Here is a 576,716-nt window from a genome sequence, read left to right as displayed (position 1 = left end):
AAAGTCACTGCTGGCACCGTGAACCTTGAAGTAAATAACATGCTCACATAAATGCATGGTAGAGAAAGAATTCAAGATGACTCCTCAGTCAAAAAATGGAACTTTCTTCTCATTTTATGTGACTTACAATGATTAATTATTTTAGTATTGAATAATTATTATTTCAAGACAAGTTCTTTGTAAGTCTTGGCTGCCCTTGATTAACTAAATAGCCCAGGATGGCCTTGAACTCACAACAGTCCCTTCGCCTCAGCCACTTGATTCTGGCAGCTGACTGCTGTGCTTGGGTACGCTGCTTTGTTTCCTGTGCTGTCTTTTATTTATTTATTTTTAGCCAAAAGAAAAAAGGAAACCAATGCATGTTCTCTTTCATATGTGAATCCTACCTTATAGTATATTCATGTATATGTAAACAAATGTAAGGGTGGAATAATAAAACATTTTCAAAAGAGACCAAGACACTGCATCATTAGGTAATGAGGCAGGCTAGAATGAACTCAAAGGCACATGAGTGAGGAAACAGAATATAAAGCTATTTTATTTTTACCTTCAAATTTTTTTCTTTTCCTTTTTTGGTGGTGGATAAGTGCATACAATTTAGTTGACAGTGAAAATGTAAAGTCTGAAGCTGCCTGGCTTCAGCATGGCTGTTCCAGATATTCAGAACTTCAGCAGAATGTATAGTGTTTGGAGCAGGGGAAATGTTTGAGAGGAGACCTAAAATAGGGCATGTGACAGTAGTAGCTGAGTTGATGTATGCTGTCTTTCTATCCACGTGTATGCTGGAAATGTACAGAATGACCCTTCCAAAGAGTGTCATTAAAAAGAACTTACCCAAAATCCTGGTGGTTCCCCTGTTATGGCCCTGACATCAGCTCCCCAGAGATGCAAAAGCAAAAAACCTTTATTGCAAGCTCGAGCCTGGTCTCTTCATCAGCTCCAACACACCTGTTGGACCAGGGAGAGCATTGGGCTCAGCTGTGTCAGGGTTTTAAGGAGTAAAGGATTTAGTGGGAGTAGGAGAATCCTGTATTCAGATGGGGATTGGATCCCTGATTGGGGATGAGTAGGGTAACAGAAGTCTTGTAAAGTAGAGAATGGTAGTGGCGTTGCTTCAAGGAAATTGACCATCTTTATACAAGTTATAACAATTAGTGTTGCAGGGCATCTAGTACTTGTTTGTATCCATTCTGATGGATCCCCTGCAGGGTGCAGTTTGTGGCTTTTCCTGGTTATTGTAAGGGTGTGGCCTAGCGCCAGTATTGTTAGTTTCCAGCCTGTCATGGCTACACTGATGTTAAGTTAGACTTCCTCATTCTCCATTGAAAATTGGGTTGATATATTGTAATGAACACAGTGTGTATCAACAGTTCCCTGAGACTGAAAGCTCTCAATCCTCTACTTCCCTGGAGGAGGAGCCTATAACTCAGCTCATATGTCATGCTTAAGTATCTTCTACAGCAAGGGTTTCCATGACTGTGTAGGAGACCCCTACCCTGAGGGGACTGTTTAAAACTATAACCATTTCGCTGCCACTTTTACCTAAAAAATAATGGAATCTCTGACACAACGCAGTAGATTTATAGAGACAGTCACCACTGCAAGTTCCACCAAGACATCAAAAAGGACAAAGTCTCCTAGAAGAGCCAGATATTAACATGATTATAAACCCTATGGTGTCACACACTGTGCCGGACACTTTATAAAGTACCTGAGAGTAGAACTGAAGTCAAGGTTCAGTACATGTTGTTTAGAAGTAAGGAAACTGAAGACAGAGATGACAAACCATGTCTCTGTGGCCGCAAAGATTTTAATGCTTGACTATAACACGGTTCACGTCAAGACTGAAGCAGTAGCATAAGACCCGGGTAGCTCTTCTTTAGAGTAAAGGTCAGGGAAATGTTCAAACAAGGTTGACACCCGAGTAGGTGCCATTTGACGCTTAAATGAGAATCTGAGAGACAAGTTAAAGATCCCACAAAATCTATGAAAACACACCAAGTGTTGAGCACATCAGACTTCTTTTTCTGTGCCTTAATTTGTGAGTCTCACTCTCAGGATCAGCTGTTAAATTGTGTATTTGTGAAGGCATAATTGTATTTTTACATATTATTGATTTAACGAGATAATGTTTCATGCTATAGTGAAGGCTATCCTGGAACTCACTATGTAGACCAGGCTGGCCCAAGGCAGCAGTATCTCTTTGTTGGTCATGATATGTAAGAATTATCATTAATCCCCCGTCTTAGCCTCTACATGCTGGAATTATAGGCACTAGGCTGGACTTTTAAAAAGGTACATTTTGTTTAGAATGAGTAGAGAAATGGTAGGGAAATTCCAGAATAGACACAATCACACATTTGAACAAATATAGTTGAGTAAGAGATGCCAGCTGGTTGGGTGAGAGAGGCATTGCTGGCTGATAGGCCTGCCAGGTTTCTGATTGACAGGACAAACTCTATTCTCTTTCTTGGGAAATAAACACCATGCTGAGTCCAATGTAGATGATACACTGGTTTTCACATGTACGATTTTCCTGGTTCATGGAGCTGTCTGCCTCAGGTAGCTTTTCACATGTGAGATCACAGATATGCAGTGTTTTGTTCTGTGTACTGAGAATGCCCCCCAAGCCAGGAATCACCTCCCACAGCATCTCCATGCTTCTTGCTGATATAAATCAGGTACTCATGAGATGATGGAAGAGCTAAAATAAAACATCCTCCTTGCAAACGGCGTTTCCAAACAAATGACAGCTTATTAACCTAGCTCAGAACTCCAAATGCTCTTCTGTTCCAGAGGATTTTGTCCCATTTCCAAAGTGATACAAACCAGAATCTGGCCACAGATGCAATGAGACAGACGCAACTCTGTCCATTTTCCTGAGGCTCTTTTGACCATATGCCTCTCGCCAGTCCTATAATGAGACTGGAGTTTTCAGATTCTTATGTTCATCACTTCCAGAATGCTTTGCCTAGACACACAGTCTCAGCTATTTTTCCCCCAGTCTCTCTGGCTCTAGACCATGCCATGATGAATTTATTATACACAACAGCAGGCATGGTATATTTAAAAGCACAATGCCAGCGTCAGATGCCCATTGGTTAAAAAAAAAGTCACACTTTGCCAGTTCTCCCTAAATATCACCAGAGTAAATTATGATTAACGTAATTAATTTCTTTATCCATAACTGTACGGAGCACACATATTATACATTCCAAAATTGAAAATAATTAAAAGTAACCTGAGTTAAAATGGCAACTGCTGAACATGTAGTACGGTGTTAACTTAGCGCACAGCTAAGGCGCTAGAACGCTTTCATCAGAACGCTCTCTGAGCATGTGCACCACAGCAAAGGTGTGGAGGATGCTGTGAATGGGTTAGGAGATGCTCACCTACTAGGGTGCTCACTTGGCAAGCACGAGGACCTGAGTGAAGATCCCCAGAAACCATATGTTTAAAAGTGAGTGTGTGGTGGTGCACTGCTATGATAACCCAGCACCAGGGGAGGCAGAGGCAGGACAATCCATGGGGCAAGGCTAGTAAGCCAAGAGCAGTGGCAAGATACAGACCAATGGCGGTCTTTGTCTCAAAGGAGGTGAATGCATTTCTGAAGATGGCACTGTAGGCTGTCCTCTGGCCTCTACATACATGGGCACCTTCATATATACACACCCTGCACACACATGAGCATTTATGCCTATGTACACAAGGCATTGAAACAAAATATTATAATGAATATCTAAATTGTTCCAGTAAAATAAAAACCTGGCAGTCAAAAATTGAGGTAAAATCCTTATAAACCCAAGGACAGACTATTGTCTGACCTCTCTCACTGCTTTTCCCAAAGCCCAGCTCCAGAAATTTCCCTCTTCTCTCTTCCTGCCTCTCTAGTAGACTTCCTTGGTCCTCCAAGAACTCTATGGCTAATCATGGTCCTCAAATTGCTGACTCAGTACTTTGATGCAAGGTGGGTTTATTGGCACAGTGGAATGGCTGTACAAACAGTTCTCCCACAGCAAAATATTCTAGCCTTTGCAGTGCAGCTTGGAAGCCGTGAAGCATTAAAAGAAACAATTGTGTACTTACGCCCAGTTTCTAGTATGAGACCTTTGCTGTCAAGCTTTCTATGTAACTCACCCTGAGCTCAGGATCCACTTCCTTATTCTGTGCAGAATGTGCTGAGTCACCTGACATTCTTTACTTCTGCAGAGGTATTCTCCTGCTGGCCATAACCAGCCTAATTATGGAACACATCCCCAGTTAACCTGGAGGCTCTGACATCTCACATCTGGTTTAAGTCATGGAGATATAAGCCGGGAAAATACCATACGGTCAAAGCCAAACATCTCCATATGAGAAAATCATTGTAACCAAGCACCCATTTCCTTTAAACAATGCTATTCAACTCTCTTTCTGAAACAATGCATGCCAGCATTGATGTCAGGGTGCTGGCTGCTAAGGTCTGGAGATTTAACACTGAAACCACAGCTCATCGTTGATGCAAACCTTAAGTGAAAATATGCTACCTCATCCTTGTGGTTTTTTTTTTTTTTTTTTTTTTTTTTTTTTTGGTCTTTCGAGACAGGGTTTCCCTGTTGTTTCTAGAGCCTGTCCTGGAGCTAGCTCTTGTAGACCAGGCTGGCCTCGAACTCAGAGATCCACCTGCCTCTGCCTCCCGAGTACTGGGATTAAAGGCATGTGCGCCACCACCGCCCGGCTCATCCTTGTGTTAAATGTGAATTTCTGAATTATCATTGGATTTATTACTGGCTAGCTTTCCTTTCTACCAGTGATTGACAGGGAAATAGGAACAAGTAAAACAATCTCGTGTTACGTGGAATAGTTCAGTCTCAAAAGGGAAGTATCCCATGTTTCTCTTATGTGATGTGAGCTCGAGAGGGAAAAGGACATGGAAACAAAAGAACCATGAGGAGTGAGGAGGAAGGGGTTTAAGGAATGGGAATGCGTGTGCTCTCCATGTATGTATGGAAGGGTCACAAAGAAACCCACTACTTTGGAGAATTAATGCATGCTGACTTTGAAAAGTAAGTTGGGTGTTTTGTGCAATGGAAAATAACCTTTTACTGAGATAGAGGAAGAGAAACTTAAGCCTTCAATCTCTAAACACTCACTCAATCACACTTCATTTGTGTATCTTTTATTTAATTATTCTAGAAAATTGTAATCTAAAAACTCCTTTCTCTTCACTGAAAACACACAACTCCTTTAATCACTAAATTCCAAAGGCTGAATACGTTGGCTTAAAATTCTTTCCAAAAGAAAAGGCCTTATTAATGCTATTTTACATTTACAAAGTCTTTTCTAAGTATATTCAGTGGATCTTCATTGAATCCTTGCAAGTTACTGAATGGGGAAGAAACAGTTCTGAGGACTTAAGGATACCTTTGCTTTAAGGTTCCCTATCTGCAGAAAGGTAAGGAGAATATGAAATAAACTATAATGCAATACAAAAACATAAAATATATAATAAATGTCATTGTTAAGATAGAAGGGGCTATTCAATTTTAAATGAGAAAGAATAATATATGGGTAAGTGAATCTTAAGTGTGCTTATAGGAGAGATGGAACTTGGAAAAGAAAGATTTTTAGATCATCACAGAGGGAAGAAGATTATTTTGTTAGAAAGGACTGGGTGAGCACCCAGGAGCTTTTATTGGCCTTAGTGTGACAGACATAATCTGATGAGAAAAGAGTGGAGAAGGGTAAAAGGAACATTGAAGAAAGCTTCACACAGCAGGATTAGGGGCTGGTTTTGCTCAGGCTGGTAAGAGGGTCTATTGAAATCATCATTATCCAAAGCCTATCACCCCACAGTGCAGTAGGGTTGCATGTTGAATGCACTAGGCTGCAGACATTGAAGAAACATCACATAGATAAGATTCTCTACCCTTTACCCTCAGTTTAGTCCTGACCTTTGGAGGTGAAGGATGCTATGTCTGGAACTCTGAGGAAGGAGTGTGTGATCTTTAACAGCAGAAGGATAATGAGAGGAACCTGACCTGTTCCACACAAACATGCATATGCACGCATACATATGTGTGCCTTCATATGGAAATGAAGAACTTGAAGCCTTGATCATGACCAAACACATGCATGGGTAAGGACATTTAAACAAAAGATGCAAAATATTAACTATAATGGACCTTGGGTTTGACTCAAGGATACATATAAAATATCTAGTAATTTATAGGTCAATGATGAGGAAGAGACAACCGATCATGCAGGAATGAGTGTCTCTCTTACTGGGATCCATATAACATGGAAGGAAATTCTAAGAAGCAGGCATGATGGGGTAATCTTCAGCACGAAAATATTGGAAATAAAGACAGAAAGAAGTGACATTCAAATAAATTAAGATATCATACACTAGATACCAAATTGTCAAGATGTAAAGGAAAAATCAGAGAATAAAGTATCATGAAATATATTGAAACAGAGCATTAAATAGTAGATATATATCCAACTTTAACAGCATTACCATTTAATGAAAGTCTTCCCAAAATCCATCAAACAAACAGACAAGAATAAACTATACAACAAAAGGCCCCATCTGTATGATCAGCGTTTTAGGTTCAAAGAAAGAAATAGGTAGGAAGTGCAGGAATAAGAGATGATAGATAATCCAAAGAACAGGAAGAAAATGAAGTCGGACATTTTTTTGGACTGTCAACTTTCAAATAAAGACACATTATGAAAGCTTATTAAGTATGAAAGCTTGGCCTTAGCTTAGATTTGTTCTCAATTAGAGATTATAACTTAAATGAACCCATTTATATTAATCTGTGTTCTTCCACATGGCTCGTTACCCCCCTTCCACACTCTATGTCTGACTTCCTCTAGGCCTCACTGTTGAATTGTCACCTCTCTAACTCTTTGCCCGAGTTTCTCTCTCTCCCCAGAAGTCCTACCTAGTCTCTCCTACCTAGCTATTGGCCATTCATTACTCTTTGATAAGCCAATCAGAAGGTGCCTTAGGCAGATGAGGTAAAACAGACACATCTGCACAGTGTACAAAAAGATATCCCAGAACCTAAAATGAATGGGGTTACACTAGAGAAAAGGTCAATAAACATGAGGACTATAAAAAGGATAAATTTCATAATTACCAAGGAATTTATAATTCTAATAATATATGCCTCTAACATAGAATCCATAAACTGCAAGAAAGAAATTTGACAGAACAAAAATGAAATGGTTTGCAGTCTGGTGGAAGAGTGCCACATTTATTACAAACATGAAAAACAAGAAGTCAAACATTGGCGGTGGAAATAAGAGACACAAACAACATTTAAATCGAATTAGCAATATGCATGCAATGCTACATTTAAAGTCTTTTCTCTCAACTCCACACATAGTCTTCAATGTGAGTTAGACGGTTGTCACAAAGCAGCCTCAATGCTTCAAGAGGATTGATAACACAAAAAAATATGATTTCTGATTAAAATGGAATGCAGTCCAGATGCTGTTATAAAATTGTGGAAGACACTGTTAAATCATAGATGTGTGGAAGTCAGGCAATGCCTTCATAGGTATCTGATGAACAAGAGGAACAATGTACAGAGATTACAAAATGAGAAAGCAAACAAGAACCCCAAAGTCTGTAAAGTATGAGATGCAGTTAAAGCGATGACCATGAGGGAGATCATAGCTACAGGACCAAAGCAGACTCCTGATCAACCAGGAGCTCCACCCTGCACCCCACAACACACTGAAGGTAGTGAGCTGGATGAAAGGGAAATTAGAAGCTTGTGGATAATGAAAGTATAATAGAATTGAACAACATGGAAAACAATAAAGAAACAGAGAAAACTCATACAATCCAAGAATTGGATCAATCAAAATAATGAACAAAGTTGGAAATGTAACTTATCCTGAAAAAATCAAATTGTTAAATATCAGTAAGTTTTTCTGAAATCAGAATTGAAAAGCGAGTACACAATAAAATGCTTTATGCAAATAAAGTTGTCAATAGAGTGCACAATTTTTGTGAGAACTAAAATGAGCTGGGTAGATTTCAAAATGATGCAAAATATAAAAAACAAAGAGAAACTGAAAAATCCTGCATAGATTTACAACAAAGAAATTGAATTAATTTTAAAGTTTCTTACAAAAAAAAAATGCTAGTGTCAGGTTGATGGAGAACCCCAGGAAACCCTTAGGGAAAAAATTAAGAATGGTCTTCCTTCAAACTCTTACAAACATCCAAAGGACATATTTACAACCTCATTAGACAAGGCCAATATTCAGATACTCAAATGAGACACGCACACATCTCAAGAAAACTGATGATTTCTCTCATGGAAAAGACATGAAGGAAATCTACAAAATGAGGGGAAACTGAACTCAACAACCTAAATAAGATGATGTGCCATCACATTCTTAGTTCAATTAAATCTCAGAGTCATAATAAAATATAACAGTCATGACCATGCTGACAAAATGTTGGCATCCATGTATAGGAATTGGATGACCAGTTAATTCTGCCAGAAAAAGAATAAGCTGAATAGGAGTTTAAAAGAGCAAGTAAATCTATCTTTCTTTGCATATGGCCTCTTTCACATGAATGTGTCCAAAACGGCACATTAGAACGGATAAACACTGATAAGCTTAGAGACCATGGGGCTGAAATAACAAGATTTTTATAAATGCCATCTTGACACTGAGTTAGGAAAGTCATTCCAATTATAATAGCATCAGAATTAATAAATTACTTGAGAATAAATATAGAAGTTTATAAAGCATATCCATGAAAATAAAATAAATAAAATTGAAAGAAAGTTTAGAGTTCAGAAATAATCAGAAAAGCCAAATCTATTTAATCAGAAAGTGAGTTAATAGCTGCACGTGGATCAAAGTACAGAACATGATTGAAATGGAGAACTGTGCCCAGTGGACATGTGGCTCTTAGGAAGTGCTCAACACATCCAAAGTTTGACTGCAATGATGATCAATCACTGTGGGGATTTCCTGGAAGGCATCCAATCGCACTGTTATTTCCAATGTGGTGCATGAACTACACTTCCAAATGTTTACATTTTCTTTAGGTGCTGTTTTCTCCCTGTAAATAGTTATGTGATTGATCCCCTGCATCTAACACTCAAAACTGTGTACAGGAGTGGAGCAGTGATATCTGACCCTGATCTGGTGTGACCGGAGCAGTGTCTGAGCGTCAGGCTTGCCACGGGGGAAAAAAAAAAATGTTGTCTCTTAGAAAATCGCTCTGAGGATGCTGGGTGGTGGTGGCCCACACCTTTAAATCCTGGCTCTTGGGAGGCAGAGGCAAGTGGATCTCTTTGAGTTCAAGGACAGCCTGGTCTGCAGAGTGGGTTTCAGGGCAGCCAAGATACACAGAGAAAAGCTGTCTCAAGAAATCAAAATCAAAGCAAAACTAAACAAAAACAAGAAAGAAAAAGGAGGAAAAGAAAAGAAAGAAATTTGTTCTGAGATTTTAGAGGGAGAGTTGGCTCAGCAGTTAAGGGCACATGCTGTTCCTCCAGAGGACTTAGATTCTGCTCCCAGCACCCCCTCAGCAGCTCACAAGTGTCCAATACCAGGGAATCCCACACCCTCTGGCCTCAAAGGAGAGCAGGCACACACATGGTGCATATATGTACATGTGGGCAAAACAATGCAAGCACATAAAATAAAAGTAGATAATGTATTTTTTTAAAAAGCAACTTCCTCTGAGTATCTGGCAGAATAACTAACAATGAGTTTTTGAGCAAGGACAATCTGCAGATGCTATTTCCTACAACTTCATTACTGCTGATTAGCTAGAGGTCTGGGGATCGCGTCAAGGGCCTCCATGGATGCTCTTTCAGAACAGTGTTTTGTGTTCATTGGAATACCTTTTTGTTCAGACACCTACCTATTCCTCAGTAAAATACACACTCATAAATTAATTGAGGAATATTTGGGAAGAATACAGAGAGGCAAAAGTTCACAGGAAAAACAGAACCACTATAGAATCCACAAATTACTAAGACGATTTTTATTCAGAAGTATTTTTCAAGTATAAAGTCAATTTATTCATTAAAAAAAGGTTTTGTGAATGGAACAAAATCATAATAAAAGACCAAAGATAAGCTAATAATCTGTATGAAAATGGAGTTAATGATTTTTAATAAAATAGAAAAATGTAAAAATTGTATTGATTTTAATTGTGTACAGAGACTATTTCAATTTCAATAACATTGTTTTACTTTGGTGTTTGTTTCAGAGATTAGACACTGACCAGGAGCAATTTGAGGAGAGAAGGGTGTATTTAAGCTTCAGGTCAGAGTCTGTCACTACAGGAAGTCAGTGCAGCAACTCAAGGCAGGTACCTGTTCAGGAAAGGGGGCAGAAACCTTGGAGAAATGCCACATGCTAACAAGTTTGTCTCACTCTCTGGTTGCTTTCTTATAAAACCTAGGACACCTGCCTGGAAATGGCACCACCCACAGTGGGTTGGGCCTCCCTACCACACAGCAAGCCCACAGAACAATCGCATGGCATTGCTTCCTCAGTTGAGGTTTCTTCTCCTTCTGTATGGTCTTTTCTCCCTCCTTCCTAGTTGGAGCTCCCTACCTGTTATGCGATCGTCACTTCATACCGAGTGTATTGAGCTATTCCTCTCTCAAGTCCCCATTTATGGTCCCTTTATTCTTTTCTGGCTTCTATGGTGTCTTTATGTTTATATTCACACTTGAAGACTTGGAGCTAGGAGCCAGAGTGGAGAGAAAACATGTGGACATGTTTTATTTGTCTTTTTGGGTCTAGACTATTCCACTCAATAAAATCTTTTCTAGATTCACCCACTGGCCTGCACTGCTCATAATTTCATTTTTCTTTACAGTTGGATAGTATTCCACACCGTATATGCACCACATCTCTATTAGCCATTCATATGTTGAAGAACATTTAAGTGTTTTTTTTTTAAATTTTTATTTCCTGGCTATTGTGAATAGGGAAGCCATGAACACAGGTGAGCAAGTATCTGCGGAATAGGATGTCAAGTCTTTTGGGAATATAAAAACACTATGAAAAATGCCAAGGGAAGGAAGCGATTATCAGCCCTACTTAGCTGGAACACTTATGAATCAACACAAATACGCAAGATGCGCAGAAGGGGGCAAAAAGTACCATTCACATGTCAGTAGCAACTAACTGTCTAATTGGACACAAGGCACAACTGGAAATCATGCCCGATACGAGAAACCTGGCCAGATTTCTAGGGATAGTGAGCTCAGGAACTTTAGGAAAGAATTTCCTATGGCTACTTCACTACACCAGAATAACTCCTTACTATACTCTTAATTGTACACTTATATTCATAGATACTACCTCTTATTAAATAAGCTTCCCTTTATAGCAAATGGGGACCATTACAGAAGACCACAGCTAGACACAATGCAGAAACTGACAGATCATAGGGAACCCAGGCCCAACAGATGCATCTGCATTATATCACCTACATCTCTGTCTCAGAAAACATCCCAGAAAGGGGGCAGGAAGATTGTAGGAGGCAAATAGCAGTCAGTCTGCTGTGTGACAGTGTCACCGAGAAATGGCTGCATAAATAAGACCAGAGCTGTCGCCACATCGATCAATGGACATTTTAACATGGAGGAGAGAAAAGTTTGCAGGGTCCAACACCAGAAAAAAGGACGACAAGCATCTATTGACTGTCAGGCAAAGGAGAATTAGCCTCTCGGAGGGACGAGCACTCTTATTGATTGCACAACACAGTGTTCAGCTTTGAACCCATATAAACACAAAGTTGGACTCAGCAGGTTTTGTATTTATAATATTTATAATATATAATAAACTCAGCAGGTTTTATATATCTGCGTGCATTTGTACACATATGCATATGTATTTGTGCAAACAAAACTGTGCTTTATTTCCACAAATGTAGAATCCTCATTTTCCATTTCACTGTCTTGGATATAATACACCCTGAATGCAATCAGCCGTAGAAAATTAGGAAAAGGTACAGAGAAATGTGTTGAACCCTACAGAAGAGTTTAAAAGTAGCACACATTTTATCTTCTATAAAACACTTAAGTGGCAGAGTATCTGTTCTATGACCATAACAGAAAAATAAAAACACTTGATCCCTTTCATAAGTGGTGTGGTTTCTGGCCTCTGTTCCCTGCAGAAATATTTCCTGTCAGGTAAAACATTATGTGTGTATATGATGAGTATATATTGATTTAAGTCAACTTTCAAATGGAACATAATGAATATATACATAGCAAAAGGCATGTCTAACCTGAACAGAGAAGGACTGCATTATTCTTCTGAGTGATAAGAAAGTGGGGCTGAAAATTCTTCCTACAAAAGCTCTTCATCACTTCTCTGTGTCAGGACCCTTCAGAGGAAGCTTGGTGCCCCAGTAACTGTCCCTAAAGTCTTCACTGTGACCTCATCATTTCTGTACACACTTTTCTTGTCATCACTGTAAACTCATCATTTCTGTACACATTTTTCTTGTATTCACTGGGACATCACTTCTATACACACTTTTCTTGTTGTCATTGTGACCTCATTATTTCTGCACGTACCTTTCCTGTCTTCATTGTGACCTTATCATTTCTGTACACGCTTTTCTTGATGCAACAAAAAGAAAGCACACTAGACAGTGGAGTAAAAAAATGTATTTCAGTAGAAACAGTGTCTGCCTTTCTGCTTCAAACTTATTCCAGAAATCTCAGTGTATTTGGATGCAGCCAAGGCTAAACAGACAGCTGGTACACACTGCTCAGTATATGACACTTTGTGGCTCCCAGCAAGGCAGCTGTTCACTCACTGCACAAGATTTCCCAAACAAATGAAAGGAAATAGGAAGCCTAAATACTCATTCCATAGAAAATATGAAGCTGCAATGCTGTTAGCAAGCACGGGTGTTGTAGAGAGTGACCACTAAGTGCTGAGGGAGGGACAAGAAGACAGAATCTCATACAGAAGAAATGCAGTTTATTCACAGAGTAATGTCTTCTTTTTCAATGTTTCAGGGCCTGTCCCAGCCTCATGCCTAAGATGCTCAGTTACACCTGGATGATATTGCACAATCCAGTGTTGCAGGAATGTCTTCTTAGCTAGTCTCAATGTGTTCTTCTTCAGTTCTGTGGATAAAATGCAGACAGTGTTTTGTGTTTTAAGTGAGATTTGGGGCATAGCCTACTTGAAGCCCTGTGATGAGAGAGTTAAAGCTAATGCAATTTTTGTTCAATGGATTCCACACAAATAAGTGTTTTCCAAAAATCCTGTTTATAAATGAGGTAGACACACCACGGTGACTAATTTCACACAAAGCATCTTGTACCTAATTCTCTCTAACCTATGCTCACTTCCTATGTGCTAGATGCTACTGTTTGGTCTGAAGGGAGAGCATTGATGCATAATGAAAATCAATAATTACTCTAAGACAGAACAGTGAGCCTTAAAACCCCATGCCTGCACCCAAACCCCTTTCTATACCACCCACCCTACCCTGGCCACCCCAATAACAAGACTTGAGAATGCAGGAGGCAATGTGCCCCAGAATATCAAGAAAAAAATAGATGATAGATGGATCAGCATTAAATAAATAGACACAGAGACCCACCTCACATGTCCCTCCTACAATGTGAGATGATTCTACAATGAAAATAATCATTTTTCTTCCTTATTTTAAGTGGTTAGTTTTGTGTGGAAAAAGTGCTCAATGGTCAGAAGTAAGTGAAAATAGCAAATTGGCTCTACCTTGTTTTTTGGGGGCTTCTTACCACGAAAACTCTGCTATCTCACTTAAAGAAGACAATGTAGGCCATATCAAGTGGCTTTCTGTTGGTGTGATCAACGGCACTGTTCATGATTTCAGCAGCAAAACTCAACAGCCACATCTACAGTAGAATGAACTTGAATCCTCTATTTAGTTCTTGGAGCCACCACTTTAGAACTTAGAGTTGAGACATGCCAGTCCTGCCTTGTTTCTTCTGGACTTTCGGTTCATAGAAACCATGACCGACATGGGATTGTTTCACTTTTAAACAGATAAACATTGGCAATAATTTGTTATACAAAAGTCCATAGGGAAAATAAAGATTTTTCACACACACACACACACACACACACACACACACACACACACACACACACACACACACACACGATTTATTAGGTATGCAGATGCTTCCATACTGCCTCTACAAACTTACACTTCCAATTGTATGAACCATGATTGCCGTGTAGCCAAATTAAGCAACGAGAATGGGGAAGGGTTTAGAAACAGGAAACAGTGGGTTCTCTGACAACAACACTTAAATTCAATTCTCACTGTACCTCTGGGCACCCATGTAACCTCCTCTTCCCATTGCTGCAGACTGGAGCAGTAACACACCCTCAGCTAGCAAAGAAATTAAATACCATCATAGTCACAGATCCTTCTCCTGACCCATGCTGCATTTTTAGGTGCTTTATGTGCAGAACTGGAAGGAAAAAGACATAATATGAGGAACCATATTAATCCAAGAATGTAAGCCTCCCTTATCCTCATAATATAGCAGCATCTCTTAATTGCTAAATTCCACTACAACACACATACACGTGAACACACATACATACACATACATGCACACACACACACACATACACAAACACGTACCCCACATACACACCTCTCAAAAAGGACAGAGAACAAGAGTTCAAAATCCTGGCTGTGAGAGGGTTATCTCCTCAATTTCTTACTGCATAGTGCACAAAGAAGAAACAATCTTGCAGCTTCATGCTTAGCCCATTGTCTCTCTCTTCTGGAAGCCACTTTCTCCACAAGACTCTGTGCTGTTACCACCTAGAGAAGAATCTGTTTAGTTGTAAGAAGGTCCTGTGAGATGTCAGGCTTTCCTGATAGTGGACTATTGCTGGACAATTCCACAGGCTTGTTGACCGTCTTCAGAACTGGGCTGTTGTCTGTGACTATCTTAAGTTTCCTCTCTTCTTTGATAAAATCGGTGCAGTGTAATGACCTCATAGCTCTCCTAGCCCTCTTTATGCTCCTCCCCATTTCCAATAGCTCTTTCCAATGACATGATGTGTCTCTGTTCAGTGAGTCTAAAAAGATCTCCAGTTAGCACAAAGAGCATAAAATGTCAGAAAATTTTTAGGATGACAAGAGAGTATCATCCAACTTAACAAGGCAAAAAAGCTGAAGCAACAATATGTACACAGGGATGTTTCATGGAAAGGAGCCCATAACAGGGTCTGTGACCACAGAAACACACCCAATGGAGGAAGTGACGCACGGGGAGGCAGAGCCTGAAATGTATGGAGCAAGGAGCGGGTGAAGAGTTACCATTTCTATTACAATTATTTTGCAACTTATCTCAATATTTTAACATTCTAATCTCTCCATGAGGTATAATAGTTTCTCCAAAGTTTATTTCCTGCCAAAGATTTTGTTTAAAATGAAACACTTTTTATTTATTTTGGTAGCCCTTACAAGTAGTGTAAAAACTAAGAAGAAATTGCACACAGCCTATGAAGAAGCAGAGAAAGCAAGCATCATATCATTTCTAGCATTAAATCTGACACACAGTAGTTAATAGCTATAGTTTTTCTTACAAAAAGCTGTGGTTTTGCTGGTTCTCAGACAGTCCAGAAATGGAGGGAAGGGGTAGAGTCCTCCAGACACTGAGCATCTGACTTTAAAAAGTACTTTCAGATCTCTGTATTATCAAGTAATCCACTATTTTATTTTAAGTTGTGGTTTACTTAGGTTTTATTTACCCCTCCATCAGCAAATATAATTGAGCTGACTTCATGTTTGCTCATCTTTTTCTCTGTATTCTAGCCAAAGCAATGAGTGCTCACGACTGCCCGCAGGACAGTGCAGTTCTAAGGCTGATCTGGATAACAGAATAAAAAACTCCATGCTCTCCTTAATAAAAGCCACTCCTAAATCTTCTTCAGCAGTGACAGAAATACGCCTTTGAAGCATCCTGGTTGGCACACTAGACTGCCAAGCCAGCTGACTGAACCCAGAGCTTGCTTTCCCACACAGGATGAGGAAAATCCCAAGTGATCAGTCTGCTCAGACTATCTCCTCTCACACCTGCCAGCATTTCAGACACTGTCACTAGAAGGTGCCCTGATAGGGAAAATTATGCAAAGCTTTGTTGTGAAATGCATTTATGCCTAGGAAAGATAATACTTTGAGATGGAAGTCCCCAACGGCAAAGTGGTACAGTCACCAATGAAGAGGCTGGTAAAAACCACTGGTGGATGAGGGTCCGCACACCGCCATAACTGGAACTGCCCATCACACACAGGGCTTTCCCAAGTCCAGTGGCCTGGGGTGTACTGCTCTCTCTGTTGAGTCCATATTTCATACTCTTGATTTATTTGACAAAATATCCATTATCTGTCACTGCATAACACACTACGTCACTGCACCGTCACTAAATTAAAGCAAAACCGTTGATTTTACTCAAAACCCAAAGCTAACTTCTCAGCTCTCCGGGTTATGAATATCTTTACACTCCAGGTAATGGTGGGCCGGAGGCTGACCACATCAGTGGACCTCTCTGACATGTTTCGTCAAGTCCAGGTGAAGAGGTTTTCAGGGCATGAAAAACAAGGGACAACCATGCAGACCTTCCTAAGGGGTTAATGGCATTAGTGTCACCGCACCGTGACTATCGTGGGCCAGCGCTGCCCTGGGTTTTATTATCCAGAGTCAATGCTAAGACAAGAAACCTGTTAGGAGGGGGCAAATTGGGTCTCTCCCTTTCCATGGAGGAATTCCAAAGCCAGAATGTTAAGAGGCTTTCCCGCAGTGAGAGAAACAAATGGAGGTTATCTTCACAATCTATCTGTCCTATGTAATTGATTAACTATACAGATTTTTTTAAAAAAAAAATCCTTACAATCCATCTTCTAGAGATAAACAAGGAAGCTGTCACAAGGGAGGTCTGAGGATGACATTTCTCCATCATGCCACTGCTCCTTACCCAAGACAAAATGGCATCATCTCCAATGTTACACCCATCACTCCTGTGCTTCTGTGTATCTTACTGTACACATGACAATGACACCAGGTTGCTTTTCCTGTTCTTTAGTGTGCGACACTTAAACCTTTTAAAGCTCGCCACTGTGCTCCTCGTGGGCGTTCACTTCACTCGGGTAACGCTAGTTGTCTCCAGGAAACACAAAGGGAGAAGGGAAACCTTGGAAACCGGAAGAGCTGGGTAGGACGATTTAAGAAGAGTATCTCTGTATTGCCACACATAATAACTCCTCACAGCTGCATGAAATAACCCACAGCACACTTCTTTTTACTTTTGTATTTGTTCGGCTTGTTTGTTACCTCGTGTGAATTGCCCTTCGTGGTTCCATTTCGGTGTAAAGTGTGTTCCTGGATAGGGTCTTTCAATCAATTACCTTGTTTTATTTGCAAGTCTTTGATCAAAACTCACATCATCACTCTGCTCCAACTTCTCCCCCACAAAATCCCAGAAGGAAAGAAATCCAGGCATTGCTTCTCTCCTTGCAAGAAACTCCAAGCTGCTTGACAATTTGAGTTTTGAGTTGCCGATCGCTAGGGAGAAAAAAGAGGTTACTTTTGCAATCCCTATTATCTGACATGTGTCCTCAGGATTAAATAGCTGTTTTATTTTTTTTTCAATAAATCCCACTCGGTAGGCGTTTGGTAGGTAACAGGCCCTGCGCATATGGGCACAGAGCTAACAGCTGCTGCTCCCAAGGTGCCAGGCATTAAGCTGCTTCAGCAGCATCTGTTGGTTCCGAACCAGATCCACAAAGGCTTATGTGGGCAACAGAATTTACTCAGTGACCCAACTTCAACACAGGATTCTAGCTCTCTGCTCCTAAAGAGCTGCCATGACTAATTGTAGACCCAGTCTGTATTTCTGACGACCGCTTCAGCACATCGGCATTTACGTCTGCTTCCTATGTAGAGAGGAGGCATGTTATCTCAAGTGGGATAATTCTCGCTTCACATGCTCTTTCCTATGGACATCTTGCTTTGGCTTCATAGAAGAGGTAGCCATTTTTACACTTGTACCATGATGCTAACTGTGGTCATCTGTGTATGGTGTGAAGGAAGGGAAGAAACAGGGTTCACGGAATGCAAACAGTACCTGGAGTCTGTACAGCCTCAGACAAGTTTGCAACCGCCTGTCGGGGTTCTCCAGAGAAAAAGATCAATAGGACAAATGCGGAACAAAGAATGATATTTACATATTTTTGAATTTGCTCCCCATGTCTGCAGTGACCGCTATGGGTCCTCTTCAAACTACATGCCTGTGGAATCTGAAGGAACAATGGATTCTGAGTTCAAGCACCCGAGGACCAGAAATTTAGAGTTCCAGCTAAAGAAGGCATGGGCAGAACAAGCTGCATTCTGGGATTCTGTTCTCATGATGGACATCTTAATGATCTTCATGGCGTCTACAGATATGACTGCTGACCTTATCCAGGAACATCTGCATAGACAGAAAATCAGTGTTACTGGGGATCTGGGCATCATACGGCCTCATTAAACTGATAGATTCGATTGACTCTCTTAGAAGTCTCTGCAGTCTGAGGTCTGTAGACAGTGTCTTCCTCGGATATATGGTGGGGTAGTATTTCCCCCTGAAGTGTGTGACCACTTTCTTTCACAGGGAATCTGCAAAAATTCATGAGACTGGGTTCAATCAGATGATATGGTAGTTACAGGCTAATTAGCTTCCTTCTAACATGAGCACATGAAATGCTTGCAGCTCAGCGTGACACACTCCAGGTGATGCTGTCTTTAATTGGTGCTCTCTCTCAAGTCACTTACGCAGTCCTACCTCTCGTTAATCCCTAAGGATCCATCCAACTCTGGGCAAACCTGTTTCCTCAGGAAGCATTCTCTACCTGCCTCAGCCACAATACTCTGCCCTCTACCACAACACACTTATTCTGCTTAAAGCTAAATAATTATTTATCTCATGTCTCCAGCTAGAAATTATGCTGGGATCAAGGGACTGCACAGGTCTGTGTTTTCTTTCTCCCTTTGTGCATACTGACCATGAAATGAATGTTCACAGTCTGTAAGTAGAGATGCAAAGTAACGCTCCATATATTAATTCAGTTTTAATTTATTTTTACTTACTTGCATGTGTGTGTCTGTGTGAGTGTATGCTGCTTGTATTCAGGTGCCCTCAGAGCCTAAAAGAGGATGTCAACCACCTGGAGCTGGAGTTATAGACTCTGTGAGCCATCTGAGTTAAGTGCTAAGAGCTGATCTCAGTTCCTCTGCAGAACAGAACTCATGCTCAGTTGTTTATCCATCTCTCCAGATCCCATGGCAAGATCTGATTCAAAACTTTAAGCATTTTACACAAACCTTAGCATCTAAATCCTTCTCAGTAAGACCCTCTAATGATCGTTAACTTCGGTTGAAAAGCTGGGCATGCATTGCACTGGAAACTTAAAATGGGATTTATGACAAGATCAAAGAACATGGAAATATAAAAGAGAGAGGGAAATGTGTAAAAATATACAGGCAGCCCTTGAAAATTGTTAAAAGTTGTGCCAACACCGACTTCTGCATCTTTTAGCAAAGGGAAGATACTAATTAACAGAATAATCTTTGTTTCCCAGTTTGAAAGATTACAGTGATTGCTTTCCTTCAGTGCAAGGCCTGGCCTTAATGGTTGTAAAGATTAATTGGCAGCATACTAAAGCCAACTAGCCAATTAATGCCAGTGTATCACCTGAGTGCCCTGAGAAACATATGTGTGCACTGTGTAGGTAGTGAGGTTGCTGCATTACTTGATGCCTACAGTGTGTATGTCCTGGTGCCTCTACAAGTCCCCTCCTTTAGCACCAGGGAAAACCATATGTCAGTAGCTCCTCCAAGCCACACTGTAGAAAATGAGGTTATGTAGAGCACCAAATGTCTCAGCTTCACCAGTCAAAATTCCTCCACTTCAATAATCTTTCTATAGCTTTCCTAAGTATAATGCTCATTCTATATATCATTCTCATGTATACGTTTATTTTGCGGCTTATTAAGAAAGTTAATCATGTGATACTTGCTCATGGGGAAGCCACCATGAAATGGGCAGGGTACACTCAAAGTGTACAGAGAAAACAATCACAGACCAATCCAGATATAGCATTTGAAGGATGTTCCCAACAGTTTAAAGCAACCTGTCTGCTATGCATCCATTTAATGCTCCTATAATCTTTTCCTCGTGGTTCCACAAAGCTGAAGGATATAATTGCTCCACTACCCCATTACATTCCTGATAATTAGCAGCGGATATTTTGTATCACTCTGTATCACCACCTTTGCTTTGTGACCCCCAAATCAGTATTTGTTATCCTCCAATGATTTTTCCCTGAATCTGATTAAATCCCTTTAAAGACAGACTGTGAGATGAAGTATAAATAAGGAGTGAGTGCAAGGTTGTGTTCTATATGGCGATGCCCCCACCCTGCCGTGCAAAGCACTAAAGCACAGATACAACCTCATCCTTCTGCCAAATCGCATTTCCTACAGCTCCAATTTTATGCAGGAAATACTCTGAGCTGTTTAAAAGGTCCCAGGACATGAAATAGTGATACGCAAATGACAATTGTAGCTGTTAATTTCAATGTGTCACAATATTAGATTTATATCTCTCTGCGGGTATCCATGTATTAAAAAGAAGAATAGTATGCCTGGTTTCATTCTATGAAGACATTTGAAGGGAACCACTCAACTCTGCTCCCCGGTCATTTGGTGGAGACAAGGGGTTAGCTATACAGTGCACTGAGACCCACTGGTTCTTTTCCCGAAAGTCACTGAAATACATATAACAGGCTCATCAAGCGCTGCCTACTGCTGGGAGTCTCCTCTAGAGAGTTCCTGTGGCATTAGATTCATTAACCACAGAGGTCCTCCTGGCAGGTGCCCCTGCTTGCTTGAAATCTCCCAATTCCAAACTGTCTGCCCTCTGGAGCAGCATGTTTTGGCCCGTTGGAGGAACAGAGTGCTGGCTCATGTTCCTGTGAATTAACTTGTCTCTCTATTCCCTTTAGGAGCCACCGACTCGGCTGATAGAACATGAAGGAGTTCGGTGGATGTCATTAATTGTATAACACCAAGAACATCTGGACTCTAACTGTTTGTGCTGCTGGCCATGACCAGGCTGTAGCTTGAGCTTTCATGATCAGGGTTTCTGTGCCTGCTTTAAAGGGGCTGATGTGCAGCCGGTGTTAGTTAACTTCCCTGTGCATACAGGTCCTATCTTGTTCAAATCCAGTTCCTATTTTGAAAAATATGGATGAGGTCCAAAGAACACCTGTTTCCATGGGACTCCAGAGGTGCTGCTGCTGATGACGACAATGATAACTAGGTGCACATAGGTAGTGAGCAAAAGGTTCCAGGAAGGCTGTGATTTCATTAAGCCATCTAACTGAAAGATTACTTATTAACAACTTTCATTATTATCTGGCAAAATCCATTGTTTCTGATCTTTAATTAAATTTAGACACAAATTATTCCTTTTTCTTTGTAATATTCCTTTGTCCTCAGTGAAAGAATGAATTTGGCATTTGTTAAATATCCTGCGGTATGTGTGTTTCATGGGATATTCAACAGAAGATGCAATTGCTATCAAAACAAGCATATGAACGCCGATCCCTCATAGAGACATCACTCAGGGTATCAAAAGAGCATGAAGTACAGAACTTCTGTACAAACCTCTGGGTGTCACTGCTGGTCTGGAGAACAAAAACAGTCAATTTATTCCTAAGCAAAAATTTCATCAAGTGGAGCAACATACATCTGTAATCTTAATGTTCTAGAGGCTGTGGCAGGAGGATTGGGAGTCTGAGGTTAGCCTTTGCTGTATGATAAGAAATAAGACCCTGTCTTACAAAAAGAAAAGAGGAAGAGGAAGAAGGGGAAGGGGAATGGGAGGGGAAGAAGAAGAAGAAGAAGAAGAAGAAGAAGAAGAAGAAGAAGAAGAAGAAGAAGAAGAAGAAGAAGAAGAAGAAGAAGCAGCAGCAGCAAAGGTCAAGAATGGAAAGGAAAGAAAAATAAGGAAATAAAATGTAAAAGAAAAGAGCAAAAAGAAAACAAATGACAAACAATAAAGTATGAAAGAAATAGCTGGGCTTTCAAGTCATCTGCGGAGGAGAATCAAGAAGAAATGATGGTCACCAGAGCTCTTAGGATTTGCCATGGAAACTGATGCTGTAAGTGCAACAAGAGCCCATGTCAGATCTTCTAGCCTACAGGGCAAGTTCCAGAGCGGACTGGTGAACAAACTCAAAGGCAAGTTTCTGTGTCAACTACATTCTGAAGTCTTCCTACTTAACCACATCTATGTGCAAGTAAAATCTCACTTTTTACAGTAATACTTTTAAAATATTAACATCTTTATTCATAGCTTTCTTGATAAATCACCTGTCTATATTTTAAAATTAAAAGGATAGACTAATGTATTCTTAAATTTGTCGAGTTTAATGAATTTAAACTACCAAAAACATGTAATGAATTGTCCATAAAAACTACGGTACTACAAGCCCGTTATCCATCTAAAGTCTAGTCCTTTCCCAAAGCCATTCCTGAAATAGCCTCCCCAGCTTTTGCAGACGCCATATTTACCCTACCACCATCAACTGCCCTGCTAAACTGATAGCTCCCAATACCCGAGACCACAGAACCTGTGTGTCCTTAGGAATGGACCAGAACAAAGTGCTAACATAGTAACAAGGTGTGGCATCTTTGCTGTATATCACAGCTATGGTGAATGACTAATGTCTGCCTCCCATGTAACAATGGCATTGACGTACCATGTAAGAATGTACCACAGCCAGGTATGAATTTCCCAAGGAGAGTGGCCGTTTAATATTTTTACATATTATAGGCAATACACATAGCTATCATACATAACAATGGGTTCTGTTATGGCATTTTCCTACACAGAATGTGTTTGACCATATATAGGAACATCACCTGCTCCTGTTCCCCACTCACCCCCCCATACCCTTCCTCTCCTCCCTTCCCCTTCCTCCTAAGGAAGTGTCTTTTAAGGTCCTGTGCTCCATAGTGGTGGGGTGTGAGGCTTTGTCACACTGCTGCATCTCTTGAACTTCACATTATACAAACTCAGTTTTGTATTTGTGGTGTTATGGAATCTGTGATAGCTTGGTCCACAACACTTCCCTCTGTTGCTTTAAGAGGGACAGGAAAAACGCCTGAGCACCTGGAGCAGCATTCTCACTCAGAGCGTAAAATGTCCCACTTTGTAAGGAATCTGTCCCACCAAAACAAGACCATGGACAACGCCTTCTTCTTCCTGTGTGGAAATGCAGGAAAATGCACCCAATCATTTGGTTACTGTCCTTTGGAGCTTGTGGAAATCTTTGCTAGCCGAGAGTGCCGAAACTTAGAATACTCTTCTCCATCCAGTGGGGTGTGTTATACTGTTGTATGCAAAAGAAATTCATGTGAACCTGTTGGTCTCCATTGTTCTCATCATTTTGGCAAGATCAGCTGTGTAGGCAGAGGCAAGCCACTCTCCTCGAGTGAAGAGCTGCTACTGAACACAGACACTGGGGCAACTGGTTCACAATCGAAACCTAGCAGAAGTATCTTGACTCTTCAGAGGGCTCCTTGGTAACATGCTCTATCTCTCCGAAGTTCAAAATACTTCAAAGGTATTTGCTGAATAACAGCTGAGTGTCAAGAAACATGCAAAACTCCAGGAGAAAAAGGGGTTAACTGGCAAAAGAGACTTAAGACATAAGGATAACTAAGCATATGAAAGCAGTGTTCGAAAGCCTCAGAAGGGTTTTCTGAGCTTTTATTTCTGGAACTTTGGAAGGAAATATAATTTTAAATGTATTAACTGATGCCTTATTTAACTAAAATGGTTTAAGTCTTATGAAACAAACCTACACTTTTGACCTACCTGAAGCTGACATTGTTTAAGTAATATTTTGAGAAGAACTCATCTGGGGTGTGCTACCACTCTGTCGAATGCAGCCTATTGCCAGCAGAAAGAAGCCATCTTCGAAGGCGAGGGGTCTGCCATCCCAGCAGTCAGTATGGTAAGGAGAATGTAAAGCAGGTTTAATCGTTGAAGACTTTCTGACTTTTTAAGACATTCAATCGAACATTTAAAAGGTTTAGTCTCATATCAGTTCTAGAAAGGCCCCCTGGGGCAGGCTTAAGTAACTATGCCATTAGGCACTCAGCAGCAAATTGCCTATTAAGTCTGACTGAAACTGTAAAATTGCTTTTCACAATGCAAATTAATGTAAATAAGAACAATTGGTTACACATATCACAGGCTATCAAATTATGGACAGATGATGTGTAAGTCCCCACACTTCCGAATTAACATTACTTTAAAGTTATATTTAGTAGGCTTGAGTGCCCCTGTGATAAATTTCACAAATTTATTATAAGCAGTACATGTGTCCTAAGTATGTTACCTATTACATGAAATACAAACTTCTTTTCATCTATGTGTGAGGACATATTCAGATTCGTGGCCATAACATTAAAAACGCATCTAGCTCTAGCTCTGGTGTTAAAGCAGTAACATGCAGTTCCTACGTATTCAAGTCATTTATCTTAGTTTCAAGAGATACATTGTAGGAAACTTTAAAAGTCAGGACAGGATCACGAACATGACGCATATTTTTTAGGCTACACAGAGAACAGTATCGTTTTGTGGAAAATCTGAAATTTAGCATATCTCTCACCTTAACCTTTCCCTCTCAAAGGAAGGTAATAGAACATATCAGAGTGTTTACAATATTGGATCAAGGAAATGATGATATTTAAAGTGCTTATAATTTCCTTTATTTCCTGCCTAGACTCAGGGCAAATTAAGATTCAGATACAACCAAAAAACTACTATTAAAAGAGAAAATGGTAATGAGTCTATTTTCCCAAATTATAATCTCCTTTCATCTGGATTCTAAAATCAAGCAGCAGTACACCTCCATCCCACACCTCACAACCCCATTCCACACCCCTACATACACACAGCCCACACTACCACATACATACACCCTATACCCCACACCCCCACAGCCCACACTCCACATTCCCCACCCCTGCACTTCCACCCACAGCCCCCTCACACCCCTAAACCTCACAGCCCCACACCCTCACACCCCACAACCCACAGCCCACAACCCACACCTGTAGAAGGAGCAGCGGGGCTGCGTCCCACCACCCGGCTAGCTTTACCCAAAATAACTACACAGAAACTGTATTTATTTAAACACTGTCTGGCCCATTAGTTTTAGCCTCTTATTGGCTAATTTTTATATCTTGTTTTAACCCATATTTAGGAATCTGTGTAGCACCACAAGGTGGTGTCTTACCAGGAAGGATCTTAGCCTGTGTCCATCTCGGAGAGGAGAGCTATGGCATTAACCTGACTCTGCTGTCTTTTTCCCACAATTCTGTTCTGTCTACTCTACCCACCTATGTTCTGACCTATCAAGCCAAGCAGGTTTTTTTTTAATTAACCAATGAGAGTAACACATAGACAGATGACTTTCCTCCATCACATACCCCCACACCTCTACACTCCCACAACCCCACACTCCTACACTCAACACCCCCACACCTCTACACTCTCACACCTCATACGACACACCCCCACACTCCCACACCCCCATACCCCACACCCCTACACTCTCACACCCCATACCCCATACCCCACACCCCCACACCCCCATACCCCACACCCCTACACTCCCACACCCCATACCCCCACACCCGTACACACCCACACGCCCACCCCCCCCAAAAAAAGACTGACAGAAATATTCCACTGAGTCACCTCAGAAGCCATGGCTTGCCTAAATGCAGGAAAGGAAATGCATATGATTTGCTGCAGAGTGCAGGATCCCAAATAGAGGAGTTGGTGAGCCAAGTTTCTAGGTTCTTGGGTTTGCTTTTTGTTTTGTTTTTGTTTTTTGGAGGGGGCTCCACTCGTTCTGTAATAATTTAAAGCCACCAAGTCCAGCAATCTCCTAATTAAATGTTTTTAAACTCAAGTTGCCTTTATTTCTGACAAAACTATAGTAAATATTTTAGCTTGCACTAATCCCATATCTAAACTGGTTCTTTGAATCAGTAACAACATTGTACAATGGTCCCCACACAAAGGAAGAAACCCCAATTCAGTGTGTAGTGCAGCCTGACCTTGAACTCATGATCCTCAGGCATTGGGTGACTGGCTTTCAGACATCTACCACTGCACGGTAGACCATCAAGCTTAGCTTCTTCACTCTACCCTATTGGAAGGCATGCCAAACTCAGGCATGGAACATGAGAAGGGAGCTCCTTTCTCAAGAACCAAACTGGAGCTGGAGAGATGCTCAGCAGTTGGGAACATTGGTTGCTCTTGAAGAGACGTTGGTCAATTCTCAGCACTCACATGGTGGCTCACAACCATCTCTAACTCTAGTTCCAGGAGATGGGATGCCCTCTTCTGACCTCTGTGGGCACCAGACATGCACATGGCACCAATTTTCAAACAGGCATACATAAAATAAAAACTGCAAAAATTTAAAAACAAAACCAACACTCAGCAAAAAAGTGCCTCCAAAGATGTCTATGAAGCATGAGACTGGGGGCTGGGAGCTGCTCTTACATGAAGGTGGCTGTTGTCTACTTGTTTGTTAGGATTTTGTTGACAGCTCTGAGAAGTCAGCACGAGAAGCATAACAAGATGGGTGAAACTGAGTAGTGGCTGAGTGACTTTCAGACACACTGTTCCGTGTCTTCCTTATGGTCTATGGAGACAGTCTCACTGTGTAGCCCAGGCCGGCCTTGAACTCATGGTCCTCTTGCCTCAGCCATTTGCAGGTATGGATTTCACACATGCACCACCACATTCAGGTATACTTTCATGTTAGTTGGAACGTTGCTACATTAGCAGAGTTAGCAAAGTGCTGGGCATATAACTCAGTACTGACCCCTTCTATTCACAGTACAGGACCATAGGTTCAATCTCCAACACCTTACCACAGGAAGAAAAAAAATAGAATCATCAGCAGGTCCTAAATCAGCATCAAAGATAACAAAGATAAGCATCAAGGACAGTCCTTGAATAAAGAAGTAGATCTGGGCACCTTGAGTGGTGGAATTCCTCTCTGTCTTATTTCCCCCTTCTCCTTCACGATATCAGAGAATTTGAACTAGACCTGCTCAGCACACTGAGAGCGCCTTGACAGATTTCAACAGAAATATGGATATATTCTCGACTTATGCTCTCTGTCTTTGATGATCTGTGACACTTAGACTTTTGTCATCTCCTAGAGAAAGGTAGCCTAGCATCTCACTGAAGTATGATCAAAAAACTTGCCACCAGTTTTATTCTCATGATTTTACAGCCTCAGTCCCTCCTCCAAAAACAAGAGAAGATGTTGTTGGGAGGAAGAATTTCTGCAGGAGATGTGAGTACAGACAAGTTAATAGGGATGGAGAGGAGAAAAAAATCATTACATACTTGTCTGAAACTGTCAAAGAATTTAAAAATATATAAAAAACTGTGATGTTCATGTATAAAAATTTTAAATTTCAATGTCTATGGCAATACTGGTTAAGGAGTCAATCAACAAAGAGTTATTTTTAAGAATGGCATTATAGCATTAGCCCTGTGCATAAGATGTGATAGAAATAAACTTCCTCTCAAAACAAAAAGTATGAAAGCAGACCCACGACACTAGGTGGTTTATGCTGTACATTTTTAATACATCATCTGCAAATAGAATATGGTCCCAACATTCAAAGATTACTTTTAAAATTATTCGATCTTTATAATCTCACAATAAAAATGTCAGGCTTGTCATTGCATGGACTTAACGTTCAGATGGGACAAATGCCACTTTTTCTACAAACTCATCTCTTGAATCAGTAATACTGTTGTCTTTTTTTTAGTCAAAATTTAATATGGAGTGACTATAGAGTACCACCAAAATGGCACAATGTTCACAAAAATGTCCATGTGTTAACTTTTTCACCCTTTCCTAATTGTGACCCTTCTTTTAGCCACAGACTCCCACCCACATCATCTACGGAATCATTAGAGGAAGGAAACAGTCAATGTGCTAAACTCTTAAAGAAGACTACTAGGAACATGCATGAAAGCCCAACAGGATGGAGAAATCAACCCAAATTCCAAGTGCATGTCATTGCTGTAGATCTCATCTGGAATGCAGCCCTCCGTGGTTGTGATGTTCTCACAGTCCTCCAGGGGGTGCTATAGTGGGTGTGCCAACTAATGAACTAAGTCATTGCCAAGCATGCTCAAAAATATACAGAATTATACCAAAACAGACCACAGGATTAAGGAAAGAGATAGACAAGAACTGGTAGGATAGAAAGAAATCCTAGGAGCCTCTTTGACTCAGTTCTGTGGAGGTCTGCTTGCTGCCTGTCTCCCAAGGCATATGTGAGAGGGTTGACCCAGTTAGTGGATCCGGTTATCCAGCAGAGATTGGTTGCTGAAGGTGTCAGCGTCATTGCTGACTTTATTGTTTGGTTCACACTGCACTGGGTTGTAGGAGCAGGGCCTAATGGAAAGTGTGTCTTTGAAGAGTGCACCTTGCACTTGCCCCTCCATCTCTGTCTGCCTCTGCTTCTCAGTCATCCTGAGCCACACAGCTTTGTACGTAACAGGACTGAATTTTCTCCTGTACCACATTCTATGTTTATGATTATGTGTCCCAAAATCACAGTATACTAGCCCCGGTTTGTGTATAGTACCACTTCCTGTGTCCTTGTCACTATTAGCCAGCCGAGGTCTAAAACCATGAGGTAGAAAATTCTTTAAATAGGCATTCCATAGGTTTAAATTTAAGTAGCTTTTGAAGTCTCCTGTTATCCCAATTGCTATACCAGAAGCTGAATCAGCCCTTCACCCAAAGTCTCTACGTAGCATAAACCATTCGAGCACTGGGCACCTTGTGGTTACTGCAGCCATCAGACCTAATGCGTGGCATGTTGTATTGTTGTACATCAGTGTCTGAGTCACACAGGCAGCACACCACACCACAGTCTCGCGGTCTAGGCAAGGCAATAAGCTGTTTTGAGAGACTATGCTCACGTGACCTCGATTACAATGCACTATTAATCTTCCTACTTACTATGAGTTTCTTTTGCTTCCGTACTGTGTTAAATTTATAAAGCAATCTTTATCGTGCATATTTCCTTGTGGGTCTAGACCTGTTATTGGTCTGAGGCGTCTACAGGGCTCTTGTAGAGGAGGCTCCTTCTTCTCGCTGCCCTGCCCTCTCCATTGCAGACACAATACAGCAAGGCGTTATTGTTCAGCCTTCACACAGAGGCACACCCAATGCCAAGACACTCATTTGAAGATTTTGACGCTAAACGTCTTTTCTTACATTTTTCTTTAACTACCAGCGGTTGTAAACTTTTCCAATAATTTTAAAGTAATTCTTATTACACATTTAATCTGATTTCCCTTCACTCTGACATTTTAATTTTAAAGACATATTCTGTTGAGTTCTCTGTTGTTTCTGGGACTAGTTTTTTTTTTTTTTCAATTTTAGAGATTTTTGCATCAGTCTCTTTTTTATTAAGGAGATTTTTATTCTCCCCTGGTAAATCTTTCTTGATACGAACATAAGATTTGCCATAAAATAATGACAATTTGAAGTAACGTCTTCCAAACATATGTATCCTGTAGGAGAGGCAAACATAACTACCCCTCTTCCTTCCTGAATTCACAGCTGGAAACTTTGCAGCAGAAGTGATATGAGCAAAAGAAATACAAACCAATGTCTATTAACATATATATTTCAAGCATGCCCAGGAGATAACTCAGTGAGTGGTTTACAACTCTGACTTACATAGAATCACTAATAAAAAACAATACATTTATTAAAAAAAATGTAAGACCTTCCCACACTGGGCAGTGACCTGTGGGGAGGCAACTGTGGGAGGGACCCGATGCTGAAGATGAGTTGGCTATGCCCTCGTTGCAAAATTTCTTCCATTGCCTTCTCCAAAATGACAAGGGCTTGAAGCTGCCTCCAGATGCTCAGGTTTCCTTTTAGTAGAGAAGAGATGTAAAATGACAAAGAGCTTATTGTGTGTGTGTGTGTGTGTGTGTGTGTGTGTGTGTGTGTGCTATGTTTCTTAGCAATTTCCTGCTCTCAAAATAGCCCTCATGCCAAAGATGTTCAACAATAAACAAGACTTTCAACCACCCCCTCTGAAGTCCAGGGATGCTATGGAAAAGGGTTCATAATAAATGGGAAAGCTGATAACAAGAGCTCTGACAAAATGCTTTGGATGCGCCACAGTCATTCTGATTATGAACTCAATGCAACGGCACTCACCTACCTGAGCCTGCACTGTGATGGTCCAGTCAGCAGCCAATCATGGGTAAGAGTGGGGGGTGGGGAGCGCTCAGGAGACTTTATCCTTCTCCTCTACTGAACTAAGAATTGGGATAACAGAGGAATTTGAGGAACCTTGACATTAGTGTATATCCTCTCTTGGGCCTAACAGACTCCAACAGAGAGTTCTGGAACCAGGAGTTAAATTCACTTGATCTCAAAAGAAAACAAACATACACATCGAAGGGAGTCTTTGTGTGGAATAGAAGAGGTTGAAGGTGGATAGAGGAGATACGAAGAGACAGGGAGTGTATGCGCATAGAAAAATGCCAATCAAAAGGTAAACAATGAAGTGAAAAACTCCTTACAAGAATAACAGAAGTTTTTGGTCCAGTTTTATTGTTTGTTTCCTTCCTTTCATGAAGATCAAGTACACAACAAGGCCTGATTAAAAAGAGACAATTGGCACTCCTCAACCTAGGAGCAAGGATGAGTCTCTCAGTGTGTCCCAGTGTGTATCTGACATAGTGAGCAGGCTGAGAGAAGACGCAGCTTGGTGAGATCAAGGGTAAACTAACCCAGCCAACAGAAAGCACAAGTGTTGCCAGCATTCTCAGTGCTAGCGTGGCCGTGGCCAAGTGGTCTGTGTGTAAATGGGAATGCACCGGTAGGGCCGCTGGAAACAAAGCACAGAGATTGATCAGAAGAGCTGAGCGCAGAACCACAGAGGCACAAAAGAACACGTGGGCTGAGCTTGGCTAAAGTGTGTAGGCAGAAGGCTCTGAGGAGCAGAGATGAAGAACTGAAGACTGATAAACCCAATTTGGAGATCAGAGCTTGCTGAACATCTGAATGTCTTGTTCTATTTTGATCTTTAAGACAGGATCTCTCCATACCTGAGAAACTCTCTTCATAGGAAGGTGAAATGAAACAGAGAAGGGAGGGCTTGTACACTGGCTGAGGCTGCCCATGTGCAGTGCTGTGTGTACTGTCTGAGGCTGCCCATGCGCGCTGTGCACACTGTGTGAGGCTGCCCCATGCACTGCTGCCTAACAGGTGTTTCCATTCTAGATAGCATTGCCTCCTCCCCCACCAAGCACCAGCAGATCCACACGTGTTGGTTTTCCTTTGGCTTCCGTCTTCTTCCTTTTACATTTTGCTGTTCTTCACTGATAGACACCCCACCATTTCCACTATGACTCCAACAGTTCCTAAGTTACATGATGCTGGGTGACAGTGTGGGAACGCAGTGTGCAGCTCGGTTACACCGGAATGATAGATTAGATTGGTTTCTCTACCCATAATGCCCCATAGTCCTTAATATACATACTTTGCAGACCCCTTTCCGGCTCAGAAGCTTGTGATGTGTCTGTGACAAGATATTTATTTACAATCCTGTTTCCTTGCTAAGGTAAGCAAGGGGAGAAAGCAATTATGACAGATTTCTTTAGGCCCTTGAGACACAGCCGGACACATTTAGCAAATCCCCAGGGTTGTATAGGAATACAACCCACACTAGCCTGCAACATGGGGAGGGTTCCTCTCCACTTTTATTTGGGATGCTTACATCCTTTGTCCCAGATAACAGAAGAGCTGGGCATTTTATTCTAGAAGAGCACACTGTAATAGTACATTTCTACAGGTCACCGTATGCAAGTACTAAAGTGTCAGAGCTGATTCCGAAGAACCACTTTGAATAAAATCTACTCAAAAATGCCTGGGGGCTTTTGTGTCTGACGCTAGTTGCATAGATTGAAGAGTGAAAGGACCCAGGGTTGGATTCTCACTTTCTGCATACAATGGTGCTGCTGTGTTGTGAGGACGATCCCGTTTGTCTGTTTTCTCACCTGTTTACTGACAGAGACTTCTGAAAAGGGATTCTCTTGACCTTTGGCAGAAATGCCTAACTGGCATTATTTTGCAGCTTGCTATGGGAGAGTGAAACTGGCCGCTAGGAGTCAGAGATTCTCAGCTCAACACTGACTGAAGTTATTCCACTGCCTGACAGGAGAGGCAAGTTGGCTTCCAGGAGTCACAGGTTCTCAGCTCAACACTCAAATCTGATGTTAAAGTCCCTGCAGCCATGCTTTTCTTTCTAAGCACACAGAAATAAGGCCACAGGAAGAAAACAAGCTATGAGAAACATAGAAAACTGGTTCTCTGGCAAACAGGCTTTTCCTCACACGTAGCGATGACACGGATTGAAGCATGGGGTATGGATGACAGGCTGAAGAGAAGCCTCGGCAGGTAGAGGTGCTGCTCAACCTGATAACCGGAGTTCAGTCCCAGGATTCATGTCATGGCAGAGAAGAACCAGCTCGCAGAGTTGTTTTCTGACATCCACGTTTGCATCAGGAGGGTCATGCTTTCACGTGGACACATGTGTACATGAGATACACAAAATAGAATCCAGAGTCATTTTAAAGCATGACTTATAATGACACTGCAGAAACATAGGAAGCAAGGAGTCTGTGCTGATGAGAGGACATTCCACTAGACTGGTGTAGAGGACTCCGAGGAGGCTGAGCTGCTGCACACAGTTATAAGAGGTGGGGAGTTCTACTGAGTACAGAGAATGAACTCAGAGGAGACATGGAAGTGGATGCTGAGCTGTGTTGGGAGGACTCAGTAATGGGTAACAGTCAGGGCACATGCATAGTGCTGGCCAGATTCCTCAGTCCGCTCATATCAGGAAAGTAGCCAAAACCTGGAGTAATCACAGATGGATGAGATTGAGCTAGTCCAAGCACTGGAGGGGGGTCCAATCCCAGGCAGAGTCCCTTGAAAAGAAAGGAGCATAGAATCCGTGCAAAACTTGGGCACTGCGTTTCAGAACCCGGCAAAAGCCCGAGGCTGATGTCTCGAAGAGGAAGCTGATGAGTGAGGCAGGAAGAAGAGAAGGGGCTGGCAACACAGGTCACATATTAAACAAACTTCTCATTAAGCAAATTGTTCAGTAATCAAACAGGTGTGACGTTAAATGACTCTGGCAAAGTGAATTTTCCCAGGTGCAGAAAAAGGCAGAGGGTAGCCTGCAATTTGAAGCGCCTGCAGGTGCTGGGGACAGAATCAGGTCAAAGGCAGCAAAATTACCTGCCATCCCCACAGGTAGCAGTGCCAATGATCTTAATGGGTGGCTCACTACAGCCAGTGTTGGTTAGTAATGAGTGAAGTCCGGTATCCAGTTGGAAGGCATTAGGCCTCAGGGGCACCAGCAGGAGATGGCTGGAAAGGGGTGAAAATGATGGGAAGTGTAGCCATCCTAGGATGAGGGGGAGTAAATTCTTGTCCTTTAGTTCAGGTTAAGATGGATCTTTGAAGCCTGGGCTTTGCTGTCAATGTACCAGTTGCTGTAATGACAAGCAATCTAAACGACCCTGGTGTGTGTGTGTGTGTGTGTGTGTGTGTGTGTGTGAGAGAGAGAGAGAGAGAGAGAGAGAGAGAGAGAGAGAGACAGAGAGAGAGACAGAGAGAGAGAGAGAGAGAGAGAGAGAGAGAGAGAGAGAGAGAGAGAGAGAGAGAGAGAGAGAGGAAAAGAGAGAGGGAGAGACCTGAGGGGGAACAAAAGTGGAAGCAGAGTATAACTAGTTGTAGGTATGACATTTTGTTATCAGAATCCACCCCCCTACACACACACACACACACACACACACACACACACGCACGCACGCACACACGCATGCACGCAGGCACATGCACACACAGAGAGGGAGACTTTAATCTTTTCATGCTCATTACCTCATTTTGCCTTCCGCTCACATTAAGTCCTATGACTCTCTACAGATCTCACAACACAAGCGTCAGTTCCTGAAGGACAGTCTGCTAGTTCTTAAAACAGAGGCTCAGACTGAACTTGACTGCTCTCACACAGTGGAAGAAGAGGAAGTTTTTCTCACAGTTTCACATCCCAAGACCCTAGAAGTTGTCCCTGATTTTCTTTCTGGGTCTGGGTGACCTCACACTGCATAATTTGTTCCAGCTCTATCCATTTGCCTGTAGATCTCATGATTTTCTTTCCAACTGAAGAAGAAAAGCCAAACAATTCACTGTGAATAGGTGCCATGATTTTATTAACCATTCATCTGCTGATGGGCATCTAGGCTGTATCTATTTCCAAGCTTGATTTTGGATAGAAAGAAGCAATGATGAGCGTGGATGAGCATGAACCTTAAAGTGGGATATAGCATCCTTTGGGTGTGTGGCCAGGATTGCTATAGTAGGCTCTTGAAGTAGGTCTATTTGTAATTTTTTGAGGGACACCCACACTGAATTTTATAATGGACGCATGGTTTATGCTCTCACCAAGACTGAGTATCCCATTTTCTCCAAATCCTTCCCAACAACTGTCATTTGTTTTTCTCCCAGCCATTCAGACTTGGGTAAGATAAAATTCTAAAATCGTGTTAATTCGCACATTTCTGATGAATAAGGGTGTTGAATCCTTCTTAAAAATATTTCTTACTGCTTTATTTCTTCTTGTAAGAAGTTAATATTTGGTTCCATGACTCATTTTTAAACTACTACTTTGGTTAGTTGTCTCAGTTACTTATTTGTTTAGCTATTTATTCTAAACACTGCATTGGTTAGTTCTTCTAACACAATTTTTACCTAATGTATATGATAATCTCAAAGAGTGAGTGAAGGTGGAAAAACTAGAATATATTTTATATTTTAAAAATTAATTATTCAAGCTAGGTGGTGGTGGAACACTCCATTAACCCCAGCACTCGGGAGGCAGAGGCAGGTGGAGCTCTGTGAGTTTGAGACCAGCCTGATCTACAAAAGCTAGTTCCAGGTTGGGCTCCAAAGCTACAGAGAAACCCTGTCTAAAAAATCCAAAATAATAACAACAATACTAATAACTATTATTATTGTTGTTATTATTATCATTCAATGTATTTATTCCCTTTTGGACAATAATCAGAGCGGAATCAGTGGTGAATAATTATCTGAATATGGTAACAGAAGATCCACACGTAAGTCTCATGCTTATATAAATGAGACTCTAAATGAGAACTGAAAAGCATTACCTCCTCCTACGCAGCTCTGAGTGTCTGTGTCCTCTCAGAATCCATGTGCTGACAGGCAATGCTCCTCACAGTAATATTAAGATATGGATCATTTGGGACATAGGTAAGTCTTAAGTGTTTCATGACCATAAATATATCTGAAACTGTATGAAAAAGTATGAGGGACTCAGCAATAATGTGCCGTATTTGAATAAGGGATGTGGTTTCTTCTGGTGATATAATCTTTTGACCCTTGAACTCAACTTCCCGAAATTCAGAACTGTCAGCAACACTTTCCTGTTACTTATCTTTACCTTGTCCAAAGCACTTTGTTATAGTAGCCTGAGTCAACATAGATGCTTGAATGTTCAACACCAACATTTTTAAGCCTTCCAGAGATAATTTGACACACAGGACAGCGTAACCTTCCCCACTTACTGACTGAGTCCTATCTCAGTTTAGTCCATAAGGCTGTTTAACAAAAATGTATATGCAATGGCCATGTTCGTCAGAGGCATGTAGGTGCTAAAACTTTATGAACTACCAAGCTTAAATTTTATTCATGTTTTTGGGAGCGCAAAAGGTAGGAACTCTACAAATCCAGTTCCCCTATTGGGCCCAACCAAGAGCTTTTACAGGGGTTCACTTGAATGGCACCTATTCAGGAAGTCCCTGAAAACTTCCTCTGGCCTTGGCTTTGAAGTACTAAAGTTAAGCACCTGACTGCTTTCCACAAACAAATGACCGCAGAGTGGGAGGCACACAAACAAACAAAGCACCATAGATTCTGTTCTGCTTTCTCTGATCTCCGTAAACATCTTGGCCTTCCACTTAATAGTTCTTGAAATGGCTGGACTTGCTATAATTGCTATTGTTTGTAGCTACGGTTTCACCTGGAATCACCTCAAACTCATCAGCTAATAGTCCCCATCTCACATCCTGGCTCCACGGCAGGCAACATTCGCCTTGTAACAGCATCCTGTTCTCAGAGTGTGGCAGCAGTCACCCCAGAAATACCTTGCAGCTCCTTTGCACATTCTCATGCGACATACTGACATACACGTATGTGAATAACTGCATTCAAATAGAAAAGTTCATGCTCTGTTCTACAGGGGCACTCAGTCATTAACGGACGCAATGTTCCCCAAATCAAAGCTCTGAATAAAATTTTATGAACTGGTGATGGGAGATCCGTGCGTTATAAACATGTGCTTTTCATTACTTTTCATTACGTGTCATGGACTCCCTCCTCAATCAGTCCCAGAAATAAACTCTATACCTTTGAGTAATGTAAGTATTACCTGCCCTGGCTGGAAATACAGACTCTTTCCTTTCCATTTTGCCTCAGGGACTTCAAATAGAAATCAGAGTCCCTGGAACCTTTCAATTCCTTGTATTCAAGATCGGGAAGAATAGGAAATTGTGTTCTGGCATGATGCCACTTCCTAGGCAGTGGGAAGCTAGCGAAATCCCATACCAGCATGGTTTGCATTCTAGTGTATTTTGTAAATAAATTCTTAACAGATGGACAGAGCAGCAGGAAGCCAACACCAGGGAGTCAGCAGGTGCACCAGAGATCCAGAAGTGGACTGGTACTTATCAGATCAACAAAACCAGAACATCTTGGGATTCACGCATGCTGCCCACAGAATAAGTTGGCACTGCCCAGATAGGCAAGCTCAATCAAGCCCGGCATGGAAAATTTCCATGACTGTGTTGTCTGTGAGGTCCACAGTCCCTCCCAGATGGTGACGCCAAACTGTAAATCGTCCAGAAAACCAGTTTGCCGTCCTTTGAAGTTGATGCATATTAGGAAGAATAAATCGTGCTTACAAGAAATACCAAAGTGTTCCTTACTTAGTTGTACTTTCTACAAAAGTTAGAGAATGGGGAGAGAGATACTCACTGAACCTCACAATTTATTGTTACAGTTCCTACAGGACTATAAAGATGTCCTCCCACTGCAGACAGATCCCCTGCTACATCCAGCCCACAGAGCCCGCTCCCATAACATACAGCTAGGATAGGCTATTGTGATATCTGGTTCCTATGCTCATGCATAGACTGTGCTCTCAGATCAGAATGCCTCCATCCCACACCAAGGTATATGCCTGCTTTGTGTCGAAGATCTTATGTGGTGGGATAATGGTAGGCACTATAATCCTAGGGCTGGCATGGAACTTGAGGAATACTAGAGCAATGGGCATTTGTCCAGGTCAGATCCAATGGGTTCTAAAAATGTCAAGATTTCCTATTTCTCCATGATTCACTTTAAAGTTCTTAAATGTTTAATATATGGTTATAATGTATAACCACACGGTTAGTTTTTTCTCATGGTTTACTTTTTATATTTAAAAATTTCCATCTCCTTTCCTCCTCCTCCCCTTTCCCTCCCCTCCCCTCCACCTATACCCCCCTCCCTCTCTAGGCCAAGGAGCCATCAGGGTTCCCTATTCTATGTTAAGACCAAGGTCCTCCCAACTCCCCCCAGGTCCAGGAAGATGATCAACCAAGCTGAGAAGGCTCCCACAGAGCCCGTCCATGCAGAAGAATCAGAGCCCAGCGCCATTGTCCTTAGTTTTATAGATGTCACCATAGCTGTAGAGCATTCTGCATTTACAGTCCAACCTTCCAGTTACCTGTCTGCCTGATGATGGAAGAGTTGCCTGGGAAACCCAAGCTCAACCTTCCCCACCTCTGAAGTCAGGATTCTGAGAAAGAATCTATAGAATGATCAGGAAGATGTAGCAAAGCATGTCTCATCTGTGAATGACTATTGGTTTCTCTTATCAACATTATAAGCATTGTTATCTAAAGTAGAAGGAGGGTTACTGAGGATAAACTCTCTCTAAACTATTTTTTTTTTTTTTTGGTTTTTCGAGACAGGGTTTCCCTGTAGTTTCTAGAGCCTGTCCTGGAACTAGCTCTTGTAGACCAGGCTGGCCTCGAACTCAGAGATCCACCTGCCTCTGCCTCCCGAATGCTGGGATTAAAGGCGTGCGCCACCACCGCCCGGCTTCTCTAAACTATTCTTAAAGATCACTGACAGCCTTGGAATAGGTGTGTTCACAAAGCCAACCATGTACTGTGAAACTTCATGGTTTCATGAAACACCATGTATGGTGAAACTGGGAACATTCCTAAATAAAGCGGAAGTGAAATCTGGGTGCTCAACAATCATTGAAAACAACTCGGGAAATGAGCAAGGCTACAAAAATTGAGGTAAACTCAAGTTTAACCCTAACCTTCAATGCCAAACAATTAGAAGGAGATCATGTTCGAAGGTTAGCATGAAGGAATTAGGTCTGAATACTTGTAGACAACAGTGATAATCCTGTTTTGAACCTCTGACACTGAGAAGGATGGTAGAGAAAACACTTAACTGGTCCTTGTGTCGGATAAACCCTCACCCTTCTGATGTCCTACTAGATTAGCTCCAGTGGCAGTAGCTAGTATCTTTGTAATTAGCCCCATCAAAAGTGGACTATTAGAGCCGGAAGATATCTTTTATGCCAGTTTCAAACATGGATATATCTTACCACTACAACGTGGTAGGAAGTTGGGTTTTGTTGTGTATTCGTTGTTCTCGTAAAACAATGAAAGGAATGAAGAAGATGAAGAAGGGAAAATTCAGTGTTTTTATATTTATGTTGCCTAAAATTTTACACTCCAGTTCTCAAGAAAATTGAAATAAAACATTTTGATGACTCTTATGCTTTACCATCTACATATGCAATTTTTGGGGTGCTCCATGGACAGTAGGGCAGAGCAGGACTACGTTTGAGCTCCTAGCTTGACTCCTCATTCAATGGAGGCTGTTCCTAAATGGCATCTTTACTTATTATCTATATCAGATGCTTATTACTTTTAACTGAGCAAAGTAACCTTTAATAGCTTGGTACATATTAGCTAGATAAAACACAGCTACCATAGATTTAGTGCTGGTTTTTCCCTACCTCATTTTCATGTACATCTATGAAAATTAAGAAAAGAAATAAAATCCAAACTCTTTGACAAGTATACAAAAATGTTCCTTTAAATTGATTTGAAACTATGAGTAATGTTATTAAGATCAGATTTCTTCTCTTTCTGGATGAAATATCTGCATTGTAGATGAGAGTAATATGCATAATTAATGATTCGGCTATCTCTCTCATTATTATGAGCACCAAACAATGACAAAAATTTGGAGTAAGTAGGGCTACCACAGAAAATAGAAACATCAGATATGGATGGTCTGTTGGCTTCAGTCCTGTGGTGATGCTATGCCAAGTAGAAGATGTAGCTTGGCATGGTATGAGATGCTAATTTGACCAGTTTGACAACTTTTTTGTTGGAGGAGGCCGTTTGTTCGTTTCCCAGTTGCTCAGCCCAGAAATACACAGAAACAGTATTAATTAAATCACTGCTTGGCCCATAAACTCTAGCTTCTTATTGACTAACTCTTACATATTAATTTAACCCATTTCTATTAATCTGTGTATCTCCACAAGGCTGTGGCTTACCAGGGAAACCTCTGGTGTCTATCTCAAACAAGGCTACATGGCTTCTCTCTGATTCTGACTCCTTTCTCCCAGCATTCAGTTTAGTTTTCCTCTCCTACCTCTATACCCTGTGTAGGCCCAACACAGTTTCTTTATTAACCAATGGTATTCACAGCATACAGAGGGGAATCCCACATCACTTCTGCATAGAATTGACAGCTTCTTCCCTTTTTAGAGACCAGAAGCAAGATATCCTAAATGACTTAACCTGAAAATGATCCTGAGTTAAGGACTCAGTACAAGTGTTCACTTGAGAGCTGACCCTAGAAGCCATCAGGAGAAGTAGGGTGAGGCTGGGTAGGATGAGGGTGGGACTGCCAAAGGCTCACTGTCACCAAATTACAGTGGTCGATCACAGGTCAGGATGCTGGGGTCTTTAATCTAAAAATGTCAAGGAAATTGGTAGAGAATTGCTTTCTAAGGTGCTTTTGCTACATTGCACACTGGTGTGGAAGGGTGAGTCATATGCCCTCTCAAGGTCCCTTCCAATCTTATGATTATATGATTGCTCATTATCAGAAATTGGCTAGTAATTGGTTTGCTTCTGGGAGGCCAGCACGCGAAGGGGACTGGACAACCTTCCGATTTTATGGTAAAGAACAATGCCGTTTTCCCAGTCAAGTTTTAGAAGGACATTTTTTAAAGATTCATAAATGTACCATGATAATCTTCATGATTGTTAATTAAGAGAGATCACGTAGGAGTAGGCATAATGCAGACTGTTAAACCTGAGGGTTGCTAATCAGGGATGGGTGGCTTCCATGATCGTCTGAGTACTGCACCTGCAGGAAGAGTAGCCATGAGTGAGAAACATCATCCATACCTAGTCAGATCTTGCTTTTGGAAACTACCATGTCAAGGTATGGAAGCATACCTCAATCTACCTGCTTTTAATTGGTAAAAATCTAAACAAATGGGGATCTGATTTAAATTACATGACTTTTTGTACATTCTGCGAAGCAAAATCTATGAGAAGGAATGTGTGTTCTACACAGGGTAGCTACAGCTAATCGGCCAACTGTAAACTTTCAGTGTGATCAGAGCCAACTCCTGTCTGCCAAGATTTAGAGATCAAACAGCACTTTCTATTTTCTGTGCTCTTAAGGTTTGAAGGGAGAGAACACTTATCCTCATAATACTGTTTTCTCTTGTACCAGATGTCACAAAATTAAGTTCTCACTTCACTGGGCATTAAGGAATATACATAAAAGGAGTTTCTGAATAAAACCCTATTCATTTGTGTATGTATCAATAATTTATGTTTATTGTATGTTACTCTCAAAATTAAAACTCAAAGAAATACAAAACGGGAAGAGACCTCCCTGGCCCAACTCATTTTGTTTTGAAGAGGACACAGTCAAGGCAGAGGAGGTTCAATTACAAAGGCAAAGCTATGGTCAATGTGGACCTAAGGACCCTGGTTCAGAATCTTCTACTTACGTTGTATAGATTTAACTTGCACAGGATGGTGGGCTTAGTATGTATTTATTTCCTTTCTTGTTCTACTGTGCTGGGAACTGAATCCTTGGCTTTGCCTGTGTTAGGTGGAACTCTACCACTGAGTAACAGTCTGAGTCACAGATTTTGATACACACGTTGAAATAACTGACAGCCAAGTATACACAGCAACATTATCCTGTAATGTGCGATGCCCCTCTGTATGTTGCAATATGTTTTTTTCTAACCATTGGTTAATAAATAAGCTGCTTTGGTCTATGGCAGGGCAGAATATAGCTAGGCATGAAATCCAAGCAGAGAGACAGGGAGAAAAAAGGTAGAGTCAGGGAGATGCCAGCAGCCTCCTGAGCAGTAAGATGTAAGCCATGGGGCATATGGTGATACACAGAAATGGGTTAATTTACATGCAGAGCTATCCAGTAAGAAGCCTGAGCCATCAGTCAAGCAATTATAATTAATATTAAGTCTCTGAAAGATTATTTTATAAGCAGCAGCAAGGACCAATGGGCAGGAGAGAAACTGGTCCAGCTGGACCAGGCAGGACACAGAAGAGTCTCTGTTTAAGATCTTCAGACATAGTTGCTTCTTCAATGTTGAGTGCACAGCATGGACTCTGGCAGTGTGGTTTAATGTATTTATCACATAATGCTGTGTTGTGGCGATAGCCTTATTTATATGGTTAATCTCTGGACTTATTCTCCCCACATAACTGCTCCATAAAATCCTCTGGTCTCTTCTCCATTTTCTTCCTCACACCAACTGTCTCAGCTAGCTGCTGTTTTTTATTCTGTGCATGTGGCTATTTGTTATTTGAATTCAAGTGGTCCATCTGTTAAGGTAATAAATATCTTTCTCAAGATATTTCCTAACCAGAGAAGCAAATCTATTTATTAAACTGTTTCAGAAACACGCATTAACATACTTCAATTTGAAAAACAAGAACCTGCAGTGCCTTACAGTAATCATAGCATTTTTGTGTTTTCTATCTCTCCCTTCCTCTATAAACACTCTGGGATCTGCTATGGATAACCTTTAAAGAAACAGTTAAAAAAGATGATACCCATAGCTCAACCTCATGCTGCCCTCTGAGATCCACTTTGAAACAATACTTTTCTAAGAGTCTGATTCAAGATTGCCCAAGAAATAGAGCAAAAGATTATTACCAATATTAAACAGATGAACTATTTTCAATTTCCAGGGTTATCCATGGCATCCTGTCTGAACAAGAGAGGTTTGGTACTACTGAAAACTGCATCTCAGATGAAGGAGCCAGCAAGATGGACCCGTGGATAAAGGCATTTGATTCCAAGCCTGGCAATTTGAGCTCAGTACCTAGAAATCACATAGTAAGCTCCCAGGCTGTCTGCTGTCCTCTACATGAACACTGTGTCATACCCTCACCCCAGTGTAAATAAATGCATGAAATAAAAGCAAATGCAGATCTTAAGAATAGGCAGGTGAGGGAGGAAGGAAATAAAAAGAAGGAACTAAAGGCCTTCATAGAAATCCAGTGAAAGCCACCCAGCACTGGCTTTCCTGGGGTCCAGGTCTTCCCCTCTCACCGCCTTCAGTGAGGAGAACTGAGATAAAGGCTTTGGTTTTGCTTGTATTTTCCATGTTGTAGTTGTTTAAATACTCCAACTTCATTTTATGAGGCTATGAGATGCTTGAGAGTGCATGCTGTATCTTATCAATCTTTATATCTTCAGCGTCTAGCTTAATGCCTACCGTGTAAGTGACCATAAACATCTGATAGCATCTCCGAGACTCTGCTGCTCATAATCAAGTCCACAGCAGAGTAAACAAGAGTAAAAAGAGAGAACGAAGTGCCAAAGGAGATGAAGAGGGGGAAATCTGCATGTGAAGTATCACAGCTAAGCAGAAATAAACTCTGCTCTTCCTGATGCTCAACATTGAAAGAAGAGCTCAATACATATAGCAGGGACTTCCATGAAGAGAGAAGGGGATAATGTCTACAAATGCAATAGTTTAGAGTTCCACGGTATGCTTAAAAAACAAATCCAAACCCAGGCATGGAGAATGATGCCTGTGATCCCAGCAGCCGAGAGGCTGAGGCAAAGTGAAAGGCATGGGCCAGAGGCTAGCCTGAGCTACATGGTGAGTCTAAAGTCCCCGGGGTTATAGAGTAAGACCTTGTCTCAAAGTAACAGTATAGAAATACTAATAATAGGATTAAATATTCATTATGAAGTGGCTACTTCTAAGACATTTCAGTTCACAATGTGAAGCTATACAGATAAAAAAAATAGGACATGAACCATACAAGGCTGACCAGCAGATGGTGGCCCATAAACTCATATGCATAAGAAACGTAGGAGACAGTCACACAAGGCTTCAGGGATTGGGTGAGTGGTGTTTTTCATTTCGTGTCAATTAAAAAGGCAGTGTCTCAAGTATTCCAGTTTTCACTGAACTTAAGATGTACTTCAACTTCTGAGCCTCCTGAGTGCTGGGATCACAGGTGTATACCACCACCCTCAGTTCTTGTGGTGCTAGGATCAAATTCAGAGTAGTCTGCATTCTCAGGAAGCCCTGAAGCAGCAAAGTCCTGTCCTTACACCCTTTGACAGTGCTCTCAAAGGACACTTTGTTTGAGGAAGGGATGGACATCTAACGAGGCTTCTCGCCATCAAGAAACACTTGTCTAGACACAGGGATAACCGTGGGATGAACTCTCTTAAGGGCACATGTTCCATGCTCCTAGGAAGTTAGTGGTCTTTGTAATACAAGTTTAGCTCTTGCGAAGGCTTTGTGTCAGGAAATAATAAGAGATAAAACTGAATTACTACTCGTGATACTCACTGAAATCCGGCACCTCCCGATGAGAAGTAATTTCACAGGAATCCATTCAGTGTCCCTTATCTTGATTCAAGGCCCACTTTTAATTTCCACTCAGGTTTGAATCCTTTGGCACATCTAATTTTAATAATTAAAGAGCTCTTTGGACTACATGGCATCTAGTGTTCTTTTATAATTCATGAACTTGGGAAAAGTTTTAATATTGTATGGATATGAATGGGCTTACTAAAACAGGCTAACAAGCCATCTGCTTTGTGACATGTGCTTCCATAAATGCCATGAAACTTTATGTTACCATAAAATGTGGCAGAATGGAAGAAACTTCCTATGAAGGAGAAGTTCTCTAAAAGACATTTGCAAGGGACTGGTCTTCTGTTGATCTCCCACATTCCAGCACTAACCATAGAGGGCTCTAACAGCACAAAGAGAAGGAGAGCCTGATGCTTTGACCACGATTTCTACATTCCTGCTCAACAGTGAACATCACTACTTCTGTCTAGGGATCTGCACTGCTGAGCAGGTCTCAGCGGTCCAGTGCACCCTTGTTTAAAATACTAAGGTTCTAGAGAACAAAGTGGATCAATGTCTTTTCCTAGTGGTGCAAGGGGAGTGGATATTAAGTTCTCACTTCAGAGTAAATATAACTTTGTATGTAACTTTTTCCTTTCCTTAAGCTACCTAGTTACCAAATTCGAGGTGTCCCCATGGAGTGTGCCAACAAAACTCCTTGCATAATAGAGTTAATTAGTCATCAAAACCCCTCAATGAAGCTACCACCAACCTCAACTCACAGTATCAGCCCTGTCATTAGAACGCATTGCAATCCTCTAGCTCCTGAGATGTAGCCCCAGCTATGCCTTTTTACATATGATTAGAATTAAACCCAGCTGACAAACTCCACATATGTGAACTCATTCCCGTGTGGTTCCCTATTTCCACACATACAAGACAGAGGTAGCCAATAAACAGCAAACATCTTCCGAAAGCAGTTTCCAGTGGTTCAGATTTTGTGTTCTAATAATGCTTAAATCCCAGCTTCCAGGATTCAGTGTACTGTATCAGCAGTAATGAGGAGAACGACTGGAACTCATTAAAGAAGTTTCTAATCAGTACGTTAATTGAGGCTATTTGCTTCCCATTACGCAGAGAGAAATTAAGCAGGTTACGATGGTTCCCAGGAAGCATCTGTGGCAGCATGGCAAGTTAATGATAAATAGAACGGAGTTCATCTCTTGGGTGATTTTTTTACCCAGCTACATCTTTTAAAAGATGCTATCAAAGAAAGCCATCCATCATTTGTGAAAACAGAATGAAGCCCCAAATTGCTAATAGAATTTTTCTTATACCCTTTTAATTAGAGGTGATCAGACCTTGAAAGAACCACCTACTTCCACCACATATTGTGAATTGAAAGAAAACATCTTTGGAAATAAATATACCATATCTTTGTGAATACATAAAGATGGGCAATCTTCACATCCGAATACTATGTCTTTTACAATGACTCAGAATAATCATTCTGAGGGAAAAAAAATAACTTTTAAGGGTATTTGTCTTACCAAAGTTCTACTCTTTGGTAAAATGTAAAAGTTACTCAGAAGAAGGCAGTAGAAGAGAGAGGCAAAATAGAGGGACAAGCTGAGGAAATGAAGGTTTCTGAGTCATGTTCCTGTATAGAGTTTATGGGTACAACTCTCTGCATGCACGAATAATGCCATGCTGCCCCTGTATGTTGATACTGCATGACATACGGTCAAGTCATGTTAAAACCCTATTAAAACCCAACATAATTCAATATACACATAAACCTTAAAATTTAACTTAATAAACACTTCTTAACAAAACAACCAAGTCACGTATGTTAGCCTTGACTGTTTCTACTGTCTTTGTCTTCCCCATCTGTTTTATATTGATATATTATATTTTAAATTATAATGCTACAAGTTGTGCATATGATTTCCCTTCAGAATTCTAGAATGCAAACTGCAACTCCCTGTAACACATGCAATCGCACGTTTCTTTTTCTATCAGCTTTGCATGAACTACATTTCCCTGTGATACATTCTATTGCATGTTGCCTTTTCTATGAGCCTTTCCTGTGGCCCTGAATGGGTTTAATGGGCAGAGGTTTGGGTGTGGAATTGGTGGGATTGATCGTTCACACTGTGCTGGGAAGACTAGCATAAGGGGTGCACATTTTCAGATTGGGAAACTGAACAAAGGACAGTGTCACCCACAGAGAAGAGGGGAAGGGAGGAGGACAATATCGAGGAGAAATAAGGCAATGACTTTATGTTGGGGTATACTTGTATTCAGGTGTCTAAAGGACTCCTATGTGGAGAAGGATAATTCATAGAGATAGACAGAAGACAGATGATTCATAGAGACAGATAAGAGAGACAATAGTTCAGAAGATAAATTGTAGAGATGGATGTAGTAGCACATGCTTGCATTTCTGGCAAGAGAATTGTTAGCAGTTACAGTACCATCTGAGATTCAAAGGAAACCAAATATGTATGCATATATATATACAAGATGAATATGTAGATATAGATGATATAGATAGATAAAGACAAGTTGATATATGGTTTTTAGATAGGTTGGTGGTTGATAGATGGATAGATAGATAGATAGATGATAGATAGACTAACATAAATTATAGAAGATAGATAGATAGATAGATAGATAGATAGATAGATAGATAGATAGATAGACAGACAGATAGGTGATAAATGGATAGACAATATATGAGAAACAAGATAGACAGACCAACAGTCCATTTGAATACACCTCTGGGAGAGTTCATTTTGGGGATTATAATTAATTTACAGCAAGTTTGTGCTCTCTGATGAAGACTGTAGAAAAGCAAAGTCGAAACAGGATAGGATATAACTATAAAAAATAGAATTTAAAGGTTAGATCTAGAAAAAGGCATGAAATTGAAACGCAGGAAACACAATGACAACCCAACCTAAAGATGGTGTCAAATGGGAAAAATGAATACTTTCAGAAAGGAAGTTGACAGTGTAAATTGTCAAGAATCTGTCAGCAAAGACAACGTAGTGAACAGTACTACAACCAACGTGTTAGAAGGAAGGAAGGACAGGACCCAGCAAGGGTTCAGAAACATTGTCGATGGAGAGAGTCAGGGCATCACGTAGAGAGGGTGTGAGATCAGATGGAGAAGATGAAGAGACTGTGTGAGAGTGTCTGTATGTTTTGTGTATTTGTGTGAATGTGTTTGTACGTATGCATGTGTGTGAGTATGGGTGTGTGCGTGTGCACGCGCAATAGTGCAGTGGCAAGATGAAGTTTAACTATTAGGTGCAGGAAACAGAAAGTAACAAGAGTTAAGGCTGTTAGAAAAATAAGTAATTCATATCACTCCAACACATAAAATCAGAAATGCAGGGTTAGTAAAACATGGCAAGGTAGAGAAGTTTTAAACCAAAATGAAGTTCTTGTAAACTTTCCAACTACATTAAGCCCTTTCATGTAAAAGCGGCATAATTAGGGGAAGCTGTTTCCATTTGAAAACCCAGTGAAGACACTTAAGAGAACTGCATACATTGATGAGTTACGAAGGCAACGGCATGTTAAGTCCCAACGTAGATTAGAACTGATGTAGCGATGGCGGCAGTGTGAGGATGCTGCACAGGATGAGATGGAGAAGAGAGATGAGCAGGGAAACACAGTGGTGGCTGGCAGCACCTCGCTCGTAAGGCTAGACATCACAACAGAGAGGAGCCTTCTTAAACATAAAATAAAATATGAACTGAAAAATAACTGCAGAAGATAAGACGGCTTGTGATCATAGGAGTGAGTGGATTGGGTTTCACAAATGTCATCATGAGGCACTAAGGGTACTGAAGGCCAATGCTACTCTTTCATCACTGAGCTCAGTGTGATCAGGCAACATCAGTGGAAAATATACATACGAGCTGGCTAGCAAAATCTTTCTTGATTGAAGTATATTGATCATAGTCAGGACTCGTTTGTGGAGCATGTAGATTAAAGAACTGGAAGTCCTGGACAAAAAAGAAATATGGGTATGGTAATCTCAACTTACTTAGTGATAAGAAGAAAGTATAGACATAAAAACTTGAAATCCGGAAGGAATAGGAGTACCTGAGGGTCTTTCCCATCCATTTTTCTCTATCTGAAGATGAACACCACTGGCTACATATCTAAGAGAGAAGTGTCTTGTTGGGTAGTGCTAGAACAAGGGAATGTGAAAGGGTGGCCTGCAACACCAACATGACTTGCACATGCTTCTGCACTGGTAGGACCAGGACCTGGTATTCACTAAATGAATACAGAAAGAACCAAGATGACTCATCTCTAGGAAGACCAGGTTTACAGCCAGGTAATACAGCGAGCTAGACCATTGCTGAACAGGGATCTTGATGTCTTAATTTTGACATATGAAATTACACACAGAGATACACATATAATATACACACACACACAGAGTGGAGAGAGAGAGAGAGAGAGAGAGAGAGAGAGAGAGAGAGAGAGAGGAGACAATATTAGCACACACAGACATATGTTCAAGCATCAACATCTTCACGCACATCTATATGACCTATTGTAACAAAAGATGACAATAATCATAAATGAAATGCACATATAACAGAAAGCATTAAGAGGAGTATGTAATAGAGAACAATCCAGAAGGAGTAGGTGATGTCCCAGAAGGAGGATTCATAATTTGCATTCATATCTTCCCTCAATGTTCACCCAGCACAGTGCTAGACAGGGCAGGTGCTCAACAGTTAGGTCTGGAAAGAGAAAAGGCTTTCTGCTCTTGTGAAGCAGCCATGCTCTATCCAAGTACCTGCTGTCATCATTGTGACTATGACACACACCCTGACGAAAGCAATGGAGTTGAAGAAAGGGTTTATTCAGCTTACAATTTCAGGTTACTCCATCTCAAAGAGTTCCAGTTGTGAACTCAAGCAGCTGCTCACACAGTCAAGAGATGGGGAAGAGGAAGGGGCCCATTCAGCCTACCTTCTAGCTTTTGCTTCTTTCTGGGTAGTGGTTCTTGCTTATAAACAATGTATGGTCCAGAGCATTAAATGAGAGAACCCACAAGCAAGGTGGCCCTTCCTACCTGTTTCTATTCTTTCTATGCTCACAACTAACAATGAAGACAATCCCTCACAGATTTTCACACAGGACAATCTGATTTGGGCAATTCTTCCATTGAGGCTCGTTGGGTGATTTTATATTGTGCATGTTAATTATTAAAACTAACCACTGCACCATGTGTCCTATAGTTTTTCAATAGATAGCAATGGTAGGTGAGTAAAGTATGAATTTCAGGATAAATACACATACAAACACACAGGAATGTGTGGTCTGAAAACATCAGTCTGCTGTAATGTATGCTCTTCCAAAGCCTAATTTAGTGAGCTAGAGCAGGAAGTTGCATCTTATGAGATAAATGACTAAAGAAAGGTTTCTTTCTATAAGATAGATGTCAAAGTCAGAAAAACCAAAATTCATTTGTGCAATGTAAATCATTCTCTAGGCAACATTAAAAGTGAGCATCATCATCAACAAACAGTTTCAAATTAATGAATAAGTCAGAATGGGAAATTTTGCATTCAAGATTAGGTGACACATCTCACTGAGATGACTTAGGCACAATGTGCAGAAGTACCAAGAAGGCTCAGAGAAATTGTGTCTTATGGCTCTAGGAAAAGCCCCTGGAAACATTTTGGGTAGAGAAAAATGACCTTGCATCAGCCTGAGAACAATCACCTGTTGGAGAAGATCCTTCTGGCATCAGGAAGTGTGCCATTCCCCTGGCCACGTTCCTCTGAACCCACACTGATATTCCCCACTCCAGTGACTGCTGCTTGGCAAAGGCCCAGCCTATCCATGTGCTTGATGGCTCTCTAAATTGTTCCTACCATTTTCGGTGCAGGCTCTGTGAGCTTGTCATGGCAGTGGCCTCTTTCACAAAACCACTTGTTGCTTGGCAGTTGCTTTTACAGAAGTATCATAAGAGGGCATTGAAATCAAGACCCCCTCTGGCAAGGATAAAGGAGCTTCCCAGGGTTCTTAGCGCACTCTGCTGCACAGCCCAATTAGATGAAAGGAGGCAAATCCTCCCGATGCTCATTTAGCAGCAGCCAGAAGGCTCTGCTGTGTGCCTTCCCCACAGCTGCCAATTTGGCAATATTGTTTAATTTTAACAGGACATAGGTGGTATGCAACATAGTATACAGGATGCCCTGAGTCATCAAGGCCTTTGTGAAGATCTCAAGGGGTGTAGCATGTGGCAGAGGAGCATTCCTGGACTGAAACTTCACATTCAACAATAGGGTATTATTTGTGCTTATTGATTATTTTCTTTACAGAGAAAAAAGAGAAACGCAATTCTTGTCATTGGAAATTCACTGATACTGAGGAACCTGAATCATCCATCAGGAGAGAAAGGGCCTTGTTAAAAACTATGATGAGTGCAGCAAGGACTTCTTCAGGTGAGATGCTTGGACAAGCGTGAGATGCAGTTGACTGACCTCATTTTGGTGTCTAAGTTTTGATGAATTGTCAGGTCCTTCTCTTTCTCCTCCTTCCCTCCACTGAGGGAAAACTGATGGAAATGGGATGTTCTTCGCTGTGGCACTGGCTGGAAGGTGAAACAATCAGATCATCAACCTTATCCTTTCTCATAGCTGAACCAGCCTATTATGCCCTGTCCTTGCTCTACCAAGTTGTGGCTGAACCCCACTTGAGCCTCCTTGTATTCCAAAGAAGCACCATCTTCTGGGCAGTAAGGCTCTTATATCTAGTGCTGTAGGCTTCATAACAAGTCTCAAATCTAACTAAATTTGGCATGGGGCCTCATCTACAGCAAGTGTCTTAATACAAGTTATAAAGGCAATTGCATTAACTTCAGTAAGGTAGCTGCAAACTAAACATGGCTGACTTCTGTGTTCCTTCTTTTACCAAACCCATCACAATCGATATACATAAAGGACAAAGTGGAAGGGGGTGAGAAAAAGAGACAAGAGAGACTTGGTGTGAATTACAACTGGCTTTCTACTGAGAGCTGATGGCTTCAGAGGCTCTTGAGTTTTCACAGAAAAAGGTAAGGTTTGTCCATAAAAGTAGAGGGAGTGGCATTAATCACACCATAACATGATTTTTGCCTCAAGAGTAAATTCCATGAACAGCTGAAGAAAGAGAAAAAGAGCAGCAAGGATGCTGAGCAAAATTCTCTCCAGGTTGCCTGATGGGCTGTCCTGTGACCTTTCTATATTTATCAATAAGCATTGTATCTAGAAGTCAAAATGTGGTGTCCTGAGCTCCAGAACTCTGGTCATGCCGGCCTGAAATAAGGACACAGAGATTTTAGCTTTTAGACCTGTAAACGCACATCACCTGATGGCTTCAACTGGCTTATTTAAATAAACTCCAATTTCTCCTTCAGTGCCACGAAGATGTTAGTTCCATTCTGAGAACCTCAACAATTTTTTTATGTGTCAAAATAAATAGCAGAACCTAATCAAGATGGCAAATGCATGTAATCCAAATTCTGGAAGTAAGGGGTTCAAGATCGGGCTGGGTTGCATCAGACCCTGTCACAAACAAACAGCAAAACACAAAAAAGTTGCATAGCATTTTTTGCCAAGTTCCAGTAACAGGGAAACAGTCCATTGCCAACAATCACTGTCCTTCTCTGTGCAGATTTAGATTGGTGCAATAAAAAACATGAAGTACCCAGCATTGGACAGTTATTGCTTGGTCCTTAAATTTTATTTACTTGTGTATCTATTTATCTATCCAGCTATCTGTCTATCTATCTATTTATCATCTATCTACATATCAATCATCAATCTGTCTGTCAATCTATCTGTCTATCATTTATATCTCTATCTATCTGTCTATCTATCTATCTATCTATCTATCTATCTATCTATCATCTTTCATCTATCTTACTGTTCTAGATACTGGGACACCCAAAATCAAGATATTCAGAGGGTGTTGCCTGCATTCTGACTCACAGAGGACAACTGACAGCAGTGACCTCACCTGGTAGAGCTGTCACGTCATGTACAAAAGTTGTGCTGACATGATGTAGCCACTTCCTGCAAAAGTTTTACTTCCTTATTACAGCACATTCATTATGAATTTTAACGTCTATGAAATTCATGAGACCAAGATGTTGAAATGTCAGCACCCAGGCATCCTACCCCTGACCAAGTACCCTTGTGAGTAGGTGTAGGACCATTTCCTGAGTCATGTGCAGTCTCTTGGAGTCTGTATCCCTCAAGAAAGATGAAGTCCCTATTTATCCATTTATTTCTCTTCCCCACAACATGGATGGCCTGGTCACTGCTGAGGTCACTCTCTCCATTGTCTCTTACTAGCGAGAGAAATAAATACATATTAGAACAACAATGAGGTCTAGAAGGTTCTTATGGGAAATAATTTTCTAATTTATTTCATGAGAAAGTACCATTATTATGTCAAAGGATCAAACTGATTATGGAGTGTGACCTCTTGCAAGTGGACGTTAAATAATATTCATTGAAATGCCAGAACCATATGCAATTTGTAAAGTAATTAACCACAGAACCTTTAAAACTTCAAGCTCAAATGAATAAATTTACAGTTAAATTAGTATAGTAAGAGGTTCTTTTTTTTTCTTTCTCATTTTTCTTTCTTTGCTCAGAAAGAGTACAATTTTAAATTGCTATCTTTTGTTTAGGTGGAAGCTGCCATGGGGATTTTGGGGTACACACTTCTAAAGACAGTCTTGACTTTCTGTTCGTGGGTTAAGGAAATTTAGGAACTAGTAATGAAAATCTAGTAATGCTGAAATCCTAAAGTCTCCCCATGCTATACACAGCAGTGGACTTTCTTACAGAACACTTGTCTGTGCATTAGGACTTCCCCCCAATGGGTGAGGAAGACCCAGGTCCCCCGTCAGAGTGCCATGAGCTACTAGAGAATTTCCCATGTTCTGCAGGGTTTTCTCAGCAAACCAAGAGGGAGCATACTCTCTTTAGGCAGGAGCTCCAACAGAGAACAAATAAGCACACAACTTTCTCAAAGGCACAAAGATAGGAAGCAACAGAGCAGGGGCTTCAAGAGAGATGCAAGAGCTCAAAAGCTATTGCTTATGGGATTTGCCTTTTGTTTGTCTGCTTTTTCAAGTAAATAATGGCAATAATACTTCCATGGGGGCAGAAATCAGATCTGCTATCAGAGTAGTATGTCTCCCTGGCACCCCTAAAGGGTGTATTTTTTTTTCTTTTTTAAATTTAAATAACATTTTTTATTTATTTTACATTCCAACAAGTTTTCTTCCCTTCTCTCCTCCCATCCTCTCCCCTTTCCCATATATGTCCCTCCCCATCCCCTCCTCCATCTCCATTTTAGAAAGGGGCAGACCTCCCCTGGGTTTGCACAAAGCAAGTTAAGGCAGGACTGAGATCCTCCCCTTGCATCAAGGAGGCGCCAGGAAATCCCACCTGGGGAATAGGTTACCAAATGCCATGTTTTGGGGTCATGTAAATATTTGTGTATTCCTGTGTAAATCACTCGTCTTCCTCTGTGTCTTGATTCAGCAGAAGTTTGGGCGGCAAATCTTCATATATTCTTGAGCCCAGGGGCTCAAGAAGAAATCTGGGTGTTTTGGGAATGGAAGAAAGAGAATCATCAGAACCAGTTCATATTTTAAGTATAACACACTGCTGGTCTGTGATCAAGTGGTATTGTATGTAATACAAACCACAAAACCACTAGGAATTTAAGGGAGAATTTGTGTAATAAATTTCCCAGTATTAAAGGTAAGGCACAGAGTGTCTTTGTCTTTGGTTGTCTAAATACACTTGCCATGGGGACAGTTTCTTTTTTCTAGACCTCACTAGAATTTCTCAGTTAAAGAAAGCAAACTTTCAACGGGAGAGATTCAGAAGGGCCTACCATCGTTGTTAACACAGCACAATTGAAACCAATGGGAAGTCATAAATGAGGCTCAGTTAAACCATTGGTTTCCTTTATCAGACTGTAAGATGACGACACACTGCCTCCGCTACTTTCCTGTGCTCACAGGGGTCAGAGTCAGCTAGGTCAGCTAGTGTGTCTTACAAAACTAACCACTGCACCCTCAATTACTCAGAGGCCTACAGCAGCAAGGGCACATCTGCATGTGGTGGGCAGCTTGCCTCATCTTGATTGCCTTCCAAAGTGACCACTGCACCCTTAATCACTCACAGCAGGAAGGGCACGCCTGCATGTGGTGTGTAGCCTGGCTCATCTTGGTTAGAGAAAAACTAATTCCCAGAGCTGTAGCTAGTCATCAACAAGCCACAAAGAAGAGCACTGCCCTGCTCAGTTGCCACATCTAGATTTAGCCTTCAAAAAAAATCCTGTTCTAGACTTCACCACCACCCCAGAGGTATCTTCTGAGTTCCTAAGGTGGATTGTGCATCTTTGTGTGGACTATTGGGATCAGGGTCTCTGCCTCTCAATTACAGACCAAGGAGACATCAGTATACCATGTGACGACAAAAGCTGTAGCTCCTTGAAGGTACCCTGGGAAAGTTAATTACACCCCTGAAACAATCTGACATTTCATTTGCAACCATGAATCACCCTCTGTAGGATCCAGTCTTCTGAGATTCATTTTCAGAGCAAACTAATCTTAACAGTGTCAGACTGTGATTAGCAACGATGACACATTTTACAGCTTGGTCCTCAGAGCTGTGTCTACCCTGTTGCTATAGAAAGTTCAGTGGAAAGCTTGACGGTTGTAATCTTGACATTAGGAAAACTGGCACAAATTTAAATACAGATGTCCTTGCTAAGAAAGATTCAACAAAGATTTCACATTGAAGGAATGCCAAGTTGTTCTGAGTGATCTGTGTGCTTGAACGCATTTCAATAGATCAGTTGTTAGCCCTGTGTGGAGAGGACACTGCCCGCCCATGTTTGTCAGTGAATCACGTTTGCAGTTTTGGCTAGCATTTATTTAAAAGGTCAGAATGTAAAGACAGGCCCTTTTCTATTCAGTTTAAATATCAAATGTTCTGAGTATTAGTAATATGTCCTTAATCCTAAAAAATACCATACTTATTAAGGAAATTTTAACCAAAAATTGTTCTGCATAAAAGAATAATCCAAGAGATGAAAGAGGTCAGGGTGGATGAGCAAAGGTGAGCGCCATTAAAAATTTCTTCCACTTCCAAGGATGGTCGGTGGCCTTTGATCACCCAGGAGGACATGCCAATGTTGTCATTTAGTGAAAAATATTTGAGTTTTACTCTACTACTAAGAGCACATGCCATTGGTGACCAACTTTCTTAACTCTCCTTTAAAACCCCAGCACTCAGGAGGCAGAGGCAGATGGACCTCTGTGAGTTCGAGGCCAGCCTCGTCTACAAGAACTAGTTCTAGAACAGGCTCCAAAGCTACAGAGAAACCCTGTCTCTAAAAACCAAAAGAGAAAAACCAAAGTAAAACTCATTTGTCAAATCCAAGAGAGAACTTTAGTATATGAGAAAGACGAGAGACTTCCAAGCGACTTAAGGAGACAAGCTTGGCTGATCCCTCCTGAGTCTCCCTTGGCTCTTAATTTGTGACGAGGGAGTTAAGCCCAAACCTGTGACTATGGTCATGAGTTTACTGTCCATGGCAATGAAAGCATCATTGTGCTATCTTGTATTTCAAGATGAATGCTGTTGCGAACACATGAATATGACAGTACTGACTGCTGCGATGGTTTGTATCTAGGAGTATTGGTTCACAGTTCCATTGCTTCATCTTTGTGCACAAACGTAGTCAGGCAATGGCTGTCTAGGCTGAATATTCAGATTTGGAGTCTGTCGGTTAACCACTCAAGTCTCTTGCTCCGCATTAATGTTTCCAACATTTAATATAGGAATCTTAAGACATGGCCATTGAATGAACACAGCACCCATATCATTTCTGAGATAACTGTGGTTTTGTGTAGTACTGTCTGAATTAAATGCAGAAAAGAAAATGCCACATTGCTGACATCAATGCCCTGAAAAAGCTGCAGACATGAAAGTTGAGTAAATTATAGCACTAATAAAGTTAACCTGGTAGCATTCAAAATGGCACATGTAGCAGAGGAATAGCAAACAGAAACAGTCCCTGATGCTATAATTGCTACAATTTCAATAGCAATTTAAATAAAATGATTCAAATCGCTGCAATTAACACACACATAGAACTCAAAAAATAGGAGACACCCTGCTCTAAACAACCATGGATTGAGCCCTCCTCCAAAGAACTGACCTTCAGAAATCATTTGTATCTGTGTATTCAGAGGAGTCCTGACTCTGTACTCTGAGGAGATGGTCCTCATGGAACACTAGGGCCCCTGCACAGTGGCACCCAACACACAGAGCTCAGACTCCTTGTTTATTCCGTTCAGATGAATGCCCAGAGTGAGAGAATTGCTATACTCATAGACTCCCTGGCTAAAGATGGGATCTTGCTTTTTCCACCTGGATGCCTCTCTCTTAGCTCAGAGGAAGCCGTCAGGAAGAACCATAGCCTGTGACTTTGCTGGAAATGGCCTCTGATTTAGGATGGTGGAGATTCCATTTCTGCCTGACTGGAAAGAGGAGAAAAGCTTTTCTGGATTCAGGACAGATGGAGAGCTCTCTTCTCAAATATATTGAAGCCCCAAAGCCACAAACTCTTGCCTGTGATGTGAGGAGATGTGCTCAGTGTTTCTCCGGTCATCTGAAATCAAGTGTGAGACAGTATCCGGTGCACACTGGTCATTTTTTTTCTCTAATCAGGTCAGACTCATTCAAGTCCTGAACGGACAGCATTGACACTCGTGATTTGTGGCCTGAAATGAAAAATGAAACCATTGGACATGTCTAATATACATGATCGATGATCTTACCATACCTTGCTCTGAAATGAAGGCTGGGGAGAAGGACACCATTTCGGCAAAAGCCTTTAACATGGATTATGGGCCTGTGGAATTACAAGACTCCTGACTCCAGCAATGTCAACGCAAGATCTTAGACTCTTTCCCAATATTTTCCAACTCTTACATAGATGCTTCACAGTGCAGTCACAGGCAGGACCAGGCTATTGTTTCTATAAGGTACTTGCTCTTATAAAGAGCTTCTCCATAACTCCCTAATGTCCTTTGTGACTAATGCATGTTAAAGTATGGTTTAGGCAAAATCATACTTAAAAAAGATTCAGAAGCTGGGAGAAGATTCACAAGCACGAAGACCTGAGCTCATATTAAAACTCCATGTTCATGTCAAACTCCAGTACTAGGAGGCAGAGACAGGCAGGTCTGAGATTCACACTGACCAGCCAGTACAACAAAGTGGCAATATCCAGACTCCGAAAGAAAACCTGCCTCAAAGCATCTAAAGATTCCCTGATGGTCTAGTGGTTGGGTTTCAGAGCTCTACCAATAAGGTAGATAGATACCCAGTATTGGCCTGTGGCCTCCACACATGCATGTGTAGGTTATCATGCCAGACAGGCACATATATACAACACAAACACCCCCAATAATGCCTTGATAAATTATTTAAAGTTGGTTACTATCTGTAGCAATAGGGAGATAAACCAATAGTTAATACTGAGGAAAATTGATAAAATATGATTGCTCTAACTGTGGGAATGTCTGTGAGTCAGCAGAGAGCTGAACCATTTTGGCAAACTATGCCTAGAAGTGGTAATCTCACAAATGGGGCAGCAGCAGGTACATTTACCTATGTAAATAAGCATTTCCTCTCTAAGGAGAGTGGGAAGCGGTCTTGTAGAGGATGCAACCTATAGGATTCAGGCTTCTTGGGCAGTGTGGGTGACAGGGTGACATTGTGAGAGGGAGTGATGGGGTAGAATAACAGCCCAGCAAAGAGAACTTAGCTAGTTATTAAAAGTTCAAATGTAAGGCATCAGAGGGAAGCCTGCAAACTCAGGGAACAAAAACAGAACCCAAGGTAAGAATCAAAACCGGGATTCTTCCGCAGAAAACATTTGTATGCAAATCTGCAGAAGTTAAGGAACATTTGTTCTGAAATAAGTACTTCTTAAAAGGCTGCCAGGATCGGGTTCTGAAATGACTCTCTGCACCCTCGTGGGAAAGCGCTTGAGTGAAGCGTGCTCAGGAATAACAAGTGTGGGTAATTTATTCCCCAAGTGACCTTTGCCAGGTCACAATAAATCATCCCTAGATAGTGTCTTTTTCCATGAACCTTCCATTTCAGAAAGACAAAAGTGAAAATACTTCTGAGCCTGCAGAAAGCCCTGGTTTAGGGGAGAAAACAGGGGCTGGAGCATGCCTGCTAACTCCTCCCACCCGCTGGCTGCAATGCCAGCCTGGGAAAGCAAGTGAACTGAGCCACTGAGCTACACCATGACTCAGACTCCTATTCTCCCCTCTCTGCAGCTCGTGAGAGGGAGCCACTGCTTTCCCACTTTGCACTCAAGTATTAGATGAAGAGGTTTATAATAAGTGAACAATGGGGTTATTTGAGTTGTGTTTGTCCCAGTGACACGGAAGCTGAAGGGACTTTAGCAATGATAATAATCAATCATTAACACATGTAAGTTATGTAATTGTACATATTAATAAACTCGCCATATTTATAGAACAGTAAGTATACAAACACGACTATGCATTGGGCACATCTGTCTATGCTTTCTACACTGTTATGGTATTGTTGTTTGGAGACACTGTCTCATATACCTTAAGCCGGTTTTTGAACTTGACAGTTTTGTAGCTACGAGTTCAACATAATGTTGATCGTCTGATCATTAACCTGGATCTCCCATGCTGAGCATATGCCATCTGACCTGCTTTCCACGGGATGAGGGATTGAACACAGAGCCTCGTGAATGTTAGACAGGCGCACTACCTGCTAAACTGCGACCCAGCCCGCCTTGTCTCCACTAATCCTCTAACCCATGCTTGGCTTGCATCTAGAAATTCCAAGTTTAAATTGAGTTTTGAGGCTCATCATGCCATAACACCAACAGGAAACTGAAAGTTTTTAGGATGGTGATGATGAAATGTCTTTTTGGACTCACATGTTGCCACTTTGTAACAAATGTAGCCCTGAATTCTGTCTAAATGAAACCTGACTTTGTTTTCTTTTGTTCTTCCGGGGCTGGGAGATATTATATTGGCTGACTCAAACAATCCAATCTGTCTTCAAGCTTGCAATTTTTATGTCTCAACCCACATGTACGAAGACTATGGGGGGGTGTCATAACTCTAAAATGGGTTAAAAATTAAAGAAAATTTAATTAGCAAAAATTCAGGGCTTTATTAGACAGGCTTCCTGTGCACTTACATGTCCAGATTATGTCTCATTAACCAAGAAGAGCAAAGATGAAGGTAGGAGATTTAAACATTTGATAAAAATGTATATTTCACGTTTTAGGGCAAACACATATGAATAATATAAATGTAGTTTGATACTTAGGAATAGCCATTGAGAAGTAAGAGGAAAGGAAAACATCAATGTGACTCTCCTCATAACTATATAAAATTCAAACGAAAATTAGCACTTCAACTTTTTATGAACTAGTATATTTTAAATTTCTGCCAAGTGACACTTAAAATTTCCAGAAAGGGAATAGACACATTTCCAACCATACTATAAATCAGCAAGACACAAATAGCCAGATACATGAGTTTGAAAACTGCTTACAGTTTCTTTCAATTATTATAAGTATACAGGAATTTTCTGAATAGCGAAAACCAGCAGATCTATCCAAGGCTAAGGAGTTTAAAGAAGCTGGATTGTGGTTGCATCTTTGAACACACTTTTGCTCAAGGAATAGTGAGCACAAAACACATCCAAAATACGAATAAGTCAGTAAAGCTACAACAACTTTTTTTAACATTCTTGACTTAAAAGTGGGATTGGTTGGCACATCTAGACAATTCATGGAATAAAAGTGCTCACTGACAAGCTTCAGGTTCTGCATTTGATCTCGGGAACCCACATAGTGGAGGGAGAGAATCAGCACCTGAGGGTTGTTCTCTGACCTCCACGCATGTACCACGGCACAGTCCCCTGAATAATAAATATATAAGTAAAAATAAGAGAGTTTAAAATATGATATGAGATAGAATCAACACATGGCAGTTGATTCCAAGACAATTAACTTCGAAGTAATTATCTGACAAGTACAAAAGACAGGATATGTGGATTTTTAAGTCACAGGAAAGAAGTCTCCTTATGTACAATTCAAGTGTTACAATGCAAGAATTTGAACTATCCATAGGAGGAAGTGCCCAAAGACAGCAGATACCTGTGTACCCAGTAAGGCATATTTGCTGGCATATGCTGCTGGGATGGAATAGGGTATGAAATCGTGAGATCCACCCCACTCCTCTTACCACGCTCTTACCTTTGTTTCCATTTGCCGTGTTGCAAGTCAACCACAGTCATATGAAATTCCTCAAAAATACATCTATGACAAGTTGTGCATAGGGGAAAGTGCAGGAATCCAAGATTCTCATGAACTAGGGGCGTAAGGAGAAATGGTGGGCAGGAAGCCAAGACTCTGCATGAGCTGGGACATAAGGAGAGATGGCGGTGACGAGGAAAGCTTCCAATTTGACCAGAAAAGTGACTGCTCAGAGAGAAGATTAAGAAAAAGAGAACAAAGGTGTCTACTTGGTGAATGTGACCTTTAAGTAACTCTAGAGAAATATCAGTGGCGTTAAAATAAACACATTCAGTAACCCACTATATTTCTTGTTAATATTTTATTTTCTTTAAGGAATATACTTCAAAAATCTCTTACATGAAATGAATAAAATAGTTCTGCTCTTTGTGCACAATGTACAGTTCAAAGCATAGTTTGTGAATTATATAATCTCCCCTCATTTGCCCCATAGTGGATCGTGATTAGGGGGTGACTTAAAAGACAGCAGAGCTCAATCAACTGCTCCTAATTTCCACCCTAACATATATCAAAAGAACAAATGCCTAAATCCAATTCAACATCTAGTGTAAAATGTAAGTATAAAGCCAACAAGATTTTGTTCCCATTTAAAGATTATATTTGGAGGGCTGAATTACCTTACTCTTGCCATTTTAATCTGATTCCTTGTACTTTGGGCAGAATGAAATCCCTGCCTTAACGTAAATAATCAGGAGCACAGTGGGATGAAAATCTGCAGTGGTCCAGCAAAACCTTCACGGACTTGATTTTAACGGACTTACTAGTCTAGCTACAATTGTTATTCGTGGCTTATTATGGTTGTAACTACAGCTTTGCCACCTTAAATAGCTGTGGCATAAGGCTTTCATGTATTGTTATTATAAAACACATACTGAATGGAGCATCCAGTTCTTTAATAATCCTGAGATACTGATTGCTGGGTCGTGGAATGGATGAAAGAAGGAAAAACAGAATGGAAGAAGGAAGAACTTGACCATTCCCATTCCAATGAGTGTCAAAATCCTGCAGCAGCTGATTCCAAGACAATTACCCAAGTCCACGCTGACCCAAAGCTAATGCTTGTCAGCTGCAGCTTCATTAGCCAATGAGAAGGCAGGATTGTTCATTGAACAGGGCAATGGGTCACTGACTAAGCAGAGGGACGCTCTCGGTTAGTGACATGAAGGGAGGAAGAGGTCTGACAAGCACAGAACACAGGATGTGTAAATTTTTCCATCACCTTAAAAACACATGTCTCCTTATGTACAATTAGGTGGATGACATATGACTACTGGTACTGTATCTACTGACAAGAAAATGCTACTCACCATAGCCAGGAACGTGCAGGCCTTTCTGCTGATTTGACCCTCCTCCTTTTTCTCCTCATTGTCCCCTTTAATTTTCTCTTGTATTCCTCCTCCTTTCCTCCACACCTTGTTCCACCTTCTCTTTTGCTCTTTTGTGTGAATCTGTGTGTGTATGTGTGTGTGTAGGGAGGGGGGTGAGAGAGAGAGAGAGAGAGAGAGAGAGAGAGAGAGAGAGAGAGAGAGAGAGAGAGAGAGAAAGAGAGAGAGAGAGAGAGAGGACCCTGGACATGCTCAACAAACCCTCTACCACCACTACACTATGCTCCTACCCTCATGATCACATTTTTTAATGATTGGCATGGGATGGTAAGACATCACCATTGTTTGCCTCACCAAGATCTAAAACTCTCAAAGACAGATGACCAGTTAGAAATATGCCGAGAATTATTTTGGAATAAAACAGTGAAGTTTCAGTAGCTTGCCATGCATTTCCAAGTTGAGCAATACCACACATCACTTTACTTATTACCATTTTTATGGCTTCTGTGACAAGCAAATACCTTTCCATGTTCACAGGCACTTTCTCAAAAACTTACCCAGGTGGAGGGTAGAATAGTATCTATAGTCTTTACAGAGACTGTGGTAGACATGGAAGCAAGTGATAACTTTTCAATTCAAATCTGGTTGTGTCCCACCTCCCCTCCAAATAAAACAAAATAAAAGAACAATGAAACAAATTCAGCTTGGTGCAGAAGCCCATTTATTTGCTCTCTGGACATCAAGGCTTCCATAAAATCATTCACCTCTCTGGCACACTGGGTGACTTTTACCTTCCTGAATGTCCCAGATATTCTTTACTAGTCACCATCTGCATAGCTCCATCTTAGCATAGAATATTACTTCCACTGCCTCCAGTCTCTGTTGACTTACTTATTTCTCACTCTCCCATCAAGGATAACTGCAAGCTTTATTCTCTCCAGTTGTTAAATACGTTGAAAGAAAGATGTTACTTTCTTCTAAAGCATCCATCTCAGAGTGTATTTATATACGCTTTCTTGGAACCTACAAACATTTTGCTGGTGAGACTACAGCCAACAATGATTTACCTTGAGTGAAACTGAACTGCTCAAAGATTCCTCCCCATGATCTACTGTGTATCCACCATGCACTGCCTAGAGCGGTCTGTGAGTCACGTCTGGGAACTCCCACCCATCTCGCATCTTTACAAGAAGATGCTTTGTTCTGTTGTTTCCCTGGATAGTTCATAAGCCTCCAGAGATCAGGAAATGCAGCTATCATTTTAGTCATTACAGACTACCAGAGCCCAAAATGATCAATAAATATGCTTATTTATCTAACATTCCTCAGAAAAGTTCTTGCTATGCTCTCCTCCACCTTCCCAGGTGCCTTGAATATCCACTGTGTACAACACTGTGAATTAAGGTATTCTGCCCAGCATGTTTAGAAGCCAAAATGAAAGACGGACTGTTCACAAGTTTGTTAACTTCTGTGAGTGCACCATAATTATAAGTGAATTGGTAAGTAATGAAAACACTAAGTGTTGTGTAAAGATTATGACTCCCGTGCCTAGTAGGGCAATTAAATTTATGTTTGCTACTCTGTCACACAGGGAACGAGGATATGGTTTCCCCTGTGATTATGCAAAAAGCTGATTGGTAACAAGAGAGTAGTGGTTATGAAAGCCAATTCTGCTCGTTATTAAATACACGACGAAACAATTCATTTCACAATTAAGGTGACTGTATCAAGCACTACAACATAGTCCAGATAAGATCAACATTGAACCATAATGAGTAGAATGAGCTGAAGACATTTTCTTCTCATATATTGAAATGTGAGAGGGATAATGGGTGAGCATCATGGATCATCAATCAGTACCTGCAAATTGTGACTTGATTGCCAAGGATTTTGCCTGTGATCAACAGACGCGTACTGACATAAGGTCTAGCCAACCTTTTCAGAAAGTGAAAATATACAAAGCCTGGTCCCTTGTGTAGAGTACAGATTCAATGAGTGCAGATGATCATCTTGCTTTCTTCCTCTTTTCTTAATTTCTTATTGCAATAAATAATGTGTTTTATGAATATAATCTTCAAATAAATTTTATAGGACATTTTCCAAATGAAATTCTACTGGAATTTTATTTTGCTGTTTGATTCAAGAATGACAATTGACTCTCTATGGGATGTCTATGAATGAGGCTAAGAAGGAGGCATTTTTCAGAGTGACAAATCAAAGAGACTTTGGACTATAGCCAGATTCTACCAGAGGTCAGCCAGGTGTCTGTCTACAACAGGAATGAGCTAAGTAGAACCATTAAATCATTCTTGGAAAGATGCTTTGTTTCATAAAAACTGTAACATAAGTTTTATCAAGACATATAAAGACTTTCTTGGAAAGAATTCTTGGCACAGAAAAGACATTGTCTTCAGCTAAATACCTACGACAAAGCAAACCAGGCACAACAGTTACGTCCAGACCTGCAGTTTAACTAACAGCACTTCTTAAACAGAGCAGACCAGAAGACAAAATGAATAGATGGGAATGTGAGAAAAATACTTGTACAGAAGAATCACATAGACATAGATGGGAAAGAGATAAGAAAGGGTGACAGGTGAGAGTAGACCATGTGCCTTTTATACATGCCAATCATGAAAGAATATACATAACAAATTGAAAAGTCCTAAGTAAGCATATTTTTTAATTTTTCATTGCTTTGCTTAAAATTTTGTCAATCTGTTTGGGGGGTATTAGCATTCAGGTGTCTCTATTGACCTTTCTATAGGGTCCTGACAGGACCGTACCCTTAAAAATAGGTGGGCCCTGCTCACCTCCAGTCTCTCTCTCTCTCCTCTGTTACTCTTGTCCCCACAGACTGATAGTTGCCCCCCTCTCTGCCGCCTTCTCTGCCTCCCTTTCTCCTCTTTCAATAAACCTCCCATGTGAGCCCTGTTGTAATGTGTGACTCTCTCTTCCACTGTTTTTTTTTTTTTAAATTATACCAATGGGGACTAGGAAGCAACCTGAGTCAGTGAGGGTCACAAAGATCTCAGTATGCCTTTGCCTTTAAGTTAAGATAGAAGTGGATTTGGATTTGGTGGAACCAATTAAACTACGTGTCAGGATGAAAAAGTATCTTAGTAGTGTCTTTGTCATAAGGCTGTGGGAGGGTTCGCTATATTTTTGCACCTGTAGTACCTTCATCGTGGTGCTTGGAGCTTTGTCTTCTGATACGACACAAGCATTGTCCCTAGGAGCTGACTGCCTCTATGGATATCTGCATAGGACCTGTTCGACACAGGACCCATCATCACCATTCACCACATGTGAGAGGCAATCATGAGACCTAGTCCTCACCAGGTCAGCATTAGCAGATAATGGATGCTGGGAAGAGGCATTTACTTTTTTTCATTGCTAAGCTCTCCATGTTCCAGTACAAGGACTCTGCATGAATGCTCATGAAAACAACCACAGTGATATAAAGTGTGTCCACAAGAATTTTAAAAAGAAATCAAAAGAGAAGGACCTTGTTAGAAAGAAGAAAATGGATTTCTTCAGAAGACAGGGGACTGAGACAATACTGTGTATTAAAACACTCCAAATTCAGGATACACAAAACTGACAATGACAGAGAGAGAAGAGAAGATGCAGTTGGGACAGCATCTGGAGGCCACGTTACACCTCAGATTCCTAAAACCTAGTGAGGTCCAACAAGAAAAATAAAAATGCACTGTAATAAATTTCTGTTTATTCCACCAGCACCTATGCTTTTTAAGTCCTTATACTTCTGTCTTGCTTTTGGGATAACTACTTTCTTAACAGAAATACTCAGAAGATTCTTGAAGTTATGAGGTGAAAATTGTTATTCTAAAAGACAAATTAGTGATTCTGGAAAATGTTTTATTATCAAAAGGCAATATTTGTAATAACTGCAAATCTCTTTGTTCTTCTTACAATTAGCCATCTGGCAAATGAGATATAATTGGGTCATCATTTGGCGATGCAACTTCAATAAACAGGAAGAACACTAGTCACAATGAGCCCCACTCTGTAATCTAATAAAATTGATTACCATTTCTCTTGTACTCCAGTTTTATTTTAAATTCATCTCTTTGTTAAACCTTGAATATCTCTTCTGTGAAGAAGTATAATGGGGCTCCCTTCCAACTGAGAGGCAGAGAAACTAAAAATAAATGTCATGTTCTTTGTCCTTGGTCATTCTGCCAATTTCTAGCAAGGTTGTGTTAAGGGGGGTTCTCCTGTCATTGAACCAGGCACAATGGCTAGGTCCAAACTTACAGTTTAACTAACAGCACTTGTCAAACAAAGCAGGCCAAAAGACAAAATGAATAGACAGAAATGTGAGAAAATATTTGCAATGAAGAATCATATTGACAGAGATGGGGAAGAGATAAGAAAGGGTACCTTCTGAATATGCTCAAAGGGTAAACATCCACTGGAAATCCTCCACTCACCAGCACCACATCAGATCTTGTCAGGCACACAAAGGACAGAAACTTAGAAAAGAATTTGGGAAAAATTGTAAGAGCAAATTCAGATATTCAAGATCATCTCAAGATGAGGAACAATTGGTAAATGCATTGTGTATATACATTTCCAAATTATTCCATGTCCCAATTGCCTCTTGAAATTCAAGAAGTAAAAGTTGAATTTTCTCTTCTTTACTTACTTAATTGTTCACATTCTTGTTTGTTTAAGAAATAATTTCATGGAGGCAAGGCTAGATTAGATCTCCCAATCCTCCTGCCTCTACCTCTCAAGACTGTGATGATAATTCTCAGACACTGTGCTTGGCTTTTTAATGTTTTTGACTAGAACTTACATTTGAGGTGGTATCTTTGTTCAGTATGGGCAACTCATAAGAATTAGTATGTTGGAGAGAAATATTAGTGAGTTAAACTTCAAGATGGTTGAACTGGTGTCTTGATGTATTCTTAAACACAAAGGCCACTGATATGTAACTTCTGAAGTTATTGATGCACACACCATTGATATAATGAGAATAAAAAAGACTGTCCAGGGAACAGTTACTCATTATAAAGAGACAGACCTGAGAATGTTGTGAATCCATACTTACATTTAACTAAAGAGAAGAGAGTTAGAATGATCAACAATATAAAGGCAAACAGAGCATCAGGTGATGTGGGATTCCCCTCTGTATGCTATGAAATCCATTGGTTAATAAAGAAACTGTTTTAGGCCTGTGATAGGGTAGAGTAGAGTGAGGTGGGGAAAACTAAACTGAATGCTGGAAGAAAGAAGGCGGAGGCAGGGAGAAGCCATGGAGCTGCCGCCAGAGACAGACACACCAAAACCTTGCCAGCAGGCCATGAGCTTCATGGTAAAATATAAAATAATGGAAATTTATTAAATTAAGATGTAAAAACTATTCAATAAGAAGTTGGAGCTAATGGGCCAAGCAGTGATTTAATTAATACAGTTTCTGTGTGGTTCTTTTGGGAGTCTGGGTGGCCAGGAAATAAACAAGCAGCCGCCTAAAAAAAAAAAAAAAAAATCAGCTCATACAAACATGATACTGAAGAAACATGTATTATATACACTTTCTTTATTGATGATATCCAACAAGATCCACAAAGTGGAAATGGTTGTAATATTTATTTTAGTTTTTTTATTAGTTCACAGGTCATCATAAAGCAACCATTCCACATCACTTGCGTAAGCTAGGTTTATCTGCAGATGTAAGCTCACCCTCCAGGTATTTCCTAATTCCTTCAAGTTACCTCTAACTTGGAAGTTTTTCTAATGGCAACAGAGAAAAGTCATGACAAGTCATCATTTTCTGAAAAGCCCTGAAAGATCTCACAAGGATTGTCTCCCTACAGTGCAAGGTTTAAGAGCTCAAGAAAGTGGCATACAAATCCAAAATTTCAATTTTGCCAGGACCTTAAGAATTTTCTGAGGAAAACAAAGACAATAGGACTTGCTCCTTAAAGTAAAAAAAAGAATATATATTGCTATGTTAGACAAATACGAATGAAAGCAGCAGTAATGGACAAGGAAATACTAAAACAAAACAAACAGAAAAGCTGTTAAAAGGTTCAGAGTTGAGAGAGAAGAAGCAGAAGGCATCAGGCTCTGCTGACTCTATAGACTCTACTCACCCTGTATTTTACTTCTAGGGTGACTGAAATCCACTCCAATTGAATTCCACATGGACAGGCCTAAAGCCTTTGCTTATCTACATTTACTGACATCCTATTGGCTAGAGCAGCATTCCTGTCCACGGCTCAGACCATCTTCTCCTCTTCCTTTCGTGTTTTTGTTAAGTGTCTGGTTTTTTTTTTTTTTTTTTTTTTTTTTGTGATAAAGAGGGTGACCAAAAGCAAATTAGAGAGGAAAGGGTTTATTTCATCTTTCAAATCTCAGGTCAGGCTCCATCACTAAAGGAAGTCAGGATAGGAACTCAAGACAGGAACCTGGAGACAGGAGCTGTGTAGACACCATGGAAGATAGCTGCTTACTGGTTTCATCTCAGCCCAAATCTTCAGAGTCCTTCCAAGACCCTTCCTAAACATGGAAAAATCTGTCATAATAATATACCATGACCAGACATCAATTTCTGTCACAGTTTTCTATTAATGTTATAAAAACAACCACTAAGAATAACTTGAGGAAATAGTTTATTATGTCTTACAATGCTCAGGTCACACACCATCACTGAGAGAAGTCAAGGCAGGGGCCTGGAGTCAAGAACTGAAGCAAAGGCCATGGAGTACCACTGCTTACTGGCTTGCTTATCATGGTTTGCTCAACCTGCCCTCTTATACAATTCAGGATCAATGACCCAGAAGTAGCCACCACCTACATGGAGCTGGACCCTCCTACATCAATCATTAATTAAGAAAAATCTGCTTTAAGACATAAAACAAAGAAAAACCAGGCTACGATTCACAATCCCAGAGAACCTAGACAAAAAAAGAGGACCCTAAAAGATACATACATGGGTTAAATCTACATAGAAAGTAAAAAAAAGACAAGATCTACTGAATAAATTGGGAGCATGGAGATCATGGGAAAAGATAGAAGGGGAGGGAAGCAGAGAAAAATATATAGCTCAATAAAAAAGAAAACATCCCCACAGACTTGCCTAGAAACCAGTCTTACTGGAGATATTTTCTTAATTGTAGTGTCCTCTACACAAAGACTTTAGCTTCTGCTGATTGGAAGAAAAAAAAAAAGTCAGCATACTCAGTAATGGAAGTTTTAAAAACCGTTTTTTTTTTTTTTTTTTTTTAAAAAAGCCATGGACTTAATTCCAAATATGGAAGGAGCAAAGAATTAAAGCTGCAGTTCAATATTCCACAGAAATTGTGATGAACGGACACAAGCCTGTGCAATCAGTGGCCAACGTACCACACGGCCACATATTCCTCTAGACAGCAAGTACCACACGGCCACATATTCCTCTAGACAGCAAGTACCACACACCCACATATTCCTCTAGACAGCAAGTACCACGCGGCCACATATTCCTCTAGACAGCCAGAACAATGAGTGTGGTCCAACAAATCTCATCAACCTAGATGAAACATGGTTATTTCAATTCTTTGACAGTTTCAGACTATATCTGTGTGTATGTGTTTGGGGGGGGGGCGTACGTGTGCATGCTACCCTGTCTCATAGCACTAATTTCTATTGGAAATCTTTATTCTTGGGAACCACTCCTACTTTCCAAACATCTGATTTGTGCATGTGCACATATGTGTATGTCTGCCTCTCTCCCATGCTCTGTGTGTGTATATGTGTGTGTCTGTGTGTGTAATATGTCTGCCTGTATTGATATTACACAAATGTTATTTATTATTGAGCATGAGTAATATATCTACAATTTGCTCTTTTTCATAATTCTTAGGAATGAACTTTTGTAGAAGACAATGTCATGTCATAGTGAACAGTAGGGTGAAAGATCAGAGTGTATGTGACAGCCACCTTATTTCCAAATAAAATACTTATGAAAATGAGAATTTTATATAGTATAGACTTCATTTTTTATAAATAGATAGAAATACCTGGAGCGCTTTCTAAAAATATCCTTGCATAGCATCAGATTCATAAAAGACACCTTTCTCAGACTGAAGTACATATTTACTCTCAGACATTTTTACAGCCCTTAGGGAAAGTCAGATGCACAGCAATGGTGGTGTGGGAGCATACATTCTCCACCTCGCAGGCAATGTTAAAACGCAAGCCAGGTGTGGCTCAGTCTGCAGTACACACACAGAACACACACCGTATAAATATGCATATCTATGGAGATATGAACAGGGGGACTTGCTATCACACGCACTGGTTATTGCTTCATGGTGAGAATTTCAGTGTTTTTTAATTTGCACTAAAATTAATGTAATTAATTTTAATTTATGTTAAAATTAAAATTTTAATTTACATTAAATTTTTTGTACGTACTGTAATTTCTAAAGTTTGGTAAAATGAAATACAATGCTGCTTGAATTTGAGACGACTTATTCTACAGGGAACCTCAAACCAAAGCAGACACCAAACAGACACAATAGCGAAGTAATAAGAATAAAAGGCATTGAGAAGGACTGGTGTTCTGGGAGGAAGGGGGAGGCTGTGTCAGAGATGCACGGGGAGGGTCTCAGAAGTCATGACCCAGGCTGAGAGACGGTGACACACATTCCTCTGGTGCTAAATGATGCCAACCAAGACTTTTCTCATAAAATCACGGCTTTCCCATGAAGTGCCATGGTGACAAAGCTGAGAATAAGTTCATCACAGTCCAACACACATTCATGTCATCTGCCTCTTGTGACACTTGATATGTTACAGTCGATTGTCTCAAATTAGGAAATGGGTTACATTTTTTTATCTCATTTTGATCTTATCAGGCATCCTATGTCATTCACCTTAATGATAAAAATAAGGCTTACCCTTCTAGTGAGAAGTAGAAAGGAAAGGTTAAAGTAAAACACACAAGAGTGAACAGTGCCCAAGACCCTCCTGCTATTAGTCTTAAAGGCAGAGCAGGAGCTAGAGAGACTCAACTTTAAGAGCTTGTGCTGCTCTTACAGAGGACCCAAGCTAGTTCCCACACCCACATCAGACATCTCACTACCTCCTGTATCTCCTGGGGCCCTGGACACTCTTTTCCGGCCTCTCTGAGCACCCGTACTTATACACACATACCTCCATACACACATAATAATACAATAATTTTAAATACATCAAATTACAATCATCAATAATTATTTAAAGGTGGCCCAAATGCTCTCCTTCCTTTTCATCATCACAATAGAAAATTCATGCTCTTAAGTTCTCTAGCTCCCATGACATGGAGGTAGAAGCCTCTTACCCCAGTGATCTGGAGGCGGAGGCAGGAGGACTACAGCAAGTTCAAGCCCAGCCTTACTTACACAGTGATCCGGGTCAAATAGGGCTAAGCAACAAAACTCGGTGTCAAGAAACAGAAATATACAAATAAAAATAAATGACTCTTCCAGCTTAATGAATCCAGCGCCACCATAATGAATGTGCTCCCAGTTCACTTACCCTCATGTAAATATTTATGTTATTAAGAAAACAAAATGTTCATGGTTACAAATATGTAATCATGAATAACAAATTTAAACACTGCCAGACTTCCTTCATAAGATAATGTACATAGGCACAGCTTAATTAGGCGAAACTTGGGGGGCTGGCCTCATCAAGTTCATGGCAGTAATGAAGTAGTGTGTGGATGGTAGGTTTATTTCTCATTCCTAACTACACTCTGCTTCTTTCCCGTATCCAGGGGAAAGAATCAGAACACACACACATACAAGCGTGCACACACACACACACACACACACACACACACCTGCATTATGAACATTGCTCACTACAAGAAATGGCCTTTCCTTGTGTCAAAGCCATTACTAGGAGACACCCAAAGTCCTCTGCTTCCAAAATGAGGGTCAGGTTCTTCTGTAAGCACCTGTAAGCCTCCAAGGACTTCAACAGAAAGAATTCTAACAAATGTGCTCAGCATTCAGCAAACCTGCATAGGCCATTAGATGGGAGACAGATGTTTTTCCCATTGAAAGTTCAAGGACGTCCAGGTCTTAGCATACTAAATTAGAAAGTGTCCCAGTATAGACAGAACACTCACTGAATGACTCCAGGATCATAATGACCCAACGTGTCCCCCTTCTCCAAGGAACAATGCACTTGATAAAAGCTGTGTCCATCGTAGGAGGCTTTCATGATCACTCCCTTAGATCAGGACCATCTACTTTAATCTGGAGCAACAGGTTGCCATGAGTATCTGCTCTCTTGAAAGAGCAAACGGCGATGGGTGAGGTGAATGACAGGATCTGGAATCACGGAGGAGATAAACCACAGATGTGTCAGAGGGAGCGGTGGGACACTGACCCTAAGTATGGACAGCACTCTTCACGGTTCTGCACTATTGCAAGGTCTGTATCCTTAGATGAAGAAAGAGGAAAACAGGAGCTGAATGCCAATGCACATCTGTCTCTGGGTCCCCTGCCATGAGGGGCTGCGCACTCAAACTGGACAGAAATAAACCCTTTCTGCCTTAAGTGGATCTTGGCTGTTTGGCACAGCAGCGCAAAAAGCAACTAATAAAACTGGATTCAAAATAAAGAAGTGTCTCTGTGATTTCCCATATAAAGAGAACTAGACAAACCCTACATCCACATGGAATTTTGAACAACTCAGCAGCCTTGGCTCCTGAGGGGGCTCAGGGGATTTGCTTCTGCTCGTTAACTGTACCGAAAAAGATCAATTGCAACCTGCCACTTTGATGCAGAGAAGAGACTCTTCATTGCATGTAAAAAAAAAAAAAGTGATTTCCACTTAAAAAAATAAGAAATGCCACAAACATGCAGAGTATTCAAAATACTATACTTTTAGTACATTGATCCTGAGAATAGCAACTTAATGATATCTAATGAGTTGTAATAATCACCATAAATATGATTTTATTTAAAGCAGTGTCTCCTTGGGACTTCAGAATGGAGAAGAATGTTTGTACAAAATTATGTTTTGTTTTCCAATAGTTGAAGTGTTATTTACCTCTTCCTAGCAGGGCAAGCTGCCTGTATAGGATGGTATTTAAAGATGAGGCCAGGTTTCAGCTGTTCTCATTCGGGATGTACATTTCATCTGCTCCTCTCTTTCCTTAGATGTCACAAAAGGGCACACTCAAATATCCAGTGTTTTCATACAAAATGTCATTCATCATCCACTATAGCCATGCACTTATTATAAACCATTATTGGATGAGATCTTAGCAAGACAACCTGGGGTACCTTATATATCATATTAAATCTGAAAGAACTGAGCAAAGAGGGTGATGGTTTATCCAATGTTTATACAATGATTTATTCTTTTTCGTTTTTTCTAAATGTGTGCTCAGTTTTATTTAATGAATTAAAGATTTACTCTAAAAAACATAATTCTACATAATTCCATGGTGAAAACAAACAGTCATTGCTAGCTTTCCATGAGGCACAAGATCAGATTTGGAAGGACCAATTTGATGCTACCCATTTGATCTCTGAGTGGCATGTATTCCAGAAGGGAGTTTAATTATACATCTGACTCCCACTCACCCATTTGGCAGAATTCCATTTGATTTTATTAAACATAGACTTGAAAACATGAGGCATAGCTTCATCTCCCATTCTTTTTCATCCACTAAGAAAGTAGAGTTTGGAAGGTGAAGTTAAAATTCTTACAGATATAATTTCCTGTTCTTTCTTGCTTTAGATCTCATTTCCTCAATCCAAAAAAGAAAACATTTTTATGCTAATGCTATGAAGTAGGTAGCTTGCCCATTATACTACCTCTGTTACAGTTGATAAATGGCACTTTTGCATGCTAAGGAACTTCCAACATCTCCTATTTAGTGTACAACTTTAATAAAACCAGAGGAAGTAGTCGTCTTGGTTTAGAATTGCTTGGTCCCACAGAACTATAGGCTGTGGTCATTTCTCTCCAACATTCTGAATTGAATTATTCATTTAAAAAGCAAAGAGCTGTTAACTGAAAAATGTCTAAAATACTTGAAGTCTGGTGCTGAATTCCTTACGCTTTATGTATGTAACATTGAAGAAGACAAACAGCTCCGTTTTCTTTTCTTTAAAAAGAGTGTTGTAATAATAATAATATTCTTGCCAATAAGGAATGTAATGAAATAATACATGAAAGCATTAGCCTAGGGCAGAGTTTCAGTAAAAGGAAGACAATATTTGCTTTATGAACAGGGGAAAACTGTACCTTTCTGTGGAAACTTGAACATGAACAAACTGCTGCTTTGTACACTTTATAGTTTGGGGAGCTACAGACAAAGGATGTTGGAGCCCAGAATGGAGAAAACTAAAGTCTAGAAAGAAAAAGAAGATAACAGACAGCATCACAATGGCACCTGGGATGATATGTTTACCGTGTAGAAATGGAAGGGTCTGCTAAAATAAAGGAAGGATGCTGGTGTTATTTTCTTCAGGGTTGGATATGAGTGTTACCATCCTGTATTCATGAATCAGAGACCCATTGGAGACTAGAACTGGTAATAATCCTTCCTCAGAAGAGTGTCAGTCATCCAAACTTCAAGTGAGATTCTCGTCAGAACTCCCACCTCTCCCAACCATGCTCCCTTTCACAGTAATAGCTCCTGCAGGCATGTGTGCGAAGGCTCAACAGGGATGTCACATTTTGTGAGCTTTCATCCACACTGGAGGAGGAGGAGGCTTCAGGGACTTAGTTCTGTCTGAGTTATTCACACTTCTGTAGGCAGCAACTCTACACAGAGAACCACCAAATATATTCATCAGGATAAACGTTATTGGGTTGTCTGTTAAATCTGTAGGCTTCCTATGACTTTATACCTCCTCTGACAAGGAAAGAGAAGAGGACAGATTATTCATAAACTCCTGGCAAGCTGTTGTCAGAACATTATTAGCAAGCCATTAGTAACCCGTAGTTTGCTATCTAGGGTGGGACTTCATTAGATATACCCCTTCCACATCAGCATGTCTATGGATATTGCAATGGGCCATGTAACCATAAATCATGTGCTCATGCACTGACCTTACATTCCATATTAAAACTGCTCAAACTAAGTTTAGGCCTAGTGTTGTGGAAAATACCCATGCACCACACCCTGAGAGTCTTTCACTCACACCTGTTCCAGATATGGGACCTTTGAGAGCCTTTTAATCTTAATGATTTCCATGGTAATTTCCAATTTCCTTTCAAATCCTTCTAATCTGGCCTTCTCAGGAATGATAACTAATGACATTGGTGACATCGACTTCTTATCAATTAAGACACTTTTATCTCTATGCAAACTTCATGCTACTCTTCATCATTAAAATAGTTATATAAGCACAAATAGTCACATACAGTTCTCCAATGTGCATAGAATAAAAAGCAACAAAAAAAGAGGAAAACATCAGGCAACTTCATTTTTGGTCAACCTCTGGTTCATATCTTTCTCATACACTCCGTCACTCATCAAGAATGTTTCAGAGGTTGAGGATACATCTGTGAGAAAACAGATGCCTTTGTCCTCTTCATTCTTATGTTTTAGTGGAGGGAGAAGCTCTAAATATAATGTAAAACAAACAAGTATGCAATCATCAGTGAAGAAGAGGGTAAGAAGTGCATTGAGGGATGATTCATTACAGAGATGAGAGACTACTGGGAAGCTGAAGGTGGTGACTGGGAAATAAGGAGCAGTGAGAGGAAATGTCATACACAAGAACAAATAAAGGGAGACTGGAGTAACATAAGAGTGGATGGGTATTAAATAAATAATGACTGCTTATAAACCTATTAAGATGCATTTTCTTGGAGACAGGTAGGAAGCTGTGGCAGTTGGAATGCTTGTGCCCACCACTGCACTGAAGTCACTGGAAGAGAAGTGAGAAGACACCCATTTGTATCTTCCTTCCTCAGTGAATGGATGGCTATTGCATAGTGACTTCTCAACTCAGGATGAGTTTATCTCTCTTGCTTTCCTTGTTTTCTCCCTTATTCATACACGGTGTGATGTCTGAAACATGATATGATGCAGCTATAAGGCCTTTACCAAATGAGAATCTTTGATTTGGGGTTTTCTAACCTCCTGGAGCCTATACATTTATTTTTCATACAAAACACTCAGTCTTTGGTAAAATACTGTTGTTGAGTCAAAGAGACTCAGATGGAGACAGGTGGAGTGTTTGCAGTGGAGTGATCAAACAGTCTCACACTTAACAGATCTATTCGCTCTGTCCTGAAGAGGGCCAAGTGAAATACAAACTCATCATGCTCTGTAATATGAGTCCCTGCAGTGTAACACTATAGAGCCATGGTGTCAGCAAGGATTTCATGCAAAGAGAAAGGGATTCTTTGGCATAACTGTGCATCATGAAGAAGAAGATTGCTGTGGACAATGGTCATTTACTCTGTAAAGATTTGTCAGTTGCACTGGTTTAATAAAACGCTGGTTGGCCAGTAGCCAGACAGGAAGTATAGGCAGGGAAACCAGGTAGAAAGTATAGGTGGGGCAACCAGAATAGGAGAATTCTGGCAAAAGGAAAGGTTTAGTTTGCAGTTGTCACCCAAACACAGAGGAAGCAAAATGAGAATGTCTCGCTGATAAAAAGGTGCCAGGCCACGTGGCTAACACAGGCAAGAATTCCAGGCTAATTTAAGATGTAAGAGTTAATTAGAATTCTGATCTAATAGGCCAGGTATATAATTAATGTAAGCCTCTGTGTGGTTCTTTGGGACTGAATGACTGCAGGACTGGGCAGGAAACAAAAACAGAAGAGGAGGTAAGGATATATATATATATATATATATATATATATATATATATATATATATATGGAAATAAGAAATGAGGTAGAATGAGGGCTGTGTGTGTGTGTGTGTGTGTGTGTGTGTGTGTGTGTGTGTGTGTGTGAGAGAGAGAGAGAGAGAGAGAGAGAGAGAGAGAGAGAGAGATTTGGAAGATTTGTGGTTAATGAAGAAGCAATCAATCAGCTTGGTAAAGTCAAGTATGGCCAGGCCATGGACTCACTGTGGCTTTTGAAAAGTGGAGAGGGATCTGGTGACCTATACAGAAGTCATTTCAAAGCCTTGTTGGACGAGGGTAAAGAAAAATATGAGAGCATCAGTGTAAATGAACTCCTATACACAATTCACAAAGCAAAGCAGAAAAATGAGGAAGCTGTTTGAGGTGAAAGAGATTTTTAATATTGCATAAAGAACACAGCCTTTGTGAATATAGACATCATCCATAAAGATTTACCAGCAAGGTGAGAAAGAATCATTACTCAAAACAGAGGGAGAGTATAAGAGCAACACCTTCAAATCAGAGAGAGCAAGAATAAAGGCACCTGAGGTGGAGGGGAGAACATTTCTCAGGTCTGAGCACTCAACACATACATGAACAGGATTTATGTTTTCACTTTGGAGAGGGAAGGAAGGCCAGTTTTCTGAGACTGGAGATGAAGAATCTCCTTTTCAAACTTGAGAAGAAAGGAAAAGTTGTGGGTGATAATACAGGGCAGTGAAAGAATGGGGGGACTGGAAAATTCTAGATTAGCTGTCAGGCCTCATTATAGACGCACTTCAGGTTAGTGATCCAGAATTTAGAACAGGGTCATTCATTGACTCAATTGTTTTCAGAAAAATTCAGTTATAGAATAGTGAGTGCCATGAATAATAGTTATAGTTTTGCTCAGTGGATATGATGCAGCAAGAAAGGGGAATGCATTAAGGAGAATAAAACAGAGAGAAAAGATTATTTTGATGTTGCAGCAAAGTAGATATTCCAGCCCAGTGGATCATGGACAGAGAAAGGTAGGGATATCATTCAGCTGCAGGTTTTGGACCCTCTCAGTGAATGTTGGCTGGTGAGCATTGGCAGGTTTGGTTAAAATGTTAAAAGTTGGTGGATACAGAGCTGAATGCTTGAATTTAAGGTCATGTTCTGATAGTAGATAGTATCTGTTCAAAAAATAAGTAGATGGAAATTAGAATAGAGGGGAAAATTTAAGGAAATTAAATTTAAATTTAATTTAAAATTAAATTAAAATTTAGGGTCCAAGGTCCCTAAAGATAACTCCCATGGAAACTGAATGGCACCATCATGTCATGGCTAATATGGAAGAATGTGACCAGGAGACTATAGATACTGTGTCCAAGACAAGGTCAGGAAAAGCATCAGCAGCAATGACCGAGTATGACTGAACAATATTCAGGACATGAGATTTATGGTCTTGGGTTAGGAGGAGGAATAAAAATTAAGACCATCTAGAAGATAAAAAGCTATGGATGTATTCTGCTGTACTCCAGTCCAACGGATAAGATCACAGTGGGAAAGGAAACCGCTGCTGTTGGCACCACTTCAGGAAGCAGCTTCCATGGATGAGAAGTAAATTTCAGGTTAAATGAGAAGGTGGGAACAGAAGGTGTTTCTGTGAAGATGGATCAGCTGTGGAGGGCACTGCATCGTGTATTGGGTAGGAAAAGATTGATGTCCAAATAGCAAGTGAAAGTCTATCATAGATTAACACCTATACAAAGATAGGGATTGACAGATTTCATATTCTTGTGCTAAGTGCAATTAAAAACCTATGAGAATTGGATGGATATGAAACATTTCTAAATGGAGCAGAGCCAGCAGTTTAGGCACTTGAACCTGGGAAGGGATTGGCCTTGGACTCTTGGAAATTTAAGTCCTGCTGTTTGACATAAAGCAATTGCTCTTTTGCCATGACCAGGGACTAGGATGCAAACTTAACTGCTAAACAACACATGCCTGGGTATCATCAAACTGTCCATTCTGCCTTCTGACTTGGATCCATTGTGAGGTGAGTAGCACGCTTCTTTGGTGTCGATAAGATCTAGGATAGTCCCCTTTAACTAGCTAAACTGGGTGTCACACTTCAAGCTTCACCATATTCATAGAAAAGAAGATCAGAATTGTGAGAGGCCATGTTCCTGTTTCGGGAGGCACAGCAAGAGAATCATCCGTACACAATGACCCTAAGTCTTCAGGCCACATGATCCTGAAATGTAGCCTTTATGCTTCAATCCCACTCAACCAGACACCATTTCTGTCATTTAGTTCTATGCCACTAGCTCCCTTAAAAATTCTTGGGGCCGCCGGGCGGTGGTGGTGCACGCCTTTAATCCCAGCACTCGGGAGGCAGAGGCAGGCGGATCTCTGTGAGTTCGAGGCCAGCCTGGTCTACAAGAGCTAGTTCCAGGACAGGCTCTAAAAAAGCTGCAGAGAAACCCTGTCTCGAAAAACAAAAAAAACAAAAAAAAAATTCTTGGGGCCAATCAAGCCAATATAAATGAAAAATAAGTTGGTGAGCAACACCTTTGTTTAAAGACAAACCCAGAAGCTAGAGAAATCTATCACACGAGACTCAGGTACTCTTAGACACCCATTTTTTCTACATATGAAAGACTAATTGGCCTTTTCATAGTAATTGATCCCTACATACATTGATCGAGAGCTGTCTAAACTACAATATACTTGAGTCAGATGAAGCATTTGTTCAGAATTACACTCCTGTTTGTGCCAGCTAGAACTCTTAGAAGGATGCAATTTGTGTGGTCAAGTCACCCAGACCCAATGTGTGCCTTTGACTTGCTTGGAAGTGATTGGCATAACCAACCTATCTGTGGAGACCGAAGAAAATGAATGGTTCTAAAACTCCCCTGAACAAGTAATCTTTGGCAAGGCACAGGCTCTGTTTCAGATGATCTTTGCTGTTTGACACCAGGTAGATAACCAATTTTCCATTCTTAACCTCTACTCAAGAATTAGGCTGTGAACAACATAAAATCAGCCTTGTAACTATTGTTCCCACCCATCTGGGGACTGGTCCCACAGAACTCTATTCGAATCAACTTCTTCTTTTAAAAATAAAGCATTTCTTTTTTACTTTGATATTTACTTAGCTATGCTGCCATTTATATGATAACAGCAGATCAATTGTTCTAAGGTTACCATGCTCTGTAAAAAAAAAAAAAAAAAAGCCATTCATTTGTGCCAGATGACTTAGTCTGAAAAAAAAAAAAAACCTGAGCATTTCTTTCAAGGATTCATGTGAATTTAGAATAAATTATCTTCACTGAAAAGGATGATTGGATCAAGTTGAAGCAATTACCTGAAGCTACTTATGTACTGGCCTGTAACACTGAGGTGTGCACCTTGTAAAAGTGGGATTGTGATGCCTCAGTACAAGAATCTGGAGAAGTTCCCCATTACAGGTGCTGATCAGAGGCTCACAGTTCACTCCCCACAGTGAGCTAGGTCCTGGCCTGGACATTTGAAAACATAATGAGTGTAGGAGAACCCAGTATGATGAGGAAAACAGAAAAGCTAGGCCTTCACTCATTAGGGTATCATGTATGTGATTTCTGGTGCTCCTGCTGACCATTGGTGAGAACATGTGATTCACTGTTTTTGGTTTCTCCATGTCTCATCTAGTAATGGTAATGTCTGCAGCCTCCATCTCAAATACCTGTACTGGTCATCCATAGGAAACCGTACAGGTAAAAGTATATTAAAAGTATAAAACATGATTGGAAAACTGAACTCCATAAAAGATTGCTTCATGCAAGTTACTTGTTGAAAGACTATTGAAGATGTAAGGGGAAAACATGTACTTATAGACTCTTATCTAAAAGCCACTGTGTTATTTCTGAGAAAAATTTTCTAGGGGAGGATGTAGACTCTTCAGACTGAATTCATGTCACACAATGATGACATGAAGCTGAAGTCAACCAGGACAAGGTCTGCGGCAACAACAAGCGACCTCACGTTTCAGTGGCTAAAGTTTTAAACCCCTGTGCTTATTACTCTATCAGTTGCACCGAGAGACAGTGGGACCCTTTCTCATAGTTCTGCTCTGAGACCATGGCTAACAAAGCAACCACTGTTGCAGGGATGAATTATTAATACAGAAGACAGAAAATAAAAAAGATGAAAACAGTGTTTCTCCTGACAACCAAATGCTTAGCACTGAATTGAATCTACATTTCTTCTTAGAGTAAATCTAACAAGATCATATTACATGTCTATCAACCTCATCATCTATATCAATACTAATTATTCAGTTTTAGGAGATTCACATGAAATACCTTGCCATTTTCTATGTATTTGTAATAACATTAACATTATATTTGTTCTTTTAAACGTCATTTTTTTTAAATTTTTTTATAAGAGTAGTTTTAGCCTGTGAAATATGTCACTGGTCACATGACCTACATTTTCACCTCTGGGTTATGTTCTTAATTGTATGAATTAATATAACGGGAATGCAATTTTTTAAAACTTGCTAGAAAATAAATTATTCCTCTGAGCCGAGTCAGTTCAAAGCCTCTTCCAAACTTTCAAGCCGATACTTCAATCACTTTAATCTCAGTTGTAAGCTCCAACATCACCTTCTCGCGATTATTCTCCTGATTGCCAAGGTTTTCTAAAAATGCTCATCACACAACTATGACTTGAACTTTCTTCAGAGATTAGGAGAAGATAATTAAGCAATTTACTACAGGTTCTAAACGTTATATGACTAACAGGATCACTGTTATAAGACAGAAAAAAATCATAAAAGACTAATAAAAAAGACGATATTGCTGAACTGAATCGACAACAAAATAGAAAATGATTTGTAGAAAGTGAATTTAATCTAATCTGAAAATACTTTCTGATTCTAACACACTCCAGCTAAAAATGGGTTAGTCTTTTGTATTAAAATCCTGAAGTAGAAATATCTACAAGCCCATAGATATATTCCATAGCATGAGCATATCAGTGCATGTACTTGGTCACGTGTCAGCGGCACTGAGGCAGAATTGGTCTCCAGGTACAGAGGGTCCAGAGACCCCGTGGCCATCTCGACATGAGCAGCCAGAACAGGCTTCAGTGAGTGGCTGAGTAAAAAGACTGAGACATGCACAGCTGTCCAACCCTTGAACGCTCTGACTACAGCAGAAGGGGTGTAAACACATGGACTGCTGGCCACTGTGTGTTTGGTCACATTCTGCTCAAAAAATGACAACCGACTCTGGCCAGCACTTCTGTTCATGCAACATTCTCTTTCTCGTGATTCTTCTTCATTTGCTGTGCTGCACACACTGACTTGAACATGTTTACTAATATGCTATACTCTCCTGATGTATTTGCAGAAACTGAACATGTGAATTCAGCATTCTAAATCCCGAGCCATAGTATGTAGTCACCAACAGTGTAGTATTCTCTGAACTCCTTACCTGTGAAGAACCAGTATAAGACCCTCCATGAATCCAACCAAAGCTGGTACGACTGAGCCAAAGGAAGAGGGTCAGGAATCATGAATCACAGCTTTAAGGATAACGTAAAACTATATGAGCAGGCCAGGAGAGTAGGATCTGTCTGCAGTTTCAAAGAAAAGCCTCAGCGTCTGGACCAAATACTAAGACAAATAGGGAGGGTGTGAAGCCAGGAGCAGTGCCATGTCACAGCAGTCCCGGGAGAGCTAGGAGCCAGTTCACACTGTGCTTCATGTTAAGGAATGTAGCTTATGTTCTGAAAAGAGGAATTTGGCTGGAAATTTTTTCTAAAATTATTTTTATATAAATACACTGGAGTTGTAACTCTCATATATAAAACAAGAGAGAGAGAGCGGCTGTGACAAGAATGCTGACGGAGCCATGATATCAAATGAAGTGCTGAGTGAGAGACGCAAAACCAAAGGAAGGAAATAGCCTGGAGCCACAATAGCAAGGACTCATGGGTCATTGTTCTAGGGTGACAGATCTCCACAGAACTCCATGGGTTAAGGATCTTCTTCCCCATCAATAAACTGCCGGCAGTAAGCAAAATTCCTATGATCAAGTAGGATTAAAATAGGCTACGTACGCTAAGAAAGAGCTGTTACATTTCAGAGAAACAGTGGTAAAATAAAAGTATATAAAAGCAATGTTTTTTTCTCTTGCTAAGAGGCAGCCATGTCTAGGCTGAAAGCCAAAGAAATGGGGTGCCTATTGAAACATCTTTCTGAACATCATGGATGAATGAGTCAATCAGAAGCTTTCTCTCCTCACCTTGTCTTTGTTGAAGGCAGTGTCGGGTTAATGAGTTGGTAAGAGCCATCTCTGGAAAAGCATATGCCTTTTTTGTTGCTTTGTGAGGTAGGACAACAACATTGATAGATACTCTCTTGGTTCCTAATGCCTGACAAAGTACTTACAGAGAGAACTTAATAAATTTTGTCAGACAGTTTTGAAAACAAACACATGCTTCCTCTTGTAACTTGAAATCATCAGCTATTTTGAGAACACACAAGTCTCTCTTACTGGACATTGTAAGTATATAAACAACAACAACCATAAGGAGCTGTAGACAACTTCATGAGGACAGAATAAGATAGAAACATCACTCCGCTAAAACGGTGGTCTGTGTGTTCCTGAATGAGAACGCATGACGACTAAGAGAAAGCCTGCACGTTGTCTGAGACCCAAGTGCTCACCCGAATCAGAGGCTCAGATGTTGCTACATAGGGCAAGTCCTCAGTGAAAGACCAGCTGTATAACATCATTCTTGATTATTTCATTCCCTGTGCTCTATGGGAATGATGCTGTTCCCATAGCTTTATTCTATGAAAATTTTTTACTGAAAATCCAGTAAGATTATGAGCTGTTTTCAATCTGTGCATGTGGCTATAGCATGTATGCTCTGACCTTTTACTTAACAGCAGCTAGTCCTCAGGGATAAGAGCTTTTGGGACATAACACAACCAACAGTGATTAGAATCAGTAAGCATAAAGCATACAACCGGTTCAAATTGATGAACTGTTCCACTCCCCAACTTTGATTTCAAGGAATACTAGCATGCTATTGTATTCCAATTCTCAACAGATATTAAAGAAAGAACAATATTTACTATCTGAATAGTGAATTTATTTAGAGTAAATAGAGCTTAAAGAAAGTGAGCTGATTTACTTGCATTGTGACATAGGGAGACTGAAATCAGAGAGATCCATACCAGGAGTTCAAAGATTGACCAATTACCAACTGTCTGTAAAGCTGCCCTAACTCAAGGACAGTGATTTCCATTTGGGGCAAGCCGTATTGTCAAACTTCTTTTAAAAAAATCAAAACAAGTAATGCAGAGTTACTCTGGGTAGACCCTTTCATCTTGAATACATCGAGCTAATACATAAAGAAGATAGTAAGCACTTCCATTGACTTTGAAATGGCTTTTGGAGTGCCCTCAAAGTTACTTCTCCTAGAAGACACTGGAAGTACACTAATTATAGAACATTGAGGAATAGATTGTGTATCCCATGAGATACCCGTTAAAGGGTGTTTATGGTAATCTTCTTTGTGAGATCATAACATTAGATCCTGGGAAGAAGTGTGTTAGTCTGCCCAGAACTTTTATAAAGAAACTCAGGTGAGCAAGCATTTCCCAAAGCATTTACCCTGGAACCCTTTGTTATAGGTCAAGAAATAACAAAGAAACTATATGCAGTGAGTAGCAGCATTGTTGAGGGCTGGAAACGCAGAGCTATCACAGGAAGTCAGCTAGAAAGTAACTATTGAGCATTTTATATCTACTGCAATCAATATGACTTTTTCCACATTCATCACCATCAAACCCATCCTGGAAGATCTGAGAGCACATCAGGCTCCAAGGGACGTAAAACTCAGCTGAGGAGTTGCAGGTCAGTAGCCTGTCTCCGAGCAGAGAGATAAAGAATGTGCATATTTCAGAAGCAAAGCTGTGTAAAGGAAGTGTAGCAGTTGGTCCATGGGCATGGTTAAGTCAAAAGCCCAAATGTCTGATGCCTTTATTCCAGCAGTGGATCCCACAGTGGGCAAACACCATGGGTACCTATCTAGCACGATGACAGATTAACTTGAAAAAAAAGAAGGAGGAGAGAAGTAAGGTGGATAAGAGGAATTAGGAGTAAACCTGAGAAGACATTCCTCAAAACCCTTGGAGAAAACATTTTCATCTGGAATTTTGAAAAAAAAACCAAGAATCTGGAACATTAAAAGAAAGAAGTTCCTATATGTCTCTTCAGCATGAGAGATACCAGTCCTGAAATTCCATGAGCACGGTGAGCTTCTAGACCACTGTTGAAACTGAAGAAAAGCACATTGTCCTGGAGGGACAATTATGCAATAAGAAGGGTAATTCACAAAAGGGACTTGTGATGGGGACCACTTGGAAGTAAGCTGTTTGTTATAGTTGCATGGGTCCAACCAGCAAGTTACTTACAGAGAGAGAGCTGTTCCACCTACCACCAGAATTTAGAAAAAAAAAAGGAATCCTCACTCACTCAGTTTATGTTCTATGCAGTAATCTGGTAAAACAACATATTTGAAGTAAACAATACAATAAATTATCAAACACATGTTTTTTTTTTTATCTTTCTGACATACACTGGGAACCTTTTGGATGACCTCATGGGAGTCATGAAAAATGAGGTCACTGGACAATATCCTTTACTAAATCCATAGTTTCTGACTAGGACTGACTCAATGCATCAGGAATTTTTGTCAGTTTTGACTTTCAAACGTAGTGGGCAGAGAACATCATTATTGCCTTATTCAACCATCATTTTTGCATTTCTAAGTCAAGTCCCCATCATCGTTATCTCCTCCCCTCAGCGCTCTCTCTCTCTCTCTCTCTCTCTCTCTCTCTCTCTCTCTCTCTCTCTCTCTCATTTGTTCAGTAACCTCCTATGCTTTACTTTTACTTTATATTTTCACATTAATCTTATCTTCACCGTCTGCTCCCTACAAAACAGAATCAAACTGAAGGTTTTCTCTGTGCTTTACTTCATTAGCTTCTTGTTAAACTTAAGGTAAGACTCACTTTATGTCTCTTTTCCCTTTAATATCTTGTATTAAAGCACAAAAAATCTTGGGAGTATTTCTGCTCTTAATTCCAGTTACAGCCAATCACAGCAAGGAAGTCAGAGCCCAGGGCTTGAGGCAGCTGCACATCACAACTGCAGTCAAGAGCGGAGAGATGAATTCATACTTGCTGCTCGGTGTTGTTTTCTCACTTTCTCATTTTTAAAGACCAGACTCCAACAAGAGTGCAGTTTTGCCATTTTAGGTTGGTTCTAACTCATCAATTAATATATTAATAAAATCCCCAACAGATGTGTTCATGGGCCGGTCTGAGCTAGGTAACTTCTCGCTGATATCCTCCCCACAGGTGATTCTAGACTGAGTCAATTTGAAACTTAAAGCTGACCATACACACACCACACTAATCATAACCCTGGGTCAGGTGTGCCTATGGCTGCCGTCTGGTCTTGAGTGTCCAGGTCAAATTCACTTCGAGTGAGTTCTTCTCTGGCCGTCACCACCCTCCTTCCCTCTCACTTTGATCTTTCCCTCATTTGTGTGTTTATCATAGCATGACCCAATGAGAAGGCAACTTCCTGAGTACAGGAACCTGCCAATTCAATTTATTATCCAATGGGTTTCCTTTGTCTAGTATCTGAAATAAGTGGCTATAAACTGATTAGCACATAAATGAATGAGCAATTTACACATACTAAAACTTATTAGGAAATCTAAACTTACCATGATGCTATAAAACACTGTGCGTTGGTCCCTTTGATGTCTACTCCTTGCACTGGAGTGATGAAACTGAGCTGTGCTGGATAGTCTGTGGGCACTCTTATGACAAGGAGCTGTCCTTGGATATCTTGGTAACAGTAACACTGTTACCAAGGAAAAGTAGCCCTTACTGAAGCAGCTGCAGAGGGTACCCAGTACCCACAAGATTCATTTATGCTCTCTGTCATGTCTATTCTAATTGTACCACATCCTACGTTACTTTGTAGAGGACAGAAGTCATCCTAACCCCAACACCTCTCTCCAGGCACTTTGGGGAGTACTGTGCAGCCCCACTGCTTCATATGGGGTAATATGCTGTTGAGATTTTTTATGTTCATTTAATCTCACTTTTAAAGAACATAATAGTCCACATTTTGTACATAAGAAAACCATTCTGAGGGTTGACTAATCTTGCCAAGTTTATGTAGTTTGCAGGGTTATAGCAAGATCTTGTATGCATGAACGTCTGAGATCCTAATTGCTGCATTCATTCCTTCAGAAGTGTGACTATGGTCTCAAGGGATTGTTTAAATTAAGAACAGATAACAAAACAAAAGAGAAAGCTGAAGGTTGAGTGAGCTGAGTTTCTTCTTGGGATCTAATAAAAATTATTCATTCATGTTTTAAATAAGTTACAAAGTCTGTAGAGAAACATCTTACCATATGTGCATGTCGGAGAGTGGACAAGGAGTAAGTAAACCCTAAATGATAGTGGTCCAAATAAAAGCCATTCAGAGAAGGCTTGCTATTTAAACTGTTTTCAAGGTGAATCTTAAAACTTGATTAGTTTCACATTAAAGACCCCAAGCAAGGGGGCTGAAGAGATGGTTCAGCAGTCAATCGTTCAGCGGACCTGTACTTTTCTTGGAAGGGACCCAATTTTGGATCCTGGAATCCACAATGGGACCCTCACAACTGCCTGTAAACCCCTCAGACATCATTCACATGTGTGCATTCACACACACACACACACACACACACACGGGATGGAGGAAGAGAGGGAGAGAGGGAGGAGAGAGACAGAGACAGAGAAAGAGACAGAGACAGAGACAGAGAGAACTTCTAATAAAAGGCTGTGTAGCTGAGTTGGTCCTGAAACGTCAGTCATTTAACCTGCCCACAATCAGCATCTCAAATCCTGTTCAGAACCTGACAGAAGATTGTGTGTTTTTCCAAAGCTGGTGAAATAGCAGGGCTTTTGCAAGTTCAGCCTCAGTTCAGATTCTGATTTTTGTTTTCATTGTTTTTCTGCTTTCTTTCTGGAGAGTGTTGAGATAACCCTGACCTCTGTAAAATCAAAGACTCTTCTGTTGTTCTCATCCTTTTCCTCACCCTACAACACAACATAAACCAGAGTATCTACTGCAAGCTTTGGAAACACAGTGAGGGGTTTTGCCATCACACACACACACACACACAAAAAGCAAATCTAAATTCTAGAGAGTTGATTCTTCTACTTTAAAGCATGTACGTTCTGCAGCTGTAGAAACAGACTGAGCAGTTCTGAGCCACAGTACCTGAGGGGGGAATGTTGCAGCCCTGAGGAGTCACTGGTCCAACATTTCACTGCCCATTAAATACACAGACTTGTAATGGTATCTTACTTGGCTCACTGTGCTCACAGCCAACAGCACTATAACTAACTACTGAATTAAGCTTGTCTGTGTCATGGCCCCTCGTGCTTATAACACCACACAACACCTTGGCAAACAAAGAGCCAGGGAACATCTGAACTAATTGCCCTGCAGGAAAGCCCTCGTTCACACTATAAGCACTGAAACTCGAAGGTAAAACGTTACCACGTCGCTTCGCTAACGCTTGGCTCTGCCATTCAGTGACTGTTGCTTTTACCTTTGACCTCTTGTAGCTAGTGTTTGCTGGTAATTTTGAAAAAGAAAACCATGTTTGATAGCATATCTATATTTATAAGAGATAGAGATCCATTCATTCATGATTCAAACTTCTGTGGGAAATTATTCAAAGGAAATATTTTAGGAAGGGGTACTATCCATGTCCTTAAGTGTTTCAGCATTTAGAGAAAAATAAAATATTTATTTAAACATAACCATCAACCTATTGTTAGTATATCTTCTGGAGCATATTGTTAGTACGAGATTGAAACAGATTAATTTAAATCATGTTAGACAAAATAAAGAAAATTAAGAAATAAGTATACAAAATATTTACTTTTTCATATTATATAATTCAAAATAGCAATTTTTATTAATACCAGTTACAATGTAACAATATTCTTTTTAATCATTACTTTAGTTCTCTTAACAACTATGAATTTATCAACAAAGTCCTGTTACCTTCCCCTTTGTTCCTGAGCCTCCCTGATCTTATGGAAACACTTTCCACATTTAGTCCAAGGTCAACCAGATCCCCTTTATTAGCAAAGATATCTAATCTTTGTAAAGTATGAGCTATACTTACTCAGCATGTTGTGGGACTTCTCATCCCTTGGTAATTTTACAGACACCTGCTTATTATATATTCCACTCATTAACAACCCCCAGTGAATTGGTAGCCATTATCAATCAAAATATATACAGAAGATGGGCTTGCAGAAGGAAGACAATTCAAGTAAGGACATTTGTTTATGCTCTAAGTACTAGAGGCAAAAATAATTTTTATCGCAAGTAAGAACTCATCCAATCTATCACTTTAGGTTCATATTATTTCTAAGTAAAAATATTCTCCCTCATATTTCACAGGTTTGCATAGAATTCCAGCAGGGACCCAAGTGAGGAGGATGTTTGACTCTTCAAGTCTATAGAAAATCCAATGTCTTCTGCCTTGCTAATCTGGGATCATTGTGAATGAGCAGAAGAATGGGTGAGCGCTCTAAGCAGAAGCAAATCCTGCTTTGGTTGAATATAAACTCATTAAGCAAGAGACATAGGATTCAGGGTGATTTGATTCTCTATCCCAGTGAGGGAAATGTGTGCAGCTGCCAGTTAGTTCACATTTTCTTCTGTCCACCCATTTGATGTGCACCTCCAGTTAGTGAGTATCCTCTTGCAAATGCTTAATCCCAAGCCTCTCCTCTGTCTGAACCAGAAGTACAGCTGTGTCTTTCCAGGGGATTTGGTAAGGGAATCAATCCGTTAGGCAGAGAACATAAGCCAGTTGGCACATTTGACCATCTGGAGGAAGGAAGGAGCAGATCTACCACCCTGACTTCAAAAGGCCAGTCTTCAGAGTCTGAGATACCCTGTACAAAGGCATCTACAGTTCTGCACAAGTGGGTGGAGCTGGATGCATTTAGGAATGCAAGGATGAGCTTGCTGTACAAGGATACTCAACCAGGACAACAATGAGCTGACATCTATCCCACAGAACCTGCTTCTGGAATAAAAAACAATATATAATTTCTAGTTCAATGAAAAATATAGTCCTCTCAAGAGTATGGACCTTAAAGCCTCCTATAGAGAAGCAAGTACACTACCTTCCTCAAAGGCACAGGATGATCTATTCTTGAGCTAGAAACAACCACAGAAGAAAAGTATTCATCATCTTGTATTAAGGTCTAGAAGTAAACCTCTAAACTTCCCGGTGCAGGAGGGAGCTCCATTCTTTTCAATCTTACCCTGCCATTTCATAAACATTCTAAGAGAGACACCATTACAGAAAAACTGTCTTAAGTATCTTTTCTAGAAAGAACACCAGAAATTGGCATTCTTCACTGTTCTATGAGACATAACCAGCAGCCCTTACTTTTCCTCAATTTTACATTTTTCTGACATTTTTTTTCAGTTTCGTTTAAATTTTATTATTCAATTTAAACTAGGCATATGTGGCTAGGGAATGGGGCCGCCTGGGCAGAGGGCTAAAACATGTAGAGAAATGATTGAGGTGTAGTGAGAAAACGATCATAAGAGAAATATGGTGACTCCTGCCACAGCAGAGACAGCAGCTAAATTCCCTTGTAGGGATTACAAATGTAAGGGACCTGTCTAAAATTGATTAAGGGTCTCACTCGCTTCCTCGTGCAGACTGGAACTCTCTGTGTGGCTCAGATTTGTGTGAAATGCACAATCTTCTTCTCTCCTCCATACCCTAAGTGCTGGGGTTACCTCTGTAAGCCTCTCCACTTGGCTGAACTACTTAATTTTTAATCCAGCTCGGCCTCCTATTAGCTATTGAGCAGTAGGCAAAGCTGCTTGGGTTACTTAGCCTTTTAGTGCCTCAGTTTTTTTTTTTGTTTTGTTTTGTTTCTCTCTTTTTTTAATTAAAAATTTCCATCTCCTGCCCTCCTCCTCTCCCCTCCCTCCCCTCCTCTCCACCCATACCCCCACTCCACCCCTCTCCAAGACAAAGAGCCATCAGGGTTCCCTTCACTATGTTAAGTCCAAGGTCCTCTCAGCTCCCCCCAAGTCCAGGAAGGTGAGAAACCAAACCGACAAGGCTCACAGTGAGCCCGTCCATGCTGTAGAGTTCATGTTCATTGCCATTGTCCTTGGTTTCTCATTCCTCCTCCACCATCAGCCACATTCAGAGAGTCCAGTTTTTTCCCCTGTTCCATCAGTCCCTAATGAAGCTTGCTACCTTTTGCATACACCCACAAGAGTTCACATCATTAATTTTTGTTGACATGTCACAAGAACTTGACCCACTGTCTCAGGTTATCCTTTGGTGACCATGAGTATCTGGTACCTTAGGACCCTTATTTAAAAACAAACTAGCCTGAGAGACATCCTGCCATACTCATAAACCCTGCAGCAATAGTAGCAACCATTCCCTCTTTACTTATTCCCCTGCCTCAACTCAACTGTGTGTGTGTTTTAGTTACAGGAATGTGTGACTCTTCACTGTGTACACAAAACACAGTCCATGGCAGTGAACCAGTTACAAATCATATCCGTGGGGGAGATTTCAGGAAGAAATATGTTCTCAGAGATTTCAATGAGACTTTTCTAGAAACAGGAGAATTCTAGTCTAACCATAGATTATGAGCTACAAATGTGTTAAGCTGGTACCAAAGCAAACTCTATATCCACTCTAGAGGATCAGACTGCAGCATTTAAGATCAACTGATACTCACTTTACCTAAATCTGTTTTTACCATTGTCATTAATACACTAAAATTTTGAATACAGAAATGTTGGGAAATGAAGTAAAGCTAGGACAATCATTTTACACTGCAAGTGCTCTATCCTTTCAGTTCCACCGTGCGAACTGTCGTGTCTCAGACTCTGCTAATTAAATGTGTATAATTATCCAGTCACACATAAGGGTGGAATTTACCTTGTGAATATCAAATATTAAAAAGTCAACCTTTAAAAGCCAAAGAAAAAAATGAAAGGGATTGCAGAAGAAATATTTATCTGATTTAATAGAATGATTTCAGGTCTTAGAATCATTTTTTTATAAAATCATTTTCCACATAAAAGTAATCAATGGTATAATTGTAACTCATTAACTTCCATAACTTAAAACTGGTTCCTAAATGAGTCATCATGTAATTCTTTGTTAACTTAGATTGGGTTACCTGAAAGTAATTAAAACTATTTTTAAAGGTATAATTTTCCCTGTCTCGAAAAACAAAAAAAAGGTATAATTTTAATTATTTCAAATTATCTTGCCATGTATTTCAAATATCCTCATTTTTCTACAATCTACATAGTTTGGAGTAGAAGTGAAGGATGCAGCCGCGAGACAGACAACAATCTTAGCATGGAGAGGGAAGGTGATCATGAAGTTGCACCCCTAGCTGAGGAACTATTGGCAACTGATGACTGATGGGAGAGAAATGTCAATCTTCTTTATGAGTGTAAGCCCTGGTAGGTCAACTAAGCAGCAGTAAAAGACCACACATCCAGGAATGTATGAGAAGCAAAAATTGGACTTGATGGATTAAATAAAATGAAGACAGAAAGTTGGGTGCATAGGGAAGAGGTATAGTGATTCGGGGAGATCTAAGGGAGGGTATTAAATATTCTGAGAACACATTGCACAAATTTCTCAAAGAACTGATAAGAAAGAGAAAAAGTTTCAAGACAGGGAAGACTGAAAATCTGAAGAAAAGGTAATTAGTTGGGGGAAATTATTACTGAAAATATTTAATGTTATAAAAGAAGAAAATGTTCAGAGCGTGATCTACTTTCCCAAAGGATTTCCTAAGAATCCTCATAACCCAATCTTACATAACCTGGAGGCTATTTGCTCAGGTTCTACTGCTCCACCGTTGGTTTTTAAGAATATTCTGATTGAAGATATTTTATGACTTCACAGAAATAATAAACAAAATACACAAAAAGGAAATTCAAATACTGCCTTTTTTGGTCTTTTTTTTCCCCTGACTAGAGACTTGGACCTTCAAACTTGCCTTAGAATTGTAGATAAGCCTTTAGGTTAACTGAACAGAAAGTCATGAAGTCATAAGAAGCATGTCCAAGACTTACACCTATTACTGTTCCTTTACAGCTACCCTGTTTGAGCAGCGAAGGCAGAAGCTGGTGGGAGGCAGATGTTTGAGGAATCTCTGCAGACAGACCCTTTTCGGTTTCAGGATTATTTCACGGGAAATGAACACACATAAAGTTACTTTAGCACCAGCCCCCCCCCCCCCACCCAGCAAAAGAAGTCACTAGAAGGCAGTAAATTGCAAAGGTTTTAAAGACTGCATGCACATTGGAGCACTGGACTGAGCTCCCAAGGTCCCGATGAGGAGCAGAAGGAGCGAGAACATGAGGGAGAAAGTCAGGAACGAGAGGGGTGCGTTCACTCATGGAGACGGTGGGACAGAACTAATGGGAGATCACCAACTCCAGTTGGAATGGGACTGATGGATCATGCGACCAAACCCGTCTCTCTGAGTGTGGCCAACAGCGGGGGCTGACTGAGAAGCAAAGGACAATGGCTCTGGGCTCTGATTGTTCTTCATGGACGGGCTCTGTGGGAGCCTTCTCAGCTTGGTCGATCACCTTCCTGGACCTGGGGGGAGTTGGGAGGACCTTGGTCTTAGCATAGAGTGGGGAACCCTGATGGCTCCTTGGCCTTGAGAGGGAGGGAGGGGAGGTATGGGTGGAGGGGAGGGGAGGGAAGGGGGAGAAGGAGGGGAGAGAAAGGGGAGAAGGAGGGGAGGGAGGGGGGAGGAGGAGGGAAGGAGATGGAAATTTTTAAATATAAAAAAAAATAAACCATGAGAAAAAAAAAATAAAATAAAGACTGCATGCCAGGACCTGAGAAAAAGAAGTCAATTTTTTTTTCCTCTATAGTAGCACTTGACAGAACATTAAAGTCTTCCTCTTGGGATGATGTGGAAGGTGATGAATGTATGCTGAGAATAAGTTTTATTGCCATTGATTAATAAAAGAGCTGCTTTCAGCCAATGGCTTAATAGAGTAAAACCAGATATATATATACATACATATATATATATATACATATATATATATATGTATATATATATGGAGAGAGAGGGAGGGAGGGAAAGAGAGAGAGAGATTGAGAGAGAGAGAGAGAGAGAGAGAGAGAGAGAGAGAGAGAGAGAGAGCGAGAGAGAGAGAGTAGACAGAGAGAGAGAGAGAATAGGCAGAGTCAGAGAGAAGCCATGGAACTGCCAAAGGAGAAAGACATGAACCACCAGCTGGAACCTTACCGGTAGGCCATGAGTCTTGTTGTAAAATATAAAATAATAGGAATGGGTTAATTTAAGATATAAGAGGTAGCTAGCCCCTTGACCAAAGAATGGATAAGAAAATTGTGGTAATACATAGCAGAAAAAAGTAATGGCATCTTGAAGTTTGCAGGCAAATGGGTGGATCTAGAAAATCTCATATTGAGTAAGGTAACTCAGACCCAGAAAAACAAATATCATGTGTACTTACTCATAAATGGCTTTTAGACATAAAGCAAAGTAAACTAGCCCACAATTCACAATCCCAGAGAACGTAGACAACAATGAGGATCCTAAGAGAGACACACATGGACCTAATCTACATGGGAAATAGAAAAAGACAAGATATCCTGAGTAAATTGGGAGCGTGGGGACCATGGGAGAGGATTCAAGGGGAGGGAAAAGGAAGAAAGCAAAGAAAAATGTATAACTCCATAAAATCAATAAAAAATAAAGATTTCTCTGTGGAAAAAAAGAGTAAGCTAGCAATACACTTAAGTGATTGGCCAAGCAGTAATTTGATTAATATAGTTTCTAAGTGCTTATTTTGGGTCAGAGAGGCTGGGAATGAATAAACAGTCTCCAACAACATTGGGATATTTGCTAGACAGTGTCCAGCTGTTTTGTCTAAACAGAGAGACATTTTGAGGGATTTTTTTGTAATTAATATGGGATACTTCTACCACCATAATACTGACCATGCCATATTTACTGTCCAGTTTCCAAGATTAGATAAGCTCGGGTATGTTCTGCATAGTTTGATCATAGACTAAATGTGTAATACTTCAAGAGTAGGTGTTCTAGGAAGGTCACTTGTTGGTTCCCGCCTGCTTAGCCCTGAAATAATCACCAGAAACTATATTATTTAAATAATTGCTTGGCCAATTACTTAAGTGTATTGCTAGATAGCTCTTTTTTTTTTCTTTAATTCGTAAAAATCCTAGAGAAGCTATATAAGAAGGTGAATACACTTTTGAATGAACCATGGTTGCTGTTTCTCAGCACAGGGATGACTACACAGACCTTCCAGAAGGAATCCATGCTGTAATAAGGTAAGCCAAACTGTGTTAGTGGAAGCGGAGGTGTGGGTAGTCTAGTCATCACATAAGCAAGTCCTGCGTTTTGACCCCTCTTTGTGTAGTGGTCACAACAAAACAGATGACAGCTCATTTGGTTTTCTGACTTTCACACAGACTAATGGTGTACAAGAAGTTATTTTTAAAAATCATGTAAACGATATATTGTCTGCTAATCAATATGTGGAAATCAATAATCCCACGATGTCTCATGAAATTTGAGGGATGCCAGCTCCTCCGAGTTCTTTAAATGAGAAAGTTTGAATTACACGGATCAATAGACAACGATCCACACTGCCCTTTCTGGCAGGCAGCCTGGCTGGGCAAGAGGAAACACCCAGTAAAGAATGAAGTTCAGCAGGCACTGGGTAGAACCACTTTCCTCTTTAAAGCCCACAAAGTGCTTAGCTCATCTATCCGTTAGGACATCTCTCCTGTTTGACTTGAAGTCAATTTTGGATTTGACTTTTGGCCGTTGCCACAGTGCCTTCCCATTTAGAACAAAAATGAAACTATGAGCTGCTATTGCTTTATTGCCTACCAGCAAAGAAATGAGCATATTCAGAATATATAAATACTAGCCTCATTTAGCATTTCTTACATTTCAGTTTTAACAGATAATCCTTGTAAATTGTTCCAAAAAACAGAATAATAAACCCATTGCACATCAACAGCACTTAACTCCCCAGCTCCCTCCACCTACTGTTCACACACTATCCCTTCACAAAGCCTTGCAGTTAATTGCTTTCATAACTATTCTCTCAACATTTCTGCATGGAAATACATACAAATAAGCATCTCTGAACACTAATAAAGATATTAAGCAAAGATAAGTAGCCTGTATGCTGTTCTGACCCTGGCTTTTCCCCATAATTTTTATGTATCATTTTATACCAGGTGCCAAAAAGAACTTCCTATGTCTTACAGAGCTCTGGAGCAATCCATTGTATGGTTCCAATTCTGCCATCGTAAGCTGTTACTGCTACTAATTCTGTTTTAGGAGTTGAGAATCTACCTCAGTGCTTTACCTACATCCATACAGCCTGAGGTTTAGCCTCAGAATGCCTAGCAATAATAATCAGAATGTTGTTCTTTGAAGCAGTTGTAATAGTATGATGAGCACCTCAACCCATTCCCTTATAAAAAGCCCTGGCTTCTGGGTGTGGGATAACACTCCACTATGGTGGAATGTTACTCCTCTCGTTATTTCATATGGTAAAAATGGCTATAACATTAACAGGCACTGGGCCATACTTGTCAAAAACACTCAAGCAGGAGAAAGTCCTCCATGGATATTTTTGAAGATAACAAGAACATGAATGAGTTTCAACTGTTGGAAGCTCGGAGCCTTCAAAAAAAAAAATAGAAACTTCTAGACTATAACTACAAGAATCTGGAGTCTGCCATCAACCAGCAGAAACTTGCTGAGGCCCCCAGAAATTAGATGATAACACAGTCTAGCTAACGCACAGATTTCAATGTGATACTAGATCAAATGACCCAGTTACCACAAAGCTGGACTTTGTCCTGTATGAATAGTGTTTTAATAACCCTGGCCATCCTAAGCCATTAAACCTGTGGTTGTTTCTTCCTCCTCAGAGTTTCTTTGGATGTTCTTCCTTGGTTAGGGTCATTTTTTCCTACAAACCTCTTCAAATCAGCTTATATAATTTTAGGAAAGCAAGATATGTAGTATGAATGAATTAACATTAAGACAACTAAGGCATTGTTGTTATTTGAGGCACTTATAACTCAAATGAAAACATTGAAATTTATGTTCTGGCAATGCTGAAACATATTGGGCAGCCTGCATATAGCAGTTCAGTTGAATGTGTCCATATTGGGTTTCATGGTCTAAGTTGATGAGGATGACTGACCAGGTCTCTTCCTCAAGAGGGCACCAGATCTCAGTACAGATGGCTGTGAGCCACCATGTGGTTGCTGGAACTGAACTCAGGACCTTTGGAAGAGCAGGCAGTGCTCTTAACTACTGAGTCATCTCTCCAAAGGGCATGTTAATTCATTCTGCTTGTTGTGTCTACATTGCTGAAACCATGAAAGTATCTTCTCAGATCATTTGCGTCTGTATCACTTAGTCTGAGCTTTTTTCTCAGAAGGGTGTCCTCATCACACAAGCGGAGATCAAGCTCTGTCTTCTTGAGGCTTGGTTCATGTTCTTTGTATGTATGTGAGGATCAGAAGAGAAAGGAGAGAGGGTCAAGAGAGCAGATTTTGTCCCACCCCTGCTTGCATCAGCCTTACTTGCAGAATTGCTTTCTTGGTGTATCTTACCTTGTGATCTGGCTCCCTGCTTTTTAGAAGGACACAGTCACTCTGACTAAATTATTTATAACTAAATTATTTATAACTAAGGTACTTTCCAGACATGGAAGATTAGTACTTTCGACTTATGTATATGTGTGGATGTCTTATGTGTGGATGTCTTTGGTGGCCAGAAAAGGAGGCCAGATGCCCTGGATCTGGAGTTACAGGTGGTTCTGAGCCTCTGTAAATGGATTGTCAGACCTGAACTCAGGAGCTTTGCAGGAGCAATGTGAACTTCCCCTGCTGAGCCAGTTCTCCAGCCCCATTGCCTTGCCGTGCATTCTTAGCACAGTAGTAACATGAAGACTGACTTAAAAAAGTCTTTCTAATTCTCTTCTAACTAAGATTTTTAAAGAAGGTATTAAAATATCTCAAAGTTAAACATTCCTGGGCTGAGCCATTGTGTAATGCTTAAATAGTACATTAAGCTTGAGAATACGGAAGGCAATGTTTCCTAAAGGAAAAAAAAACCATAAAGCTCTGATTATTTGATTCTTATGGAACAAAACAAGGCAAACGCCAATCTGTGAAGTAGCAAGATACTTGGAAATAAAATGGCTTTCTCTTATTTTATTTGCATCACTCAAAGTATAGCTAGAAGTTGAAGAGAATATAGAAATGATTTTTATGAGTTCTTGGAGCTTAATGAGTTTTATTTTTCAAGTAAACCATTGTTGAGAAAATTAAGATCTAATTTTTAAGCAAAGAAACAAACATTAATTTCTGTGTTTTTCTGTAAGTTCTGCATGAATCTGAGAACAAAGAACTTAGCAAATGAGGTTATGTCACAGTGCAAGACTAAAAATAGAAAATAAGCTTCATATGCAAACATATAAATTGTTAGATAACTGTAATACAAATTGAAAGAAACCCTGTCGTTGCTGTGGCTACCAACACAGGATCTATATAAGAACAAGCCAATAAGCTCCCCAGTATGGATGGGAGAGTATTGCAGGGGACTTTGTTCCTAGCTGAGAGCTACTGGAAGTTAATGGCAGATGGAGGAGGAAGAGTCAGTTTTCTTTGTGTTTGTGTATTGCCCAAGGCTGTGTTCTAGCAGATGACTCTCCATACATACATAGCGTGGCTACTTTTGGGCTCAGTAAGTTATAAAGAAAAAAATCAAAAGCAAAAAGTAAAGCATGTGAAGTTAGAAAGGGAAATATGAAGGAGTCTGGGAGAAGTTTCAGTGGATGAATATGATCAAAACGTAATGCATATGTACATGAAATTCTGAATGATAGATAAAATTGAAATTTGGAAAATAATACGCTATAATACAAGCAGCCTTTTGTTCTAAACTGGCAGGCTTATCTGGTCCTCAAACAATGTCAATTGAAAAAGCAACTGAGGAAGTGATAGAAAAGTGAGCACCTAGAAGCCTGTAGCCATGGAGCATGCAATGCAAGGACAATGTCTCCTCAGGCTGGGCATGGCACAGCCTGGATTCAATTGGTGTGGTGTATTTCCTTTATCTGCTTCATTGGAATCATCCAGTCTTTGTCAAAGTCCTGATTTTACATTTTAAAGATTTCATCAATTTTTTTTATCACAGTGTGGACATTGTCCTGAAGAAGCCCTCTCTGAGGGAGAACGCAGGCCGTCTTTGGACCCCGTCACCTCTCCGCACTCCAGCTGATAGCATTTGCCTTCACTGCAGATGCTTTTAATGGCTTGGAGATGCTCTGAAGTGTTACCTGATATCATTTTAGATATTTTTAAATTTTTCAAAAATCACTTTATAAAATGAACCCTGGGGAATCATAAGTTCATAGGGTCTAGGTAGCATGATTTAAATAGAATAGCATCCCAAGGCAGCTGGGAGGCAAACCATGGTTGCAAAATCACCTGCACCCTGCTGGAGGCAGCTTCATATTGAGTTTTATGATCTTACTGGGAAGCACATTTAAAGCAACTAGCATCTGACTAAAAGTATAATCTGTACCTCGCAAGATAAATGATATACATATTTCTCTCGAGTCTTTTTAACTGAGCCATTGTATGTTTTATTCAGATATTAAAATGTAGTTGTTAATTTTTCACTTGTTTATATAAAATAGAAAATAATATTTTATTGGTAGTTTAAAGCCACATGTATTTATTTGTCCCAAAGAGACTGAATCATAAGAAGAGATCTGAAGGACTCAGGTAAGTGTACGGTGGGGAGGAGGGACAGAGTATCATCAGGGCCATGGGAAAATTCCCTCGGCCCCTACATTGTTTCCCATGTCTGAACCTATTTTCTCGAATGAGATGTGAGGGAGTCAGAGTATACTCCTCCACAATTTCTGAGGATAACATGAGGGTCAGATACAGATCATGTAGCTCTTAGAACAGTGTAGGACCTCACAGGTCCATCTTACTCCCTCCGCAGACTCTCTGGCTTTATCAGAGAGCAACTGGAAAGGAAAAGGAAATATTTGGAGCTGGACATTGCCGGGTACTTGTTCATCCCCACCTTCACTTACTTGCCTGGAATTGCAGAAGTATGACTAGGACCCTGGCCAAATTCTTTCCAGGTAACCCACATTCTAGAAAAGGCTATTGTTTACTTACTGTACAAATGATTACCCATTGTCATGCTATGAACGAATGTGTTTGATATCTCCCAGTTTTTATGAATTACACACTAAAATATACAAACCTGGATTCCCTGGGGTGTGTCAAGAATGTAACTGAGTTAGATGCTGGGCTATACTCTCTTTTGCAGATCCAATACCTCTTTCATGTTATTGGAATAGAAAATTTAGTCTCCTTCACTTGTATAATTGGGACCACTGCTACCTGCCGGCCCTAGGCTGTGGCTCAGTCTCAGATGCTAGCAGTCACTGTCAGTCCCTGTCCAACCTACCTCAGCACTGGTCCTGTTCCTTCAGGGTATAATTGTATAACACAGGTCGAGCACTCATAAAGAATAAAGATTTATTCAGCTCAATTGTGAAAGCTTAGAAATTCAAGACTGGGGACCTGGCTGGCAAGATTGCTTTTCCTGTTATAAACACTCTTTCATCCCCAAGTCTATCCAAGACATAGGATGACAGAACGCAACAGTCCAACTCAGGCTTTTCTTCCTTCTTATGAATTCACAGTCCCATTGGATTAGAACCTCACCCTTACAATCTAATTTCCTATTCACATTAATTACAAATTCCTAGAAAATAAGTCAGCAGCTTCCAATTTATGACACATGAGTTTTTAATTAATAATTTATTGAAAAATATGAAACTAATAAGAAATAATTACTTTCCAGTGATATTAACATCCAATAAGATCGACTCCATTGTGTTTTAAGACCTGGGGATAACCCTCTGTGACTTCAGTGTCTGGTCTAGGTCTACCACCCCTGTAGACCTTTCACCTTGTGGAAAGGTAACATAGAAACGTAGCTAAGTGGTTTTATCAGCCTGTTTCCAGCCTTTAGAATTTGGGGGGGCTCAACTGCTCGATTTCACCCATCTCCTCTATACTGTACAATCAGAGCTAGCTGGCATCCTTCTGAGAGTTCTTCACACTTTGTGTTGTAATGGTATCTGTCTCAGTCTTTTCCTGAGATAATTATGGAAACCCATAACTCATGTCTCAGCAAATCCTTTGTGTAACTATACACCTGTTCCTCCCAAGAAACTAGTGGAATGTCCAATTAGACCCTTGAATTTCTTCAGAGCATGCTTTCCAGGCAGTTAGACTCCTATCTTGAACTCTTTCTATGGGCAGGATAAGCTGATAATTTCCAAAGCTAATTCCTTTTTACTTAGCGGTTGGTTTTTCAGGTTTTCTTGTCCCCTAGAAGTGGAGCAAAGATTTCTCCTTGGGTCTTGTTTGTTTGAAGGAAATAATTCAGATGAAAGACATGAAAAATTTAAACAAAATTTATTGAGAGGAAAATAACAAGAAAGGTGTAGCTCAGAATGGAATAGGACATCCTGGAAGTCAGGAAGAGTCCAATTGGTTCTGCTTTGTGTATCCTTCAAAAGTTTGGATTTTTAAATAAGTGTTTGTGTGTGATTAGCATGAGGTCTCCTTGGCTGACCTTATGGACTGGCCAGTGTGAATAACTGTATCAAGGTGGGACATAGGGATTGCCCAAGTTCAAGATCATTAGTTCTCAGTGATTGGGGATGAGTGTTGTACCTAGGCTGTATGAGACAATCTGAGCATATACATATGCAACCAGCCTCTCAAGAAGGGTTGCCTGGCCCCTAGCCATAACCTGAAAACTTCATGAAGACAAAGAGAGGCAACAGATGGAGCAGGGGGCCAGTGAAGCACAACATAGATAAATATACTCTACACATTCATGTCTATTCTGAGCTAATCTAGGATGGTAGTAAGAATATCATTGCAGAAAGTGTGAACATGACCAGGAGACGCAGCTTACTTAACAGCAGGAAAACAAACCTACTTCTCCCTACCATGGTAGCATGAAGCAAAGAGTAAGAAGGAGCAGGGTCCAGATACCTGCTCCCTCCCCGAAATACGGCCACTATTGATTTTCCTCCTCAAACCATGTCTTATCTCCAGGAAAATAGATTCACCCATTGGTTAGTTTACAACTTTCATAAATCAAGCACTTCTCAATGATTGGACCCATCAGTTAGAGAAAACCTTGCTCTCAGCATTTGGTGTGTGTGTGCGCGGGGGTGGGTATTGCATATGCACAAATGACCTTCACCACAGCAGTGATATTGGTTTCTCTCTGTACTTCAAGTTTATGTTCTTACTGATGAAACTTAGGCATTTATTAACTTTCAGCACTTTCAAAAGTTTATCAACGGGCCACAATTGGTCTTTTTTTCTTTTCTTTCTTTCTTTATTCATTTATTTAATTTGAGGTAGGTCTCAGAACTATGTTTAGGTGGCTTTGATACTCTTGGGCACTCAAGTTAGTATCCCTCATGAGCCTTGCTGGAAGCTGGGACTACAGGTGTCATCACCATAGCTACCTTATAATTGAAATTTTATTGGTTAATTATTTTCTCCCAATTGCTAGAGATTCTAGTTGAGTTTTAAGTTATGAGACTTGGAAATATTTTTCCGTAGGTATTTGTTTATGTATTTAATAAGGATTAAATTCCTGCCCCAAATTGTGTTTGTAATTTCTTCAATTTAGTTTTAAATACTTTAGAATATTTGATACACAATGAAAATCAGGCCTTGTCTTTCATTCGCTTTTCCAGCTATTTCTCACATTAATATAGAAAAAACCTTATGTCTGTATGATAATTTGCATTGTTGCCCTGAGAATTTCATTCAATATTTTGTTGAATTCTGTGACTACCTATACAAATTATGACATTTCATATGAATTGTGAGTATCAAATCAGTCCTTTAACAGCAACTCTCCCTCCGATTCTGTGGATACAGCTGCTGCTGATGGGGAGTGAGGCTATGATCCACTTGACAGTGAATGGAGCTGCCTACAGGAGGCGTCAGAGAGCTGAGTTCTCTCTCTGAGTGTGTCAAACCATCCCTCTGTCTGTGTACTGCAATCCTTTGCAAGACTATGAGCTGGGCATGGTGACATGCATGTTTAATCCCAACACACAGAAGGCACAGATAGTTGGATCTCTATGAGTTCAAGGTCAAACTTATCTACACAACAAGTTCCAGGTCAAATGGGCCACACAAGAAACTTCAGGCTAGATGGGCTACATAGCAAGACCTTGTCAAGAACAATTAAGTAAGGACAACATGCCTTTCCTCCATCAGCTGCTTTTCACCCCACTGAGTGTGACGTTGTCCCGTCAGGTGCCTATAACCAAACCACAACTCTGCTTATTTTTCTCTCTTCTGCATTTCTCTCCTTTTCAGTTCTCTCCTACGAGTACACTTGACATACTGTCTGCATATGGATATTCATCATCACTTCTAGCTCTAGACAAATCAACCCAAGATCCCTTATGTTCTGTCTAAATATTGACCAACCACTATAATATGGATTCAACACTTTTGCCTTTGCTGATTATTCCTTAGTATTTTTGTAAAGAATTTTAAATTTATTTTATGAATGTAAAGAGATTCTCATTGGAATTTGATTTTAGTTACATAAAGCCTATAAGTTTAGACAGACATATTTAAGAATATTATGTCTTCTCAGGCAGAAATATAGCCCTACGCTTCATTTTCTCGGGCAATCCTTTATGTTCCTCAGTAAAATAGCTCCTTTACTCCTTAGTAAAGCTATCACCACATGTTTCACCTTGGGAGTTAGTGTTGAAGCACTTTAACATTATTATTATGTTTAATTCCCTGGTTGTTTGTTGTTTCTGTGGAAGTGATAGGTGTTTGACTTTACGTGTGATTGCAATGGTGTAATATGAGTAAGCACACGCCAGTTTCAAACGATGTGAGACAAACAGATTTTCTAGCATCTTAAGAATAACGAACTCAAAGTGAACACAGGGCACGCATACAACCAAGATCACAGCACGCCGGTGTCCTCATGCTCTCTTTAAATGGGAGACGGCAAAGTAATCCACAGATGACACTACAGTGAGACCGTGGTCCATGAGCTAGCAAGACCGGAAACTGTGACCTGATGTCCAAAACCAAACAATGGTCAAAATGCTAGATGGTACTATTAAAGATGAGGTTAAAGAAGTAGCTAAGAGTCCCCATGTTTCTTTGTTAGTCACCAGCTAGCCATTGCTACAAACAACAGCAACTTGCTAGGAGCAAATGCTTCCATTGATAACTTTAACAGCATTTAATCTTGCTGTATTAAGTATTTTAGAATCATCAAATCATAAATTGGAGATTTTTTAAGTTGAAGACATAAATCATAAATTGTTGGAGACCTTGCCCCAAACCTTCTTCATTTATAAGAAAAAATTTAATCTCCAACTATAAATAATTGACTTTCTGACATTTTATTTTCAATTGAATCCATCAGAATTCTGGGTTCCCTGATAGCACCTCTTCCACTTGCACATGCCAAGGCAAAATCACCAGACTGTGGTTTACATGCCCGTGGACATGGACAGGATCACCAGAGTGTGGTTTACATGCCCATGGACACGGACACTCTGTAGACACTCCTGACCACTCTGTAAGTTGGTTCCAGCCCTCCTGTGAAACTTCCCACCACCACTGATTTTACTAGACACAGCAGAAAGCATAGCAGCAAACTTCCCTTGTGTCTGCCTTGACTCCCCACTTACCCCTTGCTCTGATCTTGAATCTGTGTTTAGTTTATTTTGGAGAGTGGTATATAAACAGCTTATATTAGGATACCATTTGCTTAAAATTTCTCAGAAGCCCTCACTACTATGCACATTTAATGCCAACCCTCTAGGTTTTTTTTCTTCCGATTTTCTTTTTCTTTTGGACAGGATGAGATAGAAGGTGACTTCTAACTTAATTTCTAGCAGAAGATAACCTTTTAATTTTGTTGCATCTACTTCCTTGTTCCTGGAATTGCAGGTTAATGGCATGATGCTACTATTGATCCAGAACAGGAGAGCAAGGTCAGAGCTTTGTGCATGCTAGCCGGACTCTCTACCAATTCACTGATGTGGAAGAGCTCAGCCCATTGTAATGGTTGCTATGGAATAACCCTTCTGTGCACGTTGAATTTATGGTGCTCTCATTGCTTGATAATAAAAGCTGCTTTGACCTATAACAAGGCAGAATATAACTAGGCTGTTAAGCCAAACTGAACACACAGAGGAAAAGAGGGCAGAATTGGGAAAGACTCCAGCAACCACCAATGAAACAAGAAGCCGGGAGACCAGTAAAAAGCCATGGCCAGGTGGCAATACTTAGATTAATAGAAATAGGTTAATTTAAATGTAAGAGGTAGTTAGTAATAAGCCTGAACTATAGGCCAAACTTTCTGTCATTAATATTAAGCCTCCAAGTGATTATTTAGAAGTGGCTATAGGACTGGGTGGGACAGAGAAACCTGTTTACAGGTGGTCCTGAACTGTATAAGACAGCAAACTGAGCAAATGAGGAGCAGGGCTCCAAGTTATGTTCCTCCACTGCCTCTGCTTCAGTCCCCAGCTCGAGATACCCCAGCTAGGGCAGCGGCCATTAAGATACCCTGTCAAGTGTCAGAAGCAGCCATAATGGTCTTTTATACAATTCTTAAACTCTTGGATCAGACAGGAGAGAGAGAGAGAGAGAGAGAGAGAGAGAGAGAGAGAGAGAGAGAGAGAGAGAGAGAGAGAGAGAGATCAACCACTTAAACTTTCTCCTCCCGTCTCAAAATCCTACTTGTCTTCCTTAGCTGCCCCAGGCTGTTTCTGTTGTCTCCTCTGTGTTTCTCAGAACAGCCTACGCTTGCATCTGAGATAACTGATCTCATTTTAACATGTTTATTTCTGCCCGTCTGCCTCTCCATGTAGCTTGTGAACTCCTGTGGGATCTGGAGTTGCGTTCTTCTTTGTATTTTAGAACTTGGTTGCAATAAGTATTCAAAATATAAAGCAGTGAGAGAAAGAAGAGGTTCTCAAAGTTACAAAAATTAGTGGCAACTTACAGAGAAAAATTCAGAATGTGGGACTGTTGGTCTAGTATTGCCTACAATCATGATATTGTGTAGTTTCCAGACATCTGTTAATTTCAAATTTGAAGTCTTCTAAGAAATTTAATGAATTATTTTCAGAATCAGATGCATCATTATTTGAGTCCAGATAGGCTGGGCAATGCTGCAGCAGTGAGCTTCAAATAGTAAAGTCCTAAAACCAGAGACTATCAGTCAAGGGCCTAAAATCAACACAGCACCATAGTACACGGTAGAAAGAGAAGCTCCAAAGTCAGGAGAATGGCTTGCAGCGTCTCTTACACTTCACCAAGTCCTACTTGACCTGACTGCCTCTTTCTCCTATGTCCCACCTTCCTTCCTGTGAAACCACAGACCCTTTACAAAGCTGATGGATTTGAGTATTTTGTTTTGAGATCTTATCTTATTTTCCTTTTCCTGCAGTTTAAATATGTTTTTACTTTATTATTACATGAAATTAGCCAGTCCAGCAACGTGCTTCTAGGAAAACATAACAATTTCCATTTATACACTTATATACACATTTGTGCCTTTGAACAGTTCTAACATCTCAAATGATTTTGGCAAAGCCAGCAGTGAAACAGGGAAAACATCTCCTACCTCAGATCTATCTCTAGACCGGATACAGCAATACCACTTGCTCACTGTTCCCCACAGTCAGTTGTTACCCCAAACTACTGTTCTCAGACTCAAGAGAGAGAACATTCAAATAACTTTTATTTGAGCATTTAGTTACAATTGCTGTAACTTTTCACTAGTTAAGTGTTGTTAATGTCTTGCTCTGTCTAACTTATAAATGAAGCCCTACCCTTGGATGATTGACTCAGAAACATCAAGGTGTTCAGGATCAGGGGAGTAATCTAGTGATTTAGATACTCACATGATGTTACAGAACACAAAGTGCCCCTGGGGGTCAGAAGTGTAAACATTTCATGATATGATTAATTCATAGCATATACCCATTCCTTTTCTTGAAAAAGCATTGATCAAATATGTTCACTTATTGAACTGAATAGTTGGGGGAAACTATATCCTTTTTTCTTCTTTTTAGTGAAATCACTTGGGTAACTGTTAGAACCCTTGGCACTGGATATACAGTAAAATCCTTAATGCTTTCTTTCATGGAGACTTGACTCAATATGTAGGTAAGAATGACCTTGACCCCTGATTCCCTCCTCCCCCTCATCATGTTAGAATTTATAGCACGCCAGGGTTGGACCCGGGTCATCAAGCATGTTGGACTAGCATTCTATCACCCAAGCTCCTTGCCCTGGCTTTGGGGATAGCTTTCAATGACAGACGTGCAAACTTTTGATAGACCTTGTCTTGGTTACTTTTGTTTACTGCTGTAAAAATTACTATGACCAAGGTAAATTATAGAAGAAAACATTTGATTTTCAGTTTATGATTGAGGAAAGCTAAAGGTCAAGATGGCAGAGCAAAAGCCTCGTAGTAGGAACAGCTGAGAACCTGTATCTTGATCTGAAAGTTGGATGAGGTGGGGGAGGGGGAGAGAGCGAGATTGGGAACTAAGAAACCTGAGTGTCCACCCCTTCAGTTACACATCTCCTCCAATGAGATCACATCTCCTAATTCTTCCTAGTTTCATGAACTAGGTACCAAGCATTTGAATATGTGAGCCTATAGAGGCCATTTTCATTGAAGCCACCACAGACCAGATCCCATTTCTATGCCTTGCTCAAATTCCAAATGGGCATTTATGGAATACATGCAACCAAAATGACAAAACTCAACTGTCTACCCTAGGCAGTTTTATCTCGATGGAATTAAATTGTGGCCCTGCAAAAATAATATGCCTTCCTCTTTGTGTCTCTAGAAAAAGAATCATCAAGAATAATAGTCTCTTGAGGTCTACCGGTCTCCTCTGCGCACTGAGAACAATATGCATCTCCCGAAGTCCAATTATGTTTTTCTCTTGGGCCCCTCAACTTAAACCATTTTTATTGGGAGCCAGTGTGTTACCTGGAAGGGCACCTCTGAGGGCTGGCTGGTCCCAGGGGTGCTGCTGAGTACCTGTGCACCCTGTTCATCCAGTTTCTCCGCACCAGGCGGTTTCAGCCTTGCAGACCTTTCTGTTGAGTCCCTGAATGCAGCCTGATCTTGCCTCTACTGTGAATGGTTCTGTTCCACCATTACAGAATTATGTGTGTGTGTGTGTGTGTGTGTGTGTATTCCTTCTTTGTATAGTTTTTACCTAAGCTCATATTTCTTATTTGATAAGTTAAAAGATGAAAGAATTATCTGATTTGAAGAGAAGCCCACGCAGACTTGTTCACTATTTTAGTAGAGACGTGGCCCTCCTCCCCCACATAATCTATACATATGAATTAAATAGCTAATATAGAACTAATTTTAATTTTCCCATTTGATTTCATTGACCACTTTTCTGATTCAGTGAAGTAAAAACATTTATTAGCATTCAAGTTGAATAAAGGGAGGTGTTTAGAAGTACTACCAAACAAGAATGCTTTGCAGCTAAGAGGTTTAGGACTGACCAGGGACTTGGGGAGCGCCTCGGAAATATGGTCCTGGCTGTGAGGGGAGGCTATAATGCCACCCTTTCTTCCCCCAAGACTGAATATGTAGTGCCATCTACTGGTAGGTATGACAAATTCAAAGGAAAACAAAGCACCTCTTTCTCCCACACAGGATGTGAGAACATTTGTTGGAAAGATGGTCTTCACCAGTTACAGACCTAACAGCAAATGGCTGGGCTCAGTATACAAAATGTTATTAGGCACCCAACATGTTAACTCTCTCATCTTACATCTCCATGAAAAAAAAAATCCTTTTAGTTGCTAAAATATTGTGCACTCTTTCAGGGTAAAATATCCGAACAAATGTGACTTCTGTATAATGTCAACTTAATTGTATAACTCAGTGTTTAACTAAGTTTCAATGCAAAAAAAGTGCAGCCTTCCCAGCAGGTACAGTGTTCTTTCAGTGTGGCAGAGAAACATGCAACCCCAGGTCTTTCCCAGGTCCAGTGAGGAAGCATCTTGTCTTTAACAAGATCCCATGAGCCAGCATTCCCATTGCAAAGGGCTTAGCACGGAGCAAGGAAAAGGCAAAAGAAGTGAAAGCTAAAACTAAAAGGCATGAAAACTAAAACAGAGCCGAGGAAGTTCTCCTGACTGTCAGTTCCAGAACCGTTTATCAGTTTTCAATCTTCAAATGGACCTCATTCCACAATTAAAACATTTTGAATCACTGTAAGATAAATTTGCGCAGTTGTGAAACAAATTATATCTCCGTTAAAGAAGGACAATTAGGAACAATTCCCTCTAGCTATATGTTAATATTATACTTTTGCGCATATTGGGATTCATTTTTCTGTTTGACATCTGCAATGGGATTTTCCATAAGATTAATGACTGAGACAGTTGCAACAGCAGCCTCTCAAGAGCCTGCAGAGAAAGGCTGTGGGGACAAGGCACACTAAGGAGCTGCAGCAGAGAGTGCAATCAGCAGGGATGTCGAGCCTCATGCATGTGTGAATGCACACACACACATACAAACATGAACATACTCGCATATATACAAATACACACAGTGCATGAACATAGCATGTGAACAAAAATGCACACACATGCATGCACAAAAATTCATATATATGTATATATGCATATAACATATGAATATACATGCATGCACACAGCTTTATGTGTATATGCTGATAGTACATAAATGTACATGCAGACAGCATGTGCACTTGAATGCACAAAGCATGTGAACACGTGCATGCAAAGAAATGCACACACGTTCCTGCACATACCACATGAACAACATGCATGTATATACACTCACACACACACACAAAAAAACAGACTTTGATAATGATCCTTCAGTTTCAAATTTACATTCCACAGAAGCTAAAATTGAACATTTTTCCCATCCTCTACAGGTTCTGGGCTTCTGAAACCACCTCAAAAAGATGGTTCCTTACCTTAAGCTGTTTCTTTTCATGTGCCAGATGCCTCTAACCTAAAACGGAATGCAAATGGGTGTGTGTACAGCAGGACAAAGAGCACAGCCTCCCATTCTGAAAAACTGTACACATGGTCTTTCCGGCAACCTGTGTTGTCCGGCTGTCAGCATGGAAGGACACTAATGTGCCACACCAGCGTCAGAGTGCACATTTTCCAGCTATGAGGTGCTAATTGGGTAAAGAAATTACATTCGTTAGTAATAAATAAAATTGTCCATATCTTCCATAGCATTATTACTGATTTCTCCTCTGGATTGATCAATTGCTGAAAATACATGAAGAGTCTGCACCATAATGAGGAATTTATATTTCTTGTGTTTCAGAGGTGTGTTTTTGTGTAGGTTTCTTACATTTTAAGCAATTACACTCAAAGAAAACTGATATTTTATACTTAAATTATTATTCTCTTTATCCTTAATAAGAATTTTTGAGATTTTGTACATAATTTGATACTACCCTAAACAGGCTAAACTTTGAGCATCACAAAATAGAGAGAACTCCACCTGATTACAGATCTCAATTGAAGCCAGGCCTGATTGTATAAACCTGTGACCCCAGCTACTCAGAAGGCTTGGGTAGGACTACCCAGAGTTCATTCCTACCTGCAGCAGGGGAAATGTAGTCCAGGCTGAACAATCTACTAAGACCCTGTATCGGTTTTTCAAGTTAAAAAGTGGGAGACACAACAGCTCAATAGTAAATCCTGGGTTCAACACTGGTACTGGAAACAAGACAAAAGAGTTCAGTGTGTATTTTCATAAAAAACAGAGTGAAAGGAGTTGCCACACTATGTATGAATCACATAATTCTAAAAGAGTAGCATTGGACACAGAATAGTAAACCTTGTGATTATAATTAATATAAAAATTCTACTAAAGACAGAAAACTCTATGGTGATAAAAGCAAATTAGTGCTTGCCCCGCAGGGGAACAGAGGAGGTTGGAGAAGTTCTGCGGAGCACAGTCCCCTTGATCTGCACTGTGGTTAAGTGGGAATCAACATTCATATGCATAAGTGTATATATATGCATATATGCATGTATACATATGAATACATATATTCATATATATGAAAAAACATTGAATTGTGTGTTTCAGATATATATACTTCCACATTACATGCTGTGGTTCAATAAAGTAATTAAATTGTAATTGCTTTCAGGGCAGCTGCACCTTCTTCAAGTCAGTAATGGAAATAGAATACCTACATGAGGTGTTGGGAGTGAGAACGAGGGTGGGGTAATGAGCCCTACAAAGACTAAATCCTATCGAAGAAGTCAGTATCATTGAACAATAGCCTTTTAGCTATGATGTTCTGAAAAGTGGGTAATAAATAAGAGAGATAATGAATACAAGGAGGAGTATTGTTCAGTGTGGGAGTCCTAAAAGGGAAATCCAAACAGCCGTCAACTCTTCATTCTGTTTCAACACCAGAATCCAGAGCAGAGTTCAGTCAATTTTCAGTAGGCTTTATTCTCATAATCCACTGAGGTTGTGTAACCAGGGACAGACTGGGTACTGACGGTGGACTCACCCCATCCTCAGGAAGGATGTCATTTCTGAGAAGCAGCTGCCTTTCTTGCAACTCTCCTTCTAGCCAATTCCCTTTCAGATTGGCTGTCCACCTTCTCATATTGCTACAGCCAGACTGACTTACGCCGCAGATATATGTGTCTTCTAGTTGTCAGACTGGAACCCAACTCTGGTGTGGGCTAAGCCACACACTCTCTAAGCTCTGAAGAAGTGTGCCAGTCCTCTCTCCTAATTTCCTTGTGTTCTTTCATGTAAAGTGACATAATTTCATTATCCACAGGGAACATTATCTCTTCATGCAAGTGTATAGGCGGGATCATACCAGATCAGAATGTATCTGTTTATAGACTACAAAGAGACTCTTCACAAGAAGGTCCTTTATTCATAGGAAGTGGGAGCAGGACTTCAGCTTTAATACCTGACACCACCTCTCCATCATCTTACTGCTGATGGGGTACTGTCCTTTCCATTCATCTGAACTAAATGTCCAAAAGCAATTCCTCTTTCGCAGGACCCTCTTTCACCCCATTTTACAAAAGCCATTCAAACCCGCAAATGACACCTGATCATTCTGTTAAAAGAAGCTCACAGTCATTTCAGGATTTATTTATAAATTTTCCAGTAAATTATCCTTTCTAATATTAAGGATTCTAGGACTCTAGATGCAAAGGCATTATGTCATGATGCAGGAACCCTTGAGGAAGACACTCTACACAGAACTGGAGATGTGGAAAGGAGAATATTAATGAGCACAAAGTGCTGACCCCCATCATTGCCACAGCTATTGCCTACATTTGAGTCTTACCACATTCTGTCTAGATTATTTTGAACAGTTTCCTAAATGTGCTTCCTGCCTCCAAGCTCACTCCTACAAATGCATTGTCCAGTATGCTTCAAGTTACCAAGCTCCCCCTCAACAATGCTGTATTAAATCAGAATGACTCTCAGGATAATGGGCCATATTTTGATGTCTTTCAAATCCTTATTTACGAGAAACTCAACTCTAAATGCACCTCATCTTCTCTGCCCTTGTGAAAATGTCCATGCCTTTGTGTCTGCTTAGAATATCCTTTCAGAGTCATTCACTAGCTGAGTCCTCAATCCCTGCATAAACCTCCAGGTATCCTCTATGAACTGGATTGGATGTGAATTTCCACCTCTATCTAGGATGCAAAAGGACTCAGTATTTAACTCTTCTTGTTGCTGCTTTTACACTTCTGTTATTAGAAAAGCAATCTTGTATTTTCCCAGCTCCTTTCTAAACCCCTGTAGAGTCAACATTATGCATGATGGTAGACGTCCACAGAAGTGAATCCATAACACCCTTGATTAAAGGTCAGAGAGTTCAGACCTATTCTTGCTCCTTCATAGCTATACGACAAGATATATTGACCTGAGTTGCGGCTACTGGATATTTTGCCTACACAAGAGGATATTTTGACCTAGGTTGTGGCTATTTGATGTTTGGAGATGTGAGCAGGAAGTTACTTTATTTGCTCTTTGTATCATGACAGGGAAGTCTTTTGCCTTACCCTTTCTTTTGGATTTGAGTCTATAAGAACTTTGAGTCATAAACTGAGGGGCTGATCACAGTATTCACTGGATGCCCTCCTGATTCTATCTGTTGTCTCTTACCTATTTCTTTTTTAATCTTCACTTCTCCCTCCAATTACAGAGAAATAAGTCTGATGTGACGCTAGGAAATGGCGCCTCAGATGTGGAGTTGGAGCACAGAGGAACAGCGTGACGGACACCGCGTATTCGGACATCGCAGGTGTAAATGAAAAGTGGGTGCTCAGGGCAGAAGTGAATGTGTGGTGAGTAACTCGGGGGTAAAATCATAAGCTAACTTGTAAATATGGGGCAGGAAATATTCAACGGCTGTGACACTATTTTAAAATGTCTATAGGAGATCTTGAGCCCCTCAGTGAGATTCTTAGAGGGAGTAGCGATCCCAGTTCCCCTAAACATCTTACAGATGCTGCCAGACAGATTCTGGCTCAGGTAGAATATGCAATACAGCATCAGCAGTTGTGCTATATAGATTATATATGGGAAACATATGTGCTCACTACACTACATATGCCAATGGTTGTATTGTGGCACAAAGGACCATTATTATGGTTACATCTTTCTGTTTCCCCAGTCAGAGTGTTAAACCCTTTTTATGAAGAAGTAGCTTGTTTGATGCAGAAAAGCCAGATAGATTCTAGGTAGTATTTTTGGTAGAAAACCTAATGCTATCGATATTCCTTATCCTAGATAAGTTGATTGGTTATTTCAAAATAATGATTTCTGAGTAATTACTTTTACTCAATTTTTGGACCAAATTGATAATCATTTCCAGCTGATTGATTATTGCAAATTGCACAAATGCATTACTTTATGTTCTCTAGAATTGTAATGAAATATCCCTCAAAAGGTTTTATGTTAGTTTTTACAGATGGTTCTTCTAATAGAAGAGCAGCTTATGTTATTGATGGTAAAGGGTATGTAATACAAACAGATCCAGATTAAGATCATATAGTGGAATTATGAGCAATAGCTATAGTTTCCCAGCTTTTTGTAAATAATTCATTTAATTTGTACTGACAGTCACTATACATTTTGGAGATCTTCAAATCATAGAGACTGTACCCTGTATTGGAAGTCGTTATAATCAAGGTAGAATACTGTTCCAGCAAATTAAAGATGACATTCATCTAAGAAAATTGCCATGCTTTTTGGGTCATATTAGGACACATTTAAGTCTTCCTGGTCCATTGACTGAAGGTAATGCTTTATCTGACAAATTTATTTAGTTGATTGCTTTATCTCAGGTTGAGTTTGCTCAGTAATCACATGCTTTACATCATCAAAACAGTAGAAGTTTATGAAAACAATTTGATTTAACAAGAGAAATTGTTCATCAGATTGTTAAGCAGTGTGATACATGCCCAAAATAGTATGTGTGCCTCATCTTGGAGTATATGTTTGAGGCACACTTCCTAATAATTTATGACAAATGGATGTTAACCATGTTGCAGAATTTGGCAGGTCAAGATATGTGCATGTGGCAGTCAACACATATTCAGGTTTCTTGATGGCCACTGTACAAACTGGAGAAGGCACTAAGCATGGGATAACTCATTGCTTAAAGTGTTTTCATATACAGTAATTCCTAAAACTATAAAAACAGATAATGGATTCAGACATACTAATAAAGCATTTCAGCAATTTTTCTCAATGGAATATTGAGCTTAATATAGGCATTCCTTATAATTCTCAAGGGCATGAAACTGTGTAGCATGCCCATGATTCCTTGAAAATACAACCTCAAAAATAAAAAAGTGGGAGTTATACCCCTAGTCACCACATAATCCATTGAATCATGCTCTTTTTATTCTAAATTTCTTGAATGTGGATGGCCACAAGCAATCTGCCACAGATAGACCTTGGCATGGTGGAACCAGAGTGACTTTCGCTAAAGCAAACTGGAAAGACACTTGCACTGGATTATGGAAAGGACCTGCCCTGTTTTAATATGGGGTCGACTGAATATTTGTACTTTTTCACAGGAAGAAAATGAAGCTCAATGGCTGCCAGGTGTTTGGTGCAGAGTGTGGAACAGAGGAATACCAGTTTGGATGATATCGTGACTGTTGTTCCTCACCCTGAAGAGTTTGAGATTGCTGGAGCTATGTTCCAGACCCTCCAATGTCATCATTCTACAGGCTGAGAGGGGAAGGAAACTATAGTAATGGTTGGTGACTCCCATTTTCTTGGTGATCCTGCTGCACAGACCTCCCAAAACACTGTGATCATATAGTAAAGTATGGATCCAGCCAAGGAATAATGACTGGCCATGTAGCTACAATACATCCTGGGACACAGAAGTTAACTTTGCCAATGTAGTGCTTTATCTGCTGTTGAAATAGAGGCCCTGGAGAACTGCGACCTCCGAAACTTCTCCTCTGTGGGAAAGAAACTTGTTGAAACTACCAAACACTACTTTGGAGGTGTGGAGTGACTAAAGCCTCTTCCAACATATGAGGAGGAGTGGAATAAGTTTTGCTGCTAGTATTCAGTATTCAGGAGGTGTACCAGCTCAACCATATCTTTGGAAGTTGAAATCAGCAATGCAACTGGACTGTAGGAGAGAAAAAAAACTCATACCTCACCCATCACAAGAACATTTTCTTTTATGAGAATGAAATTATATAAGAATTGTAAGTTGACCAATTGTGTGTTTCTTGTTAATGTTCATACTAGAATTATGGTAAGGACCTGTTAATGTTTGTAACCACTTCTGTTTACTATGAAAATGTTACTGGTAATAAAAAGGTTAGAGCTTATCTGAGAGGAATTTGGCATGATACTAAGTCCTTATATCCAATGTGATTTATGTAGACAAATACAGCTAAAACTGCTGGAGCCATTCCATCTTGGTCATCCTTTACTCCTGTGTTGGGATGTATTGTAGCTATAGGAACTTGTGTATTGCTGTGTATTGTCTGCTTTCCTATAGTAATCTAGTTACTTGTGAATTCTCAATGAAAAGTTGGTTCAGATGTACATGGCATGGAACTACACACTCTCCCTTAACCCTTTATAAACAGAGGCTAGTAGCCAAAGACAAGTCAGATCTTTCCCCTCCTGTCAATGACAGAATATGTGTACTGATGACAGGTGAGTCTGGAATGTCGAAGAAGACAAGCTAAGACAGGCACACTCGTCTGTCCTTTGGCAGAAGTACAGGCATTTAATAATTAGACTAAAAAGGCAGAACTGTGGGAGCCCACAGAAATTAATCCATCTCACCTTGACTAAAGGTCAGACCTATTCCTGCTCCTTGAAGGTTATACAACAGGATGTTTTGATCTAAGGTGTGGCTATACAATGTTTCGCCAGACAAAAGGATATTTTGACCTGAGGTGTGGTTACTTGAAGTTTGGAGATGTGTGAAGGAAATTACATTGTTTGTTCTTTGTAACATGGTAAAAGAAATCTTTTGCCTTCCCTCTCTACTGGATTTGAGTATATGAGAACTTTGAGTAATAAACTTAGGGCAAGCTACAGTGCTCACTGGATGCCCTCCCTATTCTATCTGTTGTCTCTTGTCGGCTTCTTCCTTAATCCTCACCCCTTCTTCAAGTACAGATGAATAAGTCAGGTGGGATCCCAAGCCATTATATTATCCTATTCAACATTCTCTTCCTAATGCCTCTTGATATTCCCTTCCCATGGTATTCAATAAAGACTTTATAATGGATGAATTGGTAAAGTAACCAAAATGTTCAAAATATTTAATTGGTCACTGCCAACAATGTTTTTCTCTATAGAACCCTCTCCAATTTCATTTTAGAAAATAAGATTCACTACAATTATTATGATGGAATATTAAGTTGAAGTTTTAAAGTAGATGTTGGGTAATTGAGTTTCATTCAAATCGAACTTGGCATTAACTTTCTTAATTTTGTGGTAGTGCGGCCAGACATATAAGGTTTAGAAATCAAAAGCTGGTGCAGATGCCTCCATAGGGGCTATGACTTCCTGGCCTTTTATGTTCTTTTATGTTTTGACTTTGAATGCAGAAATGGGAGACACACAATATATTGTCTGACTATCACAGGCAGTGGGTAGAAGAGTGTTTCTAAAGGGAATAGGAAAATGTATAATAAAGCATCTTTCTGTTCTGCTTTACACAACGGGAAATGTCTCAGTCCTCTGCTATACCAGTTAGCTTTCCAAATGAAAGTTGTACATATAAAAAGCTTGTAATTTGGCATAATTTTGCAAATCAAGTACCCGTATCAAATTAAATATTACTATGGTCTAGTATACTGTTCTCTGTATATACCCAGACACCTACCACAGGCATGTCTAGTCAAGAGGTGACAGTGCTATATAGGCCATTGTTCTGAGATAGCTCTCCACTAACCTAGCTCTGAGGATCTTTGTGGACAGAGTCCAGCCTGGGACCCTAGCTTACATCATTACTGATTGATTATGACAGTCCCTTATAAACAGGCCACTTGAGCCTCAGATAGAAAGGTAACAGTTAAAGTCATTCCTCACAGAGTAGGACTCAGTTTTCTAAGGGTTTTGAAATCTTTCTCTTCATGCGTTCAGTGCATAGAAGGAAATAGATATCTTTCTTCTATTCTTTTGATATTAAATAATTAATGCAACACAATTGAATTCCCTAGTCAAACTGTTTATCAATTTCATTAGACAATGAAACAATTTATTATATGTTACCTCCTAAAGTAAAATAAAAGACAATCAGAAAATCCTTGCTTATATCTCAGTGTTTGTTTAGAAGTATGACAACTTCTAAGACAATATGTCTCTCTTGTCTATGACACCAATGTCATAATTGAATCTGAGTTTTCCATTAGGAAAACTCGGGGGAGTTGTCTGTATTCACTCTCCTGGATTTATGCTAAGACCTTCATTGATTACCTAAAAGCCGTGTAGAATGTAATAAGCAGAGTTCAGTTTTCAAACTATTGCTTGGCCCAGATTTCATTTACCAAACCTCTTAAAGCAACGTTGCCTCAATTTGATATGTTGGTGAGCAGCAACATCATCAGTAATACTAATATTAATCATCAATAACTCTGAATGCTAATAAATAAATGCAAATAAAGATTTTGGAAAATGACTTAGCTGTATTCTCAGGTCATAAAATAAATTTTTGTGAAGGAGACAGTGTTTCAAGGGGGTTGGGGGTTATGCTATTGAGTAAAATTCAATCAAATTTTATCCATTCTGGATATAAGTTGTATAGACACAGAAGTCTAACAAATTTTAAAGTGTAAACAAGAAGAAACAAATAGATTTTATGGTACTGTGTAATAAAAATTTAGTTTACATAACTGAAGAAAGAAGAAATTGATCATGGGTGCTCGGGCATTTATGAAATTGTTCCAAGTGCCTGAGGGTAGTGGGAAAGCTGTGGGATCATAAGAAGCTATCATTGCTGTTCTTTAGAGTCTATTAGGAAAATAAGTACTGAGTGATTACAATTAGTTCATTAATTAATATGAGGATGTCTATGAGGGAATAAAAGGTTCATGAAAATAGAAACCAAAAAGCCAACAGTTTTAGTGTGGAATTTAAAGGTCACGAGGTAATTTAACACAGCAAGATCCTATCTTGTGTTAAGTGGAAAGTGTCATCTAACACATTATAAAAACCATACATATTGGGCCTCAGTTTACAGTGTTCATCCCACAAAATGAGAGAAAAGACATTACCTGAATTCTTTGGCCAAATTATGCAAGCTTTACTTTCTGTCAGACAGGGCTGTCTCCCTAAAGCTAACTTTGAAAAACGATAGTATCAAAGACAAAAAAAAAAAAAAAGAGTATTATTTATATTGTCCAAAAACCTTCAAGACTAGGAGTCTTTCAAGGGTGGTAGTGTTTTCAAAGTAATTTTGTTTATATGGGAACTTGGTTGAACATATGAAAATTGTTTGGCAGAACATCTCAGGGTGCGGGGAACATACCACATTCAAGAAACAGGAAAAGCATGGCCAAGTTGCATTTTGCAGAATTTACAGAATTTGTTATCACCTTATAACAAAATGGCTTCTATCCTAAGGAAGGAGTCAGGCTGGTCCATAATTCCCCCCTTATCTTATGTGTCCCTTTCAACCTCTTGATAGGGAACAGCCATTTATATCTGTTGTGTGTCCGAGAAGGTCAAATATGCCAGCATTTTCTATTTGGTGAGAGACAGCATTTGTATCATGACTAGGGTCTCTTGCTGATTGGTTAGCATAGAATAAATACATTTTTCTTAAAGCCATCCTCTTTGTTCTGCATAGAGTAGGTTGAGTACTTATCATATTGTAGAACTGCTTTATTTAATGAATCTGCCTATTGATAGATCTTGGTCTATTTGGTTTTAATGGGCACCTTTTTGATCATTAAAAGACGGAACCTGGTATGGCAGTAGGAAAGGCATGCATACATACATACATAAATACATACATATGTACGTACATACATACATATTTTCCCCCTTTTGTTCCATTTGTCAGGGAGTTTCCTTGGATCTAACAGTTCATCCTTTGGTGAGGATAAAGTGTAATGTATTCTCTTAACTACTTCCTGCTGAAATTAGAATATCATTGTCAAGACTTTAAAAGCTGGAATATTAGCCAAAGGCCAGGAGGGGATTAGGACAATGGGACATTCATTAGAAGCATCTGGTTTGCTGACCCAGCTGAAGAGACAGGGAGTGATCACATTGACTAGACTGGTTCACATCAATTTTCAGCAAGTCCAGAACTTTTTGGTTTTTGAAGACTATTTGGGGCTGGAGTGGTGTAGATAACCTTTGAAACAGTTTGTTAACCACAGCTGATCTCTGGATGGTGTCTACCAGCTGAGTAGAACTCAGACAAGGCAGATCTAGACTAGAGACAGACGTTAAAGTTAAAGAACATAAAGGAAACATTTTTATTTGGATTTCCAGGCCCATAGTCCTAGTAGTTGGGGGAGCAGAGTGGGGAGAGATAGATTCTACCCACAGGAATAGGCAGTTGGACAAACTCGGGCTATTGACAGTTATACTTATCTGGAATCCTTTTGACTTGTGAGAGGTGGATCCGAGACTTAACATTTCCTCAACTCCATGAAACTTACATGATTTATTTTTAGTTTACAAAAACAGGTAAACATTTTAGATATATTAGCATTACCATTGTTTTCAATCTGGACTGAAATTGTCATTGTAAAAAAATGCTTAACAGGGTCCTGCAAAACAGCTGGAGTAGACTCATGCTTTTGAGTCATAGCAAAAGCTATGGCTTTGGGTTAATTTTTTTTCCAGAGGGCTGCATATAGATTGAAGAAGATTAGATTGTTTTTTAGCACGATGAGCAGCAACTTCAAGTCTATATTTTGAGAACAACCAAATAAAATTTAAATCTCAAGCTTGAGACTGACAGTAGTCCGTGCTTCACCAGTTTATAAGAACTCCACTGATCAATGTTAAAGTCTGAACTTTTGAAATCTTAGTATAGTAAAGGTACAGAGTAATTTATATTTATATCTTAAATTACTTTCTTAGATCTTTTCAATTCACCTAAGCTTTTGTATCCTCGGGCCTTTAAAACTTGCATTTATCTTGGAATATTTTCTTAGATTCTTAGAACTTACATAAATTTAAAATCTCTTTTAAAATTAACCATTTACCCTGAGACAATTGCTTATTGAGATCAGTCATTGCAAAGCAAGTTCCTTTAATTAGTAAAAGTTACAACTGAAACCTGTTCATCCTTAAATCTGAAGCCTGTTAGTAAGACAAACATACCTGTGAGTTTGCCTGTATCATCAGGAGACCTAATAACTCTAGAAAGGCACAGCCTGGTTCTCTTATATGAAATGTATTAACAAGGCAGCTGTTGTTAACATGGTAAAGATACAGTTAGCCATAAACACCACCAGAGATCCAAGAGGATATATTATAACAGGAAGTATAATCCAAATGGCCTCTGTATAAATCAAAATGACAGAGACTCACCTGGATGGCTACCCTGGGCTCCAGCAGTAGCTTTGTTAGCAGCAGAGGTCCATCTTAGCAACAGAGGTCCATCTTAGCAACAGAGGTCCATCTTAGCAACAGAGGTCCATCTTAGCAACAGAGGTCCATCTTTAGCAACAGAGGTCCATCTTAGCAACAGAGGTCCATCTTAGCAACAGAGGTCCATCTTAGCAGCAGAGGTCCATCTTCGGCACTTAAGCAGGAGTCACAGACTTCAGCTTCTAGATCCAGAAAATCTGATTTTCCTGTGGAGAAGAAGCCTGAAAAAACTGACCTCACTTCGATGAGGCAGAGTATGGCAGTTAGCCCTACATGTCCACAGTTTGGGCACAGCCTTGGCAGTAGGAGGGGCATGGGGCAGTTATCCCAGTGATTAGCATCAACACAGTTCAAGCCTGTGCCTCATCATCTTCTTTGGAGACCTCAGCCTGGCCTCTAGGAGCTGGCATTTCTGTCTACCACAGGAAACTTCATGTCGAACATTTTAGATGCCATATTCTTCAGACCTATGAAAAGTTTTGAGGGCCATCTATTAAATATACCTGACTTTAAATAAAGTGTGTTTATTTTTAACTGTTTGCTATAGGCTTAACCTTGAAAATATATGTTGAAGGCTAAACAAAGCTTATTCCTGTAAATAAATTACAGTTGTGCCCAGCATGACTACAAACAGAATTCTGAATATATTTAAAAAATTAGGCCATTTATAAAGTGACTATCAATCCCCATATCCAAATTATTATTTTTAACAGTTTTTTAACAACTTATTAGCTTTTATAGGATTAAAATCCAGTGAATTCTAAATTATTATCATTTTCATTTTAACAATAGGACTCAGAAATGTTGAACTTACAGTGGGGATTTTACTGGGTATGATGAAGGCTCAGTAAAAGAATTTAACAGGAAACACATTAGTCATGGAGGCCCCATCTCAATCCAGCAGTAAGAGCCAACCCTCAGTCCTCAACTTTGGCAGTTTGCTCCCAACAACCTGCACCTGCACATCAAAGCATCCAGGCTTTCATCCTTTCATGCAGTCCTGTAGAGCCAGCAATAGGCTTTACCTGTATACATTAGTCAGTGTCTCGATTTCTAGGCAAGATAAATATTAAGATGCAGTCTTTTTTCTATTTCTCCTCATGGGACCAACATTTTTTGAAATATTAATTTCCCTGTTGGTTTCTTTTTTCTTTTCTTTTTTAATCTATCACAGCCTTACTGTTCTAAGCCTGTATTAGCCATTTTCATCTAGACCCTTAATTTGGAAATCTTCTATGAGAACCTTCTAACTTTGGGTCCTTAGGTAATGAAAATCATACGCATATTTGTAGAAATCTATGGCTACCTGAAAATTATTTCGTGCTACATTCTGGCAATGTGTGGCAGCAAATGTCCTTCTTTCTTGCATTGCAATAGCAAACAGAAAATAACCCATGGGGCAGAGGAAAAAGCTTGCTAGACTTCAGTTGGGCCTGTGTGTTATGCCATAAAGAAAATATCTTAAGTTTTTGAGCTTATAATTGTGGCCCTAACTGTTTTATCTTTTGTTTTCAATATTGATTATTGTCTTGTCCAAAACTTTGGCCAGATCCAATTTCATGATATTACACCTCTATTGGTCTTTTTAAGTTATATTTTAATCAGTATCCCCCAATTAGGGATGCTGGTTCCTGTTCATGACTGTCAGGTTGGTATCAAAATCTAGCCAGGGAGGCAAACAGTCTTAAGTCAGAAGATGGCCTGGGTTGATTTTTTTCCCATCAGACAGTTTGTCTTCTCTCTTATTTGGTTCTTCTTTTGGGTGGGGGAATACCAAAGACTGTGGCAAATACTTTGTTCTGACCTTGTAACAAATGGCTTCCATCTTAAGACAGAGTCAGGCTGGCCCATCAACTGTCCTAACTTTTGATAATGAGATCATTATGAAACACAATGAAAGTCTGTCATTTTATTCAAAGTAACTATTAAAGGAAGTGAAAAGTTTCTATCTAAAAGAATTCCTGGTAAGTTTTTAGGAACAATGAACAAAGCCAATTGCAATCAAAACAATTCCTTGATAATTTCTGTTAAATAAACCTTATGTAGGGGCAATAAAGTTAAAAGGCTAACTTATACCTGATTTCCCCAAACTAGGAAAAGACTGCAAAGTCTTCATGTGATAGTCTCTACACTGGCCACCTAACACGCATCTTCATAATTTATCTTTAAAGACTATATCTTAATATGATGGTAAAAGCATGTCCCAAGGGATTCTGTAGAGGTTAATGAATAACTGCGGTGTCATAGCTTCTAATCTGAGACTGTGAAGTTGCATGTCTACTCATCCTAGGCACCTCCATTTAAATTAAAATGGCCTTTTGGATATGTCTTTAATTTAGAATGGAATCATGGGAACATGTCTAGTTTTTGTCTCATCACCACATTAGATATCCTGAGCTCTGTAAATTCAGTTACTGTACATATACCTTCAGTTACTAGATAAAATGGCAGAGAGCATTCATAAAAGTAATTTTGTGATTGATTAAGCTTTTATATAAACCCTTGCTTTTCAGAAGGAATCAAGAGCTTTCATAGGTATTGGACTATGGTCAACCCTCTCTCGTCATGACAATAACATTGGCCATTGTCTATTGCAAGCTGGTGACATGCCCAGCATGTAAGATCTCCCCATGCTTCCCCAAGGAATCTACAAGGAGCATAACAGTCAAACCACAGTGATGAAACTCATTCAACTAATGGCTTTCAAAACTATTTTAAAGTGAGTGCACTCCCACACACTAAATCTAGAACAGAAAGCTTGACAGAAAGCGTTCCACTCTGCAAGTGGTGGACCTGGTTTTAATACATGATCAAATCTAATGTGTTATTCTCCAGGAGTGAATAGGGGTTAATCTTCAATGTGTTACTGAGAAACTTTTAATTAAAATATGAAGAGCAAGTTCAGAGATCATAGGAAAGAGGTTTGTTGCCTTCCTGATTGCAGACTTCACCGCTAGGAATGAGCTCAGCTCTGTTCCTTCTATTGTCATGTATACTTGCCATGAGGGTCCTGTGAAAGCTTTGACTTTGGTTTGCAATGCAAAACATCAAATTCCAAGTTAAACAGAATTGTAAAGCACCTTTTTAGGTGGCTCTATGCATGATAGATAACACACTGGGGTTTTAGGATACTTTCTTCTACCGTTTAATCCAATTTAACGGATTTTTACTTAAACTTATATTGATTGTTTTGGGGACTTAACAAACTTCAAGAGTCATTTTTATCATGATGTTTATCATTTTCATTATAATGTTTAATCTTAGCCATCAATTGCATTAGATTGAGAGACACTAGAAGATTAGGAATGTATACCCTGGGTGTGTCTGTATCATTTTCCAGAGATTAGATTGCAAAGATTCTGACCTAATCAAAGACTTAATCTACCAACAGATTCAAATTTTAAATAAACTTTTTGGAGACGGTGATACTGTTGAAGGCAAGACCTAGTTGGAAAAGGTAAGTCACTGGGAATAGCATTTGAAAGCCATTTTTCTTCTCAGTGCACTTTCTGGTGCCTATCTACCATGCATTGAGCATTTTCTGCTTGAAGGCTTGACCTCACTGAAGACCCAATGTAGTAGGTTCAGAAGACCTCAAAATGAAACCTCCAAAACCACAAAGCAAAATAAATTTGTTTTTCTGAGGTATTTTGTTTCCATGACATAAAAAGTAACTAACACATTCTTGTTATTACCCCTTGTAGGATCTACTTGTTTACTGGGTTGATGAAGACCTCTTGAGATTAAGTCAACCACATACCTCATGGCATAGAAAAGCACAAAACAGAATCTTATATATTATCGCATATTCACTCAATGAAAGAAAATATTGTATTTTAATGTGGGATTTCCCTCTGTATGCTGTGATTACCATTAATGAATAAAGAAACTGTGTTGGCCTGTTGATAGGGAAAAACTTAGGTAGGCAGGGAGGACTGGACTAAATGCTGGGAGAAAGAAGGGCAGAGTCTGAGATGCCATGTAGCTCCACCAGAGACAGACACTGGAACTTTAGCAGGTAAGCCACAACCACGTGGTGATACACAGATTAATAGAAATGGGTTAAATTAATACATAAGAGTTAGCCAATAAGAAACTAGAGATAATGGGCCAAGAAGTAATTTAATTAATATAGTTTCTGTGTGATTATTTTGGGACTAAGCAGCCGGGAACCAATATGCACTCCCCTTCTTCATACTACCGTATTTCATGGATGAGATAAGATACCACAGTGGTGATGGATGTATTTGTTCACTCTTATGACTGACAACTTGAAATTCTGATCATTTTCTTTCCCTACTTTTGTGCTTCTCAAAAAACTTGAATTTATTTATAGAAAATACTTTGTGCATCATGAAACCCAAGAAAAAATGTAAACTTATCTAACACTGTGTTGCTGATTTCCATCTTCAATGCCTTCACATTTCATTCAGAAACCAGTGTTCGGTGAACACTCAGCCAGATAGATGAGGCACCCAAGACAAATGAGACTCCCAAGGACAAGAGAGAAAACAATTGATACAAACAAATACTTACCTAAGTCTTAAAGGGTTACTTTCACAGTCAGATTGCTGATGTTTTTAGATGTAAAAAAAAAAAAATTTATTGCCATGACCTTCGGAAATGAAAACTTCCACACATATGTTTTTAACTTCAAGAATAACAAGGTCATCCGAAAAATATCTGTGCTATAATTTCTAACCCAACCATTTAGCTAAGGTTAAATGAGAACAATACAAGTTGTTTTTATGATATGGAAGTCTTGCCTTTTCACACATAAGTTCATACAACTCATTTCATGTACCTCTTTAGTTATGGTTTATACTTGGACAACTCCTTTCTAAAACATAAAATATTTTCTTCTCATTTGTTTCCAATTCCTAGCTTGAAACAGTTGCTCCTGATACCATTAATCAGCCTTCAGTTTTATGCACTGTCTCAGGTGGCCCTCTGCATCTTAAGAAGACAAGGAAACAGGCATTTTGCTGTAGCCATGATTGAGTGTGCTAATGTATTCCATGTGACATGTACTCTCAGAAGCATGTGGTGTACTAGAGAAATACATGATAAATGTCCAAGGTCAAATACCAAATTTAATTATCATAGTAAAGAATCTGCTTGTAAGTTCTCATTGTAATGTCATTGATGACAATATTAGGAAAATCAGTTTCGTTTATACAAGTAAAACAATGATCCCACAAGTTATCTATAGGTCAGCGCTGGAGACTCATATTGGTCTCAATCTTTGGAAACTGTTTCTGGGGATTTATCCTTTGCTCCACTTTCACATATGTTGCTGTGATATAATACTCTGACAATTAGTATGAGGAAAGGGGGTATTTATCTAGTTTACAGTGAAGGTTGCAGTCCATCACTGCTGGTAAGTCACATACCACATAGCCAGAGTGCAAAGCAAAGAAAATTGAATATGCCCATGCTCACCTGTTTGCCTGCTTCTGCTCAGCTGGGTTTTCTACCTGTTTATACTTCAGACATTGCTAACTAAGGCACATGATGACCACAGTGGGCTGGGTCTTTCCACATCTGCTAACAGAGACCATTCCCCACAGACAACAGAAGATAGACATTTTCTCATTGGGACTACCAACCAAGGTTGTGTTGACAAAACTAATCACCACACTTTTAGTTTCCACATTGAGTTAGTCATCCTCAAAAAAAAAAAAAAAAAAAAAAAAAACAAAAACTGTGTGGTGATGTGAATATATTATCAAAGGACAGAGAGAAAACAAAATGCTCTTACTCCAAAGTCCACATTTTCCCCCATCTCCTCAGCACAAGCTTCCGCAGTTAGCATCCTACCCTCCGCACTTTCTGCCTGCTCTCTGTCCGCCTCATGATTTCAGGAAACGATAACTACTTGCTAGTTTTTCCTTGGGAGTTTTCTCTTTATATGGGACTGTTATCCCACAGCCTAAGACCCCAAGGTCCTTTCCCAAGTGTCATGATAGAGCTTACCACTGAAAGGAATGCCTGCATTTTGGGGTATGTGGGCATGTGTGGGTAGACATAGCCACATGTGGAGACAGAGGGCAGCCTCCGACATTGCTCCTCAGTGATCATCCCCATCTTTGTTTCAGCAGGGAACTCACCAAGTAGGCTGCTTAGTCAACAAACCCCAATGACTTCCTTGTGTCCAATTGCCCAGTGCTGAGATTTGAAGGACTTGTCACAGCACACATTACTTAAGGAGGATTCTAGGAGCTGAACTCAGGTCCTTGTTCTTACAAGATCTCTTACCAACCTGAGACTGACTTCCCAATCAATAAATCTGCTCTATCTCATCTTTCTCTCTTCAATCAAAATTAGTTTTTAACAAACAGCTCCGAAGAGAAGAATCCACTCTTTTCACTGTGTGCTAGGCACCATTCCTCTCACCAGGGTCTGCTTCCACTAAGTCTTTAAAATCTAGTCATCTTTTACTCTACTGAGTGTCTATGGTAGCAGTTTGGCAAATTTTTTTATGGTGTTCATTGTATGTCTTAAGGTTTCTTAGCTGTGAGAAAGGACCATGGCCACGGCAACTCTTATAAAGGAAAACATTTAATTGGTGTGACTCGCTTACAGTTCCGAGGTTCAGGCCATTATCATCGTGGTAGGACATGGTGGCCTGTAGGCAGACATGGTAATAGTGAAATAGTTGAGATTGCTACATATTGCAGGCAACAGGAAATGATATGTCTGCCACACTGAATGGTGCTTGAGCAAAGGAGACTGCCATGCCTGCCCCCATGGTGACACACTTCATTCAACAAGGCCATGCCTATTCCAACAAAGCCATACTTCCTAATAGTGCCATTCCCTATAAGCTTATGGGAGTCAATTACATTTAAATGATCCTATCATTTAAACAACAACATATCAGTTCTGTGAGGTTGTACATGATAAAACAGAAAAGGGACAGGTTTCTACTTTCAAAGGTCAACAGAAAGCAGCAGCATCTGGTAAGGCAGTATGCTATATTCACAGGCCTGTGAACACCTGCTGGAATGACAGGTAATTCCATAGCAATAGGAAGGTGGAGTAAGAGAACTTTCTGAGGCAATTCAAGGAGCAAATCCCTTTATTAGCATACAAAGTTATTATGGAAAATGATTTAGGCACAATACTTTGGACTTATCAAGATAAGATAGATAACAGAATTTTCCTCTTAGTACTGCTTTCATAGTGTCCCATAGGTTTGGATATGTTGTGCTTCATGTTCATTGAATTCAAGGAAGATTTTAATTTCTTGATTTCTTCCTTGACCCAGGAGTGGTTCAATAGTTGACTGTTCAGTTTCCATGAGTTGTAGGCTTTCTGGGAGTAGTATTGTTGAATTATAACTTTACTCCATGGTGATCTGATAAGACACAGATGTACCCAGAGAACTCCATACCATACCATAGAGATATTTAGACACCAAGTTTATTGTTGCTTTATTCATTGTATAGAAGAACTAACTGGTATCAAACTAATTGTCAATCATCAATGAAATAGATAACAAAAATTATACATACACACACACACACAAAACACTACTCAGCTCTGAAAAAAATGAGTTTAAAAATTTGCTAGAAAATAGATGGACTGTCCTAGAACTAACTCATCCTGACTGGGCTTGAACTCAGAGATCTGCCTGCCTCTGCCTCCTGAATGCTGGGATTAAAAGTGTGTACGACCACTGTCCAGCTTGAAATGTATCTTTTAAAATAGACAGAGTGATGACGTGGGATGTGTGTGTGTGTGTGTTAGAACAAATACACTAAAGATATGTCAAATATCAATTGTGGGATGAAAAATATAGGTAGTGTGTGTCATTATCCTGTGTTAGTCTATTTTTCTACATGTTTGAAATTTTCATAATGAAATTTTAAATCAATAAATAAAAAAAGATAGATAACAGAGTAATTTCTCCAAAATTAATATATACAAATGGATCAGACATTATAAATATAATACAATTATAAAACACATTGTAATACATTATAAAATAATATAATATTTACATTGTAAATATAATGTACTTGACAACTGTTTTATTGTATATAATTTTACTGCATTAGAGCTGAAAAATTTCCTATTTTTAAAAAGGGGTAATGTTAAGGGATATTTGTACACTGTGAAAATGTATTGCTCTGATTGTTGTAATAAAAACCTGTTGGCCAATAGTTAGGCAGGAGATATAGGCAGGACTTGTCAAGACAGGATTCTGGTAAGAAGAAAGGCAGAGTTGCCAAGGAAACATGAAGAGGAAAAGGGAGGTGCAAGATGGATGAGAAGTAACACCACGTGATAGAATGTAGATTAATATAAATGGGTTAATTTAAGTTATAAGAGCTAGTTAGTTAGGCACAAGCCTAAGCTGTAGGCTGAGCTTTTATAATTAATAACAAGTCTCCATCTCATGAGAACTGGCTGGTGTGACAGAAATAGACTCATTAAATTTCCTAAAAATCTATTTCCCAAGCCCAAGGCCTTTAGCTTTGTAACCCACTAAATTTCACCAGGGCAATCGCTCTGACTGTGGATGTGGAATGACCCATCGCCCACTTTAATAAGCGTGCTGCTTGCCCTGAGACTGGGGAGCTCTTAGCATGCCCTGCATGTGTAGTTTTCAGGTATTTCTCCCTGCTCAGAAGGTTGCTCCTCACCGTTTTCCATTGCCATTGTCAAGCAGAATCCTTCCAGTCTGATGCACTCTCCTGTGTCAGTTCTTACTCTTGTACCCTGTGCTATTTATCTCTGATGTAAACCATCTTTGCCTCCTTCAATGTCTTACTCATTTCCTCCTACTCATTTCTACTCTAGCAGTTTCTTTTTGTTATTATTTTTTGGTTTGATACTTACATTTTAATTCATTTAGACTTGGCATTTGTAATTGGTGAGAGACAATGGTCTAGTTTCATTCTTCTGTGTTTAACTATCTCTGTTACTTTATGCAAGAGAGAAATTGCCCAACCAGCACTCCTTATAAACATCCTTACTGAAAATGAGGATGGAGGTGTTTGAGGTTTTTAAGATTGCTATTCTATCCCATTTTTTAAAGCATCTCTTCTTTGGCTGAGCTTCACTGCTTACATCACTAAAACTTCTTAAAGCAGGAAGCCAGACACTGCTATGGTTCTTGCTTCTTGTTTTCTCAGATGGCTTTGGCTGTGAAGGTTTCTGTCTGGTTCCATAATGACATTTCAACAGAGATTCTGTGCAGTTTTGGTAGGATGGACATTTTAGCAAGGCCGACTAATCGAATCCACAGAAAGAATTGCCCTTCTGTTTTGTGAGATGAGCACCCCTGAAGCGGGCATGGAAGCATGTACTGCAGTTTTTAAAATATACAGATGTGGGGAAATTCGATTTTTAGACACTGGTAAAGGAGCAGTAATATCTGTGATTATACCCCAATAACTGCTGTCAAAGCTGGGATTCTGAAGACCTGGGGGAGAGGGAGATTGCATTTTTAGAGCATGAGGGGTGTGCCTCCAATCACAGATGATAATTCTGTGAGTTACTTGGGATATGTCAACATTTTCATCATCTGTCACCATTTCATGGGCATTTATAATCTTATCACGCTTTTTTTTTTCTATTTCCTTGGAAAAAGAAGAGCCAGGGCAAGCATACCGTATTGCTCGCATGCAGAGGGGCTTAGAAAGAATTCATTTCCGTTTTGACAAATGGGTGGACTGATTGCAATGGACTGACTTAATACTTACCGAGGGAAGTGGGATAATAGTTACCTGGAAAGGCTCTGCAGAGCTTTCATGTAAAGAGCAAAAGTGCAGGTGCAGAGTGTACACAGGGAAACCCCATCCTAGATACCTTCAATCTATATGCCAAGTGAACGGCATGTTAGGAACTATTGTTTACACACAGTAGTTGACAAATCCACAGATACAACATCTTTTATTTTCTTTAACCCAACCTGCTTTCACAACACATAGTAGGTAGTCAGCACATGTAGACAGTCGGAAGGTTGCAGCTGACAGGTCGTGTTTGACCGTAGATGTCCATCTCCATGAGGAAATAGATGGGCTTTGTCAACTTCACTGCCCAATAACCACAAGGCTTTTGTCTGTCATCTTTGTGATATATTTGTAGTTGTAGCCTCTCCCTTTATATATGAGCAATTCTGTCTCCATCTGCTAGTGTTGCCAGATGGAGGAGAAGCAGGGAGACCAAGAAATTAATGAAGCAACTCATCTAGTTGCTTTGAAAGCAAGAATATATATGAAAATCAAATCTGTTGAGATGCCCTTTCCAAAGAGCAATGGTTGCATACTGTATGTGTATGACGAGTCTGGACGCAAGAGAAAAAAAAAGGAAAAAGAAAGAGAGGGAGGGAGGGAGGGCAAAGGAAGGAAAGAAGGAGAAACAGACAGGGGAGAGGTAAAAAAGAAGGAAGAGGGAGGGATGAAAGGAAGAAAAAAATTAAAGGAAGGAAGAAAGAAAGAAACAAGCAAAAACTTTTGGGAGATAATATTCTTTTTTTTATTAAAAATTTCCATCTTCTCCCCTCCTCCTCCCCCTTCCCTCCCCTCCCTTCCACCCATACCCCCACTCCTCCCCTCTCCAAGACAAAGAGCCATCAGGGTTCCCTTCACTATGTTAAGTACAAGGTCCTCCCAGCTCCCCCTAAGTCCAGGAAGGTGAGCAACCAAACTGACAAGGCTCACAGAGAGCCTGTCCATGCTGTAGAGTCCATGCTCATTGCCATTGTCCTTGGTTTCTCAGTCCTCCTCCACCGTCAGCCACATTCATGAATATCTTGCATATCACCATAGAACCTTCACCTGGCATTGGATGGAGAAAATGACAGAGCCCCACATAGGAGCAACTGGACTGAGCTCCCAAGGTCCTGATGAGGAGCAAAAGGAGGGAGATCATGAGCAAGGAAGTCAGGACCGTGAGGAGTGCGTTTACCCATTGAGACGATGGGACAGATCTAACGGGAGACCACCAAGTCCAGTTGGAATGGGACTGATGGAACAGGGGACCAAACCGGACTCTCTGAATGTGGGAGATAATATTCTTGATGATTTGTAAGACATCCATCTTAGAAACCTCAAAGTATCTGATTCTCTCCAGTGCTCATGTTAACACCATAATGTCAAAGGACATTAACTCTTTGTGACCACAAGGGTGAAATTAACCATATTGTAGAAAGCATACGTCATTAGTAGAAATGTGTCTCCAAGGCTCTTATCTGGTGATGGGCTCAGGCATCATGGAATAAGGGTGATCTCTATCTCCAAGGAAATATGGAGAACAAAGGCTGTTACCTTGGCTTACAGGAAGAAGGAAAAGGCAGAGTATAGAGAATACTTTTTAGTCTAGTGAGACTCTGGAACAACAACAACAACAAAAACAGACAGCAGCAGACATCAAGCACTGAAAGTTAAAAGACAGCAAAGGCTTTCTGTGTTTTAACCAAACAAGTAATGTTGTGCAACCTAGCATTAAAAAATAAATAGAAATACAGTCATTTAAAATATCAGTAATTCATAAAATTGTATAACTACTGATATTATTACAATTAAATAAACAGTAGAAAAATATGCTTGAAAAGATAAAAGCAATTTTTATGTCACATAACATAAATATCAATAAAAGAAGTATAGAAACTTTTGCATTAGAATTTGATATTTCCCCTTTAAATAAAAGAAAATACAATGTTTAAAGAAAATACAATGTTTAGTTCATGTTATGTGTCTTTTGTCACTACTGACATGTGGCTCTGTAGTCACCAAACAAGTGTTTCTTGGTCTCAGCCTGAGTTTTCATTACATTTATTTCTCAAGCTCAAAATTTATTTGTTAAAAAGTATTTTGGTCCAAAGAATAGTTGTATCTGATTCTTTAATTTGGCTTCTCTGTTACATTACAAAGACTTGGAATGGTGGTAATTTATTCAAGAGTATCAAGTGGATCACATCTGAGAAGGGACCAGGAGGACATGGTGCTGAGCTGGGCTGTGGGGCAGGCTCTTGCTGCATGCTGCAGGAGCCTCTGTTCTGGTTTCTGTCTCTTTTAAGAGTGGGAATCCCTGTGAGTAGTAATGCTTATTGCATCAATTAATCAGTTGAAAAGGAGACATTCTAAACTGTGTACTATGCAAAACTACTATAATTATTAAATACAGTTGACATTGATCTTAAATTGCTAACTGTACATAAGATATTTGAAATAGATTCCTATTGATGATTATTCAAAAACAATATTTGAATATATCTGCATGGGGGGTACATTTGCCTTCTTCTACACCCTTGGGGCAGTTTTATTGAGATCTTTTGTTTTAGATGATGAAGCACTGTGGAAAGTTCTGGCCAAACAGCTTTAAGCACATGGGTGTAAGTCATGCTAGTGTCAAATCATTGAAGAACCATTGGTCACCACTTCTCTACTTCGCTATTTTCTTTCATAGCGGCACCACAGGCCATGCAGGACAGATACTGAAACCACAGAACAGTCAACCTGGATTGGAATATCAGTTAAATTTGTTGATTACTCCTGAGAAAGGAAATAAAAGTGGATGCTGTTGGGAGTGTGAATTGGGTCAGCCACTGTATAAATCAGTATAACGGTATAGAGAAAAGCTGGACACAGGACTGAGATGTACCCCAGATGTATCACTCAGGTGTATATACTCAAAGGTGTGTAAGTCATACCCAGAGATACATACATATTCATAGAGAGAAATAAAATCACATCTGCAACAAAAAAATAGTGCAACTGGAAATTATTATTCAATAAGTCCACCCACCTCAGGAAGAAACATTCTCAATGTTAAAAGTGATATATCCGGGAACAAACAAACAAGCGGTCTCCCTACAACGTGTGTGTGTGTGTGTGTGTGTGTGTGTGTGTGTGTGTGTGTGTTTGTATGGAGAGGTAGAGGAGAAAGATATCTTAAGAAACAAACATAGAGGGGATGTAATAGAATAAATGTGACATAAGCAGAATGGAGGGACTATCTGGAGAAGGAAAGGAAATGACCAAAAAAAAAATCTGATGTTTGGGGACATAGAAGAGGGTGATGAGATGTATTAGAACAAAGGATGACTCTCTCTCTCTCTCTCTCTCTCTCTCTCCCTCTCTCTCTATCCATATATACTACAATGAAACCCATTACTTTGTAAACTGAACTAAAAATTTAATTAACAACAAAAAATGAATGAATCATGTTAGTCTAAGTTTTGAGCATCACTTAACCTATTTCAGGCAGAGCGGGATGGAATTTAATGGTGGAGGTGGTGACATAATATGCAGGCTTAATATGACCAGAGATACTTCTTGATTTCTGGGGTTGGTACATTCTTCAGCAGGTAAAGATTCTTGGGCCCAAGCCTCATGGCATAAATTCTTTCCCCAGAACCCAGAGAGAACTGGTTTCTGAAACTTGTCCTCTGACCTCCACATTGTTGCCAGGAAGTGCATACATATAAAAGAAATCTTTAAAACATGTTATCATTTCTATAAATGTAATTGTTTTATTGCCAGCTTGACAAAATTGGGAAGACAGTCTCAATGGGATTGCCTGTGTGCTGTCGTTGTGTACCTGTCATTGGAGGATTTTCTGAATTAATGTGGGCACTTGTGACCACTGTGGGCAGCACCATTCTATAACAATGAAGTCCTATACTATGGAAGTGGGGTGAAGTCCCTCTGAGTGCAAGCACACAAATGTGTGAAAATGCATATGCATGCTTTGTTTTACCGAGGATGTGAGTTAAGTTCCTCCCCTGGAATTGTAAACTGTAGTCTGGAACAAACACTAGGACAAACCCTTTCTATTCAAATGGCTTGTGCCAGGTAACTTTGCCAGGGCAACAGAAGAGAAGCAAAGCAGTGGCATGCACTGGTCGCTTCAGAGACATTGTTCATGATGCGAGTGTGTGGGATTCTTTCTAGTTAGGGAATACTTTCATTCACAAGAAGCTAGGAAGATTCTTCAGCTATTACTGCTTGTTTCCTGTAAGATATCCCATGTCTTCTGACTGAATAGACATATTTATAGTGAGGAAATGAGATGCAAAGCTTCAGCAACTCTCATTTTGATGGGCCCCTTGACCAAACTTCTAACTTCATGTTTGTAGTTTTATGTAAGTTTTCTGGAAAAATGGATCCTCACGAACTGAACAAGCTCAAAATTCCCACCTCGACCCTGGTGCTAGCTCCAGTCATTTTCCGGGGTGCATTCTTTGTCTGCTTTTCTCAGTTATTCATCTTGCTCTGCAAAATAATCCTTTCTCACAGAATGGAGAATAGTCCTGAGAATTCTACCTCCTCGGGGGACTAGACATGAAGGGTGAATCCCATGCCAAGTGGTTAAAACATTCCTTTCCTGAAGATCAATATTTTATTAGCCCAATTTTGCCCATGGGTATTCATATGAACATGAACACACATGTACCCACAAAGCCCTTGGTACACTTCAGACAGAAGGTGTCTTAGTCACTGTTCTATTGTCCCGAAGAGACTCTATGACCAAGGCAACTCTTATAAAAAGAAAACATTTAATTGAGCACTTGCTTGCAGTTTATAAGCCTATAGCAATCATTCTTATTCAAACAACAACAAAAGTCATTCTTTATAATGGAGACATCTGTAAGTTACCAATACAAAATGAGAAGCCTAGGGTCTTGCGAACACTGACCCTCAGCACAGCTCTGCTGAGGTCACCACCTGTTTTAAACTCTTTAGCTGAGACTCTTTAACTCGCACGCGAGGGTCTTTGGGGCTACAGCTCTGCTCGTCTCAAATGGACAGGAAGGTGTGCTGCTACTGCTGCTGCTGCTGCTGTGGCTGGCTGGCTGGCTGGCTGGCTGGGAGGCAGAGGATGGGGAGAGGACTCCAGGCAGAGAGCGGTTAACAGCTGTGCAGGCAGAGAGCCCATCAGCACCCTTTCCGAAGCAATGATGAAGTGTTTCATTCCTTACTCAGCTCCAGCAATCACTCTTACTCCTTATCTAAGGAACCACATTTTTACAAGTAAAATTCTAAAAGTCAGCTTTCAGGTGTAGATTTCTCTCCCTCTAAGTAGGAGAAAGAAAGTGGGATTTTTAAAAAAGAAATATATTGAGTCTTTTGACCTCAGAGCTGGCTCCAGTACAACACAGTTCAAACAGTTGATTCACTGGAGTTTGCAAAGGGGGGGGGGGGTCTAGTCTGAAGTCGTATGGCGCTGCAAGCTTTTGTCTCCGTTTGGACAACATACAGAATACACTCCCTCAACCTGCCGCCTCTACACAGGACAAAACATTTTCATACAAATAATCAAGTGTTTGACAGGATAATCCTTTGTTATTAAAATCATTTCAAGGACTAAGTAATATAATTAAGTATAATAATTAAATACAATTAGAAGTTTAGAAGTATTCCTCTTTCCTAACTAAAAGCAGTTAAAATAAATACACAGGATCCATAGTTAACTGGGTAAAAAAAAAAAAAAAAGTGTTTAATCAAATTCCAATTCCATACAAGTACCAAAAAGAGCATTAACACAGAAATGGTGAGAAAGCGCATGCAAACCGGGCCCCTATGCTCTGTCAGAACCAACTGAAGCAGGCAACACTGAAGACTGCCGCTGAGATCTCACCTAGGAGAACACAGCACTGAGAAAGAAGGTAGAGAGCATGAGAGAAGGGGACAGGGAGCATATGCAGAGCAGGGAGGAAGGAGGAAGGAGGGGTGTGGCTAATACAAAATAGAAACAGACAGGAATGCTAGGGATTACCCATAATACAATTCCTGAGAGGAACAGAGTGGGGAGAGATTGAGGCGCTGACCTTGTTGACTGTGTGCGACCGTGCGAGGGGTGCAAGCAAGCATGCTCAGTGTGTGGTTAGAAATGAACGCATCATGAGGGGCTGGAGAGACGTCTGAAGTGTTAAGAGTGCTTACAGCATAATCATGAGGATGAGAGTTCAGCTCTCAGTATCTATACAACAAGCTGAAATCCAGTACAAAGCAGGGGCAGGAAGACCAGAAAAGCACAGGGCCTGCTGGATTCAGCAACAAATTAACTGTCTCAAAGACTGGGAGTGGAGAGACAAAGGACCCCCCGATATTTAAGACACACACACTTACACTCACACACACACACACACACACAAACATACAGAGAGAGAGAGAGAGAGAGAGAGAGAGAGAGAGAGAGAGAGAGAGAGAGAAACAGAGACAGAGACAGAGACAGAGACAGAGACAGAATGGTTTTTGAAAAGGTGTTTGTTTCTGGAGCTCAGAGCAGACACTGGTAGCATTTTCATTTTGAAAGTGTTGTTTTAAAAAACCCCTCTAGACAATGAACCTAGAAACACACACACAAAAAAAAAATGAGAAGGCTGCACATGTAAGAGTCAGAGACGAGCACGCTCATGTACCTGTAACAGTGTACCATGGGCAGTCATGAAGATAATAATGGATCCCTCAGCTTGGAGACTAAGAAGTCAAAAGTCAAGAGCAGCCACACCTGCTGTCGGCTGAAGGCCTACTGCCTGGTTTGTATCTATCTCACAGCGGAAATGGCAGAAGTCACCTCTAGAACTTCCATGTAAGAGAGCTTACCTCATTCATGAGCTTTTCTCCATCACCCTGGCACCTCCCAAGATTCCAACCTAAACCCCTCACATGAAGACTGGTTGTCAGCACTGAGTTTTGAAAGGAGAACAGCTACTCACCCTACAAACGTATCAGCAACACTCGGGAAAAGAACCGCAGGGATCAAAAACTAAACAAAAGGGGCTGGAGAGAAGAGACGGCTCAGCAGTTCAAAGCACCCCTGCTCGTCCAGGCTCACACAGACATACCATCACCTCACACAGAAACAGTTCTTTAAAGACACAAGCAGAGTAAGGACTGTGTGAAGCACAGGACGAGATGGCATAGACAGTGTGGCAGAAGAGGTGTCACTTTTGTTTGAGAGCGTGGCACTGGTGGGCCTCCCATGAACAGTGGGTGTCCCCCTCACCATGCACATATCGCAGGCACTAACTGGACTCAGGGAGTTAATAATAAACAGATGGGTAAAGTTGGGGGACATATGAGATAGGAGCTCCTGGTCAGGGAGTTGTCGGGCGAATGGGAGGAGTATACAGGATCAATATGCTCTCAATACATGCATGGAATTTTAAAGAAAAATTTAAAACATAATTTTTTAAGGTAGGAGGAGGTAGAGAGATGGCTCAGTGGTTAAGAACACTTGTGGCTCTAACCTAAGACCTAAATTTGTTTCACAATACCCACATGGTAGTTCATTTCTAATTCTGGTGCCTATATTCACTTCTGACCTCTGCCGGCACCAGGCATGCACATGGTACACTTACATACATGTAGGCAAAGCATGCACACACATAAAATAAGATAAATAATTCCAAAAAGGAAAAAAATAATAAACACTGGAAATTTAGTATCATCAAGTGCTCCTGAAAATTTCAGAAAAATAAGGCACAGTCACTGGTAACGTTAGTGAAGGTATTTTCAAAGCCTGCAGTGCAACATGAGGAGACAGAACGCTGACTACATGGGATGGATAGACATCATTAGACAGGAAGTGATTTTACATATCATCTGAATGCCTAAGGATGCATACGTTTCAGCAGAGAAGGGATAGCAAACAGCTGAATGAAACCTGGGGTAGATAGATTCACCAAAATGGGAATGGTGACTCAATTATTTCAATACACTTTTATCATATATATATTTATCATATATATGATAAATGATAAATATATATTATGAATATATATTAGGTGTATTCATATGTATCATATGTTACACCCACATATTTTCTCTTGTGAGGCGTGCTCTCTGAGAATAGTCCTCCAGCTTACCCACTAATTCACAGCTGAGGAAGCCATCAGCAAGTTGTCAATGAAGAACATTCTGCTATATGGGGGCACTGCTAACATACACACACAGAGGCTGGGAAGAGAAAGATGGCAACGTATATTCCTTAGGCATAGACTTTAAAATCTAACTAAGGTGATTAAACAAATAGACAGGTGTCTAGAATGAAGGATTAGGTAGGATACCTGCCATATGGCCTAATGTTCAATGCTTCATGACTGACCTTCAATCTAATCTGCCTCTAGATTAGCAGAATTTGATTCACTGCCTCCTATTACCCTGCAATGGTAGAGTCACAGCACAGAAAATAGTCGGTGATAATAGAAAACAGTTTCATGGCCGATCTCCTGCCCCATCACTGAGTATGGTGTATTATAGTCATTGTTGCCGAAACCTTCAGGGCAGATATTGTGGTAATCACCGGGTAGGTGACAAAGACAAGCATATTGTGTGAGCATCAGGAAACTTTTTACTTGGCTCTTGGTTGACTATGTGGTAAGCAAAACTCCGGAAAGTCAAACAATGCTGACCTTATATGACAGTGATTCAGAATTAAATTATTTGATCTCTCTAATTTTTGTTATTGGTGGTGTTGTCATAAGATGGTCCATTCCTCAAACTAAGATTTTGCCTGTAGGTGCGTCTCAAAAAGTGTTATTCGGGTTATAAGAGGAAAAAATGGAAGCAAAAGTAACCTAAAAATAAAACCCACCTGCACAGTGCCAGTCTCCCTGGAAGATGTCTTTGTCCCAGGACAGCATTCCTTACATAATCCAAACATGCACTGGCTTTGCTAAGGGAAGTGAGTGTCTTCTTAATTACCACAGCACAGAAATTAGACTCCCTAGAGACAGATCTGACCTCATGAAATGGAAGAGATTCTCAAAGTCAAAGCACACTGTCATTTGGGAAAACTGGCAGTCTACAAAATTAAGACAGATCTTGAACAATTATACCTCTGATAGAGAGTATCTAGAATATATAACAAAACAATTTAAAAGACCTAAACATCAAGGAAACAAACCAAATAAAAAATGGGATATAGAATGCAGAGTTCTCAAATTGCTGGGAATAAAGGTGTAGTGTATGCCACCACTGCATGAAGTTCAACATCTTTAACCATCAAGGAATGCAAAGTAACACTATCTTGAGATTTCCTCTTTTAAGAAAATTACTTATATTTTTAAAAACCATTTACGGTTGTGTGTGGGGGGTTGTGTGTTTGTGTGTGTGCATGCATGTGTCGGAGAGAGAGAGAGAGAGAGAGAGAGAGAGAGAGAGAGAGAGAGAGAGAGAGAGAGAGAGAGAGAGACTGAGCGGTGGCATCCATTTGGAAGTCAGAATATTCTTCCAGGAGTCAACCCCCACCGTATGGACCGTGGGAATGCACCAAGTCTTCAGCTTGCAGGTAAAAGACATTTGCCTGCATCCATCTGGAAGTGAACATTACTTCCAGGAGTCAACCCCTGTAGTGAGGATCTGCGGGCCGGCTTCCTGCCGCCCTGCTCCCAGCCACTGGCTAGCTTATGCCCCAAAATAACAACACACAAATTGTATTCTTTTAAACACTGCCTGGCCCATTATTTTCTGCCTCTTACTCACATCTTGATTAACCCATATCTAATAATCTGTGTAGCACCACAAAGTGGTGCCTAACCGGGAAGTTTCTAGCGTACATCCATCTTGGGCTGGAGCTTCATTGCATCTGGCATCTCTCTCTGAGGAGAGGCATGGCAGTCTGCCTAACTTAGGAGAGGCGTGGCATCTGGCCTGAGCCATCTACCTCACTTCCTTCTTCCTGTTCTGTCTACTCCACCCACCTAAGGGCTGGCCAAGGCAGTTTCTTTATTAGCGAATGAAATCAACACAAACAGAACACTGTCCCACATCAAACCCCTACCGTATGGACCCTGGGAATTCACCAAGTCTTCAGCTAGCAGGTAAAAGGTGTTTGCCTGCCAAGCCACCTCGCTGGCCATCGAGACTCACTCTCGATGACAAATAAATATGGCAGGGTAGAAAACATTTTCTTCAAAATACACGAGAAAACTTAAGAGATCGATAAAACAGAGGGTTGTGTCCAGAAAGCCATTTCTCAAAACTTGTGAAATCTTGGCTATTTTGTACCTAAACATCACTGCCATGGACCAAATGTCTTCTCTGGCCTTCTGAGGTCCTAACCACTTTGCACGTTTACCAAATTAAGAATGACAACGCTGTGGTGCGTACAGCGCGTGGGCTAGTGTATTGATCTCAGGACATAACACAAGGACTAATTCCTGAAAGGAATGCGGAAGAAGGTTGATAACAACCACTAGTAGTTTCCCTCTAAGTTGAGGGCTGCTATCGTTGAATCTTGATAGCGTCTCCCAAAGGCTTTGAGGCAGACGTAAGAAGCCAGCTAGGTGTCAGTATCTTATTTGAACCATGTTCAAAGAGAGGCTACAGGCTGCCTCCTCTATGGTCCTGAAATTCTTCAGTCACCTCCTTTTTAGAGAACCTTTTTCTGTTAACATTTACTTTAAGACCTCACTTTATTTTGTAATCATTTTTTCCAAGTTTCTACTGTTCTCATGGCAGTTACTTTTAAACTACTTTCAAGTAAAATCGCATTCACCTGCACCCATGCTTCAGGGTGATTTACTAACGTTAGGGAGGTTGTAGTAGGCACTTATTTCAAAATTTTGTAGTATTTAATGTTTATTCATTTCGAAGAGAGAACCTAGCAGACTTTCATGACTGAGGTCTAAAACCTAGCAAGCAAAAAATACCTATGGAAAGGGTCAGAGGGTTATGTCATCTAGGCCAGCTCTGGGAGTTACACATTCCTGCAGGGCAGCCACCCTTGACTACTAACTTATTACCATCACTGTACGTGAGCTGCAACAAGACCTGAGTGGCTGTGACAGTACCTGTGAGTCATGGAGTCTCAAGCATATACTGAGTGATCCTTAGGGAAAACGTCACCCTCATTTGGGCTACCACCAACAGCAAACCTAGTTCACATCTCTATCCTCAGTATTAATATTCTTAGTAAGCTGGGATGCTGGAATGATGCAGGCTGAGCTATTGTGAGCATAGCATTCTTATTTCTGATGACAACATTCTATGATTTGTAGGAGAAAGAATCCTAAGAGCCAGAGAGGCTGAAGACACCAGGAGAACACATGCCACAGGACTAACTAAGCAGGGCTCATAGAGGCTCAGAAAATTAAAGCGGTAATCACAGAGCCCACATAGGTCTGTCCTGTTGACTGAGGTTTTTCTGTCCTGCCTGGTTCCTGCAGTGGTTAAGTCCCAAAGAAATCACACAGAGGTCTACACTAATTATACACTGGAGGCTTGTGATGTGAAAGGATGGAAGAATGGCAAAAAACACAAATTAGTTTAATTTTAGTATGTAATGTTAGAAACTTTTCAGGCCTTAAATGAAAGATATCATGTTTGTATTTTGGAAATATCAGACACATATCAGAACTAGAGATATAACCTAGGATACAGATACTTCAAATTGTGAACAGTGAGAAAGAGTAATGCAAGGAAATCAACTTAAGATAGCACGTAAGCAGAGAAAAAGCACACGCTGTGTGTGTGTGTGTGTGTGTGTGTGATCCACTTTATTATGAAGAGTAGAGGCATAGAGAGAAGTAGAATAGTCTTTGCCTTCCAGCTCAGAGTTGTGTGGAAACAATCAAGGAAATTGTTGGTTGTATGTTATGATAAAAGCTGTAAAATACAGAGTGGGAGAACAGGAAAAACATAGACAATGTCAATACAAAATGAACAAATTGTTCTTAATACATCACACAAATGTGTCTTCCACTCCTTGCTGATGTCTGTCAAATAATTCCAGAAGACTTCACAAATGCTCCCGTGAGTAGAGACACATATTCACTCCCCCATCTGTGGCCTGACATCAGCAACTGCTGACATTGTGCTGCATATCCTGCTGCTTGGTTTATGTTTCATTCCACACCTACATCTTACAATAGCACTAACTGGTATGGGTCACTGTTTCTGTTAAATATATAAAATATACATACAACTTCCAAAAGCTGAAGAGAAAGCAGGAGTGACAGACATTTGCTCACTTGCTGTGGAAGACTGCTCGGCAGGGCTTTCTGTAGCCTACACTATCTCTCCTTACTATTGCTGCAGCATGATTCAAAATACCAAATGAGTCACTTGTTAGTTATTTGCTAGTTATAAGTACAGTGGAAGCTGGTGTTGTGGACTTAAATAGACGGTTATCACTTTGTGAAAACATTGGCCATACTTGATCACATCAGAGCATTGAAGCACACATGAAACATTGCAGTTATAAAGTACTTAATTGTTAGGAACTTGCAAGAGACTGATAAAAACCAGGAAGCTTCTGAAGCATCACAATTTGAAAGTCCCTGCATCTAACAGGTGAAATTAAAGACAGATTTGAGTGGCACCCAGTGCCCTGATGTCACAGTGACATGTATTGTCCTAGAATATGGAAACAGAGTGAACAAGGAATTTTTACATTTTTGATGTTTTCTACTTTTTCAAATTATTAATTTAAAAAGTACTTAATTTTTTAAGTTAAATAATTAATTGAAAAATTCAAGTTTAATAGTATTAAATACTTAAATGCTATCTCTGTGTAGTTTACAATTGCCATGATATAGTTCCATACATCCTCCTGTTGATTTTTCTCTATCTTCCCTGTGCTGACATCTCTGCAAAAAGGACAAATGCATCAAAAATAAACACGAGAAACATCACAGTTTTCAAGGAAAATTGCAGAGTATTTAATTCCCATAGTTTATACTGCTGTGAATACCGGCGTAACATGTGTTACATTCATTTATGCTGTGGAATATTTGTATAAAGATGCAAAGATATATTGCGCCTTTTATGTTTGTTTAACTCTGTGAAGCTGTGTTACTTTGCCTACCTAAAACACCTGATTGGCCTAATAAAGAGTTGAATGGCCAATAGCTAAGCAGGGGAGAGAAACAATTGGGGCCAGCAGGTAAAGAGAAAGAAGAATAAGAAGAGGGAGGAGCAAGAAAAGGAGAAGGACAAGAGAATATCAGGGGTCATGCACCCAGTCAGACAGTCAGCCACAGAGTAAGAAGAAAAGAAAGAAATATAAAATAAAAAAGGTAGAAAAGCCCAGGGGAAAATATAGATAAAGAGAAACAAGATGATTTAAGTTAGAAAAGCTGGCTAGAATCAAGCCATGCTAAGGCCTGGCATTGATAAGTAAGAATAGGTTTCCATGTGTTATTTTGGAGCTGGGTGGAGGCCCCCAAAGAGTGAAAACAAAAACCAAAAAGATACATTATATCGTCTAAATCTTATGGGTATAAATAACTGGTACACTGGTGAAACCTGTATTTTTGAAAAAGAAAACTCAGAACTTGTTTTAATAAGATAATAAGGAAATACATTATAATTCAATAAATGAAATTGGGTAATTAATGTTTTTGCTGCATATAATGTCTTAATAAAATTCAGCAATAAGAAAGGAAATTAGTAGAAGAAAATTGAAAATATTTTCATAACTTGCCATCCTCAGAGCCTAGGGAACTCTGCAGTCATTAGGAGCCTTCTTCATGGATGATGTCACATAGTTTTGGTTCCTTCTTGAACATATGGATACATAAAATCCTTCACAAGTGCAAATTCATAAAGATTCCAGATTTGCATTATGATCAGTATGAAAAGCACTTGAAACCCCCTTCTCTTTCAACCTGAGCACGTTTATACCCAGACCCATCGTGTGTAGAGCCCGTCTTCCAACTATTCTTTCAAGTTTCTTTAAAGAAAAATAGTGGCCAAATTTACAATTATCATGGGGTGTGAGCTGGTGCTGGCCCTTCTGGCTATCTTTTAAGAGACTTGGAGGTATAGTATGTCCTAATAAAGTCAACCTTCGCTTTAGCCTCCTCTAGCCGTGCGCAGCCTTTCTGAAAGAGGAGTGTATCGATAACAAATTTCTCTTCACAGTGTCTTTTACGAACTTCTTCAGCCCTATGGGAAATGAAAAAGGAAAATCAAATAGTTGCAGATTACTGAAATCATACAAACTGGGCTGCCATGAACTAATGTAGATGTTTTCAAACAGACACTATGAGCAGCAAAAGGCCAGAGCTCAGCCTATATAATAGATTATATTACTACATGATAACAAATTCATGTTGTACCAATATTTGAGATTTCCACTGCAAACACCTGAGAATATTCCCACAGTTCTGCTTAGATTTCCCCTAAAGCATCCACAATGCCTGTGTTATAAAGAGCATAACTTCTTCCCAAGAGTCAGGAAGCCCACGTTCCTTTCATGCTTCGACAAGGAAAAGCATGCATTCGCTCAGAATTTCTTTGCTATAGCCCCGACCATCCAGTACCTTAGCATGTAACTGTATTTGGAAATGGGACTTTTGAGATGTAACTGTAGATTAATGAGTTCATGTAGGTGAGTTCAAATCCAACATGGCTAATGCTACAAAGATAAAAGAAACACAAACTAGTAATGTGTGCTCAGAGAAGAAGACATGTGAAGCCAGAGTAAGGTCTCAGCCTTATCCTCAATCAGGTGCAGAAGCTGGGGAAAGTCACATCTATGTGCACTCCCATGTCAGAGCAGTCAGAAAATCAGTCTATCTACTCAGAATGCACATAACAATCTGAAGGTTATGTATCCTATCTTAGAGGGGAGATGCCTAAGGTTGGCATTCGACAGATGAGGATCATCACATAACTTATGTAAACATGTGGTGAAGGCCAAGGAATAAAATGTTGTTAGATTTTATCCTCAAATAAATAGGAAATAGTTTAACAGCTCAGAGATAGAGCAGTTCATAATAAACAGAGGCTTTTTTGGATGTATGTGAAGGTAAGTTATAAGCTAGTATTAATGTGAAAAGTGCTTAGAGCACCTTTCACGTTAGTATATTCTTGTCACAAAAAGGGAGAGGTTGTCTTATTACTTTGGAAATTATAAATCTACAAGATGCTGTTTGTAGGAAAGCTTTATAAACCAGGATATAAAGATCACAGTGAATGTTGCAGTTTGAATATGAAATGTTCTCTGATGGCTCACGTGCTCAACAATGCTCCCAGCTGTGGAATTTTTTTTCACTTGGTTTGAGTAGGGTTCTTTGTTTCTTATTGGTTTTCTGTTTGTTTATTTTGAAGTGTGTTTGTACGTGTGTGTGTGTGTGTGTGTGTGTGTGTGCGTGTGTGTGCGAGAGAGGGAGAGAGAGGGAGAGAGAGAGAGAGAGAGAGAGAGAGAGAGAGAGAGAGAGAGAGAGAGACTTTAAACTGGGGTGGCTAGGGAGGTAGAGAGGACCAGAAGGAGTTTGGAGAAGAAACTAACATAATCAAAATATATTATATGAAAAGAAATTAAATTTAAAAGAGAAAAAGGAATAAACTCCCCCCAAAATCGATGTGGAAACAGGTGCAAATGCCTTTTGAGTGTATAGCAAAGGAGATTTTTTTCTCCTATGTTGCATTATAGATGGAGAGTCTAAAGAAGAAAGGTAGTCACACACGGACAACAGCCATCTTCGTGCCATGTGCCTCCCTGGAGAAAGGAGGGTATCTTTATGTCTATACAGACAGCACATTATCAGTCAATGGATACAGTAAGTGCTGTCATTTTCCCTGTAACACAGACAGTTACTGCTTCACATTGCAGGCTTGCCAGGCCCTAGCAAAATGCACAGTGGAGAAAAGTGAGATAATGTGAGGATAGTCAGAAGGGTAAGGAAAGGAGAGGCATTTTCTATATTGTCTGTAAAAAGCTTGCTGTTATGGGGAAAGATTAAAACAAAAAAGAAGGTAAACAGCAGAAATTTTAAATTAAGAAAACTCCAGATTAAAACAGAATAAATTGCCTGAAACATCCTTTCAGATATCCTGTGAACAATGGCAAGCTATCCACTTCAATTAAGAAATTACAGTCAGAACCATTGAAGAGTTGACAGAGTGCTTGTCTTAATTGTATGAAGTCCTGACTTCAATCCAAGTCTTCATCATCACAAAAACTGGGTACTGAAATATGATTTGACATACAAGAAATCCTAGCCCTCTGGAGGTGCAGGCAGGAGGATCTAAAGTTCAAAGTCACTCTCTGACACACAGCGTGACGTCCACCTATGCTACCTGAGACCTTATCTCACACAAACAACAACAAAACCAGAAGCAGTTAATATTTACAGTTGACAGACAGAAATAAGTGCAAGGGAGGAGAATAGAGGTGGAGTTCTGGGTGCAAAGGATCATGTGAGTTCTTAGATATCCAGATTAAATTAGGAGAGACACAGACAAGTGGAGACGGTTCTATCTCAGACATTGGCAGAAATCAGAAGACAGGAGGGAAGAGCATTACCAGTGTGCAGGAGGGACTGGAGTGTGCTGCCATCACTGCCGAGAGCAGGACAGCAGTGATTACCTAACTGTGCAACTATAAACAAAGCAGGTTTTCTTCAAGAATGTTAAGAAATGGAAGAATTCTTTTGTTTCCCAATCCTTAGTAACAAGCCAGCACATAATCTTCGCCTTTTAGCTTGCTTCTGTTGTTCAAGTACAAAGTGTCAAGCTAAAAAACAAAATGCATCCAAGGAATTCAACATGGACTGTAAATCACAGAGGACTAGGGCTTGGCTGTGCTTTAGCTTAGCCGTGTGCCTACCTCATCTCCTTCATCTGCCTTATCAAACTTTGCTTGTATTTTTCTGTTTTCCATTTCTTGTTGACGTTCTGGCACTTCTGTTTTAAGTCGGCCATGTTTTGCTTCATTCTGTCAACTTGGATGATTCCTCTGAGCAGAAGGGACCGTTCATTGCTGATGGTCTGCACTAGAGAATGATCTGCAGCATGTAGCTTTTTTTCAGCTAGAAATGTAGTTTTCCGCTCTCTAACTTTTTCAAGGTAAGCAAGTTTTTCCTTCCAAAGTTGCCGTAAGCCTCTCTGGATTATCTCATTATCCTTTTCCATTAGTTTTTGTGCCATATACGTCTTCTTCCTTAAGTTCTCTCTAATGTTGAGCCTAGCTCTTTCCTGGGCAATTTGTGCTTTAATTACGGCTGTTGATTTTTCTGATTGTTTTTCTTGATGCTTTCGTTCTGAGTGATATTTATCAAGATCATTAAATATGTGGAGCTTCATGCCTGTCCTCTGTGAGGTTAAAAACTCTCTCCTTTTCCTCAGCTGCTGTAGAGTCTCTCTTTCAATTGCTGGCTTTGGACGAGTGCCAGGCAGGGGCTGGAGGTAATCCGGGAAATAGTCCCATTTCATCTCCCTCAACATTGCACCATACTTGAGTGATCTAGGGGAATATAAAGGAGACTTCACAACAGATATCCTAAACCTAGTGTCCACTTCTTCATCCTCAAAGTCAGATTTAGACTCCTTCTGACCTATAACAGAGCAGACAGAAAAACAACGTAAGAACTAAGCTTATTTTCTCTTCAAAATCCTTTGGAAGCTACATAAAATACATTGGGAGTAATGTAATCACTTTAAGAAAATGTTCCCCATGTTTTGACTTGTGATAGATGAGAAACTCTCACTACAGAATCTTCCCACATGACGTACTTCAGAGGCAGCACTCCTCAGTAGTGCCGCTTCAGCTCACACGTGTCACTCAGACATAGCATTTACTACTAAGGATACAGTACTAGGTCACAGCTTTTATGCACTTGGGCATAGTGTTTACATGCTCAGAAATATGTTTTATGGAGTTAGACATCATTTTTAATATATTTAGACACAGAATTCTGTATAGTTTGCTAAAATAAAAACCTCACATTAATTAAACTGAAGAAATTACAGGGAACAAACACAGCATGAGTCAGGTAGCATCCATCACCAGCGGTCACTGAGAGTCCTCTGCTCTGTGCTATGAGCCGCTGCATTAATTAGTTTATCATTGGCCAATTTGTACATGGTCTGGACTGGTCAGAGCTCTATTGCTGTGGTTGGCTCTGATTGGTTCTTCGTTTCAAAATAATTCTCCTATTACGCTATTAGTTTTGTGCACGTACTGAGTGTGTTAGCTGAGGGATCTTGGGCCAGGCAGCTTTAGGTCAAATGTAGAAGAGCAGTATTATCCTGTGTTTTGCAGTGGGACTGTTATTAGTTAACTTTTATTTCTAACTATAGTGAAATCTAGTGGCTGCCATCCAAATGTTTGTCCTCCATTTTCGAAAGACATCTACAACGTTCAGTCCCTTTGCTTTGCTACTGCGTGCCAGGGTGAGAGGAATTTCTCCCAGTAGGGAACAAAAACGCATTGTCTCATCTTGTGCAAGGCCATTAAAGGACACACGTCTCCTCCGCTGTCTTCTGACCACTGTACAAACCTGAGGATGACACAGGCCCAGAAGAAGCTGTGGGGTAAAAGAGTTCCTGGTAATAGAGCCACCAGCCAAAACACAAGCCATACACCAGAATTATCAAGCTGAGACTCTGATGGAGCCAAATAAAAGTTAGAACCAGGCAGAAGACCAAATTCACTTCTGGGTCTCTTTGTTATGACAGCCAGCCTGACTAATACAATAACTAACATTCTGTTGTTTCCATATTTACTCTTCATAAATCTACTGGTAAAGAGGGAAACATAGTTATAAAAGATTATATAAGCCACAGATATGAAAGCATACTAATATCAGGAAAGAAATGCTTCCTGTGTGAGACTGCCTTCCTTTGCTTGAGATTGCATCTGGAACTACAGTGCATCATCTCTCTTCCAGGATTCCCTTCATGTCTTTATGTTACAGTGATCATGCTAAAGCAGACAGTGGTGAAGTTGGCCATGAAGAAAAGCATGCTGTCTGACACAAACAAGCAGATGGAACAGAGAGGAATGACAGGCATTTTAGCTAAAGGCCTAAAGGATATCCATGTAAGGAGATGAAGCAGTGTATACCATTAAATAATAAAATAAGCAAATAATTGAAAATGCAGTATTTGAAGATACAAAGGCAAAGTATCCAAAGATAAATATAAAGGATGGCTAAGGACAGACAGTGGAGCCTGTGTGGTGTCTGCTGGAACAGCCCAGCGGGTCTTCTGTATCTGTGACCACACTCTACATGCAGTAGTGCTCCAGAGAGCACGCATGATTAGCGTCTACATTCCTGTAGTGTGCCTCGGAAACTTTTGTGCCTTTTGTACAAAAGAAAACAAACTTTAGTGTCTTCTCACTGGCAGGATGGAGGCCGGTGCTTACAGCTGTGAGTCCCACTATGAAAAGGACCAGTCGTAGAAGGAGCTGTCCTTATACTACATACACCATATTCACCAATCACCGGGCCTTCAGGTACATTTATATTTTTAAATAATGCCGTTTGTTCTGCTGTCTGTTCAGATTATTTTCACTTTTAATGTCATTTATACAGTATTTTTCTATAATCAATAAACAAGGAAGGAGTCTTCAAGCCTTATGTCAGTTTCTTCACCATGTAGTTGGTCACAAGCCATCAAAGGCAAGCAAGGGGAACAAAGTAGACATAGGGCTCTTTAGGGAGATGCAGCTCCTTTGATTAAACTCCATCTTATTATTCTACACAAAATTAATATCATAGAGTGATAACTCTTCAGCAGTTACAGTTGTTGGAAGAAAGGGTGGACAAATGGAGACACTAATCTGGTTCTCAGGAGTAAAATGGCTTGAACTGCTTAAAGCCTTGAATATGGAGCCAATTTGACCAGGTTAAAATCCTACTTCTACTGCCATGTGGCCTAGGAACATAACTTGATTCTCTAGTTTTCATGCTTATATAAAATCTTGTGTAATTTATATGCCTAATTCTTTTATACCAATTCATGTAAACCTGTGGACTCTTTTTTCTGTTGGGGAAATGTTCAGAACCTCTTTCCAATTCTCTTTATTATGTTTTTTTCTGTCACTGAAATATATGAGTTTTTATGCTTTTTATATATCTTCCCATATCTGATATGCAATGCATAAGTATTTCTTCCATTCCATGCATTATCTTTTTGTTTTATGTATTATTTCTTTGTTATACAGCAAATAGTTAATTTGATGCAGTCTCACTTATTTTATGTATATATAAAAATAAAGGGTTGTTAGGATTCTTGTCAAAACTCATGTCTTCTCTTCTCTCTAAAAGTGTTATAGTTCCAGGTCTTATAATAATTAAATTTCTAGTCAATTGAAAATTGCCTATTTGTAAAAAATATAAGACAAGAGTCTTCTTTAAAAAAATGTTTTGAAGTATAGATGTCCAGCTTTTCCAACACTGTGGTACTAAGCCACATTCTTTGTTAATTATTTCAGTATCTTTGTCAATTGCTGGCACACATGACCTTTGGTTCATGTCTGTTTTGGTGACAATAGAGCTTTAAGAATTATCGTTATACTTCTAAATACAACCATTTTAATTAGAGACAATTTCTATTTTATAAGAAGAGTCCCAAGTTCTTTCACAAGATTTAGGAATAAGAAGGAGGTTATAGAGATCAATAATAAGTGAATATGATGTCTAGAAATAGCTTTAACCAAAGATGAGAGATTTCTCCAACATGAAACTTATGAACATTAACAAAAGCCATCTGAAATATCGCTGTTCATCTTCTTGTTCTGTTCCCTTCTGATGACTCTTGTGTGTTAGTCTTCTCATGGGTTTCTTCCATGTCTCAACTCTGCTAATGGTATCAATCATTTCCACTGGACCCTAGTGAGAGCATCATGATAGGAAAGAGAGTGGCTATGTTCAATTGAGGAGATGACAAAGGACATTTCAGTAGACAAATTACAGGTGATGTGGGGAAGAAGTTCCTTTGGTGATGTCCATGATTCCTCCAATCATACACAAATCCACAATGGTGATCACAGCACTGTGCATAGGAGTTTAGACCTGAACTCTTGGTGACCACACATACAGCAGCTCTTCTGTAGTCTAGAGTAAGTCAGTGCTACATAAAATGTTTTAGTAATATTGTCACTGCTCAGGTTTTGCTTGTTTCAGCAGACATTTCTAGGAAACACATTCTCACAGCAGTCTTCTGCCAGGAACTGAACAATGAAAATATCAATGTACATGTTAACACCAAACCTGAAGACTCTCAGAGTCCCAAGCCCAGATAACGAGCTATAGACAACTAATGACTCCCAGGCATGAGCCCCTAAATTGTTTATCTAATACAAAGGGGTCAACCCTGAGGTCATACACAAAACACAAAAGGAGACTCAGCATGACGCATATACGTTTGTGTATCTGTGGGTGTGTGCGTGTGTGTAATGATTATTAAAAAAAAGCCATCAATCTGAGAAGGAGATAGGGGAAACATAACTTGAGGGGGGGCTGGAGGCAAGAAAAGGGACAAAATTATATAATTATATTTTAATTAAAATTATATTAACAAAAATGTTTAATAATATTAGATTTCAAGTTAGCATCCTATTTTTTAATTGATGAAAGGTTAATAAACATAGCTCAAGAGAAATGGGCTAAAGGTTACCTATCTATCCATGTGGAGGGAGCACAACCTTTGGATACGGAGGACACTGACAGAAAACAATAGGCACTGTCATGTTGTGGTGTGAAAACAAAGAGCAGAGGTGACATCGGCACATGCCGTTCTCCATGTCTTACTTAGGCTGAGTGCAGAAATGCCAGCAGATACAAGGGTGCATATTTTCCAGACATTGCTTGACCCTGCTACTGAAATAGCATTTTATTCAGCTTACTGCATCATGGGAAATATGACTCACATGGTTCAATTTAACATTCCTCATTCATATAGTAATTTTTTAAATTTAGACTAAAAAGAATTGGTATTTGAAATGTACTTTTAGAAATCACAGATACTTCACTGATTTAAATAGTAGTCCTGAAAATACATAAAAACCAGATATTAGCGTAATTCCTAGCTGTGCTGAAACACCACAATAGGGTGAAATATTATGGTGGAAAATTGAGCATGACCACAGGTGTCCCCTGAGACTCCCGTATCCTTGATGCACCAAGAGCCTTCAGCACTCACCAATGATGACTGTTCCTCCTATCCTCAGGTTACAGCACCATCTTTAACAAAGCGTGAAAATGGAAAACCTTCCTGTGTAAAAGTTATGCTTGTTTTTCTCATGACTCATAACAGAGCACAGATCTGCCCAATAAGCTCCCCCAGGTAAGATGAGGGCCATGAAAGGCTGCTATCCCTGCCGAGGAGACATGAGGTACATGCATCATGGGAAGAAACAATGGAGCCCTCCAGGCCTGTCACAGAAACCAGCCCATTCGTGAAGAAACCTTTTCTAGTTTGTCACAATCCTTTACTATACTTCTTCTTCTTCTTTTTTTTTTTTTTTTTTTTTTTTTTAGTTTTTTTCCTTTAGAAGAAGCCTAAACCGGGCGGTGGTGGCGCACGCCTTTAATCCCAGCACTCGGGAGGCAGAGGCAGGCGGATCTCTGAGTTCGAGGCCAGCCTGGTCTACAAGAGCTAGTTCCAGGACAGGCTCTAGAAACTACAGGGAAACCTTGTCTCGAAAAAAACCAAAAAAAAAAAAAAGAAGAAGCCTAAAAATATCTATAAAATAAAACAATGAACTATTATCACTATTGTTTGACTGGGTAACAGAGGGTCACTGGCATGGCTCTCACCCATACATGAGGATTTAAATGCACGCCTTATTTGTAAACTAGGAAGTTAGGCCTACCTGACAAATACAATCCTCCCCTAGAAACTAATAACTGTCCAAAGTGCAAATAATGATAAGAAGAGAAGTCCTCACCCTGCTAGCTCTGCCTCAAGCTAGTCTTTTTCTGGCTCCCTTGTGGTTTGATAATCAGCTGGAATATGTGAGCAGACCTGGGGCATTATGAAGACCTTCACTTTCTGTAGACTGGAGTACCCAGGATTGCTGTGCTCTCTTCTAAAACAAACACCTTCAAGTAACATTTATAGAAGGACACCTCAGAGGCCCAATGAAGCAAGTTCCAATGCAGAAATAAATACAGTGTTAAAAGCCAGACAGAGCCTTCAAAAGATCATATATATTCACAGTCTCTTATAAAATATCTTGACTTCTTAATTACTACCTCAAACCATATTACAGCTAACTTCTCTCTCTCTTCTGAATTATTTATTTCTACTTTATGTCATAACAATTCAGTCTGATACATTAATTATCCCACTATTTTAATTTCTTTCTAAATAATGGGCTTATTATATTCAAAACTACATGGGCATTTATCTAGTCTTGAGTCTCAGTTCTCAATTTTAGTGTTCCACTAGTGCAGAAGATGCCAGTTTCCCTTTCCTGGCAGTCACTGGAAATATCATGCGGTCTCACTGAAGAACCTGATAGATACAGCTTTCTAAAATTAATTTGGTTGCATATTCTAATTTTTTATCCTTCAAGAATCCTATTCATATTTTAGCATAATTGATACACAGAGGTGGAAAACAAGGCATTCCTACTAAACTCCTTCTAGTTCCTAGTTCTTACTTTTGTTGTATAGTTTAGTTTTTTAGATTTGAGAATTATTTTTAAATACATTATACCTATCTTTCTTTTTTCATGGTTTATTTTTTTATATTTAAAAATTTCCATCTCCTCCCCTCCTCCTTCCCCTCCCCTCCCCTTCCCTCCACCCATACCCCCCTCCCTTCCTCTCCAGGCCAAGGAGCCATCAGGGTTCCCTACTCTATGTTAAGACCAAGGTCCTCCCAACTCCCCCCAGGTCCAGGAAGGTGATCAACCAAGCTGAGAAGGCTCCCACAGAGCCCGTCCATGCAGAAGAATCAAAGCCCAGCGCCATTGTCCTTGGCTTCTCAGTCAGCCACCACCGTTGGCCACATTCAGAGAGTCCGGTTTGGTCGCATGTTCCATCAGTCCCATTCCAACTGGAGTTGGTGATCTCCCGTTAGTTCTGTCCCACCGTCTCCATGGGTGAATGCACCCCTCACGGTCCTGACTTTCTTTCTCATGTTCTCCCTCCTTCTGCTCCTCATCAGGACCTTGGGAGCTCAGTCCAGTGCTCCTATCTTTCTTTAATCCAAAAATTGTTTTCTGTGATAACCATAACCATTAGATAACAAATTTTCTCATACAAATAAATGAGAAAGTATATGAAAAATTGAAAATTTATTGTGTTTCAGGCATATCTTTTAAGAAAGGAGGTGAGACATTAAGAAATATATTGTGTCTGGTCTCAAGAAAGTTCTCTTGAAGCAGGGAAAATAGGAGAGAAGAAAAGCTTCAAATAAGGACCAGTGTTCTAGTGAAGATGGGCAATGATGGTCAAGGGGTTCTATTCGGTGGAAGAGGAAGACATTTTAGGAAAAATTGACTTAATCCCGAATGAGAAGAGTAAGAAGGAACAAGAGAATAGCTGGGGCAGACAGTGATGAGAACTGCAGAGGAAAGATTAACTACATTAAGATCATAAGGCCGCAAACTGCAAGACAGACCCCAGTGAGCAGTGAAGAAGGTCAGGTGTTGCGAGCACTCTAGGCCACAGGAAACGGTGAGCGCTGCCGCCACGTAAATACAGAAGATCTGTGATTATTTCTACAATAAAGAGAGCACATTTGAACATGGATCACAAGGATTTAAGAGGGTGACTGGTTAAGAGACAAGCAGGTGGTTCAAACAATTTGTGTTGATACACAACAAACCTATAGAATAATACAAACATGTGGAATGCTTCATATATAAAACCAGAGGGCTTGCTGGTGAATTACATGGCATCATAAAAAATAAGCTATCAAAGATTAATAACAGTATCTAGATTGCATGAATAGGTAGGTAGTGGCAATGTTTGTTGGGAAAAGGACGTCTGGAAGAAAAGACACTCTTGGTAAACTATATTAAGAATGCACGTAGCATGCTGTTCCGACGGTGTATAGTATCTGTCCCAAAGCACATACGCAAACATTTTACTAATTAAAAAGCATAATTAAATTCATTCCCAAAACATATTTTAAATTTTATTAATACATTTTCAAACTGTTGTCTTCTTGCAATAAAAATATTGCTTTGGACTGACACAAGTTCTCAATATACATGATTATTAGGAACTGCCATCCTCTGCAAGAGCAGCGCACACTCTTCAGGTTCCGTTCATCTGTGCAGCTCTCTCGGTTGTCTCCTGAAAACTGTACTGCTTTAGGAGAGCTATTCAAGACCATGTTTGTCTGTAATCTCTCAGGGGAACTATTATTTTTTGTAGACTTCACATAAATCTAATCCAATTTTCAAATTTACAAATAAAGAATAGTTAACATTAAGACAATGAAAATAACTTCACAATTCTTTGGAACTATTCAAGTTGATTTTAAATTAAATGAAACACGTGTGTCTTAGTAGCCAACTGGTTAGTGAGTGCTTATAGTTACTTCGGTTGTTGTGATTTGGCTTCTGCTCCTGACAGCCATATTGCAACACCATTTTGTTTTATTTCATAATCCTTTGGAGACATTTAAGTTACTGTAAATGTTAACGACTGAGCTATCACAATACACACTGGAGCCCATGTCAGGGTAAAGCAGCTTTGTCTTTGGCACGAGAAAGTTACAGTTGCACTCACTATCTTGGTGAAACTTTTCCATGAACAAGACTTTGTTTCCTTGTTAACAGTCTTGTGCTCATAAATATACATAAACACACACATCGTATACAATCAGCACTCATGTAACTGTTGACTTTACACCAGTCTCATAGACTTGATAACTTTGTGCATTATGTATTGGTGAATATGAGTTGTCAATTTTAGTTTTCTTTATATATTAAAAATGCTTTGTCTCTGAGTTCGAGGCCAGCCTGGTCTACAAGAGCTAGTTCCAGGACAGGCTCTAGGAACTACAGGGAAACCCTGTCTCGAAAAACCAAAAAAAAAAAAAAAAAAAAAATAAAATAAAAATGCTTTGAGCATAGGGAGATTGTTGCATTCTATAAACATATATTTAGAACCAATGCTTCTATTTCTAATAAAAAGAACTACTCATTAGCATTTTGACAAGGTTGTGTGCATGACTCAGCTGCTATGGTCACTTGCCGATGCACACATCAATGTGGATAGAAGTCTTGCTTATCACTGCCATGTTATCTGTTTCTTGATGTGGGATGCTCTTCTGTATGCTGTGAATATGTTTTATTGATATTGGTTAATAAGGAAGCTGCTTTGGCCTATGGCAGAGCAGAATAAAGCCAGATGGGAAATCAGAACAGAGATAGAGAGAGTAGGTGGAGTCAGACAGATGCCACATAGCTGCCAAAGGAGACAGACACTGGAACCTTACGGGGAAAGCCACAGTATCATGGTGATACACTGCATAATAAAGATGGGTTAATTTAGCTAGCTAGGAATACACATAAGCTATTGGCTAAGCAGTGCTGTAATTAGTATAGTTTCTGTGTGATTATCCCCATCTGAGCAACTGGGAAATGAAAGAGCAGTCTCTGTCTACAGTTTCTACCTATCATTTCTTCATATATGCATTCCACAATTTTCAGAATCTATGTTTCAAAGTTTATTATATATTGCCAAAGTGTTGACTTTGAATTTCAGTAAATATGCCTCCTCGTTACTAGTAACACATTTTTTTCAATCTATTTGGGAGGCTATTAATATAGTCACTTGAGGCCCAGTATCTCTTTCTAGCAGGTTAGTCACATAGCATTTAAAACTCCAAAACTCAAGCATGGCTACGTTCAAAAATGTACATAGAATGTTTTTATGCAATATGGCCATCCTTGCCTTCTCAGATTATCAATTTATGCCCCATAACAGTGGGCATTTGACTGTGCTTTACACCTGTGCTAGAATGAGGAACAAGTTCCTTAGCCACAATCTATTAACTAGACCTATAATATAAGTCTCTAACCAAATTTAAGAAAATCTGAGAATTTAATAAAAAATAAAAACATAAAAAATTAGTCACCATCAACCTGTTGCTCACCTTGTCCAGACATTCAACACACTGATCAGACTGCCCAAGAGTCCCAATGACAGCAGAATCTCCATGCGTAATGCAGTGTCTCCCAAAAGGTATGCATAATATTTTAGTATAAAGATATAAACCAAAAATTCAAGTCTTCTTTCACTGGTCCCATGTGCCCCATAGACATGCTAGTTACATGTAAAGAAGAAGAGAGAAATCTCAGGTAGCAGAGCACAGCACAGCACACACAAAGCTGTGCACAGGTCTCACACTGGCAAGTGTCACTGGTTTCTGAGCTCCCCTCATACTACTTTCCCTGAGTTCCTTTTGAGATTTCTGAGTTTCTGCTTTGTTTATCTGCTCCATGAGCTATGAATCACATGGGAACCTGGGTAAGCACTTCAAGTGCAAGCTACAAGAGCCTCCCATCTGCATGTGTGTAAGATTAGAAACTCTCCCTGTTTTCCCTGATACCACTCCTTGTTGCTGCGGGTATTTGATCTGTGGCATTCTACCAGTTCCGGATGCCGGGAGTCACACCAAGGCTCTTGCCGAGGCACATGCAGTGCTCAGACCTTTGTGCTCATCATGGTCTCACTGCTCCAGGAACTGAACAGAAGCTGCTATGAGGCTCTCCAGGAATGGTGAACCAGAAGTCCGTCAGCATTTTCATGGGTCTCTGTGTGCAGGCTGCACTGGGCAGGATTTTAGCACTTGGGTTTCTGTAGATTTCTTTCCCAGCATATGAGGCCTTGATTTGGATTTCTCCATTATCAAACTTTACTTTGCAAGTCACAGCTTTCCCATACCAGTCTTTTCTCCATATGGTGAATGGCCACATACCATCAAGTACCACGAACAGAATCACTACTTAGTTTCCTGACATCTTTGCTTTTAGCAACAGAATATCTGGCATATCAATGGCCTTTCACGTATTACAGGGAAATATTTGGTATTCAAAACATATGACGCTGTGGACCAGCTCTGCCTGTGCCAGCACGGCCCACCACTGGTCTCACCACAGACAAACCCTACGGTGAGGCTGGTCAATGCTTTAGAATGCATGCATGTCAGGAAGCCCGCACAGTGCATGTGTGCTCTGAGCATTATAAAGAAGACAGTTGAATAATTCAATTTCTTTTTTTTTCACTCTGAAATGAGGAGTTCCACTTTTGCTCACAGTCAGGTGGAGAGACAGCTCACATAATTCACACCTAACTTTGCAGGAGGTTGGCAGCAGACTGGAGCGCATGAGCTATGTGGCAATATTGATTAGTTACAAAATAAATCCAAATACAATTTGATTTCTATATGATCTTATGCCACTCTGTTGCTGTCAGTAACATTAAGAACAAAGAAATGTAAATTATTATATAGAAGGAAAAACAAAATACAACATTACTTAATATTAAATTGAAAAGGAAATTATTTTTAGTTTTACATACATGTGCACTCAAATTGCTCATCTGAAGTGATTTAATCGGCATTACTTTAGATCCTAGCTAATAGTCACCATCCAAACAAAAATATGAGGGGTACATCAAGGACTGTCACGATTGTGTGAAGTCGACAAGTGGGCTGAAGTTACCAAGGCATGACCAGTGAATCTGGAGGAAACGGTTGGAGCACAAAATGGAAACAGAAAATTTTCCGAGATTTCACTTCAGAATCTTAAGTAAATCTAGAGAAAGACAGAGGATGTAATGGAGGAAAATAACTGTATTAGTGTGATCACAGATACCTTGTCAAGGTGACCTTCAAATAATTAACCCTGTGATCTTATACTTTGAATAAGAAATGTTCTCAGAAATATCATTTATGCAAAAGCTGGTGCTTCCTATCAGAGTTGAGCTCAACCTCCCTAGCTATCAGGGAAATGCAAATCAAAACAACTTTGAGATATCATCTTACACCTGTCAGATAGGCTAAAATCCAAAACACCAATAATAACCTTTTCTGGAGAGGTTGTGGGGTAAGGGGTACACTCATCCATTGCTGGTGGGAATGCACACTTGTGCAACCACTTTGGAAAGCAGTGTGGCGGTTTCTCAGGAAATTCGGGATCAACCTACCCCAGGACCCAGCAATTCCACTATTGGGAATCTACCCAAGAGATGCCCAATCATACAACAAAAGCATATGCTCATCTATGTTCATAGCAGCATTATTTGTAATAGCCAGATCCTGGAAACAACCTAGATGCCCTTCAGTGGAAGAATGGATGAAGAAACTGTGGAATATATACATGCTAGAATACTACTCAGCGGTAAAAAACAATGACATCTTGAATTTTGCAGGCAAATGGATGGAAATAGAAAACACTATTCTGAGTGAGGTAACCCAGACCCAAAAAGATGAACATGGGATGTACTCACTCATAATCGGTTTCTAGAGAACTGGCTTCTGTACAGCTGCACAGGACATGTAAAAGGTCTTCAGAAATGAAGACCACCGCTTCTACAAATTCCTTCCTTCCCAGTTCTAATGAGGGTTAAAGAATGTTAGAATTTCAGATACTCTGACTTCAGCTGGGTGTAGCCTTTCAGCCACAAGGCATGTTTCTGAGTGTACAATTTCTAATGTAAATATATTCTTGTATAGATTCTAATATGCATTGTTGAGTATTACAATAATTTTGACCAATATGAAATGTGTTCATCAGTCACATGAAGGTCAATATTACCTGTAAATTTTGACTTATAATGAAAAAGAAAAGTGAAATTATTTTGTTAGATAAATAAAATTAAAATTGGAAGTATCCAAAGCACAAATCTAAGGTAAGGAGATAGGCGCAGATATTTGTTAGTAGTAAATACTTTGTGCAACCAGTATCTTGGGTAGTATTCACAAAAAACTTCAGTGACACCCAGGATCTCACACTGAACTAACTAGTATATTCAATATATATACTACATGAAATGATACAGAGCATGTCATAATTACCACTACCAAGAGAAGTATGGAGGGAGGTACTCACTTCAGATTCTTTTTTTTTTTAATATTTATTTATTTATTATTCATCTGTGTGTATGTCTGTAGGCCAGAAGAGGGCAGCAGACCTCATTTACAGATGGTTGTGAGCCACCATGTGGTTGCCGGTAATTGAACTCAGGATCTTTGGAAGAGCAGGCAATGCTCTTAACCACTGAGCCATCTCTCCAGCCCCCTCACTTCAGATTCTTACAGTATTTCCACAGAAATGTCAGTTTACCCAAACGTGCACAAGCACTGTGTGGCAGTGAATTGTTTTGCCCTGCTTTGCTGTTATATTTTAAGTGCTTAACATAGTGAATAAAACCCTGAATAAAATAAAATACTATTTAAATTGCAAACTCTACTGGGACATCAGGAGGAAAGAGCTAGGGATCTGGCCCTACCCCCATTCATTTAATTACAATGTGGCTCTGACTAGGGAAAATGAGTACAACAAGTGAGCCAATTATAAAATCTCCACATCTCCAGGCGGTGGTGGCACATGTCTTTAATCCTAGCATGGGAAGGTGGAGGCAGGGGGATCTCTGAGTTCAACGCCAGAACAGTCTATAGAGTGAGTTCCAGGACAGTCAGGACTATGTAAAGAAATTCGGTCTTGAAAAACCAAGACAGACAGACAAACAGATTGATGTTGATGTACTTACTATATGTATGTATTGTATATAGTCATTGTACTTATTATATACAGCTTTTCTTATTTAGTTATAGCCTTTTTCTTTTTTATTTTAGATAGTAAGGGAAATGTAGTGATATTTCACTTGTAGCCTAATACATAAAGCTTGTTTGAAGTTTAGAGAGTAAAATGGCTGCACTGGTCAGCCTTACAGACAAGCACTGTTGACACACTCCTTCAATCCCAGCAGCCACACTAGTTTGCCATTGAAGCCAGGCAGTAGTGGTGCACGCCCTTAATCCCAGCACCAGAGAGGTATAGAAGACAGAAGTAGACAGCTCTCACACACAGTCTCTTTCTGAGATTCCTGGAGGCAAAATCGCTGCTTCAGACTAAGGTGGAGGTAAGAGCCAGTGGTTGACTGTTTTACTTTTCTGACCTTCAGGTTGAACCCCAATTTCTGTCTGTGGGTTTTTATTAATCATGCTACAGGTAATACATAAATAGGTAGGTAGGTAGGTAGGTTAATAGACAGACAGACAGATACTTCATGTCAACTGTGACTCATGGAAAACACAAATAACTTGTATTTTCGAGGAGAAACAAACCATGTTTGTTCATACTTTTAACTGGAAAGTCCCTGCTAAAAGCTCACACATGTTTAATAAGCAGAACACGTGACCTGTGCCGCCTCAAGAGTGTCACATGTGCTAAGCATTTTGGGTGTGTGGCACAGGTATTCAGTGTCATCACATGCCTATGTGTGGGGGAAAACTTGGACCTCTCAGGAGACATTACTTGGTTTTCTGAACAAAGGTTCATATTATTCAAGAGAATGTGGATTGTAAATATTCCTTTTTGTATCAGAGAGTACCTGCCCCATTACCTGACTGAATCCCTACAGAGTCAGGAAAGCTCAGCATTGAGGGAGACAGGTAAGAGGTACTGAGAGGTTATACAGTCTGTATGATAACAGTTCACCACAAGAGATCACAGCGTCTGCATGATTACATCACTCTAAGTTTATATAAGCAGAAAGTGACAAGCAGCACTTCCAAGGCTACAGTTTGGATGCAGCCATCTAGAGTCATTCATGTTTCATTTATTAATGGTTCTCATTATCTGCTAAAGACTTAAAATTGTCAACATTGAATATGCCAGCAAATAACTAAAAAAGTATATGGTTTCGTGAAGCCACATTGCTCATAAATATGTGACTTATTACAAATGACATTATGTTAATTGTATAAGGTCAGAAAATACATAATACAGCATCATTATATGTGGTTTCTTTTTTTTTTTTTTTTTTTTTTTTTTTTTTTCGAGACAGGGTTTCCCTGTAGTTTCTAGAGCCTGTCCTGGAACTAGCTCTTGTAGACCAGGCTTGCCTCGAACTCAGAGATCCGCCTGCCTCTGCCTCCCGAGTGCTGGGATTAAAGGCGTGCGCCACCACCGCCCAGCTATATGTGGTTTCTAATTGAATATTAATAAACCAGACATTTTAGCCATGGGAAGACTGATTATTCACAAAGTTACTGACACAGACGTCAGAATTTAAAAGTAACATTTACAAATTGGCATTAACTTCCCAGGTGCTGTTCACTCAGAGTTAAGTACTCTGAGATCCACTGACTGTCTCATGTCTTGGGTGAAGCTGTCAGGAGCCACTCCGTGTAAGTACACATAAAATCACACAATATGTAAAATTAAAGCTACCATAAATGTTACTTTTTAGAGGCTCTAGAGGGAAGAGGAGGGGTGGAGAAGAGAAAGAGGAGTCATAATCAAGAGATTATCATGAGAAACAAAAATCTATTTCAATAAAAGAAAAAAAAAGGGGAAAGGAAAGAAATCTGACATCCACCTGCTCTCCAGTGTTCACTCATAATTACTCGTTGAAAAAGCCAGGAGACGCAATAAATTCATCAAAGTTGTGTTTCAAAGCAACAGAGAGGAAACTTCTATAGAAACAAATGTTTCACTGCTGCCTGTGATGCTCCCTTTCCTGGGAGAATACAAGATTCACTTTTGGAGATCATTTACGACTACTCTGAGCATAACATACATTCAACAAAAGAGAAAAGAGAAAGAGTAATAATAAAGTTGACCACTTTAGTCAATGAATTAATTAATATTTTGGAAAATGTGCCAAGAATAATAATTTAAAAAACACAACATTAAGGTTTGATAGCTACTTGCTCAAGATCAGTGTTCCTGTTTCTTGTTGAATTATTTAGTTCATATCAAAACATACCAACCTTTCTGAGTGGGCGATCTTGGTGTTTTTGGTTTTCTGTCAATATCTTTTGTTTTCAATTCATTTGAAAGGCAGGAAATGTGTTTTATGTACTCAAGAGAGTATTTAAAGTCGGCAGGAGTACATCTTATCTGTGGAAACAAACAAAGGGATTGATGAGTTGTTTCTTGGTGCTGTAATAGAACACCTTGACAAAGGGTTTGCCTCCCAACTCCAGGTTCTAGTTCACCATCTGAGAGAAGTCAAGGAAGCAGGAACTTGAAGTAGCTAGTCATGTCATAGCCACAATAAAGGGCAAACAGCATGGAATTAGTGCATAAATGTTATGCTGAGTTAACTTTTTCCATTTGTATTATGGTTCAGAAACCTCTTCCTTTTTTATTAATTTTATTGAGCAATACATTTTTCTCTCTTCCCCTCCCTCCCTCTCCTCTCCTCTTGAACCTTCTCCCATGGTCCCCATGCTCCCAATTTACTCAGGAGATCTTGTCTTTTACTACTTCCCATGTAGATTATATCCATGTATGTCCTCATTGTTATCTAGGTTCTCTGGAATTGTAATTTTAGGCTGGTTTTCTTTGCTTTATGTTTTAAAACCACTTATGAGTGAGTACATATGATAATTGTCTTTCATAGCCAGAACCTGGAAACAACCTAAATGCCCCTTGACTAAAGAATGGATAAGGAAAATGTGGTATATTTACACAATGAAGTACTATGGAGCAGAGAAAAATGACATCTTGAAATTTTCAGAATCCTCTTCTTAAGAAATGGCACCACCTATGGTAGATGTGTTTTCCTACTTCAACCTAACCAAGATACCACTACCCCAGAGACACCCATAGGCCAAATTGATCTAGAAAATCTTCAGGGAAATTCCCCTTCCAGCTGATTCTAGATCATGTCAAGTGATTATAAAAACTAACTACAACAGATGTTATCAAATCTTTCAGAGTTCTCAAGGAGCTTTCTTATGTGTGACACAGTGTTATGATTTTGATTTTTTAAAAAAATCTGTAAGACAAATATCATCAAGAAAAACTTTAAAAGCACCATTGTTTATTCCTTTATTAGGCAATCTCATAGGAACAGTTAGTAATATCCTGGGGATAATTCTTTTGTTTCTTATTGTTTTCTTTTTGATTTTATTAGACTAAAAAAAAGACCAATCCAAATTCCCACTCCCTCTCCTCCTCCCATCCCCTCCACACATACCCTCCTACCCTACCCTTCCAATCCTAAGACAGCAAGGCACCTTGCCCTGTGGAAGGTCCAGGGCTCTCCCCACTACATCTAGGCAGAACAAGGTATCCATCCAAAGAGAATAGGATCCCAAAAGCTAGTACATGCAGCAGAGACAAATCCCAGTGCCACTAACAGTGGCCCCTCAGTCCACTCCAGTCATACAACTGTCAACCATATTCAGAGGGACTAGCTTGGTCCTATGTTTGTTCCTCCCCAGTCCCGCCGGAGTTGGTGAGCTCCCATTAGCTCAGGTAAACTGCTTCAGTGGATGACCCCTCATGGTCTTGACCTCTTTGCAGGCAGTGAAAGGAAGAAGCCATACCCATAAACAATAGACAAGATAGCTTGTCATAAAGCCTGAGGAAGGTTCAGTGGAAGAAAGGAAGGACACAAAATTACCGTACAGAACACCTAATGTACTATAAGAATGAATCTTGGAGTGGGACCAGAATAAATACATGCCTTTTAGTACGACCAGAACAGGTACATATGGGAAAACAACAGAGTGTGGATTAGAAAGGAGGGCCTGGAGACCAATGCAGCCCATGTCACAGTTGCAGCTGTGAGGTGTCAACAACACTGTGCTGTCTTCTCTCCTCTGCAGACTGTTCAGGGCAGTTAGAGATGGCTGTCATCCAGGACGCAGCATCAGGGAAACCCCTCATTCGACTGTCAATGCATCTCCACAGCCTCCATCCTGGAAAATGGTGTCCACATTTGTCTTAGAAAGATGGAGACAGAGAAATGATGCAGGGACCCAGGCTATGTTTCTAAATGAATTTCCCCATAGGTTCTTCAAAAGCTTCTGCTAAGATCTCATCGGTGGGCCACTTACTTAAAGAAGCAAATGAGGAATGCAGTCGGGGCAAAGTAGGGAGGAGGCATGGCTATAACAAAATAGGCATCCTGGTAAACAGGAAAACAAAACAAAACAAACAAAAACACCCATATTAGTAGACCATTAATAATGTATGTCACAGCTCAAAAATAGTGTTTTACAAAATGGTTACTCTGTGAGTGTGAGTATGTGTGTGTGTGAGTGTGTGTATGTGTGAGTGTGTGTATGTGTGAGTGTGTGTGTGTGTGAGTGTGTGTGTGTGAGTGTGTGTGTGTGTGTACACATGTGTGCCTTGGTACACACGTGGAGGCCAGAGTACAACTTTGGAGAGAGATGGTTCTCTCTTCCATGATGTAGTCACAGGAGACAAACTCAAGCTGTTGGGCTTAGGGGCAAGCTTCTTTACCTACTGAGCCATTTCATCTGCCAGGATATTATGTCTTCTCTGAGTAGACACACTGAATTCTGAAGGCCTGTGAATTCATGCTCGGATACCTCTGAGTCACTTGCTTTCTGTGTTATGGAAAACTTATACAGTACTGATAAGCTGTCATTGTTTTCTTCACCTCACAGATTCTTGCCATCATTTAATATCTAGAAAAGATATTGGCTGAGCTCATTTACTGTGTAAGGCCTCAGAAATATTTGTACTCAAGAGAATAAACTCATAACTTTATCCCAGTATAATCATGGCTTATCAGATGCTTGGACGAATGGTACCACCTTTATCTAAAAAGAAGTCACTTAAATTTCTAATAAAACTTTCAGGTGGAAAACCCCTTACATTTCCACTCTACCTAGATATTGCCCACACCATATTTAGTTTCGGTCACCTTTTCCACACCATGCAATATAGGCATTTGTTGTTAAATTTGTTCTCTCATTTGGGTGTGGTGGTACATGCTGGCAACCTCAGCACGCTGTAGGTGGAAGTGGGGGAACAAAGTTTCATGCACTGATTGACAGTCACTTGTCCCCAGTGGTAAGTGACAGCGCAACGGGCCTGGTGCTCACGGCAGGAGCTTTGTGTTTTCCCTCCAGGGACAGATCCGCACTTATCCCTGCAGTGAGAAGAATTTCACTTACTAATTCTGGACAGTTCATTTTCATGATTTTCATGTCAAAAATCACTATTTTTGCTAAAAATAAAAATAAATAATACATTTTCATCGCATGGACATTCTGTGTCCTAAGATTGACAAGCACACACTTCATGACTCAAAACATCAAAGCATAGTAGCAAAATACGGCAAGATTTTAAATAAAGATGTTTCTATTGCCACTTAAATCCAATTCTATTAAAGACATGCTACAAAAAAATGTGTATAGGACAACTTTTCAATTAAAGCCATGATGGTCACTTGTAAGAACAAATGTTTCTTCTAGAAACCATAGTCCTGCTTCTGCCCTGTGGTGTAGGAGGTCCTTCTGTCTATTTTTTGCTCTCATTGGTTAATAAAGAAACTGCTTGCGCCTATAGCAGAGCTATGGGGGAACAGAGCTAGGTGCGGGGGTGGGGGAGTAAACTGAATGCTGGGAGAAAGGAGGCAGAATCAGAGGGAAGCCATGCAGCCACACCTGAGACTAACGAAACTTTACCCAGTAAGCCACTGTCACATGGCGATAGACAGATTACTAGAAATGGGTTAAACTAATATGTAAGAGTTATCCAATAAGAAGTTAGAGATAATGGGTCAAGCAGTTATTTAATTCATACAGTTTCTGTGTGGTTGTTTCGGGGCTAAGCAAGCCTGACAGCCAGGAGGAACAAGCCGGCCCTCACCCTACAGCAGCCCTGTGTTGATACTCCCCCTTTCTTCACATGACTGCATATGCAGTTGATCACATGCTAGAAATCAGGTGAAATTCGGGCCACGGATGCCTGGGAAGGTCACAGGTCCTCAGAGACTACTTACTATTGTTTATTGATGAATAGAAATAATACCCTATCTTTCTATTTAAATTTTTACATGTATTTCCTATTCATTATTTTCTCATCATTCTTGTTTTTTCAATCTGTCATCTTAATATTCCTGACACAGCCCAGAGAGACCAGTGCAGTTCTCAGCCTTGGCCAGTGAAGCTTCTATTTTCAGTGGGGTGTGACTGCAGATGTTCATGACTGTCCAAGTGTTTAGAATAAATGATGGTCGAGTACTACACCATGAGCTGGACATCTATATTGCACTATCCAAGCCTCAGGGAGCATTATGGGAAAGGATTCGCAGGACTATAAGAACTAGAGGATGGGAAGAAGGCCATGAAATCGGGTAATTTGGGCATGACACAGCCATTGTTTCCATGAACTCACTGTAAAGAACCGCACAAGAATGGAATCATGACCGTTTCTTCATGCTTGGAGATGGGGGCTGGTGAGATCTGAGTACTCATGAGAGACTCTGGGCAGGTGATGAGTGCTGGCAGTGCTGCCACTGAAAATCTGCCTATGCTCCATTAAATAGACTATACTCAAGCTCACCCAAGAAACTCTCAGTAGACTCAGTGAGCCTAAAACTCTACTAAAACCAGACATCAATGAGGAGAAGGCTGGTCAAGAAGTATAGTTTGTTTCAAGACAGGAAGCTGAGAGAGGGCAATGTGGAGTGTAGAGTGCTCTAATTCAGTACCAACACATATAATATTGACAAAGAATAACAGAAAGAGAGAAAGAGAGCATGTTAAATTCCACTTGAAAAATAAAACGACCCACTTTTTCTTCTAGATACCTTATTGTATCTGATCCATTAGAAAATGAGTTTTCCTAGCAATCTTGTTTTACTAGTAGTTAGCCATTCTATTATCAAAAAAATAAGAAAGCAAAAGTACACCTGTCAGATATTAGAAAGTCTTTATCATTAATGATATTAGATTATCAAATATATATACATGTGTATATATATAAAGGGTCAAATAAAGGAGGTCTATTTAAGTAGGGACTTTCTATATATGTATATATATCATACATATAATAAATATACACTTAATTCTCCAAATTTTCCTTCTTTACGTATTCACTTGATGTCTCTCATCATTTAAATCATTTTTATTTTCTGACTTTTGCCTGATGAAAGCATATGTGTTAACCTGAAATAAATCTGTAGGAAAATCTTCAAATAGTCAAATATATAAATAAGCCAGGACTTTCAAAAGCCACCGAGGTTAAAGAAAGTGGTTTTTCTGTTATATGTAAGAGCAGATAAAGTGGATATGAGTGACCCACATGCTCAGTGATCTTTGAGTTCACAGAGAAGAAAAGTTATCAAAGTACTGGACATATATAATAGAGACCTTGTTTTCACCAACATAAAGTATGATCTATGTTATCTATGCTGATGTATACCACAGACTCATTCATGATGACTTTAGAAAATATTTAGAGCTATTTGATCAAGAAACATTACAAACTGATGATAAATTAAATAAGTCAGACATAAATTTACTTTAACAGAGTCAGAATTAACTCATGTTTAGATGTGTAGGGTGTGGTGTATTTTCATTGAGCAGTATTTGATGACATCTCTGGTTACTTATCAAATGTTAACAGAGATAGGAAAAGCTGAGTACCCAGAGCTTGTGCTAATGTCATAAATTAATCTGTTCTCAGTGCAATATTTATCATACTTATATGCAAGCTTTGAATGAAAATACAAAAACTGTTTATCACACTTTCTGATAAGAAGGCAAAGGAACAAATTCACTTAGCACAATCCAGAAATCCTCAGTGCTACCAACTGACTAGAGTCATTGGGCTAGCAGTATAGAAGACATTAAGTTGGAGTAGATATTGCAGTTGAAAAATTACATTAAATAACTACCATTAAATTAAATCAATTAAATTACAATAAATCATTTGAGTATGTATTGTGCTTTCAAAGATGGCTGATAAAGACAAAAGCTCTGAGCAGTAGCTGGGAAGCCCTGTGGGGAGTAGGAAGCCCTGTGGGGAGTGTGCTACTCTTATCTAGACTGAGGAAACTGGTCTAGTCACATCCCTTTCCCTTCTGAAGCACTCCATCAGACCCTGAAAAACATGCTTTCACATACAGATATCCTAGACCATAAAAAGGTGTATATCAACTGATGTATTTTACCAACTATGCAGTGTACAAACTAACATATTGTGAAAATAACACCCTGTGTAGCTCAGTTCTGTACAAAAACAAGGAAGAGAAAGGGTAGCAGCACAATTCAGACTTCAGCTTTCCCCAACATTTCCTTCAACCTTTAGCGGGATTCTGGAGTTTGAACAAAGCTTGGAATTTCTATGCTAACCTTTTCCTGAAACTTCATACTTTATCCTGGAGCAAATTTTAGCACCTCTAGCTCTTGAATTTACTTCACATGTCTGTATATTTCTGCTGTCATTCTTGTAGTCTAGGTCTAGAATCATCTCTTTCTAGTCAAATGCAAACCCATTAGTGGAATGAACAAGATACATTTATATTGGTCAAAATACATTTCCTTGTGGTTTCAAATACTCTGATGGTTTTTTGAGCTGCTAACTTTTTACAGTGATCTACAAAATCTCAGAAAAATATATCCTGTGACCATATCACCAAACTCATCTCATATCTGGCTGTGGTTCAGTGAACCTCCTGCCACACTGGAGTTCATTCAGCCTCATACACACATTCCAAACAAAACAGGCTATTACATGGCCCAGGGCCTTGTGCAGAGCCTGTCTTTCCAGAACTGTGCATGACCAGCTCCCTGTGCTCAGGCATTCACTACCAAGGTTCTTCTCAGAAAATCGTGTCACCATCTTAGGAGAAAGTCTCCCTGCTCCCTGTCTCCACTCAACACCTCATGCCTATATTGTCAGGCACCTATCACAGTGTTTGTTTGCCCATATCATCAGCCACCTATCACAGTGCTTGCTTAGTTGGGCTAATATTTCCCCTGAAATGTGGTCCTTAGGAAGGACTTCACTTGCAATATTTTCTTGGATCCATGAATGATCCTGGAACTCCAAACATACTCTACATTCTGATGGCTATGCATCACAATAGTCAACAGGCCAAGCGAGTGAAGAAGGAGAATGTCTCAAATGGCAGTATTCCATGCAGAATCTAACAAGGAATCTGTGAAAGGCACACAAATGGAGACTCCAACCACATGGCATAAGTCCCGTGTAATTATAAAACCGCACATTTCTCAGCAATAAAACCTCAAGGCATTACTGAACACCAGGCTGCTTAACTGAGGATCAACTGAAGTTTGGCAGTTCATGAAACTAAAGCAGATAGAAGGTTATATTTGGCTTTATATTTTCCTATGGAGATAAAGGTTTACTATTTTGAAATACTGACAAGTGGGTCTCAGTGGTGACACATTTATCTTCATTCTTGACACACACTTAAATATTTTATAACAAAACTTTCTCTCTCAGGTTCAAATTATGTGTGGGCCTTTTGGGTTGTTTTCCAACCTGTGGGTTAGTTGGGCTTCTGTTTTCACATTTTCTGCTATGGAATCAGAGATTTTCTAGTTTAATGGGATTGTAAAGTATTGAACAATGCAGTTTCATAACAAGCCACTTTATGCTGTTTTGGTACAATTAATACTATTTCTACATCTAGAAGCATTTGCTTCATCACCATGCTTTAATGTGTGTGAAAGCAGTCAGGTGTTGAAGGATCATCCTAGAAAACTATAAAGAATCACAGCTGATCCATGGGTCCTTGGTGTCTTATCCTGTGCTTCCAGATCCCAAACTATGAATACCGAAGTGGGCTTCCAGGAGCTTTCAAACACTCCTGAAAAGATGTAAGCTTCAGGTTACAAAACACAGATTATTTCCTTTATCCTAATGGAAATTGTTGACTCTGCTGTTCAAATCCACTTTCTTTTATCAGCAGAAAGCATTGCCCTTCTGGGAGCTTCTCTGCTGTGGTGTAGCAAGCACACGCCACTGTGCTCAGAGCTCTAAAATGCATTTGCAGTCAACTTTCAACAGTACATGCTGGTTCCCAGAACCAGACACAGGGAAGGGGCATTATTCCAAATATACTTTTAGGAGTTATGATTATCTTTTGAGATATTAACCTTTAAGAACAGTAAGTTTAATCAACGCCTCACAACCTGTTACTACCTTATATTAGATGTCAGTATTACTTTATGTGAAAGAGTATTAAGCAAGACAGTACCCCAAGGTAAGGAAGAGAATGAACAAAAGGTGACCTAGATAAGCACAGCAGGTTTAGTACATATAGGAGGAAACATAACCAAACTACAACAAAAACTAGTCAATGGAAATGAGGATGCTGAATGTATTTATTGAAAACTTCCAGTTTCAGGTCATTTGGAAAGTTCACTGTAGACATGCCATGTTTGTTCAACTTAAGCTTCTTATAGTTTAAGGTCCATCATGACCAATATGACAGGCACCAAACAGTCCATTATTGAGCCCTCAATTTTACCAAGGAGCTCCTTGGTAGTGCAGTTTTTAAACCTAGTAATAAAAGAAACTGCAAACTTCCATGAGACTTTAGACTTTTCCTTCAATATGAGAGGAATCAATGCCTAGGCTTAGCAATGTCAATAACAAACATATACCTCATGGGTTCTATACACATCACATTAAGATATAATGACCACTCAGTGTATACAAATAGGTTAGCAGGACACATCACAACAAGATAAGAGACAGAAACCTGGTCATCTCAACAGATGGAGAAAAAGCAGTCTATAAAACTCAACAGGCTTTGTGGTAAAAAATGAACATATCAGACATAGAAAGTCCTATCTGAGCGTGATGAGGCCAACAGCTGGGTTTATGCAGAGTGGAGAGGTGCAGTCAGATCCCACTCTAAACTTTGGATTAAGAGAGGGGTGCCACTTTCATCACTTCAAAAAACTATAATTGTGGAAGTCCAAGCAGCGTGAGATCTAAGAATGAGTGGAAACTCAACAAGGAGACAGAAGAGGTTAAGCTAGTCACGTTCTCTCCACACCACATGAGACAGAGTGTGGGGGCAACAGACATAGCACATGAACACATATGCAACCTACACAGTCAGAGGATACCAGAGTCCTAAAAATCTTCTGAAACTTGACAGCAAAAGTATCACTTAGCCCAATTAAAACTGTGACAGTTTTACAGTGCAGGGTTACACTAGACCAATTTCTTGCAAGTATGTGAAGTTCCATCTCATACCCCACCCACCACCAGGCTTCTGTTCCACAGACCATTTGGCTTCCACTGCCTTGTCCTCTGACATGCACAACTGTATGTCTGAGGCCCAGGACCCACATCTTCCCGAGACTGATAGAACTTCTATCTCCAGTTGCTTCCATTTTCCTGCAAACAGCAATTTTGTCATTCCAGTGACTATTTTATTGTAAACAGAAACTTTTCTTTATTTGCTACTCAGCAGGTGGACTGCTAGGTAGGGTCCCAGCTAGGCTCTTCTGAGTATAAATAGTGCTGCAACAAACACAGATGCATTGAGATCTCCGAGATGTTGACTCGGCATCTTTGGGTCAAGGCCCAGGAGGTACAGCTGTGTCATAGTTAGAACAAGTTTTTATTTATTTATTTTTTGGCTTGGGGAGGAATCTCCATACTGACTTCTATTTTAGAAGATGATGTACAAAGATCCAACTAGTACATAAAAACATTAATATGACTAATAGATGAGCAAACAGAAATCGGAACATCAGTGAAATAATATTTTATATCAGCAAAGAGGGCTGGTTTATAGACCAAAGACAGCTAGTGCTGACTGGCACATGAGACTAATGACCCTCTGCAGTTGCTGATGGGAAGATAAGTCAGCGTAAACACTATTGGAAAACCAGATGGAATGGTATCCAACAAGGTTTTCCATCACAGCCTAGGATAGTCTCTCTACCCTGAGTGCTTGTTGGTTTGGCTGTTTGCTTTTGGGGACACAATCTCTTTATACAGAGTAGACTGGCTTCGAATATGTTGTCCCTGATCCCTCCTCTTCCCACGTTGGGAGTACAGGGTGTGTAAAACCACTCAGCTTCATAGTGCTGAAGTGATAAGGGGGTGGGGCAGCACCATAGCACCGGTATTTATTAAATAGTGAATGGATTAGAAATATGTCACAAGAACTTGGCAAGAAAAAATAGCCAAATGCGACAAGGGTGAAAGTAAACATAATTATGTTAGAAAGATGGGCATTGTATGACCTCACTCATCTGTCGAATGTCAAGTCTATCTCTGAGAAGCTGAGTCGAACAGTGTCTCCTGGCAGCTGTGTAGAGTGGGTAGAGAAGGGGCAGTCTGTGAGTGATAAGCTGTACTTAGGAGCTGTCCCAGTGTGCTGGTGCACAGCGGCAATAATGCACTGCACATACTTTTTCCATAAAGAAGAGATACAGCTTCTTTGATATAAGCACTGCACAATGTACATTAACAGAAGCATCATTAAAGTAAATTTCAAAAAGATTTAACTACCAGTTAAAATAAATTCAGTCATTTAAATGTACACTTTAGTTGCTAAATTTTGCAAAAAAAAAAAAAAAAACCCAAATGGATGTATTTTATCGTTGGTCTTACAAGAAGTATATATTCTTCTAATCACAGGCTGAAATGTAACAAAGAGTTAGTTGTTACTTAGGAGTGCCTCCGACTTCCTTAGGGGGAATAGTCTCAGCAAAACTGACACTTAGATGTAGAGTCTGAGCCCTGTCTTACATACACTACAGAGCAGTTGGGGAGCCAACATGAACATGCGTTCCCCAAGGACACACTACTTAACATGTTTCCTGAAAAGCCACTGCTCATGAAAAGAAGAGTTGGGAACAGAAAGTTGGCATAGGGGCTTTCGTTGAAAGTGCAACACACAGAAACGGACAGACGCTGTCTTCTATCTAAAAGCAATAAAAATTTCTTCTAAGCAAGTTAGGTGAGGAATGAACCTTTTATTGATTTTGTTGTGAGAATAGTATGGCAGCTTAAGATTTCTATTCTACGTCTTTGCAGAGCAGGGTATTAATGACGGTTCATTGCCTTCAGCTTAGGACTGGTGACACTAGCTATCTTAGATGAAGAATAACGTCGCGAGAACTTCAATGCAAGTTTCAATTTGTTAAAATATTTTGTCCTGGATGTATTATTAGGTGCAGTTCTCTTTTCCACCCCACACTTATCTTCTATGTACAGCTGACATCCCTAGTGTCCAATCAGAGAAGGGCTTTCATTGCTGTTGTCCGGGGAATGAGGTGCATAATTCCTTTGTACTGTTGAAGGGTGAGTACGGACATCCAGCCCACTTCAGTGAAAATTGACCCACAATTTTGTTTTATCCTGAAGAAAAATACAGTGATAGAGTTTAAAGACGGAAACAGTTAACCCCTTCAGGTGTGACGAGAGCTAGCAAACATCAGCACGTATTAACTCAGCCTGGGAGACAGTCCTCAGGGACTGCTTTCCAGAGCTCAGGAGCTCTGTTCACTGTGGCTCTCCCAAGGCAGCAGAAACCAACAATATGAATTTTAACACTTTAACCTAAAGATCAAAGATATATGTGAAAGGCACTCTTAGAACCCTCATCTTTTAATTCTACTGCTGTGAAGGGTCTCACTAATGAAATGCACCTTCAATTAATAGTTAAATAATAGCTGAACACATGTGCTTATAAAACATACAGGCTACACAGGTCTTTCAAAACAAAATCAAGAGTGTGAGGATGTATTAAAAACTTGGAATATGTCCATTGATACTTCTAAGACCTCACTGATCTGTGGTTTCAAGGGGACAACCAGGCCATACTGAGCCAGATCAGTGCTCTGCTGCCACAGTTCCTGCTTCTAATCACAGGACAAAGGACTGTGACATGAAATCTGCCTTCTGGAGTGTTTTCATTTTCTCTAACAGCCCTGGAATGTCTATTACCCACTACATCAACCAAACTTTCTGATCAGTCTGCTGATAGTCCAACCTAAAGGGCTACCATATTGGTTTCGATTCTAATCACAGCACCACGGATCCCTTCATTGCTCAGCTTCAGAAAAACCTCCTGACTTCTAGGAGGCCAGGACAGGCCAGAACACTGCTCTTATCCACATTGCTTGTATTTTTGTTACATCACAATTTTACTGATCTTCATTCAGTGGCATCCTCATTCCTCTTGTTCAATATCAGTATCTCAGTGATCAGGATAGTAGGATACTATTCTCACAGTAGCATACTGGATTAATACTTTTAGAAAATACACTGAATGTTGAGTCATGAAATATACCCCAAAATCTTATGAATGGAGTTTGGATTATGTTTCTTTTAAATATAACAATTTAATTGTCTCAGTAAGTTCTATTTAATATATTTGTATATATGAATACATATATGTATTATACAAATGTACAAATAATATATTTGTACATATTATATGCATGTATATATTTATACGTACACACATACATATCTACATATATATAATACATATAATTATGTTATATGTATTATATTACATTGTAATACATATAATATGTTATAATTATATTATAATACATATAATCAATGTAAAAGAGACTATCAATTTGAAAGTGGGAGACATGAGAAAAGTCTGAAGAAGGGCAACTGGGACGGGCTGGAGGGAGAAAAAAAAGGGAAGTGATATAATTCTATTCCAACCATAACATTTAAAAATAAAAAATAAATTTTATAATTTTTATAATGTTTTAATGTTTCCTACAGATACATTACTGTACTTGGCAACTGGGTGACCAAAAGGGTCACATCATCAACCCCAACACACTGTGGCTTAAACATATAAAACTGTTCATTTAAAAAGTGTCTTTGAAGGAGGTAAGTTATAAATAAATGTAAAAGACACAAACATAGTATGAATCTAAATAACACTCCTGTTAAACAAGATACACCCACTTCTTCTGGAAATACAGAATTTTATTGAAGAGAGCAAGTCTTTCTTGGGATCACATGAAGCACAGAGGGGAAACCGGGAAGAAGGTACAATCCAGGAGTTTTTCAGTCTGACCCTACCAGAGAAGCTGAAGTAAAGGATGTAGTGATGTGAGCAGCGGGCTGCATTCCCACCCAGCTCCCGGCCACCAGGCTAGCTCAGTCGGTAGAGCTTGAGACTCTTAATCTCAGGGTTGTGGATTCGAGCCCTACATTGGGCGCTACTCTGTAGAAGGAGCAGCAGGCTGCATTCCCACCTGGCTCCCGCATAGCTAGCTTAACCCCGGAAATAACAACACACAAACTGTATCCATTTAAACACTGCTTGACCCCTTAGTTTCAGCCTCTTATTGGCTAACTCTCACATCTTGACTAACCCATATTCAGTAATCTGTGTAGCACCACGAGGTGGTGGCTTACCAGGAGAGAGATCTTAACCTGCATCTGTCTCGGAGAGGAGAGGCATGGTGACTGCCTGACTCTCCTTTCTTTCTCCCACAATTCTGTTCTGTCTACTCCGCCTACCTAATTTTCTGTCCTATTAAAGGGCCAAGGCAGTTTCTTTATTAACCAATGAAAGTAACACATAGACAGATGACCCTCCTCCATCAAAAGGACATATTGGCACTGACTGTGGACTTGATAGAATAATTTAAGATGAAGGAGTTTAGTGTCTATTTAAGACTATGGTGTTTGACAATCATCCTTTAAGACGAGAAAAAGCACCCCTTTTGAGACATTTAACATGAGGTATACCATGAAAAAGAGTGGTCTCAGTAAATGGACAATTGATGTTTAGGGGCTAAGGTCAAATGTCAATTCAATTCTAAAAAGCTAGATTCTAATACTAAATCCACTTACCATGTGTGGTACTATGCCTCTCATAAGGGAAACAGGGATGGCAGGAATATGTTGTTCCTACAGACTGGGGACTTATCTCAGCTGGCAGAGAGTTTGTCCATAAAGCGTGGAGCCTTAAGCTCAATTTCCAGCACCACATAGACTGAGACAAGTGGTATGTGTCTGTAACCCCAGCACTAGGGAAGTGAAAAGAAGGAAGATCTGAAATTCAAGGTCATCTTTGGCTACACAGCAAGCCAGAGGCAAGCCTTGGCAAAAGATCTTGTCTCCAGTTATCAACAATAAAATGAAACAGATCATAATGGATGAATGGATCAATGGAAGAATTCTTCATCACAATGCTCCTGTGAGGTTACCAAGCTTCTCACACCCCTACTCTTTCCTTGAAATCACAATACAATAAAGTGAGAGTCCTAACACGTGCAGGCTATGAGACAGTCTAAATAACAAATGTGACTCCTTAATTAAAAGTGTTTTAAGAGTCATCATGCACACAGCTGCAGTGTGGTATTGAAAGAGAAACTAGCAGCCCTACTTCCCAATGACCATTCAAATTCCCTCATGATAGGCGAACTTTCCACTAGTGATCCTATGCAACTTGCTTCTACCTTCTGCCTCACAAGCATCTTGCAACGGGATACTTCCCCTTCAATTCACATTTGACAAGCTCACCCTAACCTCCACATCTCTGTCCTTCACTTGTTTCAGCAAAGATACCTTATTTCTGACCTTAAAGTTCTCAGTCGACAACATAATGCTATCATTTTTCTCTATGTTAAGCTATTTCCTAATTTAAAGAACAATTTTTAAGGAAAAATTATCCACTCTTGGTTTTCTAAGACTACACAGATGTAGAAAAGACACTGATGACAGAGTATAGAACTTGAAGTTTCTAGAAGGTTTCAGAAGTGATCACAATTACTGTGCTAGTTTTGTGCATGTGGATGTGCATGTGAATCCAGAGGGAGTCCATGGTGTGCAGAGGACAACTTTGTAGAGCTGGGCTCCTCTGCTCACCATCAAGTGTGTTCCTGATACACAACCCAGGCCATCAACCTGCACAGAAACCCTTACCTAAGGAGCCATTTTTCTGGCACAGAACTGGAAATTTTAAATGAAATTTGAAATTTTATTAGTCATGTAATATACATATACATATGCCATTATTAAAATTTACAGCTATAAACTTAGTTGAGCACAAGACACACAAAAATCCTTAAATCCTGTGAAGAAACAGCTGTTTTAAATATAAAGCCATTATAGTTGCTGTGCCTTGCAACCCATCAGTGGTAAAAATCAGCATTTCTATGAATAGAAAAGTACCATTTGCCTCTAGGATTAGATAGATAGCCTTTCTATTTGTCAAGTATCAGTAACTTTCTGTAGGATATATTTTTATCCTTCCATGAATCTGAGAATTGCAAATTTTTCAAGAACAATTTTTAGAAGAAAGTAAAATAGCACATTATTCCTACACATGAGCATATGTGTGCTTTGGTATGGTAACTTCTGAACTTGAGTATACTGCTATGCAACATTTGAATTATAGAAGACAAGATGGCTCAGTGGGTTAGAACACTTGCCACAGAACCCGCATCCTGAGCTAGCTCAATCCTCACAAAGCATTAACAAGTAAGGGGCAACCAACTCTACAAAGTTGCTCTCTGTTCGACACACAGATACACATTCACAAACACACACATACACACACATGCACAACCATACCCATGTGCACACACATACATAAGTAAACATATAACATCCTACACAAAAATACAAAACATCTTTTAAAAATAAAAGTGGGTTTGAAGTTTAAATAGGAGACACTGGTGAGTCTATACAGCTAAAGACCCTTAGTTGTTGGTATTCTTCTTTATTAGGATATTTTTAATAAAATTTTGAAATGTCAAAGTTCTTACACAGATGGACATATACCTCAAATTAATATTATCTGCAATTTAGGAATAAATCCCCACGTATTATGACATAAATTCTGACAAGAGCCCAACATAACAATGGGTGAAACGATGATTTTTTTTAAAGAAATGATGCCTGAATAGTTGGACATCTACATATATAATAATAAATTCAAATTTCTATTTCACACCATATTAAATGAGAAATTCACAACTTCAGCCTGGCTCTGCAACTAGGTGTTAAAGCCCTCCACTGTCAGATAAGAGCTAAGTGTGAGAACAGAAGCATCAATGGCAGCAGCAGACTGTCAAACCAACACTGTAGTCTATGGTTTTGGAATCCAGGCAGATGAGCTGACCGATCTTAACATCACCCTGCACTTCCACTTTGGAGCTCTCCTAACCTAGGAATGGAATGGGGTGAGTGGGGGCAGGCATGCTAGCTCCCAGCCTAGACAGAAGCTGTGAACTGGTGCACAGCTCCCAGGAGGGAGGACAGACTTCTCAGTCCTGAAGCTTCAAGACCAGTGGGTGCTGTAATTATAGCCCAGATCATACCCAGCTTTCTCCACAAATCAAGGGAGCATCCAGTTCTCTCCTAGGAAGTACTGAGATTGCAGCCACTGTTGCAAAGTCCCAGATTTCACTATGCTTGTCCGCAATACACTGTGAGAGGTCAATCCACTGCTCAATGTACCTACCAGCAACCCCAGTCATGGCCAACAACAGTGCTCATTCAACAGGAACTAGACAAGCTCTGCTTCTCAGCCATGGACTTGGGACTGCCCATGCTCTTCCTCCTCATGGCAACGGGCCACTAACCCCCAAGACTCCGTCCCAGCAAAGAGCGTATGCAGCAGCTCTCCTCCCGCTGTCACAGCCAAGGCCATCTCCACTACAGAAAACTCTACACACAGCTTAGTGTAGACAAAGTCAAAGCAATCATTTACAGACAATAAGTCATTCAAATGTATTTTAAGACAATTCAATTTGTTTTAATTCAATTTTACCATTTATTAAAGATTAGATTAAGCTTACATATTAATGAGGTGGGTGTGCTTATTTATTTTTACATAAAGAATTAAATCCTGCCTGAATATTAGTTTTGTCAGGGCTCAGATGTTTGTCAGAGTTGATTGATATTTTGATTTTATAGTCATTAATCCTAATGAAGCTGCTTCACATAAAAAGAGTATAAAATACCAAAAGTCGACCTAAGTGGTTATTCCAGTCACTGTTAGAAATTCTGTATGTACTAATTAATTCTAAGTCAAAATTCATTTAGCGTGAGTTGACCACTTAAGTTTTATAAACACACTGTTAACAGACAGGAGCTACCAGAGATACCACAGATGCATTATGTGCATGATTTTGAATTACTCTGTGACATTACATACTCTCTCACCATTTCCAAGGTTTTTGTGCCTCATGTACCATGTTCAGATATGAATCCCAGTTCCCAGTTTGAGAAGCTGAATTCTACATAGCGTAGAGCTAGGCTTGCCACTTGGCTGAACCTCAAGAAGCATGGATATCAAGTCTACAACTTCAGAATCACTATGTTAAGTCTTTCAGGCCCAAGGAAGGGCTCTTACTTGTGTACCCCTCCATAAATAAGGATATTACTGACATCCAACAAGCTCAGAAACACCTAGAAAATATTTCCTCTGTAGTCCATGGATTCTGGACTCACCCCCCCCCTGCTCCTAATTGTACATTTTGACTAGGACCTGGGCAGATGTGATGGGGTTACTGAACCTCAGTACTGTACAAGCCATAGCATCAACTGTAATCATTTATGCAACATGAGGAAGGTTCTCCTTGGGTTTCAAATCAAAGCTCTACCCACTCCTCAGACTGAAGCAAACCCGTAGGTGTCTGTTCGTCCTATATGACCTGGGAAAGGACTCATATCCTATAAATCAGAAGCATCATCCCTCACATACCAGATCAGGGCACATTCCATGTTTACTCTGACATGTAAAGACCATGACTACCAATGTTACCATGTTAGAGTCACCTTTACTTGACAGAATGAACATAAGGAGACTGTCTCTATGTTCCATGCTGTTGTTACTGAATAAGCTGCTTCCTCGTGTTAAAATTAGGGCTTGACTCTGTGGAAATGAAGAAACACAGGTATAAAAGTATATGCCCTCCTTAAAGTCATTCAACTCCCTTCATGAACTGCTTCCTTTTAGACATCACTGCAGACAAAGTTGGTCAAAGACAGTAACTCACACACAATCTTAAGTCAATTCGGTGAGGTATAACAGAATGAAAACAATGAAATGGTGATGGGGTTAGGGTGGGGTACACTTGTCTTTAAAACAGTCATTGTAGCCCAGCCACTGCCATCAGATTTGAGGAGTGGACAGGAATCATAGCCTCTGTTTACACAGGGGCACTGGAATTCCCATTATGCTCAGGGCACTCAGGCTATTCACAAGAGAGGTCCACAGGTACAGCTGACCACAAGCACAGAACTTTGGAGGCTGTCAAAGGCAATCACAGTTGATTTTACTACACTGCTGAATTGTCACCTCTAACATTACCTAACACCCAACCAAAACAAAACCCCCCAAAATAATGGAGGCAGAAGTCATGTGTCAGAGTACCTGGGTCCAAAGATGAATATAAAGACACCTATCCCTTGGGGAATAAATTATGATCCAGAATCAAAAGACTTAGCACAGTATCTAGAATATCATAGACATTCAACAAGAGCAAGTGAGTTTCTTTTTCTTCCCAGTTCTTTTCTCAAAACAATTTCTGACTTGTCAGAAAATACTTGATAAATGTTAAACTGTATATAAGACTAAAATTACCAAATTCTTAATAAGCTAAATATAAATATGATTTACATTTTAAAACTAAGCAGTTTCATGTGATCTCACTACTCACAGCAATTACACAAGAGTCACGTGTGGGCAGGGCAGCACTGTCACGGTTGTAGAACGGCGGGGAGCTGCTAAGGCAATGTGCAATACTGTTTGTTCTCAGCAGCACGCGACTTTTCTGACACCAACAGACTCTGAACCAGAATCTTAGCAACATAATGAAAATTACTTAAGTGAAACTGAAGATATTTTATTAATATTACATAGATCACAACCCTAGTATTGTAAATGATAAGCATGTCAACATAACTAATTATACTTACTTGTTTCCAGTGTGCAATCTTCCCTTTGGTATTAGATTCAGGCTTGGAAAGGAAGATATCCTCCAATAATTTGTCTTCATGTCTTCCATTTATGCAGATCCATTTTGTTTCATGTACCTTAATAATTTTCTCCTGAGGCCTTTTACGTGTAAAATATGGTCTGAATATAAGGGAAGAGAAAACAACTATTTATTTTGTCTTACTGAAAAAGTGGAACTACTTATGATCTACCTGTATCTTAGCACTCATGATGATGAGTCCAGTGGATTATTTGTCTTTACATTATTGTTATTCATGAACCAAGGATATGCCACCAACATTCATACATTGATTATATGATCAGTAAGCCGCAAAATGGATGCACAGCACACCAAAAAATTGTCCAGTACTTATATCCCACTCTGCACCTTACGTGACAATGGAAGGGCTGGCAGGACTGGGTTGGCACTGGGAAGCAAGGGATGAGTGGCAGGTCTTGTCTCCCCTCTAGGGAAGTGACTTGCAGTGCAGCATGTGAGTTTCTGGGTCTAAAGTTTCTATCTGTCCTAATTGTGAATACAGAGGAAGTACACTGAGCAGTGATATCCTCAGGCAAAAAAGAATTGGGACGTGTCTGCTAGCCACACTCATAGGCAAAAGTCAAGGTAAATCACACTTACTTTTTAATACTATTATATTATTCAGTGGAGTATCGTCCCACAAATGCTGTCTATAAACTAGCATCGCATTTAAGGATACTGGATACTTTCTCCTCTAAGAGCAGAAGTAACGGCTGGTGTATCCTCTCTCACCTAACCTTTTCAACACTGTGCTAGAATTCCCATTTGATCCTTTACAATCAGAAGGAAAAGGTAGGCCAGCCCCGCCTCTGATTACAGAGCGAAGTGGTCAGTATTGGTGAAAAGACGCCAGCAAAGAGAGGGAGACACTGAGGCACATACACCTCTCATCACAGCAGCACGTGACTGGAGGGAACGTCTGTTACTGTAAATGGAGGTGCAAGGGATTAGAGCAGGGCAGCAAGCATCATCTACTAACAACCCTGAAAGCATACCAAGTGAACTAAGCCAATCTCATGCACACACCCATCCTATGCGACAGAAAAAGATCATCTGTTAAGATGATAAGTCAAGTTGAAAATGGATCCTTAGCAATACCAGAAATAAAGCAATCCAAACAACGTCGTGTGCCTGCATCATTAACAAGCTCTATTTATTCCTCCATCCTCAATTTTCTTATCTACCAATCCGCTAGTATACGGTGTGGTAAGACAATAAAGCCTTTCCTGTTCACAGTTGCAGTGCACCTCTCTGGAGCTCGGCTTTCCAAAGCTGTTCCTTTTGCTTTCCTTGCATACAGCACATGGGGAAACATTGCTGTTTCCTGGTCTGTACATTCACTCTCCCATAGACTGATCCAGAAACAGATGATCCCAGATCTCATGGGATGTTCATTCATTGTGTTCATCAATTTCACAACAATTTGTGAGCACTCAATGGTTCAAGCCCTGTTTTGTTCTAGAGACACAGAGCAGAACACAGAAACTGAGTCTCTCTCAGGGAGCTGACAGATCAAGATGCAGACAGCTGCAGTGTAACATGCATGGTGAAAGCTTGTGATTTAGAAATTGTCCCTAGATAACTTTGGAGGCACTGGAGGATTTGGGATTGGAGAATAAACTGATTAGAACTCCAGTCAGAAGAGGTTATCCTGTGTGCTGAGGAAACATGAAGAACAAAGGGGGAGCATCCCAGGCACATTTTCCACAGAGGTAGATAGTGCAGACAGCCCAGAAAACAATGGTAGAGGTGTGTCTACAGCAGTACCTAGTGACAAAGTCATGGCCACTTCTGCTGGGTGCCAGCACGTTAAATTCATTCTCTCAATTCCTACAAGCAAGTGCATGAGCACTGCCATTAGCCCCTGCTCTTTACCATTTACAGATGAAGAAATGCTGGCTTAGAGCAGTAACATGACGTGCCTAATGGAAGAGATCTTCAAGGAAAGAGCTCTCACATCAGTCTGGCCCAGACACAGAGATTCTGCTTATAACTCACACACTCTCCACAGCACCCAGACCCTGTTTACACGTGCTGGGATTGTGAGCAGTGTCCAGTCAACAGGGATTTTTATCTCAGATTATAGCAGTAACAGAGGGCCTCGATCCTGAGTGCATTAACAAAAGATTCCAATAGAACCTAAAAATCTTCTTACACTTTTAAGGTATATAAACTTATTTTATCTTATTTACACACACACACACATATATACCTTTATTGTATATAAATATATATACATATATTGTGTGTGACTTCTATTACAACCTTGTAGAATTATATAGAAGAGAATGCTGTCATTTTATCATATATATATATGATAATATATACATATGTACATAAAACTATGACTATGATTCTAATAAGAGAAAATTTCAACATAGGTTCTTGGTTGCCATCTTTAAATCTTAATAAAAATATCATAGTATTCAAAAATTGCAAAATTTGTACTTAAAATTACTTTATAGTCAATTAAAAATACGAATAAAGGCATCAAATTCTGATTATGTATCATAATATGGCATTTTTCTTATTTACCTTTATACAGGTCAAGTAGAGTGTCAATATTATTTTGAGAACAGAAAATACAAAAGTGCAAATTATTCTAGAATTTGCTTCTTAGACTTGATATTTCTATCTCATTTCAACATTCAGATGATTAAGAAAAGAAAACATACCTCAAGTGTTTCCTAACTATGAAACCACGTATCCATCTTTGAACAATCAACACTGGTGAATTATGAGCCAGAATTCCATTAATTCTTGAAATAACATGTTTGATAGTACTAATTTCATCCTCATAGGTTGTACCCTGTATGAAGAAATTTTATTCAGTAATTTTTATTTTTCATTAAAGCATTTACCAAAGATATCTAAATAAATTAATAAAATTTTAAGCAAAGTCTTGTCAGCATACTAGTTGAACAGTAAATATACTTTGTATTAATTAAAATATAATCATTAGTATTTTCAAATAATTTCAATTTTCTGCACAATATTCAAGATTCCTGATAGCATCCTCTATCCCAGACTGCTCTCCCAATATGGAGACATATGTGAAATAGTCACAGTAGTAATCTTCCTCTCTGGAAAGCAGTGATGTGAAACAGTGCCTCCTTAGACATGAAGATGGCCTCTGATGTACACCATTGTAATGGTGGGGGGGGAGGCACATAAATCTCCCGAACATGACACAACTCCTCAGAGCTGTGTAGTTTAGGTGAGCTGTTGGACATCCTTTGTTGTAGTAAGGTTGCTTGATTGTTTTATACATATTTTATTTTATTTTATATTTTACTATGAGACTCATGACCTACTGGCAAGGTTACAACATATCTGTCTCTGGTGGCAGCTCCATGGCTTTTCCTTTGACTCTGCCTTCCTTTTCCTAGCATTCAGTTTAGTTTTCCTGCCTAACTAAGTTCTACTTTGTTATAGGTCCAAAGCAGTTTCTTTATTAATCAATGGTATTCACAGTATACTGAGTGCAATCCCACATCACCTTCCCTTTTCTGTTTAAATAAAAAGGAAGGTTTTAACTTTAACATAGAAAAATTACTTATAACAAGACAGGTATAAAGCAAGAATGATAGTTATAGGGGCTGGAGAGATGGCTCAGCAGTTAAGAGCATTGCCTGCTCTTACAAAGGTCCTGAGTTCAATTCCCAGTTACCACATGGTGGCTCACCACCATCTGTAATGAGATCTGGTGCCCTCTTCTGGCCTGCAGGAATACATGCAATCAAAACACTGTATACATAATAAATAAATAAATATTTTTTTAAAAAGAATGATAGTTATAATATTTATATCTACTTTACTTTTTACCATAACTAAGGGAACTATAAATTCTTCAACTTCATCAAAGACTCCAGAAGGATATAATATTACCAAAGTAAACAGGTAGTTCATTGTAAGTAACTTTCAAAACTCTATAATTGACAGAGACATTTTGCTGCCTGGACAGTCACCCAAAGTTCTTCTGTATCACTGGGGCGTTCACCTTCAGCCTACAGGCCCATAGTATCCATGGAAAAGTCTGCTTTTCCATGAAGCAAGAAATTTCAAAGATAGTTCTGCCTATATTGGCAGTTTGTCAGTCACTTTTCTCTGTGTCCTGCAGAATGTCTAACAGACTCTTTCATGAAGCAGGAACCCTGAAGAACCATCTCACCTTTAGGCAAGTTCTGCAGTCATTTCTCTGTGGGTCCTGAATGTCCAGTTCATACAGCATAGCATCAAGCAGTCAAGGCAAGAGCAGTTGCTTGCCCAAACTGCTAACCATCTCCATAAGGAGCCTCGTCAATAAGCATCTTTCTCTTGAAGTAGATTGGTCCTGCCAGGAGCAGATATGCCTCATTGTCATGATACGTCCTAAATTCTTAAAACATTTTAAATGCCATATTCTGTAGTCTTTGAAAGGTTTGAAGAATACCTATCTATCTGAAATACATCTCTGTACATCTAGAAAATCTAATATAACTAAAAGCTCGACTATTTAGATGATTATCTATTAACCTATATTTCCCAATTATACATTACATTTTCAAATGAGCTGCACATTAATACCTTGATTAATATGTTAATCAAGAGCAGAAATATACATATACACAGTATAACAAAACTGACCTTAAACTTGTATCAATAAACCAAAATCTATAACAATGCAAGTCTCCATAGCACATCCCCCTTTAATAGTAAACAAACATTTATAAACAATCATTTAGGGAATTTAAGCATAGTTCTCTCCAAACTGCTTCCTGCTTTAAGTTGGGCAAAATAATATTTTGGGGATGTTTATGGCAACCTTTCAGGGGGTATTGGTCCATCAAATCACATTAGTCTAGAAGAAATCCACAGGTCCTCATCTTCTGTGGAAACAAAAGCAGAATATCTTTTCCAAAGTGACATATCCTTAGACTCAAATTCTGAAGACCAGATACCTTTAAAGTTACTTAGATCCCTCACAGTATATAATAATATACATAATCCAGACTCTCTGTGCATATTCCATCTTTACATCTTATTTGTTTTAAATCTATTACTTGTAAATATTTATTAGCTTTACTCCTTTAATATATGACTGTCTGTACTCTGTAAAAAAAGACTTTACATTTTTTCTAAACCATTTACTTCTTTTTATAACTGTCCATATTCTTTTCCTTTTCTCTCTAAAGTCTGTATACCTTTATTCAAAACTGTGAGCCATTTAGAGGTCTTTCTTATCTGAATCTATCTTCATCTCATATTCTTTTTCTTTCTCTTTTTCTTTTCTTTGAGACAGGTAGCTTTGAACCCTGTACTGGAACAAGCTTTTGTAGACCACACTAGTCTAGAATTCACAGAGATCCTTCTGTGCCTGCCTCCTGAGTGCTAGAATTAAAGGCATGTGCCACCACTGCCCACCTCATCTCATATTTTTATGCTAAGCTTTAAAATCAAACCCTTATGTCACCCCGAGGCCTGCACCAAGTACAAGGCTACTACCCTCTCTGCACCATAACAGGTCCCCCTCTGGGACAGTACCCCTTTCTCACAGACAGACCGCTAATCAAGCCCAAGTTTGGTTTTACATCAGAGTAGCTTATATCACAATGAAATCACATACACTACAATTACAGTCACTACATAGCTGAGCAACCCTGTCACTTACACAGGACATCGGCAGGTCTTCTGGTTTAGCACTGGCACTTGGACATCAATTGACTGCTGTTACTAAGTAATCTGTACTTAGGCCTCCAATTTTGATTTGACAGTGCCAATCAATCTATTTCCATCACACTTAATTTCTCTCTCTTCTTACCACTCCCCTCTCTCTACTTTCTCACTCTCTCCTGACCTATTTCTCTCATTTAAAATCTCTTGTACTTATATGTGTGAGGGTGATCATGCATTGTGAGGGTGCATGCTTTTGGAGGTCAGAGGCAACCTCAGGTGTTAGTCCTCAACTTGCACCTTGCTTTGAGACTGTTTGATTGTTCACTACTCTGTACACCAGCACAGCTGGCACACGAGCTTCCAGGGATGTTCCTGCTGCTGCCTCCTCACATATGACCACAGGTGCACAAGGGTCACAGACATGCACTACTGACAGACTTTCAGGTTGGCCTGGCAGTTAAACCTCAGTGTATCATGTTGTACAGAAAGCTCTTTACCCACTAAGTGATCACCCTGGTCCTCTCTTTCTTTTTGACACATGATTTTCTCTTTGCCCCATGACAGTCATGAATTTCTGTCAACTTGCCTCAACCTCCTGAACATGACGATTACATTTATGAGCTACTGTGACCCACCCTTTAGCTTAATTATTTTAATAAATGGCAACTATGGGTGACATTTCATTTGTACTTTAACAAATAAAGTTTGTCTGATGATTAGAGAGTAAAACAGTCCCACTGGTCAACCTTACAGACCAGGCAATGGTGACACACACCTTTAATCACAGTAGCCACACTAATTTGCCATAGAAACTGGTGGTCATGGTGTACGCCTTTAATCCCAGCACTAGAAAGGAATATAAAATGGGAGGATACAGTTCTCACACACAGTCTTATTCTGAGATTCCTAAAGGCAGGGTCACCATTTCAGACTGAGGTAAAGGTAAGAACCAATGGCTGGCTGTTTTGCTTTTCTGATCTTCAGGTTGAACCTCAATATATGTATCTGGGGTTTTATTAATCATGCTACACAATTATACATAACCTACCCCTACCCACCCACCAACCCCCACACACATATATGTGTGTATGTGTATGTGTGTGTGTGTGTGTGTGTGTGTGTGTGTGTGTGTGTGTGTATATATATATATATATACATACATACATACTAATTCTACTCCTTTTCTCTGTCTGAGTTGCAGTTCTTCTACAAATGTTAGACAGCTAAGGGTTTCTATTTTTCACCTCTATTTGCTAACCTCTAACAATCGCCTTTTTTTGCTACATTTTTCTGCCTTACCTATGCACATTACCCTCACAGTTACACTTTATGTCATGAATTACCTCTTAAATTACATTCTATAAAATGAATTTCTAGTTTCATTTCTCTGCTTATATATCAGAAGCTGAAACCATTACCCCCAACACAGATACACAAACACTTTAACCAAAGCACACTTCACTCTGTGTTGTCTATAAAGTCATTAAAACTGCTCTTGATCATGTCAAAGAAGTTAATAAACTATTAATTCCTCTTTCTTTCACATCTCTGCCCACCCAGGAAATTCTATAATTTTATCAGCTCTCTTTTCTACCAGTGTACTAAATCAGACCTTAGAAGCCATGAGAAAATTTTATAATAACTCCTCAAATCTACTCCATTCTGTTAAAAAAAAATGGAGACGCCATTAAGCTAAAATGGGTCTGGTACTTTATATCCTCATGAGAACAAAGTAAAGACTAAAATAAACAATAGTAAAAAACTAGGAATTGCACCAATCAGAGTCTGCCACCTAGCCTCTAACTGGGATGTGCTTTGTCCTGATTCCATAACCACTTCATAAGATGTCTTTCTTCCCATAGACAGAAGGCTAGCTCCTTGAACTATGGTGCCCCTCTAATGCATGAATCAGAGGATGTTTACACAAACTCATTAAAATTTACATGTGTAAGGTTTTGTTTTCTCTTATCCGGTCATTTTATTCAGAACACAGAATGACTTTTCTCAAAAGCAAAGCTCTTCAATATTTCCCTGAGATTTTATAGTATGAAGTCTTGTCTCCCTGTCTTACATCTAACATTTTATTACTGTGTTGTTGACATGCTCAAACATGTTCCCTAACCTCTGAAAACACTAAACCACTTTCTGCCACTCCAATTTGTCAAACTCTTTCAACACCTCTGTGTCTGCAAATGCCTCCTACTGTCTCAATTTCTCAGTACCAATGCCAACACTTCTATTTGTCCAGAATTTTCTTGCATTTAAAAAACCTTAAGTGTAAACACTTATGCTTTCTTTTTATCTTCCATCTTATTTTAACTAGTATTGAACAGTGTTAATAACTTTCAATTTCATACTTTGTTCAATATTCATAATATTTTCCACTATTTTTCTTTCCTCTCTCCTAGCCTCTATTCTCCTCTTCTGTTTGTTTTTTCCATCTGGGACAAAGTCTTCCTCCATAGCCCAGTCTGGTCTGTACCTCACTATATAGCCCAGCGTGGATTCTAATCCCTTGGCCTTCCCAGTATTGGCACCATAAGCATGAGCCACCATACCTTCCCAGTACAAGCATTGTTGGCATGAGCCACCACACCTAGATTTTATACTCTTTATTTTATCTCTTGAATTTGCATTAATTTCTCTGTAGAATTTAGATCTGTGTATAGATGTTGTAGATCTCAACTCTATTTTGTATTTTTCTTTCCTCTATACCTCACAAAGCAAATGAACACTTCAGATTCCAAATGTCTTTAGAAAATTGCAAAATGCTAACAAGAATGCCATTGTTGACTTATACAATAGCCAAAATCCTTCAATATCTAAGCAAGTGGAGTCATCCTTTTTCCAAAGAAAAGCCATTCTCTCCACCCCCTCCCCCCAAAAAGCTGCCTGAACAAAAGCTGCCCTACTTGACTATCAAACCCATCCCCTACTATCTCTTGGATCCTGGCTAAATAACCTGCCAATCTATTTCTGTGATCTGTAAGACGGAGGCAGAAATGGTGCTTTCTCATGTAGCCATTGATAAAGTGCTTGGAGCAGTAGCTGAAACACCATGACTGCTGTGGGTTAATGCTCTTTTACACTGAAAATATTTGTCACCTGTCTTGGTTTAATAAAGTGCTGATTGGTCAGTAGCTTGGCAGAAAGTATAGGCTGGGCAACAAGACTAGGAAAATTATGGGAAGAGGAAAGGCAGAGAGTCCAGTAACCAGGCCAGACGCGGAGGAAGCAAGATGAAATGCCTTACTGAGAAAAAGTGCCAAACCATGTGACAAAACATTGACAAGATTTATGTCTTGTTTTGTAAGACATAAAATTTAAGTTGTAAGATCCAGTTAATAATAAGCATGAGCTAATAAGCCAAATAGTTTATAATTAATACAAGCCTTTGTGTGTGTGTTTTGAGGGGACTGAATGGCTGTGGGACCATAAGCAGGACAGAAACTTCCATCTACAAATGGTGCCCAACATTCAGCAACTACATATACATAAAATCTGAGAGAGCTTGGGAAGGGGTTCTAGACACAAAAGAACAGAGTCAAGTACAGCCTCTTGGTAGCACCATTTTCTCAGGTGGACTTTGTTTGCAAGAAGTGCAGCTCCCTTAAGAGAGGCTTCTCTGCATTAGTGGGAAAAACCTTACAGCACTTTAAGAGGCTCTTCCACCAAACACTTAAATGGTGTTTATGAGGAGCCAGCTGCATAGTTCTAGGTGGTGCATGGACCTTGAATCTCCACAGAGTTGTGACAATAAGCATGGTCCCAACCAGTACCTCAAACATGAAGCTAGACTCTCAAGAAGCTAAGGAATAGTTTGGAGTCAGGCACCAAAGCTGCAGCTTTAATCCTAGCCATGATGCTTAGATGATTAAAGACACATGTGACCAGAAAAGGATAGAGATAAACAGTAAAGACAGATTCAGATGTAAAAAACAACTTCTAAATGTTTTACAATGTGTTTAAAAATATGTGTAACCTTGGGAGAGAAAATAAAAGAATAGGGAAACTTCTTTTTTAAAAAAAGAAATAGAGTAGTTGGATATGGTGGCACATGCCTTTAATCCTAGCACTTGGGAGCAGAGGCAGGTAGATCTCTGTGAGTTCAAGGTCAGCTTGTTCTACAGTGAGATCCAAGACAGCCAAATATACACAGAGAAACCCTGTCTCAAAAATCAAAATTGAAAAAAAAAAGAAATAGAGTTTAAAAAAAGTCATGTAAAGATTAGAAAATACACAGGGAATCTGGATACTGTATGTTATTGTGTTGTCCTTTAATTGTTTGGCTGATGAGGAAGTAGCAACAGCTGCTAAAAGACATTTGATTATAAATACTATTGGATTAATTCAGCCAATATATATTTAAAATGTCATGAATTCAAAAATTAAGTCAAAAGATAGGTTATTTTGTAGAAGAGGTTTTACTTTTGTTTTCACAGAAAATGAGAGGCTGAAGATTCATTCTGGATTAAGAAAAACAAGGTTCTATCAAGGAATAACCCCTGAAAAATCTCCGGTGGGAACAGATGGCCCAGATGATTCAACATTTCAGAGTACTGTTGCAGTTTCTTCTGAGACCTGCATCCAGAACAGCTTCAAGGCTGCTGGCTGAGATGATACAGCCTCACACATTACTCCAGGCAGGCAGGACATGACCATGATCATAAATTTTCTTTGGGTCCCCATAAGATTATCAGCATCCCCAACCAGCAGGAAGTAGCCTAGGAAACTATGTCCTCATTCCCCCAAAATGGATTATGCCTGTTTGTCTCTCTTTAGAGTATTCATTGCAAGTTGTTACAGATAATGCTCAGGAAAAAAACTAAACAAAGGAGATCAGATTCGGACTTCTTATTTTGAAAAAAAAGGGGGAAGGATGCTGTGTGATAATGCTCTTATACATGGTAAAGATTTTTCACTCATATTAGTTTAATAAAACACTGATTGGCCAGTAGTCAGGCAGGAAGTACAGGCGGGAAACCAGACTAGGAGGATTCTGGGAAGGGGAAAAGCAGAGATACAATCACAAGCCAGAAACAGAGGAAGTAAGATGAGAATTTTATACTGAGAAAAGGTGCAAAGCCATGTGACTAAACATATATAAGAATTGTGGGTTAATTTAAATTATGAGAGCTAGTTAATAATAAGCCTGAGCTAATAGGCCAAACAGTTTATAATTAATACAAGCCTCTGTGTATTTATTTGGGACTGAATGGCTGTGGGACCAGGCAGTAAAGAAAATTCCACCTACATGTGACCATCCAAACAAGATACCTCCCCAAAATTTTGTAGCATTAAATAAAAAAACATTGATTCAGACTTTTTGAGACCACTAAATATATAATAATCTTTATCACAAAGTGAACAGAGGGTCATTGAGTAAGCAGCTTGCTCAATATAATGTAAGCTCTGAAATTAATACATTAGCATAAAAGATGATTGATACTAATCGGTCTAATGAACAGGATTATAATATAAATATAATATAAATATAAAATCTGGGGCAAAGCACATATACCTTTAAACAAAAATATCAATAATCAATAAGATAAGATAAATGGTATAATAATAATAAAAAGTTTATCCTAATTGCATGTAGAGTGGTAGAGAGTATAGTGGTAATGCTGGCATAGCCCACAGAGAGGCATTAAAGAGAAAATAATAAGGCTTTGTCGTATGACTTTGATGGAATCTACTTAACATTTTGATAATAGGAAAAGCTTCAGAAACTAATTCCAAAAGTACATGCTAGTTTGATTGCATAAAATTCTAAGATGGAATAATTTTCAATCAATTTCTTATGCTTTGTAGCTTCTGTAGTTATAAAACTGCTCCATTGTATTTGTATCAGGTTTGTAAGGCTTTCCAGTTCTTTTTCTGTCTGTGACAGTTTTCTCATCAGAATTCCCTAACATGGATCACTATTTCTTGGGATATTTGAACAATATAAAACATACTAATATAAACATAAGTGTTTGTTTCAAATAAAAGCCGATACATCATATCTATTTTGCCTTTTTATTCCTCTGTAAAGCATAATCTCTTTTGAATAGTATGTTCACCATATAAAATGGTGAGAATGTGTGAATTCTTCACATTTACAAGAGAGAATTTTTGTAGAAATATAAATTAGTATTTCTAAAACTCTCTTGGTTAACACACGGATACCAGAGGGCATCTGTGCTGAAGAACTAGGGCACAGAACAAAACTGCCACAGAATACACAGAAAGTACAGAATGAAGGGAATGTGGACTATGGTAGGCAGTAAGAATTGTGTTTTCTTACGAGATACTTTTGCACAGATAGCTTACACAGCATTTCCAGATGCTCAACTAGCTTGTTATAGACTTATCTTTACTGATGTCATCACATGGTAAAGATAGATTGCCATGGGCCATTTCCATTTGGATGTTTGCTATAGCTGGTATTGGGGTTTGTCCCTCAAGAGTCTATGTATTGAAGGTTTTACTCCTAATGTGACATTTGGAAGAGAAGGTTTTAAGAGCTGGTTTACAGTAAGAAGGGTTCTTCAAATCACTGCCCTGCCTACAGAAAGGACAGCATAGCTTTGAGCAGATCATTGCAAAGCCCAATCCTGCCTTCATCCAAGGTTCTCGGCTTTTCATTTTCAGTGTAACCTTCCCTTCCACGTGTACTCCCCCACTCACTAAGAGTTTGATGACAGAGTTTCCTTAGCTCCAGAGTGAGTTAAATAGCCTCATTCATGAGTAGCCAGTTTCAGGTGTTTTGCTATAATGGTAAAAATCTAATGCAGGGTACCTGTGGAGAAACTACTCAAAACATTCATGAAGAATTTATGCTTGCAAAACTTAATTCTTTATTTCTCTGAGATAAATTCTGAGACAAGCAACTAGTGAATCACATGACCATTTCATGATTAGTTTAAAAGAAACTAGCAAAATCCTTTGTGGCATATTCTCTGTATACTTATCAGAATTTGGCAACAGTATTTCCTATTTTTTTTATTTTAGTCATAACTTATACTTAAACAAAAACAAAACAAACAAAAAAATTTGCTATGTAACTTGTATCTCCCTAATGGATGACGATTTTGGTCATTGTTTAGTAGTTGTGCTTTTGCTGTTCAGCTTTAAATGTTGCATTTGCTCCATAGATACTAGGCCTGGATCAAACATTTCTTTCAGTGAGGTGAAGTATTTATCTGTTCATGCCCCTCTTTTAGTTGTTGAACTTCTAACCTCCAGTACTTAAAAATGTAAAGAAACAACTGAATAAATTCTGTAACTTGAAGCAATCCTCAAAACATATGTTAATGGCACTGGGATATTGGACCACTGAGAGGGATTATTTCAAGAAGTCTCTGCCCTCTTTAATTGCTTTAAACTTTCATCTGTTATGGAATAAATGAATTAATGGTATCTCAATGGGATGGCTTTGCTACCAAACAGAGCTCTCTAGGACATGCTTACTCTCTTGTGATGACATCTTCTTTAGCACTAGGAGGGCATCATCACACTAATTTAAACTTCATCAAACCTGCAAGCTATATGCCTTTGACATGGTTTTCCTGAGACTTACAGCAGTTTATAACCTTGGGAAGCTTGCTCACCAGAATCACAGCGATAGGAGGTGGTAGAACATTTAGAAGGTGTGGCCTCACGGTGGTGATCGGGTGACTCCTGTGATTAGCCACAGAAGGAATTTTTGTGGAACACTCCTTAGTTCCTATGCTATTAAAGAAGAGGCAAGCCTGGACCCTGAATCTCGATGCCTTCTGCCTCATTGTAATCCCTATGCTCTCTTCTCCTGTAGTAACTCATTTGGCCTCACTGCAGCTGAACCAAGGGCAGCACCTCCTTTTTAAACATATACTGCTTTAAGCTGATTGCTAATAGAAAAGTGGGGAATGGGTCATTACAACATCTCATATGGAATACGAAAAGGTATTGGAGAAGAACTAGACCACCATCTTAATACATTGGCCAAGAATTCATCTGAAGTGTAACCATGCCTGAGGGCTTTATAGAATGCAGAGTTTAAGAGAAAGAAGATGGGGCATCTGTCTAAAGAATAATAAAGAATAAAGACACATTCACACCTTGCTCTTCCTGCAAGAAAGGAAAATGACTTCAAGATAGTATTTCATCAAAAGGAAGAGAAAATAGAAAAATAGGAAAATCTCTACCTCATCCTGTATTTGAGAAAGGACCATTGCAGAAGAAATCAAAATCTGGTCAAGAAATCAACTCTTAATCCTAACAAAAGGATTCAGAGGTCATTAAGTCGTCCCTCCCATCCTAAGTCCAGAGCTCTAGAAGGCAGAATGGTTTTGTGACTCCCTGAAATGCCTCACTGCTCAGAATACCATAAGACTCTTCTCAAATTCTAATACAGAGATCCAGGTTACCGAAACCATGGCTCAAGTAGTTGTGACTCCATCTTCTTCACTGGACATAAGCTGTATGCCTAGGAAATTTTTGTGGAACGATCTTTTTGTACACTGTGAAGATCTGACTGGTTTACCAAGGTACGTTATGGTTTAATAAAGTGCTGACTAGTCAATAGCTCTGCAGGAAGAGGCCAGGTGGAACTTCCAGGTAGAGAGAAGCTAGAGGACACAGAGAAGAAGCAGAAGATGCAAGATGGAAGAGAGATAAAAAGCCATAATACAAAATGTAGATTAATATAAATGGGCTAATTTAAGTTATAAGAGCTAGTGGGACAAGTCTAAGCTATAGGTGGGGCTTTCATAATTAATAATAAGTCTCCCTGCGGCTTTTGATGAGCGGCACCCCAACGAAAAGTCTGACTACATATGGCACACAATGTGGGGCTCAAATATACAAACACAGAGTCTCAGAAAACTAAGAAAAGTTCTGGGCAAGGAGCCAGATGTGGCAGTTTAGTCCTGTTGTCTCTCAGGCGGCAAGTCCTCAGTAAACAGAGGTGTGAGTATCAGCAGCTTCCTGCAGGTTGTACCCAGCAGCCAGCACCATGTGCCAGCTCCATTTGCTAATCTGGGCCATGAAACAGCTGACATGGCAATTTAAGATTTGTGTCACATGGTCAGAGAATGCTGCAGCTGCTCAGGAAAGACAGATTCAGATAGAAAAAAAAACCCTGAACAGGTTGTAGTGTGTTTAAAATATATATATATATATATATATATATATATATATATATGTAGGTTTATAAAATGAAAAGAAAATACGTATAGACAGTCATAGAAAACTTGTTTATAAATAATAATATAAAGTCTTTAAACAGCAAACAAAATTATATTTTAAAAAAGCCACATAAAGATGGGAAATGCACAGAGAGTCTGGATCCTTTATGGATTTATGTTAACTCTGAATTTGTTCATGCTGACGAGTGGACAACAGCCGCCGCGGGACAGGGGCTGTGAGAGGAGCTCAGAATGAAACGAGCCTGGGTACTTCAGGGGTGCCTTAACTTTAAATGGAATTCAAACACGGGATTGCGCGGTGTGGGGTGGGGAGAGGTTATGCTTTTGTTTCCAAGGGAAATGAACGGCTATGAATTTGTTTAAGGTTAAAGAGGAAAAGAACAGGTTTCATTGGGGAACACCTCCTAAAACAATCTTGACTTCAGAGACAAACTGTAAGAAAGGGCATGGAGACCGCAGCAATGAAGACGGGCAGCCCCGTCGCTCATCCTCTCACAGTCCCCTATAGCAGTCTCCTCAGTGTTCCCATTCCAAACAGCTTCAAGGCTGCCGGCTGACATCCTGCAGCCTCACAGACTGTTCTAGCCAGGACTGCAGGTAAGCTTTCCCATTGCACAGAGACAGGACAAGAAATGTTACAGCTGGCTCTCCCAGGACTTTACCTTTGTCCTAACTTTCTCAGGGTCCGCCAAAGTTTTCATTGCAATCAGACAACAGGAAACAGTCTAGAAAACACAATGCGCACATTTCCAAGAGGTGGGGTGCTTGGGTTTTGGCCATTGGGTAGGCTAAGGATGTTTGTCATCATTTAGGAGGATGATTACAAATTATTACTGGTATCATCAGGGAGAAAGCTAAACACAGGATATTGGATTCAAGGATCTCTTTCTGAAGAAAGGGGGAACTATAATATAGAAATAATGGGATAAAAAGTTGATTGGTGAGTCTACTTTGTCTCAAATACTTTACATTGGTATAGATTTTTGTATAATAATATACATGTAAGGTTATTTTTGTTATGGAGTATATATGCTTCAATTCTAGTTTAAGGTATTGTACCTATGAAGCTCATTTTAAAAATGCAATGTAAAGTTTTAGTTCTTGAAAGCTATTTAAAATATTAAAAGAAATAAAGTTTAGTAGTTAGTCATCTATAACACTCAAACTTATAGTCATATTGTATATGTTTTCAAGGCCATACAGAGATAATATATATTATATATAATATAATATATATAATATACATATTCAAAGACCTACAGAATATGGCCCTAAAATATTTAATAACATCAGGCCTTTAATGACAGTGAGACATATTTGCTCCTGGCAGTACCAATTTACTTCAAAAAAGTATGATGGACATCGAAGAACCACCATATGGAGTTTTTTTCAATGTGACAAAGCTAGACATTAGGACAAGAAACTGCATTGCCTTGACTGCTGAAAGAATGCTGTCCAAATCAGACAAGCAGGACACAAAAGAAGGTGACTGCTGAAATTTGCCAAGACAAGTAGGACAGATAATGGAGTATTTTCTCTGAATTTGACAGATGCAAATAGACTGGATATTGTAAATAATTCTTACTTGATAATTGTTCTTATTGTATACAGTTTTACTGTGTTAGAATTAAAACCTTTCCTTTCTATTTAAACAATACCTGATAATTGTTATTATTGTATAGAGTTTTACTATGTTAGAGTTAAAACCTTCCCTTTCAATTTAGACAATACCTAATAATTGTGCTTACTGTATATAGTTTTTCTGTGTTAGAATTAAACCTTTTCTTTTTTTCCCAGTTTATTTATTTTTTATTAAAAATTGCCATCTCCTCTCCTCCTCCTCCCCCTTCCCTCCCCTCCCCTCCACCCATATCCCCACTCCCTCCCTCTCCAGGCCAAAGAGCCATCAGGGTTCTCTACACTATGTTGAGTCCAAGGTCCTCCCAACTCCCTCCAGGTCCAGGAAGGTGAGCAACCAAACTGACAAGGCTCACACAGAGCCCGTACATGTCGTAGAGACCAAGCCCATCGCCATTGTCCTTGGCTCCTCGGTCAGCCTCCACCATCAGCCACTTTCAGAGAGTCCGATTTGGTCGCATGTTCCATCAGTCCCATTCCAAGTGGACTTGGTGGTCTTCCATTAGTTCTGTCCTGCCGTCTCAGTGGGTGAACGCATCCCTCATGGTTCTGACTTTCTTTCTCATGATCTCTCTCCTTCTGCTCCTCATCAGAACTTTGGGAGCTCAGTCCGGTGCTCCAATGTGGGGCTCTGTCTCTATCTCCATCCATCGCCAGGTGAAGGTTAAGGCTCACAGTGAGCCCGTCCATGCTTTTCTTTTTATTTAGACAAAAAGGGGTAAATGTTGTCGGATAACTGTGAAGAGGTTTATTTGCAAAGACACCATATGACTGGCTTAATAAAGAGCTTCTGAATGGTGGGTGGCTAAGCAGTGAGAGGTTAGTCAGGATTTCTGGGCTGAGAGAGAAGAGGAAGAAATGAATCCAGGTGTGAGGAAGATTCCATAAGATGGGGAAAGGAAATAGAAGGTTCAGGATGGAAGAGAGGTAAAAGGCATGAAGTAAAATGTAGATTAATATAAATGAATAAATTTATAAGAGCTAATAGGAGAAGCCTGGGCTACAGGCTGAACTTTTGTAATTAATAATGAGTGTCTGTGTCTTTACAAAGTGTATTTACAAAGACTAAACAGGCAGAAGTAGATGATAGATAGATAGATGATTGATAGATAGATAGATAGATAGATAGATACATGATAGATAGATAGATAGATAGATAGATATAGATAGATAGATGATAGATAGATAGATTAGATAGATAGATAGATAGATAGATGATAGATAGATGATAAATAGATAGATAGATAGATAGATAGATAGATAGATAGATAGATGATAGATAGATAGATAGATAGATAGATAGATAGATAGATAGATAGATGATAGATAGATATAGATAGATATAGATGATGACAAAAAGATGATGGATTGATAAATATAGATGATGACAGATCAAATACACATAGAGATAGTTAGATGATAGAATGATAAATATAGACAGATGATAGATGATAGGAAGATGACAGATAGATGATAACATATAAAGATAAATTATAAGCTTATTCCTCCATAACCTGCAACTAATCACTTCGGATTTCTATAAACACTTTGATCCACATGATAAAGGGCCCACTCTTTTCATTCGAGGTTAAATACTTTACCCAAAGAAAACAAGTTTAGAATTCACTTTAGGTCACAATCAAAGGCAAGTAAGAACTACCTATTTTATTAAGTTTAGGGCAAACCTTGACCTACTACAGGATTATTTCTATTGTAAAAAGCATACGCTCCTTACTTTCCACACTCATGTTCTCCCTCTTTACAAAATGGTAACTCTTGAGAGTGTATGGATAATGTCCATTGTTTCTAATTTTCATATACTTTTTATTCATTATATAAGAGCAATGTTATATTTCAAAATACATATTTCAAACAATACTCACCAAATATCTCCATAAACTCACATGCATTCCTTCTTGAGTGTACTCTGCTTAGTCTTTCCACGATCGGTTAGTGACTAAAGAACCCTGTGTCCAGCAGCACTGTCCACTCAGAAGGCCAGGTCTATGCCACTGTGCATCAAATCTCCCAGTTCATCCACAGCACTTCTGAGCCAGAAGCTCAGGGCTGGCTCCATGTGTGCAGTTTTCAGCATAGACTTTCTCCAAAACAGTCTGTAGCCACTATTGAGTTTGTTCTTTGATCATTTCATACATTCTTGTTATTATTACACCCGTCTTCCTCCATCCTCTATAAGCCCCCTCTTCCCAATAAGACCTACAAATATTTAATGAACTTTGGCAAGGCCATCCATGTATAGAGCACACAGTATGAGAGAATAGCTGTGTTTGCAGCCAGGCTAACTGTGGTAGCTCAAGTACTAAGAAGGTGAGGCTCTCCACTCTGATCCTTGGTTACCCCTTCTGTCTTCCTCCCCAGACTTTTCATTACGTCCTTAAAGGGACCTCAGCCAGTTATTTTGACTCTCCTCAAAGAGATGACACACACTGCCACCACTGGGCAGAACCTAACTGATTCCCGGCCTCAAGAGTGCAGGTTAAGACACGGGACTCAAAACCTACCTCACTTTATTTTTAAATTATTACAAAATAATTACCAAACCCCAAATGTATTCACCTAATATTGTGAAACCTTGTTCTTCCTCATAATATGTAAGGGCTATAGGCAGTTACAGTACAGCCTTGCAGCTCTGCCCTCAGCCTCCTCGGGGTGGGAGCACACACGACCCCCTGGTTCCACCACTGTTCACACACACTCCTTACTCCGCCACAGATTCCATCTGTAACACACCATCACTTTTGGTCAGTGACAGACCACATGTGCAGTGATGGTCTTACGAGAACACATCACCTTGTGGTGTCACAACTGTCTTCATCTGTGTGACAGTGCTGGAATCACCTAGTCATCCCTGAGAACGCAGTCTACTGCTGTGTCTGTCACATCTGAAAACACTTCCCTGCAAATCCATGCAGACTCTGTCCTGTGTTTAATTAATTCTTTTCAAAGAGCTGCAGAGTTAAGCCTTCCTCCCAATTTTTATCTACTCAAAAATTCAAGGGCTATGAAGAATGGTTATCTTTTTTAAGTCTATACAATAATATGTAACCTCAGGGCTTTGAGTTTTCAGTAGTGAATATTTCATAGAACATACAAAACAATACTGTTAAACAGATTATATATTTAAGTATAGTATTTAAAGCTAAATTTTATACCTCTGACTGATCATAAAGGAAACATTCATTGAGTGAGTTACCTTTATCAATGCTGGGCAAATGTTAAAGAATAGCCTGTGGTTGAATGTTTTAAATCTCTCCGGAAGATGCCAGTTCTGAATGATTTCTTCATCAGATATAACGTGGTGGTCCAGGGCTTTGAGAGGCCAGATACTATTGACAAGAACATGTCTGTAGCCTTTCTTAAGACTCACCGGGCAGTCAAACATGGTCAGTCCTATAAGGCTTGTACACGCGGCTAACACACAGATGTTCTTCAGCTTGGCAAAAGCATTGTCATGAAGATAGAGGAGTTTCAGGTTCTTGAGTCCACCCCAAAAATTTCGATCTGGAAGAGTCTTTATCTGAAATAATATTTAAAATATGTATGATTCATAAAGTCTGCAAGGAAAAAATGGTGAAACATTTAATATCATCTAAAATTCAATATTTTTCAAATGCCGATTGCCTAATAAAACTAGCATTTCCAATTATCCAAATGAGGACTGCAAAGACATGACACACCAGGAATGTGAATTAAGTTGGAATCAATAGCATAATAGATGTATAGCCATACTCACAGGTATATATAGATATGGATCTTTCTGTGAAAAGTACTTAGGACAATTCCAATTAAAGTTATTCATATCACTCATCTACAGTGTACATTGAAGATGTAATCATATGGTGCTGAAGGGGTGGCTCTGTGCTGAGAGCTCTGGCTGCTCTTCCAACAGACCCAGAGCCACTCTCACTGACAACGCCCAACTACCCATAACTCCAGGGGATCCACCACACTCTCTGGCTTCCACGGGCACCCCTATTCACACACAGATACATACAAAAATATACATGAAAATCAGACAAAATAAACCTTTAAAGCAAAATGGTTTAAAAAGAAGTGAAACAGCCTAGGAAGATGGCTCAGTGGCTGAGAGTGTCACTGCACTTCCAATGACTCACATTCAGTTCCCAGGACCCCTGCAACTCCAGGGACAGAAACCTGGATGCCCTCTTCTGGCCTTTGTGCGAAACCACACACATTTGAAACAGATACAGAGAGAGTCTATATATACATAATTGAAAAATACGAAAAGCAAAACATATCGTACATTTTTACATATAATTAAAATTTTTATTACATGTTATATTTTGTGTATTTGAGCCTTATTTGTATATAATTTTAAGTTTTTCATTATATTTTCAATTGACTTGGAAGAGTGTTATAGATTAACAGGGCAAGTTCACTGACATATGAAAGCAGTTAGTACTTACCTGGTTTCCATGGAGATCAAGTTTAATGAGCTTTACACAGCTCTGCAGGGGCTGGATGTCAGTGACGAAGTTGTTCGAGAATATGCAGACTTTCAGAGAGATGCAGGACTGCAGGTTCTCCATGGACTTCAGGTGGAGGCCATTGTACTTTACAAACACAAAGTCCTTCTGATCTTCTACTATATTCTCATTGTAGTGGCTCCACTCTTCATGGCTGGTGAGCTCTTTTGTGATTGTCCCATGAAACATCTACAAAGATAGAGATAAATATTTAAGAATGACTCTGAGCCGGGCGGTGGTGGCGCACGCCTTTAATCCCAGCACTCGGGAGGCAGAGGCAGGCGGATCTCTGAGTTCGAGGCCAGCCTGGTCTACAAGAGCTAGCTCCAGGACAGGCTCTAGAAACTACAGGGAAACCCTGTCTCGAAAAACCAAAAAAAAAAAAAAAAAAAAAAAAGAATGACTCTGAGAGGTTGAAGAACTGGCTCAGCAATTCAAACCATTTGCTCCTCTTCCAGAAGACCTGAGTTTGATTACCATCACCACCATGGCAGCTCAAACTGCCTGTAATTCCAGCTCCAGGGATCTGATACTCACTTGGTGACCACCAAGGATATCCACATGCAAATGCCATATGCACATATACAAACACAGACACAGAGTTACACATAAATTTTAAATATATATTTACAAAGAATTACTTTCAAGTTTTAAATATTTACCTGAAAATAAAAACAATATTATCTATCATAATAAAAATGGCAGAATAATTAAAATATTTAAACCCTATAGCATCTTCTATTCCACAATATCTTAAATATCTAATGTTGAAAAATTACCACTGTCCTCACCAATAAACTGGTGAAAGGAAATAAAACTTCACTTTCCACATAAGTGAGAACATACAATTTAAAACAACATCATTTCTATGGAAGACATCAAACAAAAGCAGATAAAACTCCACATAAGTAAGTGTAGCATACATCATTGTCCTGGTTTAAAGACAATGACTGATAAATAGTACTCTAAAGTATTAGTAAGTGGATAAAAGACCACCCTTTGTGGAAGAGGCTAGGAAACACAGCCATAGGATGATGGGGAAGCTCAGCCAATCACCTTGTCTGTGGAGTGTGCCCCGCCCGCGGGAGGCCACAAATAGTCTATAAAACATCTGTGTGCGTTTGTTTTTCCTCTTTGTTTTTCCTGCGCACCTTGCTGGAACCTTGACTTTTGTAAGTTCTCCTTTCTTCCCCGTATTAAAGCTGAATATTTTATATTAAAGCTAGCCTGGTTAATTCTATCGACTGCTCACCAACAAACAGGAAGTGCATAGTGAAAACCACCCACACAGACTGACGATTCCTAAAAAGACCGTAGCCGGCACAGCGCGCGTCCTGTGTGTCCTCAATGCTCTGTTTATCAGAAAAACAGGATTGAGTCTTATAAAAACATTTGACTATAAAACTTTATTAGTTCTTTATTATATAACCTTTTATGTCAACTTCCATATCCATGAACTTGCCCTCACTATGGGGTAATTTCATATTTCATAGAAGGCAGTTAGACATCACCTTCAGAAATATCTATAAGCATAAATAATACATTTAGTGGCTTTTTTCAAGATAAACTATCCTTCCTATTAGAACCAGTTTCTACCAATAGCAGATAAATTAATCTACATGATCCAGATAAAAATAAATGCAAAATTTATATGAAGTTGCTATCAAGACAAAAGATACTTTAATATCATGACCTAACACTATAATCCTCAAACTCTAGAGTCACCTACATAATTTAATATCCTAACCTAACACTAAATCCTCAAACTCTAAAGTCGCCAATAGTGATTCACAAAATCCTAATCTAGTGCATCAGGATCCCAGAGCTAAAGGTTTAGGGTCTTTTAATCAGACAATTCATGGACATTTTGACAGATTAGCCCACATTACAAATGAATCACCCTTGAAAATTTAAAGCTACAGACCTGGCACGAGTAGATGTATTCTCTATAATGCAGTAGGTTCTGTAGACCCTAAAATGCAGGCTGTATCTACATTGGGCCTCATTTGTTTTAATTATATAACTACAGAAGCCTCTCCTTTAGTTTTTCTTCCAAAGATTCACTTATTCTCCATTTTAGTGTAAACTTTGGCTAAGTTCAGATGACAAGGGTTTATGAGCACCATGTATATGACAAACCAGCATAACATGTCTCAAAGCAGAAATATGCATACTTTCACTTGGAACCAATAACTGTTCCACAAAGAATTATAGGGTGAGAGTAATATAATAAATGTGCTATTTTTTATTATGATCATCATGTGTTTTTTAATTTTTAAATATTTTCATACAGTATTCTTTCATCATATTCTTTCCCCTCTCCCAACTCCTCCAAGACTCCCCTCCTCAACTTCATCTTCTCTCTAAAACACACACACATACAAACACACACACAAGCACAGGCACATACAAAAAGAAAGAAAAGCACATGTATATACACAAAACAAACAGAAAAATGGAGTCTTTTTTGTGTGGTCAACTATTCCTACAAGTGTTTAATTGGGCTTATATTTTCAGTAATAGTCTATGTGACAGTGGATTCTGATGGCAGAATGGATGGTTGAGAGCTTCTATCTTGATCTGCAGTGGGAGGCAGATAAGGCACACTGAGAAATGATGTGTGAAAACCCACTCCAGATGACTGACATCCTCCAACAAGGTCACACACATATCCTAGCTTTTCCAAACGTTCCACTATCTTGGGACCAATTATTCAAATCTATGCGCCTATGGGAACCATTATCATTCAAACTACCACAGTGCTGGAAGCCACCCGAGGAGCAAAGTTAGCAATCACACCCAGCTATGAACCCTGTGAGCTGCAACTGTGGCAGTCCTACAAGATATACCCACTGGCTCAACAGTGTCTCAAATCATATGGTAGTAACCAACTACTTTAAAATTTTTACTTAAGGCCCCCTCTATTAGGTAGAACCCATGCCTGACACTGTTAAGAAAGCAAAGAACAAGAGACTATGTAGGCCCTGGACCCTAGAGGAAAACCTACTACTACTATTCTGATAAACAAAAACAGCAGGAAAAGGACTCATGGGCCGGGCGATGGTAGAACACACTTTTAATCCCAGTACTCAGGAAGCAGAGGCAGATGGATCTCTGTGAGTTCGAGGACAGCCTGGTCTACAAGAGCTAGTTCCAGGACAGGCTCCAAAGCTACAGAGAAACCCTGTCTCAAAAAACAACAATAAAAATAAAAATAAAAGAGAAAAAGAAAACAACTCTTAATGGCATATTGCTATCCCCACAAATCAGTGTCTCACTCAACCCTCATCAGAGAAGCTTCCTCTTGCAGTAGACAGTACCTAATAGCATGGTTAGATAACTGCAGGTGTAAGAGACTTTAGAATACTCTGCCCTAAATAGAATGTCTGTGTTACACCCCTCCAGCAACAGATATTTTCTTCTGCTTTAGGCCAACAGAAACATTGAGAAGTATAGCCTCCCCATCATGACTCGTCACATCAAGTGCTCCATTCTTGGCATCATGAAATAGTGTGGATTTGTTTTAGTGAAGAATCAGGATCTGCAGGTTACCACTAAAGTACTTATCTTACAACAGGGTCCACACGTGTCAATAACTATGCAACAGCATGTAGTTATTAGTGTATCATATGGGTATTACTGTACTGATATCTACAGTGTCCTTGACCTTTCATTCACTTGCTGTCAAGCACCCAACAACCTAGATTTTTAAACTGTTTCCATACTTTTATAACTGTCATAATTTTATATGTGTATAATAAATATACCAAAACTGTATATATGACATAAATATGTCATTATAAGACGTTAAGAGTATATAAAATACATCCATTTAGATTTCCCCCTTTGACTTAATAGTGTGCATTTTTAAGCACTCTCGATATTGTTTCTCTTTTTTATTAGCCCTGTGAGAACTTTCTATTTTGATCCCATTAAACCCCTCCGCCAATTCCTCCCTGATCCACATCCCCTTCCCTACCAACCCAACTTTGTACCTGTTTTATTTTCACCCATCACATGGGGTTGTGCTGCCCATATAAACTTGTATTTGTGTAGCCTTCCACTGGCATGTGGTCAACCCACAAGAGGGTGCACGCTTAGAGAAAAGTGTTTCCCAGAAATACCAATTACCAATAAATAGCTCTTTAGCTAGAGCAGGGACCTTTCCCCACCTCCCTTTCCAGTGCTGGGATTGTATCTGGGTGTCCTTGACAGATCTTAGGCATTCTATTACAATTGCTGAGTGTTCGTATGTTCCTATGCTGAGAGCAACTGCCCTGCTGTGTTCATAAAACACTGTTTCATTACAATGGTCCACAGCCATGACTCTCACCCTGATGTCACCCCATCTTCACAATGATCCCTGAGCTTTTGAAGGGGGATTAAGATGGGTGTCATTTAAAGCTGAGTACTGTTCTGTATCTTTTTCTCTGCACCTAAACAGCTGTGGGTTTCTGTTAATTGCCATCTACTGCACAAAGAAGTTTCCCCGATAAGGGATGAGAGATGCCCTAACCTATGGTATAATGATGTTGCTATGAGTCACTAATATTTTCCGTTTAGCAGAGTAATAGTAGTAGGCTTTCCAGTGAAACTCATTTTCGGCTGTGAATGTGGCTCAGTACGCAACACACCCACCTAATATTCCCAGGGACCTCTTTTGATGGCCAGCATTTAATATAACTCAGTTTTAAAGTATAAAGAAACATTACATTTCATGGATATGGTGTATTTTATCAATCCAATCACCTATTAAAGAGATTTTTTTTAGCTGACTTGGTTGGGAAATTACAAGCATTTACAGGTTTTCACGTACACATTACATTTCAATTCGTTTGGATAAATATCAAGGAGTTCACTTTCTGGATCATATAGTATGGTTTATGTGATGAACTGGCTCTGTCTTTGGAATCAGCTGTTTCCATCAGCAACAAGCTGAGAAATTATTCCTTCACATTCTTTCTAGTATTTGGTGTATCGGTATCAAAGCCAGTCTGATGGCTACATAAAGGTACCTCAATTGTAGAGTTTGCAATTCCTACAGATGGATGATGTGGAACATCTTTCTCTGTGCTTGTCTGCCACCTGAGTGTGTCCTTTGATGGGGAATTTTCAGCTCCTCTGTCTAGTTTTTGTTGGCTGTGATCTTCCTGGTGAGTGCGCACCTTGTATTGTTTTGATGTCAATCTTTCATCACTCATGTGTTTACAATGTTTTCTCCAAGACAGTCACTAGACTGGCCATTTCCTTAATTTTCCTGCTTTCAACCTGTAAAATCATATTTTCTAAAGATGCTTTATACAAACATCATCCATCCACTACAGCATCAAGGTTCTATCTCTCTATCCAAAGTGACTTTATGCTTCACTGCATCAGTAGACAAATAATGCATCTATAGATTGTGTAATTTTGTATATTCCTATCACTGTATATAATGATTTTATTTCAAGTTATTTACCATACTTATTATTCCATCTTTTATTTCAAACTGCATTTCAGACAACATCATATAGTTATTTAAACAGATTATCTCTCCTTTTTTTTCTTCAAGTTCATTGTGTGTGGGGGGGGGGTCATCAACTGAACATGGTTGACATATCAAAGCCACAGCCTTAAATAAAACTGGCTGACCCTCTTCCCGCAGCTATGAATTATCCATAGCTCTTCTGCTAGGTGTGGGACTTGTACAAGTTTTAACAACTGAGCTAGAAAATACATCTACTGGTGCAATAGAGAAAAGAATTTCATGGGGATAATCAACAACTTTCTGATTTGAATTTCAGGATTTAAGTCACCCATCCTAGATGGAGCTCATACGTGACACCAAGAACCTGTGGTCAGACAGGCCATAGGGCTCTACTGGAGAAGCTACTACTGTCAGTCTTCCAAACTAACTCCCAATGATCCATCGCTAGGCTCATAGAGCAGAGCATCTTTCCACCTTTCTCGGAAAAGTTTCCTCCTGTAGGAGATAGACTCACAACTGGGCAGTGTTAGAGAACAACACCGTGCAATGATCAGCTTCTTAAATTGATAATCTACATTACCCCATTTCCTCCCAAGGCTCAGGGATCACCGTGGAAGGGAAGTAGAAAGAGGTGAGAACCAGATACAACAGGGCACCTGCACTCACGAACTCACAGCAGCTGTGCCAGCTTGTGTAAGCTGTACACGCTCTGCTCGAGCTCAGGACAGAGAAGTCCAGCATGGAGAGGGGAGGTGAGCATGATGCCCATATGATATTTTTAATTTGGTTACTGTAGTGGTTTGAAAGAACCCCCCCCCACACACACACACACATATGCTCATAAGCTGTGGCACTGTTAGGAGGTGTGGCCTTCTTGGAGTAAGTGTGTGACTAGGGGTGGGATTTAAGGTCTTGGATGCTCTCGCCACGCCCAGTGAGGCAGTCTCTTCCTGCTGCCTGTGGATCAAAATTTTGAACTCTGCTCCTTCTCCAGAACCATGTCTCTCTGTGTGCCACTATGCTTCCTGCCATGATAATGGACTCAACCTCTGAACTGTAAGTCAGTCCCAATAAATGTTTCCTTCATAAGCGTTGCCATGGTCATGATGTCTCCAGAGCAATTGTTTTCAACTTATAATGTGTGGTACTTGAATATGTAGGACCTTTTGACCTTTAATATTCTGTTTGGCTCTCAATAGAGTTCCACATTTGAAAAAAAAAAGAAAGAAAAGAACACTCCATCAGTATTCTGAGGACTCACAAAATTTTTTAGCCAGACATGTCTTGATCTCCAGAACTGCACACATAATGCACACAGACACACGAGCAAATTCTACTATATACGCATACATGTTTGGTCTACATATCCGATATCAAATTAAAGGAACCCTCTTACCACTTCACTATGCTTCCCCATATATGGTCTTCCTCATCTAATTAATCCTCCATCCAGGGACAGATGTTGATTTTGCCTTTAGAATGTTTCTAGCATCTAAGCAATTTCTTACCATTCGCCCATTATAATATTTTAAATTTCCTCCAAATCTTTCCTGTTGGCACTTTGGTAGCCTCCAAATAATGCTGTCTGCTTGTATTCTCGCTCCACACACTGACACCTTTCAGTGTGACCCCTTTACTCCGATTTACTTAAGAGACAGAATCACAAATCTGACTTCTATTGCTGTTACTCTCAGACCTTTTGGCTTTCTATATTTTCTAAATTTCCTTCAAAAACAATGTACTGTGAAGCAGACATCTTTCCCCACAAATGTCCCTCCTTCAAATACAGAGTTAAAGGCTAAGGTCAAGGCATTAAATAAAAGAAAAAAAAACTAAGCTTACTTAGAAAATTAATTCATAGGAAATTGCTTTGCAGAATTCTGAGTAAGACTTTAATGAAGGGAAACTTCTCAAGCTAAATAGCAGAGAATAATATAATTTCTGGGTTTGATACTGAAAAGCCGTTCTTAAATGTTGTTACTACTACATGCTATGTGTCAGAATGGGGAGATTAGCCTGTAGAACTCGTTATAAACTAGGCATTCGACAAGAGAAATATATGTTATCGTCCAAGGAAAGAGTGTTCAACAAGGCTGACCCCCCCAATATCGGGCCCATTGAGTGTCCTCATCTATGCCTTCCATAGACTTAGAAGCCAGTGAAGACAACTGAGCGCCTGATGCTGACAGAAGGCGCGAGCTCAAGAGGACTGCCTGAGAGAGGCGGGGCGGACGCGGGGCGCGGGCGAGCCCGAGGTTCTGTGACCCGGCCTCCCGGAATGGCAGCTCTGTGCTAGCAGGTCACCTCGGCATCGGGGGGATGGTTCCACTGTCCTCGGCGGCCCGGTCCCCAGTGGCGGGCCGCGGGCTGTCAAACGTGGCGAGGCAGGAACCGACGGCGCAGGCCCCAGGCAGCCCGGCGCAGCTACGTGCCCATCGGCACCACGGAGCGTTGTCCGGGCAACGCCGGTCGCGCACGCTCAGGCCATCCTAGCTCTCTTCAGTCTACCAGGGGTTCCAGGGGCGAGGTGACGTAGCTGCGCGGCCAGGGAGGGGCGTGGTCTTCGGCGCGCGCGCGCACGGCCGGGGCGAGGCGTGGTCTTCGGAGCGAGCACGCGCACTGTGCGGGATCCCGGAAGTGGGGCCATGGCGTCTCTCCGCGAAGCCACCCAGCGGAAACTGCGGCTGTTTTCGGAGATGAGAGGTACCCCGGCGGAACGGAGTTCTCTGGCCCCGTGCTCCGAGGGGCGCCTGCTTCCCACGGACCCCCTCTCCCCTTCCTGTCCTCTGCTCCTTCCTGTCCGCCGTCCTACCTGCCTTCCGCTTCTCCCTCTGCAGCTCTGTGCGTGCCTCATCCTGGAAGTCAGGATGGAGCAGCAAGAGAATTATTAACGTGGCTTGTGAGGCTGTGCATGTAACACACATGTAACATGTGATAACATCACTTAGCTCGTTGGTTAGAAGTCAGTTTGCTTACAGAGTCTGAAGTAGTGTTTTTGCCCAGTTTCTTCCCTTTTTCCCCAATCCCTTGCATAGCTCATCAATCTATTCCTATTTAAACTTCAATCTGAAGGCAATTATGGCTTTAAAAATTCCAAATTTAAGTTTGCCCTTTAGAGGAAAAACAGATGGGTACTTGCGCTTCTCTGAACATCTGTCTGATAAAATTGGTATTTGTGACTGTCTAAAATATAGGGATTTATATTTGGATATCGTGATGTTTGGGATTATTAAATCCTAGCTAACGAATCCCTCCCTCTTTTCCTCCATTCTTCTGTCCTTTTCATTCTCTCTGCTCCCTCCTTTCTCTTTTAACTTGTTAAACGAAAGGTCAGGTATCTTCCACAAGACAACCTAAGACCATGTTCTCAGCACCTAGATTTATCTATCTCAGAGGGAAAAAGAGCAGGGAATAAGAGACAAAGATTGAAGGTAGAGGACAAGAGACCTCTTAAAAGAGAGAGGAGACAGGCATAGCCCATAGACCAATGGCAGTTTCTAAAGGTCAAAGAGGAAACCCAGTGTTAGAACGAGGTGTTTAATTTTGATTTTGGTGTTAATTAGGGAAGCCAAAAGGGAGCTTTTGATTGCTGGACTTCAATACTTTGACAGCTGTACCTTGGTAATCAGCCTCAGAGGGAGGGAATGGCCAAATGAGGGAATAGGCAGACCCTGGTGACTAGCTTTAGGAAAGTTATCTGATGGTTTTTAGCAAGGAAGAGAGAAGAATGAAGAAAGAGAGCGAAGCCAGTGACGTGATGTCATGCTCAGGCCGGCTAGAGCCCCTTCATTAAAACCCTATTAATATTTTTGTTGGTAAAGGAGAGGGTCCCACCGTTTGCCAGTGCAGTTAATTAATGAGTCGATTGGGAAATTTGATCCTAAGTTCTGTGTGGTTTTCTGATGGCCTGTGTAAATGTAGTTGTTCATCGTAATAAAAATAATAAGAGCTGAGCCTGGGGCTGTAAGACTGCTGTCTACTTGGGAGGCTAAGGCAGTAGGGTCAGAGTTCAAGGCCTGACTGGGTTACAGGAAGCATTCAGGGCCAGCCTGTCAGTTAGTAAGACACCCTCAAAAGTTAATAAAGAGGCGACTGGGAATGTAGCTCAATGATGGGGCGCAACCCTGACACTCATAGTGTTCTGCATTTTGTCCCCAGGACCACAAAAAAACATTTAAAATAAAAAGAAGAAAGAAGAAGTTAATAAACAGCAACAAAACAAAAAAAACCCCACATTTCTAATCAGAAATAAGGAAGGAGTGTACAGTTGATATTTCTCAGCCAGGGAACATTAAGGGCTCTGATTCATGAAACTTCCTAGATTCTGAGGCTAAAGATTATTCTATTTTTTTATTGTTGTTTGGTTGGTTTTTATATCATCTTATTTAGGAAGCTGGTAATGATTATTCTTTTGTCCTCCCCTCTTTTAAAATAGGCAAGCTTACAATAGAGAATTCTAATAATATAAAAAAAAAACTTGCTATTTTTTCAATAGGCAAACCAGTGGCAGCTGGAAAATTCTGGGATGTAGTTGCACTAACAGCAGCTGATGAAAAGCAGGAACTTGCCTACAAACAACAGCTATCAGAGAAGCTGAAGAGAAAGGAATTGCCCCTTGGAGTTCAGTACCATGTTTTCACTGATCCTGCAGGAACCAAAATTGGTATACACTTTATGGTCATTGTTATAACAGATTCTGATCAAGATAGTAATTGCATAATTTTCTGAGCTTTATAGTTTATAAACTGTTTATCTCCATACATGGCCTTTATTGACTTTAAAATCTGAATTTAAACTATCTCCTCTTAACAAGGTGAATATCAGAGCAAAGGTTCTTAGTCACTTAGACTTGAAGAGAAACTCATACAGAAAATTAGTCAAAAGATTTTTTTTTTTGCTTCAATACAATTACAATAGACCTCATTGGAAGTTCTCTCAAGGACTTTCCCAATCCAGTAGTTTCATTAGACATTTACATGAAGAAAACAATTGGAGAAATTTATGTATATATTTGGTTTCTTTGTACCAAAATATGGAATACAAACAGACCACGTCCAGTCACTTAAAGTAACATAGAATATGTACTTAAACCCCATTTAATTCAAACTATGTCATCATTGCAAATAAATAAATTATAGTTTACCTATGATTCCGTACAAGGGAATTGCAAATCATTTCTTCTACTTTCTTGTAGTTATTGCTTAAAGTGTTTTGTTTTGAAATTTATTTACTTATTTATTTGCTGTGTTTCCCTTGAAAGTAGTATGATTTTTATAAAATTTATCCCTAAAATTGTGGTTCATATGATTAAAGAAAGCAAAAACCTCTTAGTGCCAGGAAGAGAATGCATGTCTATAACCCTGGAATTATTCTGATGGCCACTGTTGGTCAGCACTTGTCTGATGTCCCTTCTGTAGAGAAGAGTTAGGAATACAGTACATTAGCATCACTTAAAATATTTTGTACAAACCAAGTTCTTTAACATTTTGAAAAAAATCCAGCTTGTGTGTTGAGTTGTGTCATTTGGAAGACATTGTTAAGCAAGTTTCCTGGTAGGCAGCTGCATATAAATTCATGGTCTAGGGTCATAGATTATGTAACTTATCATTTCTTTCATTACTATTGTTGTGATTATTAGCTGCTATGCTCCTTGATTAGCTGTTTGTTTGCTTATTTGCTGTGACTTATCTATTCTACTGCCAATACCTTCTCAATCTCTCTACCTCATATTGACAAAATTCACATCTTCAAAATTATAACATATATAGCATCATAGCAAAATTTTTATAATTTTCTTTGAGGCAAATTATCCTTTTGAATTTTTTTTCAGGAAATGGAGGATCAACATTCTGTGCTCTTCAGTGTCTGCAAAGCCTCTATGGAGATAAGTGGAAGTCTTTCACAGTCCTCCTGGTTCACTCTGGTAACTGCTTGTTCATTTACATTTGCCCTTGAGTTTCCAGCCTCTGACGCCTTAGGGCCTTTATCTCCCTTGTAAATGATTTCTCCTATATTTTATTTTGTTTGAAAATTCAGTAGTGGTATTTCGCTTTGGAAATAAATGTCTATGGCTTTTGGGTTTCTTGTTTGCTGTTTTCAGTGTGTAAGTATATTGATCTTCACAAAACATATGCTTAGCATTGTAGATTATGTTCATCATCTTTTATGAATATTTTATCGTTTCATTTTTGGTCTGCAAATAGAGAATTGTTTCACAAAACATGGACATTTCTTAGGAGTCTTGAGGGGGATTTTGTTATTAAAGAGAATGAATGATGATAAAAATGATTATTAGACATTTCTCAAAACTTCTGCCTTGCATTTTTGGCTGATTATTGATAGTCAAATGCTACAATATTTAGCAGTTCTAAATATAGAAGAAAAATGACAAAATACAGAATTAATACATTGTGTGTGTTTAACAAGAGAATTACATTCTGAAACTGTTAAACTGCGCTAGTCTTTTACAGCTTTTTCTAGTACATCCCTAGTACATGTCGTTAACCATGGTTAGAACGTGTTGTTAGAAATGTTCACAGAAGACCAAGTTTTAAAAGTGGTCCTTTTGTTATTATACAGTTGATTGAGAATACTCGCTAGCCAGGTTCTGTGCGTACTGACATAGAGTCTCTAGAATTGCATTACATCAAATTGCTATGTGAAAAACACTCTTTGATGGCTTTAAAGTCTAGATTTCCCAATTCTACCCTTAATTTTGATTAGATACTTAGTATTAGATATCTTCAGATGTATGTTATGCTATAACTGATGCCACCAGGTTTCGAAAATCTCTTAACATATTTTTAAATCCTTTATAATTTTTATAGGTGGTTACAGTCAGCGTCTTCCCAATGCAAGTGCTTTAGGAAAAATCTTCACAGCTTTGCCACTTGGTGAGCCTGTTTATCAGATGTTAGAGCTGAAACTAGCCATGTACGTGGATTTCCCCGCACACATGAAGCCTGGAGTTTTGGTCACCTGTGCAGATGATATTGAACTGTACAGTATTGGGGACTCTGAGTCCATTGCGTTTGACAGGCCTGGCTTTACTGCCTTAGCCCATCCGTCTAGTCTGGCTGTTGGCACCACACATGGAGTATTTGTCTTGGACTCTGCCAGTTCCTCACAACATGGTGATCTTGAGTACAGACAATGTCATCGTTTCCTCCATAAACCCAGCATTGAAGACATGTATCACCTTAATGCTGTGCATAGACAAGGAAGCATCGGTCAACAGGAGTTGGCTGGGGGAGACACTGCCCATCTTCCATTGCACTCTGAGTATGTCTACACAGATAGCCTATTTTACATGGATCATGAATCAGCCAAAAAGCTACTTGATTTTTATGAAAGTGTAGGCCCGCTGAAGTGTGAAATTGATGCCTATGGTGACTTTCTGCAGGCACTGGGACCTGGAGCAACTGCAGAGTACACCAGGAACACGGCACATGTCACTACAGAAGAGGCCCAGTTGTTGGACATGAGACAGCAAATATTCCACCTCCTCAAGGGAACACCACTGAATGTTGTTGTTCTTAATAACTCCAAATTTTATCATATTGGAACAACGGAAGAATATTTGCTTCATTTCACTTCTGATAGTACATTAAGGTCAGAGCTGGGCTTGCAATCTGTAGCTTTCAGTGTCTTTTCAAATGTCCCTGAATGTTCCCATGAGACACCGTGTGTCATTCACAGTATACTGGACTCAGGATGCCACGTGGCCCCTGGGTCAGTTGTAGAGTATTCCAGGTTGGGACCTGAAGTGTCTATTGGGGAAAACTGCATTATTAGCGGCTCCGTCATAGCAAACACTGTCCTGCCGCCATATTCTTTCCTTTGTTCTTTAAGTGTGAAGATGAGTGGACATGTAGAGTATTCAACCATGGTATTTGGCATGCAAGACAACTTGAAAAAAAGTGTTAAAACCATATCAGATATAAAGACTCTTCAGTTCTTCGGAGTCTGTTTTTTGTCCTGCTTAGATATTTGGAACCTTGAAGCTACAGAGGAACTCTTCTCTGGAAGTCAGACACACCTGAGCCTGTGGACTGCTCGGATCTTCCCTGTCTGCTGCTCTCTGAGTGAATCGGTTGCCGCATCCCTCGGGATGTTACACGCTGTACAGAGCTGCTCGCCGTTCAACCTGAGCAACTTCAAGCTGCTGTCCATCCAGGAAATGCTGCTCTGCAAAGATGTACGGGACATGCTGGCTTACAGGGAGCAAATCTCTCTAGAAATTAGTGCAAATAAAAGACAGTCTGATTCAGGGAAATCTTAAATACGATATATTTTTCCTGTGAACAGGATTGCAAATGCAGGCATTTTCTATAGACGTCTGACCTTTCTTCCTTCCTTCCTTCCTTCCCTCCTTCCTTCCTTCCTTTTTCCTTCCTTTCATCCTTTCTTTTTCTTTACCTCTTTTTGACTTGTTTCAGTAAAGCAACATAATTAAAATTATATTACTATAGCTGCTGAAGCATAATAATGACAAAGGTACAGATAGCCACTTCTGATGGGAAAACATTTCAGAATTCAGAAAAGTGATGCTGTTTTGTATATTTAAATAAATTTTATATTTTACACTATTACAGCTTTATTTTTGATAAAGATCAGTTTATGGGATACTGTTTCACTCACATAATAAAGACTCCTGTTTTAGAGGATGATTTCCTAAACAGTTTTAGACTTTTTCTGTCTTTGGAAATGTGGACCAATGAAGCTCCAGGTGACATTGATGACTGTTATTTGTCACAATGAGACTGTACCTAACAAAAACACCCTGTTAAAGTTTTAAAGAGCATCGTTCTTTTTTGTTATTTCTCCTTTTGAGTGTTTGTTTTGTTTTTATGTTATGTGCACTAGTGTGTTATGTGCACTAGTGTGTTACCTGCATGTATGCGTGTGCACCACATACAGTGCCCATAGAGACTGGAAGGGCTGTTCTCAAACTGTGGGTCATTACTCTTTGGGGATGGAAAAATCTTTTCACAGGGTCACCTAACACCATCAGAAAACACAGATATTTATTTTACATTTCATAACACTATCAAAATTACAATTACAAAGTAGCAATGAATGCCAGGCGGTGGTGGCACACGCCTTTAATCCCAGCACTCGGGAGGCAGAGGCAGGCGGATCTCTGAGTTCGAGGCCAGCCTGGTCTTCAAGAGCTAGTTCCAGGACAGGCTCTAGAAACTACAGGGAAACCCTGTCTCGAAAAAAAAAAAAAGTAACAATGAAAATAATTTTATGTTTGGGGGTCACCGCAACATGAGGAGCTGTATTAAAAGGATCACAGCATTAGGAATATTGGGAACCACTGGGCCAGGAAGAAGGAATTACAGCTCTTGGGACTAGAGCTACAGATGCTTATGATCTCCATGTGAGTTCTAGGAGTCAAACCTTTATGCTCTGAAAATGCTATTTTAAAAAAAATGATGTTTGTATCTCACAGAACTTGCAAAATGGGATAAAAGTGTGTGCATGTGTTTTATTCTCAGTTTGAACATGTGTTGCCATATTTTATAAACTGTGTCTGCTGTTCCATTGAATTGAAAACTATATGCAGACAGACCTCAGTTGTTTGCTCAGGAGGTGGTGAGAATAGTTGAGAGCCTTGCTCCCTTCACCATGGACATTACTTAATCCATTCCTAATCCTTCAAAAGCTCTCTTGACTTGACAATGGATATTTTTGCTTTACATAATTTTCTGTCCTACTGGTAGTGATGCTGAGAAGAAACAGCTCAAAGAGAAGGAAATTAGGGAATCTGAGATTAATAACTAGATCATAAGTAATTTCAGGGAAATGAAACTTTGGTGGAATTCCAGGTTGTGTGCACCTGTTTTAAACACATTTGTAAAATGTCTTTAGGTTGAGGATGAATAGGAGTAAGACTTGTCATACTTGTATTTAAATTACCTTAAAAATCTAATAACTGCTGTGACAATTTTATTTATATATAAAGTTTCATAAATAGATGATAAACAAGATCTGCTAAAACCCTCTATTATATTTAAATGAATTTGTATATCTTTTTTTGAGGTTTTCAGGGACAAAATATGTGTGATATTGTTTGATAATTATTGATTTGCTTACAGAGATTTCAATGGTTGTTGAATGCTATTAAATGGTCATACTAATTTTACTGAAAGTTCTGTCAAGGATAATTCATAATTTCTTGTTCTAAGAAAAAAATCATAAATAAAGAAGACCATCAATTCTTTCATTACTTGAATTTTTTGTACTTATTATAGATCTCTTGTAGGTACATTTAGACATAGAATTTTATCATTTCACTGTGCATATATACAGAAAGGAACAAATAACATAATATAGCAATATAATCAATACATTTCTGCATTTTAGAGTCAAGGCCAGTGTCTCCTAAAGCACTAAGAAATCAGTTCATATTTATTGATAAACACCTGTCCCCCAAGCACCAGCCACTGTGACTTCAAAGGTATTGGTCAGGCTGCAGTTTAGATTTTTCTCTTCTTGAGAATATTATACATGTATACAAAAAACTAGATCATAACTATCCTTCTTCCCTCAACATGTGTCTCTCCCAACTTCATGTCTCCTTTGTTTTTAATAACCTACTAAGTCCAATGAGTGCTCTCCATGTGTACATGAACGTGGGGCCATCCACTGGGACATTGTACATCTATCAGTAGTCACAGCCACAAAAAAGAACAATTCTCCCTCCTCTAGAAGATAGCAACTTTAAATTGCTCCCTGGAAAGGTGTGAGTCCTGGAGACTATCTACCTCCTCTGCTGATTTTTGTCTGGCTTGGTCTTGTGCAGGAAATCCCAAACGCCGTGAACTCATGACAGTAACAGCCATTTCGTGACCAGAAGACGGCATTCCTTCCCCGTCCCTCTGCTCTTGCATTTTCAGCTGACTTATGTGATGCAGCCTGAACCTTAGTGGGAAGGGGTTGAATTAAATATGCCATTTAGACTTAGACTTGAGCACTCATTCTTTTATTCTGAGAACCTTGGCCAGTTATGCTTCTCCTTCCCGCTGATCAACATGACAGCAAAACTAGGAAACATACTCTTGTGCCTCACCTTGGTCTACGTACATGAAAATTTCTGGTTTCGTGCTTCTACGTAATAAAGACGAGTTACTACAGTCTTGTTGAAAAACACCAGATCTGCTTCTGGCAAAGTTATCTTTTATCTACATGATCAAAAATAGAGCAAACTTAGCACATGGCTCAGAGTTGCCAATTTGGCTGTAGTTTGGCTGACTACCATTTTGAGCCAGAGCAGAATTTAGCATAAAGGAATACTAAAAATCTTCATATTCCTCACTGCATTGATATTTGCAAAATTAGAGCCAAGAGAGAAAACTTAAGAGAAATAACTAGCACCAGCACCATCACCTTGTATAGCAGCATTGACACTCGTGCCTGAAGATGTCAGTCAGAAGGCAGCTTGCATATGCAATGTCTAACAGTGTTTCGTTCTGGGCTGTTTGGGTCAGTGGATTATGATTTTGAAGACTCTGGGTGCAAGGATGTCTATGTCATCCAACATGAATTTTACCATTCAACCACCTTTCCAATTGCAGTAGCCTGCTGTTGTCCCTCTGCTAATGTCTTTCTTGGCCATCTGTGCTGTGATTATCCTTCAGCTGTGGTTTACTGCAGTTCGGAAGCAATCTAACTTTATGTCTTTAAAAAGAATAGTATCCCACTAAGTCCAGTTTGTGCTGCTCATGTGTGCATGGTGTGGGACCATCCACTGGAACACAGCCCAGCGTCCCTGCTCTTCAGGCATTTTCACACACTGTGTTTCTGATCTACTTATTAACTCTCCAAACTCCTTCAAAGCTTTCAAAATCTTGACTGCAACAAACATCTTGTGAATGAGTCAGTGTACATAACTTTTTTATTTAGTAGCATCCACTCTTCAGTAGAGTGTTTGGGTAGTTTGGGTTTGTTTTAGTTTACCATTCCCTTACCCAGCAAAGAAAGCATTTAAATTTTGAGGCAAAATTTTTGAAAACAGCTCTGTTGAAATCAACTTTCATGTCATTTGCAGGCTGAAGAATGCTGTACATCTCAATGAAGTTTTACATGATTGGTTTTCTTCCTATGGCTTATTACCTATGGGAAAGTAAATTTAGCCACAAACATACTGTTTTTCAGAGGGTTTCAAAGTAGTTGTAATAAAACCTACATCCTGAGAAAATACAAAAATATGTTTATGTTTTATAGTGGTCTAAATGCAAAAATACCAATACGCTGCCTTACTGACAAAGTCATAAATTAACTTATGATTTTTCTAATTGCACATCTTTAAAATCAATTTCATTAAATTTTAAGAAGAAATCTTTATAATTAGTTAACGTTGGTTGAACTTCTAAATACCTAAACTCTAGTCCAAAGAGGAGCTATTAGCCAAAGCTGTCCTGTGGGGAAGGAGGAAGAAAAGCAGAACTTTAGTGATGGTTTTTTCTCTTGTTACAGCTGGTGCCCAAACACACCAAAATTTATGCCATGGGTTCAACAAAAGAAGTACTTCAGGTGGCTCCTTCTTTGGACAACCTGATCCCAAACAATGATATGGAGACTTCTTAGAAGGATGAAAGCTTTACCCTAGTCTTGTTCCCAACTAGCTCTTAATATGTAATTCAACTGGTTTATATGAATTCATGTTCTGCCACATGGCTCCCTACCTCTCCTCAATGCCATACATCTAACTTCCTCCTGTTCTGAATCCCCTGACTCCCAGATTCTTCCCCTGGCTTCCCCCCTCTCCTCCAGAGTCCCTCCTACCCTTTTCTGCCCAACTGTTGGCCAGTCATCTCTTTATTAATCCAATCAGAAAGTGCCTTAGGCAATCAAGAAAGGACATAGACACATCTTCACACCGTGTATCAAATATCCCACAACATCTTCCCCTTTGTCTAAATAAAATGAAAATGTTTTAACTCTAACACAGTAAAACTATATACAAGTAAGAATAATTATCAAGAAAGCAAAACTTTAACAATATCCAGTGCATTTGAGTTGGGCAACTTCGGAGAAAGTACTCTACTATTGATCCTATTTTGGTGAGTCCAAAATTTTGTACCTAAATCACTTTCTATCATAACTTTTAGAACTAACCTTAAAATATCTTTTTAGATCTTTTTTAAAGTTGTTTTTATTGAGGTATATATTTTTCTTCACTCCCCTCCCTTCCTCTCACCTCCCCCTTTACCTTCTCCCATGATCCCTGCGCTCCCAATTTACTCGGGAGATCTTGTCTTTTTGTACTTCCTTTGCCAATTAGATCCATGTATGTCTCTCTTAAGGTCCTTTTTGTTGTCTAGGTTCTCTGTATTGTGAATTGCAGGCTGATTTATCTTTGCTTTATGTCTAAAAGTCACTTATGAGTGAGTACACATGATAATTGTCTTACTGGGTCTGGGTTACCTCACTCAATATAATGTTTTCTAGGCCCACAAATTTCAAAATATCATTATTTTGTTTCACTGTGTAGTACTCCATTGTGTAAATGTGCCACATTTTCCTTATCTCTTCTGCAGTCAAGGGGCATTTAGGTTGTTTCCAGGTTCTGGCCATGACAAACAATGCTGCTATAAACATAGTTGATTGCATGTCTTTGTGGTATGATTGAGCATCGTTTGGGTATATACCTGAAAGTGGTATTGCTGAGTCTGGCATTTTCTTAGATAACTTAATCTTTTATGACTCTCTACCTTTCTAAACTTCACATGGCTTTTGTAAAGTTATTACAAATGAATCTAGAAGATCGTTATTGAGTTGTATTGGAAACTGAAAAGAAAAGGACCTCAACTTTGCTGATTCAATCCGCCTTTAATTTTCACTTTTCTCTGTTCAAGACTGCCTTTAAAGAAGTAGAATCATACCAATCTCTAATATTCTGGGTTTTTTTACCTATGCACTTGTGCCTGATAATAGTGTAAAATGTCTTTCCTGTGCACATTGTCTTTTCTACTTGTAGACTGGAATTGTAGGCTAGCTGGAATGCTGTTAGATACAAGAAACTGTTGTATCTAAAGACTGCTGGTTCATTCCCGGCTCCCCAGACCCGAAATAATCACACAGAAACCATATTGTTTGCAATTCTATTGGGCCAATAGCTTAAACTTACTATTCTAGCTTGCTCTTATGTCCTAAACTAACCCATCTCCATTAATCTGTGTATCACCATGAGGTCATGGTCTACTGGCAAAGTTTCAGCACATCTGTCTCTGGTGGCAGCTACATGGCTTCTTCCTGACTCTGCCTTCTTTCTCCCAGCATTCAGTTTAGTTTTCCCACCAAGCTCTATTCTGCTAAGTGACTGGCCAAAACAGATTTATTCATTAACCAATAAAAGCAACACATAGACAGAAGGACTTCCCCATACCAAGAAATATTGCCTTAGACTATCCTAAATTACATGGATGTCAAGATCTCCAAAATGTCTGTGAAATTCTTGCAGCATGTATCTTCACGAAGAACATGACTACAAACAAACTTTTCTTTCTAATGCACTGTGTCTTAAGGGACTTGGCAAATGGTTCTATCAGTTTTGTAACTCTCCTCTCTATTGTTGAGTATGTGTGAGTCTGAAACTTTTTTTCACATTTCCCATTTTCTTAAGAAAATAAACCATCTTTACACAGATTGCATATTAGGCAAATTGCTTAGAATAATTCAAGCCACAGAGCAAAGTGGCATTAGAGAAAAACCTATGGTCCAGCATTAATAACTGTTCTTGGGAATCCCTCAACATCCTCATTATGAAGAGTATATTCGCTGGTTATTTTACTGTAATCCAAACTTTTTCCCTTGAAAATTTCTCTCTCTTCTCTTTGCTGATCCTCTTATCTAAACATAAACACCTAAATTGTTCTGATACTAATAGATTCCCCGGTCCTGCTCTCTCATAATCCTTTAGGCCAGCGGTTCTAAACCTGTGGGTCACAACCCCTTTGATGGTCACATATCAGATATTCAGTATATCAGATATTTACAGTACAATTCACACTAGTAGCACAATTACAGTCATTAAATAGCAACAGCATAAGTTTATGGCTGTCGTCTCCACAGCAGCAGGAACTGCATTAAGGGCCCAGAATTAAGAAGGTTGAGAACCACTGCTTTATGCTTATCACACATCAAAACTTGAAAGGCTAACTCAACAGAACCAAAGGACTTTTCATTACCAAGGTTCCCTTCCCTTAGGTTTGTTCCCGATGCCTAGATGATGTATTTAACATAGCAGACTAGTACAAAGATGTGCTCCTGTGATCCCCATTTGACTGGTCCCATCAGTATTGTAAACTCTTTCTATATTACTGCCACTGTGTAATGAAGGATGATAATCTCTGTGGTGATAGAAGGACCTCATGCTGAGTTAAATGGATCCTCTGAGTGGTGTCATAAGGAGAAAAGTCTTAGACAATGAGAACTATGAAAGCTTACTTTCATCAACTGAGTTTGAGACATTTTATCACCAACTTCCCTGGTTAAAAAATACCGTAGGGCCACAGTGTGCCAAATACCAAATGTTACAGTTTACCATGGACATCAGAGATGCTAAAACTTCTGAAATTGTCCTACAAATAAATCACATAGGTCCCAAACTTATCCTCTAATTTGCATTTTAATGGATATTTCTCCAAAAGCATCATAACTTAACAATAATGTTCAACTGAATTTGGCAATTTCTTTTTTACATGTAATTCTTATGAATGAGGACACCATCTTTACCTCCTGGGTACTCTTCCTTTCCCACACTACTGGACTAATTTCACAGTCTCACAAATCAATGCTATTTTCCAATTAAATAATAAAAAATACTCTCTCAGCTCTTCAGCAGTTATTTCTGTGCACACCTTATACTAACATCCCTGGAACCGATGACTTGAACTCTTATTTGCTCTCCAGCATGGCGCAGGTGATTAGTCCCTGTGGTGGCCTGAATGAGAACCTCTCCAAAGACTCTGTGTTTGAACACTTAGTCTCCAGTTGGTGATGTTGTATGGGGGAGATTAAGACAGAAGTGTAGCCTCGTTGGAGGAAATATGTCATTGGAGGCCTTGAGGCAGTTAAACACTGACAGCATCTGCAGTTTGATCTCCCTGCTTCAAGCTTGTGGTTCAAGATGCAAGCCCTTGGCTTCCTATTTTGTCATCGTACTTGCTGCATTTTACCACGTCTCCTTGCCATGATGGACTCTGAGCCCTTTGGAGCCATAAGTTCAAATATATACTTCTTGCCTATAGTCATAATATATTTCTATTTCTTATAAAACAGGAATATCTTAGGAAAAGTATTGTTAAATTGTCCTTTCGTCAATTTTCCTCTGCTTAAATATTTCTTGTATTATAGCTATTTCAGGAGTCAGGCATGGTGGCACACACCCTTAAATGCATTACCTGAGAGGCAGGTCTCTTGGACTTTGTGGTCATCCTGATTTATATAATAAATTCCAGGACAGACATGATATATAGGGAGACTCAAAAGGAAAAGAAAGTGTTGTCCTAGAATTTAACAAACTTTGCTCTTAGACAAAGTTGTTGAAATACTATTGATCTTTTCTTGAAAAAGTAGGGTGATATAAAGTCTCTTCTTCAACCTCTTTGTAAAGAATTAGTGAGAATAAATGAAATCCTTTGGAATAAATGAAAAACAATTGTGATGCATGTTCACACATCACAAAATTATATTTTAGTACTGACTTATACATTGATTCCTATAAACTGCAATGTGGAAAGCAGTAGCACATAAATATGAGAACACATATTTTAAAGTGATTGTGGATATAGAAATCCAAACCCAGGGAACTGTTGCTGCCTTTCTGTGATACCAGGTAAAGATCATATTGGGGAATCTAGCCAAAGAAATTTAAAGGGAATGACTTGGGAAAGAATCAGTAGTCTGTCCTACCAAGCAGTCCCCTGGAGAGCAAAAAGCATCCAGTTAAGACAAACACATTCTATTATTACCCACAAGACAGGCTGCTGTGATCAGCAAGGACAGCTAAGCTCAGAGAGAGTTCAGTAGAACTGTGGTTGAGTAAAGTCGGCTGTGCTAGTAATTTTTCTGTTGCTACCATGAAGAATTCTGGAAAAGCAGTATCTGAGATTTATTTCTAAATGTTAGAATACAACGCAGTTCTTCAGGAATGCCCTCAGAGTGAACATCACACAAGACACTGAGTAGGGTTGCCCATAGGAGAAGTGGAGTTGGGACAACAGTCTTGACTGGCTCATGACGGGGCAACTCTACCTCAAGACTAACCCACAGCAGCCATGACCCATACGGCATCCCTCTATAAGGCACATGGGGAAGTGGGACTCTGGGCAAGGGGTTCTATGTGGCTGAGGCTACTTGGATGGGGCTCACAGACGAAGCTCGTCTTCCAAAAGCACCGCAGGAACTAAGGTCGTTTTCGCTATGGATCTGGGTGTCATGTCACAGTGTCGACCACAGCTTACAAACCCAGTCCAGCTCCAAGACACAGTGTTGTGTGGAGCTAGTATCTTTAACACGCCTGTCCTGAGGATACACAATGAACACTGATGACTCACAGTAATCATGCAATATCATCCACGTTTTCGTGGACTCAGTTTGCAATAACAGAGAGAAGCCAGTCAATCACTGACTTAGAGAAGCAATATTTCATAATGCTGTCACAAATCTACATGATAGTCCCTATTGCTAGATTTTACTTTGCCTAGCTGAAAAAGCTAAAATATTCATAAATTCACACAAAGCCAGATGGCTTCCCACTGAATATGCATTTGAATGATCTCTTTACATTATTTATTCTGAGAAGCGCACAAAATATACCATCATCGTGGCACGGATGATAATAAGTGCGTTGACGAAAGGAACCAGGAATAACAGGTGTCCAACGCTGACTGTGTTTTACACTGAGCCTTGACTTCACATGTATGTGTGAATTACAGTAAAACCAATATAATTATTTTTATTAGTCCCTGAAATATTCAGAATATTAAATAAGGTGTTTGAGAAAGATGAGACTTTAATTTTCAATTAGAATTCTTAATGTTTATTAAAATATTCCATAATTAAAAATAAAAGATAATATTAAAATATTTTTTCTTTAGCCTCTAAAATTTCACATGTATAACACTTAAAGGAACAGCCATTCTTATTAAGTTGGCAAACAGTTTTGGAGAATGCATGTTTTTCTTTTTCGGGCTGAAATTACACATGGGATTTGAAACGAAATGCATTTTCCTCACTACAGGTAGTTCATGGGTGTATTCTGCTAAAGCGGGGTGGCTTATGCTTTTGACATACAAGGTTTTGTTCTTATGTGCTTGTGTTCATATATGTTCATGTATATGTGTGTTTGGAAGCCAAAGGACAACCTCAAGAGCATCATGTACCTCTTGTGAGACAGTGTCTCACTCTTAGCATGGAGTTTGCTGGTTAATGCCAGTATGGTTTGCTAGCAAACCCCAAATGTTCTCCTGTTGACCCTCCCCAGTTTTGGGATTACAAACAGGACACTGCTTAATGCCTTTAAAAATGAATTCTGGGAATCAACCTCCCTTGTCCACGCATTTGAGGTGAGCACATTACTGACTAATTATCAAGTCCCTGGGGGTTTTCATATATGACTGTGTCCCTTTTTAGATTTTACCGCTCCATGTACACAAGCATCTATTCCATTCATATATACAAACACACGCACATCTGTCTTACTTCCTTTGAAACTTGTGATGGACTACCATTGTGTTGGAAACTTCATTAGATAGCTCTGTGCTCAGAAGTCATGTATCTGTTTATGGGGGTTGCTACTTGAATAATTGACACCTTACCTTCTCAATTAGCTGGCCATTTGTTCAAGTTCATTGCCCTTGGTAAATCATAGTCTAGCAGTTCTGTATGGTCTAACATAATGGGCCAGCACACAGTGACTTTGCATTTGCTTCTATCTAGACTGAGAGAAACACTGCTCCTTATTAGCAACCTTAGATTAATTTAAACCTGACATATTTTCTGGCTCACCATGTATTTCATACCTGGGTGGGGGAATCCATAATGACCACGACTATACCAGCAATTTACCAGGGTCCTTATGTTACTTTTTCTTTCCTCTACACCAAGGCAGCCTGCATCACGGTGCCTTTTGGTTGGAATGAAGGACGCCGGGCTTACTTCTGGGTGATGTCTGCTTGAGACATTTTTAGGAAGATAAATTCAATAAGTAAAAAAATCCCCCTATGAGAATTCACAAACCCAGAATTTTGTGTGTTCTCTAATTTCTCAGAATGGAAGTCCCCAAATTTATTTTGGCAAATGCCTTAGAGCAAAGAACTAATCCATATTCTGCCCATAGTCCTGGTTTTGAGCTTTGTATTAAAATGATTTGCACATGAAATCTGATTGTTTTAGCTTTTCATGTTCTATGAATATGAGTTTCATAGTTCACAGCGTTATAATGATCCATTCTCATTCTTCTAAATATCAACAATTGTTTTTCACTGGTTGGTTTTTATTTTCTCTAGTGATGGAATAGTTTTGTGAGTAGACAGGATTTGGTAAAGTGGACGCTGTGAGTAAATGATAGATTATAGGGATATTATCAGTGTGGAGAATAATGACCTAAAAGTGTTACATTTATAAAGAAAATGAAGAAAAGGGTCAAGGTAAAGATGTAGACCCCACCCCTCTCAGTCCATGTAACGTTAGCTCTGTGAGAGATTAGACACCCATCTTCATGATGCCTAAGGGAGTGGGAATGCATCCACTTAAGTGCTTTCCAGAAGAAGTCAAAGCAGCATATAAAGACAAAATTATGTTCAATGTCTAATTTGGGTCTTAGAAAATGAAGTTAAAGAATTCCTTCAAAAGCAAGGTCATATGAAATTGATAAATTAGATAGACACGGCTTTAGACTCCAACTTCAAAAAAATCAAATATATTTCAAATATTAACTACGTGTCATGTATGATAAACATATGGGATATATCATCCATATTTTACCTTATTGATGACAAGACAGAAAACTGTCCCACAAATGTGTGATTAGAACCACACGAAGTGAAGGCCCTCATCAGAGGAACCAGCCAAAGTTACCAACGAGGCTGCTTCACTAAAAAAGATCCCACAGAACTTGCCTAAAGACGGTAAAGAATGGTTCTGATTTGATCTTTGGGTGGAAAAATCAAAAAGAGAGGGTAGCTTTGGGTTCCCATAAAATGCATATTTAGAACTGAATGTACTCAGGAATCAAAAAACCTCACAAGGACATAACAAATAGCGATCAGGAGCTTGAAAATTTACTCTGAGCTGAGAAGTTAAACTTCAAGTGTTGAGTTTTAAATTTATAGTCAGATTAGAATAAATAAAAAAAAACAAAAAAAGTAAATTTATATTCTAGGAAATGTTTTTGTTTAGATGTAAATATCACCTCTGGTCTTTACAAAACTTCATTGTGTATATGGAACTAAAGGTTGCCTATGAAGCTGATCCCTTTGATACAGAAATGTCACTGCAGGGGCTACCATTGTGTTCGACTGTGTTTATGTATTTAGCTTCTCTGCACGAACAGCTTCCATCACAGTTCTCAGAAACAACATCTCAACAATCAAAGTATTTACATAAGTCTGTATTTGATAGTAGATCAAAACTTAGATAAAACAATGACATTGTCTTCAAAATTGTTCAGTGAATGAAAATGAAATATAATCTTCCCAGCTAAGAAGACTCAGCAGAGGAAAAGTGTGCAGACCGGACAGGAATCTGGCTCTGTCCCTGGCAGCGCCATGAGCTCTTCCCATCAGAGTGAGACCCAAAGTCAAGGCGACAAATTCAGACTGCACCGGGTGATATGATTTGAGGTGTCAACAGAGTTGTTAGAGTCATTTTTGAAAGTAAAAGAAAAAAATCCTCCCAAATGTATGAAAACATACTGTCTGTCAGCTATGCTGAATAGGAACTTCTAATGAAATTATTTAAAACACATTTAAAAGGCACATAAAGACCCCCTGAGACTAGAATAGATATTTCATGAGCCATATCCTAATTTCTAATCAAAATGTTTTCTTTAATGCTAATGAGATAGATGTCCGGCATCAGAACCTACATCCTAAAGATGATCTCTACAGATTTAGGTAAGAAAACTCTTCATTTCAGTTTCTTTTTGTAAAATTAGGATGTCTCCATTTCAATCACCCATCTTCCTCAATGTGCCATGAATTTACATGTAATTTACATGTTCCTCCCATTCATCAAACACTGCCTTCTGCCCTCCCTGGTTCTTTTCTCTCCCCATAGCCATGGTCTTCCTTGCTTTCCTGGGCTGTCTTGGCTTAATGGTTTTTCCTCTTGAAACTTATTATCTTTTATGCTCATATTTCACACCATTGCTGCCACTTTATGTATAATTCCTCTGTCATTTGGTATTTATGACTTTGCCTAACTTAGCCTCATCAATTTTTACTCTCAAGAAAAAAAATCCAAGATGAAATTTAAATTGCTTTGCTCCCATCAGTTTTGTTTAATTTGTTTTAGTGTGTAGAGCAATAATAGAGATTTTAATGAACATCATCTTAATAATTTCTCTGAATCCTCTGAAGTGATATAATGATCTAAATAGTGTCCATGCTCTCAATTTATCATATGCTGGAGATTAAATGAGGTTGGTTTTTAAGTTCTTTTCCTCTATGATATTTAAAACTTCAGAAGCAATGAGATGTATTTCTGTGATTCTGACTCCGTGACTAGCCCAGCTTAGCTCCTCCCCTTTTTAAACTGCAGAGCCTGCAAGTTTCTTCACCAGTCATCACTAACTACAGCAGGAAAGATGCTCAAACCACACCATGTTATAAGCTCTGCAGGCAGTGACTGTGTGCTATGTCTCTATGGGCAAACTGCACACAGCACTTTCTTTAGAGTTTTCCTTTGTTTATTCTTCATTAAACTCATTCCAAGTGCAAATATTCTAACGGTGTTGGACAATGTTAAGTCTTGGGGGTGCTGGTGACCAAGCTCAGCAGGGAAAGGCACTTGGTGTACAAATCTGATAACCTGCATTTGATTCTCAGAACCAACAAAAGCTGGGTTAGGAAAAAAGACCAATTGTGACGTCTGGAGATCTGGGGTCAGTGAGAATCGACATTGGTGGCTCTTCACATTCAGGACTAAGAGATTATGAGAGAGGCCCATTCCCTTACTCAGAGTTAACTTCTGTCTTCTCATAACAAAAAGAAAAGAAACAAAGATCCTGCAACATACAGTGATTACAGATTGTCCTTGGTGATGTGTCCTAGAAGAAAGCACTAATATTATAAGGAATACACCTGCAAATATTTCAGAAGTTCTGATTGAGTATGTAAATACCTGCTGTATCAAATACTCTAAGTATTTGGCTTTATAGGTGAGAGTCTCTGCCTAACAAAGTCAGAAATTTCTGTGGTCATGAAGTGTACTTTCTGCTGATTCACTAAGTCAATGCCATGACCTGCTAGCAGGGCCATGGTTGAAATCGACAGTACCAACAACACTAATCCTAACTACTCATTGTCCTTTCCACTTTGATTCAGGATTTCAAGAACACATGTATAAAATGTCCACCATGAGCTGCGGAGCCTGGCCCCTCAACTGAGGTAGAGAACGGAAACAGGGAAACCAACGGAAGGCACTTCAGAGTGGCGGAGCTGAGACGCACAGCCTGCGCTGAGGATACATCTGGGCAAACGCAAAGCTGGCACTCCAGGTGATGGAAGGGAGTGAATGCAAATGACCTGGTAAGCATGGCCACCAACTTCCCGTGTGGAAGATTACCAGGAAATGGGACAAAGTAACGGTGGAACAGGTTGATTACCGAGGCTGCCTCTTCCTGAGGGCACTGAGCAATGCAACCCCGGGAAGCATCCAGAAGAGTAGCTCAGGATCACCCATAGAACCAGACTCACCACTTCATGGTGCTCTTCTGTCCCAGGGCCTGGAATGTGTGAAAGAGTGGGTTTGGAATTCCCCAAAACTTAAGGACTGCTACAATGACTACCCCATCTTCTGAGGCCACAGGACACCTCAGCAGATTTAGCAGCCTATGGTTTTCTCTAGTACTGGTGTCTTTTGTTTGAAAGAACAGGGAAACTGCTTCCCAGTGAGCCCCCTACAAACCTCCCTAACTTGTTTGTCCAAACTATCCACATAGTAGTGAGCTACATGTTCATGGATTCCCCAGCAAGGAATGTAATGTTTCTGAAACTTGAAATAATTTGCTGTTTCTGAATGAGATTAGTTTTCTTTGCAGTTTGAAGCACAGGATATTAAATTAATTTTATTTTTATCTTCTGTTGTTTTTTTTTCTATGAGAGAGGATTTTAGGCATGGAAATGGTTGCCCAGAACAGTATTAGCTCCTTCTTGAGTAGTAATTAGAACACTGTGCTATTTCCTGAGCAAGTCAACTCTCAGGAAGGGAGAATGAAAACTCAAGGCAGAAGAGTCGTGGCGTTGACATTCTATCTACTAAGAGCAAAGTGCCTGGCGAGAATTCTGAACATGGTCCTGGGTCCTTATCACAGGATGCTTATATGCTACATATGCCTGGTTTCTTGGGCCTCAAGAACTCCCTGGAGAACATGGGCACAGTGCATGCCCACGGAGTAGGCGAATCAGTCAGCTGATAGCTGAGAATCGTTACCCCTGGAACAAGTGAGACCCTTGCACCATTGAATGTATAGCCTTCATAAACTTTACTTCACACTTATCTACCAAAAATCATGGTGCTCCTGTTTTCCTTTTCAGTGTGCTCTCCCAGTTAGGGAGGGAGGACGGCTATGTAGGCTTCGGTACCAGTGACTCCTCACACTGGGATTTAGCACCAGGCTTCTCAAGTCCTGTTTATTCTAAGGATTAATCTATTACATCAACAATGTTTGCACATGAAGGCAACTATAAATGCAAATATTCTAGAGGAAATATAGCATTGACAAATAACAACATTGTGGATTATGTTTGCTTATGCATATAAATATTTACTTTGTAATGAAATTAATTGTATAAACTAGATTCATTTCATGTCTCTTGAGCAATGATAAGTTTCTGGAATTCACCATGTAGACCAGGTTGGCCTTAAATGCATAGTTATCTGCCTGTCTCTGCCTCCTGAGTGCTTAGATTAAAGGCACGTGCCACCACAACCAGGAACAATCTCACTATTGAAATGACTGTTTTTTGTTGAGACTCTTCATTACAAACCTACTGCTTGCCAAATGGGAAACCTTATGCTTTTACAAAGGAAAGAAAAGGAAAACTCACCTTAAACTGTTAGAGATTCTTGCTTCTTACCTTCGTGGCCACTGGTGTCTTAGCTGCCAGTCAGATGAACACGTCAAACATGGTGGCCGCTCTGGCACTGGAAATGCATTAATAACAATGAAAGAATGGTCTAGGTTTTTAAGTCTAAATTAACTCGTATTTTAAATGTGATAAAATTGTTTCAGGTACACCAGATTTCTTTTGTAGAATGCACGTTTCCATAATTTCCCTGTGAAAAGGTAAAGGAAAAACAAGAACAGGGTTAATATTTGTCATTTCATCTTGAAAGCATCCTCTTAAATATGTATGAAGAAAGCAGTATAAAATATAAATAGCAGATGCATAAGGGGAGATTGGGATAAATAAATCATATGAACTCAAAATGAAGGAATTGGGGGAGAATGTAAATCAGCTCATTGGGGTGTTCGAGCGGCTCCATTTCCGTGTAGATAAATAAGGGGGAAGGCTGCGCATTAGTGCCAGTACGACACGAAGTTTCCTCAGAAAGGGGAGACGTGGAAAAATAAGACGCTAACTAAATCCCTCTGACATTTTAAAATGAAAGAACAAGTGAGATGGAGAAGAAATGCTAGACATCATAAAGTTCCTCAATTTTTCCTAGTCACAAACTGTCCCTGGAGATTCAAGTTATCTCATTAGGAAAGTAATGTCATTTTTACATTTAATTATGTAGTATTGTGTACGTATGTAGGTGTGTGTACACATGCATAAGTGTGGATATGTTTTTGTGTGTGTTTGTATGTGTGTGTGTGCATATGCATGTGTTTGTGTGTGCATGCAGGGCACATCCATGCCACTGAGCACACAGGGATGTCAAAGGATACATTGTGTGGGCTGGCTCTGGTGTTTGCCTCCAACCACGTCATTTCACAGAGTGCACGGAGTTCCTCAGGCCTCAGCAAGTGCCTCAACCTCCTGAGCCATCTCATCAGCCCAGAAAGTACAGTTTTGAGAGCTGTATTTATGTGTATCATTTTTCTTAATTTTAAGATGGATGCATATTTTTCTTTTAGTGGTTTTGTTCTCAGAAAAATTGATCCTTAACATAAGTTCCTATTTACCCTTGCTACTCCTGATCTTCCTCATTATGAATTCATGTCTTTGCAGCTCATTTGTTATTATTAATGGACCATTATTCACGGAGAATGGACATGTTGTGACTAACCAACGTCCACAGTTACCGTTGCTGTTCTATACATAGTGCAAAGGGTTTTGTGAGAGTGTAATTTTCTGTGTTTCTCCACCGCTAGTGTCATTAGGGTCTGTTCTTAAATCTCCCATCTCTTAGTCTTTCTTCTTTTGGCAATAACTTGCTTATCTATTGATTAGCCTTTTTCAGAGTGTCATGGAGTTGGGTTGGTGAAATGTGTAACTGAGTTATGCTGACTTCTTTCACTTCAGACTGTGCACATAGATATCCTCCATGAGCTGGACTCGATCTCTCATCCCTAATGAAGCAGCTGTGTGCAGTTGACATCTGCTTACAAAGATCAGATTTCTCCAGGGGAGTTTCACTGGGTAAAAACCACACTCAAGGGCAGGTTCCAGGTCCATCAGTAGATGGCCAACACAAAATGAACTCAAAGGTAATTTTGCAGCCTTTTTGTATCATTTTGCATTGTTTGAACATTTTTTGCCTTGGTGATCTTTTGCTTGTATATTATGATTTCTGATTTTGTATTTTTATTGATTTTGTGTTTTATTGATTTTGTAGTTTTATTGATTTTGTGTGTTTCTTGTATTTTCTCTTTGTTTTTTGTTTTGATTTATTTGACTTTTGTTTGCCTGTTTGTTTTCGACAAAGAGAGAGAGAAAGAGACAGAGAGAGAGAGAGAGAGAGAGAGAGAGAGAGAGAGAGAGAGAGCATGAAATTGGGTGAGAAGGATGGGAGAATCTGAGATGGGAGCGTGAACTGTAATCAGAATATCATATGAAAAATATTTAAATTAAAATGAAAGTTTCCCCATAAAGTTTTATGGACTGAAAGCAATATGCTTTATGCTGTTGTGACCAAATGCCTGGGAAAAGCAACTTAAGGAAAAACAATTCATTTTGGTCTACGGTTGGAAATAGTTTAGACCACTGTGGTAGTGATTCATGACTGACTGTGTGATGAGGTAGCAGGTTGCTCTGTACCTCTAGTCAGGAAACAAATAGAGAGGAGGGCAGAGAGGCAGAGAGAGACTGAGAGACACGTGGGGCTGGTGCTTAGCTACTCAGTTCATATTCTCATTTTTAAGATCTCAGGATCCCAGCTCACAGCGTGGTGCCTCCCTCACATAGGTAGGTCTTCCCTCTTTATGTAAACCTTTTTGAAAACACTATCACAGACATACCTGAAGGTACTTCATCTTGGAGATTCTAAATCCAGTGAAATAAACAACAAAGCTAGCATCAGAATAACACATTTTACCGCTGAACTGTGTCCTATTTGAGAAATATAGTTCCGTTTATCCACTCATATATGAACATACATTTGAGCTGATCTCTTTTTATGTAAATTAGTCCTTAACCAGTTGCTCTCAAACTTCCTATGCTGTGACCCTTTAATAAATACAGTTTGTCATGTTGTGGTGACCCCCAACTATAACACTGTTTTCATTCCTACTTCATAACTGCAAAATTTTGTTACTGTTGTGAATCATGATGTAAATATCTGTTTTCTGATGGTCTCAGAAAGCCCTGTGAGAGTGTGAATCCAAACCCGAAAGGGGTCACAATCCTTGGGTTGAGAATAATTGCTCTGGACTATACAGTCCATTCGTCTTCTTCCCAGGGATTGCCACTGTGCATGGCTCATAGACATGGTTCTGATATCCACATGCAGTACAGTGAAACTAGATTCTTTCCTTCCTTCTACATAAAAAAAATTAGAAATAGATCAAGGATTTAAAAAAAAAATTGATCTGAAATTTTGAATGTGCTGGAGGACACACAGGAAATACTATTCTGTACACTGCCCAGAGAAGGACTTTCTGAATTATACTCAGTACTTCAACAATCACAACAAGAAATCATGTATGGGACTGCATTTATCTGGAGACGTTATGCAAAAGAAACATTTGGCAGCGTAAAGGAACAACCTACAGAATGGGAGAAAATATCTATCAGCTACTCCTCCAACAGGAGGTTTCTATTTGAGTGTATAAATAAATCAAAAATATTAAACAACCCCAAACCCAAATAATTCAATCAATAAAATGGGCAAACAAAATGGAACTGATAGCTCTCAAAGGAACTGGCCAATAAATGCATGAAAACTGTCCAGCATCCTTAGCCATCAGAGAGTGAAAAGAACACAAATGCCACAGACTCTGTTTCACAGCAGTCGGAGCGGCATCAGAAGGACAACAGCAAACGCTGATAAGGTCTCACGACAAAAAGACCGCCCACATGCTGTACAATGGTATACAATGGAGTGTATACCATCGCTGCGTATGGATCTGAAGGACTCAAGTCAGTCTACAGCAGAGAGGCCTGCACACTCATGCACATTGTGTCGCTGTGCACAGCAGCCAAGCTCTGGAACCTGCCTCTCAATGCATGGGCAGATGAATGGGTAGAGAACACGGGGCATTTGTGCATGATGGAGATTTTACCATGATAAGCTGTGATGTTGTGCCTTGTGTAAAAAAAAATAGATACAACTGGAGATGATAACAGGAAGGAAATTCATGCAGTCTGAGAAAGAAGGTGATGAAGGGGATGAGTGTGGCCAAAATGTATGACATATTTCCTTGAAAATTCAAGTTTTCACACAAAAGATACCTATACATCCTTGTTTATCCACAAGTTATAAGGAGCCCCATTATTTTGCACAATGAATACATACTAACGAAAATTAATAAAATGGGACAATTACCTGAAAAAAGGAAGAATATTTCTAATAGCTACTGACGTTACCATTTCTTGTGAGGTAATACAGTAACTCCCATGTTTTAATATAAACCATATACATGCACGTTACATTGCTGTATCTCCCTGGGGAATGACTCCTAATGCACAGTGCGTCGTTTAAGACTGGGAAGTACCGAAGAAGTCAGAAGCCTGGGCTGACTAATCTGAGAACAGCATATCCGAGGAAAGCTAAGCTCTTTCAGTGGAGGGAATGGGGACTGAGAAGGTGCTGGATGGGGTTACTCAGCAAGCTGGATGGGGGCCACGCAGTGCTGGGAACAAGCTGGTAGGAATAATGGTGTCTGGATGTCAAACAAAGAAACTGAAAATCAGTTTCAAAGTGGACAGAGGCCTCTGCATTGTATAAAGGATTCACATCCATGACAGGCATGGACTGGCAAGGAGAGAGTTCTAACCACTAAAGGTAGACACATGTACAAAGCCAGGTACTGTGTCTTCCAGCTGGATTTCATCAGTAGGGCAGTCCAACCCCTGGGCCATTGTTTACTTTGCTAAGGAAGAGGAGTGCAGATTCCTTAATGCATCCAAGAATTTGTTTATGAAGAAAGAGTTATTTGAATATTTGGCCATAGTAAATGTGAAATCCATACTTGATACATTAAAGCTATGTGTGATTTTCAAGACTAGAATTTATATCTTTTATACACCGTAAGATCAACTAGAAGAAATATATAGAAAATAGCCAATAAATCTTTTATGTTGTTTTCATTTATTTTACATCCCACACTGGGTTCATTTATTTCTGTAGAAATGTGTATAGAAAAAGCAATGGCTTGAAGCGAAGGGAAGGAGCAAGGAAGAACACCAAACACAGCACATTAGTAATGACGGAGGGCTCACGTGTCAGTGATGAGTCGTCCTAGGACTGACTTCAGACTCCACTAAGTGTTTGGAATGGACACTGAAAAATCATAGTATGTGAACTCTGTTTTCTGCCTAGGAATGTATGATGAAATAAAATTGAAATGGCAAGCCCGAGAGGCTATCTCCTGATCTCAGTGTTCTTGTTGTAAATTGATATTTATAAAGCTTTGTGTCTTTTTTCTTCTCTGTGACTCTTACGATAGGAACAAACAACTGAGATGCTCACATTGTGTGTGAGGCCCCAATCCCCGCAAATAAAACTCACACCCAGATCTCTCAGTCACGGTGCTCTCTGATAGGAATTTCTGCTTTTTATTTACACCGTAATAACTGTTTCCCAGGTGCCTTTTTGACCCAGAAGAAAAGGACACTGAATTCTGACTGGTTGGATTGAATCTCTTTCAGTGGTGCTCAGAAGTCACCAAACACCATGTAGATTAATTCGTTAAGAAAGCAGTTTACAAGGCAGGAATGTGGGGACAGACAGTCAACTGATGGAAGCCAGTGCCACAAGGAAACATTGTTTGTCGTTCGTGGGGCTCCCCTTAAACAAACCCAGCGTTCCCTTGCCAGCCCCCTCTTGAAGGTACATACTGTTTTGCTCGCTGTCACCCTTGCATGACATTCCATTAGGCACTTGGCTTATTTTTAGCCAGACTATCAAAATATCTTTCAACTGGTCTGTGGCAGCACTAGAACTTGGAATCTTATACCCTGAAGGACAGCACAGGAGAAAAGCACACACTTCTTAAAAATGGGGAATTACAAATCCAGACCGACGCAGACTTGCTCTGGTAACTATTCTTACTTTCATCGTGTTATGCTAACTGTCCTCGCTTTCTAACATGCACTGTGATTCAATTGTAAGTACAGATGAGCAATAACTCACTGAGACGTATGCTTATTTGAACACAAAGAATATTAAGTGTTTGGATTATCTGACTTTACTCTTTTGCTCTGAAATATTATTGGCTGAAAGCAGAAAATGTCTTAAAATATTAGCTTAGCTCCTTAGTATAATATGGTAGAAAATTTTAGGATGCTATTGAATATAGATATTTTAGAATTATATCCTAAATATCTAGTATTTAAAAGTTAAAAGACACTGACTGTCTAAGCATCAAGAGATTGCTACAATTAAAATGCAATAAAATCAAATGAAATAAGTCAAATATATTCTTTTATGTAAATATATTGTACAGTATCAAATGGGTTCTTAATTACTACAATCCCAAAGTGATTGCATTATAAACATAAACATCTGCATTAAACCCACAATCAGTCATTTAAATTAAGTATTGTAGAATTAAACATTTAAAAAACAGTTTTGATTACTTGTATATTATGATCTGTGTCTACATTTTGCAAAATGCAATTATGAATCAATCCCATTTGTTTTTCTTCTCCAGATGAATGGAAGAAGAAAGTTAGTGAATCTTATGCTATTATAATAGAAAGACTGGAAGGTGACCTGCAGATCAAAGAAAACGAGTTTAAAGAACTAAGACACATCTTTGGGTAAAGTTGTCAGAATTTTTACTCTTTTGAATATTTGTCTTCAGTATTTATCTTACTTTTAGGCGTGCTGTTTGTGTAGATATAAAGCCTGAGATATAAGCATTCTAAGATAAGACTTAGATATAAGCAGAATAAGCTTCACAATGCTAGGTTTTCTGTTCATAAGTATTCATATGGCTCCCAAAATAGAAAGATCATGTCTCTGTAAAATATAACAGAGATTCTATCCTCACAAAAGTTGAGGAGAAGGAGCTTGGGGGTCAGCCACTGACTATAGGCTGTCTTTGTTCCAAGTAACGGGCTCTGGGATCAATCACTACATTCTTTAGTTTGTGCCACCAGCAAGCAGTACTACTTATTTCCTGGGGTGGCTGAGCCTCTCTGTGAGTCTCCTTGGAGGGATAGGCTGAGGTTTACCAAACTTCGTGGTCTGCAGACATTGAAGGCTGTCTCCCAGTGAGACTGATACTGCCCCCTTGGACTGTAGACATTGGAGGTTGCCTCCCAGTGGGGCTGAGTAACATCCTCTTGGTCTGTAGACATTGGAGGTTGCCTCCCAGTGGGGCTGAGTAACATCCCTTTGGTCTGTAGATATTGAAGGCCGCCTCCCAGTGGGGCTGAGTAGCATCCCTTTGGTCTGTAGACACTGAAGGCTGCCTCCAAGTGAGACTGATTACTGTCCCCTTGGACTGTAGACATTGAAGGCTGCCTCCTAGTGAGCCTGAGTATAATCCAATTGGTAGACATTGGAGGCTGCCTCCCAGTGGGGCTGAGTAATATCCCCTTGGTCTGGAGACATTGGAGGTTGCCTCTGAGTGGGGCTGAGTATTGTTTTGTCCTCATAATCTTATAATGAGTTATATCAGTTTCTGTCCATAATAAAAAGAAAAGCATTCCTGGCCTGCGACAGTGTTACAACCCTATAACACATACAGTGTGTAGAAAAGAGGGGCAGGACCATAATTTGCACCAATAACCTTCTAGAGAAATTGAATGTGGTGCTGAGGAAGTGGGTGTCTCTCAGTGTAGCTGGCTCACCAACTGTTTTAGCTAGGGTTGCTATTTGCTGTGCTGAAACATCATGGCCAAGACAGCTTGGGGAAGAAAGGGCTTATTTAACCCACAGTTTCTTATAACATTTTATCATCAAAATGCAGTGAGGGCAGGAAATCAAGCAGCACAGGGACTTGGAGGTGGGGCCTGATATAGAAGGCCACAGAGGGTACTGCTGATTGGCTTGCTTCCAAGGACTTGCTCAGCCCACATTCTTACAACACCCAGGACCACTTAGCCACGGTTAACACCACTCACAATGAGCTGGGCCCTCCCCTCCCCATCAACCTCTAATTAAGAAAATGCCCTACAGGCCTGCCTCTAGTCCATTATTACTGAGGCATTTACTCAGTTGAGGCTCCCTCTTCTCCTGCAGCTCTACCTGTGTCAAGTTGACATACAGCCAGCCAGCACACTTGTAGTGTGAAGCGGCGGGGCTGCGTCCTGCCACCCGGCCGCCGGCTAGCTTTACACCCGAAATAATTACACGGAAACTGTATTCTTTTAAACACTGCCTGGCCCATAGTTTCAGCCAAAGACAATCGTCTATGTCCACTTCGGTGGTCATTCACATATTGTACTCCTAGCAAAGACCATCCTCGATTTTATTTAGAAAACCAAAGTTGAGCAATGCCCAAACGGCATGTTTCTCAAAAGAAATTTCAGATATAGTAAGTGTGTGAATGTGACATGGTGGGAAATGATGTCACCCACTTGTCCTCTCTTACATCTGAACTCCATCCACAGGACACATAGCCTTGACAGGGCTACAGGTGCAGCTGGGAGGTTGGCACTTGGGGTGAGAAACCCCAGAGGCATCACTTTGTCCCAGCTCTTGCTCAGGTGTCAGGAAGCCCATGAAATTCTCTTGGGGATTTCATGAGAGGAGTGTACCTTAGTCATAAGTTGTTCCCCATTACTGATTCCATAAAGTATACTGACTAAAATGGGATCTATGGGAGGAATTCTTGTCGACTTTATGAATTGTAAATTGTCACTTAATTTTGATTAATGAACAATTTTGCTTATGCCGAGGCTAGCCAACAGAAACAATATGTACTTTTCAAGTATTTTACTTAACAAATAGACTTGAAGGTTTTTCTCAGACTGTACTAACTGGATTTGCAATTCCTGCTATAGCTGTTTTTTTCTTTTTTTTTTAAACTTTCCCACTAAGTGCCGCAAGTGTGACCTTTTGAGTAATTAGGACTGGATGTGAGACGCAGAGGTCAGTGTCAGTACCTCACACATAACACAACGTAGTCTTCACTGTAGTTTGTGGGGTCGATAATAGTAATTTTGGTGGACAATAGCTGAGTAGCAAACAAGACATACAGTCTTTGGCTATTATGAGTATTAGAAGGCTCCTCAAAATGTATGTCAAATTTCTTGAGAATAATAGTTGGGTGTCTTTTGGACCAGGTGTCCAGTAGCCTTGTGCTGAGGGGTAAAGACGGGGATGTCCTGTCAGTCAGAAGGGATGGTGTGAGGCTACAGAGAGGATTGCGAAGACATGTTCGTCTTAAAGTAGTTTTCACCATCTGTTGATGTTATGGAGTCAGTGGGTCTATTTCTCATCAGAGGATACAAATCTATAAAGAAACCTCCCAAGAATCTGACAAAGTTGCAACGAAAGCTCCTTGCCTGTGGTGAAGGACCAAGCAATGAGGGGCGGCTGGTGGCAGAAAGTCAGGAGCTGGTGCAGTCCACGGAGTCAAGAAAACCAGAGACAAACGAGAGTGAGTGTGTTATCTGATTAAGTCAGTGCAGACAGATCTTTCTGGAAAGTCAGTTGTTTTCAGGGCTGAGTTCTGAGAACTTTCTTCTTTTTGAATTAAAATGACAGACGACAGGGAAGAAGAGGAGGCTGTGCTGAGAGTATAAATTGTCTTACTCTTGTCTCATCAACTACAATGTTAGGGTAGTTGGGGAAAAGATACACCATCACACATAACCACTTTGAGAACCCGGGCGATAAACACATAGTGAGAGTCTTCACACCTCATCTCATGTAACAAATTGCTGCGGTGACAGCGACACCAGCTGCCTGGCGTGTCTTTCGCTAAGATGCAGATTGCAAGAACAGGAGGTTCCCTGTCTGTAGTGGCACTAAAATGAAAAAGATCAATGATAGCCTTTGCAGGAGAGAATGTGGAGTAAGGGGAACACTCATCCATTGCTGGTGGTAATGCAAACTTGTGCAACCACTTTGGAAATCAGTGTGGCAGTTTCTCAGGAAATTCGAAATCAACCTACCCCAGGATCCAGCAATACCACTCCTGGGAATATACCCAAGAGATGCCCTACTATACTACAAAGGCATTGGTTCAACTATGTTCATAGCAGCATTATTTGTAATAGCCAGAACCTGGAAACAACCTAGATGCCCCTCAATGGAAGAATGGATAAAGAAAGTGTGGAATATAAACGCATTAGAGCACTACTCAGTGGTAAAAAAACAATGACATTTTGAATTTTGCATGCAAATGGATGGAAATAGAGAACACTATCCTGAGTGAGGTAACCCAGACCCCAAAAGATGAATATGGTATGTACTCGCTCATTAGTGGATTCTAGCCATAAATAAAGGACATTGAGCCTATAATTTATGATCCTAGAGAAGCTAAATAGGAAGGTGTACCTCCAAAAAGCCCATGTAGTTATCTTCCTGAATATTGGAAGTAGACAAGATTTCCAGGCAAAAATGGAGAGCTTGGGGGTGGGAGTAGGACGGGGGTAGGGGGAGATGGGGAGAGAGAAGTGAGAAGGGGATCATGGGGAGAGCATGGGGGAAATGAGACAGTTGGGATGGAGGAGGAGTGGATATGGGAGCAGGGAAGTATATTTCTTAATTAAGGGATCCATTTGAGGGTTGGCAAGAGACTGGACCCTGGAGGTTCCCAGGTGTCCAAGGAGATGCCCCCAGCCTGTTCCTTCAGCAGCTGAGGAGAGGGTGCCTGAACTGGCCCTATACTATAGCCACTCTGATGAATATCTTGCCTATCATCATAGAACCTTCATCTGGCAATGGATGGAGATAGAGACAGAGACCCACACTGGAGCACTGGACTGAGCTCCCAAGGTCCAAATAAGGAGCAGAAGGAGGGAGAACATGAGCAAGGAAGTCAATCGTATCTTAATAAAGACTGCCTGAAAATCTGAAAGAAAAGTTGGTTAGCTTTACAGACCAGATTATAATAACACGTACCTTAAATCCCAGTAGCCCCAATAACATGCACCTTTAATCCCAGTGGTGCATGCCTTTAATCCCAGCCCTAGAGAGGAATATAAGAAGTGGGGGAGACAGCTCTCAGATGCACAGTCTCATTCTGAGATTCCGGGAGGTGGGATTGCCATTTCAGACTGAGCTTGAGATAAGAGCCAGTGGCTGGTTGTTTTGCTTTTCTGACCTTCGGGTTGAATCTCAATTTCTCTCTCTGAGTTTTTATTATTTGTGCTTCACCTATCCATAGAGGTGCAGTGAACACAGTCACAGGTGGAGTTCTCTGCTCAGTTTTTGTTCACTTGTCCATTTGCTGAAAGATTAGTCTATGGAATTATCAGTAGGTGCTATTCCCATTCGTTTAGAGAGTGTAAACTACACCACGAGCCTCTGTCCCTGTCAGATCAACTACACGATGCCCCCAGCTTTTACCCACACTATAGTAAGGTGTACAGGACTAAAGCTAATTCAGTTTAAAACAAACAAACAAAGCACTGCACTGTTCCTGAGTCTGCGGCAGTTTATAGTGGCTTCGCAGTGACAACTTGATGTGGGGAACGAAGAGAACAGACATAGAATGTTCTTTCCTCTAACGCAAGGTCGCCCTCACTGTAGCTTTGGGTAGGTGTTGAAGACACGAACAGGAGGCAGGAAAGAGATGAAGAGGGCATAGGAAAGCGCATTCGTGGTCCATGTATTTCCTCTGATGCCTCTAATACCACAGTGACCAGTGAGTTCTCCAGGATATCTCAATCCATTTGTGGGTCAGACTCCTCTCCTCACTAGTATATGCAGACACTAAAGATGCTTCTCTGTCTTGTGTGGGCTCTTTACACTTGTATTTATAAACAATACTAGTACGTTAGTTCTAGAAAGATAAACTGATGAGCTAGTGCCTGCCAGGCATGCCACTGAAATGCCTCTGTCCTTTCAGAGTCTATCCTCCTGGAACGCTGACGTCTGTGATTAAGGTTAGCGAAAGAAATGAACTAGGAGAGGGGAGATGGCAGCAACATTCGGAAGTCCACTGCAATTCTAACAACACAATTACTCGCTTAAAGTGGGCGTGTAATCATTTAAGAAAAGTTGCACCCTAAATTTCAGCCATGATTCTCAGTTCCCATCCACTTCATTCAACGGTTTTTGTTTTGATACATGCAATTAAAACATTCAAGACCTTGAAGCAATCATTCCTCAGGGAAACACCTGCTTTCTCTCCTGTCAATTTTCCTAAAAGAGTTGTGTGTGTCACATTTCCTGACAAGCTGACATTGGCTGCAAGTTCTAATGCCTTGGGCTCAATGTATTCTCTAATTTTTTCTTGCATGTTTATAAGATGCATGCCCCTCACCAACAACAGTACATTCTAATCGGCTCATAGGGCTTTCTAGGGCTTGGATGAAACTCCTAATTAAGATTAAGTCATACTCATGAATATTTTTCTAATAGTAAATTATTTCCTTAATTATTAAATAGGGTAGTTCTATACCTAAAGGTTATTTTCTGCCTCAAAGCATAACGACTCTTTTCTTAGCCTTTAACTTTTATCCAGAAAAGTACGCAGTTGTGTGATCCAATTAAACATCTTATCCGTGACCTCATCCTTTCGGAGACGTCTGACACAGCAGCCACAAGTGAGAAATAATTAAAATGAGATGTCTGAAAGTTGGCCAATATAATATATTGATGTACAAAACACCGATTGAGGTATATACATTTAAAAAATTAATTCACCTTCTCAAAAAGTAGAGAAAAATCTAAGAATAAGAGAGAGAAATATTACCCAACGAGTATCCTGTGAATATTCACAAATATGTTTGTTGAATATCTTCCAAGTCAGTGCTCCAAACTTACAATAGGAATTATATCCACTCATCCCACCTGTTTCTCCCTGCTTAGCTTATGGAAAGTAGATTTCCAATAATAATGTTCCCTTACTATTCTTATGTTATTTTTGAGATGTGGGAGGTCCTTTTTTATATGTGTTGCTTTTATTGGTTAAGGAATAGAGATGCTTTGGCCTATGGAAGAGCAAAATATAGCCAGGCTGGAAGGGATATATAGAGAGAGTAGGTGGGGTCAAGGAGACACCATGTAGCTGTCCAAGAAGCAAGAGGTAACAAAACATGAGCCTCATGGTAAAATATAAAATAATAATAGAAATGGGCTAATTTAAGATGTAAGAGCTGACTAGAAATATTCCTAAGGGATTGGCCAAGCAGTGTTGTAATTAATATAGTTTCTGTGTGATTATTTGTGTCCAAGTGGTTGGGAACAAAAGAGCAATCTACACCTATATTTGTGAATTGACTGCAACTTTCTCAGAGAAGGTTGAAATGCATTTAGGCCCTTCAGAAGCATACACAGTGACTGAGATAGAGGGCAGGAGGTGGAAAGCGGCTAAGCATTAGATATTTCTGATGATAATCTTGTTGTAAGCTTTTGTGAGTTCCAAATGGGTTAGACTTTTTGGAACTTTGACCAGGAGCTGTTAGCAGTATCATTTGCTAAGGTACTGATTTGGGCTAGTATCAAAGTCTTATAAAATTAGTTTTACCCCTGAGGAGAAGGATGGGGAAAGAGATGCTAGAGATGGTATTGGCTAGGAGGGAGGAGGCGCTGAGGGAAAGAGGGACAACAAGTGGGAGCATGTAAAGTCACAAGGGACAGCAGAGATAGAGGTGGCCCAGCAGGGTGATTGGAAGGAAGAGGAACAGGGATCGGGAGGCTCCCTAACTAACTTGCAGAGAATTAAAGATACAAATCTGTTTCAATGGGAATTTGTATCCCAGATTTCTTTGTTTTTGGCAGTGCTTGCTTTTGTTTTGTTTCTATTTTGTTGATAATTGACACAAACCCTACATTTCAGACAATTCTTTGAGTCTGTTTGGAAGACCACATGGCTTTCCAGGGCTTCTTTATACCTTAAGAGATTTGCTTCATTCTTCTTCTACAGGGTCCTCTTGCAGGGTTAGGGGGCTACTTATGGAGTGGCTAAATTGCACAGTTGGCTGTGGTCTGAAAGCTGCCTTGGGCCGGGAGGGACTTTCAGGAGACTGAATAGAAGGTGCCTCTCCTCAGGCTACCTTCATTGTCTCCCTTCCTAGGTCTTCACACACATTGTCCCTGCTCACTGAACAAAACATTGCTTTGAACGTTTCATACCTGATCTCTTTCAAAATTCGATAGCGTCATTATGACCTTGTGTGTTTTTTTTTTCATACCAAAGTAGGCTAAAATTGAGAGGGGAGAGAGAGAAATAGAGAGAGAAACCTTTGTTTTACATGTGGTTGGCATTTGAAAATTACAATTTACTGGAAGTAGCATTGTGACATTTCAAATTTGATATTAAAGTTAAGCTGATTATAAGGTGTTCTTGCAGGAACATTGGCAGAGCGTTAAAGTTTCTTATGACTTAAAAACATACTGAAAGCAAGTGTCTTGGTGAAGTCCTTATTGCTCTGATAAGCACACACCAAAAGCAAGTTGGAGAAGAAAGAGTTTATTTGTCTTAAATAATCTTGGTGGCAGACCAAGGCCAGGGTAGGAACTCAAGGCAGGATCCTGGCAGCAGGAACTGAAGCAAAGGACACGGAGGGGTGCTGCTTACTGGTTTGCTTTCCATGGCTTGCTCAGCCTTCTTTCTTATAGACCCCAGGGCCACTTGCCCATGAGTGGCACCACCCACATTGGGTTAGACCCTCCCAAATTCATTGTAAGTCAAGAAAATACCCTACAAGCTTGGTCACTAGCCATTTGACAGAAAGCATGTCTCAGTTGGCCTTTCTATTTGCAGATAACTGGTTATGTCAAGCTGACTGTGTGTGGGTGTGGGGTGTGTGTGTGAGCGTGTGTGTGTCCAACCATAACACAATGCAAGTGAAATGAAAATGTTTAAAAGTAGCAAAAGAAGAACCACACAAATTTTCAGAAATGATGTAACATTAACATTCTGCCCCGGTTAGCTTCTAAACAGTGTATTGTATCAACGTTGTACTTGAAACAAGGGTGTTAGGTCAGCCGCAGAGGAAGGCAGTGAGTGCCACTGAGGTGGCTGAAGACAGCCCAGCATAACAAAGGTCCACTCTCCCCAGCCATTAGCTTGGATCAGTCACTGTGCTTAGCAGAGTGTCTTAGAACATGGGTGTGGCTTTTTTTTTTTTTCAGAATTTAGGCCACACTCTGTGACTTTAAACCACACATGTACTAGCTTTGCAAGTGAGGTAGACTAGATTTCCTTTTCTTTTTCTTTATCTTTGCTTTTTTTTTTTAGTTACTTTAAGATTACAGTTTTTTTAATTTTTACCGAACTATACATGTTTCTCCACTTGCCTCCTTTCCTCCCCCTCTTCCCTCCCCCGTGAAGTGTGGGGGTCATAGACTAGATTTTCTGTTCTCTAAAAATATACAGGATCCGTGTCCATCTGTGAACAGGGAGGAGACCTGTGAAGATTCTCGTGGACAGAGCTGCTGAAGCTCTGGGCTGTGAGGAAACTTCTTTCTTGGGTTTCTCTTACCCAGGAAATGATGTCACGGATCTTCACTCCAAGAGCAGCAAGGGAGGATGTATTTCTTCTGCTCTAACCAAATGAACTTAACTTAAACAGGGACACTGGGGGAACAGTCAACTTTGGAGCACCTGGGTAATTGTTAACTTCCCATGTATGTTGTTAAGATTATACAGCAAAAAAAAAAAACCAAAAAACAAAAACAAAAAACAAAAAACAAAATCAAAAAACAAACAAACAAACCAAAAAAAAAAAAAAGATTATACAGCAATGGACCTGGGAAGCTGACTAGAAAGTACTGGGACTTGCCACCAAGCCTGACCCTCTGGTTCCATTCCCAGGACCCACAAACTAAAAGTGGGGACTTAGGACTGCATGTAGTGTTGTGACCTCTGTGAAAACACACACACCACTCACTGAAACGTCTGCTTATTAGACCCTCAGTGATATGGACAAGTTAGAATGCTGCAAGCCCAGAGACAAATAATCTCGGGGCGTGTTCAATTCCCTAAAAAACACTTATTACCCTCCTTTGTGTATGACTGAAAAATCTTTGTGATCGTTAGGCAAATCCTCTGGGAGTTTTCAACCAACCAGAAGAGTAAGAATGTGGTCAGATAATGTCTGAGCAGCCCCCTCCCACCGTACCCCAATGCTGTAACCACCTACCTAAGGTTGTAATTTGCCCACCTAATATTTCACTAATGTATTTGAAAAGGGCCTTGAGTTATTATTTTCTTCTGTTACTATAAAAGCTTTATCAAATTTCTATTATGCTGTAGCATAGAAATTTGGGATAACCTAAGTTTTTGTTTCCAGGCCATGTTCATTCATATTTGACTCCAATTAGCTATCCCTTATCCCCTTTGAAGAAAACGTGTGTGGTTTTCTGCCTACACTTCCACACACATACAGCCACACACAAGTACAATACATACATACACATATAATAGAGAGTTAATTTATAATTAAAATTTTTTAAAGAAATGAGATAGCAAAACCTGCTAGCTGTTGATGTTTACAAAATGGGAAAACTCATTTTCTTGGTGTAGGAAAGCCTAAAAGGATGGGCATGTCACAGTTCCTGAGAGCTGAAATAAACAGAAAACAAAAGGCCACATCTACTGTAAGGATTCTACAGTGACATCTGACTGGTTAAATCTTATCTGCTTGTTGAGTGTTGGACTATTGCAGGTGCAGAACCATATCATCTTGGGTTACAAGTAGTCCCCTTACTAGCCACTTAGTGACTGTTGGACTAGAAGTCCAAACATCAGGGAGGAGTTGCTCCAGACACCACTCACACAACCACAATTGATGCAAAAGCAAGAAGATTTTTATTCTGTCATTAGAGGGCCCTTCAGGTTCAGGATATGAAGGACACCCGATAGCTGTTACAGTCCATCTTTTAAAGCAAAAAGCCACAGACACAAGGGGGGTGACCTGTAGGTTGTTTTCCAACTTATTGGATTGGCTTATTTAAAGGGTTACTAGCAGTGATTGGTCTATTCCAGGGCAGGAGAATCACTGCGTGATAAGGGAAATATCTGTGGGCTGTCTTTGCCTCAATTCCCAGAATGGAGTTATGTTTGAAGATTGTTCACAAGGACACAGGAGGATACGCAGTCCAGCAGGTGTGTGGGGGCGACTGTCCCTGTTGTGAACTGCTGACACTCTAAGTTTGGCACAGGTGCCGACTACAGACATCCCGTTCTCCTAAGCAAATGGGATGTTCTCACGGAAGCAGGCCACCAGCAGGTCCTGAGGGGAGGGGGTCCTGAGGGTCTTTCAGTGACCACCTTCTGCGTTTGACCTAATGTCCTTTTACTTACAAGTAAAACCTCTAGCATATATTAGCTCAATACGCCAGTAGCTTTCACCAACCTAAACACTAAGACTATCATCTGATACAGCTGGAACCTATGGCAGAGACTGCCCCACTTCTCGGCATCCCCTATCCCCACCAAGGTCTCGAGTCAACAAAAGGACTTAGGGTGCTGGAGAGGGGGTTTAGTGTTTAACCGCACACACTGCTCCTACTGGGGACTCAAGTACACTTTTCTGCACATCAGGCCCGCTTGCAGCCACCTGCAACTACAGATGAGATGGATTTGAGGCCCCTTCTGCCCTCATGGGCACATAGCTACACACAGAAACACAAAACACAAAATTTACAAAGTAATGCTGAAATATTTTATTAAACGATCTGACCTATAACCCTTGCATTGTCTTGAGATTATAAAAACTCCCATCTGACTTCCACTTTCAGATGTAATTTCCCAGGCTGAGGTCCCTGAACTTGGCTCCGAACAAACCACCTCCTACTCCCTTTGAGCACGGACAAGCTCATGTGACCTGCATGCATTTCTAGTGTAGGCTGCGGAGCCTGCTTTGTTAGTCGGAAGAATATCCCCACGTCTATGAAAACAGACCACAGGGCTTAGAGTTACTAATTAAAGCCTTTCTTGGGGCCTCTCAAGGTCTCTGGAATTAGAGGCCTTCTCTTTTTAGCAGCACCCTGGAGAATGGAAAAATTTTCTATTTCAAAATTCCAATAGCCTTTGAAGTTCTTAACTGGGAGCCTTGATGCAAATAGTCCAAGTTTATTAAGTCTTTCAAGTCTAAGTGCTTTAAAGGTGATGGGAATCCCTGGCTCTCCCACCGGAGACCGGGCATCCCTCTAGCGCTGCTAAGATTAAAATAGGCCCGAGGCCCCTTGAAGCCGACCCAGAGGCCAAGGATGTGATCTCATTTCTACTGAAAAATGTCCTGGGAGTGCCAAGGACCTGACGAGGTCAAGAATTTTAGCTCTAACTTCCTGTTGAAAGGATACCTATGGCTCCCAGGGTCCTCTAGGGGGCAAAGTCTTTGATAGTATAAAGGCAAGGAATTCATTAAAGCAATCATTCCTCTCCTCAGCAGCCTTCACAGGGCCTCCCCAGGTGTCAGACCTCCCTGATCTGAGGACACTGACCCGGTCAGAGTACAAGGAAAGTTGGCTGCAGGCAGAAATTGTCATACATTTGGGTTATAATCTTTCTCCCATGCTCTTATCAAACACAGCACAACCTTTTCTCTTTCCCTCCCCTCCCCTCCCTTCCTTCCTCTTTTCTTCCTTTTGTGAATATCTTAATTTTTCTACAAATATAATACTAATGTTTGATTGTGAAAGATATAATTTTACTTTTAGATGTATGTATTTTCCTTATAAAAAGCTTTATAAAATTAAATTATATATTCATGTAATTATATTAATATATTAGAACCCAGAGTATATATGTGAGTCTTTAACTTGATCGCTTCAATGATTAGTATCATTTTTATCAAGGTTTAGTTCTTGGTATGAAGGATTCAAAACTCTTCTAGCATCAAAGTCGTATAACAAAATACAGTTCTGAATTTATAGACCGGTATTTAGTTCTCAAACAAATGGCAGCATGCTGAGATGAGCTTCTGATTGCTTGTCATTGCTGTTTCAGGTCTGATGAAGCCTTCCGAGAAGTCAGTCTGAACTACCGCACAGAGAGCGGGCTGTCCCTGCTGCACCTGTGTTGTGTTTGTGGCGGTAAGTGCCTGAAACCTGTTTAAGCCAGATCTATGCCCACGTGGTAGGGGACATGAGGTGCAGAGTGACCAGCAGAAGGACCCTTTCAGACTCCATTTCTCTCTGGCTTCACTCCCAGGATCTTGGTGACATTCCCAGGAGTGGTGACCCTTGAGGTTCCTTGCTCTGCATCTCTGAATTTCTCATTTTTTTACCTTCCTAATCTAAGTAACTTGCTTTTCCCAGAAATCAATAAATGTTTTTTTAATAATAGGCAGCCAGTCAGGGATTGGGTTTAATGGAGGGGCCCTTAAGACATCCCTTTACATATGATCAGACAAATACTTTACTGTAAGAAACAGGAACGCGTGTGAAGGGGAGGAAACACCAAACATAGAATCCAAACGGGGAGATTGCTCAGGGCCATGAACACAGTCTTTATCTGCTTGTACTTCAGTTGATTTTACAAGGATCCCAGCCACTTCAGTTGGGTCTCAGCATATGGTATCAGCTCTATAAAGCTAGTGAATTATCGAATGGAAGCTGGTATTTATTTATTATTCAAGCTGAGCTGAGCTGGATGTAATAGTGGCGCTGTCTTACTACTAGACTGATGGTCCCTTGACTTCCAAACCCTGGGAACAGGCTCACCTTCATGTCTGCTCCTTCCAATGGGAGCTGGTTGCCAGGTGTAGCTTCTACTGCAGAGGAACCTCTCCGGAGCCCAGTCACTTGACTGTCACCTCTGCTCTCTGCTAGAGGCTTATTCAGTGACGGTTTTATTTTGCTTGGCATTTTTGAGACAAGGCCTGCTCTGTAGTCCAGGCTAGCCTCAAATTTGTGGCAGTCCTCCTGTCTCAACTTCCCGGGTGCTGAGATTACACACATCAGCCACCCTGCCAGTTACATTCCCAAGTTAAAACTGTGTGGTGTTGAATTAAACAAAGCCCGTGAGCCAAGACTTTCACAATGCGCAGCATCCATGCAAAGCTGCATACGTGCGATAAAAAAAAAAAAAAAAAACCGTGTGTGAAGTATCACTGCCAAACGAACAGAATCGCTGAGGAATGGGCTTGAATGGTGGGCTGACATTTTCACATGTCAGGATGGCATTTGTCCTTAAGTCAAAGGGAGACATGATGTCGTTCAGTCCGCCCCAGCAATAAATCAGCCTTTGTTATTTCTCTCCAGGCAACAAGTCACACATCCGCGCCCTTGTGTTAAAAGGGCTCCGTCCATCCAGACTGACGAGAAACGGGTTTCCAGCACTCCACTTGGCAGTTTACAAGGTCTGCCATTTTCATTCCTATAGACTTTGTTAAGGACAGCATGGGCCCTGATCTCTACTCCACCCCAAGCAGACAGAACTGGCATAGAATGAGGTGGGCACCCTGGGATATTCCGTGTTGGAAGTGACCCTCCAGACTGTCATAAATGCACATGTATATGTGTAAGTAATATAAGTCACTCTAGTCTTCGCGGTTTTCCCTCACTCTGCCACCCTAGTGTTTGTTTTACAGAGAAAAACGGTGACATTCAGAGTGAGGTCTAGTTAATCGCAGAGTATAATCCTCCACAGTTGATCCCAGCCCCCAGTCCTCATAGCTGCATTGAATATTTGCTCTTCCTCAATTTCATGCAGACTTTTATTTCAGTTTTTGTGTACAAGTCTGGGGAGAGGCAGTTGTTTGCTTGTTCAAAGATTGCTCTGCCCTCTCTAAACATCTTAGGAGATTGCATCATGCTGAAAGAGGGCCACATTTCCCCCACTGGATTCTTTTCTTTTCTTTCTTTTATTTTTGAAGGTTATAGTGGCTTTATTTTAGTATATTGAACTTAGAAATACTAGTCAATATCTTTAAATTATTATTAGACTGTCACAGAAATTCATGTTTACTAAAAGCTATCAAAATTATATTGAATTGATTCAAGAGTCAGGAGCTAGAAATTCTGATGTAATTTAGTTTGCAGATCTAACCCTCATGGCAAAAGTTTGGATCTCCTCCCACACATATGATACTAAAGCAAATGGTATCTTAGCTCCTTCAGGGGCCTATTGTGTTCCTGCCATGGTACCATCATGACCTCAAGATCAACCTTTTCTCACTTAAAGTGAAATTCAAATGGAACTAAGATTCACATTATAATTGCATATCCTGAAACATTTCTTATATTTTATAGACATGTCCACAAGCAGATTAGTATGTATACATAGTTGTAATTATTGTTATTAATACTAGACAATAGTAATAATAACAAAAAATACTTTCAGATTCACACAGAAGCATTGAAAGAAACAGCAATCCCATTCTTGAAGGCTAATCTTTGAAACATTCAGGACATGTTATTTCTTTCTACAGGGTGATGTTAGTTTTTTGTATAAATGTGCTTACCGTCAAGTGATTACTATTCTCAATAACTTCCCTTTGGAGTCCTTGCACTGTTGTGATAAATTATCATAGACTGAGTGGCTAAATGATGGACACATACAACTCATAGTTTTGAGGCTAGGAAATCCTTGGTCAAGGTGCAGGCAGATTTGCTTTGGAGCAAGGCCTTCTTCCTGGGGACAGTCTTCTCACTGGCTGTGTGGAAGAGAGAAATCTCTGCTCTTTCTCCACACCTTTGAGGACAGTGATCCCACTATGAAGACCCCACCCTTATAACATACTCTAAATCGGCTTCTAAATCTAGCTACTTCCAAACACCTTCATATTGGGGTTAAGACATTCAGTCCTGTCATTCTCTTATTGGACTGTGTATGAATTTGACCACCTGGTTCTTCACCAGAGAGGGCTTGGATGATCAATGAAGCGTGTGCAGAACCTAAGAAACATCTTGACATTACCGCATGCAGTCCTTGATGCTCATTGGTGTGACACAGCTTCACAGCTGCTCTCGGTCCAGCCGCTGAGCTTGCTGGTTATGGTTTCGTCTTCAGAAAAACTCATCTTTCCCTCTGCGCTTCAGCTTTCCCTTCTCCACAGCAGAGTGAACACAGCGGGAGGGCTGCAGGTATAACACACAGACAGAGTGCTGTGAGCATGCGCAATGCGCTTAGACTTACTCTCTGTCTTACCCCTTCCCCCCCAGAGGAAAAAACTGGAGCAAGCATAACTATCTGTTTTATTAGGTGATTTGGGGTTTTACAAGGACAGAGCATATTTAGACCTAGCAAAATAACGATTATGCAGAAAATAGTAAATAAAATTAACCGTTATTGTGCAATTTAATTTAAAAAAATCAAGTACTAAACACTGTGTATCATCCATTTTACACAGAAAATAAAAAGAAAGGGGTCTTGGCATATGGTTTGTAACCTGAAAGAGATGAGAATCGCATCAAAGGTGTCAGCCTGCAGTTAGATTTCCTCCAGTGTTCTGTAAAGGCAGCGTTCCCCTATGCAGGCATTTGTCCACATACCTACTGAGCAAACAATTGGCTAACAGATAAAATAGGCTCTTTGGAAACAAATCCATATGCAAATATTTTGACACGTGTACTTCAGATGTGGCTTGACTGCAAATTTGATTTACAAAAAAACTCAGAAGAAGACAAAGAAAAGAGTCATTTCGGGAGAGCAGCAGCAAATGTCCCCTTCCTGCTGGATTCAGAGTGCTTTCCCCGAGAGAACCCTGGTCTCACAGAGCAAAGCAAACCAAGCCAATCTAAGTTCTGCCACATCTCTGTGCTGCTTAAGTTAGCAGTATGTGATGTAGGTTTTCTGCACAGAAAAATTTTGAAGATATTTGTCATTTTGTGAGGTTTGATTTCTTGAAACTTAGTTGCTTAGTGGTTAAGTTCATTAAATCACCTTACCCGGCTGCAACAGGCATCTCTCTGTTCTAAGCTCTAAGCAGAGAATGAAGTTTCTTCTTCAAACCCTTCTCCAAGGCTCTGAATATCTAGTTTTTATATTTTGATACTGTGCACCCCTAAAATGAATACAGATGTTGGGAAGAAAACACTGAACCTTGATATGGTTTGGAAGAGGTCAAGTCAGAATTCAAATGAACAAAAAACTGAATGACCCACTGACTGAGCCCCCCCCCCCGACAAGGCACAGTAAAATCTTCCCATGACAGATCTTTAGTGGTTCAAAAGCAGTAGTTTTTTAATCCAAGTCTTTTTCCAGCATTTCATAACTTAAAAGCTGATATCAAAAGATGATAGTTTTTTATTTTTGTTCCATTCTGTACATCTCTACCAAAATCTCCTTGTAAATCATTTTCCATATTTGTTACAAAGGGGAAGGAAGTGGAGAGAAGGCTCTGGGTTTTTCTACAAAGCCAGACCTTTCAAAGACCTCTGGGGTTCCCACGTGGTGCCCTCTGAGCTCCTCATCCTGATTCAATCTTCCTTCTTAGCACATATATTTTATTAAGAAGTTGAGAGTTTTGTTTCAGCAATCTCAAGGTACAGAACCCAGAACTAGTGTCCCCAGCTTCCAAAGGCTCTTCTCATACCGGAGTTACTCAGCCTTCACTCTTGGCATCACAGATGAAAAAAGCCTGTAGTGAGGGTATTTTCTACTCCTGGCAAAGCATTCTGGCCATCCCTATCTTCTCTCCTAAACACGGCCCTAGTCACTGCCCTCATTAACAGTTTTGACAACCAAAAAGAAAATTCAATGATTTAAGAACCCATGATTTAGAGGAGAGATTAAAAGATTCATTAACTTAAATTGATATTTTTAATACAAGTTGTCTTCTATTTGTACAAATGACTGGACTAAGGATTGTATTTTTTTCCCAAATGGGAGTTTATATAAGAGAGTAATATCTCTGAAGAAGAAGGGAAAAATATCTAAGAGAAGAAATCCCATTTTTGGGCATATGTAACTCAAATTTCCAAGTAATGATGACTTTTTAAAACAGAGTTTAAAAATGGACACCAACTTTAACTAAAACATTTACATTCACAAATTGGAGTAACCACTAATATACAAATATTTTCTTCCTTCAACTCTTACATCAGGCAGCTTTATTTTCTGGAGTACCTTCTCTCCCAAGCCTGAGTTAGCTTAATCTCCGTTACATTTTCACACAGTCATGATATGAATCCCTGGTTCATCTCCACTTATTCTATGCTGGGGCTCACAGTCTCCAATCCACATCTACAGTGATAAGACACATGCATAAATGAATGTTAGGAAATAAGGCCAACCAGGATGGGGACCAACCCCGAGACTCAGGGGGCACTTCCTTGCTCTGTCCCCGTTCAGCTTCTTATGTGATCCCATGCACTGTATCACGATAAGATAGCTGGCAAGGGCTGTATCCCTCCCCTGTGCGCTACAATGAAAAGCTCGTGACAAGGGCTTCACCGTGTGATGGAAAGGACTTGGGAGTCAGAGACTGGCAGTGGCTTGGTTCAGAATGGCATGCTGTTTGGAGTTAGCATACCTAAGTTCAAGTCCCATCTCTGGCTCCATCTAAACTTACAGGAAAGAGGCTCTCTTTATGACCTGGAATGCCTATAGGGATGGCTGAGAAGTGGCGTCCAAGGATTGAAATCTGTAAGAAAATGACTTCAAGTCACCCCTTCTGAAGTAAAAGGCAGAAGCAAGACGGAGGAGGAGATCACAGCACAGAACTGGTCAGGTCTGCACTAGCCCTTGAGAGACTGCAGAGCAGACCTACCCAGCAGGAACTGCTGACTGGCCCTCTTTAGCACCGTAATGCATCCCAGAAGATCAGAAAATAAAGGCAAGGATTGAGAGGGGAAGCTGTGATCTAAGAAAGTTGATGTGTTTTCTGGGTGGAGAAAGACAGGGTTTGGTTTGTCTGTTTGTTTGTTTGTTGGGCCTCTTTTCCTTGTGGTTCATTGACCACCAGGCTGCAAAGATGAAGGTAGCAGAGGCGGCATGTGGGGCTTTGTGGGGGTGACAGAAGTAGCCTTCGTGGAGTCTGCGTCAGTGATTCAGCTCAGCTTTATGCCGGAGGGGAGATATAAGGATGGGAGCATCACCTGTGGCATTACCTCATTTGTGTTCAGCAGCAGGATACTACCAGACAGCTGGGGGCACAAAACCTAATTATCTCATGGGGCAACAGGGGAGACCCTTCAGGAATCTGTGTTAAAGGTCACTCTTGAGACAGTTTAGACATCTGGGCTTGAAGACAGCTTGTAGTGAAGGTCGAGCCTCCCAGCCTAGAGATACTATCCAGGTAGGGAGGGAGCCTTTAGAGAAAGTGAGTCCTCCATTTTCCAACAAGCCCAGAGAGCTGTCCTGACATGGCAGACGGAAACCTTAAGTGCAGAGTACTCCAGTGTCTGTTTATGTTTGTGTTTAGTTGCAGTGGGAAGAGCCCATGTGTACCAGTTAGGTTTTATCGTTAACACGGTTTAGGGTCCTTTGGGAAGAGGAGACCTCCACTGAAGAACTGCTTCCACCAGGGTGGGCGTGGCCGTGTCTGTGAGAAATTGTCTTGATTGATGTTTGATGTGAGAAGGCCTAGCCCAGAGTGAGAGGCACCATCCCTAGGCAGGTGGGCTTTGGGTGTATAAGAAAGCAAGCAAAGCAAGCCAACAAGAAGCACTCTTCCATGATTCCTGCCATGAGTTCCTGTGTAAGTTCTCTCAAAGACAGACTTGGGCCTGTAAAAGTACAATGAAACCCTCTCCTCCCGTTACTTTGGTCACGGCAACAGAAAAGCAAGCTAGACCAACATGCTTTGCTCTCCATGGTCTTTAACATTCCTGCTAAAGCAGCTGGGTGGAGGCTAAGATTTGCAGCATAATTTGCTATTTGAAGAGCTTTGTCTAAGTTTTAAACTCTGAAATAACTTTTCTCTAAACCTTCATGTGTTTGTATGTAATAATGTTAAGACATTAACTTAGTTTTTAGCTATGGAAATTAATTGGATTATTTAGTTTGAAATTATGGGATGCAGTTCATAAATGATCCATCTTCTAAAGATTCCTCTTTCCTGCCATTTTTGTAACCACAAGCCACGTACTACAGACATCAAGATTATGGATTTGTTTATTTATTTACTTACGATTCATCTATTTGTTGAAACAGAAACTGGTTTCTGCCACCTAACTTCTGGCATTACAGGCACGCACCACCATGCCTGGTTTGAGTTCTTACTTCACTAGAGACTTGAACACGAAGAACTTTGTAGGGGTTTTGTGAATACATGGTCTGTAACACCACCCTTGCACATTCTGAGCCAAGCTGAGAAAATATTGACCTATTCTGTTTATATCCCACAATGCCATTGTACAATGAAGAAGCAAATGCATAACTACCGTGAACGCCCAGAGTTGTGGTTTGCTTTATTCTGGTTATATTTTCATCTTAGAAGAAATATTCCATCTTCATTCTTAAAAGAAGAAAAAACTTAAACCTTTACACTCTTGCTGTGAGTTTTTGACCTCTTTGAGGGGGTCAGTTTTAGTTAGTAGGAAGTCATATTTGTTAGCGTGACCTACTTGACCTCTTTGGGGGTTAACCTGAGTTACTAGGAAGTCATATTTGCTGACATGAATTACTTGTAAGATTGATATTATTGCCCTGGGCTTGAGCTCTTTGCACCTTTCATGGTTACATGCCAGGGTTGATTGCTGCTCCTCTATTGTGCCATTTGTTCTTACACTGCCGTCACCTGAGCCGTTCTGCTCACTAATATGAGCTTGGGACAGAAGTCACACCCAGGCTTTCTTTGAGCATCTAAGCATCACCCAACCAAAGAACTAGCACAGCTTCCCCACCTGCTGTTAGTGGAAGAAAACACTCCAGTTTTATCTCATTACAGGATAACCCGGAACTGATCACGTCCCTCTTACACAGCGGAGCCGATGTCCAGCAAGTGGGCTACGGTGGCCTCACAGCCCTTCACATTGCTGCCATAGCTGGTCACCCAGAGGTGAGTCTTGCCTCTCTCACCCGGGAAGGAAAAAAATGTCTGTCTTCTTGGTTGTGTGAAATGCTGGGTCTTCAGATCCAAGGAGCTGTTTTACTTTTTATTTAACTACTGAACATACTCATTTGCTGTCATTTACTCTGACAGTAAAATTTAGCTGCATAAATGTGATTTTCTACTGAGTTCAGCTCATTATATAACATGTTCTCAAACATCAATTAATATTAAGATGTCTGGGTGTAAGAGGGGTTGTGCTATGATTGGGAGTAAATGCTTTGGATTCAGGCAGCTCAGCCTCCACAGCTTTCTCTTCTAGCTCCAAGGAAGTTACTGACTGATGCTCATGACCTTCTTTCTTTATTTGGAAAACAGTAATAGAGGGGTTGGGATATACCTCAGTGGTTGAGTATTGCCTTACACACGCAAGGTCTTGGGTTCAACTCCTGAAAAAAATAAGTATAGGCTCCTCACAGGGTTTAATTAAGTTTTCCACACAGAATACTCTGAAGATTGCTTCCTACAGAGTGAAGAGAGATGCAAGTCTGTTCTGTACTCTACCCGCTTATTCATTATTTGAAGAAACATTTATTAAACACAAATTATACCCCAGACTCTGCTCTGAGTGCTGAGCTGGCAGGGCTAAGACAGCAGACAACATCTCCATTTCAGTGCAGCAGAGTTAGAAACAAGAAGCCAGACAGTGAAGAAGAGAAAATAGTCTAGCATTTCAATTACCAGGGAGTGCTATAGAATGATAGTATGGAGAAATAGGGACCATGTACGTAAGATCTATATCAAAGAGTCTGAAGGACAGAGATGCTGACAGAGCCCGGTGTGAAGAAGACAGGCTTGACGGTGGAGGAGCACAGGCTAGAGAGCTAACACACAAAGGCCCAGAGCAGCAAGAGGAGCCACAGCAACCACAGTGGGGTGTGCTGATTGCAGCATCAGATAAAGCCATGAGGACATGTCCGGATCTTGTCTTAACTTTGTCAATGTTTTAAATTTTAAACAGACTACCATGACAATATCTGGTTAGCTTTACAAATAGTCAAGAGTAGTTCTTAGTGTCCCTGCTAAGTTCAATATCGTGTCTCCTGAGAGAAACTGCCTCACGATTACAGACCCGTTGGTTAAAGATCTTTCCTGAGTCTCAGTCACTGTTTTCAAAGTCCTATTGCTTTCATCATCTACTAAGATGTACCAGACCGTGAAGCTCTTTAAAGTAATAAAAGATGCTTTCCACCTCCTTAGTAAATAATTGTTTATGAAAATTATCATATTCTGAATTACACTGCACTTTTTTCCAGGAGTGCACAATCCCTCAACCAAGTGTGAACAGAGTTCACAAATAAAGTAATATATAATATCTGTGGAATACACTTGAGCCGTATCTCCTAAAACACCACTCTATAGGTTCTCGCATTTAACAGTCTCTTGTCAAGAACAAAGGTGTTTCCTTTGTGCTATCCTTCTCTTTACTATAAGACCTTACTCACTACAAAATTAACCCAGGGATCTAGAGAGGCTGTAAACATACAGAGTCGATTTGCACTACATATGGGGAGACAAAAATCTCAATAAATTCACTACAATGCATTTTCTTCTCCCCATACAAAAAGAAATTCAGCTAGAGCTATAAATATTAAGATATCTGAGTGGAAGAACTGGTGAATGATGATGCCCTCCCCTATTTGCAAGGGGTGCTCAGCAGGCCGCCCCCTCACAGCGTCTTCATAGTCTGTTTTCTGGGGCTATGAATTGGACACAGAGAGAACTTTGCACTGATGTCACCACTCTGGGCAAACTCTACTGAAAATATTGCAGAAGGTTTCTACCCATGGTAATTTCTTGGTGTATTATTACTCAATGTTCCTCCTTACCCAGGGTACAGACTTTAATGAATCCTATGGTCATTAACTGGCTGTTCATGAAAAAGGTTCAGACATAGTATCTTTGTTCTCTTCTTACATACTAATTGAGTTATTGATTAGGTCAAACAACAGGGAAGTAAAATGCTATTTACAAACAAAAACAAAAACAAAGCAAAAACCCTAAATTCACTATCTTCAGTTGTAAATTTTTGAGCGGGAAAGGTGGCTCAGCAAAGAGGACCTGAGTTCTATTCCTGGCAGCCACATCAAACAGTTCACAACCTCCTATAACTCCAGCTCCAGGGGATCTGATACCCTAGGGCCCACACATATGACCTGGGCAACTGGACTCATGTGCCATTTGCTCACACAGACATACATAAATAAACATTTTTAAAGTATATTTTAAAAATACAAAGTTTTGTAGCTTTCCAGAAGTACCGTTGCAGTGACTATTTTCAATGTGTTCTGCTCTCGGGCTGCACGAAAGAGTCAGCTGCTCCACTGTGCTGGTTTGGGGACGAGTTTCCAATGGAAGAGTGCAGGATTCATGTCATGGCCTCTCCTTTGGTGTGGCTTCCCTTCCTGAGTTTTTAGTTAGCCACAGTCAGCTGTGGTTAGGAAACATTACCTGAGAAATTCTAGAAATAATCCTTAGGGTTAGACGAAGCTTTATTATAGTGTATTGCTGTAACTGCTCTATCTATTGTATTTTCTAATTACTCACTGCACTTAATTTATAAGGTAAAGCAAACCTTACCATAGGCATGGCTATCTAGAAAAGCCATGTGCATAAATTTCAATACAGCCCACGGGTGCCACAGAACTCACCTCCTGTGAATAAGGAATGCTAACGTTTAAACTGGCAATTAACTGATGGAGAAGTTTCCTTTTACTATATATTTTTTTTCAAAATTTTATGTGAAGAAATTGTAGTAGAAATAATAACAATACCTGAAAGCTGAGTTAGGCTGAGGTATAGAAGAATGAGTTTGAAGAGGATCTTTAAGTCAGAGGGCCCCCTGATGTGCGAGGGAGCGGGGAAAGACAGCTGTCCCCACCATGAGGAAAACTGACATGGTGCTGAGTGCCATGGGTAACAGAGTTTCTTTACTAAGCCAGGTGCAGGTAAGTACACACTGCTCCATTTTACTCTTGAGGCAGTGGGCAAGGCAATGGCACTGGATTATGAGAGGCCATTCATTGGTAGTGAAGGCCTTTATTGTCTGCCTCCTCTGTGAAACAATGTCTGATGCTGAGCCTGACAGGGCTCTCTGTCTCCACATATCAAATTCAGACCTTCCATTAATGCCTCTGGTGTGTTTGGCCTCCTGTAATTGTGGATTCCGTTATACAATTTTACAATGAAATTTCCATTGACTTGGGCAGCTGTCTACTTCAATAATGGATGATGGCACAGGCTGTGGGTTCTCAGACATGTGGACTGCAAGCTGAGGCTCAGATGTGAATTTACTGTGCTGTAAAAAGGAAGAAAATATCGGTTGTCTTTGGCTCCAATATTTCTCTGATTTATCCATCTATCACCTCATATGCATATATTGATTCGTTCAAGGCCCAAACAATCAATAAACATGCATTGAACCCTCTTCTCTTTGGGTACAGGAATGGACATCCATCACACAATCTCTTGAGCATGGAAAATAGAAGAGATAGCTTAGGTTTGCTATTTTTCTGTTGTGTCTGTAATGTGCTCTTCAGTCTCTTCTGAGAATAGCTAATGTCAGTCTCAGTTTGCACAATGAAGAAACTAAGGATTAGAAACTTGAATGAAGACCACTGTGCGGGGAATTCAGATAATGTAGACGTTAACCAGGTGAGCTTCGGTCTGGTCACAGTCAAATCATAGCTCTCACCTTAAGGGGAAGAAGAAACAATTTATGGTGGAGCCATTTTGTGACCATGGCCCAGGAACACACATTTAAGTCACCCCAAATTCCACATTCCAACACTGGATCAGTTTCTATAGTTTTATAAAACAAAGGAATTAATCGATCAAGTTAAGTTGTAAAGGAATTGGTGGGTACAGCAGCGAGACAAACACACTGAGATCAGGGCAGCAATTCTTCAAGCCCAAGACGCTATCTGATGATCACCTTAGTGTTCTGCAGAGTTAATAGGCTCTTAGAAGTTTTATTTCTTATTATTGGATGTTAGGGCAGAGTGGGACAAGGACCAGCTTTCCAGGGGGCTAACAGTCACCCAAGGTAATTACTCTCTAAAGGAACAAAATTCCAACCTCTTTACAGTCCTGGAATTCCAGTTGTTCTGCAGACACAGACTTTTTAACAGTATTCTTTTTGGACACAGCTGGACACAGCTTCTTTTCAATAATTGTCATTCATATACCCAATTTCAAAGGCAGGTAACTAAATGGGAGAGTATTCTACAGTGACTCATACTTATTATTAAAACAGGACTTATTTTCACAAAACACAAAATGTGTTCAGACAGCTAAAAAATGAAGTTCAAGAATCACTACACCAATGATTAAGACATTGTTGACTGAATCAAAGAGAAATTTACAAATGAAGCTCAAGAATCACTACACCAACAATTTAAGCATTATTGACTGAAACAAAGAGAAATTTACCTGGTCCTTAACTGTCTGAGTAAAAGGACCAAGTGATATATAATACACACACACACACACACACACACACATTGTGAGAGACTCCCACACATATACACAGAGAGAGAGATACACACTAACAAAAAAAACACAGGCACACATACATACATATATATATACACACACACACCAACACACATACATAAATAGATACATATGTACATGGATGCACACACATAAGAACACACACACAGACACACACACACAGAGAAAGAGAGAGAGAAAGAGAGAAAGAGAGAGAGAGAGAGAGAGAGAGAGAGAGAGAGAGAGAGAGGCAGTGCTCTGTCCCTAATCATTCAGCTCTACAGAACGTTGTCAAACTCTTTCCCCTGCGGTTCTTTCTGCATCTATCAGTAGACTGATCAGTCACCAGTAGCAGCTACTATGCAATAGCAAAGAAAAGAAGATGGCAGTCAGGATCCCATATACGATGTGACGATTGGGCCTTGCTTTTCAAAGAAAATCATAGGTACAGAGTGACCCGTGAGGGGAGGGGAGGACATCACATTCACACTGAAGGTCTTCTGTCCTGCACTTTCCCCCAAGCAAAGCTCAGAAGAGCTTCCAGTTATTTTGGAATTCACTTCTGGTTTCAAGGAAATGTAGTTGATGGTTTCTCAATCCATTCTTACCTAAGTCATCCCAGGGTTTCCGTAGAGACTTTTGTTTACCACAAAGCTCCCAGTGCTCTCTGTGTTATTTCTCTTGTAATGGGTTTAGTTTTCTCCCCAGAGTCCTAGACAACAGAGATCTTAAATTGCAATGTACGTCTATCTCTCCACCTTGCTCATAAGTTCTCCTTTGCGCTGATAAATTTATAGTGTAACAGGACCATCGCTGCCTTCAGCATCTTGTGAACTTTATTTGAAATCCAAACAAATAATAAAACAATTTAAAAATTAACACGCTGAAGGGATAGCTGTGAGGTTTGAGACGGAGGCTGATGGGGCCACACCCACCTGCTGCAACCTCTTCCTCCCTCTTCCACAGCTGTGGAGGAAATAACAAGATGCCCACTGACAGCTAGTCTGAGAATCCATCTATAACCTCCTGATAGGTACCCTCATCCCAGGAGAGCAGAAGGCACCTAATGCTCACTTCTCAAGGAAGTTTACTGGCCCTGGCTCCCAGACTCACCTGCCACCCAGGAATCAGAGGGAAGCTTGCCACCTCCTCTCTCCGCGACTCCTAAGAAGGGACCCTTACTTCGTCTCATGGGACTGAACTCTCTTCTGAGCCCTCACTATGCTCTCTTAACACAGTATTAATAACAACTAATTAATCTGTTACCACAAAGGACATTCTGCCTCCATGTCTCTCTTGATTCACAACCGAAGACCTTTCAGTAACCTTGTACCAAATATACAAACATAAGCCTCCTTTGAGGCTTTCTCCTCATTTTTATCAGACAAAACAAACTAAAGAAATCAGAAACACAGAGAAACCTGGCAAGTCATCGGAGACGATGAAGTTTAGTAATTAGTCAATTAGTAATTAGCCTCGTGGAGGCTAACTACCCTTTTCTCAGTCCAAGAAATGGCTCTGTCATCTTACCTGACAGAAATGCAAGCTTGGGACATGACAGGCAGAAGCAGAGCACATGCCAGAAATGCAGTCTGTTTATGCAGATCTGAATCTTCACAATAAGGCTTTATGGTACCCTGGTGTCTCTTTAAGACCGTGATATGTCTCTGATTATGCCTTGCAGATTTAACACCTCTGTTGTGCAAAACCGTACTGCACAAGTCAGTGTTGCTTCAGCCTAGCCACAGAGCCTGGTCCAGGTCCTGACAATCTCAGTTCAGAGCGTGCTCATTCCTCTCGAAGTAAGATCCATATTCCTCAGATGTCAATCTGTCTTGCTGACCCTTTTATCTTAGGTACTTCCCAAACATTCAAATTTATGAGACACTGCCCTGGAATTTATTAGGATTGGTGAGATCCAAAAGAGACATCAGATGGAATGAGTGCTGGGGGCAGTACCTTTACTTGCCCGGCCACGGGGTAGGAAACTTTGGGTTTTTCATGCGTGGTGTATAGGTGGGGGATTTATCATCAGTGTGGCTATAATCTTATATCTGCATTGGCCTCTGCACTATCTGTCTCTGTCCCAGGTTCCTCATCTCCTGAGAACAATAGTCAGTGGGTCAGAGCTCACTTCATAATCACATTGTACTCATACAATTACTTGTTAAATATATAATTTCTAAGTACAGTCAAACCTTAGAGTATGAGAGGTTAGGGCTTCAAGATACAAGTTTGAGGTGATCACAGTTCAGACCCTAGCAATCACCTTATCAAATACGAGAATTCATCTTACGTGGGTATTTTAAGAAGAGTCTTTCTCATACAGACACTAAAATGGACCCAAATAATGTTATTTCATGGGGTACTAGTATGGACTGCTAATTTTTTCTTTAAAAAAGTTCAGATCAAGAAATAAATCCTAAATTTCTCCATGAAATTTGAACCCTCTAGACCAGGATAATTCAGATAGAGACCAGCATGGGCAGTGAACTCTGTTCTCACATACAAGCTATTCTTAAATATCACACCACTGAGTCTCATCAGTTGTGTGATCCCCATAAACCAGAATTAATTGTACACATTTCTGTGTGTGCTTTGAGCCAGCACTCACTGGGTCAGCTTGTGAAGATAGACCTTTATTGAACATACCGTCTTAAATAGCTAACACCCAATTTAGGAACACTACATCTTCTGCAGCATTCAAAAGTGCTTTTCTCATAACTTGAAACCAGAGAGTCTGTGTTCCCAATTATTGCGTCCCATGCTTCAGCATCTTCCTTTATTAAAGGTAGGGTCCACGTCTTGCTGTCTAGGCATTTGGTCTGGAGATTGAGACAGGATAATAGGTTATACCTCATAATCGGCTTATTTTACACTCCCACCAGCAAAGCTTCAAGCATTTAACATTTGTAAGACATGAAATGAGAGAGCCCTAGCGTTCACTGAGACCTTTGACATGGCCTGCATTAGCTACTATTAGACAGTAAGTATTGCTTTGGGCCTGACATAGAAGGACACAAGCCAGCAAAGCTTTATGGGCTAATAAAAATGTAAATGAGATGTTAATCAGCTTGCTACCCTGGAAAGTGACGAAAGAAACATTACCTGAGAAATTAGATTCAAAGATTATGGCTAATCAAATCAACCCAAAATGAGACATCCTTTGTAACCAGTTAATATTTTGTGAAAATCTGCTTCTCTCCCAATTTTTCTAGGTGCTAATGTTGATTCATACATTCTCAGTCCTCTTTACATCCTACAAACACAGATATGATACATACACACATATACATACACACACGTGGACACAAACACACATATGATCATAAACATACACATATGCACACGTGCATATATACGTGCATAAGTATACCTACATGCACACACACATATGCACATGTATATACATATGCAAATATGCACACATGTGTGCACATACACAGTCTGTGATATATCAGCAAAGTAGAAATAATCCTTCTAGCTGTTGATCATGCAGCCACAGAAAGATCAGTTTTCTCTACCAGACCTTTGAACACTGTAGTAGACAGTCAATCTGTCCCGCTCCTATCAGAAATGGTGGTCACTGGGACGGTTTACAGGAGTCAGTGATGAAACACTTGGACCTCTTAAGAGCATCCTGGGACTTGTTCTCCATAGTTCCCTCTGGGGGAATGTCTAGACCGCCTTCAGAAAATCACTGAGATTGAGACAGATGAGGTAAAAGTCTAGAGCACCATGCCTGGCTCTCCACAGCTGTTATCTGTCATGGCTTCTCTCTTCTAAGTTGTTCCTCAGGAGCCTGTGTTACCTCCACATCCTATTCGTTCTTGTGCAATGGTATATCAGGCAAGTTTGACATCATAACACATGCTCTCCGACTGCTACACCAAACCTTCTGGAGCTACTCTGACAAGCAGCTCCGTGGGACCTTTGTAGGATATAAAATGTTGATGTCTTTTCCTTTTCCCTGTACTCTCAAAATTGCTGGATTCTAACTCTCTCGGCTCCAAAGCAAGCCTTCCAAGAACCATGATATTTCCACAACTGAACTCATGAATGTGAACCCCTCACCACAAAATGATATCTATTGAGCTATCCAGGAGATGTGGGGAAATTTTAACAAGATAAAGATAACAACTGGAAACGTTGTCCGGAACATTCTCGGGTGTTCATTTCCTCTGCGTTCACAATGGAGCTATTCTGCAGCTGTTCCCTGGTCTATCAGAATGCTTACATTCCACTTAATCCTAAAACCTCCTGAAAACTTTTAGGTTCAAGCAAGCAAGATGTTGGGAAAGAAAATTTTGTGCCTGACAGAGCCTTGCCAATCCAACACCCTGGCTGGATGACCCGCCTCCTCTTCCTTCGTAGCTAAGAGCCTTCATGGTCGTTATTTTGCATAACCTGCTGTGAATGAAATTAACTCTCCATCATAGTGTAGTCATTTTTACACTTTGCCACCTAAGACTCCTCAAAGCCTTGCTGAAAAGCTGTATTTACCATAGACACTGGGTCCCTCTAGCCTGAAGTATTTCTGTCTTCTAATCTAGGACATCATTTTTGCTCCCTTTCTGCTAGCATTTAAGCCTGCTTGCCTCAGAAACATGGCTTGATTTGGTCCTTTATTGCATATGTTTTGGAAAGGTCTTCATAGACTTCACAGGTTCAGGTAATAGCCCTTTGTGTATATTAGATTGTTGTCCTTATTTTCCTGTTCTGAGACAGAGGCCATGAAGGCCAGTCTTGAACTTATGATCTTCCTAACTCAGCCTACTGGGTGCTGGGATTATAGGCATGCACCACCATTCCTAGTTCTACAGTAGATTTTTAATAAGTGTTTGCTACGTGACTAAACTTATGATTACTGAAGTGTTTTAGAAATTATACAGGATGGAGAAAATTGTTTGTCTTTTCCTTAAAGGCAGAAGAGATAGATTATAATGACACTGTTCATGAAGAAGGGAGTATATGAAATCATATGCAATTTTCATAAATACCTTCATACATATTAATCTCTAAAAACCACAAAATGCAAGTGCGTATCACAGCATGTACAAAGAAAATACTCAAGTGACATTCAGGATGGAACAATGGTAATTCCATATGCTCATTCCCTCACAGAAATATCAATCTGAACAACCATTCATACCAGAAAATACCTTCTCAAAATCTTAGGGCTCCAGGGGAGCTGTTATCACATCAGAGTGGAGTGCTGCACTAACGGGAAGTGCAGCGAGGAAGTCAGGGAGGACAATTTCATATTTCATAGAGTGGGGAGAATAAGCCACCCCAAACCCCAGTCACAGTCAGTACAACATAGGAGAGAGACTCTCCATGTAGAAATGCAAAATGGGGGCAACCTCCTTTTCACAATGGACCTCAGTGGCAGCATCATCCGGCAAGCCCTTGTGCTCCTGAGTTCCCATCCTGCCCCCGTGCCAGGCCATCTTCTCCAAACTTCAGGTTCAAACCCAAAGGCCAGAGGAGGTTCAGAGATTGAGGCTCCGTCATCACCAGGATTTCTAGTCCTACTCCCAACAATTTTTATTTTAGTCCAACCCTAAAGCCAGGATGTCTCCATTAGCTGAATTTCAAGTTGAACCAATACACCAAGCTCCTAAACTAACTTGAAGATGCATGTCAGTTATTATAGGCCATGATTCCAGGCTGACTTTTGGAGATCCAAATTCTAACACCCATTACCGCATTATAGATCAGGACATCAGGCCTGTTCATGTAGACCCAAGGTCTAATCCTACACCAGTTGGCTTGGATTTCAGACATGGTCCTAAGAAGACACGGACTATGGACACTCGGGGACCCAGGCACCAAGTCTGTTTTTGTACTGCCTGCATAAATACTAGCAGAAATACTCATGATGATCTAACCAGCTAGCTGCCTATCCTGGAATACTTGGGCAGGCTGAAGAATTAAGGACTTCACACTTATAAGTCATTCCTAAATCCCAGAAGAGGTGTTATTTCTATTAATATACATGTATCATCACAAAGCCACAAGAACCACAGATGACCACAGACTGTGATGCTCCAAAAGCAACAAGATAAAATCTCCAACCAGACACTAAAGAAACGAACATCTACATGCTCCCTGATAAAAACCTCAATGAAGCTGAGAGTCACCTAACAAGAGATATGAACCACCAAAAAGTAAAACAAAAACTAAACTCAAAGTACCAAAAGCTCACCCCAGAAACCCAAGAGCCAAATAGAAATGAAGGAACTCAAGGAGCATGTTGACTGAAACAGACAACTTTGCAGAGAGATTCAGGAGCTGATGTGAAAAATTCTTCAAGTTCAAAGACAAGTTATTTGAAACCAACTAGTCAGAGGAGAAAAAGGAAAGAAAAAAAACAATGAAAAAGAGAAGAGAGCGTATAGTTCTTCAGCAATGCTATGGTGTGCATCCAGACATGCATAGTGGAAGTCTAAAAAGAAAGAGAAAAAAACAGCCTATTTCCAGGAATAGTGGCAGAAAACTAATCAGGAGAGGAAAAAGAGAATTCCTATAAAAAAAAAGTATCTTAAACAGAAAGAGATGCTAACTCAGATAGTTTAAGACCAAACTCTCAGAAATCAAGAGGAAGAATGTGGTCAACACCAGAAGGAAAGCAACATTCCACATACAAGGAGAGGCCAAAAGGTAGTGCTGCCTGAATCAAGGCTCCAGAAACACACGAAGAAAGGCTGTCCTATCAATACACTATGTGGAGAAAACTATCGATGTACACGTAGAGGGAGAGGACTGGAACCTTGAAACCATCGGAAGTGTGGACTGCAGAGATGGCTCAGTGGTTAGGAGTATTTGGTGTTCTTCTACAAGACAGTTACATTTCTTTTTACCCAAGTCATGGGGAGACTCACAGCCATGTCACCTCCAGCTCTGGGGAACCCAGCATCTCTCTCCTCTGCAGGCACCTGAATTCCTGTGCACATACTAGAATACAGACACACCCACCTGTATAAGTTAAAAGTAATATAGCAAATGTAAAAGAGGAAGAAGAATTGGGCTGTGCTGGCAGATGCCTATAATGCCAGCAATTCTGAGACAGAGAGAGGCAAATCTCTGAGTTAGAGGCCAACCTGATCTATAGAGCCAGTTTCAGGACAGTCAGGCCTACACAGAGAAACCAAGTCTTGAAAAATGAAAACAACAGACAAAAAAAAACAAAACAAAGCTTACACACAAATAGTAAAAATCAACTCAAAATGGAATGGACTTATTCTTTAAGATTCAGCGCTGAAAAATTACTAGAACACGTAGTTAACATCTTAATGCATTTTAATATAATCTCAATGTGGAGGTACGGTGATATTTTGTTTGTGCTGTAACTTATGAAGCTTGCCTGGAGATGAGAGTGCAGACCTAAGCCGCTAGTTAACCACAGAGGCGAGGCGGTAATGGCACACACCTTTGAATCACAGCACTAGGGAGGTGGAGACAGAAAGTGATGTGACTGGGCAGAGAGAGGAATCTAAGGTGGGCAGCAACAGGAGCGCACCCTTTTTGGTTTGAGAGGATTTTGTAGAAGTAAGAATGCTAGTGACTGGCTGCTCTGCTTCTCTGAACTTTCAACTTTAACCCCCTAATATTTGACTCTGGGATTTTATTATTAAGACCAATTAGAATTTGTGATGCATAAAGGGGAAAGAATTAAAATTAGAAAAGGAAATCATACCAAATTAAAATAGCTGAGAGAAAGAAGGCATTCTTTGACATAGAAGAAGGAATTTGCTAATCATATAGCTAATGAGAGACTAGAGGCTAATATCAGAAAGGATCTCAATCAACTTCTTAAGTGACCAATAGATACACCAAGTTAAAAATAAGCCAAAACTCAAATAATTATTGTTTTTTTAAAGAAGAAATTTAGATGACCAGTATATGTTGACAGGGGTTTCTGTCCCTCCTGGTCCCACAGCCGTTAAGTCCCAAAGAATCACACAGAGGTCTACATTAATTATAAACTGATTTGTCTATTAGCTCAGGCTTTTTATTAATTCTTTCTTACATCTTATATTAGCCCATTATTCTTGTCTATGTTAGCCATGTGGCTTGGTACCTTTTTTGACGAGGCAGTCACATCTTGTGTACTCTGTGTCTGGGTGACAACTGCAGACTGAAACTTTCCTCTTCCCAGAATTCCCGTCGCCCACCTCTACTTCACGGTTGATTGCTGCCACCCCGCCTATACTTCCTGCCTGGCTACTGGCCAATCATCATTTTATTAAAAATAATACAAGTTACAGAATAAAAAGGCCATTGTCTCACAGCAAAGTATATATGTGAAACCAATGACAAATATGTAAATTAGCTCAATTATAATGTCATTATGTCACACTGAACACAATAGTTATGTTTTGTTTGTCACTTCACCTTAATGAAGCCATAATCTATTTTTTTAAGATCTAACAAGAATTTATGTTTAGCAAGATGTGGAAAAGGTATACGTTAGTGGAAAGAGGACCAAAGGAAAAGCTCCCAGCTTCATCTGGCACATAGGATGGTTAGAAGAGCATAGCAATACATTTTTAATAATTTACTATATATATTTTCTAAATTATATATATATATATATATATATATATATATTCCCCCAAAAAAGTAGTCAAATACTTAAGTGGATGTCTTTGGGGTAAAGAAATATGAAAGAGACCTAGAAAATCCCATTTTTACAATTGACTTGTAGAGTCTCCTGGCATTTTGAAGTATGGCCTAGGGATGCCCTGAAATTCTCTGTTTAAAATCTACCCCATTTCTTTCCTTTCCTCTAATATACTTTTGACCTCCTTATAACAGGAGGAGGAAACTTGATGTCACCTAACTTTCCCCTAAAAAGACACAGTAACTGGGTTTGAATTGATGACCTCCAAGTCTGTGGCTCCACAGGGAATAGCAGTCATCCAGGAGGTCTGCACGTATCTCTCTGGAATGTGATGGAAGAAGTTTTCTCACCTCCATTCCAATCAATAATATCGTTAGTTTAACATGAGCCTCTTTCTTCCTAGCGTAAAATCTCTTCTGTCATGCAGCCTCCTCAGTAACAGCCTGGCATCCACTGTAAACTGTCAAGGGAGACCAAGATCTTGAGAATGAATGTGTGTGTGTGTGTGTGTGTGTGTGTGTGTGTGTGTGTGTATTATACATTATACATTATATATAATTATATATATATATCATATATATTATATTATATTATATATATAATTCTTCAGTAACTGCACACTTATAGAACTTCATTAAATCAGTCTTTCTCTTCGAATTTTATATTCTCTCAATGAATAAGTTGCTCAACCTTCAAATTACTGATGCTGAGAATGTCGTGAACACTTTGGTCCAACAAGGGAGAGCCGTTGGTTTAGAAGTGAAGAGGGTACACCGGAATAATACAACCTTCTGAAAATCTAGACCTAGCTCTGAAATTATAAAAGATTACAGTGAAAACCTCCAGATTTTCTTTGTAGATTGATGTCTCATACCCCTCCTCCCCGCGCGCGCCCCAGTAACACCTTTAAACTTTTGTAGGCATTGCCAGAAAGTAAGACCTTTGCATGCACCGGGCAAAGTAGCCACCGTCAACAGGCTAAGCACTCGGAGCACCTGAAACACAAGAGGCTCAGATGTATGTTCGTGGCACATTGTTTACAGGACACAGTCTGCCATTTTATACTTCTTATCTTCCTACTGTGATAGACGGCTGACTCTGCCTTCAATGATGGTGACATTTAAATGTAAACATTATTAACACATTGGTACTGGGGTTTATTTCACTACAAATGGGAGGTAAGGTCAGGGAGACTTAAAATGCTTCCTTAACTAAAACAGACAGAAATCTAAGAATTCCATCCACTCCAGTAAAGGTCGTGCTCTTTTCTTCTCTTAGCCTCCTTGCATGGATCAATATGTGTTAGCCGATGTGATCCCAACACAAACAGGGCTTGCTTGAAGTTTTCTTAGAGGACCTCAAGCAGCATTGCCGTCCGAGTCACAAAACCAGCAGGCCACAGGCATAAGAGCAATCGCATGAACCAGTGGACTAGAGGAGAGGGCTCCAAACTCAGCTCCCATAGTTACAGACTCCTGACTTGTGGCAAAGCTGTCTAAAATACAGCTAGAGAAAAGGCCCCTGCTAACCAAGAGTGCTGACCAAACTGGTTTCCACATGTACAGGATGGAATGAAGCCTCTTGTCTCCCTTCCTAAATGAAAAAGTGATTCAGAATTGATCAAAGACTTTAATTTAAGTCCAGGAACTCTGAAAGTTCTCAAGAAAAACCCTTTAAGGCACGGGAGTAGGCAAGGATTTTCCTACAAGGAATGCAATACTTCAGGAAATAAAACTAACAATTGACAGGTGGGATTACATAAAATTAAAAAGTTTCTGTGTAACAAAGGCCATTGCAGAGGGAAAGGGCATCCTTCAGGGCAGGAGGGAATCCTTGCGGGCTACAATCTGACAGAGAACTAATATCTAGACCCTTCAAAGAAGTCAGACGTTGAGAAACCAAGCAACCGTGCCGATGAATGCAGTAATAAAACAAACAAACTGTTCTCAAGAGATGAAAGGCAAACCACCAATAAACGCGTGAAACAGTACTCAATATCCTTATTCACCAGAGAAATGCAAATCTAGACGTTGGGAGCCCATCTCAGCCCAGTCCAAATGCAGTCATTAGGAAAAGGAGGGGGTCAGAGAGATGGCCCGGTACTTAAGAGCACTCGCTGCTTTTCCAGAGGAGAGACCTGTTTTGGTGTCCAGCACAGACATCACTGTAAAACTCCAGTTCTGGGAAGATCTGATAAGCTCTGGTCTCCGTGGGCATCTCCACACATGCTGCCCCTGCTGTCACGTGCAGTGTTCAAGAAACCTCACTCTCAACAGGACAGTTTCTGCTTTCCACGTGGTTTCTTTCTTTGTCATTGCAATCCCTCTTGCACTCATTACTTTGCACTCCTTAATTACCAAACATTTGAGGGAGTGACTAGGTATTGTTTTCTACAACTAATTTCTAATGTGACTCCCCTATGGTCCGAGATTTCAGCTTGAATTGCAGCGGCTTTGAACTTCAGAACGACTTGCTCCCTGGCTTAGCATATGGTCAGTTTGGCAGATGTTCCTCCATGGCTCTGCACTGGCCACCAGGGCCCATTTTGCTGAACATGGAGACCAGGTACTGACTGGCCCATGCGTCTCCTCTATCTGTTAATGAGGCAGTTGCTTTAGACACCCCCACCCCCACGCTGTAGAAGTGGATGTCTGTTCCCTTTCAGTTCTCAATGCTTTGTTTCTATTTTGGGCTCGTGTTAATGAGGTGTGCATGATATATTGCAGAATTGCCTTGCCTTTCCAGTGAAATTAGCTCTTGGTCATTATAAAACGTTCCTCTTTATTGCTCATACCCCTTGCCTGAAAGTCTGCTTCTTCTCCCAGCAGGGTCATGACATGTTAGACACTCTGTTTGGTGCTTTTGTTCCCACATTTCCATTTATTTTTAATTAAGGAACATCTCTTACATTTCATGAAGATTAATAACATTTAAACTTTATATTTGATTTCATAGATATTTTGTGTTAAAAATATTGTTTTAATGTCTGATTTTTAAAAGCTCCATGTATCCACTTCTTACCTTAAAGGTCTCTGTAGTAACAAATGACAATAAGGGACAGCAGCTTTAAAATACCCAGTGGTCATACAAGGCATTCTTTACCCATTAGAAATCTGATATAAACCACCTCTTAGAGTATACTTGAATTTTCCAATTTCCAAAATACTATGAAATATCTTTGAACACTTTTAATGATTTTTTATTTCTTACCTTCAGATGTATTCTTTCTTAATTCTTTAGGAATTTAAACAGCTTCAAGTTATTACTATTTTCAAATACAGTCCATGTTCTTTGGATTAAACGTGCACCCAATATTTTCTGTTTTGTCCTATGTCCCTACGATTCTTAGAATCATTTTGTATCCTCCTGAAGGATTCCCTCTAATAAATATTTTTCCCTTAAATATTTTTTCCTCTGGGGCTTCAGGGATGGCTTAGTGCATAAGAACACTTGCTACTCTTGCAAAAGATGGGTTGGCTCCCAGCACCCACATTGTAGAATCGGTTGCCCTTGTCAGCTTCCACAGACACAAAACACACACACAATGCACATGTATTTATGCAGGCACAATGCCCATACCCACAAAATAAAAATAAGTAAAATGTTTTAAAATTATTTCCCTGTGTGTACATAGGCTAAACACACACTTTCTGGTCTGGTTAGAAAAATGACAATTTTCACCACAAGAGTTTTAAATTTATGTTTGCCTGTACATTTGCATATGCATTTGGAGTGCAATGTCGGCTTAGGCTAGAAGACTGCATCAAATCCTTGGAACCTCATTGCCACAAGCTGGATACCTCACATGCACTCGGTGTGTGGTGGCTGAATGCTTCGTCCCAATTTTTCCCACAATCTCTGTATTGGAACCCAGGTCCCTAACTCTATAGTGTCTGGGGAGGAAGACTGTAAAGGTAATTAGGTTGCTTGAAAGAGTCATCATGAAGCCAAGAAGAAGATCCCTACGAGAACCTGACCTTGTTAGTACCTTGATGCTGGGCTCCCAAACCCCACTGTGTCTGTGTCTGTGTGTTTGTGTGTGTGTGTGTGCATGTGTGACAATTTTTATCCATTTTTTTTTTGTTTTTCGAGACAGGGTTTCCCTGTAGTTTCTAGAGCCTGTCCTGGAACTAGCTCTTGTAGACCAGGCTGGCCTCGAACTCAGAGATCCGCCTGCCTCTGCCTCCCGAGTGCTGGGATTAAAGGCGTGCGCCACCACCACCCGGCTCTTTATCCATATTTTTATCTTTAACCATACTTAATTCACCTGTGGATGTACAGCTAGGTTCCTTCATATCATAGCTATTGTGAACCATGCTACACTAGACTTAGGGTGCACAATGTTTTCAATATATTACTTTCATTTATTTTGGATTGGATTTTCTCATAACAAGCTAGAGTACTCATATTTCTTATGAAGTGCCTAGGGGTTACAAGTGTTTCTATTTCAATAAATAAGTCAGAAGTTTCATGGCCTTTTATGACCTCAAGAGCTACAAAGCACCACCACCAAACCCTATTAATCAAGGAAATCAAAGACACTTGGTTTTAATGGGAGGAGAAATTTTCCCTACTTCTCAGTGGTGAGTGTCAAACAAGTTGTTGCCACATTTTAAAAGTCTCTATCGTCTGCTCTTTAACTCTAAATTATTTACTCCCCAAGGGAAATACACCTACCCATTCTAGCAGACTCCTCCGAGAGCCTCATGCTGATACAGGCTCTTGTCAGGTCCAAGGAAGGTGAGGACCCCAGAGCTCTGTGATGTCGTGTCTCAGTCTGATTCTGAATTTATTAAAGAGGCAAGCTGCCTGTCTCTAAATTACCCAGCACACAGGGGGGAATACACACAGAAATCCACAATCGAATTCTTATTTTAAAGGCAGAACCCATCCCTGCTGTCACTAAGACTCAAATATCCCTGTCAGGAAGAGCAGTAGGAACAAGGATTGCTAGCAGACAAGTTGCTTGATCATTTTCAAAGATTTTGGATAAGAATTCTAGAATCAACTATGCATTCTTATATGTGAGTGCATGTGTGATTTTTAGGATATTTGATTGCACTGGTGCAGGATGTCACTGTGCCTGCTTCCACTACTACAGACCGGATGAGTGCATGCTTATACTATTGCACGCTGGTGGTGTACATGCTTGAACTACCTTAGGCTGGTGGTGTTCATTCTTGCACCATTGCAGGCTGGTAGTGTGCATGCTTGCACAATGCAGACTCATGATTTACTTTCTTGTACTACTGCAGGCTGATGTGTGCATGCTTGCACTACTGCAGGCTGTCATGTGTGGATGCTTGCAACATTACAGGATGGTGGTGTGATGCTTGAACTTCTATAGGCTGGTAGTGTGTATGCTTGCACTAATGTAGGCTTGTGGTGTGTTTTCTTGCACCAAGACAAGATGGTGGTGTGCATGCTTGAACTACTGCAGGCCAGTGTCTTACATGCCTGTACTGCTGCAGGCTAGTGTTTTGCATGCTTGTACTATTGGAGGCTGGAATTGTGCAAGCTTGAACTATTGCAGGATGGTGGTGTACATGTTTATGATACTGCAGGATGGTGGTGTGTTTGTTTGCACTACTGCAGGCTGGTGTTTTGCATGCTTGTCCTATTGCAGGCTGGTGTATGCTTGCACTTCTGTAGACTGGTGTTATACATGCCTGCCCTACTGCAGGCTGGTGTTTTGCATGCTTGAACTATTGCAGGATGGTGGAGTACAAGCTTATGATACTGCAGGATGGTGGTGTGTATGCTTGCCCTGCTGCAGGCTGGTGGTTAAACACTTCAGCACGCTATGTATTGTTTCTCTTTGGCTTTGGAGATTAAATCCTCCAAATTTTATAGGTATCATAAATCTAAGCTGAGTGAGATCCTCGAGCTCTGATTAAACCATCCTATACTGCATACAGTTTTCCCTTCCTTCAAATCTTCAAGTCCTCTAGTTTCGTATTTCCCAAGTTTGGTGCACAAGAATGGAGGTCTTTCTCTAACGTACTATGCTGACCATGCTTTCCCGTATTTTAGGAGTGTGAGCTTACTTTTAGTAAACTGTCCTGAAGGTCATAAAAGCAGTAGAACTCGGTGCCTAATCAGAGTCCATCACAGATTTCAGCAGTTTTCATCTCGGTTCCGAAAGAATCAGAACACGCTCTCCAGTTTATAAAAGGGCATCAGTGTTTCTTCTAGTAGTGTCATAAATAAGACAGCCACTGGCAGATTTACTGCTGATATGTGTTTAATTTAAGCGTGTTTTGGAACATAAGAAGTGCTGAAAGGGGCCGCCAGCCCTGCGGAGATGGATGGCCTGCAACTCCACACATCACTCATTCTAAATTAAGACGTGATATTATTCTTTCTGAGTTATGTCACAAGTGGAAAGAGACAGAGTGAGGTCCTGCTCTTCAGAGGAGAAAATACAGCCAGAAAAAAAAACTCTCCCAAAGCATGGATTTAATGAAACACGTCAAATTTCTTGCCACTGTAAGCATAGCAGTCCTTGCCTGAAGTGTGCCGGCAGCAGGGATGTCCATGTTTGCTGCCCAAGCCGACTGATGTTTGCGTCTTCATGATAGAATGATTATTCTATGAGCTTTGTTTTCAATCACTTGATTTATCAATTCATTGGCATAATTCTGCTCCTCTTTGCTATCTTGTCCTGCCATTAATATGAGTCCAATTTCTCATCAACTTGGATGTCAAGTAGACTTTGGCAATGTGAAAACATTTTCTGTTAGATTTGCTCACAGCAGATTTTCTTTTCCCAGTCTACCATGAAATAAAATATAATACATACCAGGCCACCTATTACTGAGAAATTATTTCTCAAACATGCCAACATGCCAGGTATTTTCTGAACAGTTTTTATTGGTCATCTCTTTATTTTCCCCGTGGTCCTGATGTTACACCTGGAAAATGGTGTCACCCTCCTGGATATTCAAAGTGGATCAGGCAGCGTACTCAGATTCTCACAGGCATTGTGACAGAGGGGGATTTCAGGAGATTCTGTGTGGCTGGACTGCGAGGCTTAACTTAGGGTGTGTAGGAGACATTGGGTACTGGAGGGCAGATTGGGGTGTTTCTCCATACACATGTCCCTCGGCTGAAGGAGGGAGACCTGAGGTTTGCTATATCACATTAACTGAAAACAGATTTGCTGGTCCTGAGATTGCAGCAAATATAGAGAGTTAAGAATTGATAGGATGTCAGTAAAAACTCTACCCATTGTTCTGCATATTCATCTTCTAACCTGTCGGGAGCCATGTGACTTCTTTGGGGGACAAGGCCTGAGAAATGATTTTGCAGAGGGCAAAGTGAGTCAGGAGAGCTCCTGGGGTGGGGGTGGGGGGTTGGAGTGCCAGGGTTTCAAGCCCCAACCTTAATAAAGACCTTTTGTTCCCTGGGGTATTGGGACATGCTGTACTGTGTATGTGCATTTTAACAGCAATGTATACAAGGAATTTTCTGAGTTTATGACCACTATAAAAATATATGCTTATTTCCTCCTTCCTTACCTAAGTAAGCATGCAGATAGGACAGAGAAGACTAGGGGTAAGCCAGGTCGTTCTGAGGACAGAGGAGGTATCAGCAGCAGACTTCTCTTCAAACACTCACGTAGACAGAGAACACGCCACACGGAAGGCTCAATGGACAGTAATCAAATCAATAGGTAAGTCACAGGTCCCCCAAAGACATTTGGTGGGAGAGAACTGGTCACTTGTGTCTTACACGGTGAGGCCTCAGGGTTATTCTGGCATGGCACAGTTATGCTCTGGCCTTTACCTTGGGCATGCAGGAAAAAGTGAATTCTGTATGTCACTTTGTGTGTGAAAATTAACCAATGGAAGAAAGACCCAGTGTTTCCACATACGGCCTCTGAACACGTGGGCACCCCTTGCTCAGGCACTGACCCCGTTGTTCTACTGAAATGAAATGAGCTCTTGTGGAAACCATTTACTGAAGTCTTTGTGCAGGCCAGTATGGAAGAAAGCTAATCGGAAATCCCATTTGCCTAGTGGTTATTGATAAATGGGTAAGGTTTGAAGACCACTTTGTGACCCGAGCGGGTTACACAGCTGGTGTTACCCCACGAAGATGCTAACGATAACGATGTAGTAAGGAATACAGCAGCAGCTGGGGGAGGAAATCTGATAACCACTCCTGTGTCTTGGAGAGAGCAGCTTATGGGAACCTGGGCAATGGAGAGAGGGTGGAGAATGACCCGTGGGTGATGTGGCTATCTGATGGTCAGCTTTGGCACTGATGCTCAGGGGGACTGCAAACAGGTACTCAAGAGGCTGAGTTAATACAGAACCGCTATGGACTTCTGGATTCAAGCAGCACAGCTCTCTAAGAAGCAGTGTTTATTGCCCCGAACTTTGAGGATGAACAAGGACGAGAAGAAGGAGCAAGAGGAAAACGGCTGTCTCAGTCAGTCCCCTAGCAAGAACTAGATCCAAAATGACTCTTAAGGGTTTCCCAACACACAATGAAGCAGCCAAGCTTAAATGTGGTACTTCACTACCGAGGAGATACTGGCTATTCCCTGAGGAGATCACATGACTAGACAAGGCTGCCCCCTTGGGTGAGTTCTCATGCACTAAATGCAAACAGATGAGGACCTTGCTGCCTGCTGCTGCTCAGAAGTCCTCTCAGCAGAGTGAGGAATAACTCTCCCAAACACAGAGACCTTTCTCCCAAAACTGAGATTTCTCTGATTATTTGAAGAAAGATCTTAAAAGTAGAGAACTTACATTAAAAATACGCTAGTTCAATATTTTAACTTAGCATACACCTACACACTGTCATGGAGATAAAAGGTTTTCTTGAAATGTAAGGATCCAGATGACAGTATTCCTTTGTTTCATAAACAATACTCATGACATCAACTACAGTTAATTGCTTCATTGTTGTTGAATTAAGCAGGTACACAAAGCCATCTGATTACATGATCACGGACAGCTTCTCATGGTCTTCCATCTTTAGGGCATTTTGTTTCACCCACATCCTAGAGCAAGAGGCACTGCTGTGTTCTGCACACATTTTATTGTTTCCTTTAGTACTCAGAAATTAAATGAATAAGGTGTCCAGCATTGTCAGATGTAGGCTTCTTCTTGGACATATTTAGAATCTCCGCATTACATCTCACTCTTTTGATAGCTAAATCTTGCTGGGATGTCCAATTAATTTTCCTATATGTTGGGAATTGTCTGAGGTGCTCATCTGTTTATTTATTTTTTTTAATTTAATATGATTACCCCTTAAAGGTCTAGAGCAGCCGGGCGGTGGTGGCGCACGCCTTTAATCCCAGCACTTGGGAGGCAGAGGTAGGCGGATCTCTGTGAGTTCAAGACCAGCCTGGTCTACAAGAGCTAGCTCCAGGACAGGCTCTAAAAAAGCTGCAGAGAAACCCTGTCTCGAAAAACAAAACAAAACAAAACAAAAAAAAAGACAGAAAAAAAAGGTCTAGAGCACACATTGGAGAGAAGACTATTCGAGAAGCTGATCACAGCTAAAATCCTTCTGTGAGGCAGAAACCATGCTCAGCTTGCTGAGCAAACAGCTGGTCCTTTGGGGACTAAGTGGGCCAACTCCTGCAACATTCCTCAGAGCTCAGAGATGTGTGGATTACAATCTGCCTCTGAGGAACTGGCTGCAAATGGCATCCAGAGAAATCCCCTCTTTCCTGTCCATCTTGCAGCAACCAGCATGACTTCTTTTTGTGGTGTGTTTTGAGGCTTTGTGCTTTCCCCTTTTACATGGCAAATGGCCAGATTCAGCAACTCCTGCAACCTCAGGATGCTTCCTTAACTACTTACAGCCCAAACAAGGCTAAACTTTAGGCAACTCTGAGTCACCTGGCCCCCAGTGAGGCATAGTTTTGACATTCTGCTTCATTTTGGGCAAGTTCATTTTATTCTTTTTCATTTTTCACAACCTCCAAAAGCAAGGATCGTTGCCTATGGACTATGTTGTATGCCAAACTTAGAGCTGTTGAACACTTGAAAATAGAACTTTTAATCATTACTATTCTTTCTCAAGTGTGAAACAATGTAGGAGCAAGAGTGAGATACACTAATAAGTTTGCCATTCTCATAACTAGACAAATTAATTCAGAACTTGTAGGTTTCTAGCTGTCAGGGAAAAAAATCTGTCATGCAATAGAGGCTCCTAAAACTGATTATTGCTTAATTAGCTTCCTCCTTATTGAAAAAAGTCATTAGTCCAATTATAAGTTCCCGTGGCTCTACTGAACTGGGATTTTTGTTTTTCAAATGAAGATAGCTAGAAATATATTAACACATGACAGTATGAAACCTGAAACTGTACAAAGTGTACGTGAGGCCTGTGTCTCACAAGTTCTCGGGGTAGATTTTATGAAAGTATAAAGAAAATGGCATCTGTGAAATTGAGAAGTGCTTGTTCTCTGAACTGACTTGAAGTGAAGTCTCTTGGCCTAGAGGTCAGGACCTGGCAGAGCCTCCACCTCCAATCTCTTTGTTTGAGTCTCTTCTCTGAACGTATTGGGTTCTGTTTGCAGTAAATCCTTCCTCATGAAAGGTCCTTCGAAAAGTGGAGGTGTCTTGTGAAGGAATGTACAAGTGCCCCAGCATTGAGGTTTGATCGTAATTAGCATATAGACTAGGGAGCTTTATGTTATATTTCTGTGACTTTGTAAAATTATTAGCATTTAAGTTTGACAGCCTCTACACTTTCCTTATTCTTTGAAGCATTTAGAACCTCTGTGTTCTGCTCCTGGCTTTGGAAGATGTTTGATGTTAGACTTCCTGTGCTGGGAACTGTGTGTGGCAATGTGCTCATGAGGTATGGACGCTTTGATACTACCCATGATCACCACAGACATGAGGTGCATCATGCTTTGATACTACCCATGATCACCACAGACATGAGGTGTGGGATGCTTTGATACTTCCCCAGGAGAACACTCCACAAACTCCCTTGGCATTACAGCACTGTGGTGGTTAGCTTTATGTCAACTTGACACAAGCTAATGTCATTTGAGAGTTAGGAACCTCAATAATCTTATGGAGAAAATGTCTCCGTAAAACAGGGTTGTAGGCAAGCCTGTAAGACATTTTCTTGATTAGTTATTAATAGGGAAGGACAAGTCCATTGTGGATGAGGCCACTAAGGGCAGGTGGTCCTGAGTTCTATAAAAAAAAAATGAGCAAGCCATAGGGTACAAGCAGCAAGCAGCACCCCTCTGTGGCCTCTACATCAACTCCTGCGGGTTCCTGCCTGCTTGAGTCCCTACTCTAATGGCTTTTAATAAAGAACTGTGATGTGGAAGTGCAAGTGTAATGGACCCTTTCCTCCTCAACTTTCTTTGGGCTATGATGCTTTATCCCAGCAGTAGCAATGCTAAGATGACAGCCAAGGCCATGTTGAGAGGTGACATAATATATGCATTAGTTATTCCTTTTATGGCTGACCTTAAAACAAAACAAACAAAAAACCCCACTAAGAATGGAACTTAAAGTCAGAAGTGTTTATTTTAGCTCATAGCTTGGGTTTGCTTTCCATCCTGGTCCTGAAGGTACGGTGGCTGAAGTTTGAGGCAGTTGGTCACCACACCCACATTCAGGAAGCAGAGACCCATGCTGTACCCAACTTACTTTCTTTTTATTTGGTCCAGGACCCCAGCCCATAGGGTGAAACCAACTACATTGAATTTGAGTCTTCCCTTCCCAATTGGACCTAACCTAGACAATGTCACATGCTGATTCCAAATGGCAACCAAGATTATCCGTAATAGTAGATGAATTAAAATGGATAATAATTGCCTATAACTCTACTATGGTTTGGAGGAAAACAAACACTTGGGTATACGAAATAAAAACACTCCATCTGTTATTTTCTAGAACTTAGCAAAATGATTTTGAGCATTCATAGATATTTTTTATCTGAGAAATAGACTTAAGGAGGGCAAAACCTTTGACATAGTTTTAAATCTCCATCTCACTTGTAGTCTGTCCTGTCCTGACAGAAACACAGACTGCCTCCCTCTGAGTCTTTGCGAATGCTGGCTGAAAACACGTGTACTGCAGGTATCGTTTGGAAAACTGCAACACCCCGGAGCCTCTGTGCTATATAAATTTTCTATAAGCACTCATATTACACACAAATTGTGCGGGAGAGAAACTGGGTTTTGTTTTCACTTAGTCATGGGAATTTGCTGGACGGAAAAGGAAAACTGTTCAGTTTTCCAGATAAAAGTGTCTTTAGAGGAGAAACCATCCAAAGGCTGGTCTCCACTATTGCTCTGTTTTAGATTCTTTTGTTAATGTTAGTCTGTAAAAATAAATAAAAATTTCAGCCCAGTAAGCAATCACCAGAGAATAAATTAAACTGTATTTAAAACTCACCAAGTGTTGCCAAGCAACTGCAATGCATCACCATTATGTGTGCTCATCCACCAAACACATATGTTTGTGTACTGTCTGTCGTCCCCATGAGGAAACAGGACTGAGGTCAGATTTCATGAATTCTATAGACTTAGTTGTTTTTTTTTTTTTGTGGATGGCAAATATAACTGAGATTTCTTTTTTTAATTAGATTTTTTTAAGGAATCAAGATAGCTTGCCCCAATATTATTACTTTCCTAGAGGCATGTTATAGTTATGACTATAAATAGACTTCTATTATCAAGTTTTATTTCCCAAAGGACAGGGAAATTCATCACTGGCTCTCCCTTGTGTGAGCTTAGTTTTTGGCAATATGTAAACCTAGAGAGTCTGTGCCCGCTGTTTAGACTTCAGAAAGCGAACCTTGATGTTCTAGAAGTCATTTTTTCTATTCTACAAATTTTCTTCAGAGAAATTCATGCCCTAGAATGTGAAGACATTGGGCTGGAGCAGGAAAGAATGCCAGTGAGATTTATCGAATGCAGATCCACAAGGACAGGGGACAGTAGTGGAAAAGTAAAGAAGTGTAAATCACAGGTGTATATGTGGGGAATCCAACCTTCCCTCCACCTGATTACTAAAGAAATGTCTATTGAACAGCTAGGAGACACCTTTCTCTGCTCAGTGGAGACGATTCAGGGCTTGAAGAGAATTTATGATTGCCAGCTTGCAGAGCATCTCCTAGGGGAAAAGACAGGCATAGGAGTAAATATACAAAGTCACCAGGGTGGCAGAATCATGGAGGTCACTATGTGGCTGAGCCTGGAAGAGAGTGCCCTGGTGTCCCTTCTGTCCTTCCTCCTTTATCCTGTGGAGACATGGGTCACAGCTCACGTCCCTACCCTGCTCCACACCTTCCTGTGTTACAAACATGCTCACTTCTGTCCTCACTCTTTCCTGATCCTTCTTCTACCTGACATTCTCCAACTATGCCTGGCATACTCCTGCCTATGGAATTTTCACAGGGCTGTCTGTCTTTCATGAGAAATTTGTTTGAATCAGGACACAAAGAAGGTATAGGGGATGGTCATGGTATTCAATTGTTCAAGGATATGTGTGTAATTGGAAGAAGATAAAAAAAACAGTATTTAAATAATAAGAACATTTTCCCAACTTAATGAAATGCATAAGACCTCCTATACAGAAAACTCAATAACCTCAGAACAGTAGAGGTTGAAAGAAATCCAGATATTATTAGTACATGGTCACTAAACTGCTCAAGTGAGTGATAAGGAAAAAAACCGTAGAAGCCAAAAGCTGAGGGAATAAAGTCACACATGTCCTGGGGGCCAAAGTAATGAAGTCAGCAAAATCCCTATCTGAACGCATGGAAATGAGAAGACAGAATAATAGTTCCAAAGAGTGGAAATGAATGAATGCATAATTTAAAATCCTAGTCCTGGTGAAACATCTTCTAAATACAATAATTAAATAAAGTTCTTTCAATCAAATATTATTGTGATCCAAAGAGCTGGACAAGCCGTCTGTAACAGGAGATAATGGTAGAGGATACAGAAGAGGGCAACACACACGCAGAGGTGTGGATGGCACCACATACATGGGCTGAAGTCTCAACGGCGCTTTTCATTTTTCAGGGCTTTCTTTCCTCTCCATGTTTCCTATACACATCCATTACTACACTATCCAAATTACTGATATCTTCTTCTATTGAATGTGTGCTATTTATACTATCTAAAATATTTTAACTTTATGTATTATAGTTTTCATCTCTGTGAGTTGGAAAGTGGTCCTTATTACATGTTCATGAATCTTTTTTTTTTTTTTTGATTTTTCGTGACAGGGTTTCCCTGTAGTTTCTAGAGCCTGTCCTGGACCTAGCTCTTGTAGACCAGGCTGGTCTCGAACTCACAGAGATCCGCCTGCCTCTGCCTCCCGAGTGCTGGGATTAAAGGCGTGCGCCACCACCACCCGGCTTCATGAATCTTTTGAGATGTCTAACCACACAGAAATATTTTAGTATCTACTTTGTTATCCTTCTTGGCAATTCTGACCTTCTTGGTTCTGGGTAAGACTTGACCGCTTACTCCTTCCACTGTGTGCCATGTTTTCTGCCTCTGCATTCCTAGTCACTCCTGACGAGAGTATGGACACTGGAAATACCATGAGACTGCTTCCTGGATGTTTTGAGTTCCGATGGATATGAATCTATATGTATTGTCAACAACACCCTCACAATGTCACAAATCATGAAAGTCCTTGGATACTTGGTGATTCATTTAGGCTTAGCTTTAAAGAATTAAATGGCAAGACTGGAGGAAACCGGTGGTGGAGCTTGTTACCTCTTACTGCAGCCATCTCTGCCGAACCTTTCACCTAATGCTCATGAACCATAAAGGTATTTCATTCTGCCTGGAGAAGTGGCCTTACCATCATACCTGTTGGATTCTAGGCAGTGTTATTAGTAAAAGTCATGGTTCTCATGCTGGTCAGCAGTAGCTCTCCTGGGCATCTTCTGCATGTGTATGGAGTTCTTCCTTTGTGGAGTTCGCATATCTTCAGTACTTTGTCTTATGAACTACAATCCTTTACCCATCTGACTCTTCCATCCTCTAAACCAAATGCCCTTTCATCTCCAGGAATTGGCTAATAACCATCTGAGCATTCCCTGGCATGCCACAGCTTGGAGATCTTGAAAACACTGGTGCCTATTTCAGGGCTCATTGAACGTTCTGTCTCAGTGGACTTTGTCATTCAATGCTGATGTCCAACCAGATTGGTTAAATCACCAAACCTTTGAGCTGTCTATGCTTACATTAGAGATTGTACCAAAGTTTTGAACTACCTATGGCTATGTGAGTGCTTATACCAAAGATTGGTCTACCTTTGGCTGCATTAGAGAGTACACCAACGTTTTTGTGATTTGTAAAATAACATTTGTATCTTTCAGGATTTTCATGTCTTGGATATGAGGGTGAGCTATCTGAGTCTCCTGAACTGAGTGGTCTTAAAAACTAAAGTGTGTTAGGCAGGATTGTGGCCATCTCAGTAACTGATGGAAAGAGGATCTGCCTCTACACTCCTCCACAAACCCGACGGTTTACAGTGTGCTCTGTGGTCCTGTTCCTAAGATGGCTCACACAACCGAGCATACTGTTTCCTTTAAAAAAAAAAAGAGGGAAGGAGCAGATCAGAAAGAATGTATCAAGTGAAACCACAGTCTGAATTCCCTACGACTGTCAACGGCATTGCACACATTTGCCTCATCGTAGACACTAGGAATAAGTCATTATGTCAGCCATGCTCAAAGGAATTAGCGTTGTGGATAACCAATACCATTAATATTATATAATTGGGTAGTATGTATCAGTGACTCTGACAGACAGGTGCAGGGATGGGTGGGAAGACAGCTTGCTATGTCTAAATGATGGGGACCCAGCACTTAATTTTTGTGTGGTGCTAGATTCATGCTTAGCACCATCTTTTCCTAAAGAGAAGCATGGAAGAACTTGAGAGCAGCTCCAGGGGCAATTCTACTTTTCCAAGCTAACGGCAGTCCTGTTTGGAATAGGGATTCTCCGTGTATCTCATCTGGGTTTCTCTGGTGCCGTTAGTATTCAGGAGTCATTCAGAGAGCTTGCTAAATAAACCTATACACATACCACAAAGCCCTGTTCTACCACAGAACTTAAGGTGAGTTCCGAATTTATTACATACTTAAAAAGAAAACATTCCTGGTACAGTGTTGCTTCGGGCTCTTCATTGTTGTTTCTCAGCAGCAGCATAAATTAGACATGTGGATATTGGAACAAACCTGCCAAGGGTTGTTTGTGTCCAAGTTCTAACATGGGCTAGCCACAGGGTGAGCTTTGAAAGACCAAGACTGAGCCCAAGCCATTAGTATAGTTTATCCCTTTCGGGAGCAAAAACTGAATCTGAAATCTGTTTCACAGTTGCTGGAGTTTTTGTTTACACCCCTGAACTTGGGTGAACAGGGCTTTGGATGGCTTCTGGGTTTATTGTATGTGTCTTCTGTCCTGTAACACATCCTTGGATGACACGTGGGAGGTGTTTGCTGTAACAGGCTCTTAGTCTAAAGAGCACACGATCTGTTTTATGCATGGTTTCCGTACCTGTCGAACTATGGAGTTCCTGCTGGCTGGAGTGTCTCTACACCTGTGGATACGCTGATCTCATTGGGACACTTTGAGATATGTGGAGCCAACGTTTTCAGCATTACTGTTGAATAAAGAACCCTCAAGGAACAATGGGCGACGAACATCTGTTGTCCTACAGCAAATTAACATTGTATCCTGCACTTCATCAGTCAGTTTTCTGGCGTTAATTAGCGGGGAAGCTCAGAAAGGGAATTGCTGGGTGTTCTAGACGTGTGCTTACAGCTGTACTGACCTTGAAACTTCATTGTTCACATTGTCTCCTTTGTATTTAAACTGAGCTGCTAGAATCCATTAATTACTGCCATAATTCCTTGGGAGGATTCATACCACTTCGTCTTGTCTGAGAGGCGCTCTCTCTGTGCCCTCAGCTGAGGAGTAGAATGATGAAGTCTCACCCCGAGCTGTACTGCTTTTGTTTTCCAAACACTTCTCCAAAGCAGCTTTCTTCAAGTCGAAAAAGGAATGGGAGGGTCGGCTTGAAAAAAAAAAGTCCAGAGAAAATTGCTTGCCAGGTATGAATTCCTCTTCCATGTGATGTCCAGGCTGCATGCCAACAGGTCTGAGGGCATCAGTGGGAAGAAAAACTGTAACTCTTACCCCAGTTTTCAAGTCTTAGCAATTGCAATACAGTGGGAAATGTGGGGCCTGTGGCAAGCTGTATAAATAAATCTCGTAAGAAAAGATCAAGGCTTTGGAAATACATAGAACACTGTTCCTAGAGCAGATGCCGAAAGCTGTGTTATCAGCCAGGAATTCTAAATTAAGACTCCCATGTGAAGAACTGATCAGAAAAGCCTGTGTCTTAGGGAACCAATAGCACAGCACGGCAATGGCTGAACAGTGGTGGTAGCAGGTGTGAGCCCTCCACTTACAAAGCTTTTGTAGGCTCCCTTGGGAGCTACTCATTAAGGTGCTCTTCCCTCCTAGCTATGACTTCCTTCTTAGGCTCCCTTCCTCTCAAGTTTTAGCTGTAAATGTCATATATGTATCTCCCCTCACTCTGCTGTAATTTCATCATAGATATCCTTATTTTACTGTGATGTTTGGCAGTGTACAAAATAAAGGCTCTCATCAGTTCGCATTGTTCCCTATCACATTCACGTCATCAAAACCCTCCTAGGCCCTTCATCATTTACTGCTGGTCCCTTTCTCATGTGCGTTGTGTGGGGGGGATATTTCAATCTTCACCTCCATGGAAACATAGCATATGCATCTTTAGCCTTGCTATAATACTTCTCTTAGTAAGGACAAGAAGACCTCAGCCCCACTGCTCTGATCCATGTGGTACCTCATTCCTCAGCCACTGCTTTTCTTCCTGGGTTCCCATCACTCCCTGATAAATGTCAGTGATGAACATATTTAGTAGAGTTTGTTTAACACTCATGAACAAAGCACAAATACACACACAACTGTGCTTTTAAACTTCTTTCAAAATTTAAAAATGGTGATTTCCTTAGTGTCTTTGATAATAATTACCTGTGAAATCACCTTCTGGATAATTTTAAAACCAGATTTAATTTTAATGTGAAGTCATAAGGAAAGATTGCAGAAAGGAAACCTTATTTCTGTGACAGCCTGGAGAAATGATTTTCCAATAGGATTCTGTAGTCAAACACTTAATTAGAGCTGTTCCAGGTTCTCAAAGGTTATTACAGAAATGTTCAGCAATGACCTTAGTGGCAAACTCTACAGAATATAGTGCATGGTTTCTTGACCTTTCTCATTCGTGACTTGTTTGCACCCAAGGGGTTTTTATGCAAACCTGAGCGTACAATTGCAACAAACATGTATACAAATAAGACATATATTCATAATAAATCATGAAGAGGCTTATTTCAAAGCAATTATTTGGCACACATATAACTTTACCATTTACTGAAGACAAGCAAATTTGCATACTAATAAAGTAAATATCCCTGTTTGTCTAACATAATATGATTGAAAGGTAAAATAATTTGATACTTGCATGCTGGGAATGATAGGTAAATATTAAAAGTCCTGTTTGGTATTAAAATATGTTTCTAGTGTATACAAAGCAAAATATTTCAGTGAACAGCCAATAATAGACTTCAATTTGATTTGTGACATCTCAATGTTCATTGCTGTCACACGGTGTGATGGCATAGACAGTACAAGGAACACATGTTTAGAATGTAGGCTGCAGTGAAATATTTTCCTGGTACCAGCATTTTTGTGACCCCCACATTCAGCTACATGACCTGCAGAAATGATAACCTCACAGTTTTCTGAATCTTGGATAGAAAGATTATTCATATGACATTCATAAAAGATCTCAAGAAATGTTATAGTTTAAATGGAAAAGTATACAGAAAGTACAATGAACAGGAGCTTAGTATGTACAAACCCCATGCTTTCATCTAAACTGCTCTCCCAGGAACATACATTTCCATTAAGACACAGCTGCTTTAATTGAAAACTGGAAAATGATGTTCAACTCTTCAATGAATGGTTGATTGCCATGGAAGCCAACTGTTCTGGACAAGGGCAATGAGCTGCCCAGAAAGAACTAGAAGCAACTAGAATTAAAGTGGTTAATTGAGGAGAAAATACTACAGGTGCTCTTACTTTGGAGAGCCATGACCTACACAGTGTGATATTCCTGCCTATCTCACCCAGGTTCACTTAGGTGTCCGCTGCAGCAATAATCATTTGCCGACAGCTGTGTCTTCTCATTCCATCCCTTGCCACTTCCGTTCCTGACAATACTTCTATAGCTGAGACATTCAAAGGCCCCTTCTCCAGGTTTGGACCACCAATTATCTAACTCATTTTGTTGCCTCTCCATGAATGTGCCTGCAATGTCTAGCCTTTTCCTTATGGGGTTCCAGAGATGTGGCCATGGACAATAACAATATCCTTTGCCTTTCAATTCTTTCAATGTCTTCTTTTCCCCTCCTCTCCACTTCTGTCCTCATCTTCAATCAGTAGACGGATGAAACTTGGAACTTTGTTCAGAATCCTACCTGGGTAACACCTATTTCTCACAGCAGATATCACCCACTGCTCATACTTGGCTGACCTGTAGCCACAGGGTTTTATATGACTGGATCTATTTCTTTCTTACTCAGGGAGTTAATGCCTTAGTGTGAAGAAGCTGGCCATTGGTAGGTAAAAGCCAAGGTAGGAGGCTTGCAGATGTGAGCATGTTTACTGTGGAAAGTCATGCACAGATCAAAACAATTGCCCCATGAGCCTGGTTTTCTCTGAATACGTGACAAAATAAAACTGAGGAAGAGGTCAAGTGGTCACCTTCTTGGGTGCTCAGAGCAAGAGCAAGCACAGCGGAGAGCATGGCTTGCAGTTGATCCTCATGGCCTTTGGGCAAAATGACAGGGCAGCATTAGCTATGTGGAAAAAATTAAGTCAATAAAAGTGGGTTAATTTAAATGTAAGAGCTAGCTAGTAATAAGCCTGAGCCATCAGCCAAACATTTATAATTAATATTAAGCCTCTGAGTGATTATTCCAGAACTGTTGCATGGGAGAGAAATATCCATTTACAGTTCTCTAGTATAATTTCTTCAAGGCCTGGAAACCATCAACAAACACTAATACATTCTCCTGTTACCCTAGATACAGTGAGAAACAATTATTACATTCTAATGTTGATTCCAGATAGAATGACTCTACTAGATTCCCACTCCAATTATACTTCTGTGGAATATTCTCACTTAAATCTGATAGGGCTCACAGCCTGTAGACTGTTCAGAGCTCAAGTGATAACACCTGTTTCCAGTTTACTATTTTGCAAGAAATTTTATCATGCTATTTTGATGAAAAGTGTTAAGACAGTATTCTTCTACAGTTATTTGAAACAGTACTGAAGGAAGGACACTAGTTAGTTCTGGCTCCTTAGCCCTGAAATAATCACACAGAAACCATATTATTTAAACCACTGCTTGGTCCATTATCTCTAGCTTCTTAACAACTAGCTCTTACATTTTAATTTTACCCATTTCCAGTAATCTGTATATCACCACGTGGCTGTGGCTTAACAGGTAAAGTTCTGTCTGGCTCTGGTGGGGCTACATGGCTTCGCTCTGACTTCACCCTTCTTTCTCCCAGAATTCAGTTTTGTTTTCTCCACCTACCTAAGTTCTGCCCCTGTACATGATAGCAGATATATCTTCCTATTTTTCTCTTTGGTTAAAATAGAGGAAATATCTACAATTATCATATACTTACTGTTATTTTCCATGGCAGCAAATGGAATGGAGTTAATATGTGACTCCCTAGAATCGTAATAGGAAGGGTATAAAGAAGGTTTATCAACACTCTCCTGTTCTGGGTAGAGGAAGCTTGGGTAAAATGATTTTAAAAAGGGTTCCTGCTCTTTCTTTAAATGTCTACATAAATACATTTGTGTTATTCCAGCTGGTAGACATGTTTGCACACCAAATATTCCATATTCCCCTGAGTCCTAAAAGAAGTTCTATATAGAATGAAACTGGAAAGCACAACATCAAATAATATCATACACCTGAAAACACACATTCCCACAGGCAGTGCTCTCAATGGTTAAGTATTTCCTTATATTTAAAAATAAGCTATTAAAATCCTACAGTTCAATAATGACTCCATGTGGTTTCATTAAAACTCACATTTTGACAAATTCTCAGAAGGCCAGTACTTCATAATTAAAGGATGCTCAACCCAAGGTCGACCTTCTCTGTGGCTGGATGAGTCTAAAGTTGGTATGGTAGAAATCTGCTTTTGACTATTTATCTTTCTAGCAGGAAAGTGAATTATGGTACCATGTCCAAGAAATTGACTCTGCATGTTAATATTGGAGAGTCCTTTTAATAGTAAAAATTCATGACATCTACTTTGTTTTATGCTATATTTAAAATAACAGAAATTATAAAGAGCTTCATCTCCCTGGCTGATTAACAGCCTCATTTCAGAGCTCCTGAGACTGGATGCCTCGGATACCAGACATGCTGTACTAATGACGCTGGCATTCATTTCCAAACTGATCTACAGAGTCCTACAGATAGCTGACTTCCTCCAATCTGGGTTGAGTCATTTGTCCCCTTTGCTTAATGCTAATGAGATCATGCCCACAGAACCATCCTGTTGTAAGTAAAATTTGAAGTCAGCAGAACTTGATGTGTATTCTGCCTCTCCTTCACCCTGACTGGTTGACTGTGTTTCACTTGGTCTCCCCAAGGTTCCATTTAATTTGGGAGAGCAATGTCCATCTTTCTGTTTGTGGGTAGAAAACACAGCAGATTCTAAGGTCCTCTGAAAAACTTCAGTGCCTGACAGGTAACCTTCTGCCAATAAAAGCTATAACCTCAACTTTTATTAGAAGAACAACTCACTGTGTATAAAATATGCTTTACTGATCATCAATTTAAACATAAACTAACGATCAATTCTGGAAATGTCTATAAAATGAAGCAATGAAGCACCTGCTTATACTTTTGGACCTACTCAGAACCTCAGAGGTCCAAAAGCAGTCTCTTATCTCTTCCTTTTGGTGTATGACACTCAGTCTTGTTTCTGTTGTAACAGTGAATGTGCAAACAACAGTGGCCTAGGGAGTCATCTACCTCATAGCCTCTCTCTCTTTGGAGAACCTGAGGAAGGCTTGTGGGTGAGCCTAGAGAATCACTGCACCCTGATACTGATCTAACTTCTGACCTTCAGACATTTCTTGATTTCTACATTTCTCAATGACTTCTATTTTTAAATCTAGGTTTACAATCTGTGGTTGAAAATCCCATGGTCTCCCATAGCTCTGAGGATCTCTGGCTCATGTAAGGATGCTTGCTTGTTGGGACATAAGATGAATCAGGAGCCTATGCTTTCTGAACTCCTGTTTCCCATCTAATAGATTTTGGAAAATTTTCTCAGCTGTGTATCAGCCAAAGACCAGCCTATAAATTAGGGAAGTCCTCATTGAAACCAAATTCACTTTAAGGAATGGATGTGATACTATACAGAATATATATATATACCCGAGGCCAGTCTCTGGTGAAAAAGACCTGGAGACTCTTCAGGCTTGGCATAAAAGACAGTAGAACAGGGTACTCAAAATCAAACTACTTGGGGACATCAAGAAATGACAGAGAAAATGGAGATGCCATAAAAGGCAAAGTCCTGCTCTCTTTCTGTTTACCTGTGAGGAAGTAATAAAGTTGTAAAAATCCTTTCTTCCTTCTTTATGTTGTGGGTAACAGTTACCACCCACCTATAATAACCCAGAAAAGATTCACATGTGATGGGTACTGCTGCGTCAGTGTTACCAAATACCCAAGCATACAAGGAAAACAACTGAAAGTAGAAGCAAAAAGAAAACATAAGGGAAGACAAGGCGGCTTATTGTTCCCTTGAGATCTTGTTTCCCAAGGGTACAATCTATGCCTTTTAAAAGTCCACGTGAATGGGCAGGACCTCATGGATGCCAGAGCAAGTGAAAGAGTACTGTCCACCCCATCACCAACTAGGAAGAAAAAAGCAAACAGAAAATGATTAGAGATAAGATAACTCCATAAGATAAGAACCTGCCCCCAGCACTTCATTCATCCCTACCTCCTAGCTTACAAATCCTCCCCAAACAGTACACCTTCTGGGAATCAGCTTTGTAATCATATGAGTCCAAGGGGGCATTTGTGTTCAGACCATAGCACAGCAGAATCTGCAAAATAAACCTTTCCTAGACAAGCAGAGAAGATCCAGGTTCAGCCACGCAGACTGCAATGAAGAGAAAGAAACTGAGGAGACCCGAGAAGATGTGGTATGGGATTTTGGTTGAAGTATAAAGCTCTGTAGACAAGAAGGAAGTTCTGACTGAGGACAATAGGGAGAGAGTATTGGGAGACATGTTTAGAATGGTGCCATCAGGGCTTGCAAGGTGGATCAACAAATAGAGCCTGCTAAGCCTGACGACCTCTACTTCATCCCTGGGACCCACATTGTAGAAGGTGTCCTCTGACCTGCACATGGCATGGATGAACACAGAAACACGCATATGAGCCGGGCGGTGGTGGCGCACGCCTTTAATCCCAGCACTCGGGAGGCAGAGGCAGGCGGATCTCTGTGAGTTCGAGACCAGCCTGGTCTACAAGAGCTAGCTCCAGGACAGGCTCTAAAGCTGCAGAGAAACCCTGTCTCGAAAAAACCAAAAAAAAAAAAAAAAAAAAAAAAAAAGAAACACGCATATGAACAGGAAACAAACAAGTAATACTATTAGACTCAGGGGGACCTTAATTAGCATATGCGTTTGTTTCCTAGGCAAAGGCATGAGGGAGAGGAGATAAAAGAAAGCTGTGTTTCAGAATGGAAGTCTTGACTGGAAGCTGTGCATGGTTACTGACAAACTAAACTGGATGTTTGGCTGGCCTAGGAGAGGTCCCTAACACATACCTCTCTCTCATCTAGGCTGCAGAAGTGTTGCTAGAACATGGAGCCAACGTCAATGTTCAAGATGCTGTCTTCTTCACCCCCCTGCACATGTCAGCCTACTACGGGCATGAGCAGGTAGGTCTGCACTGTGAGCTACAGCTGCTGGCGGGCTGCAGCAGGGCCTGCTTCCCTGAAAGGATGTGTCCTTTGGGGCTTCCTCATAGCGCAGTGACAGATAGCGGCTTTGTCCCATATGCTCAGAGTCCTGGGCTTGCACCCCAGGATTGCCCAGGTAATTTATACAATATTCTCACCAGCTCCATCTGTAGGAGCTTGTAGACCCACATAAGCATTCCAATGCCTTGCCTTTCATCGTCACTGCAGAAAGGAGTCATGAGAGTATGCATTATGGTTTGCAGAAATGAGAATTGGGCAGCCTGAATTTGGGGGAAAATATTTTCCAGTTTTATGGCTGTCTGTAGTCTGTATAGTGCCCCTGATATTCATTTCTTAATGGAAAAAATATTTATGATCTGGACTTTCTAGGGATGCCTTTACACAGAAATAGAGTTCCTTGGGAGACACACAGTAAACACCCCTGTTAAGACACCAATAGAGCCAGCACAAGACATACCACAAAGGCCCTTCCAGTAGCTCTCTGAAACAGTTGTCTTTCAGAAGCTAGTTCCTCTTTTCTCCTCTCAGGGGATGTTAGGGGCTGAAAAACTCCCTCCTAAAGCCTGTGCCTGCTCTGGCTCTGAGCCTGTGACTTGCCTTAAAAGGAACTGGAGTTTGTGAGCAGGTTTAAAATTTTCAGGAGCTTTCCTCAGTTTTACTGTCAGGCTTGATGGTTCTCCAGGGTCTGTCTTTATGAGGGGGAAGGAAATGAGAGTCAGCCTGTGGACAAGGAATTGGCCTGAGAGGCCCAAGTCACAAGGGGAAGAGCTGAGAATGCCAGGCCCTCCCAGGAGCCTGGCAAGTAAGAACCTGAAGCTATCGGGAAGCACCGCTCTTAAGAAATATTTCCTATTGTGGGTGTCATTTGCCAAGTTACCAAGGCAACATCCAAAGTCCAGCAGGGCAGGTAATATTCCAGTCCCAGGGCGGCTCAGAACAGAAGAGCTAGATTGTGCATCCAGACTGGCCATCCCCCGGCCACGTAATTTCTCTGCCAGGCCACAGCCCGTGTGTCTTTGAGCCCGTGCAGAAATTCACCAAACCAGGCAACTTAACTAAACAGTGAAGTCAGATTTCAAAACGATGTTTTCTGACTCCGAAGTCTATTGATTTCCCACCTCCGCAGAGTGAAAGACAAGCAGTTCTGTGCTGATTTCAAACTCTACCCCTTAGCTAGTTTGGGGGAAAAAAAGCTGAAAAGAACTCAGAAACACAAAAGTAAGGACATAAGCAAATAAAACTGCCCTTCAGATGTGTAATCTTTATCTTTCTGTGGACTCTTCCACAGCTATCCCTTCCCAGCGCTCCCTGAGGAGTCCGTCCTTGTCCTGTGACGTTCTGGTCACCATACCTTTGTGACCCTACTAGCTGACATATGCTTGCACACCCTTAGAATGTGAAGCCATGGCACGCATATTGTGAAACTTGGCAGTCCATCCATGTGCTACTCAGAATGTACCCAGGTGCCTGGGGAGTCAGTCACTGGCTATAGTACCGTGCAGGCTCCAGAAGTCAGACGCTGGGAGAACCCCACATCCGGGATCGAGGCAAGAGCAGGCTGTGTAGTGCGCATGCTCTTTGTGGAGTCATCAACTTTGCTGATTAACCTCATCACCCAGTGGAGAGATAAAGGGCCTCTGTACTTAGTGAAGAGCTAAATTTGTTTACTTTTCCTGAAAATACAGTCACCGCCATATGAATTATGCTAAAATGTGGATGGCCCTTTTATGATAAGGGACTCACTTTCTGAGTGAAGCAGCGTACCAGCCATTTGCAGAAACTGTTGTTCATTTGCTAAAATATGCTGACACGGAGAGTGGCAAATTCAGCCTACGAGTGTGCCTGGTGCACCCTGGTCCTTGTCCTTTGTTTATTCACTTAATTTTAAGTGGAGCGATAGGTGCTCATAGCAAGAGCAGTATTTCCTACATACGGAATAACAGCACTTAATAGACAATTGACTTCCCGGAGAGCTTAAGCTGTTATGAAGTTACAGAGACGGCAGGAGAGGGAAGATGTGCTTAGGTAGCAAGGTTCTGATGGTCGGGAAGCAAGTGTAGATCTTCCCATTAGCCGTAAGAAGGGTAAAAATGCACACATTTCTCGGGTGTGTTGCCATTTCTCTGGATAGATGCTTAGGGCTAAGCCATGTTCTGCATGCCTGACAAGTCCTAACTTTCTTTATCCTCAGAGCAGCTCGAAGAGATAGAGTACCACTGTTCCCATTTTAACAGCGAAGAAACTGGGGTCTCTAAAGATTAGCTCGTTGAGTCACAGTGGCAACACTAAGATGTATGAGTTGGGCCTCCAAGACCCTGCTTTTGGCTGGTTCACTTAAGAGAAAGGTCTTCCCCCCATCTGCTACCAGATGATGCTTTCTTGAGAACTTCTATTAAGAGTCTATTGCACTGTTTGGCTATATATGGGCCACTGTACTTGGCACATTAAATACATCATCACCTCTGGTGCTCACCACAACCTGGGAGTTAAGTCTGACATGACTTCCACTTGTCTGGGTTCCAATCATAATATTGGAAACATCAGGCGGTGATTACTTAACGACTCAGCTGAAGAACCCAGCGCATACGTAGGTCAGATTGATTCCAGCTACCCACCCTGCCCACCCTGTCCCCTGGATCTTAACTTCTAGTCAGTGTGTGACACTCTGCTGGGTAGTTTGAAGTGTCAGCTTGGCACACTGTAGAACCAACTGGGAAGAGCACCTCAGTGGGGGATTGCCTATTAAAAGATGGCCTGTGGCCCTGTCTAGGGAAGATCATCTTAACTGTTAATTGAAATGTGAAATTGCCACCGTGGGTGGCACCATTCTCTAAAGAGGAATCCCAGAACTTTACTTTTAGACTTTTTTTCAGTGATAAACTCTACTGTTTTTGATTCATTGGGCTAGGATTTTCTGCTATTTTGGGGTGAAAGTAGACGAAGAGATAGCATAGTCATTTTAGACAGTAAATGTTCTGCATTGTGTTAAGGTGTTTGAGGGCAGGTTAAGACAAAGTTTAGAGTATCACAGGCTAGCCAAGAACTCATTCTGCAGCTGAGGATGACCTTAAACTCTCAATCTTCTTGCCTCTGCCTTCTGATTCCCCAACTGCTGAGCTTACAGGCGTGTGACCAAAAGAACATGTGATTTTTTTTTCCCAAACTAATTTCAAATGGTGGACTCTTTTAGGTAACCAGTGTCCTTTTGAAGTTTGGCGCTGATGTCAATGTAAGTGGAGAAGTTGGAGACAGGCCCCTGCACCTGGCCTCTGCCAAAGGGTTCTTCAACATTGTGAAACTCCTGACAGAAGAGGGGAGCAGGGCAGATGGTAAGGCTTTGTCTCCCCACTCCATGTCACGTCTGCTGAATCTTTCCCTTGCTCTCCGGGGGAGAAGCGTGGACATGGCTGCTCATGCAGATGTGTGCTAACAAACGTGTTCCACACATCATAATTCATTTTAAAAAGTTTATTGTTAAAATCAAATGAGAATATTTCTTTATCCCCTTCAACTCAGTTTCGCTCACACTCAGAACCCTGGTGTTAGGAAGGAATGTTCCAGATAGATTGGTCCTATCAACTGTTATCCACTGATCTTTTCCTTCAGTTGAGCTATAGTTAACAGACAGAAAATCCAGTAAATTTTGAGCCATTAGCTCCAAAGGTAACTGATCTTCTAAGTTCTCCTGATCCAGATCCCTTTATCTCTTCTCAAACTCCACAAAAAAAAAATTGTTCTATTCTAACCTTATTTCTTAAAGTTTTCTCTGTGTGTATGTGTGTAGTGTATGTGTGAAGTGTATGACTATGTGTGTGTTCATGTCCTCACGGTCACATGTAGATACTAGGAAAACATTTGGTATCCTGTTCTATTACTCTCATGTAGTCCCTTGCTATAAGGTCTCTCTATGAACCTAGAACACACAGTTAGGAGCCAGAACACACCAGCAATCCTCCTGCTTCTGCTACCAATGGCAGTGGGGTTACAGGTACTCCTGAGTAACACCAAGTTTTTTAACATGGATATTGGGATTGAACTCAGGTCCTCATGCTTGTTCAGTAACTGTTTTCACTCTGTGAGTCATCCCCCAGCTCCAAGCTTTGCTTACTAGGGTAATCTCGACATTTATCCACATCACTGAAGCAAGCAGAGCCTTATCTTTCCAGCTGGAGAAGACTCCAAATGTGCTGCAATTTGCACATTCAACTTTCTACTGTCTGCAGTTTACCATTTGTGCCACCTTGCTATTATGTTGGTTAGCAGATGCATTTATCTCTCTTGCAGACATATATAGTGTAGAATTGCTGAACGCAAGGGTATGCATATGCTGAACTGTTAAAAGATTTCTGTACTGTCTCCCAAGAAGTAGACATATATTCCATTTCCTCCTGACAGCCTGCCCAACAAGTGACATTCCATTGTTATACTGAGAGTTGATTGGGATAAAAATCCTAGGGTCATCAGTTTTGTGGGTTTTTTATAATTTCTAAAATTATTAAATAAATGTTGGAAAGTTGATTGAAACAAGCATCAAAGAAGATTCCCTTCTAGATTTTTATTTTTCACAGATTCACTAAGAGCCACATCTGGCCATAAAATTCTCTCAGGCATATCCAACCTCCTCCCACCGACCCCCTAGAGACCTAATTAAATGCCCATCAGTGAGAGCTCTTGGCCTTTGCAGCAAGAATGACGCATAGTTCCAAAAGGACACAGTTGTCAGGCACATAGAGCTGCCAGCTCCATGGGTCCAAAATTCAAATTGGTAATCACTTCCTGAAGCTGATCAGTGTGTTCCATCCAGTGGTGAGGAAGTCCAGTGACGGATGCAGCAACTCGCAGTTCCTGTCAGAACTGGCTGCTTCATTTTGTAGTTGAGAGACCCCTTTTGCATTGTTTTCTGTGGCGTTATGTAACAACTCGGGCATCTACATGAGAGGATCATCACAAACAGCCTGAGCCATCAGGACAAAAGCAAGGTGTGGACCTCATTTAAGCGGTCCTGGGTAGTCATTCATTCGCCCAGCGTAGGCGAGCAGAGGTGCAGCTGTGGGGAGTTCTGCAACATCATTACGTTTTCAGAACTGCCTTGCTCTTCCATGGGATCAAGTACATCCCTCCTCCCTCTTACTATCCACACCAACCTCAGCTTTTTGTTCTCCTGTGCAACTCCAAAGCCTGGCAATGTCAAATGAGAGCCATTTACGATCAGCATGTCTCCAGGATCAAAGACTCTTCTGCAAAAGGCACTGAAATCTGCGCAGCCCCACACTCCCTCGCACACCTCAACTGCACCGTATAATTTCTAGCACTTTCTTTCTGACACACACAAGTACCACATTCTTCCTACTCAATCTTCTAAAATAATAAAAAAAAAACAGCATGGCTCAGACATTTAAGTATTCTTATTTCCTTCTAGTACACTTGATATTAAGCCCGCTTTGCACTCCAGTGATTGCAGCTAACGCTCGTGAGATGGAAGGCATGAGACTCACCATCAGTGAACTCACCTTTTCAAAAATGGAGTTGACCCTCAAGATGATTTATTTAAACTTTGACTTTTCTCATAGTAAATAGACATATGAGCAAGATTAAATAGATGGCCCCCAAATTGCTGTCTAGTATTTACAGTTTGTTTCCATGGAAATGGAATGCCATAAATGAGAATGTATTCAGGTTACAACATTGCCCAAAATGTACTTCAGAAGGCAGTCTCATCAGCTCACTGTATTTAAGAGACTGGCCTATTCAGTCAGGTGTTTTCAAGTCTCGGGGTTGCTCTAGTGTGTCTTTTGGGACAAGGAGAAAGAAAAAAAAACAGAAATCCTCATGGAATTATGTTAAAATACTGAAACAGTCCTTAAAATTTCTTTTCCAGAAAGATGAAAATGGGAGCTTTTTAATTTTACATTCATTAATATTTTCTAACTCACTGTTAAATACTTAAGTTCCTTAATATAAGACCTTCCTTTAGCTTGCCACAGGCTACTGCAGAACTCTTTACAAATCTCTCAAGATGGGGCTGGAGAGAAGGCTCAGTTACAGAAAGCAAGCAATGCTCACTCAGGATGTGAGATCAACTGCCAGCAGCCACGTCAGGTGGCTCCCACTCTTCTTTAGATTCTTCAGTAGAGACTCGGGAACCCTTGGGGGAGGCTCCTGATGCTCTGGGTTCCAGAACAGACTCATGTCATTTACTTTGCCTGGCTTCTCACAAAACATAGACAAAATAAAATAAAGATGTATAGAGAAACAGATAATCAAAAGAACAGGGTGTTCTGAAGGACGGGTGTCCTCCTGAGGCATGGGTGTTCTTCTGAGGGATGGGTGTCCTCCTGAGGCATGGGTGTCCTCCTGAGGGACGGGTGTTCTGAGGGACGGGTGTTCTGAGGGACGGGTGTCCTCCTGAGGCATGGGTGTTTTTCTGAAGGACGGGTGTTCTGAGCCATTCCTCACAGTCTTTGCAGGACACAGCTAAAGCTTCTTTGTTTGCTTAAGACCTTACAGGACAATCAAACAGAGAGGCTGTCAGCAACTGTAGCAGATAGAAGGCAAATCTGCATTCAAAATCTGCATTCATTAAGTGCTACATGGTGATATGTCAGCAGTCAAAATAAGCTACACACACTTTTGAGTCACTGTGATCTTCCATCATGTTCCCTTGAGATTCTTCATCATCTAAAAATGTTCCTTGTATTTCTTCTGCTTGTATAAAGCCATCAAACAATAAGAGAAATTGGACAAAAAAATCACAAAAAAACAAATGTGTCTAGAACAGATGATCCAACTATTTTATTCTTCAGATATTGCGTTAAAGTCAGATCTAGAATTGAGCCGTTTGATGTTTAGTTTTTATTAAGCCTGTCTTGCAACAAAACTTAATATTATTTGAAGATATATACTATGTGTTTATAGTTTATTGTTTTTAACAAAAAAATTATAAGAGAAATTAGGATGGAATGATATTCATTAAATGTGTGTGTGCACAAAACATATAACATTAAATGTCTTACAAACATTCATTGATGTTTTCTCTTTGGTTCCAATAACAGTTCTGTTATAGTCATGATGGCTGATAAGACATGTGTACTTTAACGCTGATACAGTGATGGACCTGTAGTGACCATTTAAGGAATAAAACTGCAGTTGAGTTTTCCCAAGCATCCAAAACTAATTAATGTTGATTTGGGCATGAAAGGAATGTATTAAAGGCTTCTCCCTAGTTAGTTTGCACTATAAACTAGATACAACCTAGAGACACCTAGAAAGAAAGAACCTCTGTAGAAAAATGGGCATTATCAGACCGACCTCTGGCCATGACCGTGAGAGACTGTCTTGATTGATGATTGATGTGGGAGGACACAGCCCACCACAGGCAGCCCCAACCCTGGGACATTGGTCCTGGGGATGTCAAAGAAAGCTAGTTAAGCATGAGTCAGAGCTAAGCCAGTAAGCACCATCCTCCCATGCTTTCTATTTCATTTCCTTCTTGAGTTCCTGTACTAAGTTTCCTCAGTAGTAGATAATGACTTGAAAGTATAAAACAAGCCCTTTCCTTTCCAAGTTGCATTTTGTCATTGTGTTTCCTGAAGGGAACCTAGAGAAAATGTTACATAGCACCCACTGTCTACTCCAGAGCAAAGAAGAAAGTCAGGTCCAGAGCTCTCGCATCCAAGAAACATCTCCAATGTCACAAGCCCAACAGGGTCCAGTGGAGACAGATGCAGAGACTTGGCTTCGAGAAACAGCCAGGCAGGACCCTGGTCCTGTGATTGGGATTGCTACCAGGAGAAACCAGATCACATTGTTGTCACTAATAACCATATTGCCAGGATAGACTAGATCCCACACTCTTTTATCAACATCAGAGTCAAATGGGGTGAGTTGATGTGAAGATGTCACACACAGGTGTCTGAGCTGGAAAAGTGTGGAGGGGAAAGAGCATCGCTGAGAATTACCCCAAGGCCACACAGGTGACCTTGCCGTGCTTACCACTGTATCATTCAAAGAGAAACCAGAGTTCTGCTTTTGAGCGTCTTCATCAGGAAAGCCTTTCCCTTTGTATAGTGTGTTGTGAGTCTCGGCTGAGGAGTACAGCACCAACCATATGGTGCCCTCAACTTTCAGGTCACTGACTTTCACCTCTACCCCTGCACTACTGGATTTAGTGATCTGAATGGGATCTTTAATTTAAAATTTTAAATTATGTTGACTTATGTGTGGAGGCACAAGCCACAGCTCCTGTGAGGAGGCCAGAGAACGACTTACAGGTGTCAATCTTGCCTGTCAACCACATGGGGCATGGGCATAGAACTGAGGTTCACAGGCTTAGCAGCAGGGACCTTTATGCAATGAGTCATCTCAACAGCCCAGAACTTTTAAAGTTTAAGATCGGTCAGAGGAAAAAGGGGGTCAGTTGGAAAGGATACTTACGAGAATATGGCCATAGGTGCTTTGAGTGCTTATTGGTTTCTTCACTGCAAGACAAATTTGATTAGCTATATTCCATAGAATTTATGAAACACTAAAGGAAAGCCTGTTTGATGTGGTAATAGGCAATAGAATAGATAATAACGTTTTTAATTGGTTGCACTTAATTTCCTCTATTATAAACAGTAATTGGCAATTTCTGAAAGTGTCTTGGGCACTTAGGCAAAACACATGGCACTGAGCATACAAAGGATGAGAAAGAATGGATTCCAGGTGACACATCTGTGCTTTCTCACCATTGGCAGTGAACGCTCAGGACAATGAGGACCATGTCCCTCTGCACTTCTGTTCTCGCTTTGGACACTGCAACATCGTGAACTACTTGCTCCAAAGTAGTGACTTGGAGGTTCAGCCTCACGTGGCCAACATCTATGGTGACACTCCTTTGCACCTGTGAGTATGACCTAGCACTTATCACATCCAATTCTTGTCCTCTTATCAGAATATCAAAATATTTTCTTCCCGTCCAGGGCCTGCTACAATGGAAACTTTGAAGTTGCAAAGGAAATCATCCAAGTAACAGGAACGGAAAGTCTGACAAAGGAAAACATCTTCAGTGAGACAGCTTTTCACAGGTGAAGAATGTGTCTGTGCACTACTCTCTGAGCTTGGCTGACGCCATGCAGCACCCAAAGCCGTGTACACAAAGCCGTAACAAATAGTGGCAGATGTTGCTGTTAGTAAGTGAGCGTAGGCACAGGACAAGAGACCTGGCTGGTTGCAGGGATGTGGGAAGAAAAAGGTGGGGGCAGACGCTGCCATCAGTACAGCAGATGGGGCTGGAGCCAGATGCTGCATTTCCAACTGGAGCCACAGCGACAGCGGCTGATGTTGCCAAGGCAACAGGCCCATCAACATCTGTAAGCATATTGCTCCTCGCTCTGTGAAAAGCTGCCAAAAGGGGCTGTACTCATAATCCTCCTCCGACAAGAATCTCATTACTAGGCTTCATCAGCATCAAATATGACACTTTCTCCCTCACTTTCTTAAACCTTATGTGCAAATGTGCCTACCCAAGATATCCATCTGTCAGCTGCTAAAAGCCTAGACAGGATGGTGTTGGGATACCTAAGATGTAGCTCTTTTCTTGGAACCCTTAAAGGATCTTGCCAGTGTGCTTAGGAAAGCACCCTGCAGTATCAACTGGGATTGGGAAAGATGCACACAAACTCAAGAAACGAATGAAGCAAGAGGCTGCTGGTAACTCAGAGACACAGCAGCTTCTGAGCCATCCAGGAGGAATATGGGTGCTTCACAACACTTGGAGCCCTGAAGGGCTGTTATTTTACTATAAAAAGTGATGCTTTGAATTTGATAAACCTTGAATAGAAAGAGCATTTACTTAAACATTATGTATTTCCCAGCTAATTTGCAACCTCTAAAAGTGGTATTCCAGACTCATTTGTTGTCTACATATTGTTTGGTTTATGCTGGAAAATAATAGAAAGGAAAAAATTCATTAATACTAAAGCAGCATTAACCTTGAGCTTTTATCTCAGGCATCAACCCTTCAAATATAACATGAAATTGAGGATTTATTTGCTTTTCACAACCAAACTGTTTGCAAAGAAAAGCTACCACTCAGGAAGGAAGCAGCGATTCCACACTGGGTTATAGTGTTCGTTGTCTCATTCAGTTCTCATAAACTCTTTTAGAGTCGAAGAAAAATCTAAGTTTCTATTAATTACTCTTCCTGGGCCAAATAAGTCCATTGGGGGGCTAAGAAGGGAAGGCTCTATTTTGTCTCACAGTTTGAGGGGAGATTGTCCATCATAGTATAAAGGCATGATGGCAGGAGAGAAAGAGGAAGCTGCATGCCTTGCATCCGCAGCCAGGAAGCAGTGGTGAGTGCTGCTACTCAGCTGGCTCCTCCTTTCCCTCTCTGTATTCAGTCAAGGACCCTAGCCCATGGGGATAGTGACACCTACAGTCAGGAGAGGTCTCAACTGTATCTCTCTGTGAAAATCTGCACAGACACGTGCAAAGGTGTGCTTTGCTAATGACTCGAGAGTTAATTAATGCAAATCAGTTGACAGTAGAAATTAACTATGATAGATGTGTGTGTCCATATATATGCATAAATATGTAAACACATACATAGATATATAGATATGTTCATATAAATACACACATATGAATGCATGAATATATCATTTTAACATGCCATGTCTTGTAACTAGTTAAAAGGACTGATAAAAGAACTTGGACAATGAACTATGACCTATGGAATGTCGCTGGCCCTATTTATGACGTAAACAGTTGAAAGTGATATGAAACATTAAAAAAAGATAATGATGATTTATTCACCAAGTCATTCAAGGAAGAACTACTACAAACCTACACTTGGCCTGGAGTAGGAACAGTACCACCACAGGATCCTTTATCTCCTTAAAGGAGCCCCGTTGTAAGATGTGAAGGAGTCAGAAGCTTGCCCACCACCAGACCCAATATCATGCTTTCCATTCTAGTGAAAAGAAGAAGCCTAGCAGACAGCCCTGCCTTTGTTTCATGAAAAGGCATCATACAAGGGGGAAGGATTTAGCTGTCCAATGCAGGGACAGCTTAATTAAGAATGACTTCCTCGAGGCCATCCAGGAAGAGGAAGGAGTGAGACCCAGGGAATTGCTGAGCTGAGTGCCTGTTCCCTTCCTCCAGCCATGGTTGTATGCAGTTGTTCCCTGTGCTGGATGAGAAAACCTAGCTTCCCTGGGTTTAGGAGGATGGCAACAGTCATCATGTTTTGTGAAGGAAAACTACAGGAAAGAGTATATTTCTAGTTTAAAACGACAATTTTGTTAATAGTTGCCACGCTTAATCTTTTTTATTTTGACTGGCTACATGCAAAATTACCTCTGGATATGGGCATATTTCTATAAGCGTTTAACTGGGGGAAGGGAAGACCCATCTTAAATGTGAGTGAAACCTTCCCAATCTAAATAAAACACACTAAAGACATGAAGTGAGCTGAGCACCAGCCTGGGATCCCTCTCTTTTCTGAGCGCAGCTCTGGCTGCTCAGCCACTAAGGCACTCCTGCATCCTTCCCTACCAAACCAACTGTTCTCTCTTTAAGTGGGAGCAAAAGGAGCCCTTCTGCCCCTGTTACTCCTGCCCCAGCAATAAGACAACTATCATAACACAATGAGTTTACCTCACACAAACTCTTCCTCCATGCACCTCAACTTTCACAGTAATCATTGAAAGTCAAAACTCCATCTGAGTAGTTCAGCAGATTTATTGCAAAATTTATCTATAAAAATTTAATTCCTGAGATTCATCTGTTGAAAATTCTCAGCTTAGATCGATGCCCCATTTTTTAATTGAATCATTTATCTTGCTGATGTCTAGTTTCTTAAGTCTTTATTTGTTTTGGAAATCATCCCTCTGTCAGATGTGAAGTTGGTGAAAAATCTGTGGGCTGCTACTCTGTCCTATTAACAGTATCCTTTGCCTTATGGAAGTTTTTAAGTTTCATGAGGTCTCATTTATTAATTGTTGATCTTAGTTTCTGCACTCTTGGTGCTCTCTTCAGGATGTTGTCTCCTGTACCAATGGATTCAATGCAATTACTCCCTGCTTTCTCTTCAGATTCAGTGTATCTGATTTTATGTTGTGGTCTTTGATCCACTTGGACTTGAGTTTTGTGCAGGGTGGTAGAGATGGATCGATTTGTATTCTTCTACATGCCAACAATCAGTTAGACCATCATTTGTTGAAGATGGCTTCTTTGTTCAATTGACTATTTCTGGCTTTGTTCCAAAAAATCAGGTGTTCATAGATGTGTGGATTTTTGTATGATCTTCGATTAAATTCTATTGATCAATGTGTCTTTTTATGTCAGTACAATACAGTTTTTATTACTACAGCTCTGTAGTAAAACTTGAAGTCAGGGATGATGATACCTCCAGAAATTCTTTTACTGTAGAAGATTGCTTTTAGATATCCTGGGAATTTCTGCTTTTCCATATGAAGTTAAGTATTGTTATTTCAAGATCTGTAAAGAATTTTATTGGAATTTTGATGGGGATTGCATTGAATCTGCAGACTGCTTTTGTTAAGATGGCCCTTTTCACTATGTTAATCCTACTGATACATGACCTAGGAGACCTTTTCATTTTCTGGTATCTTCTTCATTTTTCTTCTTCAAAGATTTGAAGTTTTTTTATCATACATGTCTTTTACATGCTTGGTCAGGGTTCCCCTAAGACACTTTATATTATTTGTGGTTATTGTGAAGGGTGTTGTCTCCTTGATTTCTTTCTCAACTCATTTGTCATTAGTATATAAGGGGGCTACTGGTTTTATTTTTCATTTGCTCTTATATCCAGCCATGTTGCTGAAGGTGTTTTTGCATAAGAATGCCAGTCTTATTGGATTAGGTTCTAAGGATACTGCTGTATTTCAACTACATCTTGGAAGACAGTATGTCTAAGTAACAGTCCACACTGAAATCCTAGGAATTAGGTCTTTTTCAGGGACATGACTCAGTACATAAGAACCTTTTGTCTTTCCTAACTGCAGTGCTTGTACCTATGGCAAGAACATTGACCTGGTCAAATTTCTTCTTGATCAAAATGCTGTAAACATTAATCACCGAGGAAGAGATGGACACACAGGTGAGACTGTGCCAAGAATATCATGCCTACACAAACCTGTCAGTTATCCCGAGCAGTGATGAGCCAAGGTGGAGCAGTGTACTGAGAATGGCCAAGTCCCAAGGGCCAAGTTATTTTTATCAATTAGAATCATTTAGAATTAGTGGTAAGTGCCAATAGCAAAAATCAGATTGTTTTTTCAATTCCAATGTTGGTTTAAAAATCTACATACATTCTTTGCATCCTGTGCTCCCTGTATCATAACAGGTTGGTGACATCTCTCTGCCCTTGGTGTGGTGCACAAGAAAAATACTGACTGAGGTCTTGATTATTTTTTTTTTATTTTGTAAAGGCAATAATATTTGTTATTAACCACTACTGTAGAAATAGTAATAAAATATAAAAGCACAATCTGAGCAAATATAGTCAATATAGAAGGTTGCCTTAGCTACATTTCCTCTATTGCTGAATATATCACTTGTTTTCTCAATAATAAAAATTAATAAAAATAATTTCTCATCACATATCAAGTATGGCTTTATATTTCTGGAAATGACCCTGTTTGTAGGGATGACTCTTTTGATATTAAAGCACCCTTTTCTTCTTTCTTCTTTCCTTCTTTTTGTTTTTTCCCCTCACAGGACTACACTCTGCTTGCTACCATGGCCACATTCGCCTGGTTCAGTTCCTACTGGATAATGGCGCAGATATGAATCTAGTTGCTTGTGATCCCAGCAGGTCTAGTGGTGAAAAAGATGAGCAAACGTGTTTGATGTGGGCTTATGAAAAAGGTATGTTTTTAATCATCGCATCTCTGCAGTGACACATTGAGCTGTGTGCATAGATTATGCCAGTGCATCAATAATCCCTTTGCTTATATGACTGAGCCTCCCACTTCCTCTGTAGATTGTGTGCAAGGCTCTGGGGACTTGGATCAAAGAGTCCAACAGACCATTATTAGAGAAAGAAACTTCTGGGCTGCAAATGAGCTGATGTATTGACAATGAAAAGAGACAGGTCTGCTGAAATTCTAAACTCCAGAGAAACAGGACTGAGAAAGGTGACCACAGCAGAGTAGTCTTACAGCTGGTTTCTGTGTTTAACACACACACACACACACACACACACACACACACACACACACACACACACATACATGTATACACTCACACATATCTGAAAAAATGTATCTACATCAACATTTCTTCTAGGACACAGAAACCAGAAGAAATGTTGATGTGTGTGTATATATATAAATATAAATATAAATACACACACACACACACACACACATATACAGAGAGAGGAGGAACATTGGTCAGTTTAAACCCTACTGAGAACATCAGTGTTACAATAAAGCAAGGGAGAAAATATACAAAACAAACAGTTCTCACATTAAAAGGAATAAGATAATTTATTTCAGAACCAAATTGAGTTGCCATGACCCAGAAACACAAATGTGGTAATATCTTCATCAAGTTTTTTTGTAAACACAGGACAAAATAGAGTCATAACTGCAACATTTTCCAGATGCATTGATGGGAACATCAGTCAGGCTGGTTACAGCCGTGCAAGGGCACCTCTGTTGTAGGTCTCCAGTGTGATGTGCTGTCACACCCAGCCTGTGGGGTGTTGAAGCCAAGGGGCTGTTCACACTCATCAAAAGGGGTTGCTTCATAGTTTCAAGGATTTAGGTCATACACAGAGGTGGGTAGTAAGTATCCTAGGGCCTGTTCTGAAGCATGCTTGATATACCCGATTTCTCAGTTGGAGAAGGAAATGTATTTCCCCTTTACACCTGTGTATCAATTGCACATACCTTCTTGATTAGGGATGTAACCCCGTTGTCCTCCTCCTCTCAGGGCTGTGAACTTGTCTAGCTTGAACCTGTGCAGGTCTCGTGTGAGCTGCCCTAATCTTTGAGTGCATGTGTATCTGGAATACCCTGCTTTCTTGTAATCACCCAGCACCTTTGAATCTGGCAGTCTTTCTGCTCCCTCTTCTGTAGAGATGATTAGGGTATGAGGGGAGGGGTTTGATAAAGACATTCCATTTAGGGCTGAGTGCTCAAATATCTCACTCTGCACAATGTCCAGGTGTGGGTGCATTTCAATCTTCCTCATCAAGAGGCTTCTCTGTGAGTAATAAAAGGCACTAATCTATGTGTATTACCATGTCATTAGAAGTAATGACAGTAGTAGGTTTCCCATAGGCCCATGACCTATCAGGATCTTCAGTCACTAAAGCGGTGTCAGGTATGGGCTCCATTTCATGGAATGAGCCTTAAATCCAACTGAAAAGTGACTGGTCACTATCTTAACATTTGTACTATGATTAGATCAATTTATCTTGCAGACAAGTCACTGATGCCCAGGTCACAGTGTTTGTAGCTTAGGGAATTGATGATTAGATTCCTCCTCCAGTAGAGTACCTCCTTAAAGCACCATGGGTACTAGTCAAAAATGTAAAACTTCTACTTGGGCAAAAGCTTGATGGTTCTATGTTGGATGGCATAAGTAAGTATTATCTGCAGCTATAAGGCCTCACCACTGTGTTATGAAAAATAACCAGTAACCTTGGCAATAAGATGTGATATTTGGGGGTTTCCATGAGACCCCCTTTGACCAACCACTCAGCAAGATGTAACCAGTTCGTGGAACCGGAGGTTTTACTTGGTGCCACTAGATGTCTATTTAGGTTATTTCCCCCTATTATTTGGTGTCTTATCTTCAATTCCTTTCATATATGTAGATATTTTATGAAGCATCTACGTCGTAGGTTTCTGTATGGTTTTCCTCACAGCCTTTAGTTTTAGCTGTACCTCCCATACTCCCTTCTTCACCCTTGTCTTCCATCCCCCTCCTTATTGGATCTTCCTTATCTGGTTTCTTCTTTGCATCGTTTGGATGTTTAAAGTATATATATATATATAGATAGATAGATAGATAGATAGATAGATAGATAGATAGATAGATAGATATAGATATAGATATAGATATATGATTTTCATTTTTAATGTGAGAATCCCCAAACACCATGCTGACAAGCAAAATTACCAAGCTGTAGGCTTTCTCAGCCTGCCAAGTTGATCTAAAAAGGTTTTTGTGCCTGAAATAGGGTAAGATCCATTAGCAAAAGGAGACAGGAAGTTGGAAAGATGAAAGCAGGGAGCTACTGCAAGCTCAGAAACAGAAAGACAGAAAAAAAAACCCACAGCTCTGAAGATTGATAGTGAAAATTATCAGGATCATTTTCAGATAGGCGAGTCAATAAACCAGTGTTGAAACAGGCAACACCATAGATCCTTGCCGAAGTCCCATTCACACAGCTCAATGAATCCTGACACCCATCCAGAACCCAGATGAAAAATGTACCAGCTCTCAAACCCCAGAAATGCTACTGACCTTCTCTTTCAAACCCTTCTCCAATAAGTATGCTACAGACTCCTGTTCTGATTTATGGACTGGACTGTTATGGTATATTCTACTACATCTGGCTTCTGTTGGTCAACAATTTGCATGATCAACCCATCTCTTTACAAACAGTTGTAGCCCGTCCACTTATATCACTGCCTAGTGTCGTATGTCGAGGAAGCATCACAACTCATCTAGATATTCTACCATCCTTGGAAATGTGCTTACAGCTTTTAAGAATACCATGCCATGGAACTCACTTGAGTGTACAGTGTGCATGCTTTGATGGATATGAATGAACTTCGGGAAGGTATCACGGCCTTATGATTTGCACTAAGTTAAGGCTCTAAGTTGTTCTCTCTGTAAGCATCAATTGGGGAATATTCCACAACCTGAAGCTTGGAGGCCTCGCTGGGTTCATGTTTGTTCATGAACTGCCAGACAGCCTTTCTCCAGGACTGCGAGATTCAGAGGAGTGGTGTTTAGCAAGCATTCGTCTTCCAGAAGGCAACTCTGGAATTGCTGTTGAAGCTATCTCTTCACTGGGCTTGACTTTGTTTGTTTTCAGTTGATCGAGAGTGATAGTTGAAATCTGGCTTTATTTATTGCAGCTTCTGTTTGAATCTACTCTTTACAAAACAATAAATCATTGTACAGCTCCTGAGACGTTTTTATGGCAGAAATACTGGAGTTCAGTGGGCCTGCTCACTTGTCTCTCCACCAGTCCTATCTGTCACCTCTATCTGTCCAACTAATGTACCAGGAACCAGCATGGATTCCCATAATTACTGTGAACGTTAGCAAACGGAATGTTAGTGCTCAAAAGACAGACGGATGGTTTGCATATGTTCTGGGGCAGAGCAAGTCAGACCAGCAAGATGACATCGTTGTTATTTTCTGGGGCATTGTTTTCATGTGCTCTGTGAAGACTGAAATGGCCTTGTTAGTGCTGTCAGCAGGACAAAGTTTCTGGTTGTTTTCCAAAGAAATATGCTTTCTTTTGTCCCTTGGAGAGGGACTCACCAAATTAATTATGGCTTTCAATAAATATTCTTCTGCAAGCAATACAAACTTTAGGAAACAGTGAGGCCTGTGCAGAATTCTTTCTCACGGGACAGAAGGGTTTAGATCCATTCTAGTTTGTCAGGTGTTCACAGAGGTTTCTGTCCTGCCTGGTCCTGCAGCCATTCAGTCCCAAAGAAACACACAGAGGCCTGCATTAATTATAAACTGGTTGGCCTAATAGCTCAGGCTTTTTACTAATTCTTCTAGCTTACATTAGCCCATAATGTTTGTCTGTGTTATCCACATGGCCTGATACCTTTTATCAGTGAGGCAGTCTCATCTTGCTTCCTCTGTGTCTGGGTGAGGACTGTACACTGACCCTTTCTTCTTCCCAGAATTCTCCTGTTCTGGTCACCCCACCTATACTTCCTGCCTGGCTACTGGTCAATCAGCATTTTGTTATTGAACAAGTACAAGAGACAAATCTTTCCAGGGTACAAGACCATTGTCTCACAGCACTCTTCGCACCCTTTTTTTCAAAACAAGAACTCTGAATCTAATCTCCTTTGTTTAGCTTTTTTCTGCCCATTATCCATAACAACTTATAACTAGTACTCTAAACAAAGAAAAACATCCATAATCCATTTTTGGGGAATATGGGCATAGTTTTCCAGGCTACTCCCTGCTGATTTGGGGGCACTGATAATATTATGAGGACCTACAGAAAATTTGGGATTATGGTCAAGTCCTGACTTGAATATTCTGTGAGACTTGATCATCTCAGCCAGCAGTCTTGAAGCTGTTCTGGATGTAGAACTCAGAGGAAACTCCAATAGAGGTCCTCTGAAATGTTGGATCATCTGGGCCATCTACTCCTATTGGAGATTTTTCAGGGGGTCTTCCTTGATAAAACTGGATTTTTCTTAACCCAGAATGAATCTCCAGCCTCTCATTTCCTGTGGAGACAAAACCAAAACCTCTTCTCCAAAGTAACATATCTTTTGACTTAAATTTCGAAGTCAAGGCATTTTCAAAATATATGTTGGATTAATTCAGCAACATTTATAATCAAATGTCTTTTAGCAGCTGTTGCTCCTTCCTTGGCAGTCAAACAATTCAAAGACAACACAATAACATATAGTATCCAGAGTCTTTGTGTATTTTCCATCCTAGAAGATAAGCTGGGGTAGATGAGAGTTGGGAGTGTTAGTTTTTCTCCTGAATCCAGGTTCCTAGGTGGGTTCTAATTCCTAGAGATGGAGTTCCAATCCTAGCCCTGGCCTGGCCTGGTAGCTGAAAAGCCTCAGATAAATAGCTTTTTCATAAATTTGTGCCACAAAAAGTTAGGCGCCAAATAATGAAGGAAGTTACAAAATAATCCTACACTAATTCAGAATTACATAAAATAAAATAAAGACTTATTTATTTAGGGGTAGACTCACAGATCACTGTCCTAGATCATAGTCCTCTGCACAAATGAGGAACAAGAACTGAATCCAGAAGTGAGAGAGAGAGAAAGAGAGAGAGCATGCGCTTTACCTCAGTAATTATAGTATAAGAATCCACACCCATGTGGGCTGGTATTTTAAAGGCTAGTAGCTGAAGGAGCTACCACAACACCCGTCTTTATTTATTAAACTACATTTGAAATGCCACTATATTTCTTCTTTTTGTCTAAAAAAAAGAAGGCTATAACAGTTGATAATAATAATTTTCAAGGAATACAAATTTGCATTACATTGTTAAATGAGCTCTATAGGTACAATACCTTAAACAAGATTAGAAATGTATGTACAGTATGTTTTAACAAAATTTGTATACAATATACAAAAGTAAAACCAATATAAAACATTTAAAACTAATAGTTGCTTTTTAAAAGTAGATTCAATAATCTACCTTTTTATTTTATCATATTTATATCCTCCCCTTTTCTTTTCAGAGTAGAGTCAATGACCTACCTTTCTATCTTATCATATTTGTATCCCCTATTTTCTTTTCTTTTCTTTTCTTTTTCCCTCTCTCTTTCTCTCTCTCTCTCTCTCTCTCTCTCTCTCTCTCTCTCTCTCTCTCTCTTTCTCTCTCTCTCTCTTTTATTTTGGTCTTTCAAGACAGCGTTTCTCAGTAGCTATGGAGCCCATCCTGGAACTTTCTCTGTAGACCAGGCTGACCTTGAACTCACAGAGATCTGTCTGCTTCTGCCTTCTGAGTCCTGGGATTAAAGGCTCCTGCTACCACTGCCTGGCCTTATCTTCCCCCCAGAGATCTTATTTTTTTTTAAAAAAGGGAAAAATGAATGGAATAATGGGCAGATTAGTGTGAATTTACTCACACTAATAATAATAACAGTGAGTAATAGAGTAAATACTTGTGAGCTATTATTTATGGACAATTTACATTGGTATAGATTTTTTATATTGATACAAGTTCAAATTATATTTGTTATATTGGATATGTTTCTATTTCTACTTACAATATTTGTATACCTAAGCAAGGTTATTTTGTCAGATTTTATGCATGCATGTTTCTACATCTGCTTAAGACATTTTGCAGATTGATACAATTTTAGTATATATTTATCATATTGTATTATACACTTCTACCTCTGATCAAGATACTGATACTTTGTTTACATTTTTGAGGTCATTGTCTTCCTTTACTGCACAGTTGTTAAAAGACTGTTTAATATTCTGATATGAAGTCTTAATCTTTAAGTTATATAGGTATTAAGTATTATAGGTCAATAGTCATTTATGTTTGTCATACTTTTAGTCAGACTCTTTAGGTTCTTTAGATACATAGAAATTGTATTCTGCATAGACAGGTAATCTTCAACCACTTCAATGATCTGTAGAACATGTCACTTAAATAACTTAGGATTCTGTTGATGTGAGACACAATTGCTCCTGGCAGCACTGATCTATTTCTAAGAGAGTGTTGAGCACAGAAGACACTCCACTTGGAGCTTGGCTTCTTGGCACAACTGGCCTTTGGGCAAGGAACTGCCCATACCTCAGTCACTGACAAAATTCACCATGTCTAAGTAGAACAAGCAGGATGCAAGAAAATAAAACTTTCAAATGTTGCCAAGACAGGGTAAGACAGTTTTGAAAAATGTCCTGCCTCTTAAAATGGTCTGTCAGTTACTCTAGGCCTTAGCCAATGTTGGTTGCTTCAACATTTAAATGAGACTTTGGGTTATTGTTCATGTAGCCAATTGTCTCCATCATATGCTGCACATTTTGGAAGCTGCTTGATTGCACTTCCCACCTACTCCAGTAATATTGTCTCCCTTCTCAGGCCTTTGATGGGGTTGAAGGTTAGATAGTTATCCTTATCTTCCTCTTATGATCTAGCCAAGCCATTCCAATATAAGACTTAGACTCCTAGGATAGAATGTTTATTAAAACATTTAGCATAGTGCATATAGCTTTTGTATTGGGTTTGTAACTCTCTTATTTAAACAAAAGGGGTAGGTACTGTGGGAGCTCCTTCGGCCAATAGCCTTTAAGATACCAGCTCACTAGGGTATGGTCTCTTATACTATAATTATCATGCTAGAGCATGTATGTGTGCTCTCTCTCTCTCTCTCTCTCTCTCTCTCTCTCTCTTCTCTCTCTCTCTCTCTCTCGCTTCTGGCTGCTGGATTTGGGTTCTGTTCCCCATTTGTGCAGAGGATTGTGATCTGTGTGTCTGTGTGTCTACCCCTAAATAAATAACCCTTTAATATACGTAATTCTGCACTAGTGTGGGAATATTTTGCAACTTTCACCATCAGTCAGGGACCCTGCTCTACCCCAGGAGACAGAAGGTAGGCAGGGGCTTCACAAGCAGGGTCTCTCTGAAAGGATAACTTCTATTATGGGAGTCTGACGTAGGATATTTATGGATATGGCCCAACATATAAACCCAAAACTTACTTAAAACAGTATGAAAGATTGTTTTGTGATGTTTCTATCACTTAGTTGTGCAATTCACAACAGTGAACATCATAGACGTTTCCATCATGTGGCAATGGCACAAGGCTGGGCACATGTTCTGAATATCTTCTCAGAATAGAACAGTATTTCACCTTTCCCAACACCACTCATGATGTAATAACGCTAAGCTATTTTACTTGATGCAAAGTAAATTTTAGTGAGCCCTCACTGCAATATTCTGATCCAGTAACTCCAGGGGTGTTTTAAGGATTTAGAAAAGTCATTTGTTCTTTTGGAATATGTTCTGAAGAGTTGATTCACCCTGGTTTTGTGGGACCATATAGGATGGATGTTGTCTATAGAGATGAAACTTTTATCCCATGGAGACCAAGATCAAATCCCTAGTGAGATCAGTTCTGCACTATAATCTACTGTTGAGAATTAACCATGTTTGGCTAGACTGAACTAAGCTCCAATTTTACAGTATTTAGAGTGCTCCTCCTTCCCAGGACTCCCTCCTCCTCTTTCTACAATTCTGCCTGAAAGTGAAGTGATAGCAGTCCCTCTTGGGTTTGCTCTGCCCTTTCCCTGGGGTACAAAGGACTTGCATGAATCAATTTAAATTGTCCAGAAGAAATAGCCAGCAGCCTGCTTATGTTCAAATCCTCTGCCCTAAGCACCAGTATGGAAAAGCCATTGAAAAGATCTGCACATAATCCTACATCCATTGCATTAAAGATGAAACTGCCAAACGAAAAGATCTCAGCCAATTAGAATTGAACCTATAGTTCAATGGCTTGTGTGGCAGTTCAATTTGAAAAGGCTGCCTTTGACAAAGAATAGTACTCTTTTATGTCAGGCTGTTTGGGTCAGAAAATAACCCAAAGTAGACACAGAACTAATACCTTCTGATTGCTTTGGAGCTGACACCAGTTAAAGTAATTTACAGAGGCACCTTCCCCAATATTTAATTACCCACAATGCAATACTTATATATGGCAGAGGTGCCATAATTCACAGTGACAAGAAGCAGGGGTTGGAGAATTAGTAGTAAGTGAGCAAAACAATAAAAATAGAGGCTCCTGTCCTGAGATACGGGCTTTGTTTATTCCTTCTGACAGGTGGGGTACGGTGTGAATTATTTATAGTAAATGTGGTATCGTGTACTCTCTAACGGTAATAAAATCTCATAGTCATGAGTTCCTACAGATTCTAGCCCATAAAACGTAGCTGAGGGATGGAGGCTAGGGAAGAACAGCAGCAAGAAATGCTGGAAGCATGAGTCACTCTGCAAAGTTTCTCCAGTGCATAGTGAAGTCCGCAGGCCTTGTCTGGCCTCCCAGCCTCATCAATGCCCCCCTTTAATGTGTTGTTTTGTTACCTGTATACTCTATCTCTGCTTTCCATTCACCCTAAAACAATTCATCTCTAATACATAGCCAGCTTCTGTATAACAAGTTTTGGGGAGCTGTTGGTCTGCGTCTTCCAAAACAAGTTAAATTCAGTGGCCAACTCCTAACAGAAGTTCAGGGAAAGCTTGTTGAAGAAGCCATTAGACATAGCAATCTGTTCCATGCACCATCACTGGGGTCTCGTGAGAGATGTTTTTGGTATCTTATCACTATTCTGTTGCCTTTGTAGCTGTGTCTACCAGCAGGAGAGCTGACTTAACTGCAGAGTTCCTGTCAGCGTTAGCTTTAATTTTCAACTTGACACAGTCTGGAGTCTTCTGAGAGGAAAGTCTCTGGAGGAATTGCCTATATTAGATAGACCTGTGGGCATGCCAGAGGGCAGCCATCAGTGATGGATTGTGGCCTAGAAGTGCAAGCCAAGCAAACTTCTCCTCCACACATTGCTTTTCGGTAGATTGTTTCATCAGAGTGGCAGAAAGAACACTAGAATAGAAATAGGTTCCAGGCATGGAATGTGGCTGCCATGGACCATGCTGTTTTGCTGAAGGATTGTGGAAGTGTCTGCAACCCGGGAAAGACATGGAATGTTCAAAGCTCAATGAGTTTCTGCCATGAGGGCTTGAATGCTAAGAATGTAGAGAATGCAAACCACAGAAGCCGTGCTTGTGAGGTTTCATAGCACAGTCAGAGCAGAAGTCAGGAGGTAGCAGGCCTCTGTTGAGGGAACTCAATTAGTTTAGCCAATAACATTTGATTGACTTGCCACAGGCGTGGTTTTCTCTGAGTAGTGATCTGTTAAACCGGGGAAGGAGCACATGCTTGTTCTTTTGGTGTGATCAGAGCTGGAGCAAGCGGAGGAGAGGCAACTTGTAGTTGGTGCTCTTGACCCTAGGCACAACAGCAAGAGAGAGGGCAGCTGGATCAGCGGCAGCATCTGCTTTGTTCTGGATCTGTGCATTTGTCTTTTTATTGCATCCCTTAATAAACTGGCTAATAGGCTTTTGTGGGTTCTCGTTTCATGCTTTGCTGCCTTGCTCTCTGCCTTGATTCCAGGTTCAAGCTTAGCTGACTTCCCCATTCAGCCCAGGATTATTGCATTAAGAATGGTTGCACTCAAAGTGAATTAGGTCCTTCTGCACCAGCTGACAATCAAGACAATCCCCCACAGATGTGCCCATAGACCAATCTGAGCCAGGCGATTCCTCAAGGATAACTCTACGCGGTGCCAAGCTGACACAGCTACGACAGTCCTCATATTCAAGTAAACAAACAGTTGGACGGCCATTCTTACGCTGGCCAGAATCCTTTTCTCTCTTTGCTTAATCAACTCAACTCAGCATTCAGGTTCAGCTTGTAACTGATCCCATAGCCTTCCATGTGATATTCTCCCCAGCGCCCCTGCCACCTAAAATGGCTGAGGAAGTTCCCTCCTCCCCCTTACCAGCTACAACACTTGGGAAATTAGGCCCTGTACCTCCCCTGGGCATCACAGTAGAACTGGCCCTATTGATGGGGTGAGGGTGTACCAGCCCCAAGATTGTGAGTGTGGAGGATCTGGCCATAGGTAGTTCTTAAAATAATAGTCAGACACGAAATGGAAGCAGCATTCATTCAACTCCTAGCTGAGTAAGCAAGGATGGTGAGATGCTATAATAATGCTATAATAATATAAGGAGAGATGCTATGAGAAGATACAATTTTCTTCCTCAAGAGCCACAAAATCTCAGCTGTGTCCATGGCCATGATGCATTACTGGGCTGTTGCCCTATCATCTCTGGAGATGGATTTAGAGCCTCACACGTCTAGAAAGTAAAATAACTATGCAATAGGGTGAAAGTTAAGAAGATTGCCATCCCCCCTGACCCAGCACGAAAGCTCCAAAAGTGTCGCCTGTTGTTACAATGGAGCTACAGACACGCAGCCGGCCATCTGTTTAAGACATTTGAGTGTAGACACAAAAGTCTTAGCTATAGGAAAATGCTTATTTGATCCGTGGAAGATTGGTTATGTCTGAACACATTTGTCTTAGTGTGACTTGAGTGTCTGTCTGTCCACTGTCAAGGGTTCAGCTTGATGAGTCGATTGGTAATGTTCACAAGGGGATGTTTCTCCTTCACTCCTTTTGACCAGGGTTGTAGAGAACGCCCTGGCATTCACGGTCCCTTCCTTGGCCTGCTGAAGGTTTGTGAGAGCTCTTCTAGCAGGAGAATGTTTCCTACACTCGTGCCTCCAAGGCTGCCAGCAGGAGGAAGGTGAAGCAGGGAAGTTCTGCAGAGCAGAGGGACCTCTTGGCACCTCCCTGGCAGCCTCTGGCTTATCACCAGCCAGAACTCAGCCACTCATTAGGCTCTTGATGGAAAGTATTACAAAGAAAATGCCAGCAAATCGTGCCACTATGCTGGCAGGATATTGAAACTGCTCAGAGCAAGTGGAGTCCAGAGAGCTTTTACGGTGAGAGGGACGTGAAGGGTGGGATCCGCTGCTCTCACAGGCAGTTAGGATGCACGATGCTGCCTCCTGCTCCGTGGGGGAAGCACCTAGGTCCTCTGTTCTTCAGCAGAGTCAGTTCACAGAGGTCCCTGAGGGATGGGGAAGGGCGTGTGTGAGCCAGGTTCTGTTGTGCCTGTATACATGCTGGGGTGTGTGGGTGTGCATACATGCTGGGGTGTCGGGGGGGTCGTATCTCCTAGGGGATGCAAAAATAATGAAAAAATATTCTGGTTTGGTTCTGTTGTTTTATTTGTAATCCATAATGATAAAGTTACTAAAAGAAAGATTTTCAAATCATACAGGGTCACAGGGTCAAGGACAAATCTCAGACCCTATGAACATAGTGAGGGAGAGTTGATGTGATGATTTTATTCCGAATATATTGTCTTGGTTACTGTTTGATTGCTGTGAAGAGACACCATGACCGAGGTAATTTATAAAGCAAGGCATTTAAGTGGGGGCTTTGCTTACAGTTTCAGAGAGTGAATCTATTATCATCATGGCAGGGAGTGTGGCATCTGGCCGGCAGGCATGGTGCTGGAGCAGTAGCTGAGAGCTCACATCTGGTTGGAAAGTTGCAGGGAGAGAGAGAGAGAGAGAGAGAGAGGGGGGGGAGGAAGGGAGGGAGGGAGGAAGGGAGAGAGAGAGATCCTAGCAGAGGCCTTTGAAACCTCAAAGCCCAACCCAGTGGCAAACCTTCTCCAATAAGGACATATCTCTGACCAAACACTTTCCCTAACCAAGCATTCAAACGTAATCCTACGGAGGCTGTTCTCATTCAAACCCCACAATATCTGTTGCCATGGTCCTTCTTATGTGCTGAGGCTAAAGGGATGATGGAGAGAAAGGGACACTTGTGCTGAACACTGCAGCTCAGAAACTCCATCATCCGCATATGGAAGAAAGAAAATTCCCCAGGGACTCGCGAGGATGTGCCTGGCCACATGCCTGGACTGCAAGCAGACTGCCTTGCAGTTCAAAGGGATAATGAAGCTTGTTATTAGACAGCTTTGGAAGAAAAGTTTGTCTTGGCCCACTGACCCACAGTGCTCTAAGTGTACAGAAGGGAGACAGAAGAGGGCTCACAGGGGTATGCAAAAGACTCAGCTACACTGCTTTCTCTGAGGCTCTGGGAAGTAGATTTCAAGCCAGGGATTATGAATACACTATAAAAACAAGAAAGAAAAAGTAGGGAAACTGAGCACTTTGGACTTATCAACAAACACCATGAGTACCAAGGATCCGGCTGTCTCCTTTCCCCAAACCTGGCAGCATCAATGCAGGAATGGTACCCAGGTACTCATTATCCAAAACCAAGTTTCATCGTGGTGATGCAAGCCCTGCATGGACCAAGCCATCCCTAACCCCACACCTAGTTGCTTAATCTTTACACCAGTCTTACAAAGACATTTTGTTATTTCTACACTAAATATTAAGGTTGTTTTCTTTAACATGTGGGTAAATTAAAATGGACCTTTATTTCATGCCATGAACATTAATGCAATTCCACATGGGCTCGAGACACAAGACTCACAAAGCAGTAAAACTTTCAGAAGAAAACATGAGGAAGGTTTTCCTCACCGTGGTCTGAATAGCCTTCTTGGATAGGCCACGGAACACACAGATGACAAAGGACAAATAGGGTTGCAACAAGTGAAACCTCTTTTTTTCCCTGTGAAGTCACACTTATATTTTGTTCTATACTGATGTATAATATAAATTTATCTAAATGAAAATAAAACTTCAAAAAAGTTAATTTTGGCAGGCCAAGATGAAGTATATTACAGAATTGTACTAGAAGTACAATTACTAAATTTCCTCTCTCTCTCTCTCTCTCTCTCTCTCTCTCTCTCTCTCTCTCTCTCTCTCTCTCTCTCTCTCTCTCTCTTTCTCTCTCTCTGAGATACAGTTTCACTGAGTAGCCCTAGCTGTCCTAGAACTCACTCTACAGACCAGCCTTTAACAAAATCCAATACCCCTTCATGATAAAGGTCTTGGAGAGATCAGTGATACAGGCAACATACCTAAACACAATAAAGGCAATATACCACAAGCCAATATACCCATATCTATCCCCATGCACAAAACTCAAGTACAAATGTGTCAAAGACTTCAACATAAATCCAATTACACTGAACCTGATAGAAGAGAAAGTGGGAAGAAGCCTTGAACACATGGGCACAGGAGACTACTTCCTAAATATAACACCAGTACATAGACACTGAGAGCAATATTAAATAATAAATGGGACCTCCTGAAACTGAGAAGTTTCTGTAAGACAAAGGACACAGTAAATAAGATAAAATGGCAGCCTACAGAATGGCAAAAGATCTTCACCAACCTCATATCTGACAGAAGGCTGATCTCCAAAAAAGAACTGAAGAAACTAGACATCAACAAACCAAATAATCCAATTAAAAAATAGGGTACAGATCTAAACAGAGAATTCTCAACAGAAGAAAGTTAAATGACTGAAATACATTTAAGGAATTCTCAGCATCCTTAGCCATCTGGGAAATGCAAATCAAAATGACTTTGAGATACCTTCTTGTACCTATCAGAATGGCTAAAATTGAAAACCCTGATGGAAACTTATGCTGGAAAGGATGTGGAGTAAGGGGAACACTCCTCCATTGCTGGTAGTAATGCAAACTTGTACAGCCACTTTAGAAATCAGTATGGCGGTTTCTCAGAAAAGTGAGACTCAATCCACCTTAAGACCTAGCAATACCACTCTGGGGCATATACCCAAAGGATGCACAATCATACCACAAGGGCATTTGCTGAACTATATTCTTAGTAGCATTATTTGTAATAGCCAGAACCTGGATACAATCTATATGTCCCTCAACATAAGAATGGATAAAGAAATTGTGGTATATTTAGACAATAAAGTATTACTCAGAGGTAAAAACAAAACAATCCGGGCAGTGGTGGCGCACGCCTTTAACCCCAGCACTCGGGAGGCAGAGGCAGGCGGATCTCTGTGAGTTCAAAACCAGCCTGGTCTACAAGAGTGTGTGTGTGTGTGTGTGTGTGTGTGTGTGTGTGTGTGTATGTGTGTGTGCTTCCCTTCTTTTGATTTTTTCTGTTGTAAGATTAATTATTTACAACTCCTTAGGTTGAAGTTTTCTTTCTAGCACCTGTTGCAAGGATGGATTTATAGATAGATACTGTTTAAATTTGAAGTCATCATGAAATATCTTTTTTTCTCCATCTGTGAAGGTTGACAGTTTTGCTGGGTAAGGTAGTCTTGGCTGGGACCTGTTGTCTCTTAGAGTCTGCAGCACATCTGCCCCAGCCCTTCTGATTTTAGCATGTCCATTGAGAAGTCATGTGTTAATTCTGACATGTCTTGCTTTTATGTGTTACTTGGCTTTTTTTTCCCTTTTATCTTTTAATATTCTTTCTTTTTTCTGTATGTTTCGTATTTCAATTATTATGTGGCAAGGGTGTCTTTCATTGTCCAACATATTTGGTGTTCTGTATGGTCCTTATATCTTTATAGGCGTCTCCTTCTTTAGGTTAGGAAACTTTTTATTTATGATTTTGTGGAAAACGTCTTCTGAGCCTTTGAGATGAGTTTCTTCTCCTTTCTCTTAATAATAATTCTGATTATTCTTAGATTCAGTCTTCATAGTGTGCCAGATTTCCTGATGTTTTGTGTCAGGAAACTTTTAGATTTAACATTTTCTTTGAGTGACATATCCATCACATCTTCTACACTACAGACTTTCTCTTCCATCTCTTATAACCTGGTGAAGCTAACCTCTGCAGTTTCAGTCTGAGGTCCTAATTTTTCATTTCCCTAATTCCCTCAGTTTGGGTTTTCTTTATTGACCATACTTCTAATTTTAGTTATTAAGCAATTTTATATATTTTCTTACACTGTTTTGTTTTCCTGGGTTAAATTTCCTCTCTAAGGACCTCTAGCATATTCTTAAATGTTGCTTTAAGGTATTTTTCTTGTGCTTCAGCTATTTTAAAATATCCAGGGCCTGGTGTGGTAACATAGCTGGGCTCTAGTGGAGACATATTGTCCTAGCTGCGGTTGATCGTGGTTTTATGCTGTTTCTTGATGACTTGGTTTGGAACGATTGAAGGTTTAGGTGCTGGTTTCTGGATTTGTCTTCACTGGGTGAGAGTCTTGTTCCTTGGTTTCTGTTCCTCTCTGGATTTTGGAGAGTGTGATGACTGTGTGTTTCTTGTTTTCCTGGTCTGTTCAACTGGTGTGTTTCCAGGGAATGGCATGCTGGTTTTGGAGCCTGTGATGCTGGGATGAGTTAGAGGAAGGAAGATGAGAGAAGTCGTGATCTCTTGGGAATGAGGTCAGAGAGGAAAGGGAAACTAAAGCAGACCCCCAGCCGCAGAATTGAGAATGACACTCAGGGAATTGGATCCCAGGAACAGCAGAGCGGTGTGGGCCTACCCTCAGCCTGCTTGTTACCCTGGGAAGAGCAGCCCTCAGGCTAGAAAGGGTTACCTGCTGAAGTTGGGGTCTGGGATACCTTGACAAGTGGGGAATGGAGGTTAGGTGGGGATGATCTATGGGATCCATGGGAGATGTAAGCAGTGGGGGGGAGCTGCAGCTGGCCGTCTACTGCAGTGCTGGGCATGAGACTGCAGGATCCGGTCTGGAGGAGCAGAGAGACAGAAGCTGGCAGCCTCCTCGGTTTTCTGGCAGGTGTGCCTTGTGTTTCAGCAGGGTGTTCCCGCTGGAATTAGAGGGTACGGGATACAATCAATAAGCGGGCACAGAGAGTTTGGGAGAGGATGGTCCGAGGGATCTATTCAGGGGAAGGGAACTAGACAGCAGTTGGTGGTTCAGGGAAGGAGAGACAGGAGAGGGTCTGTGGGTAGACTACCTGGTGTTTCTGACAGGGCAGTCTTTTTTTTCTTTTTAAGTAAAGTAAGACATGGAACCACAGGAACTAGTTGTTCCAAAAATGACCAACACTGATCCTGTCTTTGTAAGCTCTGCATCAGGTGGTCCATGAAGGGCAGGCCTCTCATCAGCACCACCAAGGAGCTCATTAGAAAGCCACCAAGCATGTCCTAACACATAGCGTGTCACTCACAGGCTCTGTGTGTCCTAACACATAGCATGTCACTCACGGGCTCTGCATGTCCTACCACATAGCGTGTCAGTCACAGGCTCTGGGCATCTGTGCTCGCTTCATGTTCTGCGTGATGCGTTCTGGTGACCTAGGGGCCCCTTTACCCACTCTTTGTATCTCTCCTCGTCTGCCCAGAGGCACCATGCTCATCCACCTCTGCCCTGCTTCACACACAGGCCTCCTTTAGTTGTGAACAGGGCATGGTCTTGTCATGTCTGCTCCCAACTCAGAAATTTTACGTTATGTACTACCGGTTCCTATCGGGCTCTCGCTAGAAATGTGCTTCTTGGCTAACATCATTCGGGCTCTGAGGTTTCTCTGATCCCTGTCACACATGTCCAAGCAAACAAGTAATAATAACTAGGGCTGGTCTCATTGTTTCCACACAACTTGTATCTGTGGTGCTGGCCCTCATCATTTCGCCACAGCCTGTATCTGTAGTTTGGGAATATAGAAAACTCACAACAGATACCCTAGGTGCTAACATCTAGACAGCTAATATATAGATTTGCTTAGAAATTTCATTATTTGTATACATTATTGTTTGTTTTCTTTGAGGAGTCTGGATCTAGAAAGTTAGTTTCAGGAAAATGCCACAATGTTAGTAAGTGTGTTCACTTCTCCATCCTGTGTTCTTGGGCAGACCTTACTATTCACTGGGCTCTTTTAACAGGAAAACATGATAAGTGAGCTCTACTGTGGACTCCCTACATGTAAACTCATGTGTGCAAAGCCAATCCTAACTGTCAGGCATCTGTGATAGGAAAACATTTATGTGTCACAGTTTCTAAAGCTGGCCAATGGCACAGTGGATTCGATTGTGTCTCACGAGGCTCTGGTCAAGATCTTTAAGGTCAACTGTCTTCCTCTTTTACAAACTAGCCTCAGTAGATTATTTTCATAGTGAAAGCGTACAATGGTGTCAAGGTTCGATTCTATTGAAAATCAATGGTATTCTCTGAAAAGCATTTAACACTTTTTTAATCTTCTGCAAGAATAAGTGTTGGCACATTTAATAAGTCCAGAATGCTAGTGCTGGTGACTTATATTTGAAATGTGTCTCTCAGCCTTGTGACATTCCAGGATTGCTCATAAGGGTGATAGAGGAGCTTCCCAACCCCTCACATCTTAGAGCTCTGGGCATGAAGCTGGCAGCTGAGAGAGTAACCGTTTCCTATGATTTAAGGTATAGGCGTGGTAAGGTAATGGCATTACCTCTGTGCTCCCCGTGACTATTGTCACAAAGCCACAGTTGGGTGGAAGATGGATAGAAGATGCCAGTATAAGCAGCCATTCCCAATGACAGACTCACTGTGGAAGAGGAATACAGGCATCTATGGACAGCTTGCTGTCTCCACCACAGAAATCCATGCCATTATCTTAGTGCTGTGTTACTGGCATTACCAACCAAGTGCCATGCCCAGTCTCAGTGTGTGCCATTTTTTCTCAGTTACCTTATGTGTGTTTCAGACATTTAATCATGTTCTAACCCCATATTCTTACACCATTTCATATATGGTTAAGATTTCATCTATCTCACAGTTTCTGTAGCTATTTGTAAGAGGACTGCAAGGTCTTCTTACAAATAGGAGCAGAGTCCTGTATGCATTGTATTGCCTCTACCCACTGTAAACTATTAGGTGACAATCAGCACATTATTTTCAATGAATAAAATATTAAATCCATATTGCATTATATTACTTCCTGAGGAGTAACCTATGTCACAAATATTCTCCAGTTTTGTTTTTTGTTTTGTTTTGGGGGGTGCTTCTGCTGAATAAGCCAAGATGAAATTAAACTTCATTCTTTTTCTCTCCATGAAGGACATGATGCTATTGTCACACTCCTGAAGCACTACAAAAGACCTCAGGATGAGCTGCCGTGTAATGAATATTCTCAGCCTGGAGGAGGTACTCCTCTTTGCTATTGTGTTTTCATTGATGTGCAATATTGAATGCAACAGTACATGTGCATTGCTGTTACTGTCCATGAGAGTTGATGAAGGAGGATGTAGCCAAGAGATGAGACTCACTTCTGGAAAGTTTATATTTGGGTGAGGATACACAAAGAATAGTCACCATCATCATCCTGTAGTTCCTTCAAGCTTAGCCTTTCTTGAACTGAATGAACCCGGAGCTTTTCAACACTAGGAAGCCCAGGAAAGCAGAGAACAGTCATTTTCGATAATTTATTAAAACAAGGAAAGATAAAAATTACATCTGCTGCAGTCTTCTAAAACATAGTTAGAATCTTCTTGTGCAGATCTAGACAAACATGCACAGTGCAGCTTCCTACCCTAAAGGAGATTTGAACCTTAAGCTGCTTCCTTCGCCTTCATTGACTGCTTCGGTTTTATCTTGCTGAACATTAAGGAGAAAGAAATGATCTCTGCCTTCAACTCTGCTGTATAATTTGATTCTAGATGGCTCCTATGTGTCTGTTCCATCTCCCTTGGGGAAGATTAAAAGCATGACAAAAGGTACTTATCAATGGGAGGGTTGCTGTTTTGTTGCTGGGAGGGATTATTGCCTAACTATGACAACCATGTGTTGGATTTGGTTGTGAGCCATGACTACTTCACCAGTCTAAGCAATACCTCCTGTAGTCCATTCTTCTTATAATTAGACTTTGACTATACACTCTTTAGTCCACAGTTACAAAAACAGCAGGACATTCATGAGTACTAAAGAAAGCTCAGACAAACATAGTACAATTTATATGTTTACATTTTTAACAAAATATTAATTACAAATACTAATATTGTTAGAAGAATCGGAAATACATTTGTTTTAGGAAAGATTAAAATTAATAAATCATTATTTTTTTCAAATCTCTAAAATAATAGACACTCAGATACTTCTTTAAATGCATGCAGAATGTTGAAATTAACATCACTAAACCAGGAAAGTATAAAACACAATTTCATGACATTTTAATATTTAACCATTTGGAACTTGTAGTTTTAAAAGTCCTTATTGGTATGGGGTATTTTCTCAGATTGATTCCTATGCATACTACCTGCCATTTAATGGGTATCCCCTAAAGGTCCAGTTTGTCAATAGATATTTGATTTCCATATTGATGGAGGTTGAAGGGATTGCCTGGTTTTCTCAGGCTATGAAGCAAATGGCTTGTGTCCTCCAGCCATGTTAACTGATGACCAGATGAGCAATAAGCTCAGCCTTGATCACTGAGACTGAGCATCTGAGCCGGAAGAACATGGTTCTGGTAACGCAGGCCCTAGGAGTGCATGCGCTTAGGTCTTAGCCTCTCCAAGTGACAGATTCCAGTTGGGAGGAAGTGGTTGTGGAGAAGCCCCTGGCGTTGAGCAAGCCCGTTGTGTATTCACATCCACGTGTACACAGCCCCCACGTAAAAAGGCAATTACTGTTCGCAGAGAAAGCCGACGTTCTCCTCCTGAGGGCTGGATTGCCCTCCCGGTTCCATCTCCAGCTCTCTGAAATTGAGTTCCATGAGATTATCGGCTCAGGTAAGTTAAGAAACCAGAGCTCTGCTACAGTGTAGCAATCTCTAACTCGCCATGGCAAACAAACATTTACTAACTTCTCTTAAACAATTTTAGGTTCTTTCGGGAAAGTCTATAAAGGACGATGCAGGAATAAAATAGTGGCAATAAAGCGGTAAGTGGGCAGAGGAAAGAGATCTGCTTCGTGGGCTGGGAAGAGCAGGGGGCAGCCGCCCCAAACTGCTGTTGACAAGAACGTGTCTCCACTCTCGTCCCAGATACCGAGCCAACACCTATTGCTCCAAGTCAGATGTGGACATGTTTTGCCGAGAGGTGTCTATCCTCTGTCAGCTCGACCACCCTTGCGTGGTTCAGTTTGTGGGAGCCTGCCTGGATGACCCCAGCCAGTTTGCCATTGTCACGCAGTACATATCAGGAGGATCCCTGTTCTCCCTTCTTCATGAACAGAAGAGGTATTGAATCTGGTCCTTACTCACCTGATCTCAGCATGAGAAGCACCTTTGCCCCAACCCCATGGCATTGGACTTCTGACATCTCTCAGTGCTAACGAGTGCAGCATTTTAAACACAGCTGATCATTTATGAGGAATTCTTATATTTCAAGAAGTAAAATAAAGTGATTTCCTCACAGAAAGCCGAAGGTGGCAGATTCAAGGACTTTAAGTTGCTAACAGAAGCTTATAAATAGACTAACCTTGACATGACAACAAACTGGGTGTTTGGAAGCTCAGAATAAAACAATCATCTAGGCTCACAGTGCTGATCAGAGGAAGTTTTTTTTTTTTCTTGAAAAAAGAAAGCTTTTGTGCATGTCTAACCTGAGTTCGTGTTCTAGATCTCTATTGATAGTAACTAGGAAGTGATTTCCCTCAGTGGCTCCACAACATTCCATTTGTGTGTTCTTATCATGAATTTTTGTATGACACAAAGAAATTAGAAAATCAGGTACTCTATTTTTAAATGAATGCCTGGATTGACATCGAGCGAAGCAGTTCCCAACTGTGGAAAGCCTGTCAGGCTGAGGTTTTAGCTCTATCTTCAATGAATCAAAAATTAGATAGAGCTATAGAGAATAATCCTCATTCTGCTTTCTTTTGCAAGGCATGCTGAGTGTTGGCTTCAACCAGCTCATCTCTATCCCGTCTACTTTTTCCTCTAGGATTCTGGATTTGCAGTCTAAGTTAATCATCGCTGTAGACGTTGCCAAGGGCATGGAGTACCTGCACAGCTTGACGCAGCCAATCATACACCGCGACCTGAACAGGTACTTGGCTTTCCTAATGATGAACCTATGACTCAATAGCTAAGGAGAAGCCCAATGTGACCTGCCGAGGACATGGTTTGGATTTATCTTAGATCAGAGTTTTCTTCATACTCGGAAAAGGACAAGGCCACAGCCATTGTCTCATAGACATATGAAACTGTGACTGCTGTCTCAGGGACCGTCTGAATCTATGGAATGTCCAGAAATATGGTGCTGTGTGTTAAGATATGGGATGTGGTAATGTTTTTGTCAAGAATAACTGTGGCTCACAGAAGTCAGTAAGTGCTGGTCATACTGACACAATACTCTAGGCTGCCAACCAGACAGATGCCCAGCACCTGTGTTTATCTACAGTGCTTGGGATTTGATAGCGATAATTACAAATAAGTTGCAAATAAGATTTACTTACCTGATGCATTACAATGGCTACCATATTTTATAATTTTATCATTTGGTTTATTACAAAACACTTATTGTAAAAACAATAAGCATGCTATGCTGTCAGAGGCCGCATGAGTCTTGTATCGACTGCATCTCTTAGTTCTGTCATTGGGCCATACATATGGGCTAACCCATACCACTGAGAGCTGTGCATGGGCACACACTGTGACAAAAATCTCCTAAACACATTGGCAGCCACTGCCTGCTGCTAGGCAAGCATGTGATTGGAATTCTCAGGCTAGTGGTGGGGTCAGCGAGTAACCTCAGTACTACAAAGGGTGTCCCCATCTCAGTCAGACAAAGCTGGGGATGAAAGGGTCTTAACTGGCATGCCCCTTTGTGCTGCTGTTTTGGTTTTGGGGGGAGTCTAGTAAATTCAGCCAAACCACAGAAGGATACTTACCTACTTTTCATGCAAAAGGCTTTAATGTTGAATAGAGCCTGAGACAAATATAGAATCAATGTTCTTCACAGAACTGGGACCCCTCAAGAGGTTTCAATGCTTTCCTTAAACAGTGAAAACTTTCTCTAAGTAAGGTCTTGGTATAAACCAAGGCTACTATACAAAATAGAGCAGTTTTGTCTGAAGATTGAATGTTGGGGTGAAAAACTTCGCCTACCTGTTTCTCAATGCCAAGGCATCAGATCTACAGTCACATTGGTGGAACCCCCAGGCTGCTGTGCAGACAAGTAGACAGTCACTGGTCTATTCTATAACAACAAATCCCACTTCTTGACTGTGAACGCAAGTCCTATGAATCCTGGATATCATTTAACTTTTAAATATTAAGGAATTACTTTATTTAATCACTTGATCAACAACGCCATGGATGTGGGCTGTGCTGACAGCAGGTTACATTTGGTGCATCTCCATGTGTAAAATGAAACTTACACACATCCTACACTCCAACTTCCCAGGAGACTTCGCATCACAACAGAGACAAAAAAAAATTGATTATCCAAATATATTTTAAGCAAGGCAAATATATTTAGCAGCAAGTTCTATAAAATACAAGTAGTGAAGTTTTCTATAAAATTCAAGAAAGAATGTTAATCAGCTCAGAGGCATTTCGCGATAGCTCCGTGGATGAAGTGAAACACCGCTCTTTCCCTAGGGATGAGTTTAAAAGGGCATCCCAAGGGTAGGGAGAGACTTATCAGATAGAGGTCAAAAGATTAAACATATGGAGCCGGGCGGTGGTGGCGCATGCCTTTAATCCCAGCACTCGGGAGGCAGAGGCAGGCAGATCTCTGTGAGTTCGAGGCCAGCCTGGTCTACAAGAGCTAGTTCCAGGACAGGCTCCAAAGCTACAGAGAAACCCTGTCTCGAAAAACCAAAAAAAAAAAAAAAAAAAAAAAAAAAACTTAAAAAGAAAGATTAAACATATGTATAGGACCTATAAGTCACTCCATTTTGGTGTACAAAATAAATGAAGGCACACATGTGTGTGAGGTCCAAGGCTGAACACTGAACACTGGGAAGGACGTAGAGAAAAGTGGCCCTGGAAGAAATAAACCAGCACATGCTGGACGAGGAAAACTGGTTCGGTGCTCTTATGTGTGTGAGGAAGAGCTCCTAGCTTGTTTCTGCTGCCATCACAAACCCGGGGTTCTGCTGTGAAAAGACCAACCCGTGTCTGCTGGATTCTCCACGAGGATTCAGACGAGAGCCTGATGAGACAGTTGCTGCAGCTGTCCAGGCTAGAAGCTCATTAAGAAGAGAGCAGCAGTAGTGGGAAATGAGGAGTGGAAAGACCGACATGAAAACCAGGAAAGAGAAAATGGCCCAAGCAGAGTTGGGAGAGTCTAATATTGTCTGCAAATAGTGTGAGAGTTTACTTATCATTTCTCAGTTTTAAACTAGCAGTCATGGTTTCCTTATTAGTTATTAGTGCTTCTTCTTTGCCTTTTCAAGAAATTTTTGCCAATAAACATGTTTATTCTTTGAGCTTTAGTAACAATATTTAGGGGAAAGATTCCAATGTCAAATGACACTTAATTAACTGGGAACGTTGGGCATGGAGGCTCTCACATTCTGTTCCTATCATCTGTTCCTGTCACCTTGCATGAAAGCAGAGCAAAAGTAATGACTGCCGATTTTTTCCAGCAACAACCTTCATTCCCAAAGTTTATTCTTGTTAATAAGTGTAAGTAGTTACCATCAGTTACGGAGCAGGACCAAAGAAATAAACATTGGATAGATATAAAAATGAAACATTTATTATATAAGAGAAACCAACTTATTTTGCCTATCATCTAACCATAGAGTTTAATTTTTCCAAAGCTCTTCTAGTTTTATGAAACACCTAACTACTGCATCTATTTTTGCAAACTGTATTCTACCCATCTTCAACCAATTACAACAATAAAACTTTCATTTCTTTTATATACATGGATATATATATATATATATATATATGTATATGACTCAAAGTCACATGCTTCATACACCATAGGGACTTACTACAATCCGTTTATATATACAATAAGTCTTACACGAAGGAAGCAACCAAAGTCTCCACTTTGGGTAAAAGATGACTGGGTACCAAAATGATCTGAAAGCAGCTTTCAAGAGAATTTATGCAAGTCAATGAGCACAGTGCAGTAAAAAGCTTGCTGAGGATGCAAAGCTAGAAAAACAGGTCTGGATCTTTCCTGAGAATCCGGTGCTCAGAATGTCTCCCTGAAGCAGGCAGAGGGAGCTCAGATGCCAGTCTGCCTTTGGATTGGTGTGAGTGTTGATTGCTTATGGTTTTATCTCCTCAACTGCTTCAGACATCACAGAGTTTCAGGGTCAGAGATCCTGCTCTCTCCCTGACCTACTGAGATCACAGCCTTGTATTCATACGTGGATGTTGCTCAATCAATGTATATTTAGAGAAATTCTTGGGGCATTTGTAACAAGGATGCCACTGTAGTTAAACAAAAGAGGTTTTGTAAAAAGTGTAGAGGCTCAATTTATATAGTTATACTGACTTCTGGGGTCTTGAGGAGTCACGCAATGGCTTTTATACCTGTAAAGGAAGGTAGGTATAGGAGACAGCTGACCAGCCTGCAAAAAGGGGACACTTGTATAGTGGTGATGGAGGTTGTTACATGGCAAAAGAAAAAAAAAATAAAGGTCTCGCTGGAGCTTTTTATTATACACTTGACATTAATTTTAGTCTTCTATATATTCTAAAGAGAAGGTTCACGTGATGAGCAAAACAGGTATTTTTCCAGTAAATATGAGAACGAGGAAGGGGTGAGCTACCATCCTGCAGTGCACAGGAGGGATCTGCCAAGAAGAGCCGTGCTCTCATGGCGTCTGTAGTATTATTTACCCCATTGTATGGGCCATGACCTGCTCAGCACAGCCTTCACACTGCATTGTAATGGAGTAGAGAGTCATGGCAGAGGACAGAGAGAGAATGCTTGGGAGTGATGGTATTTGTTGGGATTAACCTTAGTTATCAAATGGTACCACCTAAAATTAGCTGAGGAGAAACCAGCGAGGATGGTCTACGTCCTCTGGTCTGTGGGTGGATCTCTGGGGATTGACTTAGCAAACCAATAGGGAAGATGCAGTCCCCTGCGAGCAGTCCATAACGTTTAGATACTTCTAAACTGCTCACAGGTTTATTCACGAATGCTCTCATTGCATAAGGGTCAACTTAAACCGTAACCCAATTTACATATTCATTTCCTGAAGTAAGTGCTGTAAGGTCACAATGTCAGCTAAGGGCTTTAAAACATTTGGCTTGTCTGTTCTCTTGGAAAAGAATATTTCTAACATATTAGAAAATGGTGACATCATTGCAAATAGATGTCCATTAAATGGGTGGTCTTCTCTCCGGGTAAGTCTACTGCAGCATTTTACAGCACCATAGGAACTGAATAGTGACACCTGGCTTCACAGTGGCCATATGAATGTACTATATGAGTATATACTATAAATAGATGATGATAGATAGATAGATAGATAGATAGATAGATAGATAGATAGATGATAGATAGATAGATAGATAGATAGATAGATAGATAGATAGATGATACATAGATAGATAGATGATAGATAGATAGATGATAGAAAGATAGATAATAGACAGAAGATGGATAGACAGAAAGACAGATACATAGACCTATGTATACATTTTGTATACTATTAAGCACTATACAGATATGCATCTTGTTCTTATTACCTCATTTATTCCCTTATATAGGAAAGGAAGGGGATTATAGAAGAGCGCCGTTAGGTTCTATATTGTGATGCATGCCTGTAATATCAGGTCCTAGGAGGTGGCTGTGGGATTATATTAGAGGTCTAGGCTGTACAGTTTCACTACCTATTGAGACCCTGTCTCAAGTGAAACGGAATGAAACAAGACAAAAACTTAACATGCATCATGCTTAACAAATATTTCCTTTCATAAAGTAAAACTAAGTAGTCTTCAGTGTAATTCTGAGGACTCTGCTAGTATTTTGAGAACCAGCTTATTCCAGTAAATATGATGGAAAATAATTACAGATAATTTAAAAACAGAAAAACTTTTTTGGTGATGAGTGACAGGTAATTTAAAAAGACAAGCCTGGTTAAGGGCTAAATGGATTTTAATTTTGAAGATGACATTTAAATAAATTAGCGAAGATTTTAGGAAATAACAAAGAAAAAACGGAGAAATTTTAATAGTTGTTTTTAACTTGACATGTGCATTTGCCTTTCAATTGAATACAAAATGTAAAACTGCAATTAAAAAACACAACAGTCAAACAAAGTGATTTATTGTTTTTCTAATTATCCATCAGGCATGGTTCCTGTTTGCAGGGATAGAGTCTGAGTGCCTGCCCATTGCAGTGTGTGGTGATACAAAAAGATCTTAGCACTTGTTGGTCAATGCTGTCTCGAGAACTTTAATGCCTACATAGAGACCAAAGACACGATTCAGCTGCAACATCTCTGAAGTCCACAGGAAGCTGTAGACATTAGGAAGCTGCTGACAGCTCTGGGTTTGTGGTTGTCTAGTTTAAATCTGTTATCACAAGTTTTTTAAACATTTTTTTTCTAATCCTTTCCACTTTTGAACTGCACAACAAATGTTTTTTGAATGTTTGAAATTACCTACGGCTTGTGTTATGCTGTGTGTGAGAATAATGGGCTCAAGAAGTTTTCTAGAAGAGTTTAGAACTTAAATGAATATATCCCACATGTATGAGTATCATATGGAGTCCCAGACTTTAAGATAGACTTGGAAATTTCAACCATAGAATGGGCTGATTATTAATGCCTCAGGATGAGCTTCAGGCTGGGCAGGTTTGAGGAAGACCAATGACTCATCCGTGATCACACAAACTTTGCAATATGGGACTTTGGAAATTATTGTGCTAAATAAAATATAGTTATTTGTTCATCCTATCAAGATTAATAAAGAAGTCAGATATGTGTGAGTCCTTGCTCTGTGGGCCAGAGAATAGGTGCCAAGACTCGTCAGTTTCTAAAGAAGGTTCAAAGCCTACACTGTGGATGCTTAGGTATAGTCCCTCATTTCTGAGTGACAGCAGTTTCCAAGGACTGTGTATTCTTCACAAGCAGCCAAAACGGAGGAAGTGTTCCCATCTCAGACATAATTCATGGATATGTTCAAGGTCACAGACCACAGAAGAATGCAGAATCTGATGATGATTGAATACATCTATGCATAGAACAGAAGAATTTCAGGCTTATGATGTCCCAGAGTTTGGAGCAGTAGCAGGGAGTTTACCAGTTTAGGAGTCTTTGCTTGGAAATCCAAGCACAAAGTGCCCAAATTAGCATATGTGAGAGTCTCAGGTCTAAAGCTTTGGGATTCTGGAGTGTTTGGGATTTCAGACTTCCCGCTTAGGGATGCTCAGTGTGCAATAGATCCATGTGCATTTAAAACCTGTATATATGTACACATATGTATTGTGTATCCATTAGCACTGAACATATATAGTCCTGGCTTGCTGTGGTGAGTGTGGCTCTGCACCTTCCTGTAAACATCATGATATCATTTGTCTTGTCTACTAGACAAAACTCCACTGCGCATAGGTAACATGCTTTTTTCCCCATTCGTCTTCTAATCCAATTATTGTTAGGTTTGAAACATAAAACTGGCTTTGGGAAAGCGGGGACATATGTTCCTGGACCAGAACATGGTCCAAGCAGTAAAGTGCATGACCGGCTGAGTGCAAGAGCGTGAGTGGCCCTGTTCAGATTAAGAGTCAGTCACACATCGAAACAGCCCACATTGGACAAGATATACAAACATGCTTTTCATCTTTAAGAGCAAAAATTGAAGTACAGACTATGACTTTACCATTCAGAGGGCCTCACCGTGTCACACACAGAAGAAGGGTACCTCAGCCCTCCTGCACAACGAACCATTCTCTCCTCTGTGTGAACTCACTCAGTCTTGGTTGCCTGGCTTCCACTCTAACACGGAGACTTTGGAAATCTATCCATTTGTCCTCAGCTCACAGAACTTGCAGAGAAAAACATGATTTTCTTTTGACTCTGCAATTCCTACCCATTACCTAACAGAAGTCCTCCACCTGTCTCACCCCGCCTTCAGGCGGATGCCCCGCCCACCACAGTCCTCATGGCTCAGTTACGGAGGGAGGCCAATTAAGTCACAAGTACCCACAGCACGTTTCCTCTGGCTTTAGCTTCCCTAACTAGGAACAGCTTTGCAGCCTGACTCCCAATTTCCCGACTGCACTGGCTTAACGCACAAGGCCTGAGCAGATACTTCTCTGTGCATTCCCAGAAATAAATAAAATGTCCTCTGAGGGCCACTAAAAATCCTTCCTCTCTTACCTGCCCCCATTAGAATGATTCATTTAATCTTGACTGCGCTCACCAGTTCTAAAAATAGTTCTCTTATGTAACACCTCACTAAGTAACTTCCATTCAACATTAAACCCCTTCAAATCTGAGGGGTCATTTTGATGTCAGCATTCATCTGTTGTTCGACCAGCGGCTGTGGTCAGGCCTGCCACAGTGGATCTCTTGACTGAGTGGCATCAGAACCTGTATATCCTTTCCACTTAGATCCTGATTCCCACACTCAAAGGTAGGTTTAAAGCCACATGTGAGAGACTTGAGTCTTTAATAGAGCACAGAAATTTCTGAGCAGGAACTCTAAGATGCAAAAATCCACATTTTGTTTGACAGAAAATTTCAGAGCTGGTTTTCTAAGTTGTTTGTTTTGCTCCTTTTCCTTAAGACAACATAACCACACCCTGAGGACTTCGAAGCCAGAGTGCAGGGGTGCTTTCCCTTCTTGGAATCGTATTTCCTCCCCTCACTGAAGAGCGGAGTGTGAAGAGGTTGAAGGGTGCCTCTTCTGCCGCGTTTCCCTAGGCTGCTGCTGGGCTCACTGACCTGCAGTTTTCTCCTGTGGCTGGCTCCCTGTTTGGCTGTCTTCCATTCTTCAGATCCCTGCCTGTACAAAGGAGGCTTTTGAAAATGTCAACAAAAGCTTCCCTCTGTCTGGCCTCATTTCTCTCTGCCCTTGTTTCTTAGGAGACTCGGTGGACACCTGCTCGGTGCCTTGTCGATTTCCTGAGCAGCTAACCTTTCAGTAACGATGCTAACGCTGCCTCTGGCATCTCTGCCTTTCCAACCTGATCGTTTTCAACCTCCACACGCTCAAATGTGTTAATGTTGGATTCTTAAGATGCTAAAGGTCTGGTACAATGTGTGGAAAGACCCAGAGTCAGAATTAATAGTTAAAAGCAGGGGGACACTTGATAACTGGGTAATTCTTTCCACCTGACCATATTTCCAGTAGCTACTCTAGCATGAATTTGACAGACAGATGCCAGTCAGTGTGCGTGTAAATAATCCCATCTCACAGAATCTTCTCTCGCCTGTGTCAATGAAACGTTCCTTCTCATTACTTTCAGGTAACAGTTATATGGCTTCTTGGATTTAAATGAAAGAATACATTAGCAATCATTATCATCTTCCTGGAAGAATATTTTACTATTTAATAAGGTTTAAAAATGATTATACTTTAATTTTGTATGAGGGAGTGCACACGCTGCAATGCGTGTGTAGATACCAGGGTACAGTCGCGGGACTCAGTTCTCTCTTTCCGCAGAGAACTCAGCCTCACCTCCGTGCTGAAGGTGGATGGTGCTGAGGTAACCAGACAGTGCAGGGACAGCATGCTACTTCTCACAAAGGCTTATTGATACCTGCAGCAGCTGAGGAGAAGATCAGGGCAGCCTCACAGGACACTCGCAGCTCTTGAATGCTGCGGTGACAGTCTTCATATCAATTACATTTGATGCCTTTCCATGAAGAGTTGTACTCCCAGTCACTAGACCCTCCTCACATCAGGGCTTTGAACCCCTCCAGAAGTTGGTGAGCGGCACTCGGTGCTATGGATGAAATAGCCAGGACTCTTGTGATGTTGGCCTTCTCTACCTTGGGGAGGGAAATCCTCTGTCTGAATTCTTAGAGTAGCAGCCTGCTTTCATTAGTCCATTCAGAGCAAAGGGTCAGGGTTCTTGGGTGACCCCTTTCTTTGAGATTGGAGCACATTTTAATAGACTTCTACTGTGTGTGGTCTCAGGAAGCTTCACCCTCCAGAGGCCTCCTGACTCAACAGGGCTTTTGAAGGGAGGTAATGATCACAGACATCTTCTAATTCTTTCACTTTCTTTAGCTTCTTTTTCTCATTTCACATAAAGAATAAGGAGACACTAATCCTTCTGTCGGATGTGCGTGGCCTTGCGGGCAGACATTTCACACTGAACTCTTATTAACCTTGACAAAGTTCCTTTTGTACCCTAAATATGAAACTAATGAGCTGTTAATCACCAAGTAACTTCTTCAGCTCTGGAATGGCAGAGAGAAAGTCTAAGAATTTCCTCACGGCTTCAACTTTCGTCTTTTTGGCGTGGCTACATCTCTAGCGTCTATCTGAAAACATACTAGACATAGATCGTACCCTGGGCTGTTTGCCCCTAACTGACCCTTGTCTACCCCTAGTGCATCCTCCAGGAATGTCATACCAAGGATGTATGTCCCTCATGCTGATGCAGATCTTGGGTTAGCACCCCCTGGTTAAAATCCCTCCAGACTCCAGTGCATTCCCTATTGGATAGGAGGTTCTCTGTCAGGGCAGGCATTGTGCATGTTGTACTGTTCTATCCCTAGGCCCTTAGTAAGCATTCAGTTAATATTCATTCCATGCAAGAAGGAATTAATTATAAAAAATCAAGGGTCGTAGCCACTAATGTGACAAATGCAGTGTTTCACATCCTATCTAGCTAAGTGTTCCTAACTTTGAGGGTATTTTAAAACAGAAAATGGATGAAAGGCTTAAGGAGATTTACAAAATGACTAAGGCAATAAATCTTATGCCTGGCTAAGTTTGTTACTCATGTTGTATAGTTAAACATTCCAAAACACAGGTATAAATTGATACTTCATCCCAATTAACCAGAACAAACATGAAAGAATAACAGAACAATGTGCTCAACAATTTGCCTCACCATGTGGGCTTCACTTTCCAGTCAGAACAACCATAAGAAAGTCATTCTCACTCAGTACAAACATGTTATTTCATGATAAGAAAGTTATTCTTTTGCTTAATTACTATTGATACTGTATAAATCACTAGCTTGGATATTTTGTGTTAAGGATAACTATATGCCTATTAGTCACTAATCTACCCCCCCAAAGTTTGAATAGAGAAAACAGTGAGAAACAAAGGAAAAATAATTAGTAGTTCCACTGATCTGATTTTCTGATGTTTCTCGGGTGAAAAGTTAGTCACACAAACTTATTGTGTAGTATGGACATGGCTCAAGGCTATCTGTTAGTTCATAAGCCAGAGACAAGCCCTGAAACCCTGGTGGTTTCCAGTCCATGCTGACCGTGTAGACTTGAGTCGGCACTTGCTTTTCCTAAGTCGATTGATTTTTTTCCTTCTCATAGGCAGCATACTTATTTCCTAACCTGCAGCATTTCTATGCCTGACTAGAATATTTTTGCATGTGATTAATGTTTTCATTTGACTTTCAATGAGGTCTCAAAACAGTGTGCCTTGTCACAGTCAAATTATTTAAATATCCCTGTGAAAAGGGTGTGGGAACCCAAATCAGATTCGTGTGAACCTGCAGAAACAGTGGCAGGCAATGCTTCCTGCACGTGTTAGGTTTTTACATCTAAATTAATCATTCCAGAGTGTTTCTTTTGGTGATGCTTGGTTTATTACGTAAAGGGATTATTTGAATGTCTTTAATAGAAAAGTTTTAATATTTTTTTACTAAAAAGTAACTCTTCAAGAATCATTTTTGTTTCTTTATAAAATATCCTTGTGGTTTCAAAAGCAATCATGTATGATGCTTTCTGAACACAGATAAAAGTATTCATTTTCTCAGTCCCTCTTCTCTCTTCCAAATTAACCAGAATCATCTAAATTATATATTCAAGTATGGCCATAATTCTATTACTAAATTTTACTTCTGACATTAAAACAAAAATTATATACAATAAAATACATAATGCATATATGCATATATGTAGAGATATACGCAGACACATATATACATTGCACATACCGACAGACATGTATGCACTCACACACATACACCCATGTGCACATATGCACGCATGTATGTGTGTTGAAGTCTTGGAGAATCAATCCAAGATAGCATATGATAAGCAAGCATTCAGACACTCTGCTGCATCCACAGCCGCAGTGAAGTTTGCAGAGCTGCAGATTAACCTATCATAGACAAGATTAATGGTTTTCTGGGGCTGAAGGCTGAGAACTGGATGAATGGTAAGAAGGTCAAGGACTAGTTCTGGGCTGGAGATGGTGCCATCTATCTTGAGACCATAATTTTAATAGTTCCATGAGATTATATACCTGTTTAAATTCATCAAATTATAGCCTTTAAATAGATGGAGTCCCTCCTTCTCACATGAGTAAAAGAGAAGTTGTCTAATGTAGGTACAGAATAGAGGAGCAAACTCTCTGCAATAGGATATGCAAAGTTAGAGGAATCAAAACTGTCCCAGTCATAAACAAAACATATTTGACCTTTTCATGGCCTTAATAGGTCATGACTCAGGTCAAGGTAGCTGTCTGATAATCTGAGTGTTCGGTGTCAAGACTGTGGGCAAGAACAGGAAGGGAGATTGAGTACTTCCTTGAAAATGCATTTGCCCTCTGTCCACTTTCTCCAGTTCTCATATGATGTCGGGCTGTTTAGTGCCAGCTTCTACTGTATATATTATGCAAATATATACATTGACCAACAAAAAGGCGTAAAATGTCTATGCCCCACTACAAAACTAGTGGGTTAAAGATATGTGACCACATCACTGTTGCTGCAAAGTAACTATAACATCTGAGAAGGGACCGAGGGGTCTCCAGAGCATTTGAGTCACCAAGTGTGTGATGGTCCGCGTGCTGCGCTAAATCGGCTAAGGAGATTTCCCTTGTCAGAGAACACCGATGAGAGGAAACACATGCAAGCTCTAATCAAAACCGATGCAGCAGAGAGTTCAGAACCTGGATCACAGAAGTAAGACAGACAGACAGACAATAGAACTCAGGTGCAAGAAACACCTCAGAAAGTGAACGGGGGCAGTGCACAGTAATCCCTGGGAGAATACTTCCATTTTCACCCTGATCCCTAACATCTGTTTAACCCAGATTCAGAGAGTATGCTGGGACAATTCCAAGTTAATCCATGGATGGAATTAAGATGCAAAATAAATGCAATGAGGGCAGAGAGAAGATGGCCCAGCGGATAAAGCGTTTGCCATGAGTGCCTGAGGATCTGAGTTCAGTCCCTAGAACCAGGTAAAAAAGACGGGTGTGTGTACATACACTGTAATCCCATAGCTGGAGAGTCAGAAAAGTAGATCTGTGAGACTCACCGGTCAGCCAGGCTAGCCTACTTGGCTAGTGCAGTGAGTTGTCTAAAAACAAACAAACAAACAAAACAAAACAAGAACAAAAAAATGCACATAGCTCCTGAAGAAGCCCATGGTGTAGAGAAACATGTTTGCTTGCATATTTACTCAGAATATACTGCATGGCAGCTCCTCCATTGCCACTGCAAACACTGAGGATGGAAAACAGGTCTTGTTTCTATGGGGAGTTACAGTCTTAAGAGGACCGACAATTTTAACAAAGATCGTGCTGAAGTGTTGTAGAAAACAGGTTAACTTGAGCAAATATGGAGTCTCTAGTGCTGTTACACATGACACATGAGTCAGGACTGCCAAAAGCTGGTGCCAGTGCAGACAGAGAAGTCAACAGATTTGGTATGTTTTCCAGATAGACTCCATCAGGTTGCTGGTGGGCGCATATAGATGATTCTGGAGAAATAAGATTTCAGCCGATGAAGACAGCATTGGTGTGGTGTTAGTTGGGAAAAAATTTTGAAAAAACCTGGAGGTCTTCTATAGCTGCTTTTAACTTGAAGTTCCTGATATTTGAGATGAAACCTCAAGAAGACTGTTTGATGGAAATCTTCAGCACAGGGTATCACCTCATGTATGAGAGTCTCAGCAAAGTGACGGTTTCATAACCTGTGGAGTGAAGGAGATAGTAGTGAGAGAAGACCTAATATAGGAGTTAGCACTGTCAGAGAGACCAGGAAGACCTGGAAAGAGGTATGAAGAAAAGGATGGGGAAACAGTGTCTAGGGAGCTGAGAAAAGTATACTTTAATTCATAAAGAGCTACTCACTATGCTAAAAACAATGGAGAACTTGAATGCAATGAAGACAAAAGAAGCATCCACTGTACCTGTGAAGATAAGAAATCACTACACAACTCCCTTAGAAGGTCCCAGTAAATGGTTGGAAACTCTCATGGTCAGCGTTATCACTTAGAAAGTGCCTATCAGCGTCCATCTGCTTAAATGCTTTATACTACTTGGAACTAAAACCCATGCAGTACAGTTTTCCATTTGACTTCTGAAGGAACAGCCACCTTCACATCCATCTGCTGTAGAGTTGCTAGGTGACTGGCTGTGCTGGTGTTGGAATGTAGTCAAGCCAACGGCAGCTTTGGGGTGCTTACGAGCGTCACTGATATTGGAATGTAGTCAACATTTGGGGTGCTTATGAGCATCACTGCACTGCTACTGCTTTCCAGCCCAACCCAAGAATGTTGGTAAGTAGATCAGAGTATCTTTCAAGCAAAATGTTTGAGGGACGCTTGAAGTCTTAGGCAACCGAGAAATGAGGGTACGGGTGGAATGCTGCATTTGGGGAAGGGCTATGCAAGGCACGGGTGCTGGATCCTGTGTTGCTAGTGAACTACACGGTAGAGAAGAAATTGAATCTGCAGGATGGGACTCAACCCAGCATGCAATGTCCTTGCAGTTAGACTGGGAGCTGTCTGAGGGAAGGCGTTGAATAACAGTGAACTGCTTAGACCCAGGACCTGATGGCACATCCTCATTGCTGAGCACCTGGTTGCTCTCAGATCAGTAGAACGTGCATCCTCAAAGCCCTCAGGCTATTTCGCACCTAACAGGTCTGTTCTGAAAGATACATCCATCTTTGCTGCTTCAGTTTCTTGCTGGAATGGACACTTTACAAGCGAGGACAATCCCCCCTCTCTGATTAACTCACTCACATGCATTCCTGCCTTCCACACTCCTTCAACAACAGCCTTCTTCATCTCGATTTCCTGAGACATCCAAATAAATGTGAGTTGATCTAATGACCTGGTGCCACTTCAGATGCATGATTTTCACCTTTTGTTGTCTTTTTTTTTTTAAACAAATGGCAGGATTGCAGAGGAACTTATTTAATATTTAATTTCAGACTTTAATTTTGCAAAACTTGGAAGTATGAATACAGTCTATGTAGTATACAATTGTCTTCTGGAACTAAATAGACTGATAGCAGCTAGAGTTTGGGGGGCACGCTGTGCTGAGACACAGACCTCTCCTAGCCATTTCCCTGTGTTCCGCTGGGTACTGTGAAGACACAGAGCACAGTCCTCACAGACAGTAAATAAACAGTTGCACAGCTCCCTTCACACCCATCCCCAGCAAACAATGTGCAGCGGGGAGTGTAGCCACAGGTGAGAGGAACTGGGCCCTGGCTTCTTATTTCCTTTATTCTCATAATTGCAAGGCGATTTTCTTCCATTACACTGGAGTTGATATCGGGGGTAATTAAAACCGCAGGGAAAGGAAGGAACAATGGGTTAGATGGGCATAGAGAGAGAGAAAAAGGCTTTGAGTTGTTGACAAGCTTTGCCTCTGAATCAAGAGAGCTGAATTTTTATTGCAAAAAAAAAAAAGCAATGACACAGACCAGACTCGCTGTCTGCGTCAACACGGAAATGGAAAGGAAGCGACTTCGCATGCGGTGATGGGGAAGGAGCCACCTGCGCTCATACAGAGAACAGCTGCTACAGGAGCAGCCCACGAGTCACCTGGAAATGGGATCTTTTGTGGCAGGTCATGTCTAAGCCGAGAAGCTAAAACAAGTAAACCGAAACATTTTTACAAAGGGTACATATCTACTTCTTTTAAAATAATGGGTACTAGGAGCAATAAAAACTGATTTATTAGCTGGGCAGTGGTGGCACACACCTTTAATCCCAACACTCTGGAGGCAGAGATAGGTGGATCTCTGTGAGTTCGAGGCCAGCCTGGTCTACAAGAGCTAGTTACAGGACAGGCTCAAAAGCTACAAAGAAACCCTGTCTTGAAAAACCAAAAGGGAAAAACAAAAACACTGATTTTTTTTATCAGTATTAGATACTTTTCTATTGCTGTGATACTATACCAAGGGAGCTTATATGAGGAAGGGTTTGTTTGCATGTGTAGTTCAAGAAGTACACATCCACCACGATAACAAAGCATGGAAGCCAGGGTCAGACATGATAAGCAGGAAACTCGGAGCAGACTCTTCAAACACAAGCAGAAGAGCAGAGAGGCTGAAACAAAGTGGTGGGAAGTTTAAACCTTCCAAAGCCACCTCCAGTGACACACTTCCTCAGCAAATCGAGCCTCTTAGGCCTTCCCAAAGAGCGTCACCAACAGGGAGCTAAGTGTTCAAATTCCCGAGCGCAGGGCAAGGACTCTGATTCAAACCATCAAAGACCTGTCTGATCAGGCTGTACTATAGTCCACGAAGCAGTCCATGGCCAAACGTGACCTTTAGTCAAATGGTGATAATTGATGGGGTCATGGAACTTGAGACAAAGTTTTTTGTTGTTGTTGTTGTTTTGTTTTGTTTTTTTAAGCTCATGGGAAAACTTACATGAAATCTGCTGGCAGGGTGAGCTGCTTCCTCTCTGAGTTCAGCTAACTGCTTCAGAGTCTACGATCTAAGTTCAGGGCACAGATGCTCAGGGCATACATCACGTTAAGTTACAGTGATAGGTGGAGGCCACGTCTCCTGCGTGTGGATCCCCAGTTTTTCAGCACTTGTTATCAGAGGCCGCCCTTTCTATGGTGAACACCTCTGGTGAGAGTCGGCTGACTGTAGAAACATGAGTTTATTCCTACAGACTTCGTTCCATCCCCCTGGTCCACATGTCTGTTTTGATGCCAGTGCCATGTTTTTCGGACTGTTGTGATTCTGTAATATGCACTGAAATTAAGTATTTTAATGCCTCCACCTTTATGCTTTCAGCTTAAGATTTCTTTGGCCATTAAATATAGCACTATATGAATGTTAGATTGGTTATATAGTTTGGTGAAGGATGTCATTCATTTCTTGACAGGGATGTCATTGAGTTTTTAAATTGATTTGTGTGTTTTGCCACTAGTTCTTCCAAGCCAAGCCATAGATCTCTCCACATGGTCGTCTTTCCCAGTGTCGTTCACAAGTTGCCACAGAAAACCCTTCACTTTCTTTCTTAGGTTTATTCATTGGGGTTGATATTTTTTAGCTCTGTCTTTTTTCCTTGGAGGGTTCATTATTGGAGTCCAGAAAAGCTACTAATATCTTATGTATCAAATTTGTGTACTGCTGCTTTACTGAGCTCATGAGATCTAGTTATCTTTCCTGGGATCCTTAAGTTTTCCTGTTCATAGAATCATTTCATTCGCAAACAATGGTAATTTGATGTTCTTTCTTGCTATTTATATTTCATTTATTTGTTTCATTGCATGTTATTCCTCTTTTTAAACTTTCTGTGCAATGCTGAGGAGGAGTGGGGGCTGGGGAACTCGTATCTCATCCCTGACCATGCAAAAACTATATGCATGCCTTTTCCATCACATAGTGCATTGGTTGCACATTCTCATGAGTGGCCCTTTCTTGGATAGCCATTATTGATAACGGTACAGCAGCAGGCCTTCAGAAAACTAAAGATAGGCCTACCTCTTGGTCCAGGACCCTTACTTCTAGGTATATAAGCAGGAGAAATCAAATGAGATGCTAAGGACATCTAAGTATCCACATGTCCATTACAGCATTATTCCAAAGAACTGAACTATGGAATCAGTCCAGCTGCCAATCAACAGATGAGTAAAGACAGCAAGGCAGGCACACAACAGTGCATGCTACAGTCATAAAAAAGCAATACAGGTAGAACTGGAAGCCATCATGTGGAATGAAACAAACCAAATACAAGAAGACAAGACTAGCTCTGCTCTCTGTCTCAACATATGGAAGCCAAAAATAATCTACAAGAGAAGGAGAGACTACTAGAGACTAGGCATGGAAATGGCAGTTGGATATGGTCAGTGTCCAGTGTTCATGTATGGAAATATCACGCTTAACCTCATTAGTTTCTGCATTGGTACATGGTAATAAAGATTTTACATCTCATGTCAATAGGTAGACCCAATAGGACCCTTGTTTGTTTCCTGTATCCCATCTGTGGTTTTCTATGGTAGATAGCCTAACACTACAGAGTTTTCATTTGCTGAAATTAATCTTTAGATTACTCTTGCCCTGATTTGAATCATCATTGTTTAGCAGGGGCCTTCCCACATCAGGTTCCCCACAACTGTACACTGAATGAAAATCAAGCACAAAAGAAACTTTCAAAGGCAGCTCAATCAATAAGTACTTACTGGATACAGATGGAGATTCAGATGTCTAGATGAGCAATAGCAAATGAGAGTTTCTTTAGTATTAAAGTCTGTGATGGTATTTCGTTTGTGCTATAACAAATAAAGCTTGCCTGACGATCAGAGTGCAGAGCTAAAGCCACTAGTTATCCGTAGAGGCCAGGCCGTGGTAGCTCACACCTTTAATCCCAGCATTAAGGAGTCACATGCCTTTAATCCCAGCACTAGGGCGATAGAGACAGGAAGGTATAAGGCTGGGTGAAGAGAGGACTATAAGGTGGGAGGAGACAGGAGCTCACCATATTCAGTTAGAGGACTAGTAGAGATAGTAGAGATGCCCCATTCAGTCTAAGGATTTGGTAGAGGTAAAATATCTCTCTAGTGGCTGGTTCCTTTACTTCTCTGATCTTTCAGTATTAACCCCAGTATTGGAATCTGGGTTTTTATTATTAAGATCAATTAAAAATCATACTACAAAAATCCTCAGTAAAGCGTCCATCAGTAAGAGGGAACAGATGCAAATTGTTAAAATTCAATAAATAATTCTACTATATGCTTTCTTATAGTATTGTTCCACATATTTGAAAAAAGAAGAGCATAAATATGCATAGCTCATATCTATCTAATGTGCAATCTGGAAAAAGCCGAACGTGAGTCCAGATTGAGTAGTCAGATGCACTTCTGAAGCTGTAAATGGCAGAAATTCACTCAGAGAAGTTTAAGCAAAACAAGAAATAGTTTCCATTTAACGTGGCTCAGAAATGCAGAAGCAAATGTTGTGGGAGCACAACAAGACCTAGAATTCCAAATGTCACCATGGAGACTGCTGTCAACTCTCAGCTTTCTTGTCTTACCTCTTTCCGGTCATTGGCTTTGTCCCCAGGTCCTAGCATGCAACTGATCTTTCGGTAGAACCAGGTCTTCTGTCTATACATAACAGCACATGCCACACAGCTGGCTGAGCTGTGTGCATACTCATTCCTAACTCATTCCTGAGAGACAGAAAATCATGAAGTTATGAACATTCAGACAATCTTAGTTCTGCCGAGAGGAGGGGAGATACCCAAGGAAAACTAAAAATCTATACTTTCATGCTAAACAAAAGAAAACAAAAACAAGCAAACAAAAACAGCTATCCAAATGTGCAGCCCAAGCAGTAACTCCAGCAGCCCCCGAGGGATTGTGGCAGGTGGATTGGAAATCACTCCAGGAAAAATTGTAGAATGACAGAGATATTTCCTGGGCATAGTGCGTTATTCACAGATCAGTAAGAATCTCTTATGCTCTGTGGAAGGAGATTCCATTCTGATTAAGACAGGGGACTTGTCCATAAGGAGCCATGAATCTACAGGAAGACAAAATTGGCTTGCAATAAACTGAGCATAGGGAAGAAATAGAAGACATAACAGACTTCACACAGAGAGTGGGGAGTGGTTCATAGGCACATGGTGTGGCCGGTGGGACTTCAAGAAATAAGAATGCATGGCTAGAAAACTAAAGCTGACTAAAGTGACTAAACTAGACTTATCCAACTACATGGTAGAACACATAGACAGTCCCTGCTGAGCTAGGCGGAAGGCACAGGAGGGCAGGAGACACCACAGGCTTCAGCACTGCTGGGCTGAGGGAGGCTGGAGTTTGGAGCAGTGTGGGAATTTATATGAGATCCTCACTGACATCCCAGACCACTCAGGTGAATGCTCCCATGCTCCACAAAAGGAGAAGAGTTGATTAAAAGGTAGGGTGGACTCACTAATGCCTTCTGGTGAGAGAAAGAGTGGGAAAAAACTCAGCTCATTGCAGGAACATCTCAGGGAGCCCAGGACTGGACCCTTTCAATCTCCTAATGTAAGAAAAGGAAGGGTGAGATGGTCCCAGGGATTTTAATGCCTAAGAGGGTCTCAGAGGAGGTGACTTTGCTATCTCCTAGCTAACAGAAGTCAAAGGAATTAGGAAGTTCGAGAGTTCTAAACTCCAGGCAGTTGATAAATGTAATACTGAAAAGCAGAGTTTACGTTTATTTGTTGGTTTTGATCCTTGGCTCTCCACCTCAGCCCACTGTTCCTCTCAGGGGAGCTGGTGCTTTCACAGCTCCGTTTGTGGAAAGGTGTGTGCCTGTCTGGCTTGGATGCAAAGGAAAATACATATAAACAGCTCCCCAATTGTTTGGGGACACCCACCATTCAGCCAGAGGGAAGCCAAACATTGTGCACTCTAGACAAACACCTTGGAAAAGAGCAGCTAATGAGTTCCAGAGGGGGGATAGTCTCAGACTGCTGCCCTCGTTTTCACAAAGGTTCCAGAGTGTCAACTGCCCAAATACAGTCCTCTTATCAGGAGGTTGAAAGGTAACAACAGTTAACCCAGAGGAAGCGGCTAAGTATGCTATAGGACAGGAATCATCTTTCCCATATGAAATCCAACAATAAAGGTTTATGCAAGTACCTTGAGCCCTTCTGATGCAGTTTTTGTAGTAAATTCTTCAGCAGGAGCCTTTGCTACAGCCAGGCTTCTGTTCATACACAGGCACCTCATGCAATGTTACCCCATTCTTATCATTTCTACCGTAGATGGTACCATAAAATGCATCCGAGGTTTAGGTGTGGATTAAGCAATAAACAATAAACTTCAATTTTAATCACTCAAAGTGCTCACCCTTCATATTCTATGACTTAATTCTTTGTTTGTAAGAACTAAATTTGCCCAACCATAAAGAATTCTCCAAGTATAGCTCATGAAGACGGCATGGAATCAAATGATCCAACTCCCTGGATCAGCAAGCTCTGGTCAGGACTCTCACATTTCCAAGTAGATTCATATCCAAAACCTGCTTAGTATATTTCCTTCCAGAGGAAGGTGCTCCCAACAACTATCTGAAGTGGGACTCACAGGCACAGTTAAAACCATCGTAACCTGACAACACTAACTTCGGGTTCAATTCTGTATGGCAACAAACTGGGTTAGACCTCGTTCTGAATCTTCCTGATGCTGGAATAACATTTGCTTCTCTTCTGCACAGCTGCCAAATTTTGAGCATCTCATTACTATCTTAATTAGACACCATGACATAAAGTGGCCTTCAAGTCATTCGATCCACAGATTCAAACAAGTGGCAGGTTATTACAGGGTGGGGTACTGTGCTAGCTGTGGGCGCCACACACCCATGCACACGAGGTGAGAGTAAATCAGTGGGCCAACCTTTGCAAGGTTTTCATTCCCACGTGGATCCCTGGAAGCACACAGCACACACGCACTCTGGGAATGGTGCCCCTCCTTGAGCCCTCTAGTACTCAGCCAGTGAGAAGCATCATTGAAAGACTTGGCTGAGCTCCATGCTCATCACAGTCCCATGGATAATGAAGAGTAGTCGGTTTTTAAGCTCTATCCCTCGTGCTGTGGGCTGCCTGTGTTCTCTGCTCATTACCGTATGGTGAGGAACAGAATCTTCCCCTGTCTTCTTTATGTCCTTTCTATTTAGTAATGTGCGTCTGTTAAAAGTCTGGCTCCCTCCCCAATGTCATTCCACTCGAGCTACACTGACTTCTTTGGGCTTCGGACGTTAGGGAATAGACAGAGAAATTGAGAAAGACTGCATGTCTCGCCTAAGAAGAAGGCAGTGAAGAACCCGGCTCCCTTCCCTTGGCTGAGCTTATATCAGGATCCATACTTCTAATGGCCAGGATAGCTATGCAGACTCACTGCTGCAGGAAGCAGTAGCCGAATGCTGCAGAATGCTACAGAAGTACTTGCCTGTAGCTTCTGGGGTTGTTCTACTTCTCCATGCATGTGCGGCTATGCGTGGCTTCATAGCTTAACGTTCTCTTCATCCTTTGGTTATTGTGCATAATTAGCAAGGCCGATATACATGCATCTGTCTTTAAATCTTTAGGGTGATATCCTAGTTGTCTTTAACTGTCAGCTTGACATGCCTACGGTCACCTGAGAAGGGAGTCTCAATTGCCCAGATCAAATTATCCCTTGGGGATATTCATGGGAGATTATTCTAACCGTTAAAAGATGTGAAGGTCTCAGCCCACTCTGGGTGGCAACACACCCCCTTCCCAGGAAGGAACCGTGGGGTGGCTAAATCGCCAGCTGAGCTTGAGCCTGGAGGCAAGGCGGTAAAGAGGATTTCTTACGGTTTCTGTCGCCCTGACTTTCCTGGAGGATGGACCATGACCTGGATGTGTAAACCAAATTACTCCTTCCCTCCCTAAGTGAGAAGCAGCAGAGTCAGGGTCTAGTGGGAGCCACCTGGTCACTGGGTGACCTTCGTAAAGGACTAAGTAATTCCTTTTATGTCCTCTCTGCTCACCTACTAGGTGTGTTTCTCTGACGCTTTTGGTCATTATCTGCTGCCCCATAAGAACTAATCCAAGTTAGTCACAATGCTGCCTTTGAACCTCTGGAACTGTGAGCTAAATCAACCTTTTCCCTTTCTATTTAGTTGCTGCATGTATTTCACGATAGTCACATGAAGCTAGCTGGCACGTTCATTCCCCCTCTCACTCCCACCTGGGAAAGCCCTTATTCCTAGGAGTGTTCTCTCTACAGTGTGCAGGGACTGCAGCTCAGTGCTGACAAAGCACTTTGAAACCCTCTCATGCCTATGAGATCTCTGGCTTTTCTGGCAAATATCTTCTGCTTCAAGCTCTTGTTTGGCGATTGCACTGAACCCAACTGGTATATCTAGAATGAGACTGGCTTAAACATTAGTATACCTAGTCACATCTATGCAAACTTTGTGTCTCTGGTTTTTGTTTGTTTTTGTGTTTCCAGTGTTTAATGGACATTTTCAAAGGTTTTAGTTAAGGTGCAGATATCTTTGGAAAGTTGACCTGCCTACCAAGACAAACCATTTCTGAGTGGCCATTCGGTCACTGCCACCTGCCAGAGTCATTGCAGAATCTCTGCTTCTGCTCTGGATTGCAAACTAGCCCTCAACACAACATACATTAGACTCTCTCAGGCTCCTCTCTCTCCCTTTACTGGAGGTAGACCTGGGTGGGAACACAGTTCTGTCAAAGCCTTCCAGTAATAAAACAATTGTCAATCTGAGCTGATTTTGAGCTAATGACAGCTCAAGATTATCACATATATTGGATAGCATAATATTCCAAGAAAGCCGTGGATGGAGGAGATCAGATAGCTGGAGGATGTACCGATAGTGCTGCCCTACCTCTCTCCTTCCCACTGGAACTGAGCACTCTGTGCAGATAATGTAACCTTTACTGACATGGAGAATGTGTCATGGGCTTCTGGCACACACACTCAAACCTTGGAAGATATAGCTGTATGGGATTTTTTTTGTTGAAACATTTTGACGACTCTGTTATGTCAGATAGTTAATGTCATTGGATGGATGGAAATATGAATTAGGCACCTATTCTATAAAATGAATCATTTTGACAAACATTAAGGACAATTCAAGTAGCATTATATTTCCCAAATTTTTCCTCAGGGTCCCAATGGGGACAATATAATTAAAACTTCACAATCCTGTTTGCAATGTAGCTGCAACATTGGTTGCTGTGTATATATAAAACTAGAAATTTGAGTGAATCTGGGCTGTGCCGTTCTCTCTCCTCCAGAGTTACATGTGTTCTTCACTTAAGGGACTTGATCTGCATGTTTATTTTCCTTTTATGTTATGGGAAAAAGGACTGGATGAACAGGTCATAATTTATGCCAATTTAGGACAATCCAACAAGGCAAAGTCTATGCTCTTTTTTGATAGACATTAGTCTTTTGCTGTTCTCTCCTTTTAATTTCTAGTGAGGAACAGGCTTTCTCTCTCAAAGCCTATACCATGTGGTATCAAAAACAGGGGAAAACACTTAGGGTGGCAGAGGATATGAAGATCTCTGTACTCAGAGCAAAACAGCATTGCCCTCTGAGGACAGGGTACATCCATCGGGAGATGGTGTTCTCTAGCACGCAGCAGCCCCCAAAGCCTGGCTTCCAGACAGCAGGAGACCCCAGTCTACAGCCTCCTTCCCCTATGCCTCCTGTGGGCCTTCTTCACATAATGTTAGGAGACATTACTTGTGATGCCTTAACAGGTACAGATCTGGCGTTAGTGTTATAAGAGCCACCAACTTCTGTCGGCAATGGACATGTGCCATTGCTCATTTTGAACTTGTTCTCTTTCTGCTTCAGAAAGTCCCTGTCTCCACAGATCAGATTCGCAGCTTTGATGAATCCCTCCAGACAGTACTTGTCACGGAACTACAGCCCTTCTCAATGGCCCCGTCCTTTCAGAACTATCTGTGCTCCTAGAAAACTCGTCCTAACGTCTTGAAAATTAAGAATGTCTCATATATATGTACATGTGTGTATGTACATATATATGTATGTATATATGCACACATGTACATCATATAATGGTTAAATGTGATCCTCTTATGCATCATAAAAACTAGTCACCCTTGAATTCTTTCATAAAGTTATACAGGGTTTCTGAAGTACCTTGAATGCAGAATGGCAACCAGATGCCAATTTGCAAGTGGAGGCTGCCTTGTTTATGGAGTCTTGTCTGGAGAAAGAAAGTTAGAACTTACTTGTGCCATCTTGATATTGATCAGGGCATTCTATTTTATTTAATTTTTTTCTTATTATGTAAAACAAACTTTTATGAAAAACAAGGATAATTTATAATTATTGTAAGGATAACAAATAAGCTTCTAAGCTCCTAAACCACCTTCTTTTGTGCCACATGTGTGACAGATAGGTAAAAAGATTACTTCTCTTCCCACATTTTCCTCTTTCTTGGCTTCGTTGGGTTTTTGTTCTGATTTCCCCACTCACCCATTCTCTCTAGGCAATCCAGTATATGACCTGTCTTATCCTCCCACAAGCCAAGTCCCCAAGAGATAGTCTCCTTAACTGCAAAAGTTGATAACACAGTCACCACACACACACACACACACACACACACACTCCACAGAGGACACTCATTAGAGGCCCGTTCCCCATTGTTCATCAATCATACAAGTTAGTCACAAGCCAAAGGCCAGGGATGTTAAAGCCTTCTGTGAAGCACGCTAACCAAAGCTCCAGAGTGAATGCTTCACTTCCACATGACAACATTCAGCCTGATGATCGATAACATGGCCTTCATAAGACTGTAGTCTTGTGTTCTCACGAGCCTCTCAAATATATCTCTGTGGATGTCTCCAAGAAAGATGGCACCAAGTGCTGCCGGAGGGTTGCTCCAGCATATAAGGCTGCGCTGACACAATCTGTAACTCATACATTGTGCTGTGAGTCATCGCCTCCTCTCCGTGGTCTAAGATCAGAATGACTCATTGGTCACAAATGTAAGCAGGAAGAGGTCAAGGTTGAGAGGTTAGGCCATCATGGCACCACAGGAGTAGAAAGCACAGCTAGGAAAGTCCAAACTCAGTGTTCAAGACCATGAAGGAATTAGTTCACTCTCAACTCTTAATTGCTACAGGACATGAGTAAACATTCAAGGAAAACAGCCACAGGGATATAGACATAGCTTAATTGAAAAAATTCCTTGACTTTCAAGCATTAAGACCAGATATAATGGTGCAGGCTTCTAATGCAAGGCTAGGGAGACAGGTGGATATCTATAACCTGTCCAGACACACTAGATAATCAGCCCCAGATCCCACAGACTCTGCCCCAGAACATAAAGTGCATGGCTCCTCAAGAATGACACAAAAGGTTGACTCCTGCCCCCCCACACACACTTGTGTGCACACATGTGCATGAGTGCACATGCATACTTTCACATACACGCACACATACTGATCACTATTAGAAGCCCAGTTTGACTGGGTTCCTCGCTCTGGTGACAGGGAGCCACCACGTCTCTGTGCTCTATGTAGCATGTTCCTCTCTCTAATCCGTGTACCCGTGTTTCCTAAATCCTCCTTTTAAACATGCAAAATGAGTCTGGATTGTTGTAGTTTTTCTACTCGACTACTATAAATTACCTTGATTATTTTACTACCTATTTCTGGCTGTATTTGTGCTGTAGAGATAGTATGCTCCCAGAGAGGTTTATTAATTTCCCCCAAATTACACAGCTAATTAGTGCCAAACTGAACTGAGAACCCATACTGCCCAGACCTCAGCCTCAGCTCACACCTCCCTGTACTTCATGTTCTCTCTTTGTGAGTCTGGAAATTTTGATGAGATATACAGTATACTTATTTTTTAACAATTTAAAAATGCTAGTTTCCGTTCAATGTACTCTTCTTTCCCTCGGTTATGGATAGCCAGTTCTTCACCAATCCCTTCCTCCCCCTTGAAGTTCTCCCAGTCCAATTTGGACTTCTCAAGGGTGCTCATTTTCTGTTTTTTGGCTCCAATTTTCCCTAAAAGGCTGCTCATGCCACTTGATCTTTTATCCCCAATCCAGCAGGGAGCGCTGGTGCTGCTGCTGAAGGGACAACAGCCTGAGGTTTTCTGGATCGAGTGGACCACAGGCAGTTTGAAATTGAACGAGACCTCAGGCTGAGCAAAATGAAACCTTGACATTCTGGGGAGAATTAGTAGCAGCTTATTCCTATTGACAATGTGAGCTCTTCTGTGTGTCTGTGAACTATTTCCAGTGTTCATCATGTGTCCAGCAAGGCCCTTTTCTACGTTGCAGTTTGGTTTATGTATCTTAATCTTAGCTGGTTTCGTTCATTTTACTTTTTAAAATTTGCCTTTAAATAAACAAATAGAAGTCCAAAAAAAAATAAAAAAAATAAAAATAAATGCTAGTTTCAGTCCATATTCTATCATATACCTCAGGTTATACCATAATCCTTTTATCAGTCTTGCTTTAACCCTCATCTACTCTTTCTCTATGACCTCGTCAGCTGCAAAATTAAGCCATGGAAGATTAGAAATATATACTTGGCATCTCTGAAGAGAATAAAAGGTAAAATCCTGGCATTCCTTCAAGATACAGTCGTGTAATGGGAAGATGATGAGCTAACTGTCAGAAGCCAATGGGGAACGTGAATTGAGATTTATTCTTTGAAGGCCTAACTGTTCTCTTATGGTGCTCTCAAAAATCAGGAGTGTTTTATGAGTGAGCACAGCCTGAGACCGGCTTTGAATGATCTCACCGAGTTTCAAACAGACTTATTCTCTTTAGTGTTCACTCCTGTCCTGTGGCGATCAAGACGCTTTTGAAAAGAAAAGATTTTTCTCCTTGTCAAATGGCAGTTATTGTAGAAGGGATTTTTGTCTGTGCAGTTGTGCCGAGAGTTGTACATTGCATGCTAAGTTTTGGGGCTGGAAAAGTACAAGTAGTCGCGCATGCGTCAATTTCATACCATAAAATTGACGTCGCTGGCAAATGCAAACCATCTGTGATGCTATCACCCCCAGGCTTTTGCGATTTTCATATGTCATACATATTATATTTGAAGATTTTTTTCAATGGAAGATAATAGTGTGGCTATTCCATTAGGTAATAAGCATGGCTGTAACTCCTGAACAGGTGAGGTTCTATTTAAATGCTAATTATCATCATTTCAAAGCATTTGGAATGCAGCTAAGTGTGGACATCCTGATAAAAACCCTTTTCTTTTAAAGAAAGGATAATAAAATGGGCAAAACTCACTGGCTTTTGTAGGCATCAGCCTGAGAAAATCCTCAATAAAAGGTACTTATAGGAATGTAGCCAAAAAGAGGTCTTGCTAGTAGGTCGAATAGGGAACAAATGTATTGTATGCTTTGAAGAAAGATTCCCCATCACGCACATTAACACTTCTTGTTTCAAAATAAAGAATACTGCCAGTTCAATTACTTATGAAATGGCCCTTACTATCTAGTATGTGTCTTTGCCCTAAAGGAAAATAATGTAGAAACTAGAAGGTAGCTACGGTGGTTGGAGTGAGGGATGCCCCACATAGGCTGTGTGTTGGAATATTTGTTCCCCAGTTGACCACTATTTGGGAAGGTTTGGAACTTTTAGGTTGTAGAGCCTTGCTGGGGTTGGGGAGGATTTGAAGATTTATGGCTTTGCCTCCAATCAGTTCAGTCTCTCAGCTTCCTCTCTGTAGCTGTGATGTGATCTCTCAGTTTCCTGTTCTAGGTACATGCTGCCATTTCTCTTCCACTGATACAGAACTATAAACAAAAAAATATACTTTCTTTTTTAAGTTGCTTCTGGCCATGATGTTTTATCTCAGCTACAGAAAAGTAATAACACAGTATGTAAAGAAGAGAAGCAAGTAATTATTCAAAGGAAAGAATATGAAAATCTTAAGGGATAACAATAAAATAAGGAAGTAGGCTTTAAAGAAAAAATGGAGATGACATTGTTAGATCATCTTCCCTGTCGACTTAACACCAACATGGAAACACTTACAGGGGTGTTTCTGGGACAACAGGAAAGTCTTGTCCTGAAAATGGCTGACACCAACTCCTGAAATGGAGTCTTGGGCTAGGTAAATAGGAAAAAGCGAATCAGCTTAATAGGAAAAGAAACCATCATTCATCTCTCTCTACTTTCTGACTGCAGGCATGATGTGACTGCATGCCTCACGTGTCTGCCAGTATGTCTTCCCTGCATGAGGGGCTGCGTGCCTTACATCTGAGTCCAAATCAACCCGTCCTTCCATAATGTGTTTCCAGGCACTTGGTAGCAGCAATGAGAAAAGCCACAATCCAGAAGGTAGACTTGAATCTGACCTTGAAGGATGGGTAGAGTTTATATATATATATTCACACAGAGATGTAAATAAAGGGGAGGCACATTCCAGATAATGGGGCTGGGTAACTTAAAATGTTGTTTTCCCTTCTTGACCCAAGTTTCTGACAGCATCTCTGTGGATTGACAGCAGCTGTCTATGAGTTCCAGACAGCTGGTAGCGCCTGTATTTGAATCCTTTCTCTTTTCAAGTTTCTATCTGAAAAAAAGAAGTTTTAAAAAATTTAAATATGTTCTGTCTTTAAGAAACAAATAAACAAACGTGGGAAAACACTCTGTCTGGACTCGCCACCCTCCCACATATCATCTCTTACTCCTTGAGTCTTTGCTGTGTCCAGCAATTGAGGCTTCCACCTTGTTTGTCCATTTAAATGGCTTTTTGCAAAAAAAGTTTTGAGTGACTATCACTCAAACCTCAGTTGCTCATCTTTGGCACAGGTTTTGCTTCTGAGTTTTATTCTTCCCCATCCTACCACCTAGTTGACATTTTTTTGCTCTTATGTTGTAGGTCATGTGTCATTGTAACCAATGTCCAAACAGAGCAGCTTATAAAGAGTATGCTTAGGCTACAGCTTTAGAATGACATGTGTCCGTCATGGAGGGGAAGACATGGTGGCAATTCTCTGTCCATCAAAGAAGGAATATGAACAAGAGACTTCTCATGTCATGGCAGTGTGGGGAGCAAGGAGAGTAGGCAGTAATGACTGCCAGGGATGACCTTAACAGACTCACTTTATTGACCTAACTTTGTCAGAAAGGTCCCCCTTCCTAGAAGCTATGCATTCACAGAATGGAACTACCAGTTGAAGACTCATGAGTCTTCCATAAAGGTAACCAAATTTAGGAAACTCAGAAGACTACTCATCGTGGATAGAAGACATTGCATGCTGGTGTAATGAGAGTGTCATTGAGTTAGCAACAGCCCATGGTAACCCGAGGGGTCAGTAACATTCCTCCATCCATCTGTTTCCTGAGGTGTTCCTAACTTTAACATTTTCTAAGTGTTAAATGTGGTAGGTTCTATCGCAGCAGAGAAAGGAAAAGAGGGGCTGTTCTGAGAAACCTTTCTGAATGAGTGCCTCTGCTGGCTACACACCTGCTGTCTGAAACAGTGCAGAGGACTGGGTCTTAGCGCTAGGTCAGGATAGAACGTGTTGGACATTCGCACCTCTTCTTCATACAGTTACCTGGTGCAGTGCAGAGGACTGGGTCTTAGCGCTAGGTCAGGATAGAACGTGTTGGACATTCGCACCTCTTCTTCATACAGTTACCTGGTGCAGTGCAGAGGACTGGGTCTTAGCGCTAGGTCAGGATAGAACGTGTTGGACATTCGCACCTCTTCTACAGACAGTATCACATTTATTTATTGATTTGTGCATGTGATGAGGGAGGCATGTGCCCAGTGCATGTGGAAGTCAGTGGACAACTCACGATGTTCCTTCTCTCCTTTCACCATGTTGAGTCCCAGATCACACAGTGTGCTTCATGCCTCATCGCAGGTGACTCTGAGCAATGTGGAGGAAGCAAGGGTTCCTGAAACCGTGGCAGTGAAGTGGTCACAGTGAGGCTGCACAGCCTTCCTGAGTTTGCAGTGTGGAAAGTGAGGGTGAGAGGGTGCTGGCCTAGCATGTGCAGAGTTTGGTTAATCCCCAGGACTTAGAAATGTTAAAACAGGTTAGAAGTATGATTTGTCAATGGTCAAGATAATAAATCTACCCATTGCCAAGTATGTGCATTCATATACTTAAAATGATGAAATAAAGAAGGCCTACTTTCAAGAAAATAGAAAACGGAACATTACGCCTTATTTAAATATAAACAAATACCAAATACTGCATTTATCCTTGACGCCAATGCTCCAGTTGGTGTTTTAGTGTGCACCAAATGATTTTATTTTTTTAGTGTTATGCCCCAAAAGTTTCCAGGGCATCTTCAAGGAGAATAGAAATGATTGTGTAAAATGAGAATATTGTGTAGATTTTAGTGACTTAGTTACAATCAGGCATGTGGTGGCAGGCAGCTTGCCTTCCCTTTATTTAGCTGAGCTAAAACTATGTCAGATACAGAGAGCTGCATGGTGGCAGGGGACCTGCATCAGTATGTTCTGTTTTGTGCAGGTGTATTCTGGATTTCACAAGAGGCAGCCCCATCTCCCCCAGTGCTATTTGTCATGGAGTATAGAATGGAACATTCTAGAAGATCCACTGCAAATATTACTAGATCATCAGGCACATAGAGTAACAATTTTATAATTGGGCTGTGTGTTTATTAGTATTGAACTTGGAGAAACTGAATGAATCACACACTTAAAGTCCCTTGAAATTTGGCCTTGAAAATATTTTGACCATATGTAATAACCTGTTGTGGTTTTATAACAATAATTTCCATTATGCCAAAAGAAAGATATTATGTACTTTCTCTAAATTCTTTATTTGCATTGCCATTTAGGGCAGTATCCCATTTTAAAAATATGATTTAATGTCTGGGAGACGGTTCATCAGTCAAAGGCACTTTGCTGGCAAGTTTGACTCACCAAGTTCAGTGATCTGGGACTCAACATGGTGAAAGGAGAGAATGAACATGCGTGAGTTATCCACCTGTAATAAGCAGTTGGTTATATGTACTTGTGTGTGCCTGAGTGTGAGTATATATGCCAGGCGCATGCAGTGCCCTGGGAGGCCAGAAGAGGGAGTCAGATCCTGGAACTGGAGTGAGCCACTGGACCTGGGTGCTGGGAACCAAATTCTGGTCCTTTGACAGAGCAGGAAGTGCTCTTAACCACTAAGCCGTCTCTCCAGTACTGTGTTTTTTTTTTTTTACTTTGTCAATTTTTATCACATTTATTTATTGATTTGTGCATGTGGTGAGTGAAGCATGTGCCCCTTCCCTTGCTCAGGCTGACCAGGTGGGAGCTCTGTGCCCCTTCTCTTGCTCAGGATGACCAGGTGGGACCTCTGTGCCCCTTCTCTTGCTCAGGATGACCAGGTGGGACCTCTGTGCCCCTTCTCTTGCTCAGGATGACCAGGTGGGACCTCTGTGCGCCTTCTCTTGCTCAGGCTGACCAGGTGGGACCTCTGTGCCCCTTGTCTTGCTCAGGCTGACCAGGTGGGACCTCTGTACCCCTTCTCTTGCTCAGGCTGACCAGGTGGGACCTCTGTGTGCCTTCCCTTGCTCAGGATGACCAGGTGGGACCTCTGTGCCCCTTGTCTTGCTCAGGCTGACCAGGTAGGACCTCTGTGCCCCTTCTGGTTCATTCTACTCCAGAAACATGGCCTCCCTTCTATTCCTACATACATTAGGCCTTTGAAATTGCTCTTGCCTCTCCATAAAGCTCCATTTTCACATACTATCCAGTTTCTACTTTCCTGCCTCCCACAAAGGATACCATGTTGAGGCCTCTCCTGCTCCAGGCTGTGTAACAACACTGGCCCCATATGGCTTTTCCTGTTTCCTTCCCACTTTGCTGTCTTTCTGTATACACCTTGGGACCCTTTGCTCTCATGTACTAATTGTTAACTACTGTCATATGAAATGACTGTGAGGATGGAAGCAGACACTGAAGAGCCCCACCATGGCCTGGGGAGACTGTGTTCTTCCAGCCTTCTGTCCCCAGCTCTTTCTTCTCCTTCACTTGCTTCTCAGCTGTCTCTCCACCCTTCTCCTTTGCTGGGTTCGTCCGTCCTCCATGACTGGAGCAAATGTCTGAGGTGACTCATGAAGAGGAAGATGTTGGCTCACAGTTTGAAGGTTCTATGGCTGGAACCCCTGCACGTAGACAATGGGTGGATAACAGGTACCTGTACATCACTTCTAGAGCATGAAGCCGACTGAAGTCATACAATTTCATGCTGAGACATAAAAGCAAGAAAGAGTAGGAGCCTGGGCTGCCATAGTCCCCTCCAAGCACATGCCCTGGTAACTTTCAGCCTAAATGTTTGAGACACCACCATCAATTATGTCTTCACTTTATGAGTCTTTAATAGACATTCAAATCTGAACTGTGATATTCCCCGACTTCTTCTCACAGGTGCCCTCCCCCAGTGTATCTCACATGTGTCTGATCCTTTTTGTTTTCTACTTTAGAAAGGATAAGATATAAAGAGGTCTTTAAGAAGTTCAAGAACACAGTGTGTGTGTGGGGGGGGGGTTGATGGAAGAAGAGGAAAGAAGGTGGGAGAAGAGGAGGAATCAAAGGAGGAAATGTCTTAAAACATTAATTGATTAATCTGGTAGAATACTACAAGTCATTTATGTATTATTCTTTTAAAGCTTTTAAATGTTTTCAAAGTCTCCAGAGTTAAATCTTTGGGGTAGAGTAAAATAAAAAGTTAAAAAAAAATCAGTAAGAAAAGACACAACAAGCTCAATGCACGTATCAAAGAGACAACAGTTTCCACATCCTTGTCCAACATCCCAGGGAGGCATTTTGTTTGTGCCACATTGCATCCAGACCAGTTCTCATTCTGCTTAAAACAGCCCCTTTCCCTCAGTTCTGAAAGGGGTAATACAAGCAGGCACGATGAGATGTCTCCTCGTACACTCCCATTCTGTGCACCCTTCAAGGCTTCCTGAACTGTAATTCTGATTCCACAATCTTAGTTGGCCATTCTAGGTCATGAGTCACGGTTCCCGGGAGAACAAGGCACCATGCATGAATGAGTCTTGGCTCTGATGTGCACTCAGAGGTGGAGAATAAGAAGCAAAGTCCCAGCCAGGCACTCAGTGTCCCGAATTTATTTAGGGAGTACCGCTCAATCTTCCTCCTTGGTGGCAATTTATTTTAGAGTTCTCAGTGCTGACGTGAATCTTCAATAAGTCATTAAGAGATATTGAACTCCATGAGTGTTTTCAGGAAGAGCTTAGTGTAGCACAGTGTACATTACCTATCTTTATTTGAATGTTAAATGTTATGAAACTGGCAATTTTTCCAAGCAAAGAACATTGCTCACAGTCTTAAAACGTAAACAGAGATGTAAGTTTCATGGCTTGAGTTAATCCTTCACTGAAATAAGGTTTAGCACTGAGGACTTGCCTTCCAGCCTGTTGTGGTTTTTACAGAAAATGCTCTCCAAAGGCTCACATCTTTGAACACTTTATCCCCAGCTGCTGTCAATATCTAGAGAGGTTTGAAGCCTTAGAATGTGGATCTTAGTTAGAGGAAGCAGGCCTGTGTCCGTAAAGCTTGTAGTCTGGCTTTATTTTACTTCCTGTTGAGTCTCTTATGCCTGACTGATGTCACAATGCAACCCAGCTACCCCACAACCCTGTTAACACAGCTGCGAAGTTACTGCTGCCACCATTTCTTCTTTATGCTTATGGGCTGTTTCTCATAAAACCCCATAAGTCAGAGCGATCTCTCTGGTCACAGGCATAGGAAGGTTGCCAATGCACAGTCCTGCCCCCACAAACAATCTTCTGCACCCTACTCTTTTTTTCTCTTTTGTATTTTGCAATAAGGTTTCCATGTGTAACTTTGGAACTTGATCTTTTTAGACCTGGATGGCCTCAAACTCACAAAGATCTGCCAGCTCTTCCTCCCAAATGCTGGGATAAAGTAGTGTGCTCCAGCAATGTCCGGCCTTCCTCTATTCTTATAGAACAAACCACGAGGCTCATGGTAAAATATAAAATAAGAGAAATGGATTAATTTAAGAGGTAAGGGCTATCTAGAAATATGCCTGAGCCATCAGTTAAACAGTGTTGTAATTTATATACTTTTTATGTGATTATTCGTGTCTGGGCAGCTGGGAAACAAACGGCAGTCTCTGTTTCCAGAAGTGTGTCACTGGGGCTGGGCTTTGAGGTTGATTTCAAAAAGCCCATTCCATCTTAAGCTTCTAATTGTAGAATGAAAGGCAGGAACTAATAATGAGGTTTCTGAAGGATTCCTGAGTAAGTGTTGACTTTCCTTTCTTGGCCATCATGTCCCATTTGACATTTGCTTTGCCTGAAAGACAGGCAGGACCTGGGAGAGTCTTCCAAGAGGTCCTGCAGCCACCTAAAGCCTGCCAAGCTCCCAAAGCCCTCAGCATCAACACACGGAATATGTCACACCCTGAAGGATGGGACACCCCAAGTAGCCTCGTGGCCTCCAGAATTCTGGACCATGTTGCAAAACAGCTCCCACAAGCTTCTGTGGGCACTTGCAAGGACAGGTGAACTCTGAGACAGTCCCACATATGTGTCATTTGCAGGAATGGCTGAGAAAAGGGTCAGAGACAAAATGTAGACACTTAGAGGATAGCAGTGTGTCTTTCATCACTTCCTTTAGAAGAAATTATTTGACTTCAAATCAACATGCCGCTGAAACATAGTCTGTGCAGCTTAAGAGATAGATGATCTTATAGATGACCTTATAGACAATCTTATAGACAACCTGTGTTCAGTTCCCAGTACCCACATCTGGTGACTCAGAACCACTCATAATTCAAGCTTGAGGGGACCTCACACCCTCTTCTGACTGCTACAAACAACTCTTTTCATAAACACATATGCACACAAGTAATCAAAAGTAAAAATAGATCTTTAAAAATAATTTTACTTTTTCTTTTTAAAACGTATTACATCTGTTTGGTTCGTGTGTGTGTGTGTATGTGTGTGTGTGTGTGTGTGTGTGAATGCTCGCATGCTATAACACACATGTGGATTATAGAGGATACGTAAGTCTTGGGTATAAACTAGTAACCACGCCTTTACCTGCTGAGTCATCTCATCAGCTCCAGTTGCTTTTTATTATCTTGAATAGACTTTACTTCTAGGCATAGTGAGCTAGTTATGTATTTGCTTCTAAGTGGAAGGGCAAGTATTAGAACTTTCTTAAGGCTGGGACATTTAAGGGCTCTATCACCTGCTGTGCCCTACAGCATTGCAAACATAGGCAATGAAGGCAGCCTGAAAAAGAGGAGGAGGAGACTTGCATCAGCCCTGAGTCCCAGAGGTTTAATCAGTTAAATCTTTAAGTAGTTAAAAATGTCTGATTACCGCTCTTGAGGTGCATCTAGCCAAAGGTGGAGAGCGGAATAAAGGTGCAGCAGCCGTGTTACCTACAGCTTCAGAATCCTCAGGGTATGAGTAACATCCTCTTCAGTCCTCACAATAACCTGATAAAATGGCTCTCACACATAAGAGAAATTGAAATAATGCACTGGGAAATGAGCAGTTTGAGGTAAAATGCCTCTTAAAATATTTATTAATAGAACTGGACCACAGCTGAAATCTTGGTTTTCTGAGTCCTCTTCCCTTTCTAGTACACAGCAGCCTGCTGAGTGCCATAATTTAAACCAGAAAGAATTGTGACTTCACAGTGAGATTCTGGAAGACAGCACACGGCTTTAAAGCCCATTACTAAGGGCAATAATGCAGACATTGACGGGTGAGCTGGCAGGAATAAGGACATAGGATGGACCCAGAGGGGAATGTGCTGGACACTCAGAGTCACACCGTAGCCTTCACCCCTGGCACTCTGACATGGCCGCCTTCTCAGTCCTTCACAAGTTCAGAATTCTAAACTCTGAGAAATGGGCAGTGACCTGGAAGTCAGAAAGGAAGCAAGAGCCATCTTCCCGATGGAGCCAAAGTAGTCCCTTGTTAAGAATCAAGAAACAGCTGTTTGAACTGGAAATGAACTCACAGCCCGAATCCTGTGGAGGTAGGGCGCCATCTAGTGCTTAGAACCCTGAAGTGCAGGCACGCCAATCTTTCTTTTTTTCTTTTTTTTCACTTACTATTTTTTAAAAGAAAACAAACTGTCTTTTTTGTTTTACATACCAATCCCAGTTCTCACTCCCTCTCCTCCTCCCATCCCCTCTACCTAACCTCCCCCACCCCACCTCCCAACCACTCCTCAGAGAGGGTAAGGCACATTGCTTTGGGGAAGGTTCAAGGCCCTCCCTACTATATCTAGGCTAAGTAAGGTCTCCATCCAAAAAGTCAGTACGAGCAGTAGGGATAAATCCTGGTGCCACTGCCAGTGGCCCCGCAATCTTCCCAAGTCATGCAACTGTCACCCACATTCAGAAGGACTAATTTGGACCTATGCTGTTTCCTTCCCTGTCCGGCTGGAGTTGGTGAGCTCCCATTAGCTCAGGTAGACTGTTTCAGTGGGTGTCCCCATCACAGTCTTGACCTCTTTGCTCATATTCTCACTCCTCCCACTCTTCAACTGGACTTTGGGAGCTCAGTCCAGTGCTCCACTGAGGGTCTCTGCCTCTGCCTCCATCAGTAGCTGGATGAAGATTCTATGATGATATTTATGATATTCATCAAAGACTCAGTCTCTTAAGATGATTTCAGCCTAAGATTTTTATTCTCTGCTCACTGTAGAAGGCTGGTTGAAGCAATCGCCTTCTGAGTGCAAGACTAGGAATGAGTCCTTTTCCATCATCAATACTTGAAGACTCACTGTCTGGTTTGCCATGTTTAGTCTGTCTATGTGGAAGCAACAACTTCATTTTACAACTATGGTGTTCATTCCTATTACTTATCTCTTCATTGAGGAAACACTATGCATCAGGCTTTGTCTGTTGAAGTTTTGTTCTCAGAGATCATTTAATTTAATCTTTACCTAAAACTCACCATACGAAAGAAGAGGAATTTGAAAACTGATACAGTAATTTCTTTCCCCAAATCTGCTTAAAAAAAAAAAACAAACAAATAAATAAATAAACAGACCTGGCATTGGAGGCCAAGTTATCCAAGTCTGGACCCAGACCCATTCAGCACTCGCCAACACCATAACCGGACTGCAGGTTCCAGGGACAGGGCATCCCGGCCCATCTGCACTGGAGACCAGACCCAGGACTGTCCCCTTGGCCACAGGGAAGATGAACATAATCCTTATGGACAATTGTTACGACTGCCTTAGAGTTAAATAGACTTGCCATGCACGAGCCGAAATTGAATCCAAAACAAAGAAAGAAATCCAGATGCTCTCAGAGCGCCATGTTCTGAAGGACTGGGAAGTGTGAAACACCACGGATCTACCACCTGCTCCCGCCTGGGGACTGCATTAGGAAGCTAACCAGTTCTTGCTCGTGATACAGTGAGGCTCGGGAGCTGCTGATGAGTAAATGGTATCTTCTGACTTCATTTCATATGGAACTTTCGTGAGAAGCAGACGACATAAGGAAACCATCACAAAAGGAACATGTGGCTGAACTGCTCAATCACATATCAGTTTGTGTGTGTGTGTGTGTGTGTGTGTGTGTGTGTGTGTGTGTGGTGTGCCCATATGTGTGTACACATTCTCACAGAAGTCAGAGGAGGGTATTGTGGGTCACAGTCTTTCATTCTCTCCTGTATTTGCGATGGGGTCTCTTGTTAAACCTGGAGCACACTCTCAGAGGTAATCCTTCTGTTTCTGTTTCCCACAACCCTTGGGGACACTGGCATTCCCGCGGGCACATGCCAGGCTTTTGATGTGGGCGAAGGGATCCACACTCAGGTGCTGAGGCTCTGAATCCGCTCTCCAGTTCCACCTGTTCCATTCTCTCAATTTTTCTTTTCCTTTTTTAAAGATTTATTTATTTATTTATTTATCATGTATACAACATTCTGCCTAGATGTATGCCCGCACACCAGAGGAGGGCGCCAGATCTCAGTACAGATGGTTGTGAGCCACCATGTGGTTGCTGGGAATTGAACTCAGGACCTCTGGAAGAGCAGCCAGTGCTCTTAACTTCTGAGCCATCTCTCCAGCCCCTCTCAATTTTTCTAAACACGATTGCCGTGATTTATCATTTTGTGTCTCAACTTAGCTCCTCCGCTCACATACCGCAAGTTCCCTCCAGCGCCATGACCTCCACCTCTCTTTCCCCTCCACTCCCTTCTTTGACTCCCCTCCATTTGATCCTTATTTATTTTTATTCTCTGTAATCCAGACTTTTCTCTTAGGCCCCACATCTAATGCTTCCTGCTGTAACTCTTTTATTTGTAATTCTCACCATGTTAACATCATCTATGCCTCCACTAAGTCAGTGTTTAAAGCGAACGTTCCCGAGTTAATAACAGATCAGGGTATAGTTTCTAATTCAATTCAACTTTGAAAAAAAAAAAAAAAGATCCTGCATGGACCTGACCTGTGGGAAGGTGTGTGAAAAAGCAAATGAATTCAGAAGAAGACAACTCAATGGGAATTCTGATTGGGAATCTGACCCCCTTACCAGGTGTGTGGCCTTAAGAAAGGCATTTTCAGCTTTCAGCATCAATTCTGCAGTTGTCCAGAGACATACTAACACTGACGTGTAAGATGACCATGGCTTCTGGAGACTGGCTTGGCAGGAAGAGCCCCACCCTTGCAGAGGACCTGTGTGCCTGGAGCCCACACAGTGCCTCGCGCCCACACAGTGGCTCGCAATCATTGAAAATTCCACTGCCAGGAGATCCAGTGCCTGTCCTGGCCTCTGGGCTTCCACACTCGTATGGTACATCAAGACCAGGCCTCTTTCTGAATGGGAATGGTCTGCAAAGCGTTCTTTCCTACTAATAAACAAATTCAAAATCACCTGTGAAAGGGGATAGCTACCCTCTGTTGAACTGGAAAAGGCACGGAAAACACAAGAGATAGATGATAATATGTTCTAGAAACATACTTTATAGGATATGGGAACGCTTCATGAAGGGGTTAAAGAAGAGGAAGAAACCAGGATGGCTCTGTACTTTGATTTTGTGACTTGATTGATGCTGATATCAGGTGCCAAGAGACCAGGCTTCGGCCAAGAGGAGCAACTTAACAGCGTTCCTTGGTACAAACACTGAAACACCTGGTGAGACTTAGCTCCAGCAGTTTACCAGAAGGATTTAAGGGGACAGTCGGGGACAGAGCAACTGTCACAGGGTGAAGAGAGCAGATCATGAAAGATGTCAGTGCAGCAAACCCTGAATACTACTGGAGAAGAAGGAAATGACTATCACTGGGGAAAGGTAACAAAGACTTCCTGCTGGTCACATCCTAAATGCCTCTGGAGCTGCTGGAAATTGCCTAATCCTTGATGATCAAAGGAGCAAGTGGTGAAGGTGCACGCCTTCCATCCCAGCATTCCACATTCCACCCTGGAGGCACAGGCAGGTGGAGCTCTGAGCTCAGGCCAGCCTGTTCTACAGAATGAGTTCCAGGGCAGCGAGGACCACACAGACTAACCCTGTCTAGAAGGACCAAAACCAAAATAAAAAATAAAAATAAAAAAGATAAAGAGTGGCTTACAAAATTTTTAATAACCCGGGGAAATAGGCTAATAGGCTATACTGTAAGTCCTACACTGTCTATAAGTCTTTCCCATTGTACCTACAACAACAGAATGATCTGAAAATAGAGTGTGTACTAATTGCTGAACTTAAGAGTGAACGCAGGGGCATATATTCAGTTCAGACCCATTGGTGGGAATTGTGTTTCTTTAGGTGGCTTTAAAAAGCAGGCTGTTCCTAAGCTGGTTCCTAAGACAGGGCTAGGAGTTAGCTGGTCAAGAAAGACACGGGAGTCTGGCTAATAATGGCCAGTGGGTGGTTACAGAGAGGGAGTGGAGAGCATTGGACTCACTCTTTATCTTTACTATAAAGGTGAATTGTTTGGAAAGCTGTCTCTTGCACACTATCCAACCACAGGCTGAAGTCAAATAACTGTCCTTCAAATACTTGTTGGAGAAATGTTGACCACAGAGAAACCATACCCATAAGACTGAAGAAGGTAGGTTAAGGTTGTCGACCCGACAGGGTTGAATCACAAACATGAATACTTACAAAAATATAAAACAGCAATCTTGTAAGAACAATTTTCGGAATTCCATTGTAAAGAGTTTATGGATAGACACCCTAGCATGTAACTTCCCTGGCTCTCTGTCTCTCTCTCTCTCTCTCTCTCTCTCTGTCACTCTCTCTCTCTCTCTCTCTCTCTCTCTCTCTCTCTCTCTCTCTCTCTCTCACCTGTATTCCTCCAATATCAGGAAGACATTCTGAGGCAGGAATGGTAGAACATGTCTTTAATCACAGCGCTTGAGATGTTTAGGCAGGAGGATCAGGAGTTTATGTTCATCCTCATTTAAATAGTAAATCTGAGGTCACCCTGACCTAAATAATATCATATCTCACCACCCCCAGATAATAAATTTTAAATAATTTAAAATAATTCCCTGGCTCATAATTCTAGTTTTTTTGGGGGGGGGGTTATAATCTTACTGGTCATAAATGCATGATCTGAGAACAAGGAATAGCAGGTTTATGAAAAAGAAGAATATTCATTTAGAGAGAAAATGGAAGTGGCTCTAACTTGGAGGGGGCAGCATATGCAGAGGGAAGAAGACAGGAAGAAAGAGCCTGAGTTATTCAGAGCACAGTCACACACTCCAGCCCTTAGCTTACATCCCTGTGACTAATACCCCTGCCTCAGGAACAGACTGCCTAGTGTCTGCAAAGAAATCCTCAGTGCATCTTCCTGACAGCCGCAGAGACACTGAGTGGCTCAGTGAGTCTTTAAAGCATACACTTGTCCACTTTCTGAATTTTCAAAGTGTCCTTGATGGAAATCCTGTGAGACTAAGTACATTTTTAACCTGTGTTCCTGTAGAAACGAGAGCATTAAGCTTCCCTGTGTTTGCTGGGCAGGGATGAAGGTACCATGGGGAAAGCATCCAGGTCAAATACTCCAATAGGCAAACAGTTTTCTCTCCCAAATCCTAATCCTTGTTCCTAAAGAGCCACATACAAATTCCCCTGAAGCCAAAACTTCTTAAAACCACTTACTTGTAGAGGCTGCGGAGAGGAGGGAGGACACTCCTTGAAGGTGAAGCTGTTTAAGAGCAATTCCTCTGCTGGCCAGCGATAGAGCAGTCTTGCCTTCACACTAGAGTTTGCCCAAGCCCAGGGCTGCTTCACTTAAGCACAGGAAACTGAATTTGCTGATAAAGCCCCGCTGCTTCCCAAAAGCTAATTCTATGAACTGCCTTGGTCTGCTTAAGGCATGCATGATGCTGCTATGATACGGTCACCCAGGATCCCAGGGGTGGGTTACTTTTCTCTGCTGATACAAAGAATATGCAGGCAGGAGGATTTGGGGCTCTACATTCATTCAGGTTTTACTGTAGTTAAAAAGCAGAGTCAGAGGGAAGGAATCAGGACCAAGAATCTGAATTGTCTGGTCGAGCCCAAACTTTCATGTGTTTAGGGGAAAATTGGCTTTCTTTTTCCCTCAGAATTAGCCAACTGGGGCTACAGAGAATATTGAATAATCCAGACAGAGAAGGAGAAATTGGTTGGTGCCTAGCACAGACAGTAGTCTACCTCCTATGGGAGGTTTGAAAGTACTCCCATCCCAACACTTCCTTCTGGCAGAAGGGATAGCAGAAAGCTGGCTACCTCAATGTTGAAGAGAAAAGCACACTGATCTACCTAAAACCTTTTTCCATGTCTGTCTGCCTTCTGGGATCCCTCTGCCTCCACTCTCCTTCTGGGCTCGCTCTCAAACTTGGAGTTGAACTTCTCTAGGAAAGTTGATGTTCTCATTTCTTCAACTAAGAGTTCAGAAAGGAAATGAGTAAACCATATTCTGCTCAAAGTGTTTTTTTTTTAATTATTTCAGAATACTAACTTTCTTTTAGTAATCAAACTAGCTAACCTTTCATTTTACATAAATGGATACCATTGATTATTTGCCATTTTCTTCATTCTTTAAAATCTTGGCCTATGGACTTTGCACAAAATGATTCTTGCATTGGCTGCTCATGCCTTCCAAATTTAGGTTTCCTAGACCCCTACCTGAGATCAGAAGTCCCTGTTCATCCATGGTCCCAATGCACTGAAGTATGCTGGGTATGAAGAAAATGCAGACAAGGTGATGTCTCCTAGCACCCTTCCTCCCTGTCTTTATTTCAGACAGAAGTAAGAGAAACCTTGTGTGAGAAACTCTCAGCTGTCATTTGTGGAATTCCCTAACAGTTCCTTCAGAATTCAAGAATCTTCCACTTTATGGCTTTGTTCCTAATAGTCCCCATAGGACTAATCTCTATTAAAATGGCCAAGAAATGAATGTATTTGTTCAAAGCTGGGAATAATCATCTGCTGACTGTAAGGTACTTACTCACAGACTCCCTCAACAGGGTTACATGTGGGTCCTCAGATTATCTCAGTTAGAAGGGTCTCCCACTTGGATTTAATGGTCTGAGTAAATGTTGAGTGAAGAGGATGTGGTTTTTTTTTACATTATTCTCAATAAGCAGGTTGAAGTATGATACAGATCTCATAATCTATATCTTCAATCCCTCTGGCATTGGGACAAATCCAGGGGCTTTGGAGTAAGCTTTCAAATATACTTCTACGGAAGTTTGTTTTAGGAGGAGTCAAGGCTCTGCAATCCTTTGCATTTATTGGAGCACTCTGTTTCCATGGTTTCCAAGAGTTGAGTGGAATTAGGCTTTTGGTGTTTAGAAGTTCATGATTCTGAGCTTTGGGAAAGCTGCTTCTTTCTCACTAAGATTATGTTCGGACCTGTGTATTGTCATCTCTGATCACCTGCGGGCTGCCAGACTGTGAAAAAGCTCTTTCTGCAAACCTTTAGAAGCAACAAAGTCAGTCTGTTTGAAACCAAACTAGGTCAGTTTTACCCCTACAAAAAGTTGCAGAATGATGTTCTATGTAAGCATAACACTCTATGTCTTTAAGGAGCAAATAGGGAAACCTAAACTCTGGTTCTTGGGAGCCTGAGAAGAACAGAGGACCCTGGTGAAATAAAATCATTGTAAGGGATTTCCACGAGCTTTACTTACTTTGCAAAAGAACAACAAAGAATTGTTTGGACACAGTAGGAATCCTTGAATATCCGGGTGCACAGTGGGAATCCTGGAGTAGTTTGTGGGTACAGTAAGAGCCTTTGGGTGTATAATGGTGAGATCCGAAAAACAAACAAGGAGGGATTCAAGAAGGGAACAAAGCTCCTATTGGCTTCTGAAGCAGAGCTCCGGGTTTCTCCCACAGCTGTGACCAGGTTCCTGTGAGCAGTCTGTGTCAGTGACTTTCTGTCACTGTGACTGAATGTCACCAACAAAGGCAATTGCAGCAAGAAAATGTTGATTTGGATGTAGGATTTCAATGTGATGATCCGTAACAGTAGGGGAGGTGGGACAGAAGGCACCCGGAGAAGGAAGCTGAGGGATCACATCTTCAGCCACAAAGCTGGAGCAGAAAGAGGGAAGTGAAAGCAGGGTGAAGCCTGAACACTGAGCAATACCCTTCCCATGGTGTCCTTCCTCCAGCCGGGCCATCCCTTCCCATAACCTCTCCAAAGAGCTGTCTACTGGGAAACAAGTGTTCAAATCCCTGGTACTGTAGAGGACACTTCTTATTCCAACCACCGCACAACCCAAACCAAGGGGGCTCCCAAGGGCCCAGCCACCATCTCGCATCTATGAATACCTGTCAGGGGAGTTCCCAAGTCTACATGTGTTTCTATGTTACAGTGGAGATCAACCTAGGACTTCTACCATGAAGGGAATGATTTAGACATTAGTCACTGCCTAAATAGCTGAAAGGAATAAAGTGTGTGTGTGTGTGTGTGTGTGTGTGTGTGAGAGAGAGAGAGAGAGAGAGAGAGAGAAAGAGAGAGAGAGAGAGAGAGAGAGAGAGAGAGAGAGAGAGAGAGAGAGAGAGAGAGAGAGAGAGAGAGAGAGAGACAGAGACAGAGACAGAGACAGAGACAGAGTCAGGGTGGCAAAGACGTGGACAAAGGCAATCCAAGCTACAAATTGGAGGCACAGCCAGGGACAAAGGGAATCCAGATTGGAGGCACAAAGAGATTAAAATAAAGCCATAAAAGAGCAAACATGTAGCTACCAAGAACTCATCTAGAGGACTCCAAAATAATTTTTACAAAAGACACAAAGTTACAAAATAAGTAGTTTTGAATAGTGTTCATATTAAAGGCTTAGTCAGTGTACCCCATTACACAAGAGCCACTGGAAGAGATTCAGGATATTTGGGTCCTGTCTGAGATGACATTCAGCCTGACAGGATCCTCGCAGTAGGGAGCAGTGTAGCAGACTGAGTTGAAGGTCACGGAAGTAGGACTCCTCCATAAGAAGCCTGGACTTGGAAGAGACCCAAGCACTGCGGGCAGAAGAGGTGTGGCAGGCAGGCAGGCAGGCTGGTGGCAGATCCAGGACTCCTCGGCTTAGGGTGTGAATGATGGCTTGTCAGGAAGATGTGTTTGTAAACTAATGACTTTCACAGTGTGATGAGATTGGAAACGAGGCCATTAGGCTTCCCCTGACTTAACCCTTGGAATGCTTCCAGGCCTGTCGGCTGCCAGTCCTTTAATCATGAGTTAATCACCTTCAGGGATGTCTCAGGAAGCTGGTCTGGGAAGCTCTGCACTGCTACTCTGTGTACTCATCAGGGCAGTCGTCTCTCCAAATAAGGACACCGAGAGGTTTTCTGTGGTAACCTTAAACGCGTGTTTTTCAGTAGCAACTGACACAGGCAATTACATGGCTCTGTAACTCAGAAAAAAAAACTAAATTATTATTTATGCATTTTTAATGACTTTTGTAAAAGTGCTTGATGGTAGTGGAGGGAGAGGTGCAGTCACCTTGCTCCTTCCAGGATTAACCATGAACTTCAGTCCAGATCCGGGAGGAAATCAGAACTGGGAAATGGCCTAATAATAAGGCCAGTCTGATTAATAGTGACAATTAGCATTGGGCTACAGCACATAACCAACTGATTATGAATCATTTGAGCACTTTAGATAAATTTTCAATACAGGCAATTATAATGAAAGGACTCCTGATCCTCACATAATGGCTTCATTAAATTAATTCAGTTCTGAGGTTGAAGAAATTTTCCTTTATGGAAAAGAAACCAGTGAAATTTAGCTTCTATTCATTCTTAGCAAAGAGAAAACTCTTAAAAAGATCTCTCTCTCTCTCTCTCTCTCTCTCTCTCTCTCTCTCACACACACACACACACACACACACACACCACACACACCTGCAGACAGCTTACTCTTTTATGAGACTATTTACACACACACATTTACACACACCTGTGCATGCACATTTACACACACACACACACACCTGCAGATAACCTACTCTTTTCTGAGACTATGCTACTAACTAGAAAGTCATAAAGTTCATGGTTTCTACTCTCTCGGCTTAGTTGAATGAACTAAATCTTGTCTTGGGTTGTGTTTTATATTCTGTAAATTATCTGCCTTGTTGAGGTTAAAGAGCTTTGGGTGAGTAATCTATGAGGAATGGGCACTTGGAAGAGACAAATACGTCTCTTGTGCAAACAGTCAACTCATCTCGTGCTTTCACTGTTAAAGACAAAGCTGGCTCCAGGTCCAGACCCTGCAGCATCAGTGTGGCTGGGGGAACAAATATGGTTTTAGGTGAGGTCAAGTCCTGCTTTCAGTTAACATCAACAGCCTTACAAGATCAGACAGTGTGGATAGCAGGAAAGACTCTCTAGGAGGGGGTTGAAAACATCCCACAGTAAAACTGGTTCTGTTGGAAGTGCAACCCTACTCCCCAGACACCCCTTGCCTAGAACATATGAGGCTTTCTCCTGGACAACGTGCCTTTACGTTTCAGCCTCCTCACGAGTGGTCTTCAGGGGCGGGGAGGGCGAACCCCGAATTCCCAGCATTGTCTTTTACTTCCAGCTTCGAATGCTGCTGATGGCTGCCAGGCTCTGAGACCATGTTAGACTAGCTTCCCATGCCTTTGTTTGTGGAAGCTGATTTTCCTTTCTCTGCACATTCCTGGTAGAGCCTTGGCTTCAGCACAGCTGTGGGGAGGAGGAGGGTTTGGTCTATGCCTACTGAGTCCTGCTGGCACAAAGATGCGCTAGCTCAGTTCCCTTTGACTCCTCATTACCTCATTGTTGAAACCGAGTATTTGCGGATCTTCCTTGGGCTCTGGTTGACTTTGAAAACTGAAATTTAACTGCTGGTTCCACCTTTTAGCAATAGAAATGTGGGACATCCGACTTGGTCCTCTGATTGTCTTTTCTCACCTGCAACAAAGATTTCAAGTGCAGGCTCTAGTGTGAGGCTTGAGAACTATATTAATTGCAATAATTTTGGGCCAATAGATAAAGCATATTGTTAGTTATCTCTTATATCTTAACACATTTCCATTATTTTACATTTTACCACAAGGCTTGTGGTTTACTGGCAAGGTTCCAGTGCATCTATCTCCTGCAGCACCTACAGGCATCTCTTTGACTCCGCCTACTCTCTCCTCCTCTTGGAATTCTCGCCTTGCCGTATTCTGCATTGCCATAGGCCCAAAGCAGTTTCTTTATTGACCAATAGTATTCACAGCATACAGAGGGTCATCCCACATCATATATCCTGTCTTAGGCTCTTCCTAAGATACAGTGTCCTCATGACAGTTTGGACCCAGTTTCAGCCTGCCTGGTTTGCAGATAAAAACTTCCCAGAACCCCACAAAGTCTCACCACATATTTGTGGATGTAATGGCTGAGTGCTCTTCAGAGCCTCCTTCAAAGCTAATCCCCTTCTTAACCTGTGCTATTTTCTCTGAAAACATTCATCTTGGTTTTCATGAGCAGATGATCAATGCCATGAAGATGAAATCCATAACATGTATGTTTTTCATCTTCTGGAATGGCACGCTAACAGAAAGCAAGCAAATGCCATGTCTTGAAGGACAGCACATAGGCATGGCTCATAAAATACACACTTGGAGAAGTGCGTGAACAGGACTCACAAAATACGCAGTCATTGACCACTTTCTACTTTCCAGGGACTGTTCTAACATCTGAGATGCTAACCCAATGACAAGGAAACCCAGGTTCACACTCTGCAGCTCTCCAGTGTGCGTTGATACACCAACACTCTGAGCTTTCTATCCTTTCTGTAAGAACTAAGCAAGGTTATTTCTACTCTCTATAAACCTCAGCATTCTCTGGGCATTGAGTATTCATTTGCAGAGTGATGAATGGTATTTAGCAGGCACTAAATTATTCCAGGACATGACCTTGATTCTATCGAAGTGTGGCTCTTGTCTGTGGTAGCAGGGTGTATCTTCAGTATCGTTGAATGTGCTTATTGTAGGTTTTTCTCTTTCCTGTCAGCCAAGTCCCAAACAATGAGACAGAGACTGCTTATTCAATATGAAAGCTTGGCCAATAGCTTAGACTTGCTTCTAACTAGTTTTTATAGCCTAATCATAGTTCTATTAATTTGCATTCTGTCTCATGGGCCGTGGCTGTTACCTTTCCTCCTGTATGTCCTGCCTTCTCTACATCTGGCTGGCAACCTCCTCCTCCTTCTTCCCAGCATCCTCTTTGCCTAGCTATTGGCCATTCAACTTTTCACTAATCCAGTCTGAGTGACACATCTTCATAGTATACAAAAAGATTATTCCACAACAGCTTACTTGTTCAGCAAGCATACATTGAGCATTCTTACATGCAAACCAGTGAAGAAGCTAGAGGGTCATCAGTGAATGAGATTCAATCCCTGCCTTTGGATACTCTCCCTCCCCTACCGGAATCCACCAAGCAGACTAGAAGCCAAATTCTTCTCTGGTCATATTCAGCACCAAGGCTGGTGTTATTAATCAGGTGTTACTTTTCTTTCAACCATCCCACCGTAAGTCTTGCTAGCTGGTGTAGCTATTCTTAGTAACATATATTTGCATGAGAAGAAATTTAAACAAATCAACTGTGACTATCCAGTGCTCCAGAGTGGTGGTTTTGGTTCTGCAGCACTGCCTCAAGCCTCACACTGGAGAGTCACACAAAGATCCCATGGTCTTTCCATGCAGTGACCTAGAATAACTTCACTTGTAAAACTTTCCAGGAAAATTTATGATATTCAAGACAAGGCTTCAATTGCTGTTCTCACTCATTAATTGGAATTAACAATAAAATAATTCATAGGGGCTACCCATGACTTTACTGTGGCTGGTAGAACTTTGTTCAACATATATTTAAGTTTTCTGGGTGAATGTCTAACACCCACACTCCTTTGACAGGCTGTGGGCTGTGCAGCTAATCTAATAAGCCTTGTGTCTATGTGTGCTCTTTCCATTGGTCTGAGATTTTTTGGTTATAATGACATTGTCCTCATCATACCTGCCAATTTGTAATTTGGGGCTAACAATAGCATCTCAGACATTCCAGCTTTGACATGCTCAACTACTCCCATACTCTGCCACCTCATCTGAAGTTACTCTGAACATACATTAAACTTTAGCATCTATAAAATGCATTGCGTATAGTCTCCAAGTACATTCACAACATAAAAGACTCTCCAGAGTGATCTGCTAGTGAAGTCAAGGGAGCATGAGGAAGCATCACACAAATCACTGAGAATCATCCTATTCTTACTAGGTACCAAAACCAAGATAGCTACCTTCTGACTTGGAAATGCCTCCTGCATGAGCCGAACACAGACTCAGCCCTAAGGTCGTACACCAAAATTGTAGTTCTTGCTCAAGTCTACGTTAGGCAGCCATGTTGATGAGACTTTATAAGCGTATCCTCTCTGGCATTTCTAGGAGAAGCGGCTTCGTGGTCCCCTAGCTCTTAAACATCTTTCTGTCTACTCTGCTGCTATGACCCCTGAGCCTTCGGTGTGGGGTGTGTGTGGTCATCATATCCACTGTATTGGGCACCACATGATCACTAGTTGGGAGTTAAAGACAAGCATGGTCCTCAAGAACAATGTGCATCACTGTGTGCTTCTCCGGGAGTCGCTGCACAAGCCAGATCTCTGTGCTGGGGAGGGCTGACCTCCCCTAGACAGGCCTAACTTTCATCTACCACACAAAAGGGAGATTTTCTCAATATTATGGGGACAAGTTGACAAAACCCCAGGCATACATACTCACAAGTGTCACGTGATGCTGATGTCTAACTTATTCACAGATATCTACTTTGTGCATAGAAATGATTGACAAGTGTATCATCCTCACATGGTTCCCTTTTATCTTATGCTAAGAACATTTAGGACATTCTCTGATGCTCTTTCTGATTGCCTCACTTTCTAAACTGTAGTTTAGCTGACACTATTTAATAGGCCTTAGACGTATTCTGCTGTATTAAAATGGTATCTCAGGTCCAGGATATCTTCCCTACTCTTCCTTTAAAAAAAACATGTATTTAGTGAGAGGAGCTGGGGGTGTGTGCCTACACAGGTCATAAAGCACACACGAAGGTCAGAGAATATTGTGCAGGGCTGAATCCTATCCATCCATCACATGGATCCCAGGTTCTAACTCAGGTGACTACTCTGAACGGCACGCTCAATTCATACCTCACATGGAAAGCTCACTGTGCCTGAGGTACAGCGAGTTCCAAATCTAGCCCGTTTCATAGCTTTTCTACCCAGAGCTGCATTTTCAAACAGGACTCTGTGAGCTGAGGAGCTGTACAGCAACTAAGAAGGCCTGTTGACAAGCTTAGATGGTTCCTGTAGGGAGGGATTCTTCACACGGTCAATAGGAGCTAGAACATGACCACGTTTTGTAAATCTCTTTTGTGAACCAACAACCAAGAGCAGCAGAGTTAGTGCATTTCAACTTTGTGGTAGGAAAATGATGACCTGAGGGAAAATCTCGATCAAGCTCACACAAAGTCTATTCTTTCCCAGTCACAATATTCTCCTCTATGAGGACGGCCATGCAGTGGTGGCGGATTTTGGAGGTAAGACTCCCAGAAACATACCCCTAAGCAGCAGCCTTTCTTCATTCACACCTGTTGCCTGATTGATTGATTGATTGCTCTTGCACTTTGAAGGCTTGCCATTTACACTTAAGTTTTCTTCTTTGCTATCAATGCTGAAAAGAGGGATGTAAAAATTTGGATAAGATGGAGGTTTCCTTGGTCTTTAAATGTTTGCTGTGATCTTGGACCTAGGGTTTGGGACATTTGCTTTGACATGGACTTGTTTTCTCTTCCCTTTAGAATCAAGATTTCTGCAGTCCCTGGATGAAGACAACATGACGAAACAGCCAGGGGTCTGTGGCTTTCTTGTTCCTTATTAAACAATTAAAATCTGTTAGCCGGGCGGTGGTGGCGCACGCCTTTAATCCCAGCACTTGGGAGGCAGAGGCAGGCGGATCTCTGTGAGTTCGAGACCAGCCTGGTCTACAAGAGCTAGTTCCAGGACAGGCTCTAAAGCTGCAGAGAAACCCTGTCTCAAAAAACCAAAAAAAAAAAAAAAAAAAAAAAACCTCAGTGTAAGAGGAAGGAAGGCAGAAGTGGCCTTAGCCAGGAAGTGTTGATGTCTCGGGGACAGGAGGATAAGGTTTAGAGTTTTATTTTCATAAGACCCCAAAATAATTATTTGAGGGGGGCCCTGTTTAGAAAATGTTGTAGGTCTCGGTGAACATATCCCAAATGTAATCCGTAAGCACCGGCAGGCACTGTCATTGACTGCCACAGCTAATGAACTTGTGGAGTGGAAGTGCTAACAGGTGACCAATGCCTCAGCAGCCCCTGCTCAGGACTCGCGGCTCTCCCCATCAGAATTATCAGGTAACAAGTCCTGTAGCTTAGCATTAATGCTTAAGCAAAACAAATTAGCGGGGACTGTCTCAGTCTGCACCACATCCTAGAAATATACGCCAGTGTGAGCAAGAGTGTGCTGTACTCATGTGACCAAAGAGGAAGCCAGAAAAGGGGAAAGGTCAGCCTTGCTCTCACGGGAGCTAGTGGAGGAGGCACAGGAATGACAGTGATACCTTCTAATGAGTTGTCAGGACCCCAGGTGCCTGAAATATCTTCGTCCATCCCTGCTTCCTGAGGCTTCTGCTACTTTCCAGCATCAGCATACTTCCAAGTACATCCTTGGGTGTAGACTCATCCACATCTGAACATATAACCCTTTAGATTTCACATATTCTCCCAACAAATGCGTGTAACATCCCAACCTACACAGTCTAAGATTTACAGTGATCCAAACTGCGGGCTGCGGAGATGCCTCTGTGTACCAAAAAGGGGGGGGGGGCTGTGTTTAGATCCCCAGAACTGACATAAAAGGCCAGACTTTAGTGCTTGAGAGGTAGAGGACGGGAGGATTCGAGACTCACTGGCTGACCAGGCCAGTTTACCCAAACTGGTGAGCTCCAGTTTCAGAGAGAGGCCCATTTTCAGCAGGTAAGCGCAAGAGCGCCTGAGGCAGACTTGGGTCTTCAGCCGCTTGCTCTACACACAGACACTATGTCAGTTCTGGTTCACGCCCAGCAGACAGTGAACAAAGGAGCAAACAAATCCGACAGTGCATGCTAAGAAGAAAAATCAAAGCCGTCAAAATGTGCAGGGAGTGAGTTAGTGCACAGAGAGGTAAGGGCGAAAACCTACAGTGTTTCACAAGAGCCTTAGTGGTTAATGGGCATGGACGGCAGAGGTCGGTGCAAGACCAGCAGCTTTGAAACAAGAAGGCTCCTGGAGTGTGCAAAGCTAGTGATCGGAGTCTATGAGGGAGGGGAACACAGTGGTAGTGGGGTGACAGAAGGGTGGAGTGTGTACTTTGTGGGAGGGCTATACAAACCTCATCTAAACTCTGAGACAGAGAAGCAGCTTGACCAATAGATCCTAGCCCTGGATGAACTAATTTAAATCACCTTAGGTTTAAAAATGAGAATAAGCAATGCCTGAGTGTGACCCTGAAAAGCCATGGCTGCGTGGGTCTCGGGCACCTGCATCTCTTGTCGCTGCCCTGACTGAGCAATTTCCAGCAAAAGCAGCTGATTCCCTCTGACTAAGCCATTTCCAATGGGTACAATTAAACCGAATCTCACCCCTGGCAAGTGACATTAATTATCTTGCTTCATGGCGTAGATTTAAGTATAACACTCCCCTCAAATTATTCTGGTGTTGTTTTAACTTACACTAGCTATAAGGCCATATCTAAGATTCATAATTATGCTGTACTCTCCCTCGGCACTTCAGACATGTCAACCTGCTCTCAGGCGCACATCGTTAGTGCACACGCCTAACCTCCACTGTGAGTTAAGACTCCTTGGATTGCAGGAGCTTATGCAGGGGAACCGTGTCTAGTAATGCCAAGGATAAAGGTGTTCTAGGATTAATTCTGTGTGATTTCAGCATAAGGCCAAGCGGTCAGAAGAATTATCAGTAGCAATACCACACACACAGGGAGTGGCAAGGAGGGTACAAGAATACGACTTCTCACCTTCCCCTAGGATGGTGACTGGGAAAGGCCACTGACAGGAGGCAGAGCTAGGAGACCGCAGAGCTGGACCCCTGAGGTGGGAGACACTGCCCAGTTTCCTTGTGGAATGGTGCAACTTTCATTTCATAAAGCAGCATCTGATGTTCTGGCCTTTGAACTGCAAAGAAATGAAAATTATTTTCATTTCTGATCACTAGTATAGAGAGTGTAGTTCACATAGATGAGGCTGGGTTTGCTTCGTTACATATTTATTAGCTTGCTTTCTGGAATATTGAAGACACTGAATTTATGAAATTCACATCAGGGCAAACACAAGAAATTCCAGAGCCTGGTCCTACTAGGAAGAAATCTCCATCACAGGCATGCTGGGTGACTTCTTCATGGCTCACTGTGTCCTCTGTCATGACAACACACAGCTGTGAGCCTAATTGAGTCACTCACTTAATTAGAGCTCAGAGACTAAGCAAGGGAAGATGTCTTCCCCAGTGTGATTCAAGCCAAGGGAACTACTAGGGATGGTGCCTCGGTGGATTCCGAAGACAGCAGGGCACCTGGGTCATAGATGGTGGTTGGGAGCAGGAAGAAGGACCAAGGAAATAAAGCACAGCTACCCCATGAGGCAGTTATTTGTTGTTAATGTTGGAGGTGTCTTATAGAGTACAGATTTTAAGGTCCTCCAATGGTTTTGTGTTTTCTTGAGAAACTGACGCACATGAGAAGATGCGCTGTTTTTGTTGCATTGGTGATGAGCAGAGGTGCAGTCACTTCCTGCCCATGCCATCTGAGAGCATCGGAGAACCTTCTCCAGTGCACGCTAACTCTGGTTACCTCTGGTCTGTGCAGAACCTACGCTGGATGGCCCCCGAGGTGTTCACACAGAGCACACGCTACACCATCAAGGCAGATGTCTTCAGCTACGCCCTGTGTCTGTGGGAGCTCCTCACCGGAGAAATTCCCTTCGCGCATCTCAAGCCAGGTAGGACCTGCTGTACCAGAGCAGCTCTGTTTCCCAGCGCCATTCACAGAAAGTTGGACTGCACCTCTCCCTACAAAGATACTTATTGCAGTGGATGGCAAGCGATCTTGCATTGCTTGACGGTGAGCACCCCACTCAGAAAGTGGTACGGCCTCACTCTGGAGTTAGACGTAGGTGCCTAGATGTACGGAGTGTTCCATTCAAGTTTAGACCTTTGGTTTATCTATTTCTAATAAAACAAGCAAATTTCCCTGGATATAAACAGACCGACAAGGTGATCAATGTGTACACTCTTCAAGCTTAGATTTAAAAGGTGTCTTTAAAATCTGTATCTTGGGATGAGGAAGCATCAGTGCACAAGTAACCTGTCAAGGATGAAAACACACTCCCTAATAATTTTGTATTAGATGTAGCTATGTTCTTAAAAATCAATCATGCCTTTTGAGTGAGCATAATTATCACTGATGGTATAAGTTATGCACACTTCGCCTGTAAGATGTGGAGAAGAGACAGCTAATCCGAGGCAAAGTGTGGTCAACAGCTTGCACGTGTGTGTGCAGGCACAGTCACAGGACAGAGTAGGGCACTGAGTGTCCCCATCCATCACGCCCTGCCTATTTCCTGAGGCAGGATCTTTCCCTAGACCTAGAACTTTTATCTCCACTTTGTTGGAAGCAAGTCAACTCCATCAACCCTCCTCTTTCTACCCTGTAAGGAGTCATGACTGCGGCATGCACAGGGGTGTTGAATTTGTTGCTGGGCTGCTGGAATCTGAACTCTAGACCTCAAGATTGCAGAACAATGGCTTTTAACAGATGGGCCATTTCTCCTGTCCCAAGAGCACCTTCATTTACATATCTTATTATTATTTACAATGTTCTCCTGTCTTCTCAGACTGGACCTGAAGTCAGTTAAAGACCCTGTGTTCCCAGAGCTAACCTGCTTGAGGTAAAACTGTGGAGTGAGCTTTGATAGAAATCTCAAGTGAATCACATTGATACCTGCTGTGAAGGTCGCCCTGTAAAATATACCACAGAGACACCCAAGATGTGTTTAAAAGCAGGACCAAGATCACCATAGACATCAGTGATGATGTACAGAGGGCGTGCCCAGGTCTTGTGCTCTTTTCTCTGTGTTTATTCCCAGATTGTTCGAGTGTTTTCCATGAATTCTGGTGTTTGTATATTTTAGGAGTCAACTATAATGTAACCACTCCTTGCTATGCTAAGGAAGTCAGCTTTCTTGTGAACTGGACCACGGATACCCTTTGGAGGATGTTACTAACCTTGTGTGGCTGTCTTGTTCTGAGGGTGCATACTGTAAAGACATCTGGGTATTGAACAATTTGATCCTAACTCCGGGTGCATGTGACATACTCTTTCCAAAGAGAGGCACAGCTGCCGTGTCCTGATCCCAGATGGCAGGCCATTCACCTGGTACTGCTCGCTTCTATCTTGGAATTGTCTACCCTTTACTACCCTTCATTACCCACCTGGTTCAAGCTTCAGTACTTCATTTAAACTGTTGCTGTAGTATCCTCGGAGTCGATTTTATTGAGGCCTAACAGAAAGTTGTCTTTTTAGGTTAACACTGAGTGAATTTTAGTAGATAATGTATATTTGTATAACCACAGCCTCCTCAAATCCAGCTCCTCCCCATACTCCAGAAAACTCCGTGCACGTCCCTGAAGCAATACCCTTTCCCCAGCTCCAGCACCCGCCATTGCTGAGCTGATTTCTGTGTCTAGAGTCTACTTCTCCCAGGATATTTCAGAAAGGGAATCTCATTGCCCTGTTTATCTCTAGCCCATTCTTTCTCACTTCTGTCTACTAAATTTGACTGTGCGAGGCCAGCTGGTGACCTTCTGAGCTCCTCGACTCTTCAGGAGTCTGTGTACTTGTTTTTATTTTTCTTATACAATTGTTCAGATAATAAGAGTTTGCGTCCTGGACGTAATGGTAAACTTCCTCATGTTCTATAAAACAACACAGAGTCACCCAGCAATGTCTGACAACGTAGGTTTAAATACAGATCTTATTGGCCACTGCTCTATGATTGCTGGTTTTCATAATGTACTGATATGCATATTTGGCATCCATTGCTCTTTCTTTCCTGAGGTGTTTTCATATCTTCATATTGTCTTAGTATTTATCTCTAAAAATGCTTTGTCTCCAGTTGAATCTAATGTGAGGTTGCAAGGACACTCATCTGTGATCTGCTTAGCAGTGCCTTTAAAAAAGACCAAACATTTTTATTTACAAAATCCCTCTAATCAAGCTTCTATGTCATCTTACCATCTTCTCTAACACATTCCCAGAGATACCTTCTTTTTCTATGACATGTTATATGAAGTTCTGACAGGTTCAGATTTCATACCTATGAGATCTGCTTTGCATTTTCTATGGTCTACAGTGTGGAATGAATTTGTTATTTTTTGTTTACTTGTTTTTTAAATATCAGCATTCAATTATTTCAGTATGATTTGTAGAAGTAAACTACAATGTTCTAATAAATTACTTTAGTAATCTGTCAAGACTCAGTCAAAACAATATATATTATTTTTGACACATATTTATCCACATCAAAATCAACTTTTGTCCACACACACATAAGGACCACTCTCCTTTAATAGCTGCAACCCAGTCAACGCCAGTCTTTCAACTTTGTCCTTCTTCATAAAAGTAGCTTTTTTATTTTCACTCTAGGTTTTAGAAGCAGCTACTCCACTCTGTCAAAGGAAGCTTGGGGAATGAAGCACAGGGCTTTTGTTCCTTAGACCTTAATGCACTCTCGTTCAAGAGGAGTTCACATTTCAATCATATTGTTCTCAGGAAACACAGTATGTCTCTCCGTTTGCTTAGATCTACTTTTATTTTTTAATGAGCTTGTAATGCAACTATTACCCAATTTCTAGATTTAACCATGAAGTTTTTGCTTCTAAGTGCCATTTTGTTACTTTTTAATTACTTAAAAAATTTCATATATAAGGACCATATCACTTAATTCCCACCCCTCACTCCTTTCAACACCTCCTGTGCCCCCATTCCCTCCAAAATATAAATACTTCTTCTTCTTTAATTATCATTTCATATACATAATGCACACACATACACACGCACATGTATCTGTGCACACAACACACTGAGTACATTTAGTACTTCTCTTATGATCCTGTGTTTAAGAATGATCACAAGTGAGCAAGGAGCTCAACCCTGGAGAAAATGGATTCTCCCTCTCTTAGCATTCATTGGTTGCCTGAATCTCTTCATCTAGAAGTGGCTATTTGTGAGAGATCCTCCACCCTTCCTTTCTTCTCACTTCTCTCCCCTCTCCTTCCTTCTTCTCTTGCAATTAGTTTGTTATTTTTAATAACATTTTCCAAATATCTCTGAAATACAGCCACTTACTTCCATTTCCTCTACAAGGCATATTCCTCACTTTTTATGCAGAATACTTACTGCACAGTGTTGGTTGGTTGGTTAGTCGGTTTTTTTGTTATTTGATTGGTTATTGGTTGGCTGGTAGTTTTTTGGTTGGTTGTTTTTTGGTTGGTGGTTGTTTGTTGGTTGATTGGTTGGTTGGTTTTTGTTTGTTAGTTAGTGGTTGGTTGGTTGGTTGGTTGGTTGGTTGGTTGTTTTTTGTTTGGTTGTTTGGTTGTTGGTTGGTTATTTGTTAGCAGTTGGTTCGTTGGCGGTTGGTTGGTTAATTGGTTGTCAGTTGGTTTGTTGTTGGATTGTTGGTTGGTTTGCATAACTAGGACTAATCATAGGTCCTCAACATGCTTGGAAAATGGACTGGCACTGAGCTACCTACCTAGGACATATCCTATCCTCGCAATATCCTTGCCACCAGTTTTGACCTCATCTCTTCTTCACCAATTGTAAGTCTCAGCATTCTAAATTTTCCTGTTTAATTGAATGGCATCCCTCACTTGAAATCCCTGATGTCTATTCTGTGTTCCCACAATAACAAAATTAATACAACCATCTCCACAAATGTCCAACACCTGCATGAAAACAAAATTCCCAGCAGCGTTAGCCATGACGGGGACAACACAATTCTTATTAGAGTGGCTTCACCAAAAATTCAAAAAGTAATAACTGTTGTTGAGGACACAGAGGAAAGGCAGCTTAAACATCTTTTCAGTAGGAATATAAATTATTACAGCCATCATGGAAATGCCTTGATAAACTAAAAATAGAGCCACCATATTCTTCTGTGTTCCCCGTATGGGGCATATATCTGAGAGGAAGTGAAATTAGCATGCTAAGGAGACACCAGCAACCCTGTGTTATGGCAGCAGCATTCAAAATGCTGAGCTATGGAGCTAGCACCAGTGTGAAGATAAATGGATAAAGGGAATGGGATTACACCACACACAGAGTGAAATACTACTCAGTGATAAAGAAGAATGAAATCCTGTCATTCCAGCGAAATGGATGGAACTGGAGGACATCACGCCCTGTGAAATAAGACAGATTTAGGAAGGCAGGAAATGGGGGGAGCAAAGAAAGTTGGGTAATGAGTACAGAAACAGGAGGAATAAGTTGTGCTTTCCCAAAGCACACCAAGTGGCTATAATTCACAGTAAGCTATTACATATTTTATGAAGACATAAAAGAGAGACCCTTGAAGCCTCTAACAGTGGAGAAAACTGAGAGGGAAGTGCTCGCTACCCTGTTCAGTCAGTGCACGGCCCAACATGAGCATGTGTTTCCAATCACACTTCATTAATGTGCACAATTATTACAAGTTAATCAGGAGCAAAATGTACACAGTAAACCACCCAGAAGCCTCTTCTAACTCTGCTTTCCCCAGACTCTTCCCTCCCTCCACTATTCTCACCGTCAGTACCGGTCATCACTCCACCTGCTTTCTCCTTCCCAGAGAAGACGTGCCCGCTTCTTCTCTGAATCATCCTCCTCCACTTCACTGATTCTGCGTATTGGTGGGTCTTTTCTGGCTTAACAAAAAGTCCTTCCCCGCAATGTTCTCTACTTCCCTAGTATCAAGTTAAGTGTACTGGATTGCCCCCATGTCACCATGATTGCTGTAATTATTGTTTGATGTTCCTTAGTCTAGTAATTTCCTCTCTTGCATAAACTTTATTAATCCTGAAATTAACAACCGAAGGAACTTAAGACTCTTCCTCCAGAAATAAATACTATTTTTAGGAGAAAATTACTATTTAATATAAAAGTTAGAAGTCTTGCCTAAGACCAACCTGATTCAAGTGTTTCAGATAGTAAAATTTCGAGTACTTTATTGGAAAGAGAATTCACTTAGGATGAATGCTGAATTTTTTAAGAGCTGAACAGTGACCATGTTTCAAGAAACAGGACTCTAATATCATCATGGTGGTTAGGCAATGTAGCATATGCTCAGTGACGAACTATATAAAATGCAATGCATCCTGATGCAACTGGGGACAGCCTTGTCAGTTATGTGGGGGCTCACCCTCCTGCCTTGTGCAGCATGCAAACCCTCTGGAAATCTAAAACTGTAACTCCAATATTGGCATTGACTCTAAGACTGTGTGGTAGATGCACATCTCCATAACTCAAAGCAAGGGGGGAATCTCTTTCAGTAACACACGTTCAAATTAAGCTTTTAAACCAAGTTTTAATAAGGATTGAAAACCCCATCACTTCTAACACATGGAGAGTCAAGACAACAAATGCCTTCAGGGCCACGGGATGTGTATACATGCTCAGACACAGAGTGTGATGGCCATGGGACTACATGCTTGGCCTCAAAGGCAGCCACTTCCCAGATGCTGCAGATCCCGCTGAGTGTCAGACAGCACAGGTGTGTTTGCTCACTGTTATTAGACGAACTGACTTCAGATCATTTATTTCATTAGATGTCAAAGAGATTTTAAATGCTGGTACCCATTTAGTTTTCTGAAGGAAAGCTTTCTCAACTGGTGCTTCAGGAATGTGAAGGAGTCCACATGGGCACATCTTATAACCTTTAACAAGCAGAGGGCCAGAACAATGACTGGCAGTAGTCAGCACCTGCTGCATGTTTCCTAATGCTTCCTTGTGGGCCAGGAACTTGTCAGCATAAGACAGCAAAGAGGATCCAAGTGTTTCTTTGCCTTCAAACAACTCACAGTGAGGAGGGGGCTCCAAAAAGTACCCCAGGAGAGAGCAACAAATAATGCCAGTAATGTTTGTGCAACAACAATAACAACAAAAAAAGCCTGAAGATTTATTTCAGCTCATGGTTTTGGAGGGGTTTTGGCTCTCAGGTTGGGGAAGGCGTGGACAGCTGGCTCTCTGCATGGCATGCACACTGGGAACAGCATGGACAGTGGCTCAGTGCTGAGCAGCAGGAGTAGGTGTCAGAGCTTGATTACTTGGTTGAAAACCAAGAGCAGAGAGCAAGGTCAGAACCGGTGGCCAGGCTCTAACGTTTAAAGTTACCACTCATGAGTTGTCTCAGTCCCCCCAGCTACACTCCATAGCCTGAGTTTTCAGGCCCTCCCTCATTGCACACCAGCTGTGGAAGAAGCTTCCAAACATGAGTCAGGGAGGGATACTTCAGGTTCAAATAATAACTCCAAAGAACTAAGGTCATTTCCTGGAGGAGTTTGCTGACCAGACTGAGAGGAGGAAAGAGTGGAAAGGATTCTTAGACCACATCCCACCTGAATTACATCTGTCAAAATTGTTTCTCATCAAAGAAAAGGATAATGGAAGTGATAAGAGGCAGGTATTCCAACAGAAAGCAGGGTCAGCAAGGTCCAGACATGAGACAAAGGCATCAGAAATTAAGTAGGAGGAAGAGAGCATACAAAACAGTGTTTACAAAATTCATGCTATCTAAGGAATGTTGGAGACAGATGGTAAAGTCCTTCATAAGTCAGGGTCTCTATAGACATAGAATCAACCAATAAGAGATATCCATAGATAGAAAGAAAAGTAGATAGGTATAGATAGATAGATGATAGATAGATAGATGATAGATAGATAGATAGATAGATAGATAGATAGATAGATAGATGATAGATGGATAGATAGATAGATAGATAGATAGATGATAGATAGATAGATATAGATAGATAGATAGATAGATAGATAGATAGATAGATAGATAGATAGATGATAGATAGATAGATGATAAATAGATGATAGGTGCTTGATAGATATAGACTAATAGATGATAGATTTGATTTGATTGAAGGTGATATAATGTAGATGATTGATAAGTGATACATTGATAGCTGAGATAAAAAATAGACAGGAGAAAAGTTATGATGGAACTTTGGTCCCATGATCTTGAATTCTGTAAAGTCCTGCAGTCTGCCATCTGCCCTCTGTGAAGCGAGTGTGTAATTCAATGGAAGTCCAAACCACTGAGAAGCACTAGGATAACTGTGTATCTACCAGGCTATGCGTCCAGTAACCCGAGTCCTGATGTCCAAGAGCATAAAGCACTGATGTCCCCTTTTCAGAAGGGAATGTTAACTCACCTGTCCTCCTCTGCCTTTTCACTTTCTTGGGCTCCCAGCAGATTGGGTGGCACCTGCCTGAAGCAAAAGCGGATTGTCGTTGCTGCATCTGTTTGCAACAATACTATTCTCATCTGGAAACACAGTGACATTCCCAGATACAGTGTTTTGTGATCTATCCGTCATCCCTGGAGCAAGCCAAGCTAATAGTGCCAGAAGTCTTATGCATACAAACACTGGAAGACAACGAAGGATTTTTAAAAGAATTTAGTCTGCTCTTTATTATTAGTTGGCAAAGGCTAGATCTGAGTTAGTATCAGACCAGCTTTTCTTTAGGAATCTGGAACAGTCTAACTGGAATGGCATCTTGGATGGAAATGGGAAGGTTGGCTTAGAAGACTGGAAGGTGTGAGCCTGATAGATACACACACACACACACACACACACACACACACACGTATATATAAGATCTTTGAGAGAGAGACCATTAGAAAAAGAAAGAGCTGAGATGTTGAGTCTAGCAGAAAGAGAGCTGAGCATGATGAAGGGCTTGTTCACCTGGAAGTAAGAGCTGCTACGGATGCCATCCGAAAAAGACATCGACACCCAGTTCCCTAATTTGATTTCTCTTCTGGGCTTGTTTTCTCTAACGCATCACAAACAACAAAGAAAGGATGCCAGGTCAGTTAACCCAGCAACACATCCTTTACCTAATCCTATGTTGTCCCAGCTACCCAGATGATCATGCAGATTGTCCTGAAATCTCAGCTTGAGTCCAGAGAACAGTCTCTTTTGTTTTTCTTTTATTCTTTTCCAGCTCACAAGGAAATGTGACTCTGCCCTGGATTCCTTGATGCCGAGCTCTCACTAAGTCTGGGAAGCAGCAGAAAATTCAGAACATCTGACAATTCATTGCAGCCAAGTTTGGGGAGAGATTTCATAGCGAAAGCTTAATTCAGTCATGAGCTGGAAATCTCAAAACTAAACTCAGCCTATGGGCCTAGGGGAGGGATGTCTCACACATAGCCTTTAAAAATATGAATGGCAGCATACTTAGAGACATGCTTACGCCACGGGCTGCATATGTGCTTTCATTGATTTTCCCACTCCTCTTTACATAGTCTTTAATTATGTCCATCTCTCTACATGATCTGGATCCTAAGACGTCCTTAATATAATAATCTGACTGGATAAGCACACTGATGGTGTGGACATGTAGCAGGGGTGATAGAGGGGGATAAATCCCGTGTTCGCCGTGCTAATCTTTACCAGTTTATCACTGAAATGAGGCGAGCCAGCTGCTCACTGCTGGCATCTCAGGAAGAATCGCATTGGTGCAGTAGCTGCTGACCTTTGCATGGCTGCAGCTGAGGATAATGCTCCGCTGCTCCATTCTGATGACAGAGATTGCACTGAGAATAGGCAATGACACCATTTGATGTTTCAAAAATTAAGGCACGCTTGCTGTGGTTGGCCCATAAGGAGTGGAATAGGAGGTGTGGCTTTGCTGGACTAGGTGTGGCCTTGTTGGAGGAAGTGTGTCACTGTGGGGGCAAGCTTTGAGGTCATATATGCTCAAGCTATGCCCAGCGTGGCACAATCTCCTTCTGCTGCTGGACTCTCAGCTCCTTCTCCAGCACCACGTCTGCCTGCATGCTGCCATGCTTCTCACCATGATTATTATGAACTAAACCTCTGAACTGTGTGCCAGTCCCAGTTGTATGTTTTTCTTTATAAGAGTTGCCATGGTCACGGTGTCTCTTCACAGCAATAGAAACCCACACCAAGACAGTACACACCAGGAGTGCAATATCATAGGCCCGCCAGTCCTGCCCACTCCAGCAAATGCTGCTGAAACGTGCTACTTTAACAAAGACTGTGTCTCAGCTCTTCCTGGGGTTGCAGAACGCTGTTGCCTTGACTATAGCCTGCCTCGTTAGAAACGATGGCATGCAATCAGCTGCACTTTGAAGCACACATGCACACAATCAAAATTAAAAATGTTATATAAATTTTATCTTGGTCAATACTGACAGATACTTACTTTTCCTTTCTTTTTTTCTCCCATACTCCACTGTGTGTGTGTGGTGTGCTGTGTGCATGTGGTATGTGCATATATGTATATGTATATGTATATGTATATGTTGTGTGTGCATACATGTATCCTGTAGTGTGTGGTATGTGTATGCATATGCACATATGTATATGTGTGTATAGTGTGTGAGTACATACGTGTGTGGTGTGTGTATGCATGTGTGTGTGGTATGTGTGTGTATGCTTGTGTGATGGGCGTGTGTGGTGTGTTTGTTGTGTGTGTGTGATGCATGGTGTAGGTGTGGTGTGTGTGAATACATGTGTATGTGTGTTTGGTGTATGAATGTATGTGTGGCATGCATGTGTGTATGTGTATGGTGTGCTGTGTGATATATGGTGTGTACATGCATAATTTATGTGTGGTGTGTATAGTGTGTATGTATGTGTGTATGGTGTGTGTATGTATAGTGTGTGTGTCGTATTTGTGTTTTTGTGTTGTACACACATGCATGGAGGACAGAAGAGGACCCTGGGTGTCTTCTCAACCATTCTCTGTTTTGTTTTTGATACAGGGTCTTCTCTCTCACTGCAACTAAAGTTCACTATTTTGCCTAGATTGGGTGACAGGCGTGTTGCTGAGATCTGCTTGTCCCTGCCCCACCCAACACTGGAACTTCAAGCATGTGTGACTGTGTGCAGCTTTTACATGATGCTAGGGATTTGAACTCAGGTCCACCGTGTTCACGCAGGCCTCCTTCCTCGGACCCTTTTTTCTGTTTTAACAGAAAGGTTTTGTTTAATTTTACAAAATAAGTCAGTGGGGGATTATTTTAGGAGTTGGGAATCCAGTATATAATTAAGCATAAATAAGAATGAGATGGTTCATTTCATTGTGGGAGGCTGTGATAGCACTTTTGCCACAGGGCTGTGCCGCAACATGAGCTGGAACCGGTGTACAGAAGGCAGCTGTAGACTTGCAATCTGCGGTAACACTCTGGAACATTTGACTTTCTCTTCATACCCAAAGACGACCTTTGAAAGACCTCATGATCTAAATAAAGCCGTAAACAATCAGTGGTGTTGTAACATCTCACCTTCCAGGTTCACATTACAAAGGATTGCTTGAACTCTCAGATTTGTTGTTATCAATAACGGTGGCTGTTAGCACTTATTGGGAGCCAACATCATGCTGGGCATCTCAGATAGGTGTCTGTGAGGACTAAAACCTGTGCTTTGGGTTTTGTTAGGACAGGCATTGATGTCACATGGGAGTGAGGGCACAGTCAAGGCCCTGAGCCCATCATTGTCACCATCAAACTGACTCTTCCCTGCTGAAGCTCATGCTTAGCAAAATTATTACTTGCTGAGACAAACTGCTTAATTGGCCCTCCCAGGGAGTGTAGAACAAAGCCAGTCTCAGAGTCCAGCCTCCAATTCCCCATGAAGGGCATTTCTTCACAGGCCGTGATGCTTGTTTGCAGAGGCCTTCAGCAAAGGTTCTGGATAAAGGATTACTGAGTGAGTTTTCCACAAGGCCTCAACAATTCGCATGCCTGTGCTACAATTTAATAGCCTGCTGGACAAAATATACATCCCACGATGCCTCTAGATAGTAGGCATTGGGCTTTCTGAAGCATAATAATGAGTTTTGTAATATTTCCCATTAGCCCTTCCTTTCATGCATTCATCAGATGTTGGGGAGTCCAAGGAAGCTGCACTAAGCTCTTGTGATGTCACCCCGACTCCTCACACACTTAATCTGTGACTTTCTGAGTGTTTACTTTCTGCCACTTACTACACTATGCTCTCTGATGCACCAGCTAGAGAAGTAGTCCCTGACCTCAGGAAATTTGTGACTGTGCCGCAGAGACAGACAAATAAGCAGGCAATGAAGTGTGACTCAGGAAGTGTCGCCATAGCGTGAGGTGCTGCAGGAGAGATTAGGAAGAATCCAAGAGAACATCTATGTCAACATCCAGAACAACAGATTCCACAGAGGAGAAGTTGGTTAGACAAGCCGTATCATAGAACTTACAACCAAAACATGAACATATTGGCGAATGCAGTGATTAATTTCTTAATGACCCATTTGCTTATCATATTTTATTGAAAATAATACCATGTTTCCACTTAGACTGCTACACCCATATAGACTAACCAATGCCTGTTGATTTTTTAACATGTTACTATCATGTGTATGTATGTGGGTGTAAGGGAGCAGCACTGGCATCTGTGTGGAGAGCAGGGGACTTCCTGGAATCAGTTTTGTCTTCTCATGCTGGGTTCTGACTTTTGAACTGTCACCAGACTTGTGTGGCAAGAGCTTTTACCAGCTGAGTGGTCTCAACAGGACCATAAGTACTTTTTGATAAAGGAATTGTGGAAGAGGGTTGTCACTAGTTGTATGTGACCTGTTTTTAGAGATGACACTAATGAACTACATCCGTATCTTCTCTATCTTGAGCAGGTGTTGCTATAATAGAACAATCCGAGACCTCTAATTGGCTCTCTGGTAGAAGAGACCCTTAGGGCTGACTTATAATATTATTATGTTTAAATCTCATCACTTAAAATTACGTGAGTGGGGAAAACTATTTTCTATAATAGTGCTGTTCAATATGGAGACAAGTGAGCATGGCTGTTTAAAAACCATATTAATTGAAACCATCCAGATTACAAATTTAGTTTCTCAGTGCCTAAGTGTCTACTGCTAATACACTGAATGGTGCAGAAGGACATTCCCATCACTGCAGAGAGCTCCTGGAGGCAGCTCTGTACAGTGCAGAAGGACATTCCCATCACTGCAGAGAGCTCCTGGAGGCAGCTCTGTACAGTGCAGAAGGACATTCCCATCACTGCAGAGAGCTCCTGGAGGCAGCTCTGTACAGTGCAGAAGGACATTCCCATCACTGCAGAGAGGTCCGTGGACAGCACTGTACAGTGTGAGTTAGTTATAGTTCAGTAAATTCGTTACTTCAGGTAGAATTTTTAAAATAACTGCACAATTAATGGTTGCTTTTGTTTTTAAATTTGGATTTATCCTCTTTACATGGCAAAGCTTTCTTTTAGAAAGCAGAATCAAACATTCTCATGAATCAATTAACATAGTTTCTGTAACAATTAAAAAAAGTATTTGATGAATGGGCTGACAGTCATCCTCCCGGATCTGAGCACCAGGAGATTCCCCAGCTGTCAGCACAGCCTGGCCACAGGCAAGACTGACCAAGAATCTCAAAGTAGCCACTTGCAGTGAGGATATTCCAGTGGAGGTGATAATGAGAACCCTCATGACCAAGAGGAGAGCAGAGAGACTCCAAAGGCTTCCAGAACCTGCTTTGAACAGTAAAGAATCAAAGTTCACTCATCAAACTGGATTTTCCAGACACACTACCAAGAAGCAAATAAATTACTCTCATGCTTGATCTCAGAATATGAGAAAGCTTCTAAAGGACTGTGGGGTTGAGGCATCAGTTTAAAATGTTTGAGCCCAGTCCCACTCCCCCACCAGGAGACCTGCTCATGCTTACTGGACTGATTTATGGGCATGTCCTGGTGCTTGGTCAGTATTACCCAGTGATTGGGTAACAGATTTCATTCATAAAATTAACAATAAGCTGGGCAGTGTAGCGCACACCTTTAATCTCAACACTCGGGAAGCAGAGGCAGGTGGATCTTTGTGAGTTCGAGGCCAGCCTGGTCTACAGAGCGAGTTCTAGGACAATGAGAGCTACACAGAAAAACTCTGTCTTGAAAAACAAAGAAAGAAACAAAAAATTAATGATGAGTAAGAATCTATTGATTTGGTGGCTCTGACTTTCTTGATCCTTAAAGGAACTGAAAATAGTTCAGAATAACCAGCAAAGGGACTCAAGGACCAAGAAGGATGGTTCAAGAAATAAGAACAGTCTAAACAGCAAGAAGCTTGGAAGCTGCCTTTCAAAAAAATTTCCCTGGTACAGTGTTGGTAATGACCATCCTTTAGACTCACTAGTGAGAGCACTAGTTAATACAACTATTTAGAAAATAGCTTACTAATATGAGCTAGTCTCAAAAGTATTCATGTCATTTGGCATGTTATTTTCACCCCTTAATATGCCATAAATGTCTGGTCTATAATATACAGAAATTCCCATTAAAAATATTTTTTGAAAATTTTTAAATAACCTAAAATTGAGATGTGATTAAGTAATTTACAGTAAATGCAGTCATTAAAATGTGTTAACACATAGTTTTAATAACATGGAAAATGCTTAATTGCTTAATGCTTTAATTTATGAAAAGGAACTACATAACCACATGTCAACATAGGCTCAATCATAGATGGAAAAGAGGAGAAATTCTCCAAATAGTTTAACAAATATTTTGAGAAAGATCCTTCACCTGTAATTACTTTTCCAGACTCAGAGCAAAGAAGCAGAGAATTGCTCTCTGTAATCGATACTAGAACCTAAATTAAAGCTTCAGCATGGGGTGACTTGGGTCAGTTTAACTCATTATATGAACAGAATAGGTTTTCCCCTTAATAGCCGTATTTTGTATTTTCTATATATTTCTATATAAAATACCCTTAATTTTCTCAATTTCCACAAATAATGAGAATTAATTTTACAATTGGTAAAATTGGGTCTTGATTCATAATAATCCAAAAAGCGATTAATTTAAGTTACTTTGAAGGTAACTTCACTAGATCTACTAGAATTAGGTGGATAAACAGAATTCAGTGAACGTGGACTTTGGTATAGAAGCTGTAGTTGTTGGGAGTTATATCTCAAGGCCGGCAAGATATACGCCAGTGCTCCATTACCACAGTCTAGAGTCAGGATGGAGAGTGACTTTAAGTCCTCCCTCCGGAGTGGACCATTTTTTAAGCTCAAACAGAGCAGTGTTATCATTTCTATTATCACGTGTATCAAACCAAGGGTGGCATCAGGAACAAAAGCTATGAGTTATTATTTAAAGGATAAAAATTATAAAGTTGTCCTGGGCTCAGACATTAGTACTTGCTTTGAGTGACTGTCCAGAGGCCTTGAATGTATGTCTGTACCATGGTGCTTCATATAAAAGACAGTGTGACAATCAGTGCTTGAAAAGAGAGAAATACAGAGAAATCAGAAATCCCCATAATACAACCTCATGGTACAGAGGCTGAGGTGAGCACGACTTGGAAAACCAACCTCCCAGGCAGAACAAGGGGATTCCATCAAGAAATAATTCCAGTTATAACCGTGGGTGAGAGTCACCAAGCAGTGAGCCAACAAGTAGATTTTTCAGGATTAAAATCCAAAATCTCAATGTTCTTATGTCAATAATAATATTTAACTTAGCCAGGCAGTGATGGCACGTGCCATTAATCCCAACTCTTGGGAGGCAAAGACAAATGCATTAACCTGTGTGTATGACACTGTGAAGCCTTGAAAATTGTTACACTTATGAGTTTGTGTGAATAAATGTGCAGAAGAGCGTGCAATGGAGCACACGTGATGATCAGGAGACAACTTGCAGGAGACAATTCTATCTTTCTACCCCGTGGGTCTCAGGAATCAAACTCAGACTGTCAGGATTGGCAGCAAACACCTTTCCCCACTTGCTGACCTGACACTGGGGAGGTTTGAGCCATCCAGGTTCCAGTCAATTTCCTAGTATTGTGTACATCTGTGTACTTCAGGTAGCCTGAGTACTTGCTCCCCTGTTCCTCCATGAACTCCATCTGCTCACGACACAAACCCAGCTGTCAAATGGATGGGAAATAATAAATGTAGAGTTAGTCTATTCTTCACTGGTCAGGTAGGAAGTCGGCTTGGAGGTTCTTGCCGTCGGATGGGTCTTGTCTCTTTCCATCTTTCTGGAATAGGTCAGTGAAGTTGCATCCTTGTTTTGCAGCGGCTGCGGCAGCAGACATGGCTTACCACCACATCAGACCTCCCATCGGCTACTCCATCCCCAAGCCCATCTCATCTCTGCTGATGCGGGGCTGGAACGCATGTCCTGAAGTGAGTGACTTTGCTTCCTCTTAGAAAACTGTGATATTTCAAAGCTTGTCACAGCCTGGGGCTCCAACACCTACTTTCCAATGTGTGCCGGAACAATGCGGTGGGGAGACTGACCTGCCCGTGTTTTTAATGACTCTGGGAGGCTTGAGCACTTTGGACTTCTGTGTTGCTACTCTCTGCTTTTGAGCTATTGCTCACAGCTGATTAGGAGAAGAGAGACCAGGGTTTAAGAGGAGACACCCAGCCCTTCAGCTGCAGTTCAATTGGCTTGAGCCAAACCGAAACCTTTCTAAAAAAATAAATAAATAAATAAATAAATAAAAATAAAAAATAAAAAAAAAAAAGCTTTGGCACAACATGGACACAAGCTGGCTTTTCACGTGATGAAGCCAGCCTGCAGGAGACTCCAGGAGACAAGGTTTTCAGCAGTTACCTAAATCTGGCTGCACCAGCCACGGTAGCTGTTGGCCCCCATGCTTGTTCTCAGAGTATAGAGTGCCTCTTTTGCACTAGGAGGCAGCAATGCCTATGGATCTCTCTGCTCCTGTCTTCTCCCAATTGCTCAAATCTGGTCAAGATATCATGGGTCTCCCTGAGAGAATAGTGAGCTGGGTTCTAAGATCCTCAGATGTTATGGCACTGTTCATAACAGCTCCTCTGATCTCGTCTTTTCTTCAACAGCCTTGTTTGTCTTCCTAAGCCTCTCCCCAAGAAAGCAGACTAAGTGAGGCTATTACTGTTTCAGAAAGTACCCCCAAAGGACAGGTAGAATAAACCCCACTTCAGATATCTAAAAGAAAAGTTACGGTTTGTCCTTTTTTAAAAAAGGACATCTCTTCCTTTTCATTTCAAAAGTTCATTGCCCAACCCACTATGTTATGGACAAACTTTTAGAGAAAAAGTGGAAGCTTGCACAGGGTATGTGCTGAGTGTCTCAGAGGACAGTCTGTTCCTCTGGCCGTTCAATCCGATGCGTGTTGTGTTGAATTTAGAATTATCTCATAACTGGTAGGTTGACACCATAAGAGCAGAGTTTGTTTTGTTTGTTCAGTCTTGTCTTGTCCATTGTTATAACCCCGGCACTCAGAACCACATGTTATAAACGCTCAAAAAATATCCATAGAGAAAATGGACAAAGGCTTCTTGTGGGAACCTCTTTTCCGTCTAGGTCTTGGTCTTGGTCCTGGTGCATCTTAAGATGCACACCAATTAAATTTCGGAAACTTGGAGATACAGAGAGATAGTGTGAGTCATGGAAGTCTTTTCAGATGTGACACTTGGGTAGAGATCAAAATCCAAAGACAAGAAGTCACTGGATAAAAGGCTGGTGAGAGAACCAAATCTCCCCAGGAAAGAGAAAGCACGCAAACTCATTGTGAGCAGAGATGAGCTTGCTCATCTTGACAACACTGAAGCCCTGACAGGTTAATGCCCTTGGCCAGGTGCTATTGGGTAAAAGATCTTGAGGTGTAAAAGACTAATGCCATGTTATCCTGCCCATTTCTTCATTTTCATATTCATTTTTGAGATGTTCAGACATGAGCTCTGTATAGACATCATTTCCACTTTCCCCTTGCCCCTCTTCAACTTCACCCTCAGATACTTTCTTAACATGGCGCAGTTCAAACTCCCAATATTCCAAAGACGCTGGTACTGGCTTAAGTGTCCAGCCAGACTAAGACATTTCCAGTCAGTACCATAAACATAAGAAAGCATGTTTTGTTTTGTTTTGTTTTGTTTTGTTTTGTATTGTTTCTGAAGGCACGGTGTTGGAAGGAGGCTGCTTGCTTGTCCTAGCCACCCTGAACCAAAATAATCACATAGAAACTGTATTAATTAAATCACTGCTGGGCCCATTATATCTTATTATTGGCTAACTCTTACATATTAATTTAACCCATTTCTATTAATCTGTATATCGTCACATGTCTGTGGCTTACTGGCTAAAGTTCTGGCGTCTGTCCCCAGTGGGACTACATGGCTTCTCTCTGACTCTACCTCCTTTCTCCCAGCATTCAGTTTAGTTTTCCTCGCCTAGCTAAGTTCTGTCCTGCTATAGGTCCAAAGCAGATTCTTTATTCATTAATGGTAATCACAGCATACACAGAGGAATTCCACATCAGCAGGGTCTGTGTGATCATGACTGGCCTGGAACTTGTGATGTAGACCAGTCTCAGAGACTGCAATATGAATGTATACACGGAATTGTAGATAATTTATATTTGGCTCTAGAATGTTAAGAATATTATATAACAGAAAATGAAATTTTTGTTTAGAAATATACTTGCTGGGTATAAAGGGTTTTTTTTTTCATCATTTACTGAGACCTTTCCATGTAACCCTGTTCATGAATTAACTTTAGAGTTATCTTTGTGCCCACAGCACACTATCCACCCTACCCGGTGTGTCTGTGGAAGCAGAGATCCTCGGACCCCATCCCCATCCCACAGGATGAGCATCCCTAGGATGGAACCTGAAATTGTACATTCAGCAAGCACCCTAGCAGCACATGCCCAGGAGAGACAAATCTGAACGCGTGAAAACTAAAGAAATGTTCTCAGGTCAGAACAGCCCAGGGGCTGCTGGCACTGTGATCTGGTTGATTCTAACAGGCATTTGTGCGGTTGCCATGGGGACTCAGCAGACTAAGGCAAACCTGAGATCTATTGCAAAGGAAGCATCCTAAGAAAGGGAGGTGGTGTGTGTACAAGGGGGCATCTTTGCTGCCTTCTGAAAGGCAGCCTGGAGGAAGGGAAGCTTAGCCCCTGCACCGCTGAAGTACTGGTGACAAGGGAGGAGAACAAAGTTAAGGAAGCTTCATGGCAGAGATAGGATGTTTAAAACATTAGGAAAATGAAAGATAGAGAAACAAAAACATCTCCCTCCATCTGTCAGTCCGAACAGAGGAAACCAACCCTACAGGAAGGCAGATGCTCCTCTTACCTCAGAGGTGCTTCCCACCATGAAGCAGTATCTGGAGAGACAGGAGGGTGTCATGGGACTGAAACCAGGTAGAAAGGCCAAATGGAAACAGACAGGGCAAAAGCTGAGGCAGAGATGTCTGACTCTACGCAAGGCAGAGGAATCAGGTGAAGGACTTTCGAAATTAGAACGGTTCATCATTTGCTGTCAGTGCCACACAGGAAACAGAAGTGGGACACCAGAGTTTGCAAGGTCTGAGCAATCTGTTAAGTCTATTTGATATTATAAATATCAAATATAGCTAAAAGGACACAGAGGCTTGGATAGAGAGAAAGATGGGAAAGAGAACACTTGTTTCCCTTCCCCCCCCCCCCCCACCCCACCAGACAATGTGAAGAACGTCTTCTGATCTGTGAATGCATAGGGCTGAACATCTTACTGGGTATCAGTATAAATTGCCTGGCGAGACCTGTAGTTTTCAGGTAAATGTGACTTGCAACAAAGAGGTTTATTCACGATTGCTCATGAATCCAGTGTTTATGTGCATATTTGGTCTCTCTGCAAGGAGGGGTGCTCTCCGCAAACAGCGCAGCAAGCTCAACCAGAGAGATCAAACCTCCAAAGATCCATGTTAATGGGTTATTTGGTTTTCAAAGCCTTATATTAATAACAATTGGCAATAAAGCTCGTTAAAATTCCTTTTGTTCTTGAGCCATTGTGTTGCTTCTGAAACCCGTTTGCCCTCCTGAAAGGAAGGAAGCTGAGATCGCCCTCTTCTGGACTTAGAGGACTTTTCAAATTTTACAGTTGGCTTGGAAACCCTCAATGTTTTTCTCTTAGATGAATGGCAGATTTTTAAAGACTTCTACTTAAGATCTAAGAAAATTATCGACAGAGAAATTACAAATGGGCAAAATTTACCACTCTGCAGTACAATTAACAAACATAGCTGAATTTTCATTACACCTAATTAGGAAAACAGATCAGGCACACATGAATATATAATCATCAGTGTAGAAAGCAAAATTGTAATAGCACTAATTGAGACGTGTATAACAATTTCCATAAAATATACATCACATGCAAAATGTCCTTTTCATGTTGACTCTTTCATTCATTTGAGGGTTTTTAAATCTTTGGTCGATTTTCTAAGACTAGGCAAGGGTCTCCATCATTCCATCCCTGAAGGAGCCTGTTTACTCAACTGTAGGGAACATTCTCCTGGCTCTAACTTCCATTTTTGTACTGTAGCTGACTATGAACTTCTATCTCACTGGAAATGAAGAATTACTGAGCATTTATGCCCTAAACAGTGCATGTTCAGCATACACAATGACTAGAGAAGCTTTTGATCCTTCAGAAGGCAGCCTACGCAGGAAATGCATGTCATGCAGCTTGCTGTCTCTGACCCTCTACTTCTAGAAGTGGTGGAGTAGAGTCTCCCGGAGATGGTGGGTGTGATGCAGCTTCACAAGCAGGGTTTTCAGTTCTGTTTTCTCTGTTAGGAACTAGAGGCACCCTGTTTCCTGCCTCAGAATGAGTGGTATTCAACTCCCATGATGGGTAAGAAGCTCCTGGCATGCCCACTGTCCCAGCATTGTCTCCACGTGCCCCGACATCTGGGTGTTTATCTCCAAGGTCTCTACAACGAGACTCATGGTTGAGAGTGGGAGAATCTGCCTGGCTCTACAGTGCGCTGGTTTTGCCTTTACTCAAGTCTTTAACAGAAACTATCTTCTTGTCAGAGCTGGGATAGCACAACACAAGTTTCTCCTTCCCCTTACCTTCCTGTGGCTGCTGCCTTTTATCTGTGGTACCCATTTGTGTCATGGGACTTCCTAAACTAGGTTCCATCTTTCTCTTGTCAAGGGTTTGTTTCTGTAGTCACCCCGCCCTGTGTTCCTGGTGCCGCCCCATGTTTATCTCCCAGTGAGGCACTGTTGGTGCCAGCTTCCCCTTCACTGCTGTCATGTAAATGGCCAAGGACTTGCCTCCCTGTGGGAGATGAGATCTCCCTGAGCAGTTCTGTTCTTTGTGGGTGTGGAATAGATCCTGGCCTCATGAGTGGCAGGTTATTATGGGGTTGTATCCAGGCAGTGGGGGAGGAGTCCGAATCCTCTATGCAATGGCTCTTGTTTCCTCCGCCATTTCCTTCCCCATCCATAATACGACTTTCCACACTTCCATGTAATATTTTAGATTTACTCACTAATGGCTTTTCTTCACTTCCAAGCTGTTCGTGGCTTAATTTTTGCTCTCCCTGCTGTAAAGCTTGATTTTTACCTAAACTGTGATCCCCCCTGAAGGTGTCAATCACCTGGGAACTGGGGGACAAAGTGAACTGGTTTAGCTCATTGATCCTTAGTTTGTCCAAGTCTGTACATTGATTCAACATCATTACCACATGGTCAGTGGCTCCCATAGAGTGTTGAGGCAGTGAAACACTGCCCTCTTCATTTCTCAAATGGGCTGCAGAGGGACACACAGCTTCCATTTGTAGCTGGGTGGCATTTTCTGTTTGCACAGCTGAGAAGGGAGGGTGTGAGCTCTGGTGCTCAGCAATCCTGGCAGTAGACTCCCACACTGTTGATGAACTTCCATTAGGAATGTGGCCCACTGGGCAGCACCCACTCTGCACAGAGCTCACATAGTCTACAGACAAGCTGTCAGCTCTGTGGAGGCCATTCCTCTCCTGGTAAGGGGTTGGCTGTGAGGCACTTTCCAGTGGCACCTTTGAACAACTGAGTTTAGCATGGCTGTGCCTGTCTGGCAGATGAGAACTAACAAAAGACATGGGTGTTGCTTTGAATTTTCTCTCAGAAGTTCTGGCTGCTTTCTTGGGACTTAACCCTGTTTGTTTATGTTTCTTGGGGAGTTCTTGTGGGGACTCTTCTGGGTGTACCCTAGCTTTTCCAAAGGGGTGAAGATCTAACTTTATTTTTAAGTTCCGTCCCTTCCCTTTCTTGCTCTGATGGAACTGCTTGAGTCTCTTCTTTTTCGGAACCTGTTGCTCTGGAAGCCATCCTTTTGGTTCCTTGACCTCCTCCAGGCTGGTACAGTTTTTGAGATCCAACAAAGTCGGGTAACGACTTTCACTCTCTAGCTGTCTCCTGGAGGCTTGTGTTCCTGCTGACACCACCAACCTGTTCCCCCCAACTAAATCAGGATCATGGAATTTAACCCTCTTTGTAGAACATGACTTCTTGATTTTTGCAGACAGCTTTGATTTGTCTTTTCTCCCCTGAGTCCTGAGGAATTTTTCTATTGCTCCGTTAATTTGGATTTGCTCTTTCTCCAACTTTGTGTGCACTCTGTGACGTGGTTTCTTCTCTTTCATACAGTCTTGAAATTCATTCCAGGACACATATTTGCAGGTGAGAGGAGTGTTAGGATGGACATCCGTAGGCTTGTTCTGCTTTAAGAGGCCACAGTGACTGTTACATCCCCCTCTATGTCTGTGGGAAATCCTTCCCGCTGCATGTTCCTCTGGCTCCCATAGCTTGGAGGATGAGCTCTGTCCAGGTGGCTGTGCTGCATTCTCTCCTTTTCCAATTGGAGGTTGCCATGATTTGTCTGTTAAATGCTTCCCGAGACTCTCTCTTGCCAAAGTTGACACGGATGTCACATATCTGCTTCCAAATGTGCCACTATTTGCATCTGCTAAACAATAAATACAGGAATTTACCACTGGGTATAGCTGTGGTATCCTAACCAACCAAGACCTAGGAACCTTTTTCTGAATTTTTCCTAATTTCCCGCCAACAGCAAAGAGGACCCTTGGCTATTTGGTGTGTTAGCAATGGTATTCTTTGGAGTCATTTGTCAATCAGCTGTGATGCTGACTTAGAAACTGTGGCATTAGGAATTAAATGACATTCATATTAACTCATATTTAGATTTAGTTATGGTTATGTTAGCTATGAAGATGAATAACATCTGAATCCTTTTCAAATGGCATACTAAGTTTTTATTATTCATTTTTCATTTTAGATTATAAATTTGGAAAAATGTATATGAAATATTAAGAAATGTTCAGGACTCAAACAGAGTAACCTAGACAGTACAAAAAGAAATGCTTGTTGGCTTAATGAAGGCAGACGGCCATATCTTATTTTACTTCCTGCAACTTAATGTAATATCCACTAAAGGTTTATTAATATGTAGGTAATTTAGTATATTATCTGGTAGCAATATCTGCCTGTGGCTTTTAAATGGCATATGTAAATATACTATCAATTATACACATTCAATAATATCAATGAAGCCCTAATATTGGTTGTGTTCAAAGGAAGAACTAGTTGGCGTGCTAAATATTACACAGTTGTTATCTCAATTGATAGTCACAGGAGCCATGGTCTGACAGAAGAGCTGCCCTCTTATGACTTTTAAGGGCAAGGGAAGGCATTTTGATGTCGGATGTTTTCCCCAGTGGTGCGTCAGGACTTGGATCAGTCTACCTGACTCTTATCCACAATGAACAGAATTGGGCCTCACTGGCCTGATTTCATTTGTTTCATGAAATCATTTTATTTAGATAAAAAGAAAGGAAAAATTTCCCTCTACTAGGGCAAAGCTCCAGGCTGGAGTGTCACACACCCTAAGGCTACCTTCAACCTTGCAGGTGGGGTGGCTATGAGGAGGTGCTGGTGTCAGGAGGCTGGGTTAAATGGAAACCTCTTGTGAATCTAAATACCGTGTAGGGGGAAGAGCTGATGGGCTCTATCCAATTCTCAGAGATGTCTGGAAACAGAAGGTCAACAGCAAGAACTATTCAACAAGATGACTCCTAGCCACTTTCTCTACCCCAGGAATCTGTTCTGAAGTCCCATGCTTCAGGCATAAACTCAGACTTTTGTCTGGACCATGTATGGCCTTGACTGTTTGCTTGAATTCTTCCTTCCCACCCCAGGGTGCGCAGAACTGCAGGTGTCTGTGTCCTCATGGTCCCCACTGGCATGACAGACCTGTGGTCCCATGCGAAGCAAGGAGACAGTGTTACAGAGGATTAACGAGCCACGTCCCCTTGTGTGTAGCACTTCCCCACAGGCAGACAAAGCAAGGCCTTGGATGCTGCGAAGAGGAAATGAAAAAGCTGAGCCGTTATTTCTTATAAAGTAAAACCAATCTTTTCTGATTTCTATGGCAGCTGTATTTTTTTTTTCTTGGCCATCTTTGTCTAGAATCAAACCAAGGAACCAGCAAGAAATGCGGTCAGATAAACTGACGTTCTGCCTTATGCCACATAGAAAATAAAATATAGTTTCATTCTTATCCTGTGGTGCCCAAATCCAGCCTTAGGGCCAGATTCCTACAGTAAGTGCATCCCATGGCTCCTCTGTCATTCATTTTCTGACAGAAAACCTTGCTTCTTCCAAACCGGTTGAAATAAGTGGCAGAGCCTCCTTCCTGGGCAGCTGTGTAAGTTAGCACTGCAGGGATTGAAAGCATTGCCCCAGAACTCAGGAAGGAAAGGAAGATGCTAGATTCGTTGCCTCCACATAAGTACTGGCATTGCCCTTGGACAGCAGGTCGGTGTCATGGCCAGGTTCACTGGGCTCCCAATGTGGGACAGTGAATTAAGCCCTGACTTTCCCAGAACTGAGAAGTTATCATCCTTGACATCTCAGCAAGCAAAGTGAGTTTCTTGACATAGTTCCTGAAATGAATCACTGGCGTTAAGAGGCCATTCTTCTCAAATGCCATGCTCTGGGAAGGCTGTGTACTGCAGATTGGCATCAGAGCTCAGAGGACGTTGGGATGAAAGCTGGTAACCACACTCTCATAAATCATAGCAATACTCCTGTTGGAGAGGCCTCTTCTCTTTTCTTTCTTTTTTAACCTTCCTTAGGTGTTGAGGCTCAAAATTCTCTTTCCAGGCAGGGGAGGGATGCTCAGTGCCAGAGGATGAGGAGGAGCATCAGAGAGCTCATCCAGATGTGCGTACTCACACAGAGGGACTCACACTCCCTACATACACGGGAACACACTCTCACTCAGAGACACATGGGCTGGCACAGTGTGTGTGCATGCACACACACATACATACTCACACAGGTACTCAGACATGTACATGTTTATACACATACAAGCATATATATGCACATGTGTGTGTCTACACACACACAACCACACACACACACACCCAGAACCTTTATATCTTCAGAAAAGGAAGAAACAGACTAAAGTGAATTTTACAGCCCTTTTCTGCAGGAGAAATTGAAAAGAGGTCTCTCTCCTGAGAAACTAAGCGCAGAGGGATTTTCTAACCGACAAGCTCACCTATTTTTCTTGTTCCGTGTTGTGGCAGGATTTGAGTCTGGACTTCTCCGTGTTTCAGGTTGCTTAGCTTTTCAGCTGTCATTGGACATCTTGAAACTAAGCTTGCATCATAAAGAGATTTCTTGTTTCCAGGAGGCCCCAAGCATCTTGCTGGTAGCAGTGAATCACCCAGGCAAGAGCAAGTGCTGTCTGCACCATGGTCTCTCCCTTTGAGCTTTCTGAGGGAGGCATCCAGAGCCGTGGACTTGGAGGCTAGCACTGCTTGATGGCTGCTTTCCTGTCTACATGGTATTTCTGTTCTGAGACCCACATGGGGCATGACCTCTGTCTCATTTTCCCGAGTTAAGTGGCAGTTACAGCACCCCACGGCACAGCTATTTCTGTCTTCACGAGCACACCGGGATTCATCGCAGGTTCTGCTGCGAAGGTTTTTGGATGTGCGTTCATTAGCTCTGCCTTGCTGGAGTTTCCAGTTAAATATGACTAGCCCTGCACATGTGAGACCAACGACTCCTGTGACAAACAGAAAGACCATTAGACAAGAGAAATGTGGCTCTCACACAGGCGAAGGTATAGGAGGTACCCGTCACCACGGGAAAACCATCATGCCCGACGGAGGCTGTTTTCACTACTTCAGTCTACTTCTCGGTTTGTATCTTAGGAATTATAGGGTCAAGGAGGGGATTTCCTGAGTAAGAGGGCTTTTTGTACAGACACTGGGACCTGAGTGCAAATCCCCAGCACTATGAGACAATCTGGGTGCGGCTTCCCAGAGTTATGGGATGCAGAAAAAGAAAGACCACTGTGGCTTGCTGGCTGCCAGCCTGCCTCTAGGTTCAGTGAGAGACCCTGTCTCAAGGGAATACGGTAAAGGTTGGTAGAGTACCACACCCCACATCCTCCTCTAGCCTCCATGTATACACATACTGGCTTACACCACAACACATACATATACACGACATTATTTAAAACAATTGTAAAGACACCTAGAGTCCCTTAGGTAGGGCTGTAGTTCATCCAACATCAAAGGGTTATTTTCAGCCTATGAAAAAGAAATTTTAATTCTTACTTTACTTTTTCATATAATCATAAATAATAAAAAAAATGATAGCTTCTAGACACCCTGAAAGTATCAGGACCCTAATCCTCAATGACAAACTGACCCCACGTGCCTTTGGCTTATTTTACCCAGTCCTGAAGACCCATCACCATTGGAGGCCAGGTAGCAGAAAGGCCAGACTCCTCCTTTGCCTGAATTTCTTTCTATCTTCCTACTCCAAGCTTGATACTTCCAGCGTTTACTTGTCTTAAGGAGCCTTTGCCATGTTCACTGTGACCCTAGTGGCATCTTCTCCCTCTGCTTATTTGGTTTCTTTGTCCTTTAAACTTTAAATCAGTACCTCCAAAATTCTTCAATGTTGTTCTGGTTTTTGTGTGTTTAGGTTTTTATTTGTTTGTTTTTGTTTTTCCAAAATCTGGCAATGTGATGGGTTTTTTTTTGTTTGTTTTTATTTTCTCTCATCTTATAAAAGGATTCTGTGTTTCTTGTGAACTGAAAGGGAAGTTTCAGAGGGCCTGGCATTGTCCTTTTGTGATGTAGGTAGATATAGATTGACCTCTGAGTAGAGCTGAAAGAGACTCTTGGTTGCAATGCTAGGAAAAGTCCTTCTGATTTCTACTTCACTTTTCCCATCTTGATGAATAGCATTCCCAGCCACCTAGCTATCTGAGTCCCCAACTGCCAACCATCCACACCTCCTTTGTTTCCGACGTTATGACACAGTGGGTCACTCTGTCCATGCTGCCTTCATTCTGCCTGTCCCCCTTTGGGCTCCTCTACTAGAACTAAGCATTCTGCAGACACAGGAATCTTTAGTCTTTTTCACCACCCTAACCCCAAAACCCGAAACACAGGCACAAGGATGGTACTGCAGAAGGATGTGTTGAAATCTTCTCGGCATTCTGAGAAGAGAAGCACTGGGTTGTCTGATCAAATAAACCACCGTGGTGATGAAGAAGGCTCAGGACCAATAAGGCTGAACAGAGGGTCTGCCTCTTGCTGTATGACTTTGGGCAAGTCAGTTCCTCCTCTGAAATGAAGGTTGTGGCTGAGATTAAGCAGTTGGCTGCACGTGTCTCACGGGCTTCACAACGACACTATTAATGAGTACATGACTTTGGACTTGATAGAAAAGGGGGATGTCAGGCAACATTGTTATATATGAAAATTAAAGAGAATCGAAATCGCTGGCAAAAATCTTCCAACTGGGTGGGGGAGCTGACTTTGTGGATAAAGCCCCTGCCATGTAGGTGTGAGGATTGGAAGTTGGGCTCCCAGAACCCATAGAAAAGCCAGGCAGATGCCAGTGATCCAGTATTAGTAGCAACCCCCAAATTCTGTTTGGACACCTTGTGAGAATTTTAGTGCTTCAGAGCCAGAGATGACCTATATATTTTAAGCTTTCTGCTATTTTTGACAAGATTTTGGAATCTTTTAGAACCTAAGCCCATCTATACAGATAAAGAGCCGTTCCCTTTCAAAACACATTTCTAAGTGTCTGGTTCTAAAAATAGTTCTACAAGATACCGTGTTGTGGGACCCCCAAGCGGTGCCCTACTGAGTGGTGTGCTGAAACTCGCTATAGGCAGAAGCTGGGCAAGTGTTCATGGGATCCCTCTCTTTTTTTTTTTTTTCTCATGGTTTATTTTTTTTATATTTAAAAATTTCCATCTCCTTCCCTCCTCCTCCCCCCTCCCTCCCCTCCTTCTCCCCTTTCTCTCCCCTCCTTCTCCCCCTTCCCTCCCCTCCCCTCCACCCATACCTCCCCTCCCTCCCTCTCAAGGCCAAGGAGCCATCAGGGTTCCCCACTCTATGCACTGGACTGAGCTCCCAAGGTCCCGATGAGGAGCAGAAGGAGCGAGAACATGAGGGAGAAAGTCAGGAACGAGAGGGGTGCGTTCACTCATGGAGACGGTGGGACAGAACTAATGGGAGATCACCAACTCCAGTTGGAATGGGATCCCTCTCTTAAAGCAGGGAACATTCATTTGAAAGTGGGAAGTTGCGCAGGCACTGCCATGAACATACCTGCTTCATGCCTGCTTCATGTCACATGACCTGATACTTCCCAATTCAGTCTGAACCCCTGAACCCTGTGACCTGTTACTTGGATGTGCAGCTGCCTGGGTTTTCTCTGGAATATCTGTCAATTATCCACTGGGTACTCGGGCACATCCAGGGAAAATTTGCTGTTATTGTGATGTTTTGTCATTTGTAGTAAATTGCTTTGAATTTTCTATTACTGATGTTGTTATACAGATCTCAAAGGAAGTTGTTTTCTGGTGAATTCGGATTCCGTTTTGAGAGAGTTTGATGGTGTCTGGGTGGTCACTATATTGGCTGGTTCCTATTAGAAGTACAACCAGAAGTCAAAGAGCTGGTGCCAAATTCATTCACCTGGAACCTCTGCTCAAATAATGGTGTATAGCAAAGGAGCCACTGCTCAGCCTTGGATACCACTGGTGAGCCTCTGTCTTCCGGATTTAGAACACTGTGTGTTCACAGACACACACACACAGAAACATGCACTGACACACTCAGAGGGATGCACACACACCCAGTCATAGACACACGCACGCACGCACACACACACACACACACACACACACACACACACAGAGAGAGAGAGAGAGAGAGAGAGAGAGAGAGAGAGAGAGAGTGAGAGACAGAGGGAGAGGGAGAGGGAGAGAATTAGAAGCACACAGACACACAGAGGGATACATGTGCCCACACACACAACCAGAATCACAGACACACATGTTCCTCATTGCCCTATGTAAACTTTTCACCATGTACTAAGATTATTCTAAAACACACAGAGAGATAAATTAGCTCAAGAAATTTCAATTAATGAAAGTACTGCATATCATTCGTCTGGCAAGCTATGATAGCCAAAGCATTTTAAAATTCCATTACTCTTAAACTTTGAGAGATTAGCTACCCTCTTGTCGGCCTGGGCCAAGGATATGAAAGAGGTGGGGAAATACAAGTCCTCAAAGAACACGGAGCCCTCCATCAAAAGAGAAAACAGGCCAATCATGTGCAGTCGCTTGTTCTAAGTCATATAGCTTGTTGGGGGCAGAGAGGGTTCAAAGCTGCAGTCATAGGCTTCGGAACTCACTGACTGCACCCCACACTCTGCACAAGAGGTACCTGCACTTGCCCTGCTGACACCTTCTTGTGGTTCTGGAAAAGCTCACTGGCAAATTTTTAAACACAGCATCTTTAGTCTTTGAAAATTCCACACTTATGTGTAATGCTGAATTTTAAAATTATAAATACTTACTTTGCACACACACACACGAGAGAGAGAGAGAGAGAGAGAGAGAGAGAGAGAGAGAGAGAGAGAGAGAGAGAGAGAATGAATATTGGGTAAGCCATACAACTCTATGTAGGTCCTGCAGACAGGCCTGGGGCCATCAGACACGAAAGCAAGTGTCTTTACCCGCTGAGCTATCATCTCTCCTGTCCCCACAAATGTTACAGGGAGAAAACGTGCCTAGATGGGAGTGTCCCAAGAGAAGAGTCTTCTGCTCACCAGGTCTTTGAAACTTTTCCTAGGATCCTAGTAAAGACTCCAGTGCTGTCTGGCGATGGATTGGTTAGCCCCTGTCACAGTCATGATGAAAGGAAGGCTAAGTAACAAGTTAAGTTAGTTATTCCAGGTTATGCTAATCACACCCGGAGCAGAGTTCTTCATTCTCAGGCCCCTGTCTTTGCCTTGCACTGTTCTTCAACAGGAAGTGCTTGCAGCCAGTGCTAGGTCTGCTGAGACCCCTTCACCAACCTCTCCCTTCCACAACCCACGGGCTCTCCCAGCTGCTGTAAGGCACACCAAGAGCACACAGTAGAGGGAGGAGAGAAGGGGGCTACTTTCCCATGGTATACCTGCGAAGCCAAGCACAGTCATCAGAGCGACGTCCTGCCCCGGGAGGAGGGCACGCCTGTCCTTTAGAGCCAGAGTGAGGTTGTGACCCTTGGAGTCACAGTTAGTCTCAGACAGTCTCAGCATGTTCTTTGCAGCAGCCGTAGCCGGAGGGGATACCTGACAGTTTAGTTCCTTCGTATTATAGAACCTGCAAGCCGAAGACTTAGCAAAATTTCTTAAAAGGTGCAAGCGGGTAGAGGTCACAGGTGCAGCTCTCCTGGTTCCCCTCCAAACTCAGAAGGCTTAGCTGCTTCAGGGGGTAAAGGCGTCTGGCATGTGAGCCAACAGGTTACTAGAAAGGTCCACTTCCTGCAGTTGGGGTAGAGACAGAAAGGCATACTTCTCAAAGAAGGAAATTAAATTGTTGGGTAAGTCCAGATGCCTGAGTCTGTGAAGGTTCACGGCTCTAAGAGAACTCTGTGTGAGGTTAGTGATCTGATTTCCATCCAGCAGGAGTCTGCTCAGGGCCTTGATGTTCCTGAACCAGGCGGCTCTCAGGGTGCGGGGGAACTTGTTGCTCAGCACCAGGAACTGCAGGCTTCGCAACTTGCTAGGGTGTGGTCCGACAGAGAACAGGGGATGTGGTTGTGGCCCAGCAACAGGGTCCACAGCGTGGTGACACCATTCAGGTCACCTTCCTGAATTCCGTAGATAGCATTTCTGCTCAGAGAGAGCAGGGCCAGGTGAACCGGGAGAGTCAGGTGGGTGCTCTCAACGTTGGAGAGCTTTTCATCAGTAAGGATCAGGCGCTGCTGGTGGTCTCAGGGGCCGCTGGAGGAAAGAAAACACAAGCTAGAAGCAGATATGTGCACAAGGAAGGAACAAAGGGAGATGTGTCACATGGGTGGGAAGGAACAAGATGGAAACCATTGCAAGTTTGGGGAAAGCTGGCCATAACAATGGTGGATTTTACCTCTCCCCCTGTTCCTGAAAACATGCTCATTTAAGGAACACAAACCCATGAGTTCCTCACTATGCGGACTTAATTGGTTTGGCTGCTTGCCCACACCGAAGTTCTTTTGAAGGTGGCTTTTCAGGCCTCCCTTGGGGTTGAGACCTGACTGCGGAGCTCCACCCCAAGCCCAGAGCTTGGATATTTATGCTGGGAAGTCAAATAAGTTGTTTTAGCCCCCCTCCCCAACATAAACGTGCAGGGAGTGGAAAGGAATTCCGTTTCAGGTTTTTTTTTCTTTTTCTTTTTCACTGCGGGCTAACTAGATCAGATGTCAACTTGATCATATCTAGAGTTTCTCCAGACAGCTGGAGGATCTGTCAGCAGGACCCTCATTAAGGTAGAGGCCATCTTGGCCTCCTGTCTGGTATCTGTTCCCTCCAATGAGGTCCATCCTGTGCTGACAGGTGGCACTCAGGGTTTCCAACTGTGAAATCCTTCCCCATAATCACCTCTGAGCCATGGCTGCTCTGTCATTAGTAACCAAAGCATTTTAACTCAATAAAGATGCATTGCCATCACGAGTCATCCTAACACATCTTTATCATGCTAAAGTTGTTTTGACTGCAGACGACAGTATCTGTGAGAATGAAGGAGCCCATTGTCGCCAGGAGGCCTGAAGGTGATATTAGAACCGCTAGCCATGGAGGAAGCAAATCCCAGTCCCCCTGGGAAATTCTGACTGCATGGTTGAAACAAAGCGATAAAAACCTAAAAGACAAAGCAGCTCCGAGAGCCTTGTCTGGGAAGAATTGTCTCTGTCCTGGCAGCACACAGAAGCTTAAATCGGGGCACTTTCTAAAGCATCTGTTATTGATTATTTAAATTCTATTAATTCTGGCCGGTTTGGCATTTTGTCTCTCTCACCACCATGTCTGAGAGGACCTGGGGGAGGTTCTTTGTTTGTTGGGTGCCCAGTGCCTTGGGGATTTCAGACTCTCACTGAGATAGCTCTGATTTCTCTCAATTACTCCTCCTCTGCAAGGAGACACAAACACCACCCAGTCTCTTTCTGACTCTGTGTTCATGAAGTCTAGCCGCACATGGGTGGCATCCCGGGTGTGAGTTACATGGAAGAGCAAGGATGCAGGGGAAGGGAGATGCCAACTCTGCCATCTCTCAGGCACATCCCAAAGCAGAGGGCATCTCACACCAGGGAGTCTGCATATGGGATGGCGACACATCGTGGCTGCTTCCAGGAACTGACCAGGAAAGGTTCACATTCTGACTGACAGGAAACTCCCCCATTTCAAACAGGATGAGAGCAGCTACCTCCAAATTCCCAGACAGTCCTGGGATTTTAGAAATGACTAAAATTACCTTCCTCCACTCTGTCTTCACTTGGTCTCATTTTTGAAAATTTTCCACTGACAGAGCTTATAGCTTGTTTATCCCTTCCATGAATATCAGGATGTAAATCACATTCTCCTCAAATTTGTTAATAAGGTGTCTTATTAAATTGTTGACTTAAGCAAGCAATATGTAATGAATACAGGCAGCACTTCTTGTTAGCATTTCTACAGCTCATTTACCACTGATAAAAAGAGAGAGAGAGAGCAACCAGACTTTCAAAATGAGATGGGCTTTGATAATAATCGGTTTTGCTGGTACATTGGTTAATCGTATGAATGCTGAACAATTGCACTTCAGGATTCAGAATCATTTACATTTCCTTCAGTTGGTGGTAAGGTTCAAATACACACAAAGTCCGGACAAACACAGCTTCCGTAATCTAAATTCGTTTCTTCGTTTTTAAGTATGTAGCTTTAGGAGTGGCAGATAATCCTTTTGTAATAAAAATATCTCAGTTGATCCTGAAGGTACCAACCTTCAGGGACAGAAAGGAAGATGTTACAAGCCCCTCGGGGATGGAAGGCCTGCTTCTTCAGAAGGTGCCTCTCTCTGGATGACCTCAGAGCAGTTCTCACAGCATAGTGCAGGCTCGGCAGGAAGTCTGCCGGCTACACCACTTGCTGCCGTGTGGAGATATGAGCTTATTACCTACTGTGTAAGTTAACTGGTGACACGGGGTTACATCTTGGGTGCGCACCACACAGGACACAGGGAGGGCACTGTAACCCACAACATGAAGGCAAGGGGTAGGAGCCATCCACCTGAAAAGGGAGCACAGTGCAAGACCCATCAGAATGTGGTGTCCGTAAGAGTGATGGATTTCACCTGCCACCTGGATTTCAGCTTTTTGATGGTGGTTGCTGCTTGAAGAGCACCACGGTGTCCTTGCAAACATAGAAAGCTACAACTGTGTTTTGAGTTTACCGCATTTGATCATAAATTCCTGTTATTGGTAACTAAACAGCTTAGGTTCTTGGCAGAGCTCTTTAGAGGATGCAGCACTTCTTCCCCAAACATCACCTTATTTCTTATTTCTTTTAATTCTGCATCTTCTTTGAGTTAGGGAAATGGGATCTGAGTCACATGGAGAGGAGCGAACCCAAGGTTTAAGCGGATGATGTCTCTGAGGCTGAGGAGTCTCAGGCTCCCAGCCTTACACAGCTGCAGACCCAGATGCCCAGGGAGGGATAGCTAATGGAGCCAGACTAAGACCTTAGCTCTGCCCAGCAACGAATTCAGCTGTTACTGCCCAGCCATGGTACTGTTCATAAATTACTTCATTTTTTTATATTTTCTGCCTTCCCTGTATTAAATAAAAACAAGAGCAACAAAATAAAAATCTATCAACCATAGAGAGTTAGACGAGGTGCTCTAAACACAATAAATGTCCAAGTTCACCATGATGAGGCCTTTCCAAGCTTCCCCAGAGAAACGTTAGCACCCTTCTAAAGGGACACTTAAAAGGAATTTCTTGGTGGAAAATAAAAGAAGCAGTCTGTAATGAAGGCCTTAAATATGTAATAGTTTGAGAACAAAATAAAATATAAAATTATTAATTTATTTATAGGCTCAATAAGAAATTTGGCACATATTTCAGAGTTATGGCCCAGGTAGATCACAGCTTTTGTACTTTGGGAATGGAGACACAAATGTGACACTGCCTCATCAGGAGAATGTACTATGGTGTGACATAGCAGCAGGCAAGTGAACTTGAAAATAAGTATCTGTAGTAGGAGACCACTTGTCCATTTCCCTGCCACCCAGATCCTGAAATAACAACACAGAAACTGTATTAATTAAATCACTGCTTGGCCCATTAGCTCTAACTTCTTATTGGCTAGATCTTATGTCTTAATTTAACCCATTTCCAGTAATATGTGTATTGCCACGAGGCTGTGGCTTACCAGGTAAAGTTCTGTCCGGCTCCGGCTCCATCAGAGCTATATGGCTTCCTTCTGACTCCGCCTTCTTTCTTCCAGCATTAACTTTAGTTTTCCCTTCCTAGCTCTACTCTACCCTATCAAAGGCATAAGACAGTTTCTTTGTTAATCAATGGTATTAATAGCATACAGAGGGGAATTCCACATCATCTCCCCTTTTCTGTTTAAATAAAAAGGAAGGTTTTTAACTTCAACATAGTAAAATTACACAAAACATTTATCAATGTAGAATTACAGTTACAATATTTACATATACTTTATCTTTTACCAAAACTAAGGAAAATTATAACTGTAACTATAAATTCTTCAACTCCATCAAAGACTTCAGAAGGATATAATATTACCTAAGTAAAAAGGAATTGCATTGTAAGCAACTTCCAAAACTCTAGAATTGACAGAGACATCTCACTGCCTGGACAGTCAGCCAAAGTTCTTCTGTACCATTGGAACATCCATCTTGAGCCTACAGGCCCATAGCATCTGGCAGACTTTCCCATGAAGCAGGAAATTTCAAAGACAGTTCAGTCACTTTCTTCTGTGTCCTGCAGAATGTCTGGCAATCTCTTTCATGAAGGAGGAACTCTGACATACGGTCTCACCCTTAGGCAAATTCAACAGTCATTTTTCTGTGAGTCCTGCAAGTCCAATCAAGCAGTTCAGGAAAGAGCAGTTTCTTGCCCAAATGGTTAGCAAACTCTATAAAGAGCTTCTTCAATGCCCATCATCCTCTTGAAGTAATTGGTGCTGCCAGAAGCAAATATGTCTCATTGTCATGAAAAGTCCTAAGTTCTTAAACATTTTAAATGTCATATTCTGTAGTCTTTGAAAGATTTGAAGAATACCTATCCATCTGAAATACATCTCTGTACATCTAGACCTGACTAACATGACTACAAGCTTGACTATTATAGATGATTATCTATTAACCTATATTTCTTAATTATATATTACATTTTTAAATGAGCTGCACAAACACAATACCTTAATCAAGAGCAGAAATATATGTATATATAACAAAATTGACCTTAAATTTGTATCAATAAACCAAGATCCATACCAATGCAAGGAATCCATCTCTATAGCATATCCCCCTTTAAATGTAAACAAACATTTATAGACAATATTTGGAAATATAGGCATAGTTCCCTCCAAACTACTTCTTGCTTTTTGTTGGGCTAAGTAATTTTTGGGGGTGTTCATGGCGACCTTGCAGGGGGTTTTGGTCCATAAAACCACATTAGTATGGAAGGATTCCACAGGTTCTCATCCTCTGTGGAAACAAAAGAACATCTTTTCCAAAGCAACATATCCTTAAACCCAAATTTTGAAGAAAAGATACCTTTAAACTATATATGTTGGTTACTTAGCTCCTTCACACTCAAAAAATTTAAAGAAAACACAATAATATACATAATTTAGATGCTGTGTATATTCCATCTCTATGTGGCTTATTTGTTTTTATGCTATTACCTTTTATTACTTATTTATTATATTTGTTCCTTTAATCTATGACTGTACTCTGTCTCTTTAAAGACTGTTTTATTTTTTATAAACCATTTATTTTTTATAACTCTCTATACTCTTTTTCTTTTTCTCCCAAGTCTATGTACATTTTTAAACACGTTGTGTCTCTTTTAGAGGTGTTTTATATCTGAATCTGTCCTATTGTGTAGCTATAATCCTTTTTTGTCCTAAAGAGCTTTTAAAATGGTAAGCAGCTTGGCCACAGCGGCCCTGGGTGCTGACTCTACCTCTCTCTGCTTTTCAAAATGGTGAAAGTACCATTACTGCCAGCTCTGGGACCACCAGGAAGGAGCTGTGCTCACCACTTTAACTCTGAGAAGGAGCATGCAACACATAAACCCTTTTTGTCTGAGCAATAACTAAATCTGCTATGCATCACAGTTCACGGTCTGGAAATATCTCTGTGTATGGTGGCAGAAATCAGCCATCCTCTCCTGCCTATGCATGCCTAGTAGATCTGATTCCATTGCCTGCCCATGCATAGAGCACTGAGCCATGGGCATGGTCTCAGCTACTTTGCTCCAGACCCCGAGCGGGCACACAAGCACCCAGGCCCACAAATGCTATTGAAGTGTTTGGCCTCCTGAAAGAGCCAGAGTTCACGCTGACAGCAGGGCCCAGGAAGCCATCATTTGAAACCCACGCAGTTTTATTTATTTATTTACTTATTTACTTATTTATTTGCTACTACCGCTGAATCAGGACAACCTCTTTTAAAGGAGCTGCAGCATGCCACCAGCTTTAAAAAAAGTGCAGCTAAGCTTCTTTTTTGTGTCAAGAGTTCCTTTTCAAGCTTTCTCAAGTTTTATGTGGATATAGTCAACCATGTTGGGGTGTCAATTTGTAGTAGGAGGCCACTTGCTCATTTCCCAGCTGCCCAGACTCCCAAAATAACCATATAGAAACTGTATGAATTAAATCACTGTTTGGACCATAAGCTCTAACTTCTTATTGGCTAATGCTTACATCTTAAATTAATCCATTTCTAGTAATCTGTGTATCTCCACAAGGCTGTGGCTTACCGGGTAAAGTTCTGTCCAGCTCCGGCAGAGCTACATGGTTTCTGCCTGACTCTGCCCCCTTTCTCAGAGCATTCAGTTTCCCCCACCTAGATCTGCTCCACCCTATCACAGGCCTAAGACAGTTTCTTTGTTGACCAGTGGTATTCACAGCATACAGAGGAGAATCCCACATCACGTATCAGGTCACCTGATACTAGATGATGCCGTGGAACAAAGGCAACAGCAAAGGCTCAGCCCTAGGGCTCTTACCAGGCAGACAAGGATTCTCAGATAAAGTGACCCTTAAGTATAAACTACTATAGAGAGCAAAGGGACAGGAAATTCTGCTGGGGAGAAAGACAAGTGTGAACTTTTCAAAGGTACGGTGAACTCCACATTATAGGTGTGGTGGGCCTCACATGAAGGGTAGGGTAGGTCCCACAAAGGGTGTAGGGAACTTACACAAGGATGGAATTGACCCCATATGAGGGATATGGTGGACTGCACATGAGGAGTGTGGTAGACGACACATAGGGTGTACTCCACACGAGAGGTACAGTGTATTATACATGAGGGTGGAGTGAACCGACCACCCATAAGGGTGGCATGGATGTTATCAATTCAATCACTGTTTCAATAAGAGTTTTATTGAACTTTTCAGATAGGAGGCCCTGATCCTGCAGATGTAGGTGGAGTCCTGTCTCATTGGACGTTTGTCATCTGTTGTGACATATGTTATAAGCAAGTGAACATGAAAACACATATTTTGTGTGGATGAGAGGTGTAGCCAATTGCACGGGAGGGTGTGGTGTACCACATACAGGGTGGAGGAGTGACTCCACGTGAGGGATATGGTGGACGGCATCCATGTGAGGGTCAACTTTGCCACACACAAGGGGTATGGTGGACTGCATAGGTCAGATGCTTTGATTGGATGTGGTGAGCCCCATACAGGTTGCGTGTAGCCAGATAGGATTGTGCAAGAGGAGGAGTATGTCAGAGATCACATGACAGGCCGCTGCCTTAGGGAAGAATGCAAGGATGCTGTTCTTCACTTACGCAAATGAGATGGGGCATGATCACAGGCTTTAGTGAGAAAGCTTGCTTGATCTGAGGTGTGTGCTTAAGTGATTACCTTGACTGCTTCTGGATCATACTTTTAAACATGCAGAGAAGCCTCACTAATAGTAGACGATTTTAATGATGTCAGCAGGACTGGATGTATCTCTGACAGGAGAGAGGTAGGTAGGTTAAAGATGAATTTTTTTTTTATTTTAATGATATAATTTGATTTCACAAAAGTGAACTGAAATTAGTCTGGTAGACAATGCTAAATCTGCAAGAACACATAAAATGTTGCTCACTTTCAAAATCCCTTATAGCTATAGTTGATATGTATTCACTGGCTCTAAGGAAGACGGAGACAAATTGAGTAGAAGATGGGAAGCTATTTTGTGGACTCACTTGGGCCAGAAGGATGCAGTTTATTAGCTGGATCTGCAGAGTGTGGCAGTTTTCTCTAGGCTGAGCATAAAAGTCACACAGTTGTTCTGTGAGAAAATACCCAGAACAAGGCTTTATGAGCTGTAAGTATAACCTCGGCTCATTTCTTGTGGCCTTACTGGGCAGCAGAAGATTGCCCATGTATGTAGTCAACAGCTTATGCAGAGAGTTCGACAGTTCACACAGGACTCTGGATTTTCTTCCCCTGGGATCCCTTTGATCTCTACTGTTTCCTTGTGACAGGCAAGATTCCAGAACCACCCATAAGATTCTCACCTGTTGTATACACCACACACACACACACACACACACACACACACACACATAAAATATCTCTCCAGGAGAGTGGACAGAGTATGTGAAGATGAGGAGGTGCTATATCTATGATTCTCCTGTTTTATACAGAGGAAGGTTGTCCTCTGTATATAACTCCCCACTTGGGTGCAGCAATTATTTATAGATGGTCACATAGGAAATACTCAGGGACATGAACACATGATGGCCAGAAGAAAACCAAGTATCCATCTTGTGAACTACCCATATCAGGCAGGTGTGGGCATCCTCTGAATGTCTAGGGCCATTCCAGACCAACAGGCAATGATCTGGCATCCAGCACCTTGATTTCAGTATGATGAAACTCTGAGGAAAGGACCAAGCGAATCTGAGCTGGGCTTGTGACCCACAGAAACAAGGTAAAAGCAACAAAACCATACATTTTACTAGAGACTCTTGATCATTTGTTATACAGCAATGGACATCGTATTGTGATGGACCTGAACTCTGCCCTCTGGTTACTCAAACAAACAACTATAGCAATATGAATTCTTGTGTTGGATTTAGGTTATTCATCCTCAGAACAAAAGCATAAGACTTCCTTTGGTCCTTCCTCTCTGCTGCGTGACTCCATCTTGTAGGTTTTACCTATTTTGCCCATGCCCCGGTATCTTCTTACCAGGGCATGCTAACAGCATTCATCTATAGGCAGGTTTATATAGCATAAGCTACTTTGATCATGGAAGTTTGGTATAAACTTTGAAGGAGAAACCATATTGTTTCCCAGTACAATGGATGCAAACACAGCGAAGACAGAAGTCAAAGATTATTCTCTGCTTTAGAGTCTTAGAGGCAGACGCGGTTGTCACTGACTGAAATGGGAAAGACTAAGGACACTCAACTGCATGTGTGGACTCATGCTCAGAAACAGTATTGAGGTAGAAAACGAGTTTACTTTACAGACATGAGGCTGCCAATTTGTCAACAAACTGACTCAAAATAACTGTCCAGGGGAGCATTAAAATTTAGAGAGAAAGAGGAGAACCAAGGGACCAAGCCTAAAGCAGTGATGGCTTCAAGTCAACTGAAAAGATGTATTTCAGGAACAAAGGACTCCAGAGAGTGACCATGTGAACGGAGAGGGCACACTCACTGGGGAAGGCCTAGGTGCTGGGACTTTCTGCCTGCATAGGGTATGTGCAGTAGAGAGCTTGACTGTCAGCTGGTCTTTAAAACTTCAAAGAAAGGAGACTGTCTGTGTGGAAAGGGTGATAATGTGATGCTCTGAAGGGAGCCAGGAAGACACAACTGGTCAGCCACCCTGCCACCACCCCCAGCTCAGAGGAGCAGAACTTCTGTACAGAGCAGCTCCTGCTAATGGGGGCTCTGGGGGAAACAGCGTCCTGGGGGAGGGATGGGTAGAGAGGGAGAATCCCTTGTTCTGCTAAGATTCTAAATTAGCTGGCTGCTGAGCCTGAACCATCAGTCAACCTCTCCCCCTCCCGGCAGTGAAACTCTCATAAAGGGAGGAGTGGTGGGGTGCACAGTCCTGAGTATCCCGCACAAGGAAACATGATTTCTTTAAAAGAAACCAACACGTTCCAAGATTTCAAGAATTTTTCCTGTAGGTCCTCATTCATTTTTATATCCCTTGCAACTCGAACAAGGTTTGAAATATAAAAAGACACAATAACCACTTAACTAAACTTATATGGCTTTGAAGTTCATAATAGCCAATATCTTCCATGTCAGTTTTTGAAGTCAAAAGTCTAAACTCAAAAGTAGGGCATCGCTGTGAAGTTTCTACCTTGGCCTTAGCTGTAAATCTGAAATGTCTTTCTCGAAGTAAAAGCTAATTACAAAATGAGAGGCAGGGATGCTTTCCCTGGGGATGTGGACAGCATATTGTCAGGCATCAAGGGAGTTAACAATTTTTAGCACTCACAATTATTCTTTCATTTTGAAGAAGAAACCCTGCCATTTAAAAACATGCAAAGCTAATTAAAGATTTTCCACTGTTTCGTTATCTGAATGGGGTTCCAAATTCTGACTTAAAACTCTTATCACAGAAAGACTAAACATCCCTCCACGAACAGTAAATGAGCGTTCAATTAGCCCTTCAATACAAGTGCACTTTAAATAAAAAATATACTTTATTGCTAATCTTGTTCTTTACAAATGCAAATACTCAATTTTCAAACCCAAAGAGTTTCCTTTATTTCATTCTTAAGGAAGAAAAACAGTCTTTTCTTGCTTTACAGGGAAGACCCGAGTTTTCTGAAGTCGTGAGGAAGCTGGAGGAATGTCTGTGCAATGTGGAGGTAAGTGTTGACCTTCTGAGAAGTCTGTTTTAAAAAAGGGCTCGAGGGCTGGAGAGGTGGCTCAGTCATTAAAGGCTGGGCTCACAATCAAAATATAAAAAAGGGCCTGAAACATCCCAGGTGTCACCAAAAAGAACCATCAGGGCCAGAGACTGTCTTAAAGGCGCGCTAGGACCCAACTAACTACACAAATAAAAGCAAACGAGGAAAACCACTCCAAGTGCTCACTGGGAAGGAGTAGGAATTCCAGAGACTCCTTTACCCTCGTTGCTCTTCTGACAAAGCCTCTAGAAAGAACATTCTCTGCTCCTTCATCCGGGGCAGAGGCAAATTCAAATTGAATTTTTGTGATTCTAAAATAATCAGAGAACCAGAGAACGGTTGCAGTGATGCTGAGCTTAAAAAAAGATATGTAAAAAAATCAAAAGAATGGGGGCTGGAAAGATGGTTAGTTCAGTAGCTAAGAGTGCTTACTGCTCTCTCAGAGGACCAGAATCCAGATCTGACGGCCTGCATCAGGCAGTTCACAACTTTCTGTAGTTCCAGCTACAAGGTATCCAACAACTATTTGGTCTTTATAGGCACACGCGCACACACACACACACACACACACACACACACAGAGAGAGAGAGAGAGAGAGAGAGAGAGAGAGAGAGAGAGAGAGAGAGAGAGAGAGAGAGAGAGAGAGAGAAAGAGAGAGAGAGGGAGGGAGAGAGAATGAATCTTTAAAATTATAACTATAAAATTACAACTTTAACAAACATATCAAAAGGTAAATATCTAATCATTTTTTTTCTACAAATTTGTACACAAGTGGTGAGCCAGATAGAAGACTATGCCATTGTCCACTTGTTCACAAAGGAAGGGAACACCATCTCAAACAATACACAAATCTGCTGGATGGCATGGTCATAGGAGGACACAGAGTAATGGATGCTAATGAAAACATTCCCTTAATATCGAGGAGCTGTTTGTTTTAATTTTCTGTATAATTGCCTTAATTTGCTATACCTGATCATGAGATAGCATTTAAAAATAGGCAAAAAAGAACTAAAACAAGAGCACCCATTCAAAAATAATATGTTTCAAATGCATAGGAGGAGGTAAGGACTTTACACAGATTTGTAGCCCGTGTGCATGAAAAGGGCAGAAGCCATGAGACATGTCCTGAGCCTGCAGAACAAGAGCCTTCCACAAGAAACATTTCCTTCCTTAATATAAATCTCAGCTCAGAGTCCCTAGAACCTGCTCTATTGGGAAATACTTCCAGGATGATGGGCACCAGTCATTCTGTCTCATTCTTCACAAAACTCCCAGAAAGGAAGCCTTTCATTGAGACACACAGAAAGTTATGGCTATGTGGAGAGTAGCTGTCTAGGTTGCAGGGCTGTTTACTGACAAAAGCATCCTCTAGAGGCCTCAGCTGTTGCAAGACACCTTCGGAGACTGAACTCCAAAGTATCTTCTTATGTGAATGTGAAGTTCAATCAGTCAAGGTAGCTCCTAGCCTAGGACTGTAGAACATTAGATGGGAATAGGAATTACCTCTCGTGATGACTCATCTTATGTCAACATGGCACATGAACTAGAGTTATCAGAAAGGAACTTAAATGGAGAAAACTGCCTTCTTAAGATTCAAGATATTTTCTTAATTAGTGATTGATGTGGGAGGGCAGCCCACTGTGGATAGTTCCATCGCCAAGCTTTTGGTCCTAGGCTCTATAACAAAGCAGGCCAAGAAAGCCAAGACTAGTAAGTCAGGAAGGAGCACCCCTCCATGACCTCTGCATCAACTCCTGCCTCCAGGTTTCTGCCCTGTTTGAGTTCCTGGCCTGACTTCCTTCAATAATGAACAGCAAAATAAACCCTTTCTTCCCCAACTTTCTTAGTGATCATGATGTTTCCTTGCGGAAATAGAAATCCTTAAGTAGATACCTCAAAACAGAGACAATGAAAGGATCTAGAAAACAAGCTTGGTCAGTAGTCCCACTGGTCAGGACGTCGGGAACACTCTTCCCTAGGAGAAAGATAAAACATTTGTATGCAGAGAGTTTACTGGACAGTTAACATTAACTAATGATCCAGGCTTGTGGGATCCCATAGGGTTCTGTCCTCCCTCGATTCAATTTTTCTGTCAAACTGACACCAGGGTCAAGGGGTACCTGCTGGCCACATTGGCAAATGTGACCATGTTGAGAGGGCTAGGAAGCATTTGAAAGCAAGAATCTAGAATATCTTGGAAAAGGAAATAATAGCACATGTCTAACAAGAATAAATTTGAAAAGGATAACATACTGTTCTTCTCAGAGCCATAGGAACAATAGTCAAAGGAGGACCTGGGAACATGGCCTCCAGATCACTGTGTTAGTGCTGTGTCAAGCTCAGAGGAGCTACCGCATGAGGAGGCTCTCTTGTTGCCTCTCTTGTTGCCGAACAAAAGATCTGACCATCTCCCCTCTGTGATGACCAAACAAAAGAGGACCCAATTGAACTCTCAGCCTTTAAAGAATAATGAAAGCTGCTACTTGCATTGTAGTGGAGAGCAATCAGAATGAAAAATAAGTGGAAATTGTATATTATGAAGAGCATTTGGAGGAACCAAGGAGTTTTTGCCTGAAGGTTGAGAAAATCACCATGAGCCTGAGGGCTATCATCAAACATCTAAAGGACCACCAGTCAGCAATGAGATTGGCATTGTTCTTTTTGGGAAAACCATTCACCAGATATCAAACCATGCTCCATCTTACAAAATGTGTAGAATCTAACATCACTTGGGAAATGGATGTCTGGGTGTGTCTCCGAGCGATTCTCTTGATTACCTTGATTATGTTCATTGCATGGGGAGACCCATTTTAATTGTGGATGGAGCCATTCCCCAGACTGAGATCCTGGAAGGTGTGAAGTGTAGCGAGTGAGCTGAGCAGAATGTGTTATCACTGCTTCCTGACTGTGGATGCAAACTCACAGCTGCTTCAAGCACATGCTGCCTGAATTCCTACCGAGATAGGCTGTGCTTCGAACTGTGAACTAAAACAAAACCCCTCTCCCGTAAGATGCTTTAGTCAGAGCTGTCTTATCACAGCCACAGGGAAGGACATTAGTGTGTAAACCATGTTACATCATGGGGAACAATTTAGCTACAGCTGGAAGGAGTTCTGCTGTGGTTCCTATCACCAAAGTGAAGAAGGTGGCAAACTTTTCGATCATCATGTAATCATCTAAGAAACATTTTATAAATTCAGTTTGGGCTTACTGTGCTTTGGGGAAGATAGGAATGAGGATAAGGTCAGCTATCAAAATAGAAATGGGTCCAAAAGTAGCTCAATCTGACCAGATCTTAGCAGCAGAGATTGAAGGGAAAAGCTAGAAGCAGTGTAGGCAAATAAACTCAACTAGAAGAAGCCCTGAGCTATATAACATCCCAGTGCAGGTGCCTGCTGGAGTTGGTAAACAAGGACTCCCATGCCTTCTCCATGCAGCTCATGTCTCCTGCCTCAAGTAACAGCAGTGGCTCCCTGTCACCTTCCTCTTCCTCTGATTGCCTGGTGAGCCGGGGCGGGCCTGGCCGGAGCCACGTGGCAGCTTTACGGAGCCGTTTTGAGTTGGAATATGCCCTTAATGCAAGGTCCTATGCTGCCTGGTCCCAAAGGTAAGTCATGTTGTCACCAAGGATCTCACTGTGAACCCGGATTTCCATTCCTGATTGAGAAAGTCACCTGGATGATGGCTATCTAGAGGAGCATGAACAGCACTCGGGAAAACAAAGGAGGAGAGTTTTAATTTTAATTTCCTTACAATGTGAAAAAATGTAAACTTTCATCCTTCTTTAGTTTAGATTGTTCTATAAGTTATCAGTAATAGCAGTGAGATCTAGCATCAAGAGAAATGTCTGTGGCAAAGTGATGATGTATTCTGAATCATTGCATTGCTTAGGGGTGGTCTTGTGGAATTCAAGAAAGGATTTCCTTGTATGAACCTGGAAACAGTCTTGTTTGTGGAGCATCAGACATTCAGAGTTTTAAGCATTTTCACAGCTCAGCAGCTTCACTCCTGGAATACACCCCCACAAAACTGGAAACAGACATTCAAAGAAATCTTCTACACAAATGTTTAGAGCAATCTTGTTCACAAGAGTTTGTCCATCAAAGGATGGAGAGACAATATGTTGGGAGGCCCCATGCGGTAGAACATTATTCAGCCATAAAAAGAAATACAATGATGATAAACCTTGAGAACACATCTACAGAATCCCTGTTTGGCATGGCCTCACTAATATGAGGATCACAATGGAATAAAAATGGCTTCAATAACTCAATAACTGGGTATGTTTCCTTACAGATGTTAGGTGGGAATTCTGATCCAGAGTTCCAGCAAGATTGGGTTCTGTTCCTCTCTGTGTTGGAGAACTTTCCTATTAAAAGCATCAGTTCTCCTAATTCCAGACTCCACCCTCAGATCTAATTCATCTTAATTACCACCCCCAGAGACCCTGTTTTCAGTGAAGCCATGTGAGATGTTGGCGCTTCAGCCTATAAATTTGAGGAGAGAATGATCTATTAAATACCAACAGGTAAATCTATGAAAAAGGAAACAAACTAAAAAAAAAAAAAACAGATTGATACTGTCAAGACCTGGCGGGAGACAAAAGTTTGGAGGGACTTCTTAATAGGTATTAGTTCTGTTTTGGATAATGAAATTTGAGAGTTATAGTTGGCCTTTATATGAATATTATTAATGCAGTAAACACCACTGCAATTCTCATTTTAAAATTGTTAGTGTTATGTCATCTGAGCGTCATCCTCTTAGTGGCTGCTCCCATCCTCATGGCCCAGTGCCCCACAGGCAACTCTTTTGTGTCTGACCTCACTGTGGGTTCGAGGAGAGCTACATTAGTCAACTGTTCCCCTAAGATGTCTGCACAGCTGTCATTTCTAGATCAGACGCCCGTAGGCTGGTTCTGGGTGAACTTGGCAGTGAACTTGATTGTATCCAGGTCTGCTTTGTGAGTCTCAGGATCCTCAGATTCACATTAGAACATACTGACTGGGCCATGCTCTCCTCACAAACAAAGTCAGGAGCTTCACACGCATGCTTCAAGTCTTTGCATGTTTCATGTTTCAGTCTGGCATCAGCTAACCATAGAGCCCAGTTCCAGTGTTAAGGAGACAAGCTGCGTTTAACCACCATCGGAGACAACTATAAAGTCACAGGCCGAAGGACATAGATCAAGGGTGATGTTGTTTACTAATAAGAAAATAGTATTATAGAGAACATCAGCATTTGCGGCATGGTCACCAATGAGAAGGAATGCATCTGGTTCTTGGTGAACATCTCATCAGTGACTGGTCTAACTAAGCACATGAGGAGAAAGAACGGATGAGCTCAGAGTTCACTCTTGTGAGCAAGGTTGGCAGGGCCCATGCTCTACATTGGAACCTGATGTTGGATTCACCTCTGTATGCTGTGAATACCATTGGTGAATAAAGGAACTGCTTTGGGCCTATAGCAGAGTTATAGGGGAACAGAGCTAGGTAGGGAAAACTAAGCTGAATGCTGGGAGAAAGGAGGCAAAGTCAGAGAGAAGCCATGTAGCTCCACCAGAGCCTAACGGATCTTTACCCAGTAAGCCACAGTCACGTGGTGGTATACAGATTACTAGAAATGGGTTGAATTAAGGTGTAAGAGCTAGCCAATAAGAAGCTAGAGCTAATGGGCCAAGCAGTAATTTAATTAATATAGTTCCTGTGTGATTACTTTGGGTAATCACAAGCAGCTGGGAAAGGAACAAGCAACCTCCTTACAACAAGAATCCAAAGGCAGCTGTTGTGAAGCTGATGGGCACCCTGGAATCTAGAACATGCCTCTAGAGATGAATGATCTCAGGACCCGTCTCCTACGGGAGCCAAGAGCTTTAGGACATGAACCCAGTTACATGTATGCTTACTGCGGATTCCTCAACCACTGAGAAAGCTCTCAACAGCTCCAAGATGGGAAAGGGTTTAGGAGAACTAACAAAGGCCTTACACCGTCTGTAAACTGCTAATGTTTATTCAGCTGCCTTGTATTCCTGGTCTGAAAAAGGAGTTTCAGAAAAAAGAAGCAAGCAGCTGAATCATGACAGCTCTAATTTAAGGAATGTCCTGGAATTAAGTATGAGCAGTATTGATGGGTAACAGGCAGATTTGACACTGTTCATTGTTGGTGTTGTATCTTCAGCATAGTTTCCTAAAGACCCACAGGACTACGTTAGATGGGGTTCAGTCATAGCACCATCTTCTAGTTGTGTCTGTTTCATATCCCCCAACATAGTTTTATCAAGCAATATTTCTGCAGAAGTCCCATGAGGTTCATCCAGTAGAAGCAGAAGTTAAGAGGTTGAGCTGCAGGATCAAGGAGGGGCACTGCTACAGCCGTGAGCAGTTGACAGAGACAAGCAGACCTGCGCACAGAGTACAGATCCATCACTAGACGCGAGTCAGAATCTGCCATGCAGAGCGCAGCACAGAACGGGAAACACACACGGGGTGTGGTGAACTGGGTGGAAGAATTTCTCCATACAATCAGAATCTAAGGACTCATCAGTGCATAGCCTGGTCTGGTTCTCTGAGCAGCTCCCTTGTACAGTCTCCACAGCTTCTTTGCCACTGTCTGCCCCTCTCTGGTGGGGTAGGACTCTATTTTAGCTTCTTTTCCCTCCCTGAACATTTAATTCTCTGAACAGCTTAGTTCCCCATTTGCAGCATTGGTGAACTGAAGGATAGTTTATTGATCGTCCCACCCCTAGCAAGCCACATGAATTATTGGAGATCCGTAATATAAATGTCCTGGTGAAGCATTCAGTGAAAATATACAACGAAACAAGAGAAGAATCATGTATGTTTTATGCATTACCACATCCAACTATCTTGCAGTTTGATTGACATAAGGCCATTATGTAACAAATATTTTTATAGCAGATAAAGAATGGAAATGGGATAAATTGACTCCACACGTGGTGGTCATTATGAATGCAGAGTGGAATCGGGGAGTGGGCTCTGTCTCTTCACTTTCTGTGTAAACATCTGCCATCCCAAAACACCTGGGAAGTGCCGGACACTGTTCTAAATACTTTGAAAATCATGTAATTAAGTTTTAAGAGGCAGGCCTTTCAGTTTTTGTAGATGAATAAACCGGGGCTCAGAAAGTATAAGCAACTCTCCTGAGTGAATGGGAAGCAAGGGGGATGCTGAGCTGGATTCCCACAAGAGCCTTTGCCGTGCTTTCGAAATTCCCCTGGCATAGGAGGCAGCGGATTCCAGAAACTTGTTATGTTTTGCCAATGCTTGTGTTTTCTGGACTTCTCCCAGTTTGTTCTGGAAGTTGATCAAGGAATGGATTCAAGGACTCCTTGCAAGTCTGCTTTTCCAGCTTTTTTTTTGAAGGCAGGGGAAAGGGATGGGCAAGAGTCAGTTCTTAAAGTAAAAGAGCCCAAGGATACAGGAACTGATGGACCCAGGCCGGCAGGGCCATGGGGTGAGCTACCTAGAGTGGTTCTCGACTTTGCATGTTAGAATCATCTGTGAAACTTGCAAAGGACCAGTGCCTAGGGCCAGCTAAAACCCATCAGGGTGGCATCTAGGCTGCAGAAAACCTTGAAGATTCTGGGTAGCTTCGACACAGAAAAAAAGACCATAAAGCTTAAAGAGAGAAGCATGGTTTTACTTGCGGGTCTCTGTGGGAAGGAGATGCAACTGCCGGCACCCATAGAAGAGGACACCAGCATCACAGTTTGACCACAGAGAACCAGACCGGGCTATGCACTGCACCCTTTGTCTTGGTTATCATCTAAAGAGTGATTGAGTCTTTGTGCTATTTAAGTCTCGGCACTGGGCTTCCTAACTAACTCACCCAATTACACGGGAAACTGTAATTTTGTGTGTGTGTGTTTCACTGTGTTCTGAAAAACATGTACAAGGCTTGGCATGTGGTTCCCACTAACGTGTAGACCTGGGTCTCTCAGCAATGCATTAATCAGTGAATTTACACACTCTTTTAGTCATGATGCCAATTGCCAAGAGGATGGAATTTGGTAACTGTTGGTTTGGTGAGTGTTTCCATTGTTTGCAAGCATCCTTGTTTCTAGTTATTGTTATTATCTTTTCCTGTGTAAACTAAACTTCAAGGTGGGAAGGTGTGCCAGGTATTTCCTTCATGAAAAACAGGAAATCACTAATTCTGACAAAAATCATAGATCGGGTAAAATCTGAAATTAAGGAAGCCATTCTTGAAATTCTGCCTCTTGTAAAGTATTTCATGTCCAGATATATTTAGAAACCCGACATGTGGCACTTGCTCCTCCCACGGGGTCTGAAATCTCCCATCTTGTGCGCGGATTACATCACGTTAAATTTAGAAACGACCAAGTGATGAACAACCTTTCAGAGGCGAAAACCAATTAGTGTTTGTGTAGGGCTGAGCTCCGAGAATAGAACTGCAACACAGTCAGCTGTCCAGGAGAAGACACAGGGGACCCAGATTCCCGTGCTCTGAAATAGACACCCTTGGGATTAATTTCAGCAATACAAAATAGCCCACCCAAGGACACCTCTAAATAGCTTTCCTAGTGTACTCAGAACATACTTCTACTCATACAATTTTCAGATAATGTACTAAAGTCTCAATTCACACATAACTGTCCTAGCATACCGGAATGGTGCAATTCAATAGGTCCACGAAATGAACACGTGGGTCAGTTCCTCCACTCTGTGACCTGCCCTTCTCTTTTGTGACCACTCCACACCCCTCTCAGCCTCCGCACCAGCGCGTGGTTCCTCAGGTAGAGCTTTGAACCGTCAGTGATTCTCCATTACCTCCAACAGTGGGTGGAGCTTCATCCTGGGTGCTGACGTCATTAGCTAACACATTCTCAGTCTGTATCCCAGTGGGTGGCTACATTCTTTTCTTCTCCTTAGCACTCAACTCTGGAGACGTCATATGAAGCATTTATTGTAGTCTGAATGGCTAAAGGTACTACTGGCTAAAGCCAAAATTTTGGAATTTGGGGTAATCCTACAAACTTCAAAGTGACCCTTCACAAAATTTCCTGAAAAAATGTTGGAGGGGGCTGCTTGTTTGCCCTGGCCATCTATAACCAAAATAATCTCACAGAAATTGTATTAATTAAATCATTGTTTGGCCCATTAGCTCTAGCTTCTTATTGGCTAACTCTCACATATTAATTTAACCAATTTCTATTAATCTGTGCTTCACTACAAGGTCATTCCCTACCAGCAAAGTTTCAGCACATCTGTCTCCAATGGCTCCATGGCTTCTGTCTGACTCTACCTTTCTTTCTCCTAGCATTCAGTTTAGTTTTCACCACCTAGCTCTGTTCCACTATGGCTTTGCTCTAGGCCCAAAGCAGTTCTTTTATTAACCAATGATATTCACAGCATACAGAGGGGAAGCCCACATCACCTCTCCTTTTCTCTTTAAATAAAAAGGAAAGTTTTGACTTTAACACAGTAAAATTACATATAACAAAACAGGTATCAATCAGAATTACAGTTACAATATTTATATCTACTTTATTTCTTATCATATCTAAGGAAAACTATAAGTTCTTCAATTTCATCAAAGACTACAGAAGGATATAATATTACCTAAGTAAACAATAAGTTTATTGTAAGCAACTTCCTAAACTCTAGAATTTACAGAGATATCTCACTACCTGGACAGTGACCCAAAGTTCTTCTGTACCATTGGGGCATCCATGTTCAGCCTACTGGCCCATAGTATCCAGCAGTCTTTTCTATGAAGCAGGAAATTTCAAAGACAGTTCTGCTTATATTGGCAGTTTGCCAGTCACTTTTTTCTGTAATTTCAGAATGTCTAGCAGACTCTTTCATGAAGCAGGAACCCCGAAAGATTGTCTCACATTTAGGCAAGTTCAGCAGTCATTTCTCTGCGGGTCTTGCATGTTCAGTTCATACAACATAACATCAAGCAGTCCAGGCAAGAGCAGTTTCTTTCTCAAATGGCTAACCAACTCCATAAGGAGCCTCTTCATTGCCCATATTCCTCTTGAAGTAGTTTGGTGCTGCCAGGAGCAGATGTGTCTCATTGTCATGAAAAGGTCCTAAGTTCTTAAAACATTTTAAATGCCATATTCTTCAGATCTTTGAAAGATCTGAAGAATACCTAACTGAAATATATCTCTATAAATTTAGAAAACCTAACTAACTTGGCTACAAGCTTGACTATTATAGATAACTATCTATTAACCTATATTTCTTAATTATACATTAATTTTTAAATGAACTACACAATCACAATACCTTAATCAAGAGTAGAAATATACATATAACAAGATTGACCTTAAATTTGCATCAATAAACCAAGATCCATACCAATGCAAATCTCTATAGCATATCCCCTTTAAATATAAAGAAATATTTATAAACAATATTTGGGAAATTGGGCGTAGTACTCTCCAAACTGCTTCCTGCTGTTTATTGGGCAAATTAATTTTTGAAGGGTTTTCAAGGTGACCTTTCAGGGGTCTTGCTCCATCAAACCATATTAGTCTGGAAGCAATCCACAGGTTTTCATCCTCTGTGGAAACAAAAGAACCTCTTTTCCAAAGCAACATATCCTGTAGCCACCTTATAATTGACACTACATCCCATAGATACACCATGTTTCTTATTGATTTTTAACCTTGCACACTTTTTGTTCTTGTCATTCATATGTGTTTCAGTAGTCTTAGTCATTGTGATTTGAAGATGTCTTCGCCGAGGTTGTCCCCAACAATACTGCACAGATGACTCCATTCTTCCACTTTGTGCCATGATCTACAATTGGATTCTTTAACTGTTTAAGTAAATGCCTTACTCTATACTTTGAGGTCATAAAACTTATTTTCTTCTGTTTTTATTCAGATGTCTACAATATCCCATTTATAATTTAACTCTGTGGGGAAAATATCAAACATTTTTGCTTATAATAAATTAGAAGTATCCTGGATTGGACTATTAATGCCATGCTTAGAATTCTCCAGTTATTCAATGAGTAAAGCATTTAGGATGCTTTGCCTCTACATTTATGTCAAGTTCAAATCTGGTTTTGTCTGAACTATGAACAACACTAGATGTTTCAGCATTTTCCTGCACTCTTTGTCTTAGTAAATGCAGTGCTGATGTGAAACACTCTGACAAAATTGAAGTCATTTATTTCATCTTCCAGTTTCAGCAGGATAGAGTCTCTTGTGATGGGGAAGATGTGGGAGCAGCTAAGCAAGCATGGCTGGTCACATTGCACCCATACTCAGAAAATGTAGACTGAACAGGATATGAGGCTGGACTGTAAAGCCTAAGATTTCCTCCAGTGACTTAGTTTCTCCAACAGGCTCCACCTCCTAAAGGCTCCTCAATCTTCTCAAACAGCACCACCACTGTGCACCTAATGTTCAAATATGTGAGCCTATTGTGGGGAGGCATTTAACATTCAATCAGCAAAACCCTTCTGTCAGGACAATAATTGCCACTTAGGTAACATGAGAGGGGAAACTGTCTGACATATTCATACCATGGGTCTTTTCTAAAATAAATTGCCTTGCACTGAAGTGGCTAAAAAAACCATGTTTTGGTGAAGAGACAGGAAGAAGAGGCTGGAAGCTTGAGAGCGTGATTGATTATAGATTGGTCACTCTCTTCCATATTCCCTCTTTTCAGGTAAGACATCCCTTCCCCCAAACGATCCCTGCACCTATTTTATCTTACATTAAGGGTCTTCATTTACATAGGTCTAGTCTAAGCTTCTTCTGTTCCTTTGAGCTAAGTTTCTATCCCTGTGCTAAAGCCAGTGCTCTTAATAATGAGGAGCCAGAGGCCCTTTGAGGACTCTTTCTACCTGTAAGACCCATGATATGGGATTTCCCTCTGTATGCTGTAAATACATTTTCTTACCATTAGTTAATAAGGAAGCTGGTTTGGCAGAATAAATCAAAGTGGGAAACCCAAGCATAGGTAGAGGAGGAAAGAAGGCACAGTCAAGGAGATACTAGGTAGCTGCTGAAGGACAAAGACACCAGAAACTTACCCATAAGCCACAACCTCATGGTGAATCATAGATCAATAGAAATGGGTTAATTTAAGACAGAGAGAGAGAGAGAAAGAGAGAGAGAGAGAGAGAGAGAGAGAGAGAGAGAGAGAGAGAGAGCTAGGAATGTGCCTGAACTGTTGGCCAAAGTGTTATAATTCCTATTAGCCACTGTGTCTTTCTTTGGGACTGAACGGCTCTGGGACAGGGTGGGTCAGGAGCTTCTGTTTATTCCTTTTTTGTCGCTCCTCTCTGCTTTTCTGCCACTATTCCATATTTACTTTATAAACAGTTCACATCTTTCTACCACAGAAGAGTTTGAGGACAGTGTACAAACTCACAGACTGGCTTGAGCAGGCCTGGTGTCCTGACCATGCTGAGTCTCCTTCATCATCCAGTTGGTACATCTTTGCACTGATTTAAATGAACTTTAATATAATCCATAGAGTATAGCATGATCTCTATTTGTACTACCCTCACAGAAAACCAAAACCCACAGATCAGCTATGATTTAAAATCATTCCGTATAAATGGAATTACATAGATATTAATTATATGCATGCACATCGGGCGGGGATAGGGGTTGTGCACATGAGTGCTGTTGCCTGTGGTGGCCAGGAGAGGCCATCAGAACCCCTTGGAGATGGAGTTACTGGCAGCTGAGAGTTACCCATGTAGCTGTTGGGAACTAACCCTGGGTCCTCTTGGAGAGCACTGTGTTCTCTAACCTGCCAAGTCATCTCTCTGCCAGCTTACCTTCACACTGATGTATTTACTTTCCAATGTTTTTATGTCATTGTAACTGTTAAAAATCCACACATTGATTTTGTTCTATGAATCTGGGGTTTCTTTAAACTTAGTCAGATGTATGTTTTATTATTCATGGCACTGACCTGTCACATCTGTCTCCTTGGCCTGTTTTCCCTCCTCAGATGTGTCATTTAGGATAACAGAAATAGATGTATTAATCCAGACGTGGGACGATTCCTTCCCCTCTCTGTTTAGAGGTAGATGCACTGTGGATACAGGACTCCAGTACTCAGCAGGTGCCTGTCACTGTTGACATTTCACCTGTAAATCTTGTTACCTGTCTTTTGTTTCTGACCTGCCCTTACTAACTAACCTTGAAGCTTTTCCTTGTCTCCAGTGTCTCACTAAAGTGGCACCGTGATGGTTTAGTATTATTTCTCTTCCTTGATATTTGCTGACTCCTAGATGTCGAAGTCTGGTAGCTTTCAGAACTTCTGTATGATTCTCAGCCACCACAGATAACATTGTTTCACCATATTTTTATACTTTTTGAAAACCCTCATTAGATGTATGTCATGTAGTGTATTTAAAATGTGTCTAATTAGAACACATATGTGCAAACGAGTAGGCATATACACACAGACATATGCGTCAGGAAGGTGTGCAACTACAAATGTCTAAGATGTTTGTGAGTGAATCAAATATGTCTCTGTATGTCTTTGTGTGGGAGGCTATAACTTTTGCCCCTCAACTCTCTGCTACACTTTAGGTAATATTTTCACATTTAAATAACGTTAATTCTCTGAATAGCTCTGTCTATCTTCTTGCCTGTTTCCAACTCAATTTCTTTCCAACTTCTTTCTATTGTGTTTGTTGTTGTTTAAAATTTTGCCAGGCAGTTTTGAAAAGCACTTTCCCTTCTATATATGTTTGCTCTTTCCCCCTAAAAATGTTTATCTTATGCTCTTCAGTCTTTATGTTCTGGCTGCATTGCTATTTCTGTGGATTCTTGGCTTTTTTGCCTGCCCTATTTCTCTTGCCTTTGGACTTCTTAGTTCTGTTATAGGCTTATGTTCTTTGGGCATTTAAAGCTTATGACGTCTTTCTCTCTTCCTCTTGTTTTGGGTGGGCCACCTCTCAGATGAACTGATTCACCCTTTTGTCATCTTGAGACACCAGCACCTAGGATCATTGTTCATGATTCCATTCTATTGTTTTTTATGTGTGTGATGATGGTGCTTTAGGCTATATTTGTTTTTCTTTTCGTGTTCCCTGGAGTCCAGTGCAAAACAGAGCACTCAAGTTCTGCATCTTTTGTGTTGAGTGGATTTTACTTTTCCTAATTTTCTTAATCTTGGTTTTCTCTTGAGGACTTTAGACTTTCTAAAGATTTTAATTTTTTTATTCGTGTGTATATCACTTTGATTGTTTAACATGTATGTGCAGGCTCCCAAAGAAGCCAAAAGGGGGCATTGAAATGCTGGACTTAGACTTACAGTGAGTTGTAAGTTTCCCAACCTGTGTGTAGAGAATTTAGCTCAGGTTCCCTGGAAGATTAGTATTTCTGAGCCATCTCTCTAGCCTTAGTACTATAGCTCTTTTAAAAGGTGTTTAGCACCTGACCTCTTACCTTGCATGGGTCAATGTTGTGTCTGTCACACACAAACCAATAAAATTCAGCTTTGAGGCCAATAAGAATCAATAAGAAGTTCAGGTAAAAGTAGCCAGCCATTTGCTTTTCTGGTCTGCGTAGAAGGTCTGCATTTTGTGTTCGTAAACAGCTCTCCTTTAATGCTTTACTGCATTAGTTAGGACAGTATCCAGCAATAGGTAAGTACTAAGTACCTACTGTGGAAGGGGTAAGTGAGCACGGCTGCCTCCCATAAAGATAATGGTATCTAATTACAATCTTGTGAAGTATTTCTGATAGTTCCCGTTCTTCAAGGAAAACAAGATGAGACTCATATAGTTTTAGAAACTGGATATGAAACTATTAAACAGCGGAAAAATAAGTTCATGTTGGAACCTGGGCCTGTATGGGGGGCTTCTGCTTCTTTTAAGACTAAAGTTGGCCAACAGGCTCAAAACTACTTACGAGACGCAGAGGAGCCAAACAGAAGATCCACGAGTCTGCAAGGAGCTGTCCGCGGTGCTGAACGGGTTACCACTGAAGGGCCGGCCAGATGCAAGGGAACCTGGGTCCGGCACTGAGTGCACTCTTTTGCTCACAGAGAAATTACCTGCTTGCTGACTAACTCCAACACTGGCCATCTTTAATTCATTTTACCTCCTAGGGACACATTGTAATCAGCTGCCCATCAACGCAACGAGATCAAAACTCCACACGCTCGGCCCTGCTTTCCAGCACTCATGCGCTCCCTCCCTTTTCCTCAACTATCTCTCCCCAAATCAGCCTCACGTGGGAGAGCAGCAAGCTCGAATCAGAGCATAGCAAGAGGTTCTGCCTTCTAGGAATCTGACAACCAGAAGGACACATATGGGCTAATTTAGAAGATAACACTACCGTAACGTAATTTCTCTGTTGAATTGAGGTTTTGCCACACAGGTCTCTTCTCGCACTAAGAACGTGCACTGTTCTAACAACCCCTCTACAGCACTCACATTCTCTGGAAGAAACAACCACAATCTTTAGGCTGAAACTTACTGCCTTTCTGGTAAGGTTTTTCACTCTTGGGATGGAGGTACTACACTTTCTCGTGCATAGACACAGCGGGGTCCAGGACCTAGCACTGATACTGCACATGAATCACAGGGAGATTTACAACTCTGTGAGAACAAGAAGACAGTGCCATTGACTTTCAAACACGGTCATTATCTTGCTCCAAGATGGCTGATTGAAAGCACAGCTAATGAGCTTTTTCATGGAAGCTCAATGCTTATTTAAGTATCTCATTATTGCCTTTGCCGTCCTTTAGCCAGCCCCACAGTGCCAAGAGGAAGGACTATCTGGACACGTGCCTCTGTGAAGCTCCCACTTCACTGTTGTATAATGAGGGGAATGAGATGTCACATGCCTAAATCTAGGGGCAAGGCAATTTTTTCCCTGGATATTTGTCATCTCTGGAGTATATAATTTTTATGACACTCACTAGCTCAGGCTCAGTCACTCAGCTCGTTAAGGGTCTGAAGTAGCAAAAATACAAATGGCAAAGAGAAGTCAGAATCTAAGCAGGTGCCAGCATGTCTGTCAGCTGCTCCTTTTATCTTTTTCTTTTTAAGTTCAAATATTTTTCAGTTGTCCATGAATTTTCCTAATTAATGGAAGCAGCAATGCTTCTGGTTTCATGGAGTGTGTGGCTGAGCAGGAAACCTGTAGCCATGCTGCTGCTGTGTAGGTTTGAGTGCCTCCTTGCCATGAGCCTGATGTCAAATAAAGTACAAGGGAGAAGAGAGTTGGCCAGTAACATGGGGATTTGACTTTCTATCCTCAGAACTCACATAAAATCCAGAAGCCAAGTGTGTATCTGTAAGCACTATGCTCTTAGGAAGACAGTAGGTAGAGACAGGGGAGTTTTCCTAAGTGTGCAGGCAAGCAATCCTATTATATGTAAGTGTCAACTGCAAACAACAGAGGTTTCTGTCTCAAAGTATGAATGAGAACTCAAATTTGAGATTGTCCTCTGACCTCCACACATGCACCATGGTCATGCACAGCAGCACACAGAGAAAGACACAAACACAAAAGAACACACCCATGCATAAGCACAAACATAAAACAAAAATTAAAGAAAGCAGATGTTAAAAGTATTTCCATCAAGGTCCACAAATCTAGAAAATTCCTCTGTATTGTAAAAGTCACTTAGTATTTTCATAAATACTCTTCGTTTGGTGCCTCCCTGGGTGTCCTGTCTACAAAGTACCACAGTGACATTTGCCAACAATTCCCATCTGAAATAAAGACCCCCACAGTGCCAGCTGCTGCCCTCAGCCCTCAGTGTTTCTCCTTTGCTCCAGGGAGACTGGGCTCCTCCTTGCCAACCCTCTGTGGGTGCCTTAGTCTCCTTTGTGGGGCAGCTTGCTCACTAGTGCCATCTGGCCTTCACTGGGGGCACTGCAGGGAGTGTGGCTGAGAGAGATCGGAGACTTCCCACCTAAAAACCGCACACAGCTCAAAGCTAAGGAGTGTGTGAAAAATGTCAATCCTGTCCCTGACTTTTAAAAACCACCCTTAGATTGGAACAACCTTTCCCCGTGAAAAATGTCAAAGAAAGAATATCAAACAAAATATCCTGTTCAGAAGAAGTGCCGGGAGAACGGGAGATTCATAAAAGGGAAGATAGGAGAAAAGCCCCAGCGTGTGTAAAATTGGCACCTCTTAAAAAGAAAGCTTTAAGGACCAGGATTTATTGCCGCACATAAAAGATTTGCATGAAAAGAGTGAGAAAGTGGCATATTTAGGTTACAACAGCTCACTTGAGAGAGATAGCAGCCATGCCTCCTAGGCTGGGCTGTTCTGCCACTGCCGTTTCCTTTCCCGCTCTTTCCTGTCCCAGGGCAGGCTTGTTAGCAGCCTGAAAGGGCCTCCCTGGTAACCTGAAGGGCCCATTTCTCGTGATGCTCTTTGTAATACTAATTAACTAATTCCCAGGCACATGAAGGGAACCTGTGAAGATTCGCCAGAGGCAAACTGCTAAGTAAATGGTGACAGACGTCTCCATTTTCAATTAGATGGAATGACATATTGTGATGGCAACAAGTGGACCCACTTTCTAATGGCAAGCATCCTGTGAGGGCTTCATTCCTGCAAATGAAGAGAAATCCTGGATACAGGTCTACCCTCGTGCACATCAAAGCAGGATTCTGCCTTTGCTTCTGCTTGTGTGCCACCGATGTAAGATTTAATCCAAAATGCCATTTTCTGAGACTGCGTCTGTTCTCCTGAAATGTCTGACAGGGCACGGCACAAGGACCAGAGGGAGCAGCTGGCCTCATTAAACCCATACAGGTGGCACTGTGCTCTGCGCCTCAGCCCCCATGCCAGTCGGCCCCGCCCTGCAGCACCGTCTCTACTGTTTGCGTTGCAGATCCCTTGCTCACATGGCAACTGTTGCTATGTTTGCAGTAATAAGTGGGTGATGCTAGTGTCTCGGTAATGACTGCGATACAAGAGCCATGATTTCCAAATGGATTTTTGAAGTTGCTCGCACAATGGCACCTCACAAGAGTGACAGCCTTAATTTTCCATAGATTCTCTTTCTTTCCACCTTTCCAGTCTTCCATACAGACTGAGCCTAACCCCTGTAGAACAGAAACAGCAACAATTTTCTTCCTTTGCCTTGCTTGTATTTTAAAAAGATGTTTGTTATTTTAAAGGGCATTGTTTCTTATTATCTCTTTAGAATCCATGGGATCCTTTTTTTTTTTTCTACTTAAATAACGGCAATTAGAGCTATCGGAAAACATCCTGGGCTCAGGAAGGAAACAGTTTCTGTATTAGCTATGGAGAAGGGATGGCATCTGCTGTTTATATCTGTGACATTAGCTGGATGCCTGTATTAACAAGCAGATGTGTGAAGGGTCTCAATCGCAAATAAGTCTGAAAAATTCATGAGTAAACATTTTCCATGCTGGATATTCTTTTCCAAAAAAGGCAGGGAACAAATGAAATCTGCTTTGCTTCCTGATCATAATCAATTCCTTACTTCCTAGTGAGTGTTCTAACAGCTCCTTTCAGTAGAGGTGGGTGTTTCCCCAGCTCTGGGAGAGATAAGGACTGAATAGCTACGCTATGCCCACGGATGGTAATATCAAACTGGCCAGACCCTGGAAGGAGAAGATTTATTGTGTGATTTGATCACTAACTGTGGTTCAGACATTGTGAATATTTTGTAGGCTAGTTGTAACTCTGCCAACCACAGCTCTTCCACAAGGTAATAACCGTCGATCAGTAAGTACCCCACAAATGAGCACGCTGAAGGTAGAAAGGATGGGAGACCTGCTGGGGGCTTTACAGCTAGCAAACAGTAGGGCCATGGTTTGAGTCTGAATCCGCTTGACTCCAGAATCTCTGGCCTTTTCCGTCCTTGCTGAGCTGCTGTAGTGGGATACCCGAGGACTCCGCTCATACTGATCCTTCACTTGAACAACAAAAACCCCTTCCTGTGCAGGGTGCCAGCACCCACAGAGTGCACACTTGGTACTCACAGTGTAGCCCCCAAGCAGCAGCTACAGCACCTGAGGAAATCAGCAGAAAGACGGCCTCAGACACTTAGCTGGTCCCAGCCATGTGGTATGTGAATGTGCATTAAAACTGGAGGTGCACCAGTCCAGTCTCATATATTTAGGATGCACCCCCTTCCTCTCTCCCTGTAACTCACTTCCCCCATGGGTGTGAAGCTGCCCACTCAGCAGTCCTAGTCCCAGGTGTACCTGTGTTGGAAACCATCTCTGCCTTCTTAGTAGAGGACGTTTCTAACTGAATGCCCTTCAGCACATTCATGTGACATGTGTCTGTAAGGCCAACTGATACAGCACATGAAAGGAAAGAAAACATTGAAGGGTTGTGGCGCATACTTAATTTCTGCGGGTGTGCCCACTGAAAGCCAATACAAAGATGGAAAAGATGTCAGATGCTCAAAGAGAAGCAATATACTGATTTCAAGCAAATGGATCTCTTCTATCGGATTCCAAAATCTCCTTTATTATTCATGGAAATATGACTATTTTCCAACTCAGCTAACAGATAGCAAAATAAATTAGAGGAATATGAAACAAATAGAAATGATGTCTGTTGCTGGGTTTCCCTATCACACATTATGGGGTAGAATGTGTGCGGCTAGCGGGTAGCAACCACCAACTGAGTTTTTGGTTGATGAAAAACTCCCATTGCTTCTGCATCAGCATGGCTATTTTTCTTTGGAAGGGATGAGTGAATCTGAGATTAACAAAGGTTTAACAGGTTTACATAATTATTAAGGGCAATTAATAAATTAAGGCATACTTTACATTTTAAATCATGGAAAAAAACATATTTGAAACATTACAGTATTCATTTAAGCCCATTCCCATTACCAACTAGTAAGCTGGGCTAACAACTTTCTTTCTAAAAATTGCATACATTCAGCACATGTGTGTATGTACATATGTGTGCCTATGTGTTTGTGTCTATATGTATGTGTGTGTGTGTCTGTGTATGAGTGTGGTGTATGCATGTGTGAACACCAGAGTGTGCGTGCAGAAGTCAGAGGACAGATTGTGGTGTTGGTCCTCTTCTTCTACCACATGGGACTGGACTATGTCCAACTTACGATAAATGTCTTTACCCACTGAGCCATTTCTAAGACACAAGCCTACCCCTTTGTTGCAATTTGTTCAAAGCTAATGAGATCCATTTATATACATTTAGTTAAGTAAATACATAAATAGATAAAGAGACATCTCTACCTTAAGGAAAAAGACAACTGTATAGAACATTGTCTACAATTTAAATACAGCTAGAATTGGAAAGTGAATGGATTTAATCCCTTATCACAAATACATGCTGAGTTCCTTCGAAATTCACAGAATTATCTGCCAGAAACCCTGGTGTTTGGATGGGCTGGTTTCTTGTAATCTCTTGAAAAATCTACATATATACCTATCATATATCCTCCTTTATTGGCTATATTTTCTTCATTGAAATAATTATATCATTATTATTATTATTACCTATAGATGAAAAAACACCAACCATACCTGTGTGTTCCCCTATTTTCTTACCCCTTTATCTACTTGATTCCATTGCCCTCTGTAAGATTGCTGCACTGATACATTAGCCTCAGTGTTTAGCATCCTTCCAAGAGCCTGCTAAATGTTATGTTCTTCAGTAGACACTGGGAAGACAATGGTACATGATCCATCATTCCAGCCCTGGAGAGACTCATGTTTTACTGAGGTGTCAGGGAAGCAACATATTGAAGCAAGGGTATGATCCCATGATGGCCTAGAAAGGGTTAGGGAGAATTAGCAAGAGAGGCAGGAGCATTGGGACAAAGTCACAGAGACAGGAAGCCATGTGATGGGACTGGAGAGCTATAGAGTTGGTAGGGTTAGGGCAGAAACTGTAGGCAGGGATTGAACATGAGCGGAGGTAGAAACAAGAGGAAACCATGCTGCTTTGCATCCCTGGACAAAGGAAAGGAGGAGAGCTGCCGCTTATGCACAGTTTCACTGCTGACCACTAAGATCTTGGTCCACCAAGGCAAGGAACAGGTACCCATCTGAACATGGCCCAGATACAGCAGGCAGCGGTCATCACTGAAATTGCTCTGTGGCGTGACTCAGAGCCCTGGGTCCAACAGCCGTGTTAGCACTGGTTGTCGTAAGGTACAGGTGGATGGGAACAAGGCAATGCCGGTGGCATAGAAATAATTTAAGTAGAGCTGATGTGCACCTTGAACACAGCATTGTCTCCTGGAATTGGGCAAGCCAAGCGACTTTTGGTCCAACACCTCTATTGCACTGAGAAAACCAGCTGTTAATGAATGTCCCTCTTTAAATATCAAGGAAAAAGAAATAAAAGGTCCAGCCACCTTTTTTAAAAAAGGAAATAACTTAGCCAATTTTTACGGCCTATCATTTGCTGATTTCCACAGTGAAATGTGCCTGGTGAATCTAGGACCTACTGAAACCACTGCCAAGCACCTCAGTCATATGGTGCTTCTGCCTTCATGGCATCTCCACCCAGGCTGTCCCATCCTTTAGTGCCAAGGATAGTACCTGCCAGGTGGCACCTTCTCATCCAGGGCTCACTGAACATAGAAACTGGCTCCTGCTGCTCACAGGGCAGCCTGTGTACAAAGATCTCCCTTCATGTTCTCCAGCAAGGTGTGTGCTCCTTGCAGCATGCCCGGCCCCAGGAGAACTCCCCACTAATATGTTCCTAACTGGGGGAGGGGAGAGAGTGGTAGTGAGTTCCTTGAACTGGCTTCTCTGCCTCCCCTCCAGGTAAATTTCTTATCACAGGAATCCATGATGCATTTTGCCACCACACTGAAAGCCCCTCATGACACATGAAGCAATCGCAATTGACACGTTAAGGCTGATGCTAGCTTTTGGACTCGTAACAAATCCTTTATCAAAGAGTTCTGTTGTTGGAATCCACAGAATGCTGTGCTTGCTCTGTGCACACTGACAAGCTCCCCTGACAGGCCTGAGATCACAGCACAGGTGCTGGGAGGAGAAGCTGGTTAATCGCAAATACAAAGGTTTCTGGTTTGCTCACTCAGCCAACACTTGTTGCGCAGTTACCCTAAGACTCAGAAATAAACTGAAGCCACATCATTTCTCTCTTTAATCTGGTGAAACAACTATCCTGATCAGAGCGGCTCCTGGAAAAGTGGAGACAGGAGCATCGGCCATTGCTGAAAGTCAAAGGACACTCTTCTCCATGTCCGTGCAACAAGACCTTCCTAAGCATCCTCCACCAGCATGAAGAGCCATGCTTTCTGTACCCCCCCCTTACTCTCGCCTGAATCTAAGCAAGGCCACTTTTATCCAGAGCAGTTGTTACCACACACAGGACGGTTCGCTATTTAACTTCCTGTCAGCTGCTTAACTGATGGAGTCATCCTTTTTGTCTCAGAGTCTCGCATTTAGGGTTTGAAGAGCGAGATTGATGAGCATTACCAGGGAGAAATATTTTTTGAAAAGTAAGCGAAGCTGGTGACATATTACTTCAGAGTTTGGTGAAATTCAGCAAATCTAATTCTATTATCCTGTCAAATGCTCACATAAAGGACACCTGAAAGCATATTTCAAAGGCATCTGTGTAAAGAAATCAGAAGCCACAGACACATCTGTAGGAGCTGAGAGAATCCGCTGCTGACAGCCCATTGTTTCACGAAGCGAATAAATAATCTTCCAGTAACTAATTAAATAAAGTTATCTTGGTGCAGCAGTGCCTGCCCGCTCTCCCTAGGAAAGACTGTCAGGCAGTTAATGATAACCATGCTTCCTCAATTTTCTCAAAGGTTTCTGGACATTTGCACAGGCAGATTCACCCAGACACACCAAAATAGCAGCTTTCTGCATGAATCATGGAGTCGAGTGCAGGAATGCAAATTTTACAGAGCCTTACAGCCAGATCATTTAAGTCCTTGTTTATTTTTGCCACCAAGGATGAGATACCAGCTCATAAATGCAATCTGACCAGCATGCCAGGGGCAGATGTATTAAAACATTTGCCTATCTAACTCTGCATTTGTCAGAGGTTCACAAGTTGACACACTGACGGGACCCCATGGCACCTTCAAGCAGCTGCTGGGCATGTATGGACCTTGTGGACTGTTCACTATTGCGTGGGCAAATTGGAACATAGGAGGAGCGTGAGCAGAATGGCTCACTTTAATAGAGTTATAATTCTTCCCTCTGCTGCCCATCAGTCATCAGAAATGGAAATACTAAGTAGAACTTAAGACTACTAAATGTTACATATACCCCTGGTAAATGTTCTCAGCTACCTGGCAGAAACATGCTCTATCTATCATCTATCTATCTATCTGTCTGTCTGTCTGTCTGTCTGTCTGTCTGTCTGTCTATCCATCATCCATCTATCTATTTATCTATCTACCTATCTATCAATCTACCTGCATCTCTCTCTCTCTCTCTCTCTCTCTCTCTCTCTCTCTCTCTCTCTCTCTCTCTCTCTCTCTCTCTCTTCCCAATTCCCAGTGGCAAAGAACACATCCAGGGCTCTGAGCATACTAGATAATCACTCTATGGCTGAGTTTGGAAACCAGATCAGGAGAGTTAGGAAATAGACCCTAGATAGTAGACATGTGAGTTGGAGTTACCCAGTCTGCCAAAATTCAGAAAGGATGTGTGTTGTTTTTAGGACAGTATTAAAAAAATCTGTATGCAGCTTGGGTGGGAAAGAGTAATTAGTAATGATGGGGAGTATGGACCAGTGCTTCAAACACTACCCATGACTCTATATATCAATATAGTCAGTCATTCCCTGACCTTTCCCTGACCAGTTAAGGCCACTTACTTATGGAACTATTCAGGGTCACTGTGTTCCACATAGATGAAGTGGCCATATTGTTAGTTTTCCAAAATAAAATTGCTAACTTTTAACTCTATAACAGATGCCATTTTTTGGGAACCTCTGTCCAAATTCAACAGAACTGTAGGAGACAGTATTGGCTGCATTGGGTTCCCACAAGGGGGAACAGCACAGAAATACTATAGCCATTCTAAACCAAACAAAAAGATCACCATCTCAGCTCTGGTGATAGAGATTATTAATAGCCTGCTCCCCCTTCTGCCCCTCATTTGGCAGGTGTTACTCATTATCTGTAATGGAAATCCTTTTCCATACTGTGGGTAATTTTTAATGTGTCTTCTATCTACAGGTGTAATTCCTTTAAAGGAGGTTAATAATATTAATCCCATTTTACAGATTGGAATAAAAGAACTGAATTATACTATTTTCTCAGGTCAGAGAGTAAGTTAATGCCTCATTAACTTTCATTAGAATTTTCACCCAATCCAATTCACACAAAGCTTCTTCCCCAAGATGCTTAATTACTGCCAAGAATTTTCTGGCATCCGCTCTTCACTGACACACACACATCAAGGACTTGAGCCCACAGGTTCACAATACACAATGTTAGGGGCATAAGGCCTTCCCAGGAAATGGGAAGTTGATCTGCAGATCCAACTGCAAGAATAGACTTGTGTATCAGTCCAGGGATGGTAAAAAGAGGTACCACAGTGGGCTTAGAGTAAGGCTCCATAAATGTGGGTGCTGTGGTCAACCACTCTGCCAGATGGGCTCTGTTCAGCTTCCAGTGGCAATGTGAACCAATCTCACTTACCAATTGATGAAGAAGCTGAGGTTTAGAAAATGATTCATGTAAGGAATATAGCCAGGGTACAAGAAGAGGATCTGAGACTAGGCTGTGAGATGAGAAGGGTTTTTAAATTCAGCTATCTAAATCCTGAGGTCAAGGTCTGTGGCAAAGCTAATAGTTGTCAACATGAGAAGGATTTGGTCTCACCTGACGGTGTCTTGAGGCACAGAGTACTGGGCCCACTGCCCAAGTTCAGGGTCTGGCAGGGTGAAGGAAGTAGAAACTGCATTTACAGCCTACTCACGGGGGTGTGTGGGGTTTGAACCTGATAATCCAGAAATCTTCCCTGAGCACCAGTGCCCAAAACAACACTGTGCATTAATTTCTGTGCAGGAGCTGGGTTAGGTCCAGTGCTGGATTTAGAAGATGGGTCTGCAGAAGTATGTTCAGGGGCTGAGGGGAGACAGCCCAACTAGTGGTGCCCAGCTAGAATGACAGCATTCCTTGGGGAACGTTGACCCGGGGGAGCAGAAGGAATGAACTGGTCACATGACTCCAAAGGACCTATCAAGCACCGCAGTCTGATTTGTGGTTGTGTGGCTAGAAAAATCACTAAGCATTAATATAGACTTGCCAGCGTCTCTACATCTCATGTATTTCTATCCATGCTGTTTGCACCTTCCCCTCCACTCCCTCCCTGTATTTACAGGTTAGTGTTTTGTTTGTTTGATTGATTGATTGATCTTAGTCGCGCAGAGCCCAGACTGTTCTCAAGCTTCCTACATAACCAAGGATTACTCTGAACTTCTGATCCTCTTGCTTATACCTTCAGGGTGCTGGGGATGGCAGGTGTGCACCATGCCCAGTTCTGAGGACAAAACTCAGGTGCTCATGTTTGCAAGGCAAACTTTTACCAACTGAGCCATCCCCGCAGCTCCCAAGCGCCACCATTTCTACAACCCCTTCTCTGCTTGCCTTCTCCCTTCTTTCATCTAAAGAATGACTGCTGAAACCGCAGTGGTTTTCAGGCCAAGGGATCAACAGTGTAGACCTAGTATCGGTCCTCACAGTGTGAGCAGGCCATTTCAGCAAAGCATGATGAGTTTTATAATAAAAGACCAGAGGCCCTGCTGAAGGAACAGGCAGCTAGAGAGTGAGTGTGTGCCTTTAGCTCTAGTCTGTTTAAATGTGAAGCGCTCTGATCTCAGAAAATAAGTCAGGATTTCTTTAAAAGCCATACTAGTCTATTCATAATGTCATTCCTGCAATGAATAATAACTTCTCCATAGCCCAATGATTCTGGGTCTGCATCCAACCGTTGTTAATCTTCCAAGCAGGTGGCTGATGCCCTGGTAGAACAAAACAAAAACAAAATAAAATGAGGGACATATGTATATTAATATCCTCCAGTGATCGAAGGCAGGAAATAATTACCATCAGCCCCATTCCCTGGCCTTCTCTCCTTGCAAAGTTGCCATGCTGAGATTGGCTGGCCAGTGTTTGTTCCTCTTTTGTGAAATCCGTCTTAGGCTCTATTGGAAACTTGATAGAGCAGGTGAAGCATTCAGACCCATGATGAATCAGGGCCAAGCACAAACAGGAGACTGAGGACTCGAGGGCTTCAAAGGGAGACAGTCAGAGAGGTTCTGCACTCGGATCTGCTGCCCTCGCTTCCTGGAGCCAGAATCCAAAGGCGGCAGCTGCTGTAAGCCTGCATAAATAAAGGAAGCGAGGGCCTAGCGTTCCTATGGGAACGTGCCATAGCTCCGATTACCAAGTCCCTAGATACCACTTCCTTTCAGATCTGGGTCTCACATTATGAGACAGTGAGAGGTACACTTCCTGAGAGGTGGCTGGGGGATATCGGCTGTAAGAGATTCATGACTTCCCCTTCCACAGTGTACAGATGCATCCTGAGGGTGTTTTGTCTTAAAGAATTGTGCAATGGAATCTGTCTTTTCCCACGTGGTTCAATAATGCACGAGGTGCTTGTCTCCGTGACTGAACTGTGTATGCATGAATGTAATTGCTAGGAAGAAAATCCCACTAAGGTATTGCCCACTTCCTTCTGGGAGACTGATCACCCTAGTCTGAACTAAAGGTGGTGATTGCCACAGATTTGAACCATTGTCTACTTTTCCTAAGCCCCTGGATTTGGGAGAATTTTTTTGCCTGTAGAGGGAATCCAAGACCAGACTCAGACATGTAAAATACAAGCCTGTCCCTTCAAAGATTTTTGGTGTGCCATCAATCAGGGTTCTGTACACAGCAGTATGAAAGTGGCCACCAAGATCTAACTGAGCAGAGGCCACCCAGTACTGTGTACCAGATGTCCAGGGCAGCGGTGGGATCTGCAGGGATCTGGTGGGATCCTTGGATCGACCAGGATTCCAAGAGATGTCCCAGCGTATCAGACTAGAGGGGTCATCAGCGCTGTATGACTGCAGGAGAACACCAGGGTGGCTGGGCACCCTGACAATGCCAGGGCACTCTGTGAAGTGGGATCTGACAGTACAGAATGCACAGAGGAGGGGGGAAAGTGTCGGTAGTGTGCAGCGAGGCAAACGGTCCCAGTGGTTTGGTGTACATCCACTTAAAACAAAAACAAAAACACACTTTGCTTGTAATTTTTAACCTCTCTTAGGGTGTTTCAGATGATTTGTGAAGATCAATGTTCCACTTGTTCAAAGCGTTTAGGGAGTTTCAAACCCTTTGCATTAGGACTGGCCTGTCATAAAGAACAAAAGAACATGAAATTTCTTGCAGAGATCAGAATTTACAAAAAGGAAAACAGGGATCTAAACTCAACAAAGATGTGCTTTTAACTTCCCTCCACCCAGAAGGGGAAGAGACACCCACTCAGTGCATGCCTTGCTACTTGCTGATTTTATATTTCATTGACAAAATTGGTTTTATTATCTTTTAAAGTTCTACCAGTCATAAGCTGTGAGAACCAGGAAAATTAGTTAGGGTCTCTAAAGATCAGCTTTCTGGATGTGTTTTCCCTATTCAGTTAAAAGATCTTTCTGAAAATAATTTCAGACACACACAGCCAAGGTGACGTGTCCAGTTAAGCTGGCAGTGGACATTGGTCACCACAGCTCTACCCATGAGAAAGCTGACAGAGTTCCCATAGGACACGGGTTTTTTCTCCATGGTGCTGGATCCCAAGTGTGGCGAGCAAGGATGCTCTCTGTGAGAGAAAGCTGACGTGGAAGTCAGAGCCCAACAGTGGGTAGAACATCTGTGAGAAGGGCAGTTGGAGCCGTAGCCACACACAAGGTTGGAGACAAGAAGGGGTCAGGATAGGCATGCAGGATGGACAGTAGTGGACCCACATGGCACGAGAAGAGCATCTGCACAGCATCATATACCATGTGGGGATTTTTGAGCAAGAGTGTGGGGAAGAGGGCATCTGTGAAGGCAGATGCAAAGAGCTGGCATGCAGGAAATGAAAATGGCGTTGCAGTGCTGGGGCATTGCTCAGTGTTGGGGGTCTGAGGAGAGTGAGGAGGGAACCACTGAGGGCAGGGGAGGCAAGTGGATTCCAGATCATGAGAGAAAGGAAAGCATCTACATGAGTGTGCGGTACCAGAGCCCAGGTGAGGAAATGAAGTGCCATGGTGCAAATTCCTGCATGATGTGCCGAGGAAGAGGAGGGGCGTGCACTCAGGAGCACCGATCAACCTACATACGCTGTTGGCAGATGGGTTTCTTCCTGTGAAAGAAAGGAGAAGTGTGGGAAGGAAGAAAGCTGGAAAGGGTGGTGGGCTGCTAGGTACAGGTGGAAGTGGAGATGTCAGCTGTGACCTGACAAAAAAAAGACACATTCCAAACACCTTCACATACGGGTGCTCACTCTCACTGTCTGCTAGAATCACCTGCCAAGAAGACGGCCGGAAACCCATCCCTTCACCCACGTGGAGTCAACACCAGGAACCTGCCTTCAAAATTCTACCACTGGGGAAACAAGGGCCTAGAGAAAGAGCAGGTGTCAGGCTAGGACTGAGAAATGGTTCCAGAGCCAGAGCAATGAAAGAAACCCGACACCTAAATGCAATGTGACACCTAAATGCAATGTGTCAATCAAGTCGGATTCTTTTACAACGAGGACCGTTATCAAGACACGCAGCAAAACATGGGTGTGGTCTGAGAACACAATCTAGAACCTGTCTGAGGGACCAAGGCTGTGCACTTAAATCTTGGTTGTTGATGACTATCTGATTGGCAATTTACAGTTGACATTGTTCAGGGGAACAAAAACCAGCAAACTGCTGCTGCAGACTTTCCTTGTTCTTGAGAGGGCATGAAATCATTCACTCTAAATAGAACACCTACGCCTTTCCATACACACCTGCCTAGCCCTTCCCTCAGCTGACTGTGCTTCCCCATCCCAAACTCTCTCTCCTTTCCTTCTTGGCAGGCAGGGCACACTTCAGGGTACCTCCCCCTGTGCTGGAGTTTGGCTGGCTATGTCTGCATTTCCCTCCCCAGCTGTCACAGGCCACTTCCAACACATGTGTGTCTGTGTCTGCAGGATGTGGCTCAGCCCCAGCATTTGTGCGTTGCTTGGTGTTAACCACGGAGAGAGAAGAAGAAAGGGAGTAAAGGGTGGAGGGAGGGAGGGATGAGGAGATGGAGGGAGAGAAAGAGAGAAGAGGATGAAGCAGAGATAACAAGAGATTTGGATGTTACCTGGCTGAGCATGAGTTACCCGCACTCAGACTCAGTTTCCTCCGTGTGAAGCAGATTGTTAGGTCTCTTTACTGCTGTCTTTAATGCATCCGGCAGTGTGCTTGGCCCATAGCCACAATTCAGTAATGTCAGTTTCCCTTTTCTACTTCAGGATCAAGCCCACCACTGAAGGTTAGGACTTGGGCATCACAGGTCCTAGTCCTGACTTCTCTATATTATCGATATCCAAATCTGGAGGAACATGGAGAGTTCACCTCACCTCTAAAGACCTCAGTTTCCTTCTTGGTAAAATTAAGTGCTGGAGAAAAAAAAAATAAAACGGGGCGGGGAGAAGTTGGCTTTTGATTGCTGTGCTACTGAGATCTTTGAGGTATAAAATATACTTTTCTCTTTTATTTTAAAGACGGTAGTGAGTGCAGGGCAGGGGGAGGCTTTCGCTAAATTTCAAAGATGCTTCTCGTTTTCAGCAGTCGAGGCCTGCCCTGGCCGTGTCCTGTGCTTGGCATCTCTAACTCACACACACCAGGTAGAATTTGGAGGTGAACTGAGAGCTGGCAAGTGCGGTCACTGCCGGGCGTATTGGTGATTCAGTCGCTGTCAAGGGTTGATGGCGTATTTGGAGCTCTTTCCTTATTCATATTTCTTTGGCTAATTACTTTTTCTTTAAAAACAGGGGAGCTGAGTGGGACCTTGGACATTTGCCTAATGGCTCAAGCAGAGCCCTGGCCTGGTTGGTGGCCAAGCCTTTCTAGACTGGGGCTGTTTTCTCTCCCCTGCCCCCAAAGAAAACCTGATGGGTTTGATTTTTCTGCAGGAGAGGTTTTGCGCTGATCATTTGGTTCCATAAATACTTAGGCAATTGTCCATTTTATAAAACGGCACCAATGAATTTGTTTTAATTTAGGACATTCTCAAATACAGAATATTGGCATACACAAAGCAATGCTCTGAAAACAGCCAGGATAAAGTCTTGAATAATGTTGAAGTTAATGGATAAATTAACAAATGAAAGTATAATTAGATGCTTCGAAGTTAGGCCAAGGTGTTTGCAATTCCGATAGAAATGCTGTCTTACCCTTTGCTCGGGAGGAAATATGGGCTGTGTGAAAGGACACAGCAAAGCAGAGCAAGGCGTGTACCCCATACGGCATATCCTCTTTAAATAGAACTGTTTGTTTCCAGCCAAATGCCAAGAGGTCCAGCCAGCCCCTCACAGCCTTTTCCACGGCGAGCACTGATTTCAGAGCAAACACCTTTATTAGCGTCTCAGCTGCCCTCTCTCTGCCTTTTCTTTGAATTGTTTTTTTTTTCAGATTGGTGTCAACCAACTAAAACTGGGATAGAAGTTATCTGAGTGGGCTTCCTTTCGAGGGAAAGACGTGACCCCTATCTTGGATGTATATTCCCCTTGGAGAGGTGCACAGGGGTGCCCCAGGCCAGCAAGTTTGTACCAATAACCTCACATAGGAACACAGTTTTGACAGATGGCAAAAAGATCCAATAAACCACAAAGAACATTTGCAAAGCAGTGAGGCCCTGGATGGCATTGTCTTATGTGAAGTCCAAATGGCTAATTCTTCCAGGATGCAGGTAGCCCGAGGGCATTGTTAGCTACATAAAACCTAATTGGACCAATTAGAACAGAAGACTATTTTGCCTGGAGTGTTTAATCACAGCAGCCGCCTAATGATTTTTCCGGTTGTTGTTCAGTGTTGCTGGAGCTGTTTACAGGAACACGAATTCGTGTGTGCAGCCTTGAACATTACCCAGACAAGGGGAGTGTGTGGGAGTAAAAAATGCTGAATTTTAAAAGATCAATGTGTGTGTTTGTGGGTCTGTACATGTATATTTGTGCATGCGTATATTTATGTGTGTGTACGAGTGTGTATTGTGTACATACATGTGTGTACGGGTGTATAGGTGAATGTGCATATATATGTGCATATGTGTATGTTATGTATGTGTGTATGTGTGTATGGGTGTATAGGTGAATGTGGATATGTGTGTATGTGTGTGTATGTGTACATGCATGTACCTCATGTTTTAACATCTCTGCAAGGAAACAGGTACATGGGTGTGCTCAGAGGAAAAGAATGGTGTTCAAAAAAAAATCAATCAGAGCAAGACATAAGAAAGATGATTCTCTGTTTTCTGTGAGGACAAAGGTTACTTGTCCATGTCTGTCAGTGAGTTCCCAGGTGATAGGATTGTTTGGTCTATGCTGCAGTTAAGTAGACTGTTTACTATGGAAAGTCTGGCTTTAAGCTCTGAAGGCCTTTTTTTCAAGGTCTGCTTCATCCTCTTGCCAACCCTGAGCTCTGGTCCTGGACATCCGAGCATCTGAGCTGACTCTCCTTCTCCTAGTGTGGAGATAAAGTCCCTGCTTTCCCAGATGCCTTGGGGGCTTTCAGTAAACTGTTCCAAGCTAAGCTGTGAGCAGTGTGTGTGGTCAGCAGAGCCCTTGAGAAGCTTAGGTGATTGTTGTTCTTAGTCACTGTGGTAGAACTTATGTGTTCTGTGTCTTTCACTCTGTTTTTTAAATTCCATTGTTACACCCAAGCCGTGAATAACAGTATACATTTATCATAACTCACCAAACCATGGCCCCAAAGCTACAGGCATTGCCCAAAGAAGAAGGCAATAACAAAAAAGTCTTTGTTTTTGTTTTTATTTTTTGCAGTCTCTTTGGAATGTCATATGGTCAGAAGTAATTATAGCTCTAGGAGATAGTCTGAGAATTCAAGAGATAACCATAGCCAGAATCTGTATTCATTCTCTGATACCAAAGCATTTGGCAGGCTTTGGTCTGGGAGCAAGAGCTCTGTCTACTGTGAAGGCTCCAAGTGGGGCCATTTGGACTCACTGTGACACTGGCTCATCCCCTGACTACCGAGAGTTGATAGGAGAGATGCCCGTCTGTTCAGACAATACTCTCTTATTTCTTCTTGGACCTTGCTTATCAAACACCTTTCTGGGTAAAGAGATATCTTAATGTTGGTTTTAGGGGGTCACCCAGTCACCTCTCAATCACTGCAATATGAATATGCACAAAATTATCTATAGAACCCTCTGTGAAGCCTTCCTGCATTCCTCAGAGCCAGCCTGACATAGCCAGGCCCTCAGACACAATGATGGATTTTTGTGAAACCCCACACTGCTCACCTTCATCCTGGTGGCAGTCTGGTTCTTCCTCAGAAATGAAGACAGCAGAACTTTCAGGCAGATGGCATGTATCAAATGAACTATGTACACAAAAAACTACAAGCACCACATTCAGTGTATAGTCAGGTACACTATGATGTGTGTGTGTGTGTGTGTGTGTGTGTGTGTGTATAAGCCAGTCAGCCCTGGCTGAGAGTCAGAGCACACAGATAAGGAAGATCAAAATCTCCTGACTAAATGGGAGCTGTGACCGTACTCAAGTCTCTAGTGTGCCAGGTTCTTATGAGTCCATATCATCCATGATGCCATTCTGAGCACATAAGGACCAGAACAACAGGGACATCACTTGGTGACTTCCTTTCCTACCTGGCCCCAACAACTGCTCCAGCCCTGGCTTTCACATTTCCCGGGTGGAATGATTAGGAACCTTTGTGAACAGCTGAATTTGCTTTCCGACTTTTGACTTAACTATTCACAGTGTAAGGCTCACCCTAACCTTATGGGACCACTCACCCAAAGGGGGTGGTACAGACACCAAGTTACCTCTCAATATTCAGTCACTACAATTCCCTCCAATCTCATGTCCTTTGAAACAAGTCTCCCTTTCCTACTCACCAAGTCATGAGAAAATCTGTCCAACCATTCTGCTGGAAGCCAGATGTGTATTGTAGCTGAGGGCCTCCCCTTCCTCTCTGTCATAACCATACAGCAAATCTATGTAGTTTCCTGTACTTATTCAACTTCGGTGGCCTGTAGTAATCTAAGCCATTTTAAAAGAGTACAGAATGCAGGGTTTTGGTCCTGCCTGTCTGGTGCGGTGCCTATGATAACAGCCATTAACCCACATCCTGAGTCGGTAGATGCTCTAGTCTATGCCCTGGAGGAAGTGCGCCCTTGCTGGGTTGTGCTCCATCTTCAGGTACTTGTATGTTATCCATGGCTCTGGGGCCTTACACATATCTCAATTTATTTTTCAGTTGATAATAATTTTTGCATAGTGTTCTTGTTATTGGCATCATTGTCACATTTATTTCTGCCAACAGCAGGAGCTGTGCCTGTGCAAGTTGCGGAATGTATGTGAATTGTTTGGTCCAAAGTGAGAAATTGTTGCGTGCTAAGATGGCATCATATCATATTACACACACACACAAACACACACACACACCACAGTTTTAAAACTATCTTGTTCTTTTTTATAAGACAAAAATTTACCTTATACTCACAAAGAATACACATAGGATTTCCTAGTCATACAAACACAGATACAAGTATGCATATACAGACAAAGTCATCTCTTAGCGTAAGAAGGCTGCCTAGTTTCAGTGATGACTGAACCGCTACGAACTGCACGTGGTGACTTATGCCTATCACTCAGACACTTGCAAAATGGAGACAGAAAGGTCCAGATTCAAAGTCATCCTCAGCTACGTTGTAAATCATAACACAACACAGGCTACCTGAGATTCTGCCTCAAAAAGCAAACAACACAGAGAGAAACAGAAACCAACGGAACACTCTGAAGCCAGTGCTCTCCTTACCTGCCATGGGCTCACGGTCGCGGGCATTTGCTCTGGGTGCTCCCTCACTGGAGGGGCCTTGCTTTTTTGTTTGTTTTGTGGTCACTACTTCAGCCCAAGCCCTGACACATGCCCCAAACTCTGTGCATCTGTGAAACCGTTGCTGAGAGTGGAATGTACATGGCCCATCCACCAGGCTCTGGTTTCTTCTTTTGTTTGGCCTGGATGTGCTTGGCATCCATCTGTCTGTCATCGGAGAACAGAGCCCAGTGCCATTGTGCATGGCATCTCCTGTGGAAGGTTACGTTCCCAGGCATGAACTGCATTCAGCCACTGAACACCCTGGGCATCCTAGAGACAGGCTTTTGTTCAAGGGAAACAAGATAGCCATTTTGGTGATAAAGTATTTATTCCCTATTATCGTCTTGTTGCCAAGACTACTGCAGAGAACATACTGTTTAGAGAGAGCTATAGTCCTAGGGAGGCTACCAACACTGAGAGAAGAAATTTCATTTTTGAAAATGAATCAACAGTCTATTGACCAGAATTATGGCTGTTTACTATTTAATGTTGATTGAGATGACACTGAGTCATGTTGTGAGCTAGTAGTTTTTCCTCTCTGTAACCATTCCCTCCCTCTACAACATCATTCTTCTCTGTAGCTTAAGGAGGTGAGGCTGGAGATGCAATTATTCAGTTAAGAATGAGCTGACATACCGAAAACTCGGACTTCTCTGAAGGAACAGTTTTGAAGCTCTTGATTTTATTTAATACACTTTCATTTTGATTGTGAGCTGCTTAAGACGCCCGGTGAGAGTACAGCGTTGAACAGGATCTTGGTTCTCCCTATGTAACTGAGTTCAACAGTGCACTAGTGCAGGGGATTTTACACCAGGGCAGATCACAGTAGCAATGTGAATATAGTACTCTGTACTGAAGGGTGTGGAAGAGGAGGATGGCATCTCGAGAGGTCTCCACAGAACTGACTGACTTGGATGGATACTAAACTCAAGCGATTTTTACTGAGTGTTTCCTAGCACTGTGGCATCGAAAGACTTTAACCAGTACTCACAATCAACCTCCCAACATGAGCCTTGTTATTTTCCTGCTTTACAGATGCATAACTGAAACCCCAATCGGTTATTGTCATAGAGTAAAAGCAAAGGTACATGATGCAACTCCAGGGGTCTAGCATACAGCACCCATTCCTAGCAGTAGTGCGCCCGTCTTTCTGTCGAGGGCAATGGCATGTCATCACACTCGTGTAAGTGGGGCAAGTAGCTAAAGCAGAGTCACGAGGAATAGAATACTTGGGAACGTTTGGAAAATCCAACATCAGTCGCTGTGGCTGAACTTGTGTTGACGGGGAGGGCTGTTGAGGAATGGTGGATGCAAGACCCAAAGAATGCAAAAGGAGGCAAATACAGGAACAGAAGAGGGCTCCAGCCTCTGACCTTCAAAGCCCAGGGCAAGCAGGGACAGGCTAAGGTTGTTACAGATGCACTCAGTGAACGAAGGAGGGAGTGGCAAGCATCATTTAAAATATATTCGTTTATTCCATTCTTCAAAACTGTTGGTTGATTGTCTCATGTGGGCTGAGATTGCTCTGAGGGCTGCAGTCACAGCAGGAAATAAGAAACTAGTCCTTGGCTTTAAGATATAGTTGTCAGTATATACATAAGCAGATAACAAGCAAGTTGCAAAATAAATAAGACCACCATGGACTGGAGTGACCACAGCAGGAGACTGGCTACTCCTAAATAACCATTAGAGAAGAAGGGGCTCAGAAAGGGACAAGTGGTGTGAAGTCTGGACCACAGAGGAGCCAGTCATAGGTGAAGGCAAGACAGTGTTCAGCATCAGGATCTGCCTCTCGGGGAGTATTTGAGGGCGAGTTAGGTAAGCAAAGACTCTGGGGGGTAAAGAGCAGGAGCGCTCCAGGGAGAGGGGGTGCAATGAAAAGTAGGAAATATTTTCGGGAGGAGACAGCAGACTCTAGTGAAGACATAAGAGCATTTGCATTGTGTCCCAAGTGAGCTCGGGGTTTCACTGGGAAGCTTACGCAGGCAGTTGTCTTAACCTGCTTTATATTTTGAAATGAACACTATGGAAAATACGGACAGAACATATTGTTCAGAGATGGGAGTGTAAGCAGAGAGACCAATTAGGAGAAGAACTGCGGAAGTCCTGAGGAGAAAGAGTTTTTCTTGCTAGAAGAGTGAGAGGGGAGGATATGGTGGTGTTTGTAAATTAGCCCTGCTTGCAGTGAGAGACAGTGAGGACTATGGAGTACACACCAGAAATTTTGGTGATGGCACTGGCTGACACTGACACCAGTGACCAAAGCCAGGGAAGGGACTGGGGAGCTGATGATATGAAGAGCTCTGTATGGAACCGGGGATGGAGTTGGGGGGAGGTTCTGGGCTCCCCAGGGCAGCTGCTCTGAGAACAATAAAGACAAATGAATGCTGCAAGCCCTGCAGATATGCAGTGTGTGCCGTGAGCAACAGAAGTGCTCAGTGATCAGACCACAGAGGAAGTCAGCTCTTAAACAAACTGAAGTGGAAATCAGGGGGAAAGAGGAGGATCTGGGAACACTGAGGGACATGCATCTCTGAGGAGCAGGTAAGTGTGCAGGCTTTGGGATATTGTTTAGATGAGACACACCTGGCCTCTGAAGGCTCATTTCTGGGACACTGTTTTCTTTACTGTGAACTGGGAGGACGGGGCCACACTGATCACACTGATTCAGACTGTAAGTGCTGCACAAACACACGAACTCAGGTCTGCACCGTTATCACTTCCTAATAGTGCTGCATTTGTGTAGACCTACTAAGACATCAATGCCCTTAGTTGCTTCTAAGTAAAGATTGCAGTATCGGTTGCATCTAGATTCCAGCACTGTTTTTATTTACGTCTGATGTAGGATGTCCTTATGTATATGTTTTGCTTTTATTGGTTAACGAATAAAGCTACTTTGGCCAATGGCATAGCAGAAAATAGCCAGGCTGGAAAAGATAGAGAGAGAGAGTAGGCATAGGCAAGCAGACACCATGTAGCTGCCATAGGAGACAAATCCTAGAACCTTGCTGGTAGACCACAACCTCGTGATAATACATTGATTCATAGAAATGGGTTAATTTAAGATGTAAGAGTACTTAATAAGAAGCCTGAACTAATAGGCCAAGCAGTGTTGTAATTAGTATAGTTTCTGTGTGATTATTTGGGTCTTGGTGGCCGGGAAGGTAAGAGCAGTCTCTGTTTACATATATCGAATCATTAAAACAAGATGACAGAAATATTCATGTCATCTGTTATTGTGCAGATACATAAACAGAGGCTCAGAGAGAATGTGCTCCCAAGGTTAAGCTGCTGGCAACCATCACCTATGAGGAAGAGGGCAAGGCTTATGCCTTGATCTGACTTACTCAACAGATCTGAGCTCAACCCAAACAATATATAAATAAATCCAAATTATGTAGACATCTTGTTGACATTTCTTGGGATCTTTGCTGGGTGACTGACTTCTGTTTCATATGATATTTTCTGAGCCCAGCACACCCATGTGAAGCAGTGTCCCCATTCCTCTTCCAGTGTTGGGACACACTCCAGTCCAGGCCTGTCTTTGGAGGAAACAAACAGCACTGCCCACTACTCAACCACTGACAAATACGGTAGGTGGCGCACATCCAAGAAGTCACTCTTAGGGAGGTGGCAGTCACTCGTTTTGGTATTAAGGGGGAAAAAATTGTATTTTGTGATAACCAGAAGCCGTAGGTAATTTAAAAATACTATACAAATTCTAACTCTGATACTGACGTCTTTTAATTCTTCGTTTATCTTTAAGCTTAATAGAGTGTGCCAGACTCTGCATGAGTGTGAGTGTACACAGTGTGTGTGAGCATGGCTGTGCATGCAGATGTGAGTGTGCATAAGTGAGAGTGTCAGTGTGTACACATTGGGTGTGAGTGTATGTGAGTCCAAAATTATGTGTGCATGTATAAGCAAGAACACCCAGGGGCTAAAGGGATGGCTTAGCAGTTAAGAGCACTGATTGCTCTTGCAGAGGTCCTGAGTTCAATTACCAGCATCCATACAGCAGCTCACAATCTGATGCCCTTTTCTGGTCTGCAGGCAAACATGCAGTATCGTGTGTGTGTGTGTGTGTGTGTGTGTGTGTGTGTGTGTGTGTGTGTGTGTGAATATCCAAAATGTACATGAACATATGTCTGTATGGAAGTGTATACAGCCTCCAGAGATTGTGTGTATGAATTTGTGTGCAATGAAATCTTAAGAGGAAGTAAGGTCTACATGTAAATAATCCCTGGCTCTCCTGGCATCATAAACCCTTTGCTTTCATTACCTTGGACCCACACCTCTGAGCCCACCTCGCTGTGTGCAGCAAGAAGAACAGAAAGGAAAGTTCCCATGGTTGCCTTCCCAGGAAGAGTTCTTCTCTGTAAGCTGAGCACCACAGGGTTTAAAGCAATCTCCATCCATCCCCTCAAACAGCTGGCGCAGAGGCACAGGAGAGCTGTCTGGGTCTGTCTCACAAGACTGCTCCATGGTGAATTAATACAGTTCTTTGGAACAATTAATTTAAAAAGTTTGATGCTGGCCTCTGGAAGCCAAAGAAAATATAGAATCTTTTACCATTAGCTATATCGGAGTGTTTGGATAGATTGAGAATTCCTATAGATAAGCATGATATATTTAATATTTCCTACTAGAAATATCATATCATCTTACTTTAACTACCATCAGCAGGACCAGAGCCAGGATACCTTATAACATCTTTAAGTCTGAGAGGCTCTATATTAATCTAAATAGTAGAACATGAGCCACTTTTTCATGGCCACTTCCTTTGATTGCATGGAGGGCTGAGCACAGTGTTTGTTTCTAGAGCCATGTTTCAGGAAGGAGGCACTGGCTTCTCTGATGCTAGTACCTTGAGACCCTGCATCATGGAATCTATGCACCTCATCTTCAGAGAACTGCTACCCAAGTCATTGGAAAGCCTTGAAGAAACAAAGGGAAATCTCTCTGCTTGGGCGCAATGCCATGAGCTCCAGCTGCCTTGAGAACCTCCGAGGAAAGGGTTCTGTTCTCATGGTGTGCGTTAGCATGCAGACGGCCCCTGTCAGCAGCGGGACAGAGTAATCGGCCAGAACAGTAACGGGTTCCTCAGGGGCAAACGTGCTCCAGGTGTCACAGCGTCACACCTTTCTGTGCTGAGTGAAAACAGAGATGCTTTCATGCTAGGATGCTGATTCTGTTTTACTGACTGACAGTCAAGATTTAATGAGTGAGTGGACTTTCTCTCATTTAACACATCTCACCTCCCAACACACATGCCCTCTCAGGCGTGCTCGCATATGAGTATGCATACATGCACACATACACACACACACACACACACACACACACACGGGCCCTCAACTCTGACCTGGGCCAGTCCTCACAGAGGAGAGTAAGACAGGCCCATGCTCAGAAGTACCAGTGCCAGCAGCATTTCCAGTGCAAAAGAGTTTGTTATGGCATGCATGCCTTCTAAGAGATTTTGACAGAGATCTTTCCTTTGAAAGTCAGTGTACCCCATGCATATGGCTACATGGCTGAAAAGTAATGCGTTGGCTCAGATAGCTGGGATGTCGATAGGAGCAAAGCCATCAGCAGCTATCGATAAACCACCAGCAGCTATTGATAAACCACCGGCAGCTACTGATAAACCGCCCATTTTGCAGAAGTAGTGGGTGGTCCTATACCAATGTGGAAAGGGAGAAACTCCCTGCTCCGGACTGACTGCTAGTGCTCAGATACACACGGCAGCCTGTCAATAGGAACTACCCTTTCTCCCACCCACAGACGAGGTGCTGATGCTCAGACAGGTTTCAGTTGACGAATATCCCAGTGACAGCAATCAGGGACTCATGATTACAACATGTTTGCCTGGCACAAAACCTGTGCTCTTCACCCTCATGACAGGCTTCCTTCCAGAAGCGTGTGCTGCTCCCCGTAAATCCAAAACACTAACTACCACCTGGTGTCATCAAGGCAGATGTTTGTCACGGACATCCATTGGTGTCAGCACCAGGTTTCCATCTTAAATCTTAGCAGCACTGGCGAGTCTGGTCCAGTCTTCAGTTCCAGAGTCGCGAAGGGCTGTCTGGCAGCTGTGTGTGACACTAGGTTCAATGGTTAATATAAGCAGGGGGGTGTGTAAGAAGGTCAGGAAGTAACAACTGAACTTCTTTTCTGACGCAGGCTACGTGTCTGATCCCATGAGCCCAATGCACTTCCACTCCCGCCAGAGCAGTGGCAGCTTTGAGGACAGCGGCTGACATGTCTGACACACACCTACGGGGAAATTTCCCACAGGCTGACAGCAGTGAGTCCACCCATGGCAGGCTCACTGCCAATTACAATGCTCTGCTCTCTGGGGTCTCTTCAAATCGCCTCGTTTATTCTGCTTTCACTTAATTCCCTTCTGCAGGGCAGGCTTTGAGTTGCACCAAGCATGAAGCGCCACAGAGCAAATACAGACTATGCATGAGGCACTGTTCTTAGTTTGATATATAAGGTGCCGTAGTTGCTTCGGGTCTGTGATTCAAGTCTGTGTAGATGTCAGGGTTGGTTGTGATCCGGGTGTAGTCCTAGACCAAACGATGCAGGTTTCTGTTTGAGCATCTTCTCTGGGTCTCTCACAATGTTGTTGATTGCCTTACCTCATCATATTCCTGCTGGTGTTCATTCTGTGATTAAAGGCTCTTTGGTGTTCCAGAACATTGGTTTGGAAGTGTGTTTTATTCCAACAGGGCTTCCACTGAATGTATCTGCTTTCAGAAGGACTGGTAAAAGCTCAGAAACATAAAGTGCGTGGTTCTCTAGCTTCTTTCCTGGGTCTCGCTATCTGTCTGGGATTTGCCTGAGCAACCCATTAGTGTTAGTTACTAGCAAGACGTCATAAATGGCACTAGTTATGAAATCAGCACTGATGCCAGGCTAGAGTTTCACAAGGACATGACGTGAAACATTTCACGCAGATGGGTCGAGAGGCCTGGAGTGATGAGGCGGCTCAGCGGGTGAATGCAGTTTGGTCAAACTTGAAAACCTGCATTGTTCCTCAGGAGCCAAATGTCAGGAGAGAGAACTAGTTCCTGTGGGCTACAGCGTGTGCATACACATATTCACATGCTCAGAAATAAATAAAATGAAAGTTTAAATAAATAAAAGAAATAGGAGATCTGCCCTCCATGTGGTTCAAGCCTGGGTAGCATCAGATAAAGGTGCTCAGCCGCTAAGAAAGAGAGACTGGAACATACGAGACAGGAAATGCTGAAATTCCAACAGTAATTGCTGCTTTTGAGGACAGCGAGAGAAATGGAATTGGCCAAGAAAAACTTGGTATATTCCAAATCAAGGTGTTTTGAGCTTCATACTGTTTCTGGACAGTCTAACTCTCTGTGGGGTGCTGGCCTGGGCACTGCCGCAGGCTTGCAGTTTGCTGTGAAGCCAGAACAGCTCCCGTGATAGCTCATTCCTTGTGTCAGTTTGACTGAGTCAGCAATGCAGATACCCAGTTAAGCAGTAACTCCAGGCTTGTCCATGAAGGCGATCTGGAAAGAATCACGTCTGAAGTGCACCGCAAGGCAGCTTGCCCCAGATGGGAGTTAACACATGGCAGTCCACCAGGACCTGAATAGAGCAGGCACTGAGGAAAGGAACCTGCAGTCCTGGTGTCCAGGGTCTTAGAGTCACACTGTAATCTGCACACTGGGCTCTCAAGTTCTCAGGCCTTTGATCTGCATTACCAGCAATTCCCCACCAGCAAGTCAGCAGATCTCAGAGCCTTTCAACTTCTGCCATTATATGAGCTGATACAATATAGGACAGAGATGCATGCATTTCATATATAAAAACATGCATATATATATATATATACATCTACATATCTGTGTAATATACATATATATGCATATCTTGAATTCTGAAGGGTAAACATCATCCATCATTTATCAATAACCTATTATCATCTAATCAGCTATCTATCATCTATTTTTTATTTATCCATCTATTAGTAATCTATCACATAAATGTCTAATTATCTAAGCACCTATTATCTGTCTGGCCATCTATTGATCCTCTGTCATCGATCTACCTATAGATCTATCACCCACCTCCCATTAGTTGTGTTTCTCTTGGAAACCACCTGCCGATGCACCTGTTTCAAATCATGACATTCAAAACTGTCTCCAACTAATGATCACACATTTGTAAACACCAGCACACAGGCAGGGATTGGGTAGGGAGATACGAGGATTGTAAGTTCGAGGCTAGTTTGGACAATATGCCAGGACCCTATTTAAACAACAGTATGTCTCTGTGTATTCTCCACGTGCCCTGGAAGATAGAATCATCCCTGTCCTAAAATCAGAGAGGACAGTTGGAGATTGAGAGCTGCCTCTGAGGAACTGCTCTCAGGAGCATCTCCTCCTTCGGAGCTACTGTGGAATCAGACAAAACCCCTTGAATAGCTCGACCCATGCGCAGCTCGACACTTGATGTCTCAGTAGGCTCTCCTCTCGCTGCTGTTTGAAAGTATATTTCTAGAGAGCAATTCCCATTTAAAAAAATCAGCAGCCCCACGTCTAAAATCCTTTGGACTGTCTTTTATGACCTATGATAGCAAAATCTCTAGCCCCTATGAGCCCTAGTTGGCTTACAGCTAACCCAGTGCAGGTCCAAGGGTATAAATTATAACTATGGCAAGTCCAGTGGTTTTGATGCCTTTTAAGTCATTTGCCTTTTCATTCCCCTACTAGATTATTCCAGAGTGACAGGTACTGAATCCCCTCAAACATGTTCTCAAGGGCTCTTAAAGAAAGAAACACAGCCAAGGAAGCAAAGATGACTGCTTAGAAATAAACCCTGAGGAAGAAAAATGCAGGAGAGAAAATGGGCCCTAGCTAGGGAGCAGCTGTGTCCGTAAGTCCTTCCCTGATGCCTTGAAGGGGTTATTCTAGACAGCAAGTCAGGCTCCAGCCTAAGCTAGTCTAGGGCTTCATCTTTAATGAAACGGAAAGAGATCTGGTGGACAGGGGAGGCTGTGTAACACAGCAGGTGGAATGACAAACTGTGGTCTCCGTACCATGGACGGTGCTGGAATGATGTGCGGGAGACAAGGTAGGAGCAGGCATGCCTTCACCTGTTTCCACTGGAGCGGTCATACCCAGGTGCAGGGTATTGTTTTCTCCTGAAATTCCCCTCTTTTTGACTGGGATTGTCTAGAAAAGACTCAGCTCCGGTTCTTGTCTCCTCCGGGCCTCCTCCTTCCCCTCCCATCTTCTGTTATGTCCCTGCTTCCCCCTGCTCTTGTCTTGACAAGACTCTGCAAATAATGAGGCTAATGCATCTTGATTCCTGAGAAGGAAAAACCTTTCCATACAGTCGCCCGTGGCTCCCAAGCCCTCTTCATTACCACACCCTTAATGGGGCCTGAGGCTCATCTTCAGGCATGTCTCAGAAAAACAAGATTCTTCAGGTACTTTTTCCCCCTTCTTGCTGAAAATTGTCTCACTAATTGCTTGCCGTCTCTGCTTGTAAGAAATGGACCTCGGCACTCATGTTTCTGTATGCTTAGCACATTATGGATTTCTCCATGTGCATGCAGCACTGAGCTCTCTCGGAAGATGTTCCATTAATTATAATTGTGAACCATGGTACAGCCGCAACATGGAGAGCCGTTCCAACAGCTCGAATATTTGGGTTAAATTATTTCCAAAACTGACATTTCCCTAGGAAAGAGAAAAGTGTGGCTGCTCGTAATAAGGAAGGCTCACCCTAGACAATCCATCTAAAATCAAAGTTTCCTCAGTTTTCTCTTCGTAACCCTTCCCTTCTTTCCTGCCTTCCTTTTCTTGGCTTTGCTCTTTCCCTCTCCCTCTCTCTCATTTCTTCTTCTTTTCCTCCCTTCTCCTTTTCTCTTTTTCTCTCCACTTCTCCCTTAGTTTCTCCCTCAGTCTCTCCCTTCTGCTTTAAATAATAACCACCAGCTGTAGAGTCACCTTGATCTTTGGAGTAGTTGTGTGAGCGTGAGAGAATCGGGGGGGGGTTGTTTTTGTTTTTGTTTTGTTGTTTGGTTTTTTAAACTCTTTAGCCTAATGATACTAACATTTGCTCTTCAGGGTTCCTGTGAGGCTCTCAAGTAAACAGAGAATGTGATTAGTTCTGAGATCACACTAGCAGAGGCCTTCATCTCTTACTGTTGCTCTCCGGCCAACCACATGGGAACTGAAGTGGCACGTGAGAAAGGAGGAGGCCATCACCTCTTTCTAACTAAACTATCCACGTCTCTGAAAATGCCCTCTCTCATCACCAGAACGAGAGAACCGACATCTCCGGGGCAAACTGAACCAAGGTCCCCCTTGAGTAGCAATGTGTGACTCTAGACCCAATGTACATTAGAAAAGATTCCGGTTATTTACAAACACAGGAAGCAAGAAGTTTCCCATGGAAAGGACAGTAAGTGAGAAGAGCACACATGTCCACCAGACAGATGCCTGTAAGACAGCAGAGGTGTGTCTTAGGGGTTTCAATGTGTGATCTGAGTCGTTTTCTACACATTCCTGGAGAGAATGATTTTTTTTTTTTTTAAAGTCGAGAATTTAGGTTCAGAAAGGCAAATCTGTGAATTGAAGCCCACTAGACCAGAGCCCAATTTCAGGTCATGTGTGCACGCACATTTGTCTATGTGCGCACAGGGCACACATGCTGTGCCCTGAGTGTGGAGACCAGAGAGCAGCCGTCAGTGTAGCCATCTTCAGCGCACACAGCAGACCAGCCGACCAGCACCCTCCTAGGGAGTCTCCTGTCTCAGCCTCCGTCCTCCCACAGCTGCAGTGGAATTAATTATGTGTGGATCGTAGGGACTGAATTCAGGTCCTCAAGCATACACGGTAAGTGCTTTCCACACAGGGGCATCTCTCTCCTCTCTGTGATGGAGAGAAAGGCAGAGCTAGTCCAGAGCCGGGGCAAAGGTGACTATTGTTGCCTCCCTAAAGCTCCAGGGAAAATAGGGGAATGAGCGCAGAAGTTTAAGAGACCGGAAAAATAGTGCATCCTTCCTGATTGCTGTGGCTCATTCTTATAAAGTAAGACAAAAAATTCATTTTCTCTGTTACGGCTACAAAAGAGCTGCAGCTGGAATCTTAAGACATGCAATGGTATTTGCAATGGTATTTTCTAGGCTGCACAAGAGAGAAATGACTGACAGAAACGAGCCCCTGAGCATGCTAAGCAGGAGCAAAGTCGGGAGGCAAAGCCTGCACTTAGGCAGCCAGGCACCTTCACCTTTTCTTTCCTCATTAGCTCCGCGAGGGAGAGCAGGGATCCGGCGCAGGCTTCCCCACTGGGGTTTGAATACTTTATTCCTCCCTACTTGTCTGCTGCTTGTGTTACTCAAGCGTGCAGACTAGATAGCTCCCCTGATCAATTCAAGAGCCACGAGGGCAAACATGAGCCATCTGACATTTACAGTCTCTTCCCTGGGTCTCTGCTCTCGTCAGCGGCAACAATCGCAGACTGTGGTCCAAGACTGGCAGCTCAATTAGCCTTGTGCAGAACTTGATGGAGAAGCAGAGCTCCCCTCTCTCCGTAGACACCCACCCTTGATGAGGCTGACTAGGGATGGAAGGAGCAGGGGTTACACATGTCTTCCGGAGCCAGAGATCCAAGACCCCACAGCAGACTGGCTCAGGGGCAGAGTGCTAATTAAATTAGGCTTCTTGCATTAAACACTGCCACAGGTGCTGAGCCCGCCTGGTGAGGACACAGCGCAGAAGCATTCCCAGCCTAGCTTCATGTGTAATTAGAGGGCTGAAAAGAATATGATCTCAGGTTTCAACCTTTTAAGCAATGGGCCCCTCTGCAGAAGAAAGGTGTCTCCGCCATCCTTAAAGGGAGATTTATCAATTTCACAAAACTGCATCTCTTCTTTTATCCAAGTGAATCAGAAAAGAGTAAGATTGAAACAGTAAATCAGGAAAGGTAAGGCTGACCACAAGGGGAATGACAGTTTAAATATTTGTTGATTTTAACTTTTTGTTTTTAATTCATAACAATTCATGGTCTCAATACCATTTAATAAACAGGTCACAAAAGAGGATATCAACTTCTTTTTACAATTACATTATTTATTCATTCATTTATTCATTTTGTGTATGTGTGTGTGCATCAGCATGCATGCACACAGCGCACAAGTGGAGATCAGAAGGCGGCTTTTGTGAGCCAGTTCTCTCCACCGTGTAGGCTCTGGAGGATTGGATATGGGTTCCTAGGCTTGTCATCAAGAATCCCACATACAATTCTTAAAGTGGAGCCTATGTCTGAATAACAGGGGTGCTTACTAATGGCCAATTTGTGGGTCACCCCTGGAGATGTGGCATCAAGTTGTGAATAAAAACGTCTGAAAAGAATTGCACCTTCCACTGGTCCTTCTGCCAGGGTGGCTGACTGGATACTCGGGGATGTGGAGAAACTGGAACGTTGCAGGTCCAGGACCACATTATCCTGAGCACCCTTCCGCCCTTTAATGGCAGCTTATTGCTCTACTCTGCACCAGCCTAACATCTCTGCGACCCCTAGGCGACCCCTGACGGGTGCACAGCAGCCTCCAGCCTGCTAAAGGATGTGGTTGTCCCCCTGCGCCGCGGAGTCCCGTGTACCTAAGATTTCCACCAGCGTACCTGAAAGCGCATTGGCATACAACTTTCTTTGTTCTGTTGCAACAGCACTTCACAGAACTGTTGCCGCTCGAGAACATCGCGTTTGAGGTAAGCTGAAGCCGTGTCCCCAGGCTGTGGCCACTCATGTTGGGCTCCAGAATAAAAGATCTCCTTTCAGTTTAACATGAGAGCTGTTGTGCATCTGCGAAGCTCTGCGGCAGGGGCTAGGACTGCCCTTCCCTGGCAAGTCTGCTGATGCTGTTGATCCCGGGACTTCGGCTACAGACATGGGCACAGAATGGAGGGCATGGACTTGAGTTATACTCTGGTGTACAGTGAGCCATTGGTGCTGTGGACCTGTTTTACCAGAAGGCTCTTAGCCTCTCTGATCCTCAGAGCCTCTATATGAAGGTGGGGGTTCTGATTCTTCCCTCACAGGGAGGACAGAGAGGAGCCACGGCACACACGGCCAGCCACAGTGACAGCTGTCCTCATTGTGGCCGCGTGCTTCACTGCTGCTGCTGCACTGCTGCTGCTGCACTGCTGCTGCACTGCAGCTGCTGCACTGCTGCTACTGCTGCACTGCTGCTGCTGCTGCACTGCTGCTGTGGGAAGAATCATGCAAGGACTGAGAGACCGATCGTTTATGAAGGGAGAAGAATCATGTAAGTACTGATCGTTTATGAAGGCCCATGAGACAGCTGCAGCCTGGGAAGATGGAGGTATTTGTAATGTGAGCCCTGAATTATAAGGTCTGGCAATTGAAGCTGTTAACTAAAAGAACATGAGAATAACACAAAACATTATTTTATCTAGACACAATTAGAACCAGATTCACAATGTTCAGCAATTAGCCGTGGACATCTCCTGGATGTCATGATAGCTGACTGTGGTGTTCTTGATGAGATTTAGAATCAGCACATAAATACTCCTCCGGGCAGGTCTATGAGGGAATCTCCAGAAAAGGTTAGCAGAGGAGAAAAACCTGCCCAGCCCTTGGTCAGAGGCACTCCATGGCTGGGGTTCCGACTGAAATGGAGGAAGAGCTCAGCACCAGCGTTCATCCGTCTCTGCTTCCTGACTGTAGATGCCATGTGACCCGCTGCCTAAAGCTATGGTTGCCATGGTCCTGCCCTCCACAATAGACTGTACTCTCGTCACCAAGCCCCCTTCACCATGATAGGTTATACCCTCCAACTGCAAATGAAAGCAAACCTTTATTCCTTAAGTTGCTACTTCTCAGGCATTTGGTCACAGCAATGGAAAAGTAAGTCGTGCCCCCTTGCCACCCCGTATCTTCACATCACACAACGCCCCTGGCCCTTAAGGAACCTATCTTCACCAGAAGCAGCCTTACATGCCAACCTGTCCTTTGTTCTTTGTAGGGAAGTGAAACTGAGAGGTCCCAGAACACCTAACGGCTGAGCTGACTGGATGGAGATACATCTGCTCAAACCCTTCCAGTGCCCCACCTCTCTCTCCGATCTCTCTCTTGTTCCTACCTACAAATCTGTAATAAACTTCTCTGTAAGACACACCCTCTGTGGTTCATAAGCTTACTTAAAATTTGTAAGGCGGGAACCGTAAGGCACCAGCTCGTGGGAAGTTTGTATGTCCGTGGGCACCTGGTTACTTAACTTCTGCGTTAAAAGCCCAGCTAAGAGCTGAGGGAAGCCCCTTCACTCTCCAGACTTCCCCCACATCAGTGCCATGATAAAGTCAGCATTAGACTTGACTGTGCCCTTTGCAAGCTGCGGTCACTGACAAACCTAGAGTGTGGGTCATAAGCACTGTGCTCTCTGCTTTCTCACAAGGATGATTTTCTTTCTGGTTTTGCAATGTCTCTCATCCAACTAATCAACGTGCTGTCTGTTCTTCTTGCTAGAATATTAGCATTTAGACTTCACATCGTCACTGTATTCTTCCTCTCCAGTGGCTTGTCCAGCGTCGCTCTGCAAGGGGGGAGGTCTCCTTACCTGCCCTTCAGAAGGTCTCTCATTCACATGAAAATGAGTGACTTCTTGACTTTGTCAGGAGAAGCCAACCCTCCCCACAGTTCTTCCCCTGGAGCTCCTCATCTTTTTCGAACCCTTCTCACCTCTCAGAGGGTTGATGTATGCAATACGCTTTCATTATCCCTGCTCTTAACCCTTTGTCATCATTACACATGAGATGCATGCATTTTAAAATACCAGCCCATCAGAGCAAGAAATAAGCATTCAAGTACCTGTTGCTCCGCAGAAGACCAGCTCAACCTTCATGTCATGGATCTTTACCAAGAATAAAGGGCTACCAGATCGATAAGCTTCCAAACTAAAGGTAAGTAATGGTATGAGAGGCATCTGATGTTTTGCACTGTTTTACAGAGCACAAAACATATAATGAGTTTTCTTCATGGTTCAGGGGCAATGGGAATGTTACTCAGTGGATAAAGGACTTATTGCTTCAGGTATGAGTATTGGAGTCCCCAGAATGCACAAAAGCTAGACAGGTATGGCAGCATCCTGTAATCCCAGCATTCAGGAGGCAGAGACATGGGGTCCTCTGAGAAGCTGACTACCTAGACTAGCTGGAATTGACAAGTTCTGGGTTCAGTGAGAGATCCTGCCCCAATATGTCCCAATAAATGAAGAGGAGAGGCACCAATGACAACATTTGGTATCAACTTCTGACCTACACACACGCACGCATGCACACACACACATACACACACACACACACACACACACACACACAATATGCACTTACACATGCCAAAAGAAGTTGTCTTGCTATGCACATATTCACTGAAAATATTCCATCTCTTTGAATACACAGTTAATGCATTCTTCGGTCAAGTTCAGCTGGTCAAATCTATGCAAAGCAAGCACATTTTTAAAACTCCCTGTAATTAAAATAATTGGCTGGCTGCAGAGACTGTCCCTGTTAATTGGTCTCCACTGAAGGAGCATTAAGCTTTAGGGGAAATGCATGTTTAATGGGAGTAATAAGTTATTAATACAAATGGAAATCCTGCAAAATGTGATCTAGCAGGTACCGGACACTTTGAGATGCTAGCAGAGGCTAAATTAGTTTGTTGCTTTCCCCTGCTCTATCCATTAAGCTGTTAACTGATTTAAAATATTAATACAATTCTAGAATCATAAAGAAAAGCTTCTCTGTTTGCAATTTTCCTGTCAAAAAATATTTCTATATTAGGTGTGATTAATCATGATATAAACATCCCTTGCAATTAATCAAAGTTACCTTGTCCAGCCAGCAAAAGCTTGCAACCCTTTATGAGTTCTGTTCAAAACCTTTTTCTGGGTTCTATGGCAACCCTTCTTTATCCTATACAGTTTCCAGTGAGATGCCTTAAAGCCTTAAAAGTCCTGCTTCTGTATAGTTTGTAGACTCCACAGAGTCTCCCTTTCCTCTCATATTATCTTAGGGTGTTTATTTGCAAAGCATGGCATTAATAGCTGTCAAAATAACACTATATATTTAAAAGTAGCTATTGGCTGAGTCTCCAAAGAGAAGATGGTGGGTTCTCTGAACGTTCAAGAGGGTCTGCCTGGTAGGCTGGAATGGGGATTTCATCGCAGAGCTCACAGCGTGAATCACTGTTTGCTGTCACCTTATGCTTCAGCCCACAAAGCCTCTTGAGAGCTAGAAGATGGCATGCTGGTGCTGCCAGTCACTCACCCCATCACTCTGTCTCTCTCTCTGTGTCTCTCTCTGTGTCTCTCTCTGTCTCTTTGTCTCTCTCTGTCTCTTTATGTCTCTGTCTCTGTCTCTCTCTGTCTCTCTCTGTCTCTTTGTCTCTCTCTGTCTCTCTGTGTCTCTCTCTGTCTCTCTCTGTCTCTTTGTCTCTCTCTGTCTCTCTATGTCTCTCTCTCTGTCCCTCTCTCTGTCTCTCTATGTCTCTCTCTCTGTCTCTCTCTCTGTCTCTCTCTGTCTCTCTATGTCTCTCTCTCTCTGTCTCTCTCTGTCTCTCTATGTCTCTCTCTCTGTCTCTTTGTCTCTCTCTGTCTCTCTATGTCTCTCTCTGTCTCTCTCTGTGTCTCTCTCTGTCCCTCTCTCTCTGTCTCTCTGTCTCACTCTCTGTCTCCCTCTCTCTGTCTCTCTCTGTCTCTCTGTCTCTCTCTGTCTGTTTCTCTCTCTCTGTTTCTCTCTCTCTCTCTCTCTCTCTCTCTCTCTCTCTCTCTCTCTCTCTCTCTCTGTCCCTCTGTAGGTCTAGGCAGAGGTAAGCTTTCCTACCTCTTGCCTTTCCTCTAAATACTACACACATTTCCACTTTTTTGACCCATTGCACTTGGATAACAATTAATTGTCAGGAATTGTTATTTGACACAGCCCTGGTATTCCTCACCTAGTTGTTCACAATTTAACATCTTCTTACATAACTCTAGTAGAACAGAAATCAGGAGACTGACATCAACTGTATCTGTGATTTCAACAAATTCTTTCCTCCAAAGTTCACACCCTGGAACTTAAGCCACTGTGAAGAGGCAGGTCCCTTGGGAGGTGATGAGACCATAGAGATTTGAGCCCCTCTACTGGAGATCATGAAAAAGGCATCAGATTAGACAGCCTCCTCCTCTCTCCTGCTTTCCACCCTGTGAAAAACTGTCTATGAAAATCTGGCCTTCACAAGACTTGCTGATTCCTTGATCTTGGATGCCCCAGCATCCTGGAAATTAAAGAAATGGAAGTGCACTGTCATAATTAACAAATCTAAGAGTTTCACTAGAACAGCAAGCAGACAGCCGGGCCCTTGTCTTAAAGGAGACAAGAGTCCATAAACCTATCTCATCTTAACAAAGGCAGCAGATGAGCTATAATAAACATAAATGGGGAGGGTGAGGGAAAAATAGATTCTCAGAGTCTGGAACACTTAATTTCTTTGCTCTCTGAAGTTTCAAAGAACTTAATTGTTTCCTCGACCCATCTATGAACCCTTCCTTGAAGTTGAAATAAGAGAAGAAATGCCAGTAACATGAGCATCATTTTTTAAATGCCACTAAAAAGACTATTACAGTGTTAAATGCCAATAACAAGAGCGTTGAGATGTTAAAATCTCTTCACAACCATTTTAAGACAATTGTGTTGAAAACCCTCATTTAAGCCTCAGCCGTGGAAAGCACTCCATCTCCACATTAGCATCTTTACAGCCCAAACCTTTCTTGGGAAAGTTGAAGGGATGAGTATTTTGTGCTCAAAAATACTTGAAAACATTGATCCTCTTAGTTTTCAAGTAAGTGATGCTATTAAGATAAAGATTCTATTTAGAAGTCTGCTGGTTTTTAAAATAAGGAACCAAAGTCGAATACACATATGCTTTAAACACTCATTGTGATACTGGTAGGAAAACGGACATGGGAGAAGGGATGGATGGCAGAGAGAGCCTGAGTCAGCTGTAAAAAAAGATGTGGGTAAACAAAAGGGACAATCAAATGTAGTTGTACTTTCTCGTCAGAACCACCAGCCAGAAAATAATGATGCAGAGACTTACTATTCATTATGAAAGCTTAGCCTTAGCTTAGGCTTGATCTTAACTAGTTCTTATGCTTTAAATTAACTCGCATTTTTAAATTTACAAGGCTCGTTAACTCACTTCCACACTGCCCTTCATGCTTTGTCCACAAAGTTGGCTGGCAACTCTGCCTTTCTTCTTCCCAGAGTTCTCCCTCTGCCCAGAAGTCCCACCTATACTCTCCTGCCAAGCTATTGGCCACTGAGTTATTTATTATACCAATGACAGTAATATATCTTCACACAGTATACAAATATCCCCCAGTAGTCAAGGTTGCACTGAACACAGTAGAAGCTAGCACTGAAATGGGATATTAAGCTTTGGGCCCACAGTGACAAGTTTACTAACTACTGGATGATAAGGGACTGAGGAACATACACAGACTAGGGCTAACTCACTACACTCACACACCTGAGAAGCCGCAGGGAACAGAAGCAGCCAAAATGACAGACTACACAGGCAGATCCTGGTCAGAACTCCAGATACCAGAAGCATTGGTTTCATAATAAAAATAATGACATGTATTAGCAGTAACTGCAAGCGTTAAAGAAATGTTTCAGATAAACTGGCAGGAAGTAGGAAAGTTTAGCAAGTAGCTTATAACCATTAAACATAAAGATGTGAGCTGGGCATGGTGGGTGACACCTGTAATCATCCCAGCTATCAGGATGCTGATCCAGGAGGATGACCAGGTAAGTTCAAGACCATCCTGGGCTACACAACGAGTTTCATCCCAGCCTGGGCTACAGAAGAAACCATATATCAACTGAAACAAAGAAATAGAAAGCCTACCAGCAAAATTAAAGAAGTGGGAGAAATTCAAGACTGCATTAAACTCCTAGACATGAAAAACAAACTCTGAAAATGAAGGTTATTGGCTCCGCTGAACACAGAATTAAACATCTGCAGGGAAATGGAAGGTAGCACTGGAGAAACTGCATAGACTGTCTAGAAGCACAGGGTAGAAAGGTCTGTGTCAGCTCTCACGGGTCTGGTTGTCTGGGGGTCAGGCAATGAAAGGGCTGCATGTTCTCTGCTACTAGATGCTATGTCAGGAGCTTAGTGCAAGGTGTCAGTGTGAGCGAGTGTGAGTGAGTGTGTGTGTGTATGTGTGTGTGTGTGTGTGTGTGTGTGTGAGAGAGAGAGAGAGAGAGAGAGAGAGAGAGAGAATGTCTCTGTGCGTCAATGTGTGTGCCAGTCCGTGTATGAGAAAGTGTGTGTGTGTGTGTGTGTGTGTGAGTGAATGTCTCTGTGTGTGAGTGCATGAGTGTGTGGGGGAGACCATAAGGCAACCCATACTAAAGCTGGACTTTATTGACTTCTGCTCTGGACAGCACCAGTGTCCTGCCCGGAACATCCTAGCCCCATGTCTTGGATGTTACTTCAGCAGTTTGTGCTTCACCCTCTGTAAAACGGAACAAATTGTAACTTTCTCATTGCTTTTTGAGGTCTAATGAGCAAAGCTGTCTAAGGAGAAACACAAAACAAATAACAAACTGAAAGGATAGTCAAAGCATTGTAGACTCTCTCAAGCTATAGTCCTCAAGCTGAGTTTTCCAACTCATTTATTTTTTAATACAGTTTTTTGTTTTTTGTTTTGTTTTGTTTTGTTTTGGTGTAACAGAGCTACACCAACTCATTCTAGAGCCTGAGGCTACTCCAACCATAACAGGATGGTGGGGTGCTGCAAGCAGCCTACTCCGGGCAGTCTGCCAGAAACACTACACGCTGGTTCTTCCAAGGGACACTGCTGAGCCCTGCTCCTCAATGGTAAATTGCTATCAGAGTGCTCTGTCAGCCACGTGGGCACAGATGAGCCCATGCTTCCTTGCCTAGATAGATCCCAGCAGTCGCCACATAAAAATCTTCATGGTCTGCTCATTAATTGGCCAGCAAGTATCACTTTAACACTCTAAAGCCAAAAATGTTTCAGGAATGTATGCAGTCTTTGGCAAATCACGCAACAATGAATGTCTGGCAAGGGAGCATGGGAAGCACAGAGTGTCCGCTATTCAGCCTTTTCAACCAGGACTCTGATTTCTGAAAGGATTGTAGAACCATTAGTACTCATTTACACGTAGTACATCTAAAACTGTTCACATACTTAAGTAGAAATTATAGATATATAATTTCTAAAATTATGAAATCAGACCCTCTTTGTTAAAATGCTTATGGCTCTGTTCTTCCTGCAGTCTTGGGGGTCAAGATTCCACAGTCTTTGCTGTCAGTTTTACCTATGCAGTGGGTCCTTTGGGGTTTCACCATGAAGTTTCCTTCAGAGTGAACACATTTGGTTTCCTGATGCCTGGGCTGGAGGTAAAGTCTGACTTTCTGCATGGGAACTGCTCTCGAATACAGGAAGCCCCTGACCAGGGTTGAGGAGGGACTGGATTTCTGTGGGAATCGAGAGACCTACCCCCACACCTCTCTCAGGTCTCACGGCCCATGGCTCCTCAGAGTGGTGTGCAGATGTTTCAAAACTATACCACATTACAGCCTTTCTCTCAGCCCAGAAGGGAGTCCTTGATGTTTGTTTTCAAAGCCCATCCCAGCAAACACACAAATGTTGGAGGGAGAGAGGCTGCTTGTTGGTTCTTGGCTGCCCAGCTAGCTTAGACCCAAAATAATCACACCGAAACTGTATTAATTAAATCAATGCTTGGCTCATTAGTTCTAGCTTCTTATTGGCTGACTCTTACATTAATTTAACTCATTTCTATTCATCTGTATATTGCTACATGGATGTGGCTTACTGGGTAAAGTTTCCAGCATCTGTCTCTGGTGGCTCTGTGGCTTCTCTCTGACTCTGCCCTTCTTTCTCCCAGCATTCAGCCTAGCTTTTCCTGCTTAGCTAAATTCTGCCTTGCTATAGGTCCAAAGCAGTTTCTTTATTCATTAATGGTAATCACAGCACACAGAGGGAAATCCCACATCACACAAACACTGAGGCACATCTCAGAGAGCCTGACCTCCAACATCTGTTGTCAAAGGTACGTGACTAAACTTTTGTTTAACATTAGAAAAATGCTGAAATTTTCCTGTAAACTTATATCTTCCTCCCAAGGTCCTGATGAGGAGCAGAAGGAGGGAGAACATGAGAAAGAAAGTCAGGACCGTGAGGGAACCTCCAGCTGGCGACAGATGGGGAAGGTGACTGAGCCCCACATTGGAGCACTGGACTGAGCTCCCAAGGTCCTGATGAGGAGCAGAAGGAGCGAGAACATGAGGGAGAAAGTCAGGAACGTGAGGGGTGCGTTCACTCATGGAGACGGTGGGACAGAACTAAAGGGAGATCACCAACTCCAGTTGGAATGGGACTGATGGATCATGCGACCAAACCCGTCTCTCTGAATGTGGCCAACAGCGGGGGCTGACTGAGAAGCAAAGGACATTGGCGCTGGGCTCTGATTCTTCTGCATGGACGGGCTCTGTGGGAGCCTTCTCAGCTTGGTAGATCACCTTCCTGGACCTGGGGGGAGTTGGGAGGACCTTGGACTTAGCATAGAGTGGGGAACCCTGATGGCTCCTTGGCCTTGAGAGGGAGGGAGGGGAGGTATGGGTGGAGGGAAGGGGAGGGAAGGGGGAGAAGGAGGGGCGGGAAGGGGGAGGAGGAGTGGAGGGAGGGGGAGGAGGAGGGAAGGAGATGGAAATTTTTAAATATAAAAAAAAAATAAACCATGAGAAAGAAAAAAAAACTTATATCTTCCTACCACTTTGTGAAAGGAATTTTATGCTCCTGAGTAGGACTTTCTATTTTGGTTGTTTTATTGCTCATTCTAACATATTTTTCTGCCACTAAACCAATATACATGTCAAAATTTAATTTAAAAAATTCCCTATGACCACAAGGCTCTTTTTATTAAATTTCTTCTAGATTGATCACCATTGGGATTATTAGTAGTCCACATTTGATCAAGACCACATATATACATCATAAATTTTAATAAACATCACACAAAAACTTAAAAGATGTATCTCTGAGAATGGTGGCGTCTATTTTTAATTAGTTTATGTAGCGGTGAGCAAGTGTTATTTCTTGCTAGAATGAGAGCATTTAGCATCAGTTTTCTTCCATTCTGTGTCTTATATTTATAAATGTAAAACATAATATTTATGAATATCACATACTAAGTGGGTGGGATCGAAGGAGCTTATTACATTGTGTAGCAACACTCTTCATAGAAATTCCTTGTGACTAATTTAACAAAATTCACAGGACAACAAAATACTAAAATATAATATTTTAAGAGATTATCAACTGAAAGTTCGGTCTGGTCCTCAATTAGTTCTATGAAGCACATAGTTGGAACCCGTTTCCAGGAGCATTTGTTAATTAACCATTAAAGCCAGTCCCTTTTCAGTCCCTACATCATGCACCTCAGTCTACCCTTGACAGTACACCAAAAAAATCCATCTCCCTTTGTGGGTATCCTTAGACCAGCCTGAAGGTCCCTGTGTTACAACCATACCCAGACTTCTGATGACCTAGGCGATTTCTCCCAGTATGTATGAGTCCTTATTATGCCTTGAATTGTGAGTATGTACTGAGCAAAGACCAGGAGACATCTGCAAAGCAGATAGTTTAATAGCAGCTTGTCTCAGAATCTTCTATAGATCTCCTTTCCCCCATAAAACATGTATACAAAGACATGCCAAATTAGTGTAAGAGTCACAGATATCTACATACCTCCGTTTCCCTTGTAAGAGTGGTATACAGCCAGCCGGGCGGTGGTGGCGCACGCCTTTAATCCCAGCACTCGGGAGGCAGAGGCAGGCGGATCTCTGTGAGTTCGAGACCAGCCTGGTCTACAAGAGCTAGTTCCAGGACAGGCTCCAAAGCCACAGAGAAACCCTGTCTCGAAAAAACCAGAAAAAAAAAGTGGTATACAGCCACATTACAGATTATTGCAAGGGACACAGATATACTAAAAAGTTTGAGCATTCTGGAAGGAATTATAAAAGTCATTTGACTATCAGCTGCCCCACACTTTCATCTCTTGAGATGAATCTCCAGCTATTGTGGAGGGCACAGCTTTCCTGTCATTGGATGTATAGGGAGAAAGAAAACTGAACAAAGGAAAATCAAAGGAGGATCAGTTAGAGTGGTTTCTGAAGCATTAGTTTGGGAGAGTCTTAAAGAGTCTAGAGGGGTTCCCGGGCTTCCAGGGAGATGCCCCCAGCTAGTTCCTTGGGCAGCTGAGGAGAGGGAGCCCGAAAAGGCCAGTTCCTATAGCCATACTGATGAATTTCTTGCATATCACCATAGAACCTCCACCCGGCGATAGATGAAGAAAATGAAGCACCGGACTGAGCTCCCAAAGTCCTGATGAGGAGCAGAAGGGGGGAGAACATGAGAAAGAAACTCAGGACCGTGAGGGGTGTGTTCATCCATGGAGACGGTGGGACAGAACTAACGGGAGATCACCAACTCCAGTTGGAATGGGACTGATGGAACAGGCGACCAAACCGGACTCTCTGAATGTGGCCGACGGTGGGGGCTGACTGAGAAGCCAAGGACAATGGCGCTGGGCTCTGATTCTTCTGCATGGACGGGCTCTGTGGGAGCCTTCTCAGCTTGGATGATCACCTTCCTGGACCTGGGGGGAGTTGGGAGGACCTTGGTCTTAACATAGAGTAGGGAACCCTGATGGCTCCTTGGCCTGGAGAGGGAGGGAGTGGGGGTATGGGTGAAGGGGAGGTGGAGGGAAGGGGGAGGAGGAGGGGAGGAGATGGAAATTTTTAAATATAAAAAAATAAACCATGAAAAAAAAAAGAGTTCCAGCTTTATTTAGCTCCATTCTCTTGCACCTCTTCTGTAAACCACGATGACAGGGGATTCCTTTTTATGACAAAATTGAGTGTATAAAAGGACTGGAGGAAATATTACCCAAGGCCATAAGCGGCATCTCTTGGGCTGTCCTTGAGCCTGTTCAAATATTTCACCCACTAAATAAATTCCTTTGAGCTTTTTCTCTTCTTTGTTCAAACAATCATTTTCCAAGGGCAAGAACTGTGGCAAATTATTGATCGTAAGGAGGGTAGAGAACTCACCTAAGCTGTAAATTTACCTCGTGGAAGTTCATAAAGTGACAGCAAAGGTTTTCCTCAAAGTTCAGTCACAAAGCCTAATTCTTCCTAAGTTTCCTTGGCAGTCGTCTTTCGAATCGTGCAGACCTCTTTGTTCTTTGCTGAACACTCGTTGGAAACACAATTCTGCCTTGCTATAATTAGATGTGTTAGTAAGATGTTTCCTCCTTCAGTAGAAACACGTGGAGACTCACACTTGGTACACACATCTAGAATCTTCCTAGACATAATTTACAGTGTATTGATAACTAGTCTAAAGCACAGGTTAGATGACCTGAGACTGCGATTTTAGACAGGCACTTAACTCCACTGAGCTTCTATTTACATTAGTGGGTAAAGAGGTGGGAACGTCTCCTCTCTGGCACTATCCCAGGAATACAGAAGATACCGATTAATGCAGGCGGTCTACAAACACACTTAAAAGCACAGCCCAATAAGACTATGTCTCTTTTGTCTGCTCGTATCATTCGAATTTTTGCAAGAAAATAACGCAAAATATATTGAAAGTCTAATCTTGTTTCCAAGAAAACTCTCCTATTATTCCTGTTAAATGTATTATTTATTTTTTAATAGCGAAGAAACTATGGAAAAATCAGTTTTGCTAAACATAATTTTATTGATGTAATATTTGCAAAGATAAAATTCACTCAATCAAAACAACACAACACTGAATTTCACAGTTAAACCCACATGCAGATTGTAGAATTGTGCTACAGGCTGGGCCAGAGGGAGGTGTTAAACATAAAAATAATCCGAGGCAATTTCCATTTAGCACATTGTACAAAACTCATTTTCCAAAGTGATGAGCAAGTTTTTCAAATCCTCCTCATCAGTGCTTTTGTGCAGCATGCTCTGTGGCATGGAGGATAATGTGGGGTGAAGGCCCAGAGTGGTGGCAATAATGCTGGGGAACCAGATGCGGAGTAGATGAGATCCAGCCATCGATCATAGGGCAGGGAGGCTGCTGTCAGATTCGGTCAACGTGTTCTTCAGCGGGAGAGGCAAGTCCCAAATACACTCCATCCAATCATACTTAAATGGTGATTACCATCTCCTTTAGAATGACCATACCAGGAGGACAAGCTGTATGCTTTGTCCCAAGGACAAGACCAAGATGAGCTTGACAATGCTCCTGCAGTCTGTTTTCCAAACCCCATGAGGCCTCAGTGTAAGTAGTGATCCATCTGAGCAGTGTCCAGGCTTTGATGCACATTAGAATCACCTCCAAGGTGTGGTAAAGCTGCAGTTTCTAGCCCCTCCTCCAATGCCCTATGCCGTTTCTAATTATGAGAGGAGGGCAGGTGGCAAACTCTAGGTGATAATGTCTGCGATAAAGTGATCCGTCCACTCTCTGTTCCCATACGTCTACTCTGGTATAGCATTGATTTTCAAAAAACTCCATTGTTCATCAAAATGAAAACCATCTGTAACAACAGGACACCTTAACAATAGCAACACGGAGCAGATGGTAGACAGCATGACTATCTGGTGACTCAGGAAAGGGGCCCACAACTTTGGCTACATAGAATAAAGAAAAAAATAAAATAGTGAGACTTAGCTTCATTTATAACCAAATATATCTGAAGCTTTGTGGTAGGGAAAAGAATTCAGTCATGAAAGTACCCCATGAAAGGTTGATTCTCCTCCTGGCTGGGGACTTGCTGCCTTGGATAATTCTCATCTCCTCTCTTGTTGAAATGGGGTCAGTTATGTGAGCTTGGAACATGGTGTAGGGATGTCTTCAAGAAAACTTGATGCTCAGAATACGTTGATACCCAATCAGGAAATTATATCTGGGCACCATCTGGAAAATGACTGTGATCACTCAGGCTTGAAATAGCAGAACCCTGGAAGGAGTGCAGGCTGCAGATATTCAGGATGACATCAGGTACAGAGTGTGTGTGATGGATCTTGTCTTCCCAATGTGTGTGATGGACCACATCCTCCCAGAGAGTGTGAAGAACCACATCTTCCCAGAGTGTGTGTGATGGACTACATCTTCCCAGAGCATTTGTGATTGATCATGTCTTCCAAGAGTGTGTGTGATGAATATCTTCCCATTACAATCACTACATTTACATTTACAATTCGATGAAGTACTTACATTTTTGTTTGCATTTGAGCAGCCTGATAACACTACCAAGGATAAAATGCTGAAAGCCACACTTTGCTAGTCTATCAGAGAAAATGGGCCACAAAAGCATAAAAACAATAAAAACAAAGGGTATTTTCAGGAAAGTTCCTATGTTACACACACACACACCAGATGTAAATAGAAATAATTAATATTTCCAAGAGAAAGTGAATTTCCCTGCCATGGAACCCATTTCCTCGAAGGACTTGGAAAGGATTGAGGCAATCTTCAGTTTTAAGTGGACATGGGAAACACTGAGCAGCTCACTTCCAAAGAATTGGTGATGAAGACAGAACCCCATGGATGAGCTGGGTGGCTAATATTTAATTATAAAATAAAAAGTGATTTAAACAAATTCAAACCATCAGGACTCACCTTCTGGTAATCTTTGGTAAAAGTCAAATGTTTGAAAACCATCACTTCAATTTAAATACAGCTGTGCAGAATGTTCAACTCCCCCAGTCTCTGTTTGGGGCTGCAGCTCCCGTGAGGGCAAATCTACCTAAGCCCTCTCACCGTGGTGATTAACCTGCTGACCAGCGCCTACAGACCAGGACCAAGGAAGGCCAGCAGTGGGTGAAAAGGCAACCTGAAGTCCTGGTGAACTGCCTGTCTCAGTCATTTCTGCTCTGCATCTTCAACTGTGACAGCTCACAATACGCTGGGGAAAAGATAGCACAATGGGAAAAATCATCCAGAATAATAGGAGCTGAGGACTAATGAGGCCATGGAGTGTCAGAAATAACAGGACATGTTTACCTCCTACTCAGAACTTAGGGGTTTAAACGTTATTAAATATATGTACACTAAACATTGGATATTAACTATTTGTAATCAATATATGGAAGACATACATTTATTAAACTCTGTAAAACATCAGAGGTAAAAGCAAAGAAGCCTTACAAGATTAAATGACCAGAGGTGAACTTTGTTCCATCCTTCAAAACCCTAAGGCGGGGGTGGGGGGCTGGAAGGGGTTGGAGGGGAGAGGAGGAGGTGGATTTGATCAAAGCACATTATACGTGTGTATGAAGAAGTTAATGGGAAAGAACTCTAGAGTGAGCTTAACCCTTTATTTCTGGGCTTTGTAGCTGGAGGCACATTCTTCTCTACATCTTTTTAATTAGTATACAATATATTTTGCTTGTATTCTTTCCCCACGCACAGCTCCTCAGTGTCCGACTTCTCTGTGTATTGGGTATTCTGTCCTTGAGCCTCGTGAGACGCAAGGATCTCACTTCAGGGAACCCCACTTTAAAGATACCCTGTGGATAACGGCCACATAGAGAGCCAAGCAGCCTGCTCTGTGAGCTCTAGTCCTCCCCCGTGTCCACTTGGCCCTTCAGGCCCGCGTGAGGCTGAGCAGCTGGAACTGAAGGCTGCAAGGAAGGAGCGCAGTAGACTCTGCTGTGCTCAAGGGAACATCTGCACGCTCGCTTTCTCTGTGCCGTTTCTCCAGATGTTTCCCACAGGGTTCTAGAAAACCCCAGCTTCCTGGGATGTGCTACCCTAGACACTGATGAGCTCTGTCTCTCTTTGAGGCACTGGTCCTCTGAACTCTTCAGCTGCTCCTCACTGGCATCCCTCATCTGCCTCCTCCCCAGTCACACTGAGAGCCCCTCCCTTCCCCTTCCCAGAGTCCCACCCACACTTCAGGAGCCTATGGTTCCTGTGTGATCTCTGCAACCCCTGCTGATGTCACTTCCTTTACCACTGCCACCTTCTCTGTGCTTGACCCCATGCCCTCAGTCGTCACCCTTTCCTCAGCTGCTGTGTCTCCTGAAGCTTCCTTCTGGACAACTGCAGAGGAGGAGGCCACACTGTCCCCATAAGTTGACATTGACGCTGCCAACACTTCTGTCTGCTCTGAAGCTGTTTCTTCAACCCCTCCTCTATAAGGATTTTCCTCATCTTTGACTGTGTCCTGCCCTGCCAGGCTGCCAGTCAATGTCCCTGGAGGGTGGTCCTTATCCTCACGCCCCTCTTTCTCTGGCTTCTCACCCACACTCTCTTTACCAGACACCTCTGCTATGGGGAGTCTTTCCTCTGGAAGATCTCTGTGTGTCATCACGATGTCCCTTCTTTGCACTTGCAAAGACCCTTCCTCACCCAGTCTCTCTGGTCCTTCGAGGCTGCCTAGCTCTTTGGAAGCCCCCTCTTGACCTCCGGCTGTGAAAGTACTCTCAGGCCCCAGAGCTCTGCCTGCTGGCCCGGGTCCAGGGTCTCCTAACAAGCCCTTTCCATGATGGCTTAGTGGCTTCCTCTGCTGCAATGGAGCCTCACTCTCCTGGCCTGAGACCTCTTCTGCGCCTTTGTGCTCTGTGGCTGTGGCTTCATTCTCTCCCAGTGACTTCCCAAATTGAGGTCTTGCATCAAACAAGGCAACGGTTCTTTCTTTGGGTGCATCTTCTAGAAGCCTTGGGTTCTTACTCAACTCGGTTGCTCCTGTGGGATCTACATCCTTAGTATCAGGCTCCATCTTGTTGGGGGATGCATGGGCCTCTTCCCCAGACCTCGCTTCCTTCTCTGTGCCCTCCTCTTCCCCAGACCTGATTTCCTTCCTTGTGCCCTCCTCATTCTCCCCAGACCTCGCTTCCTTCTCTGTGCCCTCCTCTTTCCCTTTAACTTTTTGCTCTTCTAACTTCTCTGCCGTCTTTAACACCTTGACCCCTGTCTCCGCTTCTCTTTCAGATCCAGTTTCTCTCACAGGTGTAGAGCATCTCTCGACTTTCTTCCCGTCTTCAGCTGCAGCAGATTCCCCAGGGAGCACTGCTCTGAGATCCTGTTCCAGGGCAGATTCTGCGCCAGCTGTAACTCCCTCCCTTGCTGTGTCTTCTTGACAGAGTTCCTCAGGGTTGCCCTGGACAACCTCCGTGGAGCTTGCCTCTCCTGCTGAGGAACTCAAGGGTTCTTCTGCTTCTAGAACTTCCTTCCTCTCTGTAGCTGCTGTCTCTCTTCCAAGTATTGCCTCTTCAAAACCACCCTCTCTCTCTGGTGCCGTGTCTGCCACAGGCTCCATGTCCTCTAGCTCTGTAAGGGCTCCCTCTGTGCCTTGGTCCCCATCTGGTCTTGAGGTGGCCACCTCTTTTTTCCCCTCCTCCATTTCAGGAGCCTCTGCTTCTTTTTTAATTGCTGATTCCCCAAAGATCTCTGAGCTGAGCACTGAGTTCTCTGTGAGCACTGCCTTTTCCAATATCTGCTCACTTTCAGAAACTGTCTTTCCTTTCTCCATAACTGTCTGCCTGTCAGAGCCCATATCCCTCTGACTGTCCAGAGCTTGGTCTCCACTTAGAAACACTGAGTCGACCGCTGTTGGTTTTCCTGCGGGTGTGAATTGTTTCTCATCATGTGTGCTATGTCTTTCTGCGCCTGCCTCAGCCTCAGCCTCACTAGCTGTGCTCAGAGGGTGTTCTCCTTTCTTTGAAGACTGCTCTGCTAACGCTGGCTGCTCTTCCCTGGGGCTCCTCTCCCCGAAGGAGACCTCTGCAATCCCCGCTTTCTCCCTCAGCCCAGCAGCCATATCAGCATCCAGGGTATGGCGGCCTTCAGCTTCCTCCGTCTCTGCTTTCTTCCTCAGTTGAGCTTCTGCGTTAGCATCCTCAGGCTGGGAACGTTCATCTTCCTCCATGGCTGATTCCTTCTCTGGCGTGCATTCCTCCTGTGCAGCCTGCTCCGGTTGCTCATGTGAGCTGAAGGCTGCTCTTTCCTCCACCACTGAATTTCCATTTGGCACCACAAAAATAAAAGGAGACACAAAGTAACCTTGATCAAAGCATGTAAAGCAGAAAATACAATATGAAAATTTGTGGGATATTTATGAGACCTCATATGTCACAAGAGGACACTGAAATTATATATAAATCTTTCTTCAGCTGATACAATGTTGTTAACTAACATGAACTACTGAAAGTATCTTTTCTTCATTATGAAAAGAAATGCTTTCAAATTTAATGGGAAAGTTAATATAAAAGTTGAATGTTGGACTTGGTAAGCACAACACTCCTCAATATTATATTTTGCAATCATTATATTATCTGACATGAAATACATACACACACACACATACACAGACTAGTTTCATTTCAAATATTAAAATTTGAGAAAACCTTTTAGTATAAGCAGAAAAAATATTTATTTCTCTTAAAATTTATTGCTACCTACAATGTCAAGAGTGTGTCTACCTCAGTGGACATTCAGCCACATGGCCAGGCTCCAGGAGTATCGATCATATCTTCTACCACTCCCAGTACCTGAAAGCTACCCTGGTTGAGATTCAGCCATCCAAAGTCTTTATGGCTGAGGTATGATTTCACTCAAGACACCAGTTTGTATTCCGCGCCAGTTGCCATCTACGCAGAGAAACTGATCGTCTTTGACAAAACAGGATCACAGAGCGAGACGGGACCTTCTGTGTGGGAAAGTGTCCAATGTAAACAACCCTCCTACAACATGGCTGAAGTATTTCACAAGTTCTCTGGGAAATCTGGCTCTACAGGTCTGCTGTGTCTCTGAAAGGCCCTGAATTTTGCCTTATTTACCAAGAACTGCATCCTTCTGAATGATTTGTCAGAAAATGAGAAAGCAGGTGCCAACAAAAACCCAATGTCTTTAAATTTTCCAGCTCCTACTTAGAGTGAGAGGAACTTCAGAAATAGTATCTCAACAGTATTTATTACTTTCAAGTTTTATTAAATATTTTTATTTTACTTGTGATTCTTGTGTGTATATGTCCAGAACTGTACCCAAGGAGGTCACAGGAGAGTTCTGTGGAATCGGTTCTCTCCTTCCTCCTTCACACGGGTTCCTGGGGTGGAACCCAGACTAAGACTATATATAGGAAAAGGAAAGTCAGGGTTTGGAATATAACTCAGTCAGTGAGGCATGCTGCACTTAAGTTACAAGGACTTAAGTTCCATCTCCAGGCTCCATAATAAGAAGAAAAATCCCAGGTATGGTAGACCACACCTGTAAACCAGTACCAGGAATCGGGGGATGGCTGGATCCCTGGAGTTTGAAGGCCACTCAACCTTACTTACTGGATGAGCCAGGTTTAGTAAGAGACCCTGTCTCAAAACAACACAAACTACAACACATAAAACCGGGTGGAAAATCCATTAGGAATGACAACCAAGGGTGACCTCTGGCCTACAGATGCACATGGACACTCAAGCACACGTATAGGAACCCACACTCACCAACATGGACACTGTGGTTTGGATGAGAGTGAATACTTCGTCATGTGGTTTGACTACTTGTTGGAACTGCTTGGGAAGGATTAGAAGATGTGGCCTTGGAGGACAGGATTAGAGATTTCAAACTGATCTCTCTGCCTCCAATTAGAGATCAAGATGTGAGCTCTCCGCTGTTCTTGCCACCGCCTTTGCTCTGCCATCATGCACTCTAACCATCGGAGATAACAGCCCAAGTAAGTGCTTTCTTGTACCAGTTCCCTTGGTCATGGTGTCTCTTCACAGCGACTGCAAAGTAACTAAGAGAGGACCAGGGCGTGGGCTATTGCTATGACAAACCTGACCATGCCGGTTTTGGAAGAAATGTGGAAGACTTTGGGACTTTGGACCAGGAAAGTGGATGGATGCTATAAATGGAGCTTAATGGGCCAGCCTAGTAAGAACATGGAAGACAGTTGTGCCAAGCCTTCTGTTGGCTAGAGAGGCCCAGCTCAAGACGTTTCAGGATCAGGGTGTAACATTAATAACAGCTGAGCTAGACTCTTGTGCTATATTAGCAAAAACTGTGGCCTTGTTTTGCCCTTGCTCTAAAAATTTGCCTGAGGCAAAATTGCATCATAATGGATTAGTTTCATTGGCAAGGGAGATTCAAGGTAGCCACTGATGGTCATGTGGTTATCAACGGTCACCGTTATGCAGAGCTACAGTTAGAAAGAGCAAGCAGGACAAGAAGAAATGCCAAATGTCCAGCTGGGGGAAACGAGAACTAGGAAACTAAGTGTTGTCGCTAAGGCTTGTGCTGAAAGAGACAAGACGGGGCCTGGTGTAAACTGAAATAAAGGGAGGGGCACCATCAGGGCAAGACCCGTCCCAAATAAACCTTTAATTTTTAAAAGGAAAATACCTGAGGGATTTTATGCTCCTACTAAGCAACAACAAAGGAAAGCTTATGGAAATAAAAATCAAGGAAGAGGCCAGGCTCCATCCCAAGCAGGACCTGAACCTGGTACTGTGGTCCACCCGGTTCCAGCTGTAGAGTCACGCAGACACAGGATAAAGAGAATGGAGAATCATCACCTGCAATTAAGGAGAACTGCTGAGGCCAAGCGTGTGGCAGGAGAGACCCCTGAATCAAAAAGAGCTACAGACAGGAAGTGGAGCCGCCCAAAAGAGAGAAGTGTGTTTGCAGTCAACTAAGCTGGCTGAGCTGTCTAAGTCTTTGACATTAGACGTGGGACTAACGATTTGGAGTTTGGGCCTTGTTTTGGTTCAGTATTTCCTCACACTGCTCCATCCCCCCATTTTGCGATGGTAATATTCATTCTGTGCTGTTGTACACTGGAAGTATTTGGGGCTTTGCTTTTGTAGGGGGTTGCAGTTAAGAGGTTGCCCTGAGTCTGAGAAGATACTTGGACTTTTAAACTTTGTGGAAACTGTAAAAGATGATGGGTACTTTTGAGGTTGGACTAAATGCATTTTGCTTTATGATATGGCTGCCAGCCTACAGGGATTAGGAAGTGGAACTTGGTAGTCTGAATGAGAATTCCCTCCCTCCCCAATGAGAATCCACCCCCCCATAGGCTTATATAAACTTGGTCCCTCTTTGGGGGGACTGTTTTGGAGGATTAGAAAATGCTGTCCTGCTGGAGGAAGGTGACACTAGGAGTGAGCTTTGAGGCTTCAGAGTCTCATACCATTCTCAGTGCTCTCTCTGCTGCCTCCTTCAGATCCAGATGCAGGCGCTCAGCTGTTGCTGCTGTCATGTTTGCTGTGCCTCCATGGGCTCTACCCCTCTGAAACCATAAGCCCCGTTAAACAAGTTTCTTTTATAATTGGCTTTAATGTGATGTCTGTTCATGGTTGTCAATTTGACTACATCTGGAATTAACTAAAACCTAATGACTGGGAACCCTTGTGAGGTTTTTTTTTTTTTTAAATTTTCTTAATTGAATCATTTGAAGTGGGAGACCCATTTCTATTCTGGATCACTGAGGTTGGAAGTTAATCCTTTAATCTAGACTTTTGAGGTGGGAAAATTCACCTTTAAGGGGGCCACACCTTCCACTAGCATCTTCTATCAAGAACACGGAAGAAAGAAGCTCTCTCTCCCTTCCCTTTGCTCGTTTGTTCTCACCCTTCCTAGCAGGTTTATTCCTCTAATGGCATTAGAGCCTGCTTCTTTGAGATTCCGGCATATAATAAAGACCAGCTGAGACTGTGGACTAAACAACAGCTGGACTCTTCCACATACTGTTCGTAGGCAGCCAGTGTTGGATTAGCTGGGCCACAGTCTCTAAATCATTCTAATAAATTCCCTTTCTATGCATAGAGAGATGCATTCTATAAATTCTGTTACTTAGAGAACCTTGACTAATACACTCGGCCAGGCTGTTTGTCATGGCGATAGTAACCAAGACAGACTTGATGATACATACACACACTCATAGATTCTATGAATTGTGATACATGATTCTACCAGTGTATCGTGTAAATCTATGCAATAAGCAAACAAACCATCCTCGTTTTCTTTGCTCACTGCATTCTTAAAATGTTTTTGCATTTATTTATTATATTGTGGGGAGTGATCATTTGCTACCACAGTGACGGCATGGAAGTCAGGGGACAACTTTCAGTGGTCAGGTCCCTCCTTCCACTGTGTGGAGTCCAGGAAGGAGATGCAGGTCACCAGGTTTAGCGGTATGCACTTTTACCCTCTGAGCAAAGGCTTGCTTGGCTATTTTACCTACAGTACTATCGGTGACAATCTAAAAGAATCTTCTCTCTCCCTTTTCCCCCACAGACCCTACGTTGTTACTGCTCTATGACCTCTTCAGACACAGGCTTTGCTGGCTATCTCAGCCTCTTGACAAGAAGTACCACAAACTATGTGGACAGTGGGCAATAAGAGCTGACATTTCCCCCTAAAACATATATTTAGAAGATGGGTTCTGCTGTCTTTAATCACAAAGTAAAATTTTAATAATCCAGGTCTGTCAGGGAGGCTAAGGTTGGCTTTTATAGGTCATTTTATAGGCATCAATTAGCAGTTCCCAAGATTGTAATTAAGAACACTGTAAGGACTAAGTAGAGCCAAACTGCTCAGGCGCCAGGTAGCAAATTCCCCTGGAAAAAGATGTAGCCCATTTCTACCTCCCGATAGACTGGGACTGATTTAAAACACAGCTATGTTGGGACAATGAGAAATAGCCCTGGATGCCAAGTTTCTTCTTCTTATCTGTTGCTGCTCAGATTCCTGCATGAAATGTTAAAAAGTCAGTTCAAACATTTCAAAGAAGACATCTGCTTTTCTAACCTGGCCTCTGAATTTATGGATTAATTAAAGAGCATTTATGAAAACGGGGGAATAAAATTGCCTAGTCTCCACGTAATAATATGCTGTTTAAATTCTTGGAGAAAATGTGCTAATGGCACCCAGCTGAGCTGTTATATGAACACACACAGCACAGAGAAGTCAAACAGAACATTCCCAAAACATGGAAGAATGGGTAATTGAAGCCTTTCTCAGAAATAGCTGTATGTGAAAGGTGTGTTTTTATAGCAATCTCGTGAGCTTTGAGGAAGTGTGTTACAGAAGCAAACGTGTAGAATCCGTGAAAGGGATCACGAGATCCCATGCAATAAGCATGTGCCTGGGAGTTCAGACAGGCCTGGTGCATTGACATGAAGCTCTTATGCTTACTAGTTACATGAACTTAGGAAATGGCACCTCTCTAAGTTTTCACTTTTTTTTAAAGCCATAACATGTTAGCAGTTATGTCTGGCAGAATTTTTGTAGCCATCAATGGTATGGCTGTGTGATATTGACAGTACTGAGTCTGTCTATAAAAGCCTCATGACTTCCCACTCCCTCAGCCCACTGCTTTCAATGACCTAGACATTCTCACTGGGGCCTGGCCTCCTCAGGAACATCTGTGGCTCTACTGCATGCTTGGGAGGCTCCCCAGATTGCCTGTAAAGGAACGTCTACTGCAAAAGTTCAGCATTGCTCTCTTGTGAGTCTACCCACTGCTTCTGCAAATGTCACCTGACCCTCTTCATGCTGCCCAAAGAGGAGCCTCTCTCATACCTTCTAGAGCATCCATGATGCTGTCTCATAGTGCATAGTAACTCTCACTTAACACTGGAGATGGGGTAAAGTGATGAACAGAACGAGTACACACACACACACATACACTCACATACACACACACTCACATACACACATACACACACACTCACATACACACTCACACACATACACTCATACACACTGACATGCACACACTCTCACACACTTACATTCTCTCTCTCACACACACACTCTCACACACTCACATACACACTCACTCTCTCTTACACACACATACACACTCTTATACACACTCTCACACACACACTGACATGCATACACTCACACACTCAAACACTCGAATCGAAACAAAGTTAAAACAGCATTCACCACAAATGAGGAAGCCCACCGTCACGGACACAGGACATGGACCACATGTATTGAGTCACATTTGTTGACTTGATGTTTAATAGGCAATCTGGAAGATGGGATACTGGTCCCACTACACACTGATAACAGTGATTTCTTTCCTAATTCTCAAAGGACTGAGAAGTTTACAAGAACCATTGTAAAACATGGTGTGCTAGGGCTCTTAACATCTCTTACTTGGTCAGCAAAAATAAATTCATCTACTTCAGTCAGTTGACTGTCAGTAAGGCTATGGAATATGACCAGTCAGGTTTCTTGTTTGTTTGTTTGTTTTTATGTCTTAAACATCGGTATATTTTTTTTTTAAAAAAAGAGCATTTATCGCTAATGTCAGTTTCAAAGCTCTCCTTTAGACCTTGGGGCACTTCTTGCCATCCATATCCATTACATGAGAAAAAAATGAAGGAAAGAAGAAAGAGAGGGGAGAGGGAGGGAGGGGAGGAGGGAGGGAAGGAGGGAGGGAAGGAGGGAAGGAAGGAATGGAAGGAAGGAAGGAAGGAAGGAAGGAAGGAAGGAAGGAAGGAAGGAAGGAAGGAAGGGAAGGGAAGGAAGGAAGGAAGGAAGGAAGGAAGGAAGGAAGGAAGGAAGGAAGGAAGGAAGGAGCAAAAGGACCAAAGAAGGACTTGAAGATGAAAGATGGAGACGAAGCAGCATTTGCAGAGAACTTCCCTTCATGTCTTCCCTAAGTAATGACAGGCCCTTACCTCTTCCCAGGTTGACCTCCAGTTTCCTCGTGGGTGTCACCTCATCCCCTGGGCTGCTAAGTCCAGCTGCAGTGTTGGAGCGGTAGAAACCAGGTGCTTGGGCTTCACCTGTTTTCTGTACAACTGATTGGAGAGCAAATAAAATATCAAAAAGCGTAAGACAGGCCACGGGGACATCGGTATTTCACATGGTTCGAGTAAGACGGACGAATTTAACTTAAACAAATTCACATGAAAATGTGACTTGCTTCCAAAAATACGTAAAGATTAAACGGCTCCTAAGATATGATTTTTGAGAGGAAAACAGAACACACAGGAGTCAATCATGTAGTGAGGAGATTCATGCAAAGCAGCACTTCCAGGAAAATACAACAGCAGCCAGAAGCAGCGACAGTTGCCAAGTGCACACGCGATGGATGGCGGGACTAGAGAAGCAGCCGAGGGACTAGACTTTCGCTTTCTAGAAATGTCTGTTCTTCCGTTTATGACACCAATCATTACTGCTCTTTTAAATTACTGAACCTAACGCATGCTGCCTCAGCCTGAGCGTCCCGTCCATTCGGAGATCTAGTGATTTGACCTTAGCGCTCGCCTCATATGGACATAAGCTGTCATGGAATTCCTATCAGCCTGGCAGTGCACATTCTCACACGAGTTTCTGTTCTGTGACACTGACTACTACCGTGGACCTCCAAGGCACAGGGGTCCAGGTTCAAGTCCTCTCTTCCATGCTGTTTCCTCAGTTTACCTGTCTGTCATAAGAGAGATGGAATCAAAGATATCAGGAGGAGGAAGTGAAGTAATGCATAGAGTCACCTGAGCCCCCGGGGCAGCAAGTGCCTGTATACTTAATACCATAGCTATTGCTGCCTGGTGGGCTGATAGGAGGCATTTTCCATGCTTCATCAATGAAGCCCAAGCTGAGGTAAACTGTTAAATCTACTACGTTTGTCTTTAGTGTCTAACAAACTCTGTCTCCCCACTGCTGGTCATCGGATGGCCCATGTCTAATTTCACTAATGCTGCAACTTCTCCTCACCCTGTAGTAGGCAGAAATTCCATCGATGACCTGGGACAGAGACCTGCCTTCGGGAGTGGAAACACTGTGGGTCAGTCTCCTGTCTCCCCCTCTGCTCCTGTGCCTCTTCCCTCCTTCTCCTCTTCTTCCTCATTCTGACATCATGACCCAGGCTGATGCAAGGACTATGCTTTGAGAGAAACAACTATAACATCATCATGACCAGCTTAATAAATTTCTTTGAGGTAACTGGTGGCTTGGGAAGAAATACTCTGATATCTACAGGTGTCTCTCAGCAGCAAAAATAAATATTAAGACAAACAGAAAGAGGAACATTGTATAACTCAGATATATTGTCTACAACTCTGAACATTAGGTTTCTTCATTCACCCAATGTACAAACAGAAACATTTACTCAGGACACTACAGTTTGGAGCTGACACCACTTCTTGACAACTCAGTTTCAGCTGGATGTGCTGCTGAGTCAGTTTAGGGCATTTGTGAATGGAGGACATGAACCTCACCTATCATTAATGTCATCGTGATGTTGTATACTGAAAGTTTAAATAAGCTATAGTTTGGGAATTTGAATGAAACAGTGTGGTTGACTGAGCAAAGCCAATTGTCAGGATGTTAGGGCAAGGGATGGATGGAGCCTGACTCAGCAGCATTTCTCAGTACACCTGAGTTTGTCCTGGGTGCCAAACGCCCCAAGGAAACGAGGGATTTCCAAAAATAACTTAAACTACAACAGATAAATACCACACGTTCTTTCTCTCATATGTGGGGTCTAGGTGCAAACTCACATATGTGTGCAGATAAGAAAGTGGATGGTGGCTTGGGGTGGAAGGAGGAGGTCTCAAGGGATGGGAAAGGCTGAAAACATAGGTCATGGCAGAGGCATGACATGAGAGAAGGGCAGGTTTTGTGAGAAAGCTCCAGTAAGAAGGGAGCTGGGAGGAAGGGAGGGCTGTGGGTGAACAGGAAAAGCAGTGTGTGTCATATATGGATACATATATCATACTTAAATCATTGCAGTGAATGTTAACCAAAATCTTAAAGAAATATGGCTTACAATAAAATAATAATAATAATAATAATAATAATAATAATAATAATAAATAGTTATAGAGCTGCCACTGAACAAAAATCTACTCTAAGCAGGCATGTTAACCTGGCCATGACGACTCACTCCAAATCAATGGTGAAGCTGCCTTAGTGAGTCAGGGCTGTAGCCAGCACCTGGCCCGTCTGCTGACCCACCCTGCAGGAAGTGGCCATGAGCAGATGGAAGTCCCTGCAGTCAGGAATGGCCAGTCACAGTTCAGCAAGAACGAGACTCTAGCCCAAGTACTGGGGAGACAGCAGATCTTTGCCCAGAAAAGAACTCACTAGCACAAATTCTTCAGATGTTCTTCTGATGCTGAAAATTGAAAGAGAGAACTTGGCCAGTTCCACACTCTGTGAAAGTCAGCTGTGCCTGCCCACACACCTGTGTGACTCACGGGGTCAGCCACTTCGTTTCTCCCAACCACCCTTCACTCTGTGCTTTAGCTCTCTATAAAGGTGACCACGAAAGGCCACGGCAATTGTCAGTTCTCCCAGGATTCACAACAAATAGATAACTTCCTACTGGGAATTTCTTAGAAAACCATCATTTCCACCCCAGTGATGTAGGGAACCTCAAAATAGTGCTCAAAATACTAAAATAACTATGCATTACAAGGTTAGTGTTCTGTTATTAAAACAAATGCATTTTCGAATGATACAAGCCGTACTTCCCTAAACATAAAAATGGTATAAAGCCATTATCATCTAAAACTAGAAAAAAAAATAAAAGTGGGAAGAAAAAATAAGCAGCACCCACAATTCTAAGTCGGCCCTGCTCACTAATATTCCGGTGGTTTCCTGGGAGCCTTCAACTCGCTTCCCTCTTCCTCTGCAGAGGTCCTCACATCCCACATTGCCAGTTTAGCAATATATTCTGTCTCTCTGCTCTCCAGGTAAAAAGGGCCTTTCAGTGTGCACAGAGCAGCCATTGTCAGCCTTCCTGATGCCGTGACCCGTTAATACTGTTCCCATGCTGTGGTGACACCCCGCCCCTAAAATTACTTTCATTGTTACTTCATAACTGTACTTTTGCAGTTATGAACTGTCATATAACTCTCTGATATTAGAATATGTGACTTGCGACCCCCTGTGAAAAGATCATTCGATGCCAAGAGGTCACAGCTCACGGGTTGAGAACAACTGATGTGGATGATTCAGATAAAATTCAGGCTGAAGATGAGTTTTGTGACAGAACACATGCCTGGCATGTTCCAGCACCAGCACTAGATCCCCAGCACCATGCATACACACATGCGTGCACACGTGCACCACACACAATGCCTATCCAAAATTTATGTGACTAATGTCTAATTTATGTAGCCAGTGGATATTGAGTTATGACCATTGTTTAATACATTGTTAATTTCCTGCTGCATGGTGACTAGGTTTTTCCTATTGAGGTTTTAGAACTCTTTTTTTAAAAGAACTGTTTCCTTGTTAAAAATACCATCTCTATTAAATATACAAGGCAAAGCTTTCTCCAGTTTCCTTTGCTAGAGCGATTACTGACTTATTGTTGTTGCAAATACTCGAAATAATTTCTAATTACTTGGTGATAGCTTCTATAATTTTTTTAATTCCAAATTATCATCACCATGGTTTGGAGCCATGGAACATTAAATTGAGAGGGTAATCTGGAAAGTGTTCCAGCACCCGCTATCTAATATCTATTTCCTTCGAGTGACTTCTTACCTACCCCACATTCTTATTCAGCCAGGACACTCTCTCTTTTCCCTTCTCACACACTCCTGGCTTTCGTATTTGTGATGTATTACTTGGCAGCTCTTCACTCTAGCTTGGGTGGAGTCATTATATGAGTCTAGAATCTGAAATACATCATCTTTAAAACACCATTTTCTTGGCTGGGCAGTGGTGGTGCACGCCTTTAATCCCAGCACTCGGGAGGCAGAGGCAGGCTGATCTCTGTGAGTTTGAGGCCAGCCTGGTCTACAAGAGCTAGTTCCAGGACAGGCTCTAGAAACTACAGGGAAACCCTGCCTCGAAAAACCAAAAAAAAAAAAAAAAAAAACCAAAAAAAAATCCACCATTTTCTTGTTCTAATAGCATAATCAATAATTAAGGAGTGGAATTTTTCTTTGATGCGAGAACTATTTGCAAACTCCTTAGTTTCTCATCTATTGTGAGAGCAGCGCACACTGTGCAAAGGAGTCCTTGCTTTGCTGCACCATTGCCATAGGACCTGGACTCCAAAATTGTACCCCTAGGTAAAGGACGCATGAAAACTCAGTGAGCCAACTTTCTCAATCCTATTGATGCCTTTTATGTCATTATGTACTGGGAAAGACGGGCAGTTTTATTTATACAAAACTGGGTGTTATTTGTGTATTTTCATCTAAAGAAGTGTTTACTTTTGTGATTTTTAAAAAAAAAAATGAAGTTTTCTGCATTCATTATTACCCAGTTCAGGTAAAACAAAAATCTCTAGAGAAATAAGAAATGGACAGGGATTCATTCAAGAGTTTCCACTTACTGTGTGTTGGGGAGGTTTTAGGGATTTTGTTCGTTTTCTTTTATGAAGTATCAAGTATTTTGTAGCCAGCAGGGCCTGAGGAGAAATTTGGGCAGTGCGAAATGAGATGCCCAGTACACAAACTAAAAACCCTGGTGACACCACAAAACATAAACGTCAGTCTGTCCGTCCCACACTGCCCTTAGTTCTCACTATTATCTTCTTCCCCACAATTTCAGATGTCAAAATGCAAGCACCTTAGCTGGTAGCCCCGCACATCTTTTATATTCTCCGCCTGTTCCTTCAAGGACAGGGAATTCATCCCTTCTCCTCTGCTAGTGCTGAAACGAAATGAACTTGTCCCTTCGTAAACATGCAGGGAATACTGAGCTGCTCCACGGCAGAGGAAAGTGATGCCAATGGTTGTATCTGAAATTCTAAACCGTAAAAATCCATGGAAGCCGAGTAGAGACATAGGGCAAGTTCATTCTAAGTCCACAGTCACCTTGGAGAGTACCTTTGTGCCTCGATCATCCTCTGAAGGTGATCAATTACCTTCCCCGAAACTGATCCTGACGGACTCTCAGATGACCTCATCTGCCTCCACACTGAAGATGCTCTGGTATTACCTGTGACATTGAAGCATGGCGCACAAAACTTAGAATTAATTATAAGTTCAAGGCCACAGCTGTTCAAGGACAGATTCCATCCTCCCTACAGGAGGGAGAGTTGTCTTTCTCAAAGTTCAGATTATGGCATCTGTCCTCTCTAAAATTTTCAGTGGAAGCATTTCCCATGGCAGAATAAGCACTTCACAGAGGTCTGTTAGTCTACCTCTGCTCCCCTCTGCCTCTCCTTTCCTCTGCCTCTCCTCCCCTCTCCCCCTCCTCCCCTCTGCCTCTCCTTCCCTCTCCCTCTCCTCCCCTCAGCCTCTCCTCCCCTCTCCCTCTCCTCCCCTCTGCCTCTCCTCCCCTCTCCCTCTCCTCCCCTCTGCCTCTCCTCCCCTCTGCCTCTCCTCCCCTCTGCCTCTCCTCCCCTCTGCCTCTCCTCCCCCTCTCCCTCTCCCTGTCCCCGACTCTCTCCTCTTCCCCCTTTTGCCTCCCTTCCACCTTACTCCACTACACTGGCTTCCTTTCCAGACTCTGTCCGCAGTCCAGGGCTGAAGCTCCTAGCTGTCCCTCAGATCTCCGGCAGGTGACAGAGAAGCTGACCTTTCCTCGCATCTCTGCTCAATGTACCATTAGCAGAAAAGCCAGCCCTCAAAAGGTACCCCAAAACAAGTATTCTGCCTCCTCATTTGCACACCAGGTAAACCACCATGCTTAACAATCCATGTGTCAAACGTATTTCCTCCCTGATACAAACTTTGTATAGTCAAGTATTTTGTCGTATTCACACAAAGAACCATGTTGGACCCAAAGCCTATGCCGGGTGTGGAAGAAGGAATCTAACGAAACAGATGCCTGAATACATCCACAGACAGTGGCAGTAGGAATCTACCGGAACAGACGACCGAATACTTCCACATTCACTCAGACCTTGTCCTTAGACCTCAGATTTGTCTGCTCTCATTCAGACCTATTTTATCCTGTGCACATAACAACAAATCACATTTTACTTTAGTCATACCCTTACTTCAGTTTAAATTACATAAGCTGACTATTCTTAATTTATACCTAAAAACACAGAATGAAGCTGCAGATACAGGTCACTGGTAGAGCACTTGGCTAGCAGGCTCAAAGCCCTGGGTTCAGTCCCAGCATCACACACACACACACACACACACACACACACACACACCACAAATTACTGCACTTCTATATGTCTTCTAAATTATAACTAACAGAAAACACTACTCATCCATTATTTTATGTTCACATTCTCTAAGTATATCCTATAAAATGTCTAAGAACCGTGAGTGTTTTCTTAGCTATAGCCTGCTGGCACCCTGTCCTTCTCCCTGTAATACTTAAACTTTTGAGGCTATTGTTTGTGGGCAATAAGAAAGTCCATTAAGGCCCACAAAAAAGACCCTGTAACTTTTGATACAGAAATTATACTTTTTATAAATTATAAATTATACTTTTTATAATCTTGAGGAAATATTTGTGAATTTGAAATAAATAGGTAATCAAACACAAAAGAACTGCTAATCATAGTGGGAATTAAAAAATGTATCAAAATAAGTGTGTGAAAATAAAAATACCAGCAGCAGGGAAAAGGTCAGATTCTGGGGAAGCCCAAGAATGTCATCTGTGGACGTTAGGAATGCTCATCAGAGCCACAGAGCAGTGTCTGTAGAGCATGCTTTATAAAAGCTTAATAAATGTATAAAATACAACAATTAGCTGTAAAATGTCAGATTGAAAATTAAAAAACTTACCAAACAATGAGAGTGATTTTTCATGTAATAAATGCTTGAGTAATTTTTAAACTACATTTTTTTCTAGTTTATAGATGCTCCATTTGTATTTATATAGATATTAATGAAGAGTAAACATTAATAGTTCAAATTAAATCATGTATTAAAGCTTAACAAAGATAAAGGTCTCATTCCTGGCTTCCAGTGTCAGTAGAAAGATTATAAAATGCCTGTAAAATTAAAGGCACTACGTAAAATGTTTCCCAATGTAGTTGAGAAAACAAACAAATATACTTACCACTTCTAAAATATGAGGGATAAAATCTACTGACATGTTCAACACTCGTTATTTTATTCATCGGCATATTACAATCCATTTTATGGCAACCCTACTTTCCAAAAATTATTTACTTATTTAAATATATGAAAAGGTCTATGCTTCAAATATTTCAAATAACTTTTCCTTTCTGTCATTTATTTTAATACATGGTATCACAGGATGAATAATTTATTTTTTGTAAGTTCTTCTGGTTGTTTCCTATTGCCCATGTCAAATGATTCATGCATTCTTAATTTGTTTGAAACATTTAGAACACTGAACAGTATCCCCTGCTTGAAAGACCATATCCTTATTCTGCAAACTTATGCGGATCGCCTTGCATCCCACACACACCTTGGCACACGTGATAAAGAGCCTTGGTATCAGGACTCTGTGTGTGCATCCATGTGCCTTTGTTAGTCAGGGAAGAGGGGCAAGAGTTTGAAGAGACATGGAAGAGGAGCAGAAGTCTGAGGGAGGGCAGACTTAGAGATGGTAAGGCGGGGTTTTAAATGAAGCTGGTGAGAGACTGATTCTGGTGAGCACAAGGCAGACTGGAGAAGGAAAGGGATTGAGTCTCCTCAAAGCTTCCAGAAGCTTGATTTTAACTCTGTAAGATTTCTGATTTCATCTTAAAAATGCTTTATAGTAAGCGTGTTAAGTCTGTTCTACTTCACTAGAGCAGCAATATTAAAGTTAGACAAAATACTTATTAAATATATTATGTCCCTTACATTGCATTAATATATATAATATGTATAGCCCTTGAAAGTAAGATGTATTACTTCTATGTGTGTGTGTGTGTGTGTGTGTGTGTGTGTGTGTATCTACACACAGCGGCAGCATAAAGGATATATATGCACACATATTTACATGTGTCATTTATACACACAGTAACTTGATACAGGCATACATTTTATTGATATGTTACAAATCTGTAAGTATGAGATGGCTTTCTGCCCATCTTAAGAAATACAGTGTGTCTCTATGAAATTGCTGATATTTACACTATATGACTGTATTACAGGCCACAGAATAGGAACAATTTCTAGGGTGGTTCCAGATTTCCTGCAGATACAGATCCTGGCGAGACTCTCCACAACCAATGCTACTGCAGTGGGCTTTCTCCAGCAGGGCAGCAGAGCCATGCTAGGACGGGAGAGCCTGACTTATGGAAGACTGTCATTGGTGGCCCTTGTACAGTATTCAGGGACACAGCTCAGGGCTGCTGTCCCCAGAAAAGGGAGACATGAGGACGCTGGTCACAGAACATGTGACATCAAGGCAGGAAGGACGTGACTGGGCATGGAAGGAGAAAAGAGGGAAGGATGGAGGGGAAAACTATCTACAAACACAAATTGCATTTGCAAATATCGTGCTGAATTCTAATATTTTGTATGCTGTTTTTTAAAATGAAGGAAAAAAAACCCTAGGTTTCTGACATTAAAATAATGATAAAAATCAGCGTTATAGAAGCTTGCTTTTCTTCTCCTGGAGCTCAGATGCAGAGCCCACATGTGCTGGGCAAGCCCTGCTCCCCTGAGCTGTGACGCCAGCCCACACCTCAGTCTTCTTCATTGGTAACTAATAAATTATGTACTTTTCCTCGATCTGTTATGCTCTACCAGAATATAATGATGACATCCAAGATCAAAGATATTAATTGTTTTTTATCAAAGTGTTTAGAGAATTTTAATTCACATAAGGCAAATCATTTTGAAATGATGTACTATTTGTGGTATAATTCAGGGCTAAGATTGATACTCCTTCCTGTAACGACCTAAATAAATAAATTCCTCAAGTTTTGTGGGCCATTAAAAAATATAAGATCCATTTTTAGCTTATCCTAGCTCCTTTTCTGGGCTTACTTGAAGGCCATATCCCTGCTTAGACCACTGATCTAGACACTTTGCTCATGGCCCAGCCTTCAGACTTGCAGCCAGTCTTACAGTCCTTACCAAGCATATGCTTCATGAAAGCTTGCTTTCTTTTATAAAATAAATTTTGAGAATAAAATGTAACTATATCATTTCCCCTTTCCTTTCCTTTTTCCTTTCCTTTCTGCAAGCACCTCCCTTGTACTTTCCCTGCTTTCCTTCAAAGTCATGGCTTCTTTTTTCTCTAATTGTTATGTATGTGTGTGTACACACTATTATATATGTTACATATACATAAAGTATATATATTGTTATATATACATTAAAGTATGTATTACATATATATGTCACTAAATATATAAATACATCCTGTTCAGTGCATACAAGGTTACTTGTATATGTCTTCAGGACTGCCCATGTATTTGGTGTTGAATAATCAATTGGCACGCTCCTCCCTAGGGTAAACTATTTCTCCAACGCTCGGCATTCCTCAGTCCCCTGTAGTTCTTTGTCTTGGATCCAGGCATGATGAGCTTTCTCCCTCCACATTAGCATTCCTACTGCTGTCATCCTTGTTCAAGTCATGTTAGGCAGCTCTATCAAAGTGATCTTAGCCGCGTGGGACTTGTCCTACTTTGAACTTGTACATGTCACATCCCTTCTCTCATTCTTGACATTATTAGTGGCATCAGGCCAGTGGCCAAGCCTTCTAACACTTTCTGGAAGGAGCTTCACTACATCTTTGTATTGACTATACTACCATGACATACTACAAGGTTACATTAGCAGTAAGACAGACAGGTAACTATTCAATGTCCTCTATTCCTAGATGTAGGCCTGAATAGTTTAATAATAGCTTTTAGAGATCTAAAATGTATACAATTAAAAGCACTCAAAGTTTTAAAAAATATAGTTGGATTCATAATATTAAAATGTGAGGCAGATTTAACTTAGAACCCAGCAGCTCGCCTGGTGCACTGTTGGGGAGGCAGATGAAAGCAAATGGTGGGGACCTGGAGACCTGGAAGGATACAGGATGCTATGTGAGAAGCCGAGGTAACAGAAGCCTCTGACCTTCCATGTGTCTGTGGTCCTGGGGATCCATTGTCTCTCCCTAAACTTCTCTCATCAAACAGGACCTGCCCACACACCCTGGAAACCCAGAGAACCTGAAAGAGCTCGATGTCAGAGAATAGTTCAGAATGAAACATCTTAGGGAATTCTAATACTTTTGTATGAATCTAATCTACAATGGCAGGGAGACAATAGAAGTCTCCAGAAGCTCTGGGGTCACTCCACCTGACCCAATTCTGGGACTGCCCCCTTGACTATTCAGTTCTTGGCAACACAACCTTCTTAAGAAATGGCTGCTTCCCCCAGAGAGAAGAAATGGCCATGGTTATGATGCAATGAGTTCACATCCAACATACAGCCATGCATAGGACACGCTAAGCACCATCCACATGAGTTATATACATATACAAATGTAGCCATGACTCAGAACAAACAGTAGCATTAGCATCGACCTCTAAAAAGCCAGACATGCCTTTGACTTTCACACATGTATCGTGTTTTATTTGATTTCTGAGATAGAATTACCATAGGAAGGAATTTACAGAAAATAGGAAACAGGCTATGTAAGAATGATCAAGTCATTTTTAAAATGCAATAGAAGGAAAACAGCAAGCTGAAAATACATGTGAAATTCTGTGACAAGGAGAAAGGGAAATATAGAATCCTTCCAGAATCATCCAGATTGATTCCCCAGCTCTGGCAGTCGCATTGACACGAATCAGCTTCCAAGCACAGGTACGTGAGTGAGCGTGGCATCACCTCATTGGCTGTACTTACCCTCTTCTTCCAGCCCAGGGAGGTCGGCTTTTCTGTCCTCCACCACGGAGGTGCCTCCTTCCTGGAGCTGATTTCTAACCTGTGCCTCTGGGGAAGCCGACTGCCCAGACGTCTTGGGTTCTGTAATCTCTTCGGTTACCTCCACTGGTTCTTCCTCAGTAGCAGGCAAACAACTAACCTCTGTCAGCAGAGGTCCGTTAACCTCTTCTACTGTAGAGATTTCTTGCTCCTCGATCTCAGTTTCCAAGGACTCTTCGACTGGGACATGGTATTTTCCTTGGTCGTCGCTTTCGTGTAGGTCCTGAGAAGAGGAACTTCTGGAACTTCCCCCTGCACTGTTTCCGGAGTGAACATCTGCGCTCGGCTCCGCAGATTCATCTTCGCTTTCACTGGAGTAGGGGTGACTTCTAGACGAGTTCGAAGAAACGGTCTTAATATCTGCAAAAAAAAAAAAAATGATAACATCTTTGCTATACAGTAAATGTATCCGCTGATAGGGAACTATCATATTAACCCTTTAACAAATAAACTTTAGGGAAACCCCGCTCACTTTCTCCATGTATTCTACGTTATTATCGTGATTAAAAACTGATCTGCAAACTACCAAAGATTTTTGGTTTGGTTTGGAGTTACTTTTACTTTTGTTATGGTTATTTAATTTTGTCTTATTATTTCGAGACAGTGTTTCTCTCTGCAGTTCAACAATGCCTTCACACCCCATGGGTTCCATCCCTACCTCCCAATTGCTAGGTATTAAAGGTCTGTGCCCCCAAGCCATCACATTTAACAGAAAACCAACTCCATGTTTGAATTCTCTTTAAGAATCTCTAGAAAGGCTACAAATACCATTGCTATTAGAAATTTCGGGTACTACTTTGTTTTTGTAAGAACACATATTGACTTCTACTGTTTAATCACAGCATTAATGTCAAATACTTTTTTTTTTCTTTTTTCTTTCTTTGGTTTTTCGAGACAGGGTTTCTCTGCAGCTTTTTTAGAGCCTGTCCTGGAACTAGCGCTTGTAGACCAGGCTGGCCTCGAACTCACAGAGATCTGCCTGCCTCTGCCTCCTGAGTGCTGGAATTAAAGGCGTGCGCAACCACCGCCCGGCTTAATGTCAAATACTTTTATATACTGTAAGATCTACCACCCTAGAACACTCTGGCATCTGGGTACCATCTTTGCACTCACAAAGCAGCTGGGCATTAGGAAATGTGTTTGGGGTATGTGTGTATGTAGATAACACCTTTTCTGGAGTCCCTATAAGGGAGACATTAAAAGGAAGCTGCCTGAGAAGAAGATAAATTGAGTATGAGCTCCAGGAGAGTGTCCTCGGGGAGTTAGGAAGCCAGGCAAGCACGGGAGACAGTCAGTCAATGAGCTGTTTCCAGAATCAGCTCAACTCAGCTGGCAGTTGGGCTAGGAGGGATGTAATGGGCTTAAGAGCAAGCAGGTTTTCTCACTTTGAACTACAGAGATAATTGGCTATGGGCCACCCTGTGGGGTATATAAACTCCCTGGTTTCTCCAGGCATTTTATGCCCAAGGGTGAAAAACTTCTGGCAACCTAAGGCAATCTGTGAAAGAGGACAGGGTGGAGAAATAACATTGCAGATCACAGAGCCAAAATAGAGGCCCCAGATGCACTGCCAGAAGGATATATGCGAGAAATATACAATAGTCAAAAATGACTGGCATGTGAACCCTAAAAGGCTTGTGAAAACTTCCCAAGAGTGAACGTACACATTGAATCCACGAAATAAAGGGGCACAATTGTAAAACTCCCTGATTCCATTGCTTCAGACAAGGAAAACACAAGCTCATGTTTGCTTTTAAATACAGTTGCTCCGAACTTAAAATTATTTTGCAGAAAACACTTTATCTTTTGAGGGTGCCAGGGACCAAACATGCACATAGAATATACTAACGAGTGGAGGTCTCCAGAGCTTCCTGGTCTTCCAGATTTGTTTCTTCTGTGTTCCACATTCACTTAGCTGACTTTTGTATCACTGTATGATGCTGACACATTTGGCTGGGCCAGCTAATGTGGAACTAAAGACGAGAACTAAATAAGTAAAAATGCCAGCCTTTCTTTCATCATCCTCCTATCCCTCTGGCTCTGCCAGCAATCTATAGCATAGCTCATACAGAAGCAGTTTAACTATAGCCAGAGAGATATGCCAACACTTCCAAGACACTAGTGAGGCTCCGTTAAGCAGCAGCCTCTCTGAAACACTATTCCTGTCACCACAATCCCTGGGCAAGCACCAGGTGACTCTGTGCTTCTAGAGAACCCTTAGTTGGTCCATTCACTCTCTGTTCTCCCCAAAAATTTAAGTTAAACAACTCACACTTATTAGTGGATGACTCTACCCAATGTACCATTAGTTAGGACATGTTGTTCAGCACAGCCAGAGACCCCAGGGCTGCATGGGCCATCTGAATGTTGGCAGGATGATTCCCACTTTGGGTTCTGTGAACTTCTCACAGGCTACCTTTTCTGTCTTTTTCAGTAGCTTCTATTAGGTATATTATTTTATTTCAAAAGACTGACAGCTCATCCTGGTTCAATTTTGAGTATGTTCAGTAAAGAAAGAAGGGCAAATGTGCGGCCTCTCAGTAGCTAGGGCCCCTGACCTCCAGTACAATCTCTTTTCCATTCCCAAATTTCTCCCTCATCCCCTGGTGTAACTGACTCTCAGTCTCACTTCTTGCTCCACGTCTGTGCAGACGCTGGGGTAAGACAGGGATTGCAAGAAAAGCTTAAGGCCGGGCGGTGGTGGCGCACGCCTTTAATCCCAGCACTTGGGAGGCAGAGGCAGGCGGATCTCTGTGAGTTCAAGGCCAGCCTGGTCTACAAGAGCTAGTTCCAGGCCAGGCTCTAAAAAAGCTGCAGAGAAACCCTGTCTCAAAAAAAATCAAAAAAAAAAAAAAAAGAAAAGAAAAGCTTAAGGTTCATGCAATGGGATTTCCACAATGAGTTTTACTTCTCTTAGAAATAAGGCAAAATTTATATTAAAAAGTTCCAAATAAAGCAACTTTGAGGACATATTTGAAATTGTTTGTCATTAGAATAGAGAGGCTACTGGAGGTACAAAGCAAAGCCACAGCCTCTCACTTGATTCCACTTTTTCCAGAAAGTCCCTGTCCTGTTACTGAGAGAGCTTGTTGCTGATCTCCTTGTCCAGGAAAAGATCTGTACACAGTGTCTGAGCCTCTGCCAAAGCCAACTGCACATCCCCCACTGTTTCCTGTCCCTAGCAGGATCATGGTTCCCCAACTTTCCTCCCTTTCTCATACCATTGACAATGCAGACTGCCTGCATGGACCCACCCATCCCTTAAAGCTGAGAACATCCTATGTGCCAGGAAACAGTCTACAAAGGAAAGAAAGCCACGGCCTTTCCTTCCAGCGAGAAGGGACAGGAGGATGGTGAAGGAAAGGCTTGCTAGAAGGCAGGCCCTTCGATGTCTAGTGATTTGCTCACTTTTGCAGACCAGATGGATAACTGTGCCGTTCACTGGGGTGCTGGCTCATTTTCCTAGCTTTCATCCTGAAGAGCGCTCAGAAAGTGTAGCTCCCCTCTTTCTATCCTCAGAGCCTGCACCGTCTTCACCAAGGGCAAGCTTGGTTTTCTTTTTTAATTATTCCCACACTCTTCAGCACATAGCAAGCTTGAAAACTTGCTAGTTGCTCAGAGTCACTTTATTTTGTCACTTGTTTGTTTAAGCTAGAATCTAAGATACTGGATTTAATTATACAACTTAAAGTGGGTAGTTTCTATTTAAAATTGACATAAAGCCAATGGAGCTACAACTCTTTCTAACCGTATTGCCAATGGCATTTTTCTTATTGCTAAGTTTAAGAATTCAAAGCAAAACCTTCACTTCACAAATGGCACTTCCTTTGTTCTTCCAATTTGGCCATGCACACGAGTTCATAAACTAATGGTTCATGCTTATATGCATGCGTGTGTGAACTATTTCCTTCTCATCCCAGCTACCAGGGTTCAGGGGAAATCTTCACATACAATGTAACAACAAAGAGTTGATACTCAGTGAACATTCTAGAACAGTGCTACTCAACCTTCTTAATGTTGCTCCCCTTTAGTACAGCTCCTCATGTTGTGGTGCCTTCCCAACCATAAACTTGTCTCTTTCCAACTTCATAATGGTAACTTTGCTACTGTTATGAATTATAGTGCAAGCATCTGATGTGTAGGGTATCCCACAGGTTGAGCACCACTGTTCTAAATGAATAGCTGTTTTAAAACATAGAAATATAAATTAAACTAATGTATAAGCTCACCATTTGTTGTAAAAGAAGCAGGTATCCGGCCCTCAACAGGTAATCAATTATCACTCACTGAAATATGTGAATTCACCATTGAGTTAAATATATACATTATTTTATAAGGACATGTCAGCTGACCATACAGCTATGACAGGAAAAAGGGGCCCCAGAGGGTAGCCACCTCTACACTGTCTGACTGAACTTGCTAAGTTGTATAGTGAATTCAGTATTGAAACCAGAACAAATCACATCATACTGTACTGCGTAAATCTTTATGCATTTGTATTTTGATGTAGTCAAGCAATCTTCCTTCTGAAGTTTGCTGAGTGACATCATAACTATATAACCATGTGCGTTCAGAAGTGCAGAGAGGCCTGGTGTGGTGATACATGCCCTTCTGTTCCCGGCATATGGGAGGCCAAGACAGAAGGATCTTGAGCTCAAAGCCAGCGTCAGCCACATGGTGAGATCACACATCAAAAAAAAAAAAAAAAAAAAAAAAAACAAAGCCATAGAGGAAGAGCTCATTTGAAAGTATTTGAATGTAGACTAAGCAATGGTGGATTTAACCATCTTTCCTGAATCTGTGACTTCCTTCTTCAGCAGCCAGCAGTGGGTTAAGGAACCCATGTTATTAAGAAATGACTGACTGAAGCTGGAGAGGAGGCTCAAGGGTTAGAAGCACTCACTGTGCGCACAGAGGGCTTGCTTGTGTGCTCAGCACCCAACTGTCTACAACCGCAGTTATAAGGCACACAAAGACGTGTTATGGCCTCCACCGGCAACAAGCAGGTGCACCACAGACTTACATGTGTGTAGGCAAACACCCATCCACATGAAACAAAATGAAAAGAAACAAATAATGGCAAGCCATGCAAAACGAACACATAAAGTTTCTCTCCATTGTGTATAATTTCCTCATGGCTCTCCCCTACCCAGGATGCAGGCATATGACCCTGCAGTAGTCAGTTCATAGAGTCATGTCGAATACAATGTCAATGCAGAAGGGGACCTTGCCATGGGCTTCTCTTCAAGTCCATAGCCAATATCACCAAAATACACTGGGTACATATATGAAATCCTCAAAGTATATATTTAAGTGAAAAAATAAAACCCCAATATGGTAAGAATCTTAATTGCAGTAAATTGCATATTTGATGACTCTGAGATTTTAGGTCTATGGCATCGGCTTAATCAGACTAAAGAACACACAAGTGAACTATTATAAGACAAATACATGTTTCAAATCTGGCTCTTTGAGTAGTCGGAGAAACAACACTGTCTGCCTCTTACACTCCATTCTGTCTTCACTGCCTCTCCCTTTTTTTTTCTCATGAGGAATTACTTAGCTTTGACCTCCAAACTGCCCAGGAAAGGTACATTCCTGGTCACACAGTGTTTTCCCTATCAGACTCACAGCATTCATCTTTAACAAAGCATTTTCTGCCAGTAAATTAGTGTCCGGGGTTGTGAACACAAATGCAGAGATCAGAAGCCATCGTCCCTTTGAAATGGCAGGAAGCGGCACACGCCATTCCTGGAGCAGGGTCCTCTCTGAGTCGGCTCTCCTCCATCACTCATGGGACACTCGACAGTAGATTCATCAGAATGTGCAGTGCAATTGTTCGCTGGCAGTTTAAACAGGGCTGACTTGTCACGAGAGTGACAGCCTGGGCAATTGTTGGCCCCTGGGAACAGGTGCAGGCAGGTTCAAATGAAACACATCCAAACACTAACAGCAAGATTCTTAATCATGTCAATAAAAGGGATGCACAGGTGTCTGGGATTCCGCGCCCATGGTATGCCTCTCACTCTTTTGTAGGTGAAATACTGCGTTTTCTATGAAATCCACAGCACAATACTGTCATCTCTAATAAATGCTATGTATTAGCCGGATGAAATCGCCAACTCTTACACGTCACATACTAAGAGGCGTAGTTTCGAGCAACACAAGGGAGTCTGATTAAAATGAAGGTCCAGAAGACAGGAGGCCTCCTGGGAGGACACACAGACAAGCAGGGCGAGAACTGCATCTCAGAGCTCTGTCTGTGCACACTCAGGACTGGAAGGGCCCCCGAAAGGACTCTGACAATTCCGTTATTGAAATGACAAGAGAAAATAGCTTTCCAGTTCAATTCTGTCATTCGTGAAGTGACTATCCTGGTGTCTCTCATTCCATAGCTATTTAAAACATATATGTTTTGCCTCTATGTAATTCTACATAATGTTTTCAGTAAATAGTCTAAGAACCGCATAACACTAACATTAGCCAGAGATCACACAGCAAATGTACCTTAGAAGGCGTGATGTCAAAATATGCCCTTTAAACATATTTACGAAGTCTCTTGTGATGCTGTTAAGAGAATAGCAAAGCAACATACCATTCTGGATTTCTTAACATGGTTTTGTGTGCTAATAATTTGTGTAATTTGAGAGACAACATTTGATACATGGAGAATGTCTGAAAATTGACGTCCTACTGGATAGGGTTAAAGGGTTTTACTCAATCTGCCCCAGTGGACAGAGTCACTGAAGGGAGACCTTACAAGGCCTAGGAATGGAGAGGATTTAGTCATGGAGAAAAAGGACAATCTAGGGAAATTTAGAAATTCTGTTTTTACTTCCCCTTTGTAAAAACAAAGCAGAAGCAGCAAAAGAAGCCAGAAGGCCTCTGAGCTGTAGAACTGCAGGAGACAAGTCCTTTCACCTGGCTGAATGGTTATCTTAATTGTACGTAGATGGATATGTTCTGCTTTTGAGAAGCCTATCTTCCCTCCGAAGTGCAGGCTTGGAGCTTTGGTTATAAATGCGACTGAATTGCCGAACTTCCTGGTTATGTGACTTTGGAATTATTTGATTCCACTATTTGCAAGTTTGCATATTGCAAAATGCAGATAAAAGGGGAAAGTAATTGCTCTGAAGGTTGTTTAAGGTAAATGAAGCAATTCCCCCCACATAGGTACTGTGGGACTTAGTCTTTCTGGGCAGAGGTTACCAGGTAGCTACAGCACGGCCAGGTACTGGGCTTTCCAGTCAGGGACACACAGCAACAGCCAGCGCCAGACTCTCTGTCACTATTGGTATTCATTAGTTACGGCGCAGATAATCAAAGCTGTCCCTGGAAGGAAGATAAGAAGACCTGCCCATCCCTTTCTCTTGGTGAACATAAAAGCTTATTATGTTAGGAAAATCTATTTGATCTCCAGAAAGTACAAAGATCAGACAACTAGATAGGTATCTTTGAGACAGCAACAGCCTAATATTTCCACCCTGTGACAGCGGACATGAAAACCCAAGCCATTTGTGTTCCTAATTGCTTATACTTATATCCAAATGCATTTTTATTAATAGACAGACAAACCACTTGGATAATTTCTTTGAAAATATCGGATAAGACGAAACTTTTTTCTATATGATAGCACCATTTTCTATTGAATTATTTAGGTCTGAGTCATAAAGAACTATGAACTGAACTCCATATGTATACTCAAACTGAGACATTATATTTTACACACATTCTCTGTAAGAAACTTAAAATGCAAATATCTACAGAAAATATCCACCTCAACATATTAAAATACTTAAATGTTTGAGCAATGTAATAAATATGAACGTCAGTCTTATTTGCAAACACATTGAGTCAATGTCATTCTGCTTTTTCTAACAGCGTTTCGTTCGCTTTTTACCTTGGCTGTCAGGCAGTTTAGTATTAAAGATGCTGTTCACATCCTCACGGACCCTTTCCTGCTTTGAAACAAGACTGTTTTCTCTTTTACTCTATGTAAGGCTGCTCTTTTTTGCTTTTAATTTGTGTGTATTGACTATTAAAACAAGCTTGCTTAAATTTGTTGTGGGATATTTTGATGGCACTCTGACATTCCACAGACTTCCCAATAAAGTTAAACCTCGAATCAGGGGGTGGAGCCAGTGATCAGCTGACCAGAATTGACCATAGAGAAGCCAGCAATTTGGATAGGGAAGATGCACGGAAAAAAAAGGGAGGGGACTGGAGTGTGAACTCTTGGCTCTGGGAAGAGGGAAGAAGTCTCTTGTAGTCTCTTTGGCCAAAAAGCAAGGTTAGTTAGCTGCTACTCAGCCTCTTCGAGCTAGCGGGTTTCACTCCAGCCTTGACTCCTGAGTCTTCTTGATAAATAGAATGATAGAGACGTAAATTAAACCTATGTATCATGATCGCAGAAGAGCTGGGCTGTGGGAACAGAAGCCAGCCAAACTGTGACTTGAGTGGGTGGTAGGGCACTAATGGAGGGGCTGTGGGGCAGAAGATGATAATTAAAATATCAGTAGATTCATGCGCACCCACTAAGCTAACAGAAAAACATCATAAATTAATTTTGAAGAGAGTGAATTACAAACTAATCGTTTATTCATAATCAATTTGATTGCTTAATTTTTATAGTATCTTAATAATTCCTGAAATCAAAATTTGATATTTTTATATAGAAAATAATTTGGAATGAAAAGCAAGCTTTAAAAAAGTCAGCAACTCAAAAAACACCCATAATGTGACCCCATTCTTTAGTTACAAATACCAAAACCACATAGACTCAAATATAGTGTGAACCATTCTTATCATTATTGATTAAAAAAAGCCCATGAGGTGCCAAGAGAATTCTTTAACTAAAAGACACAGATCATAGGCCGAATACCTTCAGATGACAAAACAGGAAATGTGTCCCTTGTTTCATTAGACAGAATTTAAGCGAATTAAAATCTTTTTAAAAGTCTTCTCCTGGCCGGGCGGTGGTGGCGCACGCCTTTAATCCCAGCACTCGGGAGGCAGAGGCAGGCGAATCTCTGAGTTCTAGGCCAGCCTGGTCTACAAGAGCTAGTTCCAGGACAGGCTCTAGAAACTACAGGGAAACCCTGTCTCAAAAAAAACAAACAAACAAAAAAAGTCCTTTCCTACCTAAAAAGATCTTTATATTTTTTGAGCACTTACAGTCATTTTAAGTTGAAGGAGTTTAAACCTGCAAATCCTCCTATAAATCTAGAAGGTCAGCACCCTGTGTTCATGGTAGAATTGAAAAGAAATGAAAACAAGAGAAACAGCCCAAAGCACAAACCCTTTCTTGGTTTATCCTTTCAGTGAATAGAAGCTCTTAAGTGTGGGGCAGGGGCTACTCCTGTCATGTCCACTCGCAGAAGACTCTTTCTCCACCCTCAGAGCTGACTCCGTCACTCCCACTGTCAGGGAGAAATGACAGGCGCCATCCTGACACAGCCTGCCTGTGAGTCTCTGTGAGTCCCAGTGCCCCAAAGGGCCTTTAGGATGCCCTGAGCAGTCAAGACTACTGGCTGCATGTCCAGTATAAAAGACTAACATTTACTAATGGGTTGAAATGTCCTTCTGCCTGCGCCAGAAATCAGTGTCAATCTGGCTGCAAGCAGGTATCGTGGGCTACTCATCAATCATATTACATAAGACCTTTGGAAACTATGAGCAGGCCTGCTGTTCTGCTGACGGTTTCTCTGACTTTTCTTGCCCAAAAGGAAAGTCTGCCTCAGTATCCCTCTGGAGTATCCTTAAAGGGAACTACCTGGAATCTTTCATATCTCTCTCTCTCTCCTCTCTCTCTCTCTCTCTCTCTCTCTCTCTCTCTCTCTCTCTCTCTCTCTCTCTCTCTCTCTCTCTCTCTCTCTCTCTCTCTCTCTCTCTCTCTGTGTGTGTGTTGAAATAGTTTGAGATAAAAGGATGTAACAACCTTTCTAACTAGACAGAGCACAGGTTACCACAAGCCCAATCTAATGTCTTGCTAAAATTGCCCAACCTAAGGAAAGCTAACAGATTAAAGAAGAGATCTTCAATTCGGAAACTCACTGAGGCGTGGCTGGCTGGGATTCTTGGGGGATTTTTGGGTTAGGTAATTCTGCATCTCTGTCTTATTAACCTTACAGAAAGCAAAGTCAAAAGAACCCTGACACACTCTGTAACCTGCCTTGTTTATCCTCCTCTTCGCTGTCCGAGCACCCGTCATCCTCGCCGTTCTCATGGGCGTGGGCATCGGGTGGCTTCTCTGAAGAGATTTCAATCTCCTTTTCAAGGCTGAAATTATCTTTTTCTCCTTCCACGGGCGACTTGGCTGTTACGCTTGTCTGATCTTCAGCCTGACCCTCATCCTCAGCTCTCTCATCTTGCTTTTCCTCATCCACTTCGAAATCTTCTTCGTACTCTGAAAGAAGAAACTCCGCACAGTGACAATGAGAACAGAACTCCGCGAGCTTCAACCATTTCACTCGAATGAGAACTCTGGCTCCATTGTCCTCTCTTTTCTGGGTCTTTCTTTGTTGCTTTTTCATACAATTATGGAACAGGGAGGACTAACAGCAGATGATCAAAGACTGCAATCAGCTACACACGAGAGCACAAAAAGAAATGAAAACCTAAACGACAAGGCTGGAAGCTAATAAGGGCTCATTTACAAATGGACACCACTACCCACAGTGGCCAAAATGGAGAGAGGGGGACTTTATACGAAGGATAAATTGGGAGTAAATTAAAAATGAAGAAAACAGGATTACAATAATGGAAGTTAATCTGCAGACCTAGTGAGGTCATATTTCATATAAAGATTGTTCAAAATATTTGGGTATCACTCTAATGAATAGTGAAGTGGAGAAATTCAATTAATCACATCCAGAGGACCTGAGAGATAGTATGTGAATAGCATGTTGAGAACCTCAGACGGGCATGGAGGAAAGATTTAAAGATGGCTTTATAGCTTAGCCAGAACAGGGACCATGTACAGTGTTCACTCACACAACGCCCAAAATAATTACAGCTTCAGAATCAAAACTCTAGAAACAGAACGTTGCTGTCACAGTCTCCGATTTACTTCATCCCCTACAGGGATGGAGCAAATTTGTGCCAGGGAAAGCAAATTGCCACATCATATAAGCTCCAGCTGTCTCTCGTGGTTATAATTTTTCACCTTTCATATTTAATTGTTTGCTCTTTATTCCCCACCCCACACTGAAAATCTCAGAGTGACAGCATGCCAGCGACAGACAGCGAGAGGCGCTCATGCAGAACCAATTAAGCAAGTAAACAATTATCCTCAATCTAAAAGATATAAGAAAATAAAGATTTCCCAATTTTTATGTGTTTTAGTTATTAGACACTCCATCTCTTCTGGTGGTGGGGCCTCCTGGGTAAGGTTCTCGAGTAGTGCCCACCCTAAGCAATCAGAGAAAATTAATTTCGATGTGAGTACCCTACGCATAGAAAGTGTTTATGTTGTGAGAACAAATGTGTGGTAGAAATAATAGCAAAGTGGGCACACCAGGAGAACGTCAGATTTTGCACACCTAAAGAGTGTAAGTATATGTAAACAAAGTCATAGCTAAAAGGACAGGGTGAGGAGTTTAGTGCCTGTTTCGACACGCAAAGAGCAAATAGAAAGGCAGTAAAGAGATTTGAATTCAAATATCGCTGGCAATTTACAGGGCAATTTTTTGTAAGATTTTTATATTTGTGTGTGTGTGTGTGTGTGTGTGTGTGTGTGTGTGTGTGTGTGTGTGTGCCGCGTATGTGCAGGCACCCACACAGGCCGTAGAGAGCCTTAGATCTTCTGGAGCTGGAGTTAAGTGGTTGGGAGCCACCTGTTGTGGGTGATGGGCACTGCAACCAGGTACCCTGCAAGAGCAGCAAGTGTTAACAGCTAAGCCATCTCTTCACGCCCTGGGTCAGTTTCATAAGATTTAACTGAAACTTTGAATAGTTTAATTAATTAATTAGTAAGCTTTAACTGAAATTTTTCTGTGTGAAAGAGTATCAAAGTGCAATTAAAAAAGAAAGAAAAAAGACCTAGCAGTAAGATAACTCCTACATGAAAGAATCTCCAGTCTCTGACGAGGAAAAGGGATTTCTGTACATAAGAAAGAGTGCACGCATCCTACACAGAGCTCTCTTAAATCAGAGGAATGAGCCGATGGTGTGGACTTCAGCATCCCTCCGCTCCCAGCGTCTGCTGTCCTCCCAAGTTCATCTAGAGCATTCGAGTGTTATCTTGAATCCCCACTGACATGGAGGGGCACCAGGCATTCAAATGTGGCAGTTAGAGGTTCTGTTAGCATCTCCCCTAACCCGGCTCCAGTTCCATGATCAGCCACAGCCAGGCAGAGAGCTGTGGTCTCTCTGGGTCCTCATGGAAATGGCAGTTAAAACCCATTAACTCACAAACACAGATGACAGACCCCAGTCCAAAGGGTATGGTCTTTACACAGCCGTGTTTGTAAAAGAGGGAAACAAGGGACAGGAGCCTCAGCCCGGCCTCTTCAAGTCGTCTGTCTTCTAAGAGTGAACACTGGGAAGCAGCTCTCTGTAGCCACTGCAGCCACCCCTGAATCTTAAAACCCACAGTCGAGGGAAGAATAAGAAATGGGGGGGGGCAGTGCAGAGAGAAGTGAGCAGGGTGCCAGCATTATGAGTGAAAGCCCAGGTAAAGTATCCACCTTATCTCTGTCACAAACATATGAGGCCCAGCACTTGGGTTTTCCCCCCCTCGGATTTCTGAAACCCTTGTGTAGTAACATAAGAAAGAAGCTTCTAAGAGGCCAGACCTTCCACAGGGAACCCTGACCTTGGCCACTGCTCCTCTAAGATAGCCCTGTGTTTCTCTGTGTGAGGAAGACTCAGTGCACTCTTCCTGGTTATTAGGAATACCACATGCAGCCATGCAGTACCTGAGAGCGTTGGTCCAGAGAGAATGATTTAGTAGTTTGAGAATAGATCCACATAGGTGTGGGTCTGAGTTCTGCTGTGTCTGTGCATGAGTGAGACCCATCTTCCATGCTGTAAAATGGAGCTAGGAACAAGGCTCACACAGAAAGCGAGAGTGAGCGGGGAGAGGGCCTGGCATACCACCCACTGCGCAGAGCCTGGCAATGTTACCGTTACTTCCCCTGTGCAGATGTGTGAGTGTGTGCATCTGACTGTGTTTGCATGTGTTACGTATTTGTGTCGGGGGGGAATGGGACAGAGGAGTAAGGGGAGGGAAAGACAAGGCTAAGAGGGAGGAGAAGAGAGAGGGAAAGGGGGAGAGACAGAGGGAAAAGGAAGTGGAGGCAGGGAAAGAGAAATGCAAGAGAGACAGGTTCTAGGACTTGGAACTGCATACAAGGTGCTGTCCGTGTGTAACGTCCTAGCAACAAATGTTCCCATGTACTGTACTTACCAATGCTGTCTGTGTGTAACGTCCTAGCAACAAATACTCCCGTGGATTGCACTCACCAATGCTGAAGTGGATAGTCAATGCTGCTTCTATAATCATATTCAAAAACTAAAGAAATAGAGAAAGTTCCGTTTGGACAAATGGTCTCTACAGGAGTGGATTCTGACTCCAAATAGCAGGACAGAAGCTTCCTTATGTCCAGAAAGCACCTCAACATTTCCGAGGCCAGAAAAAGAACTTGGGACTTCACAGGAGACAGTAAAAGAAGCATGGCCCAGCTGCCTACAGACTACAGCTAAGCAACAGTGCACAGACCAATCTGAACGTCTTAAATGATCCTCAGAGACTTAAGGCAACAGCAACAACAAGAGAAATCTGCTCTCAGTTACCGTATGTAAAAGTGTTTTCCTGGTCCTCTTCCCAGACATCTTGTCCTGACTTGCCCTTCCATTCCATCTCCTCCATAGCCGTCCTCACTTCTCCGACCCCTGATTTTAGTTCCTCAGCTGAAAAAGTGGCTGAGACCGAGGTTTCTTTCCCTTCCATCTCGTTCCTTCTCAATGGTGCATTCTCTCTGTCTTTCCTCAGTTTCCCCTGACTCCTCTTCAGTGGCTCCTCCTTTTTCTCAGCAATCTTTTCCTTCCTAGGTTTTGCTGAAAATGGTTTTCTGTCAAGGCCCATGGCAATAATGCATCTGTGAGAAATACCAGCATGAAGATTTCATTAACCTTTCTAGTAGACTGGCAGAGTCACACACTTTATAACTTATGTGTATCATATTCTAATAAAAATTACGAGGAATATTCTCCTTGTGTGCACATACACTGATTTAAAATGAGACATTTTATTTTAATATAAAAATCTTGTATGGGAACATAAATTTTTAATTTTAACTATAATAAGAAAAATTTAAAACTCTCATCAACCAAGAACTATAGTATTAAATGTTTACAAAAAACATATCTTAAAGCCTCAGAAAATATTTTATATATACATATATATAGTCATTTGCATATAAGTAGAAAGGTACTATTGGTGGTGATTCAATTGATAGATAAATAGACAGATAGGTAGATAGGTTGATAGATAGATAGAGAGAGAGAGAGAGAGAGAGAGAGAGAGAGAGAGAGAGAGATGATAGATCATCTGTCCTTAGGTATTATGTAATAATACTCAAGGGACTGGAGTCTATATGGCCCAGTAGTTCAGAGGTCCTTCTGTTCCCACAGAGGACCAGAAGACACAGGTTTGGTTTCCAGAATGAGCTGAATGCTTCCTATCTGTCACTCTATCTCCAAGGAATCCAATACCCTCTTCTGGCCTCTGAGGGCACCTACATGCATGTGTCATATACTCAGAAATACATATACAAGTACACATAAATAAAGATGAAGCTTTTAAAAAAATACTTATGTAAATAATCAGAAAAAAAGATGCTATTGTCCTTGAAATTCGTCATTCTAAGAACATGGTAACAACTTGCATTTAAGATGGGTTCAACACGTGTGATTAGTCTTTAAGAAATAAAGTCAGTCCACTGTTGTTCCCTTTAAGTATCATGGGAGTCTGTGTGTTTGTTTCAACAGAATTTCCATTATTGATTTTAAGAAGTGCTTTTTGAAGCCCTTCTCTGCAATCTCCTGTAGATTCTCTGGTCGTAAGCTTCTGTTCTTCAAAACTGGAAGCAACCTGTAGAAGTCATGGCAAGTCAAATTTGGTGAGCTACCTAGACATGTTCAGTATATCATGTGGGGGCCCACAGAAATGGATCTGCTCCACTTGAACTGAAGGTCAGAATTTAAGCCTACTCTTGCTCTTTCAAGGTTATTGACCAGTTGACCAGGCGTCTGACTTAAGGTGTGGCTACAAACAAGATATCCTGACCCAGGGTGTGGTTACTCAGTGTTCTAGGTATTGAGAGGACTCACAGAAGTGGATCCATTCCATATAGACCAAAGGTCAGAGAATTCAAACCTACTCCTGCTCCTTCAAGGATATAACAGGAGGTTTGACCCAGGAAGTGACTGCCTACAGGATGCTTTTGTCTCCAAGCCCAGTAATTTCTTAAACTGAAGAGTTTACTGAATTTTCAGCCATTTTCAGTCTTCAAGTAGCATGGGAATTGCTCTTAATCAATTTAGCCCCCCAAAAGTAAGAACTGAATTCTATCACTAAACACTTGAGCGCCTTCCTGTGTAATAAAGGTGAGAGGACTAGCTCTCCACCTACAGATCAGGCACGAGAGGAGGAGAACCAAGCATCTCGTCCAAATTAAGCATGATAAGGGCTTTTCCCGTCATGATGGTATGTTTAATGTGTGGCTTTCCTCACTAGCGTCGTCTTCCGTGCAAACAGTCTTCCTTGATCGGTGGGCAACAGACTCAGAGCCTGAAGCCTGCGATTCGTTGTTACTTTGAATGGGTACTGTGGCTGTGTGAAGACTTTGAGACCTCCCAATTGCAAGCTCAGACTTTTTATAGCCCATCTGCCGAAGGGAATTGGACAAAGCGCGTAACATCTGGCTCCTCCATCATCGAACTCCCTCTTTAGCGCCTGAGTGTAATTCAAAGTGTTGGTTCTGATGACCGAAGCTCAAATAAGTACTGGAATAGTTGAAGTCACCTCAAGTGGCGCATAAGTCACGGAAACAGGACTCTAGTCATGTCACCCAACCCTGCTCATCTCTGTCACTATGAGGGGACCTTTACCTCAACTGGACTGGGAGACAGCCAAGGAGACTACTTCAAGCATTCACGGATGTCTTTGGAGGTGTGGTTTTGAAGTTAATAAAAAAAAAACTGTCACTATTCTCTGAGAGCTGTAAGTAAATCACTTGAAGGTGAAAGGCCTCACTCTTTAATCTCATAACTATTTTTTATATTCTTGCAAAGAGCAAGAGAATAAATAGACAAGCCACATGTTAAACAGAGAATTGCAGAAAACTAGAAGGCACTGAGTAGAAGATGTGGACGTCAACAGTCACATGTTCCAGCTCCCAATATTACGACACAGAGAATATCTGGTGTATTAGTTCCTTTTCTGTTACTGAGATAGAGAAATACAGTCCATCCAGAAAGGAGGGACAGTCAGTCAGAAGCTGAGACCTCACATTCATCCACACAGAAAACACACAGGGAAAACAGGAAGTGAGCCAGGATATAAAACATCAGAACCCTCCCCCAGTGTCATACTTCCTCCAGGAAGGCTTCGTCCTGAAAGTTCAATTATCTTCCCAGGCAGCAGCACCAAACTCCATGTGTTCAAAACACAGGAGCCCAACAGGGCTCCTCACACAAACACCTTGTCTTCATGCAGATGGTTGAGGATAAATTCATTTATTTTCCACAGAGTTCAGTGGGATTTCTGAAATAACTTGCACACAAATGGGTATCTGAACTGGAGACAGAATGCCACCCCCATGGGTGCAGAGACCATGAGGACATTGGACCTTGAACTCTCTAGCCCCTAGATTTTTTCACACCTAACCTCCAACCCCTCCTCAACCTCAAGTGGGAAAAGTATTATTATTCTAGAAAATGTCAAGAATGGACAGGGCTTCCTAGTTGGGGCTGACACACACAACATCTAACACCCATTGCGCGGTTCTCTTCTCCCTTTAATCAAGACTGAAAAATTCTGCTTGAACTCTAGATCCCAGTTTCTCAAATCTATCAAAGGATTAAACTCTACTAACTTCCCTCTTTATGTTTCTTCAAGTTTTTTTACCATGCACCAGTACTATCCATTAACATAAATTCATGTCATGATCTCCTGTTGTGGAAAGCTAAAAGACCCTTCAACCCTTATACAGGTCTGGGAGCCACACAATTACCCATTTTTTAAAGGAAGATTCCCCACAAGAAGTTTTCTCTCATGTTATTTACTCATTACACTGGGAGGGCCACTGTGATCAAGTTCCCATCCCTGCCACTTTGCTTGGATAACTCGTCTCAAAATCACCAATAAGCATCACTGAGCTGAGAGTAAGACTCCTGTTGGGATGCGGAATTCAGATTGTCAAACCCTAGAGGATTAAGAAGCATCTATGGTATCAGTGAGACTCACCTTTGTGTGTTTGTGAGGACTTTTGCAGAAAGAATTAGCGGAGGGGGAAAGACTTGAAAATAGGCAGTGCCATCCTGCAGCCTGGAGTCTGACAGCATCAAAGTCCTCTCTCTGCTTCCTAACTGTGGGCTCCCCTGCACACTCCTGCTGCTGTACTTCCCTGACCACACTAACCTTTGCCTCGTATCATGGGCCAAACTGAAACCCTTCTCCCCCCACCCACCCCAGCTCTTGTCAGATACTTGTTCACAGCAGTGTGGACAGCTGGAACACAAGTCTTCGCCACACTGATATGTAACCTACCTACACATTGGGTTCCATGAGCCACTGCCTTCTTCAACCATAGAACTTTGTTCAATACCTCCTTTAGAGACTCTCTAACTTCAGAGTAAACTCAAAGACCACGCATGGAAGGACTTCAGGACTTCTCAGGACTCAACCATACTGCCTCTCTGGCCTCTTCCCTCACTATTCCATTCTCTGCTTTGTTCTGATCAACAAGTTGAATACACCAAGAACACTGCTTCCTCTGCCTCCCCACAGGGCTTCCAGTTGAGAAGCTATTTGGAGGAAGAGATCTTCTTTCTGCTTTCTGCCAAAGAAAGTTACTGGGTTGCTTCTTGATTATGCTACATTGCACAAGCACACCCTCCCCCAACCTGGTCCTGCTCACACCACAAATCCCCTGCCTCATTTTCTTCTTCATGCTTATTTTTATTAGACCTGTATTGATCAGATTATTAGTATGTTGTTTTGCCTCCAGGAAAAGGAAGAAGTGTCATGGTTTCATGAATATATTATGTCCTAACTTGATATTTAGTCAATTCTTCAGGAATATTTTGAAGAAAAAACAAACTAAAAGAACGCCTCCAAGTATAAGTCCAGACTCAGACAGGCTGTCCAGCATGAAAGTTGATACAAACAAAGAGCAGTCATTATACCTAATACCAAATCAAGGACAAGGAGATAAAGTAGGTAACCTAGAAGTGTGGACATGTTTCCAGTAGGCATAGCCTGGAGATTACACACACAGGCAGATGATAGCACACCACATAGGTATGGGGGGTTGCCTTGGGCTGTTATCAAGAATAACAAGAAAGAAACAAAGAAAAAAACCCTCTCCCTACACAGGTGGAATTCAAGGCACTGTGAGGCAAAAGATGAGAAGCAAGACAGAATATAAAACGCCACTATTTTTTATCTCCTCTACACAATACGTTTAGAACTTACACCTTATAATTTCAACATCAAGAATTTATGGCTACAGTTGACAATCTTAAACTTGCATTTTGAGATTGTATATAGTGATTCACTTTCTTTAAGAACTGTGTAGAGAAAAGCATTAGCAAAAGGCAACGTGGCAAAGCATTCACCCTTGCCGAGGACGCGTGCTTCCATACCTGTAGCAGGGAGATGCCTTCTCCACATTCACAAACCCGAAGTAGCCTCGCTTGCCTCCGAGCCTCGAGCTCCTGCGGTGCTTGTACTCACAGCAGGAGCTCAGCCTGTTCACCTGGATCCCATTCAAGAAGAAGGTGAGGCTGAAGGGGAAGCCATGGTGTCGCTTGGAGATAAACTGGAAGGTGTCTGGAAACCAAAAACACGTTTCTGAGAGCAACTGGATTCATATCAATGTCTTATAAATCACATTTTTCTTTTCAAAACATATATTATGCTACAGAACATGCTTTTTATCTGAGAACTTTGTTTTAGTACTGAAGTGACATCAGGACCTCACGTGTCACTGTGCTACCAAGCTCAGCTGATCGAATGCTTCCTGTGAGCAGGTGAGCCCAACTGAACTCCAGAGATTATTTTTCAACAAAAGCCAAGGGTGGGAGAGCCTGTTTATCATCCCAGTACTGGGGAGCCAGCCAACTTAACTTACTTGGTGAGCTTCAGGGCGGTGAAGGGGCCCTGTCTCATAGAAAGAAAGGTAGATGCACCAGAGGAGTGGCACCAAGGTCACCTCCTGGCTTCCACACGCATTTACAAACATACGTATGAACACACACGCCACAGACCTTCACACACAAGTATTATATTTCAACTCCGGCATTAGACATTCTAATTATGATGCCAATTCTATTGGTGGGAGTTATTTCAACTCCGAGCTACACTTACTTCTATTTACCTTTGAGATTCTTCTTCTCCCCACCTTCTTAAAGCATCCTACGCAGAAATCGAGCATTGATGTTTGTAATGCTGTCTTAATCAAAGCTAAATCTTTACAGCTGTCTGTAATAAAGTCCCACTTAAGAGATGCTCTACAGAAAGATTCAGAATCCTGCTGCACATGCCAATTCCAGGGGGAGGGGGGTCCTCAAGGGGTTCCACCCCTCTGCCACACATGCATTACCCACCTTAGCTCCTATTACAATCTGTTAAATATGGCTGCATTGGAGATTTAAACTTTAAGTGTGGTGGAACCACTATTAGAAGCTGGACACTCAACTCTTTCCAAAGATTTTCTCACTCCAAAGGGTTTCAGTAGAGTTGATGACAAATTCTGATATTTTTACATTGCATTTCTAGCAAGTTCCCGGGTGCTGCTGCTGGAGGCCTCCCGTCTTGGAGCCCCAGTTCAGATACCTGCTGTGCAGTGTATTTGTAAAACCTGGGATGGCAATGCTAGTCTCCTCATTTTGGATTCCTTCAGATCGAACCACGGTGGCAAAGGAGCCCCCAAATATGAAATTGTGAGTCATCATTTGAACCTCTTTCCTGCTGAGTTATTGAAAGTGTCTGCGGGTATGTTACTGTGAGCTGTGGAAACTTCCTAAGTCAAATGCCACCTGTCTTAAAGAGTTAGACCTGAGAACGTCCCATCTGGTACACCTTAGTGTTCATGATGAAAACCTAAACTAAGAAAAAGGTGAGCATCTGAAAAAGCTAAGACACAATGGGCCTCAAAACTTTACCAGTATCATGATAAACTCCTCAATCAGAGGCTGAGGGGCAGTTTAACCTCACTGCAGCTGAACCTGTATCCACACACGCAATCCCTTGTTCTCACTGGTTCCTTAGAACTCAAGTGCCCACCAGGAGAAGATACACTTAAGACAATCCAGGAAGGGCTGGACACATAGCTCAGCAGTCAAGAGCATTTGCTGCTGTTTCAGAGGACCAGAACTCAGAGTCCACATCAATGAGGTAGCTCCCAGCTCCCTGTAACTTCAGCTCCAGGGTATCCAACATCCTCTGGCCTCACTCAGAATCTCCACACATGTGTACATACACACATGGAGTCACAGATATAGACACATAAAATAAAAACAAAACAAATATTCAAGGGAAAATTTAGGGGGGGACATGGGACTCAATTGCCAGACATGACAGTCCCTTGCCTTGCTGATATTAATGATTTGATTATTCATAGCTTTCATATTAAACGAACAGATGTGGGTTTCCTCTGCCTTTATCTCTGTTGTTTTAGAATTTTATATCTTAACATATCGTGACTTCTCCCGCCCCTGACTTGGTGGTTTCTTTGTGGAGAACAGAGGAGTGCAGGCCAGACAGCATGGGGTTTGGGTCCTTGTCCTAATCCTTCACGGATGAACCTGGGGATGACAGGGATTGGAGGTCCCCAGCCTATCCACGTCATAATACTTGATATTAGAAAGAGCGGTAGAGGTTTGCAATGTCAAGATGATGTTGCCTGTTCACTGATAGTATATACCACTGCAGTACTAAGGAAAGAGTGATACTAAGTATGGGATGGATAGATAGATAGATGATAGATAGATAGATAGATGATAGATAGATAGATAGATGATAGATAGATGATAGATAGATAGATAGAGAGAGAGAGATGATAGATGATAGATAGATAGATGATAGATAGATAGAGAGAGAGAGAGAGAATAGAGAGAGAGATGATAGATAGATGATAGATGGATAGATAGATAGATAGATAGATAGATAGATGTGATATACATGATAGATAGATAGATAGATAGATGATAGATAGATAGATGATGATAGATAGATAGATAGATAGATAGATATAGATAGATAGATAGATGATAGATGATAGATAGATAGATAGATAGATAGATAGATAGATAGATGATAGATAGATGATAGCTAGATAGATAGATAGATAGATAGATAGATAGATAGATGATAGATAGATAGATAGATAGATAGATGATAGATAGATAGATAGATAGATAGATGATAGATAGATAGATAGATAGATAGATAGATAGATAGATAGATAGATAGATAGATAGATAGATAGATAGATAGATAGATAGATAGATAGTAGACATACATGCACACAGACACCACCGGGAGAGGAGAGAGAGAAGAGAAAGACAGAGAGAGAGAGGAGAGAGAGAGAGAGAGAGATTTTGTGTGCATAGCATGACTCCTCCGTATAGATGGATAGATAAATAGATGATACACACAACACACACGATGAGAGAGAGAGGAGAGAGAGAGAGAGACGTGTGTCACAGAGATCTCCTCCTTCAAGATTTATAATTCAGACATAGAAGAAATAATGCACTGAGTTATAAATAAGAGGCATCAAATCTTTTCCTTAAAAATAGTCTTTGGAAATAGACCAATAAGATAAAGTGGATCGCATTTTCTTATGTTAAAATCAGACTTCAGGAGAAAAGGACAAAGCATCTGTGTCCTTCCGCCCAGGGCTTCTCTCGCCCCACACCCGCACCTTTACACCAGTACTCTAAATGGTCAGAGGAAGGAAAACTCCCCAGAAGCTCTGGCCCCTAGAGCCTGACGTCATTTGGTGCAGAAGACACCAAACCCTTGGCCTGTGATATTTCCACTAATAGGCAGCTATCTCCAGGCAGCTCACAGGGAAGGTCAGAGGTTCCCAAAGACTGGGCCTTAGTTATTAAAGCGGCAGGCCAGACCTTAACAGGGAGCCGTTGGCAATGATGGCTGCCACAGCAGCCTTCCACAGCTTGCTACGCAGCCTATGTTCTCAGAAGCAGCCCTGGGTTAGAGTGGGTTCCACCTATTCATGAATCCAGTCTACCGCATCTTCACCAAGGCACAGAGCAGACAGGCAGACCCTGGTGAAACCAGAGCAGGGTCATGAGAATGGTCCAGGCATGGAATGCTTCCTGGGACTCACTGGAGTTCAGCATCACTCAGAACTTCTGGGATGACTCTGTCAAGGCACCGTGTAGATCTCAGAGATATCACGAATAAAAGGCTTAAGAGGAAGGCGTTCTTGCTGTTGGTGTCTTCAGCACCTGACGCCTGATGTTCTCTCTAAAAGAGAACACGAAGGAGGCCACACCGAGGCAGATGCAGACACCGCAGTGACAACGGCTGTCACCAGCAGAGGACTGGGGCTGCTCAGAGTCGGGATTGGACAGAATCAAGGAACGCGTCTGTCCTAGAGCTCCACAAGAAATTCACCCCAGCACCATCTCATTTTAGATTTCAGGCCTCCAGATGCTGTGGGAAGTCCTTCAGCAATGGCCTCTGGATGCTAGCCCACTTTGATCATGTCTCGGTACTATATATGCGGATGTAAGGGGCATGCGCGAGTCCCTTGGCTGCTGGATTCAATTCTGGTTCCCAGCAAACATCTGGGCTAGTGTGAAAATATTTTATAATGCAATATCCAATGAAGATAAACTCCATTGTTTGCACCATCACTTAAAGATGCTGGAAACCAAACATTGCACAAGTACAATCAACTAGTAGAGGGTCTGAGCCTCTGTGTCAAGGATTGAGCACTAGTCTGTGACATCAGGACACCAGCCTGCAAACTGGAAACTGCCCAGCTGCATCACCAGTTTGTAGAATGAGACTTCACATCAACTTCAAAGAACACCAACATAGAATACAGTCAGAACACAAGTAGTAAATGGGGCAAGCAAAAACCATTCTAGCCAATCTAGCAAACGAGACGATAGAAACGAGGCCGTGAGATGGCTCATCTCTGCTGTCATCATTGACATCGGAATCACCTAAACCAAGCAGCTTGTAACTCCTGTGGAGATATTTTTAAAATCAGATTATTTGAAGCAGATAAGACTCAGTCTAAATCTGGACAGCATCTTCGTGCTGGCTCAGTCGTGGTAAAGGGCTGTGGAAAAAAGGAGCTTGCTTGCTGGCCTGGTTTTTTGACCTCACTCCCAACTGGTAAGTCTGCCTAGCCTGTGAGCCTGTTTATGGCCTGAGGCATTCACCCACTTCATTCGTGTTAGCAACCACCTTCTTTTCAGGATTCCTACTTAGGACTGAAAGCCAGCAGCTCTCCAGGATCCTCTAGGACATCAGTGCCAGATTGGGGCTCCTGAGACATCCACTCTCGTGTACTTTCTAGACTTTCAGCCATTGTTGGGCTGCCCAGAACATACCTGTAAGCCACTCTCAATATAGTTCACATAGTCTGCTGTGTGTGTGTGTGGTGTGTGGTTCTATCAGTTATTTTCTTTTCGAGAAACCTTGACTAATACAAACTTATAATGTGTGTGTACACCAACATGCTATAGTATATCCTTAGAGGCATTATTATTGTTTTATATGATACCGGTATTACTTCATTGCTGTTGCTATGCTGTTACTTTATTTATACCCCAATTCTGGACTCAACTTTAGAGTGGATGTAATCACCGGGACAATCAGGCCTATGCTCAGCAAGGTAAGAAAAACAAAACTACTGATTCAACAAATCAGGAGAGAGAGGAAACAGGCAGTGAACAGACAGACGTGATGGAGAGTCTGAACTGCTGGACAATGATGCCTACAGATTTTACACACTCCCCTTGTAGTGAGGAGCTGCGGGCTACATTCCAGTCCGGCTCCCGGCTGCCTGGCTAGCTTATGCCCCCTAAATAACACACAAATTTTATTCTTTTAAACACTCGCCTGGCCATTAGTTCCAGCCTCTTATTGTCTAATTCTCACATCTGCTTTAACCCATTTCTAATAATTGTATAGCAACCACAAAGGTGAGTGTCTGACCTGGTGGCTGACTTCGTGGCATCTGACCCAGAGAGGAGAGGCATGACGATTGCCCGAGGTGTCTGCCTCACTCCCAGCACTCCCTGAGTACCATTAGCTTGCACACATACAATAGTTGGATTTCATAACAATTAATCTATAGCTTGGTAAATCTACCTTAAAAATATAAATTTATATAAAAAGTAGAAGGCGTGAGAAACAATTGATATGAATCAGAATACAGTAGAGACTTTTTTCTAAGTTTAGATAGAAGTCCCCATTTTAGCATTAGAAAAACCAGAAAAAGGTCACCTGAAAAAGAGAAGCTTCAACCAGACTCAATGGCTGAGTGGGATTTGAAGTTCAAGAGGGGAGAAGAGGGATCATCACAGGCCAAGTAAACACCACAAGAAAAGAGACTGGTATGGAGGGAGGGAGGTATGGTTCAATAGTAAGGTGGGGATGGTTGTGGAGTCTAAGAAAAACTGGGTCAAGAGGAGGAGACTATTAGAAGGCCAGAAAACCAATTCCACATTCTTGCCTCCACATAAGCCCAAGGAGCCAAAGCTTTGTTGAGGGGATACACATGGCAAATCAGATTGCTTGGAGGAAGCTGAAGTCCTTTTGAGAAGCAAAACACCATACCAACAGGACTTCCCAGATGCATGAAAAGCAACTCATTGTGCCTCAGACTCTGTGCACCTAACCACAACAGGCACCAGTGAGTTACTCTGGTACTAAAAGGATGTTCTTAGCCCCCATTCTTCCATAGGTTTTTACCGTCATTCTTAATTTCAAGAAGCAAGAAAATTTAACAAATGCCACATTTTAATGAGTGAATTATTCCAAAAGTATGAATAAAGGACTTTTGTTTATCCTCCCATAGAAACCTAAGAACCTACTGACATTTCACAAGAATCACACACAACTATGGGCAGATTCTTGATAGCCCCAGAAAAAAATCAACTCTGGTTACTGCACCTCACGACTAGCTCCATAACAAACCAAATCTTCGGTTTTGAGCAATGCCCTGTCCTGGTGATGAGACAAGCTGAGGCCAGATGGACAGAATCAATAACTTAAGTCTTCCACTCCATGTTGCCATGTAAGATTATCCAGTGTCTCAAAACCAATGACACGGGATCAGTATGTACACAAAACAACCATGCCCAGCAGCACCCCTCTCTGCCAGCTGCAGGGTCCACACCCCTTGGTCTACCATGTACACTGTTATCAGGTCACCCAGACTATAAGTCACCTTCCCCACCAAACAGTCCTTTATAACACATGTTGAATCAAGTGCAATACAGAAGCTAGGAAACTCTTTTCTAAGCATAGATACCTAAACACAGACATCCTAACTTTAGATAATAGCTAATTTCATTAGTTCTTCCAAATTAATACCCAACATCATACTTTAAAGAATAATTGTGTCAAAGCTGCTTGAGTTTAAGAGAAGGAAGGATGTGTGACTGTGCCCCAATTTATGCCAAGCTCCCTGGGAATTCACAACCTTCCCTCAATAAAAACGTTGGTACTTCGGCTACGAGGACAACTGAGGTACACCGCCTCATAGAACCACCCAAGCTGGCCAGAGCTAGGCAGAAATCCATGCAAGAGCTACTTCAGCTCAGAGGGCCTTTTTCTCACTCATCTGCAGGGATGGGAATGAACTTGAAAGGGATACACAACACGAGAGGAAATTCAGACAATTTTGACAAATTTGTAAAAACTAGTAACAGCAAACTGAGAGCCGTGTTTCATTTTAATTTAACTGAAAACAACATCTAGTGTTTTGTTTATTTGGGAAGCTAATACAACGTGATTCCGAACTATGTGCTGTATTGTAGCTTGAACGTTTGCATCTGTCTTTCCCTTCGAATCACTCCTTTTGATAGGTGCAAGAATTTAAAAGGGAAAGAGAATTATAAGTGTACCGAAGTCCTTTCCCAGCTCCTCAGTCTGTTTTCAAGATTTTTTATATGGTTATAAAAATAGTAGTGCTTGCTGAAGAGAATTTCCTATGCAAGCAAAATCGAACACTGTTTTGTAAGCATTCTGCCTCTCATGGCTGCCCTACTAAACTAACCAGTCAAGGAAAGACCACAGTGCATGGGAATGTGGGTTAATAAAAGCATCTTATTCTGACAAGCACGGACTTAGAATCAAAGCAAATTTTTAAAAAATACTAAAAAGGGCATTTAGAAAAATTTGACATCAAGTTATTTAGGTATGACTCATCATGGAGTCTATTAATTTCTAATTCTGCCCCCGTATATTCTAGAGAACAGTTTTGCAATCTGTAATTTTTTCTTATGAAAACCTATAATATCATTCACTGTAGCAAATCAAGTAATTAACTCATAATTTTTGGGACAGCATATTCCTGAAGCATCTTAGTGAACATATATATTTCTGTCCCAAAATTGATCTGTTACCAGGTTAAACAACTCCAAATTCCTTCTTCTACAATCTGCAGAAGTAATTGCTGCTTAAGTTTCAATCAAAGAGCTGTGAATCTAGATTCACTTTTAGGCAGCTGTTGGTTTATAATTCCCTCGATATGCATAATTTCACAAAGTGGTTGAAGTCATTTCGATATTATGTCAACAGCAGCTTATCTGGAACATCAACCCAACCACTTCTTTTTAAAATTCACATTGATTTGTACCTTTCTCAAGCAGTTTGCCTTTGTAGATACAAAGGTTCTCTCCTCCACAGTGCTGTTGGTAAATCTTGATTTCATCTCGAAAGTCTGTGTCCTCATAAGATAGGTGCACATTTTTCCCAAAATAGATCATTGTGATAATTGCATTGCTGTGCGGTGCTGCTTTGTAAATCCTCCCTGGGTCCTAGGACAGACAAAATGCAGACTTAGTGACTGCATGTCTTCCCACGGGACTCCTATTCCCACACGACTTTATAATATGAAGAACAGAGACATATAATTCCAAGCACCCCATAAGAAAATATTTATAAAGTGTCATTGCATACAAAGTGTAGAAATAAAAAATATCACATAATAAATTCCCCTCAAGGACTTATCATACAAATTAGGCTTTGAATTTTGTAAATGATAGGGATATGATCAAATTCTGTTATCTCTCTCTCTCTCTCTCTCTCTGTCTCTCTCTCTCTCTCCCTCTATTAGAAAGAAAGTACTTTTGACTCAGCTAATTTTCAAATAAAAATTCAAACAAATGAACAGAATAAATACTAATGTTCTGTTTTGAGTTGATATTGATCAAGACACAATGACAATTTCTGACATGATCACTTCATCTTTACAAGTGAGCAAAGACAATAGACCCTTGTCTTGGTTCATTCTGAGAGGTGCCTGGACACAATGACTCCTTCAGAGGTCCCTATAAGAAAGGTGAACATGTATGTCAAGTGCCTGGGATTGTCATATAGAAGTCTAATTGGTTTCTCTGTTGAAGAAAACAGCTGACCATTTACAGTTAATCTCAAGGAATGAGAGAAAATAAATTGCAATCACTTTTGGGTTTGATGATTGCAACAACAGTTCAGCTTGTGGTGCTGTTTAAAGATGATATTAATGAGTTCTGTGATAATGGATCATTTATTTAACCTGATCTGCTTCATCTCCAAAGTTAAGCAATTATGAGTCATTTTTGAGGTTTATTGCATATATGGTATGTTAAACATTATATTCTAAGGGCTCACTAAATAATAAATGCCATTAGCATTAGCACTAAACATAAAAGTTCATATTTTGTTAAAAGTTCATAGAGCACATATAGAAGAACAGACAATTAAATGGAGAAAAAACAGTAGGTAATTTGAAGGTAAGTTTATTTCCAGAGGAAAAAATAGTATCATGAAATAGAGGGTCAGCTGAAGTAGTAACTCAGGCTGGCTTGGAAGGGAGGAGAGAGAACTGGAAGATGGGCAGAACTGAGATCTTTTTCATTAGTAGATGAAGAAACATGACTTCTTACTATGATGCTTTTGTATCTCAGGCTGCACTGACCTGGAGAAGGTATGTGCAAACTGTTAAACCCTGGGAGAAGACGGCACTGTCAGAACAGAGAAGGAAATATCAAGGCTGAAGTCACGGTGATGCTCAGATTGAGGGTGAGAACAAAATCCAGTCACAGGTGTGAGAGAGAAAAGGGTAAGAGAAATGAGCCTGGCAAGCAGTGTCTGGAAGGGAAGAAACAAAGCTTTCGGGAAAGGGGTAGGTACAGCACAGGAATGTTACCAAAGAAATGCCTCAATACGGAACGTGGTGGGGTAAAACTCATTAATGGGGCAGATATCCAAATCGAATTAAACACAAACCACCTGCCCACTATATTGAAAAGAGACTACATTAAAAGCCCAGGATTTATACCTAAAATTCCAAAATGCTAAAAGCAAAAAAAAAATGTATATGAATAATTGTGAGTGCAGAAAATCCAACCAGTGTTCTCCACGGGAGCAGTAAGTTCTCTTAACCACTGAAGCACTTCTCCAACCCCAAAATAAAGTATTTTATAAAAGGATGGCCAATGAATACACAAGAACAGAATTTAAATATGGCATCAGAACAAAAATCTCAATAGAATGTGTGGAAAATTAAAAAAAAAAGATTTCCCCAGCCAGAAAGGCCTCAGTACAAAGAAGCAGAAAGCAGGGGAGAAAAGCTGATGATTAGAATCCTAAAAGGTAGACTGGATAGTTCTACCCTTGGCAGAGAGAATTCCCAAAAGGAAAAACATAGGTGCACATGAATGTGTGTTTCAGTGCCAGCATGCATGTGTGTGTATGCGAGCCTGTGTGTGTATGATTGTATGTGTGTGCATACATGTGTGTAAGTGTGATTATCACAACTCAAAAAAATCACCATACTTGAGCAGAACAAAAGCAGATAAATAAAATGAGGGTGCCAGTGCAGGAAATGAAAGCAGAATTCCATGAGATACAATCAGGGAAGAAAGCCAACCTGAAACAATGTCAGAAATGAAAACCTCAGGGGGAATATCCCCAATAGGATAGACAGGGTAGAAAACAGTATCAGGCCTAGAGGACAAAGGAGAGAAACTGGATCAGACCATTACGGTAAATAAGTTTTAAAATATATACAAAGAACAATGGAGGAATCTGGAATGCCAGTAGATAATAGATAGATAGATGATAGATCGATCGATCGATAGATGATAGATAGATATAGATAGATAGATAGATAGATAGATAGATAGATAGATAGATAGATAGATAGATAGATAGATAGAGATAGATGATGATAGATGATAGATAGATGATAGAGATAGATGATGATAGATGATAGATAGATAGATAGATAGATAGATAGATAGATAGATAGATAGATAGATAGATAGATAGATAGATAGATAGCTGATAGATAGATAGATAGATAGATAGATAGATAGATAGATAGATAGATATAGATGATAGATGATTAGATAGCTAGAGAGAGATGATAAGATATTCAACTTCTTGCTTTTATCTTTTATTAGTGACCAAATATCATCATCATTATTTTTATCATATATTATGTTTATCAGTTCCTAATTTGGAAAGTTTAGTTTAGCTAGCTAAAATTTTGGCTGTCATCTGAGTTGAAGTCCAATGCTAATACAGATATAAACATTTCCAAGTCCTTTACTCTGTTCTAACTAAAATAAAATGGCTGAGTGAAAACAGTTCTAAAGTAGACTCAGCTGTTTTTCTACATCCTCAGTGATGTGCAGTTTTATCTCAGAGTTCTAATTCTAACACATTAATATAAACACGCATCCAGATTCCTAAGACGCTATAAAATCCGGAGTGAGCTTACACCTGAGGTCTCATGTTTGTACGTACACCCAGCAGTCCCAGTTGTGAATCAAAGGTTATCAGTGTACACTGCCAAAGTAAGATTGCCAGGGAGTGTAGCTCATAAAATTGTGAGCATTCTGAGTCTTTCTGGTAATAATTTGCATGTGTGATGTGTGATGGGGATATACCAAAGGCTAAGATAGGACTAAACATACAGCAAAAGAAGACTAATTGTCATATTGTCAGATTGTGGAAACGGTAAAACAAATTATAATACCAACTGTATAGAAAGTATTTTCAAGAAAATTTTCAAACTTAAGAAAAAGAGATGAGCACCTGTATATAGACATTAAGAATTCTAAATAAACTCTGAGAAGAAACTCACTGTGAAATACTATAGTTAAAATATTAAGAGCACAGAATAAAGACTGACTATTAAAAACTGCCAAAAAGACCAAGTCAACGTCAACCAGAATCATTGTTCATTATTCAGCACGAATTTTAAAGCCATAAAAGCCTGAAAAGAATATTTCACAATCTGAAATACCACAATTGTCAACCTAGACTATTCTACCCACCACAACTATCTAATACATCTGAAGGATAAATAAAAATTTTCTATGATAAAAACAGACTAAAGGATATCTAATCACTAAGCTAGCTCTATACAAAATAGTTTGGTTTAGAAAGAGGGAAACCACACAAGGGGCCCAGAGAATTAATAATAATAATAGAACACTTGCTTATCAAGTGAGGTTTGAGAAAACTCATACAATCAACAAAATAACAGATATTATTAATATACATATCTCAATAGTAACTCTGTAAATTAATTGGCCTCAATTCCCCACTAAGAAGGCACTTCATACCCAATAAAGAACGTGCTGCAATGGAAGATATAATTGTAACTATGTATGTACAAAACACAGGCATGTCCAACTTCATTAAATAATACTAAATGATGTAAAACCAATCAACAACCCCAACACAGTGATAATATTTCCCATACCTCACTCTTGACAGTAGACAGGTCACAGAAAGAGAGAAACATTGGAGTTTAATGACATCACAAATCCGAAGGACCTACAAGGATTCTATAGAATATTCTGCTCAAGCACTGAATAATAAACATTCTTCTCAGTAGCCCATGAAAACTTTCTCCAAAACTGGCCACATACTGGGATTCACGGAAAGTCTCAACAAACATAGGAAAATTAGAATAGCATATTCTATTAGACCACACTGGAACAAAGCTAGATACCATCAGCACTGTAAACTACAGATGGTACGTAGAGCACTCAGGCACACGGAGACTAAACACACACTACTGGATGATTATCAGGTTACTGAAGAAATTAAAAAGGAAATAAAATGTTTAGAGTCAAGAAAAATACAAAATACCAAAAATCTATCAGACACACTTGAGACAATCTTTAAAAAGTCACTTGGAGTGGGGATACATGCCTTTAATCCCAGCACTCACAGACAGAGGTAAGTTGATCTTTGTGAGTTCAAGGCCAGACTGGTCTACAATTCAAGTTCCAGAACAACTAGTGCTATTACACAGAGAAATCCTGTCTTGAATAATTAACTAATTAGCTAAAATTCGGTAGTGTTGGTACTCACATCTGCTCACACAGTCGTGATAGTGTTGGAGCACACCAGCTCACACAGTCGTGATAGTGTTGGTGCACACATCCGCTCACACAGTCGTGATAGTGTTGGTACACACATCTGCTCACATAGTCATGATAGTGTTGAGCACACACCAGCTCACACAGTCGTCATAGTGTTGGTGCACACACCAGCTCACACAGTTGGGATAGTGTTGGAGCACACCAGCTCACACAGTCGTGATAGTGGTGGAGCACACCAGCTCACACAGTTGGAATAGTGTTGAGCACACCAGCTCACACAGTCGTGATAGTGGTGGAGCACACCAGCTCACACAGTTGGGATAGTGTTGAGCACACACCAGCTCACACGGTCGTCATAGTGTTGGTGCACACACCAGCTCACACAGTCGTGATAGTAGTGGAGCACACCAGCTCACACAGTTGGGATAGTGTTGAGCACACAAGCTCACATAGTCATGGTTGCTTGCACAAGCTAATCACTGCTCCAGCATGGGTTGGAATGAGTGTCTGAATTCCCCCAACCCCCAACTTAGGAGTTTTTTACAGTTGGTGGTGCTAAGGGAGGTGTAGTCACTTTTATTTGGGGATGCGGCCACTGATAGGTTACACATACCCCAGTAGTACCCCCACAGTCATGTATAAATGATCAGCACTAATGGCCTGAGGGAGGCCATTATATTAATATATAATATAATATATAATATATAATAATAACAATAACAATAAACATGAAGTTGGGTGTGGAGTCACTTGGTATGTTTCAGTGTCCTTTGGAGAGAGGTAATTGGGAGTATGTAACATAAAATATGCTAAGTGTGAAATTTTCAAAGAATAAATATTTAAAATGTAAAAGAAAAGAGAAAACCGGCCTAAGGTTTAGTCTACATAGAAAGGACTTGATAACTCTGTGTAAAAAGCAGAGATGCTGTGCCAAGAAGGCCAAAGACACAATCTGCAGAGAACAGTATCAGTCAGAGATGAGGCAGGCAGGGCGAAGGAGTCTTCACGGATGACAGAGAAGGCTCTGCCAGAGACAGAACCAGGAAGAGGGGGAGAACTGTGGAAAACTAAATTGAAAGGAGGAGATTTTGAAACTGCAAGGAAAAGAAATCCTGGCCTTTTGAGAAGGTCAGAGGGGAGGGCAGCAGCTGGGAGTGGAAAAGGATGCTGGAGACAAGACGGGATTGGGAGCACGGACGCAGGGGGTGGATGTACCGATGCAGGGGGCGGGGGCGATGCAGGGGGTGGATGTGCGGGTGCAGGGGGTGGATGCATCTGGGTACTTCACCACTTGATGTTCTCTCTGGGAAATGTCAATCCCACTATCTGCTAAGAGTCACGGAGGTCTCATGTAATTAATGTGATTGTGTATTTACCAAATGAAAAAGAAGAGGTCCTTTGCTCTCGTACAAGACTGGAGCTGTCTAAAGTTCGTCTAGGCTTACAAGCATGTGCTATACCAAGGCTTTGGGGAAATGTGGGACAAAGCCCAGTATTTTCAAAGAACTCTGAAAAAAAAACTGTAGGCAATATTCACTAATTCGCAATAAACCACTAAAAGTAAAATTTGATAATATTTATTATACTCTCCAGCTATGCTTAAATCCATGAATTAAATGTTAAGATACTCTGATTGAATTAAGGGGGAAAAGATGGAGTCAGTCAAACTAAATTTGGCCACAAGACTTCATGAGGGTTCTCTCATCAGTGATGCTAAACTAACTTTTCAGCTGAACTACCCAGATGTTGCATTTCTTTATGCAATGCAGCTTTGTCCTTGATTCTAGAAAATTCTTCTACTACAGACCTCAGCTGGTGTGACATCATCGGTGTTACAGTAATGAAAGAACATTTGAGCCATAATCACCCTGGTGCAGAGGGGCTCTAAGCCATTGGGAGCGGTGATGGGACGCAATCTCTTCCTCCTCCAAGGCTCGAACCTGTTCTCCCTGACGGTCTTTCCTGCTTGGGGCTGGGGTGTCGGGGGGAAAGGTATCTGGCAAATGTTAATGTCTGGAAGTTGGTAGGCATCCAGCCTCTGAGAATTGTCCATGGAGTTCCTGAACTTCATCATCGCCTTCTTGCCCTGCAATCACAGACCACGAGGTAAGACCCAGGGACACACAAGCAGGCAACCCCGAATCAAAAGCCAGCCTGGGTGATTGACACTGCACCCAACCCCAGCTGAAAACAGTAGACCAACCCCAAATACACATTTGCATCTATTGAAATCACACTCTGCATCCATTGCAAATTCCATAAGCGCATGTTTTTAACCTTGTGTAAATGTAGTTTAATAGAAGACTTAGGAATACCACTCAAGGGAGAGTTCATTTAGTTAATTTCACATGAGGAGGGATGCAGGGCTGGACTCAGGGGCACAGCTGGCCAGTCCACTGAGAGATAGGAAGTACTGCCCTCCCACCCTGGCCTCACACATCCCCAGGTTCTAACAGGCAGGAGGAGCAAGGCTGAGATCAAACACCAGCTTATAGACTATTGGAACTACTTCCAATATAATGAAGGACATATTCAACAAATTTCAAAGAGAATACTCTTTGACCCAGAAATCCTGCAAACAGGAATAAGACCCATATCAGATTACTATTAACATTAAGTGCAAGCATTAATACTGTGCTGTAAATGTACATTTGGGCACACATACATGTGTGTATTAAGTATGTGTGTCCACACATACACATAGATTCAGCTCAGTCATAAAAGCTAGCATCCTAAAAACCCATATATAGGCAAATTGTTAAACTTTGCTTGTATTTTTAATTAGATTATATATTTCTCACTAAATACTATGAAAACATGAGAATAGCACAGTATAATGCAACATTTCTTTTAAGTGATTTTTTAACATAGATTTTTATTTAAAAAGTAAGAACAAATGGAAAATTTTAAACATTAATTTATCCTTGTGGGATATATCTTTATGTTGCTTGAGAGTTTAATCAAAATTCCTCCCTTCAATCATTTAAAAACTTTAAAAATAAAACCAATAATTTTTACCAGACAGACATGAGTCCAAACATTTTTACAAATTGGTTATTTCATGTATCTGATGTAAATTTTCAAATTTTAAGGAATCTTTAGATATTTTTATCCATTTTGCACCAAATTTTTAAAAGCATTTATACTGACACACTATAAATTTGCAGCACATTTATATTTTGTGTTCCTAATTAGTTTTCAGCCCATTTTGTCTAAATTTTGAAGTGCTTAATAATGAAAAATTATTTCAGGGAAAGAAAGCTCTCCAAAGAGCACTGGTTACTAAGTAAATAAAAGAGTAAGTGATCGCATGTCTAGTTCAAACCTTGAATAAAAGCTACACTGTTGTGTACGCGGATTCTACTATTGGGATGCCAAATTTCACTGAGTGTTCTTCCTTTGTTTCCTGGTTCATTCTTCAATTCATTGCATTAAGCCTGGAATATCAAGCTAAAAGTAAATGTCCATGATACAAATATTGAAATTAAATACCTAGAATTAACTACCTAGAATATTGAGAATTTGGATAATTTTAATTCCTTTAAAAAATAGCATAACTGAGCCGGGCGGCAGTGGCGCACGCCTTTAATCCCAGCACTCGGGAGGCAGAGGCAGGCGGATCTCTGTGAGTTCGAGACCAGCCTGGTCTACAAGAGCTAGTTCCAGGACAGGCTCTAGAAACTACAGGGAAACCCTGTCTCGAAAAACCAGAAAAAAAATAAATAAAATAAAATAAAAAATAGCATAACTGGTATCAGGTGCTTGTCGTGTTTTGGAAATGATTTTAATCATATTTTTTTCAAAATTAATATCTTGTTCTTTTTCTATTTTTAACAGAAGGTATATTGGGTGATTTTATAAACCATTACATATAATCATAGTGTATTTTTATGTACTTAAGCATCTTAAACTATACTTCATTAGGGGAAACTTTTCCCAGTGTTCACTACTATAAATAGGTGGCTCTGCCTTTGTATACATGTGCACTGTTCCCTGGGTAGATTCCCAATGTTAAAACGGTGGCAGATCCTCCATGCAGGACTTTGAAAACACTTAGGATTTCCCCTGGCAGGAGAGGCTCCCTCTGAATGCTGGCAATGCTTGCCAAGTGATTAGTGGCATCAAAGCCAACCTGCTGTTGGCCGTGTGCACCACTTTTTCCTGCAGATGCTCACTCGGACTGCTAAGACAAGTTCAACCTCATTTTATCTGTGGTACTTCCAGTCCTTACGCCTGTAAACCCTTCTCTCAGTAAGGCAGGAAGGGTCGACCCAGGGCACAATAGATACTTAGCAACCATGCAGGCCACCGTCTTTCATAAGGAATTTGTCTGGTAGGACTTCCTCCATCAATACTATTAATAAAAGCATGTGTCTTTTCATGGTCTATTTTGTTTATGCCTATTACATAGTAAGCTCCAGTAAGTTACTGGTGTCTGCCTTGATAATCAATAATAAAATAATAATAATAATAATAAAATAATAATAATAATATACTTCAGTACCTAGCCTGTCTTAAGTGCCTAAAATATTTAAACATTTAGGTAATTGAAACTAACATGAAATTAATCTTCAACTTGTTGGTGCATGTGAGCTACCCAGTGCCTCTCCTTCAATGACCCATACTCTCAAAACTTGAGTTATATATTATTATATGTCACCAGGTGTATATATAGCTATTACTGGTAGCCAGTGTCTCAGAGTTAATTTGGGGAGAAATCACTGAGAGGAAAACAAACAGCTGATGGGTGTAAAAACCACGTGTCTTCTCACTATCAGTGTTCTTACGTCTAGGAAGAAAATTTACCAAAGTAGAACTCAGAACTACAGACGCTTGGGAAGAAAACACAGGAAGCACCCATTGGGGCACCACCTAGTGGGGAGAAAGTCTTACCCATTAGGCTTTGAGTATGTCCAGCCCTAATGGCAAAGCTAACCCCGGAGGACACAGAGAGTTTTAGGCAAAGACCTGTGAGATTTCTGGTACTTTTGGCAAGCCCATTCCTAGACGAGATGGGTGCCTCAGGAAGCCTTAACCTGAGCCAGGAGCACTTGAGACACAGCCCTGTTCTGATTCTTTGGTCACCAGGCAACCTCCTCCTCATTGTGATCCTGTCTCCCCAGCGGCTCTGCCAACCAGGGAAACAACATTCATTGCTTTTACAAGCTTTGGCCACTTGATAATGCATGGTGGATTAATGGCCCATGATCAGGACAAATCTCCTACTTTGGATTACTATAACATGACAGGATCCTGCTTGTGTGTTATTTTAAGTAACCTGAAATAGTCTCGTGGGACCTGGCTACTCCTGAACAGTGGCTAAAATGGCAAGGATGTGCCTCCAGCTGGACCCTAGATCTAAGACCCAGGAGCCCGCCTCGCTCCCAGCAGTTTGTGTGAACAAGAAGCCACCGCTTCCCATTAAACTTCTCTAGCCTTTAAGAAGCTACCGGTAAATTAACTGAACACGGTGTGTAAAGCACTCTCAATAGCTAAAGCCACATCCCATGGATTGGGATGCCACGGTTGAACGTGTATATTTAGTATGAAATGCAAGCGTTCATTTATCTGTGTGAAGGGCATTTGTCAGTGAAAGGGGTCAATGTCTGAGGTTCGTGGGTGGTATTGCCTAGTAAGGAATGAACCTTCCATTCAATGGCAATTACATTCGTGACACAAACTCTTAAGCTAGCAAATGGTTCTGCAAGCTAGAAACACAAACTGTCTCTCCCCAGTGTGAGAATGGTCTGGCTTGTTCTCCCCTGTGTAGGTAGATTCTGTTTCATAGTACCCATCTTAGCCTTTTACACTTTAAAGAGCAAAGATTACCCAAAATATAACCTTGAAAGGGATGCAGTGCCAACCCCCTGGGTATGATGAGTTCAACCTCCCAGTAACTTCACACACTGATAGGAAAGCTAGTCCCAGGGCAAACAGAGATCAGCCATGAAGAGTGACATTGTCTGGTTCTCCTGTGTCTAAACCTGCAAGGAGTCCATACAGGGTCACTTCTGAGGACAGCCATCTGTGGCTGTGAGAAGACGTCTTTGTTTTTCCTCCAGCTTCTTCGTAGTGATCTAGTACTGCACATCACGACGCACCCACCCTTTATGGATCCTGTTCAACCACATAAACCTCAGGTCTTCCTGTCACAGAACTAGTTCATCAGATGTACACAGTGAGTGCTTACTGAATGCACAGAAAAGTTTCACTGTGTGAATGAACTAAATATGGCATCTCAGAACCTTTGACAGTACAAGATTTTAATCAACAATTTAAGAGAATATATTTCTTAAAGAAAATAGCATTTACCCCAATAGGAAACGGAGTTTCGTTTTCCATCAGTGAGATTTTGGGTTTGGACTCTGGAGTTATCTTTGAAACATTTCTCGTTGTGTGATTACTGAGAAGAGGCTGCAATCGAATCGGTGGCTGCATATTTCCTGGGGCAGTATATGGTCGAGGGGCTGTCTAGACAATTAGGGGAGAAAGTTCCATTTAAATTAGTATCTTGACATGTTTCCAGAACCAATTAATAATCCAACAAATTGCCCAGAGTAATTAATGGTGTCTTTTTAACTGAACAGATTAAACTTTAATTATATTCTTCCATTATACAAAGCCTTCTGACCCAAAGTATTTGTTAAACATATGGTGTTGAAGTCCTCTGCATAACCAAATATCACAGGGATGGAGCTTCACAGACAAAGGAGATGGCCTCTATTCTAGTCCCGTATTCTTCGCTGGTACTGTGAACTCCTGGCAGTACTGCGTTTCTGCAAAGAATGGCTTTGCTCAATTAAATGTTAAGCTGAATAATGTTCCTACTGGGGAGATCTGAAATGATACGATTGGAACAGACTCATTTCAATTTCTATGTTTTCAATATACAACCCACTCTGAATTCATTATGCTGCAAGGTTGGCACCCAAAGTAAAAGCAGACAACGGGAAAGGCAGGTGCTCGGTTATAATGCACCACCACTTACGTGCCGTCAGCTGCTTCCTAGAAATGGAAGGAAACAAAGTGAAAAATTAGAGCTGGCAACGTTGGGACGCACTATGTAAAAATGAACGTCTCCACGCCGAGCCGCTTCCATTCATTCTTCTAGGTCTCCGTCTGCGGCGCTCTGGGCCCTGGAAGGGATTCCTTCAAAGAATTTACCAACCAACCTCAGCACTGCAGTTGGGTTCTACCGAAGAGAGTAGTCACATCAGAGAAGAAGGGAAGATGAAATAGAGGCCTTTACTCCCATCTTCCCTGCAGGGTAGAAATGGTTCCTGCAGAGGAGCCCTTCCCAGCTGGGGGCCCTACCTGCTGCTTCTGGAATCTATTCCCTCCCTTTCCCTCCTTCAGTCTAGGGACTGTGGTTTCCCGTGGTGCTGACCCCATTGGGCTTACCATCCCTAGTTGGTTTCTCTTTGCCCTGCTGTATCTTCCTAAATAGTTTCTTTATTAAACAACTTCCTAATTACTCTATTTGTATGAGCCATCTGTTTCCTGCTGAGCCCCCAACAGAGACACTTTCCAATCAAGAATATACTGCAGTGAATACAAAAAGTGCCAGCGTGGAACATTGTAAGTGCCTTTGGGGGGGGGGGGGAGCGTCAACGGAATATCATAAGTTTAGTATAAAGACTAGCAATGCGTCAAACGTAGGGAGGAGTGAAGCTTTTGGCCCAGTTGTCCTAATACATGAAGACAGTAGGAAACATGCTAAGAATAGGACATGCGTGTTTGAGCAAAGGGGTATGAGAAGGACAGTGTATAAATGATTCATGAACAGCATTTTGTACATTGACTTGAAATGATGATGAGCCATTCCATTCCATTCCGCAAAAGTATGTATAAATACACACGTAAAAAATGGGCAGCCAGCGACTATTACCAAGCCCTTGTTCTCATTGCATCTTGAGAAGCATGTGTGCACACACTGTTCAACTTCTGATTTTTCAACAGTAGGCACATACTAAATAATCACCTTAGACCAAGCAAGGAGCTAAAAAGTAATATTTAACATCCAAAGATTCTATTAGTCAATCAGACTGATGGGTGCCAGTGAACAGAATGTAAAATGATGTATTCTTAGAATATTTACAGTTAACCAAGAACGCTAAGGAAAACTAAGTTCTCACAGAAGCAGTTAAAATTTTTATCCAAAAGGTGAGGCAATAGGGAGATAGGGATCTAAAAGCCAAGGAAGAGTCGGCCCTGAGCTGGGACCAGAGAGGAGCCACAGAGATAATCCTGTTCTTTTTGCTCTCCTCTCTCCTCCAATAACAGAACTTTCATTTGGAAACATGTCTGGCACAAAGACAGCATGTTTCCCCAGACTTCCCGAGGCCTCTGTGCAAAGATGGGCCTCTCCCTTCAGGCCAGTAAAATGTGAACAAAAAAGACTCTCGTGACACACCCTGTTCACACTCAAAGAGAAGGGGAGCATGTCCTTACTTTCTAGCAGACCCCTTCCTTCAGGCTGGAGCATCCACATGGTGATACACAGCCCTGGCAGCTGTGGATGAAACAGGTACCCCAAGTTGGTGGGTGAGCAACACAGAAGGAGTCCAGGTGTTTGATGACTTCATAGAGTCACCTGAGACTCATGGGCCTGGCCTGGGGTGGGGATGAATCCCCATGGTTAAGACATTACTGCTTAGAATCACTTATGGCTTGAATGTGAAATGCCTCCCACTGGCTGTTTCAATACTTGGTCCAAAACTGGAGCTGCTCTTTCCGGAATTGGTGAATCCCTTGGTAGGCAAAGGCTGAAGGGAAGAAGCTTTTCTCTGAATGGCAGCTCTTGATGCTCTTGAGTGTCCTGCTTCTAGTCCTCTCTCTGCTTCCTGGTCGAAGGCTGTGAGGAGGAGAAAAGCCCTAGCCACATGCTCCCTACACCGTGGTGCCAGCAGCTTCAACACCTTCTCTATCGTGATAGGCTCTACATGCTCAGACTGTAAGCCACCTAAACTTCTCCTGCCTCAGTCAAATTCTCAAAGGCCTTGGGTCTTGGCGATGAGGAAATTAATGAACAGAATCTCTGCAAACCTGAACCACAACAGACACACATGGATCCACGGATGTAACAGAGATCTCAGAGAAAGCAAGAGATAAACCTATAGAGAGGTCTTAAAAAACCGCATGCAGAAAATAAACCAGACTCTTCTGAATAAGAGACTCAGATCACCCAAAGGAACTCGTGTAGACTCTACTGGACCCGTATATGCCGTTGAGGGTCTCCTGTCGAAAAATCTTGTGTAGAAGTAGAGGAAAGCAGGTTAGTACAAATCAGATATCATCTTTTGGGGGCTGTGCTCTTAATGTCACAGCTGTGAATTTGCATACAAAGATCATCCTGTCAGATGGATGTGACAGTCAAATGCTCAGCTGATCACATTTACCTCTGAAAACAAATCTCCCATTAACTAAGAGTTGTGAGCCCTGAACTCTCATAGCTCTCATTGGAGGCTGCCTTAAGTTTGCTGCATCTTTACGATGTGTGAATACATCTTCCTGTAATAAATATGGCACTGTCTTAATGTTCTCAAAGCTGTACCAAGGTGTGAGTTGAAATTGGCTACCTGAACATTACTCAGCCTAGCCGAATTCTGCTCATTCTCTAGAGGATCCCAGGGAGTGAATTTCCCAAAAAATGTGCAGACTCCGTTGAGATGGCTCTCCCCGGTTTTAATGGAGATGGCACAGCTAAATGCTTGCAAGAGGTTTCCTTAGGGAAGCTCAAGGAAAATGGTGACATCCTGTAAGTTTTCCTGTCTCCATAGGATTGTCAGTAGCCAGGGCTGAAACTGAGAAGGGCTATGTCCAGGACAGGAGGGACAAACCGAAGGGAGACTAATCCACCTAAGAATCACAGTAGCTAGGCAGTAAAGTGCACGGGACACACAGCCTGTCCTCAAGCCGCAGCCCTGTGTGGAAGTGTCTGGCGACGGCAGTGTAGCCTTTGATTTCCAGAGGACTCCCTCACCCCTGCACAGCCACACACACTATCTCCTGAGGGGGGTTCACCTGCAAAGCTGAAAGAAACCTTAAAGGGGTTTTCCCTCTCTGAACCAGGTGGAGGACAGAAAGCAGCCCTTAAAGGGGTTTTCCCTCTCTGAACCAGGTGGAGGACAGAAAGCAACCCTATTTCCTCACTTCCTTCTGGGGAAAGCTTGGGAGAGGCTAGTGAATCATTGTCCAACAAAGACATATTTGTGCATACACACCTACATTCACATCAGACCCGGTAGAGGAGAAACAGTCCAGAGAAAAGCGGGGCTTAGCAAGACTTGGGCTGTTCAACCAGGACAGGTTAAAACATGTCTACTTATTGCAGAATGTTGAAGCTTAAGGCCGTACGTGACAAACTTCCTCAACAGTCTGAAGGCTTTATAGTTTCTCCACAAATATTGTGCAACACAAACAAAAACAATCAGAGTTTACAAGGAAAAACATTCAGTCATGAAAACCAAAAGTAAAGACTTCGTGGGGAGCTTAGCCCCGCTTCTAGCACCGACATCCAGCAAACAGGTTTTTTTTTTTTTATCTTTTCTGAATCTGCATTGTTTTGAATTTATACTGGGATGAAATATCAGTGTATGATTTATTCAGGTGGGATTTCACCACATTTAATATCTCAGAGTAGAAACATATACTTTTGATAACCTGAAATGGCAGAATGTCACCACCACGCAGCCTGGCATTGCTGAATTCGGGCAGACCACAGAAGAGCAAGAACCATACCCAGACGTCAGAAAACACAGAGCATGCATGACACAGCATGGATGATCTCGACAGGGCCATGTTGCTGAGCTGAAGGGTAAATACTGAGATAGATAACGTCAGCTCATCGTGTGTGATCTTAGACACCAGGTAGGTTTTGCTCTTTTTCTTGGGTAAAGTAGAGCAGGGATGAGGGGTGGGGAGGGAGCTGGGTATGTTTGTAAGCATAAGCGATCTCCACTTAAGAAGCTGACATGACAGCTGTACGTTCAGGGATTGTGGCTGGAGGGGGTTCTGTTAATGGAGACTTGAGCAGTTAGGAGGCTGTGGCTTCCAACTGTTCCTTTGACTGTGTTTCCAAGGCTATGGGGTTGTGCAGACATGCTTCCCATAGAGCCTTCTTTCTGAGATTAATGAGAAATCATAAATTAATTATCTGGGACAGAGTGCTTAATAGGGCTCACCAGTGTTAATGGACTAGAACGTCCTTCCTCAGCCAGAATGCTACAGCCACGGTTAGTCTTTGGGCCAGCTGGGGGGTGGGGTGTCAGAATGGGCATGTTATCTTCAATAAAACGTCTTGTATGTTCTCCCTAGAATGAGAAAGAAATTTGTGAAGTTGATGTATGTGTAGTTGATTATGGGGTTAGCTTAGCAGCTGAAACACAACATGCTATGAGATCAAAGCCCTCCCCATGAAGAAGGCCACTCTGTGTTTGGACATAGAGGTTAGCATGTCCAAACTGTCGGGGACTGGTGTGGTGGTGAGTGGCAGAAAATGGAGTCTCCTCCAACTGCTCAGGAAGGAGTCACTCTGAGTACCCTTTCTTCAAGATAATGCTTATTGGGCCACTACCAAGTACCTGTTGTACCTTACTATTCCAACCAGAAGAGACTCCCAGAAAAGATTCATTTTATACAAAAACAACAGCTCAATAATGCCCTGAAGCAAGTTTGCCTATTAAATAGAAGGAACCTAAAACATGCCTTTGGCAATCACAAATATGCAGTGAGCCTCGACAGTCCCAGTAGAGGTGTCCAATGGGAGGAACCCAAGTGGCCACAGCACTCTCTCAGTGACCCAGTCTTCCCACTTAGTGTCCCTCGTCTGCACTGCATAGGGCAAAGGAAGGGAAACATGAGCCCCACTGGAACTCAGGACTTCTAGCTATTGCATTCACAACCTGTAACAGTCCATGACACGAGGCCCAGCCAGCCAAGCTGAACCCCCATTCTTCTGAGCCCTGAGAAGCTGTCTATGTCCTTTTGGTCAACACTTTGGTAAAAAGATTAGCCTTTGACCTCAATAAAACAAATTTGAGTCCATCAACCCAGATAGGAAAATTTTAGTCTTGAGGAGACAGGTTCCCTGTGAATTCTTTACAAATACTTATCAGTTTGTGAAACATGTTTCCACATTTGTAATACCACAGACAATTAAGAACAAACAGCTCATGATTTCAAATACCTCAAGAAATCAAATAAATCTACCACCCTCAACTGAAACATGCCTAATTGAATCTCTCATCTCCTGATTCAAATGGATGCATTTTGTAAGTTCACTGCACAGAACAAAAATAGAGAACAACCAAGAGGTTTAAAAATACCTAGCATGAAATGTCTTAGATCTGATCACGCTTTCTTCTACCGAGGAAGCTCGTTCCCACCAGAATTCTAAAGGGTGACATTCGAATGAAGATGTGTGATTGTATAATTCTTCTAATGTTTTATTTTCCTTCATACAGGAACGTTACCATCTCTTTTTATTTTCTTGAGATACATGAATATCCTTTGGCTTCTGCCATGAAAAAAAAGCCACCTTTCAAATTTGGCTATTTTTAATTTTGTCTTGGAAAGTTTTTTTGTGCTCAAAATGCATTTCTCGGGAGCAGAACCTGTTCTCTCGGCATCTATATTGATGGCAGTGGAGATCCAGGCTCAGTAGAACCATTTGCTTGACCTCAGCTATGTGTGCTGTCCAAAAGTAGGTGCCTCTAGACTTCAATAATAACTGCTGGGGGCGGGGAGGGGGCTGTTGAAATCACAAAATGTTATTAAAAGGTAAAGGAGTTTACCTTCAGCCTCTGAATCCGCTCCTTCCGAGCTAAGGTATCCAGTTTCCGTTTTATTTCAAGCTGGTGGTAGCGCTGTTGAAGACAGAATCATGCTAGTTAGAGCCAAGAATATTTTAGAGGAAAATAATCCCGGTAGAGGTAGCTTTATTTTCAGTAAGCCCTCTTGTCATTTAGGTGGAGAAGAACCACCTGCCTGAGTGTGCAGCTGGGGATATCAATTGCCACCACTCTAGGAGAGCCAATTACACATCTTAGCTAAAAGGGTCCGTGTCCTTTACCCAGAAACTTCATTCCGGGTCTGAACAAGAAAACTGAGTAATGACTTTTAAGTGTTGTGCACAAAAAGATACTCTCTGAAGATGGCCCCACCCCTTTATTTCTTTGAAGAAAAGGATGCAATCCTGGTATAAATTTTGAAAAGATGGTTAAATGTTTGGCACATGCCTGTGCTGAAACAGAATGGGATCATTAAAAAAGGTTTCTAAAGATTTTGATTTTTCTTTTTTTAATGAAAGGTGAAAATAACACAGGAGGAAGCAAAATGCAGAACCACATAGAAATCGAGTAAGGGCAGAGCCAGTCTTTCCAGAGGACCCCTGCCGTGAGGAGGTGCTTCCTTTGTACCACTATGTCCCAGGAGTTGAATTTCACAAGCAGAGACATTGGGGCAGATTCACTGTTTTGTACTCTGGTCTCATCTCCTGTTTCCCGCTTGATTGCCACAAACCCATGTCCCCTTCACAATGTATCATGATGTCCTTTCTTATTCATTTTTATTTTTGTGTCTGTGGACATGTGGGGGTGGGGGCTACCTCTTGGAGCTGGAGTTAAAGGCAGTCCTGGGCTGCCTGGAAGGGATGCTGGGAATTGAACTCCTGCACAGGCAGTCCCTGCTCCTAAGGGCTGAGCCACAGCTGAAACCCCACTGTGGTTTTTGGAGTTTGTTTGTTCGTTGAGAGAGGGTCTTGGAACCTAGCTTGGGATGACCTGGAACTTGCTACATTGCCCACATTGGCTTCAAAATTGTGGCAATCTCCTGATGAGGTATCCCGAGAGCTGACATTCTGCGCACATGCTTCCTCCCTTGGCCATATTATGATTTTATTATTGTATAAATATGACTAGAAGGTTCTAAAAAGAAATGTACATTAATAATGATCATCTTTGAAAGTAGAATCTTTATGCAATTATTTTATTATTTTTCCTCTGTATTTTCCAATTTTTTTAGTGTAATAGTTGGTGATTTAGAAATACTCCTCCTATTGAAATCATCTTCTTTCAATCAGACTTGAACTCAGTTTGTTGCTGAGTTTTTATTGTTCCTCAGGGAAACCCTTTTCTCTGGAGTTGGTCCCTACTGATGCAATCACTACAGTCCTGGTTGTCATCGATTATTTGTTGGCACTTCTTGTCCCTCTCCCTCCTGCTCTGATCTTACACCCACTCAGCAACAAGCTTTCTTATATTTACCATCAACCTGTTCCCCAGATCCACTGGTCCCCTGCTCTCCAAGGCAGCATCCTAGCAGGTCTGTCTGTAACGTGATCGGCTTCTGGTCCCGCATCTCTGCTCCTTCCTCCCTTGGGCTCCTTCTTCAGTCCCCAAAGCTCTTTCCATCTCCCCTGCTTCCGATACAGTGGCTATCTTTACCGCTTTCTCCTTCTCTGCTGTCTCTATAGACAGCTGCCTCTCCCACACTCTCTGCGGCTGTTAGCTGCACCCTTTGGCAACAGATTCCTAATTGACCTCCCACCTCCAATCATTTCCAGCCCATTAATCCATCCTCCACATCTCCAGCAGCCACCTCTCAAACAGCTCTGCCCATTTATTCCACTCCCCTGCTGAAAAAAAAAAATCCATCGCCTCACCGCCTGCTCTGCAGCGTGCCTTGGGAATTCCAGACTTTCCAGAAACAAAGCTGCAACTTACCAGATAATGTCACCACCCGCAGAACCGCCCCCTGCGCTGTCTTTGGGCCTCCTTTCCCTCCGAGGTATCCTGCATATGACCATCCTCCCTCTCTGGAATTCCTCTCCTGTGCTCCTAACTTAGCTGCTCTTCAAGGTGTGCTTCACAGCAGCAGGACCTCCATGCACCCTGCTCTGGTGTCCACAGGTCACCCCCTACTTTGTAGGATTCACTTTGCTACTTCCCTCTTCTGTGCAAGCGCTGTATAGTATTTCAATAAACAGTGTCCTGCAGCCACCGGAGAGAGTCTCATCTTGGCACACAGCGAGTCTGCTACTGCAGGTTGCACAGGTGAATGCGTGAACACCTACGACAACATCAGGAAAAACTGGAGCCGCACCAGTTAATGGGAAGCAGTGTGGCAACGTGGAGGCAGTACTGGTTGTTCCAGTACATTAACCGTTTAGGTGCGCCTTCTGAAACATAGCTAGAAACTAAATTTATTTCACTGTTTTTCAGATGTACAGATATCTGCTGAGTTTACTAATTAAGCATCCCTACTGTGAACACACAGAGTCCGCTGAACGCTGAAACCTTTAAGTGTAAACAGTGCTTACAATATTTACAAGTTTGGAGCAACTCCTAGTTCTTTTTGTTTCACCTGCACGTGGGTTTGTGTGTGGGCAACACGTAGTGAATGGACCGAATGCCTTAGGTGTTCACGCAGAGACCAGAGGAAGACATTGCTCTGCCATCTTCCAAGCCATGCCAGTCCCTCTGGACAGGGTCTCCCACTCAGGCCCGTACTAGACTGGCAATCAGCAAGGTACAGCAGTCTTCCCTTTCTGGGATGGGTTATTGGCGTGAGTGTGACCACACAGGGTTTTTACATGGGTGCCGAGGATTGAAATTCTGGTCCCTCAGCATGTATAGTAAATGTTCCCACCCTTTGAACTGTCTTCCCAGACCCATGTTTCAGTTAGAGAAAGTGAAACTCCATATTATAGTTACACATTCTTTTAAACATGATCATATGTTGTTAATACATGAGACATAATGGACAATATACTCACAGTTAATGCTGCGTCCTGCCTCCAGACTCTAAGACTTGATCCAACATTGAACGCTGCACTCCCAAAGTTAGATACTAGGTTGGGCTTAATTTAATGCCATACTATTTTTTTAAGCAGGAATGTACCGTTTCACTGGTACTTTTGTAAATCAGCAAATTTGGGACTGTCAACAATGTGTTTTTGTAACTCATGGACATGAGCTGAGGTAAAAAAAAAAAAAAATGAGTTCCTAAGTCAGCAGAAACTGCATGCATTAAGCATCTTCAGTGAACAGTGGTGTAATGATATCAGTATAATACATTTTTTCACTGGTGCTAAACTTGTTGCTGGTTTAGTTCTACATTTGTTCATAAACATTACTGGACCCACAGGTGTGGAGCTTTCTAAGCCAACTTCTCTGAGTTACGTCTATATGGTCGAGCCCAGAGTGGCACCCTCTCTCAGAGACTAAAACAGTGCTCGACAATTGAAAGGACAGTTTTGTGGAGCAAGGCTGCAGTAATTTCTCAGGTTAGCTACATATCCCACTAAAAGTGCAATGTCAGATTCCTCAAAACGTGTTGATGCTCGGGCTGTAAATCGTGCTGACCAATGTGTCCAAAAGTAGGAGGGACAGCAGATGTTTCAATGCCTATTCTGTGAAACTTAACATACGGCTGAGCTATGCAGCCTTAAATGAATAACAGATTCTAGATAATTCATGGCAGTGGAATTACTGATATTTAAACAGATGTCACTTTTTTTAGCAAATGGAAATTAAGGTGCAGATGGTGAGGGCTGGGTAGCCATTGTGAATTAAAAGAATCTACATTTAGAAAATTAAATATCACAGACTTTGTAATCATGACCATATTTCTTCTACACTAAAAAGGAGGAAAATTTGGGTCTCCGGGCTCCTGGCTACTTGGGAAATCAACCAGAATTTTCAAATTCTCTTTGGCCCATTTCCTTTTCCATGAAGTCTAGGAAGAATTCTCCAATCATTACTCATTATTGAAGAGTGGCCAGTCCATCATAAAGAGAGTAAGAAATGCCCCCACCTCCATGTCGAGGACCTTGTGGAAGATGGCTTGGGCTAAGCACTCCCGGATGTGTTTCTGATGATCCCGCTTCATGGTGTTTGCTTTCTGTTCCTTTTCAGAAAGTATCCTCCCACTTCTCGTGATCTGCGGCGAATAAAGGAAAATCATGAATGGGTAAATAAAGTACACACAGAAATACAAGATATGAAAATGTGTTGTTAGGTACCAAAAAAAAAAAAAAAGACAGAGAAGGGAGAGAAGAATGAGAGGGAGGGGAGATAGATAGACGATAGATAGATAGATAGATAGATAGATAGATAGATAGATAGATAGATAGATAGAAGATAGATGGTAGATGATAGATAGATAGATAGATAGATAGATAGATAGATAGATAGATAGATGACAGATAGATAGATAGATAGATAGATAGATAGATAGATAGATAGATAGTTGATAGGTAGATAGATCGTAGATGACAGATAGATAGATAGATAGATAGATAGATAGATAGATAGATAGATGACAGATAGATAGATAGATAGATAGTTGATAGGTAGATAGATCGTAGATGACAGATAGATAGATAGATAGATAGATAGATAGATAGATAGATAGATAGTTGATAGGTAGATAGATGGTAGATGATAGATAGATAGATAGATAGATAGATAGATAGATAGATAGATAGATAGATAGATAGATAGTAGATAGATGGTAGATGATAGATAGATAGATAGATAGATAGATAGATAGATAGATAGATGATAGATAGATAGATAGATGATAGATGATAGATAGATACATAGATAGATGATAGATAGATAGATGATAGATAGATAGATGATAGATAGATAGATGATAGATAGATGATAGAGGATGGATAGAGAGATGAGAGAGACAAATAGATGTTAGAGGAGAGAGACAGAGACAGAGACAGAGACAGAGACAGAGACAGAGACAGAGACAGAGACAGAGAGAAAAATAAGAAAGTGGCCTTTTCAAAGCCTAAAGGAGACTACCATTGTCCCTTGGGAACTTCCGTTTTTTAATAACTATTTCATCTCTTCATCTCCTTTGAGCAGAAAGGAGAAAGGAAGTCTCCAGTACCTGTCAGTGTGAAAACACACACAGGTGGTACACTTGACGTTTAAAAAAAGGTTTTCATTAGAGTAACAATTCCCCAGTGATGGAACCCAGGTGTTCTTTTTATCCTCGTGAAAGCCCCCGCCCCAGGAAGGGGAGGCGCTGCCTTGAGGCGTGCACGGGAGTGGCGCGGGCTGGCTGCAGTTCATGGGAAACACCAGCAGGAAAAAGGCAAGCAAGCGGTAGAGAAAGCCTTCGGTTTGTCTTGAGAAATAATTGGTTTCATTACTCTGCTTGCTTTGCTCCCCGCTTTATCTTCCTGCACTTTTCAGGCCAGAATATGGTTTAATTGCTGTGATTTAGAATTTTATGGTTTATGGAGGAGTGTGGATAGATTGTTTTCGATATCAGCCACAGCGGGGATCGCTGTGTGTCCCTGGAGTAACGATTTCTCCCGCACTCCTTGCTTCCTTTGACTCCTTCCTTTTTTTCCTGTGGTCCTCTGATCTCTTCCGTAAAAGAAGCAGCTTGCTATCCATCCTGCTGTTTGTTTTCCTCCCCACTTCCCCATCCCTTGTTCCACTTACGTTTAAAAGTGAGCCACATCTACACTCTGTCCCTTTATAAGTATTGTTTTTAATTATATGTCTGTGTATGTGTCTGTGTGTGCCTATGTGTGTGTGAGTATGGGTACCCGCAGAGGCCACAGCGTTCAGTGCCTTGGCGCTGAAACTGCGGGCCTTTGTGAACTGCTCGGTGTGAGCGCTGGGAACAGAACTCAGGTACAGGTTCTTCACCGTGCAGCCATCTCTCCAGTCCCCACATTCATATTCTTAATTTTCTAGCTATATAATTTTTATATTATTGCTGCAACATATTAGTGCAGATAGGCCACTTCCAGTGTCTAGAATGCGCTAGCTATAGGATTTCTTGTCCCTGGGAAGGGTCTAATGTTAGACCATCCTGACTGCTCTCTCCATCCCTGTGTCAGTTGGCATAAATCACTGCTATCTCTTCTCTGGGATTACATCTGCTCTCCCCAGTAGGACAGGAAGCTCCTATAGAGCCACAGTGCTTAAACTTGAGTGAGGTGGATATGAATCCCCCAGAGGGGTTGAGAAACAACAAATCCCACAGGTCGGGTGCTGCGAGCATTTTTCTGAGGAATTTCTGTGTGATGTGAGCCTGAAGGCTGCAGGGCTGCTGCTGGCTCTGTTCATCTGGAGAAAGTCCTTGCCTTCCTTATTTAGTTACCAGGCTTTTAACAAGTCTTCGCTGAGCCTCTAAGGGGTGGTGTAAAGTAAACACGAAGTCCTGCCCAACTAGCATCCTGCTTAGAAGTGTTCCTAGTCACACAGTAATTGCAGAGTCTCTCATTCCAGGTTCCTAACAGTAACAGCCACCCCACAGGCAGGGTACCAGTGTTCTCAGTTCACAGTTGAGGAAGCTGGGCTGCAAGGGGTGTGAGCGGTTGCCTTATTCCTGGCAGAGCCAGGTTTCAGCTGACCCTTCTGATAGCAATGCCCCAGGAGGCTGAGAAGGACTCTCTTTCTCCAGCTCCACCCAGCTGGTGCCAAGCACACAAACAACAATTAGAAACACAATGCCGTTCTTTGAGCCCCACTGGCAACACTGTGCTTTAAGAAAGCAAACAGCCAGCACTCTGAGAACCACACCCCTTTTCTTTCAAAGGAAAACTATAGGGGTTTTTGAGGTAGATTTTCCCCCTTATACACTTTTAAAGAAACGGAAATTGCGTGCATGGGAAGAGTGGCTTTGAAGATGAAGGAAGGCACTAGGGTATCAATAAACCATCACAGGGAAATGAAAATCAAAATGCACACATACACACAAGAGGAAGTGAACTGTGCATGTTTGCCACACCATATTCTGTGAGTATTAGAGACAATATTTTTCTGGAAACAATAAGGTCTTCTCTGCCCCGCTCTTTAACAGTGCCTGGTTCACAGAATGTGTACTGAATAAATGAATAAATAAGCAAATTAACTATGCCGTTGAAATCTCACAGGGCTTTTTCTTCAATAATTTATGTTTCCTTAGTAGCCATTCTAATTTCTCTCCTCTTCTTTAGAAAGAGCCCCCAAATAAATAAATCAGAGGTTTAAAAGGAAGTAATTTTTCTAAATTAGTATAGAGAAAACTATGTCACAGACAGGAAATCTGAAGAAAGGTAGGAAGTTTTCAGAGTTAATTGAACAAGAAGGTGGGCAGAGCTCAAAACAGCCTTACCAGCCCGGATCTTAGGAGATGCCGCCTGATTCTGGTATTGCTGAAATACCCAGCCAGGTGTTTGTCTGTGAGGCTATTATACGTGGCAAGTAATCTGAAACAGAGAAGAGAAGCCATTGTTGTCTTAGACGGCTGTTTGATTGCCAAGGCCACTCTTGGCAGCACTGCCAAGCCAGTGATGCATATGTAGACCAGTTTACCTGCCAACTCGGAGCCTTTTGTTTCAGGTAAGAAGTAGTAAATGACAGGGGTGAACAAGTAAATGTTGGTGAAGGCCCCAAGACAGAAATGTGCCTCCAATCTTAGGAGACGAAACCACCTCCAAGAGAACGTAGTGGTGGGGTGAGACAGCAAAGCAACAACCTCTCCACTCGCGTCGGCCTCTTCTGTGCACCCTAAACACAGATACCACACACCCCATGCCTCTCTCAGGCCAGCAGGGCACACAGTGAAAGGCCAGCCTCCAGCTGTCAGGGAGCGGCCGACTGCTGACACACAGTGTCTCCTCAGAAAGCATCTCATCACCATGCCTGATGTTATCTGTTGTGATCCCATATAATAATTTGCTGAAAAAATTAAGAAATTATTTCCTTATTCCATTATTTTTATTGATATAAATCCTAACTTTTAGCTTATAGTTTTTGATTTGTTGACTTACTCATATTTATCTAGACAATTTTATTAATTTCTATTACAAAAACTCTAGTGTATAGATTATCTTAGATTTTTAGTATGTTTTATTTTAAAGATTAAAGGGAACCAGGTATAGTAACATGCATCTGAAATCCCAATACTCCACTTGAGACACAGAAGCAGGTATTTTAGTTACAGGCCAACCTGACCTATACAATGAGACTCTCTCAACTTTGAGCAAACTAAATTCTTGGCTACATACTATGCCTTAATGCATGCTTAAGTTTAGCCTATGATTTAGGGTTAGAAACTGAAAACTACTTGTTTATTTATTATTTATTTATTTATTTTACATCTTTACCGAAGTTTCCCTTTCCTCTTCTCCTCCCAGTCCCTCCCCACTCTACACTCCCCCAGTTCCCACCCTCATTTCACTCCTCCTCCAGGGAACTGCTCTTTTAATCTAGTTATTAGGCACCTTAAAAATGTGCATAATGTGCATATATATATATATATGTACATGCAGACATTTACATATGTATATACACAGCAAGCAAGTCTCACCATAGCCCAGTCCTAAAAATCCCATACAATACAACAAAGATTTGCACTCTGATACAACAGCTGAATTCTAACTTTTCCTGAGACCACAGTAGCATCTCATCTTACAGTCTGGAGAGAATGTTAGCTGCAATTTTATTTAGCTGTTTGCAAGACCTTAATTATGTGGAGATTAAACTGGTGACCTTTTCCTGTCTCTTTTCTCCTTAACAATACATCGCAGGAAAGTTCCGTGCTGCCAAATGGTCAGGAAAGTTTAATTTTGTCCACAAGAGAGACTGAAAAGCAGTAACAAAGCCAAGAAACCAAGGTACCACATGAAGGCGGCAGACATGAACAAGCACAGAAACCATTATTTCCCTGGGCTTACGTAGAAAGACAAGCCAAGAGTCTCATGGAGACACACACAAAACCAGCCTCGACGCTGCTTTGAAGACGTCTTTTAAATGAACTGTCTTGGAGTCCTACAGTCCATCAAAGGTTTCCTGTCTCTGAAAGGTCAGCCTTATAGCCCTCACCCTTTCTGAATCTCAGAATCTTTTTTCAGCTCTTCATTCCTGAAAGGTGAGCAGGTGTCTCTCAGGCCTAACAATCACGGCTGCACAGTTCACGATTCTTAAGATAAGTCATTACAGGAATATCATATACAGTTTTTTGTCTGTCTTGTAGATCCTAGCTTAAAAAAAAATAAAAATCAATACTTTTGGAATAGCTAGGAGTGTTGAAACCTGATTAAATGAAGTGGGGTTAAAATATTGGGAAGGTAGTAGCCTCAGCCACACTATGGTGAACAAAATAGCTCTTCCTTTAATCCAGGGTCTGTAACTTTTAAAATATTTATATCCTAATAGCAATACTAGTCAACTTTTATACCACCCAATTATAATCCTCCTCTGTTTTCTCAGTTCCTTCCAGAAGAATACGTATGCAAAATATCTTATCCCTAGTCCCACAAGATAGAGGGATGTGTGTGCAGGATAGCGTACCCCTAGTTCACTGAGGCTGGAGGAGTGTGTGTGTGTGTGTGTATGTGTGTGTGTGTGTGTGTGCAGGATAGCCCACCCCTAGTTCACTGAGGCTGGAGGAGTGTGTGTGTGTGTGTGTGTGTGTGTGTGTGTGTGTGTGTGTGTACATGCTCCCCTACCAGTACCACTGAGACTGAAAGACAGCAAACTGGAAACTTTTATATTCATCTGCTTTCTTTTTATTCTGATTTAAAGTCCCCTGTTGGGATTTTATTTGTAACTCCTTCCACATGTCCCACAAACAGTTGTGATAACTTGGCAGACACATCACACTCCCAGGCTCATCCAACACGAGTAATTGCTTTGTTTGACAATGACTGAATAGGTTTGTATTTAAGCTGAAACCATAAATTGATAAATTAGTTGATAATAATACATTGTAAGAAGTAAATGATGTACATCTAGTGCTGTGGTCAATTTTCAAAAGATACTTAATGTCAGACTCGTTCTTATTATCAAGCCTCCTTTTCTAGGAAAAAGGCCCCAGTATGGACAGCTGAGACTATGGTCCCTCTGGATCCTTCTGCTCTCTTTACATGTGTTTGGTATGGGCCCATAGCCTCCCTTTGTTTCTAGCCACATGTGACTCAACACAAAATTATAAACATGTATGTGCACGTGCATGTGCACGTATGCTTGTACTCGTGTGTGTCTGTGTGTGTCCTGTCATTTCTGGAGAATAAACTTTGTAGATAACAATATCAGCGCAGTTATAGGAGTTTGACTGACCAGGCCACAGGCATGGGTTAGCAGAGCTCGGTTTGGTCTGGATTCACTATCAGTTTTCTAACTTTGTTTTCTGTATTGGGTCAGATAAGGTTACCTGACCCGGGTCTGGTGGCTGGAGTCCTTCCTCCCTTACATATGCTTCAGTTGTCAAACTCACCTTCCTGATGAACTCTGTGGCTGACCTGTGATTTCCCTGGCTCACTGTCCGTCACTGATCCCATATGGATCATACTAAAGGGTGTTGCCAGCTGCACAGAGCTGACCAGTCACTGTCTAGACTGGTCCAGCTGCCTTGGTTATTTTATAGGACGGACAGTCCCAGGTTTCTGGTGGGGAAGGTCCACTCTCCGGCCTCAGGTACCAGGAGAGCACCCAAGAGGGGACAAAACATGCTTCTGCTTATACTGGTTCCTGTCCCTGCTTCCCGCACACCCTCTCTCTTCAGTGGTTAAGCCCTGCTTTCCCAGCTGCGGCTTTTCAGCACACACCCGGAACCCTCACCACCCACCAGGCAGGATATACAAACCAGGATCTATAGAAGCAAAACTCAGCGATTCCTAACAGTTCCTCCATCTGGCCCCAAACAGCGAGTCTGTCCCATAAAATCCTCAAGCAAAGGAAAGGCGTAGTAATCACCATTAGTCACCAACCTCGATTGAGATTCCTGATATTTTTAGATCATTCTGTAAAGGTGGGTGCAGAGATACCACAGACACAGTACTCAAGAGTCCCAGGGCACCAGAGATGCACGCACGCACACACACACGCACGCACACATGCACGCACACACACACACACACACACACACACGCACGCACGCACGCTTATGTGGACTGACAGTCACTCTCTACCTCCATCCTGGTCTAATTCACTCAAGACCGCTGTGGAAAGTCTTTGGTGGTTTGGTGGATACAGCGCTTAAAAACAGGCTTGACAACCAAGTCTGACTTCAAGATCTCACGAGGTGACAGGAAGGAAGGCTCAGTTGTTAAAGGTTAGGATCACAACCAAAAAATATACGTGACAGGAGCGAATACACACGTAAGAGTTGGTCCTCTGACCTCTACATGGGGGCCATGGCATGTGCAGTCTGCAGGTCTTTAAATGCACACACATACACACTAATTAATTAATTTAGGGTCCTGAGAGATGAGCAACAAGTAACATGGCAGCTATTCCAAATTCTAAACTGGAAACCTCCCAGAGAGGGTGACTGCTCTTCCCAAAGTCAATAATATGTTTTCCCGAGCCACACTGATGAGCTCTTCCTCCAGGCTGTAGCACCCTCACACCACAGCCCACTCCCCCACACACACGGTCACCCTCACACCACAGCCCACCCCCCCCACACACCGTCACCTTCACACCACAGCCCACCCCACACACACACACCGTCACCCTCACACCACAGCCCACCCCCCACACACACTATCACCTTCACACCACAGCCCACCCCCCACACACACACCATCACCCTCACACCACAGCCCACCCCACACACACACCGTCACCCTCACCACAGCCCACCCCACACACACACACCATCACCCTCACACCACAGCCCACCCCCCCACACACCGTCACCCTCACACCACAGCCCACCCCCCACACACACACACACACCGTCACCCTCACACTACAGCCCGCCCCCCACACACACTGTCACCCTTTGGGAGGGGCTAGGGTAGATAACTCCTAAGAGTCCAGCTTCCACGTGGTCCACCTCCACCAACAGTATCCCTGGCCCAGGAGCAGACAGCCTGACTGCCTCTGCCTCAGTTTTGCTTCCCCAAACACTAGCGTAGAAACGCAGATTGGCCAAGAGCTCTGCCAATTAACAAGTAAGGGTGCTTTACCTCCAGTTTCAAATTGTTTCCTCATTTCCATGTGCGGCTGCATGGAAGGGCTTTAACCCTTTGTAACATTGGACTCCGTGTCTGAGAACATGCTCGCTAGCAAAATGAAAACCTTCTCCCCACCTGCTTTCATCCACCTTCAACCCAATCATGGCTTTTCCTTTGTGTGCCTTCATTCTGAAGTCAACCTGGTGGGACCTAGGATCACCATGGAAACAAACCTCAAGGGCTTGTCTGGAGGAGAGTTTCTAGTAACAAATGTGGGAAAGCCTGTCCTAAATCTGAGTGGCGCCATTCCATGGGATCAGGTCAAAGCATGAAGCAAGCAGAGAACCAGCATTTTCCTCTCTGCTTCCAGGCTGTGAATGCCATGTGATCCACTGCCCGCCATGACAGACTTCGCTTAAACTGAGACCCAAGATAACCCTTGCCTTCCTCATGCTTTTGCCAAATGTTCTGTATCAACACTAGAGACAATAATGAATGCACACACCTATCCCCTCAGAATGCTCTCAACCCAGCTGCAATGCAGCCCATACCCACAGGCACGCATTCCAACCACACCTTATCATCTATACCAGTTTTTAATCCTCTTGGGCTGCCCCCACAGGATACCACAACCTAAGAGGCTTAAAGGACAGCCAGGCATGCACTCTTATTTCTCCAGAGCTTTGGATGCTGAAACTGTGAGGTCTAGCTCCTGTGCTGCAGAGATCCAGGGGAGGGGCTGTTGGTTCAATGTGGCCTCGAATTGCAGGGAACTGACAAAGGCAACATCTTCCAGGCTGCATAAAGGCAACAATTACCCGTGGTTTAGTTACTTCCCCACAGCCCACTTTGAAACACCATCATTCACATCTGAGATTGGAACGTCAACGTGAATTGTGAGAAACTCAAATTCAGCCCACAATGAAAGGCACAATCATCGCATTTTACAGGTGAAGAAACGCGCATTAGCTTAAGTCACTGCCCACATGGGCTTTGGGGGCCTTTTTCTCTGATGTTTATCAAATAAGCGTGAACGCCTCTCCAGGTCTTGCTACAGCCTCGACTGGAGGCTGCTAAGTATAATCCAGAAAAAAAGCTAACTGTGAAATATACATAGAAATGTGCATCCACCAATCTCTAAGCACAAAGACAGGAAAGCTATTGTGTGTGTAATGTGTATGTGTGTGTGTGTGTGTGTGTGTGTGTGTGTGTGTGTGTGTGTGTTCATGCAGAGAGCAGAGGTCACTGTCTGGTGTCTTCATCACTCTCCACTGTATTGTTTGAGACAGGGTCTGTCACTGATCCTGCAGCTCATTGCTTTGGTAAGACTAACGAGCTAGCAGACTCTAGGGAGCCTCCCGTCTCTGCCTCCCCACTGGTACACACACCACTGTACATGGCTGTTCACAGGAATTCTGACGATTGAATTCAGGTCCATGCTTTAAGGATTAAACCATGGTCTAATTCATATAAATTAAACTGACAAATATATTACTTTGATTTATAATTACCCTTTAACAACAAAACAATGTGTTAAAACCCTTAAAATAGCCAATATCTTAAACGTATGTTGTTCCAGTCTGCTTTTAAAAAGACTTGTTTAGAGAGACTAGAGAGAATATTATTTTTCTTTCTGAGGCACGATGGTATACATAAGTAATCCCAGCAGTTGGGAGGCTAAAGCAAGATTATAAATTCAAGGTGAGCTAGAGCTACATGAGCAGTCCTCTCAGAGAGAGAGAGCGATTTTGGCACAACCGGTGCAGTCTGATTAACCAAATGTGACAGTGAATCCTCTGAACCATTGCCATCTCCTGTTGCGACTGTAAGACCTTACCAAAGGCTGGTTGCTCACACAGCACAGAGTCACTGTCACACATTTCCTGGAGATGAAAAGTGGGAAAATGCATTTCCCTGGGTTAAAACCAAAATGTCAGCTCAGCTGCATTCTTCTGCAGACTCTGAGAGAGAGTCGTGTTCCTTTTCTTTGCTACTCTCCAGACACCCAGTGCTCCTGGGGTACTGTCCTCTTACATTGTCGAGATCAGTGATACATCACCCCATCTTCCTGGGATGTCATCTGCCGTTCTCATTCTATTGTCTCCCTTTCCACAGTTGAGGGCTTTGTTGATGCCATGAAGGCCACAAGACAGATCTGGGAGAGCAAGGCCAGCTGGTCAACAGCCACGCATCTACCTGAACCCTCCCGCCTCCATGTAAAAGACCAATACTCAATTACTGTGAGAACCAAGACGCTGGTACCTTTAATGGTCATTCTCTGTTTGCCAAGGGAATTTTCCTCATGCAAAATGTCAGAAAGTAGAAGCACTGGATGCCAAATAGAGACCATACTTAAGTGGCGCCATATGCAGTCGAGTGTGCTCTGAGCATTCATACAATTGATCGGCACTTTCAAGAAGACAATCCCTACTATTTGTCGACCTGGCCTAGATAGTCTATTTAGATGGGGAAAGTGAGTCAGATCTCAGTAGTGCTTACAAAGTAGACATCAGATCTCACCCATGGCCTAGAGTGGAATCCACAAAGTCAGGTCAGGCACCCACGCCTGTGTGAGGGACTGCACAATACTGCACACCTGTCCAGTTCTCTTTCATGACTTGTTTTGTTATTTTCCAAAGATCATAGGCTGGTCTGGACGCAGAGCTTCTGTCTCAGGCTCCTGATTGGTGGGATTGTTTTAGGTTTCCTGGCTGCATTTATTTTCCTCTTCTTCTCTTCAGTGTGCCTTTAGCTGGATCTGTCTCGTGTCTTCCCTTAATTGTTATTGTTCCTCTTACATTTACTTTTCTGTCTTCTGCTGTTCTTCTAATGCTCTTATACAAACTAAGCCTTGCTCTGTTCTTCTCCCTCCATCCTCGGTACTAGCCAGCTCACTGTATGCTGTTCTATCCTTGTTCCTCTACTTCCCCAACAGTCTTGGAGTCCAGGAAGCCATTGTTTACAGTTGGCTATTATGTATTTCACAGTGTTCTCACCCATCAGCTGTAGTGTTTATCCTCCTCAGATCTGGTGGAGATCATGCAATGTCTTCAGCTTTGGGACTGAGAAATAATCTGCTGAGGTGCCCCAGCCCATTAGGAGAGAAGAAAATCTTAACTCTATTAGAACTTAGTTTGTGGTCGGAGGCTGCTTGTTCATTTCCTGGCCTCTCAGACCCAAAATAACCACACAGAAAGTGTATTAATTAAAACACGGCTTGGCCTATTAGTTTGTGCATATTTCTAGCTAACTCTTACATCTTAAATCAACTCATCTCTATTAATCTGTGCATCAACATAAGATAGTGACCTACCAGCGAGTTTCCAACCTCTATCTCCTCTGACAGCTACATGGCTTCTCCTTGACTCCGCCTACTCTCTCTCTCTCTCTCTCTCTCTCTCTCTCTCTCTCTCTCTCTCTCTCTCTCTCTCTCTCTCTCTCTCTCTACCTGTTCATTTTCCACCTGGCCTTACTCTGTTAAGCCTTTGGTTAAAAGAAGCTTCTTTGTTAACCAGTGGCAATAAGACATATTAACTGTATATGTGGGAGGGAATCCCACATCATTGGTTCTTCTTAAACACTGCAGAACATCTACTGAGAGAACACAGGTCATAGATCTCATTTGACAAATGCAAGAGATATCTGAGAAATACAAGAAACACACAAATCAAGGAAATATGACTTCTTCAAAGCTTATCAATTTCACAAAAATAGACTCCAATGGGAACAAATTTGGTGATGTTCTAGACAAAGAATTCAAAAGGATAACTAAAGAATGTTCATCAACATAAAAGACAGCATGAAAATCAATGAACACAGAACACACACACCTGAATGAAAGAAGGAAGCAAACATAAGATGCAAGGGAGGAATTTGGTAAAGAGATAGAAAATCCAGAGAAAAATCGAAGTGAAATTTTGTAAGTGAAAAGTCAGTAAGCAGAGGGGAATATGGGGTAGTTATTGAGCCTCACCAACAGAACAGATCAAGTGAAAGAAAGACTAGCGGGACTTGAAGACAAAGTCGATTTTTTAAATTTCAGACAATGACAAAGACAAAACAGTAATAAAGTATAAACAAAGCTTACAAACAGCATAGGACTCAATTATAAAGATCAAACCTATGAATCATAGCCATAGAGGAAGAAGTTCAAACCAAAATTAATTAGATGTGATCAAGATGGTTGCTTCATATGGGTAAAGGGGCTGATCTATCTGGAGGACATCACAATTCTAAACATATTTGTACCAAACATTGACATTCATTTCATAAAACTACTGGATATAAAGGCACGATTTGACACAGACACAATAATAGGGGTGATTTCAACAGACCACCATTACCTAGAGACAGGTTATCCAGACGAAAAGAAAAATAAACCAAAGTGTTCCATGACATTATAGACGAGTGACCCTGAGCACTTCCCGCTCAGCCACAATTCAGAATATACATTTTCTACAACTCAGGCCACACTCTAGGAAACAGAGTATATCTTACGGTACAAAGCAAGCTTCAACAAAATTAAAACAATTAAAAACTTTCTTGATGTTCATCTTATTCCTGTGAAATTAATTAGAAGTCAACAGAAAGAAACTGTAGGACATTCACAAACAGGTTGAGGTGCAGCAATACTCTTGGATGACAATAGACCATTGAAGAATCAGAGAAAAGCTTCCAAATTTCCTATATTTGATTGAAAATGAAAATACAACATATCAGAACTGTTTCCAGAGGATAAAAGTGGTTCTAAAGTAAAAGGTTATAGCCACAAATGCTAAAATAAACAAAAAAATTACAGAATTCTCCAGTAACTCAATGAGTTCATTTTAAGGTCTTTGAAATCAAGAACAACTGAACAGAAAAATATTAAGTAGAAAGAAATAATGGTCATGGCAGAGATTAATAAAATGGAAATTTGTATGAAGAATATATAAAACAGTGAGTGGGTTCTTCAAAAGTCTAAATATAATCAACAAACCCTTATTCAAACTAGCCAGAGAGAGGAGATTCAAAATAACACAACTAGAGATAAAAAATAAGATATCACAATGGAAACCAATGAAATTCAGAAGATTATTGGGGCACGCTCTGCAAACCACATTTTAATAAGTTGGAAAATTTAAATGAAATATATAAATTCATAGATATAGATAGTCTAACAAATTTAAAATAAATGTTAAAATTTTCAAAATTAATTTTCAAAATTAAAATATTAAATATTTAAAATAAAATTTAAAAATTAGAATATTAAAATAGCAAGCATTGAGACTAAAGCAGTAACAAGAATTCTGGTAATTAAAATAAATAAATTAATAACCTAAGACTGAATTGACTCACGGCTGACCTTTAAAGGAGTAGAAACAGTGTTCCCCAAACTATTCCATAAAATACGAGGGGGAGGTGGGAATGGAGGAGTCCGCGTGATGACTCAGTGAGTAAAGGCACCTGTCACTGGCCCTCACAACCTAAGTCTCATCTCTAGGACCACCTGGCGGAAGGAGGTAACAGACTCCCTAGATTTGCCGTCTGTCTTTCAAATGTGCACCATGGCATGTACATACCAATAAGTAGATAAATAAATATATTTTTAAATAAAAAGGTATGAAATACCTCCAAACTCATGTTATGAAAACAGTGTTACCATAAGAGCAAAGCTGTGTATGAGCACAAGACAGAAAACCATGTACTGATTTTCCTGATGACCATGGATATAAAAATCCTCAACAACAACAAAAAAAATTATTTTTACAAACTGAATTCAGGTACACATTAAAAAAAAAGATCACTCACACAACCAACCATGGGAGCATTCTTCCATGGATGTGGACATGATACACCATGAACAAATCAATAAATGCAATATAGCTCATTAATAGAGTTAAAGACAGAAATCACATAGTTATCTCAATATATATACCAATAACAAACCTCAATATGAAAAAAGTCAATGAAATCTCCTTTACAATAGCTAAAAAAAAATAAACTAGGAAAAGCATAAGAAAAAAAATAAAAGACCCCTACAAAGACAATTTTAAGACACTGAAGAAAGAAATCAGAGGGGACACAAGAAGCTGCAAAGACTTCCCATGGACACAGATTGGCAGAATCAATATGGTAGCAATGGTCACATTCCCAACATGATCGGCAGATTCTATGTGATTCTCATCAGAATTCTAGTGACATTTCCCACAGAAATTGAAAGATGGTAAGAACCATGTGGGAAGCACAATTATTCCTGGTCTACAAAGAAAAAATTATCTCAAGCAATACCGTAGAGCCACAATAATAAAAGCACATGGTCTTGACTCACGAGTAGATGCAACACCCGTGAACGGAACAGAGGGCCTGAAGTCAGGTCCATGCAGAGACACCTAATTTCCCATAAATGTGTCAAAATCATTCTTTGGAGAAAAATAGCCTCCTTAACAAATGCTTCTCAGAAAACCGTGTCTCCATAAATGGAAGGAAGAAGGCAAATACCTGCCTCTCGGCCTGATATAAATCAAAGCACATCAGTGACCTTAACTAACAAACCTGAAATACTGCAAAGAAATAGCATGAAGTATGAACATAGGCAAAAACTACAGAAAAAGACTCACACTGCCAAGAAAATAATACCAAGAAGGACAACTAAGCTACAAAGGAAAAATAACAGTCTTCGATAAAGAGACAGCTGACAGAATTAAAGAATTTTTTGCAAGTTATATATGAGAGGATTAATAGTAAGAACACACAAGGAACTCAAAAACTAAATTCTAAAACAACAAGCAATCCTGTCAGTAAGTAGGCGACAGGGACTAGAGCAGTACAAATGCCAATAAACATGAAACATAAAGAGCCAGACACACAGACGCTGAGGGTCTGCGAAACGAGAGCTCCTGTCTCATCCCAGTTAGAACAGCCGTCTTTAGAAAACAACGAGAAAAGCTGCTGAAGAAAAGATACCCTCACACACTGCTGGTGGGACTGGAGACCAGGGTGGGGTCCGCAGACTGCAGGGTCATGCACAGGGGACTCTAGTCAGCACAGAGCAGAGGTACCTGCACTACCATTTCGGTGAAGATGTATCAACAGTGGACAAGTCATGGAATGACCTGTTATAGAATGGAAAGAAGAGTGAAATCGTATCGTTTTCTGGAAAATGGATATAACTGGAGATCATCGTGTAATGATCTACACAAGATAGTTATTGACAACCATGGTGATTAACCCAATTAAAGAGTTTTGAGGGCTTTTTGTTGATGACCAGATTAAGAGCAGGCTTGTGCCTCTGAGAAGTCTCTTGAGGCCCTGGACCCGGGTGGCATAGCTTTTAAAGGCAAAAACTACAAAGATACATCAATGATGTTAGATACATAGATACATGGCGGTTAGATACATCCACGTTAGATGAGTGTCAGAGCAGCCTTGAAACATTGGATCCTGGCAGGGCAGAGCAGTTATTTTCCACAGAACTTGTCAGTAATTTTGGTGAACACATGTAGCCCACAGTCCAGGCCACGGAGATCGCACATGTGTGGCCAAGGGAGGTACGACTGTTGGGAGGACGTGGGAAGGACTGAGAACTGCGTAAACAAACACAAAACCGCATGGGGACAAGAAGGTGTTGTCTTGGGCATTTCATTTCCACGGTTTATTTATTTGGTTATTGTTGTTGTTCCTTTTTAAAAACTTTGATTTGGGTTGAGGAGTAAATATTAAGTTCTGAGAATCATTGGCTTAACCAAGGCAATTTTTATTTCATGAATTCCAAACGGAAATTTATTCATAAAATAACAATAAAAGATACAAAGGTATATTTAAAAAGTAGTAACATCAGTTTCCTGGTGTGTGTTACACTCCAATGACACGTGAGATATGTGTTAAATATTCTAGAACTTTTCAATGTATTGGTGGCCTGAAGTTGGTGGGTTCATTTCTACCACAGGACTTGACAGATATCACAAATCAAGGCTCTTTTCATTTCCTGAAAATCCAGATTACCAGCATATTAGAAGTTTGCACAGAAGCAAAGTGATGAGATACACCCAAGGCAGCAGACCACACGATTCATGACATGTGTGTGGAACTCTCTGACCCATCACATGCAGGACCTCTCACGTAAGAACACCAGGATGCTGCCAAGCACAGAGCATTTTCAGCAGCATTGCTATCAGGAAACATCATGAAAGGTATTTCTTTACACTGCCATAAAAAGAAAAGCTGCACGTTGCCTGCCAACCCGGGAAAAACTGATTACACTATTTTATGCTGAATAGAATAGAATCAAGTGAGACATAGGAGAATAAGCACAGTTTTATTATTAAAGATGAAAACTCTGGTTGAGAGGTGATTTGCATTTCAGATGACATGAAATTTGCAATTTATAAAGTTCCATCGTGTTCAAAGAGGGTCTGTGTCAAACCTCTGCTGCCCACACGAGCTTCTAAGTCAAGCCGGTGGAATGTGTCCGCAGCTCACAAACCAAGGGCTTATGTCGGGAAGGCTTGTTCAGTCAAGCTCAGACAGGACTGACTTGTCTGCCTGTACATCACCTTGTAGTTAAGGACAAGAAGGCTCTGTCTCTTGGCCCAAATTCTTTACCCATTGTCTACTCAAAAATTCACAAGATCACATGCAATTCCCGCTCCATGAACAAGCCTGTCATGTTTCTCTCAGTCAACCAAGCCTAAGTTCAAGTCTCATCAAGATTCCTCACAAAAGAGTAAATGTACCTAAAAATGAAATATCTTCAAACAAAATAGCCAAGTGGTACAAGTAAGTAGAACAAAATAACTCTAGAAAATTTAGCTTTCCATCCATGAAAGCCTCGTGACTGTTACGTAAATGTTAGAAAATTTAGAAAACACAAGACCAGACAGCACCTCTGAAGAGGTACAATAACTTTTCTGCCATTATTTATGGCAGAGAAATCCATATTGCTTTCTTCTTAATGCAAAATTTGATGAAATAAACACAAGAGGAGGACAAGAAACACGGTTCTACCACCACCTCCACACTCACCCCAAGGCTCTGGGGAACCCTGTCTTCATTCCGTGACGCTCATCAACACCTACTTCCTGCAAGGAGAATTTGTTTTCAGGTCTGAAGAGATATTTACTTGGTGGTACTATGATACCATTTGCATATAAAATTTGCATACATAAATGAACACCCAGGATCTGGCTAGCAAAGTCATTTGATTCGGGATACTAAAATTTCTAAAAGTGAGTGTGGTCCGTTGATAGACACACTCATAAAAGGATTAAAAACCAGCGAGACTGCCCCAGAATGGTACTTGTTGACTTACTGCCTCTACCCGAGTAAGGGTCACACATATGCTCAGTGACTTTGGATTCCATTGGAATAAGACAGCTTCCACAGTGTCTTATCTGAAGCCTCTTACCACCCACTAAATTCTTAGCCAGCAAAAGAGTAAATCAGTCAATGGCAACAAAATACGTTGTCTGATCCTTAGATGCATATTCATATCCCTTTATGAACAGCCACAAGGGGAGGTCATAGCCTTCCTTTATTATTTCAGAGCAATAACTGACAGCATCATAGCAAGGAGAAAAAGGGTTGAAATCATGTTGTAGCTCCTCTGGCTTATTAACATGCAGAATGTTCCAGTGGGTCATCACCGTGGCAGTGCTAAGTGAGTGTCTTAACAGAGCATACACAACCACTTATAGAACAAAGTTTCCTGAAAGGCGGGGGGACTACACCCTTCCGAGGAGAGTTGAAGGAAGGCCAGTGCAGAACAACAGACATGAAGATTCACTATTTTCCAGTCCTTTATAAGAAAACTCTTTGCCAAATAAAATCAGAGCAGACTCTGCAACCTGCTACTTTGTAGGGGGTGATTGAACCGATACCATTCCAACGGTTTCATATTACATCACTCATTCTGTTTTATTTGTATCCAAACCTACCAGGTCTCAGCAATTATGCTAAATATTGATTTACAATTTCTCCCAGCTCATTCTAACAATGCATCCAGAGGAGAGCCATAATATTGCTTTATTTATAGCCTTAATACAGTGGTTTGAAATGACTAGTTAACAACCAGGTCTCCAGCTGTGCCGGAGTCTAGCAAGGCTGTTTTGCAGAACTCAGAGATCAGGCAATAGGAAGCCTTGCATGGCAATGTGCCTGCAAGTAAGATGTGCTATATGGCTCTAATATCTTTCCTTTTAAATTTTCCAGATCTTTAAACAGAAAAAAAAAATGAAACCACTTAAAACTATGCACTAATGGGAAAAAAAAGAACTCAAAGTTAGAGAAGACAATGAAGTAGTTAATGCAAAGACAAAAGGAAGGGAAGTTATAGAAAGCAATCATGTTTATCAGGAGCATCTGTGGGGAGCGTACTTGAAAATGTGTAGCATACACAGTAAACACTCTAGATAGCCTGCGTCTTACGACTTCATTCTCACAGCTGACTACAGAGCACTGTTTTCTTTCTCTACATAAAAGATCACAGGGCATGCGATCAGTTCACGTGTGCGGAGATGACCAGCCCGTGACTGAGGACCCTTATGCTTTAACAACTGTAATGAAGTGTGTTCTGTGAGTTCAACCTGGAGAAGGGACCCTGTGGAGTCAGTGAAGTGAACGCCTAGAGGACTAACCTCCAGAGAGGCTGCAAAGGCACAGTCATAAAAAACAATGAATACTGGGGTGGTACATTGATGTAATAAATGGTATTTTATTTAAAATCAGACAGGTGGAGCTGGAGATCTGGTTCTGCAGTTAAGAGTACTGGCTGCTCTTCCAGGGGGGCCAGATTTCAGTTCCAGCACCCACACAGTGGATCACGCCCATCTGTAGCTCCAATGCCAGCATATCTGATACCCTTTGCTGGCCTCTGAGGACACTGCAAGCATGTGGAGCACAGATGCATGTGCAGGCAAAATCCCCATGTGTGTAAAATAAAAATAAATCTCAAGAGAGAGAAAGATATTCTCTCAAGGAAACAAGTTTTCAAAATGAAAATGAAATGATGCCCTATAAGATAGTGTGAACCATTTTCTGAGGACCGGGGCTTCTGTGGCGGCTGCATAGAGGTTCCAAAGAGGAAACACATGGGCAGATTATTAGCCTTTTGCAATCAAAAGTCCCCTTCTTGAGTCTTAGAAGCAGAGCACGACCACTGGGTTTAAACTTACCCTATCCATTTAGTAGATTGGTGGCCATATACAAGCTTCTTCCCTCCCCCACACTTCATATCCTTCTCTGACAAGAACCATAAAAACTGTGCTTCCTGGGAGAGTCCGAGTGTCAAATGGGTGGACCGTGTACGCAGAACCCAGCGACTCTCAGCAGGAGGTGAATGCTGCGTGGCTGTTAGAGAAGCTTACTGAGCACACAGACCCTCCCTCTCTACTGATAAGCGATCCAGATGAAACTAACCTCCCTACAGGAAATGTCATCCTAAGAAGGCAATTCGCACATGGAACTTTCAACACACAGGAAAATCTTCAGAAGAATCTGTGCCTAAAGCCTCTTTCTTCCTCCTTCTCCCTCAAAGAGCAGACTGTAGACAGCTTTCCACTGTTGTTAAAGGTTCTCAGACCTACTACTTATGCTCCACCCACATCCTGAACTCTTCTCCAAGATGGGTTCTGTAGCACAATTAATAAAAACCAGAGACAGAGATTGGGGTTCAA

The 576,716-nt window shown here is 41.4% G+C and overlaps 4 protein-coding genes across 4 annotated transcripts; 2 read left to right on the top strand and 2 right to left on the bottom strand.

The window, feature by feature from the left end:
* Nucleotides 1–144,566: 144,566 nt before the first annotated feature.
* On the bottom strand, nt 144,567–211,799 carry Lrriq3 (leucine rich repeats and IQ motif containing 3). The gene is made up of 8 exons (XM_038311422.1): nt 211,585–211,799; nt 203,754–204,002; nt 202,520–202,843; nt 185,515–185,648; nt 182,781–182,940; nt 163,868–163,997; nt 147,780–148,506; nt 144,567–145,111 (listed from the first exon to the last, which is right to left on the bottom strand). Exons 2-8 carry the CDS (start codon nt 204,000–204,002, stop codon nt 144,964–144,966), a joined length of 1,872 nt encoding a protein of 623 aa, XP_038167350.1. The 5' UTR covers nt 211,585–211,799; the 3' UTR covers nt 144,567–144,963.
* Nucleotides 211,800–211,875: 76 nt separating this feature from the next.
* Fpgt (fucose-1-phosphate guanylyltransferase) lies at nt 211,876–218,410 on the top strand. Its single transcript, XM_038311782.1, has 4 exons — nt 211,876–211,983; nt 213,776–213,943; nt 215,111–215,203; nt 216,108–218,410. Exons 1-4 carry the CDS (start codon nt 211,926–211,928, stop codon nt 217,559–217,561), a joined length of 1,773 nt encoding a protein of 590 aa, XP_038167710.1. The 5' UTR covers nt 211,876–211,925; the 3' UTR covers nt 217,562–218,410.
* A 20,711-nt stretch (nt 218,411–239,121) lies between these two features.
* LOC119800707 (serine/threonine-protein kinase TNNI3K) lies at nt 239,122–466,717 on the top strand. Its single transcript, XM_038310871.1, has 25 exons — nt 239,122–239,161; nt 239,777–239,885; nt 252,149–252,234; nt 253,405–253,502; nt 259,977–260,087; nt 297,232–297,330; nt 300,563–300,701; nt 306,108–306,255; nt 306,333–306,437; nt 310,383–310,477; nt 311,098–311,247; nt 329,634–329,720; nt 330,233–330,289; nt 331,208–331,300; nt 331,394–331,451; nt 331,555–331,749; nt 332,456–332,560; nt 382,320–382,372; nt 382,634–382,686; nt 385,710–385,842; nt 401,213–401,322; nt 426,319–426,378; nt 429,859–430,028; nt 463,971–464,050; nt 466,641–466,717. The coding sequence occupies exons 1-25, from the start codon at nt 239,122–239,124 to the stop codon at nt 466,715–466,717; spliced, it is 2,511 nt and encodes an 836-aa protein (XP_038166799.1).
* A 21,777-nt stretch (nt 466,718–488,494) lies between these two features.
* Erich3 (glutamate rich 3) lies at nt 488,495–563,451 on the bottom strand. The gene is made up of 14 exons (XM_042054146.1): nt 563,379–563,451; nt 560,274–560,839; nt 556,956–557,081; nt 552,935–553,006; nt 551,324–551,452; nt 546,453–546,611; nt 542,008–542,226; nt 535,391–535,571; nt 527,181–527,367; nt 522,105–522,409; nt 518,482–518,715; nt 508,233–508,670; nt 497,226–497,348; nt 488,495–490,596 (listed from the first exon to the last, which is right to left on the bottom strand). Exons 1-14 carry the CDS (start codon nt 563,449–563,451, stop codon nt 488,495–488,497), a joined length of 4,914 nt encoding a protein of 1,637 aa, XP_041910080.1.
* Between the last annotated feature and the right edge of the window lie 13,265 nt (nt 563,452–576,716).

This window comes from Arvicola amphibius, chromosome 14, assembly GCF_903992535.2.
Source record: "Arvicola amphibius chromosome 14, mArvAmp1.2, whole genome shotgun sequence".
Taxonomy (NCBI): domain Eukaryota; kingdom Metazoa; phylum Chordata; class Mammalia; order Rodentia; family Cricetidae; genus Arvicola; species Arvicola amphibius.
Note: the sequence above shows the minus strand (reverse complement) of the source record. Positions and strands in the feature narration are given on the sequence as shown.

Excerpts from the sequence above, each read along its gene's own strand:
- Erich3 (XM_042054146.1), bottom strand. The coding sequence starts at position 563,451 with ATGATCCATATGGGATCAGTGACGGACAGTGAGCCAGGGAAATCACAG. Across the intron at positions 551,453-552,934 it reads AGCGGATTCAGAGGCTGAAG|GGAGAACATACAAGACGTTT; the intron begins GTAAACTCCTTT and ends TTCTCATTCTAG. Across the intron at positions 522,410-527,180 it reads AAGGCATCTCCCTGCTACAG|ATGCATTATTGCCATGGGCC; the intron begins GTATGGAAGCAC and ends TATTTCTCACAG.
- Lrriq3 (XM_038311422.1), bottom strand. The coding sequence starts at position 204,002 with ATGTTTCATGGGACAATCACAAAAGAGCTCACCAGCCATGAAGAGTGG. Across the intron at positions 202,844-203,753 it reads TTGATCTCCATGGAAACCAG|ATAAAGACTCTTCCAGATCG; the intron begins GTAAGTACTAAC and ends ATATTATTTCAG. Across the intron at positions 163,998-182,780 it reads AGATTGCACACTGGAAACAA|ATAAGATGTACTCCTGCCGA; the intron begins GTAAGTATAATT and ends TTGTTTCCACAG.
- Fpgt (XM_038311782.1), top strand. The coding sequence starts at position 211,926 with ATGGCGTCTCTCCGCGAAGCCACCCAGCGGAAACTGCGGCTGTTTTCG. Across the intron at positions 211,984-213,775 it reads GCTGTTTTCGGAGATGAGAG|GCAAACCAGTGGCAGCTGGA; the intron begins GTACCCCGGCGG and ends TTTTTTCAATAG. Across the intron at positions 213,944-215,110 it reads TCCTGCAGGAACCAAAATTG|GAAATGGAGGATCAACATTC; the intron begins GTATACACTTTA and ends ATTTTTTTTCAG.
- LOC119800707 (XM_038310871.1), top strand. The coding sequence starts at position 239,122 with ATGGGGAATTACAAATCCAGACCGACGCAGACTTGCTCTG. Across the intron at positions 382,373-382,633 it reads AGTGGTGGCGGATTTTGGAG|AATCAAGATTTCTGCAGTCC; the intron begins GTAAGACTCCCA and ends TCTTCCCTTTAG. Across the intron at positions 426,379-429,858 it reads AATGTCTGTGCAATGTGGAG|CTCATGTCTCCTGCCTCAAG; the intron begins GTAAGTGTTGAC and ends TTCTCCATGCAG.